Source organism: Theropithecus gelada, chromosome 18, assembly GCF_003255815.1.
Source record: "Theropithecus gelada isolate Dixy chromosome 18, Tgel_1.0, whole genome shotgun sequence".
In the NCBI taxonomy this organism is placed as follows: domain Eukaryota; kingdom Metazoa; phylum Chordata; class Mammalia; order Primates; family Cercopithecidae; genus Theropithecus; species Theropithecus gelada.
In genome coordinates, this window is record NC_037686.1 from 29,169,661 (window position 1) to 29,746,376 (window position 576,716).

Below are 576,716 nucleotides of genomic sequence, written 5' to 3' on the forward strand. Positions count from 1 at the left end.
TCATACTGCCTTCCAGCCATACTAATTAGGCTTTAATTAACAATTAGTAGGAAGTTACAATTCCATAGAACATCTTATATTAAATGACCGCTATCTAACATCAAAATTTCACAAAACTTAAGATATCTTAAGTTTCCCAGTATTTGGAAGTACAGGCATGGAGATCAAAGGAGGTAATTTTTAAAAATATATCTGTAGCTTTAGCTGCACATAGGAAGAAAAGAAATAAATGAAAGGAAGAAAAATTCTTCTTAAATAATTTTATTTTTATAGCTGCACAAATTATCAAATTTGCCCAAATTTGCTTTTCATGTCAAAATATCTGAGATCAAAGGTTCATTGTTGCACAGTGACAGTCTTTCACCAAACCTCCCAAAGAACAACAAAAAAGCCAAGAGTAAGCATGCCATGAACCTTGATTGGTGGGCATTGTTGAAGAAGAGGATTGAGTAACTTTTGGAAAGTTATTTCTGTTAATGATAATATGTATGAAGACTTAACTTGGGACTAACAGCCAGGGGTGAAAAAGGATACAGGCCTACAGTCCCTCATCCAAAACTCTTGAGGCCAATCAATTCTAGTCTCTAGTCTAATTTTGAAATATATTTCAGAATTCAATTTTTTAAAAGGCAACATTGTACATAAACCATATGAGGTACAGCATAAATGTATGATTATTCATATTAAATGGAATAAACAAAGAATATAGTCTCATCAGTTCGGGTCAGATTTTGTCACCATGTAAATTTGAGTTAGGTCAAATGTTGCTACCAAAAAGGTTAAGAAAAAACTTTGAGACTCAGGAAAAACTTCTACAGTTTCAGAATTTCAGATGAATATTAACAACCCATTTAATCCTTGAACCACTCATGGACATTTTAATTTATTTATTCCTAGCCCAGGAATCTCCACAAAAATCTCCTTCCTTTCAAATCATTTCTTCATATTGTTCTCCTAGACAAAATGCTAGGCTACACAGATTATGGAAGGAACCTATTAAGGTATTTCATGTCCAGCTGGGTTAAATACTCACTTGTGAGAAACAGAAAACTGAATTGTTTTCAAAATTATTGCCTTATTTAAAAAAGACAAATTCGTAGGGTATATTTTGTGAAAAGTGGGTTTCCTCACATCCCAGTCTCTCAACCAAGTACCCTCCTACACTTCTTGGATTTAATTATTCCTAGTTTCCCACATGTCCTTTCAGGGATACTTATGCATATACAGTCTTAGCTATATATATGAATGCATGTACCTCATTCTTTTAAATTGCTGCACAGTGTTCCATTATATGCATGTACCACAATGCAATTAACCAGTTGACTAGAATGGATATTTGAGTTATTTCCACTCTTTTGTGACTGCAAACACTGCTGCAATGAATATTCCTATATATATCATTTATACATGTGTGAGGATATCTGTAGGATAAATTCCTAAAAATGGAATTGTGGATCATAGATAAGTACATTTTAAATTTTGATAGATATTGCCAGATTGTTTTAATAGAAGCCATACAACTCGTGTATCATCTGCAATGTTTGAAAGTGTCTATTTTCAGACACTTTTTACAATGTAATCAAAAAGTTTGGTACTTTGCCAGTCTGAAAAGTGGAAATAGTATCTTGTAGTTACAATTGCAAAGAGTAAACTTTTATGTTCGAGTCATTTATATTTTCTACAAAGTATTCTATGTTTGGTCCACTTCCCACTGTTATTAGTCTTTTTCTTTTTTATTTATAGGTGCTTGTTACATATGAAGAAAAGTAATCCTTTTTGTAATATGTCAAAATGTTTTTCCCAGCTTGTTTTTAGTCTTTTAACATAGGTTGTATAGCATTTTTTCCATGCAGAAAATTCTCCCATACAAATGATTTTTTAGATCTTTCAACTGGTTATAAATTTCTCTTTAATCATTTCATTCTTCTATTCCTGTAATAGTTTGTTATGGTTGCTTTGTTTTGTTCTGTTTTTTTGAGAAAAAGTCCCACTCTGTCGCCCAGGCTGGAGTGCAGTGACGTAATTTTGGCTCACTGCAACCTCCACCTCCCGGGTTCAAGCGATTCTCCTGCCTCAGCCTCCTGAGTAGCTGGAATTACAGGTGTGCACCATCACGCCCAGCTAATTTTTGTATTTTTAGTAGCTATGTGGTTTCACCATGTTGGTCTGGCTGTCTCAAACTCCTGACCTCGTGATCCACCAGCCTTGGCCTCCCAAAGTACTGGAATTACAGGTGTGAGCCACCGCACCCAGCCTATGGTTGCTTTTTTATTGATATATCATAGTTGTACATATTTGGGTGGTACATGTGGTATTTTGGTACATATATACAATGTATAAGGATCAAATCAGGGTCATGGGATATCCATTACCTCGAACATTTATCTCTTCTTTGTGTTTGGAAAGAATTCCCAATTCTTTTCTTCTAGCTAGTTTGAAATATATTATTGTTAACTATAACTTCCCTACTGTGCTATTGAATACTAGAACTTATTCCTCTATCTAACTGCAATTTTGTACCCATTAATAAACTTCTCTTCATCCCGCTACACCCTCTTCCCTTCCCAGCCTTCACTTTGTTGTTTCCTTTGCTGTGCAGAAGATCTTTAGCATTATGTAATTACATTTGTCTATTTTTGCTTTTATTGCCCTATGCTTTTGAGGTTTTGCCCAAAAAATGTTTACCCAAACCAATGTCCTGTAGTATCTCCTTAATGTTTTCTTCCAGTAGTTTCAAGTTTCAGGTCTTACAGTTAAGTATTTAATCTATTTTGAGTTGATGTTTGTATATGGTTAAAGATGGAGATCCCATGAATATCCAGTTTTCCCAGCACCGTTTATTAAAGAGACTGTCCTTTCCCCGGTATATGTTCTTGATGCCTGTGTCTAAAATGAGTGTATGTTAAGTGTGTGGATTTATTTCTGGGTTTGCTATCTGTTCCATTAGTCGATGTGTCTGTTTTTATGCCAGTACTATGCTGTTTTGTTAACTATAGCTTTTTAGTATGATTCAAAGTTAGATACTGGCTAGTTGTGATCCCTCCAGCTTTGTTTGTTTTGCTCAGGATTGCTTTAGCTATTTGGCATCGTTTGTGGTTCCATATGAATTTGGGGATTTTAAAAATTTCTGTGAGGAATACCATTGATACTTTGATAGGGATGGCACTGAATCTGTAAGTCACATTTAGTAATGTAGACATTTTAACAATATTAATTCTTTCAATCTATGAGCATTGGATATCTTTCCATTTATTAATGTTCTCTTCAACTTCTTTCATCAGTATTTTATAGTTTTCCTTATAGAGATCTTTCCTTTTTTGGTTAAATTTATTCTTAAGTATTTTTTGTAGCTATCGTAAATGGGATTTCTTTCTTAGTTTCTTTTTCAGATTGATCGCTATTATAGTATGGAAACACTACTGATTTTTGAATGTTGAATTTGTATCCTGCAACTTGACTAAATTTTTTTGTCAATTCTAAGAGTTTTTGGTGAAGTCTCTGGGTTTTTCTAAATATAAGAACATGTCATCAGTGAACTAGGCGAATTTGATTTCTTCCTTTTCAATTTGGATGCCCTTTCTTTCTCTTGCCTAATTGCTCTGGCTAAGACTTCCAATTACTGTGTTGAATAAAACTGGTGAAAGTGAGCATTCTTGTCTTGTTCCAAATCTTAATGGAAAGGCTTTCAGTTTTTCCCATTCAGTATGATGTTAGCAATATTAGCCGTGAACTTGTCATATATGCCCTTTATCAGTTTGAGGTATGTTTGACACCTAATATGTTGAGGGTTTTTACCATGAAGAAATGTTGAATGTTATTGAATGCCTTTTCAGCGTCTGTTGAAATAATCATATGGTTCTTATCCTTGATTCTGTTGATGTGATGTATCACATTTATTGATTCAAGTATGTTGAACCATCCTTGCACCCCTGGCATGAGTTTCACTTGATCATGGTGAATGATCTTTTTAATATATTACTGAATTCTGTTTGCTAGTGTTTGTTAGGGAGTTTTGCTTCTATGTTTATCAGGGATATTGGCCTGTAGTCTTCTTTTTTTGTTGTGTCTTTGTCTGGTTTTGGTATCAGAGTAATACTGGTCTTGCAGAATTACTGTATTTTCTCATCTTCAGTGTTTTGAAATAGTTTGAGTAGAATTGATATTAGTTCTTCTTTAAATGTTTGGTAGAATTCAGCAGTGAATGCATCAGAGTCTTGGCTTTTCTTTGATGGGAGACTTATAAAAAGCCATATAAATATGGCTCCAATCTCATTAATTATTATTGATCTGTTCAGGTTTTCTATAAATGGTTTAATCTTGGCATGTTGTATGTGTCCAGGAGCTTCTCTATTTCTTCTGGGTTTTCTCGTTTATTGGCCTATAGTTATTCATAATTGTTTGTAATGGTCTTTTATATTTCTGTGGTATCAGTTGTTTGTTTGTTTGTTTTCCCCCAGAGCCCTGCTGGGATGCAAAATGTTTTTTTTTTCTTTCAATCTCTGATTTTATTTATTTAGGTCTTTTCTCTTTTTTTGTTAGTTAAGTCTAGGTAAAGGTTTGTTGATTTTGTTTATCTTTTTTAAAAACCTACTTTTTGTTTTGTTAATCTTTAAAAATTTTTTGTCTCAATTTCGTTTATTTCTGCTCTGACCTTATTATTTCTTTCCTTCTACTTAGGAGCAACATGAACAATGGAAAGTGTAGGGTAGAAGCAAAAATGGTATGAAGTGGAAATTTAAAGCAAGAATCAAAAAAATCCAATACAGTTGCCACTATGGCCATATTCCATGCCATATATGGAATATTAGTCCCAGGCAGAATATTAATTTCCTGGAGAAACAGAGAAGAAAAGACTCAGGAGTGTTGTGTACTTTGGAAGATGAGAGGGCTGAAAATGAAATTAATTCAAAGTCTACAAATCGAAAGGTTAGCTTCCTTCCCTGTTGCAGTAGACCACATCTTCCTCTCATGCAGAATATTGAAGGATTCTTTTCTAAAGAAGCTTAATGGTCCAAGAAAAACATTTCCACATACTGACATTTATAGGTCCCTCATACACTACTCTTGAGAATGTAAAGTGGTACTGCCACTTTGAAAAACACTCTGGAAGTTCCTTAAAAGGCTAAACATAGAGTTACAATGTAGGCCAGCAATCCTACCCCAAGATGTCTACCCAAGAGAAATGAAAACAGATGTCCATGCTGAAACTTATATGTGAAAGTTCATAACAGCCCAATTCATAATAGAAAAAAGGTAGACACAACTTAATGTCTATCATGTGATGAATGGATAATAAAATGTGGTATGTTCATACTGTGGGATATTATTTGGCAACAAAAAGGAATTAAGTAATGATACATTCTACAACATGGATAAATCTTGAATGAAAGAAGCCAGGCACAAAGGGCATATAGTATATGAATTTATTTATATGAAATATCCAGGCCAATCTGTGGAGACAGTTGGTAGTTTAGTAACTGTCTAGGGCTGAGAGGGGCTTGGGAGTAAGGAATGACTGTTGATGGGTACAAGGTGTCTTTTTGGGGACAGTGCAAATGTTCTAAAATTAGATTATGGTGATAGTTGCACAACTCTAAATAAACTAAAACTCACCAAGCTGCATACTTTAAATAGATATACTTTTCTGTATGTTTTACTTCAACAAAACAGTTTAAAGTTCATAAAATAAAGAAGTGATGCAGCCACATTGTATGTGGCAGTGTCATTATGTAAGATAAGGACTACAAAAAAATCCATTGGATTTAGCAGCAGGGAGGTCATTGGTGAGTTTGATAATTTCAGTTTTATTTGGAGTGGTAGAAGGTAGAAGCTAGATTGGAATCAATTGAGAAACGGTTTGGTTATGGAAAGGAGAGTACTTCTTAAGTACTCTTGGTTATCCAGTAAGCAAGAAAATACCGAAAGTTCTAGAGCAGATATGCATTACTAAAAGGTTCCTAAGAAGCACAAAGAAAGTGGTTGCCCTATTCTAAGAGAAGGATCGTGTCCTTCAATGTAAAAGGAAGAAATGATGAGTGCCGAAATGAGAGACTTATAAATTTGATAATGTAAAGGCAAGTTCTGTTTGATGACCTCTGTCTTCTCTGAAGTGGGAAGTGAGGCCGTCTGTTTAGGGTAAATAGTGAAATGGGGAAATGAGGAGACCAAAACAGCTGATTCAAGAAATGTAGTCACTTTGTCTGAAGCTGTTTAATACACACACATAAGATTGGTGACTTTGTATCTATATTGGACCTGATTTTGTTTGCTTGTTTTGTTTTTGTTTTCATTTTATCTGCACTAACTTACCCAACTATAATTCACAAAAAAGAGAGATATTTGGATTTCTCCAGTGTTGTGTCTTTGCCATATTTGTGGGGAGAGATCAAGAAGACAGAGGACATGTTTTTTGTTTTTCAACTTGTAAGTTCAGGGGTACATGTGCAGGATGCACAGGTTTGTTACATAGGTAAACATGTGTCATGGGGGTTTATTGTACAGATTATTTTATTCCCTCGGTATGAAGCCTAGTATCCATTAGCTATTTTTCCTAATCTTCTCCCTCCTCCCACCCTCTGCCCTCTGGTAGACCCTAGTGTGTGTTGTTCCCCTCTGTGTGTCCATGTGTTACCATTTAGCTCCCACTTATAAGTGAGAACATGAAGAATTTAGTTTTCTGTTCCTGCATTAGTTTGCCAAGGATAATGGCCTCCAGCTTCATCTGTGTTCCTGCAAAGAGCATTATCTCATTCTTTTTTATGGTTGCATAGTATTCCATGGTGTTTATGTACCACATTTTCTTTTTCCAGTCTATCATTGAGGAGCATTTAGGTTGATTCCATGTCTTTGCTATTGTGAATAGTGCTGCAATGAACATACATGTGCATGTGTTTTTATAATAGAATGATTTATATTCTTTTGGGGATATACCCAGTAATGGCATTGCTGGGTCAAATGATATTTCTGTCTCTAGGTCTTTGAGGAATCGCCACACTGTCTTCCACAATGGTTGAAATAATTTACACTTCCACCAACAGGGTAAAAGCATTCCTTTCTCTCCACATCCTCACCAGCATCTATTATTTTTTTACTTTTTAATAATTGCCATTCTGACTGGTATGAGATGGCATCTCATTGTGGTTTTGATTTTGCATTTCTTTAACGATCAGTGATGTTGAGCTTTTTTTCATATGATTGTTGGCCACATGTATGTCTTCTTTTGAGAAGTGTCTTTTCATGGAGGACATGTTTTTAAGAGCATTGTAAAAAATGACTGGAATGCCGAACGGTGAAATTTAAGTTAGAGAAGGGATAAGTTGGATGAAGGGTTGAGAAGAAAGTGTATCCCAGTAGGAGAGATTTTGGATATCCTGTTCACCAGTTTATTCCCAGTTTTTAGAACAATCTCTGTTTGAATTAATACTGCCAACCTAAAAGGAAGAGGCTGAGGCACAACATACAATTTGAAGAGTTTACTTGAGCCAAGTGAGGACAGCTGCCCACGACACACCTCCAAGTTGCCTTGGGGAGTGCTCCATCATTATTTATTACCAGGTTTTTAAAGGCAAAAGAAACAATGAGTGGGCTGATACAAAGTTGTTTGACAGGAAATCTCATGGGTTTACATTCTCATTGATAACATCGAATAGTGATTTACTGTATATTGTTGAACTGTAGAGTATTAGTTATGGTATCCAGTGTATAGCATTTTATGGCTTCTTGGTGTCCATTAGAGTCCACCTAGCAAGTGGCTTTAAGAGATGATTATTTAGCCCAAGGGGCAGTGACATGACTTCTCTTTCATTGCAGTGCCTCTCTGGGCCTGATAATTAAAAGGAGCTGTCCTTTCTCAGATAAAAATTTCTTGTCTTCTTTCACTCTCTCTCCCCTCAATCCACATTTCCCCCTTTTGATCAAAAATCTTTCTCCTTGAAAGCATTGATGGTCAAAATATTAGTATCAAGGTGTCTCTTGTAGCCAGGAGGGCTCATTTCTGATTACTCCCATCCCAAGTCAAGGGAGAAGGAAGAGATGTCTCAGTGAGGAATTTTTAGGAGCACCCAAAATCTAAATTGGGATGACATCACAGAGTGGCAAAAAGATCTTAGTTAAATCTTTGATCTATATCGCTGTTTTGCTTGTTGAATCACCTTTAGTCTTTATAATTCCACGATTATAGTTTTTTCAAAAGTAAAACAATGAGAGATACATAACATTAGTAATTTGAATAGTAGAGATACATTGCATACAAGGTTACAATCAAAAAGAAAATCTGTGTGCATAATGGAAAAATAATCTATTCTACTAGGGTGCCAACGAAAAAAACATCGTAAAGAAAATTTAAATCAGGTTCTTTTTTTTCTAGAGACTTGTAACCAGGAAATAATTCAGGATTCAGTATAAGTTGTAGAAAAATAATAAAAACAGGGCTGGAATCTAATAACAGGTCAGTTTTCTTCTGAAATATAATTTTTCTCTCTCCAGTTCCCCTTTTTTACCAAAGAGAAGTCATAGTAAGGCCAGCTTATTTGCAAAATACGTTTTAGTCTTATTATACCTGGTATGATTGCATAAAGGGCAGCAAGAATAGTGGTTGGCCATATAGTATTCTTTTAAGTTGGCTTTACTGGAACTTTTTAATAAGGAATTTTAGATTAGACTTTTTAAAAAACCTCTCAAGTCTAAGAAGCAAAGCCAAGGATTCACCATCAGACTGTGCCTGTAATACATGTACAAAATAGGTGAACTCTTCTTGAGGTTCCCAAAATATCTTGAGATTCCTGGCCTGTCAGAAAGTGACATTCTTTACTTATCTCAAGGTCAGGAACCCTGTAGGGGTTCTGTATTGTATCAGGGAACTGTATTGACAAGATACTGGACCAGTCTTTTACCAAGTCTGGTGGCTTTCTAAAAGCAACCTCATTTCCTCAAAACAGTCTGGTCACATTTAAAAATATGATATTCATCAAAGCCTTGGTGAAATAACCAGCATTTCCAATTGTGTCCTGTTACAAAAGAGAACAGATTCTTACTGAACTTATGTGAACAACTATATTGCCATAAAATAAGAATACTGATGAATATTTTCTAAATTCTGGAGAAATCAGGCCCAGAGAAAGGTAAATGTTTCCGTTTTTTTCGCAAAAGCATACTTTACCCAGTTGCTTTAAGCTGTGAATGGCTCAAAAGAACATTTTCTTGATTCCAAAAAATATATATAAAAATAATCAGAAGTGTTTCAAATGAAAGGTTATAACAAAATTATTTCAGTCTTCTATCAGTTCAATCCTATGTAATTAATTCTTGTTCTGCTTTATATTGGGTTGGTAATCTTCATAATCCCATCAGTTTGTTGTAGTTATTGTTTGTTTGTTTTATTTAGAGTTCTGAAGGGTTTTACCTGGTCCAAGGTATGATCTCCAAAGTTACCACAAACTTGTATTCAAGAGTACTTGTCAGGCCGGGCGCGGTGGCTCAAGCCTGTAATCCCAGCACTTTGGGAGGCCGAGACGGGTGGATCACGAGGTCAGGAGATCGAGACCATCCTGGCTAACACGGTGAAACCCCGTCTCTACTAAAAAATACAAAAAACTAGCCGGGCGATGTGGCGGACGCCTGTAGTCCCAGCTACTCGGGAGGCTGAGGCAGGAGAATGGCGTGAACCCGGCAGGCGGAGCTTGCAGTGAGCTGAGATCCAGCCACTGCACTCCAGCCTGGGCGACAGAGCGAGACTCCGTCTCAAACCAAAAAAAAAAAAAAAAGAGTACTTGTCAGTGTCTTTTCCATGAATTTCCTTGAAGAAAAAGCAAATTTTGGACTGTGGCTAACTATAAACCACTTTTTGGGAAGAATCATAGTAAAACAATAATTGTCACTGAATGATGAAAGACTTAGAGTAACCGTGGTTAAAGACACAATTAACAAGGAAATTTGATGATTTCTGTGGCAAACAACAGTTTAACGTAATAATCACCAGTATGATCGATGACATATACCAAGATATCAGAATTTAAGAATATCATACAATTTTGGAATGCATATTACTAACGTATTTATATAAATATGACTCAAGGTTAAACACCATTATTATTTGACAATGTGTCCTGCATGATTTTAATGTAAATTTGATTTGGGGAAGTATGTCAAATATCAAAGGTTTAAAACATTTGATATCAAAAGTAAGATCACAGGTCATTATAAATTAATGATTATTCATTTAGCCAAACTTATAATTCAAAGTTTCAAAAAGCAAAATCCTTTACTCTTGGTCAGAGAAGAGACTCAGTTTTCTAAACAATTAAGAGAGTTAATAAATACAGCATGACATCCCCCTTTTCCTTTTTTTTTTCAAAGTTCACTCAAAAGGTAAACCAAAGTCTTTTATTATATCTTATTAATACTATATGAAAATCTTATTCAAAAGAGAAAACTAAATTCTACCTTTATATCAATGTATTGTTAATATTAAAACTAATTTTAACAAAACCTTATAAACAGATCCACCCAATCTCAGTCAGCTCTGACCACACAAGATAAGATTTTCATAAGCCTTTTATATTTTTTTCCATCTCATAAACCTTTTATAACCTTTTGTAGTTTTTCCCATTCTCTTTCCCCAACTTTCTATATCCATTTGGTTTTATCTATCATTCCTTTTTTATCGCTTCAACTTAAAGTAACCTTTAAATAATGTATAAATTACAAAAAAAAATCCTTATGTCTTTCTTATAACCTTCCTTACCAAAAACACATCTGACTTTTCTTATATATTCTGTATATCAAATGTTTCTATTTTTTAGTAGTTTTAATTACATATATTAATTACAAGGTTAACTCCTAGTAACCCTAATTTTCAGTGAAAAGCCTAGGAAGTATGCAATTTTAATGTTAAGTACCAGGTGCAGAGCCCAAGACAAAAGATAGGTCTGTGAGGATAACATCTGGTATATCTGACCCTTCCCAGCATGTCCAGGAGGCACATTCGGGCCAGGGAGGGCATACTGGTTTGGCTTTTGCCCTGCAGCTGTTGGCCTAGGTGCTGTGGTCATACATATGTCCCCAGGCCTTTCCATGGCTGCCTGCCTAGAACTCAGATTCTAAGAGAGCTTTAAGACATAAGCTTAAAAACAAGTCAAGGAAATATCTACAAATATCAGAGAAGCAAGAGTTTTATGACAACCTAAACCTGTCAAACCAGTAGACTCTGGCAAAATGTCTGAATTATATTTAATGCTGACAATTCTGAAAACATTCCTATTTTATTCTAACAATTTTTAAACTGGTTTTATTTATCAAAGATTACTAAGTCATGTGAACTTAAAAAGTATTTGGCCTTATTTATGAATGTTCACTTATTTATAAGTCAATTTGGTATCATAGACAATATACAAACAGACATGTACACAGGTATACATAAAAATACAAAGACTTTATAGCTTTGATTTTAAATTTTTAGTCATAAAACTGGTAAAACTCCCTAGTTTAAAAGGATAGTTGGATTCAAACTGTGCATTTGTAAATGGAACGGGTTAAAGTCTCACATGGCCAAAGCCCTTACTGAGTTTTAGAGCATAAGGTAGTAAATTTACATTTCAAAGCACAGAAAAAGAGTTTAAGGTTTCTAAAAGGCTAATGAAGTTTTATATTTTTTTTTTTTCACTAAAATCATATCAATATGAAAGGAAGCAAACAGAGAGACCAAACACATAATTAAGAAGGGGTTTCAGTCAAAAAAAAAAAAACAACAAAGGCACCTTCTCAAGAGACTCAGCAAAACCAGTAAGCCTTAACCAAGGTTATTGCTTTACCAAAGACGCACAAGGCATCTCCAAAGAGGTGCCGTGCAGTCCTCAATCCTCAGTAGATCCAGAAACGGTCCCAAAGACAGCTGAAAGAAAGCAGTCTCACTAGCCACAAAAGGGGTACAACCCACATTTCTGTCCAACCATGTCATCTAGGATCTCAGCTCCTCAGCTGATTGACTACACAGTAAGACCAGAAGGAGGACTGAAAGAGACAGTAAAACAGGAAAGCAAAAGCTGCCATGGGGATAGTGCCAAAGGTGGGAAAATGTGGGAAGGTAAGTTTATGGGAAGAGTAAAGTCTGCTCCTAGATTATCTGAGGCTGCCTCTAAGCTAATAAGCAAGCCTTATAAAGGGGTCTCTCTTTAGGTGGGAAAAGACAGGCAACAAAACCCATTTCTTTCTACATTTCTGTCCTGCCATCAGACAAACAAGGGAGAGGACAGAATGTTCCCATGCATTTTCGACTTTTTTAGCTCAATAATTCCGCATACTTTAGAGTGGAACGGTTCGGTTTCCTTCAGTGGAAAGGACACACATAGGCACTTCAAAAGGTCAAGAGTCATGCAAATAATTTAAAACAAATAATACAAGCTAATTGTTATACATGTTTCTCTCTTGAACTAAAGGTATCCACTGAGGGAAGGAATGTTGTGGTGGCCTAAATAATTTTAATTCTGTTTTCCATCTGATTTCGGTTGGAATGCTGCTTAACTAATTCCCCAAATGTTAACATTTCAAAGACATGCTAAGATTTACATCTCTAGGGGACCATGAGGTCCAGCAGGGCATTAAAAGGGTATTGTCTAAAATTGGGTAAAAGTTTACTCAGGTTTACTTCCACTTTAATGGGGGTGGTTGAATATACGTTACCAATTTCAGTGGAATATTGAGACCATAAATGGTCTGGCAAAGCTTGCAGTAAATCATCAGTATCATTCCTTAGTCCTTGCTTAGAAGAATATTTGTTGGATCTGTATTTCTCAGTAACTTCATTCTCATTCTGTAGTTGTTCTGTTTGCTCCTTCTGTTCCTAATTTAAATATAATCCCCCTTTTGAGAGAACGAAATGTGTACATTGTGAAATTCCAAAACAAATCTCTAATTAAAAGACATCTGGGAGCCAAGGGAACAAGCAGAAAGGAAAGAAGACCACTGAGTGAGCCTACCTGGAATTCTAAGGTTTGGGATTTGTATGTACTCATACATTGAGTAGATACCCCTGCCATTTGTATAATTTCATTACTCTGAGGAAGAGGACAGTTTAAGGTAGTAGGGTTGAGGACAGAAAGAGTAGCCCTATAGTAGTAGCCCTATGGTAGTATCTGTGAGGAACATACCTGTTCTCCATTTATAACAATTTCTGTTTCTCCTAGGTATTAGTCAGAAATGCAAAAAGCCCCCTTTGGATCCTCAGAGAGCAACCCTGTTCATCTTGTGGGGGTCCTGTCTTTTTGTTCCTGCTGTCATTTAAGTTTTCTACAATCTTGTTTGAAATGGCCAGGCATTTTGTAATAGAAGCAAACACCTCTTTGATCATTAGAAAGAGGCACATATCTTTTCTTAAAAGGCCTCGTTTGACTAGTCAGTTGTTGTAGTTGCAAATTCATAATCTCTGGGGCCTTAGTGTTTTCTTCTTTCTGAAGAGTTTTAGAAAGTTGATCGGCCAAGCTTAAAAACTCATGGGTATTTATATATATTCACCCAATAAAGCTGGTGTCTTTTAACAAAGATAACCAAGTCCTCATTTAAGCCATTGAGGAAAATAGAATTTATAAAGAAATCATTCTGGTGATCTTGGAGGCTAGCACTAGCCATCTAGAATATTGCTTAAAGGTTTTTTCAGACCTTTGAAAATAATAAAGTACAGATTCATCTGGCCTTTTAGTACAATGCTGAATTCTCTTACAAGCTACATCTTTAGAAAAGACCTGGAGAGTTTCCTTAGGCAGTGGTGATAAGTGGAAAGGCAAATCAGAACAGGGGAGTTCAGATAAGAGAGAATATGATGGCAAAAATGTAGAAAGAGAAAGAGTAGTTGGAGGTGAAAAGGAGAAAACCTCTGAAGTCTTTTTAAATTCAGAAATAGTTTCAGGTATTGTTTGTTTACCTCTTGAGTCAATTTTCTCAAAACTTCTTTGAGAAGTTTCTAGATGACATTGGAAGTACATCCCCCATCAATTTGTCTGGTTCTAAAACTAGCCTTTTTTCCAATTGTGCATGCAAATAAATTGTGTTAGCCATTTCAAAAGATCCCCATTTTGGCTGTTGCAGCTTATGACCACCCCAGGTTATGTCGTTCCTAACTTTCCTAGATATTTACAACATGACATCCCGTAAGTGTTATATATATACCCAGCTAGTGTTTCTAAAAAGAGTGCTCAGATTTTGAAGCTTGATTTCCCATAATTTAGGAACTTTTCAAAAGTGACCAAGGCCGTGTATGTTTTGGGTCCAAGTGTCCTGCTTATGAGTATCACTCCTCTAGGTGTCACCCAGTAATTGTAAATCGCTCTCTTATGTGTCTTAGGTTTTCTGTAACTGCCAGGTGGCAGCAGAATGCTCAGAGGTATGAGGGTCCAAACCTTCATATTGTACCTATCTAGAGGAGCCAATGGGGAGGAGTCCCTAAAAATGTTCTTTTGGTGAGGAATGCCCTGTGAGGTCACTTCACATCCTAAGCTATAGCCCAAACATCTCTGCAAACTCTGCAGTCACCTGGAGCACGTGAATAGGTCAGAGGGAGCAATAACCTGTGGTGCAAGAGGACTCTCTTATTTATTTATTTATTTATTTATTTATTTATTTATTTATTGAGATGAAGTTTCGCTCATTGCCCAGGCTGGAGTGCAGTGGCGCGATCTCGCCTCACTGCAACCTCCACTCCCGGGTTCAACGGATTCTCCTGCCTCAGCCTCCCAAGTAGCTGGGATTACAGACATGTGCCACCATGCCTGGCTAATTTTGTATTTGTAGTAGAGATGGGGTTTCACCATGTTGGCCAGGCTGGTCTCAAACTGCCAACTTCAGGCAATTCTCCTGCCTCGGCCTCCCAAGGTGCTGGGATTATAGGCGTGAGCCACCACGCCTGGCCAGAACTCACCTTTTTAAAATTTAAATTTAAAGGAGCTCACATTCCTCAGATAAAACTTTCTTTTCTTTTTACCACCTTCCCTCCTCCCCCTACATTGGTCTGGTGAGACCAGCAGGCAGAGATAGTAGGAATGCCTGAAAAACCAAGCTTGAAGAGTAATCTATGGGCATCAGAAAGTACCTGGGATATTTGAATTACTGAATTCAGAAGAGATGTAGTTTTAATTTATGACAAGTTCTGGGATAGGACTATTGGAAAGGCTTGCCATTAAAGTCTTTTGAATTGAGAGAAGGTCAAAAAACTAAGACATCAGAATATTGACTGAGTGTCATTCTTGTGATGCTGACATTAGCAGGGATGATGGTCAGGGTTGAATTGGAGGGGAATATTGTGAATCAGGTGTTAACATCTTCAGTGACTGGGAGCAAGTGGGTTCACAGTTGAGGATGACGGAGCAGATGACAGGATCCTCAAGGGAATAGTAATTTAATGAGAGACTGGGCGAAAAGAAATTATTCCAGTCCTACCTCTTGACCCTGAAATATATAGCACATGTTGAATATAAACGATTTCCACTCAGAAGGATGTAAAGGAAGCATTGACCTGAAGAAAGAGCCAGGTTTCAGTTAAAACTAGGAGATAGAAAGTATAATCTAAAAAGAATGCAAAATATAACAGTGTGTATTGTGAAGCAAAAGCTCCAGAAGAAATGGGAGTGAGGAGGAGGGCTGGGAATAAAGGGAGAGATATTACAGAACATCATAGCAGTAGCTTGCTAACATGATGAACTGGAGTGGGAAGTACCTTCTGGGTATTGGCTGAAGAAACAAGAGACAGTTGATTTAGTCTTGAAGGACTTGTGGACCTAACCTAATTACTCTTTAACAGGGGATTGGTTGTATTAATGTAAATCAGAGCACATCCAGGAGGTGAAGTAATCTGAAGTCATTAAAGATAATGTAAAATATCATATGGAAAAATGGTCCCAATATATTAAGTGAAAAAAGTAATTTGCACAAATCGTATGTGTAAGCATCCTTTTTTGTAAACAAAGAATTGATGGATGGGTAATACTTTTCAGAATGTTTGAAATAAATTGATGAGCTGTCTAAAGATTTTTAAAAAGTCACCCATGGAAGAAGGTGCTGAACCTTAAGTCGTAAGACCGTTGATTTTTTGTTTTTGTTTTTGTTTTTTTTCCAACAAATACTGAGCACCTACCTTGTGCCAGATACCATGCTTTGCATGGAGATAACAGCAGTAAATAAAATAATGACCCTACTCTTATGGAGCCCATACCACTGGGGCAATAGGATATATATATATATTGTGTGTGTGTGTGTGTGTGTGTGTGTCTATGTGTCTGTGTGTGTGTATTGAGTGACATAAAGAAAATAAAAACCATAAAGCAATAAGGTGACTGTGGAGTGATGGCTATTTCGGATGGAGTGGCTAAAGAAGACCTCTTTGAGGAGGTGACATTTAAATGAAGATATAGATGAATGGAGAGAGCAAGCAAAGATCTGAAAGAAGGCATCCAACACAGAGAGTTTAACACATGCAAAGGCCCAGAGGTAAGAATCCAGAATAGCAGCAGGTTTTTGGCCTGAGCCACTGGGTTGATTGAGAGGAGTGGGATTCAGAGAAAAAAAAAAAAAAAAGAGTTCTGTTTTGGATAGTTTGAGATGCCCATTACACTTCCAAGTAAATATATCAGGTAGCAGTTGGGAATGTGAGTCTGGAACTCAGGGACAAGGTTGATATTGGCGCTATTCATTTAGCCATCATTAACATATAGATGTTATTAAATCCCATGAGAATGAATAGCATCACCTAGGATGTGAGAGCAAAGGACTGAGCCCTGGGGCATTCTTTCATGTAAAAGGCAAGAAAGAAAGAGGATGTTGGTAATATGGAAGGAAAATCAGGTGTCTACTGAAACCACAAAAAATCAAAAAAGGAAATGGGAGGGGAAAGGTCCAGTAACATCGTTAGTTTCTTATCAGATGCAGTTCATAGATGGACCATAAAATCAGTTTGTTTCTAGGCCATGTGCTAGTATTCTTGGACACTACATCAGACTGGCCTTTCTTGAGTTGGTAACGTGGAGTCAAGTCAAATCAGCAGAGGCTATATCCTCCTCTGGATTTTGTCTTGTTATCTTGCTAGTTCAGAGGCAAACGAAAGAGCTCTAGGAAGATGGAATTAATGCCACTCCAGCTTGGTCCAGATTACCTCCAGGATGGGACTGGCAGAGCAGATCAGATAAGCCTTTTGTTTATCTCTTCTCCATAATGAGGCTATTAAATTCAGCCTGTGTGCCTAGGTAACTCATGCGTACCGGCTCTGTGAAGTACAGAGATAAGACAGGCCAATATAGTTAATACCTATGGCTAAAACATCGTCTGGGTTTTTCAAGGGATGGTACTTTATGGATATGGATAAGTTGCAGGTCCCTTTAAATTGTTTGACTACTACACAGCCCCAGCAGAATCAGGGCAAGCTAATCAACTTTATAGTCTCCTATCACATATCTCCTTAGCAACCTAAAACACACTGCTCACAGAACACAGCTGATAAATACACTGCTCTTTTCTGACATTTAGTGTAAAATCCCATAGGAATTCATTTTTTATTTTGATTTATTGCATATATAATTCTTGTATTAAATTGGGTCATTTCTCAAGCTTTGCTTTTTGGAATAATCTTGGGTATATTGTTACTTCTTAATTGCCAGATCATTTGGTTTTTCCTGATAGCAAAAGTACTGTCAATATACTTATTGAACAAAATTATCTATGAGGTACAACTGAAATCAGAGCCCTGCTTACCACACACTTTCTGATTCTTCTGCCGCAGTCTGATCTATGATTGAATGTGGCTCCTAGAGAGAGAAGTGGAATTTTTATGGTAACAGCATAATCATAAAGATAAGCATTTGTACTTCAGTAGATTAATTTGTTGGAGGAAAAGATAGCTCAGTTACAACTAATTATGCTATACTTTTAAAATAAAATGTAGTTGGTAACAGCAACCTTCTTTTGCTCTTGCTTTAGTGTCACCTCTTACTTATCTTGATGGAAAGATTGAAGACGTACTAGTCTGGGAAGTCAAGGGGCCTGGGTTAAAAACCACTTGGCTCTGCCACTCATTTGCTCTGTGACTCCATTCAGTTCACTTATACCTCTCTGGACCTCAGTTTCCTCATCAATAAAATAAGAAAATTATTCCAGATTATGTTAAGACTCATTCCTCCATGGGTAGGCATTAGTAGTGTTTGCCAATATCCAGTTCTCTCCTTCTGGAGAGACATAACTGGATTCTGGCCGATCAGATATAAGAAGTGTTTTGTCACTTGCATGCTATGGAAAGCCTGTGCACAGTTCTTCAGTCTGTTTTCCTGCCAAGACAATTGAGAAGCCCACATTCTAAGCGATGGAACCACTGTCTGCCTGGACCTACTTTGAGTGTATAGGATGAGCATGAAAAATAATTGAATTGTATTAAGCCATTGGAATTCCGAAAGTAATTTGCTATTGTATAACTTATCCTAATATGTCAGATCTAAGTTTCTATAGTATGGTGGGTCATTATTTCCATGTTTTAAATTTTTTTACTATATTTCATAGTGATGAGTACTCTGAAAGAATTTGAAACCCACAGTTTTCTTTCAAATGATTGAATATGTTGGTACCTATTAAATCAGTCTTTAGATGAAACACAAATCCTTATTGTTGCTCTGGATTTCAGTTTGCATCTCTAAAAGGTTTATTTCTGATCTATTTTCTCTTTCCCAATTATTTTGGCTCTACTTTTTAATAGAGAAAGCAGCAGATTATTTTCTGACTCAGAGTATCCTCCCCTTAGCTATTTTAAGCATGAAATTGGATAGAAAAGTGTAGATTTTCCATTGTTTGATTTTAAAAAACATTTAATGATCTATATATTAAGAGATGAATATAACCACAAGATTGCCATGTGTCTCAAAGGAAAGTTCAAACAAAGCTCATTCCTTGAGCATGAAGTAGGTCTGTCCTGCTCATAAGCAAAATTTCCTAGAAGCAGTACTCCAGTCATAGGTTTACACCTTAAACAAAGAATGTGTTGATTGAACACAGAAATCATTAGTTTTGAATGACAGATAACTGTATTGAAATATTGCCTTCATTCTGTGACAATAAAAGCTGCAAAAGAAAAATCTGCCAGCAAGGATTTGAATTTACAGATTTTCATACCATAGAAAATGTCATGACATTTCCATGCCTGAGACAGTAGTCCAATCTTGCCTGGGACTTGAGGGCAGGGCCAGCAACATAACTTGCCATACCAGTGTAAAATGAAAATGTGGGGCCCCTTGTTCAGAAAGAAGGAAAAAGTGCAATTAAAGGTGCTAGAATACAAAGCTTTTTTCTTTAAAAGGACATCAATAAAGCATGAAGGAAATGGTAATATATGAATGATAAAAACTACAGATAGGAAAAAATTATATTTTGGGTATCATAATTTTATATGATAAAATAATAATACTTTATTAATGTGATAACTTGATTAACCTTAAGTTTTTCTGACTCACTTTTCTTCAAATTTATTTATTTTATTTATTTATTATTTTTTGAGATAGAGTTTCACTCTGTCGCCCAGGCTTCAGTGGCACAATCTTGTCTCACTGCAACCTCCACCTCCTGGGTTCAAACAATTCCCTTGCCTCAGCCTCCTGAGTAGCTGGGACTACAGGCACGAGCCACCACACCCAGTTAATTTTTGTATTTTTCTAGAGATGGGATTTTTCACCATGTTGGCCAGGCTGGTCTCAAACTCCTGACATCAAGTGATCCACCCACCTCGGCTTCCCAAAGTGCTGGAATTACAGGCGTGCGCCACTGCACACGCTGCATGAACCACTGGGCCCAGCCCAAATTCATTTATTAAGTCATCAGAATTTACACTTTTAACAACTTTAGGTTAGATATAATTAAAAGCAACATCAATCACTGTTACCAAATGAGATTACAAAACTTTTTTGTAATTTTTTTTATTATTATACTTTAAGTTCTAGGGTACATGTGCACAACGTACAGGTTTGTTACGTATGTATACATGTGCCATGTTGGTGTGCTGCACCCATTAACTCATCATTTACATTAGGTATATCTCCTAATGCTATCCCTCCCCCCTCCTCCCACCACACGACAGGCCCCGGTGTGTGATGTTTCCCTTCCGGTGTCCAAGTGTTCCCATTGTACAGTACCCACCTGAGTGAGAACATGTAGTGTTTGGTTTTCTGCACTTGTGATAGTTTGCTCAGAATGGTGGTTTCCAGCTTCATCCATGTCCTTACAAAGGACATGAACTCATCCTTTTTTATGGCTGTATAGTATTCCTTGGTGTATATGTGCCACATTTTCTTAATCCTGTCTATCATTGATGGACATTTGGGTTAGTTCCAAGTCTTTGCTATTGTAAATAGTGCCACAATAAACATATGTGTGCATGTGTCTTTATAGTAGCATGATTTATAATTCTTTGGGTGCATACTCAGTAATGGGATCGCTGGGTCAAATGGTGTTTCTAGTTCTAGATCCTTGAGGAATCACCACACCGTCTTCCACAATGGTTGAACTAGTTTACAGCCCCACTAATGGTGTAAAAGTCTTCCTATTTCTCCACATCCTCTCCAGCACCCGTTATTTCCTGACTTTTTAGTGATCGCTATTCTAATTGGTGTTAGATATCTCATTGTGGTTTTGATTTGCATTTCTCTGATGACCAGTGGTGATGAGCATTTTTTCATGTGTCTGTTGGCTGCATAAATGTCTTCTTTGGAGAAGTGTGTGTTCATATCCTTTGCCCACTTTTTGATAGGGTTGTTTGATTTTTTCATGTAAATTTGTTTAAGTTCTTTGTAGATTCTGTATATTAGCCCTTTGTCAGATGGGTAGATTGCAAAAATTTTCTCCCATTCTGTAGGTTGCCTGTTCACTCTGATGGTAGTTTCTTTTGCTGTGCAGAAGCTCTTTAGTTTAATTAGATCTCATTTGTCTATTTTGGCTTTTGTTGCCATTGCTTTTGGTGTTTTAGACATGAAGTCCTTGCCCATGCCTATGTCCTGAATGGTATTGCCTAGGTTTTCTTCCAGGGTTTTTATGGTTTTAGGTCTAACATTTAAGTCTTTAATCAATCTTGAATTAATTTTTGTATAAGGTGTAAGGAAGGGATCCAGTTTCAGCTTTCTACTCATGGCTAGCCTGTTTTCCCAGCATCATTTATTAAATAGGGAATCCTTTCCCCATTTCTTGTTTTTGCCAGGTTTGTCAGAGATCAGATGGTTGTAGATGTGTGGCATTATTTCTGAGGCCTCTGTTCTATTCCATTGGTCTATATCTCTGTTTTGGTACCAGTACCATGCTGTTTTGGTTATTGTAGCTTTGTAGTATAGTTTGAAGTCAGGTAGCATGATGCCTTCAGTTTTATTCTTTTTGCTTAGGATTGTCTTAGCAATGCAGGCTCTTTTTTGGTTCCATGTGAACTTTAAAGTAGTTTTTTCCAATTCTGTGAAGAAAGTCATTGGTAGCTTGATGGGGATGGCATTGAATCTGTAAATTACCTTGGGCAGTATGGCCATTTTCACAATATTGATTCTTCCTATCCATGAGCATAGAATGTTCTTCCATTTGTTTGTATCCTATTTTATTTCATTGAGCAGTGGTTTGTAGTTCTCCTTGAAGAGGTCCTTCATGTCCCTTGTAAGTTGTATTCCTAGGTATTTTATTCTCTTTGTAGCAATTGTGAATGGGAGTTCATTCATGATTTGACTCTCTGTCCGTTATTGCTGTATAGGAATGCTTGTGATTTTTGCACATTGATTTTGTATCCTGAGACTTTGCTAAAGTTGCTCAGCAGCTTAAGGAGATTTTGGGCTGAGACGATGGGGTTTTCTAAATATACAATCAAGTCATCTGCAAACAGGGACAATTTGACTTCTTCTTTTCCTAATTGAATACCCTTTATTTCTTTCTCTGCCTGATTGCCCTAGCCAGAACTTCCAATGCTATGTTGAATAGGAATGGTGGGAGACGGCATCCCTGTCTTGTGCCAGTTTTCAAAGGGAATGCTTCCAGTTTTTGCCCATTCAGTATGATATTGGCTGTGTGTTTGTCATAAATAGCTCTTATTATTTTGAGATACGTTCCATCAGTACCTAGTTTATTGAGAGTTTTTAGCCTGAAGGACTGTTGAATTTTGTCGAGGACTTTTCTCCGTCTATTGAGATAATCATGTGGTTTTTGTCTTTGGTTCTGTTTTGTGAGGATTACGTTTATTGATTTGAGTATGTTGAACCATCCTTGCATCCCAGGGATGAAGCCAACTTGATTGTGGTGGATAAGCTTTTTGATGTGCTGCTGAATTCAGTTTGCCAGTATTTTATTGAGGATTTTTGCATCGATGTTCATCAGGGATACTGGTCTAAAATTCTCTTTTTTTGTTGTGTTTCTGCCAGGCTTTGGTATCAGGATAATGCTGGCCTCATAAAATGAGTTAGGGAGGAGTCCCTCTTTTTCTATTCATTGGAATAGTTTCAGAAGGAATGGTACCGGCTCCTCTTTGTACTTCTGGTAGAATTCGGCTGTGAATCTGTCTGATCCTGGACTTTTTTTGGTTGGTAGGCTATTAATTATTGCCCCAATTTCAGAGCCTGTTATTGGTGTATTCAGGGATTCAGTTTCTTCTTGGTTTAGTCTTGGGAGGGTGTATGTGTCCAGGAATGTATCCATTTCTTCTAGATTTTCTAGTTTATTTGCATAGAGGTGTTTATAGTATTCTCTGATGGTAGTTTGTACTTCTGTGGAATCGGTGGTGATATCCCCTTTATCATTTTTTATTGCATCTATTTGATTCTTCTCTCTTTTCTTCTTTATTAGTCTTGCTAGTGGTCTATCAATTTTGTTTATCTTTTCAAAAAACCAGCTCCTGGATTCCTTGATTTTTTGAAGGGTTTATGTCTCTATCTCCTTCAGTTCTGCTCTGATCTTAGTTATTTCTTGCCCTCTGCTAGCTTTTGAATTTGTTTGCTCTTGCTTCTGTGGTTCTTTTAATTGTGATGTTAGAGTGTTGATTTTAGATCTTTCCTGTTTTCTCTTCTGGGCATTTAGTGCTATAAATTTCCCTCTACACACTGCTTTAAAAGTGTCTCAGAGATTCTGGTACATCATGTCTTTGTTCTCATTGGTTTCAAAGAACATCTTTATTTCTGCCTTCATTTCATTATGTACCCAGTAGTCATTCCGGAGCAGATTGTTCAGTTTCCATGTAGTTGTGCAGTTTTGAGTGAGTTTCTTAACTCGGAGTTCTAATTTGATTGCACTGTGGTCTGAGAGACAGTTTGTTGTGATTTATGTTATTTTACATTTGCTGAGGAGTGCTTTACTTCCAACTATGTGGTCAATTTTGGAATAAGTGTGATGCAGTGCTGAGAAGAATGTATATTCTGTTGATTTGGGGTGGAGAGTTCTGTAGACATCTATTAGGTCCACTTGATGCAGAGCTGAGTTAAAGTCCTGGATATCCTTGTTAGCCTTCTGTCTTGTTGATCTGTCTAGTATTGACAGTGGGGTGTTAAAGTCTACCATTATTATTTTTTGGGAGTCTAAGTCTCTTTGTCGGTCTCTAAGGACTTGCTTTATGAATCTGGGTGCTCCTATATTGGGTGTATATATATTTAGGATAGTTAGCTCTTCCTGTTGAATTGATCCCTTTACCATTATGTGATGGCCTTCTTTGTCTCTTTTTTTTTTTTTTTTAATTTTTTTTGGTTTAAAATCTGTTTTATCAGAGACTAGGATTGCAACCCCTGCTTTTTTTTTTTCTTTCCATTTACTTGGTAGATCTTCCTCCATCCCTTTATTTTGAGCCTATGTGTGTCTCTGCACGTAAGATGGGTCTCCTGAATACAGCACACTGATGGGGCTTGACTATTTATCCAATTTGCCAGTCTGTGTCTTTTAATTGGGGGCATTCAGCCCGTTTACATTTAAAATTAATATTGTTATGTGTGAATTCCATCCTGTCATTATGATGTTAGCTGATTATTTTGCTCATTAGTTGATGCAGTTTCTTCCTAGCATCGATGGTCTTTACAATTTGGCATGTTTTTGCAGTGGCTGGTACTGGTTGTTCCTTTCCATATTTAGTGCTTCGTTCAGGAGCTCTTGTAAGGCAAGCCTGGTGGTGACAAAATCTCTCAGCATTTGCTTGTCCGTAAAGGATTTTATTTCTTCTTCACTTATGAACCTTAGTTTGGCTGGATATGAAATTCTGGGTTGAAAATTCTTTTCTTTAAGAATGTTGAATATTGGCCCCTACTGTCTTCTGGCTTGTAGAGTTTCTGCCAAGAGATCTGCTGTTAGTCTGATGGGCTTCCCTTTGTGGGTAACCCAACCTTTCTCTCTGGCTGCCCCTTAACATTTTTTCCTTCATTTCAACTTTGGTAAATGTGACAATTATGTGTCTTGGGGTTGCTCTTCTCGAGGAGTATCTTTGTGGTGTTCTCTGTATTTCCTGAATTTGAATGTTGGTCTGCCTTGTTAGGTTGGGGAAGTTCTCCTGGATGATATCCTGAAGAGTGTTTTCCAGCTTGGTTCTATTCTCCCTATCACTTTCAGTTACACCAATCAAATGTAGATTTGGTCTTTTCACATATTCCCATATTTCTTGGAGGCTTTGTTCATTTCTTTTTACTCTTTTCTTCTCTAAACTTCTCACTTCATTTCATTCATTTGATCTTCAATCACTGATACCCTTTCTTCCAACTGATCGAATCAGCTGCTGAAGCTTCTGTATGCGTCACGTAGTTCTCCTGCCATGGTTTTCAGCTCCATCAGGTCACTTAAGGTCTTCTCTACACTGTTTATTCTAGTTAGCCGTTCGTCTAATCTTTTTTCAAGGTTTTTAGCTTCCTTGCGATGGGTTTGAACATCCTCCTTTTGCTCGGAGAAGTTTGTTATTACCAGCCTTCTGAAGCCTACTTCTGTCAAGTCATCAAAGTTATTCTCTGTCCAGCTTTGTCCCATTGCTGGCAAGGAGCTGTGATCCTTTGGAGGAGAAGAGGTGCTCTGGTTTTTTAGAATTTTCAGCTTTTCTGCTCTGGTTTCTCCCCATCTTTGTGGTTTTATCTACCTTTGTTCTCATGATGGTGACCTACAGATGGGGTTTTGGTGTAGATGTCCTTTTTGTTGATGTTGCTATTCCTTTCTGTTTTGTTAGTTTTCCTTCTAACAGGTCCCTCAGCTGCAGGTCTGTTAGAGTTTGCTGGAGGTCCACTCCAGACCCTGTTTGCCTGGGTATCACCAGTGCATGGCTGCAGAACAGCAAATGTTGCAGAACTGCAATATTGCTGCCTGATCCTTCCTCTGGAAGCTTCGTCTCAGAGGGGCACCCAGCTATATGAGGTGTCAGTCGGCTCCTACTGGGAAGTGTCTCCCAGTTAGGCTACATGGGAGTCAGGGACCCTCTTGAGGAGGCAGTCTGTCCATTCTCACAGCTCAAACACCATTCTGGGAGAACCACTGCTCTCTTCAGAGCTGTCAGGGATGTTTAAGTCTGCAGAAGTTCCTACTGCCTTTTGTTCAGCTGTGACTTTCCTCCAGAGGTGGAGTCTACAGAGGCAGGCAGGCCTTGTTGAGCTGCGGCGGGCTCCACCCAGTTCAAGCTTCCCAGTTGCTTTGTTTACCTACTCAAGTCTCAGCAATGGCGGACGCCCCTACCCCTGCCAGGCTGCTGTCTCGCAGGTCGATCTCAGACTGTAGTGACCAAGGCTCTGTGGGCTGGGACCCGCTGAGCCAGGTGTGGGATATAATCTTCTGGTGTGCCGTTTGCTAAGACTGTTGGAAAAGCACCGTATTTGGGTGGCAGTGTCCCAATTTTCCAGGTACTGTCAGTGACGGCTTCCCTTGGCTAGGAAAGGGAAATCCCCCAACCCCTTGCGCTTCCTAGGTGCAGCAATGCCCCGCCTTGCTTCGGCTCGCCCTCCGTGGGCTGCATCCACTGTCCAGCCAGTCCCAATGAGTTGAACCAGGTGCCTCAGCTAGAAATGCAGAAATCACCTGTCTTCTTTTTTGATCACGCTGGGAGCTGCAGACCAGATCTGTTCCTATTTGGCCATCTTGGAACTGTTTCCCCCAATTTTTTGTAATTTTTAATTTTGAGAAGGATCTTTCTGTTGATGCAACTGACAGTGGAGCTGCTAAGAGTATTTTGTAGGCTGTGCCAACATTTGGATACATTTCTAATAAAGTATTTCCAAATATGAATTTTAGTTTATATAGAGGTGATTATTCTTGGAAATCAGATTTCCTAAAAAGAATTAACTCTTCATACATATTAGTTTCATACATGTTGGAATTTAATTTTACATACAAATCTATACAATGTAATTTTAATGTTTTCTCTAACATGTCCTGTAACATATAGAGATCATACAAGAAACCAAAAATCATTTAATGATTTGTCTGTAATTCACAGTGCCTGTTTATGCTTTCTGTGGTAGCATCTTCAATTACGAAGACAAATTAAATTTAAAAATTGTATTCCTCGTTAATAATTGGTTCATTAGAAATTGCATATGAGAATAGTGGGTGTTTTCCTATCGAATGCAACAATCCTTAATTTTTATTTCCAAGCCTGTGGATATTTGCTTTGCAGTGTTGTAGCAGTTTTTAAAACCAGAGATTCTAAACTCTTTGAAGGACTCTAATATCTCTCTGATATGCTTTATTGTAATGTCCACGTGTATGTTTTTATTTTCTAATAATTTACTGGCATTTATAGCCTTAATGCTAGCAGTTCCTATCCCAGTTCTCAGGCCAGAAAGATGACATTTTTGCCACAGGGGTGGGCTTGGGAAACAGACAACCCAGCCTCCCACCATTGCTGCTTCTGCCATTGTCACCACCATTAATTTGGAGCTAGGTTCTGGCCCCAGCTACCCCTTAGGGCCCTATGTGGTACCCCAGATTGTTTTTTTTTTGGTTGGTTGGTTGGGTTGTTTGTTTGTTTGCTCTATTGCCCAGGCTGGAGTGCAGTGGCACAATCTCAGCTCACTGCAGCCTCCACTTCCCAGGTTCAAGCAATTCTCCTGCCTCAGCCTCCTGAATAGCTGGGACTACAGGCACACGCCACCATGCCCACCTAATTTTTGTATTTTTAGTAGAGACAGAGTTTCACCATGTTGTCCAGGCTGGTCTCGAACTCCTGACCTCAAGTGATCCACCCACCTTGGCCTTCCAAAGTGCTGGGATTACAGGTGTGAACCACCTCGCCCAGCCCCCAGACTGTTTCTTTACCTCTGAGCTGCTCCACACTTACCCTTTCTGATAAGAATGCTGGACACAAGGCAGTCTTTCTTTGGAGGGATGTCTTTATAGATTTAGAATATTTTCCCAAACTTCTAGAGAAAGTGGAAGGGGGTTAACAGGAAGGAACTAACATTTATTCAGTGCCTATTATGTATTATCAGTTAATTCATTTAATCCTCACTGGAGTTTTGCTAGCCCCTTACACATGAAAAGATTGAACTGAGAGACTGAATAACTTCCCCAATATTCCACAGCTTGCAAATGGTAGAACAGAGATTTGAACCAAGTCTGTCTGTGAAGATTTCGACAGGCAGCTTTAGTGTCCTGGATGAGAGTGCTGAAGACAAACCACCTGGGTTCAATTCTAGACTCTGCTGTGTAATTGCTTTCTGTTAGATGAGTTACTTCCCTGAGCTTTAATTTCCGCATGGCATGTTTATAATGGAGATGAGAGTAGTGCAGTACCTACTTCATAGGGTTCTTTAGAGGGTTATAGGAAGGTTAAATATTTGTAGTGTTAGGAACAGTGCCTGACAGTAAGCCTGCAGTAAATGTCACTGTTAATATCATTACTGTTATCATGACTCCTCTTCCCACCCTACAATCTCTCTTCATAAGTTGTAAAGGAATGTTAGAGGTCAGCAGAAGAGAAGAGCTTAAGGACAGGCAGCAGGGCCTAGGTTCTTCAAGTCCTTCTGGTGTTTACCTTCACAAAAGCTCCCCTAAGCAGCATCTTACACACGATATGGTCTGTGATCTGATTCTTGCCCTGGACAGCCCATTTCTGCTGGGCTTGGATTCTCATTTTCTAATAATCTGATCCTTTCCTGTCTGGGTTATATGTCTTACAGGTATGAGACATCTTTGTTGGATTTGGTTCAGTCTCTGAGCCCAAACTCTGCTCTCAAATCTCAGCGCTGTCCCTCCAGAGAAGCTGGGACCTGGAATCATGGTACTTTCCGACTCAGTCTTCCAAAATCGACCTGGAAGAAGATGGGGATGCACAGAACCCCTGAAGAGCTGGAGGAGAATCAGATTCTGGAAGATATATTTTTCATTTGACATATTGCAAAATTTTCTTAGGAAATTTGTGGCTTTCCCCACATACCGATCTAGCATTTTAAATTATTTCATTGCAAAGTAATTGTGTCTCTCTTTTCACAGGGACCTATCTCACTAGCATCCTGTTATGTATTGAATATAGAAATCATTCTAAAAACCCAGGGTGTTTTCAATCAGACCAGGCATTCGATAACACACTAAGGGGGTAGGAATGGAAGATGGTATCTTTTTTATGCTAAACAGATTAGAAAATTAACATAGGATACTTTCTGTGTGGTGGAAACCATTGCATATTTAGCCTCATTTCAAGAGTGTTTCTTTCTCATACTTCTGCTAGAAAAGGCTGACTCACTTTTATGTACAAGAAAAACCTCTCCATTGAAAGATCCCTCTAAAAGTAACCCCTTTGAAACATAAGCAGTTTCAGAAAGGCAAACCCTCACATCTTTCTCATCCTGTTCTGTCACTACTACATCTCTGTAAGTGGTCCTTTAATTCTGAAGTTGGAGTTGGTGCCCCTGCCATCACAAACAACACTGACAGCCAATTGTGAGTCAGTCTCAGTAGCCATCAGCCTGGCAGCTGCCCATCCCATAACCAAAAAGCTCAATGGGCTAGAGGGTGAGACCCAGCCAATCCTTGGGAGCAAGCAGCACTAAATCGTGTCAGGGAGTGATTAGCCCTAGGGAAATTCAATGGAGGCACAAGCCTGAAGCACTCTTCTACCAGTGTTCAGATGACCACCCCTCCAATATTCCAGAATGAATAAGAACAATCAGTCTCTAGGTATTTTTGTTGACTCAAGTGTTCAGCTTATTCACCCTACCTCCCACCCCCCATCACACGCACTCCTGTGAACTTCCCATGGTTGTGTCTAGGGAAAATGCCACTAGAGAGAGAGTGACACCAGCTGCTGCAAGCTGATGGGCTTCCTCTGGCCCTCCCTTTTCCTCCATGAGAATTGAAGGATACAAGCTGACCAGGCCCCACAAGTGCTCTGCTCATGGCCCCAAAGAACCATCTCAACTTGCCAGAGTATGTTCCACCACTGGGCCTCGTTTTGACCCAGAGAAAGCCTATGGAAGTTATGCAGTGCAGACCTCATCCTCTCTGCTGTCTTTTCTCCCACAGAGCTCTTGAGATGGGTCCTTCAGCTTGCAGTGGTCCCTAGTAGCCTCTCAAGCTAATGGGGATGATGAGCCTGGTTTAGCCAGAGTTCAAAACTCTCCAGTCATTGAAAGCAAGGGGAGAGTGTGTTCCCAGATGTGTATTACTTGGGAATTTTATTTGATCTGGAGGGTGTGACTTTTTTCCTCTCCTTTTTACCAACCCCAACTTAAACTGGGAGCAAGACTTTGTTAGTCAGTGTTGGTAGACAAAGTCAGACCTCCCAGGGCAGCCTGCATGCAATGAGTCTGTGTGGCTTCCCTGAATTATTGTTTTAATTGAAACTAGATTATTTCAATCTAGAAAAGCCTTGTTAAGCAGCCTCCTTGTCCAGATAGATCCAAAGCTCATGTCTCTTCATGCTAAGCCTGGTGCTGTCACCTCCACCCAGCCTTATTTCACTTGGGTTTTTTAATTCTTTGGAGGAGAAAAGAATGGAGCCCACCAATATTATATTTTTCTTCTGAAATAAACATAAAGTCAGGACTAACTAGTTGTAGTCATTCCCTTAAAAAGTTGGAAAACCATTACAGATTAAAATTTCCTTATAAAGTTCACCTCTGAGAGTAACCAAATCAGTTTGATCCCAAATCATAAAGCCTTTGGAGTGTGGAGCTTTCTGTGGTATGGCAGAAATGGGTGGATGGCAAACTAAGAGCCCTCAGCCATTTTTTCAGATAAAGTTAGGTTGCCAGAACTTTCTTTTCCTTGCGCCCTGTGTCATGACTAGCTTAAGTGTACCTGACTCCCATAGACTGCTCCCATGCCCACAGTCACCCATTCCGGACTCCAGTGTCCTTAAAACTCTGGAGTAAGAAGATGCCAGAGGATCAAGAAAAGGATCACAGTTTCTTTAAGAAGCTTGTTTGCCTTTGGAAAATAATAAACATAGTCTAAACTAAAGGCTTTTTGGGGATCACAGCAGCCACAGAGTGGAGTTTAATTGCTTCTTCTTGAACGGCCAATTTGGAAAAGCAGAGATGGACTTTCAGCAAAGTATCAGCCAATACATTTTTCACATGCCAAACTCATCACCAGTTGCCTTTTTCTAACTTGTGGACATTTTGTTGGTGTTGGTGCAAGGGCAATAGGATGTAAATTTGTATATAATCTAATGTCTTCATTATTAATTGAATAGTATCTGTTAACATTTTAATCGATTTAAATTTATTTTGAAATATATGCATACATATGAATGAAAGGTTGTTGCAGAGCCTCAAAGCTGTTGCAGACTATCCCAAGAGAAAGGATCTGGCACAAAGGAATCTGCCTTTCCTCCCTGTCAGGTCCCCCACCCTTGACTGGTTGGGATTTGCTCATCCAGCCTCTAGACACTTCCCCAAAGCAAGACGGGACACATGTCAAGGGTGTTGTGGATAATGCCACAGCATTGCCCACCCTGCTGCCCACCTCCTGTGAAGGAAAAACCAATCAATGTTTACAAAATGGAAAAGGACACAGCATGTCCTTTGAACTCCCTAAGTAAGGCCCACAGTGCTTGATGTAGAGAACCAAAGTGAATCACAGAAAAGCTTTTGCTGACAGTCCGCTTTCCAGGAGGCAAACCTGTGTTTATTCAAACCTGATCCCCATGATGGGGACTTTTCTAGAGCACCCCAAATGTCATGGGGTGGGAAGGACTCTTTCTTCTCCCTCAGAGCCACTGTTCACTTGTCTCTGCTTCTGGCACCAAGTTCACAATAGAGATCTGCTGGCCAGAGAATCAGGGGAGAGGAGAGGCCTGATGGGGCAGAGATGGAGGCTGTGGCAGACTCCTTCCAACTCACAATTTATCCTCAGCTCAGAGTGTATTTTGAATGTTGGCAAATGTTTATGTACATATGCGATTTTAAGTTCATAAATCATCTCTATGGCTATTTTCCCCATATGGGTTTGATACTGAATTGTCCCTTGAACATCCCTCATCAGATCAGTGAGGCATAGCTTGAAAGCTACTGCAGAGCTGCAGGTTATCAAAATGTTATCTTCCTCAGTACTTGTTAAAACAGCAGGAGCCTGTGGTCGACTGAGAGAAAGGAAATGGTTTGTCACATCCCAGTAGGTTTTTCTGCTGTGGCCCCTGCTCACTCACATCACGTGGACACCAAGCCACCTCTAGATTGTGTGCTTGTTGGAACAGACATTCAATCTATGTGCACCTCTAAGTCCCTTCTCTGTGCCTAGCCCCATAGCTGCTCAGCAAGGAACAAATATCACAGCACTTTAAGACAAAGAAAAATGGCCCTGCCTAGTTGCCTTTAGTTGCTGGAAGAATGTATGTGAGGGCTTCAGTGCCTAAAATGCTCAATTCTGAGATCACACCTGTGGATTCAACTAAGACAGAGACAAAGCCAGGCTGGCACCTGCACCTGAATAAGGAGACTTCACACCTGCCCCTCCAAGGCACAGGTAGCAGGAACAGGATCATTACTCAAACAGCTCCCAAACTGAAAATGAAAATTGCTCATAGATTACTGGCAACACCATTTGGGTGTTTAGGAATCTGGAGACCCAGTCTGGAAATGAAGGGACTTCAGTCAACTGTAAGATCCCCTGTAATTTGAAAAAAATACCCTGTGAATAGCCCAGACTTTCATCTGACTTTCTCATCCCTTCTTTCCACCATTGTGGTTCTCTCTTTCCTTTTATAACAAGACTTCTAAAGGGAGCAGTCTTGGATTCATTGCCCCTTAACACCTCACAAACTGGCTTTCACCCAAGCCCAGTTTAAAGAGAGGTGAGTCAAAGTCAAGTTTTTACTCTTGACTTTTCAGCACTCCTGGCCAATCAGCAACCAAAGCTTATAGACACTACTTCCTTTTTTTTTTTTTTTTTTTTGGTAATAGTCTTATAAGATATTATTCAAATACTGTACAGTCTACCTATTTAAAGTGTACAGTTCAGTAGTCTTTGTATATTCACAGAGTTGCCACCATCACCACAATCAATTTTAGAAAATCAATTTTCATCACCCCAAAGAGAAACCCATACCCTTTAGCAGTCACCCTCCATACTGCCAGCCTTAGGCAACCATTGACTTGCTGTCTCTATACAGTTGCATATCTGGACACATCATGTTAATGAAATCATATTCTATGTGGTCTTCTGTGACTGGCTTCTTTCACAGCATAATGTTTTCAAGGTTCATCCATGCTGTCACATATACATGGTTTCTTTTGATTGCCAAATTAATATGGTATCATATGAATATATGACATTTTTGTTTATCCATTCGTCAGTTGATGGACATTTGGGTTGTTCCCCATTTTGTTGTTGTTGTTGTTGTTGTTGTTATGAAGAATGCTGCTATGAAGATCCATGCAAAACTTTATTTTTGTTTTTGTTTTTGTTTTTTTGAGACAGAGTTTCGCTCTTGTTGCCCAGGCTGGAGTGCAATGGCGCAATCTCAGCTCACCGCAACCTCCACACCTCCACCTCCCAGGTTCAAGCAATTCTCCTGCCTCAGCCTCCCCAGTAGCTGGGATTACAGGCATGCACCACCACATCCAGCTAATTTTGTATTTTTAGTAGAGACGAGGTTTCTCCATGTTGGTCAGGCTGGTCTCGAGCTCCCGACCGCAGATGATCCGCCCACCTCGGCCTCTCATAGTGCTGGGATTACAGGCGTGAGCCACTACGCCTGGGCCCATTCGAAACTTTTTTGTATGGACACTCCCTTAAACCAAAGCCTAATCCAGAGCAAAGCCCTGACTTTCTTCAATTCTGTGAAGGCTGAGAGAGATGAGGAAGTTGTAGATGAAAAGCTTGCAGCTAGCAGAGGTTTAAGGAAAGAGACCATCTCCATAATATAAAAGTATAATGTGAAACAGCAAGTGCTGATGTAGAAGCTATGGCAAGTTATTTATCCAGAAGATCTACTTAGGATCATTGATGAATGTAGCTCCACTAAACAATGGATTTTCAATGTAAATGAAACAACCTTCTGTTGGAAGAAGATGCCATTGAGGACTTCCATAACTAGAGAGGAGAAGTCAGTGCCTGGCTTCAAAGCGTCAAAGGACAGACTGACTCTCTTGTTAGGGGCTAATGTAGTTAGTGACTTTAAGTTAAAGCCAGTGCTCATTTACCATTCTGAAAATCCGAGGGCTAATCAGAATGATGCTAAATCTACTCTGCCCGTGCTCTATAAAAGGAACAACAAAGCTTGTATAGCAGCACATCTGTTTACAGCATGGTTTACTGAATATTTTAAGCATACTGTTGAGGCCTACTGCTCAGATTAAAACATTTCTTTCAAAATATGACTGTTGTTACAATGTACTTGGTCACCCAAGAGCTTTGATGAAGACTTACAAGATGAATGTTGTTTTCATGCCTCCTAACACAGCATCCATTCTGCAGCCCATGGATCAAGGAGTAATTTCAACTTTCCACATCTTATTGTTTGAGAAATACATTTTTGAGGCTATTGCTACCATAGATAATGATTTATCTGATGGATTTCTGCCAAGTAAATTGAAAACTTTCTGGAAAGGATTCACCATCCTAGATGCCATTAAGAACATCTGTGATTCATGGGAGGAGATCAAAATAGCAAGATTAACAGGAGTTTGGAAGAAGTTGATTCTAATCCTCATGGATGACTTTGAGGGATTCAAGACTTTAATGAAGGAGGTCACTGCAGATGTGGTGGAAATAGCAAGAGAACTAGAATTAGAAGTGAAGCTAAAGATATGACTGAATTGCTGCAATCTCATGATAAAACTTGAACGGATGAGGAGCTGGTTCTTCTGGATGAGCAAAGAAAGTGGTTTCTTGAGATGGAATCTACTTCTGGTGAAGATGCTATGAACATAATTGAAATGACAACAAAGGACTTAGAATATTATATAAATTTAATAAAGCAGCGTCAGGGTTTGAGGGAATTGATTCCAATTTTGAAAGATGTTCTACAGTGGGTAAAATGCTATCCAATAGCATCACATGCTGCAGATAAATTTTCATGAGAGGAAGGGTCAATTATATGCCAAACTTCATTGTTGTCTTATTTTAAGAAATTGCTACAGCCACACTGATCAGCAACCCACGCTGATCAGTCAGTAGCCATCAACATCAAGGCAAGACCCTCCATGAGCCAAAAAAAATTACAACCCCCAGCCAGCATGGTGGCTCATGCCTGTAATCCCAGCACTTTGAGAGGCCAAGGCGGGTGGATCACCTGAGGTCAGGAGTTCAAGACCAGCCTGGCCAACATGGCGAAACCCCATCTCTACTAAAAAATACAAAAATCAGCTGGGTGCGGTGGCAGGCACCTGTAATCCCAGCTACTCAGGAGGCTGAGGCAGGAGAATCTCTTGAACCCGGGAGGCGGAAGTTGCAGTGAGCTGAGATTGCACCATTGCACTCCAGCCTGGGAGACAGAGCAAGATTCCATCTCAGAAAAAAAAAAAAGATTACAACCCACTGAAGGCTCAGATGATCCTTAGCAATAAAGTATTTTAAGTTAATATGTGTTGATTGTTTTTAGTCACAATTCAGTTGCACACTACAGTGGACTACAGTTGCATGAACATAACTTTTATATGCACTGGGAAACAAAAAATGTGTGTGACTCCCTTTGTTGTGATATATGCTTTATAGTGGCAATCTGGAACTAGCCCCACAATATCTCTGAGGTATGCCTGTATGTCTTTGTGGGGTAATGACCTGGAACTGATAGAGTTAGGAAAGAAGGATGAACACCCAGACCCTGTGGGAGGAGGAGAGGAATCCCGAAATTTGAGCATATAGAGTGGAGACCGGTGGGTGCCAGGCAGGCATCGAAAACTCCTGAAGCACTTAACTGTGCACCAGATCCTCAGCTGGGCCCTGTGCAACATCTTATTAAGTCCTTATGAGACGAAGCCTTTTTTCATAGTTTTCAAAATCATCCCATTATATGGGTTATTCTTGTAAGCTACATCATATCCTTTATGTAATGAGGCCAGGTATACATCTATGCACACCTAAAACTTGAGGGTGATCTTTTGCACCAATAATGAATATGAAGTTTAGCAAAACTTGCCAAGGTCACCAACTAGAAATAGAGTTCAAACTCAGAAACTGGGGTGGGAGGGTTATTTTTTACTTCTTCCCCTCTCTTTCCTATTTCTAGTCAATGTTCAAGAAGTATCAAGTCCGTCCGAGCGTGGTGGCTTACACTTGTAATCCCAGACTTTTGGGAGGCTGAGGCGGCCAGATCATGAGGTCAGGAGATCGAGACCATCCTGGCTAACACGGTGAAACCCCATCTGTGTATTTTGTATTTGTAAAAATGCAAAAACCTGGGTATGGTGGCACGTGCCAGTAGTCCTGTCTACTCAGGAGGCTGAGGCAGGAGAATCACTTGAACCCAGGAGGCAGAGGTTGCAGTGAGCCAAGATCGTGCCACTGCACTCCAGCCTGGGTGACAGAGCAAGACTCCATCTCAAAAAAAAAAAAAAAAAAAAAAAAGGTATCAAGTTCACTTCCTATTTTTAAACTTACCCACTTCTCTCTTATCTTTGCTGATGCTTCTCTAGTACAACAGTTTCTTTATTGGTCTTCCTGCCGGATGGCCTGGATTCATCCTAGAACATTTGACTCTCTCTGCCTCACTCATCTTTAAATGGGGATCACAACAGAACCTACCTCATAAAGTTATTATGAAGGTTAAATGAGCTAACGCAGGTAGAGTGTTCAGCATAGGACATAATAAGCACTCAGTAAGGGTAACCTATTATTCTCCATAAAGCTACCCATATCATGTCACACCCTGGCCTAAAGCATTAGTTAGTTTCCCACTGCCCTCTGTGTTTGTACTTCTGCACAAGGCTGTTGGTGATATGGCCCACTGCAGCCTTTAGACCTCCAGCCCCTTCTTTTCCTACTCTATTCCTCTTGACTTCCATGCTTCAGTCACCCTGAGCTTCCGGTAGTTCCTAAAGGCACTGTAATATCCTTGTCCTGACCTTAGGAGCTTTCTCAGCCCTCTGTACATGTTTTATCACAATTCTTACTGTGCTGGAATGGCCTGTTTACTTTTGTGATTTCTCCTTCAGTCTGTAGGCCCCAGGATGGCCAGAAAAAGATCAGTCTTACTCATCACTAATTCCTCAGATTTCAGCATGGCTCCTGGCACGTTATAGGCTCCCAAACATTATTTATCGAATAGGTGGATGGGTAGGCACATAGGAGGGAGGAAGAAAATATAACAATTCTGTGACCCCAAAGTCCAGTACCCTTTGGACTACTCCTGCCTGCCTTCTTGCAGCTCTCTAAAGAAAGTAGAAAGTAGGGGCCATACTCAGAGGACTGGGGCGGGTGGGGCTGGGAGATACCTCCATTGCTCCCTCTTCAGTCCCATCTCCACATTCACTAGCATTTTCTTTCTTACAAATCTAAGATTTGTAACTTCGCTGCTTAAAAATCCACAAGTCCCCCACTGCTTACAGGAAACGAGTGTACCCCTTAGAGTGGCACGCCGGAACTCTCAGCCTCTTGCCCTCCCTTCTCCCCTCTGCAGCTCACAGCCCTTGGCCGTCTCCCAAGGACACACTGCTGTTTCCCGCCTATGTGACTTTTCCAGGTCCCTCTCTCTCGGGTGAATCTTTCCAGACCTAGCTCAGTTATCATCACTTCCATGGAAGTTTCCTAATCTCTCCGGCATCAGTATATACTCTTGGCTCCCATAGAACTCTGTAGAGCCTTTGTTATAGCCTACCTCAATCTGTCCCATATTGCTGTGTGCACTGTTTGTCTGCCCTGTTAGAATGTAAAGTGTTCAAAGAGAACATATATTCACTTTGGAGAACCCGACCTTACCACTTGTGAGCTGTGTAGATTTCGGCAAGTTGCCTATATTCTCTAAGCCTTGTGTATAATAATGCATAAAAATATTTGTTAAGATGAGAAGTGACCATTTCTACCTTACAGGTTTGGTGCCTGGAATGCTGATGTAGACCTGGAAACTAGCCCAGATGGAAACAAGAATGATGAGGCCACAGTGTCCATGAAAGTAGGGCAAGGCAGGGTGTCCAGTGGAGCCAGAGGGAGTACCAAGAGGGAGGTCCTTGGAACACGGAGGAACCAGAAGGCTCAGGAGTAGGAAGCAGTGTTGGTGTTTGTAAGGAAGTAGAAGAGGTGGTTGGCCAGAGGACAGGCCCTGTTCGAGATCTAACCAGGACATCAGAGCTGGCCTCTTCCTCCCTTCTTCCTTGCAGGCCACAGCCAAGCAGCCTTAACTGACACCTCCTTGGCACCAGCACACAAACAATGGCCCATGGCCTGACTTCTGCCAGGATGCCCTAGGCCCATGCCCTTCACCTGTTCTGCACCTATAAGATTGGTGTTTGCCCTCTTTGATTCTTCCAGGTGCTGCCCCACCCTGTTCTTCTCCCCATTCTTTAAGTGCTGAGATTGGCCAGTCCCGTGCTGAGATGAGGGAGCCGGAGGAAGGGAGACTGACTCTCACTCCTCACTGCTGTCCATTGGGATGGGATGAACTTCACAGCTCCAGTTTCCTGTGTTCTCCTCTCAGCTGCAGGTGATTTAAGCTTGTTGGATTTATATAACATTGGGAAATGGTAAACTGTGTAAATTTGCTATGTTTTCCAGGGACCGTTATTTATGGAAGGGCATTTTTAACTCAAGTGCTAGAAGTGTTAAATCATTATAATAAATTCATGCTATTCAGACTTTCTTACATTGTAATAAATTTTTTCTAAGCATGAATGAGAAGATCCATGGTTCTTCTAATATACCATTATGTATTTCTTCTCAAAATGACACAGCTTACTACAAGTTGGAGAATAATAGAATGAGATTTACTGTGTTGGAGGGAAAAAAAAAAAGCAGTTGAGCAGCGATGAGTCTGAGAAAGGACTTGGGAGCAGTGATCACAAACAGAACTTCTCCCTGCCTCTCTGCTTGCTTCTTGGCCAGGTGGAAGGAACAGGCATTGAGTGGTTGCATCCTCTCAGTCTCCCACCTGAGCTTAGGGACAGCCTTTGTGCACAGAAATGGGGCATCCTAGTGGCCCTCTGCGCTGTCCTGTCCAGGGGCAGGTGTGGGAGTGGGGCTCTGTTGGAAAGAGAAGCTGTCTTTCCACGTGGTATCAAAGTCCTGCCAGGAACATCAGTCTGGGCAGAGAGCTGCGCTGCATATAGCACCCTGTCCTCACCTCAGTCTTCACCTGAGAGCTCACCTGGATCTGAAGATTCATAGCTTCCACCAGATTCTCAAAGGGATCTGTGATCCAAAAAAAAATTCAGGAATCACTGGTCTTAGGTGAATTCTGAAGCATTTTCTGACTGTCCACTATGTGCTAGCCAAAGTTCAGCAACATAGCTCCAGACTTCCAGCAGAGGACAGGGCAGTGAGGCAGAAGGTCAAGTTGAGCTGCAATTAAGAGTTCCCTGAGGTCAGTGCAGTCATAGAGCCCTGAACAGTAACCTCTGGGTCAGGGTCTTCCATCAGAATTTTCCCAAGCAGAGGAGCACTGTGTTCAAAGCCATGGAGAAAAGAACCCCAAGGTAGTAAGCTCATGGACAGCCTTGAATGCTAGGCTTGGTGTTTAAACTTGGAGGAGCAGCAAGGCTCATGCTTGCAGAGGCCCATGAGACCTGCATAGACTGCAATCCTTGGCAACAGTTTACTTAGTGTTCTGTCAGAGACTTAGGTTTAAGTTCTTTCCTTGTAGCTGTGTGACATTGCACAAGTCCCATCACCACTCAGTGCCTCTGTCTACAAAACATAGATAGCACATGTATGCATGCTTGCCTTGCCTGGCACAGTATCTATGGGGATCTGATGAAAGGATGCTCATGCACCTGCTGAGTAAACAACTGCAAACCTCTTTATACATATCAGGTGGCTATAATTTATCTGGAGACTGGCAAGGAGCAGTGAGCCCCTCTGAAGCATGGAGAGTGGGGGATTCCGTGATAGCCAGGCAGAGCTGGGAAGCTGGGCCTGCCAGCTCCCAACCATTGCTGCCTCCTGCACTTGTCACCACCTCAGGCAGTGCCTCCAGCAGGGCACCCCACTGCCACACTTGCCCCAGTTTGAGAATGTCATTTACCTCTGTTTCTCCCATCAGCCTAGAACCTCATCCCACATACAAGGTCCTGGCTTCTTAAGACACCTCTGCCTCAATGGCCCTGGCTCTCCAGATCTCAGCCTTGAGGAGTGTCAGCATCAGGCAGAGCTGAGAGCCATTCCAGAGTTGGAACCTCAGTTGTCGTCCACATGGCTATTTGCCTCCATGAGGGGTGCCTATGGGTAACTTCTGCCCTTCTTTCTTATACTCCCCACCAGCCTCCATCCTCCACCTCTAGTATTTCTAAATCTGTCCCTTTCTTCAGAACTGAACAACTAGTGATATTATTTTCTTGTTTGGCCAGTCAGGCTGCTTCTGGGGATGGGGTGGGAAGGGCATCCCCAGTTGTTTCTGAGCCATGGCTAGTGTTTTTTACTGAGCCATGGCTAGCTGGAGGAGAAACCATGGTGGCCTGATCATGCTGCTGGGACTGCTGAGGTTGCAAGCTTCCCATGTCTGTGTTTGGGGGTTTCTCCTTTCATGTGCAACCCAGCACATTGTCTAAGGAAGGAAGCGGGTGGGGACTGGTCTCTGCAATGCCTGGTCCACATGACTGACCACTCTCCCCAGGCTGACCCAGCTAATGTTCACACCAGCATTTTTTTTTTCATACATTTTATTTTGAAGTCAGACTTACAGAGAAGTTTTAGAAATAATACAAAGAATTATTTTATACCCTTTACTCATATTCCCCAAGCGTTAACATTTAACTTGTTTGCTTTATCATACACTCTCTCACACACATATACATGCTGTATTATTACTTTTTTCTGGAAACATTTGAGAGTAAATTGCTGACCTAATACCCTTATTTCCCCAAAAAGTTAAGCATATATTTCCTAAACAAGGACAGCCTCTTTTATAACCACAGTACAGGTATCAAAATTAAGAAATTAATGCTGACACAGTACCTGATCTTATTTAAATGTTGCCAGTTGTTGAACTAATATCCTTTGTAACCAAAAACAAAAACAAACAAACAAAAAAAAGAAGTTCTGGCCCAGGATCACAAGTTGCATTTAGTTGTCTTGTCTCTTTAAATGAGCACAAGCCATTTACTTCATAGAACATTTTGGGTTTGTCTTGTTTCCTTATGATTAGATTCCGGTTATGCATTCTCAGCAAGAATAAGTGATACAGTTTCCTTTTGAGCACATCCGACCAGGAGGCCCATGATAGCATTTGTTACATGTTACATTCCAGATGACACTAACTTTGATCACCTGGTTAAGGTGGTATCTGCCAGGTTTCTCCTTATATAATAAAAGTACTAACTTTCCCTTTGTAATGTATAAGTATCTTGTGGGAGTATAATTTGAGGCTATGTAAATATTGTTTCTCATACCTTTTTTTACCCACTTGTTTTTATCACCCATTGATGTTTCAGCACATTGCATTTAAATCCTTAGTCTTCTACTTTGCCCCTGCCTACTCTCTTTGACCACCAGTCCACTGCTAGGAGAGAGACTGGAAACAGACCATTTACTTCTGATCCTCGGGGCCATTAGCTAGGGCAATGACTACATACAGAACACCACACAACAGCATGGGAACAAGAGCCCAGTGAAGTGGTTCCCACTCAGGGCACTAGAAAGTCAGAAAACAGGTGCTCAGTTTCCAATAGACCCCCTGGAGCAGGTGGACCCCAGACTAGGACTTAAGGACAAGAAGAATTTGGATGACCAGAAATCTGGAATGGCATGAGAATCTGTGTCCATATGCCATATTTGAGGGCCCCAGTGAGACTCTGCCCCGAATGCCTGTCATCCCAGGAGCTCCCAGAGTACTGGGAAGACCTGAACCACCAGGCTTTCTTTTGATCCCTGTTCAGAGTTGGGACAACATGGGGCAGAGAGGCCCTGCAAAGAGTGGGCCAGGCCTAGGGTGCTTCAGAAGAGGCCTGTAGAAGGCATCCCCACCTCCACTCCCCACCTCTTCTCATTCATTCAGCAAACACTGGCGCATACCCCATGTCAGGTATTGAAGTCAATGCTGAAGACACACAATACTCTCAAAGGGGATGCTTTGAGCCCAGAGATTCTTAAGGTCACTCAGCACCGAGGGCAAGGCAGGAGCTATCTTCTGCCCAGAATCAAGAGCAGAATACAGTGGAGGATAAAACCCTGTGCCAAGCTCCCTCATTCTAGGCTGACTCTCATGCCCAGAGCAAGGATGAGGGCACTCACGGTCACACATCTCCTCTGACCTCTCTTCGCCAGTGCCCTTTCTCAGCACTTGGCAGAGAGCTTCAGGCACTTGGCAGAGAGCTTCAGGCGCACTGAAGTGGGGCCAAATCCCTGAGACCCAGGCTGCCTGCTCACTTTGCAGAGGAGGGATCTGAGGCCAGAGAGGTCTGAGCCTTTCCAAGACAGGCCTGACTCCACTTTTCTGCCCTGTGGATAGGCTGTGTGTCTCTGTTTGAGGCTTGGAAACACAATCAGCAAAGAGGCTTTTGAGGCAGGAGCCATTATGCACGTGCCTTGAATAGGTAGCTTCTTCCAATGTAATATGAAGATTACGTACACAGCGTCTGCCATAAGGGAGACCTGGGTTCAAATCCCAGTTCTGGGGTTCATGTGACTTTCTTTTTTTTTTTTTTTTTTTTTGAGATGGAGTCTCGCTCTGTCGCCCAGGCTGGAGTGCAGTGGCCAGATCTCGGCTCACTGCAAGCTCCGCCTCCCGGGTTCACGCCATTCTCCTGCCTCAGCCTCCCCAGTAGCTGGGACTACAGGCGCCCGCCACCTCACCCGGCTAGTTTTTTGTATTTTTTTAGTAGAGACGGGGTTTCACCGTGTTAGCCAGGCTAGTCTCGATCTCCTGACCTCGTGATCCGCCCGTCTCGGCCTCCCAAAGTGCTGGGATTACAGGCTTGAGCCACCGCGCCCAGCCTCATGTGACTTTCATACAGCATATAAACTCATCTGTAAAATAGGGCCCAGGATTGCTGGGAAGGTTAACTGGAATGGTGTCCCTGAAGTAGCCAGGACAGTGTCTAGATGATAAGTAGATTGTTTTGAAACAAGGCCTTGTGTCTTCCCCCAGCATATTCCCAGCCTACCTAAGACATCTTGCAGTTCTTCAGAAGGTCTGGGGTCCTTTGTTCCTCCATGACCCCTCCCATGGAGTCCATGGAACACCCACGCACTCTACAAAACCTGACCCAGGTGTCTCCACTCTCCCAGACAGGGCCACTTGCCTTCCCTCCTCCGGGCTGTCCTGGGCCCCCAACACAGTTCCCACATGCTAGTGTGCAGTTGTCTTTTTCTTGTCAGGGAACCTCATGGGGAAATTAGCGCAGCTGATTTTGAATCCTGGCTCCATTACTTTCTTACAGTGTGGTTTGGGGCAAGTTACCTACCTTATCCAAGCCTGTTTGTTCATCTGTAAGGTAGGGTGATAGCACCTTGCAGAATTACAGGATTAGAGATAATACCCATAACGTACCTCACACTGGGCCTGGAAGGTGCCCAGTGTGTGCTGTCTTCATCTCTTCACCTCTAATCTTTAGTGCAGTGCTGTGCTCGGTAGGTACACTACAAATATTGGTTCAGCAGGTTAGGGAACAAATTACTCCCCATGCCAAAGTAGTTTTCATTTTAAAAGCAGAACTAATGAGGCCTAGGTCTAACCCAAAGAAAAAGGCCTAACAATGGGATCTGAGACCCTGTGTAGGACTGGAGTGCAGTGAGAAGCCTGGGGCACGTGTGTGGGATCTCCTTAGCAGAAGCCCACATCCTGCCCATGCAGGGCAAAAATGACCCACAGTTGTCCTGCTCCTGAAGCCCCTCCTTGGTTTCCATGAGGAAAGCAGGAAATGGAAGGGAAACAAGGTTGACAGCCCCTGGGTCCACTGGATTTCCTGCCATCCCAATGCCCATGGCTCCCTGAGCTGGGCCCCAGGAATAGGTAAGGACAGAGTGGCAACAGCAACAATGAATCATGTTGGAGACCCTGAAGACAAGAGGCATCTCTGTGCCTCAATTAGTGAAGTATAGGGCCTTCACAAATGGCTGAATTTTCCCCTTTATTTTAAAAAGCCTAATTTTTAAACATTTTTTATTTATTTATTTATTTATTTATTTTGAGATGGAGTCTCACTCTGTCTCCAGGCTGGAGTGCAGTGGCACAATCTCTGCTCACTGCAACCTCCATCTCCCAGGTTCAAGCAATTCTCCTGCCTCAGTCTCTCGAGTAGCTGGGATGGGAGGCTGGCATTTTTCTGGCATGTGCCACCACGCCCGGCTAATTTTTTGTACTTTAGTAGAGATGGGTTTCACCGTGTTAGCCAGGATGGTCTCAATCTCCTGACCTTGTGATCCTCCCACCTCGGCCTCCCAAAGTGCTGGGATTACAGGCGTGAGCCACCATGCCCTGCCAATAAGCTTAATTTTTTTATAAGCAAATTCTTAAGATTAGTGCAAACCCAGTTGAGCACCCCCAAGCAAGTTCTTAAGATCAGTGCAAACCCAGTTGAGCACCCCCAGTTTGCACTGATCTTAAGAATTTGCTTATCATTTTCTCCGGAGTTAAGTGTACTGCAGGAAATGACTGACACAGCTCAAAAGGCTTTTGAACTTCAGGTAGCTCCATAAAATGTTAATAAATATTATATTTATTTCAATTTAATTTTCTCTCCTTGTTAATAATAAAAGCTCCCGTCTGTCCCTATAACCAGCAAGTGCTACCAGGGAGGGGGACTTATACACCCATTAGCAACATGTTTACTAACTTGTTACTCACCTTTAAGAACTCCCTGGCCGGGCGCGGTGGCTCAAGCCTGTAATCCCAGCACCTTGGGAGGCCGAGGTGGGTGGATCACGAGGTCAGGAGATCGAGACCATCCTGGCTAACACGGTGAAACCCCGTCTCTACTGAAAATACAAAAAACTAGCCGGGCATGGTGGCGAGCGCCTGTAGTCCCAGCTACTCGGAGGCTGAGGCGGGAGAATGGCGTGAACCCGGGAGGTGGAGCCTGCAGTGAGCCGAGATCTGGCCACTGCACTCCAGCCTGGGCCACACAGCGAGACTCCGTCTCAAAAAAAAAAAAAAAAAAAGACCTCCCGCTCTATCAAGGAGAGAAGGGAAGAAAAGGATTGGTACCTAGATCAATATAGATGCTGCCATTTCTTAAAGGTGAAATTGGGGTGGTTGAGAAAAAAAGTCAGAATAAAGAAGGTAGTAGGAGACAGGAGAGAAGGGCTGGAGGGGAGTGACTGTGCAGAGTTTACAACTGAGGAAGATGTGATGTAGAGATCAAGGGCACAGCCATGCAGATAGACCTGGACTTGAACGCTGATTCTAGGTAATTTAGGTGAGGGACTTAACCTCTCTGAGCCTCAGTTTTTGCATCTGTAAATTAGGGTAATAACATCTGCATCATAGAATTATTGTGAGAATTCGATGAGATTATAACTAAGCAGTTCTTAACGTAGTGGCTAGTACAGAGCAGCACCCCATAAAAGACAGCTACCCCCGTGCCTCAATGAATGATGCCCAAATGGTAAGAGGTGACTGGACGGCCCTGATGTCTCCGTTCAGCCAGTGGGTCCCAAGCATCCCAAGGCCTGGGCTTACCTCTTAGGAGTCACATGGGGCAGCTACAGGAGCCTGGGCACATCACTGCCTGGCTCTGGGTCTCCTCAGTGGAAATGAGGATGACAGCTGAGTTCCTTCCACCTATACACTCCATGCCCACACTTAAAGAGCAGGGTAAACAAGAACTGGCAACACTGGCTGCTGCTAGGGAGAGAAATGGATGACTGGATTCAGGGGTGGGAAGAACTTCATTGTTTCCTTTTTCCTGTGTTTTGAATTTTGAAATATATGAATATATTTTTCAAAAAAAATAGATAAAAATTTTTAAAATGCAAAGACCAAATTAATATGCAGCCTGAGGCCATGTGAGCCCAGAGGAGGAAGGCTGCAGACAGCAGCAGCCACAGTTGCATTGGGAATGCTCTTGGGAAAGGAAAGGGGAAAGAGAGCAGCAGGGGCACAGCAATGTCAGCTAATTGGGGTCCCCAGAAAAGAGCAGTGAGAGGCAGAGGTGTGTGCACCTCAGCATGACAGGAATTCTCTGGGAGTGGCATAGATTGACTGGACTTCACAAAAAAATGACCTAAAGTGGTCTTGTGTCAAGTTCAAGTTTGCTTTTGTTGGGAGGTGGATTGTCAATAGAACGGAATTAAGAAAAGGGAAGAAGGATGGGATCGCAGCCTGAGCCATTCGTTCTGAGTGTCTGTGCTGTAAGAAATTTGCCGCTCTGATAATCCTTGGGGTGGAATGTAGCTGAGTGTGGCTGTCTCTTGTTCACTCCTCAACACTCTTGGGGGTGGTATTATCCCCATTTTAGAGATAAGGAAATTGAGGCTCAGAGAGGTTAAGCAATGTTTCCAAAGTGACACAGAAGGTATTAGAGAGAACTGTGATTTGAATCCTGGTCTGAAGTCAAAGTCCATGCCTTTTTCACTCTGATACCCTAATCTTTCCATCCCCCTCCTAGTCTGGGGAAAGTCTTGGTTAGAGCTCCACAAAGGGCAGAAGCAGAGATGGAGACGCTCAGAGTTTCCTGAAGAGGCAAACAGTTAGGCTGGCAGGAGGAGGGAGAAAGGGTGATATAGAGGGCCCTGGGGAGCTGGTGCTGGCTCTCCAGGCTTTCACTCTGTCACTAGCAAGTCCCAGGACACCTGGGAATGTTGGAGACCAGAGACTGGCGGTAACCAAGGGGAGGACTTGAGGAGAGAAGGGAGGGCAGCTTAGAGAAATGGAAGGTCAGTAGGGGGAGGAAACTAGAAAGTTAAAATAAAAAATCTTATATTTGCAAGCATTCATCTAGGGATGGGAGGGTGTGTTGACTATACACTTATTCCACATGCTATCACTACTTAAAGAGCATTTCCAGAACACCTGCCTCTTTGGGACATGCCTTCAGCCGTCAGTAATTTGTCCATTCCTTCCTTCCTTATTCACTAATTAATGCAGGAATGAATCAATATTGACTGACTATCCAACTGCCAGAACTCACTAGTCTGTTGAAGGCAGTACGTCAACAGTAGCTAATAATTTTGATCTGGGGGTGGGTTCCATTTCGGTAAATAGTCAAATGGCATTCACAGCCAAGTCTGATGCTGTCACTTTGCGCTGGGCCCCTTAAGCTCACTGCCATATTGTGCCTCATCCACTTTACCAAGTGGGCAAGCAAGGTGGGGAATGTTCATCTGTGTTTTACCCGCTGTAATTCAAACACTAGCCCTGCAGACCCTGTGCTATGGGGATCTGCAGCTTTGCCCAGAAGAGCAGCAGCAGTCCTGGAAGATGGAGGCCCTGGCAGTGCTTGCATGAGTGGGGAAGCTCTAGTATGTCTTGTGTTTCTCTCCATGCTTAGTATGAGGGACGGGGGTGTAATCCTGCTCAGAACAGGAAAAAGGTCAGATCTTTAGGAAAACACCGAGGGAGATGGGAACGTTAAATGAAAGGTCTCAATAAACATAACTTTTTCATACTAGCATCACAGATAGGAAGATAGAAGGAGGAGAGGAAAGAGAAAAGAGAGAGAAGCTGTGACTACAAAGGTGTGGAGAAAGAGCTGGAAGGGCTTTGAAAGTGCTGCTGGGAACAGGTGCAGTTGCCCTGGGGAGGTGCTGGAGAGGGGGCTGGGGCTCCCACCAGGAGCCAGTTCCACCCTAGGATAAGGCCCTGGTGAGGCTATGAAGGCCAAGTTCCCCAGGGGCTGCCACAGCAAGGTTACAGCTGCCCAACAGGCCAGAGCCAGCTGGCAGACATCAGTGCAGCATGGAAAACATTAAGGGGTAATGGAGGCATTTAGCAATGAAATGACTTGATACCTGGAATTTTTGTCAAACTAATTGTGAGTTGAGGTATGCTGAAGCTGGGTAGTGAGTACATGGGCATTTTTTTTTTTTCTTTTTTTGAGACATAGTCTCACTCTGTCTCCCAGGCTGGAGTGCAGTGGTGCAATCTCAGCTCACTGCAAGCTCCGCCTCCTGGGTTCACGCCATTCTCCTGCCTCAGCCTCCCGATTAGCTGGGACTACAGGCACCCACCACCGCGCCCGGCTAATTTTTTTAAGTTTTTAGTAGAGACAGGGTTTCACCGTGTTAGCCAGGATGGTCTCGATCTCCTGACCTCGTGATCCACCCACCTCGGCCTCCCAAAGTGCTGGGATTACAGGCGTGAGCCACCGCGCCCGGCCCTACATGGGGATTCTTTATGCAAGTGTCTCTACTCTTGATTATTATGCTTGAAATAAAAAGTTTCTAATAATAAGCAAAAGGTCTTTTACAAATAGGGGTGCTATGAAGGAACCACACACTGCAGATAGGATAACAGCAAAGGAATATAAGCCATAGAATAGAAGCAGAAATGAACAAGAATTTTGTCTTGGGTTCTCTTAACTAACACTGCAAATCAGGAGTTCTTAACCAGAGCTCTGCTCTCCATACTCTCCTTCAGGGATCCCTGAGCTCTCCATAATCATGTGCAAAGTGATCTAATAGTTTTCAGCAAGTTTTCAAGGATCTCTTTCCCCCAGAGGTTAATAAATTGTATTCTCTCTTAAGTGTGCTATGCATGTATCAGAAACCTGGTGCGCGGTTTTTACATTGAAGGTTTCTTTTACAGAACTGGAATGTTCATCTCTGGTTCCAGTGTTTTCAGCCCCCCTCTCAGTCAGCCATACCCAGAAGACAGCAAAATTGCCTGGCTGGTTTCACAGCCCATCTCTGGTGACAGCTCCCAGGGTGCCTACAGTCTTTAGCCACAACACCTTCAGTGGAGGTAGGGGAGGACTATGTGCCAGAGACAATGGTATGCAGTGGGGAGGTGGACACAAACAGGAGAGGTCTAGGAAGGTCACTTGGGGATCTCCGGGAGGCTTCATGGGGTCTGAAAGAGTAAGAGGGGGTGCTGGGGGTTGAGGTTGTCCTCTTTCAGCTGCAGGTATGCAACAGAAATCACCGTGTTGACTAGTCTGAGGCTCGAAACCTAAAGACACCTCCCCACTCCCCAGAGAATTTCTTAGAAAACACCTTCCATTCTTCTCAGGGCAGAATAATACCCAGTGTGACATCTAGCCCCTGTAAGCTAATTCTTCCAAGAAGTGCAGCTCTCTAGAATGGACAGAGCAGGCTGTCACTTGGACTTGCAGCCCTGTTGAGCAGCAAAGGGGGGTTAGTTTAGGGGACATTCAGGGTCTCCTCAGTCCTTCTCTCTTGGAACCATGTCCACATTTAGGTCAAGACTTGAAGGCCTTCCCTTATTTGCTGATACATGAAGATCTTTCTCTCCAGCCTAATGCATCACAGGCCAGCATCAGAAGCACAGACTTAGCCCCTGGCCCTGAGAAGAGAGATGGGAGGAGAGGATGGAGCATGGGGTCCAGGCACTGCTCTGTAGCTGGGGCTCTGAGCTCTGCTCTCTATACCCTCCTTCAGAGGAGACAGGTGGGGACTGAAGCGACTTCCCCATCTCCCACAGGGGGGCACAGACTGACAGGCAGTCAACGACCCTTGTTTCCGGGGGCTTATCTTCTCTCCTCCAGGCATCTGAAGCCTTGCAGCTTCCCTGCCCCTCATTTGGCAGCCCTCCTGTCTCAGCAGTGGGGAGAGGTGGAGGCCCTGGGAAAAAGTCTGCCTATTCCTAGACCAGACTACGGGGCTGAGGGCAGGAGAAGGGAAGGAGGTGGGAGAGCAAAGATTGAGAAGAAGGTCTGTCCCAGGCCAGGACTGGGTGAAGGCATGCAGCTGCTGTGCAGCTGTCTGGGCTCTCTTCTCCAGACGCCTGCCACCCCTCTCCAAGTCCTGCATAGTGTCCTTCCTCCTTTGGAATGCTCTAATGCTCTTCCTTCCCACCCTGGCATTCAGGGTCTGGAAACCTCTCTGCAGCTCATATCTAAGTGTAGGACAGGCAGCATGCCAGGAAACACCCCAGCAGAGGGCCCCTACTCTTCTTTCTATACCCCTGCCCCCACCAGGACCCTGACTGAGGGCCCAGAATCCTGTTTTCTCCATCCCTGCAAACTGCCAAAGCAGCGGGAGGTGTGAGGCCAAGAGCAAGATGCTTGCTGGTAAATTTGGAGTTGCATCCTCATCCTTCTTCCTTTATTGTGGCCTCTTTCCTCCACTGCCTCCTTCCCTAAGGTGTCACATAACTTCCCCCCAACCCAACACCTGCTCGGCCTTCAGGTCGGGTGGCCTCGGTGACCTCCTTTCTGTTCTGCTTGGACACTGTGGCCACCTCTTCCAGGAACCCAGAAGAATGAATTTGCAATGGGGACTTTCAGAGACACACACCAATCCAGAGAGATTCTTCCTAGAGTGGAACAGGACCTCCTTTTATTGTTCCCATCACCTCCCAGAAAGAGCTTCACATGCTGAAACTCAGAACGAGGGCCTGTGTTGCAGATTCCATAAAGAAGACCAAAGGTACTCCCAGCGGGCAAGCCTTGGGGCTGTGAGGCACAGCTGGCCAGAGTCCGAGAGGCACAGACCAATGAAGAAATCTTTTTTTTAAACTGTGCTTTATTTAGGGCTAAGCTGGAGAAAGCGTCATCCAATAGTTACAGAAGGTTACAAGGAGTTTTAGGGAGTTGAGTGTGAAAAGAGCAGTTGTACTGAACTGCAGCTGTTTTCTTTTTTTTTTTTCTTTTTTTTTTTTCTTTTTTGTTTTTTGTTTTTTTTTTACATCTGGACATCCTAAAAGGAGGAGTCAAGAGAAAAAAAGAAAATGAAAAACAACAACAACAACAAAATTGACAGAAAGAAAGGAAAGGCAGGAGGCCCTAGAGGAACTGGAAATTTGTTCTTCTAAAGGGAAACAATGGTAGGTCTGAGAACCCCCGGCCTCCAGATGACCTGGACATCAATGTGAAGGAATCGAGGCAGAATGCCAAAGCAATCTTCCCAAGGGTGCAAATAAATTATAATAAATATGTTATACTTTAAAATATATGTGTTCTTAAATAATTCAGTGTTTTTCTGATTCTGAGTTTTTTAAGCAATGTCTTTAACTGCTCTAAAGTCATTTACCAAAGATAAATATCGTGCTTTCATTAAATAGTTTTCCTTGTTTTTTTCTCTATCATTACAATTAAAAGTCCTACAAAATATGCAAATTTATTTACAGAAAAACAGAGCCGGCATCATTTAAACATCCCTGTTTTTCAAAATTCCTTGTAAACAGTTTCAGAAATTCTTCAAAGATTGTTTATTTTTCTCTCTCTTTTTTAAGGTTTTGTGTGTGTGTGTGTTGTCTAGTCGTTTTAAGATGAAAGTTCCCAGTTCTCCCTTGCCCGGAAAGTCTCTGGAGCAAGCGTGGAAGGCGAGTGAAGCGGAAGGTGAGTGAAGCGCGCGCAGCTCCCGGAGGGAAGCAAGAGGCGAGGACGACGGCGGCGGCGACGACCCGGGCAACGCGACCGTTCCCGGCCGATGGCGTGGCCTCCACCGGCGACAGGCAGCCAGGCGCCCGCAGGTGTGGGGCAAGTTCGGCCTGGCCCTTGGGGACAACGGCGTCCGACAGCACTCGCGGGGAGAAGGGGTTGATGCTCTGTCTAAACTCTACAAAAGTACAGTCCTACAACATCTGGGATTTTAGCAGTAATGCTAACTTCTATAGGTTTTTTTTTTCTTTTTTTTTTATTTTTTATTTTTTGCTTTCCTCTAATTTTTCTTCTATTATATAGGTATTTTAAACTTTTCCTTTTTAAAATTCTGTACAACTATTAGGATTTTAAGAGGGGGAAGAGTTAGAAGCATTTACAGACTTTTCACAACAATGACCTTGCTTGGTAAGTCCCGTTTGTCCCCTCTTTGTTTTCTCACACTCCACGGTTAATGAGTTTTAAGATTTGTGTTGCTTTCCCCAAATATCCACCAATTTGTTCATCTTAACAGCTCCATCCAGACATAGAATACAGAAAACCATAGGAAAGTGTCATAGACTTGGATGAGGGTCATCAAAGCGCCTCTCAAAGTATCAAAGAACTATTATCTTGCTGTTTTAAAAGCACTGAAGCGTTATATTTCCTTTTTTTGTTGTTTTTTTGTTGTTTTTTGTTTTTTTTTTAATTTTTTATTACATTTTTTCATAGAATCGCTCTAAGCTGTTTCAAGAACAGCCATGAGGCAGGAAGGAGGGGGTCCTCCATTCCCCCTCTATTTGACATAGAGCTACACATCTGCAATAAAAAGTTTGGTCCTTTGGTCCCTAAATAGCTAAAGGAATGACAGATAGAGATGCTCAGTGGCGGCCTCCCAGCCGCCCCCTGGGGACCAGGCCCCACACACCACTTGCCCCAGCCTGCCTCAGGCGCCCATGGGCTGGAAAAGCCCCGGGATCGGTAAGCAGCGTCTCCTCCCAGTTCCCAGCCCTTCAGCCTCCCCGTCTGGTCTCGTGATATTTTGTTTTAAAGTTGCCTTTTGTGTGTGTGTTTTTTTCTCATTTTTCTTCATCTTCTTCTTATGTCATATATATATTTTCCCCCAAACACGTGCCCTCTGAACTCCATAGACGCTATACTTTCCTTGAAGAAATGTTACAGTCACACAGACAGTGTCTGGAGTCTTCAGCTTCATTGATATTGGCTGATATGTCAAAGGTGTCATCCAACAGTTCTCATTTATAAATATATATAGAGAGAGGTTTGTTTTTTAATGTAGCCCGTTCAGCATCCTGCCCTAAAATGAAGAAAATCAGGGCTGATTAAGCCAAGAGGGAAAACACAAACAGCATCCAAACACCAATAGGAACCTGCCTCAGGGGTTAGGATGGGAGCTCTAGGGGATGGTGGGAGGGAAGGAAGAGAGACCAGTATGAGAATTAGTCATGATCATGATACATTAAAAAGAAATATACTCTTCTATTCAGAGTAGAAACCACTGGGAAGTCTAGTGGTGATGGTTGTAGCTGAGGTTTCGTTGTTGGGAGAAGGTTCTTGATTTGGGTTACTTTAGCATTCTGGATTGGGGGTAGCTACATCTAAGGGGAGAATTTGGGACTGTGGGATATGAATTCATAATTAAACTTGTCTCTGAGAGATCTAGCCCAGATACAATATGTATACAGAAGCCTAGCAAACAAGATAGCAAAAATCTAGCAGCCCAGCCCACTCCTCCCAGCTCAAGGGAAAGAAGGAAGACACATCCGTGACTCAAATTTTGTAGAATCCTTGCCCAGCTTCCAGCCAACCACTTCTTTCCCGGGGTCAGTAACTATTTGCGAGGCTGTGTATATATATGTATATCTGGATATATGTGTAGAATATATTCACCTGCACATATGTGGATATACATGGATATGTGTGTATGTATATGCATATATACACACATACACACACATAATACTTTTCTCATACATGCCAGGGAATTTAGAGGAAATTCAGAACTTCAAGGGAGTGGATGGGAAAACCTAAAAAAAGGTCAGAAGAGATTTAATTATCAAACTTAAATAAATTAACTCAGACAGTGTTTGATTTTGTTTTGAATGGTGGCTTTTTGGTGTTTTGTTTTGCTTTAAAAAAAATCATGATCTGACTAGAATCAGAAGGCGAATGCTTAATCATTGTGAATTAACAAATGAGACTCATCTCCATTCTAGCAAGCAGCTTCCACTTATACATGGGGGTGACTGGTTACATCAAGAAAGTTAGAACTGCAAAGCCCCCACTTGAGGGGACAACGTCATGCGTATATCAATCCATGCTGGCAGGTTTTTCACACTGTTGATTCAACAAACAGCAAACCGTACACAGCAGTCTAAACAATTACAACACCAAATAAAATAATAATAAAATTAAAAAACACTTGTCAAGGACCCTTTTTCAGTTGTAAACAAAAAGGTGCATTTTGCTTTTGTTAGTACTGTTTCTTCCAAACCAACCAAAAAAACCCTCCCGAGCCCCCAGTCCCCAGCCTCCCCTCCCCACATTTAATTTAGCAGAAGTGGTTACAATACAAACCTTACAATTGTTACCGGGCTCTCTTGCAGAGGCCTCTGGCTTTGTACTCTAGTTTTTTGGTTTAGAATTTTGTTTTTATCATTCTGTTACTGTAGATATTTTGTTTTTGTTTTTTGGTTTTGGTTTTTTTTTTTTCCCTTTGAAGTGAGATTGAAAATAGCCTAACTGGAAAGACCAGACCTAGGATAGTGTCAATTGAAAAAGGCCCCCAAATTTCTAGAAAAAAATAAAATCACAATATTTTCAAGTGCAAGTAAATCAACCACGCATAGATATTTTTAAGATGTTTTCCTTATTTTTAAGAAAAAAATAATGGTTTGCACAGGTAAATGATCCCATGTTTGATAATTCAGGAATTCATCTTTATTTTGACTATTTTTTGTTCTTTTGTTTTGTTTTTTTCTCTATGTGACATCTAGAGAAGCATAAAAAAACGCTGAACAAGAAAAACCAAACAACAGAAAGTAAAACCACTGCAAGCACCAAGAACAAAACGAAAATGAGCACAGCAAAAAAGATTGTGGCAGCACAAAAGTCAAGAAAATGCACGTGTGATCATGACTGGCCAATCATCAACTGATACAACATCCAAGAAAAACGCTCCAATCACAGCACCTCCACGAAACTTGACGGCAATTGTCATGCAACCGATTCTTAGCCTTGTTACATGACGCCATCATGTCACACTGTGAACTTTGAGTTGATTTGAACTTACGGATGGGGGACTTTTCTCCACTCTCATGTGATTACGTGAACTTTATTCCTAGCTCAGCGCGAGACTGTGGTGGATTTGACTGGCCCTGGTTGGGTTGTTGGAATTTGATTGAATGACAAAAGAAGAAAAGATTTATATATATATTTATATATGTAGAGAGAGAGAGAGAGAGGACAAGAGAGTGTGGGTGGGGGAAGGAAGAGGTGGGGCAGGGCAGGTGGGGTTGGGGAGTGTGGGAGGGCAGGGAGGGCTGGGATTCAGGTGAAGGAGGGCAAGGAAGAAGTTAAAACAAAATTAAAAAGAAAATATATTTATACAGCACCAGACCACAGCATCAATCTAGAAGCTCTGATGAGAGAACAGCAGTCAAATCATAAGAGAACTGAAAAGAACTCAAAGGATGGAGTAAGCCAGCAGACAAACATGGGCACATCAACACACACACACGCACACACACACACGCACACACATACACACATACACACACACGGTTGTTTATGCAGACACATGATACACTGTGAACAGAAGCAGAACCTCACACAGGGCCACTAAGGGCATCCATCATGCGTTGGGGAGGGGGGCATGGGCGGTTTGGCAAGGGGGCCAGAAAAAAATAAAACAGCCCCTCAAACCACCTTGGCCGGCAAGCAATCTCAGGGAGCAGGCGCTCTGGTTTTCATCACCCTTGATTCTTTCTCTCCCCTAGGGGTGGCGCTCCCCCCCGTCCTCAGCTTTCTGTGACTGCAGCCTGTGGGCCAGCAGGGGATGTCTGTCAGGGTGGCCCTGGTCAGCTGGGTAGGTCAGAGGCTTGCTACAGTAACTGCTGTGTCCACGGGGTCCATCTACAAAATGCTTTGCTGCCGTAGTACCACCCAGGCTGGCAGCAGCTCGGCCCTCCCACCCTGTGGACCCACCCTGGCCACCATCCTAGAGAAGGCTACAAGGGCACCCACTGTGGAGGTTATGGCCCGCCCCCGCTTCAGCTCCACCTCAAACTACTTTCCTCAGAACCTGAGCAGGGTTCATTTTGAGATTTGGGGTAAAATTCATCAATGTTCTTGGAATTCTAGAAACATGCCTTGGCACTACTAAGTTCATCTTGCAATTGCCTTCCCCTCTTTCTTTGCTCACACTCTTTGCCTTGCTCCCAAGTGGCCTGTGTAGACAAACTGAGGCTGCATCTAGGCACATGAAGCCCTTCAAAGGTTCTGCAGCCCTGACCCATAAAAGGGCCACATGGGGGGGCTGGAGGATGCCTTGCAGGGGGCCACGTGCAAGGCTGGAGGGTCCCCTGCAGGGGGCACAGAGGTGAGCGCCTCCAGTCTCTGCTGCTCCCACTCTTGCTCTGCTGACTTCCCCTGCTCCCCACACCATCCTCTTTCCCCACCCCCTCACCCCACACCCCTCCATGAACAGCTTTCCAGCCTGGCCCACTGCAAGGCCCCAACCTTCTGCTTTCTTTCCTGGTGGAGCCCTAAGTGGTTGAGAATGAGCTTTCTTCCCTATCGGGAATCATCAGATGATTCAACTTTCAGTTGACTTCTCCACTCCCTCACCACTTCATAGTCCTCTGCCACACCTGGGATTTGGGGTCCCTAGCTCCACGCCTTCCCATAGTTATCTTGAGCTTGCACTGGATGCCCTGCTCCCCTGTGGCACTCAGGCCTGGGCCAAGGCCTGTGCGCCAGGTTGATCTGCAGGCTTTCAAGGCCACAGGCTTCTACATACAGCAGACTAAATCACTCTCACCTTTATGATTTCCTTCAGGGAGGGAGGAAGGGAGGCCTGGGATCTTAAAATGTCACTGTGGATGAGGGGCAAAGTAGCCGAGCCCAAGCCTGGCCTCCAGCTCAACCTTCACAGACGCACCCCAGACCCCTCCTCTGCAGACCCAAGCCTGCCTGCCCACGAGGGCTGGGTTCTTTGTTCTTCCAGCATTGGATCTCCTTCCCCCAGATCAGGGACCGTCCCATGCCCACCAAGTCCTGAAATGCCACTTCCAACTCCTCCCAAAAGCCCTTAGACCCAGCCAGGATGGCCAATGGGCAGGTCCCATTGGCATGGGAGAAGAGGCCTAAGGAACTAAGGAGGGTATTGCCATCAGATGGGAGCTGTGGCAACTGCAACTCAAGGACTCCCTGGGACTCTCCTCTTTCCCCCTCCATTCCAGCCCTGAGCCCCTCATGGGCATTCACTCCTTCCCACTCTGCCTACTCTTCTCCCAGTTTTAGAGTACAGCTGCCTGTCAGGGCCAGGCACTGTCCTGTGTACTGCAACACAAACCTGAATAGCACACAGCCCCTGTCCCTAAAGCTCAATCTAGGAAACTTCCTCACACACACCCTCATCTCTCACACATGCATGGCCCTAGACACATAATACACCCTCACACTCAGTCCCTGAGGAGCCCCCAAGACTCCACAGGCTCAGGCTCAGCTGGCTACTCTCTTCATTAGGATGCATCTCCTCTTCTGCCTATAGGGTGACCCCTTCCCGGCCACTCACAGAGGCTCACAGCCCTAGATGTGGCAATGGGATCACTGACCAGCATGGTGAAGCCCAACTCACCAAGCTGGGTGAGGAAATTATGGCAAGGCTGAACCAATTCAGGTCTCAGGTCCTAAAATGAGCTGGACTCAAGCAAAGGAGGGCCAGGCCCAAAGCCACAGCCCGGCCCTATATAGGTCAGACTCAAGCCTGGACCCGACCCTCCCCAAAAGCATACTCCAACCCAGAGTCACAGGACTCACTGAGGTCAGGACAAGACACTTGGTGCACTCTCCAGCCATAGAACTGGAGTGCTAGGAGTCTGAGAATCTGGCCTGCTGCTGGGGCCCAGTGTATCTGGTAAGCAGTGGCATAACAAGGGGCTCAGAGGCCAATCTCTGAGCTGGGCGGGGCCAGGCTGGGTGTGTTCTGCCCGCTGGCTGTGGACCTGGCCACAGGCATGTTTTTGCCTACTCTTCCTGCCTTTGCTTCCTTCCTTTTTTAGTTTCCTGGCAAAGATTGCTTAGAGAAACTCCCCTCTTAGCACAAGACAACAAACCCAAGCCGCCAGACGGGTAGGGCAGTGGGGAAGCAGAAAACCAGCTAGGAAGGAGAGTCACTGACTCCAACCCTGATCCCACCCCACCCAGGACCTTGCTTCATGGAACCAAAGCCCAACTGTACTCCCCACAGCTGCCCTGCCTGGGCCCCTCTCCCTCCCCCAGGTCTGCCCCACTCCCTTCTGACTTGGCCTTAGAAAACCTGCACCACCATGGGGCAGCTGCCCTAGCCCTGAGGTCCCCCTTCCACCTCCCACTTTGCTCCCAGCTATGGCTGGTCCCTCAGCCCCTGCTCAGGCTTCCTGCCCTTCTGAGCAACCCTGGGGCTGCAGCTCAGGACTCAGCACGAATGAATACCCTTTACTGGCCTGTGATAAGCAGGCAGTATTTGAGCTGCTGTTTTGTGCCTTTTCCTCCCTCGCTGGCAGTCCAAGGGCAGCTACTTCTCACTGCAGTCCCCAAGGCTGCCTTTAGAAGCTCCCTATCTCTTCTTAGCACCCTCCTTCTATTAGAACTTCCAACAGTCTTGGGCTGGGAAGCCTGACAGCACCATTTGCTAAAATGCTGTCTAAATGAAAATTAAATGTCAACTTTACTGTAGGAGTTCTGTCACATCGTAGTTTTTTTACAGGACTGCTTAGTAGAAAGGAGGTGGTTAGATGGCTGACCCCAGAAAAGTGACGTGTCATACGTGCTCCCTCAGGACATTCAGGATACTCTGGGGTGATGGGTTGGGGTGAGGGTAGGGTGGGGCTTCTCATCCTCACTCGAAGGGAGGTAGGCTCCCTGGCTTCAAAGCTTGGCTCTGCGACTCACTAGCTGATGGGCAAGCTACTTAATCTCTCTGTTCCCCATACGTGAAATGGAAATACTAACACTACCTACCTTATAGGTAGTTGTAGCTATGTAGTCACATCTCCTAGTTGTTACCTCTCAGCAGTGCCTGGTGCGTGGTAAGCACTGTGTGAAGGTCTAGGGTTCTAATCTTTCTGCCCTTTGCATGCCCTGGTGGAAGAACCCACTCTGTGTTTTAAACCACTCCTCCCAAGCCCCATCCCCAACTCTGAATGCCAGCTGGTTCAACCCTGTGGGCACTTCTGACTTTATATCCCAAACAATAAACCTGCCTTCTCACTCCTTCATCTGGGAATTCCTCTAACCTGGAGGTTTTACCCTGGCTTGAGCCAAGGAGCCTAAGACAAGCGACTTTCAGGGGTGCCCCTTGGAATCTCAGGGCATGACCCGGCCTGATTCATATCCCCCTACCCCCAAATCCTCTAGTTGACTCTAACACCTTAGTTTCATTAATGAGAAAAAAGAAGCCCAAAGAGGACAAGCACCCTAACCCAGGTCACACCTTAATGGCAGAGCTATGCTGATTTAAGAAAAAGTGTTCTACATACAGAAAAAGCAGCTTTCTTGAAACCGTCCCTCCATTCTTATGGAAATGCCCCCATCTGCAGGCTGCCTTCTGGTGTCCCTGTGTGCACAGAGCCAGAAGCTCCTTGAGGGCAGGGATGGTGACTCATTCATCCTTGCATCCCCAGCACTGAGCCCAGTGCCTGGCACAATAAGGTGCCCCAACTCTGAATAACATGTGTGTTTGCATCTGGACACAAGCCAGAAATGGGCAAGGATGGGAAACCAGGAGGCAGGAAAGACTGGTTTTGCTTTTCCAGGATTGCAGAGTGGCGGCACAAGCACTCCCCCAGAGAGAAGGCCCCTGCTCTCAGAGGGTGAAAGTTGCTACTTCTGGGCCGAGGAAGGGTGTTCTGCTGGTGTCCGTACCCCAGCACTGGGTGGAAGATTTGAGGGGAGACTGAGAAGCTGGAGACCTCCCTCCCAAACTCTGGACTCTGAAACTCAGCTTAAATGTGTAATTCTCACATGCCTGATCTTTCTCCCAATCTCTCTGTTCTTCCAGTGACTTGGGCCAAAAGCCTGGGACTCATCCTTGGCTCCTCTTTCAAAATACATCTAGAAATTAATTCCTTCACATCTCATCAACTGCTGTGATGCTGGACTGAGTGGTCAGTGCAGTAGATCTATGCTTTGGCCCCCTACAAGCTATTATCAACATAACAGCCAGGGTGACCCCACTGAAATTCAAGTTACCCGTCACTCTTCTGTTCAGAACTCTCCAATGCTCTCTCCATCTCCCAATTCAGAGAAGAGACCAAAGTCCACATAGTGACCTTCAAGGCCCCACACCAGGTGGCCCTCCTCACTCTCTCAGCAACCCAGTCTCCTGCTGTTCCTACCCCACTTTGCAGCCCCACCTTGCAGCCTCCATGCTGACTGTTCCCTCAGAGGCAGGGGCATGGCTGCTCCCCTCACCTTCTATGCTCCAATTCACTTCCTCAATGAGGTCTACACTGTCCATGTGGTTTAATTGTAGCCAACAATCTTGACATACTAGATCATATTCTTTGATCACATGTCATTGTTTATTGTCTGTCTCCACCTTCTCAGTCTGGCTCACTGCTGAATCCCAAGTACCTAACACAATAGCTGGCACACAATACTGCTGAATAAATGGAGGAACATGGGCGGGGAGGGGCGGTCAGAGGGCAGCAGGGTGCTGAGCTGGAATGGCCTGAAGGGAGCCTTCACCTCTGCTCTGTGAAGAAGCCGAGGCTGCAAGAGCCACAGCAATGGGGGTAACCAGACTGAAGGTTGACTTTTGATGTCCTGGGGTATCTCCCCCCATTCTTTCTACCTGGGGTATCTCCCCCCATTCTTTCTGCAAGAAGCACTTTGCTCAGGGGAACACTTGGGCTGGAAGAGGCGTGGCTGACTGCATCTTCAGCTCCTAGGCAGGACCCAGCCCAGCAGAAAAGGTAACAACTACCACTCATCAAGACCCATGTGGGGCAGGCAGGCCCGGGATCTCAGTGCTGTACCATCACCTTCCTCAGCTGTTGTCCCATCCTGCTTTGTTTCTCAGTCAAGTTCCCTTTGAAAGATCCTGTCCTTCCTCTCTTCACTGAGCTATGGGGAAAGGGAGGGGTGCAGGGGTCAAGTGTCTAAAGACTATCAGCCCTCCTGGAAGAACTGGGGAGGAGAGAGCTGGGGGTCAGGGAGCAGGCCCCGCGGGCGGCTGCAGCTCTCCTGGGTAGAGCCTGTTCTGCCCCCAACCTCTCTCAGCCTGAGCTTGCCACCTGTTCACCCCAGGGTTCTCTGGCCAACAGGACTGCCAATGTAGACCCGGAGGCGCAGGCCCAGGCCTCGCCTCACCCGCCCGGAGTGGCTCCCTCACTCCTGCCCCTGGTGGCCCTGCCACAGGGAGATGGCCAGGCCCATTTCTGCCGGGGTGACGGCAGCTCTGCGCCTGGCCCGAGGCGCAGGGCGAGGAGCAGGTTGAGCCGGGCGCAGCGGGTCCAAGGCACCAGTGAGGGTCCGGCCCACGGAGGCCGGAGAAGGCGGCGGGTCCGTGTGGTTCCCTCCCAACCCCCGTCCCCGCGCCCCGGCCGCCCCCGGTTACCTGTGCGAGTCCTGGTCTCCCCCGGGGGACGCTCCCGCTGGCGCTCAGTACGGGCGATTGGCGTCTTTGGGCCGCTTCAGCTGCACCTTGAGCCTCTTCATGCCGATCTGGAAGCCGTTCATGGCCTGGATGGCAGTCTGCGCGCTGGCCGGGTTGTCGAAGCTCACGAAGCCTGGCGAGACACGAGGGACGAGGGCCTGGGTTTCCACGGGGCCGCCCGGGGCGCTGCCGGCGGGGAGGGGTGGGGGGACAGGGGGGCGGGGCGGGGCGGGCCTGAGGCTCCTCCCCTCGGTCCCCGCCCCCGGCCCCGCCCCGGTGCCCGCCCCCCTCCAGCCCGCGCACGCGTGCGAGGCTCCTCCCCGGGCAGGCGCTGGCGGGGCCCCGGCTCGCTGACCTGCGCCTCGTCTCTGGCCGCGCCACTCGCCCGGCGCCCGCTCCCCAGGTGGGGCCCGCGGCCGGGCGGCGCTCGAAGAGGCGCCCGCCCCCCACCCCCGCCGGCCCCGGCACCTCAGCCCTCGCCTTAGCGGGAGAGGGCGGACACACCTGCGGGTGGAGGAGTTTATTGGACACTGTCCTCCCTGACAGGAGGGGGCCTGGCAGCGCGCGGGCACAGGGTGCCGGCCTGGGGAGAGAGACGAGTGCGAGGGGCCGGGAGGGAGGCGCCGCCGAGAAACTTCACCGCCGGCCCGGCCGCCCCCCTCGCCAGCGCAGGTGCCCGGCCGTCGGGGGAGGCCCAGAGGCTGCGCTCTCGCAGCCCCTCCGCCCCCACTCCCGGCTCTGCCCGCCCCGCCAGGCTCCGGGTGGGCCCTAGGCGTCACCTCGCCCAGGGCGCCGTCTGCACCTCTCTTCTCCACGCCCTGTGCTGTGCACTAAGCACGCACCAGCTGACATGTCCGCAACAAGTAACAAGACCATCAGTGCAAATCAGGCCACAGGCCTCCATGCAGAAGCGCTTCCCACGCGTTCGCTCCTGTGCCCACATGGGATGCAGAATCTTGCGGCTCCCAGGCCCAACCGCGCAGGTCCCAGATGGGCACGGGTCATGTTCCCAAAAGGTCAGAAGTCACCTTTGGGGAACTCGGAATGCATCTCCTTATACAGACAACATTTGACATCAGCATTTCCCAAACTGGCCCTAATAGGTGCTCCTCGAGAAAGGTCTTGTGTGGTCAGGAGATTTGTAGCCAGGCCCACTGGGCCAGTCCAGCATATCAACAAATAACGTCCCCTCCCTCACCGAGATGTAGTAAATTAACTTTTATAGTTTTGTTTAATCTAAGATTTCCTTGAATTTATTCGACTTTAGAGGCCTTTTCTCCTGTAAAAAGGACTTAGATCCTGCAAAATATATGAAAGCTTGGCGAGATACTGAGGCCTTCCCATGAACGTGCCCGTTGTGTACTGGTCCCCAAATGGCCATTAGGTATAAGACAGATGCACAGCCACCCCGGAGTGAAGTAGAAGCCGTCTTCTCAGTTAACTGTTCGTGGTACCTCGGGGCTGCCTTGGGACTTCTCTCCAAGAAAGAGAGCCCTTCCTCACTTTCCCTACCTGGTGGCTCTTTTTCCCTCTTTCCCTCTGCCCCAGATGCTGCCTCCATCGTCTCTTACTTTCTCTCCTCTCCTTCCTGCCTTGCTCAAGTTTGCTCTGCAGCCGAACAAGCACAACAATTGGTCAGCTGGGCCCAGAGCAACAAAACCAACCTCTGTATAAATATAGATACCAGAATAAATAGGGAGAATTTCAGCTGATCCATAGTCGGAGATTCGCCTCCAGCCATGTTCCCACCAGCTCCCCCTCAGCCCCTCCTGGCCTGTCCCCACCTCCACTAGCATGTATGTCTAATCCCTAAAGTCAAGTCCTCAGTAAACCAGAGCAGTTTTCAAATATGTGAATTGTGTGTTGATACTGCTTTCCCCAGAATAAGGAAGGTGGCTGGACAAAAGCTGTCCCTGCCAGGACAAGGTAGCCTGACTATGGGGGACATGCTGCCCCTCATTCCTCTTATCATCCACCTCAGCTCAAAGAAGGGAGGGGAAAGAAGATAAAAAGGGCTGGAGGAGCTGTCTAGGGCACAGGTGTAGAGGCAGGCAGAACCACTGTGTGCGGGGAGCAGAGAGGAAGTTCTGGAGGAGGGCAGAAGCCCAGCCTTCCGGGAAGAGTTCAGAGCTCCCCAGAAGCCCAAGAGTTGAGGAGGAGTCCAGGGTCCAGGGAACTTTTCTTCCCTTGAACTGTTATTAACTGGCTAGCAGTCAGAGCAGGGTCTCTCCCCTGCAGACTGGAGGCCCCTGTGGCAGGGCTCTGGGCACTGTCACCCAAGTTCATGCTTCTAGGACCATCTTCCTGCTTCCAGAGCTACCTCTCCTGCCCTCTTCCTACCCTCAGAAGGTTTCTTCTCCCAGGCCCTGTGGGAAGACCCGCAGGTAGAATCCCCCCATGGTATCCCCCCAGCCCTCCTTCCGACATAGGAACTTTTCTGCTTGACATGCCCTCATGAAGGTCTCTGGAAGATTCTGCTCATAAATTTACATGTATGCTTATAAAGAGTGAATGTGGCCTTTGAGGAGTTCTCTTTAACATAGCGCCACTTTCACAGCAAAAATAGCACTTTAAGAACAAAGGGGACCTAGCACTTTCTGAGAGTCTGCCCTGGGTAAGCTCCCTAACAGCATCCCTGGGGCAATGATTCAAATCCCCTTTTTACAGAGGAAGCCAGTGAGGCTCACAGGGCTAAATGACTTGCCCATGAGGGAATGCTGAAGTTAGGTCTCACTTTATTTTATTTTTGTTTATGTATTTATTTTGTTATTTATTTTTGAGACGGAGTATTGCTGTGTCGCTAGGTTGGAGTGCAGTGGTGTGATCTCGGCTCACTGTAACCTCCCTTCCTGAGTTCAAGCAATTCTCCTGCCTCCACCTCCCGAGTAGGTGGGACTTCAGGCACCCGTCATCATGCCCAGCTAATTTTTGTATTTTTAGTAGAGATGGAGTTTCACCATGTTGGCCAGGCTGGTTTCGAACTCCTGTCCTCAAGTGATCTGCCCGCCTCGGCCTCCCAAAGTGCTGGTATTATAGGCATGAGCCACTGCACCCAGCCTAAGTCTCACTTTAAAGGCCTCTGTGATATTGGCAGAAAGCTCAGCTGCCTGGTGAGAGAGAGAACCCAAGTGGCTTAACCAGGAACAGCTGGGCTGGACCAGCAGCTCAGGAGTCTGTCCTTTTTTCAGGGCTGGTATGCTTGACATCAGAAATTTGTTCAAGAGAGGAGAGCTAGATTAGAGGTATACAAGGAATGTTTCTTTAAAAAGCAGGAAGAAAAAAATGTAGTCCTGGCTAATTTAAGTGGGCTAACAGCTTGAAGAGGATAGTGCTTAGAGTAGACTGCGAGGAAATGCCTTTGGAAAGCCGGGCTGCACCCACACCCGGGACAGTGCAAATGAGCCAAGTCTGGCTATGGCTGGAGACTAAACCTGTTCCAGCAGAGGCGCCCAGAGCTTCCTGGGATCTCAGCAGTGCTCTTCTCATTTATGTAACATTTGGGACTTACTTAAAGAGCAGATGCAACTGATTTCCAGCTTGTTGTTTTTACATACATAATTGTAATTCATAAGGAGAAATACCAAAGAGTGGAGGCCCGCAACCCTGTCTTTTGCTTTTGCTTTGTTTTTCCACACCCGGAGAGAAATGAGCTGCTGGGGCAACTCCATGCCATTGAAAGACCACAAGTTCCCTGTGGCAGCTCCAGAGGGGAAGGGACAATGGTACAAAGATCTTGACTACTTTGGGGAACGTGTTCTGAATCCTCAAGCCTTTCATGATTCCAGAAACTTGGACTCCAGAGTGGAAACTCCTTAGCCTGTGCTTCCTGATGCTGCACTCCTGTCTCCTCTCCCCTCCACCACCCCCAAGCTGTGACCTGGGTTCCCTGGCAATACAGCCTCCTACTCTCTCCTCCCAGCCCCAGAATCTGGGGGTCACCCTGGAGATACTGAGTTTCTGGCAGACTCGGCTCTGGTTCCATATGTGGCTCTCTGGGGACTGGACTCTTCAGTCCTCATGACTTATGAAAGGGTCTGGCCCAGAAGGAAGGGCTGATGGAGAAGGATGAGGAGGTCGGAGGGCAACAAGGAGGAGTGGAGGAGAGAGGGTGAAATGAAATTCCAGGAGGAGGTCTGACGCTTCCTAGATAGGGTTGCCAGACTTAGCAAATAAAAACACGGGATGCCAGTTACATTTAAGCTTCAGATCAACAATAAATACTTTTTTACTGTAAGTACATACTTATACTAAAAATGGATACTTTGTCTATCTGAAATTCAAATTTAACTGGCCATCCTATATTTTATCTGACAGCCATACTTCTGGATGCTTCCAAGATTTCCCTCTCCCATCTAACAGCATGCCCTGGGCACATTTCCAGCAAACTGTATTTTTATTACTCTCAGCTCAAGGATCTCCCACCGTTTCCACTGCCTACTACACCCCACGAAGCATCCCCATCTGCGTAGTGGAAACCCCCCAGCACAGACAGAGCACCCCCGTGCCTGGTCTCCCTCTCACTGTCCTCTGGCTCCTCTCACCCCAGCCCCATGCCTTCCTCATCCAATTCTCCCCACCTGGAGTTCCCTCCCTTTCTTTTTGTGTATTTATATCCATCTGCCTTTCTTGTCGCTTCATTATTAGGTGCCTCACAGATTTCACTGCTGTAAACATAATTTTCATCTAAGCTCAGTGCTTAGGCTTCCTGAGGGCAGGGACCAGTCTCCTCTTCCTGACTCCTCAACAATACCCACCTCTGGTGGCCTGAGGCAGGTGAGTGGGGAGGGCAGGAGGGGAGCAAAAAGCAGGGTAGACAGAGAAGGAGTTGGGGCAGGACAGAAAGCTGGAGAGAGGAGGCCAAGGGGCGGGCAGGAGAGGGGCCTGGCTAGGTGATTGCCCTGTCCAGGTGTCACACTCTGCTTTAGCCTCGGGGCTCAGGCCAGGCCACTCTCACCATGAGAGGAGAGGGGCTACTGGGGGAATCGGTGTGGCTGGGCTCTGCCTGCTGCCCCTCTTACCCCTGCTCAAAGCGGCCCCTTTCCCTTCTCAGTCAGTTGGAATTTGGCTGGAAGAGGAAACCCATTTCTTGGACTGGGAGTGGGAGATGGGGAGCCAGGTGGGGTGGGTAGGGAAAGCCAAGAAGCAAAAGGAGTAGTGGGAGAGAGAAGGGTGAGATGAGGCTGGCAAGGGCCATGGAGCAGCTGGGGCGGGGGCAATGTGAAGGAGCAGGTTAAAAGCAGTCGGACACCAGAAGGTTGGTGTGAGCACCGCCCTGTCCTAGGTGAAGCTAATTGGTTTGTTATCTTTACCCACCAAAGCATTTACTTTGGTTAGTCGCCCGATCCACAAACACTTTCGAGGAGATGACATTACCGAAAGGGAGGAACATCTGCATCAGCTCAGCGTCCCCAAACTCCTGGGGCAGATGGTAGATGAACAGGTTACAGCCCTCGGGCCCTGCGGTGAGGGGAGGGGGTGGGCGGGGGAGGAGGGATGGCGGGGTGGGGGAAAAGAGAGACAGAGGAGAGGTGAGCGAGTTAGGCAGCACAGCAGGGAGGGGTGGGGGCAAGGTTAGGGGGGGGGGTCTCATTCCAGATCCAAGGGAGCCCCAGAAGAGGCAGGGATGCTGAGCCCCAGGTCTGAGCTCCGGTCTCTGCTCTGCCCTTGGGCAAGTCACTGAACCTCTCTGTGCCTTGGTTGCCTTTTCTATAAAATGGATCTGTAGCAGAGTCTTGGAAACCCTAGGTCTCCAGGGGCGGAGTCGACCTACTGCTGTGTCTCTGGAAACCAGGTGCTGAGGATAGGGAAGGCCGGGGAGATCCGGGAGGCCTCCCTCCTGCCCAGCCCCTTCTCTGGGGGGGGACCAGGGTATCCCCTGGGGCAGCTGTGTCCTGTGCTGGAGAGACACCCCACTTTCCCCTCTCTCAGGCCAAGCTCAGACTCTAGGACTTGGGTGCCCATCCTCCCCCTGGCCTGCAGCCTCTCCTTCTCATCTGCCCCTCATGGCCCAACTGTCCTGCCCAGTTCCTCACACCCAGGAAACCAAGATTTATCCTGCCTCCTCCTGTATAGGTGCGTAGGAAGGGCTGCAACCGAGGCTCTATGATTAGCCAGGGAACCCTCCAGCCTCATGACATGAATGTTCTTCATTTCGTTACCACAGTAACAGCCTGTGACTTCGGCAGCACAAACTATGTGTCAGGCTGTTCTGAGCACTTTACATGTACCTAACTCTCAATCCTTACAGCAACCCTGTGATGTGATTATCATCATTGCCACTTCACAGATGAGGAAGTGAGGCCCAGAGAGGTTAAGTCACCTGCCAAAACACACACAGCTGGGAGGGGCCTGGAGCCAGGACATGAGCCCAGCCTCTCTGTCTCCATAGTGTGAGTTTTCTCCCTCTTGTGACCAAAAAATCTCAATACCCCAGACTCCCTGAACACTAAGCAGGGCTTTAGCTTTCTCAAATTCCCAATAACTATTTACCTGTTTATTTTGAAATAGTCAAAACACTCAATTTTAACTCTTTGAAATGGAAATCGTTCCAAGATGTGTCTTAGATGGCATATGCCACTTATAATTTCATCTTTTAAAGTGACCTGTGGTCATTTCAATGATGGCATCTAAGCTGTGGTGGAATGGGAAGGAACCAGCTGCACCTAGCGTTGTGTAAGAAGCAAGGTTCTGAGCAGAGGCTGCTGGAAACCTAGGCGTGAGCTGAACAGTGAAGGCTGTAAGGCACCGACATGGGCTGCTGCATGGCTTTCGCAGCCAGAGCCAGCCATCCTTGTTCTCCAGGAGCAGTGAGGCTGCCAGATAACCCAGTTCTGGAGCAAAGACTCGATGTAGAGACTCTGCGCCTTCTCTTCTGCTCCTCTACCTTCCACTCTCCTCCTTTTCTCCATCTATTTCTACTCCCTCGAGGTTCACAGCCTAGAACAAAAATGTCCCCAACCCCTAAAGCTGCCCAAGAAGCCACTGGCCTCCTCCCTCCTTGCTGCTCGCCCTGCACCCTCTGCCCACCCAGCCCTCCGGCCTCCCCTCCCTGGACTGCTGGCTCCCAGGCATCCTGCCAGGGGACGGCGCATTCAGAACCAGGCACAAATGTGCTCCCTCACCCCCTTCCAGGGGTTCCTGGTGCTGGATACCCCTGAGCTCTGGTGGCCCTCCCCTCACCCTGTCCCCTCCAACCATGCTGTCCTCCCACTGGTTCATGCCCTGTGAATGTGCCCTTGATGGCCCCCAGCTCCCCATACCCTCCCTCTCTGAAAGAACCTCCGGCCTCTCCCTGCTCGTGCCCGAATCCACACTCCATCTTCTGGGGTGGGGCTCTTTGTCCTTTATGTCTGGAGGTTTTTCTCTCCAACCAGACTGGCTGCTCCCAGGGGCATGCTCCTTCTTGCGTCCTCCTGCCCAGCCCCCTCCAACCCCGCACACACCTTCCTTCCTCCTCCCATCCTCACTCTTCCAGGCCCTGACTGCTCCACCCCAGGCTGACACCTGCCTTGACTTGGGGCCCTGGCTCTGAGTTCAAGTTCTGCAAGCTGCTTTATGTGGAAGTTAATCTGTTCTCCTTAGAGATAAGGAGACTTCACAGACAGGGCCCACAGGCTCAATCCCATGTGCACGGTGTGTGGTGGAGCCCCAGGGATGACCCTCTAGCCCAGGCCTGACAAAGAAGCCAGGGCAGCAGCTCCAGTCCCTTCCCCTGGACAGCGAGTCCACACGCTGTCTAACTCCAGCTACCTCCAAGCCCGTCTGCACTCCCTCATTCACAGATGACAGAACATGCAGATGGTAGAGCTGGCAGGACTTTAGAGACCAATCTGGTCCCGGCTAGCCTTCTGAGAAATAGTGAAGCGGAGCTACAGAGACAGAAAGCAGCTACCCCTGACCACCCTGCAGCCCTGGCAGAGCCACTGCGGCAGCCATCCCTGAGGGTAACCTCGTCCAATCTGTGGGGCAGATAGCCTCTGGGGAATTCAGGCATCTGTCCATTTTCAGGCTTAGCTCAAAGATGAGGAGGTGGCAGAAGGGTCCTCCCCTGCCACCAGAATATCCTGATATTTCCATGACTTTCCTCATGGGGAGGGGACCATGATATAAAAAGGCCAACTCTTGGCAGGGCTGGAGGAACACAGCCTTGTTTCTTGTCCATGACTTGGACAACTCTGTGGGACACGGTTTTGGCCAGGCTCCAGCCCACCTTGCCCCTGTCTCTCCCTGGCCCCATGCTCACCTTGGACTCTGCAGCAGCTGTACTTTTGCTCCCGCTGTTCCCCCTGCCTGGACCACCTGCCTCCCCAGTTCTATGTGCTGCCAACCTCTGCTCATCCTTCCAGACCCACAGAAGCCTTCCTAACAAACCACTCTCAGTGCCATGCCCTCACCCACCCATGCTGTGCGGCTCTGTTGGTGTGTTCCTCTTCCCCATCCCTTGCTTCCCTGGGGTGGCTCAACCCATGCACCATGGCCTGGGAGAATAGGGACAATGGCAGCAGATCCCACCACTCCAAGGAAAGGCTGGAGACAGGATTGGCCACAGAGGGCCTAGACTAGGGAGCAGGGTATGGTGGGGCAGGAACTGCAGCTGCTCAGAGATGGAGAGAAGGAATGAGGAGTTCAGAGCTACACGCACAGGATGGTGCAGAGTGTAGAGTGGGAGAGGGGCAGGACGGCCCATGGGAGCCTGAGTTTAAGGCCTGCAGTAGGGGCTGTCATGTGTGTTGGGCAGGGTGGCATTGACCTGTAGCTGTGTGAGGGGTGGGGCAGGATTCAGAGACCCCTGAGGCAACAGGCCAGAGTGATTCAGGGAGCTGACAATGGCCTGAAACCAACGGGAGAAAAAATATCAGGGCCTGTGGGCACAGCTCTGTGTTCTGGACCTGGAGCGGTCGACATGGGGACTCCTGGATCCCACCCCTTGTGGCCCCGGTCTGACTGATGAAGGCTTGGACTGTGGGGAAGGCAAGGGCAGGGTAGGCCCAGGGTTGCAGCCCAATGAGGGGACCACCCCCACCCCCACTTCACCAGTGGTAGCCCAGTGTCCCTCAGCTGCAGCAGCGTGCGGCACGGTACAGACCGGGCCTTCCTGTGCACCCCTCTGGGTCCTGTAACTTGGCTCTCCTGGGAACGGGAAGCCCTGATGCCCCTGACCTCAGAAGTTGCCTGCCGGGTGTGAGCTGGGGCGGTATGCCTCATGCACAGCCTTGGAGCTGGGGCGGTATGCCTCATGCACAGCCTTTACCATACAGCTTGGTAAAGAAAGGGCGGTGTGCACAGGCACTTGCAGAATGGAGTTTGGGGGCAGACTCAGCCGGCTTGGTCCTCACACCCCTCCACAGAACGCTCCCCGCTCTAGTCACTTTGCTATGAGGACACTGAGGCTGAGGGGATAGAGTGATTTGTTCAGAGTCACAGGGGAAGGAGGTGCCAGAGTCCCACCCAAAAGGGTTTTCTCTGAAGGCCGGGCTCTCAGCCAGGCAGGCTGCGGCACCTGTTTGGGGTCTGAGGGACATGTCTGGCACTGGGGCCTGTCAAATGATGTTGGACCAGCAGACGCTTGAGGCCCTTTCCAGGACTAATCTATGTCGGAGGGCTCCAGGGCACTGTGTGCAGGGGCTGTGAGTCAGGCTTTTGGAAGCCACCGGAACGCTCTGACCACAGGGGGCTGCCAGGGGCAGATTTGGTGCCTCACTACCCAGTGACCGTTTCCATAGGGGTGGAGAGGACGGGACCTTGTTAGTGTCCTGCCCCTCAAGCTGAGCTCTCTGTGCAGGCCCACAGAGCCCCAGAGGGTGGGCCTGTTCATCCAGCCTCCTGTCTTCCTGCTTATGTGGATCCCTAGGCACTGGGACGGGAAGACACAGACTGGCATTCTGTGGTCCCTGGCAACAGACCCAAAGATCTTGCTGTCCTGCCCTGTTCACACCAGAGCCTTTGGACACAGCTTTCCAGGATCACCCCCTTCTTTCACTAGGCCTGCACTAGGGCATTGTCATCTCTTCTCATCCTGCCCACGCAGTCCTGCCTTGGGAGCTCCACCTGCTTCTCCTGGTCACTCAGAGGGCACAGCTTCTGTGGGTAATGAACTCATCTCCCTCTCCCATTCCCCTCAGCCATGAGCCCTCCTACTTCTCCCCACCCTCACCACTGGCCAAATCCTGCCCACCAGAGGAGGGGGATTCTTGGACCCCACCTCCTCTGGGGCTTCCCTTCCTGACCCTCTCAGCCTGGTTACCATCTTTTCCTCAATGTGCGCAGCTATCAGAGCTGGTTCTGCAAACCACCATGTTGCTGGAGTCTCATCTCCCAGCTATGCTCCCTGGGAACACAGTGGTGGGCCCTCCAGTGAAAACCCCCAAGGATGGGCCTCTATCTCCTCTGGAAGATCAGAAACTCCCTGGGTCAGGGACAAGGCCTCCACTGGCACACACAGGCCTAACCTCTGCTAGGTTCTGTTCAAGGGATGGTTCAAGGGCTTGCCAAGGAAGAAGCACAAACCCAACCATTCAGAAGCGGTTCTCATAAACCAAGGTTTCAATATGTGAGCTCTGTGTCAGGCCAGCAGCAATGATTGAGGGGAGTAGGAAAGGCGCCTTGTGTGGGACCTGCCAGCACTAAGGGCATTCTGTTCAGGCCCCTGCCCTAGGCCGGACACCGCTCTGGTGTACAGAGCTGCCCACAAGAAGTGGACCTCTACCCTTCAGTTGGACAGCGCCACTCCTCACAGCCTTGCTGTCTTCCCTTGCCCACCTCAACACAGCACACAAGCGTGGTCACCTTTCCAACACACACCCCAGCCCAAGGCCCAGGTGAGCAGCCTCTTTGGGGACAACTGGGGTAGGGAGGGGCCCAGGAGCTGGCCTGCAGACTCACCTTCTCTCTGCTGCTGGGGGATCATTGGAGGCGGCTGAGGAAAGGCCTGGCTTATCTGACCATAGGCAGCAGGGTAGGCGGCTGCTGGAGGCCCAAGACAAGAAGCAAGAGCCGGCGACAAGGCAGAGAGTGGAAGCAGGAAGAAAGAGAGAGATTTCAGTGCAGGCAGTAAAAGCAGATCAGCCAAAAAGCGCCCTGCCACTCGGCCACTTAGGACAAAGCCAGCTTTCAGTTCCCGGACTAACAGAGAAGTTGCAAGATGAAGAGTGGAAATGCGTGTGTGGGTGTGTGTACGTATGTGTGCACATGTGTGTACATTACATGCATACATGCATGTACATGTGGGTATGTGTATGTGTGTGCGTGTGTGTACATTACATGTGTACATGCATGTGTGTGGGTGTGTGTGTGTACATTACATGCATACATGCATGTGGGGGGTGTATGTGTGTGTGAGTACGTTACATGCACACATGCATGTATGTGTACGTGTGTGTATGTTACAAGTGTGCATGCACGTGTGTCAGTGTGTGTATGTGTGTGTACATGTGTATGTGTGGGTGTGTGCACGTGTGTACATGGTGTTAGTGCACGTGTGCATACATTACATGCATACATGCATGCGTGTACGTGTTGCACGTGTGTGCATTACATGTGAACATACGTGTTTGTGTGTGTTTCAGGGGAGGCAAGTTGAATTTGAAATAGTGGATAAACCACATGTGTGCATAACACACAATCATGGATAATTAAAAACACCAAAATGGCCTGGGCAAGATCACCCCATGCCACCTAGAATCCACAGGAAGGTTTTCCCACTTCTGTGAGCCACAGCTGACTCCTGCTGGCAGGCCCTCACTCCCACTCAAATGGCACCTGTGTGGGAGGTGGGCGGGCACCTGTGTGGGAGGTGGGCGGCCACCTGAGGTGTGGACTTGGCCTCTGGGAAGCCTGCCAGGGGGTAGTCCCCAGGAGCAGAGAACTGAGTTGGATAAACCTGATTGTCCAACTGGAAAGGGCCCGAGGGAGGACAGGAGTGGCCAGCTCCCTCCTCTGCCTGGCTTGGCTCCCATAGCAGCAGAGCCTGAAGTCAGAGCTCAGGGAACCCAGGAGGTGATAGCACCTCCTCTGGGCTCCAGATGTGCCAGGCCAGCTTCACCTCAGTTCCCTCACCCCTTGCCAGGCAGCCCCACTGCACTCATGGGAGACAGCACTGGCTCTTCTAAGCACAGGGAAGAGAGACCCTGATCAGGTCAGGCAGTAGGACACAGGCTAGGCAGGGACGATGATGGGGTGCTGTGTCGTCCAGGGGTGAGAGAAAGAGAGAAGCCTGGCTGACAGCTTGGCTTGTGCTCAGTGACCCCAGGCCCTCTGCTCACTCAAGGCTATCCCTTCCCACCTCTCTTCCTCTGCTCCCTGTCACACCTGCTGGGACCCCATCCTGCTGCCTGTGTGTGAGGAAGGGGATGGGGAAACAGCATCTCTTCTAGAGCCCCTCCTTCTCTCAAATGAGGCATCTGTGCTTCCCGGGCCAGTGACTGTGACCCGTGGTGGGCACACCCAGGTCCAGCCTCACCTGTGGTGCTGTTGTCAAACCTGGTGCTCCTGGGCAAACCGGCCCTGGAAACTCCTTGGGGAAGGGAAATCTGGCCTCAAAGACAAGTAACTGCCCAGCAAGGGCAAAACTTCCACCTGGCCTGCCCACTCGCCTGAAGTTCTGCCCATCCCCACTGCAGGGGCACTCTAGGTGGCCCGCTGACAAGAAGGCAGCCTGGAGGATCTCTGGCAGCACAGCCCTCCCTCTTTCCACTCTCTCTCCCCACCCCATGCAGTGCTGGCCCCAGGTCTGAGGGGGCACTGGTGTCACAGGCGTGGAGAGATAAACGGAGTTGGGGAAGGAGCCGTGGGGACGCGTGGATACTAACGACCTGCATACTGCTGCACTCCGGCGTAGGCCTGCTGCAGGGGGTCCGCGGCGGTGGGGCTCTGCGCTGTAGGGAGCCAAGGGGACAGAGGTCAGCAGTGCCCACCACACTGGCCCTTCCCCCTATGCCCATGAGGACAATGATGTAGCTGCACCGCCTTTTCTGGCTACTGCGGGCTCTGCCCTGGGGCATGGCATCTGAGACAGAGACCCTGAGTGCCTGGACCCTCTGGGGGTCACCTTCCCTAGCTCAGCATCCTTGGCGGGGTAGACAGTTGCCCACCCTGGCTGGGGGATGCAGGCTGCAGTTGGCCTAGGGTTGGGGTAAGATGGGGGCTCATGCAGAGCACTGTGGAGGGTTGGGGAGGAGATGCCAAGGAAGCCTCAACACTGAGATGCTGGCTGGGGGGACACACAAGGGGCCCAGCCCTGCATAAGAGCTGTGGGGAAAGGGAGAGGGGGCTGGCAGCCCCTAAAGGGTGAAAGAAAGGGTAAGAAGGCCTCACACTACTGCTTTGTCCTCCTGGGCCACTGTGCCTGCTCACAAAGAGGGACCCGCCCTTACTGTCAGGGAAGCTGCACCAGGCATGGAGGTCTTCCACCCCTAGCCCATGGCCAAGCTCCTCTCAGCAGGGACCAGCTACGCAAATGGGGTCTTCCCAGCAGCCTGAGAGAGGGGTGCTGCCCACAGAACCGAGGAACCAGAAGACCAAGGACCTTCCTCCTATCTTCCAACACTGTGACCCTGGGATGTCTCCCGCCCAGTGGGAAGAGAGGTCCCCTGAACCAATACTTTGGCAAGAAACTCAGGGAAGCTGGGCTGAGGGAAAGGCCTGGTTCCCTTCTGTTGCCTTTGCTGTCTCTGCAGAAGCTGCGGGCAAAAGCCTGAAGCATGGGCCAGCAGTAGGCACTGGTTTTGGTGACCAAGGCTGATAGTGACTAATGTGGGAGTGGGCTGGCCTTGGAAGCCCAGAGACATGGTAGAGGCAGGGACTGCCCAGAGGGAGGATGGAGCCCTAGGATGCTTGAGGGAAAACCAGATAACATGCAGTGGCAGGAAGAAACTACCTGGGCTTATCCACCTGTCAACTCAGGCCAGCTAAGCTAACTGGCTGTGCCAGGCTTTGGGATCTTTAGTCTAGGAAGAGTGCCCCAACTTCCCTTCTAAGCATGTTTCCCTGAGTATCTCAGTAAACCTCCATTAGAAAAAGAGCACCTGGGCTGGGCACAGTGGCTCATGCCTGTAATCCCAACACTTTGGGAGGCCGAGGTGGGTGGATCACCTGAGGTCAGGAGTTTGAGACAAGCCTGGCCAACATAGTGAAACCCTGTCTCTACTAAAAATACAAAAAAATTAGCGGGCATGGTGGTGGGCGCCAGTAATCCCAGCTACTCAGGAGACTGAGGCAGGAGAATCGCTTGAACCTGGGAAGTGGAGGTTGCCGTGAACTGAGATCATGCCATTGCACTCCAGCCTGGGCAACAAAAGCAAAACTCCGTCTCAATAAAAAGAAAAGAAAGAAAGAAAGAAAAAGAGCACCTGGGCCTGAAGGGTGTCCAGGGAAAAGCCTGGGGCAGAGGTCCCTAGAGACAACTGGACAGTAGGTTCCATAGCCCCCAGGAGCAGGATGTGGCAGGGCAGTCCGACCCACGAGGGCTCTGCTCAGATGTGGGGAGCTGAAGATTAGCCACAATGCAGCCTCCTTCCTGCCTGGGGATGTCCCAGTCCCACACCCTGTTCCTCTATTTCCCCCATGGTAGAGGCTGGAACTGAGGGCTCCTCAGTGGGGTGTGCTTGGCAGGGTGGTCTCCTCTCTGCCTTCCCTCTGCCCCTATCCTCTGCCAGCCTGTAAGCTCTATGGAGAGAGAACCATGTCCAGATTGTGCTCTTGGTCTTTCCAGCTATTCACCCATGCAGTGTGTTTGTGCAAATTAGAAAAGGGTGCCCCTTCCTCTGGGCACACAGCTTGGTGCCCTTATGCAAAATATAACCTGCACGATTTGCATGGCAGTCTCCAGCACAGTGCCAGGAACATCATAAGCATCTGGCAAGTAGTATGATGAAAAGAATGAATGAACAATCTTTAATGTTTGCAAGAGCCACCCCTTCAAGGGTGTTTATGTGACAGTAAAGGCCACACTGTGTGCATCCAGCAAGAACCCAAGAGGGGAGATCAGAAAAGCTACCTGGGGCTAGGAAGCAGAGAAAAGCATTTATGAGACCCTCTCTACTTCTCTGACTAACGACCTCATTAGTAACTGCCAAAGAGTGAACATTTTGAAGGATCTCGCTCATTACAGTGGGTCCAAACTCTGCATTTAAAGATGGTAAATTAATTTTTTTAATGTACTACTTTTTTCCTTTCTTTCCCTCCCTCCCTCCCTCCCTCTTGCTCTGGCAGGGAATTGTTTATGAGATGTGGCAGATTGTTACAAATGGGGGAAGAAACGTTTCCAAATTCCATGAGGGAAATAGCTCACAGATGCTGGAGGGGGTTGGGAAGGAGCAGGTTTATCAGGATCCAGAGATCCAGATGGGCTTGTGGGCAGGAAGGGGTGGGAAACGAAGACACCCAGATGTGCTGGGGATGCCACCTCCCAGCCCATGAGCCTGAAACTGGTGGGGTCTCTTCCACCCCCAGCTTGCCCAGCTCCATCCTGCCTCCCTACCAGCTTGGGGTCATCATCTTTAAACAACACTCCAGATCGTTAGAGCCTCATCACTTCACTCTCTAGACTCCTCTGGCCTCTTCTTGGTGCACTGAGGAATAGATTATGGGGCAAACTCTGGAATGGGGAATGGGATCAAGGACAACTCCAAGTTCAAAGTCAGGAAATTCTCCTCTATTTCCCTCTAGTACACTGACCTTGCACTCTGCTGCTGGTGGGACTTGTATATACTACAAATGCCTGGTCTGCACTCCAGATAGGGAAGCGAGAATGTCTGGGTGTATGTGGTTATATAAAGCCCCACAGTGGATTCTGATGGGCACCGAGAATGGGGAACAGGACCCAGCCTCTGCTGTCAATCCACCTTGGGCTGGCCTGCCTGCCCTGTGTGCCAATCTCCTTACCACCTCCACTCTTGCCAGGCAGGTCCCTCCACAGGAGGGTGTTCCCTGTTCATCTTCACCTCTCCAATTCCTGCCCATCTGTTAAAGCTTGATGATAGCTTCCTCCTTGGGGAGGCTCTTTTGGGCTTATTCAGCCTACAGAACTCTCCATTCATTGGGATCTTTAGCATTTCAAGTCTGAGAACACTCACTCTTGATCAAAGTTAATTCTGCCTTATTGTCTCATCTTTCTGCAGACTTAGATTGTGTTCCCAATGGACTCTGACTTCCCAGGTGATAGGTCCACGTCCTGCCCTCCTTCTTGGGCCCCCCTTTCCAAGCACAAACTGAGTACTTACTGATACTTACGGGGACTCTAACCTCATCCTCTGCCCTCCAGGAAGTAGGGCAGCACTCTCCACATCTGGAGCACGTTGCCCTTGTAGTCTACTACAGGGCTTTGGGCCCAGCTTCCCTGCCCTGATAGCAGCCCATTCTCCACACCAGGGAGAAGAGCTGCTTCAGGTAAACTGGACACTCTCACCCTGTGAGGACGGCTAAGTTTGAGGAACAAAGTTAATCAGGAGCAGGCCTCCTGGATCTTTCTGTGTGGCAGACTTTTTGGTAAGAGTCCAGGAGCTGTCCAAGGTGCTGGGCTGTCTGTGGTGCTGAGCTGTCCAGGGTGCTAATCGCGCTTTTGCGTGCAGCAAGGGATTCGACTGGTCTGTACTAGACAGACTGCCAATCGTTGTACCTCCCTCCACTCCTTCCCAAAAAGTATTTTCCTACTTAACACTACCCCTGACTGTTCTTCTAGTTTCTATCCCCTTACTTCTTGTAGGTTAAATTGACACTCAATTATTTTGCACTTACTGGTCTCTCTACATGGTTGTACAACTGCACCCAGTCTCCTTTCTTTCCTAAGGGAGCATCTGGAATGGGATTCTGTCTCCCAGATCAGAATGACACATCTCCAAGGGTAGGATTTGGGTCTCATTTCTTCCATCACAGTTTCCCTGAAGGAAGATGGGAGGCTGGCCCTCTCTGATCACACTTGGGGTTTCATCAAGGAATGGACAGAGGGCAGGAGCCACATCTTGTTATAACAGCAAGGGCAGGGACAGCATGGATAAAGAATGTGCTGCATAGGGAAATAAGTGCTAACAGATGTGCTTACCTGGGTAGGGGTGGATGCCATTGGCGAACACAGCTTCTGCAGCAGGTTGCCCATTGGCCTGTGGGGGGAGGCCAGTGAAGCCATTCACCCCAATGGGGGACGGGATGCTAGGCACGGCTGGTGCAGTGATGCCCGGAGGGGTGCTGCCACCTGGGATATTCCAGGGATATGGAAGGGTGAAGGAGGAGGGGAAGCAAGCAGAACAAAGGTGAGGAAGGCCCACCCATAAAGCTCCACTCAACTGTTTCTAAGGACATGTGGATAGACTTGGACCTCACATACCAGCTCAATCTTATCTATGACCCATGCCTTGGCTTATCTCCCTATATGAAGTGACTTCACCTATTCCAGTTGTATCCATCCTTCAAGGCAGAGTCCAAATTCCACCTGCCTAAAGAAGATTTCTCTGACCCTGATCGCTTGTCCTTAGACAGCACATAGACTACTCTCAATGCCCTTGACTGTAATCACACTTGGTCTTCCTTCAGTCCTTTTTTTTTTTTTTTTTTTTTTTGTCTTGCTCTGTTGCCCAAGTTGCTGGAGTACAGTGGTGCAACCTCAGCTCACTGCAACCTTCACCTCCTGGGTTCAATCAATTCTCCTGCCTCAGCCTCCCAGGTAGCTAGGACTACCAGCATGCACCACTAGGCCCAACTAACTTTTGTATTTTTTAGTAGGGTTGGGGTTTTGCCATGTGGGCCAGGCTGGTCTTGAACTCCTGACCTCAAGTGATCCACCTGCCTCGGCCTCCCAAAATGCTGGGATTACAGGCATGAGCCACCATACTTGGCCCTCCTTAAGTCTTTTTCAGTGCTCTTACTCTCTCCAGCTAAGGCTGGATGAGCTGGTCTTTACTTGGTCACTGGGGAGCTGATATGCCTCTCCAGGAAGAAGTTTTTCTGCTCAGATGGAGTAGGTCTTAATTCTGGCATTCTCTTGTACTGAGGCAGAGAGGTTGTTATACAGCCCAGACTCAGCTCTAGCTCATACACAAAGAAGACACCTTGGCCTCCTCCAGTTGAAGCAATAGTAGTGGTCATGATGGTGAGAATAAAGTTGGGGTCAAATGACAATATCCTGTGTCCTTCCTATGCCAGGTGGGTGGAACCTGAGATGTGGATATTATGGTGATTGAACTGAAAGCCCAGAGGCTGGAAAGGGCCTTCCTCTCACGTAGGAAGCAGGGTCCCTCTGAGAACATGGACCTGAGGCTGGCCCACTGCCTGGGCTCATGTGTATCCCTTGAAGTTGGGGATCAGAGGTGAAGAGTAGTGTTCAAGTTGAGCCCATAGATGGCACAGTCTTTTGTGGCTTTCAGCTGGGAAAGGAACATCTCTCGGATGTTAGGAAAGTTGCTGCTGTGGCCTAGGCACAGAGAGCCAAGGAATCTCAGTGAATGACAGCCTGGGGTGCAGGACCAGCCCTTAGAACTAGACTAGAGTGTCTCAACTTTGACACTATTACCATCTGGGGCCAGATAGTTCCTTGTGGTGGCTGTCCTGTGCACCGCAGGATGTATAGCAATATCCCTGGCCTCTACCCACTAGATTTCAGTAGCAATCCCCACTACCAGTTGTGACAATCAAAAATGTCTCCAGACATTGCCAGATGTCCTGAGGATTCGGGGGCATAACTGCAACAGTTGAGACTCACTGGAACGGACAATAGCCAAGATTCAATCAAAAACATGATTTGTGAGCTGGGTCATTTCCAAACTCCTGCTCCTTGATAACTCTTGTGGTTCTCTCTAGCTTGTTGCATAGTTGTCTTAGAAAAAGCCAGTGAGTGTAGGTTGCGTTAAAGGGAAATGGGGAAAAAAAAAAAAAAAAAAAAAAAGCAATACCCAAATGGGTTCCTTCTGTGCTTGGGTCAGGGACTGAACAAGGCCACAGAATGGCCAAGGCTCTTTTCCTCATAGACACTGTAGGGAGATGTCTTCATGTCAATTTCTTTCCAGGTCTCTATTGTTAGTAGAGATCAAGATACATTGTTTCCTGATAAGGTTAAACAGCTTGAGAGAAAGCCACCCCACCCTGAAATCACACCCTAGACTGCATGGGTCCCACATCTCATCTTCCCTTGGATCTTCAGGGATTAGAACATTTTTGAGACAAACTGCCAGAAGGCAAGGTCTCTTGGGCCCAGACACTATGTGCTTTTGCCACAGAATGGTCCGCTGATAGCTGAAATTAGGTCCCAGCCTGGGGCCAGCTGTTCTCCCACCAGGCCAGACCCTGTGTTGGCACCTGCCAGCTCACCTGAGGTTGGGGTCATAGGTGCGGCCGCCAGGCCATTCATGTTGAGGGCCGCCATCTGCTGCATCTGGGCGGCAGCGAAGGCAGCCATGGGGTTCAGGTAGCCGCCCTGCGCGACTGATGCCATCAGGGCCGCTTGCTGCTGCATCAGCTGGGGCAGAGGGAGTGGAAAAAATATCACGTGCTTCCAGGGGGCATCCTTCCCCGACAGGGGCCTCAGCTCCTGGAGACCAACCTCCCAGGCTCTGAGCCCCAGACACCCCAGGCAGTCTCCCACTCCAGAAAGCCCTGATGCCTCTCCATTCTTGCCCTGTACCTCAACAGCTATTAGAGTCCACCGCCCTGAGATATGACTACGTTTAAAAGTAATGCTAGGGTCTTTGGAACTCTAAAGTTGTTAGGGACAGGGAAAGAGGCTGGTTCTGTGGGTGCTAGTCAGCCCCGTGTACGGCCTGTCATTCGTGGGGAAGTGACATCCAAAGCACTAGAGACATGCGGGATGAGCCTCTGCAGAACTTAACGTAGCACAGGTTTCTGTCCAGAACGGTTTTAATTTGGAGTCTATTGGTAGAAGTGACAGGAGAATTATGAATAGAACCCCAGGCACTCCTAGTGTTGTCACAAAGGTGAGTGCAGACAGGGGAGGCTGCAGAATGTGGCCAAGGCGGACAGTGCTGCAGCAGTGACGTAAGCCTGCATTTTCAGACCCAGAACCGTGGCTGGCCTCAGTGCCACCCACATGGGGGCTGTGGTTACCAGTCTGGAGGCAGCTCCAAGAGAGGCTGACAGAGTGGGTCCGCATGTGGAATAAAGAAGTAGGTGGGCCAGAGGCCTGAGGGGATATCGGAAATGTGGGTGTGTAGGGGTTTAGGACGCCTCACAGGAGCCCTGCCAGGAGAGACCAGAAGGCCTGAAGTCCCGTTTCATGGAGTGGGGGTTGTTTGCAACCAATGACCTGAACCTCCCCCTCTCACCTGTGCTTCTCGGGGTTCAACGTTGATCTGGCTGAGGGGAAAAGGCTCAGGGTAACCCACGTTTCTGTGGGGCCTCTCTCAGCTCTGCCCCTTAGAACCAAGACAGCAACCCACCTCCTCCTGGCAGCCACCCCAACTGGGCCAGCCTTCTTTCAAACCCTTCTGAAGTTACACTCCCCGGGTTCATGGGTTCATTCCCGGCCCCTCCTCACTCTGGAGGGAAAGGGCGAGGGATAGAGCAGAATTTTCGGTTATGTGTTCTGCTCTCTGGGGCTCCCAGGGGAGTGAGCTTGAGAACTGCTGCCCGTTCGCGCTGCCACTTACTGCCTGAGCGTAGGCGCCGTAGGCCCCGAACGGGATGGCCATGGGGTTGAACATGCCCATCTGGCCAGCCATCTGCTGCATTCGCCGCATCGTGCGCTCCTTGTCGGTGTCGGCGAACTTGACCACCAGACTGGACGAGGCTCCCTGCGGCCGGGGCGGCGCGTGAGACCCACCTGCTCCAGAGCCTCCGCCCGCAGCTGTCGGTGCCCCTGGCCTGCGCCCACCCCGCCCGCTCCTCGCGGCTCTTTGGAGAGGGCGGCATCGGTGCTTGCCCAGGGGAATGAGGTGTGAACCCCACCGCGGGCATTTTCTACCTGGGTAACCTCAGGCCAGTTCCTTAACATCCCTGGGCCTCCACGTCTTTGTCTGAGAGCCGGGGATAAGGGTCATGCTTTTCTGTCTCTTGGGGAGACTGGACTGCCGGCGGGGCGTGACGGGTGCTGGGGTCGCGGCCCGCCGCTGCCCTAGCCCCCGCCCCAAGGGGCCAGCACTCACCGGCATGGTCTGGCTGCCGTGTAGCGCGTTGATGGCTGCCTGCGCCTCGGCGTGGGAGGAGTACTTCACAAAGGCGCACCCTGCGGGGACGCGAGAGGCCGAGCTGGGACCCAGAAGCAGGGCCAGGGAGGGGCCGGGAGGAGAGGGCGCATCCCAGGTGAACGCAGACGGATGAGGCAGAGATTGAGAAAGAGACACCAAGAAGCCCAGAGACAGACGGCGACGGCCCGGGAGACTCAGAGGCGCCCTCAGGTCTCCCTCCGCCTCGCCCCTCCCTCCCGGGCTTCCCTCCCGGCCCCGCCCGGCGCACCCTTGCTGTTGCCGTCGGGCCCGCGCAGGATGGTGCACTCCTCGATGTTCCCGAAGGCCTCGAAGAGACGGCGGACGTCGTCCTCGGACTGTTGCTTGTTGAGCATGCCCACGAAGAGTTTTCTATCTTCTAGAACAAAATTAGGAGATGCTTACCCGGGCCAGGAACCGGGCTGCGCGGGAGCAGGGCACGGCCGGAGAGGGAGGGCGGCAGGGAAAGGGAGGAGCCGGGGAGGCGGGGCTGGGGCTCAGAGCCGGCGGGGGAGGAGTGCGGGGAAGGGTACGGGAGCGGGGCTTAGTCGGAGCGGGAGGGGCGAGGGGGAGAAGTGGGTGGGGTAGCAGCGCACAGCCGCGGGACAGGTGCGGGGAGAGCTGTGGCAGGCAGGAACTGGATCGCAGCGACTCGGCCTCTCCCCGCCTGCAGGGCAGGCTGCACCCTGAGGAGCAGAGCCCTGGGCTGGCTCCTCACTAGAGCACACGGGCAGCCTGCGTTCCCCTCCTCCCTCCTCTCACGCGCTATCCTCCACAGGCACCAAAATGAATTACAACTGGCAGGTCTGCCGTCGGGCATTTGCAGATGCTGTTCCCCTGCCTGGAGCGCACTCATCACAAGGTCCAGTCCTTCTCTTCTGCTAGATCTCAGTTTAAGTATTGCCTCCTCACCCATGCTCCTTCTTACCCCTCCCTTACTCTGTTTCAGCCCCCCATCCCTTGGCCGGAATGTCAAAGGACAATGACTGCTTTGCTTTGCGGTTTTCTGTATAGCTCTCCTTTCCCATCCATTCCCTGGGATGCTCACAGGGGAAAGAGACCAGGTCTCTCTGCTGAAGCAGCAGTGCCTGGAGCATAGGAGGCCCTCCATTCAGTGATGAGGGGAATAAAAAATGAGTGACTGCCCGCCCTGCGCCATCCCAGGGCACACCTCCTTGGTATCTCACATATTTTTTTCCTCCATCTGGATACCCCTTCCTCCTATTTCTTCACGCTGCAAAATTCGACCCTGGGCACTTTGGGGGCACCTGTTCCTGAAGATGCCTCAGCAGCCCCCACACACCTGGGGCGAGTACCAAGTGCTTTGTTGACCCCATGCTGTGTGCTCAGGGAGACAAGGCACCCTGTATCGACCTGCAGCAGCTGGTGAATGACTGCAGAAGGCACCCCCAGCCCACCTGCGGCTACTTCAGTGTGACTGCCACTCCTCTCACTGAGAGTTGGGGGGCGTATTCCTTCCCCTTGAATCTCGGTGGGGCTTGTGACTGCTCTAACAAATAAAGAATGGCAGAAGTGATGCCAGGTGACTTCTGAGGTTGGGTCATAAAAGAGATCAGCTTCCACTTGGCTCTGTTTTGGGGGGCTGTTGGATCTGTGGAAGCCAGCCACCATGCTGTGAACCCCCAATTAGCCCATGCAGAAGAGTCCCCATGGAAAGGAACTGAGGCCCCAGCTGACAGCCAACATCAACCACCAGACATGTGAATGAATGGGTCCTCAGATAATTCCAGCTCCCAGGCTTTGAATTTTCCAGCTGAGGCCCAGACATCCTGGAGCAGAGACAGGCCTTCCATGCTGTGCCCTGTGAATTCCCGACCTACGGAATCCATGAGCAAAATAAACGGTTGTTTTACACCACTCAGTTTCGGGCTAAATTGGTATGCAGCCATAGGAACTGGAACAGAGTCCCAGGGGTGGCTGCACTCAGCAGGCATTCACTAGATGTTTGTGGATGATTACATGATTGACACACAGCCAAAGCTGCAGAAATGCAGACCCCAAAACTGCAAATGGCCATGTGTTCATGGTTTCCTCTGAACACATGGGCACTCAAGGACCCTGTGTCCTTCTGTATCCAAGGTGGTTATTACCTTCTCTCCCAGAGAACCCCCACCTTGCCCAAATTGCCAGGGGAGTTCGCTTAGAGCTGAGGGGCTGTCCCGGGTTCTGAAGCAAAGCAGAGGAAGCTTCCAGGCCCCTGTGCTCCACAAGCCACCTGCAGAGTCCTCCTGCCTTCTGCCCTGCTGGTACTACTCAGTCCAGATGCACTCAACACTGGGCCAGTTCTCCATGATGACATGGTGCCAGGTCCCAGTTCCTTCCACAACCTGTAGGGCACAGTTGCTGGTCCCTGTTACCAGCTGTGGGTCAGAAAACACCAGCTGGCCCTCCAACAGGGTGGGCCTCAGCTAAAGCTCTGGACCCCAGAGCCCCAGCCCCACTTCCTGCCTCAAGCTGCTTTCCGGCTCCTTTGGCTTGGCAAGACTTTGGGGCACACTCCCACCCCATCTCCGAGGTTCCGCATGCAGCCTTACCCGCCCCCGCCCTCCAGCTCCAGGCTCTGGGGCACAAGGAGAAGGGAGAGAGAGAGGGAGGGTGGAAGAGAAAAGCTGAAGTGGGATGGGAGGAGATAGAATTCATCACAGAAAGGGAGCAGGGGAGAGAAAATGACAGGAAACATAGACAAGAGAATTAGAGGCAAAGAGCTGGGAGAAGAGGGCTGGGGGGAAAGATGACAGAGACAGAGGACAGACTGGGGAGCCCTTATGTTTGACTCCTGGAAGCAGCAACAGCAATTTACTGGAAGTGAAATGGGAGCTTTTCCTTCTTTTGTGGAGTAATTAAAACTCTTCCCTCCAGGCACAGCCCCCAGTGTTCCCCCTACCTCCCCCTCAACCTTTAGTGCCTTTTAAAGGCTCAATTGAATAGGGTTTCTAGAAAGACTTAGAAATGGAACCCCGCCCCTGCTAATCCCTGGCCCTCTTGCTAAAAATTCCACTTCCTCACTTGGACAGAAAAAGGAAAGAAAGGGAAGGCACCTCCTCTGCCCAAGCTTGATTTACATGCGGAGACCGCAGCTCCTCGCCTTCGCCTCTCCTGACGTCTGAATGCATTCCTTTATTATTGCTATGACAGCTTTCTGATTGCATTAAAATTCATCCACATGTGCCTTTCTATCCAGCCACTTCCTTTTTTGCCAGTTTTGGGTTTTTTTGTTTTTTCCTAATTCCTCGTTCCCCTCCCCTGAAATCTCCCTTTACTGTGCAGTTCTCAGTTAAGCGCCTCCTTCTCGAGGCCTTTCTAAACATATAAGCAGCCAGGCTCCCCTCTTCCTCCCCATCTGGATTTCCCCAGGGAAACTACAGCCACCCTTACCTTTCTGGAGGGCTGCAAGATACCAAAGAAACCTAGCTTCAGACCCACTTCCTCCAGGTAGTCGTGGATTGACCACACCCAACTCAAATGTCTGCTTCTGGGATCCTCAAATGCGTTCAGTTTGCACCATCCTCCGGTTGGGTATTGTGACTTATGCGAGTGATTCTAAGGCTTGTCTCTCAGACCAGGGGCTGAAGGGACTTTGAGTTCACCCGTGGACCTTCTTCAGGGCCAGGCCCACTGACTCCCACTCCGGCTCCCCTGCTCCACACCTGAGTTTTGGGATCTATGAAATGGGTATGGTTAGATGCTTCTGTCATGGTGGTGGCTAGGGTCCCAGTGCTTGCCAAGAGTCATTACCATGGCAATGGCCCCTACTTGGGTTTCTCCATGCAGGAGGAAGAGGAAATGCAGTGCTGTTTGCCCTTCATTTGCCCTGCCTTGCTTTGGCCTGGAGGGTCACCCCTACTGTGAGGGGGCAGAGGTCAAAGAGGGTGAGAGGAGAAGTCAGAGGATCCACATTTCATGATGGGGAGCACACTTGAAGCAACAGGTTGGACTAGATTCTGAGGCTGTGGCTGACCAGCTGAGATGGATGACATCTGCCTGTCTCCCACCCCCTCTGCCCACCTCCTTTTTGGCCACTTTCCTGAGGCACTGTCTCAGGCTGTATCACATAACCAACGCTACCATTTGGCTGGTGTCTTGGGTCTGATGCCAATTTTGCAAGTCTTGGAGAATGACTCAGTTTTCCCAGCCCGTGCCCACCCTTCTCCATCCACACAGCCCCTGATTCCTGGTACAGGCAGAGCAGGCCCTGATCACTGCCCAGCTGCCTGAGCTGGGACCCCTGGTAATGGAGAGGCTCTGGTGGCCCCCCTGTTCAGGTGAGCCCTCAGCCCTGAGGCTGTTGCTTCCTGTAGTTGGGGTATTGGGGAACTGCCCCTCTGAAGAGATGTTCAGGCAGGTGCTGCTGGACTGGGCCAAAGTGGTGAGGCAAGGAGTGGCCTCAGAGTTAGTGAGGGGATGGGCTGAAGAGTGACTGAGAGGTCGCTGAGACCCCTGGGGGCCCAGAGATGTGATGAGCAACTGGAGGCTGGCACTGGGAGCCCAGAATTCTCTTGACAGAGTCCAGCTCAGGTCAGAGGCTCAGCCCTGGGAGTTGGAAACTGAGCACAACAAAATCTGCTGACCTAGGCTGAGGGGATGGAGGCCTCATGGGTTCCTCCTGGTCAAGGGGCAGAGCAAGGGAAGCATATTCTACAGTCTCTCAACAGCTGTTCACTGAGCGCCTTCTCTGTGCCAGACACTGTTCCAAGCATTGCGTCTACAGCGGTAAACAAGAGAGACGAAGCTGCTCATCGGAGCTGGCATCCGGGTGGAGAGACAGGCCATCCACAATACACAAGTGCCCAAACAAGACAAAGGCCAGCAGGGCTGCCACACTGTGGCCCCAAGAACTGCTGTCCTTGCACCTGGAAGAACAAGGCCATTGAGTGGCAGAACTGGGCAGGACCCCGGATAACACCAAGGGTTTCATGCTTTTTCAGATGAGGAAGGTGGGGCAGAGAAGGAGCCCCAGGATGCATAGGAGGTTGCCCATAGCTGGAGCCTGGACTCAACCCAGCCTCACGGGGTTCCTTGATTTCATGATCACAAAGCCCTTGCTGCTGCAGTCTGCTCTTTTAAATCATGTCTGTGCCTGCAGGTGTGAGGGAGCATCTGGGGTTCTGTGGAACAGGAGTGTGACTCCCCAAAGGGCTGGGCAACAGGAGGTGGGTGCCCATCCAAGCCCTGCCTGGACCCAGAGAGGGCAGCTTGGCTCTTTGTCCCCAGATGTCTAACCATCATGGGGGAGTAGGCAGAGTCTGTGCTCACCACCCCACCTGTGCAGGAGCTGGGGCTGGGGGAAGACGATAAAACTGTGGACAGGAGAAGCCCCCAGTTCTGTGTCAGGTGAAGGTGCTTACAGCCACCTCAGGAGGGGCTGGACAAAACCCCTGACATACTTTGGGTCTCTCCTATGGCCACCCCTTCAGTGAGCATTGAGTGAGCACTCACTGTGTGCCTGGGAATTGTCAGAACAGAGGATCTGAGATGAGTTTTGAGAGCGCTTCTGGGTTTTCTCTTTTAACGGGTTGGGGAGAAAGAGTTGTGCGTGGCTCTGAGATCCCTGGAGAATCCAGAGTCTTTGGTCTGTGGGCCCAGAGCCTCTGCACTGGAGCCCCTAGTGAGAGAACAAAGGCCTGATAAACACATCCAGTAACTCTGGGACGCAGGCCAGAAGAGGTTGGATGGGGAAGGAGGAACTAGCCACACCCTGATGGCTTCCAGGAGGAGGTGGGCTGGAGTTATGCTGTGCATGGGACATATGCAGGGACTACAGGCCCACACTAGAATTTCAGCAAAGGCGGAGAGGTGGAGGGATACCTTTGACTGTCCTTTTCACCTGCTCCAAGTGGTCCCTGCCTGTGGCAGCTTTGCAAGAAGGGGACTCTGAGGAGGCTTGACTTTGCTTCTTCAGCTGCCTCCTGCCTGCTCTCCTTTCCACCAACGCATACATCACCCATCCCTTTGACTTCAGGACTCTTTTTAATTTTCCTGAAACCCCAGTCTAACTCTGAGCTCTGGTTCACAACCTATAAAAAGCATTGGGTGACACCCGGGGAAGTGATAGGTGCTTATGAAAAGACAGTGGAATCTGGTTGCCAGAATCTCTTGCATCCTCCCGTGGATCCCTCCATGAGGGAGATGAAAACTCCTGAGTTCACTCTATTCAGGGTGTCAGGGCGGGATGGGGCTCAGGCTGAAAGGATTTGTATTTTAAAAGGAGAACCCAGGGCACCCTCAGTGGAGTCTCAGGATTAGGACAAACCCCTAAGGGGGATGTTTCAGGGCTGTGCCTTCTCTACTGCCTCACCCTAGCCACGTGGGGAGCATCTTGCTGGCCGGGCAGGGTAAGCGCGCCCCTGAGTGGTGAGGAGGGAGGTAACAGCAGTATCACTTGACTCGCCAAATGCCAGCATCCTGGCGCTAATGCTCAAATTCCGGTTTAATCTTCACAATTTGATTCACTCATTACCATCAGCATTAAACAATATTTCTTGCTTAAGGATAGACGGTTGCAGGGGCACCGTGGGCAAGTGTTCAGATGGTTAATGCCTTTTATTACCACAGTAGATGTTTACTATTCTCTTCCCTCCAGCTGCTGAGGGAAGATTGGGGGGGGGGGGCGGTTACTGAGCTGGGGAGAACCCTAGGGTCAGGGACCAGGGTGGGGAGTACATGGCTTTTAGGTCTAGTGGCTGGTGGGATGGGCAGAGAGACTGCTAGAAGACCTGGAAGCTCAAAGCCAGGAGTTTGGGGTTGCAGAGAAAATGCCAGATATTCATGATGACAAAGCTGGAGGTCTCTTTCCTGCTTTGGAGTCTTGGGTCTTGGGGAGTGACAGGGACTGGGCAAGAGCCCGGAGGCCAGAGCACCCCATGAATCAGTTCCTCAGCTGCCAGGCCGAGGCTGGAGTCCAGGGTCGTCCCATGCAGTGGCCCCGCCAGTTTGCCTCCTGGATTCCAGGATCTTCTTCTACTCTCTCTGGGCCCACAGGCAGTGACTCTGAGGGTGAAGGACATGCCCCCTCTCTAACTTTACCTGTGGATCAGGGAGGACCTTCAGCAGCAAGGGACAGGGAGACACACCTGACTCAACAGGAGGGCCGGGCCAAGGGTGTCCTCCAGATAATAACTGAGGCTGTTTGTCAAATCCTGGTTCTACCACATTTTGACTGTGCAGGCTCAGGCAAGGCATATAACCCCCCAGGCGGGTCCGGAATTAAATGAGGTTTTTAGCACGTGCGTGGCACTGAGAAAAGGCTCAATAAGTGCCAGCTATTGTGAATGTTCTAACCATTACTACTGCTCACCCATGGGGACCCCAGTTGGCAGGAGGGTGATACCCACTCCCACACCCGGGAGTGTAGAGAGGATCCCCAGGGACATCGAACTGAGCAAAGTCATGCCAGCCCAGGTCAGTCAGAGAAGAAAGCAACATTTTGAGAACCACTGAGATGCTCTCCAGCCTTCAGGAGGTCTACATGGGTTGTGCAAAAACAGACATTTCCCCCAAAGGTACTGAGCATCCCTACATGCCATTTCCACGAATTCTCCCAATCCCCAGATCTGTCAAGTACCCATGGTTCCTAAGGGATGAGCGACTCATCTGAATCTACATCTGTGCAGTTTTCGAGGTTGCCTGACCACTCCACCCCAAAACCCAGAGGCTTCCTTTTCTTCCTCTTTGCCAGCCCTTGTAGAGCCACCTCACTGCCCCAGGGGGCAGCACACAGTAGCAGAACTGCCCTCTAAGTAGGGATGCAGTGGATAGGGACAGGGGTCTGCACCCCGTTTCTTGGAGGCTGAGAACCCAGCAATTACCCCCAATCGGGTCGGCGTAGACAGTTTCCAGCACCACTGTCCACACCGGAGTCAAGAACCTGCAGCTATGTGACCAGGTTGGCCATCCTCCCAAGAGCCAGTCCCTTCACCTGGGACACAGGGTCACCACGGGCCAGGTCTCAGGAGGGCTCTGAGCCTGAGCCAGTGGAGAGCAATGCACTCCCCTTCCCTCCAGCACACTGTGTCAGAGCCAGAGCGGGGCACAGCTGGGCTGGGAGCCGACTCTGAGGATAAAAGCCTTCCTGCTTGGGAAGAAGGCCGAAGGAGACATCAGAACAGATCAAAGGCTGCTGGGATCAGGACGTGTTTGGGGGCCTCCAATGGGATGCAAATGAAGACCCTCACCGGCTCTGCCCCGCCCCCAGGAGGCAGTGCTGGCCTTCATCTGCTTGGCTCCCTCCGGGCCTGGCGCTGTTGGATGTTGGGGTGGAAGAGGCAGGAGATTGGAGTCCCTGTCACTTGCACTCCTTCAGCCAGCGCTGCCTTCCAGATACTTCAGGGTCCACCATCCCTCCTCCTTCTCCCCCGAGGTTGGAGCCACCCAAGCACGACGGTTACCTCCTCGATGCTGACACCCACCCAAGCCCCTGCTGTCTGCTCTCCATAGAACAGCAGAGGGGGGCGTTAAAATCCAGGGCAGACCCTGTTTCTCCCCTGCTGAAACCCTGCTGAAACCCTGTGGTCTCCCCCTCACTCTGAGACCAAGCCAAGTCCAGTAATACCATGTAAGGGGCTACACAGGCACCCATACTCCATGCCCCCTGACCTTTTTCCTCCATGAATGAGATGTCCATGTTCGTTCATTCATGCAGCAAGGTCCAATTCCTAAATGGCCTGTCATGTAGTAGATGCTCAATAAATACACATTGCCATGAATAAATGAATCCATTTGCTCAATGAGCATTGGGGGTGGGGCTGCTATAAACCTGGCATGGTGATGGGTGCACGGGACAAGGAGCTGACCTTCAGGAATCCTCAGAAGGTAGGAAATGAGTGTTCCCTAGAGATGAGTAGGTACTGGACATAGTGCGGGCACAGCGCATGGACTGATGAGCCCTGTGGGTATGAAGGGCTGAGAAAGACCTAAAAGGCTTTTGCTGGACCCGGAATGATCCATGGGCAGGGTTTGCATTGTGGGAGAGGCAAGGGGNCGGCACACATATACCCCAGCACACACACACACACACACTAATACATGCACCAACAGATATACCCCAACATACACACACACCCCAACATACACCAAAGCATATACCTCAACACACACACACATACACAGCAATGCATTACCCCAACATACACACACAAAGACACACACGCAATACACACACCAATACACAGCAATGCATATACCCCAACATACACACACCAACACACACCAGTGCAATACCCCAACATACACACATACAGCAACATACACCCTAACACACATACATACACATACACACACCAAATAGACACACACCTCAACACACACAACACCCCCACACACCCAACACACACATACACATACACACACATCAACACATAGCTACACACCCCAACACACACACACACCCAACATACACACATATACACATACATACCCCAACATACATAGACACACAACCAACTCACATCCCAACACACAAACCCAACCATCCAACATGCACACACACCCAATACACACACACCAACACACATAGACACACACCCCAACACATACATAGACACACACACTAACATACACACACCAATATGCACACCAGCACCCATCCCTCAACACATAGATACACATACACACACAGATACATACACCCATACACTCCAACACGTACACAAACACATACATGCAGATGCACACCAACATACACACACAGATGCACATACACACACACACAGATACACCAACACACACCTCAGCATACACACATAACACAGACACACACCCCAATGCACATACACACACACCCCCCCCTTCCTCCTCTCCCACCCACCCTGATCTAAGCACCTCCCCAAGGCAAAAGGCCTGGCCCCTCTCCTCTGACCTCTGGAAGGCCTGGGCCTCCAACCCTGGGCCCATTCTTCTCGCCTGTGCCTGGCCTCACAGCGCACCATGCCCTCCCTTGGCTCCATCTGGTTCCTCATCCATGGCATCCATGGCTGCTCCTGTGGCCCAGTGCAATATCACCCAGGCCCTACATGATAAAGAGCCTGCAGGACCCAACTCCCACATCACAGAAGCCCTGCCGCCCCAGCCAGTGCTGCCCAGCCCAGTCAACTCCACCTCCTTCCCCCTAGGCTTGAGGTGCCCTGCCCATGTCTGCAGCTCTGACTTACTCCTCCAGGTGGTGGCTGTGAGAACAAGAAGAATCACAGTGGTTCTCATTTTGCCCCCAGTCACTATGATCCAGAAACTGAGAGCAGCACTTTACAGGTATGGCAGGTATTTGATTATTTCCACCGTTCAGACGAAGAAACAGAGGCACGGAGAAGTTAATTGTCTTTCCCAAGAACTCACACCCAGTCACTGGTGAAGCCAGGACTCAGCCCCAGGTGGTCTGGACCGAGCTGAGCTTTGGGTGTCTTCCTTTTCCCGGGCAGAAGAGGGTACCACTTGGAGCTCTCTTCTCTCTCTTCCCTTTCCACCCCTCCATCTCTGCACAGACCACTGGCAAAGTGCCCAATAACCACATTGCTTTTTGAGGGCTAGGGCTTTGGTTGAGAGCCCCAAGGGGTGAGTGGGCGGGGCACCCATAGCCTGCTGTTAGCTGCAAGGGAGTGGACTCATGGGATTCCCCATTGCCCACGGTCCCATTTAGGCCTCACAATCCCTCCCCAGTCCTGCCCATCCCTCTGATCACAGCCTGGCTGGCTTGAAGTCCCCTAGGTGCTCCAGGAGGTAAAGCTTTTTCCTTTTGAGTCCTCTGGCCTTCCCCTCCCTTGAATGTGGGCTGAAAATGTCCTCTCTTGTCATTACACAGGAAGTCTGCCCTGCTGGCAGAATCTCCTCTAACTGCATTACCCCCTCCATCCCGGAAGCCCCTCCCTGGCCCCTGAGGCCTGCTCTGGGCAGAGGTGTGGCTCCTGAGAAAGGGGTTTGTAGGGGTGCCTTTGGGGGCCTTGCAGCATGTTTGCAGAACCAGAGCCAGAACCTGGGGTCTGTTGCCACCTTCACAAGGGGGCCAGGAATGGCTCCTTCACTCTCATCTCTTGTGCTCTGAGAGGAGATGAGCTGGCCTAGGGACCCTGAGTCTAGAGAAGCTGAGCCTTGGGATTCAGCACAGGTGAGGGGTCTGGGAACTGTCCCCACCTGCCCCCTTGCTGCCTCCCTCTCTGGCCTTCAGACCCTTGCCCTATGAGTCTCAGTCAGGCCTTTCAGCAGGAGCCTGGGACACCACGGTGGCTCTATGTAGAAGTCACCTTTTGCTGGGATGGTGGCGCGCAGCCGTCTCACCAGGTAACTGATTATACATTTGATCTGCTACATTATCCTTACCAGGCGCACGGCACGCGACAGACGGCCCCGGAGTTCTGTGGGGACTTTTCGCAGCCGAACTCTGTTGTCTAATGGGGTTTCCGCTGGCGTCTGGCACACTCTCCTGCATTTCACCCATCGCAAGATAATTTATAACATAATGGGGCCCTTTTTTCCTTTATATCACGCGGGAGCATAAATTATGGCCAGTTTGTCCTCAGCTTTCAAGGAGACAGACAAAGCAGGGCTATTCCAGCAAGGGTCGGGGGAGGTTTCTGCAGGGGAGGAGGAGGACAGGGTGGTCTACAGGGGAGGAGGAGGACAGGGTGGTCTGCAGGGCAGGAGGGGCAATAAGAGGAGAAGCCAAGGAATGGTGTTAAAAGCATCTCATTGACAGGGCAAAGAATCTACTCCAGGTGGCCACAAATGCTGGGGAAGAAATAAAAGACCTGCTTAGAGCTGTTTGTCTCTATTAACCACGGAGCGAGGGCTCATTAGCTGGGCGCAGAGCTGCACAGTGATAAGGCTGTGTGTGGGGCAGTGGTCACTGCCTGCAGACCACCTGGCCACAGACCTTCCAACACTAGCCACAGGCTGACCCTCATGGGGCCTCAAATCCTCCCAGCTGTGACCCAAATTTCCACAGCCGCACAGAGAGGGTGGGTGGGCATGGGTTTCCTCGGTGCCTCCCGCCACCACCAGAGACACAATGAAGAACTCAGTGCTGGGAGAAGCTGTGCAAACCCCCTGCCCCTCTGACCCACAGTCAATGTTTAATATTGACAGTGGAGCTTGGCTTTCTGTGGATGCACAGCGGCGGAGAAGCTGCCTACCAGCCCACTGGCCATCCTCCCAGGGAGGTGCAAGGCCTCAGCATCTTCGTTACTTGTCTAACCCGGGAGGAATCACACTGGAATCAAGAGAGACTGACCTGGCAGCTGCAGCCACCACACCCATTCCCCACACCTGAACACTGTGCCGAGAACCTCTAGTGACCCTGGGTTGGGAGTGGGTCTTCAGAGGCCACCTGGCCCAGCCTCCTCCACTACCACCCAATTGCAGGAATGATGCTTCCTAATCACCTGCAGAAGGCCTGCTGGCCTCCCTGCGAGACCCAGGAGGGAGCCCAGAAGAACGTTGTCTTATGTACCTCCAGAGCCCAAGTCCTGCCCTGTAGCACCAGTGGCTACCCCTGTGCCCTTAGGACAGCCCTTCAGGGATGAGCAGCAGGTGGCTTGGATCTCATGGGACAGAGGTCCTTAGCCCTGGTTGCCATGGAAATCACCTGGAGGCTTTCAACAATCCAGGTGACTCGGGCTGGCCCCTGAGATACGGATTTAAGGGACTGGTCCAGAGCCCAGATGTCAGTATTTCTGGTTTTGGTTTTTAAAAGCTTCTCAGGTGATACCAACATGCAGTCAGGGTAGGGAAGGGATGCGATGTGATTGGTCTTCTCCAGGCTGCTCGTCTCTCCTCAGGCACTGCGTCCCTGGCCCTCCACCTGCCTGCTGGGCTAGAACTCTTCAGGCTGCAAAATTCTGGGCACTGTTGGTGAAGGGCCGGCAGCACCCACTTTCTATGCCCTGACACCCGCCTGAGGCTGGCCGTCTTTCCCATTGCTCAGGAATCACCCTGTAAAGCTATCGAACTAATTTCAGGAAGCAGGGTGAGGGGACTTCTCTAGGTCAGCACTCGACTTAGCTCCTGAGGGCTTTGCAAGCTCCCTCTTCCTCCTCTCTCTTCCCTTGTGCCCCTTCCCCCTCCTTCCACCACCCAGCCCTGCTCTGAGTGGGGAATCCCAGGCCCCTGTTTCTCAGGCCTCCGGGTTCCTTTCTATCCCACTTTGTTCCAGCCACCATGGCCCTCCTGGATTCCCTGCTGCCCACCGCCAAGGAACTCAGAGGGCCCATGCTTAAGTACACGGTGTATTAACTCATGACTGATAATGGACTGCAGATAGACATAGAGATGGATGGATGGTAGACGTGATTAATAGATGCTAGATATCCAGATTAAATGTTAGATGATAGATAGATACACAGATGAGAGCAAAATGATTGCAGAAAGCAGATAGATTTATGATGGATGACACATAAATAGCAATAGGTAAATGTGGATGGATGGGTGGCCAGGATGCTTCTGAGGATTTCAGGTAATGAGGTTTAAATGCAAAGGTCAGAAAACCAGTCACGACTACCCACACCTGCTGGGGTGCTGACTCTCAAAAGAACAAGGAAAGCTGCTCTGCTCAAGACCTATCTTGAACCAGCTTCTCCTTTAACCCAGGTCCCTGAGTCTCCACATTTGCCAATGGGTTTGCAGTTAACATAGGTTGCAATTGGGTTGGTTTACTGTGGACACCTGAAGATTCTCTTTGACATTTTCCTGAACCTACTGGCAGGCTGAAATGACCTCTCAAGCCTCTACTGCACCCAATGAGGTCCTCCCTTCCCGCATGGAGGGATAGCTCCCATATAGGTGCCTGCAACTAAGGGAGCACTGCTCTTAAGCCCCTGCAGTGAGACGGCAGGTGTTGGCCCACGTGGTTTATGCAGAGCTCCATGCGTTCATTCTGTCCGTCAAAGACCATGTCCTCAGAGAGGATGACGGCAGCACACACCATGGCTCAAGCACAGCTCAGAGCATTTTAACCTTATGAAGCAGGCACCACTGTTCCCCATTCTACAGATGAGGAAACGAAGGCACAGAGAGGCTTGGCAACCAACTTGCTGGGGGTCCCCGAGCTAATTCACAGCAGAGCCAGGCTTTGAACCAGGTGGCCCAGCTCTCCAGCTCTCATCTACCACGCAGAAGGCATCCCCCTGCCCTGCTCACCAGAGGATGGTCATGAGGCCCTGCTGGGCTCAGGAGGGCAGGCGGCTCTGGGCACCCGGAAGGGCTGCGCAAGCCTTGATTCTTTCTAATGACTAATGAGATTGTGAGGGGGAGAGTTCGCTTTCTTGAGTGAACAAACTATTTTGAAGGGTGGCAACATATCATCTGTTGGTATGTGACTGGCATTGCTAACAGCAGAGGAGCCTGTTCTGTGCAGAGAACAGGAATATTGCCTCTTCAGGGTAGCAATATTTGGTTACCGTGAAATTCCTTTTACAGAGTGGCACAAGAGAATCTTCTGTCTCAGAAACCTGTATGCCAGCTCTGGGGCTGCCCTGGACCTCTCCTGCTATTCACCACTCAGTCTGGCAGTCAGTATCCAACAAACGATGCACAAGGGACTGTGTCAGGAGATGCAGGAAGTAGGCTTGATCCTTCAGGAAAAGTGCTTCCAAATTAGGGCCTGAGTGGCCCAGCTGTGGAGGGCAGACCATGATGGGGGATCCCGGGGTGAGAGGGGATGGGGGCTGGTACACTGGGCAGTACACAGTGGAGCAGGAAGAGTTTTCCATGCTGCAGTGTCCTCATGGCTGAGGCCACAGGGCACTGAGGTCAGGCTGTGCGGCCTCTCTAGGGAAGGGTGGGGAGAAGGATGGACGCTTGGGGATGGGAGCTCAGAGGACAGAATGCAAAGAGCTTCATTACTCAGCTCAAGTGCTCAAGGAGAACTGTATTTTGAAAATCAAGACATGGCCCTCCCACCCACAAGTCTCCAGGGGGGACCTGAGGATGACAAGCACTGTGGGGCTGCTCTGCCGGGAGCAGGTGGTCTGGGAGTGAAGGAAGCAGGTGAAGGCCCTCACTTGCTAGCTGGTGTACCCCAGTTCATCCCCCCACTTCCCTTCCCCTACAGCCAGGCTCTGCTATCAGGGACACTGTCAGCTGCCCTTTGGACGTCCTGACAGTGGGCTCTGCGCCAGCTGGCCATCTGCACACATCCTGTCCACTTCTTACTACCATGCTCCAATAGAATATGATGAGAGCCCTGTTTGATAGATGAGTTAACTGAGGCTCAGAGAAGCTAAGAAACTGGTGGAAGCTCCCCCAGGCAGTAAGTGGCACAGGTGGGGCTGGACCGGGTATCTCTGGCGGCTGCACCGCCTTCTCTGTTGTGTGACATGGAGTATTACACGGTCCTGGAGTTTCATCTTTTGGGTTCCATGACTGCAGACTGGGCATTGCCCTCTTCAGGGAAGTTTTTGAACTATGGTGGCTCTGGTCACCTCCACATGACTGATTTTGCCAGAAAATGTCCTTTGTGATCAAAAGGACCTGATAAGCTTTTAGGCCTGGAGTGCCTGAGAATAGAAGAGAAGTGGAGGAGGTAGCATGGAGGGCCATGGCTGGGAGAGGGCTTGATGCTGGGGAATTGAGGGCAGCCTGGTGTCTGGGAGGTGGATGGTGACGGTGCTGAGCTGGGGAGGTCAAAGAAAGTGGCTTGTCTGGAGGGGATGTTCCCTGCCAGCCCCCACTCTCCTTCCCTCTCCATGCACAGCAGCCGGGTGGCCCAGGGCAGTGGAGCCCCCTGAACGTGTATCCCAGACACCTCAAGCTTTGCCCGCTGACTGCATCAGAAAGCTTCATCCACAGGTATATGTGACTATTTTTCAAATGCATCTAGGTGCTATTGTGATTTTAAAAATACAAATCCATTTAAAAGCATTGCTGAATTCAAGGTGGAATTTTGCCATTTTGCATTCTCTCAAACAATGGATACTCGAAGTAAAACATCTGTCAAGGGGTGCACTGATGAATTTTTGATGTTAAAAAATGGCTCCTTAACCTTGAGAAGTCTGGAAATGCTGATCCAAGAAGGGCAGCAGGAGCTTGAGCAGGAGAAAGCGCCGCAGCTGAATTCCAGGCCTGGTACATCTCACCCACAAGAGCATACATCACCAATCTAGAGGGAAGGATCGTAGTGGGAGGGAAGCAGGGACCGCCCCAGACTTAAAGTTAGTAAACTCACCTCAAACTACAAACTGGGCCTGGTTTCCGCCCTACTCTGGGCCTAATCCTCAAATTTATCCTTTGATTCGACCAAGATAGTAATAACCAGGAGAGTGAAAATGATCACGTGCGGGCCTAGACTGAGAGCTGTGTCTTCCCCTCTTCTCCTCCTCCTGTCCGTCTTTCTCCATCAGCCTCTTCAGCCTCCACTACAACATGATCCACAACAATTTTCAGGGTTTTTTTTGAGATGGAGCTTTGCTTGCTCTTGTTGCCCAGGCTGAGTGCAATGGCATGATCTTGGCTCACTGCAACCTCTGCCTCCCGGGTTCAAGCAATTCTCTTGCCTCAGCCTCCTGAGTAGCTGGGATTACAGGCATGTGCCACGATGCCTGGCTAATTTTGCATTTTTAGTAGAGATGGAGTTTGTCCATGTTGGTCAGGCTGGTTTCGAACTCCCAACCTCAAGTGATCCGCCCACCTTGGCCTCCCAAAGTGCTGGGATTACAGGCGTGAGCCACCACACCCAGCAGTTCTCAGTTGTGAACATGAGTCGGCATTTCTGTTGATGTGAGGCTGGGAGTTGTGCGTCTTTACACTGCTGGGAGGCCCTAGTGTGATCCCTGCCTCACAACACAAGCTCGGGAAGCACTATGAGAATGAATAGTGACTGTAACCCATGTACTCAAGAGGAGGGTTCATGTCAGAAAGTTCAAGGTTGGGCAGGGAGCCTGGACCCACAGAGGCATCTCTTTCCACCCCACACCCTGGTGTGGTCAGGGTCTGCCTTCAACAAACATAAAATGTGAAAATCCCTTGGATTTAGCAGCTGGAGGCTTGGATTTGGTTTCCCACCAGCCCTGTGATTGGGGCAGGTGTCCAGCCTGTTCTCTCTCCTCAGCTAGAGAATGGGATGATCAGGCCTGCCACAGGGCTGACCTGAGGGCCTGGGCATGAGGCCACGGGTTTTTAGAATCCTTTTGATTTTTAGAATCCTTTCCGTGGCTGCTCACAGGGTGGTTCCCCCTACGAATCAGCCTCCTCTGTCCCACCACATTGGGGACATCCCTCCTAAGTCTCCAGGGTCCACAGGTGTCCCTTAGAACATCTGAGTTTGGCCAACTCTACTATACCCATAATCAGATTCAGCCTCTTTCTAACCCTCATGAAACTGACCAGTTCCTTGTCCCAGCACAGCAAGGCCTATGTTCTCTGCTGTGGTCTGGATGTGTGTACCCTCCCAAAATTTACATGCTGAAATTCTAACCCCCAAGGTGATGGTATTAAGAGAAGGAGCTTTTGGGGGGTGATTGAATCATCAGGACAGAGTCCTGGTGAATGCGATTAGCACCATTATTAAAAAAAAAAAAAAGAGACCTGAGGGAGTTTGTTCACCTCTTTCCCACCACGTGCAATTACAGCAAGATGTTCTCACCAGATATGGAATCTGCTGGCATCTTAATCTTGGACATTCTGGCCTCCAGAACTGCGAGAAATCGATTTCTATTGTTGATAAACTACCTGGTTTATGGTATTTTTGTTATAGCAGCCCAAATGGACCACGACACTCCCACTGAACACCTTGTCAGTTCTAGGCACTAATGGTGGATACTGCATCAATGAGTTTTTCATTCCAGTACAGATGCATTTTAACAAGACTCTCCAAAGCCTTAATCCAAAGAGGTGGAGGATTATGGCGACATTTGGGGGACATTTGGGAGGATTATGGTGACACTGGGGGCAAGTGGGGGAAGACGTGAGATGGCTCAGGGCAAGGAGACCTTCCTAGGGCCCTCAAACCACCCCACAGAAGTGCCCACTCATTCAGCCTTGGGAAGACTGTGGGCGGAGAGGGTGTCCCAGGAGAACTTCCTCCTGCCTGACTTTCCTCCCTGCCACCGGAAGTGACCTGGGCAGGCCAGGTACTTAGCACAGTCCCTGGAATGGAGGAAACTTGCTGCAGTTATTAGTGGTGCCTAATGATATTTGCATAGATTAACAGACTTTAATGCAATCAGAATGCCACAATCCCGAGAAAATAATGAAGAAATCCATTACAAAGTCATAAAGTAACTAAGTCAATACAGTAATAACTTGATCCTGTGTTAGTAATAATTTCATCTCCTGCTGCAAGGCGATTTTGCAATACACACCATTTCTGGACACTTTTATAAATTTCACCTTTGTTTGAGATAATTAATTAACAAAATAAAAAATACACTGCTGGTATTTTATACAGTAAATTAGTCATTAGTCTAAACTGGCAGGCTGTAATAAAACTTATTTTGATGGATGTGCTGGGATTTTTAACTTCTCTTCAAGTGGCCTGTAACCCTCTCGTAGGCAAAACTCAGGGCTGTCTGATGGCAGTGGCTCAGGTGGATAGAAGGACCAGCAGGACCCCACAAAAGGTGGTTGGGGTGAGGGAGAGGTGGAAGCCTAGACGTGGGCCCACTGGGCTCGTGGAAACCCCCTGGGGACCTGCATCCTCAGCTCAGGCTCCTTCGGGCACAGTCTTAGTTTCCCAGGGCTGCCATACCAAAATACCACAAACTAGGTGGCTTAGAGCAACATGGATCTGTTCTCTTATGGTTCTGGAGGCTGAAAGTCAGAAATCAAGGTTTTGACCGGGCCACATTCTCTCTAAAGTCTCCAGTGGGGGTTCTTTCCTTGCCCCTTCCTAGCTTCCGGTGTTTCCCAGCAATTCTTGGCTTTCTTTAGTTGTAGCTGAGTCGCTCCAGTCTCCGTTTCTATCCCTAAGTGGTACTCTCTCTGTATGTTCTGTGTCTGTGTCCAAATTTCTTTCCTCTTCTAAGGATGCCAATCATACTGGATTTAGGACCAGTATGAATCCAGTATGACCCATTTTAACTTGATTACACCTGCAAAGACCCTTTTCCAAATAAGGCCATGTTCACAGGTTCTGGGTGGATGCAAATTTGGGGAGAAGACTATTTAACCCACTCCAGACACTGTAGGCTGTGAGATCACTGTCCTTATTCCTGCAGGAAGGAAGGAACGGACCAAGTCATGCTGAGGTGCAACGACTTCCAGGTGGGTTGCCTGGCAGGGACTGGCTATTAGAAATCTATGGTATCCTAAGAGGTTATCTGATGGGCTACAGGGGACTGTGGTCAGCACCATTTTATGTCTATGGCTATTTCTCCTGGAGAATAGATTCAGAGCTTCCATCAGATTCTCAAAAGAGCCTGGCACCCCAAAGTGTGCTTATCGCTTTACCACATCAAACATATGGGGGTCAGGGAGGACAGGATCACCGAAACCAACCACTTAACCAACCAGCTGACCCATCAATCACCTGACTAACAATTTCCAGATAAACAATTTCACAGTTTCCAGAGATCTTCCAATATCCCCCATCCCAAAAGGGGTGCAGATTCTGGGGCTCTAGAAGGGAAGCTGTTGAATCTCTGTACTTCCACTGTGGCATGGGTGACGGTGAGGTTAGGCAGGGGGACTCCCACAGTTCTGTGTCTAGAATGAGAACTTTTCTGGGGAGATGTCTTTGGATTTTGAATGTATTATCCTTCATCTCATCCTCCGGGCCAGTTTCAGGTCATCAGCACATTTTAAAATCAGCTTCTATGTTTCCCACCTTTGAGAAGTTCTTGATAAAAATCTTCAACAGGAGGGTACCAGAGACAAGGGCCATGGCCATAGATGCACCAGGAACCTCCCTTTCTGTCCAGCCTGCTCTGAGTTACCCGGGGCAAGTTTGCCATCTGCCCCTAGTAGGTGACATGATGCCAGCTTAGGCCCTGCTTCTATGCATGGGGCACCCACTTACCAACACAGACACCCAGCTTCCCTGCCTTGGCTCACCCTGGTGAACCATTGTGGTTCCTAAGTCACCATCATTTTCCCCCAAATGCTCTCAAGCCATCAGTTTAACAAATTTATTCTAGAACTTGGCCAAAGGTTGTCTTCAAGATCGCCACGCTGCTAATTTTTAGAATCCAGCCTCTTCACCTTTTAAAAACTTGGACCTTTGTCCATTTCTTGTTTCCACAGTGCTTCAAGTGACCTGCAGCAGCTCTGTCAGTGGAATACCCGCTTCATTTGTCCAACTGAGGCCATGGCTCAATTTGCTCTGGCCTAGAAATACAACCTAATTTATGGGGCCAGATTTGATCTCCTTGACTTGTTTGGATATTAATTCTCTTTTTATGATGTTTATCTACATTTCCCATCCTGAATACCAGCCTCTTTGCTAGAGAAGATGGAAGAAATGCAGGAGGTAAACTTCTCTGTCTGTCCCTAGTTTACAGTCTGCTTTACAAGCAGATAGAATTGATGGGTCTCGGGCAGGAAGACAAGCAATGCGTTGTCTTTCTGGAGCATGTAGGTGAACTGCAATTCTCTTTCTGTCTCTGGGGCTCTGACTTGAAAGCAGGAAGGAGGCATTTCCCCAAGCTGTGCCTCACCTTCCTCCAGGAGGGGGCGCCCTGAAAGCACCAGTCCCTGGGCCTCTCCTGGATGCTGGCTTGGCTCCTCCCAGATCCCTGTCTCTGCCGGAATGAGTGAGGAGGGCTGCAAATGTCCCCCTTTCCTCTTATTGTTTTCCTCAAAGATGTCATCCAGTGGTCACTGGTGCTGAAGGCCTGAATGATGCCTGAGAAGCCCAAGTGTGGCAGATCTTGAATCCAGTTTGGGATGGGGTGGCTAACAAGCTGAAAGGATTATGGGGTACAGGTAGATAAGGGGTTTGTTTTTGAAATGAGACATAAATTATCCTTGAATTCAACAGCAGAGGACCCGTGTCGGGTGGTGATGAGTCTAAACATACTGGCCCAGGTCAGAGACCGCTCCATGCCAAGAGGGCTCAGAGCATGCTGGAGGCAGGGAAGCTTTTCTGGCATTTGAGGAGAAGACTACATCTATTTTTGGAACTCTTGCAATGCACCAGTCATCAGAAATAATATTATTATTGCTACTTTACAGAGGAGGAAACAGAGGCACATAAAGAGGTTAAGAAGTTCACCTACAATCCAACAGTTAGTAATAGGTAGAATACAATCTATACTTCACATCCCCATTCGAAATCCTGGTGTGGGCATGGGGAGTCTGGGCATGGGGAGTCTCCAACATACAGCATCCGAAGGGAGGCACCCAGGTGAAACTTCGAGTTGATCTTTCTAGCATCGGCGGTGAGAGGAAGAGGAACTGGGCTGGGGGTCAGGGCCTGGGTTCTGTCCTGGTACATCAGCAGGCTGTGTGACCTGTGCCCAATGGTGTCACTTGTGTGGGTCTTTGCTTTCTCTTGCAGATGTGGTAGTGTGAGATTGGTGTGTCCCACTCAGCTGGAGAGGAGCTCTGTGAGGAGCTCTGAAGCCCTTGGCATGTGCAGAGACCCTCGGCCCTGTCCCCTTCCTCTCTGCTATCTCCTTTCTTTCTCCTTGTCCCCCACAAAACTCCTTATTCCAGTGACTTGGCACACCCATGGGAATCCCTGCCTCTTGGCTTGGCCATTCAACTATCTTTTTTGTTTGTTTGTTTCATATTTTATTTTGAGACAGGGTCTGGCCCTGTCACTCAGGCTGGAGTACAGTGGCACCATCATGGCTTACTGCAGCCTCTGCCTTCAAGGCTCAAGCCATCCTCCTACCTCAGCCTCCCGAGACTTCAGGTGTTACAGAGAGACTATAGCCTCCTGAGACCACAGCTGGCATTACAGGCGCATGCCACCACCCCTGCCTAATTTTTGTATTTTTTGTAGAAACAGAGTTTCTCCATGTTGCCCCGGCTGACCTCGAACTCCTGGGCTCAAGCAATCCACCTGGCTTGGCCTACCAAAGCACTGGGATTACAGGTGTGAGCCACTGCGCCCAGCCTGTTTGTTTTTAATGTATTGGGTGACCATACAATTTATTGCCCAAAATGGGACCCTCGGGACCCTCGTTGGTTTGAAAGGGACACTATTAATAATTAATCCAGGATAACAGGCAACTCCAGCCTTGTCCTGGCACCTTGGGACTTGTGGGCATCCTAGTTTGGCTCTGTCGCCCTTCCTCTGCTGATGACAATCCTCCCCAGTCTTGAAACCCTAACAGCCCTGCCTGTTGCTCCAGCCCACACCAGTGCCCCACCTGTGGGCCCCACCTACAGTCCAGCATCATTCTATGTCCTCCTGTTTCCTAAGGGAAGCTGTTGAACTGTGAGTCTCGGCTAAGTGGCAGTTCTGGGGCTCGTAAGTTAGTAGTGAACAGGAGGACCCCCCCTTCACCCCCAAGGGCCAAACCAGGGCACAGAATCTCCCCTCCAGCCTTTTCCCACCCAGAGGCCTTAACTGGGCCAGGTGAGGAACACACCAGACTGAGGCCAGACTGCAAGCAGCTCAGGCCTACAAGCAGAAGTCAACCAGGGAGATGTTGACAGCAAGCAGAGAGAGTAGAGGGGTGCAGGGGAGATTGAAGGCCAGACCAGGCAGCTGGGGGTGCAGTGAACTGGAAAGGCCACTGGAAGGGGTGGAATGGGTATAAGGTTTCTTTCCCTCCCTCTCCTCTCACTGGCCCATCACAGTTATGAGCAGATCACCTGCTATCAGAGAAATGTAGCAGGTGGCAAGGGCACCGGAAGGCCACTACCTGCCATCTGCCAAGGGGTCTTGAATCCCACCATTAGAGCTTCATCTCTTTGGGGTAAGCATTGCTGTCTCCAGAATTCTCTTTTAAAATGCAAGATTACTTTATCCAAGCAATCAACCTCTCACACTTTCACATGCATTCCTCATCGGAGCACGGTCCTCTTGCAGCAGCTGACTCAGAGCCCTTGACAAGGTGCAGGACCACTGTCCTCAGGAGGAAAGGTCCTCTAGGCAGCAAACTCTCCTAGTGGTATCTGGGATATGTCATCCTTTTTAGGTCTATTATTTTTAAGATAAAATTTACAAACAGTGACATGCATACATCCTAAGGATAATGTAATAAGTTTTGACAAATGTGGACACTCACACCCCTATGAAGATATAGAGCATTTCCCTTTCCCCAGGAGTTCCCTCATGACCCTTTCCAGGCAGGGTCCCCACCTCCTCAAAGGCATCCAGTGCTCTGAACTTCTTTCACCATTTTTTGGTTCTGCCTGTTCTAAAACTTCATACATTAATCTAGTTGTCTGTGCCTGGCTTCTTTTGCTCATTGTAATCTCTGTGAGATTCATCAGTGGGGCCTGGGCCATGCAAAGACCCAGATGCCAGGCCCCGTGCCCTCTGGCCATCAAGTAGCAGGCTGCCTTCTCCAGGGATTCAGCAGAGCCTGCTGGGTATTTGGGAAGCAAGAGTCCCTTGGCCAGAGGTGCAGCCACCAATGGGGCACGGCTCTACTATTAACTGTCCTCCTTCTGTGGTCTGCACTGGGCTCAAGGGATCTGCTGGCCTCAGCTCCATGAATGGGCTAAGGATTAAAGGTGTCTGCTACAGTTAGGCTGAGAGGCCCAGGAAGCTGGGGTCTCAACCCAGGGCTGCAGGACCCGAAGGAGTGATGGCTGAGCCTTAGGGCCCAGGAATACCCTGAGAGTGTGCATAAAATGGCCCAAGAATCTGCAGATGCTCATTCTTCCAAGGAGAAGGATCATAGGTTTTCTCACCATGAGAGCCACCACTCTGGTCCCAGCCATGTCCATCTCTCCTGTGTGACTGCAGTGACCTCCTGACTGTCCTCTGTGTCCACACAGCAGTCAGAATGAGACAGTGCATGTCACTACTTTGCTCAAGGCTCCTGGTGGTTTCCTGTTCCAGTCTGGATAAAATCCAGTTTTGGCTGGGTGCAGTGGCTCACACTTGTAATCCCAGCACTTTGGGAGGCCGAGGTGGGTGGATCACTTGAGGTCAGGAGTTTGAGACCAGCCTGGGCAACATGGCAAAACATGGTGAAACCCCGTCTCTACTAAAAACACAAAAATTAGCTGAGTGTGGTGGCACACACTTCCCTGCTATTCGAGAGGCTGAGGCAGGAGAATTGCTTAAACCTGAGGCTGAGGCAGGAGAATCGCTTAAACCTGGGAGGCAGAGGTTGCAGTGAACCAAGATCGCGCCATTGCACTCCAGCCTGGGGGACAGGGCGAGATTCCGTTTCAAAAAAAAAAAAAAAAATCCAGTCTTAACGACAGTCTACAAGATCCGGTAGGATCCTCCCCTTCTCTCCTGCTATGTTCCCCTCACTCCCGGATCCACTCCATTCAAGTGGGGCCTGGTCCTGACCAGGAACACTAGCTAACATGCTGTAGTCATTGCTTTTCTTTGGGGTTCTAGCATACTGTCTGCTCTCTTCCCTAGCTTGTAAGTCCCAGGAGGGCAGAGGTCACCCAGCACTTGGCATAGGGCCTGTCAGGGGGCTGTGCTTGCTAACCTTCTGTGGAACAATTCAATGGATGAATGAAATACTTCTTCAGTACCCCAAAGGGGTCTGTGGCCCAGAAAGGCTAAGAGCAAGTAGGCAGGATCTGAGCAGGCAGGTCATTGCTGGGCCAGGCAGAGAGGACTCCTGGGGTGAACTCCCTCCCAGGCCCCCACTCAGTCACTGTGCCATGGGGGAGGGCCCTAAACAGAGCAGACCAGAAGAGGCACAGCAGCAGGGGCAGGGCTCAGACCACGATCTAGGCTGGGGGTTCCAGAAGGCAAGACATTTGTGTCTCTTCAGCCTGCTTGTTGCAAATATTTTCTTGATTTATATGTTGTTTCACTGTGCCCATCCCTGAGAAGTGTGGAGAGGAAAAAGGGATGCAGGGCCCAGTCACCTCTGGGCAGGGATGATCATGGGAGTGAGAGTCCCAGGGGCCTGGTATGGGGACCAGGCAGAACTGGGACAGGACGGGAGCCTCGGGCCACATGGAGCCCTCCCACTCAGGGTGTCAGGCTCATAGGGAAAAGGAATCCAGGCCAGAGGGCCCGGGAGGAAGGCGTGAGGACCGGGAGAGGCTGGCACTGCAGGCTCGGCTGTCTCCTGCGGCGTGAGCACTGCTGCCTCTCTCTTCCCTGTGTGTCACTTAATGTTTGCAGTTAAGTATTTACAGATATGTTCCCATGGCAACCAAGGCCTCAAAGTTACTCTCACAATTCTGTTTTCTCGAATGTGTTTCTCTGGCTGATTGCACAGGGTTTTCTGGAAGCTGGCCAGGCTGAGTGAGTCACATTCCCTGCCCTGTGCTCCCGTGCCTTCTCCCTTCCCCCTCCAGGGTCCAGCCAGCCAGCATGGTCCCCACCCCCATCTCTCCAGAGCTGAATAGAGCTCCTGGGCCTATCCTTCCCAGCTTGGACAGGCTGTCCCAGGGCTTGGAGTGCAGAGCCACAACCCCCACCATCTAGACCCTCCAGCTGTCTGGATCATTGCAAGCTTCCCCTTCCAGGAATCCTTCTCCAGCTTCCCTGGCCCATGAGGCACACCGGCAACTGCCCCCACCCCCATGCTTCTTGAGGTTCCTTAAAGGTGGGGCCTTCTGCCTTCACTTCTGACCCTGGACACCTGGCCCGGGGGCCCATTCACATAAGCCCTGCTGTTGTAGGCATTCACTGAACATGCCACACTCCCTTGTGCATGCTTGTTGTGTGTGATCCCATGCTCCAGCACCTTCTTTCTTATTTTTTTTGTCTTTATTTTTTTCATTTTTGATACAGAGTCTCGCTCTGTTGCCCAGGCTGGAGTGCAGTGGCATGGTCTCAGCATACTGCAACCTCCACCTCCCAGGCTCAAGCAATTCTCCTGCCTCAGCCTCCTGAGTAGCTGGAATTACAGGCACCTGCCACCGCACCTGGCTAATTTTTGTGTTTTTATTAGAGACAGGGTTTCACCATGTTGGCCAGGCTGGTCTTGAACTCCTGGCCTCAGGTGATCCGCTGGCCTCCCAGAGTGCTGGGATTACAGGCATGAGCCACTGTGCCCGACCTCCAGCACTTTCTTATGGCACTGCCCTGTGGGTCCCTGTCTTGCGCATTCAGCCATTCATTTCCTGAGCTCCTGCTCTGGGCAGGGCACTGTGCAAATTGCCAAGATACAGAGAAGAACAAATAGTCCCTGTCTGCATGGAGCTCATCTTTAAGTGGCAAGGGGTGGATAATGAATAAGAAATAATCAGGGTAGTGATACATGCCATGAATAAAATAAAACAAGGAAGCAGATGGAGGAGCTGGGGCTGCATTAGGTTGGAAGTCAGGATAGGTTGTGGGGAGAGGGACACAGGAGCTGAGACAGGGTGAGCAGCAGTGTCATCTGGGGGTGCCTGGCAGAGGGAGCAGCTAGTGCAAAGGCCCAGAGCAGGGAAGTCTGAGGAACAGCCATGAGGCCAGGGGCTTGGAGCAAGAGATTCGGGCAGGCACTGAGGCAGCAAGGCTGGGGGCAATAAAAGGCCTGGACTTCCATGTAAGTGAGGATGACCAAAGCCTCTGATTGGGCCACTGTGTGGAGAATGCAGTGGTGGCGTAGGGGACATGGGAGGAGGCAGGCAGATAGAAAGGAGGGGGGCAGTTGTCCAGGAGACAGAGGGTACTCCAAGTGGGCAGGGATGGAAGACAGCTCAGATGAGCAAAACTGTGGCACCAAAGCAGCCAAGCTTGATGGAGTGTATGTGGGAGGTGAGGGCTGGAGAGGATGTCAGTGCGATTCTCTGGGGTCCCAGTGGGTCCTATTGTCCCAGCTAGAGTGAGAGGCCACTGCAGGTGCTGCCACAGCCCCTGTCCCTGCCTGATTTCTATCCTCCACCAGACCGGACACTAAAAGAAGGCAGAGATGGGGGCATGGGTCCCTGTGATGGCTCAGTGTCCAGCCCTGCATACCCGGCAAAGACGGCTGCCTCCCTGCAGCCCCCAGGAGTAGCCCTCCCCCAGCAGGACAGCTACCGCAAAGTCCTGGGGACAGGTGTCTCCCTCCATCTGATTGCACTGGGGGCTGTCTCGTGCCGGGCATGGGGCTGGACCGTGTGTTTCTCCCAGCTCAGCCCTGTTCCAGGTTGGGGGCTCTCCTGCCCTGGGCTGCCCTTCCTCAGGTTCCATGAGCCTGGAGGTGCAGAGTTGCTCAGAACTGGAGCCCAGGCTGAACCACCGCTCTCTGTTGGACCCTGCTGGGAGGCTCTGAAGGTACCTCCTTTAAAGAGCCGGAAGGCCTCACTCTACTAATGGCTCATTGAGTGACTATTTTGCTACCATAAGTGATTTCAGTCACTGGCCCTTAATTGATGTTATCCACACAATACATATGACACAGTGTGGGAAAGTTCCTGTCCACGGAGCAGGTAGGTCTCTGGCACGGCATGCCATGCCACCCACCTTCCACCTTCCCCCTGCTCTGCTGGCCTCACCACCACTGTCCAGACCTCCCACCTGCTCTGGGCAGGGGTCATTCAAAACTGGGGACCATCTAAAAACTCAGGCCATCCAAAGGGTTGAACAGCATGCAAACCACTTTGGTTGGCTTTGGAATATATGTTGACTTTCAAGTTGGATGCTTATGGGAATTTGGGCCATATTAATAAAGCTCCCAAGAATACACTGGAAGAACTGTCCAGAATGCCCACTGGCCACCCCTTCCTGTCACAGGTGGATGGAGTTACCTGCCCAGTGCCCCACCTCATCAGAGCCCCTCCCCTCCCCTCCCCTCCCCTTCTATCCTCTCCTGCTGCTGGAGTCGGTAAGCCCCATTTTGTGGGGAGAACAGGATTCCTGTCTGTATCCACACAACTTGAGCCCCCAAAGTGCTTCCTTTAAGTGGCCAGAAGGCCTCACACTGCCTCCGTCCCCTGATCACTGGGACAGGCACCCCTCTTATTGGATGGGAATTACCGCCCCCAACATCAGCCAGCAACATGCCCCCCGGAGCCCCTTCTGATGAGGACACAAGCTGCACAAAGGGAAGACAGACGTGAGGACACCTACGAGGGAAGATGCACATCAGTGACCACATCTGAAGATGCTGGGGTGACACTGGGAAACATAGCTTTCCTGAAGGTGGAGACATGGAGGGAGGGAAATGGATGGGTGAGGACAGATGCCTCCACAGGCTTCCAGGTGGAAGGCACAGCAGAGTTTCCTGGGGGCTGTAGGGGATGGAGAATGTGAGCCTGAAGCTTTATTGGGGTGTGTGGTGTATTCCAAAATTCAGACTTTCTCCCAGACCAGCAGGGTGAGCCTTCAGTAGGCAGGGAGTGAGTCGGGAGGCAGAGGGTGAGAAAGCAGGGCAGGCTGGCTTGTTGCAACAACTCCCTCCAACAGCATTGCTTCCTGGTCCACTTTTTCCTTCAGAGTGATCAGGAGCAGCCAGGAGCACAGGCTGTCTGAGGGACAGGGTGCACCAGCCAGGCCAGGCACAGAGGAGGGCTGGGAGAGAGAGCGGGAAGGGTGCTCCACCTCCTGCAGAAACTGGGGGCCCCTGGAGGGTGCTTAGCAAACTGAACACTGTAGGAGGGGAGAAAGAACGAAGCAAAGATGGTGGAAGAGAGGAGAGGCAACAGCCATGAAAGTACCATTGTTCTCAGCACTTCCTTTGGCTCTTTTGAATCCCCTGGGTGAAGGTTTGCTCTGGCTAGAGGCACGACAGAGGTGCAGCAGAGCCATTGCCCCCAGGAGGCCCAGAGCCCACAGGCGTTGAAGGATAAGGGGATTTGGCTCTGCTCCCTCCTCCTATCCACCCAGGCCCCCTGCAAAGCTTGCTCTGCAACAGGGAGAGATTAACATTTGAAATCCTGGCGGAGGGCTCCTTCCTCCACTCCCCCACCCTTCACTTCCCCACAAAAAGGAAAACAGTCGTTGAAATTGAAAAATGGTGCTCAGTGAAGGGTTTAAAGACATTTTGAATTTAAAATATATTTTAAAGGTCATTTTCAGCAGTAATTATGTTATAATGGTGGGGCTCTTAGCAAAAGGCAGTCCCACAGTAATATCAGACCAAACGGGAATCAGGGAGAGCTTGGGTCTCCTGCAGCCCTTAGAACTAGGCTGGGCAGAGGTGAGGCGGGTGGGGAGAAAAAAAGGGAGGCAACACATCCTCCTTTTTAGAGCCACATCTTGGTCACTGCTGGCTCTCCAGGTCCCCAGGAACAGGGAACTGTGCAGTTAAATTTGGCCCTGGCATGGAAGCGTCCTCCAAGATCCCTCCCAGGCTTGCCATGTGGGCTTTGAGGGATTCACAGGACCCTCTGATGAGGTGGGTCTGGTCTCCTGCCTGACGGGACATTCTACCTGCTCCCCACCCCACCCCATGACCTTTCCTTCTGCTTCCAGACACTCTCATTCTGCGGCCCTCCTGGCTACAGGCGTCCCAACCCCTCCTGGAGCCAAGCATCACAGGAGAAGGCTGCCCTGGGCCCCAGCCCCATGGTGAGTGCCAGACAGACACCTGCCTAGGCCTGTACCTACCGCTGCCTGACCTAGGGCCAACGTTGCAAGGAACCTTCATCTGGCATTTCTTGCCCATCAGTTGTGTTCTGAATTTTTTTTGAACAGGCTGGGACATGAATACACTGGCTACTTGTCTGAAACTCACCATTTTCTACCCTATATCCCCAACTTACAAACCCACGCACCCTGGGCTCGTGTTCTCCCTCAGTGAGGGCATCCATTCTTTGCCGGAAGCCTCACCCACACAGACGCTTCACACAGGCTTGTGGAAGCAATGCACTGAATACACATGCACGAGCACCTGCGATTAATCAGACTCGAAATATTCTAGAAGGGCCGGCTGTAGGTGAGACACTGACCAGGCCCCAGGGGGTTCCATGAGATGGCAGGCTTCCAGGCTATGGGGAGAAGACACTGCAGAGGGCAGTGAGGAAGGGATATAGCTGGGATTGTAGGAACAGCCAAAAGGGCCCATGGAGGGGGGATAGTGGGTGGAGGTAACCTGGGACGGCTTCATGCAGGAAGTGTGTGGGGCATAAACTTAAGGACAAACCGACCAAAGAATGAAGAACCAAGAGCCAAGAATAAAGAAATGAGCTTGGACTTCAGCTTCTTTCAAGCCTTGGCCACTGCCAGTCCACCTGGGGAGAGGCAGGTTCATTTTTAGGCTTCTTCTGGGTCCCCCAGCTCAGCAGAGCCCTGGAGGTGGGGTGAGGAGCACAGAACCAAGCCTGGGGACAGTACTGTGTGGTGTCTCCCTGCCCTCAGGCGCCCTGCCACTATGGGCTTCCTTTTGGGGAATGTAGAAGAGGAGCACCCAACTAGGCGGTGCTCCCCCTTCCACCAGCCCTGGGGTGGCTCTCTGCAAAAGGGAGGCTGTCCACAAAGAAAACTGAGGGTCCAGAAGGGAGGGGGAGCAAGTGGGGGCTGGAAGTCCCAAACAGGAGCCAGCAGTGGTCTCAACTGGCCTCCACAGGAATAGGGTTCCCAGGTGTGAGCATGGCTCAGGGATGGTGGTGGCAAAGGGACTGGTGGGGATGTGACCCAGAGCCTTGGAGGTGGCCACAGCATGGAGGGGAGCAGGAGGAGGGGAAGGGGTGAAATATAAAAATATCTGGGAGAAGCGCAGCACTGGGCTACAGTGTTATTAAACTAAAGCATCTTATAAAACTCGAGCCATTAATAACAGGCTGCCGCCACGTCGGGGTAATTTATTCAAATTGCAGGTCCGGGATGGAGGAGCAGATGTTTCAGAGCTGCTGGTGTCACTGAATGAGTTTCGGAGGAGGAGGGGTGGCGCCAGCATTTGTGGGGGCTCGGGGCGCCGTGCACCCTCCTTTGTCCCTCTTAGCAAATGTCTCCACTCCACATTCCACAACGTGGTGAAGACTCACCCAGTCTGCTGGAAGGGAGGAGGAAGGATTGGACTGTGGACAGCTAATTTAGGTAAGCAAGTGCTGGGATAGAAAACTAGGGTTTAGGACAGGCAGGCAGGTTCCTCTGTCTAGAGTGTAACAGCTCCTATCCCGGCCTCTGCTGGCCTCTGTACTCTGCTATCCCTTCCAATTGAAATGCCGACTCCTACACAAAGTCACCCATGGTTTTCCCAGACCCACAGTGGGGTGGTGCTGGGAGTCAGATGGCCTGAGAATCAGATGGGCCTGGGCTCTTTCCTAAGTGCACCATCCACCAGCTGGTGGCCCCAGCAAGTGAGCTCATGGGCCTCAGTGGCCTCATCTATACAATGGAGCAATGATACCCAAGTCATGGTCGGGGGAAAAAGAAACACACTGAGCCACAGGAAGGCCTTGGCCCATGCCAGGGGGCTACTAAGGTCAGTTGGTGTCTAGTATTGAACCTGATGGCCCTCACTGATGGTCAACTTAGTGCATTGATTCTAAGTCACTATTCTAAGTCATTGATTCTAAGTCACAAATGCCAGGAAAACAGAGGAAGACAAAACCCCAACCTGCAGTGAATTCTCTCTATAATTCTCTCCCTCTCTTCTAATTGTTTCCTTGGTTTTACTGGACAGAAGGACAGGACCCCGTGGGCTTCTGCCCTAATGGGGAAGAGGCATCAAAGCTTGCACAGGCCTTCGCTTAGTCTCAGCGCAGCCCTTTGGGTTTCGAGCAAACCTGGGTCCTGGTGGGGGTCCAGGGCCTCAGGGTCAGGATGTGGCCACAGTTTCTAGGGCAGAGACTGTCAGGCAGCCCCTGAGGACTGACTGCCAAGCCCTGGGGCAGCAGGACTTCTGTAGATGGAAGTCCTCCTGCCAGATCTGCCTTCAGGCAAAGCAGAGGCACCCTGTGAAGTTGTTTTGGACTCTGCATCACTCCCTTCCTCGCGTGTCTAATGCTGAGGCCGGGGGCACTGTTCTGCTGACGTCTTCATGCCTGTGAGTGACTCCATCTGGCTCATGGGTGACTTGCTGTGGATGTGTTGATTTTTACTTCTTACTTCTGCCCCAGGACAGGGAACACAGAAGGGGACCAACAAATTCAGAGTGCTTTGACTCCCAACTTCAAACGTATGAAAGGAGATTTTCTCCTCCTTCATCTGCTTTGCAGATTCGGGTGGCTGCTCACTGAGTGGCTTTGGGTGTGGCCCAGCCCAGTCAAGAGGTGCTCTGTGCTACCCCCGCTGGGGGTCCCAGCCTCGTGCTTGGACTCCGGCCAGTCTCTGACGAGAGCCCTTCAGTGGCCCCAATGGCATGCCGTGGTGAGCGATGACTGGATAAAAGGAAATGTTCCAGCTGGAGGCCGACACGTCTCTTCCCATGGGGCCCAGCGCTGATGGTGCCACCAAAACGTAAGGAGAGGAGAATGGGGAGGGCCCTCTGTCCCCAACACAGCTCTCACCTGAAATGACACCGCTACAGTGATACTCCGTCAGGGCAAGATTGCCAAAGCAAATTCTGCACTTGACAGGACAGCGTCGCTGCATTTCTGAAATGCTGGGGCCCAGGGAGAGGGCAGAGGAGCCACCTTTGCCACCTCTGTGGTCTGGCCACTCCAGCCATGGGGGCAGGTGGGAGTGCTGCTTGTCAGAAGCCTTGGGTGAGACAGAGGGAGCCACCAAGACCTCCCCAGGAGCGGTGAGGGAAGGTAGGTGGCTGTGATGGCAGAAGGGGGCTTGTCCTCCACTCCCAGCCTGGCTGTCCCCCAGAGTGCTCCCGGCCTGCCTGGCTGTGAGGGTCATGGCAGCCGCCTGCCCTGTGCCTCTGCTCTGGGCAAATTGGACCTGCTTGTAGCTCAAGGTTCATTTCAAATGAAGGAGAAAGCACAGCCCCACACTCACGGGGCAATCAGCGCGCTCTGTGATGAATGGAGCCTGTGTCACTCAGCGAAAATGAATATTTCTTTGTGATAATGGCCAGATGGTAGCAACTCTCCGATCCAAATTAAAACATGCATGATAAATGCCAGGAAAACAGAGGAAGACAAAACCCCAACCTGGAGTGAATTCTCTCTATAAATCTTCCCCCCGTCCCCCGCTCCCCCACCACCACAGCGGCCCTGCTAATAGCCATTAAATTATTAAGATGTGCCGCAAGGAGAATGCCAATGTCAGTGGCATTGGCCCCACTGCCCACCCCATGCCTGTGGGCCAGGGGGGTGGGGAGACAACAGAGGGGGCTGCTTTTAGACTGGCAGAGAGCCTGAAGGCAGGGAGGACGTCTGCATAGAGGTGGGCCTCATGGTGCAAGCACAAGGAGGCTGTGCGGCCTGGTGGCCAGCCAGGTTCTGTGGAGGGCCAGACCTGGCTGCCCTCAAGGAGGGCACAGTCTCTGGGAGAGACAGGAGCTAACTGACATCAAGGCTCAGACAGATGACAGGGAAGGGGTTTGGAGCTGGGAAGGCCAGTGGGGACCTGCTGGACAAAGCATTGCAGCGGGGTGTGCCGTGACGAAGGCTCTGACCAACAGCATGGAGTTGGGCAGGTGGGAAGGGTCAGAGATGACTGTCCGAGGATGGACATGTGCCTGAAAGTGTGCATGTACCCGGAGGTCTGGAGGCAGCAGGTCCTGGGCAGGGCAGGGGTGGCTTTGAGGCATACATTTCATAGCAATGACGGGCTCCTGAACCTATAGTCTAATTCTCCTGCCCCCTGCCCAACCCCTCATGGCTGGAGACTGCATTGGTCTCTGGTTGATCCCTCTGATTCCCTGTCCAGTGCTCCCTGCAGGTGACCTGTCTTCCTAAGTCCAGTTTCTGTCAATCACCAACTCCCTCTCTGGTCTCGAAGACTCCCCATCATCTTCTAGAACTGCCTCCCCACCCCAAACTCCTTTGCCTGGCGTTCCCTGAAACCTCTTCTCTGGCCAACTGGTTTCCTCCTTTTGCCCTGGGCAGACTCTAAGCCATAGGGTCTGCATTCCTTGTCTCAGCAGCTTTTCAGCCCGGAACCCCCTCCAGACAGTTCTCTGGAGGAACTGTCCCCCAGAGAGCCTTCCCCGACTGTTCCAGCAGGCACAGGCCACCCCTCTGCCATGCACGATGTGCTGTTTCCTCCACTCATCGGATACTCAGCATGCTGCCGGTTGATCTCCCTGCCCCCAGACTGTAAGCTTCTCTAGGGCCCAGAGCACAGAATAGACTTGAAGACATCTCCCCCATGTACCTGTCTGTCAGGGCCCATCAGCCCTCCAGGAACAAGGACTGTCCCTCGAAGTTTAAAGTCATTTGCAATTGGCCATTTATGTGCAGGCCTCAAGTCCCCTAAGACATCTAGGCCAGTCACCCAGTGCCAGGATTTGGTGTCTAGGATGTTGTGATCATGGATTTTCCCCTGATAAGTGTCCTGGCTGACCTCTAGATTTCTGCAAAGCCTTTCTCATTGCCAGGCCCTAGACAGACAAGGCCAGGACTGGTCAGGTTGGTTCTCAACCTGGGCACACATGGAGTTTCTTCACCTGCTCCTCCCAGCTGACCCTCCACACTCAGATAACACAGATAGGCTCATCCTGTTGCTGGCTGGGCTTGCCCCTGGGCAGGTTCAGCCTCAGACCCTCTCTGAGGACCCCTGACTGGGCTTTGACTTGGGCAGGTCCAGCCTCAGACCCTCTCTAAGGACCCCTACTACCCACCCATGCCAAAGGGCATGTGGGGTAGGGACATGAGAAACTGAAGAGCCCAGCCTGAAGACTGAGGCAGGACCCATCCTCACCCTTTATGGATCTGACAGTTGGTGTTGATGTTGGGAGAACTTCCTCTAGGTGTCAGCACCCCAGCACAGATCTCAGCAAGGACAGCAAGGCTTGGAAACCTGCCCAGAAAGACCGAGGCGCGAAGGCTGATTACTAGCCATGTGGTGTTGAGGAAGTCACCTCTCTTCTCCAAGCTCTCATTTCCCCCTCTATGAAATGCGAGTGCTCCTCACCCAATTGTGCAGGGCTGCTGGAAGGCTCGAGGCACTCTTATTGGAGGCTCTGGGGTGACTTAATAAGAGGATTGAAGCCCCACTGGCTCTATTTACCTTCCTTCCGGAGCCCTAGCAGCTGTTGCTACAGGCAGTAATTGATCCCCATGTGCCTTGTCCTGGGCTGGGTAGGGAAAAAGCAGACCCCACTAACGGAGGCAGGGCATGACCAAGAAGACTGGATGGGAGAATGAACTAGAGAAACAAGACTCCAGGATGAGCCTGGTAAGCTTGGGCTAGAGGATGGGAAGAGATGGCGTCCCCCTAGTGCAGATACTGTGCGCATGTGCGTGAGCAGAGGTGTGCGCGCCTTGGGATGTCAGCAGCAATGAGACTCACGGTGTACCAAATCCGGGTCTTTCTATTCCAGAAAGTGGACCCTGCTCTTCGGCCAAACCAATTCTTCATTATTTTGAAATATCTAGGATGTTACATATTTGCCTTGCTTGTCTCTGTTTTCATGCCTTTGCCTGTGACACAGCCTAGATTTGTCCTCTCAGTAGACTTGTCATTCCCATAATCACTACCTCCAGGAAGCCTTCCTTATCCCATCCCATTCTGGTAATTCACATGCTCAATAGAGCCGTGGCCCCAGGTAGCATGATTTCTATTTGCACTTGTCAATCAAACCTTTCCAGAAGTCATCACCGCTGCCACCTCCTCTCTTTTCCCATGGACTGGACTATAAAAATAAAATGACAATCTCAACAGCTGTCATCAACGAAGATTCCACAGTTCACCTACTATGTTTCTCCTGTGGCAGCTCTGAGGGGGTGTCATCATCCACTTTGCAATAGGAGGATGCAGCTCTCGGGGCAAGACAGCACTGTGAGAAGGGGATGGAATTGGGATCAGAGGGCTTGGCAGGCAGTGAAGCCCAGCCAGGTCTCTGCTCCCCGCCTGCTCTCGCTCCCTCCCTCCATCCAGTTCAGCAGCCCTAGATGATTGCTTGCAAAACTCCATTGCTATCACATAACTCTCCTGCCCAAAAGCTTTAGATGGCTTCCCTTTACCTAAATGTATCAATTTAAAGCAGCTTCTAGAAATCATTGCTCCCATTCTTGACTTTCCTCCAAAATAGGCCCCCCATTCTGGCCTCTTGGGCTCTTCCAAGCCTGCCTTAGTTCGGATTATTTTCCCAGTCGGGAAACTCTGCTCTTTGAGCTCTTCCAGGCTCAGCTCCTCCTCCCCTCTGAAGGCCAGGCAGGTGCTACCCCTTCTGATCTCTCTGGACCATGCCATCTCATCCCTCTTCCTGTCCCTCCCCCATGATCACCCTTCCCTGCACACCCCACCATTCCCATGTTGTCATCAGGCAACACGGTTGTTCCTGATCCCCACAACCTGAACCCAATTAGGTTGTTCTCAGTGCAGCATGCTGGGGCCAGGGGGGCGCTGGATACATCACATTCAGGGCTCACTCAGAGCTCACTCAGTACATTAGGGCTCAATCTGTGCTATGTGGAGGACACCACCTGGCCCTGGGAGGATTGCCTGGGAACTTTCTCTCCTCTCTCCCATCTCCCAAGGAAGTGGGGGTCTCCCTCCTCCACACTCACATAGTGGCCAGGCCAGACAGTACTGACATGGTAGTGGCGATGGGATGAGACACGAGAAGGCCGTGGTGCCTTCTCTCTGTCATTCCTATTCCTGGGCACACAGGCATGAGGCAGCTTTTAAATATCATCCAGAAGCCGGTTTGCTATGATTAATATCCCATTTCCCCTGAAACAATCCTTTGCTAAATTAACCGGGGCCAGAGGGAATTTGTCGAGGAGCTGCGAGTCTCAACTTAACTTTCCAAATGGATTTAAAAAAAACTTCAAAAACAAAATGCAGATCAATCAACACCCCCTCCCACAGCTGAAAATCTAAAGTCCATTTAAATTCAGCAGGTTTGCAGTTAATTATATTTTCGCACCTATGGCAGGAGTTACAGGCGTATTTATAATGTGCGCCTGCTCCGCTGGCGCCTCTGCAGGGCCCTCCCTGGGGACTCTTCCCCACCAGCCATTTCCTTCCGCAACCACAAAGACCAATTCTTCATGCAGCTGCTGTTTGGGTCCAGTTGTGTAAATAGAAGAGGCTTCCTGGCTTTTTAAAACTTATTTTTACAAAGGGGCTTGAGAAAGAAAGGAGACAAAGATTCTCTTAAATTTTAAGTCAGAAGGGCCTGCCTGTTGGCATGCGCCTGTAATCTCAGCTACTCGGAAGGCTGAGGCAGGAGAATTGCTTGAACCCGGGAGGTGGAGCTTGCAGTGAGCCGAGATCGCGCCACTGCACTCCAGCCTGGGTGACAGAGCGAGACTCCGTCTCAAAAAAAAAATTAAGTCAGAAGGAACAGGGATCAGCCGGGCACGGTGGCTCACGCCTGTAATCCCAGCACTTCGGGAGGCCAAAGCGGGGGGATCACGAGGTCAGGAGATCAAGACCATCCTGGCTAACACAGTGAAACCCCGTCTCTACTAAAAATACAAAAAATTAGCCAGGCGTGGTGGCGGGCACCTGTAGTCCCAGCTACCTGGTAGGCTGAGGCAGGAAAATGGCATGAGCCCGGGAGGCAGAGCTTGTAGTGAGCCAAGATTGCACTACTGTACTCCAGACTGGGCAACAGAGCGAGGCTCTGTCTCAAAAAAAAAAAAAAAGGAACAGGGATCATTGAGAACAAAACCCCAAGGCAGAGGAATGCTGCACCGTGATTTAGGGAACCTAATGGCTAGAAATGCTAAAGCAAAAATGGCAGGGAATGTGGTCAGATAGGTGACAGCACTTCCTGACCATCAAGGAAGCCATACCCTGGGTGAGCAACTGGGCCTGGCCAGGAAGTGTCTAATCCTTCAGCCCTTCCTAATCTTTCAAACCGCCTGCACAGGGCTGGTCTGAGCACCGTGGACTGTCTGGCCATGCTGTCTTATGTCTCACACGAACCTCTTGTGTTGTAATGTCATTTCTTAAACATCAGCCCCCAGTAAACCTGGAATTCAAGTATACAAAAGATCTGTCAGGACATGCGCTTGGGGCTGGTTAGTGTTCAAGGGAAAACATGCCCACCTATAGCTTGAGAAATTCAGGTAGGGGATAGGACAGGACAGGCAGGCAAAGCAGGCACCCAAGGCCTGGAGAGGAGACTGAAAGAGGTAGTGGAGTTGTTTTACTTCTTAAAAATGCTTTAAAATGCAAACTGGGTGAGAGGCAGACTCATAGGGTGGGGGTAGGGTAGACACAAGGGCTCCTGCCCACCCCCCAGGCCTAGGAGGTGCAGTGTCCTGGCCAACTGGGCAGGTAGCTATCCTCCAGTCCAAACTCCCCTTGGCTTCCTGTGATGCCTCTCCAGGACCCTTGGCCAAGGACATGGCTGTGAAAGGGCTATGGTGATGAGCTGCGGGTGTCCAGGTCTGGAGCAGGGTCTGGAACAAGGATATGCAGCCCCCAAAACACATATACAGGGGCCACAAGTGGAATCCACACATGACCCACCTTTCAGAGGCCTCTGTGGGACAGGAATTGTGGAGGCAGGTGGGCAGGTGAGGGTGGGGGTTCTCCAGCTCTGAGGGGCAGACTCCTCCTTCAGTCACTGGACGCCTTCTCTCCCAGACTGCACCCTCCATGCTGGGGTGGGTTTAGCTCTGTTCATCCCGGGGTCTCCCAGGCAGAGTCCAAACCAGCACCAAATCAGTGAGTAAGGGCATGCTGGACCTGGGAGGAGGCTCTTAGTTTCTTATGGACTCAGTGCAATTTCAGATTAATTTTCAACGTGCTGTGATCCCAGTCCTCTGGATGTTTCTCTGCAGCCCCTCCTGCCTGGGCCAAGGGCTTCCTCGGCAGAGCTCTGAGAAGTGTCTGTGCGCCCAGAAGCTTTTGTCCAGTGAGTCACTCGCTGACTCCTAAGATTGGAAAATTGACACTTCTGTATATTGAATTTTTGTAAAGTGGGGCCAGCTTGCACGTCCAGTTCATCTGCACACTCACTAAACTGCCTTCCTAGTGCGGGACAGAATAGCTAGAAGAGTCTGGAAGGGAGAAACCCAGTACCGAAAGTCAGCAGCTGTGGCTAGGGGTCTCCCCAGCCACGCCCCAGGGCCTGTCCCACCGCTGCTGCTCGCCGCTGCCCCCGCCTGGGCCCACACTCCACAGCTGGCGCCATTCAGGCCCTGAAGCCCTTGCAGACAACACGTTGTCTGTGTCTGTTTAGAAATAAAATAATGCTCGGAGGAGTAATGAGGAATTTAAATAGGATTTTAAAAGCCGCAGGAACCGATAGGGCTACAGATGGTGGAGGGGCTGGGAGGATGCAATCGGCCACGGGTTTATGGTGGGGAACGTGGCCTCAGGGAGAGCCTGGGAGCCCAGTTACTCACATTGTGTCCAACCTCATTAGCTGGCACAGCGGGACTCCGCTGCCACACCAGTGCTGGCGCCATGAGGGGACGTCCTGAAGACCCCGTAAAGTGTGCTGGGAGCAGCTAAAGGCTGCAGGAACGTGGGACACTTGGCCAGCAGCTGTCTCAGGGATGCCTCCCAGGCTGTCAGACCTGACCCCATCCCTCTCATGCCTTCCTCGCCCTGCCCAGGTCCCACCAGAGACAGGCTGAGAGACATGGACACAGAGACACAAGATGTGGGAGTGCAGGGAGGGAAGAAACACAAGCTCCCAGCCACGCGGTGGCTCATGCCTATAATCCCAGCACTTTGGGAATCCAAGGCAGGTGGATCATTTGAGGTCAAGAGTTCGAGACCAGCCTGGCCAACATGGTGAAACCCTGTCTCTACCAAAAATACAAATAAATAAATTAAAAAAAATAAAAATTAGCTGGGCATGGTGGTGGGCGCCTGTAATCTCAGCTACTCTGGGGGCTGAGGCAGGAGGATTGCTTGAACATGGGAAGCAGAGGTTGCAGTGAGACGAGATCGCGCCACTGCACTCCAGTCTGGCTGACAGAGTGAGACTGTCTCAAAAAAAAAGAAAGAAAAGGAAAGAAAGAAACACGGGCATGGGCTCCCAGATCTAGATACGGAGACTAAGGGAGGAAGATGAGCAATTCTGCAGGACTTGGAGAGGGTAAGGGAACATAAAAGAGGTCCATTCACCCTCTGAAACTTCCCAGGGGGTCTGCAGATAGCTTAGGGCCACCACCCTGCCAGGACCCCCTGCCTGGCTGGTGCCCCAGGCTGCTCCCCTTTCCCTCCTCCAGCCTTCCCTGCAGTTTGTGGGGGGAACAACAGGACATCCTCATGGTCAGCTCAGCCCTGCCTGCCTTCACCTGCCCCCCTTCGCTTGTCCTGGGTTCAGTTCTCAGCTGCCTGCTTGGCTGATTTCCCCTGGGCCTGATAGAAGCCCCTGAAGGAAAATAGGCTCCCATTGGCCAGGGAGAGACTCAGGAGCCCCTCAGCGGTGGGACCTCCAGCCCGGGCCTCACTTGCCACAGCTAGAGGTGTGTTGTCGGCTGGTGGTTTCATGTGGCAGCTTCTCTAGGCAATCGGGCCTGATTCTGCTATGCAGGTGGCCACCCGTGTGTGTCTGTGTGTCATGTGCTTTTCAGTTCCGGGTTCCTGGAGAGGGGTGGCAGACCCTAGAAGGTGGTTTTCTTTCTTGCCGTGTTCCCTCTGGATGGACTCCCCAGTGCTAGACCTGCCCCCTCCTAAGCCTGTGCCTTGGGAGATAAGAGTTGGGCCTGTTATCCCCAAGGCCCTGCTGAACCGAGCTTCCACTTGGTTCTCATGTGGCTGTTGGGTAGAAAGAGACAAAAGGAGCCCACAGGACAGACAGAGACAGAGGCAGACACAGGTGCAGACACACGGACGAGATGAAGACAGACAGGTGGCAGCCCCTAGGGCGTCCTCGAGTCCCCTCTTTTCCAGGACTCTCCTCCCAACTCTTCACGGTTTCTAACTTCTCCCCAGCCAGCCACCTTGCTGGCTTTTCTGTCATTTTGTGTTGATGAGATAAAACCTGGTGGCCCCACTCTGTGCCCCACCCCAGCCAGCATCATCAAAGACCGTCCCCACCTCCTAGCATAACCATCACACTGGGGTTTAGCCAAAGTGGACCTCATCTGCACTGTGTCTGGAGGAGCCCAGGGTGCTGTCACACAGTTTTCCCATGGAGCACCCCCCAGTGTGCTATGCACTCATGGTCACCGATAGAGGCACTGCAGACACGCCCAGTTCCACACACACTCCTAGGGAGGCGGGAAAGAAACGTCCTCCCCAGGGACACAGGGGAGATAGCACGCATCTGCAGTCTGCTATACCTGAGCCAAGTCTCAGCCACTTCGTCCCCTCCTGCAGGGCCCCTGTCTGGCTGCTGACCCTCTTGGGCCCACTGAGCGGGCTGGGCACGCACCTCCGTTCAGCCCAGGAGCTTCCCAAACAAACTGGCTTCCTGAGGCCACGGTAGTCAGAGCTTCCTTGTCTCTGACTCCTGAAACGAGGCCCCACAGCCTGGCTGCAGGAGATACCTTGGTGGAGGGATTGTTCTGTCACCTGGACTGAGACCTGGGAGGAGAGGAAGTGGTCAGGACTGCAGAGCAGCTCCCTACGGACACCTGTGGAGACTCCATTTAGAAGCTGAGCATGAGCCAGCTTTGGGGTCTTGGGGTTGGGTGTGTCTGCCTCCTAGGAGGCACAGGACACCGCAGCGCATGCCCTAGGGAGGTATCATCACCTCTGAGGGGGCCAGCTGCCATGTTCAGGGCAGGCAGGGAGGGGCCTGCTCTCCACCTGGCTCTGTCCCCAGCCAGCATCACTGGTTAAGAAATTGGTTTGCTTATTTTGGGGGTAAATCTGAGTTTAAATACAACTTGTTCCAGTGTGCTCTCGGGGGATAACTGGATCCCCCAGGCAGAGAGATGGCTCCTGGGGAGGCTCTTCTTTGGCCTTTCTTCTCTACTTAACTGGAACCCCTGCTGCTGGTGGTGGTAGCAGGGGCCCTCTCTTCTCTTCCTGCCCAGGGACATTCCTGCTCTCTCTGTCTGTGATCTCTTACCCAGGATCAATGCTCCTGCTTCCAATGGTGACAAGCCCAACCCCTTGGCCTTGTGTTCAAGGCCCCATTTTAACTTTGTGTCCTCACTGTATCCCAGCTCTATACCTCTTGATCTAATTCCTAATTCCCACTTCCTCCAGGAAGCCCTTCCTGCTTACTCCAGGCCACAGTGAGTTCTCTCTTCTCTGATCCACTCCTACCCTGGTCTTTCATGTCTCATGGGTAGATCTGGGAGCTCCTTGTCCAGCCTAGCCCTGCCTCCCTCACTTGGAGCCCCGCTCCTCTCACTTCAGCCACCTTGAGAATGGGCCTAAAGGTGAGACAAATGTCTGTGGTGCCTACCCACTGCCCCTAGGCCACCCAGAGTCCGAGAAGCCCTCCTGGAAGTGAGAGGAATATAGGTAACCTGGGTTCTCGTGGCTGACAGGTTGGAGTTAGAATTTTGGCTCTGCCACTTTCTGTCTGTGTGCCCTGGAACAAGTTATCTAGCCTCTCTGTACCTTGGTTTGTACCTTTAAGTGGAGCCAAGAACATCCATACCTTGAGGTTGCTGTATAAATTAAACATATTTCTGGCCTGGTGCAGTGGCTCATGCCTGTAATCCCAGCACTTTGGGAGGCCAAGGCGGGTGGATCACCTGAGGTCAGGAGTTCGAGACCAGCCTGGCCAACATGGTAAAACCCCATCTCTACTAATAATACAAAAATTGGCTAGGCGTGGTGGCACACACCTGTAATCCCAGCTACTCCGGAGGCTGAGGCAGGAGAATCACTTGAACCGTGGAGGCGGAGGTTGCAGTGAGCCAAGATCGTGCCATTGCACTTCAGCCTGGGCGACAAAAGCACTTTGTCTCAAAAACAAAACAAAACAAAACCGTATATCCATAAAATCCCTAACACTCAGTCAGTGTTCCGTAAATAGCAGCTTTATGGATAATGACTCCTGAGACTCCCAGGTGAGGAGATGGAGGCCCAGAGAAGGTGGTGTGCCTGAGCTGGAGCTCATTCCGGATAAGAACCTTCCACCAGAACAAGAACTGCATCCTGTACGCTTCCTGGACTCTTCCTGGTGCTTGCTCCAGCCAAACGCCCGCCAGCTCCACTTCCTTCTGTACCTGTATCTCCACTCCAAACCCTCCAGAGGCAAGGCTGGCACTATCCTCACACCAAAGGAAAAAGAGCTCCCTGAACTGCTCCTGATAGGACAGTGGCCTGTCAGCCTCAGCCAGCAATCCATGCGTGTCAGAGACAGGAGCCTTGAAAGTTACAAAGCCACTCCTGTGCACACAGACCTGCCAACACTCTGCCCATGCCCATCCCTAGACACCCCCACACCTCGTACATGTGAGTGGATGTGACCAGGAATGTGTCTAGAGGCCTGAGATGGGGGATGAGAAGGTGGAACCACGATATGGCCATGCAGTGGGCTGCAGCCCGCTCTGTGCTGGGTGAGGTGGAGAGAAGCCTTCCTCTTACCCCCTGGCCAAAGGCCCTCACATGTTGCCCAAATCCTAAGCAAATAGGACATCTTTCTGTGCTGCTTACGAGCATTCAAGAGTACCTGCAGGGCAGCTGGGGACGGGTGTCCTGTGTCCTCTGGGTTTTGGGGACTCGTAACCAGGCTCACTGCTGAGCCAGGCCTGGGGCTGACCCTCCCCCTCCTTCTGCGGCCACTGCCGGCTTCTGCTCCCCCGACACCACTGTGCCCCAGTCTTCCCTCACTCACTGTCTTCAAGGCCTCTCTCCCCCTCCTCCTGCTGCCGCTTCTCCCCTCACCTCTCTACTTTTCTCACCTCCTTCCCTTCTCTCCTCTCGTCCTGCCCGCTGCCATCACACCACCTTCTCCACCCCTCTCCCATTCCTTCTCTCTATTCCCCTATCCTGTTGCCTATTTCTTTAATCTTTTAAAATGTTCACTTCTCCCCCCTTCTCCTTCTCCCCAGAGGTATTTAATGGCTATTAAATTATTTTAAACTAACTTTCTTTAAAAAAAAACACACACAGCTTGGTGATAGTGCTGACTCAGGGCCATCTCGCTGTTTAATATTGAATATGCAATTAATAGATAGATGTTTAGGTTTGGCTCTCCCCCCACCTCCCCCCACCCCCCACTTTCTGCTGCAAGAAGAATAAAAGAGCTGATTAATCTGGTTCGGGGCGAGTGTTAGCCGCAGGAGATATATGGGGGAAAGCCGATGAGGTTAGCATCTTGGAGTCAGAGAGCTATTGCCTCTGAGGCAAGTTCAGGGAGAGAAAGGTTTGAGTTAGAGCCCAGCACGGCCTTGCTGGGCAGAGGGGATTCCAGACACCCTCTCCAGTGCTGGAGAAAATGGCCTGGACTCTGACCTGCCTGCCCTGCACCAGATGGCGCGTCCTTGTGGCCCTCAGAGGCCTGGGTTGGTGGCCCTTGTTCACGCCATTCTCCCTTCTCCAGCTGTAGGATCTCCCACCTTCAAGACCAGAAGTGCCACCTCCCCTGAGGCCTCTGGCTGCCCCCGCCTGGGGGATCTCCTCTCCGGAACTGCTGCTGGCACCTACTATCCCAGCTTTCCTGCCCATCCGTGAGAGCTTCCTTGTGCCACTGCCTCCTGGCCGGGCCGTGTGAACAGGGGGCTGCAGGTGGGTCACTGTGTGCCTGGGTGACGGTCTCCAGGAGACACGCCTCCCACTGCTGTGGGCCTCATGTGCCCTAGATGAGGCTGAGCGAGGATGGCACTCGTCTCACTGCCAAGGAAGGGACAGGAGCAGGCAGCACAAACCAGGTGGGCTTCGCTCACGTGGGCCCCTCACGCCTGAAGCATCTTTACCCCTCAACCAACTGGACCTTGACTACCAGGGTCCTTAGGACCGGAGCACTCCGTGGGTGTGAGGAGGTGTGTCTGTGCCCTGGGCCGTGGGATCCCTTCAGGCAGCACCAAGACACCAGCCCAAGCCCTAGTGGGTAGGATCTGAGGTCAAGGTTAGGAGGGGCCTGAGTCCTAGAGGCCTTGTGCCTGGGTCAGTGCCCTGCTGGGGCTGGAGGGCAGAGGCCTGACTGAGGGGATGAAGGAGTGTTCTGAGCAGGCCCAGGCCCCAAGGATGAGCAGATCACCAGCGGCCACACCACAGCACCTTCCAGGAAAACTGGCTCTCCAAATTTGCAAGTAGCTTTCGCCTACTTGACTTTTTGCCCTTGATTTCCCGGTAAACTTTTTGAGGAAACGAGGGGGAGACAAATTCCTCAGTTCCTGGCTGATCTAATGAGCAGGGAGAAACCTGGAGCGCTGGGCCTGGGCCAGGGGAGGGTGGTGAACACAGACACTCAGGTCAGAGCCCAGGGTGTGGCAGGGTTGGCAGAAGCCAAGAGCTCCTAGCTGGGAGGTGGAGGGCAGCTGTGACCAGCTGTCCCATCTTACTACCTGGACCCTCATACTGGACACCCCAGCCCTGGCGGGGGGAAGGGTAGGCTGGGGCCACTTTGGAGGCTGTACCTAATGTCACCTTCTCAGGGCAACAAAAGGCCCCAACTCCTTACGTTCCCTTGGAGGCCTCATGGGTGTTCTCAATTTTTCTAAACCCTTTCTGGGCCTCTCCTGTCTCTGGTGGAAGAGCGGCCAAGGTGTCTCCCATTGTGGGAGGAAGCTGGAAGTGGGGAGCCACCGCCTGTCTGTCCTCTGGGAGTGTCCCACTTCTGTATGGCTGTTTGGCTCACTGCCTGGCGGTTCCTCTGTGGGAATTCAGGCTGGGGCCCCCTGCTGGTGGAGAGGACAGAGTCTCTACTTGGGGGTCCTTCACCTGCTCGGAGCCTCTGTTTGGCCCCCTTCCCCGGGGAAGTGCCTGAGAGCTCAGTTCAGAGCAACGTCTGGGCAGGGCCCAGTGGGGATGAGGCTCAGTGTGAGTGCCGGCGGGGCTGGTGATCAGGAAGGACAATGCCTCCCTCCCCAAGGAGGCGGGCCTGGAAGGGGGCACCTGGCAGGAGCCTGCACATTCTTCTACGCTATTGTGCTGATGAGTCTGTTTCTCTCCCACAGGTGAGGTGTGATGGACTCTGTATCATGGGGGCAGTTTGTTGTGGGAGGAGCTAGTGCCTGGGTAAGAGAGGCCTGATCTTGGATGCTGGATGTATTTTCTTTGCCATGTCCTTGCCTTTTGTTTTCTTTTAATGTCAGAGTATGTTTGAATCTCATCTAGGAGAGCCTAGGGCCAGGGTTGTGCCTAGGGTTGGCCCTGGTTACTCTGTGACTGGGATGAGGAGGGAGGAACAGTACAGACACACAGGCACTATGCCAAGAGGATGCTGTCACTTGGTGATGGAGCTGCCCCTGGCTGGCCATCTGCCTGGCCCTTCCAGGGGTGAGCCTCAAGGTGTGGCATTCCCTTACCCAGCCTCTCCACGGCCAGTCTCCGGTGGGCTTCACGTTCTGGGACAAGTGTCTGTGGAGTGAGGCTGTGTCCTTCTCCTCTGTCCCTTTCCAGACACCTGTCTGATTGCCTGCCTCTATCTCCAGGATCTCTGCCTCAGCGCTGGCCTTGAGTGCCCACACTCCCATGGGCCACTCAGATTTGCCTCCTTTGGCCTGAATCCTCCTACGGCACAGTTACGACCACTTCCTGTCTCCTTTCTGACTGCACAAGCCCCATCACGGTGGGGTTTCCCTTGGCAACACTGAGGTGGGCACACCCTTTTTGGTATTTTAACGGAGGGGAGAAGAATGCCCCGAGACATGGCACTTGTTTACTCAGAGAGGCAGAAACCCCACCGTTTGGAAGACCCCAATCGCCCTCCTTCCCTCATCTCTCCACACCAGTCACCCAGAGCTCCAAAGCTCTGTCCCCAACCCTCAGCCATGAGATCCCCAGAAGGGCAAGAGGAGGAGGCAGGGAGTCGCTGCATCACATTGCTGCATCGGGAAAAGGAGGGAGGAGTGAGAAGGGGAGGGGAGGGGCAGAGACAAGTGGGCCCTCACGTGAAGGGGGCTGGCGCAGGCAGCTACTACCTCCTCGGCTCTCGCTGTCCGCAGGCTTCACCTGGATTGGCCGGTTCATCTGCAACAGAGCACAGGGGGACAGAGTTATAGCAGGCCTGTGGGTGAGGGGCAGACACCCAGCACTCAGGCGCACAGGTGGATGCAGGTACACAGACTGCATCCACAGACACACGCTCCCACACGCTGCCGCAAGCACACACACCTTCACCAAAGCAGTGCCCATCTCCCCTCAACGGCACAGCCCCATGGCCCCATTCTTTCAGGAGTGTGTCTCTGGACAGGAGACCAGTGCCTCCTCCTCCTACTCCAAGCAGGTCCTGCTAGCCTTTAATAGCAGAATCTCAGGTTGACAGAAATGCTGCCCGTCCCTGTGTCGCACAGGCCTTTGTGTCCCCAAAGTACACCCTTGGCTCAGCCCTAGTTCACTCAAGACATCTGCCTTTATGGAAATGAGCTGTCGCTGGCTGCAGATGGACCCCACCCAGGCCAGGGCATCCAGCTTCATCCCAGCACCTACCAGCTGGTAGATGTGGCCTGTGGGTCAGGCGTGGCCAACGCTCTGGGCCATCCAGCTCCAAGGTTAAAGCAGAGTTCAGGGCTGTGGCTCCCAGTTGCAACTCGGGCCGTTCTCTCAGGGAGTGCACAGAGTGGGCACAGCTACTTGTCTCCTATGGTGTCTGGGTGCCAGGGGGACAGGAGAGCAACGCCTGACTCCCCTAGCCTGCCAGCCTGTCTTCCCTCTTGGGGATCTGTGTCAATGGCCCATTCAGGCCACTAGGGGTCTCTGGACTCCAAGCATCCCGGGCTTGGCTGCCTGGCTTCAAGGCTCACCGAGAGGCACCAGGGTGGGCTCTACAGCCCAGAGGTTTCAGCATGTTTTAAGCAATAAACATGAGGAGAATCATGCAAGCGGATTTGGACCTGATGTCTTCACCAGTGTTTCTGCCCTTACGCACCTCCCTGAGCCTTTCTTGCATCTGCATTTCTCTCACAAACTCAGACTCAGAGAGGCAGTGGGGCAGGTACAAACATTGCCATTTAAGAGATGGAGAGGCTGAGGCCAAGAGGCATTCAGGTGCTTCCCAAGGCTACCATGTGGCAGGACACGGCTGGGAAACGGGGCCTGCGGGGAGATTTCTGCATATCTGTCCTGTGCTTTGAGACCTTCCGTTGCCAATTCCCTCCCGTACAGCGACTGGACCAGCCAGTCACAAGCTTCCTCCTGCCTTCTGGTCTAGGACTTGAAGTGAGTTTTGGCTGCATCAAGACAACTGGGTGGGGGAGTATGGGTGCCTGTGACTCAGCAAGGTGAGCACGAGGCCAGGGGAAGGGCAGAGCCGCGGCCGGGAAGGACAGAGATGGGAGGCAGGACGCAGCCGACAAGGAAGGAGGCACAGGTAGCCAGAGGCAGCAGGGGAGGAGGCCGGGGCCAGCCCACCGAGAGGGACCAGGGTGTCATTGTTCACCACCAGGTCCCCACTTGACATCCCTTATGGAGTTGAGGGGAAGCAAGGTGCTTTGTTCCCAAGTCCTGGCAGCAGAGAACACTGCCGTGTTACAACAAACGCCAATCACAGGAAGAAGGAGGAGGAATGTAATGAAGTTCCTGGCTTCCCTGTGAACCAGCTCCTTTCCAGTCCTTGAGAGAAGGATCCAGAAGGCCACCCAGGCATCTGGCTATGGGAGAGGTGATTCAGGAGGGAGCCAGGTTGCTCCTGGTTCCCTGTCCAGTACTGCTTGGGACTCAGCATCTCACCCTTTCCTAGGCTTCCCTGTCCTCCTGGAATGCCCCGCCCTCCTAGCCTTCCCTTCTCTGAAACCTGCGGCGTTCTTCTCCCCCAAACAGATCTTAAGGACTGATCTGGACCCAGTTCCAGCCCTGATGTTCTCTTGGACAGATTTCTACAGCTTTTCTGCTTATGTAATTTTACAATTCTCTGAGGTAGGGATTATTATATCCATCTTTTCAATGAGAAGAACAAAGCTCTGAGGAGCAGCGGAGCTGGGATTCAGCCAGGATGAGTAGGCACATGAGTGCTACCAATACAATGGCCTTTGGCTTTGTCATATTTTATCTCATTTGACCTCAGCTGCTCCAGGAGGAGGGGACCAAGGAAGAAGTAAATGGGAAAAATACCCATCCCATAAAGGAGACCAAGGCCAGGTTCTTTGGGCCAGCAAATCAAGTATCTTTTCTGCCTGACTCCCCTGGCCAAAATCTGGCCCCAACACCTCTTGCACCAGTCCTACCGCACATCCTGGCACCTTCCTCCCCCAGGTCCATTCCCGGGGCCTGCAAGTTCCCTGCTGTCCCTCCCAACCTCCTCCTCTTGACAGTCTATTCATGCTTTGAGCCTAGTCCACTTGGCTTCTGTTATGGACTGAAGTGTGTCCCCCCAAAATTCATATGGTGAAGCCCTAACCCCCAATGTTACTGTATTTGGAAATAGTGCCTTTAAGGAGGTACTTAAGGTTGAATGGAGTTATAAGAGTAGGGCCCTCATCCCATATGATTGATGTCCTCACAAGAAGAGGAAGAGACACCAGGGATGTGCACACAGAGAAGGCCATAGGAGGACACAGCAAGAAGGCTGCCGTCTTCAAGCCAGGAAGAGAGCCCTCATCATAAACCAATCCTGCCCACACCTTCATCTTGGACTTCCAACCTCCAGAGCTGTTGGAAATATATTTCCATTGTTTAAGCCATCTGGTCTGTGGTACTTTGCTATGACAGCTCTAACCAACAAATAAGCCCCCTAGTTCATGAAGCCTGATTGGTACCCCATTGGGAAGGGTACTACAAGGAGCTCCACATTTTCCATTAAAAAGGTACACTCAAGGCTGGAATTTGACTTGCAAGTGGGGGTGGAGCTTAGGCAGCCCAGGCCTCCCCAAGGATCCACAACACCGCTGAGAACAGGAACAGTTGCCATACGCATCACATTGCTAGATCATCGCAACTTCTCCTATGATGTATGCAAATAAAGGAAATGGAGTTTCAGATAGGTTAAGAAGTTAGCCTGAGGTCACAAACGTTGTAAATGGTGATATCAAGATGAACCCAGGACTCCTGACATCTGTCTACTCATTTAGGAGATGTTGGAAGCAGGTGGAATGGGCTTGGGATGGTCCAGGAAAGTTCCAAGCAGAGGCCAGGGGGGTGGGAGAAAAAGAGGGGGGCAGGGAGCCAGATGGGGAGTTCAAGCTTCCCTTGCAAGGATGGGAGGAAGGCCTGGCTGAGAAGGGGCAGGCAGAGGAGTGTGAACCAGAATCTGTTGGGCTTTACTGCTCTGTCCCAACTGGGAAGTGATGCCATTCCTGGGGCCAGAGCATGCTAGGCAGACCCCACATCCCTAGGGGCCTCATCCTGTGTGGGAGGAAGGCTGGGATCACTGGAGGAGACTCCTTTCCTGGCACCTCGTTTCTGTGTTTTATGGCCAGTCTTCTCTGGTTGGGCCCGAGAGCAGCTGGGGTGAGTCCTGCGGATTGGCATGGCCAGGGTAGAGCTATTTCTGATATGATGGGTCCCATTTTCCATGGTAAATTAAACTGGGCAAATGAAATCTCCCTGTGTGTTCAGGCTTCCGCCCTAGAGGCCACCCCAGTTGCAGGCAGCCAGCACACTGTCCTTGGTACCTGGGCGCCTGTTACGCTTTGGCCTAGCATCCCTGCCCCAGGAGCCCTCCCAACAGGACAGTCCCTGCATGGTGCAGGCAGACCTCCTCTATGGTGTGCTGTTGGGCTCACCCCTCACACACAGGCCCCTCTGCTTCTCTCCAGTTTTACTGTGGGCTTTCTGACAGCAGGAACATGGGGGCTTATCCAGCCTCCCAGCTGCCTTCAGCCATGGGCTAGGCACCTATGGGGTGCTCTAAACAGATTGGTAAAGGAGAATTGAATTGGTTCCCATGCAGCCATGGCTCCTGGGGTCATTTTTCATGTCCCATTATAATCTGATGGTGGTCAGCATCCAGACAGCCTTTGAGGGGCTTGTCAGAGAGGTGCCGGGCTAGATGGTGAGATAATATACGACCCTGTGCTTTCTTAATTCTCAGCAGAAATAAAGTGTCAGGCTTGGTTGGGAAGATTTCTCAGCTGGAGCAGGCTGTGTACAGGTGGCCCCGGCCTGAAGGGAAACCTCCCTCCCTCCCCTAGTCCTCGGCCAGCCTCACCCAGCCCTGATTCTGCCCTGAAGAGGGAGGACGGAGCACATCTGTCCTGGGAGAGGAGCCTGGGCCAGGCAACAGAGATGGGGAGAGAACGAGGCAGAGCACGATGACAGAGCAAGGGGAGAGGTGAAGAGAATGCCAGAGAGGGCAAGGGTGAAGGAGAGCAGAGGGGTCAGGGCAAGAGCCAGGAGAGGAGGGAAGAGCCAAGAGCGAGACCAGGAGGAAGACCGAAGGCCAGGTGCCATCTCCTTGCCCTTCTTGCAACTTTGCCCCCTGGGACCCTGGCCATTGCCTCAGGACCCCTTTGGTGCTTTTCCTGCCCCCGTCTCCGCTCCTCTGTCAGCCATTCCTCTCCACTAGCGCGTTGTCCTCCCCGCAGGGCCCTGGGGCTTGTGGCTGCTGGGAATCCGGGCTGGGGCACAGGAGCCTTCCCTGCCGATTCTCTTTCAGAGATGTCCTCAGTGTCCCCATGGATGCCCCATGGCCTTCAGTTGGTGTCCTCCTCCAGGTGCCCGAAGGGGGTTTGGTGAGCCAGACTTGCCTTCCCTGGGTCAGGAACAGCTACCTGCAGCTTCTCTGGAGGTTCCTGGGGTCGGTCCTCTGGGGACATCACAAACCCTTGTGGACTGTGTTTCTACTTCCAGCCGAGCGCCCCTCTGGGGAAACGAGTGGGCCTGGCCCAGACCTAGAGCTGTTTCTGCTCCCGCCTGTGGCGGGCGTGGGCTGGTGGATGCCCCTTTCCTCTTCCACTCAGGCTCTGCCTCCCTTCCCCCTCCCCATCCCTCTGCCACTTTTTGCATCAACACATATCCATGCATTAAACAAGACATTCCATTAATTTCTTCATCATCATAACTTAAGCTGGGACATACCCTTTAAATATTCATTCAGCTATGAAAACCGGGCATTAAAATTTTAATAATGTCAAGCTCATTTGAACCAGCCTCCTTGGGGACGATTACGATACAATTAGAATAAATACGATGATTGAGCTGGTCGAAAGGCTTCACCTGTCCAGTGTGGCTCCCTGTGGAAGGGGAGGCCTGTGGCTCGTGGGCACGCAGACAGACAGACAGGCCAAGCTGCTCTTTCCTGACTCCCTCCCAACCTCGCCGCTTCCCCTGCCTCCTCTTGCATCTGGTTCTGGTTCTGGTTCTGGTTCTGTGCTGCCAAGTCTACTCCCACCAGCCTCTGCAGGTCTCTGCTGCCTCCTTCCCTGAGGACCAGGGTGCAGGGGGCCCCGCCCTGTCTGAGAAGGTGGCCCTGATTCACCCCACCAGTTCCTACTACTCCTTTCCTGGTCCTGGTATGACCTGGGCTAGCTCACTGGGCTGGTGAGTGACATTTTCCTGCCTATACACATCTCCTCTCCCCTACCTTACTAGGGAGGGAGAGAGAGAAAGGAAGACGGAGATGGAGAGAGACTTACTTCACAAACAAGAGCGGAGATCCAGGCCCCTACTCATGGATCCCCAGAGGCAACCTCAGGACTGTGCTTCTTCCCTGGAGTACATGTGTGCACCTGATTAGTGGTATGTGACATCACAGACATCCTAAAAGAATTCACTGTGGAGGGAGCGGGGGGATTCGGATTGAACGAGATCATGGAAGAAATGTGAAGAGCAGGTTCTCAACAAAGGTCAGCCTGCACTGGAAGGTGGGGACCGATGCCCTGCAGGGAGCTGGGGAGAGGGAGGATAGATGCTGACAGCTGAGGTGACTGGCCCATGGGATGGCCAGAATGCTCTCCAGAGTGACTATTCAAACATCAGAGCTGAGGGTCCTTCTGGTTCCTTTTGGGACATGTTGGAGCCTGAAGATACCTGGCTCCCTGCTCAGCAGAAGAGCTCACCTCGCCAAGCTTCAGAGGAATACCACTGGAGACACAGATTCGTATCTTCCCAAAACAGACATAATTTGCAGCCTTCACCAGGAAGGCAGCTCTTACCTCCCCATTCCTGTGTGATCTCTGAGGAGGGGTAGTCCTTGACCACCTACTTGTGGATGCGCTTGTGTGGACTTGGCCCTGCTCGTCATCTACCCTGGTGTTTTAGGACAACACCAGTTCGTATCCACCCAGAGAACTCAGGTTTTATGCTCTGCCCTCCAACCCCACCCCAGCACACAGGATGGTCATGGAAACAGTGAATCAGCAGACCAGCACGCTAGAGCTCACTGGGAGGGTCTGTGTCCTAATCCCACCAGCATCACTGCTCTGAGAAAACAGACATAATTTGTAGGACCCGTTGTTCCAAGTGCCAAAATAAAAAGTGTCATTACAGTACTAAAATATAAAGCCTTTCCTTTCCTTCTTGGTCTTGCTCACTCTCTCAACTTGTCCTGGGATTTTTTTTATTTGCTATTTGATGTCACTTTAAGTAAAGAAAACTATAAATTTTAAATTATTAGCACAGACTTTACAGTTCATCTTTATTTTGTGCAATGCCAGTTTTAAATGCAAATATCAGAGCATTTACCTCCTATGCAGAGTCACCAAAATTTCAGAGTTTGTATCTTGTGGCTTATGCCTGGAGGGTGCCTTCAGCTGGAAACGCAAGCCAAACTCAGGAATGCTGCAAGAGAGGTCCCCCAGGCAGGAGAAGTTCCCAAGGGATTTCTGCCTCAGACATGAGGACCCTCACAGGCCCCTGGAGTCCCACCTGCAACCTGCGATGCAGCTTGGGCCTGAGGATTGCTGGGCTCCCTTCTCATTGGCCGTGGACTGATGTGTCAAGTCCCAGCTGAGGGTGGGCTCTGAGAAGTAGAGCCAGACATCACCTCTTCCCATGGGCCCTCGGCCCTAACCCACAGTGGACAGGAAACTTTCAAGGGTATTGTAAACTCTGTGCCTGGGACATACTAGGTATCTGGGCAATAGGTTCATCTTTGCTGAGTCATAGCCTCTTTTGACTGGCCAGATGTGGCATAGCACGGCCAGCCTGGGCTACCATAGGTGAATGTGACCAACGCTGACCCCCTTAACCTGTGCCTAGGACACTGCTGACTGGTACAAAGGAAACCAATGGTTGCAGGTGGGACACTGGACATGGGTGGACCGGGCAGGTGGAGAGAGGCTCAACTGTGCATGAGCAGAGACTCCAAGCCCCATGGACTTCACTCACAAAGCACACGTTCAAAGATTAAGTGTTAAGAATTTAAAGATGGAGATTGCAGAGCATGAAACCCAAGCGTGGGAATCTTCTGAGTGTGGGCCCTGTGTGACAGCACGGATTGCCTGCCCATGACGCTGACCTGGGGGTGCCTTTCTGGGTCCTCATCTTCATCTGCGCACACCAGACATCAGGCGTTTTGTGGATCATCAGGTGTTTTAAGCATTGCTCAGGTCTGTGCACTAGTGCTATCTCCAGAAAGATCATCAGTCCATCTTTTAAAGATAAGCTTTGTACAATTTTGAGGGGATAGACCAACAATTTTCAGCCATAGGGATAAAAGCCTGGTGATGCAACCAACTCGATAAGGACAGAGAACTCACCAGTGAGCTTGTGGGGATCAAAGGTGGGTTTGCTCTCCAGAGACCCTGCCCTCCACCAGAAATTTGTCTTCCCGGCGCTTAGCAAATTGTAATTAACAAATTAATTAATGATGAAATTATTTGTTTAAAGTCCCAGGAGGGCAGGGTCTGAAGCACAGGCCCTGTTGAATTCCGGGGGCTGTGCTTAGAAGGCTTGGAGTCGCTGTGGGAGGAAAGAATGAACTCTTGCCTGAGGGCTTCCGCAGTCCCCTAGTGAGACCAGATCCCAGGGGAACCGCAGAAGCGGCACACATTATTCCTAGCTTGTTGTAAATATATTAATGCTTTAATTACCTCCTTAATAAATCGCATATGGTGTGTTCCATAGAGAGGGGTTAGAGACTCAAGAAATCTCATCTGTTGTCAGCATAAAATTCTGACTCCAGGACAGCCTTAGCAGTGATTTCAGAGACACCTGACAGATTTATGGATTTATTTGTCTGTTTGTCTCCACCCTGAGGAGTTCCTGAGGCCCATGCAGGGCCCAGCATGGCCCCGATGCACCGTAGATGGTCAGGAAGTACTGACCAAATGATGACTGAATCCTCCATCACACCCTGTCATGGCCCTCATTCCCTCCTGCCTTATCCGGGCCCTTGCAGCAAGAGTGCCCAGAGGCCAGAAGTGGGTCACCACCGGACAGCCTTGTTTCCAGCCCAAAGAGAAAGGCCCTTTAATCCTCCCTCCTCCAGCAAAGTGGCGTGTTTCACCTTTGGATTAGGAAGGGTTTATTGAAGCGGTGGCGATCATCGTTTAGAGAGACAGCCAGTGAGCACCGACCAGACAGAAGAACCGGAGGTTATTGTTAAAATATGCAAATCCAGAGTCTATTAAAATGCAAACCCTCCAGATAAGATTTTTTAATAAATCTGGTCTCTGCTCCCACTCCCCACTCTGAGGAGGCCATCTGATGCTTGTCGGGTCAGGACACATACCAGCATGTAGGCCCTGTCTGCTCTTCACCCCTCTCATTCAGACTTCCATCGCTGCGCTGCCTGGGTGGGGCTGGCTGTCCCTTCTTTCCCCGACATGCTGTCCCTCAAACAAAGCACTTGAGGTCGTGTCAGGGTAATCTGCAGACAGGTCTCACCATCTCCCCATACTGGCTGCATTCTATTTTTCACCTTTCCTCTCATAGCTGTGTCTGCAAAGTGAAGTCACAAGCCTTTGCCTCCTCCTCCAGCAAGCCTTCTGTGATTGGGTCCACCCAGTTACACTTATCGTCTTTCCAGTCATCGCCTCTGGACTCACTTTCTGTCAAAAGTAGCCCTCAAGGGGATGATGGGAAGGTCGCTGAGAAGCCGCACAGGCTCCCGAGTATGATAATGACATGGCGGGGATTCAGACTGGACTTGGGCATGCTGGCTTTGAGTCAGGGTGGAAGGAGTCAGGTGTGTGGGTTGGTGCTGTGTGCCTGGCTGGGGGTGTGCACTCGGGTCTTGGAGGCTTGAGCGAATTGTAGTGGGAGAGGGTTTTCAAGTCCTTCCCATGCTGCAGACCTTCTGCTGACCTCATGACGGGGCTCAAGTCCTTCAGTCCTTCCTGAAACCTGATGAGTCAGGTGAGCAAACTCATGGGGTGGGCAGGGTGTGGATGGGGGGGGGGTGGGAATAACCACCAAAGACCTGGAGGAGAGTGGAGGGAAGGGCCAGCAGGGTGTGAAAGCTCGTGCGGCAAGTTGCCGAGGGTGGGAGGACAGGCAGGCAGGTGGAGGTGGGGAGGATCTGGTGTGGCCGCAGAGGATCTGGTGTGGCCGTGGAGGGTCTGAGCTTATAGAGTGGGCAGTGGGAGCTCCTGTTAGTTTGCAAACAGCATTGCACTAGGACCACGTTTGGAAAGAGCAAGGAGGCAGCTGCGTGTGCAGGAGGTCAGAGGTGACTGGACAGAGGTGCCCGAGACACCAGGCAAATGTTTGTTCAGTTCAAGAATGACCAGCAGCACCTTGGCACCAGGTGCCTTCCCCACCTGTGGGAAGACAGGAGCCTAAAGCTTATGCATAAGAGGTGTTTGATGAATTGGCCCAAATTTCCCCAGGTTGCCTTTCATTCTTGGTTGTGGAATGACCCCTCACTCCAGTCCAAGCCAGGCCTTGCCCACCTTCCACTTGCAAAGGGTCTGGAGGGTGTGGGTTGGGACGCAGTGGCCTCGGTCCAGGCGGCACCCTTTGCAGCCCACGTAGCCTCATTGGTACAGCCCCCCCACAAATAGGCCCAGGCAGTTGCTATGCAACAGGCTGCTCTGCTCGGCAGTGTCCAGAGAGAAGCAGCGAGCAGCCTTGACAGAGCCTGCAGGTGGGCCGGCTGGGGCTGCCTGCTCCTCCTTCTCTCTGCTCTCACCACTCTCTCCCATCCTTCTCCAAGCCTCCACCCTCTCCTATCTCTCTACAAAATGCTTTCCCTTCACCTAAGCGGCAGGGCTGGGTTGGCACAAACAAAAGAGGTGCCCCTCACAGTGGTCAAAGGTCTCTCAAGAGGTCCAGCCCCAAGCCCACTGCTGGTTTCCTAGGGGGAGGGAGGGAGCCCCTCCCTGCTAGGGGTTTGGAGCCATATTTGTGGGTAGATGCTTCCCGCACGTGGCAGGTAAGGTAGAAGGACGCCATGAAAATCACCAAGATGGAACTGGTGGACCCATGACCACGCTGCCGCTGGGCTTACGTGCCCCTACCTCTCAGCCAGAGCTCCCTGAGGCCCGCACTGCCAAGGGCAGAGGGCTCTTTGTCTCCAAGCCCCACGTCCGTTTTGCTGCTCCTGCGAACACGCCAGGGCTGCACTGGCAAGGGTGGGAGGATCCTTGTGGTCTTAATTAAGATCTGCTGCCGTGGTAACCAAGCTAATTAGCCGGCATGGCCGGGCTGGGTCACTAACCCTCTTCAGGGTGGGGGAGTGAGGGCGTGCAATTTTTAAAATAACAGCGGTGGATAGATAATTCTGATGAAACAGGCCCTGATTTAGTTGTGAGGCCTGGATTTCGGTCTTAGCTCTGCCATATACTCGCTCATACAAGGCAGGGCTGTTACTTAACCTCTGAGAGGCATATCCAGCATATCCACATATCCCCTCATGGGGTGTGGAGGGGATTAAATGTGATCACTCAGGCCAAGCTCTGAGCATCGTGCCTGGCACCAGGAAATAAGCGACAGCTACCCTCTCCCTCCTGCCCCTCAACCCCCTTCTCTCTCTCCTCCCCCTTGTCCCCCTGTTCCTATTTCTCCTCCTCTCACATCTTCCCTGCCTTTCTTAGTATTTCCAGCACCTTTGAGGAATACCTGACATTTCATTTTTTCCTTTCCACTCTGGAATACTCAGGCTCTTTTGGACTCTGCTGAACTGAAGATGTTGGACTCTGTGGGGAAGAGCTGAGAATGGGGTGGGGAGGCCACGCCTCATAGAGAGGCAAGATGCACCCTGAACTTGGGTTCTCATGGCCCCACTCTGCCTGCGCTGCCTCTCCTCCACCCTGCCCCAGCTCTGCCCTCTCTGCTTGGTCTACCAGCACTGAAGCTGTTGTTGTGATGGGCCACAAACTCCATCTATCCATCCATCCATCCATCCATCCATCCATCCATCCATCCATCCCTCCATCGCTTACTGAGCACCTCTGTGTGCCAGGCCCTGCTCTATAGAATTGGGTGGTGCAGCAAACATGAGTGGCTCTTCCCCACAGGAGCCACCACCCAGTATCCAGAAGGGTCTTGTTGGGAGGGCACTGGGTCCGTGTTTCCTGGGCGCTGGCTGTGCACTGTAGCCTGATTCCCTGAACGCCCAGCCACGCAGTCCTGCACTTGACCTCCCACTCTCCTGAAAGTCCCTTCTCTACCTCTGATGTATGGCTCTTGGGCATTTGCTCACATACCTATAGTGTTGGAGTTAGGCTCCCTTCAGCATGGGCCGTCCTCAACCAGCATGGCCAGCTCTAGTGATTAGAAAGGAGACGTTTCTGGCCCCAACTCATCTCCCATGCATTTCCCCGCATCCACCCTGCCTGGTACCAGCGCCCCACTGCGCAACTCAAGCCCATCTTCCAGAGGCTGCCCCCAGTGCTGGGCCACTATGTAGCCCTGAGGTTTCAGTGTCTTCCTTCTAAACTCTCAGGCCTCCCTTCACGCCTGGGTTTCTGGGCCTGTCACCCTGACAGCTGACAACCAACTAGGAGCCCTCAGATGTGGGGTCCTGGGCCTGGCAAGGGGCTCTCTTCATCTGTGACTGGCCCTTCCCAGCCCACAGTGGGACCACTGCCTTCGGAGATTTAGAGCACACTGGCTGGGTGGGAGTGAGAAGGGGGTGAGTGACACTGTGGACCCTGGCGGCTGGACGGAGACCTTTGTCTGTGTTATCCAGGGCCCAGTCTCCCTTCCCCATCCAAGCCCTCCCCTGTGTAACTGTTCCCTCCACTCCCCCGGCGCTGTGGACTCTGTTTGTAAGCTGAGCCTCTCCACGGCCAGGAAAGGGGTCCTGGTTCCACCCCCACCCTGCTCTGACCCAGGGGGACAGCTCCTTTCTCTCTCCTGTGGCTCCTGGGCCTCAGTCCTAGGCCTGGCGAGAGCAGGAGAGAGTCCCCAGGCATGTTAAAAGAAAAAACAAGGCCCACACCAAGTAAATGACAAATCAAGAGGAAATTGCTCTTAATCCCCACGCCACAGCCTGATGATGCCAGCCAAGCGCAAACCTGAGTCATCCTAGAAATGGCACCGACATTTGCTTTTTGGAATTTGTTTTGTCTCTGGGCTTTAGATTTAATCACTCCCTCTCTCCTCCCTCCCTCTGCTTCCCCCTCCCTCCCTCTGCCCCTTGCCCTCCCGTTTTCTAACATGAGCCTGCACCGCCAGCTCGTCCAAGTCTCTTTTCCTGGCCTTAATTAACACAGCTCTCCAGCTTCCAACAGGCTAATGATGAATCGGGTTAAATTCCAGACAACAGCCGCGCACCGCCATCAATTAGCCATCTCCGGGGCAGCTTCATTAATAAGCATCGATCACGGCCCTCCTCCTGGAACACGCCGGGGTCTCTGGGTCACGGGCACTGCCTGCAAGGGTGTCAGGCTCAGGTGTGGGCGTGAGCCTGTGTGTGTGAGGGCTGGAGTGTGTGGTGAGGGGTCTGCGTGTGAGTGTGTGTGCAAGGAGGCAGGTGGGCCATGAAAATGGGTGACTAGGAGTGTGTGAGGTGTGTGTTGCACGTGCACATGCATGTGTATGTATGTTCATGTGTGAGTATGCATGTCAGTGCGTGCAGTGTGTGTGTGCGCGTGTGTGTGTAGGTGTGGGGGTGACTGGGTGTAGGTATGGTGTGTGATGTGCATGCCGTGTAAGTGTGGGAGTGTGGTCAGGCGTGCCCCCCCTGCTGGCCTCCAGTGTGCCCTCTCTAGCTCTCCTCTGAATTCCCTGTCCTCCCTGGCCTGTGTCTGGGCAGACAGCTCAGGTCCTGCTCAACCCCTGAACATCAGGGTTTTCATAGATGCACTACCCCTAAACCTGCCCCACTCTCCTCTCCCCTTAGAGACTCTGCCTGTGGCTCTCTCTTCAACCTTCACTCCCTTGGAGGTGATTCCAAAACCTCCACTGCCATCCTTTCCCCTGTCCTCTACACATGCTGGATGACTGGTCATTCTCCCTGGCATGGCCTCCAGTCTAAGGCCTGACACCCCCAGTTTGCTGTGGCAGGAACATCACTGCCACTGCCCAGGGGCCCGACTCCCTCCCTCCAATACCCTCTGCTCCCCCAGCTTGGACTCCAACTCTGTTCCAGCCATTCATACTCTCAGTCTTGAAGGTCCTGCATTCAGCCTCCTCTGACATTCTTCGCAGCACACTTCTGAGCCCTGAGGAGCAGCCCCCACCTCTCCAGATCATAGCCCGTCTCCTCAGTCTGCTGATCACATGCCCCACAGCCGGCCCCAGGAGCCTCACTCAGGGAGGGCTCACAGCCAGAATGCACCCCTCATGGCTGTGGTGGGGGCCAGTCTCCTCCTCTCTCCTTTTCTCTGTCCTGTGTAGGGCCTCATTCTGTCACCCAGGCTGGAGTGCAGTGGGCTCAGGCTCCTGCCTCTGCCTCCCAAGTAGCTGGGGCTATAGGCATGTACCTCCATGCCCAGCTAATTTTTAAAATAATTTTTTCGTAGAGAAGGGTCTCTGTTGCCCAGGCTGGTCTCGAACTCCTGGGCTCAAGCAATCCTCCCACCTTGACCTCCCAAAGCTGAGATCACAGGCATGAGCCACCCCATGTGGCCTATTCTGTGTAGTTTCTTAGCATGGCCTCCCCTCCACAAGCCCAGGCCCCCAGCCAGGAGTCCAGGACACCTCAGTGGGAATTTGTCCACCCGCCATTTCCGAAAGCCTGCTTTGAGGGGGTGGCCGGGGTCACCCTCAGAGTCATACGTGTGACAGTGTGCCCAGAGAGCCCACAGGCCCTGGCACACATGCATGCCAGCATGGATGGATGTGGCCTTCTGAGGCGGCCACCAGCAGATCATCTCCTTAAAGGTTAATTAAAAACCTGAAGCTGGCCGGCGTGCGCTGCCGATGACGGTGGATGCGGCGTCTCTCCAGGCCATTAAACACTAATTAGGTTTGGAAAGTCTATTGAGCTCCTGAGGTCTCGTCGAGGCAGGCGCTGGCCCTGGGATGCCCTTCGAAATGCCAGCGCTGTCACCCCGACCCCCGGCAGGGCTGCCGGGCTGGCCCCATGACCCGGGGCTTCGGCCGCGTCCCGCTTCATTTCTTTCTGTCTCATTGTTCCTCCTAGGCCCTGGCCGCCTCCAGCTGTGCCCTGCTCACCTGCCCAGCCTGGCGCTCACAGGCCTGGTGGTCTGTCTGCCGACCCTCCCATGCTACATCCTTTCTGCTCGGGCAGCATCTCTTGTCTCTGCTTCCTCCTCAGTGGCTCAGGGGCACTGGTCAGAAACAGGTCTTCGGTGGCCCTGGGGTCTGGAGGGCAGGATAGGAAGCTAACAGTGCGGGCCTAACTGGCCTGGGCTCCAGTGTCCCACAGGTAGAGAGAGAGGAGGATGTGGTGGGGAGACTGGCGAGACCCACTGCCTCCCATGGTGAGCCTCATACCCTCCCCTTGAGATTCTCCCCATCTTCAGAGCCACCTGAGGGCCTTTCCTGAGATGGCCCGGCCTCAATACTGCCCACCTTCAGCACAGCTCCTGTGTCCCCAGAGACCCGGCTCTCCTGCTCAGCCCCTCCTTCTCAGGGTCTAATTTCTTCCCTGGCTGCTGAGTTCAGCAGGTGCCGCCAGGAGGCAGCTGTTCCCGATGGCATTCATTAATTCCCTCCCTCATTTGTTCATTCACCCATCTGACTGCAGCCCTGGCATGTTCCAGGAGGGCCTGCGGAGGAAATGCCCCTGCAAGGAGGCCCCCTCCATGACTGAGACTTCATCTCCAGGCGGCAGCGTCCTCTGCCTTGGAAGTCATGTTCCCATCACCCAGGCCCCTTTATCTTCAGCACAAATGGTTTGTCACACAGTGCGAGATTTGCCACCCGGTGACAGAGCATGCTCATGCTCAAGTTTACCAGAAGGAAAGGTCACTCTACCTACTTCCACCTCTACCCTCTCCCAGGCCACCATGCCAGGGACAGGATTCTTGGTTCAGTTCTTCTAGAAAAGCTGTGAAGCAGAAACAAGTTTATCTCCAGTTCTCCCTGAAATGTCTGTCTGTGTTTAACCTGACCCCTGCCCCATGTTTGCAACAAACATCTGGAAAACCACCACTGTCACCGCCACCATGTCACCGTCACCATCGTCACCACCACTGTCACTGCCTCCACCACCACTGTCACTGCCATCATCTGTTACCTTACCTTGTCACTATGACTGTCACTGACACCATTGTCACCACTATCATTGTCACCGTTATCAGCACGTCTGTCACTGTCACCACCACCATCATATAACCTGTGTAAAACATTGCTTAGCTCAAAGAGATACTGCTAACGGTGGAATTCTGGTTGCTGGGGTGGTGGGGGGGTTGTTCTGGGTGGAGTGGAGCCTTCTAGGGGCCCCTCACACCCCATGTCATGGCAGGCCCCTATAATCTTTGGGCTCCACTGGGCACCAGGCCACGTGATGTCATGGGAACAGTATGACTAGCTTGGCCATGACTACTGGTGACCTGAACTCAAAATGAAAGATTTTAAGTTCTCTGTGCTCTTGCTTCATTTCATGGACTTGAAGATGCAGGAGCCCCGTGTGTGTGTGTGTATGTGTGTGTGTGTGTGTGTTTGTGTGTGTGGTGTGTGTGTGTGATCTACCTTCACAGGGTGGCTTTGAGAGCAGAGCAAGCCACATGGGCAACTGTGCCCAGCGCCGTGCCCCAGGGCCAGGTTGATGTCCATTTGCTTCCCTCCACCTTTATCTCTGGACAATGCCCTGAACCCCCACTGCCCCAAGGAAGACCAGGCAAGAGGATGGGCAGTGGCCATCGTTTGGGTCTCTGCATCCGTCCTGGTCCCAGAGCCCAGGGTTCCCAGCCTCCTTTGACAGGCAGAGCTGATGCGGGCTGTGTGGGCACAGGAGGCGCAGCCCAATTTTATAAGCACAAAGTATTATGATTGCATTGATTTCCATCATAAATCATATTTCCTATCTCCTGCCTCTCTCTCCTGCACACCCCAAGTTAAGCCTTGGTATTTTCTTTAGCTGCTGCCACTGCCAAGCCTGGAGATGATATTAGGATAATGATGATAAATTTTACCCTGCTGCCAAGCCACTGCTTCTGTGTGGGGGAGGGAGAATGTTTGTCCCCCAAATGGATCCCTTGACCAGAAAGTGGGGGCTTGGCTGGCGCCTGGAGGAAGGAGGATGCTCACCAGAGCTCGGCTATGTGGGTCCATGCAGATGGATAGGTGGATGCCTTTGTGTGAGCATGAGTGTGCTCATGCATGTAGTCATGTGTGTGCAAAGGCCCGAGAGGTGGCCAGGCACAGTGGCTTAAGCCTGTAATCCCAGCACTTTGGGAAGCTGAGGCAGGTGGATCACTTGTGGTCAGGAGTTTGAGACCAGCCTAGCCAACATAGTGAAACCCCGTCTCTACTAAAAATACAGAAAGTAACCAGGTGTGGTGGCACACATCTGTAATCTCAGCTACATGGGAGGCTGAGGCAAGCAAATCGCTTGAACCTGGGAGGTGGAGGTTGCAGTGAGCTGAGATCGCACCACTGCACTCCAGCCTGGGTGACAGAGTGAGACTCTGTCTCAAAAAAAAGGCCTGGGTGGCATCTTGCTGGATTTATCACGTGTGGGCACATGGTCATGCCCCTGCCAATGAATGAACACATAGCAGAGGGAGGCAGGGGGCAAAGGCAAGGGGAAAGGGTAAGGGCTGAGCTTCCCAAGGCGCAGCCACTCCAGCCTTGGGATTGCCAGTGACTTGGGATTCTGTATGCCCTGCTGTTTCCCCCATCTGCCATCACCACATTAATCCTTATTAGCACGGCTGCATTAGGCCCTTTCCTCCTTAACACCCTCAGCAGCTTCCACTGTCATAAGGGCGAAATGGGGTCTCCCCCTTTCCTGACTCCCATCACAGTGCCTAGCCTGTGGGTGGATGGTGGATGTCTGCACACGTTTTCCTACCAACCCCAGCCTCAGGAAATCTTGCCGAAGTGCAGCCAACACCCAGGCTGAAGCACCCATCCTGACCTCAGAAATGCCACGTCAAGTGAGAGTGAGAAGCTGGTTAGTGGCTCTCTGAGCTCTCAGGCTTTTGCCTGTGCCAGCTGGGCTGGGCTCAGCCCTGACTGAGTGGGGGCTCCTCGAGCAGGTGATAACGTCACTGGGGTCCCAGGGCCAACATGACAGTGCTCCTCACAAGGTCCTGGGCTGGGTCCTCATACAGTGGGGGAGTCCAAGGGGATCCTGCTGGTTCTGTGAATTGGGGATGAGCCTGGGACAGGAAGAAGCTTCAGTGGGGACATGGTCTTGTGGCTGTTCGTTCATTAATTCTCTTGTTCATTCATTCACTCAACAAGTATTCCTGGGCTGAGTTCCCTCTCTTGCCTCCCAGTCCACAGGCCTGAGGGTGGACCCCAGTTGTCAGTGGGCTTTCTGTACACCAGGGGCAGCCGGCCTGAGATCCCTGAGCAGAGGTGTGTCGGTTTTCCAGATGGTCACGCTAAAGAAGTCTTATTTTTGAAGAATGTGTCCATGCTGACGCAGATGACAATGACAGTGAATCACAGACTCAGAGAAGATGCAAGGGCTCTAATCCTACCAGGCACAAGCTACTGGCAGCATCTCACAGGCAACCCTGGTTTGATTGCCTCCACTGACTGGAGACTCACTCCACACATGAGTCAGCTGTTTTCGACTATTCGACCTTCCCTCAGTGATATCAAGCTAACATCTGAGACACTTGTAGCTTCCACTGTTCAGTCCCCAGCCATTCATACAAGCAATGCCTAATTTCTCTTCTTTAGAACAATTGCTTAAAGTAGGGATGGTGACAAGAAACACCTTGGTGAGCAGGGAAGGGCACCAGCCACTCAGACTCACTAGTGTGGGTTCAGTAGGGCACTTAGATAGGAAGTGAGCTTTCAGGGCAGGATTTGGCTACCACACGCAGGAAATGGATCCATCATGGTTTGAATAACCAGGCTCCATGGGTGTGGCTGTGTGTCCTCCCAGGGGGCCTTGGAGGGGACAGCAGGCTGGGCTCTGGTCTGTGGGATCAGCAGCCCTGGGATCGCAGAGGGCCAGAGTGGGAGGAAAGTGCCCACGCTGTGCAGCCAGCTCAGCATGCGATGTGCTGCTGACAGTAGGGACGGTCTGGGCCACAGCCCACATGGGGATGTGGCATTTAGGTCAAAATCTGCCGCGTGTTCAGACACAGGAGAAGTATGTCCACCTCACACGAGGAGGGTTAAAGGAGACGGGGCCACTCAGCCTGAGCAGGCATGGGGCATCCCGCTGGAAGGCAGCGAGTGCAGGGCATAAGGGCTTCCCAGTTGGCTCTGGGGTCAGGACACTGCAGACGGTTCACACAGGAACTCCTGCTCCAACAAGGGCACAAGCTGCCTGGAAGCTCAGAGTGTCCTCTGCCCCAGGACCGTGCTCCATCCGGCAGAGCCCGTGGGCTGCTGTCCAGCATGCTCCAGAGGGGACCCTGCCTAGGGTGGAGTTGGGCCAGTGACCACTTAGGTTCCTTTTCACTCTAGGACTGTATGATGACAAAAGGAAGTGCTCCTAGGAGTTAGGATGGTGAAGGTTTCAATCCAACAATGCTTGCCTCACAGCAGGCACTTATCATTCTAATGGATCCCTGATGCCATTAGGCTCAAGATCTTCCTCCTCCAGGAAGTCTCTCCTGATTAATCCCATAACTCTCAGACTCATCTGGGTCTCCTTGCTAAGACTTGCATACTCTTCTTGTATGTGATCTATCTGTCAATGGATTTCTGAGGTGCTTGGTGTTGGGGGTGTGTGTGTGTGTGTGTGTGTGTGCGCGCGCCAATCTCCTCTCAGGTGGAGGACAGGAGGACAGTGGAGCTCATCCTTGGTGCCACACACAACCTTTTCTTCTCCTCCAGCCCCTCAACCTAGTCTATTAGAGCCATCCCTGGCAATTGTGTCCTGGTAGGGCTGTGGCCATTTTGTATCCATGTAGGAATTTAGATTGGGGAAAGATAACAGCATGTGCACACACACACACACACACACACCAGGCACATGGCAGCTTTTCCACCTCCTCCCCAGTTTTCTGCTCCTGCCAGCAGTCCCTAGGGTCCCAGAAAGATAGCAACCTTCTCTGAGCAGGTTAAGCCTGGAGAGTACAAGGGTGGAAGAGTCTGACAGCGGGGCTCAGAAAAAGTGACCCCATGTTCTGTTTCCTGCTGCTGCGGCCCAGTGGGAAACAGGGCCTGCCTCAGAGGGTGGGAGGCCTCTGAGAGGCAGTGGAGGGCAGGAGTGAGGAGTGAGCACCACCCTCCCCTGTGCTCTGCAGCTGTACCCCTTCCTCATCCCAGACTGCAAACAGCTCCACTGGGCCTCAGGTCTCCCCAGGGAGTGCAGGCCAGGGTCCAGGCCGAGTGGGGGAGCCTGGAGTTCCTGCAGGCGTCTCCTAGCTGTGAGACCCTAGGCCAGTTAACCTCCCTGAACCTCCGTGCCTCCATCTGGGAAAGAACGGGGGAAATAATAATGCATACTGAGCTAATGTAGATAAAGATGTGTTGTGAGCTACATGGGACAAAAACCAATGCAAAAAAGTTGAATCTCACCACTCCTACTAGTGCAAGGAAGCCCCCTGGGTCACAGCATGAAGGATTCTGTGGGTGGTGCCCCCCCCACCCCTATGTCATGTCCCTGGTGGTCCCCATGGCGTGTGGGTGTCTGTGGGAACATGATCCCCGTGGGAGTTGCCTGCTGAGCCATTCCTACCCTTACACTGAAGGAGGAGATCCTGGAAATGAAACGTGTGGGCACCAGGTCGATGTGGGAGCTGGAAGGGTGTGCACTGTGTGACCACAGGTGAGAATCGCTGGTGTGCTGAGAACAGGCCAAGGCCTCTGGAAACACAGAGAAGCTTGCTGTGCTTGTGCCTATGCTGGGCTAGCAGCAGCGTCATCTACCCTTACTTCCTGAGTTTTAGTTGGTGAGAAGAGGTAGAAAAGAAGCGTGCATGGGAATGACTGCATCTGTGTCTGCAGCAGTTTTGTTGTGAGGCTCTGTGTGCATTTGGGTGTGGGCCATTGTGTTGAGAATGGGAGTTAATTCTGTGTGTGTGTGTGTGTGTATGTGTGTGTGTGTTTAGACATGGGGTGGGGAGGAGAATGCCACTTTCGGGTGTGACATCCCAAAGGCTTCAAAAGCCTGAAATCTTGGAGGGTGCAGAGCTCCATACAACCACCAGATGGCACCCGGGTGCAGTCTAAGGGTTGCGGGCCAGGCTCGGCTTTGTGTTCAGCCTCCCCGCCTCCCACCCCACCCCTGGTATATGTGGTGCATATGTGTGTATATGTGGGGGTGTGTGCGTATATGTGGGAGTGCAGGAAGGGACTGCCTGACTGCAAGCTGAGCACCTGTGCGTGTATTCAGAGTGACTGGTCTGGGCATGCCGCATCCTCTTCCTTGCCATGACACTTGGATGCTGCTCGTGTTCCGTGCCCTGCGAACCCTGGTTCTCTAAGAATACGTGTGCAGACAAGCTGGTGTGTGCACATGTGCTGCAGCAGACCCTATCCAGACTCCCCACTTCCAAACCCTCACCTTTCACTCCTATCAGGCTGTCCACTCCCAACTCTCTGGTACCCCTCACTACGGTTGGTTCTTCCCTCCTTCCAGGGTTCAAAAGGAACAGAACTCTGGCTGTTCCTTTTGCCAGGAATGGTCTCTCTGCAACCAAACTCCTCCCCATTCTTCAAAGACTTCTATCTAAGAGCCCCCTTCTCCAGGAAACCCATTAGATCTCCTAGCATCAACCTTTTATCCCCATTTTGTTCCTTTTCTGATCACCCATTGCCCAGGACTGTCAGCTCCACACTGTTCATCCACTGCTGGCTTGATGTAGCTCATTCATGAGCCTTCCTCGAGAGGTTGAGTTCTGCATAGTAGGATGGGGCTGGGTATCCACAGTAAGCACCAGGTAAAAACCAAATCATTGAGGAGGACATTTCCCCACTGGCCTGCCCCATGGGGTCCAGAGAGCAAGTGTTGAGGATAGACTTGGCTTACACATGGCAAGCAACCCATGAAACAGAGAACGAGTGACTCCCTAGAAATTTGGCAGGCACTGCCACAGCACTGGGGTGCCACGGGGCAGAGGCAGGGTCAGGGGAGAAAGAAGTAACATTAAGTATAGTGGCTCCCTGGGTTTTAAAATCCAAAGGTAAGCCATTTGCTTTCTAGGAAGTATTGAAAGGTAGCAGTATACATTGGCTATAGCAAGAGAAACTACAGGTAGACTCTGGAAGAACTGGTCTTTGCTGAGGTGAGGAAAGGCTTTGGTGTGAGCCATGAAAGCTTGTTCCCTTGGAGTTAAAAGGAGCCAGAGTCACCACGCATATGTGCACAGCTTTCTGTATTTTTCATTGTGTCTTGCTATCCATGCACTAACTCCATGTTACATGTTGGCAGAGGGTTTTCAGAGGTATGCAGACACTCGTGAACCTGAAGACAGGAGCTGTCACCATTCCTGTTTGACAGATGAGGGGAACAGCTGCCAAGGGGAGGGGACACGCCCTGGCAGTCCAGCTTGCTGGTGGCCTTGCAGCATCCTGGATTTCATCCCCCTAGGGATGCACATGAAAATCCTTGCCCTTTTTGCAGACTCTAAGAGGAGAGTGAGCCCTCCCTGATCCCATCAATGCCTGTAGCACCCAATTCTGCTCCACCTGCTGGAACCTGCTTCCTGTTTGTCCGGAGATGACCCGAGTCTATGTTTGCAGCATGTAGAATGTGCTGGGAGGTAGAACTGGAGAATGGGTGTGGAGGCGGGCAGTAAAGTTTGGGTGCCTCGGGAGGCTTTGTCTCTGGAGGGGCTGGAGTCCCCACAACTGGTGGTGTGCAGAGCTCCTAAAAGGATGGGTTTAATTAAAGGATCATTAGGTTAGGCCATGCGTCATCTCAGCAGGGGCTACCCGCACCAGCCCATTCCCCAAATAAGAACTGCAAGAAAGCAAGAAGGTTCCCTTCACTCATTTTAATTGTTCTGCAAAAGACCCTAAATGCAAGACAGCATCATAAGGTGGAGGAGTGGGAGAGAGATGAAGTGGACAGAGGGACAGGGAGAGGGCAGAACAGAGGGCAAGACCAGCAGCCAAGAGCTGGGCCCTGGCCACAGTCAGTCTCTCTGTGAGCCTGGGGTATTGGGGGTGGGGTAGGGGACACAGGCTCCCCTAAGGGATGGCTGCATGGCCTTAGAGACCTCGGTTGCAGCAACCAGCACATGGTAGATGCTCAGTAGACATTAAAATGAACTGAGTGCTTTGGGGTGGGGTGGGGCAGACTTTCTAAGGGTGGAGTGGCAGCCTGGGGAATTCAGTGGAGGACTCCTTCGGGAGTGAGTGAAGGCCTGGGAAGCTTTGGGGGAGGAAGCTGCAGGTCGGGAACCCCATCTCAAGAACCTTTTGAGCAGGTGTCCTGCTGCTCTAGGCTGAAGGGATAATGGAAACAGGCCTCAGGGAGGCTGGGGACCCCTGATACAGACAGGCACAGCCCACCCTGAGGCTGAGGTCTCTCCAGTCTCCTGGGCCTCTCCTGCACACCTTGGCACTCCCCAAACCACCCACCTACCCACCCTCCTCAGTGCTGAAGTGGCTGAACGGGCTCTGAGGCTCCCAGTGAGTTCTGTCCCAGTTCCTGGAGTGGCAGCTAGGCAGGTTACATACACTTAATTACTAGTAATTAAAAAACTGATTACTCCAAATGGCGCCCTCCTGGGGAGAACTGTGCTGTGCCTGTCCCGCTGGCCCGCCACAGAGGCCATTTCTGGAGTGTGGACTGGGGACCAGCCTGCAGCCTCCTTCTATGTCTCCTGGGGGATGAGGGCTCCCTATGTCAAGAACAGTGCCTGCCCCCACCGCAAACTGGCCTGCCCCAATGTCCAGCGCAACCGCATTCCAGCATCACTTTAGTGGATGAGTCACTGGTCCCCTTCCAACGTGCGTATCCCTTGGGAGGGGAAACACCCAGAATGCTATAGGTCACAGGGAAGGAGCCTCTGTAGGGAGCCCAGGGGTAAAAAGAGTTCTAGGCCCCAGGGAGAGGTGGGGAATGAATGCAGAGTGTGACGGAGGCAGGGTAGGTTTGCCAGTTGCAGAGCTGGTATCCTGGAATTGACTTGTTTTAGTCATTCTGTGACTAGGGTTCAGCGAGCACCCAGTACATACCAGGTAGGGATGGACCACCCAGTCAGGTTCTTTGTGTGGATGAAGACACGCCAGGAGGTCGGGGGCATGAGCCATGGTCAGTTAGGAAAGTGCTGCTGGAACCAGGACAGAGAAGAAGGATGTGCCCAGTTAAATGGGAAGCTGGAGGAAGCATCGTAGAGGAGGGGTTATTGAGGGCGAGGGATGGGATTGGAGCCAGTGTTGGGAAAGAGTAGGTGGGAGGGTTTTGGGCAATGGGAGCTGCTTGTGCAGAAGCCCTGGGGGATGGGCAGAGCCTGGCAGGAGGGAGGAAGCCTGGGGCAGCCGTGGGGGCAGTATGTCTAACCCTGGGCCGAGGAAGTCAGCAGCCCCACTATCCCATCCCAGGGTGTCTGTCTTCCAGCAGCATTGGGGAGTGGTGGATGGGGTATCTTTGGTGGATCTGGAGAAAGGACTGGCTGACCTGAGCCTCTGAGAATAGGGAGGAGGGGAAGAAGGGGAGTGGGAGAGTGAGGGCTCATGCCAAGGGTGAAGGAGGTGGGACAGTGGGTGGGTCTGGGAGGTGCCTTGGAGAGGGGGCCTCCTGGACCTGCTGATGGAGAGTGTTGGAGGCGAAAGGCCCAAGCTCACAAGAGTGAAGTCTGAACAGACGATGGCCAATACCTCAGAGGACCCTGAGGGTGGGAACTCTGTCTGTAGGCTTGACCAGGAAGAGAATAGGGAGCCCCAGAGCGTGGAGGAGGGGAAAAAGGGAGTCTCCAAGGTCTCCCTGTCACCCGCCATTCCCCACCCAAGTGGGTTGGTGACCGTGGCCACGAAGGGAAGATTCATTCGAAGCCCTTTCGTGGGAGATGCTGACACACCGCTGTGCCCCTCCATCAGGGGAACGCTGGGCCAATTATTCACTTATTACTAAGGGGTTTGCAGGCCCATCCCCCACCCCTACACTTGGCTCTCTGTGCCTGAGTCGGCTTTTATTCTGGAAAGTGTCCCAGAGAGGCCCTGCCTCACAGCCACTCAGGTCCCTGCCTGCCTCTCTAGTTCGGGGCAGGTCATCACCTGCATGAAGGACCCAAGGCGGCCGCACACCCTCCGTTGGAGTTTCCTCCAAAGCTCTGTCCCTCACTTCCCTCTCTCTTGAGCACATCTGGGGCATCAAGCCAACCCCACATCTGCCCCTGGGCACTCTGGCAGGAGGAGCCAAGCAGAGGGGTGCCAAGTCCAGGGTACCCAAAGACTTGGGTACACAGGGGGCAAGTCCCACACCACACAGGAGGTTGCAGCAGGTGAGAGGCCAGAAGCCCGCTGCAGGGAGGAGCATGGGCTTGGTTTGGCCCTGCTGGCCTGGCTGCTGTGGCCTGTGTCCTTGGATTAAGGCTCAATCCAAGATGGGCCTTCTGGAGGGCTCCCCTTTATCTTCTTCTTCTTTGAGAGATACCTCCCACGTTCCCAGCTCAGAAAGTGCCAATCAGGTGGCTCAGTTCCCACCCTCAGTAACACAAGCAGGTGGGTATGGGTGGGCTCGTTGCCTGAGGTCGGCCCTGACCCTCCTCCAGGCCTGGCCTCTGGTCTCCTGCCCACCTGACCCTGTGCCCTGCATCCCCAGTTCTGTCTCTGCCTCTGTCTACCTCTGCATTTTGCTCTTCTCCATTGCGCTTCCTTCTCTAAACAGCCTTTTGGAAAGAGCACAGAGATCAGTTACTATTTGACCCCTCTTAGCCACAATTTCCCCACCTGCTAAGCAGGGTCAAATGCCCTTCACCTGGTGAGGTGAGGCTCAGGAGCTACACACACACGATAGGCCCCTGAAGAGCCTCCTGGGCCAGAGCACTCCCAGCTCACCCAGAAAGAAGGGCTTCTTTGGTCCCTTCCTCTTTTGCCCACTGAAGCCTTCCTCCGTCTGGCCAGGGGTGTGAATGCACACCAGGTCCTGTCTAACCCACATCACATCAGGCACTTCCAGGCACGGACCATCTGCTCCACAACCCTGCTTCTCTACGACACGGTCTCTGGGGCCAGGGGCTCAAGTGGGATCTCCCATTTTCTATCTGCCTGGATTTGGAGTGTAAGGGACAGGACCAGGGCCTTGAAAGTCTTGCGGGGAGTGACGTGGGGTGGGACGGTAAGGATATGGGAGCAAAATTCCCTCCTCCTGGTCTTGGCTTTTGCGGTTTCTAATCCTCCAAAAAGAAAAAAAAAAAAAAAAAAAAAAGGACAGCAAAATCCATAGGGGGTCATTCCTGGTCTCCCCACTCCTCCATTACTTTCTCACCCCTCCTTTCCTCCTTTTCTTCCAGGAGCTTTTATTATCACACACTCCCCAAGGCAAGGCCCAGCCCATTCTCTGCTTCTGGGAGAGGGGAGGAGAAAGCAGTCACTCAAGGCCACCCTGAGGGTGCTTAGAGACTCCCCCAGGGGAGCTGCACTGGGGGAGAGTCTCTCTCTCTCCCTCTCTCATGCCCCCAGGGGGTTTGGGAGAGGCTGCAGGCTCATCAAACTGGCCCCTGACCTTGCCTGCTTTGCTGATGAATGCAACTCTCCAAAGGTGGAATGAGCTGGAGACTGCAGGATGCAAAGGCGCGTCCATGGGGTCTGGAGAGAGCCCTGGGAAAAGTCAGGGATGAAGCAGGGGGAGGTGCTGGACATGGTTTGAAGGTAACTCACACTTTATGGAAACAGTGTGTGGAAACTCAGAGATAGCTCAGGAGGTTTCGGCAATTCCCAGTTTTCTGAGGTGGGCCCTGCCCTCCCAACCTGAACTCACATCAAGGATAGCAACCAGGACGTCCCTCCTATCTAAGGGTATCTGTTTAGGCTCTCAAAGAAGGGGGACAAGTTGGTGGGAGAAACTGGAAACTTCCTTGCCCAAGTCAGAGGCCCTGGAGGGGCCTATCAGCCTGGAGATGCGAATGCCTTCCCTACTGTGGCTTTGTTCTTTCTGTAGTGGGTTTAGGGAGGAAGGAGGGAACCAGGAGATGACACAATAGGCTTAAGTTAAAGCAGGACAGATTGTGGCAGGCCTAAAGAATCATTTCTTTTTTTATTCAGAAGGCAATGGGAAAGACACTCATTGACTCCAAAGTACTTATTGTGCGTGAAGAACAGGCAGCCCTGTGCCAAGCGCTAGGGTGTATCTGAATAAGACACAGGCTCTACCTGTAAACCAATAATGCAGGTGAGCTGAGACCCAGACAGCAGCGTGGGCCAGCCCATCGGAACCACAGAGCCGCGAGTGACCAAGGACGTGCTCTAGGATGGCTGGTGCAGTTGATTCTTGAAGGACAAACAGGAGTTTTCCAGCACCACAAGGCTGAGAAGGGCATTCGGGAAGCAGGACAGCAGGTGCAAAGGCTCAGAGACAGATGACCTGTGGTAAGTGAAGTGGAGGGTGAGGGGCTGCACTGAAAAGGGAAGCCGGCCAGAGTTCACAGGGCAAGGGATGGGTGAGGGGAGAGGCAAGTGGTGGCCCCTCGCTTATGTGTGACGTGACTGGGTTTGCTTTTTAGTAAACACTCTGGCAGCCTCCCAGAGGAGGAGAGATAAGCAGGCAAGGAGGTCCCGAAGCAGGCTGTGGCAGTGGAATTTGGGAGAGGGACATGCCTGGGACAGATGCAGGAGCAAGAATCCATAGAACGTTATGTCCAGTGAAGTGGATGAGGGGCCTTCAGCAACCAGGGACAGGCACAGGATGGGAACAGAGCCCCTGTTCTTCCCTGACAAATACAGACACTTTAACAAACTACCCACAGCACACAGCTTAATGTATGTTGACCAAGACTGTCTACATGAACATGACTTGACTATCCAGAAAATTCTCATCCAGGAAGCAAAAGATGCAAATAACTTTGTTCCAAGAACTTCCCAAAAATCCAAATTTCTGAGCAATAGACCATGCGCGCTCCTCTTCTCAGGACAACAGCTCACTCATCCGGACAAATCTGCTGGCGTGTGAATGGCTGTTTACTCATCCTCACCTGCTCAAACCCTGGCCTTGCTCTGTCTACCGGTTTCTAAAGGATTATGTCACAGAGCCTGTCCGATCCCAATCAATACTGCACATTGCAGGAGCCACCTTCAAACAGACCCCTAACCTCCCCCTTCTGAAGGCCACCAAGGTGGGGGTGCTCTGTCTTACTGAGCTAGGCAATCTGAACTTGGCTTTGCTGATCAGTGAATTATTCTGCTGGTCTCTTCGGGAAATGAGGCTAAAATCAGATGACCTCACAAGGGTTCCTTTCTCTCTCCGAGTCTAGCAGGCTCCAAATGTCTGATTCTGAGACTATAGGCTTCTCTCACCCAAGACGCCAGGATTCTGGCATCCCCAGTTCCAGAGCTCATGGTGCATCTGGCCTGAAGTCCTGAGGGTCACCAAGAGGAGAGGGCATGGTCAGGATTCCACATCAGCCGGGGAGCAGGCCTGGAGCTCTGGCCTGGGCCAGTCTTGGGTCTCTGGGGAGCCCCCACTCAGAGAGATTCTCATACTGCCTTCAAGGTGACCCAAGTCTCCTTGTCGGTCACATCCCTACCCGCCTCCCCTCTTCTTTCAGGGTTTTATTTTTGGCCAAGTAATTAGTATAGCTCTTCTCATTAATATTATGTTTAAAAATGCAAAGGTGCTGGTGGGGGAGAGAGGGGTCTGGAAGGGAGGTGCTTGCACATGCCAGTAATTGTCTTGACAGCCGGAGATCCTGGTGCAATGACAGTCTACTTTAAGTGGCCCAATTAGCATAAGAAACGACTCGCCAAAAGTTCTGAAGGCATCGTGTTGATTAATGCAATTTATCTTGCATACCAGCAGCAGACAGCTGAATCGCTGCTAATGATTATTATATACATTTATACACATTATGTACATGTGGCCTCCTCTCCAACAAACGATGCCTCTCTCCCCTCCTCCTGCCTGCCTGCTCAGGCCCACGGGCCCAACATATACCAGAATGACTCTACCTGCCCTGAACCTCCTGCCCAGGTTTCCCATTGGCCATCTGAGTCCTCAACTCTAATTGCCAGGTTGCCTTTGATATGAAGGGGCTGGGTTTACACTGATATTATATTAAGTCTTGAGCCAGTGTCCAGAAGCACAATTTTCAGCTTTCATTTTTCTTTTCTTTTTCTTCTTCTTCTTCTTTTTTTTTTCTTTTTGAGACAAGGTCTCACTCTATTGCCCAACCTGGAGTGCAGTGGTGTGATCTCGGCTCACTGCAGCCTCCACCTCCCAGGTTCAAGCAATTCTCCTGCTTCAGTCTCCCGAGTAGCTGGGACCACAGGTGCCCGCCACCACACCTGGCTAATGTTTTCTGTATTTTTAGTAGAGACAGGATTTTGCTATGTTAGCGGGGCTGGTCTCAAACTCCTGGGGCCTCAAGTGATCCGCCCGCCTTGGTCTCCCAAAGTGCTGGGATTACAGGCGTGAGCCGCCGCCACACCTGGCCTAGAAACACAGCTTTCAAGAAAAATTTTCACCACTCAGGGGAAGCAGCTCTAGGCAGCCAAGGGAGTGGCCAGCAGATGAAGTTAGCATAGTGAAGTCTGTCTGGGTACATGGGTCTCTAAATGTTTGGTCCAATCACAGCTTAAGCCAGGGGTGCATGCAACGTGGTGCTGCCAATATCCTCCTCCCTTCCATCTTAAACATCTTGTTATCTGAAAACTGGGAATTTTTATCCTGGGTGTGCAAGGGCAGAAGCCCAGATCACACCCTTGCAGGTGTCCCTCCTTCTGGGCAAGGCCAGGAGAAGAACCTCAGTGCAAGCCACCAAGCAAGGGGACCATGATGGCTGTCAGTTCGGGCTGGCACAGCCCTGAGAGCTTACACACACTACCGCATTTGTCCTCAATGTTACCTCCTCCCCATTCTGCAGAAGAGAAATGTATCGCTGGATGTTGTGGCTCATGCCTGTAATCCCAACATTTTGGGAGGGTGAGACGGGAGGATCATTTGAGCCCGGGAATTCAAGACCAGCCTGGGCAACATAGTGAGACCCAGTCTCTACAAAAAATAATTAACCAGGCTGGAGGATCCCTTGAGGCCAGGAGTTCGAGACTGCAGTGAGCTATGATTGCACCACGGCACTCCAGCCTGAGCCACAGAGTGAGACCCTGCCTCAAAAAAAAAAAAAAAAAAAAAAAAAAAAAATTAAAACTTAGAAAAACTTTTTTAAGTATCTGCTTTGGAGTCCAGGCAGCCTGGCCCTAGAGCTGGTGTTCCCTTCATCGCTATTCTCAGCCACCAAATTAGGTCAGAATCTGGAGGTCAGCATTGGAAGCGGGGGATGAAAGCTGCCACTTGGAGGTAGATGGGGGAGTTTAGGTAGGAAAGGTTCCGGGGTGGAGATGCCAGGACTCAGCTGAGAGGAGGCAGCTGGGAATCTGGGGAAAGATAGATGCCAAGGCGCAGAGTGGGACGGGATGGAACAGCACCTTGCCATTGGTGCCCGAATGTACCAGAGGCTGGGGTTACAAGAACATGTAAGATAAGACCCTTTCTTGGCTGGGCGCGGTGCCTCATGTGTGTAATCCCAGCACTTTGGGAGGCCAAGGTGGGCAGATCAGGAGGTCAGGAGATCGAGACCATCACAGGTAAGACGGTGAAACCCCATCTCTACTAAAAATACAAAAAATTAGCCCGGTGTGATGGCACGTGCCTGCAGTCCCAGCTACTTGGGAGGCTGAGGCAGGAGAATCGCTTGAACCCAGGAGGCGGAGGTTGCAGTGAGCCAAGATCGTGCCACTGCACTCCAGCCTGGGCAACAGAGTGAGACTCCATCTCAAAAAAAAAAAAAAAAAAAAGATAAGACCCTTTCTTGAGGAGCTTAGGGACCAGGGATAAGCTCACCTGGGCATATGGTTTTATAGTTAAACTTTCTGGTGAGGCCAGATTCAGAAATCCCAGGGGTCAGCAGTGGAGGGACGGGGCTGGCCCCTGTGGAAGGGTCTGAGCTGATGGAGTGGGTGCTGAGGAGAGCAGTGGATGCAGGGGAAGGGGAGGTTGGATGGCAGAGTATGGAGCTGGGAGAACCAGTTGGAACATCCTGCAAAGGGCTTGGAGGTGGCCGGCAGCAATAGGGCACGGGGGAAGAACTGTGGGGACTTGGGTCAGCAAGCAGGAGAGACCAGGAGCTATTCAAGGGGACTTGAAGATTCCATGACAGTGACACTGTTGACAGTAATAAGGACGTTAGGTGGGGCTGGGGGAAAGATGGGGGACTGGGGATGAAGGGGAATGATGAATTTACTTTTAACTCTGCCCAGACTTCAGGTAGAAATGCCAAAGAGACCAGTGGGCTGGTGGGGGAACCATTTTTTTTTCTTTTGAAACGGGGGGCCACCCAGGCTGGAGTGCAGTGGCACGATCTCGGCTCACTGCAAGCTCCACCTCCCGGGTTCACGCCATCCTCCTGCCTCAGCCTCCCAAGTAGCTGGGATTACAGGTGCCCGCCACCACGCCCGGCTAATTTTTTGTATTTTTAGTAGAGATGGGGTTTCACGTGTTAGCCAGGATGGTCTCGATCTCCTGACTTCGTGATCTGCCCGCCCCAGCCTCCCAAAGTGCTGGGATTACAGGTGTGAGCCATCGCGCCCGGCCTGCTGGGGGACCAGTTCTTAGGACAAAGGTCAGAGCCGGAGATGTGAGTTTTCACTTTTTTCCCTTAGGACTTGGGACCTTAGGGGAGGAACTGAATTATGCTGGGCACCTGCTATGTTCTAGAGAGTGTGCCAGGAGCTCACTTCCCCTCCCAACAGCTGCATAAGGAAGCACCGCTATCCCTGTTTTACAGATGGCCAAACTGAGTCTAGGTGAATGACCTTCCAGGGCCATGCAGAGGAAGGAGAAACAAGCTCAGCCTTGCCCCAGTGCTGCCGGACCTCCAAGTTCACCGCTGGGGAAATGAAGCCCTTGCTTCTGATTGTGGAGCCTGGTGGGGGGTGCAGAGGGCCCGGGCTTTTCTGTCCCAATCTGGGGTGCCTGGGAGAACTGAGAGCCACCTCTGTTAGTACAAGGCCAGGGAATTTCCTCCACAGGCTCATGCTTGGCTGCATACAAATGTGAACTTGAAAACATTCTGGTTCCTGTAGGTAGGTAAAAATGTATCCTCTCGGCAAACGTTTTTGAATTTGGGACCAAGCTCTAAAATTGGAGCCCTTTGGGGTTGGGGTGGCACCACGTTGGCTTCTGCTCCCCTGACTCCTTCCCCTGTGGCTTGCAGGAGAGGTGGGCACACTCTGGGGTGAGGGAGGCCCAGGGTGGGGGCTTTAGTAGGAAAAAAGGCCCTTTAGGCCTTCCCACCATGCCTTCTCTCCATCCCTCCTGCCCCGCAAGGAGCTGTTGATGAACCCGTTTGCAAAAGCTCTAAATGCTCACCCTGCTGTTCAGATCATTTTGGTAATTCTGGTTTGTGGTGGGGCCAGGAAAGTAGCACTTAGGCCCCACTGAAGCCTCTGCCTATAGAGAGAGATATTTCCATAAGGAAGAAGCCTTTGGTTTTCAGCAGCTCTTTCTCCAGACATTGAGAGCAGGGCTCCAAAGGTATGAAGCTGACCACGTGTGTGCCTACTGTGCATATATGCACGGATGTATATGTGTACACGTGTATGCATTTGTGTTCCTGTGCCTGGAAATCCTTGAATTTGTGTCTGAACACAATGGGATCTGTATGTGACTCTGGGAGAGAGACAATGTGAGCCTGCTTGGGGATGTAAGGTGTGTACATACAGGGCGTAGAGTTGTGTCTGTGAATGTGAGCCTTGTTACCGATGTCTGCACATCTGTGAGTGAGTGTGTGCACATGTGAATGTGTTTGAGAAGACGGATCCCCGTGAAATTGCCGGATTATGTCCAGGAATGCATCTGGTATTGAGTGTGTATTTCTGTGTGTGGACATATATGTGCTGTCACATGGAAAGCTACAAACTTCAAACTGAAAACACAGACCTGGCCTGGTGCAGTGGCTCACGTCTATAATCCCAGAACTTTGGGAGGCCGAGGCAGGTGGATCACTTGAGGTCAGGAGTTTGAGATCAGCCTGGCCAACATGGAGAAGCCCTGTCTCTACTAAAAACACAAAAATTAGCTGGGCGCAGGGGTGCATGCCTGTAATCCCAGTTACATGGGAAGCTGAGGCAGGAGAATCGCTTGAACCCAGGGAGCAGAGGTTGCAGTGAGCCGAGATCACACCACTGTACTCCAGCCTGGGCAACAGAGCAAGACTCCGTCCCCGCCAACCTCACCCCCCAAAAAAACAAAAGAAAAGAAAGAAAACACAGACCTGAAGAGAGAGAGTGCCATGATGAAGAGTGGGTGGTATCAGTCCAGGCAGTCTCCCTGAAGGAGGTGGTTTCTGAGACCTGTACTCAGCCATACCTCCAAAACTGGCTTCTCTGGGCTCTGTGCCACTGCCTTTTGGAGTCAAACCAGCCAGGAGCCAAGATTCAACAGGCCTCTGCTAGGGAACTGCTAGGGACACCTACATGAGGTGGAGCCTCGGAATGCCCTGGAGGCCTCTGTTCTGAGCCATCACTGCAGTCTCTGTCTTCATCAGCCCTAGGTATTCAGCCCAGCCCAGCCCGGGGCCTGGCCCCAGGGTCTCTCTGGAAATGGTAGTATGGTAGTACGAGGCCAAGGCCCTTTATTTTCTGATTCAGGTGACAGCCCAGTGGCCAAGGAGAATACTCACACCTTTCCATTTTCTATTAAGAACCACTGACCAATGGACAGAACCACCACGGGCCCATCAAAGCCACTCTGTTGAGTTTTTGCTTTTTAGTAAGAAAAAATAGTATGTGGCACTCATCCACTTTTAAAATGAAAAACAATGAACATAAAACTTGATTTAATAAAGACACCAAATAAAATATTCTTCTATTCTGTGTTACAGTAATTGAAGGGAGAGTGACAAAAGGGTTGTGGGGGGGGGGGGGGGGCAGCAAAGAGAGAGAGAACGGTGGGATGCGGAATGGCAGCCCAGAAAGAGACAAAGACATGTAAGAGTTGCTGGGAAGGCCAGAGGTGGGAAGGCCAGAGGTGGGAAGCCCAGAGGTGGGAAGGCCAGAGGTGCTGGGAAGGCCAGAGGTGCTGGGAAGGTCAGAGGTGCTGGGAAGGCCAGAGGTGGTGGGAAGGTCATTTGTGCTGGGAAGGCCAGAGGTGCTGGGAAGGTCAGAGGTGCTGGGAAGGTCAGAGGCACAGAGAATAAAGAGGGAGAAGTGGATGCAGGTCCCTGGGCACACGGAGGACCCCAGTGTTTGCAGGGACCAACATCAACGAAGGGCCCATCCCTGGGCTGGCAGTGGCTATGCTTGACATCTGGTTTTGGCCACGTCCTCTCAATAATTCCAAAAGCTAGTAAAGGATAGGCACATGGCATGCAGCGAGCTTCAGTAACTTGCCTGAGTCCTCAGCTAGGCTGACTTCTGACCTTGGTCTCTCTGACCTCGACCCAGATCTCTCCACCGGCAGCCCGGGTTCATGCCAGGCACTCAGCACCTTGCTCAGCCTCAGGTGTCCATGCCCCACACTTCTCTGCAGCCTCCCCTGGGACTTCTTCCTGCACTCTTCCTCTCCCAGAGGCCTGCACTCTGCCCCTTTCACAGGATCCCAGGCCCAAGCTGCCTCCAGCCCCTCTCCTACCCATTCTTCTACCTGCCCCAGGTTCCACCACTCGCTTCACTGGGTCACACCCATGCCTTTTAGCCTGAAATGCCCATGAAGACTACATAGGTTTGTACAAAACCCAGTGGGAGACTTGGAAGAAGGTCTAGCAGCGTCAGCAAAAGTTCCCAGAGGAGATGAGGTTTGAGCTTGGAGCCTGCAGGCCTGTGAAGGTCTGAGCACATTCCAGGGGGAGGGAACAGTAAGCGCAAAGGCAAGGAGGATGATATGCTTTGGCTGTGTCCCCACCCTGCATCCTAGTGGCTCCAGCTGGGGCTGAAAGGGGCCAACGTACAGCTCAGGCTATGGCTTCAGAGGGCGCAAGCCTCAAGCCTTGGAGCTTCCACGCTGTGGTGAGCCTGTGAGTGCACAGAAGTCAAGAATTGAGGTTTGGAAACCTCTGCCAAGATTTCAGACGATGTATGGAAATGCATGGATGCCCAGGCAGAAGTTTGCTGTAGGGATGGAGTCCTCACGGAGAACCCCTGCTAGGACAGTGCAAAAGGGAAATGTGGGGTCAGAGCCTCCACACAGAATCCCCACTTGGGCACTGTCTAGTGAAGCTGTGAGAAGAAGGCCACCGTCCTCCAGACCCCAGAAAGGTAGATCCACTGACAGCTTGCACAGTGCGCCTGGAAAAGCCACAGACACTCAACACTAGCCTGTGAAAGCAGCCAGAAGGGAGGCTGTACCCTGCAAAGCCACAGGGGCGGAGTTGCCCAAGACCATGGAAACCTACCTCTTGCATCAGCATGACCCGGATGTGAGACCTGGCATCAAAGGAGATCATTCTGGAGCTCTAAGATTTGACTGTCCCACTGGATTTTGGACTTGTGTGGGGCCTGTAGCACCTTTGTTTTGGCCAATTTCTCCCATTTGGAATGGCCGCATTTACCCAACGCCTGTACCCCCACTGTATTTAGGAAGTAGCTAACTTGCTTTTGATTTTACAGGCTCACAGGCCGAAGGGACTTGCCTTATCTCAGGTAAGACTTTGGACTGTGGGCTTTTGAGTTAATGCTGAAATGAGTTAAAACTTTGGGGGACTGTTGGGAAGACATGATTGGTTTTGAAATGTGAGGACGTAAGATTTGGGAGGGGCCAGGGGTGGAATGATATGGTTTGGCTGTGTCCCTACTCAAATCTCCCCTTGAATTCCCACATGTTGTGGGAGGGACCCGGTGGGAGGTAACTGAATCATGGGGGCAAGTCATTCCTGTGCTGTTCTCATGATAGTGAGTAAGTCTCACAAGATCTGGAAGTTTTAAAAACGGGAGTTTTTCAGCACAGCTCTCTCTTTGCCTGCTGCCATCCGCAAAAGATGTGACTTGCTTCTTGCCTTCTGCCATGATTGTGGGGCTTCCCCAGCCACGTGGAACTGTGAGTTCTCCATTACACTTTCCTTTGTAAATTGCCCAGGCTCGAGTGTCTCTTTATCAGCAGCGTGAAAACGGACTAATACAGAGGGTGAGACACTGTGTGCAATGTGGCCTCAGCAGGACATGGATGGGTAGGGGTTTGGGGTAAGGCTGGCAGGGAGGCAGGCACCCCCAAGACAAGGCCACCCTGCCCTGTTTGTGTTCTCCTGAATTAGTCCAGATGCTTTACACCTGGCTCTGAATCTTCGCTCAAGGTCAGCACAGGAGCAGGATGCAGGCGCACACATGAAGGTGCGTAGACTGCAGTCCCTCTCTCAGGTTGCAGGACTGCAGGCTCCAAGAGGGCACACAGTGTGCCGGACTTGTTCCCTGTGGCCTGACACAGAGTAGGAGTTCAGCAAAGACCTGTCAAGAGGCTGGACACGGTGGTTCATGCCTGTAATCCCAGCACTTTAGGAGACCGAGGTGGGTGGATCATGAGGTCAAGAGGTCGAGACCAGCCTGGCCAACATGGTGAAACCCCATCTCTACCAAAAATACAAAAATTAGCTGGGTGTGGTGGCGTGCACCTGTAATCCCAGCTACTTGGGAGGCTGAGGCAGAATTGCTTGAACTCAGGAGGTGGAGGTTGCAGTGAGCCAAGATCGCCCCACTGTACTCCAGCCTGGGCAACAGAGCAAGACTGTCTTAAAAAAACAAAACAAAACAAAAAAAACCTGTCAAGTAAGTGGAAGGGTGATGTCATGTGAAGGGCGAGAAGGGGGCCTGGCAAAGGAATAAGCAAAAGGCAGGTTAGGCACCCTGAAGACTTAGCCCATGTGAGAGGGTCTCAGAGGTGCTGAAGAAGGGCTGGTCAGTGGTCACCTCTGGATGTGGAGCTGGGCAGTGCTGGGCCATCTGGATTCCAGCAGGGCCATCATTTGTTGTCTTTTTAGTTATTTGTTTTTGAGACAGGGTCTCACTCTGTGGCCCAGGCTGAGTGCAGTGGTGGGATTATAAATCACTGTAGTCTGAAACTCCTAGGCTCAGATGATCCTCCCTCCACAGCCTCCCAAATAGCTGGGACTGCGTACCACCAGGCCTGGCTAATTTTTAATTTTTTGTAGAGACAGGGTCTCGCTATGTTGCCTAGGCTGGTCTTACACTCCTACACTCCTAGCCTCAAATGATACTCATGCCTCGGCCTCCCAGAGTGCTGGAGTTATAAGCATGAGCCCTTTGTGCCCGGGAAGTTGTTGCCATTCTCCTGTCTCAGCCTCCCAAGTAGCTGGGACTACAGGTGCGTGCTACCATACCTAATTTTTGTATTTTCAGTAGAGTCGGGGTTTCACCGTGTTAGCCAGGATGGTCTCAATCTCCTGACCTCATGATCTGCCCGCCTTGGCCTCCCAAAGTGCTGAGATTACAGGCGTGAGCCATTTCGCCCAGCCTTTTTTTTTTTTTTTTTTTTTTTGAGATGGAATCTTGCTCTGTCGCCCAGGCTGGAGTAGAGTAGAGCAATCTCGGCTCACTGCAACCTCCACTTCCCCGGTTCAAGCAATTCCCCTGCCTCAGCCTCCTGAGTAACTGGGATTACAGGCACACACCACCATGCCCAGCTAATTTTTTTTTTTTTTTTTTGTATTTTTGGTAGAGACAGGGTTTCACCATATTGGCCAGACTGGTCTCAAACTCCTGACCTCAGGCAATCCACCCACCTTGGCCTCACGAAGTGCTGGGATTGCAGGCATGAGCCACCGTGCCTGGCAGTTGTTGTCTTTTAACCTGCAGCTGCCTGTTTCTGGTTGCTCAGCTTTGCCTGCTTAAGGCCCCTCTGCAATCTCTGGCCACCACCACCATGGACACTAAACATCTGACCCAGGGATGGAGTCTCAGAGGGCCCCAGAGACCTGAGGGCTCTGGGTAAGCACCACTTTATCACTGCTGGGCCAGGGACCTCCCCTGACACTGGCACCCACCGGCTGCACAGCAACCGGCCTGCTGAACACAACCTGTGAGCAAGGCCTTCTGCACAACCCTTCAAGTGGACCCCTGAGTGGGGGGATCCCCAGTTAATAACACGAGTGAGCACTTACTGTGTGTCAGGCCCCCTTCTCGCCCTTCACATGACAAGCAGGGCAGTACTACTGATATCATCCCCAAAATGAGGACAGATGAGGAAACAGGCCCAGATACGTGGAATCACTTGCTGTAAGCTATGCACTGCTCTGCTGTGAGCCTGTCTGGAAGCAGGCAGTCTTGTTGCGGGGCTATGCTCTTCATGCCTGCAGAGTTCTTCTGGGCAGGGAAGGCTCCTCTGCTAGCTTGACATTTGGGTTCTGTGCAGGCACCTGCAGATGTGTGGGTGAGTTCAGGAGGACCACCAGGGGGACAGTGGGAACTGTCTGGGATTTGGAGCCAGACACGCCCATAATTGAATCTCAGTTCTAATGCATGGAGCTATGTGATTGCGACAAAATCCCTCACTCTTGCTGGGTCTCCAAAGTGGGGTTTATTTACATATGAACCTTTTATCTTGTTATCTTTGTCTTTGTGGGGTTGTGAGGATCAAGGAAGGCACATGTTATAAAACAAGACCTAGCACAGGCATGGCCCGTAGTAGGTGTTCATTAAACTCTAGTTACTTTTAGCAGCCCTGCCCCTCCCCACTCGTGTTGGTGCCCCCAGCAATGCTGGACATATATTAAGCCTTGACAATTCTGCTTGTGAAGGCCATTCATATAGAAAAGCCAGTTGTCATTTGTACAGGTACTTTTGAGTTTCCACAAGGGTGTTGATCTTTGCAAGTGTTGCATTTTCTGCCCTGGATCTGGCTCAGCAAACATATCAACCCAAAGGGCAGAGTTAAACCAAGAGCTAACCTTGGGTGTGGAGAGTTAAAGACGCACCAGGATTAAAGTCGCTAAATGGGGTTTTTGGTTGTGCCTGCGGCTCACCGTAGCTCTGTCCAATGCATCCAGCTGCCTGACCGGTTCCTGTTCCTCCAGGGAAGCTGGGGTGGGGTTTGGCAGGCTGGCCAGGCTGGCAAGCCTGGGGTAACCGCCTGCAGCTGCCCCATTAGTGAAGTTATTTAGACTTTTGTGTTAACGACTTCCGAAGACAGCACTCCTCCTGAATATGCAAATCAAGAGCCTTGGCTGTTAACAAAATTAGCCGCCTCGTTTACAGTTGCACCCCTACTCGGCTCCAGGGTGTGGCCTGGAGCAGTGCCTGGGACCCACCCAAGTGTGGAGGTGGGGAGGCGGACTTGCCCTGCAGCTCCCCTCAGCTTTATTCCGGCCTCTTTCCCTCCTAAGGGGTCACTCCTGCTCATCAAGGATATTTTAAGTGGCTTTTAAAGCCTTTGCTCCAGCCTCAATGGGAAGACTACCCTTGGAGATGCCCAGCCAGGGGAGCAACCTGGCCCATTAGAGCTGTTCTAGTGGCAGCCCCTACTGGGAAGGCGTTAGGGAGGGGGGCGGGGGATTCCTTCCCAGCGCTTGAGAGCACCGGGAAGAGAAAGGCAGGAGGGAAGACCAGAGGCAGCTTCAGAGGGTACCCAGGGTCACTGAGGCCAGGCCAAGAGGCTGCTGGAGCGGGAAGCAGACGGTCAGAGGAGCCCTGTGGTCTGACCTTCACCTGGATCCTGGGGTCCGGCCCATGCTGATGGAGGCTGTCCCTCAGTCTTGGTGAAATGAGCAAAGGGCCCAGGGCAGATCAGGGGACGAGGCCTGTGAAGAGGGGCAGGCAGCCTGGCCACATCCCCAGCCCTGCCATCACCCTGACCCCCAGGGACAAGTACAGATCTTCAACTTGGCGTGTGAGGTGCAGGCTCCTCAGCCCAGACACCACGACCAGCTTTAGTTCCAGCTCCAGCTCCAGCTCCAGCTCCGAGCTTTGTTTGTTCCAGCCCTGCTCCTCCTCCTCCTCTCACCAAATGGCATTTAAATGTTAATCAAGTCAGGGTTGCGGACGCGCCACTCCCCAGCGGCAGCCGAAGGTCAAGGCCAAGCCTGGGAGGCAGCCCCACCTCTTCTGGGACTGGCGATTCTGCAGCCCTGTTAGCTCCGGGCCTGGGGCTGGCCAGCTTTGGGGCTCCTAGGACAAAGCGGGATGAGGACATGGTTTGGGGGCCTGGGACACAGACTGGGTATGGTCAGAGAGCACAGTGCAGACTCTGCCGGGCTGGGCACCCTTCTGCCAGGACACAGGGAGGGTCATGGGACTGCTGCAGTCTGGGGAGCAGGCTTGCTCTGGACTTCTCTGTGGGTACCCTAGCTCGAACAGGCCCCTGGGACACCCGCTGGCTGCCCTGCCCGCGCTGAACTCTCTGAACCTTCCTCCCCACGCTGTGTCAACTGTGGTCTTTCCCTCCATCTCTTGCCAGTCACCTGATCTCACCTCGGCTCTCCCTGCCAATCTGCTGCCTCCCAGGCCTCCCTCCCATCTCATTCTCACAAATCTGCTCTACACATTTGCACACCTCAGTTCAGGGGTCAGGTGGTCAGGTGTTGGTTTGGGCAGCTTCTGGATCTGGACCAGAGAGACACTATTCCCTCTCAGGCTCCTCAGGAGATAACAGGAAGGACCCAGGCACACAGTAGGGTCTCTCTAGATTCTTCGGGTTTCTTCCTTGCTTTTCTCCTCTGATTCTCCCTGAAACTCATTTCTCCCACTCTCTCTTCTCCCTGTCTGTCTTGGGCACACGCCTGCAGAGAATTCACCCCAGGTGCCTGGCTGAGCAGCCACCGGAGCAAAGACCCTCCAGGTGCACTACAGGGCCTGCTGGGAGGGTCTTGGGGGCTGTGTGGGGAGAGGACGAGGGTGGGAGAGGTTAGGAGGTGCTGAGTAGGCTTTCACGCTAAAAAAAATTCCCATTAGTAGCCTCCCCACAGAGGAAGAGAACTTCCCATCCAGGCAACATTTTCATGTACAGAAATTTATCACCTACCAGGACACAGACAAGAAATAGGAGGCCGGGCGCGGTGGTTCACGCCTGTAATCCCAGCACTTTGAGAGGCCGAGACGGGTGGATCACGAGGTCGGGAGATTGAGACCATCCTGGCTAACATGGTGAAACCCCGTCTCTACTAAAATACAAAAAAAATTAGCCAGGCGTGGTGGTGGGCGCCTGTAGTCCCAGCTACTTGGGGAGGCTGAGGCAGGAGAATGGCGTGAACCCGGGAGGCGGAGCTTGCAGTGAGCCGAGACCACGCCACTGCACTCCTGCCTGGGTGACACAGGGAGACTCCGTCTCAAAAAAAACAAAACAAAACAAAAAAAACAACAACAAAAAAGAAAAGAAATAGGAAAGTAGGAAACGTTTTTCCAGGTATCTAACTCTTACTTTAGGCAGAATTCTAACCCTATTGATGCTGTGGGGTCCTAGTACACAAAATCGGGACACAAGGACACAATGAGGGGTGGCAGGTGGCAGATGTCACTAGAGAGTTATGCTAGTAGAAGTAGAACTTGTCAGCTGCCAGCTACCTAACTTACAGGAGGATGATAGAAAGAATGGTAAGATTTTGGTGTCACAGGGTACGGGTTTTCAGTGACCTGAATGATCCTTGGTTAATCAAAGCACGTTATTTAGCACGGCTTCTTCATAACTGGGATTGCAGGCTCTGAGTTTGCTGTCCTGCAGTTGGCTGGACCTTTGAGCATGCGCCCTGGACAGTGCCTGGTCTCCTTCATGCACGTGCCCCTCCCTCCCCACTCTGTGCCTTTCTCTGCCCCACTCCAGCCCCTGCCTTATGGTCAGGATCCTGGGCACTCTCTGGCCTCCTCTGCCTGGTCCTTGATGCACCCATCTGTCTGCAGTGAGGCAGCTAGTGGTGTGTACCGACAGGGACCACATCTGTTACTGTGTCTCCAGGAACCTATTGCTTCTAAGACCCAGGGGCCCTCTGGGGAGAGGCCTGAAAAGAGTAAGAGGGGCACAGCCTCTTTTCCTGGTGTAGGTCTTTGTTCTATGCAATACTTTGTCCTTGGATTCCTTTAAACGGGAATGTTTCCAGGGGATTTCCAATGAGGCACGACGGGAGCTTCTGTTTGCACTTAGGCTTGGGGAGCAGTCAGTAGGTGCACGTGCCTGGTCCCTTGCTGGCCTTCCTCTTTCCTTCCTGCACTCCTGTCTCTCCTCTCCCCTTACCACCAGCTTCTTTACAGACATAATGTTCTTGGTTTTTGCTCTGTTTCTCAACCCAAGGTCCTTTTCCTGGGGCAAGAGAAATGACAAGTGTCCTTTCACTTCTCCCTGGCAGCCACCTCAGGAATTGGCCACATTCCCAGCCTGGGCTCTAGAACACATGCTGGAATGTCAGGCACTCAGGCCAGGGCTGGGGAAGAGAGCAAGGAACACAAGGATCCCAAGACAGTAATTTGAGGATCCAGCACTCGGGCTCCAGGCTCCAGGCTGTGGTCTAGAGGTGTGACTGTGGTCTATAACCACGAGCCTGGATGCGGTTTCTCTTGGGGCTCCATCTCCCTGGGGACCCTGAACTCAGCAGCGCACACTATCCACCAGGCCCAGGTGTCTGCTCAGTCCATGGAGAGGATTTGCCCAGTCATTTTTGGTTGGGCCTAAAGAACTTATAACTAGGAAGAGAAACGGACTGCTCATAAGTAGAACAAAACTCAAATGGTCTCATCATAAGGTATTCCAAAGCTAAACATGGATGATTTCTATGCAGTTCAGTGATGGGGTATGGGAAGATAGAAAGAACAGAAGACAGAACCTCTGCCCTCTATAGACTGGAGGGAGGGGCAGGGAAGGCTGTAGCAGTGACTGTGGAGCCCAAGATGGACAGACAACGGGTGCTAGAGGAGGCAGGAGAGACAGAAGGTCAGCAGGGACCACGGCAGTTATAAAAAGTCTCCTAGGGTGGTAGGAATCTGGCTGGGTCTTAAAGGAGGAGGAAGATTTGGGAAGATAGCAATGATGGGAGAGGTTGCCAGGATAATGATTTATAGGATACGATGGGAGACAGCAGAGAATGATTTTACTGAAGTAAGGGGTGGGTGCTGAGCAAAAGGGACTTTAAAGGGAGAGGAAGAGTAAGGCTAGAATACTAAGGGCCTTAAAGGCTCAATACAAAGACAACAGGCAGCAGCTGCAGATTCTTGAGCAGGAGAGTAGACCACGGAAGATAGCAGTGTGGGTCTCAAGCACCCTCAAAGTTGGGCAATGGAGAGTTGATTGAGCCCTTTCTGAACACCCTTCTACCAAGCCCGATGGAGTGAATGCAATGAAATCTCATTCAAAGGGAGAAGCATGTCGCCCACCCCCTGTGAATTGAGGCTAGGAGCCAAGGGTCGGGGAGGAGGGACCTGGATGAGGCAGAGGAGACAGAATTTCTTCACAGATCCCTGAAGACGAATGTGGCAATTTTTTTTTTTTTTGAGACGGAGTCTCGCTCTGTCGCCCAGGCTGAAGTGCACTGGCGCGATCTCAGCTCACTGCAACTTCTGCCTCTTGGGTTCAAGAGATTCTCCTGCCTCAACCTCCCAAATAGTTGGGATTACAGGCGCCCACCACCACGCCCGGCTAATTTTTGTATTTTTAGTAGAGACCGGGTTTCACCATGTTGGTCAGACTGGTCTCAAACTCCTCCCTTGGCCTCCCAAAGTGCTGGGATTACAGGCATGAACCATCACGCCTGGCCTGGGATGGGGCAAATTTAAAAACGAAGTCAACAGCCGGACACCAGATCAACTCTTGAAAGATGATGGACATAGTACAATATGGACATAGTGTTCATACGTTATATGAACAATAGTAAAATCCTGCCTCTGGGCCCAAACAATCAATTGAGTGATCAGGAACAAGGGACCCCTATTGACAGTGATTTGTGTGAATATGACCTGGAAGTTTCAGTGGGAATTTAGAGGGAGGCAGGCTTTAGCTCAGACTAAGGAAGAACTTTCTAGCTCTTAAGACTGACCATGGAATAGAACATCTTGAAAAGGCCATGATATCTGTTACTGGAGATGTTTAAGAAGGAGAGGCAGTATCTATTACCATGTTCTTCCCTGTGTACACCGTGCTGAGGAGGATAGTCTCTGCTTCCCCAGACCAGATCTTGAGGCACTCAACAAGGTAGGGCTGGGGCTGCAACAGCTATAGCGCAGACCCAGAAAGCTGCTATAGCACAGAGCAGCAGTGCGGCCAGGTCTTCATTGTCACTGTAGTTATGCAAAACATCCACAAAACACTCAAGTCACACCCAGATGTCAGCTCTCCTGTGTCCAGGCCCTCGCGTCTCATCTCCACTTGCCAGCTCCAAACCTCACACAAGTCCCACAGGATGGCCCCTATTCCATTTTTGCAAACAAAGCACTGAGGCTGAGAGGTGGGTAGCTCATCTTGTCAGGGGAGGTGCAGGGGCTGCAGTGTGCCTGACTCAGACCACATTTTTTCCCCACACTCTGGTTTGGGGCCCTTGTCTGGTCCTCTCCCTGCTCAGTAGGACCTGAGGCTTGGTCCCTATGGAGATGGAGCCTGGGAGAAGGTGGAGTTTCTCATCTGTATACGAAGTCCCTAATATCCATTAGGCAAGGAAGGTCAGGGAGGGAGGCATCGCCACTATCGTTGGAAGACAAGAAGACTGGTCTTGGAGAGGGTAAGTAGCATCCTTGCGGTCACAGAACACCTGGATTTGAATCCTAGACCTGTCTAACTTCCACGCTTCTATTTTTCCCACTACACCCAGAGCCTCCCTGTCTGGGTGGAGCCTTCCACTCCCATCCCACACTTTTCACTTCTCTCTGCTTCCATCCATCTCCGCGTGCCCCATGGAGTTCCTCTGGGTGGCCCCTTCTTGGTTTCTCATTTAAGAGGTATTTACAGAAAACACCATTGAAAAAGCCAAGCTCTGTGGGATCATCTTGAAAAGGAGTGGGAGACTGGGGAGGCTGGCCTCTCAGAAGCCTTAACCTGGCTTTAGCAGTGAGATCTGGGAGAAGAAACTTAGCAAGCTATGGGACCAGCACCCACCTTAGGAGGGGGCATTGCAGGGTTCATGTGCTAGGGTGTTTGCAGGAGGAAGAGGAGGAGCTAGGGCTCAGGTAGTGGTGGTGGTGGTGGTGGTGGTGGTGGCTACCTGGAGGAGGTGTGACGAGAGAGATGGACAGCATGGGGCAGGTGGACAGAAAGGAAGCAGTGTTAGTCAAAGAGAGGGGGTGGGAAGGATGGAACAGCCAGACTGGAGGCAGACACGGGGGAGTGGGGAGATGTTGCTGGAAAGAGTTTGTTTGGGGCCAGGAGCTGTGGGCTCCTGAGTCTGCTTGATTCTCCCAGTCCTAGGAGGCTGCAGTGGGTTCCTGAACTGGGGAAGGGATGGGGGTGGGGAGGAAAGAGGGAAAGGATAGTCTGGGGAGGCCTTTCTTGTCCTGCATAAGATGCTTGGGACGAAAAGGACAGGAAGGCCACAGCTGACTTTTCCTAATGAGCTCTCGTGCTGGGTCCCTGGAAGGTGCAATGTGCAGGATGGTCTCTACCTTCCCAGCTGTAGGAACAGAGGAAAGGAGGAAGGAAAAATGCAAATCAGGTCGAGGAGACTGTGTTTTTTCTTTTTTTTTTCTTCTTTTTTTTAAAGAGAGAAAGAGAACGAAAGCACAAGTGACATTTGGAGCCATAATACCTTAAAGTCAATATCATTACCTCTGATATTTACTGTCAGCTCCGTGGCGCCGGTGAAGTGGGAAAGTTCATCCATCTCTCCTAACGCTGCTGTGTTGCCAAGAGTGTCGCTCTCCCCACCCTTCCTTTGTGTGACTCCAGTTAATTGTTTCACTGTGTTAACACCCCCCACACCCAGCCCGTCTTCCAGCAGAGTTAGGGGGAGGGTGGGCTTGCTGAGGAGGCGGGCACGGTGCGGTGCAGCCCAGGACTCTCGGGGCGGGGAGGTGGGAGGGGAACCAGCCCTGGGTATAGACAGCCAGGTTCCAGCACCAACCTGAACACAGCCTGTGGGTCATTTGGGTCTTGGTGACTCCATCAGTGGAGGAGACCTGGGCATGGTGACACTATATATGTCCCAGGATACAGGCATTCATTCAAGTATTCATCAGTCCTTCAGGTGAGAACTCAGCCTTCCCCTGCCCCTCAGCCCAACTTTGTGAGGCTTGGTTTCCTCGGAGCACAGTGCGGAGGAATCCGCCATCTGACCCCATCTCCCTCTTCAGCCCCATCCCTCCTTCCTCCCTGCTGGTCTCCCTATTCTAGACCACAGCTCAGGGGGAATTCTCTTCAGCCCTTGTTGCCTGTCGGCCCTCCACCTTGATCCTCCCCACAATGATGAGACTGCACATAGCAGGGGCCTGGTGGCTCCCTAGGGAGAGGTGGGGAGGGCACTGTCTCTCTCCTGCTTGGTTCCTGGCTGGCCTCCCCTCCCACTGCCCATGCCAAGGTCCCGTCCTGTCTTGGCTGCTGCTGTCTCTGACTGAACCTCTTCCCAGGGGCCTGGTCTGATTTCAAATCCAATTTTCTGCCATAAACTTCCTCCTTCTCTGTGTTGGCAGTGAGCCTCTGTCACTTTCAGCCAGCAAAGTCATTTTTCCAGCCTGACCCCAGGGTTTGGGGCCACCTCAGCGTGCAAGGAGCAGGCAGCTACAGCATCCTCCTCCTCTTCCACACGAGTGAATGAGCCAGGTCTGTCTAGCCTGTGTCCCTGTGGAACAGCCCTGTGTGCACACCAGTGAGCTGCCCATGCACACCTGTACAGTCTGTGCCTGTGGCTATGCAGGTGGGCATGCACCATTTGTGTGCAAGCATGAGGACCTGGGTGAACACCTGGGCATCCCTGTTTGGGGGAGATGTGTGTTCCTGGTGCATACAAGCCTGCACACATGACCACATGGGCACTGCAAACCTCCAGAGCATCTGCCTCCTGGGGGCTGAGTGCTTGCTTGGGCAGCTCTAAGGTGGATTCCAGAATGGGGAGGGGACGAAGGAGCAAGCCTGAATAAGGCTCATTTTGAGATGCTTCCCCGGGGAGACGGAAAGCGCCTGCCCCCAGGCCCTCCCAGCAGCCTAAAGGCCAAAACTCTGTCTCCTTTCCTCATCTGCAGCCTCCACCATGGGGCTCCCAACACCCAAACATGGAAATGTATAACTATCTCTCCCAGAATGCTGCAGTATACAGGGGGGCAGCGGGAGGCTGGGCTCTCTCCCAGGGTCTACTGGGACCCAAACCCTCTCCCAGTCTTTGCCTCCAGGTGCCTCCTTGCCCCCAATTCACTGTGGCTACAGTAGCTTCTAGAAGATTGGCTCTCTGGGTGTTTGGAGGAACCTATGAGTGACTCTGGGGACCAAATGTCACCTTTGCCCAGGTGGGTGAGGGATGTAGGGATTGCTTCTGGGTTTTCTGAAACCTCAACAGCATCCTGTCCACACCCTCTCCTTGTATACTTAAGGGCCAGGCACACTGAAATCATGTACAATTCTTTAGACACTCTGGGATTGCTCCTTCCTCTCTCGTTTCACCATCTCTGCTCTCGTTCCTTATAGTGCTACATCTACACTTGATTCCACCACTCAACAGCTCAAAGACATGCTATGGCTCCCCAGTGCCAAAGGATTAACTTTAAATCCTATGGCCTGGAATTCACAGTTGGTTCCAGTGACTCTCACAGAATCACTGCTTTCTCTAACATCATTCACTTTCTGTTCCAGCCAGGCCAGGCCATGCACTCATCTCTGTGTTCATACTCTCTGTGCCCAGCCAGCACAACAGATCCCAAGAGATGCTGCCCAGGAAATGTGCCCATGCACTGTGCCCTCTGCATGAGAGCCACGCCTGTATCCTCCCGGCTGTGGGGCCTTGGGCTGTGCAAACTGCAGAAAGCCAAAGCTCCCCTCTTCACCTCTGCTGAGCTGACACTGCAAAGGCTTTTAGAGCCCAGCCTAGTCCTCTGGCTTGCCTCAGCCTAGTGTTCCTCTAAAGCAGAGGCACCTACAGCCTGAAACCACGGGGACAGGGACAGAGAAATCCAGCAAGCAAGAGAGACCCCAAGACTGTTCCCAGCTTCCAATCCAATAGGTCCTATCCCAGAAAGGTTCTCTGACCTTAGTGTCCTTTTATTCCTCCTGAGGAACTAGTTGCCCTGCTTTCCCGAGCTCGAGGAAAAGGGGGAGAGGATGGCTGCCTGGGTGGGGGCCATTTTCCCTGGCTTACATTACTCATAGATCCATTCTACTGCTCAGAAATGGAGGGCTCTACTCTTCCCACCTTGGTCTTGGGTGTTACTAGAATCATTACACTTAGAAGGGGTATGGCAGGCTGGAGGTGCCCTGCATTTCTCCAGACCCAGTAGGAAGCACAGAACCCAGATGTCTCTACAAGGGAACTTTGAGGCCATCCAGCCACCATATGTCCTGACCACAATCCTACTTAATGACCCCTGCTTTGAGGCATCCAGTTTATCTGCCTATGGTGATCTAACCCCAGGACAGTGGCCACATACTCCTTGCACAGCAATGAAAAGTAGCACCATTTTAATGTTTGCCTAAAATCTGACTGCTGGTACTTTCCACAGGTGGCCCTCCTGTCACCCTTTGGAGCCACAGGAAATAAGCCTTTTCCTGAGGACCACCCTGGAGTGACCCTTTTCCCAGTTGGCTCCTGCTCAGCTTCACAATGCTGGCTCCGTGACCATGTGTCACGTGTCAAGCACGTGTCAAGTAAAATCCTTCAGCGTGCTAACCACTCTCCTCTGAACTTAGTTTTTGTGTAATTTTAACCCAGTTCTTCAATTATTCCCAGAACTGGTTGGAACAGCAAAGAGCAGACTGACTGACACCTCCTTCTCCTGGATATCACACGTGTCTTCAAGCAGTCTCAAGTGCAATTCTGTCAGGGGCAGCCAAATGCTGCTGGAGCCTCCTATTGAGCTGTCAGGAGAAGCACTTGCCCGCGGGCATAGCAGCTGCGTTTGAGCCATCCCTTCACCTGTCCCTGCCTCTGTACTTAGATACTTAGCCCCGAGTGAAAGGCCCCGTATTTCTCCCTATTGAACTGCGTCTTGTTGGATTCTACCCATCATGTCCATCTGCTGAGATCTTGTTGCATTCTTATTATGCCATCTAAGGGATGCACCATTTTTGTCAGCTTTAAATCATCTGAAGATTCAGTCAATCTAACCAACATTATCTTGAGCCAAGTCATTAATTATGTGGATTATGGCAGGACCAAGCTGCCTGGAGCAGTTCACAGGTGGCCAAGGCCCCAGGGTGCTCTGTGGGTCCTTGGGTCCTAACGACTGGCTAGAAGCCCAAGGATCCTGGCCTCAGGGGATGTGCATGGAGCCTGGAGGAGAAATGAACCCTTTGTGGCCATCTTGCCCAGTACTTCCTCTGCAGGACTGTAGCAGCACCTCCCCGATAGAAAGATCCCTCCTTTCCAGAGATGTCCTCAGACTGAAGAGTGGGACTTCTCATGATCTGCTTCTAGAGAAGCCCTTTGAGCAATGCTATTCACTGTTGAGAAAGGGAGAGAAGAGGCATGGTCTTGCCACCAGGAGCTGGGAGGGTGCAGACAAGGCCCTTGGCTACCCCTGTGAGTGTGACCACAGGGCTGGCCCAGAATGGAATAAAAACAGCCAGAGAGGGCTTGGGGGACTCATTAAGCAGTGCCCAGGCCCTGGGGATGGCAACAAGGGTGACCGAGGCTTATGCCTGACTTAGGAGCCCAGGAAGAACAAGGTTCTCGGGCCAGAAAGACCACATGACTAGCCTGGGCATGGGTGCGGCTCAGCAGTTCTGAGCACACTCTTCTTAATGTGTGCATGGTTTCTTTTCAATGTGCGGTTGGAGCTTGTAAGAGCAATAACATAGACAACCGAGCCTTAGAAAGAGAAGCATGTTCTCTGGGTGGGGCAGAGTTCTGCCTGAGCATGTGAATTAGTGTGACCTGTTGAGGGCTGGGGTGAGGAATATTCCAGGGGAGGGGCAAGAGCCCCAATCATTGAAGATTTCAGCCAAGAAGACTCTATTCAACAACCGACACCCTTACACTCCCTTTACCTGGTAACTCCTCTTACATCTCACAACAAGCCAGGAAGATATACAGGGAAAAGATGATTCCCATTTTATAGGTGAGACAGCAAGGCAACCCAGAGAGACTGAGGCTGGAGTGGACGCTGCCCTGGTAAGTGGTAGCAGAGCTGGGGCCACTGACTCTACTCTCTGTCCCATGCCACTGCCAGCTGCAACGTGAACCAGGCGAAGACTGGCCCCTTCTCACTGCTGGTTCTCATCAATCAGGGCATCAGCAAGTTGGTCTCGACTGAGGGCGTCTCACAGGCCCAGCCATATGCCCAGAGCCCTGCCCTTCTTGTTTCAGATGTGGAAGGGACAGCCAGGCTCTCATACACCCTGCCTGGCTTGACCACAGACAGTCCATCCTGGCCCATCCCTACCCGAGACCCTGAATGGTGGGGCATTGGGCATGCTCAAGACAGAGCCTCTGCTCCCTGGGAAACTTCTTGGGAACAAAGAACATGCTAATGGCAATGGTGATGGTTAGCATTACTGATGACCAGTAGGTGTGCGTATTTCCCCACTTGATCTTCACCACAGTCCTGTGAGAGGAGCACTTAGGACCTGCATTTTACAGATTAAGAAATTGGCACAGGGAGGGTCAGTAATGTGCCCAGAGCCACCCAGCTCTAGAGTGGGCTGTGTCCCAACACCTCCCTGCCAGTTTTCAGACTCCAACAGTGGGAGTGGCTGGAAAGCAGCCTCGGGAGGGTCTGGGGAGGCTGTCCAGGCAGGGCATCGTGCCAGTGATGTGCAGAGGATGGGGGTCCCTCGTGGGAGTGCTCCCGCCAGGCACATGAGAGGCCCAGGTGGGCAGGTACAGGGCCCATTCCCAATGCCACAGCCTCTGTCAAGCTGCCTGCGGACTTCCAGCAGCCAGATGATCTATAGTTGCTGGCTTAAAGATGTGCTTTAATCGAATAATAATATTGGGGAGTGAGGAGCCACCATACATCAGCTCTCACCAAATGAAAAATCCGAAGGATAATGTAGGAGGTGAGAGATGCACTGGAGTGGGCATTTCACCGAAATCCACAGCAATTCACATGCCGGGAAGGTGGCTGCTCCACTGCTCAGCCGCTGAGATCACAGGTGGCTACTGTGTCCCAGACCCAGCTTGGGCCGAGAAGTTCCCCGCAGGTCTCCACCTCCTCACTCTCCACCTCACCATGTGCCTTTAGTTTAGCCCTTTGAAGCCTCAATGCGACTAATTTGTAGAGGCCAGAGGTGAAGCTTTAGGCCTTCCCCCAGTGAGTTTGGGGTCTGCACTGCCCTTTGCCAGTGCACAGGGTGGTCCTCACTGCCTGGCGAGGGGGCTCACACAGCTCATCTCCACTCTGACGTCTGGCTCTGACCTTCCACAGCTGGGGCTGGGATATCCACATTCCCTACCCTTCTGGAAGCCTCCTGAGAGCCCACTGCTCTCTGATCTGTAGCTTCACTGGCAACTGAGGGGCTCACTGCCTGTTGTGGGTGGCCAGGTCTGCATATGGACGATGACGATAGGCAGACTGACAATGACATGCCAGTGTGCAGAAGCAGGGGCTCCCCTGGTCTGGCCACCATGTGTACACAGGGTGAGCACTCCCAGGCACTCCAGAAGACTTGGTGGCATTGTTCTGAGTCAGTCCCTGATGGAAAAGCCTTAGGAAGACCATTGTGTCCTTTCTTGCCTCGTTCCTTCCCCTGTGGAAGGGAGGCACAGAGTGGATAAGCATTGTCCTTACTCAGCACTGAGTTCCAGTCTCCCCTCTGTTTCTTACCGGCTTCCTAATCCCGGCCAGTGGCCCTGCCTCTTTGAGCTGCAGCCCCATCCTCCAATCCTCTAAATGGTGGGAGGAGTGAGCCAGTGAGGTCATGTAGTTCAGGGCCAATCTTGGGACAGGGCCCAGGTGAGCAGGCACTCTTGCAGTTGGAGCACGGTGTATGCATAAGTGTGTTTCTGTCTGTGTCGTGCAGACTGCCTGTGGTGTGTCGGCCTGTCTGGCCTGTGATGTGTGTCCTCAGGTTGGGTGTGTGTATGGGGTGAGTCACTCTTCCATTGGCTGCAGCTGGCCTGGGCAGGGGAAGCTGTGTCTAGGGTGGGGTGGGGGCATGAGAGCCCGTGGGGGTGTGTGTGTGTGCTCATGCGTCCTCCAAAACCTCCTTGCCGCAGAGTATAAATATTTATACAGATACCTGCCATAAATCTGCCTGCCTGGCAAACAAATGAATTGCAAAGGTAACTTTGTGTGGTGGGAGGGGGGCGTTTACAAAAGCGCTCAGTGATGGGGTTGACGAACACCAAAGGAAGTCAGCGATGACGCCGGCTGGATGGCTCTCGGGGCCAGTACCAGGGCAGCAGCTGGGTCACCACGGGGCCTTCAGGGATGGTTCCCTCAGCAAGGGGGCAGGGACACATCCTAGGGAGCCCCCCATTGGCATGGGATAAGTGCCTGAATCACCCCACCAGAGCCAGTTTTTCCTGACCTCCAATGCTGATGCTGTCCCAAGAGCTTGGTCCCTATAGCTTATGTAACGCTCCCCACCCCTGTGAGATGGAGACTTAATATTCCCAGACTGCAGAGAGGGAAATTGAGGCCCAGAGAAGGAAGAGGCTTCCCTAGATGGCAGAGGCAGGACGTGAACCTGAGTCTGAGCTAGAGCCCTGGCTCCTACCAGGATCCTGTACCACTGCCCACCTGGCCTCTGGGAGCTCGAGGCCTGAGTGTGTGTGTGATGCAGCCGGGCTACAGCCAGCTCCTCTACTCTTCCACCCCCAAGGATCTACTTCTAATGACTGTCCTCTGCGTGCTCCCAGGTCCCAGACCCTGGCCTGGGGAGCCTTCCCCATTCCAGCCCCTCCCCATGGACTGGAGGAGGCCGTTTTAATTGGGTCCACAAGAACTTTATTACTGGGTAACTAGTTCCTTTGCTTTTCCTGTAACAAATTATCCTAACGATGTGACCCGGGACCAGATGTTAATTGCAATGGAAAGTAATCAATTTCTTTTACTGAGCACAGGCTCCTGGGCAGGTTTGTCAGGAGCAGAGCCAGGCTTCTTAATGAAGGGGGCACTGGAAGCATCCGTCCCAGGCTGCCTTCACCTTCTCTCTTCCTGACCTGCCCTCACCCTTTCTCTATAAGGGCAGTGCCTGGCCAGCCCTTTCCCAAATGGCAGACTCCCACCTCTTCAGACCATGTCCCTCTCGGGCCACCTACCTTTCAAGAGGCCACCTACCTTCCTCTGGCTCCCTATCCCCCAGGAGATTGAGCTTAGTCCTCCCTCCTGGCACACGAGGCTTCTGTAATCTGCTCCAAGCCCCTGCCTGGCTTGGTGTTTTTGTCTCCCTAGCCGGGACACTGTAGCCCAGGCAGGCCACTTTTCTGCCCCTGGAAACCCTGCATCCATTCCCACCTCTTGCTTTCTTCTGCAATTCTGCTTTCTCCCGGGTGTGCTCCCCACTCCTCCCACTCTTCTGGTCCTAGCTCAGTCTTCCTCTAGCCTTCAAGGCTTCCATGTCTGCAGTGCTGGGGGCTTGAGAACCCCAGGAGGGGCCCCCTCCATTTCTGTTCTGCCATAATCCATCATCCTCAGGAGCCTGGGGCTCTGGGTGGAGAATACAGTCATCTTGGGGTCTGGCCTCACCCTGGTGGAAAATAGGCAAGGCCCTGGGGCCCCTGCAAGGCAGCCTGCAGTGCTTGCCAGGCTCACCTTTCAGGGTGCAGGAGGAGGGTAGGCCCTGTTTTCCTCTGGCCTGGCAAGGGTTGGGATCATAAACTGGAGTTCAGTTCATGCTAGTGGATGAATTCGCAATGTGCTCCGTTAGAGAAGCTCTGCTCAATTTGAAAGCAGAGCACAGGAGAGCCCCTCCCTACCTCTGGGTATACCTGGGTTAATACTGAGTCTTTGTTTTCAGCAGGGGGCACAGCAGGGAGCATCCAGGGATGGGGGAGAGGGCACAGGTGAGAGTGGAGGGGAGAGGGGAAGGGGAGGTGGAGGAGGGAGGACAGAGGAAGATAACTAAAGCAAGGAGGAGAAATGAAAAAGGAAGAGAAGAGGTAAGACGAAAGTGGAAAGAAATGGAGAAGGACGAGAGAAAAAGGAGATGTGGGGAGAAAAAGGGGAGAAGGGAGCAGCCAGGGAAACAAAGGCATCCTGGGATGCAGGAAGGCAGTGGCCAGGCTGGTGGAGCAGGGCTGGCAGGTGCAGGGGCCCATCTGCTGCCCGGTAAGACTGCCTGAGGATGGCCTCCTGCTTCTGCAGGACCCCGAGGTCTACACGACCCAAAAAGCTCCTTAGTGGATTCCAACCCTGGCTGCATTTTAGAACCTCCTGGGAGCTTCAAGGAAAAACAAGAAAAAAGAAAAAGAAGGAAGAAAACCCCCCTTCCCAGACAAATCAATTCAGACCAATCTGTGGGATCCAGGCATGTGATGCTTCTCATGAGCTCCCTGGGTGACTGTAATGCTCTGGCCCCAGATGCAGGGCAGGCTGGGTTGGTGCCAGCTGAGGGGTCGTTCCTGAGGCTTAGAAATGAGAGGGAGGCCGGGAACAAGCTGATGAGAGAGCACAGAGAGCAGGAAACGAAGGTGCACAGATCTGGCTTCTGACCAGAAGCTTGAGACTGGGCTTTTGGGAAGACAGGTGTGTTCCTGGGGACATGGCTTGAGTTACTCAAATCGAACTCTGCCTTTGGGGTTGGGGTCAGAGGCAGAACCCTCCTCTAGAGTGCGCTTGGTTCCCCTTGCACCCTGCTGGGAAGGATGCATTCGTCCTGGGGCGGGGCTGATGCTGCTGGAGGAAAGTGGGTTTCTGGCATACGGAAGGTCGGGAAGGGAGATAGGCAGTGTTCTCAGAAGGAGATGGAGGACGAAGGGGGACAGCAGAGCCAAAGAAGAGGCAACAGGAGAGCAGTGGAGAGCAGAGGTCCTGAGTCCAGCGGGGCCCTTCTCCTCCTCCCTGCACCCCTACGTCGGGGCTGGCTGGGCTTCCAGGAGCCTCGTGCTCGGTAGGGGAAGACAGTCACACCCCTGGTCCTCACTGTAAGACACGAAAGAGGGCAGCTCCCACTCACCTTGCCCACAGGTTTCCCCTCTCCCCAGTTCTTTTCCCATGGTGGACTCCCTCCTCTGGAGACCAGCACTCCCTGGACAGAGGCTAGGAGAGAGGACTGCTCTCCCCACGCCCACCCCAGGAGTGGAAGGTGCTTTCTCTGCCACCCCTTGCTTGTTGCTTAGGTTGCAGGAGGTGGGGTCTGGCCCGACAGTGGCTCTGTAGGGCTGGGCCACCCCCACAGAAGGGAGGCCAGGCGCCCAGGGAGGGGGCAGGCATGAAGAGGGCCATAGGGGTGGCCAAGGACAAATTCCACTGACTTTACAATTTCCCTGTGAGTCTACAATTCTATTAAATAGGATAATGGATTTTAAAATGCCCCGAAAAGCAGAGAGTGCTGTAAGATGGGCGGCATTATTGTTATTAACAACCGCATCCTTCTCAGAGCGTTGAGAGGAAATAAATCAGACAACGTTAGCGATGGGCAAGTCCCGCGGAAGCATTCATTGCCATGAAATAAACACATATATATTATAAACTCCAAATTAAAGGGAAAGAGCACTTGGGGGTAAGCCATGCTTTTAGTTTTTAGGGTCTTGTTAAAACCCACAAATGCTGGGAAAGCCGGTCTGAGCTGATTGGCTCATGTGCAACCACAGTGGGGCTTGTCCAGGCCCACAGAGGAAGGAGTGGCTGTGGGGTGCACTGCCCCATGAGTCAAAAGCAGGCCCTGAGGGCAGCATGGACAGGGCAGCATGGGAGGGGGCAGGAAGGCCACACTGGGTTCCAGCCAGCCAGCGTCCCTGAGCATTCAATTTCATGGTATCAACCAGTCTTTTGTTCTCTGCAATGCTGATACCTCCCCTTCTCCAGAAGGTCTCCCCAGAGCTCCCACCCTCCCTGGTCTTCCTGTCTGTGTCTGACCACGCTGCTGGCTCTTCTTCATGTGGGGGCTTGCGCTGATCATCCTGCTTGGTTAGGAGACCAGCCTCCCTACAGACCTTCGCAAGGTGTCTGGGGCCTCATCCAGTTATTCACCTGCCTCCCCCGGGGCCTGGCCTAGGTGGGCACCTAGTGGGTGCTGTGAAACACTTAGTTCAATGGAGGATTGGATGAGAGCAGGGATAAACGGTGAAATCCCTAAGGCAGAGGCTGTCTTCACTCTGTTTTTCCCCTTGGGCCCTGGCATGGGGATGCTATTGAGGTGCTAGTGTGGAAGCTCAGGTGGGCTGCCATCCTAAAAGGGACTGGGGGTATTATTTTTTTCTCTCTTACCTCATTAAGCTTAGCTTCCAATTATGTGTTAATGATGCTGGCTGCCTTTTGTAGGCTGGAGTTTACTGCAGTGTCTTTAAATTTAATCACCTCCATAATGGCCAGCTCTGGCATCACAAGTAAGAGGCCATGAGAAAAAAAAAGGACCATCCTTTGCTCCTGAATATGCCAGCAAGATCTGGGGTTCCACGGAAGCCAGAGAAATCCTTTGATATCTCCCCAGCCTGGAGAAATTCTAAGAAATTCTGAGAACTCTTTTGGGACTTCAAACTGGGCTCCCTCTGCTTCCTTGGTCACAAACGCACCAAGAGAAATGAAGGTCAGACTCAGGGCAGGACTTCCTGCTTGTGCTGGAACACGAGCAGAGCTGGAGACGATTCTCCTGAGAGTGCTTGAGTGATCTGGTGACCCACTCCTGCTCTCCCTCCAGCTCCCCATTTTGTGTGCATGGAGCATGGTGTTGGAGAGAGGCAGAGGGGTGGATTAAACATCTGGTACTCAGGGAACCTCAGTGACGGAGGCCAATATGCTTTCCTGCTCTGGGTTCCCTCACCCTTAGACCCACCCTTCTACTCAGAGGGTGGATGGGTTTCAGGGACCCATGGGTTCAGGCCCAGACCTTCTGCCCATGTTCTCCACTGAACCAGAGCCAGGCCCTTTCGGCTTGTGGCTGGCACCTCCACTCTCCTGTCCAGTTGTCCTGTATTTGATTTGAACCCCACTGTGAATTACTGGTGACAAGCTGGCACTTCCAACACTATTGTGAGTTTTCAGATGCAGAGAGAAGTTCACCTGCCCTCACCTCCCTTTTGGACCAGCTGCCATACCTCCCACATCCTGACAAGCACCACTCCCTCAACTCCCCACTTTTATCTACCAATGTCCCTCTGGGGAAACCTCCCCAGTGCTCATGTGGTGCTGAGTTTTCTCTCCTGTGCCTCAGGTTGAAGGTCTATGTTCAAGCTCTTTCTCCCTACTACTCCTCCCAAACCCATTCCCGTGTCTTTGCCCAATTGCACATTCATGTCCTTCTCTGTACTGTGGCCTCTGGTACTCCTGCCACCCTTCTACAAGTAATTCATTGGTCATTCTTCCACCTAGCATCCATTATTAATCCAGCATCCATCCACCATTCATCATTCATCCATTCTCCATCCATCTATCCATTCTTCCATCCATTTATTTATCCATCTATCCATCCATCTGTTCATCTGCCATCCTTCCATCTATTCATTCCTTCATCCATTTATCCATCCATCCACCTATCCACCCCCTGATTTAGTCATCCATCCATCCATCCATCCATCCATCCATCCATCCATCATCAGCTATCTTTCTATCCATTCCTCTATCCATTTATCCATCCAGTCATCCATCCATCCATCCATCCATCCTTCTATCCATTCTTCTATCCATTTATCCATCCAGTCATCAATCCATCCATCCATTTATCCATCTATCCATTCAACATCTATCCTTTTATCCATTTCTCCATCTGCTTATCCATCCATCCATCCATCCATCCATCCATCCATCCATCCACCCTTCTATCCATTCCTCCATCCATTTATCCATCCACCCATCCATCATCAATCCACTATCCATTATGCACCTATCCATCCATCCATTCCTCCATTCATCCATGAATTCCTCTATTCATGCATCCATCATCTACCCACCATCCATCCTTATTTATCCATTCATCAACCATCAACCATCTACCATCCATCCATCTATCTATCCATTCCTCCATGCAGATATCCATCATCCCTCCCTCTACCATCCGCCATCCACTATCTTCCCATCTATCTATCCATCCATCCATCCATCCATCCTTCTATCCATTTCTCCATCCATTTATCTATCCAGTCATCCATCCAGCCATCCACCATCCACCATCCACCCTTCTATCTATTCTTCCACCCGTTTATCCATCCATCCATCCATCCATCCATCCATCCATCCATCCATCCATCATTAATCCACTATCCATCATGCATCCATCCATCCATCCATTCCTCCATTCATCCATGAATTCCTCTATCCATACATCCATCATCTACCCACCATATATCCTTAGGTATCCATCAATCAACCATCCACCACCCATCCATCTATCCATTCCTCTATCCACCCATCATCTACCATCCAAACATCCATCCATCCATCCATCTATCCATCCATCCATTCCTCCATGCATACATCCATCATCCCTCCATCTACCATCAGCCATCCACTATCCATCCATCCATCCATCCATCCATCCATCCACCCACCCACTTCCTATTCATCCCCTCAACAATAAGTATCAGGGGCATACTTGATGCCAGGCCATACACTAGTACTGGAATAAGGTCCAGTCCTAGACGGCAGGGGGCCAGGTAGGAGTAAAGAATGTAAGCAATCTATTAGACAATTATGTCACAAAATCAGAGAAGGCTTCCTGGAGGAGGCACTCTCTAAGTTGGGCTCTAAAGGGCAATGGAGGAGGCCTTCATGTTCTGTTTGTGCTTGGCTCAGGCCCCCTGACTCTGAGCTCTGAATTCCCAGAATGCTGATGCTCGTATCACATTATATGGGGGCTCTGGAGGGCAGGAAGCTCCTTGAGGTGGGAGCCTTGCAGGCACCCAAGGGTAGGGACTGAACACTCCTTCATATGAGCATTCCTTTGGAATGGGAGAGAGAGGAGGGTTTTGCCTCTACCATTTGAATGGGGTCTCTCTGATGGGAGGGGTGGTTTTCTCTATTTGTCCTCATCTCTTCCCATTACCCAGGCTAGGATTTGGATGCTGGAGTTTTTCGACTGAGATTGAAGGATGTTTTTAGCTGCTTTGCTGATTAAGGAGACCTCCATGTCTCACTGCTGCCCTCTGGGTCAAGGTTCAGATTCCTGTTGGTCCCAGCTCTCCCTCTGGCTTGGCCCACTACCTGCATCTACAGAGAATTCCTAGCAAGTCCCTGTGCGGTCCCAGTCTCACCCTGAGTGCTTTATCACTGGCGAGTCTTACTGAATATTTACTGATGGGCCCAGTGGGGCCAAGCAGGGAAGAAGATGCAACCCAGGGATTGTAAAGGGGTCCTTTATGTGCTCTAGGCCTGGGAGAAGGAGCCTTGGACTTGGAAGGTGGTCTAAAAGTAATAACTAGAGTTAAAGACCACCAGTTAAAGCTGGTGGTCCTTAAATTGACCTGGTAGGGAAGTTAAAGCAAAAGTAAAAACAGTAAACATTTACTTAGAGCTTATCATGTGCTGGCACTGACTGTTCTAAGTGCTTGAATTCTGTTGACAGAGGTCCACTTCACTATGAGGCAGGGACTGTTACCATCCCATTTTACAGATGGAAAAGCTGAGGCACAGAGAGGATAGGCAGCTGACCCAGGCCCACAGAGCCGGCATCAACAGTCAGCATGTGCAGTTTGGCTCTTGAGCATGTTCTAACCACTCTCCTTCTCTGCCTCTCTTAGCAGGAGCTCTTCTAGAGAAGGGGAAACACAGGTCCAGAGAGGTTCAGACCTGCCCTCCCGACACACACAGGTCCATAACCAAACCAGGCTCCGTCTTAGATACGATGATCCCAGACTAGGGGCTCCTCCCTCTTCACCATGTATCCTGGGCATGGGAGAATGCAGACCTGCTGGCCCACTGCTTCCAGAGCCCCTGTTTACCCCTTTCACCGGGCAAAGGCGGTGAATTCACACATGGCGCATGCGTACACGCATGCCTGAGTCATGCCTTTTCTATCCGTAACAAAACTAGCAAGCAGGCTGCCTTTTTCTCTAGAACACAAATGAACACAGAACTGAGAAGTAGGTCATGAAGGCCCTTAGGGTTTATTAATCCCTTCATTGATTCAACAAACGTAAAATATTTACGGTCCGTGTATTAAAACTCCTGTGCACTTTGCTCATAGAAAGCCCACTCTAGGGCTATTAACTGCCAGTTTACAAACAATGTTGACAAGCTGCTCACTTACCCTCCTCCACAGAAGCGTAAGCGCCCTGACCCTGACCCTTGGAGTGTGGCCCACTCCTACTCTTGGGTGGCCTGGTCATTCCAGTTCCCATGATTAGAGCTGACTTGCCAGCTCTAACAATTTCATTATATACATAACAATATTATGTATGTAATAGTACATACGTACATACATGTATGCATGTATGTATTATTTTTTGTAGAGATAGGATCTCACTATGTTGTCCAGGCTAGTTTTCAACTCCTGGACTCAAGCCATCCTCTGGCCTTGCAGTGCTGGAATTACTTACAGTCATGAGTCACTGCACCCAACCACTGATTTAATCATACGGGCCAGGAGGCGTTGAGAAAGACTGAGGCCTGGCAGACCAGGCAGAGCAGTGGCCACTGGAGAAAGCAGGAGGCTCAGGAAGGTAGCAGGGAGACGTGGGTGGTGCTGCAGCAGGAAATGGCCCCGTCCCTGTCCTGGGCATCCTGACAGCACCACCCTGCATGGAGACAAACTGGGGGCAGGAGGAAAACTTGGTTTTATACTGAATAAGGAAACCAAGAGCTTGGAGTGCATTTTAGAAAGATGTTTCCTCCAAGTAGTTAAAATGAAAGTTTAAAAGTTTTGATGCTTGAAGGAGGCAATCCTCAGCCAGCTGAAAACTCTGTTATATATAATACTTAATTTCCAGATGGTTCATGTATAATACAGAAGTCTGTAACATGCAGCCCCAGGAATTTTTCCTCCCATGCCAAATGCCATGTGGCATCTGTAAACCACTCCTTTCTTTTCCAAGCACGTCCACATCTTGTTTGATTCCCCTGATAGTCTTGTGAGGCAGGGAAGTCGGGTATTAACCCTATTTTATAGAAGAGGAAATAGAGACCCAAAGGGGTGCTGTGTCTAGTACAAGTTACCACTGGGACCAGCCACAGGGCCAGGGGTCTGGTGGGCCAGTCCAGGGACCTTGCCGACTCCTGAGCTCCTCTCCTTGCTGGCTAGGAAGGCAGCAGACCCTCAGGGATTGGAAAAGCAGGAATTCTCCCTAAATCCACCATGTCTGCCCTGTGGGTTGTGGTGGGGTGGGAGGGGGGTAGGAGTGCGGGGCTGGGGAAGGCTGGTTCCTCCTCCTCCTTCCAGACACCCTGCTGCACTGACTGCTCCCCTACTGCTCCCCATGGCGCTGAGCTTGTCCTGCCTCCTGCATGGCTAATTGGGAGACTGGGCAGAGATGCTCAATGCGGGGATGACAGGGAGATAGATACATTGATTGATTGATTGATGAGAGGAAGTCGTACAGGTTGGCTAGTGGGAGGGGGACAAATTTGGCTTCCTCAGGCTTGTTATCTCATTTATGGGACTGGGGGAGGGGAGACTCTCTGTCCTTCCTGAGCTGCTAAATGCTGTCACAAAAACATTTATTAATATGCAAATTCTAAGTGGCAATCTGGACCCAGTCGGGTTTTGCTAATTTGCACATTAATATCTGTCTTCAGGCCGGCCTCTGCTCTGGGGAGGGAGGCGGAGGGGCTGAGGATGGGGACAAGGGAGGGAGGACACATAGGTGGGGCAGGGTGTAGAGGGGCCCTGTTGGGGGTCTGTGGCTAGTCCAGACAGGGGCAGGCAGGGATTGAAGCCAGCCTGCAGCGGAGGAATTGGAAAGCACCAAGGCTCAGCAGGTTGAGAATGTGATCTAGACACAGGCCTGGGACACTGGCTTGGAGGTCCCCTGGACCATGTTGGGAGCCTTGCCAGGAAAGGGACTCTGCAGAAGCCTTAGGCTACAGAGGGTGGTGGTGCCAGGAAGCAGAGCAAAGTGAAGGTGGTAGGAGAAATAAATGGGGAATATCACAGGTACTTCAGCTGGCCAGAGTGGCTTGCTGTCATCCCGCTGGCCATCAACAGCTCCTTTACTCATGAGCAGGATGGCTAAGGAGCCCCCTCCTGCTTTATCTGCTCCTTCTTGGACCAGGACCCATTCTTCACACAGGTCACCCAGTGAGGTGGCCAGTCCTGCCTGTCCCAGAGCCACCTGCCCTTCTCAGTGGACTCATATCCCTCATTAAATTTACTAACGAGTACAGAACCATACATCTCAGATTTGCTGGGTCAGTCCCCACTCGAAACCTTTTCTCCCTTTGTCCTCATAAATACACACTTATATTTGTCAGGCTGTGTGTCTGATTTTTTTGATAGGAAAATGTGATCACTAGGCTGGGCATGGTGGCTCACGCCTGTAATCCCAGCACTTTGGGAGGCTGAGGTGGGCGGAGCACTTGAGGTCAGGAGTTCGAGACCAGCCTGGCCAACACGGTGAAACCCCGTCTCTACCAAAAATAGAAAAAATTAGCCAGGTGTGGTGGTGTGCACCTGTAATCCCAGCTACTTAGGAGGCTGAGGCAGGAGAATCATTTGAACTCGGGAGGCAGAGGTTGCAGTGAGTGGAGATTGAACCGCTGCACTACAGACTACAGCCTGAGCAACAGTGCAAGACTCCATCTCCGCTCCCCCCCAAAAAAAGAAAGAAAATGTGATCACCTCTAACAAGGTTAACACCGTGGTGGTGGCAATGATAGGGATGTCAAGGGAAGTGGGAGTTGCTACCGGCTGTAGTTTCCCCCCATGCTAGCTGGTTAATCAATTAGTCAGTAGTCAATTAGGCCAGTAGTCAACTGAGCCAATGTCTCCCCTCCCCTCTACCTCCCCCAACCCACAACACCCTCTTGCCTCCTGGCTTTACTCTAACATGATTCATTCTGCAAACCCTGCCTTGGGCATGGAGCCCTCCCTGACATCCTGTCCAGAATGCTTTTTCTATGATATTGTGCCACACACCTACAGTTTTGTTTCTCTAATGGTTTCATGTGCGAATCCTGTTTTCCCACCTACATGGGAGCTCTCTGCTCCACAGTACCTGGCAGGAACCCAACATGTGGATTATTTTCAATACATATTTATTGGTTTTCCAAAGTACTTTCATCAGTTAACATATTTTATCTTCACATAAGCCTGTAAAATAACAAGGCTGTTATTTTCAGATACTACACTCATAGTGTTCAATTGTGACATTTATTGAAATGTCAAAAGTTTAGATTTAAGAATTAATTTAATCCAAACTAAACTTGCAATTCTAAATATGGCCACCAGGTGGTGATATCTACCTTGGTATATTCTTTTGGCTTTGGGTATATTACCTGGAGATGATGAATGAATGTATTGATTTTTCTCACTCTTCTGCCATCTTAATTTGCCTACTCTTATATTCCAGGCACGTACCCCTCTGTCCCCCTAAAGAATGTCTGCTCTGGTTGGACCTGCAGATGTACAAAGAGGATGACAATTATCACGTGATGTATTGAAATAAACAAGAGTGTTCTGGAAGCTTAAAGAAAGGAATAATTAACTCAGTGAAGAGGAAGCCTTTACAGAGGTGGCAACATCACAATGAGGTGAGTAAGGAGGAAATAAGGTGAGAGTGGTGGCCTTCAGTGTAGGAGGCTGAGCGAGGATACCTTGCGGTTGTAGGGAGAGACGGGAAGGCAGTGCTGTGTGGAGAGGCCGGTTGAGGGAGAACCAGCTGATGGGATGAGGGGAGTGAGGCGGAGAGCCATCCTGATTCAAAGACTGTCTAGATGATGGCACCATTAACTGAGAGTGAGAACACACGCTTCCCCACTAATTATCCTTAGAAAAAGTCAAAATAGAACTTTTGATTGAATTAAATTAACTTGAACATGGTGCCATTAAACAAGAGATTAGAAAGTCTTATAAAACAAGCCTATAAAGAAAAAACACCTAGGTACAATTCAGTCCCTTTCTCAATAATCTTTAACTGTTATGGTCCTAAATAGTCTCTCTTTTCCTAAATAGTTTCCCCTCTAGGGTTTCAAAGAAGAAGCCCTTGACTGCATGTTCACCTCTTCACTTTGTTCTCATACCTCAGGGTGTATACAGAGTGGGGCTCTGTGAATTCTCTTCTCATTAAAAAGGTTTTATTGCCTTCTGTAGGACAAGTTTGTACTCTCTCTCAGTGACCTGAAGAAGAAGCCACTGGCAGGCAGAAATGATGGACTGTGCCCCTCACTGGTCCTGGGGCTTTCTTGGCGATAGAGGGACGGCATGCACGTGACTGAGCCTGCTTTGCTGTGGAGGCGGCTCCCCAGCCCCGGCTGGCCTCAGTGGAGGATGTGGGGCTTTTGCTTTGATCCTTGCCCATGGTACAGATTCTAGCAGTTTGAAGAGACAGATGGCCCCCAAGTTCCCTTGGTTCCTTGTCCTGGGCATTACTTTGTGCTGCCCCTTCCTCCCTGCCTTCTCCCGGCAACCAGGGCCATCTGGGGTGAGGGGCTGGGCCAACTGAACCCCATGGTGAAGCTGAACCCATGCCTCTGGGCCAGGCTTTGCTCCCTCCCCACACCAGCAGAGCGGCAGGGGGCCCTCAGAACCTGCCCCGGGATGCTGGCTGGCCTCTGCCTTGGTGGGATGAGGCCTGGATACCTGGAACCACAGGCAGCCAACTGCTTCCTTGACCTCCAGAGCCCTCTTGTCACAGGAGGCTCTTGTTCAATCCTGGAGATTCAGGATCCAGGGCCCACCTCGTGCCAGGCCCGACTGAGTCCGGCTTGCCAGTCTCCACCTCGAGAGGACTGAATTCAGTTGCTCCTTCCGACTCCTTTGGAAAAACCCAGAGTCTTGGTGTAAAGTTGAGGACTCTGGTCTGGGGCTTTTTCTGGCCTCAGGAGGCTGGTGGAAGAGTCCAGGGCTGGCTGAAGCTGCAGGTTTTTCTGGTACCCTAGCAGCTACCTTGTGGGCGGGACTCTGTTTTGCAGCATCCCGAGCAGACCTTCATGTCCTGCTTTCCAGTCTGACCCTTTGCTCCTTCCAGCTGGAATCCCAGTAGATCTTGGTGCTGGCCCACAGCATCCTCAATCCTGGTGAAGGAGCCAAGGGCAGGGAGCCCCCTGCACTCTCTCATCAGAGCAGAGCAGAGTGGGGCCTCATCTCACCTGGCCTGAGGCTGGGGGAAGCCAGTTTTCTCCCTAGTATTCATGCAGACCCTCCTCCTTCCCACCAGCTGATGAGGTTCTATGACCCTCTGTGGCCTTTATTGTCATTGTCCCTGCTTTAATGCCACAGTTGGTGGAAGGCAGGGGTTGGGGGATGGGGGAGGGTGTTGTGCAGAGCAGTGTGATTTGGGTAAGTCCTTTGGGGCAGATTTCATTGAGGAAAGAGAGGAGGGACCACTTGAGGTGTGAGAAGGGCTTCTCTAAAGGGAAAAAGAAAGGTGAGGCTGAGGGTTCAATGCCAAGCTCAGCACATCTGTCAGGCTTGGTCCTAATAGTGCCAGAAATCATGCACCATTGCATGAAGAGATGGGGTAGGGAATGTTGTCCCTTCTCCCCAAACAGGCCACCTGCGGCCTCTGACTGCACTCTGACGCTTCCTCCTTTCCCAGCTCCTCCTCTCTCTCCCTCTCCCCTTTGCTTCTCCTCTTCCCTCCCTCTTTTCCTCCTTTTCCCTCTCCTCATCTCCCCTTCTTCTCTGTCTTCCTCCTCCAGTCTCTCCCATCCTCCTTCTCTTCCTCCTCTCCCTCCCCAAAGCCAGTGGTGCTCTGGCCCTGGTTAAACCTGGCATCATGCTCTCTCCAGCTTTCCTGTTGCATGGGGCCCCTCTCGGTTACTAATGAGCTCAAGACAGCAGCAAATACCCTTCTAGGCCTGCTGCTGTCATTCATTACCATAATGGGCCACACGAGGAGCGGTTATTGCAATAAGTGCGGTGGGGAGGGAGAAGCCAACAAGTCCAACTTACACAGGAGTGGGGGCCTCCCAGAGCCTCCACAGAACACGCCGAGGAGGCTCCCGAGCACGCCTTTCCAGTCTAAGCCCCCACACCCTCTGCTTCTGCCTGGAGCACCTCAGCCCTTGTCACCTGGACCCTCTTGTCCAGGAGACCTTTTGCAGTGCCCTGGAGGGTGACCTGGGCCATGCCATCCATCGGTTAGTTACCAGGGACTTCCTGGGTGCTCCTGTGCACCTCCTGATGGCTCTTCCTGAGGCTTCCAGTGAAGACTCTCAGAGGCACCACCCAGCAACTCATGAACAGACTGGGGTCCTGCCCTGGTGAAACAGGGTGGGAGTTAGCCCCCACCCCAAGTTCCTGATGGTTGGCTTAAAGTGAGAAGAAACACAGAGGGAATGAGGGGTCACTATGGCTGAGAGTTGGAGATGCACCTGAAACGCGGAGCAGGCACCAGAGGCTGCTCTCAGGCTGTCACTGTCTTACTCAGATGTGACGAGACAGGGACCAGGGTGGGGCACGGGGAGACCTTCAAATTGCTGATGCCAGTCTCCTTCAAGCAGCCCAGCCCTTCCCTGAGCCTCCCCAGATCTGATCAGAGTTCACACCCACAGGGCGGCCAGTCGGGCTGCCAAGCACTGCAGGCCACGGGAATGTAGGGCTCCTAAAATTTATGGCTAGACTTTATGACAATGGAAATATTTTTTTAATTGAGCCTTGCACCACCATTACACTGCTAATTTAATTATTCCCTATATTTCATCCATCACCATCTGATCTTCAGGAAGCAAATAGCTTGTCTTCTTGACAAGAAAGCACCAAATTGGTTAAAAGTGTGTGTGGGAGGGGTGCTGGGCTGTGGTCTGCTCACCATGGCTGGACCTCTGGGTGTACTCGGGGGAGGTGGGAAGCATGGAAAGCAGGACAGATGTCCACTCCCCTGTGCACCCACACACACCCCTGAGGACGGTCACCACACCCTGCCCTCCCTGCAGCCTCACTGTCACACTGAGTGTCACACATACAGGAGTGTGAGCGTGCACACAGTCAGAAATTTATAGACACAGCCTCCAGTATACCGCAAAATGCTGCCCCCACCCACACGGAATCTGGCACAATAAGCCATGCACAGCGCATCCACCCTGGTCACAAACACAGACAGGCACAGAGTCACGCACGGCTGTCTCACTCAGGGACACTGTCAGGAAGCAGTCTGGATTCCTCACGCTCACTCACACTGCACAGATCCTTCAGGGATGGGCCCATGGAACATTCTGGGGCTCCAGGCTTCCTTCTGTGCAGGGTTTGGGACCTCAGCCTGTCCTGTCCCACCCAGGAGTGAAGGCACAGCAGCTCTCCACCTGCCAGCCATGTCGGGATGTCGCCTCTGCCCCTTCTAGCTCCAGGATGGCTTCTAGGACAACTTGCCCATGCCCCCTCCCCACCACATGCTGTAGGTGGCATATGTCCATGAGCGTGCGCCACATGGGAGCCGGCAGCGTGGGTTATGGAGGCGCCTGAAGGAGTGTGGCTGCGTGTCGTGTCAGTTTCTCCACTTGATTCTTCCTCTCGGTTCCAGGACGCCCCCGACAGCTCTTAGAGCCCTGGAGATGAGAGCACTGGGAGCCATGTGTGGCAGCCCCCAGCCTGTCATTTTGGCCATCTCTTGGCCATGCCCTGGCTGGGATTTCCTAGTAGTTTTGTGCATGTGGGACTCCTCACTCCGGCTACAGGGAAGCTCTCCCAGGGCATTTACCGGATTTTCTTGTCTTTTTCCCTCTGCTGGGCATGCAGGGCTGGCTAAGGCAGCCAGGTGATGGTGAGAGCACCTGTCATGTGCCAGGGTGGAGGGGGTCTGGCAACAGTGCTGATGAGCAGAATTAAGCTGGGGGCAGGGGGCTGGGCAGAAATCTCTGGGGAGTAATCAGTAAATACTTTCTGACTGACTGACTGAGTGAATGGGTGGATGAGGAAAGCAGCAGCCAGAACAAGAGCCAAGCATGGGTGGCACCTGAAGGTGGACTACCTGCTGAAGAGCTGGGTGGATGTGAGGGCTGGTGGTGGTGATGGTGGGGGGGGGGGTGCTGCTGGCTGGCACAGCAGTGGCAGCACTGCCATTAGTCATTGTGAAAGCTCCAGGTGCCCGGTGCAGGCCCAGCAGACCCCTGACCCAGTCTGATCAATCCTAATGGAATGGAGCAGAGGGGCAGCTGCCGCAGGGAGCGGGCCACCCATCCTCCCTCATGTCCCCGTCCTTGTAACTTTGTCAGCTGTCACAGCAGCCCTGAATGTGGAGGCTGCTTGCCTCAGTCATGTCTGGTCTCATTTGGCCAGCCTGAGCTGCCACCAGACAGGAGGCGTAGGGAGGGGAGGACAGGGATGGACCCCCTGGGGGAGGGGCCCCTAAATCACAGCCTGTAGGTGGCAAGCGTAAGGAGCAGGCAGGGAGAGAAGCCTCTTGGCGAAAGACCCCTACCTTTAGTTCATATTTGTCTCCTGAGGGGGCAGAGGGTCAGGGACCCCAAACCTTTTCTTAACCATCTAGGACACACAGACACATGCTCCGGCAAAGCTGCCCCTCTCTAAGGAGCAGCACCTGTGCCTGCGCCTGCAGGAATGGACCCTGGCATCTCTTGCCTAAGCAGCTGTCTGCTCTCTGAAGCTCTGCAGCACTGGAAGCCTGCTCTGCTGGGTCTGAATGCAGGCTGGGCCCTCCTGGCTCCAGGTAGCACTTGCCAAGTTCCCATGTGGTCGAACAGTCTTTGTGCTGGAGTGGTCCTGTCTTCCGGGCTGGGCACCCTCCACCCCATGTCTCTGTCACTGCCATGATCTGTTCATGTGTCTATTTCCCCCATCGGACCATGCCTTCCCTTGGTTGTCTTGGTGTCCTGACCCATGGCATGGCGACCAGGTCAGGGTCCATGCTCAATAAATGCTGGCTGGTCCAAGTAGTGAGTTCTCGCCTGAATCCCCTCAGGGCCTTGCATAGAGCTAACACTTGTTTTCCGATTGTCAGAGAGGATGCCACCAAGGGCAGATGGCAGGACACTGAGGGTCTCGGGGGAGATTCAGGACACAAGAGAGGCGCAGCTAGGATAAGGCTCTGAGCAGCCCAGAGGCTACAGAGAGTGTGCTCTGCACAGACAGGAGCAGGCAGTTGGCACCAAGCGTTTTCAGCTGCGGAGTTTCTCCTGTCTTACCCCACCCTGAGAGCCAGGATCCAAGGCACAATTGGTCCCAGGGTGGCTTTTAGTGTGCAAGGCTGAGAACCAGAGGGGTAAACCACGCTGCCTGCACCTGGGTCACCAGAACCGGATTCAGGGAGACCCTGGGGGCTGAGAGCCTCTGCTCCCCTCCAATGGACACTTCTGTGACGATGACTCAGCTTCACACACCCGTATCTGCTCATCACTGTGGTAGGGGAAGTGAGAGAAAGAAAGCTTTTCCCCCAAGAACAGGTTAGTTCTGGGGAAGAGCTGTGAGCTGGTGATCTGGGGCTAGGACGGGCTCCGTCATGGAGACAAGACCTAGTTGCACCCCAGGGTACCTCCATGAAAGCCACCCACAGACATCCCCGTTTTTAGCTTGCATTGCTCTGTGCTTGCACTGGGCCATCTGTTTTGCATAAGGGGCAACCCCTGAAAGCACTGTTGAACCCCTCGTATTTAGGTGCACAGCTTGTGAAAGAAGATGTGGTGAAGCCTCTTGCTTAGTGCTTCTCACGCTGGGTCTGACCACTGACCACTCCGACGAACTAGGAACCCAGAGCTGAGAGGAGTGGGGAGGAGGAAGCACTCACTGCAAGGCCACAGTCTGCTTTCCTTTCAACAACAGGCTGTTTCCTTCACTTCCGAAGTTCCTTTGTGCTCACAAGCAAAGTAGGGATGCTACCTAGTGCAGTATGGCAGCACTCCCTAGTGGGCCATTGAATTCCTGGTCCCCAAAGCACTGGACCCGAATGCTTAAAAAAGCATTGGGCAATTCACAAACTCAGATGGATTTTGTTTGTTGTAGAAGGGAAGTAGCCTGTTGTGCTACTGAGCATGCTTCAGTGGTCCCTCAGATCTCAGCTCAAAGTCACCACAGTAGGGGCTTCCCTGCCACCACATCTCAAACAGCCCAGTCCCTTTCCCCTGTCACCTGCTTCATCCTCTTTAAAGCTCTTATGGGTGCCTGACATTGATATTGTTTATCGGTGGATTATCTCCCTTCTCCCATGTCATTCCATTCCACGGAGCAGATTTCTTTTTGTCTGTTTCCTGTGGTGCCCCACGCCCGGCACAGGGCCTGACACCAGCATATGCCTTGGCATGGTGTGTTGGACAGACACATGGACTGCAGTGTGTTGGACAGACTCATGGATTGCAGGGACAGGGTACAGGCTTGAGGAGATGGCTTGGTTCCTTTTGGGGAGACCCTGATGCCCTCCTGCTACCTCCTGGTCAAGAGGTGCCCAGCTTGGCTTGGCACCCAGTGGGGAAGACCCACCCCAGACACAGACCTCCTTATGGGATGTACCTGGCACTTGCTCAAAGCCACTCAGAGCCATGGAAACAGGGCATGGAGTAAAGTTACACAAAGGGGTCATTCATTCGTTGCTCTCCAGGGTGCTGGCTGGGGCCCAACTTTCACCCTTAGGAGGGGCTGCTCAGGTACTTGTGGAGGAGCTGGCTCAGGTTTTCAAGAAGCAGCCCTTTGGACACTTGGGCCCAGGTCTGGGTGGGCAAAGCTGGGTTTGGGCTTCCTGGAGTCCTGCAGGGAACTCATTGCTCACAGAGGGAGGGCTCTGCCAGCAGCCTGCAGCCCCACATCCCCCGAGGGGACCAAGTCCCACAGAGGCATGTGGTGGGGAGAGGAAGTGTGGGCTACACTGGGTGGGGCGGGCTTTTGGAGTTGGGACTTGGTGCTCCAACCCCCGTACCTGAATCTCTCTTGGTGACAGGTGCCCATCTAGGCAGATTCCTTCACCTTTTAACCCACAACGCATCCCCAGTCTGAGCAACCTCGGAAGGTGTGGAGCACACTTGGCAGTGACAAACGCTACACCCAAATGAAATTAAATAAGTGATATTCCTTTACGTGGCTTTTTTTTTTTTTTTTTTTTTTTTTTTTTTTAAATTTTAAGCAACACCAACAATTGCAACTGCAAAGGCCAAGGGGAAGAAAAGGCAAAACCGCCCCACCTCCTCCGAGCGGAGCGCCAGCGGCCAGCTCTGGGATTTGCATGACAAAAGCACTCTACAAACAACAACAAATTGCCAGCTTGTCGGGGGCCGCAGGGCGCGCGCGACAACTGGCGCGTTCCTCTGGGCGGCGCTGGGCTCCGGTACCCGCGGGAGGGGCCCCGCGGCAGATGCTCGGGGACCAGCCTGGCGGGGGCGGGGCAGCGGGGGGCTCCAGCGGGGCGTCCGGCCTCCATAGCAACCGAGCCGTGATTGTGGCCAGAGAGATGGCTCGGCAACCGCCACCTCCCACTCAGGACAGGCGCGAGGGGCGGGGCGGAGGGCGCGGGCCGCGCAGAGCCGGGAGAGGGATGCGGGGCGGGAGGCAGGAAGCTGGGGGACGGAATTGCGCCGCTTTTCGCCTCCTGCTCGCGTGCAGCCGCCCTGACCTTAGACTTGGCTGGCGCCCACGGGCACCCCATGCGGGTACCAGGCAGGCTGTGAGCTGCCCTCGGTCCAGCAGCGGGGCCTCCTCCTGGCCACGCGTGCGTCCAGGCTGGCTGGGAGGGGAAGCGCGTGATGAGGCAGGGGCCGGCTCCCCCTACGTGAGGCCCAGGCAGATGGCTGGCCAGAGCTAAATTGATTCCTAATGATTTGTGTCTCTCCCCTGCCCGGCAACGGGTAACTTTTCATTAGAGACACAGATGTCTTCATAAGGCCATGCCAGGGCCCTCCCACGGCAGCCCCAGCACCCCTCCACTCCACTGCAGACATGGCGGGTGTCACAGGGGTGAGAGGGTGGGAGGACTGAAGGGTCCAGGAGGAGGCCTGCCACACCCAGCGGTCTGTTGTCTCCAGGATGCAAGTGTCAGCCGCCCACTCCCCCAGACCAGGCAGCTCCTGACCTGCTCTTTCAGTGGCCACTGGGGCCACCTCCTAGGCCCTGGGCTGTGTGGTTCTCCAGCGTCACTCCCTCCCCAGCAGGCCTGTCTGGTGGCCATCACTCCACAGCCTTCCTCCCATGCCCACAACTCCCCCTTGGCCTCCACTCACTGTTCCCGGAGTAAGTTTGTCACCCACCCCTACAGATCCAAGTCTCACCCGTCCACTGCCAACCCTCAAACTCCGTCCAAAGCCTATGGCCATGGGTTTCCCATATCTTCCTGGGCTTTGATCACTATTTCTGTCTACATATCCCCTCACCACGTCACCTCCTGTATGCCATGTTCACTCTCTCCCTGGCAGAGCCTTAGTGGACAGGGAGGCAGAGGCTCACTTTCTCCTGCAGTCCTGTTTGCACTTCTCCTGTGGCACTTACAACCCACGGTCCTGGTGAGAATGCTTTTTTTGTATGCTTCCCCCACCATTTCCTCCTGCACTGCTTCATTCGGTGGGTGATGACTGCTCCCACGGCAGGCTGGGCTGTGTGTTAAAGGCCAGACACGTTCCCTCCTCTCCCTCCCAGGCTCTTGCAAGCTGCAGTCTGAGCTGACCCCTCTGTATCCTCCCCGTTCCTGCGCTGCACACTTCATGCATAGCAGGTACTCACTTGAGATTTAGGGGAAGGGAACCACAGTATCTTGGTGTCCACTATAGCAGTTTGTCATTTTGAGATGAGTAGGTCTTCTCTGGGATCCTCTTGTAAAACACCGAGCCCCTGAAGAGTCAGGTGAGTGAGGGGTGAATGCTAGGGTTCCCATTTCACAGAGTGAATCTGCCATCTTGTTTCTTGCCTGGGGGCATGATTCTTTCAAGTGATAGAGGTGCTGAAAGCCAATCCAATTGACCTCTTAGTTGTTGGGGGCTAGCCCCGCTTGCCAGGCGCTGAGAACTCCTAATAGCACACACAAGTACCAGACCCAGTACTGAGGCCCCCGCATGGCAGCCAGAGGAGAAAGGAGGGGCACTCAGCTCCCCGTGGTGTGAACTCCCCAGCCTGGAATCCAAGGCCCTCCCAGCCCCATCCAGCCAGCCTGATTCATCTAACTCCCCTGCTCCAAGCCACACCTGCTCTCTTCTTGCCCAGCTCCCATCATGGACCCTGGCAATTTTGTCTTGCTCAATCTTCCTCAGCATCTTTCATCTTCATAGGTCCCCCTTCTGATACTCTCCCCATTCTTGCCTGTCTAGGTAAATCCAACCCATGGTCCCAGACCAGGTTAAGGATTCTGTCTCGTCTGTGGATTCTTACTCTTCGTCCATGAATACAAGACTGCAAGAAGACTTTGACTTTGCACATTTCTCTCAAGATCCAGCAAAGATGCATTTGGATGTGCTTGTGGATGTGAGGTTACAAGTACCTCTGCCTGCCTTGCCAACAGCCACACGCCACTGTGGCCCCTGGCCTCAGCGCTCTTGTGCAGCCTGTGACCACACAGTACATGCTACAGGGCTTGATCAATGTGTTGCTGCAAGATGGGAGATACAAATTCTTGTCCTAGCTGTGCTGTCCTTTTTCCATCTGTAAATTTTTGGCTGTTGAAAACATGTCACAAGATGGTAGGTGGGAATAGGTTTTCAGAAGGATTAAAAACAGACAAACAGAAACAAATAAAAGAGCAGGGTGAGTGAGTCAGGGATAAAGGCTGATGGGGTGAGCCACTGTGAGAGCAAGGTGTTTCCATTGCTCACAGCTGTGTCCTCTGCACTAAGCTTGGTACCTAGTAGGTGCTCAGTAAGCCCTGGTTGAGTGAATGCAGCTGCACTGTCTTGCCAATGCCCTTATAAGAGACAGCATGGATGAGGCGGGTGACTGGACAAAACTAGGATCACTTTGAGTCTATGATTGGGGTCAGTCTGGGATGGGGGATTTGGATTCTTTCCCCCACACCTTGTAGGGTGTGAACCCATGACCTCAGTCTCAGCGACAGCACAGCCAAGCCACCACGTGTGTTCCTCCCAGACAGCCCTCCTAGAGGAAGCCAAGAACCTATCCTTTTTACCTTCCCAGCATCTTCAAGGCAAACTCACCCTGTTCATATCTTTTGTTTTTCTTAATTAAAGGAGCAAGAGCCAGGATTCCGTCTCTGAGGTTGCAGGCTTGTATCTGGATGTCTTCATTTTGGCCAAGCTATTGGTGTGCCTGCCTGTGTGGCAGCTGGACGCTGGGCCTCCAGAGCCCAGCGGGGAGGTGAGTGGACTGCAGCTCAGCCCACATGCCTCCCCACTGCCCTTGTCACCCCCAGCTCCCCACAAACCCTCATGCCCCCCAGACATTATAAGGACTGCTGCTGTCCTCTCTGCAGACACAAAGCAGCTGTTCAGTGCTCGGTTCTGCCTCTAGACTCCCTGAACTCCTTGCAATGCTTGCACACCCAGCTCCTCACCCTCCATTTAAAGAGCCTGGGTGCTTTCGTGCACAGGGCATCTTGGCAGACACCTCATTTATTCAGGGAGATTTGCCAGGCCCTGTGGTAGGCCTGGGGCTTGGGGCCAGGCTAGACAAAGCCATGATTCCTGCCCCCCAGGAGTTTCCATTCTAAACTGCAGCTGGCCTGGGCAAGGGCAGGACCATCTGGATTGCCCTGGGTACCCAGGACCATCTGGGTAGCTCCAGGCTTTGGTTTTCTCATCTGCAGATTGAAGGAATTGGTTGGGATCTCTAAACTGCATGGAAGAGTCCTGGGGAGTCCATGGGTGGGAAGGGATGGAGGCTGGGCAGGCTGGGCTCTGAGCTACTCCTGGCCACTTCCTCTACAGCTGCACAAGTCATGCTGCCCAGAAACCAGGCCCAGGGTGGGCAAACCATGCCTGACGGATGACCAGCTCCTGGCTTATGGCACACTCTATATTTGTAAATAGCACTGGCTGTACAAGAACCTTGTGAGGTGGTATGTTGGTTTTTTTATCAGAGAAGACCAGTCTCAGCTGGGGTAGAGTGGAGCTGGGGCTCGAACACAAATCTCTGTCTCTGAGCTCTGTACCTTGCAGGAATCCCATCCCCAGACCCCGGGTGGAGTGGGGCGGGGGCACTCCTTGGATGTACTTTGTTCCAACACAAGGTTAGCTCTGCTCTTTCAAGCAGGGGTCCTCCCAGCCTCTATCTTGACGATAGGGCTGCCTCCTCCCTCTGGTCTCTCCCCACTCAGGCCTGGGTCAGTGGCAACAGCTGTGGCAGTGGGGCTGTAAAGGGGCCCTGAGCCCATCCGGAATGTGAAGGGCAGGTCCTTCAGGGAGGACAGGTGTGTCGAGTGAACTGCTGGCCCTCACTGCTGGGAGGGAGGGAGGGAGGCAAGAGAGCTTTTACAGCCTGTGAGCCCTTCCCCCATTCCCTTTCAATAATAGTCCAGGCCAAAATTACTTCCTCCTCTAAAGTTCTGGAGTTTAGAGTCAGAATGGAGAGGGGGCTGGAAAAATGGGCAAAAGAGGGCCAGGATGACAGTGAAAGTCCTATCCTGGGAGGGTGGGTTTCGGGAGGAGAACTGTTATGGACAATGACCTTTAGAGAGAAGGAATCTCCCTTCGTGGCCCTTGCCTCACAGACATGGCTGCTCCATGGTGTGGTTCTGGCCTGTGAGGGGCAGACATCCTGCTGGTCTTGAGGAAGATCCTAGCCTCGGGCCAGTGGGGGAGGCTTCCTGCTGTGGCCCAGGAGTGAGGCCACTGGCCCCTCAAAGGGGTCTTCTGCTGAGACATAAGGCTGCAGCCCCTCCCTCCATCTCACCCTCCTCCCTGGCCCACAGAGGTCCTCCCAAGGAGGCCCATCAGTGAGAGGGCCAGGGACACGCACCAGCCACTAACACCGCTTGAAGCCTCTGGACTTTGTTTCCCTCTAAGGTGTGGGAGTTACTGAGAGTGGTGAAGCTCAGCATGCAAGGCACTGTGTTGCGATCACTCGAGATTGCACCATGGACCCAGATACCTTGGACAAATCCCTTCTCCTGCCAAGTCCTAGGTTCTTCAACTGTAAGATGGAGGTGGCTACATCCCCTCGAGGGGCTGAGAGGATTTACAGAGATCCCAGGTGTGCATAGAGATTTCAAACTGCTCGTGCTTCACACGTGACTGCTTTGTCCTGCCAATTACCTTCCCACCTGTGGGTCAGGCCGGCCCACTGCTTCTCACTCTGGGAAACCCCTTTCAGGTCAGCATTTCTGTTGTAGTAGGCACTGTGCCGAATGATAGGGCGCCCAAGGTGAATAACGCACAGGAGATGTTCACAGTCGTGTTTTGTTCAGAAATACTTGTTGATCACTGCTATGGTTTGAATGCTTGTCCCCTTCAAAACTCACACTGGAACTTTAATTGCCATTGTGATAATATTAAGGGATGGGGCTTTAAGAGTTGATTAGGTCATGAGAGCTCTTCCATGGTGAATGGATTGATGCCGTTATCATTAGAATGTTCCTGTGAGAGTGGGTTCCTGATAAAAAGAATGAGTTTGCCCCCTTTTTCCTCTCTGCCTCATGCACTTGTGTCCCCTTCTGTTTTTCCTCCTTGGGATGATGCAGTAAGAAAGCCCTCAACAGATGCTGGCTCCATGCCCTTGGACTTCTCAGCCTCCCCACTGTAAGCCAAATAAGGCTCTATTATTTATAAATTACCCACTCTCAGGTATTCTGTTATAGCAGCAAAAAATGGACCATGACAATCACCAACACAGTGCCTGGTATCCTGTGGGGGCTTGTACTAACAGGCTGAACAACAGTTGCTCTAGAAGGATCCAAATAACAGAAACACAAGGTGCCTGAGATACACCCACCAGTTGTCCACTAACCAGGGTTGGTTTGTAACAGCTGCACACCCATAGTACATGACCTTGCCTAGACTTGGAGGCAGGCAGGCAAAAATGGTCGGTCCACGTGGCAGGTGCGCCTACTGTGGTCCTGATTCAGGAAGACACCTGCCCATCTAACTAGCTATGTGACCTTGGGCAAATCAATTCAGTTCTTTTGGCTCCAATTCCCCAAGCACATCCTTTCCAGGGTCTGCTCTAGCTCAATCATTCCTTGATGTTTCGCTTCCCACCCATGCAGATGAGCCTCACTGATTTAGGTCCACTGGGAAAGGAGATGCTGAGGGAAAGGCAAATCCCGGAGGCAAACTGATGAGATGGTTGGTTTTATGTATTACCTTGGCTAGGCTGTAGCATGCACCTTATTTAATCAAACACAAATCTAGGTGTACAGTCTACATCTACCAGTATTTGTCTTGAAGTAAAAGGAGGGTATATGGGTGGGCCTCATCCAATCAGTTGAAAGGCCTTAAAAGCAAAACTGAGGTTTCTTTGAGGAAGAAGAAATTCTGCCTCAAGACTGCAGCTTCAATTCATGCCTGAGAGTTTCTAGCTTGCTCCTCTGCCCTATAGATTTCAGACTTGCCAGTGCCCCACAATCACATGTGCCAATTCCTTCTAATAAACCTTTATATATATGTGTATATATGTATATGTGTGTGTATGTGTGTGTATATGTATATATATGTATGCATGTACATACACATATACATACACATGCATACACACATGTATATATAACTTCTATTTCTCTGGAGAAGCCTGATTGACACACCTGGGCTCAAGAATATCTCCAAAGAAATGTGTTTGTTGCATTCATGTTCTTTCAGCAAATACTACTTACAAACACATCAGATGGCCAATTCCAGTAAACAGAGAAGAATCATTTGTAGTTAGGTCCATCCGTTGGTCTTCAAACCATGTATTGGAGCACTTAAAATACATGCTATTCTTCTTCATTGAACCAACTGCCCAGTCCACCTTCCCACACCAGAGTTTGTGTTCTCAACCCAGCCCACCCACGGGATTCACAAAAGCAAGCTGGATCCGTCATCCCAGACCCAGAATGAATGCCGTTCATGGGAATCTCTAGTTTTTGAGAAATTTGACTGGTGTCTATTTTACTGTTATGAGCAGATGATGTTCTTTGTTTATGAGAGAAATTAGGCCAAATCCAAGTTTTCCACAGATGGAGACGCCTGAATTATTGATCAGAGGCTCGTGAATTGGGTTCTGGCAAATGACAGGGCTGAGGGCGGCTGATTTGTGTGTCACTATGGGAACAGCTTGATCCCAGCAGGGCCTGGGCCCTTCTGATGTGGTGTTGGGCCTGGCAGGGACCCCGGGGGCTGGCTCTGAGAATAGAGTAGGTGTGGGGGTCCTTCCTTAGCTGCTTCTGCTGGGCTCCACTGGTTCCCAGAGAGCTGTGAGGCAGGGCCTAGACGGGGGCCTGGACTTGGCAGCTGGGATGAACGCTCAGGCTCCAGCGACTCCTGCTGGATCCCTAGATGGTTGTAGGTAGGTCTTCTTCACTCAGAAAAGAAGGCAATGGACATGGAGATGTTCATTGCAACTTCCCTTCTCCCACCAGATCATCCTCTCCTTTAAAATCGAACTGCAAGGCCAGTTGATGAAACTTTTCATGTGGTTGGCTGTGTCTGGCAGCTCAGCAAGCACCTACTGTGAGGAGGCCCTGTCCTGGGCTCCTGATGAGCAGCAGCACTGTGTCATGGAAGAGGCAGTGAGCTCTGCATTTGTGGGGCAAGGACTCAGGAAAGTGCCTTTCCGAGTGTGATCCGGCCATCTTACAGACCAATACTAACTTATGTTCACTGAGCACAGGTCAAGGGCTGTCCATGCATTAAATCATTTGATCCTCAGAACAGCCTTATGAGCCAGTTCTGTTGAGAGTGCAACCAAGACACAGAAACATCCAGGAGCTTGTCCAAGACATCCCAGCCTGTGAGCCACAGCCCAGCTCAGGCGTTGTTCTACCCCTCCATGACACAGATCTGAGACTTCCCTGACACCAGCCATGAGCCAGAAATCCTTCAGCCTTTAGCTAATAGATGAATGGGGAGATAGACAAGGACACCATCCAGCGTTCTTCCCACCCAAGCATACTTACACAGGGCTGGCCTCTCACTTCCCTGGGACTGCAAGGTGTTACACAGCTCAAGAAATAGATCTTGCATTTCAAGCCATGAGTTGGCTTGACCTGGGGCCTGGCATGATCCATAAGGAGGCCTAGGCCAGACCCAGGTCTTCCTGCCTATTCAGGTGCATCACTCTGGCTATAGCCCACTCTCTCCTTGGGGCTGTCTGACCTTAAATCTTAACATTGAGTATGCCATCAGTTTGCTGGCGAGCTGGGGCAAATCACTGCAGCTCTCTGGGCCTCCAGCTCCCTCACCTGAAACCCAGGCATCTGGACTCTTCGCCTCTGGGCCTCCTTCCTTTTGTATTTCTGAGGCCACCTGGAGGGGACGTGCCCCTTCTCATGCTGAGGCGGTGAACACATGATCCAGGGGGGATGAGCAGGGAGGCTGCCGAGATAAATCCATAAGTGTTTGGTCTGAACCACTTTAATTTACATTCAAGTTTAATTACCATCCATCTTTCAGGTTGCCCACATGGGAGAAGAGGCATTAGGGCCCCAAGGATGCTTGCTCCTGCTCCTAAATGCTCCTATTGCACCTGCCTGGAACATATACCGCTGCCCACCTCCATGGACCTATCTGTTTCCAGGGTTCCAGCGTTGGGGGGACCCCAGGGAGCTGCCCCTTCTCTAACCCCTTTGAGCCTGGGTGGACCCCACCCTTCTTGTCCTTGTGTTCTGAGTGGGAGCCCCTTCTTAATCCTTCTAGCTTGGAGGTGGCAGGTGGAAAGTGGGTGTGGGGTAGGGTGGGGGTAGAAGCTCCTTGTCATTCTTTATTCCAGCAAAGAGCCAGAGTCTGAATGTGGAAAAGGTGAAAAAGAAAGACAATAAGTAAGTCAAAGAGTAAGTAAAAGTTCAAGCCAAAAGAAACTTCTAAAATTCAAAACGATCTTTCTCCCCCCAATAACAGAGCTCCCACCTTGCCCACACCTAGCTTACTCTGCCCTGGGGACCGGCCAGGGTTGTTCCTTCTCTTCTGGGCAGCCCTGTGCCCTTCTACAGCCTATCAAGTTCAAGGTCCCTGCAGGCCTAGCTCCAGGCCCTCTCTTCCGAGGAGCCTTCCCTGGGTCTTTCTCCCCCAGACTTCCTCTGCCCTCCCCACCCTCCATGCATGGCCTGAACAGGCCCTGGTCCTGGCACACACAGGGCCCCATGTGGCTTCTCGTGGCTCCGTGGGGGTGGGCATCTTTTCCCTCACTGGGCAGGCTCTCCAGCCCCAGGAAGGAGGGCTGGGAGGAAGCGAAGGAGGAGGTGGCAAAGATGCCTAAGCTGAGACAGTGAGAGTGAAGGGAGAGATGGGGTAAGGAGGGGAGAGAGACAGAGAGAGAAAGAAGAGGGCTGGGGTCAGGGGAGGGCGGGCCAGCCAGCAGCCCTCATTGGACTAAACACAGTCCCGGGACAGCACATAATTCGGGCCTGAGTCAGCAAGTTTCGCCTATAATTTCTTAAGCATCTGTCAGGCCACTGTCTCCCTGCCCCCCTCCATAAGAGGAGCAGCCGCTTCAAAGGGAGCCTGGGAGCGAAAGCCTCATTTAGCAAATGAGGGGAATGTTTAAAAATAACGCAAGGAGTCACCCTCCATGGAGGCGAGGCCACCCCTCCCCTGTGGCTCTCTGCGCTCCTCCCCCAGTCACACAAGGCCCACAGGGAGGGCTGGGGACAAATGGCTGGAGTGGAGGGACAGGGCCATGTGACTCCATGTTTGCATGTGACTCTGTGTGACAGTGCGTGGCGAGGGGGTGGTGAGTGTGTGTGCTGGCAGGAGCCTGGGTTGCCATGCGGCCTGGCCCAGCTGTGCCTGACGGTGTGCAGTCCTCTAGAGGTGGGGCTGAGAGGGCTTGGGACAGGCAGGACAGCGCAGGTGTGTGTTCCCCTTCACAGAAGGGCGGCCCTAGGCAGAAGCGTGAGTGATAGGTGTCGGAGTTTCCATAGCGCACATGAAATGATGTGTGCAGGGTCACGCAGATGCTATGACTGGGACAGAGGTACTGGGCCTCCTGGGCTAGTGCTGCTCATGCCCTCTTCTGAGATGGTCTCAGCTACACAGACTCCCCTGGATTTGGCCCCAATTCTCATTCCTATTCTCAGAGGTCCACTTCCTTACCTCAAGGCTCTTGGTGCCCGTGGCTGGCCTTGGCGTGGCCTTGGCCCCCACTGTGAGGCCATCTGTCCAGGAGGCACTCGGGGCGCTTTACCGTCAGCATCTTCCACCTGAAGTGGGATCTTTGACCACCATTCCAGAATTCCCTCCTGGGGCCCGGCCAGGCCTTCACCTGCCTTGTCACGGTTACTCCTCAAACAGCCCCATGGGCAGGCCTGAGCCAGCAAGTTCATTAACCCCACATCATAGACAAGACAGCTACAACTTGGAGAGGTTGAGGCACGTGACCTCGAACACATCCCCCAACCCCTCAAGCTCCTGCTCAGCTCATGCCCGGTTCTCGAGCCCAAAGGGAAGCAGAGGGTCTCACTCACTTAGTGGAGGGATTCTCTGCTCTCCAGACTACACTCCACAGAAGAGGAAGTCCCCCATTTCCAAATTCTGGAGTGCCTTCATGCAGGGCACCTCTGGAGTTAAGTGTTTGTTTTCAGCTTATTAACTCACTGGCAAAGAGGTGGAGTAGGATCTGGGGCATAGACACAGGGCAGGCAACTTGGAAAACGGGAGTCCAGGCCCTGCCTGATGGGGCATGTGCACAGCTGGACATCGAGGGCCCTCCTGAAGCCATGAGAATCTCACATGGGGGCTGTGCCTGGGCCTGGACATCACTGCAACCAGGCCTGCCTGGCTCGACCTGCCCCAGCACGCTCACCCCATGCACTTTGGTTCTCGGGGAGCTCGGCTCACAGAGGACTCAGAGGCACCCCAGGAAAGCACAGACAGCCAGGATGGAGAGTGTATACCTTGTGACGAAGACCAGTGTGGAGGTGTGGCTGCCCTAACAGTGAAATTCAAGGCACTCAGAAAGCCCCTCCTTCTAGCATCTTCCCTGTTAATCTGCTCTGGAGGCTGGCATGCCACCATTAGCACTCATTTTGGGGTTAAGCACTGCCCATCCCTTGTCACATGCTTTTCCTTGCCTCAGCATTATTATTAGTTCTGTTCCACCCTCTAAAATGTCTTTGCTATTTGTTCCACCAAACAAACATTACTTGTGGGGAAAAAAAAAAAAAAAAGTCCATCACACACCTGCACTCAGTCGTTCACCCCTGGGGCCACTCTCTGCTCTGAGCTGGCTGCGCTGGGGTCTGAAGGCAGGCCCCAACTTCCCCCATGTCCTTTCCTTCAAATTCTTGGTTCCTCCAGCTATTCCTCATAGGACATGTTTTCCAGACACTTCTTCCATGTTGTCATCCTGTCATTTTCACTAATACCTGAATGTCTAGTCATCTGACAGTGCTGTCCACAGGTCCCATGGAACTGGGCCTCCCTGTGTGGGAGGAATTTCCTCAGGCAGGGGCATGATCCCCAGGGATGATCACATCTCCTCCCACCCTCCTGCCCTTGCCCCTTCCTCTGCCAGTTCAGATCTCTGCATCCAAGGTGTGCTCTGCTCAGCCTCAGGACTGGGTAACCATCCCACTGCCTCTGCCCAGTTCTTTCTCTGTGGTGTACATGCCACTTCCTGCCTCTACCCTTCCTTTGAAAGGGGATCTGCCACGGGATGCAGGAGACTGAGAAGGTTTAGAGAATTAGCAGAGAGATATGTACACCTTACCAACAAGGCCAGTGAGGCCAATCTTTGTGTTCCAAAATGCAGGAGAAACCTTCTCTCTATAACCATCATTTAATTCATTTATAAAATAAGCTTTTAGCTCAACACTGGAGGGTCCCTAAGATTGCTTCCAGTTTTAAGAACCTGTGGCTATGTCCTTCCTGCTAAAAGCAAGAGTCTCCTATCTACCTGTTGAGGGAAGAGGGTGGTGGGCTGTGGCTGTGGAGGGAGAGTGCCTGTGATATATTAGTGGGGGAGATCTCATCATCCTCGCCTCTCCCCTTCACACATCATTTCCATCACTTCAGGCCAGGCATGGGGTGGTGGTGGGGGGCTGGGCTGGCCCCCCTCCAGCTGGGAGTGGAAAAATCCATCACGAACCTAACATATATTTTAAAATAACTTACATGCATAACACCCCCACGCTCCCATTTCTGAGCCTCAGATCTGATTATCTGCAGCTCTCTTTCTCTCTCTCTTTTTTAATAAAAAATTGCTATAAATCTTTTTGTCACAGAAGATATAAGACGCAGGTTCGCTGGAGAAACTGCCTCGCTGAGTTGTTTCATAGGGTGTTTGGTGCCCTGCTCCATTTTTATTTTTTTTTTAAAACTCCCCTGCAGCCCAAACTGAATTTCAAAGAATATGAGGAGTAAAGGAAAGCTGTCCCCGGCTGGCTTTAAAGGAGGGAAAGCAGTCAGCAGAGATGGGATGACACGCCCATCCCATCTCTATCCTCGGAGCCCCACACATGCACCCCGGTTCAGTTCTGTCAGTGGGACTGCAGAAGAGGGAGGAGAGATTCCCCAGCATAAGCTCACAGGATAACTCACTAAAAACATGCCTTCTACGGGAAAGGTCTGTCTGCCTTCCACATACGTCCCTATCCATCTGGTCTGGGCTGACGGTCCTGCGCTACGGGCTTGCTGGAATGGAAAAGAGAGCGAATGGGCTGCTGGACCTTGGGGGATCCTGGGCATTGGGGCCAGTGAGGACCTGCATGATAAATCATCTACAGATAGACAATTTGGAAGGTGGTCTTTTGCTGAGCAATTGTTGTTCCAATATACCTGACCCATTTGTTACCCAGGCACAAAGCACATTGAAAGAAGAAAATATTTTCTTGGTTGCTCCATTGTGGGCCAGGGTTGAAGAAAAGGAAAATCCCTAATGTTGCCTGTGATATGCAGCCTTTGAGTGCCAGACCCTGTATTCAGCAGGCACTCAGCAGCTGGACCTCAGGGAATAGAAGTTGGGTAGGGCAGGTAGAAGAATTGGACCTTTGGAAGAAAGCCAGGAAAGGTATTATGGGGTTGTGGGAAAGTGAGGGAATGGGGAGAACCAGGAATTCAAGGTGGCCCTGTCCAGGAGGGGGTGAAGGAGACCAGTCTGAACAAAATGGAACGTCTGGGAGAGCTGCTGATGTGTCTATCATCCATCCACGCAAAGGTGGAATGTCAGACTCCACTTCGCTAGACCTTAGGAAAGACAGCATGGTTTATTGAAAAAAGAAAACAAACTTTAGGGTCTAATAGGCCTACTGCTTACTCTTCTTTGGACCTGGGCCAGTCTCCTTACATCTTTGTGCCTCACTTTCCTCCCTTGCAAGACAGAGGGGATGATATTATCTGCAGAACTGCTATGGGAGTTAAAGGCACCAGTATACACAAAGTTGGGCACACAGGGAACTCTCTGAAAACATTGTCCCCACCCCACAACATCACTCCAGGGCGAGGGTTGCTAGATATTTGCTCCAGTTCCTCCCAGGCCCCTTTTAGAACGAGGCAGGTTTTGCCAGCCCAGCGTGAGTGAGCAGACACGGCACCTGCCTGGCCATTCCTGGGTCCCATCACTTCATGGGCTGTTGCTGGATGAGACACATTTTATCTGTGTTTAATAAAGTCCAGTAGTGTGGCAGCTCAAGAATCACAGTGTAACACAAGAGAATGGATACCAGATAAATATATGTGTGTGCATGTGTATGGGTGTGTACGTGTGTGTATATATGTATGTATATGTGTATACATATGTGTGTATGTGTGTGTAGACATATATATACATACCCACACACATACATACAAATGCACATGTTAGGATGTTCAGGCATTAATAACAATAAATATTGTTATTAACCTGGTTCACAGCCTGCAGCACGGTTTAATATACAAAATGAAATGGCAGGTCTGCATCTGTCCTTGCCTCCCCTGCTCCCTGCCTTCTGTCTGCTCTCCAGGACAGCACTATGCACATGCCATATTGGATTCCATTTTGGTCCTATTCAGATAAGCAGGAGATTAAATAATGAATGAGATTCCCATTAGCTCGATTTTGGGGGGGCATATTTCAGGCAACCTTTTCCCTTTTTAATCAAATCTGCTCTGTAGCACAGAATATTTTTACATTGATTTGGAAAAAAAAAAAAAAGGATTTTTAAAAGGACTGGTTAAACTGCAACCCTGTGTGTACCGAAATTTGGCTTGCACAGAATACTAGTGAGGAGAAGCGGCTGGGATGCAGCTGGAAGGCAGAAAGTGGAATTTGGAACAGCTCTGAATCACTGGGGTGCTAGCTCTGTCTACCTTTCCTCTTTCCCACCTCACCACTCTCCTCTCTCCTATACCAGTGTCTGCTGCTCTTAGACTGATGGGCTGGGGAAGACAAGTGACTCCTTTAATTAGTAAGCAGGACTATTTATTAACATTCTATATCCATGATAGGAATTATGAGCAAGATAACCCACCCTTCAGGAAGCCTCCTTCTTTGAGTTGAGGCTACTGCCTTTCTCTTAGGAAGACCCTGAACCACATCTTTCAAAGGACTGCAAGGGGCCAAGCACCCAACTTTCCAGGAACGTAAGAATCTACTGCTTCTCAGCTACCCTGACTACACACATGGAAAAACCAAGAAGGTTTTTTTTTTTTTTTAAGTGGTGGCGGTTGGGGGTGGGGCGCAGGAGGATGTGAGAGGAGGAAGCCTGGAGACTCCATACAAGTTTGGCAAATCTGAAGGCCTCATCACACTTCACTTTATGATTCTTCCCGTTTCCTAGAATGGGAGGCAGAGTTGGGAAGACCCAGTTCTCGGCTCCGTTCCCCTTGGCTCTTCTCAGAATTTCACAGCTGCCCTTTGTTGAGTCCCAGCCACAGCTCCAAAGTCTGAGTCTGGATTCAGGCCGGGCACACCTGGGGCACTCTCCCCTGAACACGGGCTTCTCTTTTTGGTCCTGTCCCACTGCCCAGCTCTTCAGGGTGCAGGTGTCGCCGCCTGCTGTGTGGTGTGTGGGGGTCTTCGTCTCCCTCTCCACCTGCCCACCTCTCTCCTAGCTCTGGTCTTAGGAAGCACAGATGCCATGTCCTAGTCCTGCATGGGTCCCTTTCCAGACAGCAGGCAGAGAGGTCTGTCGATTCACCGTGGGACTGCCCACACCGGGTGCTCAGAACGTATGAACGTATGGGTTGACTGAATGACTCCAAGTGAAGTCTCGGGGGTGGGGGCAGGGGCCAGGACTGCTGAATGTCCTCAGATACCCAAAGGGTGGCCATGCGGAAGAAACCCTGAGCCTGACCTACATACCCATGTGCTGGGAAATGTGGCTCTCCCCGGCGATTTGATTTCCCACATGAATAAACACTTTCCCACTGGCTTTCTGGGAGGACTGACCAAAACCTGGAATGGGTTTGGTGCCTCTTGCCCCTTGGATGACTGGCCTGAGAACCGGGTGCCAGGGGGCGGCCAGTGGGGAGGGCCCCCTCAGGATGTGATGCACTGATTCCTACTGAGGGGCGAACTCAGAGTGTTCGAGTTGGGAGGAATCTTGGGGGCATGGCAGTCCCCCAGGGATGCCTCATTGTGGGGGAGGGTTGGGCAGACAGTTACTGCAGAGGAAGTCGCTGTGTTTTGGGACACCTCTTGCTGTAAGCAGGCTCTTCACTGAGCTGAAATCTGTCTGCTCATCCCTTGTGTATCTGGTTTACTCTAAGCCGTTCTGAAAAGAGGGCCAGGCAGACCCTAGCCAGGACCCTGTTGTCAAGGTCCAGAAAGCCAAGGGTGGGGGTCTGCATCAGGCAAGGGAGTGTGCAGAGTGAGGGAGACCCTGGCGGGGGGTGGAGAGAATGGGTGACAGAAGCTGGCAGGTGACAGAGACAGGAGGGGGAGCTGAGGGACATGGTAGGGAGGGGACAGAAGTGTCAGGACTCTGGGTCTATACTTGAGACCTAGCAAGGGGACAGGGCTCTGTTTACAGATGGGTTTCTTGCTCTACCTGCCCAGGCCCAACCACCTGCCATTCCGCCATTCTGTGCTCCCAGGAGCACCGCAGACAGAGTTTGCTTCACAAAGTGGCCCTTCACATGCAGCACCTCAGGGCCAGGCACACCCGCTGGGCCCAGCCTGAGAGCCCTTCCTCTCAGGAATTTTGGTTGGCTGCTAATATTGTGATGAGAAAGGCCAATGAGAATGATAGAAGCAGAGATGGCCTCAGGGCCACTTTCAGGTGTTGACTGGACTGAGCGGCTGCCACTCCCCAGGCTGATCTGTATGAGGTTATCGGGAGAGCATGACAGGAAAAGGACAGAAAGAGGAGAGGAGCGAAGCTGGACTCTCCCTACCTCCGCCCCTGCCTCCCTGGCAGCCTAGGCTTACACAATCCCTGGCTCCTGTTCCAGGCCCAATTAATCTACTCTCTCCCCTGTCTCCTTCCTTCTCTGCTCCTGAAGACAAGGAAAGGAGAGTGTGCCCTTTTGGCTGATGCCTCTGCTGAATTATTTGAGAGATGAGACTTTAAATGGATGCTTAAAGGGCCAGAGGCCTGGGCCTCCACTCCTGGGCACATGAAGGTCCAGGGCTGCAGGCCAGTATGGGCACGCTGTCCTCCGGCCCACCCACTCCACACCTGGGCTGCCAGAATCTTGGGTTGGCAAACCTGACGATAGGGCTTGACATCCTGCCTGTGTGCTCGTGTGTGCGTGTGGGCATCCCTGCACACGCTGTGCCAGCCACCTTCAGTATGCATGCTGGTGGGAGCTGTCTCTGCACACAGGCCATCTATACTTTTGGCGTGTGTGTTGGGGTAGACGGATGTGGTGTATGAAGGCGAGGGTGTGCCCAGCAATCGCATATTGTATGCCTGTGTGCATGTACGACCAAGTGACTTAGGGTGTGTGACTCAGCCTGCACACCCCCGTCACTGCAGATGCAAGGAGGGCACGCAAGCAGCCTGAGGTGGACATGTGCCTGTAAAATCCCCTGCCAGGGCTGGGCTGCTGTTGGCCTCGTGGCCTGACAGGGAAATGAATGGTCCGGCAGCCCTGCAGGGGCACTGCTCTGTTGGTCCTAGAGTTCTGCATCCATGAGATCCAGAGATAGGGGAGAGGCGCTGCTTCCCAAAGGCAGAAACCAAGATTTTTTTTGAGACAAGGTCTCACTCAGTCACCCAGGCTGGAGTGAAGTGGCACTATCATAGCTCACTGTAGCCTCAAACTCCTGGGCTCACAAGATCCTCCCACCTTAGCCTCCTGAGTGGCTGGGACTACAGGTGTGTGCCACCATGCCCGGGTAATTTTTGTATTTTTTTGTCTCACTATGTTCTCAAGCTGACTTCAAACTCCTGAGCTCAAGTGATCCTCCTACCTTGGCCTCCCAAAGTGTTGGGATTACAGATAAACGGAACTATGATAAATAAACGCAACCCAGCCCAAATAGCCTGATTTTAAGGGAAGAGTTTTGAAATTTATTCGGAGTTCAGAAATCTTGAAGAGAGGGAAAGACCATCCCAATGTGTGGGAGACATGTGTGTTTATGTGGGCATGTGGCTGCACTGGTGAGGCTGTGTGAGGGGAGGGAACCTGGTCCCACATTGGTCAGTGGCCCCTGGTTCCATGGGTATCTGTGTATGTGTGTGTGTATGGCAAGAAAAATGGGGTCTGGCCTTGGCCAAACTATTTCCAGGAGGTGAGGCCATGGGGTGACTTATTCATGCGGGGCACTACTGCTACTTTCTTCTCACTTTCTGGTGGGTGAAGAACTTTAAGTATTAACAGGCATTTAAAACACACAGGATACCTAAAATCCTACAGAATCCACCAAGTCCAGCCTAATCAAAGTCACTGAAACCCAGAGAGCAGCCAGCACCAGACAGGGCTCTCCCCAGGCTTCAGAGATGGGCAACTCAGCAGCTTATCAAGAAAGGCAGTGGCGGGCAGGAGATGAGGTAGGCTGCACGAGGAAGTGGTGCAGCTCCCTACTAGCCTAGATAGGACCTCTCAAGGCCTAGTTCAGCTGTGCTGACTGTGCCTCCCTCCCAGCTAGGACCTGTGTCCAGGGGCTCCTAGCCATTGTTTCTCCTGCAGGAGGGTAACTGTGCCCTCCAGCCGCCTGGCATACTGAAAGCAAGGTCACCTCCCTATCCACCTCTTCCATGGAGCAGGTGCTGACCACTCAGCACCCTTTGCTGTAGTGTTTTCTTTATTTCCTTCCCTCCTTCATGCTGGGGGATGAGGAATAATACAACCACATAAGACCTCTGAGTCAGCCTTTCAGATTTGAATTCAAATCCATTCAAGTTCACCAAACATTCACAGAGTACCTACTGTGGCTTAGGTGCTGAGAGTCCATTGCTGGACAAGACAGATATGATACCTTCTGTTGCAGAACTTCCAGCCCAGAGAGGGAGACTGCTTATGGCATGTTATAAACCAGAGTGTCTGGTGCTGTCTGAGGATACAGAGGGTACAGCTGGAGTGCAATGAAAAACGCATCTTATCCCAATCAGAGTGGACACTCCAGGCGGCAGGGACAGCATGTTTCTTCTTGTCCTCACCTCCATAGTCCTTAGTCCAGGCCAGAATTTTCACAGAATATAGATGGATGGATGGATGGATGCATGCATGCATGCATGGGTGGATGGGTGAACAGATGGATGCATGCATGGGTGGGTGGATGGATGGATGGATGGATGGATGGATGCATGCATGCATGTGTGTATGGATGGGTGGGTGGATGGATGGGTGCATGGATGCATGTGTATATGAATAGGTGAATGGATGGATGGATGAATGGGTACATGTGTGTATGGATGGGTGGGGGGATGGATGGATGGATGGATGGATGGATGGATGGATGGATGGGTGCGTGGATGAATGGGTGAATGGATGGATAGATGAGTGCATGTGTTTATGGACGGGTGGGTGGATAGATGGATGGATGCATGCATGTGTGTATGGATGGGTGAATGAATGGATGTGACTTCTGCATTACCCTCTGCTGTCTTAGCTTTGAAAACATGAATTGGTGAATTGGGTCAGAACTCAGTGCTGAGTGGTAGTAATGATACTCACTGTCTGCTCATGGCTCATAGCATGCTGTGGGGGTTGGGCAGAGGGGCTCCCCTCCCCGCCCAGGCTGTGCACACACATTATTGGCTCGCTCTTCAATCATGCCTTTCCAGCTAGCTGCTCCTGTCACAGCACATCTTGTTAGCCCTGGAGGCTCAATGAAATGGAAATTCATGTTTAAATTTAAAAACAACATATTGACCCTGGGAGCCAGCGATGTCTACATTTTTAATAACTTACTCAGAATGAAGGCTTGGATAAGTATGCCTGTTTCTTCATGTCTGTGTGTCTGCGTGTGTTCATGCGTGGGTGGACATGTGTGTTTTAAGGGGTGCGTTTCTGCGTTTGTTCATGTGGGTCCCTGTAGGTGTGTTCACCTGTGTCGGTGAGCATATGTGTGGTAGGGGGTGGTGGAGTGTCAGCATTTGCTTTGGAGCTCCATGGTTAAGGCTGTGTAAGGGTATGTTGTGGAGCATGTTGGAAAGGTTTTGATTTGATTGGGGTGTGTTTGTACAGAGGGACTGAAAACAGTTGGCCACACAGGAGATGAGACAATTTTTGTTCTCACTCCTCCATGCCCTCCAGTCTTGGGACATCTATTTTGGGCGTCGCCTGTTCTACAGTTCCTCTTTTGTCTGGTCTCATAATCCAGATGGCCCCATGGACCAGTTGTGGAAAAAATCTCAGTCAACTGAAGCTGGTTCGGTCCTGAGAGGGTACCTCATCCTCTTTCATTTCTTGGCAGAATCAGAATTAACCACTTGGGACAGTGCTTTTTTCTTGGTCAAGTCCCACATCCTTCCAGAACCCCATTCCTCCTCAGCCTATCATCCTGCCTCAGGTGCAGTGTCCTTTGGTGTGAAGAACTGCAGTATGGTGGTCTGGAGACCCAGGATCTAGCTCTTCCAACCTGCTGTATAGTTGAGCAAAGTGTCTATACCCTCTGTACCATAAGTCTCCTTTGTAGGGTGGGGGGCCACATTAAGGCCTCCAAAAGGCCCATCTTAAGGGTCTGTCAACTGTGATGTCATGATCTCCACTCTCCAACCCAGTCTGAGCGCCATCATCCTGTTCTAAGCACCCTCAGTGCCAAGTCATTGACACTTCCTCTCTGCTCTCCAACCTGACGTAGCAGAGATAACCACCAAGGCAGGGCAGGTATTCGGCAAACACTTGCTCACTGACTGGAAACAGTATAATGCCAGTTTCAAGTTTCTTATTTTTCCATTCATTCATCTATCTATCTATCTATCTATCTATCTATCTATCTATCTATCTATCCATTCATACTTGCATACATGCCTCCATCTGCCCATTTACTCTTCCACTCACCCATCTACCCACCTGCCCATTCATTCTTTCATTCATCCATCTATCTACCCATCCACCTATCCATCTACCCATGTGTACTCTTTCACCCACCCATTCACTCACACCCACTTGCCCATCCATTCATCAACTTTTCCAACTATCTACTCACCCATTCTTTTATCTATCCATGTAGCCATCTACTAATTAAGCCATCCATCCAGCATTCATCCACTCATCCATCTACCCATCCCCTCATCCACCACCCATCCACCCACCTACTCATCTATCTATCCATCTCCCCACTCATCCACCAGTAGACTCATTCTACAAATATTGCTTCCTTTCTTATTGTACTCAAAGATGTAGAAGACAACTTCCATTCTTGAGATGCTTGTAATCTACTAGGGAAGATGGTATGTGGAGAGCAGCGTAAGAGTGGGCCAGGGTGCTCTGGGGAGATGTGAAGGAGGAGAAAATATGTCTGACAGGCAGGAATCAGGAAAGGTTTCATGAGGCAAGTGGTGACTGAACTGAGCCCAGAGTGTTGGTTGGGTCAGATGGAGAAGGGAAGAGACATGGAGGGTGAACAGGAGGGTAGGGGCCCTCTCTGTGGTGGCCACATGGAAGGCATGTTTACAGAATAGTGAACCAGCTGACTTGGCTGGTGTAGGGTGTGATCGTGGAGAAAATCCAGCCTAGCTGCCCGTTAGTGGCCTAGAGCACTTTCTTTCCCACCACCTCACAATTATCTCATGACACCCAGGAGAAAAGCAGGGAGGCACCCCTTGTTTAGAGACTGGAGACTTAGTTCAGGATGGTTGAGTACTGGCTCAAAGTCACACGGCAAGTTTGTGGTAAAGTAGGGATCACACCCAAGTTTCTGAACACCTTGACCTCAGGTTTTTCCCCCCAATGATAGGAGAAAGTGCCCATCTAGAAAGTTTTTTGGAAATCTTCTTTTTTTAACTTTAAGAGAAGTGGGAAAGGGTCTTCAAGCACTTTGTTTTTATTACCTATTGAAATTTGACATAATGCCTTGGCAGTTCCCCCTTAATATTCTGCTGTATATGGAGCCTGACGATTTCTACCATCGAATGTGACAGGTTGGGAAGATTAAAAAGAGGAGCTAAACTAGCAGCAGTTGGAGATGAGGAAAAGTAGCACATTTATGAATAATTTCAGCTGAATCCTCACAACATGACACTCCCTGGACAGAACACATTCATTATCTTATTCACCACGACTACTGCAATATTAGTGATTTGTTACCAAATCAATTATTAATTCATACAGGAGAACGAGGTTCTGTCACTTAACTCTTCTCTGAATGTTGGGCCCAGGGTGGGGCAGGGAGGGGGAAGGGTCAGATTTAATCTTCATTATCTTGTTTGGTATCTCTCAGAAGGTGGCAGAACAGCAAAGGGTGGTGGAAAGTGGAGGAGTGAGAGGTTTGGTTGGGGAGCATCTTGTGCCACTTACAGCCCTGGCCTGAAACCATAGACACCCAGTACACAGGGCAAGGTAGAGTCCAGTGGTCTCTTGGGGCCATTTGAAGTCATCTATCCATCCATCCATCCATCCATCCATCCATCCATCCATCCATCCATCCATCCATCCATCCATCCATCCATCTAATATATTGCCTGCCATTTGAAGTATCTGACTCAAATAATTTGCCCTTGCCTGTAATCCTCCCTTCTTTGACAACCCGTGCAGATTCTCCCCCTGTCAGAGCCCAGCTCCTGGGTTTCACCTCCAGGAGCCCCCAGCTTTTCTAGCTTCTAGCTTCTATCCTGGAAATCTCCAGTCCTTGACTGCATATGGTTTTCATGTGAGTGTCTTGTCTTTTTAGCCCAAGATTCCCCAAAGTATCTTGGTACCTGCTTCATATCATCTGGTCTGCTCTTTAACAAGGGAGATGCTAGAGCCCCACCACAGGCATATGGAATCAGCATCCTCAGCCCATGACCTTGGAATCAGCCTTTAAAAAGAGGACCCAGGGAATCCTTGGGCACACTGCTCAGCCAGCCTGGGGGGCCTCTCTGTCTTCTCATGCATCAAGCCTAGGGTTGGGTCTTCAGGAAGCTGGGGGATGGGCGACACCAGTGTGTCCAGGCCCTGTGAACAGGCTGTGGTCTTCCTCTCCCTCTTTGGGCTGCATGTTCCCTGTTGCATCTGTCCTGTGTTGAGGAGGCAGGACTGCACTTCTGCAATCAGGTAGGCTCAGAAGCAAGACAGATGGAAATGCTAGAGGTGGTGGCATCTCTCTGGGGAACAGAGAAAGGAAGAGGAAGGGAGGGAAAGGGAAGGAGACACAGGAGGAGGAAAGGAAGGAGGACAAGAAGAAATGCAAAAGGGAGAATAGAAGAGAGACGTAAGGAAAGGAGAAAGTAGGAAGGAAGAAAGAATGAAAGGACATCATTAAAGGGAGGAAGGAAGAAAAGAAAACAGAAAAAAAGGGGGAAAAATAAAGAAGGAAGTCTTCCTGTGATGGGAAACTACCCAGGCATGCTGATGGGCCTGCACAGTTGCACCTCTGTGTAGTTTATTGACAGGGATAACTTGCTGACTGGGCTCCAAGGGCAGGAGGTAGGGCTGCTTGGGAGCTGGGTCTGGGGGTAAACATGCTCATCCATAGGGATCGTTCAGCAATGAGCAGGCATTGGGGAGCAGGTAGCTGCCTCTAACCCCTTCCTTCTTCCAGCCACAGCTCCTTTCCAGCCAATGGCCCAGAGACAGAACACTGGGCTTCCCCTGCCTTTCCACTCTTCCTGCCTGCTGATTTCTCTGACTTAACCTGTGGGAAAGTCTCCCTTTCCCTATGTTCAGGATCCTTCCCCACATCTTCTCAGGACTCTGCTCAGCAGAATGCAGCAGGCTCAGTGAAGTCCCTCTGTTGGCAAAGTGGTGCTATCTCCTTTTGGGAGCCCGTAGGGCAGGTGCTGCAGTGATCCAGGGAGGTGCTTCTTGCAGCACTGACCAGTAGCTGGAACCACCAGCTCTCTCAGGAAAAGTGCTGCTCCAGGGCCCCTCAGGTCAAATAGGAGAGAGACAGGGTCAGTAGGACAGTATCCTGCAGATGCCATCCTCACCAGGACTACAAAGCCCAGTCTGATTCTAATCTTGGCCAGATCCTGATCATGTCAACCCCATCCAGATGTCCTGCAGCTGCTGTTAGACCCTCTGGATATCCTAGACTCCCTGCAAAGACCATTCAGAGCCAAGACCCACAGAGGGGTGTGGTAAGAAACATCACCTGCTCAAAACGAGTCATGTGATTTATAGCTTATGGGTCTGAAGGATGTTTGGGGTCAACGAGCTTCAAGTTCCTGAATGCTTGCTTTTAACCCCCAGTTTAAAGACTGGAACCTGCCTCCTTTCCTGGTATGCTTGCTTTCCTGGAAGCACTACCAATGAGGGGCATCATGAAAATCCACGTATCTTTCAAGGCAAAACTGATCTGATCAAAGGCCCCAACTGTCGTGCCTCCCCAGTTCTCTTTCTGTTCTCTACCGACCAAGCTGGAAATCCACATGGTTTGGGAAGGTGAGCAGTCCCACTACTGAGCTTTGCTGGTGGCAATTGTTTCTGAATACATAAACCAGAGGTAGGCAGTGGGGACATTGGTAAAAGAATCTAATGACTGTAGCATGGAGGTTTCAAACTTGGTCAAGCACTGATAGGTCTGATTTCTGTATCCTTGTAAACCACAAGTAGTCAGCATATCCCCATTGCTCACTCTTGGTGTTTCTCTCCCCAGTGGCTCTGCTGTCTCTTCTCAGGACCACCTGGCCCCCACTGAGCCTCCACCTGTAGTTTTGGGGCCTTCCTAGACCTGGCTTCATACGCACCCTGCTGTCTCCACCTTTCAATGTCATAGCATTTCACAGTGAATGACACTTTGGAAATCACCTAACTCAACCCTGGAAAAAGCAGTGAAGAAGGACCCAGAATGTTTGGGTTCTGGCTGTGTTCCTCCCACTGGGTGACCTAGGTCAAGTCACTTGGCTTCGCTTACATTTTCCTCATTTCCAAAATAATAACATATACTCTGCCTGTCTCATAGAATTGCTGAGGCTAATCAAAAAATACTGTAAAGCACATGTCAGACAGGAGGAAGATCATTGATCAGTTTTCTAAGGGGAGAAACTAATGCTCAGAGAGATTCAGGAACTTGCCAAAGGCTCATAGCTTCTCAAATCACTGAATAGGTGCCTGCTGTCAGGGATGTGTGCATTCCCTGAGAGCCAGGCTGTCTGTCTGAGCAAAGGTTGGGTGTGCTTGATAATTCCTTCTGGAATACTCAGCTGACATTTCATGCTGTGCCTGTGTCTAGTCTAGCATAGGTGCACATGGTAGGTGTACTTCTGGGGAGGAAGAGTAGGGGACCTGCTGCTGTCCTCTGGTATGACTGGAGCTGGGGTGTCCAGCAGTGAACTCATAGATACAGGACCCCATTTTCCTCAAGAGTGGGGCACTGCTCTGTTCCTTTCTATTTCCTCAGCACCTAGCGCAGAGCTGAGCACCCAGGAGGAGCTCAGTCAGTGTTACAGACTGATTGTTACTCAATATCAGTTTTACTCTTTTGTTTGATTACATGGATTTTTACAAATGAATTGGACTTTTTTTTTTTTTTTTTTTTTGAGACGGAGTCTTGCTCTGTCGCCCAGGCTGGAGTGCAGTGGCCGGATCTCAGCTCACTGCAAGCTCCGCCTCCCAGGTTTACACCATTCTCCTGCCTCAGCCTCCCGAGTAGCTGGGACTACACCTCACCTGGCTAGTTTTTTGTATTTTTTTTTTTAGTAGAGACGGGGTTTCACCGTGTTAGCCAGGATGGTCTCGATCTCCTGACCTCGTGATCCGCCCGTCTCGGCCTCCCAAAGTGCTGGATTACAGGCTTGAGCCACCGCGCCCGGCCTGAATTGGACTTTTAAGTGGTGAAAATGCATTTCTTTAAAATAATTCCAGAAGTATCTTCAGGGTCACAACTCAAGAAAGATGCACTGAGGAGGAGGTTAGTCATTCTGGAATGTTCTACTCAGAGAACCACTGGCACTCTGTGAGTCAGGAAAAGAGGCAGGAGAGATGGGGCCAGAGTTGAGGTGTGTGACTGCAGGGAAACCTCACTCCCTGAGCACCTGCTTCAGGAACGCTGGGAGATGGAATGTGGTCAGGCCTGGGAACTGGCATCAGGCCAGGAAGGATGGTGGCATTCCTGGAAGACGCATGGGGAGAGGAGCTGCCTCAGGGTGGGGTCAGAGGGATGGGGTGAGGCGGCCATGTGGGCATACATTCTCCTATACTGGTCAGGTGGTCAGCCTGGCCTTCCTCTCAAGAGAGGGTGAAGAGGGCTTAGGGAAGACCGTAAAACCCTCAGGGACTCCTTCCGGTACCCAAAGTAGAGGACCCAGGGGATGATGAGGGTTCCCTCCCCACTTGGAGGGTCCCCAAAGGATTTTTTAAGGACGAAGGCAGAACCAGTCCTGTCTGGGTTAACAGCCCATCTGCTCCTAAGGAGACCCTCAGCTTCAGGCCAGCCTGGCTAACAGCGAGGATCTTGAGGAAGAATCTAGCCCTGTGGTGGCCCGAGGTCGGCGGGAAGGGCGTCCTCTGCGAAGGACTCACAAAACGGCCACTCCGGGGTTCTGGCAGCTACATCTAGTCATCATGTGAGCCATCTGCTCTTGGTATCCAGCAATACATTGATCCACATGCTTTTGACACCCTGCTGGGAGGCTTGGGGGTGGGAAGGGTGGACCGAGGCCATCCAAGCCCTGGCCTAAAAGTGGCCTGCTATGTGGCGGGGGGACCTTGACCCTCAAAATAGAAGGAGCTGCAGGGGCTAATTCAGGTCCAGCGTCTGATAGCAGGCAGCAGCTGGGAGAGGCAGTGTGGCCTCATGGTTAGGGTGCAGACCCTGCAGCCAGACCCTGGGGGTTGCAAAACCTGGCTCTACCACTCACTAGCCATGGAACTCTGGGCAGCTACTGAATGTCTCAGCACCTTGCTTTCCTTATCTGGTAAGGGGATGACAGCGCTTAGCTCACAGTTCCGATGAGGAGTGAATGAAATAGTGTGGCGTGCTGAGAATGGCTGTGAACGGGAATCCTCAGGAAAGGCTTTGTGTAGGAGGTGGGACTTGAACTGGGTGGCGAGAGAGGGAAATGCATGGAACAGTGTGAGCCAACGTGTGGGGGTGGGACCCGTGCTGGGAGCACTGGGTGGAGGGGCATTCTGTCTACCTCCCGGCTGTGGGGATTTCTGCCTGGCAGGCTGTGGCAGGGAGAGGGTGCAGGTGCTTGCAGGATAGCCCAGCCTCTGCTAGAGAACAGGGGACTGGTTCTCCAAGCATGGTGCCTGGAACCTGGCTAGCGGAAGCATTGCTTCCTAAACAGGTGGAGACACAGGCTTCCTGCATCCCACGAAGAGAGCTTTCTGAGCACAAACTGCAAGCTAGGCACAAGCCACCAACCTCTCCAGTGCCCTGCCTTCCTGTGGATCAGAGACTCCCAGCTTCTTGGAAGCCCTGCCTTGTGGTCTACCTGGTAGCCTTGAGGGACCAAATGACCTTGCTTTTCCCATTAAGAGCCTCATGCCATGTTTTGTAGTCCTGTTCCCATCCAATTCAGGTAAGAACTTGGCTTGAACCTAGGACATTCCAAGTCTCTGTAGCCAAGGTTCTTCCCTCCTCCTCTTCTTTCCTTTCCCACTACTTGACTCAAGTAGTTGTCTCAAAGCTGCTGGGTCTTTGGTCTGGATCTTTCTGCCTCTTCCCCATCTGCTCCCCAACATCCCTCTCCGGGCATAGGCCCATCCACATCCTGCCAAGTGTCTCACAGTCCCCTGCCTGGGTCATGGGGCAGGGCTAATCCCACACTCTCAGTCTGTAGAGATGGAAACTAAGGCTCAGGTAGATTGAAAACAAAGCATGTTATGAGTAGGGCTGGGATTAGGACACAGGGCTCCCAGCTCCCTGTCCAAAGCACTTCCTGCTCAGCTGCCTTCTCTCCCTCCTCGAGCACTGGCTGGCCTGGTCGCCCTGGCCGCAGGGGATATGGGGCTGTGCAGCCTCCTTAAAAACAGGGCAGGTTTATCACCAACACCCTGGGCCCCAGCTTTCTTCTTTAGCTGCGGTAGGCCAGCTGAATGCATCTGTGCCTACAATGAAGAAGGCAGCCTAGGAGTCCAACCCCAGCATCCTGCCCTGATTAACGGCCACCCCTGTCCTCGATTGTGTCATGCGTGTGAGTCATGTCTCCCAGCCAGACAGTGACCCACTGCCTGTTGCCATGGGCACGTGCCCCTCTTCTTTGGGGTCCCTGCGGCCTGAGCACACAGTGGGGGCTCATGGGAGCCCACCAAGTGATAAACAGATCGGAGGCTCAGACATGAGGGTGACTGAGTTCGATCTTTGCTCTCTGTCAAGAGTGGGCTTGTGGAGCAAAGGAACGGCCAAGCCAATTCCAGGACAGTCACGCGCAGACTGTGAAATGTGAGCTGTAAAACACCGGATGTGAATTCAAGCCTTCCTCAGTCAGCATGGATTAGCATGGCCTGATTCTCTCCTCGGAAGGCAATCCTCACACCTCCCTCTGTTCACCCACGCGGTGTCTTTTTAGAAAGCAGCAGAATGTGAGCAAACACGGAGAAAAGATATTCCTGGAGCCTTGCCCTTAAGAACTCTCATTTTCAAAAGCTGGTCCTTCCTGTCTAACTGAAATCCCTCTTGCTGGAAGACACGGCGCTCAGTTGTGTGCTGGGGCAACAAATTATGACACTGGCTAGACAAGTGAAGAAACTGAATGTGGTGGGGAGGCGATTTCTCCCAGGAGATCACAGAAGGGGCCAGGGCCTGAGTGGGGCCTTGTGGGGACCCAGATTCCAGGCCCCAGGCAGCTCTTGCGGCCTCTTCTCCTCCCCCTGAGATGGGAGCAGGGGGAATGGCAGCTACCTCCCAACTATGATGGCCAGCCAGGGGCCACCCTTGTGGCCGAATAAGAAACACAGCTGCATTTCCCTGTTTCAGCCATGTGGTCAATGAAACAAACAAGACATTTATCAGGGAGGAAGGAGGAGCTGGTTGGCTCCCAGCTCCCCTCCCCCGGCACACTCCTTGTAGCTTTGACCCCAAGCCCCTGCACTTCTTAATGCAACACTCAAAAGGTAAAGTCAGCCTTGCAAGTGTCAGGAATAAGTGGGGGAACCAGGAGAGGAGCCTGGGAGCCTGGAGGTGGGAGCAGCTATACCTGAAGAAGAACTGAGAGATGGATGTGTGTGTTAAGCATGTGGGAGTGAGTGTGTGCCCAAGAAAAAGCAGGCCAGAGTGTGTGCGCATGTGTGCATGCATGCATGTGCCAGCACATGCATGAAAGTGAGAGAGAGCCCTAGGTTTAGGGCATGCTGCCTTTGTACACTTGCCCTGTTACATTCGTGGCCATAGGAAAGCCATGCATTGTTATTTTCTGCCAGGGAAGCTAGCCAGAGACCACCCCCACTCCTGATTTCTCAATGAAAAGGCTCTGAAGTCATCCCTCGTCCTACTTCCCCAGCAGAAATGACCCATGAATGCTTCTCGCTTCTGTCATGAGCACAATGCACCTCTAAATTTCCCTGTTTTCTTCAGTACAGTGCCCATCCTTCCACCTCATTTCCAAAGCCACTTTCTCTGCTTCTTCATGGGGCTGGGTAGGATACGGGAGCAGCTAGTGGCGCCTAAACATTGTGCAGGTTCTACATACACACACACATACACAGAGAGAGAGAGAGAGAGAGAGAGAGAGAGACAGAGAGAGAGAGAGAGACAGACAGAGAGACTGGCTCATCAGCTCCAGACAAGTCAATGAAATGCCTAATGCAGCGCTGAGTGTTCCAGGAAGGTGGGTTGAGGACAAGAGGCACAGATGCAGGTGTGCCCTTTCCTTGGCTCATCCAGGTCCAGGTAGGCTGCCAGGGTCTTTCTCATGAAATAAACAGCGCTGGGAGCTTGACCAGGCTCCTCAGGTCTTATGTGGTACTGACTCCTCGGGGGACTGGCTTTCATAGGGAAAGGAGTCCTTGTGGGGCCAGAGTGGGATGGGAAGACTGCCTGGAGGAGGTGGGGTCAAAGGTGGGCTTAGGAGGAGCTCAGAGACATTGTTGGTGGAAGGAGGAGGGGCCTGAGTGAGGCACCCTTGAAGTCATCCTTGGCAGAGAGCAGGGGTAACTGTCCTCCCACTCCTCCCAGGCCCCTGGCCTGGTGTTCTTCTTCCGGGCCCCAGGGCAACCCAGCAATGGCAGGTGGGCAAAGCTATTCTAGTGAGAAACCAAAACAGTGGAGTACCAAAGTCCTAGTGACAGCCATGGCCTTGGTCTCCTGAGGTCATCACTTCACTTATCCCTAAGCCCTCTAGGAAAGGGGAGGAAGGCTCCCTATGCTCCTTCTCCTCCTTGCCTCCACTTGAAACCTTCAGGAGAATGGGTTTGGGAGCCTTCAGGGAGATGCGCCATAGCTGAGAGGCTCATAGATCTTTGACTGAGAGTTCATCATGCTTTTCCCACCTTCTCGCTCCATAAGACAGATCTTTGGCCAGACTGGCTGTACACCATGCCACCTCTTCCTCGTCTTTGAGTTTCTTCCTCCTCTACCCTTCTAAGTCCTGGGGAGAGTTCTCCGCCACCGAGAAGCCTTCTAGGACTCATGCTGTCTAGCCTTTTGAGATAACTTCCTGCTCCATGAACTTGGAATGATCTATTAGGTTGGTGCAAAAGAAATTGTGTTTTTTTGCTATTGAAAATCATGGCAATTACTTTTACATGAACCTAATAGCTCCCTTCTCTAATATGTGGTTCCTGCAAGGGCCTGATTTGCTGTTAGCTCCCTCGGCCTAGGAACGAGAGGCTCTTGACTTTATCCCAAGAGGGCTTATCTAACATGGTGGTAGACTTTACCCTGACTGACGAGATCTCTGGGCAGGTGTATGGAGCCAAGGAGAGATGGGTTATCACGGGAGGCTGGGGGCAGAGGGCAGTCTAGAAGGGATGAAATGGTAGTGATTTGCCAAGGAGAAAGGGGTACTAAGGGATTCAGAACAGGTACGGGGCTTGTTCTGAATACCCAGAGAGCAGAAGGAGGGGAAAGAGCTCTGGCCTTCCACCCCGTATGGCCTTACAGCCTGCCTTGGATGGTCATGGCCTGGCTCCAGGACCAAGCACCTCTTGCCTCAGGCACTCTGAGCACCTGATAGCATTTACAAGCAATATTTTGCATGCGGTTACTAAGGGTTTGTGCGGTTATGCTGTGGCCTGATGTCAGGCTTCCCAGTTGCTAGCAGCAATGCCTGTGGTCACACAGGATCAGAGGCTGAGGGAGCACCACTGTCCTTCCCTGCAGGTTCCCCAGCTGCATGGTTACCAGTGTTAAGCCCGGCCCAGCTCTGGCTGTCTCCTCCCCCTATCCTTTTCACTCCTCCTACGTTCTGGCTAGATGAGGAATTCAACTCCCCATATAAGCTCCCAAGTCCAGGGGACTGGGCTCCATACACTCCTGACCGTGCCACGCTCTTACTGCCTGCCTGCTGTTCCTTGCTGTGCTCTTTTAGTTCTAAGCACATCCTCTCTCCTGAATCTGGGCCTTAACCTGCACCTGTTCCACTCCCACCCCACCCCCAGAGTGCTCTCTGGCTACTGTAGTCCCCAGGGCAGGTTCTTAGCTCTCTGCCCCTCTCCGGGCATTTGGTCACATCCTATCTTGTTGTGGGACCCAATTGTCATTTGTGAATGTGTGACTCCCAGCAGGACTTTGGGATTCTGGAGGATAGAAATAACCTATTCCAACTCTCTGGATTTCCTGTTCTGCCAGGCCTAGGGCTGGGCAACCTGCTCTACCCATGACTAGACGAACGGATCATCTGACCATGATGCTACCGGCCTCGTGTGTGGGCTGATGGCAGGATCGTAGGCCTACAGGTTGAAACAGGGATGCTATGTACATGTCCATTAATGTCTCTGCTTTGGAACAAAGAGAACAAGGCCCCTCCAGGGCTCTAACCCTTCCCTGCTCAGTCAGCCACAGACAGGAAGCCAGCTGCAGGGAGGGTGCCGGAGGGGTCTCTGAGAGGCAGCTGCTGCAGGAAGCCCTCCTGGCTCCCAGATTGCCCCCTAACTGTGGGTTTATTAATGCATGCCAGAATACCCAAGACCCAAAGAATTCACAATCAAATGATTTCTTTAAAAAACATAAAAGAACGAAGGAAAAGGAGAGTGCACTGCCTTTCTATCAAGTCATTCATAATTACCTCATTAGAGCAGACATTGTGCACTCGTCCACCACAGAGAAAGCTCATGGAGATTCAAGAAAGAAAAAAGCAGGTTCCTTTGGAGACTTCTAGGGCCAAGAGCCAGCTTCTCTGGCACAGACTTGACCTTTGGCATCTACAGAAACTATAGCTGCTTGACGAAAGCCCTTAGGCCATGGTCCTTGCCATCTGGAGACACCTTGGAAGATGGACATGTTACTATCAAGGCCTGCCTGATGAAGGGACCTTTGGTGCCCAAGAAAGTTGGATCTCTGTTAGGTGCTGGAGGTAGCGCCTCCATTCCCCAGAAAGGACATCAGCCAGGGAGGGAGAGGCTTCTCTGCCAAATCTGCCAGGGACAGTGCCTGGAGGGGAAACAGGCTCATTGGTGGTGAGGGACAGTGGCCACTGGGATCAGACCAGGACACAGCCCCAGCCCCAGCCCTTGCCCTGGAATCAATGTGGTCCCAACTCTGGCTGTGGGCCTTTTCCTCCAATAGCACTGGACAGGTTCCACAGGTTCCAGCTGGACCTGTCCCCAAGCACAGGTTCTGGCCATGGGGAAGATGATACAGGGGAAGGGGAAAGTGACCAAAGAACTGGGCAGGGGGAAGAATATTGGGACACTGGTCCTCTGTCTGCCACGGACACTCTAGGTGACTGAGGGTAAGTCAAGTCTCCTCTATGGGCCTCAGTTTCCCCTTATGTAAAAAGAGAGCATTGGCTTGGGTGCCTGCCTTGCCAGACCCCAGCTCTGGTCCTAGGAGTTGGTGGCTAGGCCACTCCTCCAGTGGCTGGGGAGGGGATAGAGACTGTCTTGTGACAGAGCCTTACAGAGAGGCCCAGGGTCACCCAGGACCTTGTCAATGACCACCCAGAGGCTGAGCTGTGGGAGAGCCACTGGAGGAAGCCACAAATGGCCCACAAAGCCAATAATAAACCTGCATAAATTGAGTGGGACAATTGCATTTCCTAAGTGGGGTGGGTGCGGGTGGGGTTGATCGCTTCTGCATCAGCCTCCTTCTTCCTTCCAGGAATGGGACTGCAGAGGGTGCGGTGCGGGAGGGCTGGGGGCGGGGCAGCCTGCCCAGGCAGCCCTGTTCCCTTAAAAGTCTCATTAGAACACGTGGAAAACAATTTGCCAGGCCATGTTGCGTCGCCGCTGCCGTGTGCGGTTTGCTGCACATTAAATTCATTATTTTAACAGGTCAATGCCTCTGACAGATATGCATTTGTGAGAGATGAGCACGGCTGCTTCTTTAATCCCCATGGATTACTTGGCTCTCCCGAAAAGCGATACCAACGACTTGCAGAGACTTTAATCCCAATCACTCCAGACTGTTTACAAGGAGTAAAAAAAAAAAAAAAAAAAAAGAAAAAAAGACAGTCAAGGGGGCTGAGGCTCAGACTTGGCGGGTGCTGGCAGCAGCAGAGACATGGAGGGGAAGCTGGGCACCCTGGGTGAAGCCCACCTTGGCAGCAGTGCAGAGCGCGGTCTGATGGGAGCCTGAGGAAGAAGGCCCTTGTTCGAATGAAGCTTCTCCTCTCATTAGCTGGAAGCGGGGCTTGCCTCCTCCAACCCAAAGCAGATGTGCAGGATCGCTGGCCTGGGTAGGAGGTGGAGGGGTTCTGGGGTAGCATCCTGAACACATTCTAGTTCTTCTGTAAAGTTCTCAATAGCCAAGGCAGGAAATAGCACAGGTGGCTATGGTCGTGAACAACAGGGGCCCCCTCCCAATGGGCTCCCATAGGCAAAAAACACCCAACTCGCCAAACCCAGCTCTCCCCAGGGCTGTATGGGGGATTTGCTCTGTGGACTGTTCTAGACCTTTCCTGGATCTGCTGATGTCCACAGCTGGGTCTTTTTGGGGAACTGTGGGGGAAGCCAACTTGGGCCTGACTCAAGTGTCCTTTCCGTGTCCTCTGGGGACCCTTACAGCCCTGGCCTGTCCTTCTCTGCAGGCTCCCCAGCCCTGATCCCCAACCCTGACCTTATCTCCTCTTGCATGGTTCCCTGCGGGTTCCCCCACTACATGTGGAGGCATCACTCTCTTTGTTTGGCTTTCAAGGGCTTCCCTTCCTAAGGCCCTGGGTTACTAGCTCAAGCTGCCATCTTTGGGACCCTCCTCGGCCTTAATTACCTCCTCTCAGTGTTGCTGTTCTCTGCACTGAAGGAAGAACAAAGAGGAGGGGACCCTGAGATCCCCAGTCCTGCAGAGTTCTCCACATGGTTGACAGATAGACAAGGGATGGCCTGACACTGAAGACCTGGGTCTCCCATGCAATTGTTTGTTGTCCTCCTGGTCCCCAAATATATGCACAACTGGATTTTACTAGGCCAGATTTCTACTAGGGAAAGTGTCTAGGGTGTGTGTGTGTCTGCATGCACACGCACACCCAGGCATGCATGCTTGTGTGCACCTGTTCTATGTGCAGCTTCAACCACCTGCAGGTATGTCCATCCATGTTCTGGGGGCAGCGGCTACCTGTCCACTGAATGAGTAATTAATTGGTGGGTGATAAAGCAATTAGCCCCAGAGCTTTCGAAAATAATGAATGAGGGTTCTGTAGATGTCAATATTTGAAAATACTAATTTAAGGCCTATTAGCTGAAACAAATTTTAATTAAACAGGGAATAATCAGGGTGATGAGAGGAAAGTAAAAAGATCTGGCCGGTGGCTGAGTCCTCAGGAATGCACAGAGAGGGGAAAGAGGGGCGGTGTTGAACTGGAGCTTGAACCTGACCGGCTGACATTTGGGCCATGATCCAGGGCAGGCAGGGGATGAGGGAGAAAGGTGAAGTCACATTCCTGCTCTGGGTCTCTGTAAGGAAGGAGGTGCTAAGCAGAGAGATTTTTCTATGGGAGGGCATCCTTTGGGGTGTGGCTGTGTTTCCAAGGGCGTTTACAAGGAGTCACTCCAGAGTAGCAGCATCAGAACTCACACATCCAAACAGACTGCGCCAACTCCAATACAGCTAATGGGACACAAAAGCCTTTGAAAGGACTTATGACTTCAGTTTTCCCAAACAGGATCATTGAATTCCCTTTTAGGGAATCTCAGCTATGTGCCAACTTTAAATCAGCACTCAGAGGAAGATTTGCTGTCAGTAGGGCTGTGTGAGGCAGGAGAACCTGAAGGAGACTCCTAAAGTAGGGCCCCCATGTGTTCTGAGCAGCAGCTGCCCTGCAGGAGGAAGTGTGCCTCATCCCTCCAGCCCCCACCCCGCACTCCCTGGTGGCTGGACCAGGCCTTCTTTATTTCTGTACCTCTTCCACAAACATCATTTTGACACCCAGGGGGCACACAGCAAGTGCTTGCTGAACCCAGTGACCTGTCGAGGGCATGGACTGTGTCTTATTCACCTGGACACCCAGGATCTAGAGTGGTGGCTCCCAATAAGTGTTTGCAGGGGCCTGAGCAATTGTGTCCAAGGGGAGGCATGGGTACCCCTTGCCTCTGCTGCTGTATCATGGTGAGGGAGCCCTCCTGCCTGCCATGGTAAGGAATCTCGGAACAATGGGTGCTTGCTTACTTTATAACGGGCTGGGGCCATCACTGGCTACGTAGGAAGTGTTCCTCTGAATACTTGTTCTGAAATGTAGTTCTCTATCTTGACTCCTGACAACCTACCTTCTCTGGTAACAAGGACCCCCTATGAGTGTGGCCAGGAGAAGAGAGTCTGAAGGCTGGGAAGGTGCGTGTGTAAGTCTCTGTGTGTGTGTGTGTTGGGGAGCATGCGTATGTGCCTCTGTGTGTGCTCTGTATGTCTGTGTGCATTTGTGTCTGCCTCTTCGTGTTTGCTGGTGTGTCTGTATCTGTGTGTGTCTACAGTCTGATTGTGTGTGTATGTCTATGAGTGTGTATGTGTGCCTATGTGTGCCAGCGTCTTTGCATACCTGTGTGTTTGCATGCATTCTGTGTATGTTTGGGTGTGTCTGTTTCATGGAACATCTGCTGCATGTCTATGTCAGGGGTCCTGGAGTTTCATGGGGTGGCAGTGCTACCCCATGCAGGGACTGCTTCTTCCCTGGGCCTCAGCTCTAGCAGACACAAGCAAGAACTTCAGCACACATCACTGCCTCTTTGTTTGGTTATTTATTTATAACTCACTCCATTTCAAAAATGAATTGAGTGGAGATCTTGGTGAGGCTGGGGCTTCCCTTTGGCCTTGCACAGGGGCTCTCCTCTACAGCCTACTTGAGGAGCACAGAACAACCTCATCGCTTCTTAGGACTAATCCCTACGGAAGACCCCACACTTGGGCCTCATCCTGCCCTGCCTGACTCCTGTGTCAGGCACACACTTGCTATTCCTGCCTCCCACTTAGCTGCTCCAACCCCTGCTCAGCTCCAATCTGTCTCTTGACTCTAAAGCAGGAAGTCCAGGCCAGCTTGTTCCTCCTACTGGCCACGCCTTTTGTCTCAGGCACCTCCTCCTTCAGCATCTCTCCCTAGGAACAGAGTGGCTCTCATTGCCCACTTGTCTCCTGGCCACCCCTCTGGGGAGGTGGACCTTGGCTCCGTACCCTGCCATCCGCCACCCCACCTCAGCTTGAGCTGGCTTTGTGGGCAGGAACTACACAGCCTCCTGCCCAGTCCCATGTCCCCCACCTTTGCAGCTGAGCACAGACTGGGGACCCCATCTACTCAGTCAATGCTGGTGGAATTGCAAGTTGCATAATAACCTGGGGCCCCTTGGAAACTTTTCGTCTCAACACGGAGACTGATTAAATAGCAACAAAAATAAATTATGTATACACAGAGTTGTAAAAGCACCCGGAGACTGGAGACTTGGGGTCTGTGCCTCATATAAATGCAAATACTGTAATAGCATTGCAGTGGGCCCTCCACCCCCACTCCACACAAACTTTAGGGCAGGGAGGGTGAAGTCAGCAAGGATGGTGTGTAGCACAGTAACAGGCTAGAGCCTGCTGGGGCTTTAAACAAAACCTAAAGCCGGGCACAAGCCCAACCCAGAGCAGAAACGACCAGATAACTGTGGTTTAGGGCCTGGTTTTTGCAAATGACAGTCTGCAGAAGCAGTGTGTGCATCTAGCTTTCTCTGAGCAGAATTGGGGGAGCACTGAGCAGGGCACCCCTAAGTTGCTGTGAGTTGCCTCCTCCTGGCTCGGGCCCCCTGGTAGCTAAGGAAGTGGCCTGTCAGGCCCTCTCCAGTTATGCCTCCCAGGGCTGAGCAAAAGTGCACTCCCACCCCAGGGGAAGTGTTTGCTGCTTCTCCTCACCCCATGGGGATCTGGCACATTAGCAGGTCTCACTTGGTCTGGAGGTGGGGCTAGAGCTTTTTATAGCTGTAGGTATCTCTGGGTAAGGCTGCCTCCCCCACACTCCCATCCATTGCCTACTTCTTCCCTCCTGCACCCCTGGTCGGGGGAGCTTGGCCTTAGGCCTGGCTGCTGGGTTAGGCTTGGGTCCTGGGCAAGTATAGGGAGGAAAGGACTCTAGGTGCTGTTGTGGTTGAGGGTTGTGGGTGAGCCAGAGGTGAGGATGGGCTGCTGAGCCCTCCCTGCTCTCCTCTGTCTGGGGACAGCTCTGTTCCTTGACTGTGTCATCTAGTTCACTCCCTGGCATACAGTAGGTGCCTAATTAAAACTGACCAACTGACTGATTAAAAAGTCATTAGGCCAAAAACAATTGCTTCTTTTCCTGGAGATCTTATTATCTCATCTTCTTTTCCTAGTGGGCTATCATCTCCTTATTTGTGTATTCTTTTTCTATTACGCAGCCACTTTCTCCTTTCTCTCCTTTTAAGTTATGTGAAAACTCAATAAGCCACAGTCACCATATTAAGATTAAATTGTTAAACTTCCCTGGCAGTTGAGCACAGGACTTTACATTTTTCAAAATGCCATTGTATTAATCTCTCATCTCATCCTCCAAATGCATCTACAAGGCTGTCTGGGCAGGTACCAGCATGCCCAATCTACAGATAAGGAAACTGAGGTCCCAGGAGACAGCTTGTCTATGCTCACATAATTAAGCCTCCTGAGTCCTTGGCTTTCGTTTTGTGGAAAAACTGTAAAAGCATGAAATAGGTCCCCTTACCTTGAACATCTAATTTTCCACTGACTGCAAGGAGCGTGAGGCATGAAAGATGCCTGTCTATTGCTATCTCTGGGCCGGAGCTGGGAGGCTGCGAGGCTGGGAGCCCAGGCAGCTTAGCCTTGGGTCCCACCTGGTCCTCTCTTTGGATTCACTCCTGCTGGGTACTTAGCCTCCAGGTCAAACACAGTGGCTGAGAAGCAGCCAGCACTGATGGCCTCTGTCCCTCAGGTGGATCCCACCTTCCCTTCTGTGCAGCAGAAGGGGTGCTGTTGTGAGGGCCACCCGCCAATGTGGGGGTACAGGCTCCAGAGGCCTGCAGACTGGTTTCCATCCCAGGAGGCCCCCAACTCCCAGCACATCCTACCTGGGACCAGAGGGGGAGCTTGGAGGTGGGATGGGAGAGGCGACATTTGTTCTACCAATTTATTTGAAAAGACCAAATTAGAGAAATAAGAGAACAACAAATTGGAGAAATCATGGTAGGCGCACTATCCTTCAACTTTATAAACAGCAAAGACAATGAAGGCTGCACCTGGACCAAGCAAAGCAAATGCTGGGGGCAGAGAGATTGGGGAGAGCTGTAAGATGCCAAGCAAAGATGTTTGAAATGACAGATGCCCAGGAGAATACAACATATTCTCACTCATGTGGTTTGGCAAAAATGTCTGTGCAAGGACCTCATCATGTGACCATCTCATAGCTGAGAACAGAGAAGCTGCTTCCTGTTTCAGGGCTAGTGGCATTATTCAAGGCAGGGACCTGGAGAGACCAGCACTGCCACCCTGGAGACCTGGCTGGTGCCTCACATTTACTGTATTCTACCCTCCTCAACGTTCTCCTCTTTCAGGAAGACTTCTTGGATTGAGCCCCTGCCTTGAATAATTTTCTTACTGTGCTCTCTCAGCTCCTTTATCCTCTTTCTGTTTCATGCTCTTTTGATTTGCTGCTGGTCAGAAGTGAGCTTGCAATACTGCCAGGCCTCTAATGCCTGTCTCTTGTTCCAATCCATGGTATGAGGAACACAGGAATCTTATTGCCACACACATCTATCTCCAACATGATACAAAACCGGTAAGTGGATTGAATGCCTGTAGGAGGTGAGCAGGGAGGGAAAGTGTGGCTAGGATGTGCCCCTGAGTGGGGTGCCGCCCCGTTCATCTCTCTAAGTTCAGTGCCTCCTGCACTGTCCTCCTCTTCCCCAAGAAATGACTGTGTCCCCAGGAACGTGAGAGCCAGAAAGCACTTATGGGATCATTTGGGCCCACCCCTTTTTTTGCACAGATAAAGTGACTACGGGCCTGCCTAGGGAAGGAGCTGTTTCAGACCTCCCCATGGTTAAAGGTGGCCTGGGGACACTGCGTCCTGATGTCCCATGCCCTGCTCTTGCCAACACAATGCAGCAGTTGGTGTCTTCTCTGTGGGGTCATCATTCTTTTATTGTACATTTTTCTGGCCCCCAACTACACTGAATGTTGCTTGAGGACAAGGATTGTATCTGCCTGTCTGCGCCCCTGCGGTGTTCAGCACAGCACAGAGAACACGGTAGGCAAATGATGGAGCTATTAACATGAGAACCATTTTCGTTTGAGCCTTTGTTTTTGGAAATTATCTCAAAGTGCCAGGTTGGGGCCATGATTGTCTTTGTCTTGAAGCATCTTGTCACTGGCCAACCATGAAATGGGGTCACCTGGCAAGTGGAGAGCTCCCTGCAGGGAGGAGTGTGTAAGCAGACAGGGAGAGGGTTCTGAGAGCGGGTCTGAGGACGGACCACCTAGGTTTCATTCTCTCTCTAAGCCTTCACGATTTTGTCACTTGGAGAATGAAAGGAGACGCGGGGAGGTAGACTGGGTGGCAGTATCGGGAGCCCGGGGAGATGGCTTGTCTTGTGGCAACCAGTCTGTGAGACTGGCTAGCTCCCCAGACCTGGAAATCCCTGTTTTATTTTCTAAAGCTCTGTCTGCCCCACCCCGTGCCCAAAAAAAGTGTGTATTTTTATGTATTTATTTATTCTCCCCACACCCAGGCCTGTGTGGCAAAAGTTTTTAAACAGCGAAATCTCTGTTGAGTGCTCGCTACACCTAAGGCCCTACAGGCACCTGGGTGCCAAGGGCCGGATTAACAAGGCTTGGTATCTGACTCTGGTGAGCTGATCGCTTTGTTGGGGAGAAGGGAAGCTGCACATAAACTCTGAAACGGAAACGATAAAAAGTAAATTAATACTCCAAGAGTTAACTAATAGTTCAGAATAAAAAGAGAAGCGATGTTTCAAGGCCATACACGATTAGCTGCCCAATGAGGAGTACAGACAATGAGGGTTTGGGTTACTCTGAGGAGAAAGCACCCACCTTAGACTGCTGGGCTCATGGAAAGACCCGAAGGCAGTTTTCTGGCATTTTCGGTCTATTAACTGCTGTTGTGACCACTGAGATTTGACTTCCAAGGACCGGAAGCCCAGAGCTAATTGTGTGGCTTGTTGGTCGGGCACTGGTACCAGTCACCTTCATGGGGCAAAAGGGCTATAGGGGTCCCTGTCTCCAAGGGCAGAAACAGACAAAACCAGGGGCTGTGCCATTGCTTCCCCTGCCCGACCTCCTCTGGGAGTGAGGTGCAGCCACCTTATTACACTAGCGAAGAGCGGCGAGGAGATGGAGGAGAGCCGGGGGCTTGCTGTGCCGCCCCTCCCTGGTGGGGTGAACGAGCAGCCGCACCAGGAATCAGGGCCTTTCAGACTGCATGGGGATTGGCCTTATAGCAGCTGCTCTGTTGATGTCAGGATGCGATCAATAAATACCTAGGGCAGCCTGCCTGTCCCACGGCCCTTTCAGCATAGGGAGTAGGGAGGAGACTCTGGTCTCCTCGCCAGCTCCCCAAGTCCTCCGAGTGTTTGATTTGCAATGTTGCCCCTAAATGCACCCTCAAACAATTTCCTCTTGCACCCCCTCCTTTTCCCAGTTGAAGCCCTGAGCAGGGAAAATGGGCATCTTGTCTTCCCTATTGCAGGGGGAGATTCAGATCTTTTGACTACTCCCTCCAAAACTCTTGCGGCAGAAAAATGGCAAGTTCACAGGATGGGGGGACTCCAGGGGATGTAGGGAGGTCACCTGCCCACTCTAGTAACTGTTCTCTTCTCTTCCAGTCCCTGCCTGGGCTTCCCTGTGTTTCCCTTTGGGGGTAGGGAACTCAGGGAAAGGTGATCCTTGCCACATCCCACTTCCGAGGACTCACTATTCTGGCCTGACTGTGAACAAACCCCCTTTTTAGTTCAGCTGAGACAGGTGGAATTTTTCCAGTTCGACTTTCTCTGTGAGCATCTAGAAGCCACAAGGATTACATATCTTGCAGGAGGCCCAGGGCTTGTTTGGCTGACCTGTGACCAGCCTGCAGCCCATTCCCCAGCCTGGCTGGTGTGCATGTGCACATGTGTGTGTGTGTGCATGTGTCTTGGGTGTGTCTGACACCCAGCTGCCCTGCTGTTGATGGTTCTAACCTGGGTCTGGGGTGGGGCTGTCCTTTTGGCTCCTGGCACCTCTCTTCAGGCTTCCGCTCTCTTGACCACTGAGTTTCTCTCTCTTGCTTAGGGTCTCTGATCCCCAGTTTTCTTTGCAGAGCAGACTGAGACAACTGCCAGGTTTTGAACTTAACAAATGATCAAGCTTTTCTGAGCTCAGGATCTCAGCAACACCCACTTCCCTGGGTTCTCTCTGATGATTCATCACTCAGGTGCCTCCTTCCTGCCCCCACCTCATCACGTCCCAACAAGGCACTGGCTCCCAGGCGACTCTCAGCAGGGTTGCACCCTGTCGGTTCAGCCTCAGTTGACACCCCAGTCCTTAGCACTGTAGCCCACCCTAGCGTGTCTTCCAGAGGGACAGAGTCCAGTAGGATGCCACATCCCCAGGCAGAGCCTGGCAAGACCCCAGACCTTGAGAGGGCCCATAGGGAGGAGAGGAGGTGAAGTAGCAGATATGAGGAATAAACCCAGGACACAGTGGTGTCTCTCTAGGGTCACAGATTGGAGCGGGTGGTGGGCATTCCAGGATCTCCGCTGCAGTGCCTGCACCTCTCTGCTCACCTCTCTTGGGAGGGGTGAGCTGGAGGCAGCAGGAATGACTTCACATTTTTGTTGCTGTAGCTGCTGGGCTGAAAATAGTCCTTTCTCGGGCAGGCTGGCTCGGGGTGTGAAAAGCTCCGTTCCCAGGGAGCGGCAGCAACCAGCCAGGGAGAAAAATTAACCACAGGCCTGGCGCTGGCTCGCTTAAGAAAAGAACGCGGCTCAACTCTCCAGCGCCGTATACTGCTACGTTTGTTTAAGACGGTAACCACGAACTCAGGGAGCAGTTCGAGGTGCCCTCAAATGCTCCCTCATTCAGACAGCATCTGCAGGCGCGGGTTACCATTTCCTGAGGGCTTCCTGCCCGGGGTGCTGTGCTAAAAGCTCCTCGCCTTGCAGTGTCTCATCCTCTAGAGACACCCGGACAGAGCTGATACCACATTCATTACACAGATGTGGAAACTGAGGCTGGGGTAAATCAAGCAGGCTGCCTAGGGTCACACAGCAAGAAGCTGCAGAGGTGGGGTCCAGAACCAGGGCTGACCTCTGTCCTCTGGGGAAGTTTCTGTTATTCCTGTTTGCCTAGGGGGACAGGTGGCCCCAGCACTTCCCCGGCAAACAGCTCAGGCCATACAGAGGCTTTGGTTCTTCACTTCCTGGGCTGCCTACTCAGGAGAACACACAATTCAGAAACTGTTCCTGGAGCCCTTTGAAGGGATGGTCACAAATAAAGGTGCCTTCTCCCCATGTTGGAGGGAGTGGCTGGGGCAGAGGGAAGTCAGGGCACTTCTGTACCTCTGCCCAGGAGCCCTGGCATTTAAACTCCCACGTCAATGTGATCACAGGGAGCTTGTCTATTCCCAGCATGATTCCCAACCTTCATTTCCACCCAAAAGTACACCAGATAATTAAGTCTCTCTCAGGCCTCCTCAATATAATGTAGATTAATTTATTATTTAAATCTGAGTAGAATATTAGCTCATTGTCTTAACAGTTCTGATAATGGGGGGAGCACAGGCTAGAAATCCTCTCACTCACCCCCTCCCCAGCCAGAATGGAAGGACCCCAGGGTCCTGTCAGGCAGCTGGCAGAGTGGCTGCATGCAGCATAGCTGGGGGCCAGGCTCCCCAGTGGGTGGCAGGTGGCTACAAGTGTATGCCTCCAAACCGACTGTCTCAGTGCAGGCCCCACCTTGAGCTCTGCCTGCTCCACCCAGTGCCCAAGAAAGAAAGAAGAATGAGAAGGCAGGAGAAGCAGGAACCAGAAGCAATTTCCCAAGCTGGAGGATGCTGGGAGACCCCTCCTCCTGGCTGATGTGGACTGGGTGAGGATGGGCAAGCACACTGGTGCCAAGGTCCGAGTGTCAGGGCCCCTGCCATCTGAGAGCTGGGAAGCCTTTCAGCAATGCAGTCTGCCCTTCTCAGAAATTGTTCTGGGGCTATGGACATCTTCACCAAATGATCCAGAGAGCACTTTTGGTGGGGTTCGTTGTGGGGGAGATACTATGGAAACTGGGGGAATGGGGGCATAAACGGTCTTGGCTTTGGCAGCACTCTGCTTCCCCACTCCCACCCATCTTGTGTCCTGGAGGACCAAGGTAAGGCACTGGAGTGGCTGCCATCTCTTCTTCCTGTGATGCACACTTCTTCCCCATAAAGGATCTCTGGCGAGGACACATCCAGGCCGGTGGATAGAGGAGTTGTCCTGGCTGACTCTGTTTCCCAGTAGAGTTGTCTTCTCAGTCTCCTGATCTCCACAGCCAGAGACAGAGATAATGAGAACTTTAATAGCCAGAATACACACCAGCACTGGGAGCTGTGGACCTTCCAGCTAAGTGCCTTTGTTAAGGACTTGACGTTTGCATCCCCCTGCCACCCAAATTCATATGTTGAAGCCTGTATTGGGAGGTGGGGCCTTTGGGAGATTAATTAGGTGTAGATGAGTTCCTGAAGATGAGGCCCTCATGATGGGATTAGTTAGTGTCTTTATCAGAAGAGAAAGAGACCAGAGCTCAGTCTCCCTCCACCATGAAAGGAAATAGCAAGAAGGCGGCTGTCTGCAAGCCCAGAAAACAGCCCTCGCCAGACACTGAATCTGCTAGCACCTTGATTTTGGATTTCCCAGCCCCCAGAACTGTGAGAAATAATTGTCTTGTTTGTATGCCACTCAGTCTGTGGTTTTTGGTATGGCAGTCCAAGGTGCCTAAGACAACCTCACTATGCTGATGTGGAGACCGAAGCCTGAGAGGTCAAGTGATTGACTGTCAATGAAGAGTGGGTTGGTCCGAGACTAAATGATGTGACTGGTGTTCCAGATGACAGTGTTACACCTTGACATGGACCGAGTATCCACGGTGGGGCAAGGTGCTTGGCAAGGCAGGACAAAGGTAGGTAGAAGACTGGGATGCGATCCTGTGCCCAGAATGCTGACAGAGTAGATAGAGTAGATGCAGTTTAAGCAGCTGTCCTGACAGATGAGGACACTGAGACCCAGGGTTGGTAGCAGGAGGGGCTGACACCCTACCTCTCAGTGCTGTGCACGCTAACATGTTTGAAGCTTCCTCGGCTGCATCCTAACTTTGGAATAGTGGTTCAGGGTCATGTTTGCCCTGGTGCCTTCCAGGTCTGGAGTGGTGCAGGAGCCACTGGCACAGAAGGTATTGAATCCAGCCAGGAAAAATATATGGGACACATCGTGTGGCTGTGGTTTCTTCACACCATCCAGTCATACAGCTGGCAATTAATTTCCCCTATAAATGAAACACCTTTCATATCACTTTATCTGGAGAGCTTGAATTGACAGCCGCGGGTGTAATTTATACATACTTTTTACCCATCTGTTAGCATTCAGGCTTCAGGCTGCTTTCGTTTTTTTTCTTCAATTCTCTCCCCAAATTGAAAGGATTAGGTTAGGATTAGGTAAGTGTTTTAACCAGATATTCAGAAAGATGGATGGCAATATTTCCAGATGGCTAATGCCCAGGGGAGGCCTCATACAATGGTGGCCAGGTGGGGCTCAGTGATCTGGGAAATTGCCTCCACCTGAGAGCCCAGCAGCCTCTACAGTCCTGATGCTGGAACTGCAGAGGGCTCCAGGGACTCTCCAGGCCCGCCCCTTCATTTTACAGATGAGAAAACTGAGGCCCAGAGAAGCAAAGGGACTCTCACCAGGTTTTGCAGCTGGCCAGAGGCGGGCCTGGCTGCAGTTACTACTGGAGTGAGGGTAGCTCTGCTTTACCCTGAGGGCCAGGCAGTGGGGGCGGGGGGCATGGATACAATCTGGAAGTACTTGGATGTCCATGGGACAGTTTCTCTTGTCCCTCAGTGTCCATGAAAGTGGGGTTTACATAAATTGAAAGTAGAACCAAGTTAGGTCAATTTCTGGAGGGCTTTTTTCTGATCATGTGTGTACACGTATGCATGCATGTGTGTGTGTGCATGTGTGCGTTTGAAATACCTAGGAGCTCATGAGGGTTGTGCCACACCCCTGGATATCCACAGCCCTGCTATCAGTGTCCAAATGACCTTATTTCCCCTGACACTGTGCCTTTTTCTCCTAAGAAGTCTTGTTTTCCTGACCACTCCAAGGACCTTGGGGGCTAGGACCATGATGGAGCCCTTGGGGACCTCCACAACTTAGCCTAGTTGCTCTTCTCCGGGATGCTCTTCCCCACCAGCTCTCTTGTCCCCCATATCCTTGGAGCTCCCAGGTGGGAACCAATAGAGGCCCCTCAGGCTGGTGTGAGAGGCAGGGCTCAGTTTGTGTGGCTGGACAGCATCATATCATCTCTGGCTTAGGCTGGGCAGGGACTAGTGTATGCCTGTCTTGCATGTCTTTGGGGAAACATTTGTCCCCAAGACATTTACTTGTGTATTAAATAATGACTGATGTGTAGTACAGCCCTGCCTTAGGATCCTAGGAGGTAGACGTGAACACTACAGGGTCCTGTCCTCAGAGGTCACATGATGACTTCTGGTCCTGGGGATGGCCCACCTCTGCCACTCAAGGCCACAGCAAGGTGCTGATGGCTGCTGCTTCCTTCATTACCTCCCTCTTGCCCAGGCTTGGCCTTGGAGCCATTAGCCATGTGACTCTGTCTGGTTAGAACGAGTAAAGTAGTTTTGTATTAATGCAGGGACCTGGGGAGATTTGGCCATTAAATGTTACATTAGACCCAAGGTGTCCTGTACACGCTCCCGGTGGAGTTTTTCAGGCAGCCTTGGCTGGGGGGCCTCGGTGAGGGGGAACGTGCTGGAACTAATAACCAGGTGGGGAGGAGGGGAGGCTGGGCTGTGCTGTCCCCCTGGAGCTCCGAGGACATCCTAGAGAACTGAGGAGGAAGGGCAGGCACGTCCTTGCTCCCATTCAGCCCCACCAGGCCTTGCTGGCCATGGCTGCGTGCCCAGCTCGTCTCAGGCCCAGTGTGGAACATCCAGGCTCAGCCTGCTGTCCCAGGACAGCCCTGATTTCGCTTCTCCTACCATCTGAGGAGCATTTCCTCCTTGTCAGACCAGATGTCCTGAGCTTCAGCTCCAAAAATACAGCCACAGGAGGGAAGGGAGGCACAGAGGAGAAGAGGTGTCTCCTTCCTTGGAGGAGGTAGGGCCCACAGGGAATAATTAATAAATGGCACCAGTTCAATTTAAAATACAACTAACTGTATTCGATGGGGCAGGTGATTATTGCAATGAGTGGCCTGCAGGGGAGAGAGAGGATATTGGCTGCAGTCATCTAGTCTTTCTGTCAACCTATCTAACTGCCCCTTGCAATCACCTACTGATCCACCTATCTACCTACCTAACTACCCATCTGCCCAACTAGCCATTCCCCTGCTTATCCTCCAAGGAACTTGGACAAACTACAGACCCTCTGGGCCTTGGTTTCCCTGTTGCAAATGGAGATAACAATTATCCCCTGATCTCCTGAGCTTGTTTAAAGGATTGGATGGACTTAAAGATGATCCATCAAGTGGTGCAAGGAGTATGAATATTAGATAGTGGATGCATTATTTTTGTTGTCAACATTACCACCACAACCGTATCTGCTGCTGCTGATACCTAAACCGTTCTTGTCTTGAGATCATTTTCAGACTGTCTCTCCCCCCTGGACCAGTGACTCTGGACATCCACTGAAGGAAAGCTTGGGATTTGTTTTTAAAGCCACAGAGGGTGGGGCAGATCCTGAAGGAAGCTCCAGCCAGCCAGCCCCCTGTCTGCTTTCCTGATGCCAGGGAGCTGGCTCCTCCCTACCTCCTAGAATTCAACAATGCTGTGTGTGTGTGTGCATGTGTGTGTGTGTGTGTGTGTGTGTGTGTGTGTACACGCACGGGGGAGATGGGGACTGGGGAGCAGGCCTGTGCAGGCTGTAAGTGCATTAGTGGCTGGGATGGTTGCAGGGAGACCGCAGACAGATGCCGGATATGTTTGTATTTTCCAATGTTAAGGCCTCAGAACCAGAAAAAACAAACCAGGAGTTTCAAAACGAGGAGGCTAATTGTTCGGATGGGAAGATATTATTTACAGTAATGGGGCAATTAGGTAGGAGGGGTAGAAAGAGTCAGGGTGGTTTGGCTGGGGCAGCCTAGTCCAGCCCCTGTGGGGACGAGGTGGCAGCCAGGGACCATTATCTTGAGTCAGACCATCTGCTTTGTGGTCACTCTCTATCTTGCAAGGTCACCCTCTTTTGGAGTAGGTGCACATTCAACAGAAGGGGACACCTATCCACCAAGGGTTTTAGAAGTGGCAGTCAGCTTGCCTCCCCACCCACCACTAGGCTTGTGGCCCTGGGGAGCCTTCTACTCTTGAAGGGCCAGTGCAGCCCTCCTCCCTCAGGAAATCCTGCTGACCACTGCAACTCACACCCATTCCCCCTCCTCAGAACTCCCCTGAATCTCCACACCTGAACCACAAAGACCCTAGATGACACGGTGTGTCACCCTGGGCATTTCCTTTGCTGGGTGCCCCACTGGCTCCTGCTGGCACAAAGCTGGGGCTGGCCAGACTTGTGGACAAAGGATGAATTACCCAGGGGCTTTGCGAGGATGAATGGAGAAGAAAGGGATAAAAATCAGCAGCAGCTCAGTGGAAGGAACAAATTTAAAAAATGGCTTCTGTAGGGACCCATGCCTCCGGGCCCACATTCATCCACCTGCTTGCCAAGTCATGCCATAAAGAAATAAAGATGGAAGTTGAGAATCCACACTCAACATGCACCAAACTCTTAGATCTCAGATTGATTCTCACTAGTCATTTGAGAATACTTAAAAACTAGATCTCAGAAAAAAAAATTTCCCTTTGAAGCAGAAATGGCCCATTTGCAAATTAATGACTGGGTGGGCCAAGATACCCTCTAGAAAGGGAGAAGGGATCGCTGATGTCAATACCTCAGGAAGGGAGGGTGGCTGGGGTGAGGGTCATCACAGTGTATGCTACTGCTGAAGGGGGCTTGGCCCAAACAGCACAGCGAGCCCATGGGAAGGCCACATGGCGACTCCTGGGAAGGTTGCTTTCAGTCCACAGAGCACATTTCCAATACAAGGAAACAGATTGTGCTGTGCCTTGTCTCTGGACAGTTGCTAAGAAGAGGCTCGGCCGCTCATAGCACGGTCTGCAAGAAGGGCTGTGGAACTCTGAGCCACCTGCATGGGAATGAACAAGATACCTTATGGAGGCGCCTTGGAATCATAGAATTCTCTAAGGAACATCTGGGCAGGGCTCCATAATCTCCCCCTCTCCGTCCTGTTAAACTCTCCCTCTTTTTCTTACCTGCTACCAACCACACTGCCTTCTGGGTTAGTTTGCACCTATCTTCCTAGTCGTGTCTGTGCTCTTACTTCCCACTACCTTCTGCTTTCAAAATTCTACCCATCTCTAAGCCTCCCCTGACTTCTGCACATGTGGTCAAACAAGGGGCAACTTGTTTCCAGTGCGTAGCTTTTGTCTTCCCAAATGGGAGCTCCTGGAGGGTGAGAACCTGATGAGAGTGGGGATGGGATTGGGAGGGGGACGTGTCTCCTGCGGATTAGAGCCAAACCCTAGGGCCTCACAGGGGGCAAAGCCCTAGCCTGTCTCTGTCTCTCGGCCTCCTGAGACTTATTTCTTCCCCTTCCTTTGCTTATAAAAGTGGACAAGTAGAAAAGACCCGGACCATCATTCTGCTTGTTAAAAATAAACACAAGAGGTGGGCTCTGGGTTAGACAAGCAGGGGAGTGGGGGGAGGGTCTCCCAACTGCACCATCTGCCCTGCCCTACCTCATCCTGATTCTAGCACACTCCCTCTGCATAAAGGTCCTGGGCTGGCAGGAGAGGAGGCCCATGGCCTGCTACAAGGTTTGAGGGGGCTCCTCAGCACCGAAGTATGTGCATATGCTGAAGTGTGTTGGCAGAGGGGCTTCAGCCAGCGTTTCTCAAAGCAGGCCAATGACATCATCAGTGTGGGTGGAGGCTTTCATCCCTGAATGGCTGGAGAGTGGCTCCAAGGCTCTTCCTGGAGGGTCTCAGGAAGAGGGTCCAGGCTTCCCTGCCCACATCTTCCTGGGTAGGAAAGGGTGGGGAGCAGACCCCGATTCCTCGGCTCCATCTCCCTCTCCCTCTCTGTGTCAGGGCTGGGGTGGTCACTGACATGGAATCCTGAGCTTCCTTCTGCGTTCACAAGCTCAATTCCTTTTGGGCACAATTCATCCGCCCTCCATTTGCCAGATATTTACTGCTCACTCTGCCCAGCGAGATGTCAATTCAACAAATATTCAGTGTGCATATTCTGAGTGCTGAGCCCTAAAATAGATGCTAAAAATTTAGAGGTTTCTGTAACTGAATCTGGGCCTGACGTGTATCTGTGAGATTCTCCTCATGTTCCATAATCCTTGGCCTTGAATCTCAGCACTGCTACGCACTGGCTGCGTGACCTGGGCCAGTTACTAACTTTCCCTGCCTCAATGTTCTCATCTATAATTTGGGTTTCTGTGCTGATTAAATGAGTTAACAAATGCAAGATGCTGGATCAGAACCTACTATACTGTTATGTCCCAAGTTCCTCCTATGTGTGAGACCCTGACCCTGAGCCCAGTCTCTTGACCCCAGGGTGCTTACCCTGCATTTGGTATCCAGGCACCTGTATAGACCCCCTGTGTGGGTAGGGGTGGATCCCCTCCAACATCCCCCTCCTGGACTGCAGCTCAGGAGTCCAAAGCCCAGGATAGGTCTGGAGACACTGTGGGCAGCCAGCCAGGAGCTATGGCTGGAGGCTTTGATGAACTCCCTGAGAGAGGCAACCGTGGGAGGAGGCAGTGGGCATCACCCGCGAGTCCTTCGGGGGTGCTGGACTCCATTTATGATGAGGTCACTTATGAATATTAAATTCTTTGCTCCAGGCTCCAAAGATTCCCACTGCCCTGCTCTACCCAAAAGCCAAGGTTACAGCTGTAATCAACAAAGCTGCCCTTCTCCAAGAGAAACATGCTCTCTCTCTCTCTCTCTCTCTAGCATGCGTATAAACACACACACACACACACACACACACGCGCGCGCGCGCGAGCGCGCTGCAGTTTCAGAGGAGGAAGGAGAGAGGTGGGGAGGCTCAGGGGTGGGCTAGTTCCTGGGTTTGGGGTGCTTCTCTGCACTGTCCATGGCCCCGACAGGCTCAGGAGGGGCTCTCCAGACAAGGCCCCCCCATTCCTTACTGCCTCCCCGTACTTCCCTCCCCGAGTAAGCTTCTGAGAGACACTTCGTATGGTCACCAAAAGCAACCTGAGTTGACTCTCAGAAAATAAAGGGAGTTTCCAGGAGAGGGTGCTGTTGGAGCATCCTGTGTTCGTGACGCGGGCTCCTGGGCTTGCGGCCTGCAGAAGGGCACATACAGCCTGCCAGCTTCAGGTGCAGACAGAGGCTGCGTGGGGCTGCTCGGAAAGAAGAAGGGGGCACGTAATTATAACTTTGGCTCACTAGTTAAAGACATAGCCTGAGGGCAGGACCCAGGAACCTTCCTTTTAACCAGCACCTGTAGGGCTGGCTGATTTAGGTGGCCTGATGCTGAGGACAGGCTGAGACAGGCTGGTAAGAGACTAGGATCCTACATCCTCCCCTCCCCACCACACTGCAGAGACCCGGGCTGCAGGAGTGGGAATTGAGGGGCTGAGCCCTGTGCTGGGTATCCTGCCCCAGGATACCTGGTCTGAGCCCTGTGCTGGGTATCCTGCCCCAGAGAGTGTGGCCAGGGGCTTGTTTCTCTATTCTCCCCAAGGGGAGCAGAGATGGAGCCTGGAAGGGTGTCTCAGTGTTTCGGTAGGCTGACTCCCTGAGTTAGGTTTGGGGTCTGCAGCTGAGTCCCTGAGGGGGGTTTGGGGCCTGCAGCTGGGGTCTGGGGTCAGTAGTCACAGTGCTGGCATCCAAATATGTGTGTGACTCAGAGTTGTCACCTCGTGGGGTAGAGCTGCCGCCAGACAGCCCAGGGCCGAGTTACAAGGACACAATGATTAAGATGATTAAGCAGAGGAGGGGGGAGCAGGGAGACAGAGGCGGGCACGAAGACAATGCCTACGAGGATGGGGTGGCAGATGCAGGGAGGCAGAGGCCCAGGGAGGGGCAGAGGGACGGGGCAGTTGGAAAGAAGGCAACTCTTTTCAAAAGAGAAAGGGAAGCATGAGTCGGCTGCATCCCGTGTCTCCCATAGAGCTTCGCCGAGGAGCTAAAAAGGAGAAGAGGCAGAGAAGGCCGACAGAGACATGGCCATGGGAGGCCTGGAAGCCTCACATCGCCTGTGTGCCTGCAGGTCCCTCTCTCTGTCTCCCACCACCACCATCCTTCTCCTCCTTATCATCTACCCTTTGAGTGTCTACGCTATGCCAGGCCCCTCGTGGACCCAGCTTTTATCCTCTTCACAACCCTTCAAGGCAGGTATTAATATCTCTACCTTACAGAGAGTGAGAGGGAGGCACGGAGTGGTGACAGCCCGGACTGTGACCCAGGCTTTGTTAGCGCCATCCTCCCCTCATGCTTGCGGTTGCTGCTCCAGAGAAGGCCACAGAAATGGATGCTTTGCTTCAGCAGGAGGGGACTAACGTGGGTGGTGGGGCTCTGTCCAGGTGGGCTGTGAGTGTGATAACGAGGGTCTGCAGACTGCATAAATGCTACAGCCGTGCCACACTTTTGAATCCTCATTACCTACATGTAAGAGACAGATGGATTTGGAGATCAAGGACCTTGTATTGTAGGCTGGGGCTCCCCAGGTCAGTGACAGGTAAGGTGGGCAAGACCCACCTTTCCCTTACACAGCCCCAGACTGAAGGGATCGAGCCAGGCCTGGGTGACCGATGTAGCCCCCCAGGGTCCTCACCTGGGGGTGCTGTCGGGCTCCCTGTCTGAGGGAGGGCAGGAAAGGCTTGGACTGTAGATTCCACAGGTTCATATTTGAGTCCTGGCTCTACCACTCATGAGCTGTATACCCTTGATTAAGGTCTCTAGTCTCTTCGTGACAGCTTCACCACCTGGAAGATGGTCCCAGCCCCCAGCATGCAGGGTTAAATGAGAGTCCATGTAAAGCACTGGACGCAGTTCCTGGTACACAGCAAGCATGCAGTAAATATTAGCTAATATTTCTTTAATCATTCAAATCATCATTTATTCTTCCTTGGTTCTCACCCTTCCTCCTCTCTCTACCTCTCCCTTCTCCTGAGCTCCCTCTCTCCTCTCCCCTCGCCCCTCACTGTCAAGCCTGTTTTCAGAGGGTCTATCAGGTGTCAGGAGCCACTCATGAGAAGACCGTGGTGTTGCTGGGCAGCACGATTAAGTCAGTGCCACACTACTGGTCATTTTCTGTGTGCAAAGCCCTGTAATTTGCACAAGACACACTGGCCTTTCTTTTTCCCTCAAGGAGCTTCTGCCAAATAGGATACCCTTGCCAAGTATAGGAGTGACTTCACTCATTCCCTCACTCATTCATTCACCATTAAAATATCTTTCATCGACTATCCAGCAGTGTGTGATCAGTTGCAGAAATGAGGAGATGCAATGAAATCCTGCCATAGTGCTAAAAGTGGAGTAAGAAAAGAAAAAAAAATTAATCTGATAAAGGGCAGGGTCTCATTATTGTGAGGCCAATGAAATGCCATAGTGGGTGCCTGTGCAGTCAACTGACCAAGGGCTCTGGAGCCTAGAAGCCAATCACCAAACACTTGGCATCCAAATTCATGTGATCCAGAGCACGTCACGGAGAGGTTCCCTCTTGATTACAAGCCTCACTCTCACGTGCTGGTTTGTGAAGGGGCTTGAGTGCATTATCTTGTTGCATCCTCCCCATAGCCCTGGGAGGGGCTTCAGGTGTCACTACAGACACTGCACAGGGAAGGATGGTGACTTCCCACAGTGCTCCAGTGCTCACTGTTAGAGCCGGGGCCTCACTCGCACCCTGTGCTCCTTTACCACCCCTTCCAATCCCCATTGACCCGAACTGGGGCTTCCTCTCCTGCAGCTGGAGGGAGCGTCCCATTTTTCTCTCTCTGTGCAGGCTTGCTCCCCAGCCTCCAGGAGCTCCTGAGGGCCCTGGCCCACCCAGCACATCCTTGGCTGCTGGAGGGCTCAGAGCCCTCTTTGCAGCTCAGCTGTGATGCCACATGGGCCCTGGGTTGAGGAGTGGGTGTCTGCACCCTCTACCCATCTAGGGCTTGACTTCATTTTCTGATTTGTACCTGCCCTGGTGTTCGGGTTTGGGCCAATGTTTCTGAGCTTTTATTGACTGCGTGTCTTTATGGGGGAGAGTCTTTCAATTATTCAGTCCCTCTTCCCATCTTTGTTCATTCATTCCACATGAGCCAGTGGAGAACCCTAACAGCCAGAGGGCCAGCACCACTGGGTGACCACCCCCCAAGCACCTCCACCTCTCCTCCGGGGCCATCCAGGGCTCCCTGCAGCTCCCTCGATTTCATCCTGCTGACACCAACAGGACGTATCTCCCCTCAGAGCCACATTGGTGTAAGTCTAGGTCTGAGTACGTGGTGGCATTCAGTGATTCCCAAATTAAAATGATCTAGAGCCACGAGGCAGTCGAATGGCCAGTTGTGCAGAGCATCACATAGTCATTACAGGTAACTTTTGGATGCTCAGTGGTGCTGACATCAGCAGGAATTTGCTTCCCGGTTCAAACTGGAGGGAGTGGGTCTCTTGTCACTGAGGCCTTGAGGCTTGTGCGTGATGACTGGAACCTGAAGCCTGGGCAGTTCTCCAGGAGTGAGATATCTGAGGAAGATGGGGCCAGGACCCTGGGTGCTGACAGAGGACAGAGGAAGTCCTTCCCTTCTCTCCCAGTCACCAGTCCTCTGAGGTGTGCCTCCAGCCCACGGCTGCCCGGAAGCCTCCCTGACTGCAGCCCCACTGACAGCTAAGCCCCCTTGCGAGGCCTTGCCTCCACACAGTATGGCCCTGTGCTGTCCCCTCCTGGCTGTGACCTCAGTGCCATGGCAGGGCATGTCCAGCTCTGACTCATTTGCTGGCTGGCTGGGGATGGGGAGTGGCAGCCATCCCCACCCTTTCTGTCTTGCGCAGGTACTGGCCCCTGACAGCGTTCTGGCATCTGGGAGGCTGGCGGGAACTGCCGTGAGCTGCTCTGACCGCCTTCAAGGGCACTGCCAGGAATAGATGTGGCCACCCCACTGCCTGCATGGGTCTGGCAGCCTCGAGTGCCCCATCTCCAGACTCTGCGCTTCCCAAGAAGTGCTCAGCCTGCTGCCTGGTTCCTTGGAGATGAAAGCTCCGTTTGGTACTGGGACCTTGCTCCTCAGAATGTGTCTACTCACCCTCCCGTGGCACGGCCCAGCAGATGCCATCCTGTCCACCCTCTGGACCCACAAGCCACAGCCACTGGCTAGGCAAACAGACACAGATCCAGCTGACTGCTTGACGCCGGCATGGCCCAAGCCTCATGAGCTCCCGCAATGGGTTTGTTCAAGCAGGAAACCCTCAGCGACAGCATCATGCTCCTTTGCTTTTTTGGCCAAGAAATAATGCCAGGGAGATGAAATGACTTGCTGAGTCACAGCTTGCCAGTAGCAAAACTGGACCACCAACCCACAGCTGGTTGCCCCAGCTCAGTAGCCTAGGTGTTCACAGGAAAGAGATGGCTTCGGGATTGGAGATCAGGGAGGGCTGCAAGGAGGAGGAGGCATCTGAATGCTTTAGAATGATTTGAGTCCTGAGAGAAGAGGAAGGATGTCATTCTAAGGGATGGTGAAGCATGGGTTGCCTTTGACTGAAAGTGACTGGGCCAGTGTGACTGGGACAGTGGGATCATGGGGGACAGGGAAAGGAAGAGGTGTGCAGCCCAGGGAAAGGGGCATGACAGTGCTGGGAGCTCGATCTCAACTCTGCTACCAGGCTGGCTGTGGGACTCCAGGGAGGTGGGAGAAGTTCTACCACCCACTCATTTCAGCTTGCAGGGTTCTTTGAGAAGCCCTATGCCACTGAGTGACAGGCCCTGTTCCAGATCTAGGGATACAGCAGTGAACAAAGTCCCTGCTCATGAAGCACACGGTCTAGTGGAGGAAGACCAACAAGGAACATGCAAGTCAGGGTGTAACTGGTTGGACGGTCACAGAAACAGTAAAGCAGAGTAAGGGGGAGGGAACAGCTATTTTAGACAGAATGGCCAGGGATGGCCTCTCTGATAAGGTGACATTTGAAAAGAAACTGGAAGGAAGTGAGAGAGTGAGCCAGTGAGCATCTGAGAGCAGAGTTTTCCAGGCAGAGGCAGAGCACATGCAAAGGCCTCGGGGCATGTCGGGACTGGACAAGGATTTGTAACCTCAAGGTGTGTCCCTCATTTAGCGGGATGCCCTTGACTCTGGCTACCACCCCACGCCCACCTCTCATTCTTCCACAGCCAGGACGCCACGAGCCCAGGACAGGCAGTGAGAGCAGTGGGTGCTGAAGTCCCTGCACTAACAAGGAGAAAACCCAACTCCGGGAGTTGAGGGATACAGGGTTTTCCCAGAGCCCAGGAGTGCAGGCCTGTGGAGGGGCCAGGGCAGGGGAAGAGAATTCCAGGTGGGGGGAGGGGACGGGAGCAGGGAAGGCTCAGAGGCCAGAGGGAGCGTGTGTGCATTTATATGTGCGTGTGGGAGGGTACGAGTTTGTATGGGAGTACATGTGGGTATTTATATTTGTGTATGTGTGTTATGTATGTGTGTGTGTGAGTGTGTGTGTGTGAGTGTGTGTGTGCGTGTGTGAGTGTTGGGAGGAAGAAGCAGGCTGAATGGTCCCATTGTGGCTGGAAAAAAACACGTTCTCTCTCTTGCCCTCTCTTTGTGTTACACGTCTCTCTCTGTCGATCTTTTCTGCACCTGTGTCTCTGTCTCCCTGTCCAGGTCTCTCTAGGTGTCTCTCTCCTCTCTCCCTCTCTCTCCTCCACACCCCCTTCTTTCGCTCAGAACAGGAAGAGGCCTGCAAAGGACTGCCATTTCCCTCTGTCTCCCCACCCCCTTTCCCTCCCCAGGTTTTTCTCTTGCTCCTTATTCAAGGCAGATAAAGTGCGCACAGCTGCTCCCAGCTGAAACGGGCCTTAATTGCACCCCCGTTGCCATGGCGATCCCTGATGATCTCCATGGCTGGAATGTTGCCCTCCTGATCTTCCCGCTGGGGCCTCCGGGCAGCACAGCCTCGCTGACCCTGTGGGGCACCCGCCTCACCTCATGGGCTCCCCAGATGCCTTCCCCTCCCTCATGGTGCACGGCCCATCTCTGTGCCTGCAGGACCTTGGTGGTACCTGTCACTCCTTGGGACGTTCCTGGGTCCAGCATAACAATGCACAGGCTCCTAGCAAGGGACAAGACATTCCTCTGTCACTAGCCTTGGCCCGGATTTTCAGGAGTGGGAAGGAGGGGACCTGGCTCAGAAGGCTGTGCTCTGGACCTCATCACTTCACTCGTGGACCTGCCACAGCCCCACCTACTGTCCTGAGTGTGGCTGTGGGAGCCTTTGTCAATGCGAAGCAGCCCACATGTTGCAGTTTCTGTCTGAAGGAGCCCCAGGGACATGGAGGTGGTGGTGGCCCTGGTAGAGGGAAGGGCTGCAGAGACCAGGCTCTGCAATGGGACAACTGGCAGGATCAGCTGCCCCTGTCCCACTGCAGAGGACATGGGCAGAGCAGGGGGCAGAGTGGTGGCTCCCTAGGCACCTTGGGAGGAGGAGGGGGACACTGAGGAAATCCCAATGGCGACAGGCCCACTGTGGGCCAGGAATGTGAGCCTGATAAAGGAGGTGGAGAGTATGGTGTGGGCTATGTGTGTCTATGTGTATGAACGTAGTGTGTCTCTGGATACATGTGTGCTTCTGTGTGTCCGTGTGTATCTGTGCGTGTGTGCATGCTGTGTGTGTGCATGTGTCTCTGTGCATGTGGTTGTGTATGCATGTGTCTTTTGTGTGTGTGCATGTGCATGTGTAGCATGTATGTGCATGTAGGCATGTACCCATCTGCATGTGTGTGCCAGTGCATGTTTGTGCACGCGTGTGTGCACATGCACATGTGTGTATGTATGTGTGTGTGTGTCTGTGGTTTGGTCCACATCCCTGCCTTGCATTTCCCTCTGCGGGACCCTCTGCTGGCATCCAAGCTGGGCCACACAGTAGCGCGTGTTCACAGCTCAGTGGCTCCTGACAAGGGTCTCTGGGAGGGCAGTCGTACTTAGCACCCAGTTAGCACACTCTGACGAGCCATCAGACATGATGTGGGACAGGACTGAGCAGCCCACGAAGCCCCGGTGCTGATGCTGTTCCCTCACATCACCCACTCCATCCTCTGAGCAGCCCAACCCCCAGCCGTCTATCCAGTGGGGCCTGGAATGGAGTGGGCTTCTCATATCCTGGATCTGAGGGGCCCACTTAATTCCCTCCTCCACCAGCAAACCTAGAGATGTGCCCAGGGTGGGGGCTCCCAGCACTTTCTGCCCACCCCTCTATTCTTGGGATCTGAGCCCTCCTCTGCCCAGCACCTGGGCAACCCTCCCTGCCTCCATGGGCCCCTTCTCTGGGCTGGCATGTGCAGCCTGCCCATCAGCCAGGAGGCAGGGACAGTGGGGTGTGGGGCAAGATTTTCCAGAATGGGGCATCTCTGATGCCCATCTCTGCCAGCAATGGTGTCGGCTGAATGCATGCCACCCTGAGCCACGCTTGGTAATGTAATAATGGCAATAATAGCAGCAGGAGTAACAACAGCTACTGCTTATTAAGTGGCTGCCACGTGCCAGGTGCTGTGGGCAGAACTGCAGAACTCTAACACACCATGGTGTATTCTCACAACCCTTGAGGCCAGGACTATCATTTCTGCACAGATGGGGAAACAGGTGGTGCCTGCCCAGCCAGGCAACTCAGCTCTTGGTGGCCAAGCTCAAGGAACCCCAAGGTGGACCCAGAGGCCTGTGGCTGCCCTACCCCAGGCCCTGGCAAGCAGTTTCTCTTTCCCTGGGTTGTCAGATCCCATCACATCCTGCCTGGGGTAGGGCCATAGGCTTGAGGGGCTAAAATGTCACCTCACGCATTGTTTTGGAAGCAGAGCTCTCTGGGGGCAGGATTTCTGCTTGAGAGTCTGTGTCACGGTGTCTCTGCATCAGAGCACCACCCCACCATTTTCCCAGGTCCACTGGACACTGCTCAAGGAAACATCCTCTCTCTCTTATAGACCCTGGTTAGTAGGCTTTTCATACATATTTGTAAATAAGTAAAGGTGTGAAATATGAGTGCTTCTCATCTTAATTCATCCCTCTGACTTCTCCCTTTTCTCAACCCCCAAATGGTTCCAGAATTCATCTCCTTCGCCTCTGCATAGCCACATCTCTGGCTGAGATCCCAGCATAGCCTGAGCCAAGTCCCCACTGCCCCCATCCCTTCTTAGCCCTCACACCTCAAGGGAGTTGAAACTCAGGGCTGGTACCTCACTGCTGCATGCAAAATTCTCCAGCCTGCAGAATAATGTTGCCTGGCCTTGCCAGCCATTCCAGGCCCTCCAGATGAGGTACCACCCCCAGCTGCCCCTCACACACCTGCTCCAGTTTCCTGAATACGCTTCTACATCTGGCCTCAGCCTTGCTTCCGGGTTCCCTCTACCTGGAATGGCCCCTCCTTTTCTCTGCCTGTAGCAATACCATTCATTTTATGGTCCAACATATTTGCTCAAACTTCTGGGAAACCTCTTTCCGGCCTGCAAAGGCACCACCCTCTTTTTACAAAACTGACCACATTAAGTGTGTGTTCTTGCCATTTGCTGAATGGATGAATGAATACAATAAGGCAGTTCAGGAAAAACAGCTTGTGTTTGTGGAGTACTCCCTAATCTTTAGTCCAATGCTAATTTTCTTGAACATTCTGTAACCAGCCCCAGGGTCACATTTCTGCAAAGCTCCCAAGGAGGGGATTATGAGTACTGACCATGTGATACACTTGGGGGAACTGGTCCCTGCCGCGAACCTTCACTGGGGCTGGAGGCTGCTGTCCTGACTTTAAGGGCTACGGGATTTAAGAAAAGGGTGTTACAGAAAAAGCTGACTCTTGAACTGGGAAAGATTTTGATGGAGAGAGGTCATTTCAAGTGGAGAGAACCTTAGGAGCAACGGCAAGGAGGTGGAACTCAGCACAGAGCATTGGGGGTCAATGGTGAGGAGGCTGGCCTGCCTGGGGTGGAATTCAGGCTGAGGGCAGGGTGCAGATGACCCACTAGGGCCTCAAACGCAGACTGCGGTCACTGGATGGCTGGCAGCCTGGGAACGGGGGTAGTCTGAAAAGAAAATGCCGATATTAGCCTCTGTACCACCCTGGCACCTAATAATACATAAGGTAAAATAAAGGAGCTTATTTTTCCAGCAAGACTCATGAACTCCCCACAGGCAGCAGCTGGTTTTCTTCTTCCCTCCCCCCACTTCCTCCACCCCCGTCCTGTTTGATCTAACCCAAGTCTTGTCCCTCAGGCTGACCTTGGGTTTTGCCTGGATTTGGAATGAGCTGCCTTCTCCAATGAGCCAGCATTCTTCTCCACTCATCTGTCTTTCTAGCAAAAAACCCCTATTGCCTTGCCTCCAGACAGACCTATCATATTTGGAAAAAGGAAGTTATAATTCAGGTTAAAAAAAATAACTAAAAACAGCTTTGCAAAGATTTGTGTACTGGGAAGCAGAAATGCAAATCATGTCCCTCTTTGCATCCCAACAGGTGGGAAGTAGTTTCTCACTGCCTGAAAGGGGCTGGGAGGTACCAGAGGATGCATCTCAACTCTGAGCATCTCCTGGGTTCCCTGCCAGGAGGCCGGTGGGCTCTGTTCTATGAAGGAGGCCTGGGAGCCCAGTGAAGTTTGCCCCGTTCAAATGACCCAAGTCAGACCCCTAGGCTCCTCCAGTGACCCTCTCTTGCTTGGATGGGGAACAGCCAACCCTTTGCTGACCTCCTTTACAGGTAGCCCCAACATGGTTCTTAGTCACGCATCTTGTGACCTTATCTGTAGTGAGCTCCTTGAAGGCAGGAATGTAGCTTAATTTTCCCTGTGTTCACCCACAGCTTTGTTCACACCCCAGCAATAAGCAAGGTATTGGGGACAACCATGCTGATATGTGACGGCTGTATTATGACCACCCATCAATATGGAAATGTCCATCCGGCACCAGGAAAGAGAAATAGAGTCTGCCTGCAAAGCATATTTTACTCCCAACATCACACTTCGTTTAATTAACTATCTCCACTGGGGGTTGTTAACACAATAAAATACATATTTTGAAAATAACATGATTAACCTTGGGAATTAAAGAGTCAACTAAACACATTGTTTTCACTGTACCAGACTCAGGAACCAGCCCTAGATGTGCTACGGCCCCTAATGAGGAGAGCAGCCATCAGTTAACTCACAGCCCCTTCCTCTCTGTGACGTGTCTGCACTGTGAGGACACAGGTCCCTATCCCTAGAGTCAGCTCTGCCATGGCCAAAGTCCCATCCCATCTCCCTAGTGAGAGCCTTCTCCCTCAGGGATGCCCAGGCTGTGCATTGCTAAGTGGCACTTTAGGGGAAAAAAATTCACATTCAAATGTATTTCCCTCTCCACTCAAAACCTCTGGGCTTTTGGATATGAGAGCCTTTTATTTCCTTAAAACAGCAGCACCTTCATTTTGTTTTAAGGATTTAATGCATTGAGAGGTAGGAGGAGTGGATGGGAAGTGGTGAATTTCTCAGGCCTATCTGTTCACACCTTCTAAAGGATGAACCATACCAAGTGCAGAGCATCCAATATTTGGGCCAAAGTTAATTCTCTCTTCCTTTGTCTTAGGGCTTAATTTGCTCAGAGGGTTCTTGAGAGTGAGCCTCCCCTGCTCTTTATCATTCTACCTCTTCTCCCTTCTCTCCTCTTCTTCCAACTCCTGTCCACTTCCCACCAAGGGTGTCACTGTACCCTTGTGGGACAGCACAGCCAAGGCCTGGGCTGTAGGGGGCAGGAAGGAATGTGCTTCCCAGTGAGAAGCCCCTCTCTTTCCAGGCTCATAATTGAGGAGCCAGGGCTGACAGGGCTGAGCCCAGAGCGCCTCTGCCCCGGCCCTGTGACATCAGCGCTGTGGACACAGAATGTGAGCATGTGCAGTCGGACAAGGATGATGGAAATGGATGGCAGATCCCTGCAGCAGATCTGCAGGACACACGCTTTTAGGTCACAGACAAGGTCTACAGGCTGGGTCACTGCAGGAAATCTCGCCACAGAGAATGACTGATCATACACCCGCAGCTGGGACAGGCTGAGGTTTGGGCCCCAGAAGTTACCTCAGTCTCCCAGGGCTCCGCAGAGAGGTGCCCTCACCCTGATGCCACTGAGGGCCAGAGGAGCCTCCACCCTAGAATCGTGCAGCCTCCTTCCTTTGGAGACTCTCTGCACCCCCAGACCGGAAGCTCCCTGAGGGCTGGGCTCACTCTTCATTCACTCTCGCATCTCCAGAAGCATGAAATGGGCTGAGTAACTTCTTGCTGCTGAATCTGGGCCCCGTGGCTTCTGTTCTCCTCCTAAGGCCTCTGGAGTGTCATACTCGCCCTTGGTCACCTGCGGCAGAGGGAACCCCAGAGCCTCGGTCCTGCTTTGGTGCTGGCACCTTCCTCTTTGGCTGCACAGCTGCCCCTGGCTTCTCCCTAACAAGTTGTCCCTGGGCCTTTTCCTCCTTCTCCAGGGCAGACACCCTGGTCTGGCCTTTTGCTTCTGAGGCCTTGTTTCCATCTCTGTGCCTTGAAAGAACCCTCCATTGTGGGGCTTGGTAAGGACTCTGGAAGTGGCCTTGCTGGGGTGGCCCGTACTGCCGCCTTGTTGAGCCCCTGAAAGGACAAGCCTGCTTCTGCAGGCCCAGGGCTCTGACTGCCCTGTATGGATTGAGGAGTGAGGCTTTGCTTCTTTGTGTGCAGGACCTGGGTTAACAACCTGCCTTGTCCTGCTCCGCCCAGCCCTGCACGTCTGACAGCAGGTAGTCCCACAGGGGACTTCCCTCAAAGGGCTCAGGGCCACCCAGATCCACAATGAACATGACTCCCTTGTCTGCAGGGCCACATCTTGCCCAAAAGGCTTCTGCTGCCATCTTCTGACTGAATTCTTTTGGGTTGAAATTAGGATGGGTCTTCTTAGCCCCTATTTATAGCTGGGGAAATGGATGCCCAGGTGATCAGGTGATACATAGCCACGAATAACAGAGCCAGGCCTGTTCCCTCCTGTGGATGCTCAATCTGGGGCCTATTCCTGATGCACCATGGCCATGCACAGGTGAGAGGCAGAGACCCACCTGCCATTCTCTGGGCTGCCAGTCTAGTGATCTTCTTTACCAGGCCAGAGGCATGGCCTGAGACCACACCTCAGGAATCCCCTCTAGCCCCAGGCCCGCATGTTTACAGATTCAGCCTTCATTCCACTTCTCCACTCCCTTCCTCATCTTTGGATGGGACAGCCTGATCTTCCCCTCCCAGGCCTTCCATCACTGGCCCTCCCAGAAGCTCCCTCCCTGGTGATGTCTCTCCTGAGAAGGCTTCTGAGACCTGCCCGCATCTGGAAGGTGCAGTGGAAGCAGGAGGTGGCTGCTTCTATCACTGGGTGCTTGCAGAAGCCGGGGTGCCTCCTATAGAGCAGGAGGGCCTCTGAATGTCTCTGGCTCTCCTCCTGGGATTAGGCACTGGCTCCCTGTGGCCTTTGTTGCCTCCAGAGCCTGCCTGGAGCTGTCTTCAGGAGACCCTCCGCTGCCAGCTAGGCCATGGCCGAATCTACCAGGCCTTCCTCCTCCTCTGAGTGATCTCCCTAAAAATATCCCAATCCTCCTGAAAGCCCCCTCCAGACACCGAGTCAGCTCTTTCTGGGACCCTCACACCTTGAGACCCAGGGCTGAGAATGCTGCTGGGCATCTGGAAGTGTGCAGAACCTGGAGAGAGGAGGGGAAAGGAGTCTTCCACCAACCCACTTCTCAGGCAGCTGCTGAACAAATCCAGGGAATTAATAGGAGCCATGCAAAGCCCTTGATTTGCTCCAGAGATCAAAGGTCAGCCTGAATACCTCATTAATTAACCGAGCAAGGCTTCCTGCTATTGACAGGGTCTGGGAACTCAATCTGGGAGAAGACCTCACATCCCGCAGCCCGAAGACCATCTCCAGTTCCTCCTCCTTTCCTTTCTCCCACTCACTGGTGCCCACCGGCCTGTTCCATCCTCTGAGCCCAGCTTTCCCAGGAGGCTCTGGCCTGGCAGGACTGTAAAATGTGACCCTTCCATTTTTAAGCCTGACCCTCAAGTTGTTTTCCTGTCCTCCATCCCTGCCCACTCCTCCTCCAGTCCTTTCTAGCATAATATCCGATGCTCCAAGGATCCAGGCACAATCTGGCTCCCACACACCTTCAAATGCTGCTCCTGGATGTCTATCACCAGGGAGAGGATGTGACGAGCTGATTCACACCGAGGTGTCAGGCTGAGGGTGTTGGCAGAGTGGGTGGGTGGGTGGTGATTTCATTCCAATAAGGGTCATGCGTGAACTCTAACAGTATGTTTTAATGATGGGACTTTGAGCATCAAAGACAGGCCAGACAGCAGGATATTTTGAGCAAGGAGTCCTTTCCTGGGACAGCTAAGGTCATGAAGTGGGGGTGGCAGCATTCTGTGCTGGTGGCTGAGGCTGTCCTGTCTCTAGAGCTTTCTTTCCCATTAGGGCCCTGCTTTCTCTCTGGCCAAAGCAGATGTGAGTGTCTGCTTTGGCCACTTCCACTACCATCTCTGGCGCCACCTCTGAGTTTTCCAGGTGCACACTAGAACTCTTGCCTCTGGGAGTTTTCTTTGCCCTAGTAAGGATGCACCACTAGTGGAGGTTTCCCCATGGTGGGGACTGACCTTCCATTCAAATGTTGCTGAAGAGAGGGCTCCATTATCACCTTTGGGCTTATGTGGAAGGAGTACTGCATGGCCAGGTATTTCACCTCCTGGCATGGACAGAGGTTCTTCAACCTGCTATTTTTGGGGACCAACACATAGGAGACCTTGTTACAGTTTGCAGTATCTCTGTTAAAACGTGCAGAGCTCTCATCCCTGTCGGCTGACATTTGTAGAGCCTATTGCTGTTTGCAGAGCCAGCTGTTTCTTGAAGGGTTCGTCACTGGCTTTAGAGCCTGTGCTGTTTGTAGAGTCTGTTGTTTGCAGAACCGGGCATCACATGCAGAGCTCATCACGATCTGCAAAGCTTGCTGCCACTTATAAAGTTTCTTGGGGTTTGCAGAGCCTGATACTGCTTACAAAGCTCATTAAGGTTTGCAGAACCCATAGCAGTTTGTGGAGCCTGTTGTTTGCAGAGTTACTCCTTGCTTGCAGAGTTCTTCAGTGGTTTTAGAACCAGTTGCTGTTTGTAGAATCTATTGTCTTTTGTAGATGCTAAGCTTGTAGGCTGAGCTCATCAGTATCCACAAAGCTTGTTGCTATCTGGAGAGCTCGGCTCTGCTTGCAGAGCCTTCATTTCTTGCAAAACTTGCCTTGGTCAGAGAACTTGCTGCTATTTGTGAGTCTGACATTGCTTTCAGGGCTCATCACTGATGACAGAGCCTGGGACACTTTCTGATTCTACCTCTTATGTCTAGACTACCTACCTTGCGGTGAATTTTCAAGGATGTGGGGCCATACCACAGGGTTTTAAAATGTTTTCTTGCACTCATAGGTTTTTGCATTGAGCTGCTGAGTTCATGCTCCACATCATTCTCTTTGGTCCCAGTGTGTCCCCATGATGCTGGCTCCATGCTTAGACTCAGTTACCTCTCTAAAGCCAAAATGCTCTGTGTTCTCTCTCTCAGAGAGCTAATGGTCTATGTAGGTAACTCTCCCATCTCTTTTGCTCAGAGCTCTTGAACTTACAGTCAGTTACCTGAATTCTCTTCACCTCTGTCTCAGTAGGATCTTATGTCCTTCCATCTACTCACTCTCTCCTTAGCATGGAGGCCTCATGTTTTCATATCCACAGTCATCGATAGGATTCATGGATGTGATGTGCTGGAAGTAGGAGGAATGAGGACTGGACAGGAGTTTGGGTCACATAGGAGCTCAACTCCGTGAAGTTCATGTGTGACCCAAACTCCTGTCACACATGAGCCTGTGGGCCATGTGACCTTGGCCTCAGAACCTGGAGGGATGCATGCCCATCTTCAGCAGTTCTGTCTTGCAGCTTTTGCCTTGGGTTGGCTGTGCTCACACCGAGTGGGGAGTGGGTGGAGGTCTTGACACTTGTTGTGCAAGGTTGTCATTGGCCATCGCTGGAACACCCCAATCTATCCTCATCGACTTTGGACACTCAGCCCCTAACACCACACCAACTTGTTTTGTTGTGTGTGTGAAGATGCATTCTTCTAAATACATATGTCCCTGGAAGGCAGAGTTTGAATGGCATGATGTGCAGTTTATCATATTGAAAGACTTTTCAGAAAACCAAAAATAGAAAATCAAATAGCAATTCCGAGGTACTTTTTACAAAAACCTAGCAGTTCAAATTCTGAATGGATGGGCAGTACTGGCCAAGAGGGAGGAAGTCGAAGAAATAGACCCAGTATCACTGGTGCTTCTTCGGGAAGTTTCCTAAGAATCACCGTGACCCCAGGGCTCGCCATGTCTGAACATGAGTGGGTCTGTGTAGAGATCTTAACCCTAAAAGTTTCTGTACTTAGGAAGTCTGTGATATGAAAACTCAAGTCCAGAAATGATCACCCACTTTATATAAGGAGTTCTTCAAATAACTCCCTGGACACATTTAAAATGGAACACCGTCCTCTCTGTAGTCCAACTAGGAACACAGCTCTTATGCTGAGCGAGGGGTTCCTGAATTACCCTTGTTTCTTTTCCAGGAGGTTCCAGCTGAGGACATCATGCAGCCCAACTACCAACAGTGATGAGGTCTGGATTTTCCTGCCATGGAATGGCCAGAAGTTCAGCTTGTGGAGCACAGAATGGTCTGGAAGCAAATTCTTCCCTCTCCTTGAGATCTTGTTTATCAGTCCTTTGTTCTTAGAAGAAACTGAGCTCTAGATATGTCTCACTGTTGGCTTTGTCCACAGGGCCCCGAGGCAAGCGCTGCTGCTCAGGAGATAATTCAGAGTGCTAATGGCATACAGATGCATGCTAATTCATGTGCACACACACAAATTAGGCTGCAATTATCACAGGAACTATTTGCTAATGCTGGTTACCATTTGAACCATTACTCAGCACTGGTTCCCACAGAAGTCTGGTCACTATGGCTCAGCATGAGGCCTGCCTCTCTGGCAGTCTTAGACACTTGGCATCAATGCCAAGTAACAGCTGTGGGTTGATTGGATGTGGGAGGTGGGTCTCCTAAGGTTTGCTATGGGAAAGGAAAAAGCCTGCTGGAAAATGACACTGAGATTCCATCAAGGGAAGGAAAAACCAGCATCAAAGACAAGGAATGCCATATAATACATCACATGCTAGTGTGGATGGCCAATAATGTAATTCACACAGTGTGTCCATTTCACTCAACAGCTCTTCTCTGCTGTCTATTGCATGCCTGGGGTATGAGAGGCTTGGGAGAAGATATCGAAGACAGGAGCCACCCCACAGAAGCAACTAGTTCTCCACAGGTGTGGAGGCTGATTCCCCATTAAGTCCTATGGGAGTTATCAAGTCCCAGGGTGGAGGCAGGGCTTGAGATTTGCTGTCAAGAGTGCCGTAGTAGTCTCTGCTCATGCTACTAATAAAGATATACCCAAGACTGGGTAATTTATAAAGGAAAGAGGTTTAATTGACTGGCAGTTCAGCATGACTGGGGAGGCCTCAGGAAACTTACAATCATGGTGGAAGGGGAAGCAAACTCGTCCTTCTTCACATGGTAGCAGCAAGAAGTGCAGAGCAAAAGTGGGAAAAGCCCCTTATAAAACCATTAGATCTTGTGAGAACTCACTCACTATGAGAACAGCATGAGGGGAACCGCCCCCATGATGAAATTACCTCCCACCGGGTCCCTCCCACAACAAGTGGGGATGATGGGAACTACAATTCAGGATGAGATTTGGGTGGGGACACAAAGCCTAACCATATCAGATGGGGTAGATTTTAGTGCTGGTGAAAGGAGGCGTATCGTCTCAGGCAGCCAGAGCTGTCCTGCTAAGCAATGTGGCTGTATGCCAGCATGGTCTGTGGTCACCAAGTCCCAGCAGTAGCTTCTGCTCAGTGAGTGGCTGCCATTACCCCCTCCTCTTGGCAGCCGTGCAAAGGAAGGTATTGTCATGCTTATTTTGCAGATATGGAGGTACAGGCCAGTACAGGTAGGAGACTAGCTACAAGGCCACATGGGTGCTCTGGTTGGATTGGAATTAGAAGCTGCATATGTCTGACTGTTGGTGAGGATGCTGAGAAGGACAAGGCATGATTAGGGGAAAATGAGGGGGTCAGAATGGTATTGCGGAAAGGGGTCCTGGGAGGACCAAGTTCATCTTACCCATGAGGGAAATGTGGCACAGAGACAGTAATTGATACTTGGTCTACAGCAAATGGGTGGCAGAGCAGAGGAGAGTAGGTGATAAGCTTCACTCTACCGTGAGCCCTGCTGACTCCCTGGAGCACCCTGAGAGCTCAGCAGAGGTAGGAGGATGATCTGGCGGTTGCCTCTGTATCCATTTGCCCACCCCTGACCCAGAAAGGCTTCTCTGGCATTGCCTGGAGGTCTCAAGTAGGGAAAAGGAGAAGCAAGCATCACTGGTTTCCTGGGGGTATTCAGTAGCCTCCCTTTAGGCAGCAAGCTGGGCTTTCCATCACTGGAAAACATCTCCTGGTGCCACATCTCCTCTCCTCGCCCTTGTGTCTGCTCCTCCGGAGGCCTTCCTCTGTGGCTGTCTGTCCACAAGCCCTGCAGGCATTGTCTGATTTTTCTCCTAATCCTTCCCTGGTGGATGCACCCTGAGATCTCTGAGCTGCCAGCTGGGCAGGCTCCTAGCTACCAGAGATTGGAGTCAACAGTGGGGTTGTCAGCATCCACGAGTCGCTGTTGTAGCAAGTGCTGACATCTACTTTTCTATGTTGAAGTGAGAACTGGGGCCCCCGTGTTTGCTGGGAGAGGGGAGTAGGGTTGTTGGAAGATGCTTACTAGGGCCATGAAGGGAAGTAAAAGGGCAGTGTGCATGATAGATGGATAAGATTTGACTTATTCAAACTTGTCCAACCCCTGGCCCAACACAAATTTGTAAACTTTCTTAAAATATTATGAATTTCTTTTTTGCGATTTTTTTCTTTTGGCTCATCAGCTATCATTAGTGTTAGTGTATTTTAGGCATGGCCCAAGACAATTATTCTTCTTCCAATGTGGCCCAAGGAAGCCAAAAGATTGGGCACCCTTGTTTTAGACAATGCAAGGTACACCATGTGTAAGAACCATTTGAAATGCCTGAGTTATCTGTTGAGCACTCTGTGGACCTGCACTCTAGGGGACTAGAGGAGAAGACACAGCCCTTGTCCTCAGGGAACTCCTTTTCCAGAAGACACAATTAATGCTCAGAAGTCCCTAGAGAACCTCCTCCATGAGGACAGGGTCCGATGTGATTTGCAGGTGCAAATTGGAAATGTGGAGTCCCTAGTTTGAAAACGATTAAGAATTTCAAGATGATGACTGCAGAGCATTAACCCAAGTGCAGGGCCCTCCTGAGAGTTCAGGGCTTTGTGTGACTGAGCCTCACATGTCCGTGGCACCCGGCCTGGCTGCAGCAGGTCAGAGAACCAAGAGCCCAAGCAACTCCCCAGAGAGCCCTTGCTGGGCCCTCAGAGGCACTCGACATGTTTGTGGACTGTGTCAGGAAATTCACAAAAAACTCTTCAGGTCTCTCATTTCATGGGGTCTCTACTGAACCCCATGATCAACTTGAAATGATTCTTCCCAATTACCAGAAGTGTATCTCAAGGCCTGGGGAGATTAAACTGTCTCTGTAGGGTCACAAAAGAAGCTATAATTGGAAGTGGAAACGGAAGTCTTTGGACCTGGGCCAAAGAGTCCTGCCTATCCCTGTTCCCTCCTGGATCCTAGGATGCCAGCCCTCCAGGACTGCAGTGCCATCACCCAGCTGGGCCTGAGATCTTTCTTTGGAGGGAGTTTCCCAGGGCAATGACCACTGTTATTGTCACTGCTCCTCTCCAGCGCCGACCTTGCTCAGTGGGTCCCAGCTCCTGGCCTGCAGTGTCCAGGACCTCTAAACACTCCTGCCAATCTGGAGCTTTTTTTTCTTACCTTTGTGGGTGTTTTCTAATCTGTCCCCACCCAATTGAGTGTGACATTTTACAGTCATATTCCTACATCCTGGTAGGGCCATCCAGGGCTGCTAATGAGGCCTTCCTTGGTTTATGGTAATGGAGCCCTCCTGTCCCCTCTCCCACATGAAGTGTACCACACCTGCCACCCCCAGACACCCAGGCCCCTCCTCCTGACCCCGAACTCAGGCTGCCCTCCCTGACAGGCCCCCAGCCTTGTGGCATATTTACAGAAATGCCACTCAGCAGAACAACCCAAATCAAATGAACGGTAACGGGAAAGCTGCTAGCTTCTAAATTAGCGGTGCATAATTAGTTTCATGCATAAACCTCTGGAAAGCACGGGGCTCGGGCTGGTGAGAGAGACAATTAGTTTTTGCGAGGATGAAGAAGAAGAGCAGAAAAGGAGTGAAGGAAGGCGGGAAGGTTGGCTGGAGTGGGGCCTGGGCTGAGTGACATGTAGATTGCATCTCTACAGCCAAGCTCCACACACTGCCTTTCTATCTGGGAAGCTTTCTGATGCCTCTGGCTCGGGGCTCTTAAAGACTCCCATCAATGCCCAGCCTCTCCCCTCCCACTGTTCTGGCTGCACAATGACTCAGGCAGCCCTTTCTAGGCCTCTGGCTGGGGCTGCATGGTGGGATACTTGGACCATATGTGAGCCCTCAGGGGAGACATCAGAGCTTTGTCCATATCTGTCCCATGACTCAGGACTCTGCCTGGGGTGGGCTTTGGTGCTCTGGCTGGCCTGCTGTTTTGGGTGTGGAGGTGTGTTTCTCAGACAGGCTGGCTGAGAATCACAGTCCTTTGAATCTCAGAGCCCCTGGCACTCTGTGGGCCACGGAGCAGCCCTGCCAGGGGAGGCATCTGACAGATGGGGAGTGGAGAAGCCCAAATTTTAGCCTGCCCTGGCTGGTTCACAGGGAACAGGGGCCACAGTACTATCTTCAGACTTCTAAACTCAGCCAGTTTGGCCCACCCACACTGGCAATGCTGCCTGAAGGGGGACAGGAGAAGAAAGCCCAAGCTGATGTTCTCAGATGCTCTCCTGGGATAACTACTTCCTTGTGTGCAATCTCAGCAAATGGACAAGTCTGTGAGGAGTCTCCTTGGGTCTCCCGGGTCCTCAGGACACTGCCACGTGCTGGATCACCATTATCCTGCTTCTGGGCAAGTTTCTTAACCTCCACAGGTCTTACTTAGTTTCCTCACATATCAATTAAAGAGGGCAATTCCTGTCAACCTTCCTGCAGGCTCTGGGCGGGCTGGTGTCTCAGGTTGGGGAGATGCCTGAGGAAAGCTCTTTGCATGGAGGCCTGCAATCTTTATTGCTTATTATATATTATTTATTTAGTCTTAATTTACAATTGCTTGATTTCTGGAGGATCTTAGTGCCATGGGGACAGAAATGTGCTGCCCAGTCCTCAATAAAGAATGCTTTTCCTGCCATGAATAAACAGAATATCCAATCAACCACCCATCAAATTGCCTGGCCCTGGCACAAACAGAATGCCACTAATGAGACACAACACACATTAGCTTAATGCTCTACCAGGGGAAGAAAGCCGGTCCCGAGTGCCAGCCAGGTTATGGTGGAAGGTGGGAATGGGCAGCCTCCATGTGGACACTGGGGGAGGGCTCTGTGTGCCAGCACCTCAAGGGCCACTGGGCAACCCTCAGAGAGCTGAGGTTTGTCTCAGTGGGATCACTGCTTCAGGTCCGCTTTGCTTGACGACAGTGGGGGTTGACTGTGGGCCCACTGTGTGCCCAGAGCTGGGATGGCTCTGTGGGTACCATCAGAGGAGTCTGTGTAGGTTCAGGGAGATAAAATTCATGATATAAAACAGAGTGCAATGTGGATTGGAGCACTGAGCAAAAATAATGTGGTTATGCAGTAAGTGTCATGGAAGGGAATTGGCATGCATGAGGTAGTCAGGAAAGGCTGCATGGAGGAGGAAGACATGAACTTCTTCAAGGACAAGCAACAATTGGGGCAGGGGATGCATTCAGATGACAGCCACAACATGGGCACAGGAAGGAAAGGAGAGCTCAGTATGCTGGCAGCAGAATCATGGGAGTCCAGGAGCTGGGGTTAGGAATCCTGACTTTGTTTGATAGCGCCAGGGAGCCCTGGAGGGTCCTGGAGTGCTGGCAGAGTCAAAGGCCACTGTGGACCACATTTACCCGGGTTCCTTCTTCAGCTCGCCTCTGACATCCCCCTTTCCAGGACAGCTGGGATAAGGCTCCACACGGGGCCTGCTGAGTCGCGCCTGCTCTTTCTGTCTGCTCTTTATCACTGTCAGCTGCCTAAAGCCAAGCGCGAGACAGCTGCCCTCCCCAGCGGAGCTGAGCTCCCTGAAGATAAGACGAATGTCTGCAGGCCACAGAGCTGAGATGTTCTGAAGGAAGTGGAAGAGGAGGAAGAAGGAATAAACACCCATCACATTAATAAGAGTTTGGGAGAAGTGAGGGGCTGAGGCCAGGAGTCTCCAGATGGTGTTTAGTGAAATGACAGTTTGATGCCTAAGAGGAAAAATGGAACTGTGGTATGCTGGGAGCTTCAATCTTCATGGGGCGGGGTTGGGGATGTGGGCGCATGAAGCCTGGTTCGAGGTCTGTACTTACACAAGCCTGACCAGAGCCTGTTCTAGGTCCCAACAGAAAGGGCAGACAGCCCCCAGGATGTCTGCTTAGGGACTCCCACAAAGTGGGTCTGGTCCCAAGGGTTCATGTACCCATGCAGCCACCCACTGCATTCCAACAGTCTCACAGCTACTGAGAACTTAGGCCAGGCTTGTGCCAAGGATGGGTCCACATGAATAGGTAGGACCCAGTCCCTGCTCTTAAAGAGAGCACAGGCTAGGGTGGAGTGGTCATGTTAAACTCTGGTAAACTGAGGTAGGCGTAGGAAATTCTAGGCATGCAGGAGAGGGCATCTTATCCAGATTGGGGAAGGCTCCCTGGAGAAGGTGGCATGTGAGCTAAGTTTGGAATGCTGGTCAAGGACTGACCTGGTGGGAGGAGCTTTGGGTGGACACAGGAGGACGCCAGGCAAAGGAAACTAGTGGAGCCACTGAGCAGGTGTGGAGCCACATGCTCACGGGTGGGGGAGTCAGGAGCCAGTGTTGTCCCAGATCCTGAGGTCAGAGTGGGAGGTAGTGGGGATTGGGGAGGAGCTAATGGTCACAAGATGAGTGACTGAGTCAGTGAAGGGTATTCAGGAGTGTGACTCTCAGACCCCCACCTGATCCCATCCCTTGTCAATATATGGGTCATTATGGGGTGTCAGAAAACTACTCTGGTTAAAACATTCTCCCTGTCCTGCTTGGTACACTGCCTGACATTCCACATCAGAGCTCACTTCTTTTAGGTTAAACAGAGTACTTCTACCATCTGTACCTTGTTAGCAGGCACTTTCTCTACTCTCACCTGCGGAGAGCAGGGGTCCCAGAGGGCAGGAGGCCATTTCTGGGATGCAGGCCATGTCTGGAACTTGGCCCTGCCCATCCTGCACATGGGCTGGGGCAACTCCACAGCAGGGAGTTTTGGGCACAGCCAGAATAAGGGTGGTGGCTTTATTTGTTAGCAATGGGAGCCATGCACTCAGGAAAGTCAGGCAGAGTCAATGGCCACTGTGGACCAGACTGAGGATGAGGTGGCACAGAGGCTGGTATTGAGTAGAGCCCACAGGGGAGGGCAGTGGAGAGATAAAGGAGAGAGCAAGGGAAGGAGAGTCAAAGAAGAGTCCCAGGCTTCAGAATTCGTTCTGTTTCCATTTCTCCCCAAGTCACACAGCTGCCAGAGTTCAGACAGATGCTGTGATTAGCATTTTAATGCATTTCAGAGGACCTTGTCCAAACTGCTTTGGAAATCAGAAATCAAGAGTTTATCTTCAGCTGTCCCTAAAGAACTACATTCTCTTTCAATTTCAAAGGAGTCTGACAAAGTGTGTGTACATGTGTGTTCGTGTGCCCACATGTGGACATGTGTAGGACGTCATGTGTCTCTCCCATGTGTGTTATATGTTCGCTTCATCTGTTATGTACACATACTTCTGTGTGCACCTATATGGCATGCACTCTGGTGTGTGTATGTACGTGCATGTGTGTGTGTTTGAGTGATGAGCGTGCAGCTACATCTGTATGTGCACAAGTACATCTTGCATGTGTGTGCATATTCTACACGGGCCTTTGCAAGTACGATTTTATCCAGGATCGTTCACGTGGAAGAGGGAGAGCTCCATGCTAGTTGAAAACAGGTCAGTACTGAGTGACTCGGGCTATCAGGGCACCTGGGCCCTAGGTAATGGGAAATGCATTTCAAATGCGTCTTTGGCTGCTTGGCCTGATCCTGAAGTTGTGTTTCAAACAATGCAGCTGAATGATATTTCAAGCAAAGTGCATTTCTGGAGTACTAATTCCACTCCCATTGAACAGTGCTGGCCTCAGAGGCCTAGCCTCTGCAAGGGTTTCTGGAGCCCCAGAAGAGGGATGGGGCAGCTACTAGTGGGTCAGGGCCATGGCAGGGCAGGGGTTGGGAAGCCAGGCTCTCAGGACATCTGTGTGGGGTGAGTCCCCTCTACCTGGCTCCCAAGATTTTCCTCCTGCCGCCTCAATCTGGCCACACCTATATCTGCCAAGGCTGTTTTCTGGATGATGGATGGCATTGGCCATTCAACTAGCTTCAGGAGGAAGGATTTCCTTCTCCTGTTGTATTAGTCCATTCTCACACTGCTATAAAGACATACCCGAGACTGGGTAATTTAACAAGAAAAGAGGTTTAATTGACTTACAGTTCAGCATGGCCGGGGAGGCCTCAGGAAACTTACAATCATGGTGGAAGGCAAGCAGAGGCAAAGGTACATCTTACATGGCAGCAGGCGAGAGAGAGCCAATGAGCAGAGGAGGAAGAGCCCCTTATAAAACCACCAGATCTTGTGAGAACTCACTCAATATCACGAGAACAGCATGGGGGAAACCACATCCATGATCCAACCATCTCCTGCTAGGTCCCACTCTTGACATATGGGGATTACGGGTATTATAATTTGAGATGAGATTTGGGTGGGGACACAGAGCCAAACCATATCACCTCTCCTGGCCACCTTCTCTGGACATACTTCCCTGAAAGTGTAGCACTCAGTTCCAAACTCAGATTTCCTGGGACCATCTTCCCAGCTTAGGGAAAGTGGGATCATCACTTTCCTTCTTTAGAGGGAGGGACCTGTTAACTGCAAGACTGTGCCAACTTTTAGGGAGCAGGGCAACACCACTGGCTCCTTTGGAGTCTGGGACCAACTAAAATCTAATCTTTAACCCTTGCCTGACCTGCTTACCCCTTCGTGTCATGATGGCAGGGGCCTCTACTTGTAGCTGCAAGGAGCGCCTCAGAGTCATTCTCTGCTCCACCTGTATGGCCCAGACAGTGATGTGGAGTTGGGGGATGTATCTGCTGGGAGGGGGGCCGGGGAAGCAGCAGACAGTTCCTTGTGAATTTGTTTAATGTAAATACATCCTCTATTTATCTTTGGCCATTAATAAATTCATGCATTATTAGAAAATCCCTCATACCAGCAGACCCGCTGAGTTAGATCAGCTCGTTTTAAGAGATTTCCTGTTGGCAGGATTCAAAGCCCACACCTGCAGCCGGCCCAGGCACAAGGATTTAACTAAACACCACAGATAATTAGATCAGTTAACCTTGCAAATTAAAACAAGCACATCGCATTAGCTCCGTTTATCCAAAAAGAAAATATTAAGTTCTCCCAGATAAATAGTTTAATAAGAATAGAAGAAGACGGCACACACTGTCTTCCCAGAACCTCTGGGCAGGAGTGAGGGAGGGCTCAAACAGTGACCAGATAGCAGGTTTGCTTCCATTCCATTCCAGGTTTGCTTCCATATCTATCAGTGATGGATCAGGTTCTTGCCCACTGACTTAACAGGAGCTAGAAGAGTTTGAGGAACATCCAGGCATGGTGCAGGCTGGAGCACACAAACCAATAGCAAAACTCCATGGGGTCTGAGAGTATTAAGGGGCATCAGTGGGAGGTAGCCCCCACTGCCACTTCATAACGCAGGACAGCCTCAGTGAATCCCTGGGGGATGGCTAGAGAATGAGGGTTCAAGCCCATCAAGAAAGGCTTTCTGCAAGAACTATGACCCTCTGTGCCTTGGCCACCGCAAGTTCGTTGCATCTGTTAGATACTGAATACTTAAGGAGTTGGCCGAAGTCTTTGTATATTTCAACACTACCGAGTCAGAATAGAGGGTAATTTGAACTTTAGATGTAAAGTTGGTCTTTGAAAAATCTATCGAAAATTTTGATTAGCAAATAAGTAGTGTAGACAAAGTTCTATGTGCAGGAATATGTTGTCAACCTAAGACCAGTGTTTGCAAGTGGCTTACGAATCCTCTGTGTCACTTCATCACTGTGCTGGTTCATCAGCCTGCTGTGCAGGCTTTGCATCTGCTCATTAAAGCAGTGTTAGACGTTAACTTGGAAGCACTGTTGGGTTGTCTACTCAAAAGCAATAAAACTTCACTGAGCACACCCCATAATACGGTTGCTAATGGAAATGGGTGTCCTCCCCAGCTCTTCTGAATTAGGGTAGGTTTACTTGGTTATCAATCATGGAGCCTTTTCAAGATAAAGGCCATGTTGCAAATGAGAACAGACCCAAATGTGGCATCCCAGCAGCGCGGTGTCCAACTGTCTAGGCGAGTGATGCTTACATCCCTTCCCACTCCACTTTTCTGAAGTTCCCTGACCCTCAGGAGGGAAACATAATGGCAGAGTGGGGCCCTCCTCATGGATCAAACTCTTCTAGCCCGAGAGGAGGAATCAGTATTTTCTGACAATGCTGGACAAAGAATAGAGGAGCACACGGGGTTTCTGAAGCTGGAGGAGCAGTGAAATCACCCAGGGAGCATTTGCATCACATGGATCCCAGGCAGATTCTGACTCTTCATGACTCTGTGTGTGTGTGTGTGTGTGTGTGTGTGTGTGAGAGAGAGAGAGACAGAGAGAGAGAGAGAACCTCTTTCTTTACGTTTATTATAAATCTGAATGTCAAAGAAATCCCTACATGCAGAAGTGAGATGAGGTGGTTTGGAAACCTCTCCAGCACTGCGTGGTCTGCCCTGAATGGAGACTTTCTTCTTCAGGTGCAACAAATGTTCAAGTGGTCAGGGCAATGCCCACTTCCCTCACCAGCTTTAGGGCCCAGAGGGAACCAAGTTTCCCTTCAGCTCTCCACCAGCAGGACTTGCCCCAAACCAAGTGAGTAGCTCCTGCCAGCCTGTGCCCATTGAGGCTGCTTCTGGGTAGGGGGACTGAGGCAGGCTCTCCACTGGTCCCAGCTCCTGTTCCTGATGTCACTTCTCCACCTCAGTCCTCTCATCAGGACTGGCACAGGCCTTCCCCATCCAGACCATGCCACGTACCATGTGGAAGTGGACACTCTCCTACTTAGGAAGCTTCATGAGCTCCCAAGAACCCAAAGGAAAGGGAACAAGCTCCTCAGTGGGATGTGTAAGGCCTTACCCATGGGGGTCCCAACTCATGCTAAGTTCAGCCGCCAAGCCCTTCCTGAACTCCAGCCAGTGCTCCCTGATCTCTCCCTCCTCCTTCCCTTTGCCCCTGCTGTCACCTCACTGCAGTGACATCTCCAGCCCCCTCCATCCACCTAGATCCTGCCAATTCCTGCCCAGGCAGTGTGACACTCCGTAAGCAGTCCTGTCTTGAAGCACTCCCAAACCACTCCCAGTTCTACATTGCAGCCTGGAGTCTCGATCCATTGTCCTCTAATTGCTTGGCATGTACATCTTTTCTCCTCCACAGGAGGGAAGCCCCACGGGCAGCAGGGTTCTCGCCCTCTCCTCACTTCCACCTGTCAAGCAGCACCTAGTGTGGAGCTATGCTCCTGGTGGGTGCTCAGGAAACACTTATTGAATTGAATTACAAACCTTCTCCCAGGCTCTGAGCTGTTCCAGCTGCTGGATGCCAGCTGTCAGTGCTGCTGGGAGAGGCTGAATGCATATTCATTTCAGACCCTCTGTCTCTTGGCCTTGAAGGGCCTCCCGGACCATCTTAATCCATGAGGGTGTCCAGGGCATGACTCTGCCCCTGCTCTCCCTGGTTAGGGTTTTCAATCGTCTGGGCTGTGCTCGCCCGGATTCCAGGGATGCTGCCCTGTTTCGGTGTGAAGAACGGTGAATAGGGAGTGGAGAGGGAGGTATGACGTAGGTCTCATGTGGGGGATTGTGCAAACCATGAGGACAGATTTAACTAACACCTCTTGTGGGGGCATGAAGGTGGTGATCTTGAGCCCTCCTCTTCCAGCACAGCCAGGCCTTGGCAGGGCCTGCTCCAGCATCCTTATGGACCTGCCTGCCACTCTCACAATGGTTTCCATTCAGTGTGGTGGGGTTTGTTGGTCCCTCCCTGCGGCCAGCCCTACACTAGGCTATCGAACTGGGAGGTTTGCTGCTATGCACCCCGTGCTGGCTGCCCTCTAGACCTGGGCAGCCAGGGGCCGCGGATGGATCAGAAGGGGCCAGGTAGGAAGATTCACTTCTTTCTTGGAGACAGAGTCACTGCAGTAAGAGTGGCAGCCGTAGAGAGACTGTCATTATGCACATTTCCTGTGTGCAAGAGTAGCAGGATGCTCGGCACTTTGCACGCTTCATGCTATCCATACACAGCCCCTGGATAAAAGAACTATTGGCACCCCAGGGCTGAGATGAGAAAACTGAGGCACAGAGAAGTTAAGTGATTAGCCCAAGGTCACACAGCTCAGAGTGGTAGAGCTGGGATTGGAGGCTGGGTTGTTAAATTTAAGGCCCTGAGCCTGCCCAGTGGCATGGAGGGTTTGGCCTCTAAGGCTGATGGTCTTTAGAGAAGGGAGAAATTGGGAGGCCTGAAGCAGAGATGAGGATTAGTCCAGGCTAGAAGCTAGGGAATTTGGGACCTAGCCAAACTGGCTGGGGCTGGGGACTGGGACTGGTTCTATGTGGGCATTTATGATGGTTAAGCTAGTAAAACTCAGAAAAAATCATGGGATCTTAACTTGCCCCCAGAACTGATTTGGTCCAATGTTGGAATTACCTGCATCAACCCCTGAACCCTGCGACTCAGACTGCTTGAACATGTCTGTGACCAGAGGCTCACTACCTTGTGAGACAGCCCAGGCCACTGGCAGAGGCTATGAGGGAGGGCCTCAGGAGTACAGGGCAACACAGGCCAGCCCGTGCTGTCCCTGGTCCCCTCCTTCCAGGCTCTCAGCCATGCTGAATCTTACCAGGAGGGTCAATCTGAGGCAGGCTTTGCACAGAGCACCCCTGCCTCACCCCACACCCCTTTACAAAAGAGGTCTTGCTTCAGTCTCTGAAAATAAAGTTGGTGCCATTGCTGCTGGCCCTGAAAGCTGGCCGACCCACTTTCAGAGGGTGTGAGACCACTGGTGCAACTGTCAAAAAAGTAGGAGTGGGGAATCGCCTGTGGAATGCCTGTGGTGTGGCACAGCTGTCTGCTGGCGTGGCGGCCTTTGATTCTTCAATATTTAAGCCACACACAAAGGCACAGAAGGGCACAAACTCGAGAAAGACACAGAGGACACAAATACGCTATCTAAGGGTAGCTGAAATTTTATTCCCTTCCCCCTTATGAATCTCACAGAATTGGAAACCCTGTCAGTAGCTGGAATAAACATGCAGAGTTAGCAGCGCTGCATGAAGAAGCTCCTCTGGACCACACCCTAAGACTGCTTTCTTGACAAAGCGTCCTCATGGAAGCATCAGGGTGTGATCTAAGCTGAAGGCAAATGCCGCACGTGTTGTGGGGCGGGGAGGTGGCGGCTGCTGCTCCAGCCAGCTTGCTCTTCTGTAACCCCTGACCGTCTCTACCAGGCTGTGTGAGGGCAGACTCTTCCAGATCCTACCAATATTATCTGGCCCTTCTTCACTGAAGCAGCACAGATTTGTTCATGGAAGACATGTGCATAGTCTTTGGCAAGATATCCTCTTTCCCAGACTTCCTTGCAGCTAGGGTGGCCCTGTGACATAGTTCTGGCCAATGAGACATACTTAGATGTCTCCTGGAGAGGGGGCCTCTTGGAAACCTTTTGCATTCCAGATAGAAGGGACAGAGGCAGCTGGAGCTGCTCTGCTTGATGACAGATGCAATGCCCTCCGACAGCAGTGAGGAGAGGGACTCTGTTATGTTGCTGCTGTTGCCTGGTTATGTTGCTGAAGCAACACGAGGCCCCAGACTCTGTGATGTGCAAAAAACCCAAAGCGTTATTTGTTGAGGCCACTGCAGCCAAATGAATTTCTAAGTGGAAGGGTGGCCACTTAGAAATTGCAATTCAGAGAGGTTAAGTGGCTTCCCAAGGGCACACAGTAAGGCTCCAGGCAGAGCTGGGGATGGAATCAGGCTCTGCCTTCCATTCAGAACAGGACTTCTCTAATGCAGAGGCAGGCTAGGTGTGGGGTGACACCTCGAGGGCCACTGCCCTGCCCCATAGGGACCCCGGGTGTCTAGCAATCATGCCAGAGTCCTCTGCCAGAAGAGCCTGGTGTGTGGCCTTGGGGTGACAGGGACGGTTCCTGCCCTCATGCAGCTCTGGCTTTCTACAGGGTTGGTGCCCTAGGATGAGGAGGAAGGAGCATGGGCTCTGGAGCCAGATCTCTCCATGGTTTTCTGGTCTGAGCAAGCCCCTTTGCCTCAGTTTCCTCTTCCATACAATAGCACTAATAAGGCTTGGTTAAGACCTGGGTGATGTTTTCTTAAATAAATGAGATAATATTTGTGAAGTGTCTGGCTCATAGCGAGTACACAGTGAATGGGAACTGTCATCGGGGTTAGAGAGACAGGATTTTTTGATCTGCTCTCTTATTTGGGATGATGCTGTCAGGCTCGATCTGCAGTAGATGTAGGTGGTGTCCTGCCCATGACCCCTTCTCTTCCCCACCTCAGTGACAGTGGGCTGACTTCCAACTGCCAGCACCAGCACTTCCAGCTCGAGGGCTTCCTCTGACGGTGGAGCCCACTTTGCCCACCCATGCAGTAAACCAGAAAAGCTAGAGAGCAGAAGACCCCTGGGCACATCTTTGGCCACAACCTGGTGGAAATTGGTGCATGAATAACCCAGTTCTCTGGCCCTTTGGGTGGGATGACTCCAAGGAGTATGACTGACATTGGCTCTAGAGTCCCAGTGGGGTTCAGCAACACCCGCAGTGGTAGCTGGTCTGCCTGATAAGACACCCCTTATTCATTTCCTCTCTTCCTTGTCTCCACTATTGACCCAATTCCTGGGATCACCCCCACAAAGAAACTATTTGCGCTCAAATTTGCTTGTCTAGAGTCTGCTTCTGGGAGTGCTCCAACTAAGACAATATCATTTAAAGCCTAACATTAGGCCATTGGTGGTTGAATTTCTTGTGCCCACGAATCTCCCAGGGATCTTGTTAAAAGGTGGTGGGTGCTATCTGAGTGACGTGGCTCAGATGATCTGGAGTAAGCTCAAGACTCTGCATTTCTAACAGATCCCAGTGATGCTGATCTGATGCCCACACTTTAGCCAGGGTTTAGACTTCCGGTGCTGTTGACCTGCAGAGGTTCAGGCAAGGGCAAGATCAATGTGGTTTACAGCAACCTAGAGGAGCATCACAGAGGAAGGGAGCATGGGGCTAGGTCCTGACACCCTGGGAGGATTCTGGTGGGTAGGCTGGGAAGAGGCAGGGCCTTTCTAGGGAGCTGGGAAGCTGGGGACTTGCTGGGGCCTGAAGCCATGCCCGGCATGTGCAGGATTTCAGAGCAACTGATCTGCATGGAGTTGATTGGAGCCCGCAGGATGTAAGGGGCTAGAGGCTCTGAAGCACAGCAGTGTGAGAAAAGCCTCCTCCATCTCCAGACACATTTTCCCTGTTCTCATCCCCAACTCCAGGAGGAAAATTCACACTGCCCTAGCTCCCCAAGCCTTCCTCCTCTTACTCATTTCCTGAGGTCCTCTCTCTTTACACACACAACCAACTTCTGTCCTCCCTGCTCCATGGAGTCCTTTCTGGTCATCCCAGCTCTTTTCTGAAATATAACGGGACATATAGTCCAAACTGCATACTTGAGCCATCCTATATTTTTATTATCCTCTTAATTATTTCATCTGTGAATTAGGAGTCATAGGACTTTATTGTGGCAAAGGACTCCGAAGGTCATTCCCACTCACATCATTGGTTTGTCATTAATAATACAACTTGGATGATTTATAGCAATTCACAGCATATAAAGAGCTCACACATGTGATTTTCATGATAGAAATTAGGGAACTCAGACCTGGAAAGATTGGGTGGCTTCCCCACGTCATCCAGCCGGTTGGTGTCCTCTGCATAGGCTGACAGTGTTCTGAAGGGTGGAGCAGAGCGTTCGGCATCATTTTGCCTCTTCTGTGCTGGGCACAGGGTGGGCCACACCAGGCTCACCATTAAACACACTGTGCTCCTTCAGCCACCAGAAGAGGATGCCACCTGCATGGCGCCCCCTGGTGGGATCGTGGGAACATACCACAAATGCCTTTGATTTAAAAAAGGGTGCTTGAACCACAGTACACTTCGGGGCCCTAGAGAGAACTCATCTCCCCTGCACTCCAGCCCTTTCCTCTTTACAACAGCTGTTTTCATGAGGAATTAAAGAATAAAGAACAATACCGTTTTTTTCTATTATCACCCAGGCTTGCCCATTTTTGATGGAATGTGGCAGCCCACAGTTCCGGATCCCTGCAGGTCAACAACAAAGGCATGTGTCCTTCTGCACGCCCACACACATGCGCCCCAGCAGAAACCCTCCAATCCTAAAACACATCCATCCCGAAGCAGGAGCTCACACAGACATTCTGTTTCTCAGCCTCGTTTTCTGGCGAAAGGTCAACAAACCTTTTGGAGCCTCACACGGACTCACGCAGGCACAGCCCTCGCGGCAGCCTCACATTCCCGCTCCGGTGGACACACACCTCGCTCCACACACGCCCACACTCACACCTGCGCCGGCGGCGACTGCCGGGGCCAAAGCACCTTCCACACAGCACTTCCTTTCTACATCCCTGACCAGAGAGTGAGGCTTTCTCCTCTTTCCAAATGTACCCCCGCAGGGTGAGCTAGGCTGAAGACTTTCTGGAGGGGCATGGAGGTGATATGGCTGGAGTGGGAGCGCCAAGAATGATCTGTTGGTGCCTCTGGAAATGCCAAGGCCAGCAAGGTTGCTCAGCAGAGGGGGACCTGCCTCCTTCCCACCCATCCTTGCTCTGGGCCAGTCCCAGGCACAGGCGCAGAAACAGGAAAGCAGGTACAGGCTGGGAATCCAAGATGGGAACTGTGGCGTTAAGGGAGCAGCCTGGGCCCCAAGGGCAGTGCTGGGTGCGGATGGGGATGGATTGGAAAGCTCCCCGAGCGGGGCAGAGAGTCTGTTCAGAGGAAGTGATGTTGGATTTGGGCCTCCAAGGATGAATGGAGACTCTCCAGGCAGAGGAAATGACATGGAAAAAGAGGAGCTTGCAGGAAGGCAATATGCATCTGGAGGGTTTGTGGCCAGGATGTTGTCTGCCCTGGCTGAATCTTGTGGGTGACAGAAGCCCTGGGTGGTTTGCAGGTGGTGGGACCTTTATCTTACAATGACACCCTTGGCCAGCCTCTGAAGAATGCATCAGAGGGGTGAGGGCCTGGAAGCAGAATGCCACCGTGGTGGTGTGGGCTTCTCCAGGGCATGCTGGCTTATCCTGCCATCTCTCTCATCTGAACTCCTGGGCACTTCCCATCACTACCGTTTTTGGGGCCCCTAAGGATATTTTCTGGATCATGAGCTGTCTTCACACTTGCCTCCCAAACCAGATTATAAACTCCTTCTGCAACAGGCCGTGTCTTACTTATTTTTGTCTGATGTCAGACACCCTGCCTCCCACAACCCAACTCCGCAGGGGGCGGGCTATCTGTAAACGCTGCTGCCGCTGACTTGGGTGATGGCAACCGTGATCCAAGCCACACTGGGGCAGTGTGAAAATTGCAAAATGCTTGTCTGGTGTCCTTAGAATGAGACCTGAGCAGAGGGCAGGGGTGGGGGTACCATCAGGAATCCAGCCCCAGCCCTGGGGGGCAGGCAGTCTGGATGCTCTGCATCAGGGAGAGACATACCTGACCCACGCTTTATTACACTTGTCACCAATGGCTTCGGGTAGTGGAGAGCAGGAGACACTGTCGTCCTCGCTCTCCCCCTCTCCTCTCGTCTCCCTGTTGTTTTAAGTAATGTGAGTAATGCTGAGCTCATTATTCTTAGAAATATAAAGAATGTCAGAGCTGGAAGGGGCTTGAAAGGCAACCTGACCCACCACCTCCTTCACAGTCTAGATGGTGTGTCCAGGGAGGGTCTGAGCTCATTGATCTGCCCAGGCCACGTGGCTTGTTGGTGGCAGGTTGGACCTGGCCCAGGTTCCCTCTGTTCATTATCTCATGTGCCCTCTTGTTTGTTTATTTCCTTCAAATCATGTATGATGACTGCAGGCACAGAGGTTCTCTGGTTCTTTCAGATAAACTTGTTAGGAAGCCTTTCTGGGCACAGTCCATGGCAGGTCTGGACTCTGTCATGGGGGCCACTGAGAAGATGAGGCCCCTGTGAGAGTCAAGAGCCACTTGCTTGAAAAATGGGGAACCCTCAGGACAGTGGTTGGGGCAGGGAAGGAGAAAGTGGACAGTCTAGGAGGGAAGACTATGGGCACATCCCCAGGGAGAAGGAGGACTTTGAGATGTCTCTGTGGGGAGGAGATTGAAAAGATTTTGCATGAATACAGTGGGACATGGGGCTGGGCTGAGGGCTAATGTTGAAGAGAAGAGGCAAGTTTCAAAGGCATCACAGATGTAGCCCCTATGCCCTCAGTACCTGGATGTAAAGCGCTTCAGACTTCCCTCTTGGAACCTTGGTGTTCCCTTCTGTATAATGGGCCCAGGCTGGTGTCCTGTGGTGAAGGTCCTGTTTGGCTGGAAAGCCTGGCTAGGGCACATGCCTGCCAAGCTTGTTTGCTGTTGGGGTGGGGGCCCTTCTGAGGGTATGGGCTAGAGAAATGCCCCACATGAGCGGGTCTCAAGGCCTGGGTTCTGGCCCCAGCTCCGTTATAACAAAGTCTCCATTCACCTAACCCAGGAGAGAGCTGAGCTGGAGTCGGTGCTGAAACTGCTAAGCCCTTGGGTCAAGTCTGCCCTGCAGATGTGAGTGCATGTGAATGGCAGGCGACAAGTGATCCTTAATGCCCGGAGGTGGGCTCTGCCCTCTGCTCCTGCCCGTACTACTCCCCCTACCCTGTGCTTACACCATTGGAGCTTTTGCCTCTTCACAAGTCCTCCCTCTTGTAACACTCTAAGGATCTTTGGGCTTGTTCCCTGAATGAATGAGAACCAGTGAGTAAGAGAGGAACGCTCTGCCCCAGGGCCTCACTGTCCCACCTTCTACCTGCCCTAGGCCCGGGATGGGGTTTCTTTACCTTGGCATTGTTGACACTTGGGGCCAGATCATGTTTTGCTGTGGCACTGTCCTGTACATTGTAGGATATTCAGCAGCAGCCCTGGCCCCTACCCACTAGATGCCAGTAGCATCTCCAGACAATGTCAAATGTACCCTGCAGGGCAAAATTGAGAACCACTGCCCTAAAAGGACAGATGAATACTTCTTTTTGGGGAATACGAGAAAGAAGAAAGATATATCATCCATTCTCCCAAGAGAGAAAGAAGAAAGCATGAATCCAGGTGAGATACAGAGGAAAGGCTGGGGACCCCCATGACTCAGACACTATTGTGGGCCTTTATCCTCCCTACTGTGGAAGAGCCACAGGGCAGCCCCTTTCTCAGTGTTATGGGTTGAACTGTGTTCCCCTCACAAGATGCTGAAGTCCTAAACCCGGGACCTATGAAAGTGACCTTCTTTGAAATAGGGTCTTTGCAGATGATCAAGTTAAGACGAGGTCATTAGTGCAATCACTGCTGTCTTCATAAAAGGAGAAGTCTGGACACAGACAGTGTACACTGGGAAGGTGACACAAAGACACAGAGGGAACACCGTCTACAACCAAGGAATGCCTGAGGCTCCCAGAAGTGAGGAGAGAGGCCTGGAACTGATTCTCCCTCACAGCCCTCAGAAAGAACCAACTCTGCCAACACCTTGATTTGGGACTGCCAGCCTCCAGAACTGTGAGACAATACATTTCTGTTGTTTAAACCACCCAATTTGTGGTACTTTGTTGCAGTAGTCCCATGCTAATACACTCAGCAAGAGGAAGGACAACAGGACCGGGGAACTGGAAGAGTGTGTGGATCTGGCTGAGATGATCTCTGCAGAGACACAGAAAGTAGCAGGGGGAGATGCAGGTGCTGACGGGACCCAGACTCACTGTTCAGAGACAAAAACCAACACTGTGCCTATAGGACAGACAAGTGGAAACACATCCCATTTCTAAAATGAAAAGCTTTGATTGCACCAATCACTAGAAGTTGTAAAACTACCCCGAAGAATTAACAACCTCCATACATGCTAACTACATCCATCATAAATTCGTCTTTAGTTTCTGTTATCATATCACTGTCTCTGGGGACCCCGTCTTGTCATCATTTGCCCTTTATAATTTATTCATCTTGTTCTTGCCTGCATCCTTTCTACTTATCATTCATCTTTACAGTTGTACATAAAATTAGATGGATCCCTCAATGGCAGGACTGTCAGGAAGGGAGATGGGCCTTGCCAGGGAAGCCCCCATATGGTGATGGGGGCCCCACCGGAGCCTCCTATGGGTGTCAGGGTTGAGGTGGGTGGGCCAAAGTTGAAAGAGGGAGGGAGGAGAGAGAAAGGAGAGACGAAGTGTGAAGGATAAAAGAAGAAAGTGTTGGTGAGAGAGATAGAGGAAAATGTGCAGAGGGAGAGAAGAGAGGAGAAAATGGGGGCACAAAGAGAAGAGAGAAAAAGAAAAAGAGAAAGAAAGGCAGAGAAAATGGGATTAAGAAAGAGAAAAGTGAGAGGAAGGCATAGAATGGAGAGACACTCTGAGATAGTGGTGCTAGAAATCTAACTGAGCTCTTTTAAAAATAATTTTCCCACTTTAAAATCTTTCCTGGTAAACTCAAAGGTCACATTGAATTTCCATGGAAGTGACCCATCCTGAGTCACAGTGACCTGAGTCGGGAGGTGCGATGGCGGGACTCTGCATGTCTGCCAGGCTGACATGAGGGGAGGGGAAGGGGGAGACAGCAGGGAGGAGTGTGTTAGTTTGCTTTGTATTCTAGGGTTGTTGGAGTGAGGACACAAAAGCCAATCTTTAACTAGTGAGTTGGAACTTTAATGTTTACCAAGCAGATACAGCTCCCACTTCCCTCACCCCCATCCCCGGCCAGCTCTAATTCCCATTGCTTCCTGGCCTCCTACTGACTGGACCCAGCTCTTTCCCTGCCAGCCCTGGTGAGAAGCCCTTTCTGCTACCAAAGGAACAAAGTGCTGGCCACAGTTTGTCATAGCACCCGGTTTTCTCTCATCTGAGCATCTCCCTTGAGACCCTGTATTCCCAACTTTGGAAACAGAAGGGCTCTTCCTGGAAGATAATTCCCCATAAAGTCCCAATGGCTGGAGGAGCTGTGACAAAGCATCACGGGTCGATTTTAAGGAACAGATTTCTTTCAAGAGGCTTCCTGTGCATACTGTGGCTCCAGGTGGTTCTCAGAGTGGGTCTCTGCTGCCCCGTGTGAGTCGCCTGGCTCCTGGCCTGTCGTGTGTACCTCGACTCTGGGCAGTTTCTTGGACTGGTGCTCCCATCTGACTCATTTTACTCCCACCCTGCCCATATCCTGAATTAAAACTTTGAGTCACTCCTCCACTCCATGGTCATCCTGGTTCTCTCTAAATTCCTAAAGCAACTGGTGGCACTGGCAGAGGCAGGTATCCTGGGCTTTGGTAGCAGACTCACTGCTGGTCCTGGCTCGGCCACTTACCAATTTTGTGACCTTGGGCAAACCTCAATCTCCTCCTCTGTGGGGGATAATCATGACATCTTCTTCAAAGGGTGGTTGTGAAGATAAAATGAGGCAATGTAGGTAAAGTGCTTGGCATCATGCCTGTCGTATAGTAAGTGCTTAAAAATATTGTGATTATTGAACAATTGTCCACACTATCCATTTTATAATAACATGTGCTGTCTTGTATTGTTGACGATGTAGATATTTTTGTGTGTGTGGCTTCCATCCCCAACTTGGTGGGCAATTCCAAGCGGGGAGGTGGATGTGGTTTTCTTATCTCTGTATTTTACAGAACGTCTGGCACACAGGACATACTTGTTGATGGATTGAGAAACTGCCCTATGTTGACGGTCCCCTGTGGATAGTGAAACAAATTTTGTGACTAGAGGGGCATGGGCATGAAAAGAACAGGAAGCCAGGAAAGAGTGAGATCGAGAGTATGAGGGAGAGAGAGGCAGAGAGATTAGAAAAAAAACTCTGCCTGGATTCTGGCAGAAGGCAGTGCTCAAAAAGACCCAGATGAAGCTTCATAGTTTAATAATCTAATTCTACTAGAAACATGCCAAACTCAAAAATAATAATCCATTTGTGACACTGGTCCAGGGATGACTCCATCAGCCATCAGAGGGCTCTGCTTAGGCTGGTTTCCAGGGATACTGGGGATCACGTATCACTGATTTGTAAGAACAGCCACTGTGGTCTGGTTTCTGAGCTTCCACTGATCCCAAGAGAAATGTCAGCTTCCCTTTTCAGGCCCCCAATGAAGACATGTGCTAGGGGTGCCTCTAGTTCTGTCTCTGTCATTTTGTTATTGTTGCTCATGGTGATGGTGGTGGTGTGTGTGTATGACAGCAATGGGATTATTTTTCTTGCTGGCAACAGGATGCAAGCTCCGTAACTCGCTAGAAACAGCATAGGCTGCCTGTACTATCTTTTCTCCTCTTTCTCTCCTCAGTGAGAAAGTGGAGGGCTGATTTTAATGGATTGATTTTAATGGATTTTGAAGTCTGGAAAAGTGCCTAAATTGCTGAGGTTACCAGTTTTCCAGGTTCTTTTTTTTTTTTTTTTTTCGATTTCATTCTCCTTAGTCAGACATAAAGTGTGCTTGCTGGGGCACCTAGTGTGGCCACCCCAGACAAGAAGAGGTCCCCCTCTGCCTCTCACCCAAACAGACAGCCATGAACACAGCCTCAGCTGGCAGGAGCACCTATTATTTGGTTGGGTGAGAGCATTTGGCTTGGTCCCGTCCCTGCATTTGCTAGTGGCACACTTTCTCTGATCTCAAAGGAGAGAACCAACCAACAGCAAAAACACCAGATCTGCTTTCTGGAATCAAAACAACTCCACTTTAAAGAATAATTTTACTTGGTCATTTTGTATTTCATTCGTCTGCATGTAGGTTTGTGTGGAGACAATGTGCCCTCGGAACTTCGAGCTGCAATCCGGTCTTTTATTCCTGCCCCTCCCTCCGGTGGGCCGTGCCTGCCCCGAGAATTGTTTGATGAGGTTTTTGAGGCCATGAGTCTCCCTGTGAAGCCTTTGAAGAAGGGACGGTATTCGAGGGGACTCTAGGCTATGTTTCAGCTCTGCTGTTGGGCTCTATCTATCTTCCCCCCTCCCCGTCCCAACATACATTCACGTTTCTTTTTGCCCTTTCCCTCAAACTTACTCAACTTGTCTTTGTGATTTCAGAAAAATGCCACTGGATCTCCTAGTATGAAGGATTAGCACAGATTATGGGGAACAGTGTTAATTATCGGTGGAAGGGGGGCTGGCACGTCGCTCCAATGTGCTCCTGATTTCCCCTGGGCCTTTCTGCCTGGTAATAAGCCTTCTTTAATCTGGCAGGCCCCTTGGTGAAATCAGCACCACGGACAGTGATATTGATTGCTTCTGAGAAACCATCACAGCTGCTCAACCAAATTACCTTTGATATGTGACCTTTAATGTAATTACTGCAACATCAAAGTATTTCTATAAATTATTAAAGAACTAATACACTCCATCATTTAGCTGTTCTATTATATGTAAAATAAACAACCACAAGTTAATGTTAGATCCTCAACAATCCACACTTGCTACTGAAATACTCCCAGTTCCCAGCCTCTCCCCTTTCAAAATCCTAAACCTCCCCCTCCCACCTTCTGTCTGTCTGTTTCCGCATCTGATTCCGGCTTTTAGCCATCATGAAACTCCCCAGCAATCTCTCTCAAGCTGATGAAGGGCCTCCCATAACAATGTGGTATTTTCTATTCCATTTGGGTGGCTCTAAAATATCTATCACAATCTCCCCCAAAACAAAGTACCATAAACACTTTATTAATCAGCACAAACCTTTCTCAGAAGCCTTTGATTATCCTACAATATGGCTTTATGCTTCACACATAACATGGGGCGATGTGGAGCATATTTCTGCCATCTTACAGAGGGCACCCAGAAAGTAATTACTATAATATATGTGCATGTAGCCGCGCCACTGAAAAAACAACTGGGGAACGGCCACCCTGCCAGAGCTGGGCTTCACACAAAATCTGTGCGGCGCTCGATTTCCATATATTTGCATCTGTGGGTATGTTATTAAGATGACTCAGCCCCGTGCTTTGCAATCACAAATACCAAAATACAATACAAAGACTGTCTTAATGGAAGGAAGGCCCTGTGTAATTCAACACTCCCCACCCCTAAACGAGTAAAGAAAGATCTTTGATGCAAAGGAAGGCTGCCCCCGCCCGGAGTTGCATTTTCTCTCCGTCTACCTGGTTAACCTTTCCCGCTGTGGGGTAGAAATGGAAACGTGTGTTTACATACGGTTGGCTTGGTAAGAATGTAAACATGCATGTGTAAGCATGGGTGTGCATACTTATAGAACACACGTGCTTCCCTGCAGTGTCCATTGTATAAGCGTCAACACTATATTTAGAAATTCTTTAAATTATGCCCACAAACACACATCTTTCCATTTATCTTTAGATACTCAGCAGCCGTATATCTCTCCCCCCTCACCACCGCCCCATCTCTCTGAACCCACAGGAGAGACCGCGCAGACCCTTGACCCAAAGAACACTTCTTATTTTATGGTGATGAACTAGCCTTGATAATAGCCATGGCTGATATCACACCCAGTTAGGGGGGCCATAAATAATTCTCTTCTCCCCCGCACAGAAGCTATAAACCAGGGCCGAGGCGCGATAGTTTATCAAAGACGAGGGCTGGCTCCTTAAATAAACCGCGGTGATCTCACTCGCGGCGCCCCCTCCCACGCCGCCCCCCAGTCACCCCGCCCAGAGCGGACGGCGTCGACTCGATGGGCTGACTCGATCGCGCACGCGGCCCGCAGGCCCAGCGGAGGCAGCTCCCGGCTCCGGTCGGTGCCCCGAGACGCGCCGCTCCCCCGCCCCAGATTGCCCGCGCAGGAACGGCGTCCAGGCTCCACCTTCAAGGCCACGGCCAAGTGGGGTCCCTGCCCCGATCCGTCGGGCCCGGACGGCCGAGAGCCCGGCGATTTGGGGGGCGCGCGGGCTCCCGAGCGCAGGCGGGCGGCGGGCGCCCTGACGCTCTCTCCCCCCGCGCCGGGCGGCCGCCCGGCCTCCCGAAGTCGCCCCCTATCGGCGCGTCGGCCGCTTGCGCCGCGGCGGGCGCCACTTACCCCGGGCAGAGTCTTCTGCTCGTGCAGCGCGCTCTGGGCCTTCAGCGCTGACTCACGCTCGCAGTAGGTGAGGAAGGCGCAGCCTGGGGAGGGAAGCAAGCGCCGAGAAGGGTCAGTGGGGAGCCCCCGAGCCCGCCGACGCGCCCTGCCGCCCGCCTTCCAGGCTCCCGCCCCTCGCTGCCGCTCGGTCCCTGTCCCCACCTCTCTTTCTCTCTCGTGCACTCTTCTTGGAGCTTCTCTGCCTCTCCGTGTTCCCGGCTGTCTGCTTCTCCTACCTCCCTTTGCTTTTCTATTTTTCTCCCTCCGCGGAGTCTCCCCACCCTGCATCTTCCCCCCACTACACCCCCCTCTCCCTACGGTTCTCTCCCTACCCGGTCCCCTGGTGCCTCAGACCTCTCTGCCCTGTTTCAGCGTCAGCCCCTACGCTTCCTAGAAGGGGCAGCTTCCACCCCTCACCCCCAGCACCTCTAGCCACACTTGACCATGGACTCTCCTTCTGGCCGGTAGGAGTGCTGGGCGCTGCTACCTCGGGGATGGTGGAGGGCTCCTCTAAGCCTTCCAAATAAAGGCTCAGTCTGTAAGGAGTACCCCAAGCCAGGCCCTCCTAATAAAATAAACGTACCCTGTGTCCCTTGTCCCAACCTCTGTTGTCTAATTTGCAGTGACAGGTGGTCTTCACACCCCTCCAAGTCATAGGGCTTCTAGGGCATATCCAGGCCACCGAGGCACAGCGCTAGATCACCCTTGCTCTGCCTTTAATTCCCTGGGTGACCTTAACAAATCACATCCTCTTTCTGGCCTCAGTCTCCCCACCTGTGAACTGAGAAGGCTCAGTCTAGCTCTCCTGCTGAGTAATTCTAATTGGGCCACACCCCACCCCATCAACAGGGAATCTGGATTTGACAGAGCAATATACTCAAGGGGTGACTTTTCAGTGCTGTCCTTTAGGTGTGGTGACAAGGCCAAGAGAGTGGGGATGGGGGAGTCTTTCTGGGAGTTCTCATAAGCTGCCCAGCGTGCCCAGTGTCAGGCCTTCTTCCTCTGCCTGGAGATGTGGCTAAAGGTGGATTTGGAGGCCTGCAAGGCTCAAAACCATGGGGAAAGCTCAAAAGCTCACTATGGCGAAAGCAGGCTTGAGTGTTCTGGGGAACAGTCACCTCAGACCTTTTCAAGCCACCCATGGCCCCAGAGAAGGCACCCTGTGGAATTGTTGCCTCTCTTGTTCCTCCCTCTCTCACATGGTCTTATCCAAGGCCACATCCCCAACAACCTGTGCTCCCTTCTGCCCCCCATTCCTCTGCTGTCACCACCTCCTCACCTGGTATGCCCTTTTTCCCCATGTTCACTTCTCCCAAACCCGTTGATCATTCAAGAATCTGATCAAGTTCTACCTACTCCAGGCAGCCCTCCTTGGCTGGTCTAGTCCATCCCCAGCCAATCTCCACAGCCAGCCATTTGGTCATTGCCATGGCCATTTATTTCCTGAGTTCTCACTCTGTGCCAGGCTCTGTGCCAGACCTCGTGGCCCAGGCCCTCCTCTCATGAGGCCCACAGGCTGCTGGTGCCAGTCTGGTACCTACGCCAGCCCTTGTGACCAGGCATGCTTTAGACTCTGGTTGCTGGGCACAGAATGCTCCTGGTGTCCTCTGCAGCTTCTGACTCCTCCACCACCCAGCCTGCACCCATTGAAAACCCTTTTCCTCCCCTTCCAATGTAGAAATTCCTCCTGCCTCCCTTCCCTTTCTGGCTTCAGAGAGGAGGTGGAAAGGGAATGTATTTGTGAAAGGAACGGAGATGAAAGAAGGAAGCAGGGAGAAAAGCCTGGGAGACAGAAACTCTCGGCTCCCAGTGCCCCCTCTGCCTTCCCCACCTCTCAACTCCTGCCCCAGGCTTGGAGAAGCATCAGAGAAGCCTCTCTCCCACTCTGTCTCATCTCTCCCTTCCTCCAGACACCAGATCGCCCCTCCTCCCTCTCCCGTCCTCCTCCTTCCTGGTCACTGGCAGACGGTTATTGATGGAGACACCCGGGGACTGAAATGAATAGCGGTCAGAGGCCCCCGTGACGTCGTCCCTCGTGCTGCCGCCTGCTTCTCCCGGGGGCGTCTTTCCTCCCGTCCCCTTGTTGGCCTTGTCCTCTGCCTGCAACCAGGAGGTGGCCACTGCCTCTGCTGCACGCAGGCAAGCCAGCTTGGGACAAGGTCAGGGGCAGGTTTGGAGGGAGGAGGATAAGGGGAGGGAGGAAGAGGAGGAGGAGTAGGAGGAGGAAATGACCATATTGTTTCCATGGCCCAAGATAATAAGAAAAGGATTCCAGAGGAAAAAGAATCTGTTGCTTTTGTCCATCTTCCAGGAATTTCTGCCACAGTTTTTGAGAGAGCTCACAACTTTGTTGTGAATGAGAATCTTTCAGGATCCTCCAGACCTTGGGTGACCTCCCCCTGCCGTCTCCACCCCCTGAATTTATCTCCTTCCAGTCTTCCCCCACCCCACTCACCGGCCCCCTCACTACTTCTCAGCCCGCTAGGCACACTCTGCCTTAGGGTCTTTGCACTGGTCTTTCCTCTGCCCAGAAAGGCCCCCCGACCCCACACCTGCTATCAGCATGGTGTGCTCCTTCCCTTCCCTCTGGTTTCTGCTCAAATGAGACCTCCTCAGAGACACTTCTCTTGACCACCCCATTTGACATAGCCCTGCGCTCACACAGACCCGGACTCCTTGTCCCATTGTGTTTTCTGTTTGGCACCCATCACTCCCTAACAGAGCCACATATATTTGCTCATTGATGGGCAGGCTCCCCGTGCTCAGATGAGGTTAGGAACCTGGTTTTGTTCTGTTTCTACTTGGTTCTCAGTGCCCAGCATATGGGTGCAGGCTAATATGTCAGAACACCTCAGCTAATTTGGTGGGGGCAATAGGCACAGAAATGGTGCTCAGAGGCTACTGAGAGCTGTCCAAGATCTGTGGACACTGAGGCACACTGGACTTCCATAGTGGTGGCAGGGCCAGAGGTTGCCTGAGGGTTGATAGGCGGGTTCCTGATGGGAGGGTTTTTGCCCCAAGAGCTCCCAGGAGCCTGTTGAACCTGACAGTGCACTCTCACCATGCTTCCCCCTTCACCCCCAAGTGGATCCCAGGAAAGGCTGATAAACAACTGCAGATCCTGATTCCTCCACCATCCAGCTGGACCCAATGAAAACCCCTTTCCTCCCCTTCCAGTGTAGAAATTCCTCCTGCCTCCCTTCCCTTTTCGGGTTCAGAGAGGAGGTGGAAAAGGAATGTATTTGTGAAAGGATCAGAGATGAAAGAAGGAAGCAGGGAGAGAAGCCCAGGAGAGCCCCTTCCCAGGCAGGGCCCACCTCAGTTTCCTCATGTGTAAAATGGGAAAAGTAATGGCCCTCAGAGGCTTGTGGGGAGACCTACTTGCCAGTGAGTATGAACAGCCTCTGCAGGCTTCACTAAGTGCAGGCTGCAGTGTCAATATTAGTTCACTGTTGTGAAACAGGGGCTAGAGAGGTGCTGAAGCCCCTTCCTTCTCTCCCTCTGCACCTCTGTGAGGCGGGAGTGGTTGGACACAGAGGCTGACTGGGCAGTCCCACCCCGGGCCCTTCCCAGTCCATCTCCAGCCTGTCTGATGCAGCGGCTGACACGCCAGCACGGCAGATTAGTCGGCTATCTTAAGGCTCTTTGAGAAAGGCAAATGCGGATAAGCAGTTATTAACGCTGACTCCGGGGTTCAAAGGAAGGGACCAGTCTGCTCCCTGGCTGAGGCCAGAGCCCTGGGGGAATGGTGACTCTTGGGAGGGAGCTGCAGGAGGAGAATTTACCATCACAGGGTGCTGTGGATGGTGAGAGGCCTGGGGTGGGGGTTGGGGGGCTGGGGAAGAAAGGGTGCCCAAACCTCAGCCATTGGACACTCACTGCTCTCTTCTGGAGAGGGAATGGGGGTGGGACACAGAGAACCCCCAGCTAGGACAGCTGGCCTTGACTTCCTGTGGCTCATTTCCACATCTCGCAGGGATTGAGGAGGGGGCTGTGGGCTGTGACGATGTCCAGCCGAAAGTGGGGAAGGTGGGGAGCATCAGCCTCGGCCCAACAGCCACCAATCTGCCAAACTCACTCTCCTATGATGTACTGAGGTGTCCCCAGAGACATCCCTGGTGGGGCCCTTTGGGAACTCACAGTTGAGGTGGGAAACGGGATTCTCTCAGGGAGCAGCTGCCTAACAACACAAGACAGCGTGGGACAGAGGCTAGCACCGGGCTCTGAAAGCTGAGGCTTGAGAAGGTCTGTGGAGGGTGCCTCATCCTTCCTGGGGATATAGCTGGTGGCGTAGAAATCTCTCCCCATCTTCAGACCCAGAAATCCCCCCCAAGTCCTACGATCCACATATACTTGTGCTTACAGAGGAGTCAGCAAGGATCCAGTGTGGCTGCTTGGAATAGCAAAAAAAAAAAAAAAAAAAACCCATAAATACGTAAAAACCACCTAATGTCCCTTAGGACAGGAATGTTTTCATTTTTAAACTGTGAATACCCGACAGCAGTTAAAAAGATGAAAAGACCCTCAGTGTACCAGCATGGAAAGCCACATTGTCAGATGGGAAAAGCAAGTTGTGAAATAATAGACGCCATGTATGTACAACGGAGACATAATCAACTCGCCCATTATATACTCAGACCTGTATTTACATGTGAAAGACGAAGTCTGGAAGTCACACCAAACTGGAAACAGGGAGTATGGGGTGGGGAGTAGGGGGGTATGTTTCCTATGACTTTCACTTTTTTTGTTTTGTTTGACACATTTACACCCAGAGTGTATTCGTGTATCACTTGCATAATTAACTTGAAAGGAAAAAAAAATCGTTGCTAAAAAAGGAGGATGAAATGAAAAGGAGGTGGGTGAGAATAGGTGAGCCCGACAGGATGCAGGGCCCATGGCCTGTATCGAGGAGACAAAGATCATTGCACATCTGCCACCTGGCAAATATACTTCATGAGGGAAATTATCCTTGGTGGGGTGGCTGTGGCCCTGCCTCAGAGCTTCCTCTGAGCTGGGGCTGGCTGCTGCGGTGCTGGGGGTTGACACAGGCGCTCTCGACTCTGCAAGCTGGAAATGTAAATGGTTCTGGTTCTTTGGCCCTGAGTTCTGAGGGTTGGTGTTTGGGGGATGGAATCCATGATGGTGCAACCACCTCCCCATCTTCGCCCTCCCATTTTCGAGGGCCCTCCCAGCTGTGTGACTCTGATGGGACCTGAGGTAGAGCCACCCAAGTGATCCAGGGGCTCTCTGGGTGGGTTAGGACCTCACCCTGGGCTGCCCCCTTTCCCGTCCCAGTGTCTGGGATGGTTCTCCCAGCACCGGCTCATTACAGAGTCTACCACACTTTAGGGGTCAGCGCTTTCTGTCCCACCTCTTCCTGAGTCATGGGATCAAGCAGGATAGAAGCGCAGCCTATTCTGGAGCGAGACAGCTTCGGAAATCATCCAAGGTGGGGTGGGGGCGGAGAGGTAACAGAACTGTGGGGTGAGAAATCACACCACAGTGCTGCCCTCAGGAGCTGACACCTGCTCCCTACAGCACCCGCTCCTCACTTGAGAGGGACACCATGCCCACCTCCTCTCCTCACCCAAGAGGGACCCCGTGCCCACCTCCTCTGGCCAGCACAGACCTGCCTGTCCTCTAATGCTCGAGATTCCATCACATACACTGAATACTTTGGCCTGCATGCCTGTTTCCTTATTCAGCCATGTCACCTTCTCCCACTTACCATTCTTATTTACTTATCCCTTCCATTTACCAGCTTGATGCCTTGTCTCTGAATAGACTTTCAATTCGGTGAGGGTGGAGACAGGCTCTTCTATGTCTATACGACTAAATGGAGGGCCCAGCTGCTCGTTCAGGTGTCTGTGAGCTGGAGACCAAGAGGGACTATGGGGGTGGGGGAAAGAGATTCAAGATTGGGGCACTGAAGGGAGATTGGGAAATGCTGGCAGAGTGAGGAGGGAAGGGAGAAGGAGTGTGGCAAGAGGGGTGAGCACTGGGCCAGGGAGGGGCAGGCAGCGTGGGCAGCGGGAGGGTGCTGTCAGGCTCAGGTGCATGCAGGGGTGGCAGATGCCCCTCTCCGACATGGGCAGCCTGCAGACCGTGGTGCAAGGGGTGGTGCTGTGCCCAAGAAGGTGGGCGGTGCCCTCTCCCATGTAGGGGGAAACAGTGCAGCAGAATTAATTGCACGGAGATGGCAGTAATTTACAAAGCCCCCATGTGCCAGGATAAAAGGCCCTTGTCATTGTGAAGTGAAGGAAGTACAATTTCCTGCCCAATTCTGAACAGGGCCGAAGCCTGGGGTGTAATCATCACAGAAGGGAAGGCTCCCAATGTGATGCTCTCCCTCCTCCCACCCCAGCTGGGCCTTGCCTTCCTACTAATTGAATCACAGAATTAGCCAGAGGAAGGTGGCCCTAGAATAGGAAGGTCTGGACTTTAATAAAACATCAGATCCTTTAGGCCTTGGACTTGGCTGGCTTGGAGGAAGTGGGAAAAAGCTGGGGGGTGGGGAAAGAGAAGGGAGCAGGAGGCCTACTAGCCAGACCTAGGGGCCAAGGAAGGGGCTCCCTGAAGGCCCCTCTGCCCCAAATTTCCACTCATCCACCTGCCATGGTGCCTGAAATCACAGCTGCGGAGCATCATTCTTTAGTGATCCTCACCCCCGGCTGCACCTGAGAATCACCTGGAGGAGTTAAAAAACATGTAGGCCACTGCAGAGAAGTTATAGTGGCATCTCTGGGAGTGGATAGCAAGAGGGAGGGAGGGAAAGTCCACCAGTTTCACTGGGAAGAGGGTTACTGGCGTTCTGAGGTCACATCTGTTCCCCATCCAGGCTCTGTCTTTCGTGCTCTGGGTGGGCAAAGGCAGTCTTCCTGGTACCTTTTGAGGAAGATGTTCTGCTGCCACCTGAGGGAGAGGCAGCTACAGAGCAGCTCTTCATGTACATATTCTTCCTCTGCAAACATCCTCCCACCTCGAGTGCCTGGCCAGAGTCCACACAGCCTTTAAGACCCACCTCTTAGGTCCTACTCCGAGATGAAGCCCTGAGCATCTACCTCGGCCACTGTGGTCTCACTTTCTGTGGATTCGCGTGTGGCCTCTGCCCATGGTCGGCCTCAAGGATGAGCCTCATTTTCTCACCTCAACCGTGAACAACTTGAGGCTGGGCCCCTGGGGCTCAGCAGGACTGAGTAACAGGTGGGAAAAAGACCCCATGGGTCTGTGCCACTTTCTCCGCTCTTCTCTGTGTGTCCAGCCACAGGCTGACCCTCCTGCCATCTTCCCAGGACCTTCCCTGGCCATTCTTGTTTCCCTAGTTCTTTCCACCTAGATCTTCTACCCTCTCTCTTCCCACTCCTCCGAGTACTCCGTGCTGGTACTCCAACAATTCCTGCAGTGTCTTCTCTCCATGTGACACAGTGATTCCCCACCCACAGAATAGATCTCTGACTTCCTCTTGCTTCTCCACCCCCATGGGGTAAACCCAAGCCTAAGAACATCATCCTTTCCTCTGCTGCCTTCCCCCATGCCTCACTCCTTGAGGGCCCACGTAACTTTCTAGGAGTGTCTAAGTTTTCCTTCCTCCAGGAAGCCTTCCCTGACTACTTCAACCCCAACATCTCTCATAGCCCTTGGCAATGGTCCTTCTCATTTTGCAGTTAGAATCCTACATGTCTTTGTCTGCCTTGCATTTGTATGTGTTCGCCCAGAAGGTAAATACTCTATTATAGGAGTAGCTCACCTCAGGGCCCCCTTTCCACCAGTGGCAGACAGTGTAGAATGCAGAGATTGCTGAGCTCCATTCTGCCTCTGGCTGGGTGAGTGTGAGCGGAGTGGCAGCAGGAAGTGGCTGCTGCAGGGATGGGGGTGTGGGAAAGGTGGGCCATGAGGTCTGGAGAAGTCAACACATTGCTCAGGCCCCTGGTGACAGGAGGCATCCGTCTTCCTCAGAGGAGGCAGCCTGTGGGGATGGGGGTGATGGGGACTGCAGAGGTGGGGGAGGGGGAAGAGGGATGGTCCCCTAAGCCAATGCATCAGAGGCTGCAGCCTGCTCTCATCTTTAAGGGCTCTGCAAGTGCTGAAATCTCCCCCTTGGCCATGCATTCGTCTTTCAGGCTCTGCACTGCCCTCCAGAGTCTCCTCTCTTTAAATCAGAAACTCCAGAGAAGAACATGGCCCATTCTAGAGTGCGAGTGAGTTTTGTTGAGTTAAACTCCTCTGTGTGGTATGGGAAAAGAAATGGCTCACTGTGACTCTTTCTGCCCTTTGTACCCACAAGACAGAGACGTGCACAGAACTGGGATGGTCCAGATTTTTCTCAAGCTAGACTTGAATCTCCCAGGAAAGGGACCATCCTTCTCTTTCTTTCCTTGCTGAGTTCAGGGCAGCGTGTTCACACTGAGGGACCTAACTGGCTCTAGACAAGGAGGTGCAGACCTCAGAGGGTTAAAGGACCAGCCAGTGGATCCTTTGCCAAGTGTCCCTCCCTGCCAGTTGCCCTCGTTTATGCCCTAAAAGCTTGAGAATTACATGTCTGGTGTCGGCTGCTCCATCTTTATCGCACTGTGAAAAAAGTGGATGTGACATATTGATGGCCTGTCCCCCTTTTCAGCAAAGAGCTCCTCCATGTCTGGCCAGGCCTGATGGGCCCATGAGGCTCAGGAAAGTAGGGACTGGCCCAGAGTGGGTGTCAGCCTTTCCAACATGGGCTTACAGAAGTGAAGTCTGCTCAGCTGACCACATTTGTTGGACTTTGTTCCTGCAGCCAGGGGCCTGCTTCTGCACCTCTTCTCTGGCCAGCAGCTCCTACTGGTCCCCAAGAGAGCATGAGGGTGCTCCCTTGTGTGTGTTCCTTCGGCAGAGGGCCTTGATTTGCCAGAGTGCTGTCATGTGCATGATCTCAGCATTCTTATACCTCAGCATAGTCTGGGGATGGGGGGTATTATCAGTGTCTGACAGCTCAGAAGCTTGAGACTGGGAGAGGCTCTGAGATGTGGCCACAGTGGGAGAGCAGAGACCCTGGGTCTCCTGATGACTATTTTTGGGCTCAGTTCCTGTTTCCCCCTCCAGGAGCCCTAGGCAGTGTCTGAGGACAGTGTGAGGATGAGCTGTGCTCAGGGTGACACAAGGGTCCTTGGAAGGGAGAGGTCCTCCCTCCCCACCCCCCATCCTGTGGCCTTCTCTTGGGATAAGGGGCTCAAGGGTGACCTCATTTTCTTCCTGCAGGGACCCAAGTAGAGTCAGCTGAGGTGGTGCCTGGCCTTCCTCTATCACAGGTACCCTCTCAAATGTCAAAGGCAGGCACGCCATGGGCTCCTCTGCAGAGGTCTCTAGCTGAGCATCAAGGGTGGATTTCAAATGCATTTGGGGCATTTGCTACTCACATGAGTGCCAGGATAAATTCTTTGCTAGAACCTAGAAGCTGAACTATGTTCCTTTCTAATGAACCTGGTAGGGGAGTTTAGATCTTCCTGTTTGAATTCTCTTAGACCAGGGTGAGAAGCCAGGCTCAACTCAGTGGGGACGGCCCACAGTGGAAGGGGCTCTCAGAGGCCTCCTTAGCAAGACCAAAACCATCACTAAATTGTGTGATACGGGCAACAGACAGGGCCCCTGACGAAGCTAGGCATCTTCACTGGTTTGGGATGGAAACCACCTCCCTCTTCACCAACAGCTTTTGAGCCTCTGCCTCACTCCTTCCACCCCTGCCTGGATTCCCTCTCCCTCTTGGCCTGTTTGGTCAGAACTTCACAGCCTCACTAGCTGACCTCAGCCACGTGGCTCAGCCCTGGCCTGACACCCTGACCTCCTCAGCGCATAAGAATCACACCGTGCCGCATCTGAGGCTCCAGTGGCTAGTATCATTTGCTGGGTTGTGTATGTGTCTTATATCTGCACAGCAAGCTCAGCAAATGCTTGCCGAGTGAGTGGTAGAAAATTCCCCTTGCTGGAGCTCTCCATGGCTGTGGGACTGCTGAGGTGGAGATGGGGGTCATTTTTCACGGGGAGCGCCTTCCCCATGCAGAGGGAAGCTCGGAGGACTCTGTCCTTGGACAGCCTCTGAAGCCCCCGTCCCTATCCCCAGGCCTGAAGCTCTCCATGATATATCCACAGGGACAGCTCTCTGCCTGCATGATTTGTGTGCGTGCGTGCTTGTGTGTGTGTGTGTGTGTGTGTGTGTGTGCGCGATGGGCTTCTCTGACTCTTCTCCTATGAAAGGAGAATAGATCATACCAGCAAGGCAGTGGAGCTATGAGTCCCTTTGTGGCTTCTTAGGACAGACCCTCCCTTTGGGTTACACTGCTAAGCCATGCCTCCCTTCCCCAGCAGTGTGTGACCATACCACTGTGGGTTTTTGCTTATTCTCTCCCCGTGTCTGGAGTGCCTTCCCCACTCCCGGGCCCTCCACCAGATCTCCAACCTTTTGAACCCTGTTCAAGCTGCAGCTCCTCACTCTAACCCTCCCAGCTTCTCAGCCCTTGCTAGGTCTCCTTCAAACATGTCTGATGTCCTCAAATGAATGCTTGGTTGAGCAGCTTTCTGCTGTTCTTGTCTGTGAGAATCCTGTCCCTCAACTAGACCACAGCTCCCAGGGCTGGACTTCTTCTCTGGAGCCCCCTACCAAGCCCCAGGATAGGGTCTCATAAGAGTAGTTGGGTTGAGCTGGACAAAATTCAGGAGGGGAGGGTGTGTCAACGCCTCTTTGATTGCAGGGTCTGGTCATATGGTGGCACTCAGGACCCACCTGGTGAGGTGAAATAATCTCGCCTCTCTCCTCCGGTTTCTTCCTAACAGGCACTAATTCACTTAAAGAATAACAGCAATGATTTTTTTTTAAAAAACAAGCATAACCAAGAAATTCCAACCTCAGCATCCACAATAGGCTATTTTGAAAAGACCAATAGCCAGGAGTCCCATATTACAGGATCAATGTTTGGAAAATGTGATTTTCTTTTTAAAAGCAGGAAAACAATCTCACACTGTCCTGGCAGGCCACAGTCCAGCTCTCGATAGAGGGTGTCTTTCTCTCTCATGATCTTGGTCATTTAAGCCAGTGTTCTGGCTGGGCTTTGGGCTGCACCCAACACCAATATGATAAGTTCAATCAAGGCATTTAGCAATATTTAACCTGAGGGCTGCGGTGAAGAGGGAGTCAGCAATTGTGACCAGGATGCCAGCCTCAATGAGTCAATCCCTCAAATCCAGGGGGGCCCTAAGGAAGCAGAATTCTCATTTTTCAGAGGAGTAGGGGCTCTGGGTTTTGCTCTAGAGCCAGCTGGCCTCGGTCCTGGGGAGGGCTAGAGCTATTCCAGGTCATCCTGCAATCATGCTGACTCTCAAGAAGTGCCCAAGGTGGGTCAGAGGAGTTGGTAAATGGGGAGCCTGGCCTATGGGGTAAGACAGAGCCCAGCATTTAGCTCTAGTTTTTCTTTTCCCAGAGACCCACCCACATGCCCACAGAGCCCACCAAGAAAGAAATGAAGCCAGCTTATCAGCTGACTGTTACATAAGACCAAAGAAACCATGTGACTGGGATTGGAGGTGCTGTCATCTGTGGATGGAGTGAAAAGATGCTTCATTCATTCATTCATTTCACAACCATTTATTGATGGCCCACAATTTGCCATGAAATACATACCCCCTGCTTTAAAAGAGACCATCGGTGCTGGGTGCAGTGGCTCATGCCTGTCATCCCAACACTTTGGGAGGCCTAGGCGGTCAGGAGTTCAAGGCCAGCCTGACCAATATGGTGAAACCCCATCTCTACTAAAAATACAAAATTAGCTGGGCATGATGGCTGTGCCTATAGTCCCAGCTATTCAGGAGGCTGAGACAGGAGAATCACTTGAATCCGGGAGGCAGAGGTTGCAGTGAGCTGAGATCGCACCACTGCACTCCAGTCTGGGTAACAAAGTGAGACTCTGTCTCAAAAAAAAAAAAAAAAAAAAAAAAAAGGAAAAGAAAAGAGATTATCAGTAAGCATGCTTGGAAGGCCAGGTGATGAGTGTGCAACCAACACACCTATCAAGCCAAAGTTTGTGCAGGGCCTATTGGTGGCACAAATATAGCAGCAAACACTTACTGGTTTTTGGTTGTATTTTGGGCTTTGTTCTAAGGGCTTTCTATGTTTTGACTCATTTAATGTAAGTCTGTAAAATAGACTTATCATCCCCATTTCACAGGTGAGGAAATGGAGTCACTCAAAAATTAAAGACTTGCCTGAGATCTTGTGACCAGGTCCCTGATAGAGCCAGTGTGTGAGATGGGCAGGCTGCCTGCAGAGCCCATGTCCTGAACCCTGGACTCTGCAGCCTTGAGAAGGAGGTTACTCAACTCGGCGGCGGGAGAACTCACTGCAGGGACATCTGAGTGAATCTCCAACCCAGAGTGGCCTTAAGGGAAGAGTGTGCTAAAGGAAAGCTCTGTATGTTCAAAGACTGAACAGAGTAGGTTTGGGGGCCCTGGAGTGGTTTAGAAGGGCTGGAGCCTGTAAGAGCACCATCTCCTCCTCAACACTCCCCTAGGTGCCTTCCTCAACATCTTTATTTGGCTTTCTCACTTTCTGTTCTTCTTCCTCTTCTTCCCTTCCCTCCCCTCCCCTCCCCTCCCTTTCGTTTCCTTTCCTTTCCTTTCCTTTCCGTTCCTTTCCTTTCTTTTCCTTTCCTTCCCTTTCCTTTCCCTCCTTTCCGTCCTCTTCCCTTCTCTTCCCTCCTCTTCACTCTTCTCCCATCCCCTCCCTTCCTCTTCCTTCCCCTCCCCTCCCCTCTTCTTCCCTTCCTTTTCTCTTTCCTCTTTATGTCCTTTCCATTGCCCGACTCCTCCCTCTTCCCTTCCCCTCTTCCTCCCTCCCTTCCTGTCATTGTGTTTTGCCTCATGACTAGCACCTATATTCTCTCTTGTCCACCTATTTAATTTTCCCCCGACCACTCCAGACTGCACCGTTTTTCCCATCCCTACACAATGGTAACATGGGACCTTGAGGTTCCTGTCACCAGCCAGCTGGTGACTCTGAGGAAGCCATCCAACCCCTGTGGTCTGATTGCTGCCATCCACAGGGTGTCTGGAGTCCTGGGAGATGGTTGCACCTGGCCTGGGAGGGAGGTGGGTCTGACTGTGACAGTAGCCTCTGCTTTCTTCTGGGAGCCCTGGGGTAGTTTACAGAGTCTCTTCCAGAATCTGAGAAATGGGGATAATGAAACTCACCTGCTGGGGTCCTGGGTGCCCAATAGAGTACCTGGGATATAACTAATGGGGGGTATTACTCTTGTTGTTGTTGTCAGTAGTAATAGTTGTGATGTGATCCTTAAATTCCCTAGAGAGTGAAAAATGGCTTTGGCCTTCATACTGTCTGTTGTCTGCTTCCCTTTGTAGGACCTGTGTGTGTGTTCCTTGGTTATAACCACACACGTACACACTCATAGGGGACAGGGACCTCCTTGCACTTCCTGTACAGCACAGGCCAGCGCGTGTGGGGGCTCAGAGCGACGGATGGTTTGCTTGAAGAGTCTAGGATACTGGTGTGTTTTGTTTCCCTTGTGTGCGTGTGTGTCTAATGACAGGAGGTGGTAATGAGCTGGCAGGGGCCTAGGTGACAAAGAGCTGGCTTCATGCATCCCCAAAGAGGCACCTCAGTTTCAATTGTTTCTTTTGTGAGAGGAATTGTCAAGACCTGGGAATGTGGGCTGAGGAGGGCTGGAGAGAGGAAAGCTGGGGCATTGCAGACAAGGTTTATAGGAGGCAGATCTCCATACAGGAGCAGAACAGGGTCCTGGCAGCACTGAGATGGAACAGCGTGGGAGGGACGGGGAGCCCCAAGAGGATGGCAGGTCCCTCGTGGGAAGGGAAGGAATGTGGATTGAGCACTCTCATCCGTGTTACCTGTTGACTTCTCAAGTGGACCCTGTGAGCTCTGCAATGGCGGGGCCGGCTCCCTCTGCATGCCTCTTGTCTGCCCTACTCCTGGCACAGGGCCTGGCATGGGGACTGGAAGCATGGGGTAAGGGATGGTCAATGGTTTGCATGACAGTGCTGACTGGAGGCCTCCAGTAGGTCAACAGGTCTCTCTGGGCTTCAGTTTCCTTTTTTGTAAAGTGGGTTTGATGATCCCTACCCATGAATCTGTGTCCTCAGCATCCCGCACAGTCCTGGCACCAAGTGGGTCCTTGGCACAGACTCATCAATGAATGAATGAGTGGAAGAGTGGGGAATGGGAAGTACACGTCCCTCTTTTATACACCCAGGAAAGGAGCACGAGTCAATCATCCCAAGACCACACATCTGGTCGGTAAGGTAGCTAGACCTCAGGTGCACCACCGCCTCCTGGGTTGAGTAAGGCTGGGGAGCCCAGTGCCGCCCTGGCAAGGGGAGAGCAAGCCAGACAAACTGTGTAGGAAGCTGACTGTGAGTCAACAGATGGAGGTGTGTCTCCAAGGCTGTGCACCAAACGGAAGGGAACCGAGAGAACAGATTCATGTGAGGAGGTGTGGGCCGAGTGCAGCCAGTGCCCCTGCCCCTGCCTGGGTGGACAGCGGGCAGCAGCCAGGGCTGGGGAGAGAGGGAGGCACAGGTGCAATATTCACGAGTGCTACAGCTGTATAGGGCTCTATTCTCTGTCTTCACTGACCTTGAGAGGTCCAGGGATGGGAAGGAGTAGGGCCAAGGAGAGGTGTTGTGGACACCCAGGCCCCGGCTTAGTGAGCTGTGCCAGGCAGAGCCAGCCTGCAGCCTGACCTAAGCACCTCTTCCGACTCCTGCAGCTGAGTACATCTTGTTTTTGTGCCCTCAGTTTACCCCTTCTCTTGGCCTTCTAGCTCGTTTTCTTTAGAACCTTTCTGTGTTTCAGCTAAGCTGAATGTAACCCAGCCCCACTGGGGAGGCTGAGGCAAGAAGGGTGGGGTGGATGGAAAGTCCAGCTGAGGCCTCTCCTGCCTGGAATCTGAGGCTGAGCAGGGGCTCACCCCCAGCTCTACCCTTCTTGTGAGGTGTGGGGCTGATTGCAGAGGCCTTAGTTGTACCAGAAACGTGGGCCATGGCCAAGGAGTCAGGCCAGCTGAGAGCAGAAGTCTAGGACTGGAGTGAGGGAAGGTGGGGGTGGCTGGGATGCAGAACCAGAAGGGGACCCTGGGCACAGAGGCCCCCACAGCATGGCATTGTGACAAGACACTGGGTTGGAAGCTGAACTTAGCTCAGAGGCCAGGATAGGGTCCTTCTGTCAAGTCCCTGGACTTCCAGGGACCCGAGCCACCTTATCTGTAAAATCTCTGCTTAAGTGCAGGTTGATGTGGGAAAGTTCCAGAAAATGAAAGTGGGAAGGATGAATAAGAACTCTGGCTTTTAATCCTGCTTCTACTTGTTCTTCCTTCAGTGGAGGGCCCAGGTGGGACAAGGTGGAGCCCCAGCCCCTGGTAGCCCTCTGGGGCCTGCGGGTCTCCATTCCATCATTAAGTGTCTGGGGTGCCTGATAATTGCTCAGCACTGGCCTGGAGAGAGAAGGCAGGGAAAGAGAAGAAGAAAGACCGCCTGACTTCAGGGGCATCCAGCCTGGGGATGGGCCCAGGACAGAGGGACATGGAGGAAGTCAGGTAAGGTGGTGTGTGGTCCAGTAAACAAGCTTCAGACTGTAGAGGCCTGAGGAAGCCATGGACAGAAACAGGGCATCTGGGGAACCTTCCTGCAGGCCGGGCAGGCTGCCTGGGCCTCAATGGAGGTAGGTAGGAAGAAGGAGGAGGGGAAAGCCTTGCAGTGGTTGGAGTGAACAAGTTATGTATGGGGCCCAGAGGGGCAGTGGGCATTTGCAGTCAGCCAATGTGTTCTGTAGAAATGCACTGCAACGTTGACCAGCACGGGCTGCCTCCCACTTTCCTCTCTCCTTCCATTCCTCTCTTTCTCTGTTTTCCCCCATGTCTCACCAATGTTCTGTTCTGGGGAAGCTGGGGCATGAAGGGGGAGGACATGCATGGGGCTAGTGAGAACCAGTAGCCCTCGGCTGAATCACATTTCTGCATCACCCATGGTCTCAGCAGCATGGGCTGCTTCTGCCTCCCACGACCAGGCCCCCCGTGAACCTCGAGCCACTGAGCTGCCCGCTTCGTCTGTGGGTCTAAATATAGCGGTTGAGATGTGCACTCTGGAATTGGATTTGATGTAGCCCTCTGGACTCAAGCTAACTTTTGGGGAGTAGTTTTCTTGGGAGCCTGCCAGTCCAATTCCTCCCTCATGAACACTAATTACCGCACAGACCTTCTCCATGAAATCGGTGCTGAAGCCATTTCCATCCAGGCGGCTCTCCAAGACGAAATTTTTCTACTGGGAACCGACAGCCGCAAATAAACCTACCATCTACTTAGCAACAGAGAGCAAGAGCGGGAGGGAGGAAGGAAGTGGGGGCAGGGAGAGTGGGAGGGAGAAAGGAGAGGGAGGGCTCCGCTTCTTTTCTTCCTCCTGTTCTTTATTTTTCAAAAAGGATGTAATCATCTCTCACCGGGAAGGTGGTACAGGGCATCTCACGAGACAGGACAGTGGCCCGGGAGAAAGTCTCAGACCACCAGCAAGGCTAGTATCTGCTCTTGGTGGCCTGAGTGTGGCCAGGGTCCCACTGCACTGCGAGGCACCATTGGGCATCAGAGGCAGACCCCTGCCGGCTCCAGGGTTTCTTCCCTCCTTTCCCTCCCTGATCTCCCTCAAGCCTCTGCAGGTCTGGCCCGTGCCCAGCTCCCTGTCTCACCTCACTAAGGATGGGCCCCATCCCTCTCTCTGCCTGGTGAATTCCCACCAATCAGCCAAGGCCTCGGTAACATCTCACCTCGTCCAGGCAGCCCTCCCGAGCCCTCTAGGTAGTACTGATTCCCTCCATTCTCAACTCTAGAGGCTTGTGCCAGGCACCCAGTGCTGGAGTTGGCTCTGTTTCCTTGCTTCCTAATTGAGCCTTTGCATTAGCTGCCCAGAGAAGGGTGGGCACTAGAGGGACAGAGCCTCACAGGACCAGGTCCAGTGGGTGCATCATCACACATCTGTGGGCAGATGCCATTTCCTCCATGGTGCAGAGGATACCCATGAGGCACAGAGGAGTCAGATGGAAGGCTCATGGTCACTCACTATCTAGCGGGAGGCAGGGCTTGAACTTAAACGCATGTGTATGTGTCTAAAGGCCAGATACTGCCCTTTCTCTCCCCTGGCCTCCCCTGGGATGGTTCTGGGGCAGTGCCTGCTTCTTTCCCACCTATTTGCCTCAAAGGTGAGCCCAGGGCTCTGCACTCAGCCCCTGTTCCAGGAGCACTTGCAGTCAAAGAATAGGAGAATATATTTTCCCATGAAGTTTACCAAGGTTGAGGGTAGACTTGGCAAGCTCTTATGACCCCTGGCCATTTGCCAGGTCCTGGGCACTCCAGCCAACAAAGCCCAAGTGGTGCCCAGAGTCTGCTATCAAATCATGAGTGCCATCTCAACCTTGCCCAGTCAGCAGAAGAGCTACTCCCTCCCTTGGAAGAACCCCTTTCACATCGTGTGCCTACCTGTGTGCCCAGGGACACTCCAAGCCAAGGCCCCAGCTCACAAGTCACCTCCCCAGAACACTTAGCATCTGTTTTCTGAGACTCGTGTGTGGAGGACAGGGCATTCTCAGAAAAGTCACTAAAAGGAGTGCTAGTGCCACTTCTGCCACCAAGGCTTGATGAATCTGTTTGCTTCTCTGGGTCTCAGTTTTGCCTTCCATCAAATGGGCATGCTGATTCCTGCCCTAGTTGCCTTACGTGGGTGGCTGGTGCTGGCTCGAAATGAGATGGCAGCAGGGAGTACTGAGAGCCACTTGAATGTCAGGTAGTCTCCTTCAAGGTCCCTGTACATTTACTCTGCTTCATGTTCTTCCAAGACTCCCCTGACCCCATCTGGAGTGGGTAAGTAAGGCTGGGGCTCATTTGTCCTCTCCAGTAAGAAGTAACCAGACTCAGGGCCAAGAGAGTGGCTTCCAGAGAGCCCCTTCTGGGGCCAGGAGAGGATGGGAGTTCCTGGAAGAGCTTTCTCTTAGAAGAGACCTGGGCTGGAAATCATGAACATGGGTTTTACACTCACAGCTAAGTCACTTTTCTTCTTTGGATGCCTGTGGCCTTATCTATAGGGAATAATGGAGTTGGATGAGCTGATCTGTGCACCCTGGCCCCTTCCATTCAGATGGTATGGTTAAGAATGGGGCTTGCGGCCAGGCGCAGTGGCTCATGCCTGTAATCCCAGCACTTTGGGAGGCCGAGGCAGGTGGACCTTCTGAGATCAGGAGTTCAAGATCAGCCTGGCCAACATGGTGAAACCCCCTCTCTACTAAAAATACAAAATTAGCCGGGCGTGGTGGTATGTGCCTCTAATTCGAGCTACTCGGGAGGCTGAGGCAGGAGAATCGCTTGAGTCTGGGAGGCAGAGGTTGCAGTGAGCCAAGATCACGCCACTTCACTCCAGCATGGGCGACAGAGCGAGACCCCATCTCAAAAAACAAAATAAAACAAAACAAAACAAAAAAGATGGGACTTGCACATTGCTTGGCTTAATTTCCTTTTAGCGTGTGATTTGGGGCAGGTTTCTTAGCTGCTTTCCTCATCTGTAAAATAGGAGTCTAGGAGAACTTACTTACCTCCCTAGCTTGCTGAGGGTTAAGTGAGAACACACATGCCTGGTGCACAGGCAAGGCTGGCTCTCAGTAATCAGAGAGTACCAGTCACCACCAGCACAATGAAGCACTGCCTTGGGCCAGGGGTGGTGCTCAGCACTGAACACACATTTTCTCACTTAGTCCACTGGCTCTATTTTCATTTTTTGTGTGTCTGTGAGAAATATGGAGAGCCCTGAGAGGTGAGGTCAGAGCACTACCTGGAATTATGGATCTAATTTGGCATCTACAGAGTAAGTCTCAGCATCTGGCTGGGGCAAGAGGCTTCTTCACAAAAGAAAAGGGCCTGAGCCACCGACAGTTTGAGGGCCAGTGAGGGTGGTGACCACCAGGCCTGAGCTAGGGCATGGGAAGGCCAAGAGGAGTCCTAGGGCTGGCCACAGTCCATCTTCCTCCAACCGCTGCAGGACACCAAGGCTGAGCCTGAGAAAGGCAGGCGAAGTGCCTTGGGGTTCTCTGGTTAGGAGAAGCAGGGGCAGGGGGCAACTGTCCCAGAGGGAAGTGAGGTCCTCATATGACTGGTGCCTCGCATGGCTGAGGCCAGATTAATGACCAGCTTACATCTGCACGATCCATGGGCCTGGTGACTGGGGCCAGCCAGGCCGACCTGCAGCTTCCAAGAAGCAGTCTGGGCTCCACACTCCCTTTCTTTCAGCAACTTTTCTATTTTCTAGTTTTGCTTCTCCACTTAGATTCCTGGTTGATCTTCTTTGGAAAAGCTCCAACCTCCCTTCAGCAGAGCTAAGCTGAAAGGGTCACATCCACCATGGGGTCTGCCTAGAAGGGAACATGGGAATGGGCATAACTATCCTGGCTGGAGTTCAGGCACAGTGGGCTTTTGGGAGCGGGAACCTCGGTGGGTCCAGGGCCAGGTGGGGTGATTGTGGAAGCCAAGTCCTTCCTGACTAAGGTGAGTGCCCTTCTGCCGGGGGAATCTTCCCCAGCCTTTTTGTGAACAGAGGACCTCAGTGGCTGGCAGGGCAGCAGGGTTGTTAGAGACATGGGCATGGGCTTTGGCATCAGACAGACCTGAAATCCCATCTGGGCTCTACCACTTCCTGCCTATGTGATGTTGGGGGAGTTCCTTAATTTCTCTAGCCCCACTGCCCAGACTGTACAGGAGGATCGATAGTGTGAACTGTGCCCCAGGCCCGTTGTGACACATGTGAAGCTCCCAGTACACCACTAGGCCCCACATGTGTCCTGTTGTGATGCCATTGAGCAGAAGTGTCCTCTGAATTGCCCAGTCCTCCCAGAGCCACACTGGGGCATGTCTTTTCCGTGGGACAGGAGGGTGGTGGCTTTGATCTGCGGGCAGATGCCCCTCCCAGGCCCAGGGAGAGTAGTGGGTAGGAACTGCTATTCAAAGCCTCAGCCCTGGTTTGTTTCTCCCCCCTCCCCTCCCACCCCCAAAGCCGCCCCCCTGTTCTTTCGGCATTCTCTATTCCTTCTCTCAGGCGGGCGGCTGAGCAGAAAAACAAATCAAAGTTGCCTTCGTGTCTTGAAGCCCGCGATGCTCCTGCAAAGCCATCCCTTGCGTCCCATTACCCACCCCAATAACTCTTGTATATGGAGTGTGAAATAATTAGCAGTGGCAAAAATAATTTAGGAAACAAGAAGAAACTAATTGTATAGGCTTGTTTGGGGAAAACACAGCCGACCAAAAAACCCACAGTGTAGGGAGACGTGGACAGACCAGCCAGCTCCCTGCTGGTCAAGCCCATGGGCAATCAAAGGACCTGCTAATTCTACATCTGCCCCTCCAAGAGGGGGCTGGCCTGTGCTGTTGCCAGGACAAGTGCCCTCATGGGCATAGAGGTGACTTCTCAAGACACATTTACGCCCCATCTATGCCATCCCAGGAAGGCAGATGGAGAGGGAGGTTGGGCAACCTGGAAGGGTCTCCTGCGGTCACATGGGCCTGGTGTCCTCTCTGAACTTGAGCTGCAGTCGCCCACACGGTCCCCACATCCAGCAGGCCTGGAATGTTCCTCTTCCCTTGCCTGCCTGCCTTTGCCATTCAACTCTCCAGCCCCAACAGACACCCACTGCACATCAGCCCAACGGCAACAGCACCATTAAATGCAATGCGGCGCTTCCCTGGGAAATGGGGGGAAACGTCGCGCCTTGCGTTTTATGGCTCTTCTAACTTTGAAAAGTTTGTTTCCTCCTTGGGCACTTTTCTGCCTCCTAAGCTCCCTTCCATCCTCCGCCTCATCTGCTCCTCACTTTCCGGGAGCTGGGAGGGGGTCAGGCACCCTCGTTTCCTTGGGCCAGATGAAAAGGAGTGAGGAAACCTGCACATTCTTGAATGGATGGTTTCAGGGGAAGGAAACGAGGGCCAGAGAGATGGAATTGTTGGCCTAAAGTCACAGTTGCCAGGAGGGTGGCTCAGGGTGTGACCCAGGGCTCTCTTTCTGCCCCCTGCTGCTTCTGGCCTTCCCTACCTTGCTGGAGAACTGTCCTGCCCACTCAAGGTGTTCACCATGATCCCAGCTGAGCACCGTGGTCTCATATGCTCCCCTCAGTCACTACTCAAGGCCCAGAGACCCCTGATGGTCATCTGAGTGAGCACTAGGCACAGGTCGGGAGGAGGCCCCTCCCCTTCCCTGCTGCCCCTCACCTTAGATGGGTGCATTTGTGTTTGTCTAGAACTGATTTACTAGGTTGTTATTCGGGACAGAAATCTCACCTCTCTCAGTGCAAGCTCTTGTCTGCTATCTCCTCACTCATCTTCTCTGGTCTGATAACCTCCTAATTCATCCCCTGGCCTCCAGTGTCTCTGTTTCAGTCCAGCACAGTGATTGTCCTAAGGCCAGGTTCTGATCTGTCACTTCCTTGCTTTGAAATCCTCCATGACTTCCCATTTCCTCTAAAATTAGCGCACACTTTTCAGGCTTGCCTACTGTGTAATACTGCTCTCTGCTATCCTCCTTAGTCAAGTCTCAGTGTTCAAGGGATCACTTTAAATCTGGCTCCTCCTAGAGAAGGCAGCTGTGAGAGAGCAGACCTGGGTTTATACTCGGCTGCTTGTCCCCTACTTCACTGTTTTCACAGGAATCACATTGGCTCCCACTGTGGCATGGCTGGTTCTCATCTCTCAGACAGACAGCTACCTGCTGAACACCATGACTAGGGGCACAGGGGCCCTCACATTTAACTTCTGCAAAGAGGCCCCTGTTATGTGCCCACACCTGCCCATCCTCCTGAGTTCTGCCACACTGGTGATCAGCACCCCCTGAGCCAGAAACCCAGCAGTTCTCCATTCCTCCCGCTTCATCCTCACCTACACCACAGCCATCTCCAAAGTGGATTCCTCCTGTCCACCAGCCCCTGCCCCTGCCCCTGCCCAGGTCCAGACCTCACCATCACTCGCCAAATTTGTGTTTCCTGCAGTTCCCGGGAGCTGTTACCTCCTCTCCACTTTTCCCTGCCGGGCTCCTCTGGGCCTCTCCTTTCTCCCACTTCTTTTCCCTGGCTTGGCTGAAGTCTGGTGCTGAGTTGCTATGGCATTTGAGACAGGCTGGGCTTGATCACTGCGTCTCTAAGGCCAGACTAAGACATTGGAAGCTGTGGGTGCCAGTGGAGATTGGGGTTGGTAAGTGCCAGCAAGGCAGTGGCATGTCTGTATCATCATGTCTGGAATCAGGACATGGGATGAGCCAGGGGAGAGCGTGTGAAGGCAGGATGGTGACTCTCCAGAGGCAGGCCCCTCTGGGCCCATTTGCTGTGCTAATTGCCTGACAGAATTACAGGGCAGGTGTCCAGGTCTTGGGCTGTGGTCTCATCACACGCTCGACAGCTGAGGTCTTTTGTGGAGTGGGGGTTGGGTGGAGAGCTATGGAGATAAGTGTGGAGAGGCACCCCCCTCACCTCCTGCTGGGCTGATGGATGGCACTAGGCATGCATAGGTAGGGCATGCCTGTTCTCCAGGCTGACAAATGCCACAGGTGCAGCTGCAGGGGACATGAGCCAGCTGCTCCCATCACATCTCTGTGTGTGCTGCTCAAGGTCATGCTGTGAGCTCAAGTGGTCTAGTGGAGTGGGGGCCTGAAGCCCCCTTGCGGCCATTGGTTGGTCTCCTTAGCTAACCATCCCTTTCTAGCTGGGGAAGCAGGAGGGATGGTGGGGAGGCCTCTTCCCTCTGAGCCAAGCCAGTTCAACTGTGCACGTGCCAACACCAACCCTGAGATCTAGCATCTGTATGCTTGGAGAGAGAAGGCTGATCTCTGCTGTGGCAGTTCAGCTGTCACTAGCGTCACCTCTCTTCTGCTTCAACCTGTTCTTCTGCCTCCTGGGACTTCTGCATATACCACTCCTGCGCTAATGTGGTCTTCCCACCTCAAAGCCCCATCCCGATTGTTCTGGGATGTCATCAGTCTCCCTCCCACTGGCAGGGCTCAAGGGTTCAGCCATCAAAATGGACTCCAGCTTTTCTTTCCCCAACTCACTTGTACAAATATTAATTTAATGGAAGAATGTTATCAACTTTATGTCCCCCTCCTCCAATGAAAAGAAAACAAAGATTAGCACCTGCAACCACTTATCTGTAGTAGAATTTAGAGCATACTATTTTCACATGGAATTAATTTAAATTTAGAATATGTAGGATTTTGAGTTCTGCAAAAAAGCACCACGAAGCTGGGACATCCAGGCACAGGGTGCCCTACCCATGTGGGAAAACCATGTGTGTGTGGTGAAAAAATCCAGGAATTGGCATCTGAGTTCCTGGCATCTTTCATTTGGTTGACCCAAGACCTGATCTATCTGAACCTCAGCTTTGTCATGGGTAATGAGAATAAAACTGATCAGACAGGGTGCTCCTAGGATTAGTGAGAGCAGGCATTGCATGACACAGCAGGCACTCAATAAGTATTGAGTTCATCTGACTCAAGGTGGGGACCTTGAGAAAGACAAGTCAGCTAGGACACTGACAAACAATAAGAAGGCATAAGCCATATGATCTAGCAATTCTACTCCTAGGTATATGCCCCAAGGAATTAAAGATGGGTATTCAAACAAATACTTGTACATGCATGTTCTCAGCAACAGTATTCACAAAAGCCTAAAGTAGGAACAGCCTACATTTTCATCAGCTTATGAATGGATAAACAAAATGTGGTATATCCATTCAATGGAACATTAGTCAGCCATCAAAAAGAAGATAATTCTGACATACACTATAATGTGGATGAACTTTGAAATATGCTCAGTGAAAGAAGCCAGACACAAGAGGTCACATATTATTGATTCCATTTATAGGAAACATCCAGAATAAGTAAATCCATGGAGATAGAAGATTAGTGGTTACCAGGGATTGGGAGGAGGTAGGAATGGGGTATAACTGTCTAATGCATATGGAGGTTTCCTTCTAGGGTGATGAATATGTCTCAGAACTGGAGACATGATAGTTGCACAACATAGAGATGGTACTAAATGCCACTGAACTGTGCACTCTAACATGGTTAATATTTAAGAGAAAAGAAGAGTAAAGAAAAGTAAGCATGGGGGAAATGAAAAACTTTACCCTCCCCTATTCCCACGATATTCTAGCCCAGGATCCTCAGTGCACAGTTCCTCAGTGCATGCCAGGCTTCTCCTTGCTCAACCTGGCCAAATGTTACTTGGACCCAACTGGCCAATCTGCTGCAGGGACCCCAGCCTTCTTCCCCAGAAGCTGGCATTGATCCACTGTGTAGATTTGTCTCCTTGGCACTTGGGTGCCTCAGCTCTCCTGCTCCTCCAGGCTTCCTTAGTGACCCCAGCAGGCTTCCATCAGCCACAGAGGTTTCCCTCACTTCTAGAGGCAGCCCTGTACAATCCATCTCTGCTCTCTACCCCACCAGGATGGTCTGAAGTCCCATCGTGATCTCCCTGCTTACAGAACGAAACTCGATTTGTCCTTGGCCCTTGCCCTGCCTTTCTACATGCCTGGTGGTCTGAGGGGATGGACTTCATGGTGCCAAAGTTTCTCCTTGTAGAATGGTTCAGCAGTAACTTCTCTGCCCTGGGCCTCTGCTTTCTCCTATCTTTTAGGGCTTCCTTTGGAAACATCTTCCCTTCCTTCTCCAGGTGCTCCCACTTGGCCGTGCACATGCTCCCCCTTTCACCACATAACGGACACATCCAGGAAAATGTGTCAACAGTCAGTGTTGGCCCAGGGGCTGTGCCCGAGAATGACATTGGAGGTGGCCTTCTGGAGGCAGCTCTGCCTTCCTGGATGGTCTGTTTTCTGTTCCATAGAGTAACTTGTGCAGCCTGTAGGCCATTTCCCAAGGCCACTGTTTGTCACTCATTGCCCCATCTCCTGGTCATCACCATCCCCACCAGAAGGTGCTTTCCTGTGTCCCCCATCCCCCAGCAGTGCTCTGTAATGATTTGTTGAAAGACTGAATGATGAATAAATAAAGGGGTGGATGGTCTCTTTCAGGACCTTTCACCAGCCTCTTCCTTCCTTAAAATCCTGGCGTGTTGGAAGCCGCAACCTCGCATATCCTTAGTTACTCATTCATCCATCTTGCCACAGGCAAGCATCAGCTGCCCTCCACAGGCAGGCTCTTTGTTCGGCCATGTGCCCACTGTGGGCTGCCCGCATGAGCATGTGAGCCTTGATGCCTCCAGCAAGCCAAGCTTCCTGGGCACGGTTGGGTCTCCCCGCATCTGCGTCCCCTGCACAAGACTCTAGCCCATCAAGGTCAGCCCCGAAGGCCTTGACAGTCCCCAGGCTCTCCTCTCAGGCCCAGCTCAGCCCTGGGCCTCCCTCAGGACTTGAATCCTAGTCTCGCTCACCCACACTTCACTCTCCCTTCCTCAAACTCAAGGTGTGACACTCTTGGTCTAATATACCCATTCGACACACTCCTCACACTGCCACTGACTATCCGGGTGTGAATCTCCTCCAGCTGTGAGCGCCATAGGGTGGGAGCCCAGGCTTCTTCATCTCTGCATCCATGGCAGCACTCAGTGCTCAGTCAACATCTCCTGATGGTAAGGAAGGAGGTAGGTGGGATAAGTTGCTGGTTATCCTTTCCCTCATGCTCTCTGCTCTTTTTCTTTCGTTCTTTCTTTCTTCTTTTTTATAAAGCTGGAGGGAATACAACTTCAGCATCTCCATCCACTTTATAAATACTTTGACAAATGGTTTCTCTCCTGCCATGCTTACCCCAAGCAGGGGCATCTGTCATTTTGGAAAGCAACTGTTACAGCCCCTCCGACCTTTAATGCAGAGTCAGCGGCTGAGGCTGGGGGTGGGGGTAGAGGAGGGGGCAGCCACGACTGCAGTTCATCAGGCCCAGAATGTAAAAAAAGAAAGAAAGAAAGACAGAAAAAACCCTACACAACTCACAGAGTAATTGCTGTTTCCTTGGCAACAAAGCAGCAGTCTGGGGCCCAGTGCTCCGCTGTCCTTCGCTGGGCTGGGAGGGCCAGGGACAGTTGGGGGGTGGGGGGCGAGAGTGTTTCCCTTCTCCCGTGGCCCTTGGAAGAGGATCTGTCGTCCAGTCACTCTTCAGCCACTGTTCTTGTTTTCTGTTGGTCTCTTGGCTGCAGTTCATAATATCCAGGCCAATGTCCATGTGCCGAGCGTGATGGGGCCCTGTCAGCCACCCACCCACCCTCCAAGATGAGTTCCGTGGAGCTGCAGCCCCTCTGAAAGCCCAGGCACCATTTGAGGCAGCACTATCTTCTTTCCTCCTCCTCTTTTTCTTCCTCCTGTTCCCTTATTTTCTCTTTCGTTTCTCCCTCCTCCTCCGTTTTCCTTCTTTTCCTTTATCTTCCCTTTCTCCTCATGCTTCATTTTCCTCCTCTTCTTCCTCTTTTTCTTTCTTCTCTTCCTTTTCTTCCTCCTCCATCTCCTGTCCTTCCTTCTTCCATCCTTCATCTTGACACCTTTCTCGTCTTCCTCTTTCTCTTGTTCTTTTTCCTCCTTCTCCTCTTCCTCTTTGTCCTCTTCTTCCTCCTCCTTCTCCATCTCTTTCTTCTCCTCCTCTTCTTTCTTCTATTCTTTATCTTTGACTCCTTTCTCTTTTTCTTCCTCCTCCTCCCCTTTCTCCTTCTTCCCTCCTGCTTTCTCTTTCTTTCCTTCCCTTTAGTCCTTCTACCCTTTCTCGTATGCTTTCCTTTCTCCTCTTGTTCTTCTTCCTCATCTTTCTGTTCCTCTTCTTTCTTCTCTCTCCTTCTCCTTCTCCTCTCTGCCCTTGTCTTTCTACAAATGCCCTTCTCCTAAGAGCTCTGCGGTGTCGTTGGCCTTCAGGGCCCATGGATGACAGCAGAGAGCTAGGGAATGGAAATTTTGAGGAGTTTGGGGTCTCAGAGGGTGGGAGATGCATGATGGATCTCAGGGGCACAGGAGACCCAGGCAAAAGTGAGAAAAGTGCCTTCTCTAGAGGTTTGGGAGAAGAGGTGAAACCCACAACCTTCCCTAGCACCCACCAACCACCTGGTCCAGTCGTGTGTGGTGCTGCTGCGGGAACTGGGAATGGAATGACAGCCCTTTGTTCTCTGCCTCAATATGGATCGCTTTGTCTTCCAAGGAAAGCTCTGTGGTATCCCCCATTCTAGAAAGCGTCCCCCAGTTCTGCCAGCTCTAATGTCCCATCCTTACTCTGCCACATGCAGGACCTTCTCTTTCAATCCATGTCTGTCCTCTGGGAGGTGGGATGGACTCCCAGGCACAGTGTGAGCAAACTGAGAGTTGGCGAAAGCCTCATTCTTACAGGCTCCTCTGTGTCCAGCAGATGTTCAGCAAATGTGTGTCCATGGATGGGCAGCAATGTGGGTTCCTCTGGTCTGAGCTTTACTTTCCAAAGAGAGAGGCATGGAGAACCACTGGGCAGGGGCACAGACCATTCTTATGGAATGGATTTGATTTCTCCATTCTTCCATTCACTCTAGAGCCTCTTTAGTCTGCACCAACCTTCTCTTTTCTAGCTCTACCTACTAAGCTTCTGTCAAGAATATCTTCTTACTGTTCCTGAGACACACCTGCTCATCACTGCCACATTGTCCATGCTCATACTGGTTCCAGCTCCTGCAATACCCTCCCTAGCACTTTCTGCTTATTTTTATCCAACCTGTACTTTCAGGCCAACCCCCAATGCTCCCTCCTCTATGGAGCCTCCCTGAAGGGTTCCTGAACTTCTGCATCCCCCGTCTTGCTCCAGCAGTTACAGTCCTAACTATCTCTCTTGTGTTGTCCTCTGATTGGTCCATGAGGCCCTAACTTTGTCCTTCTTCCCTTCTGGGTGGTGGCGTGTGTGTGTGTGTGTGTGTGTGTGTGTGTGTGTGTACCTCTGACAGAGGCATGGGATGGCAACTTCTGAGGTGATGGCTCTACCAAGTCCAACAAACATAGATGCTCAGGGAAAGTCCCTAGAAATATGGAGACACAGATCTCTCTGTTCTACTGGCCAGCAGAGCACTGGGTGCCTGGTACCTCTTTCTGCATTTCCCCTACCCTGACCCATCTCAAACAACCAGAGGCTCTGATGCTCTCTGGCCCTGGTGTTCAAGGTAATCTGCTCCACTTCTCCCGTTACCTGAGGGGTCCTTGACTAACAGCTGAAAGTATGGCCCTTTTCCCCTCTCTCTCCTAGGATGAGGTCATTACAACAGGAACCAAAGCTTCCTGCAAAAGCAGCACTGTTTTCTGGCCCAGGGTTTTCATGGAATTCATAGGTTAGGACTTCTTCACAGTATGGCATATCACCAGCAAACATTTATTGAACACTTACTGCATGCATGGCTTTGCGCTGGATGCTGATGAGAAGGAAAAGAGTTTCTTCCAAGAGCCTGGTATCTGACCTCAGGGAGCTCAGAGCCCCCTTGAAGAGTGAAGTAGACACAAACAGACAATCGCACGAGGAATCGGAGGAGAGTGAAACCAACCAATTGAGCTCCTTGTCCCAAGCCCAAGGAGCCCTGGGTGACAAACAAACAGCTTGAGAAAAGCAAAGGGAATTAGAATTTTAAAAACCTTCCAGTGGTAATAAAATCTGGGGTATAAAATGGGTTAGGAAATTTATTTTTTCAATATATGATTTTTCCCCCTCTCCTTTGAAAATCCACATATCTATTCTGCTTCAGGTTGGGGCTCCTTTAAACGGGTTTATTAAAAAAATCATTTACTGTGGGCTTTTCAGTTCAACTTTAACTGGACCGGGTGGAAATTAAAAAAAGGATATTTTAAAAATAAATTATATAAATTACAGCCCTAATTATAAAGGAACTTTTAAAAATGTATCCAGGCATTAAAAGAAAATCTTTTTTTTTAAAAATGCCCCATTTCTCTGTTCCATTGCGGGAACATAATTTAGATACTTTTTAACAAATCCTCATCCTTTGGAAGAAGCGGGCTCTCCAGGCCCATTTGCCTGTGTCTCTTTCTGAGTGCTATTATTATTTGATAACTCTGGGCTTAAATCTGCATGAGAGCCAATTATCTCTCTTTGTCATCAAGCAGGCTTGCTGTTCGGCAGTGGTTTTTATAGTACAGTAAAAGCCTTAAGGAGCCTGGAGGGGGGGGATTTGCAGTTCAGATTACACTGCATCTTGCCTCCCCAAATGCCTTTCCTTATTCCCTTTTCTGTTTTTGCTTTTCATCCCTGACTGGTGCAACAAGTTTTCCCCTCCTGGCTGCTCTGCAGTGTCTGCCCCTGAGCTTCTCCCCAGCCTGGCTACCCTCTGCCAGTGCTTTCCTTGAGGATCCCATCCTATCAAGGGTCTTTCTATCTTTGGCAGGCCTAGGCTTCCTGAACACAAGTGGTAGGAACTGGCATTTCTTGGCCCACCCTCCAGTAGAGGCCTAAAGCAATGGTCACATTCTGCTTTCTTAACTAGTGGAGGTTGCATCAAGACCATAATGCTGGAGGGAGACAGGCCTCCCTACTCACGGAGCTCACAGCCTGACTGGTACACTGAACAGATCCACCCGAGGGATGGTGTCAAGGGTAGTGGTGGATCCAGTGCCTCAGCAGTGAACTGAAGGATGCTGCCCTCCAGCCAGGGCATGGGGAGCTCTGGGGGCGTGGGCATGGTGTCCTGCTTCTTTTATTTCTCCACTAAGAAGAGCCAGTAAATGCTGACTGGGAAGGACAGATGGAGCTTCGCAGAGGGGCTGGGGAACACTGGCCAGGTTCTGAAAGGCTGGAGTGGGTGAAGGGCAAAGGCAGGAGCCCAGGCTGGATGAGAGTACTTCATCCCAGTGAAAGCAGGATGTGCCTTCTTAATTGTGGCATCCCAGTATCTAGACTGGGCTGGGTACATGGAGGCACTTAACACACTTTGGTGGAGTGAGTGAGTGAATGAATGAATGAATGAATGAATGTGGATGATGAGGGTCTGATGAGTGTGTGGAGAGGCTGGAGATGGATTCAGAGGGTTTAGGGTATTAGACCTTTTCAGTCTCAGATAGCAAACTGCTTTTTCTGGCAAAAAATATTATTTACTGGCTTCCCATCATCCTAATCACAGAGCCCAACATCCCTTCCTGCCCCCTGGTAGACAAGGCCTCGTCCCTGCTCCCTTCTTGGCCCTGGGGCAGGATGTGCACATACCGTTTCCTCTGTTGGGAGGCTCCTCCTCCCGTCCACCTGAACCACCCATCCCACCACTGTTAAGCATCCTTTCCTCTTGTAATTCCTTCTTGACTCCAAAATTCAAGTCAGGGGCCCTGCTAACTCTAGTCGTCACTAACTCTTCTATCCCATGCCAACACTAGCCTGGCTCCTGGCCAGCAAAGGGAGCTTGGGGAAGACAGAGCCCTCACCCCGGCCACAGACTGACCCTTATCTCCATTTGGGTCTTTCACACAAAATATAAATTACTCTTAATAGTAGTGAGAATTAACTACCAGGACCAGGAATTAACTACTGTGGACCAGGCACTGTGGTCAGCATTTTATGTAATTTATGGCATTATTCCTCAAGCTGAGACGTGGAGACCATGAATGACTTACTCAAGGCTGAACACATATATGTGGCAGAAAGCCAATTCAGAACCCAGGCAGGTCTGGCTCCGAGGCTTTAGCTATTTCCCTTGTGTTGCTGGCTCTGAGGGCCCTGGGCTCGGAGAGGGTGGCTCACCCTCACAGCTGGCATGGGGCGCTGACTCCCAACAGCTGCACTCCTTAGCTGTGTAGCTCAGCTCTGGGGGCACATGGCTGGGATCTCCTCCCCATTTTAATACTTGACACAACTTCCCTCTCCAAGAAGCTGCATTAGGGCAATAACACAGCCTGTGTTCTCTCTCTCTGCAGACTGGGAAGCCCTGAGAGGCTGCGGGACTGTGCCTTCAACTCTGGGTATCACACTGCCCTCACATACATGAACACACACATGCATGCCCCATCCCAGCACAGGGATGGATGAGGCAAGTGGCTCTGCAGGCTTCTGCCTTCTACTTAGCACTGAGAGAGCCAGGAATGCTGTGGGGTCGGTCGCTCTCTCCCGATGCCCTGCTTGGAAGACTGGGCTGGCTGAGTGTCCTGTCCCCTCTCCCCACTCAGAGAATGTCCAGAGCTAAGTCTGAGCAAGGGGCCAGCTTTTTCATTTGGGGTTGGGGTACAGGCAGATTCCTGTTGGAGAGCGTTTATTTTACTTTTCAAGTGTGGGTTTTCTGGAAGGTAATGGGAAACTGCAAGGTGTTTGCAAGCAGGCATTTGGCACATGGTGATATAGTTCCCAGGGTGGCTTTTGGGCAGGGGCAGGGCTGGTTCCTCCAGGAGCTGCCTGTTGGTGCTGAGCTCCATCCGCTACCCTACCACTCAGCCCACTGCTTGGATGGTTCCCTCTGTCACTCTCATCTTATGCTGTCCCGGTTTTAGCACTGAAAGTCAAATGTGTGGGAAGCCCCTCAGTCCCAGGCCAACCAGAACAGTTGGTCACCCCATGTCTAACACACCTGTCTAACTGTCTCCAGGGCATGGCTCGTCAGTGTGGCTGTGGCACCCTCTCCCCGCCTTCTCTTGTCTCCCTCACTGTCAAGTCTGGGAAAGGGCTCCTTGCGGGTGTCTGATGAGGCACAGCTGGGTGACAAAGATGGCTCCAGCTCTGGTTGGGGTGGGCACCTCATGGTGACACCTCATTCTGTGGGACCTCCAAGGGTCAGGGAAGCAGGCACCTTCCATCCTAGGTTTAGGATTCACTGCACTTACACAGGATTCCCCGTGGCAGATCACCTGTGTTCCAGAGGCTGTGTAGTTCAGTGTGTGTGTGAGGCAGTTGCATGGTGTGGGGGCACCTATAACTGGGGGTGAGTCTGTAATGGTGCAACAGATGATGTTAGAACAGTGGGGGTCCTCCTCCGTGTCAAGCCTCAAAAGCACAACCACCAGAGCTGGTGGGTGGCACTGGGCCATGGGGAGACCTGACCAGCAAGGCTCCCTCTTTCCTCTGTCCAGGCCACCCAGCCTGAGATACAGGGCTGGTCACTTAGGGAATGCTGTGGCCCCCAGGGGAGGCCCCTTGGGTGACTGCTCCCTGGCTTCTGACTGCTGGCTGGCAGGCAGGCGGGTGGGCGGGCAGGAGCAATATTTCCCCTAAGATAAATGAAGAAGAGTTTCAGCCCTTATTGGATTATAGTTTTTATTGAACTTTATAAATTCCAATTAGCAGACCCCTGGGCAATAAGTGACACACAGCCCGTGGCTCGCTTTATAGCGTGATTATGACCCTGTTTATCCTCCCCTGAACAAGAAGTATTAATGGAAACAAAGGAAAAGGACTCGAAAATATATAAAAACAGATATTGGTGACACAGAGATAAACAGACAGGAGTCAGGGAGAGAAAACAATCTCCAGGCAGGCAAGGCGGAATAGAGAATCAGAGATTCTAAGAACCCATGTGCTCAGAGCCACAGTGAGCTTGGATGTCCTTCTGGCCTCCCTCCCAGGGCACAAAGCCCCCTAGAGTCCTGAAGGCTGCTGGGGCCTGAAGAGCACCCCTCCCATCCCCATGCCCTACCTCAGGCAATCTTGCTGAGGTTGGAGTTTGATTTACTAAGTGCAGAGTCCTGTGTGTATGCTCCCCACACTGGATAGTCTGCTATCTCCTGAGGCCCTCAGCTCCATAGCTGAACAGCTCCAGGGGTGGCCCAGTGTGGTTCCTTCCAGTTTTAGACGTCTTCTTTGTGGTTTAAGAATCTGATGGACACTAACATGCATTGATTCTAGAAAAATGTCCCCATACATGCACATGCATGTATGTACACATGCACGCACAAGTAATTTTGCCTATAGTTACGGGGGTTGTCCAAGCTCTGAAAACTGATCATGCATTCTGCCCCCTCCTCCAGGGGACTGAAAGCATAAGATTAAGAATCCTTGCGTTTGAATTGAACTGAGCAAGATCTGTCTCCCAGGAGCTTCCACCTGGAGTTCCTGAGAGCCCACAGACAGATGGGCAGCCTCCAAGGGCCTGGCCACAGCTGGGAATGCCCCTCCAACCCCACCTGCTTTTCATTTCTTCCTGGACGCTCTGGTTTGCGTTCATCAGCTGTAAATCTCTAACAGCCATGACCCAGAACAGCAGCTGGGAAGAAGCTGTCCCTAGAGAGGTGTGGGGGTGAGCTGGGGGTTCCTGAGCCAGCTAGGTGGGTGGTGGTCATGCTTTCCTGGACTGAAACCCTTGCCCGACTTGCTGCATCTCCCAGGAGAAAGAAGTGTGCTCAAGGATGGCGTGCCCTCCTCACTTTGTCTGGCTTTGTTTGCGCCTTCCTCCCCCTTTTGCAGGTCATCTTTCTTGGAGGCTTCAGTGGAAGATTAAAAAAGAAAAAAAAATTCCTCCTATCAGCATTTTGCCGTTGTACGGAAGCACTAACACAGAAGTACCCGAGGTGGCTTTTGTAGTTTGAACAGGATGAAAAATGCTTCAGGTGTTCGTCAGTCTGCAGCAGTATGTAAATAAGATGCCGAGATCTGTGGGCAGCCAGGAGTACGTCTGGCTGGCTGGGCCCATTAGGAGTCACTGAGGAGCCCCTGCTGCAAGCGTCCCCCACAGTGGCCTGGGCCTTGGCTCGCATATGCTCTGCACCTCTGTGATTGATGGAGCTCGCTGGGCACTGCCTTACTTCAGATAAGCAGTGTGGATTTACATAAACTCTAGTGGTCATGAACTGCCCCAGCCAGGACTTTCCTGATTCCTGTCCTCTGGGAGGGAGTGAGGCAGGGGGCCTGGGCTGGGAAAAGGGACTGGAATGACAGAAGCAGATTCCTGAACTGGCAGACTGGTGGGAGACTAGGGGTTCCTTGTTAAGACCTGGGAAAACTGGAGGGAGAGGGTAGCTGTTGTCACTCAGGCACCAGGACGTCACCACCTTCTCCTTGGGGGAGACTGGGGCTTCCTGAGAGCTTGCATTACCCAAGCAAGGTGGAAAGGCCTAGAGATGAGGGAGGCCATCCCATGCTGCCAGGGCTGCATTCTCTCACCCCAAGCTCGGGGCCCCTAAATTGGCTGAGCCTCACTACTGAAGAATAGGCTGCTCCTTCCCCTGGCCCCAGCTCTGGGGAACAGTGTCTCTTCTCTGCCCATGTGCTGGACCCTGGGCCTGGCCGGGGGAGCAGGGGTCCAGGCCAGAGGCATAGAAACCAGGCCAGAGTGCAGTGTGCACTTGGCACTTTCCAGAGCAAGTTCCCAGGAAGGCATGAGTTAAATAGGGAATGTCTTCTCCTTCCCATTTCATGAATGTAGAAATGAAGGCCCGGAGAGGCACTGTTTGAGCAAGCTTTGCACTATAGCTGCTCCATTCAAAGAGCAGGTTTTGGAGCTGTGTCTCTGGATTACCACTTGACCCAGCTGGCAGAGGGTAACAGGCTTCGGGTTGCTATATGGAAAAAAAGGTGTTTTTCCTGATTGTGGGTGGGTGGGTAGGGGAATAACAGGGCCTGAGAGCAGAGCCGGGAGCCTAGAAGCCACTGGTGCTGTCTGTCTAGCTGGCTGGTTCCTGTAACGAAAAAGCCCATTTTGAAAGCCCCTTAGGCCTATGAGGGCTTGGGCAGAGCACTCAGATCCTAAGACATTTGGGGGATTCTCCCTTCTTACCCAGAGAGGACAGTCTTATGATATCATGTATTTCTGGGCTGTCCCTCTGTCTCTATCACACTGCTATGCTCACAGTACGTGTTCAGTCCATGATTTCAGTAGAGTGTCAATGCCAGGGCCTCAGGCTTTGGAATGCAGATTGATGGACAGTGGGGACTTTGGGGTTTTCCTGACACTTCTGCAATCATCAGGAAAGCCCCTCTGCACATTGCCAAGGCCCTCCAAAACCCTGGCATGGGGAGGGGTCCCTCAGGATCCTTCCAAACAGATGAAGAAGCAATCTGCCCAAGCAGCCTAGGGGATGGGATGTGGGGGAGGGGAGGGTATCGGGGGTTGGGGGACAGACATACACTGGGGGGCCTGAAGCCTCCTTCAACCACACCTGCCACCAACTAGCCAAGTGACTGTGGCCCTATCACTCTCTCTCTGGGCCTTCGCTTCCTCACAGCAAAGTGGAAGAGTTGGCGCTGCTGATCTCTGAGGTCCGTGCCAAGTCTAAGATCGGCAGATTCCCTTCTCTGATGTTTCAGGCACGAACACAAATTAGCACGTATGGAGAACTGTGGCAAGTAATAATGGTCCCCCAGCCCTCCGCCCCAAGCCCCCCACACTCTCTATTCTCTCCTCATGCCCCCTGCAATAGATCATACAGGATGGATTACATTAATTTTCTATAAACTATATCAACTTGAGTGACATGTCCTTAAGGGTTCGCTGATTGATATCTACAATGCAGTCTTATAATCTAAAATCATATTAATATTAATATTAAAGATTTTCTGTCCTCTACGCGCACCATTAAATCTGGAGTATAAGGTGAAATTGACAACATACATTTTGACAGCTTATCTATAATAAATATGCAAATCTTGATGCCCACATGTCATCACAGATGCACCACAGCCCTCTGAAGATCAGAGCGTGCCTGTCTCCTGTGTGACATTTTCAGCGGAGGATCAGAGCAGCCGTCTGGGCTGCAGGAGCAGCACCGGGCGAGCCTTTGGCGGCGGTGACCCTGGCCTCTCCCGTCTGCCTGTGAAAGCCTGTCCTTCATCCTGCCATGCAGGCAGGAGGGCTTGAGGAGTGACAGTCACAGAGAGCAGGGGACACTATCTCATGCATCTTCTGAGTAGGTACAGAAAAATCCAGCTTCCCTCTTTAGTTCTCTTAAGTCTCGAAGGAACTTTTGCTGCCTCCTCCACCTCCACCATATCTGGTTATAGCGGGTTACCGTCACTCAGCACCCAGTGAGTTTAAGAGTGGGGAATGCTTGCTAACCCCTGCTCATAACCTTCCATAGCCTCAGTTTCTGCATTTGTCTAATAGGAGAGGAGAAATGGGGCCTTTCTTCTGGTGCACATGTGAAGGTTGAATGAGATAACAGAAGCCAGATGCCCAGTACACACAGTAATGCCTCAGTAAAGGACAGCTCTTAAATTATTTTCTAAATGAGTCCCACCTCGTCCTGACTGGTGCAACACGCAGTGCTCCTTCCTGTCCCTCTCTTTCCCTATCTTGTCATACAGAATCTAAGAGTTAGCATAGTGACCATCGTGAATTCTTCTCTGCCTCTGACCTGTGCCAGACGTGAGCTCCAGATGACAGGGACCATGCATCTCCTTGCAGCCCGGCCCCAGCCCAGGACCCAGCTGGAGCTGAGACAGAAGAGGGACTGAAATTAGGACTAAGGAACTGTCTCTAAGGGGAAAATGTTGCCATCTCTCCACTGAGACCCTGCCAGGTCTGACTGGATAGCTCTGTGTGTGTGTGTGTGTGCACACACACACACACACACACGAGTGCATGTCAGTTGGGGGCAATGAACCGAGCCTGTGAAATGCAATATCCTTGTCACATTAATAGACACGTTGAGAGGAGAGCTGAGGAAACAATGAGGGGAATTTTCCATGGGTGCAGGGCTGTTTGCTTGAGATGAGCTCCAGGGGTCCCATCACTCCTTCACACCTGCTAACAGGGCAGCAGAGCCCTCTGGAGGCCCTGGGCCACAGCTCTTCTCCCTGGCTTCCTTCTCTCTTCTCTGAGCCCACCCTGTGGGGTGGCACCCAATCTCCCAGGCTTCCCCATTGGTTTGACCTGCCTCAAGAGAGTTGGGCATTGTATTGTCCCCTTCCCCACCCATCCACCCTCCCCCATGAAACTATCCCCCATTAGTCCCCTGACTTGGAGTGCTTCTGTCTCTGAACTCTGCAGAATTTCCAGTGTGGAGAACCAGGGGGCCATATTCTTTGTCAAGTCTCCTTGCATTGTTCTGTGATCATTTGGCAGTAGAGAGATTTGTTGGCCACAACCACATGGAGAAGGGTGGGGTAGGCACTCTGTGCTCCCCCTTTCTGTTTCCCTGAGGGGCTCACCACCTGGCTGGGCACACATTCACGTGGACTTGGTTAGGACCCTCCAATAGTCTATATCTGATGAGGAACAGACACTGGGACCACATGGATCCAGAAGTCTTCAGAGGCTCGGTTGTTGGGCATGTCTCGAAAAGTGACAGTTGACATGGATCCATTCTCATGCTTCCCCAGGTCTCTCTTGGGGCCAGGAGAGGGGCTCAGACGGGCCTCAGATGTTCTTTTGGGATATCAGGAAATTCCTTCACATCTCTTACCACCCCTCCAGGGGTAGACAGGCCCAAGGAAGAAGCTCCATCGTTCAGCACCTAGTACCTGCCACGTGTCTCTAACCCTGGGAGCCTCAGCCACGAGCCTGTAATCCTGACCAAGGGTAAGAAGTTTGGTGACCCCGGCTGGGGAGACAGGCTTGCCGGGGGAGTATCACTGCTGGGAGAACTAGCGGCAAAACTCGGGCCCATGCTTGGCTCTGGGAAATTCAGGCCTATCATAGGACGCCCACCGGCAAATCCTGCAGCTCAGGCTGTGAGTGGAATGGGTCTTGAGACCTCATGGCCTGCTAAGAGGAGCCCGTTTATGGAGCTTTCTAGGCTTCCCAGTCCTTTATCTAACAAATTCTCATGCCACCAGTCCCTTCTGGTCCTGCCTTTCCATGGAACTTGAGTCTCCACACTGTCTTTAATAAACAGCCGCTGATCTATCCATTTACAGTTAATCAGCCAACAGAGGTGAAGGTGGGAGGAGGGTGGTGGAGAAATGAGCATGTGGCTTCTTGCAACTCAGGCTCACTGAGCCCCCAAAATGTCTGCCCTTTGCATGTCACTGCCACTCATTTGTCCATGCTTTCTGCCTCCCAGCAGATGGTTCTGTGTGTGAGCCTCATGAGGTGCCTGGATGCCATGGATATCCCAGAAAGGCACTGTGCCCCGCACCCATGGAGCCTCTGAGGGGGTTAGATGAGATAATATTTGACTGTCATCAGGCACAGTGCCTGGCATACAGCAATACCTCCATAAATGTTAGTTCGTCTCCCTGCCTTGAATGAGTCATATCTGGTTGGAGAGAAAAGGCCTCTTAAGATACGACCAGATACCCATCTCGGAGAGGGCAGGCAGGGAAGCCAGTCAGGCTGAAGGGGCCTGTGGTCTTGGTGCTGGCGGGTGGGTGGTAGGACGAGGGTGATAAGGTGGGCGGGAAGAAGGAAAATGGCTGATTTCAGATGGCTTCGAATGCCAACTCCAGGAATAAGGAGTCCAGGGTCTTTTAAAATCCTTGTCTCTGTTTGCCTCCTCCTCTCTCCTTCTCTTTCCCACAATTAACCCCAGGCTGTCTTGATCGTCCCGCAGTGACGAATGTTCTCTCCTGTTCCCACCTCTCCACTTTTTTTATTTGTGTTGACTTGACGCGCCCTAATCCCTGACTCAGCTCCCACTTCTTGTTAAACCAAAGGTAAATTTTCGGCTGGCGGGGGCAGCCCCGGAGCGGGAGGATCCACACCGCGGAGCAGCCGTGGGAAATATTGATATTAGCCGACCTCTGGCGCCGGCCGCCCGCGGTGAAAACGGGACGTGGGGCCAATCAATTACCAAGCCATTAAGGGCTGGGACGCGGAGGGAGCGGCCCACAGCCCAAGCTTCCCCGCCGGGCGTCCCCCGAGCCGCCAGCCGCGGGCCTCTGGGGTGCGCAGCTGCGCCTTACGCCTTCCCCGCCCCGGCCGTGGCTCCCGGCACCGACCGCAGCGCCCAGCAGGAGAAGGGGGCGCTGCCGGGCTGGGCCGGGGCGCGGGGGTCGCGGCGGCTGCACCAGTCCCGCTCTCGGTTTCCCGCTTCGCTCTTTGCGTCCCGCTTCCTCTCCCTGAAGCGTCTGGCCCTCGGCCCTCTCTTTCTCCTCTGCCGCCTGCTCTCCTCCTTTCTCCTTTGTTAACTCTCTCTCTCTTTCCTAGGGGCCTCTTGCTTGGCCAGCAGACCACCCTTCTGGTATCCCTTTTTCTGCCTCCCCCTTTCTTCCCTCTTAAGCTGACCACAGGGTAGCTCCGGTTCCCTATCCCCTGGACGCCCTCTGAGGATGGCACTGCCCTGGCCCGGCTGGAGGGACGGTGGCCTGTCGCTCTTTTTAGAGGCCCTGCCCTTTCACATCTGTCTTCACCAGAAGGAACCAACAACAGGCCTTTCTTATTTGGGGTTAATGACTTCTGGGAGTCCTTTCTAATGTGTTTCCTTCTAACTCCAGACAATAGCCCCGTGTTAGAGGAGGCCTGGCCACGCCTAGACTGGGAGCCAGCGGTGTTCCTGGCGCCCTTTGGGGGGACTTTCTGGGGTGTGGGGAGGGGAGTGGTAGCTGCCCGGCATGTCTGCATAGGTATGGGTTCTGTGTCTGTGGCTAGGTTTGTGCAGGTGGAGGGTGGAGGGTGGAGGGTGGAGGGCAAGCAGGTTGTGAACTTGAGCAAATATTTTCACATTTCTTGGGGAGAATCTTCTGGTTTCTAGAGCTGACCTTTCTTAAGGGAGGGAGGAGAGGAGAGGGGCGGGAAGGAAAGGACTATTAGGGTCCCTTGGTGACTGGCCGATAGGTCAACCTTCCATAGCTTCCTGGACAAGAGAATGGGATTTATGAACATTTACATTGATCAGACATGATGCGGAAGGGAGGAAATGGTACTTTTCAGCTTTAAAGAAGGATCCTGCATTTTACAAAATCGAAAATAATTCTTAAAAACCCCTTTCACAAGATCCCTTGTTCACAGTCTCATAGAGGAATGGTTCTCAAAAGTGTGGCTGCGACCTGCAGGAAGACCCTGTCGGCCTCTATTAGAAATGCAAATTCTTAAACCTTCCTTACTTCTCTTTGGAATCAGAAACTCTGGGGTGGGGTTCAGCCAACTGTGTTTAACGAGAACTTCGGGGCATTCTGAGGTGCACTGAAGTTTGAGCACCACTGACCTCAATTATCCCTGCAGTCCAGGAAGGTAGGTGGGGTGGAAATTATTGTATCTTTTTACCTCTGGAGGAACAGCAGCAAAGAGATGTCACATGGCCAGATGGTAGCAGGGCCAAGGCTGGGACCATTTCCTGGTCTCAGTGTGGGGCATCCTATAAGGGTGTTAGAGGATGCATTTTCTTTCAACCCACAAGCAACCCTTAAAGGAGACAAAAATTGTGTTCGGGGAGATGACTTGCATTTGCCTGGCTGTGAGTAAAGCATGTCAATGCTAACTGCTATGAACTTATTTAGTACTTCTTTTGCTGCATCCCATAAGGTTTGGTATGTTGTGTTTTCATTTTCATTTGTCTCAAGGTATTTTCTGATTTCCCTAGTGACTTCCTCTTCTTCCCCTTCTTTCCTAGTGACTTCCTATTTCTGTCCTGTAGGGGCCAGAAAGGTATTAGATTTTCAAGTTTCCCCTAGTGAGTACTACTCAGCACTTGGGAGGTGAGTGACCTGGGCTAAAGCCACCTGCGTGAAAGTAGGATAATTCCATAAGAATGATGTTTTAATGGAACCGTTGAAGGCAGCTTGTTGCAGAGAAGCTCCTGTCACACCACAACCTGCCTCAGGATCATGTCAGGTTTAAAATGCAAGCTCTGGGCATCCTTCTTGACAAAGGGATTCTAAAGTGCAGGGAGAAAGGGGTCCCTGCACTTTCTGGGAACTTCTTGGGAGAAGCTTTGGTGTCAATGGGGCCTAGTTTGAATCCCAACTCTACCCTTCGTGGGCTGTGGGACCTTGGGTAAGTCACATAACCTGTCCATTATGAAAGCCTGGATTTGCAAGGTGTGGTCACCACACCGATTCTCTGAGAGCTCTGAAACAAGCCACCCCACATGTCAGGCCTCAGTTGCCTTATCTATAAAATGGGCAGTAAACCAGGAGCCTCTCCAGCTGTAACAAACCGTGGCCAATGCCATTTATTTACGTAAGCCCCAAATAACATAACATCAATTTAGCAGAACCCTCAACCTATGCGATGGTTTTCCCATTGCCCCCATGCTCTTTGCAAGAATATAAGCTAAATCGCCTGCAAACGAGCACAATGATCAAGAAGAAAACAGCAAGCCCTGTGCTTTGTAGAGCCCACCAGAAGCCAGAAATGCCAGCTGCACTCCCTGATATCAACTTAGCTACCACAGAACTGACCTGAGAAGTGCTGGCCGTGAGTTTGGATCCAGCACTGGAGAAGGGTCACCAGCCCAGACTGACCCAAGCAGGAGAGGAGCTCGAGCCTCTAAAGTTATTCTTGGAATGAGCTGAATCCCCAAACCCTTTTTACCCTCCATTACTCAGAAAACTAAATTAATTAGAACCCTCCATTTTCCAAGAACTTGGGGTAATCAAGGTTTATGTGCAGTAAATTTCCCCCCGCCCCCAGAACAGTAAACTGAACTGATGTTTCCACAAAGAACTCAGTACTTAGTGAAGCTGCTGGGACAAGAACTGATCCTCACTGAACCGGAACATCAAACCACGCTCTGAGACAAACCTGATGTTTCACATAGTTTCAGTCAGTGGTGGAAAAACAAGCAGACTGTGGGGTGGTTTGGGGAGAGAGAATGCAGGCTGGCTTTCCAGGCTCTGGCTGTGGGGTGGAATAAGATGTTTCTTCTTTTCATTTCCAGTCAACCCCTTCTGTGCATTTTCCTCCTTTTTCCACACATGCTTTACCTCCTCCAATGACAGTCCCGGCCACTGGGCCTTTGATCACTTTCCCATGACCTTCTATAGGCCCACAGACTAAGCTGCACTGCATTTGATTTCAGGCTATCCCAAGTTGCTCCTTAAATTTTCTCTGGGTATGTTCTAGCTCTCCAACCAGATTTTAAGTTCTTTCGGGCTAGGAGAACTCATGGGTCCTAGCACAGTTTTAACACCTGCAGACACTTGATAGATACTTAAAATCACAGACAGTAGAGCTAAAAAGGTTCCTGACCTTCAATTTGCAGGTGAGGAAACTGAGGCCCTGAAAGCAAAGTGACTTGTTCAAGGTCTTACAGCTAGCTAATATCAGGGGAAGATTTGAAACTCACGTCCTGGCAAATATTAAGCATTTTCTGATAATACATAATGTGAGTAAGGAGTTTGAGGAAATGGAAAATCCAACAAAGAAAATTTAATGGGAGTTTAAATTGGTGCAGTCTCTCTGGAGCCAAATATTAATCAAAATGTAGAATGCTTATGTCTATTGAAATATTTTCCTTACAAGAATGTATTCTATAGGTAGAATTATACATGTATGGAGTGGATGCTCACGGGGATATTGACTGTGGTTTGTAATAAAAGAAGACACAAAACCAGGAACAACCTAAATGTCTTATCAGTGGGGGTCTGGCTATGGCAATGAGTGAATTTCTGGACAATGCAATACTATGCAGCTACTAGATGGAATGAAGTAGATTTATATACATGCTGATTTGGAAAGATCCAAGATACGTTGCAAAGCCAGGAATCAAAGTGCGTGGCAGTGTGGGGAGCACATTCCAGTTTCCACAACAGAAAGTGTGTGTGGGTGTGTTTGTGTGTGCCTGCCTGTACGTGAGATATTTCTAGAAGAATACACAGGAAACTGCACCTTCTGGAGACTGGGATGGGGTCTCGAGTGGGAGGGAGAATCACACTTCACTGTATACCCCTTTGCACTTGTTACTGACTGCATGTATTGTTTTTGTAGTAACAATACTAATAATTGAAAAACCTCAACACCACAGTCTCCTAGTTCAGCAGCATTTTCCTCCACTATACCAGGTGGAGGTACTAGCAGTATCCTTTTTTGCTGTTATTCTTCTGTAAATTGGTAACTTGGAGGCTAATTGTCATAATTTCAAGTAGGTAATAAACAGTAAACAAACCATCTGCTCTTAGCTCATTCCTTTATTTTTTTTTTTTTACCCCAAATTGCTACTTTCCCAGAGGATGGAGGCTCTAGGGTAGGATGACCCAGGTGGAGGTGGTGTACTAAAGGTTTAAGAAACAAGGTCTCAAATTGGGGATTTACTGGACAGGTCATTCAGGTGCTCTGTGCCTTGCTGTCCTCATCTGTAAAATGAGGATGGTGATAGTACCAGCCTCCTTGCATCTGTGGGAGAATAGATGAGATCATACATGTATCTGGTCCTCAGGAAGTGCCTGGATGGGTAACCTGGACTTCTTCCTCTGATCCAATGGGCCTCTGCTCAGGGCCTGAGAGGTGAGAGGTGTGCCTGGTGAGCAGGACACAGAGGCACACTATCTGTCCACTGCTCTGACCCAGACTGCATGGGTCGAGGTACTTATGACACTGTCTCTGACCTCAAGGAGCTCAGGTCTGGCAGGATGTAGCATACCACACCCACTGCGTGAGGGAGCTCGTGGAGGAGCATGCAAACCAGGGCACATCCAGTAGCTCAGCACCAGCTCCCAAATGGAGGAAACTGGTGAGTGGAATGGAAGCTGGGGGACTGGCAGTAGGAAAGGAAGCTCCAATAGGGGAGACAGTCTGCTGCCTGGCCTCCCTACAGCCAAGGGGAGCCAATAGTTTTGGATTTGCTTTGCAAGCAACTGGCAGACTTCTAGACAAGCCAGGGAGGAATTTTTTGAGGGAAAGTGTGACGTGGTGCTGGTAGGGGATCAGGAACCTGGGTTCTATTCCCACGGGGTATCAGCAACCAGCTACCACCCAACAGCCACTGGAGCTTGGACTGGAATCTGACTTTCCTTGGCCTCCATATCTCTCCCTGAAAAATGTAGGTGCCTGGACTTCACCCACAGAGATTCTGATTCTGTGCAGAGCAAGACGCAGAAGGGCTGAGACCTGCAAGCTTGGTCCCGAGGGGCTACTGTGAATGGTCCTTGAGGTGTTTTGTGTGGTCCACTCATAGAACGGACAATGGCCACCGCACAGAACCAAACACTTTGGTTACATCAGCGTTGGAGCACTGCTGAACGTTTGTATTGTCCCTAGAGACCGCGCTACCCAGGCCATCCTGCAGAGATGATAGCCGGTCAGACTCTCTTCCAGCCACAGTCCAGCCTTCCTGCACTTCGGGTGAAAGTATAATAAAAAGTATTTATTCATAATAAGACTGACACGTACACAGGCTCTTCATTTAATTCTCACCACAACTCTATCAGGCTGTTGCAATGATTGTGTCTGTTTTATGGGGGAGGAAACTGAGGCACAGAGAGGCTAAGGAACTTGCCTAAGGTCTCCGGTGGGTCATCTGGCTTCAGCAGTCAGAGTAGGCTGCTCCACATTGTATAGAGCCATGCCATCACCCCGTGCTTTTCTTGATTGTGACTCCAAGCAAGAGCCAAATCTCTGTGGCCCCAGGAGAGAAGAAAATCCACCAGCTCCTGCCTGCCCAGCAAGACACGTTAAGAATGGGGGTGGGTTATAATCATCTTTGTATTTCCCCACTCCCCCTACCCCCTGCCACCCCAGCTTCCATCTCCCAAATCAAGAGGTGGGTGCAAAGTTGGGAATGGATAGCTCCCCTCAGTCCGATGGAGCAGGGATCACATTTGCTTCCTGGGATGGCCACTCTTTGTTTCACTTTCTGTTCCTTTCCTTTGTTCTCCTTCCTCCTTCTGCTAGTGACGTGGTCACCTTCCTAGGAGATAATGCCCGTGCAGCTCTGTCCTGACAAGCCCTTTCGGCCCTATCTCTAATCTTCTCTGGGTTTAGGATTAATAGACTTTTTCCTCATTTGGGATCAATAAGTACAGAGAGAGAGAGAGAGAAAGGGAGGAAAAAAGTCAGCAGGATTAGAAAAAAAAAAAAGACTGATAAGAATCTGGTCCAGGTCGTGGAACCCTGATGCTGCCAGTAGTATCTTTAAGCTCAGGGGTGGCACAGGTGAGGGAGGGGTGGGGTAAGCAGGTATCTTATCTGCTGAGGCAGGAGCTGGGGTGGGAGTCACCCATGGGAGAGCAAGATGGGGTGAGGTCACAGGCTTGTCGGTGGCTCTGGGGATCCTCAGCCTCAGGCCAGGACAAGGTTCAGCTTGAATCATTGCCCAGAGCAGCCCTCTGAGGCCGGAGCTGCCTGTCCTGACAACCTCTGCAGGTACTGGGAGACCCTTCTATCCCAGGTTCCAGCCTCAACGGGGCCCCCTCCAGCTGCTCCTCACTGAGCAGGAAACTGGTTCTCATACTGCCTCTTTGCAGCCCCCCAAGGTCCCTTGAGGGTGTGGACAGTTTAGCTGAGCTTGCCACCCTGGAGTCCCAGAGTCCCAGCTCTTCCTTGATGCTTCACAAAGCCTAATGGAAATTGCACATGTCCCCTTGATGAGGCTGCACGGGGAAAACAAAAATAGCACCTCGCTGCTTTTAGCAAGAATTATATCCACTCCGTGTGGCCAACACTGGTTGTCGCATGCCGATCTGCAGCTCTGATTAGCCTTTGATTAATAAAAAATGGGGAAGGAAATCAATTATTTATTTAATAACAGCAGTTTGTTTTAAAGGCAAAACCTTTAAGAAAGTAGAGGACTTGAGGGTGGGGTGGGGTGGGTGGAACCAATAGTGTCTTTGGAGGTGAGAAGTTTGGGAATGGAGGATTTCCATCATGGAAGTGGCACTCTCCTGTGCTAGGATAGAGGGGCCGTTCCATCATGGCTTTCAGGATGTAGGATGCAGCTGAGCCTGAGGGGACCAGACCTCTAGCACCCTGAGATCGGGGTGCAGTTAGGGTCCTTGGGTGCAGGACAGTGAGAAGGCAGGGCACTGGTCTGCTTTGGTCACTGTGGGTAGTGAGAGAGTGAGGCCCTGCCCTGGCCCCTCAACAGGATCTCCCTGTTAACTCTGGTCTTAATCTCTGGTCTGTTAACGCTGAGAAATCTCAAGGAAGGGAATGAGGGTGTGTCCCTGTCCATCGCCTACGGCGCACATTCCTTGGCCTTGGGTCCAGACCCTTGATGGCTTATGCTAGCTCCCCTTCCACCATGTCCACTGGGGGTCCGCCGCCGGCCTACCTGGCCCTGCACTGTTTCCCTAGCACCTCTCTGCTGTTACTCAAATCGCTTTCTCCTTGCAGAGGGCACTTCTGCTGATCTTTGCATTTCACAATCATATCCATTCATCAAGGCCAGGATCGAAGGACACCCCGTGCAGCAGCTCCCCAAGTCAGCCCCTCAGGAGACAGCCTTTCTTCTTCTGAACATCCCAGCACTTTGAATGTGTGTTCCTGTGGCAGTTTGGGGAAATGTGGCTTTGTACTTTATTTCTTTGTAGGCATTTGGAGAACAGGGACTGCATCGCAGTCACCTTTGTAACCCTCGCCCAGGGTTTGTGGAATAACAGATGGAGGGATGGATGCTATCTTTTGGGGAGACTGTACCCCATTAACATCTGAAATAGCATTCAGATGAAAGACCAGACATTTAAGAGAAATGATGATAGCCTCCTTGAGGGAAACAGGAAATATATGCTTTCAAGCACCTGAGAGAAACAGATTAGATCACTTGGGTCAGGGATTTGACTTTTTATGTTCTGGAAGGTAAAGTAGAAAATTAAAAAAAAACGAAAGGTCAGGTGACATGGTGTTAATTTTCTGACAGAAATAAACGTAGCATGTTGTCTATAGAAGTAACAGCCCCGTATTCAACATATATGCAAACTCAGTTTTCTCATCTGCCAAATGGGATAATAATTCCTGCACTCATAAGGGAGTTGCAAATTTTACACAAAAGAAAAGAGAAGAGAGAACCTCTCCGAGGAGAAAGTGCCATTTACATGAGGCATGAATTATCTATTTAGGTAACTGTCAGTGACCTAAAGTTCTTGTCTAAGTGGCTGCCCTGGAAAGAGGGGTGCTGGACAATTATTCAGGCACCGAAGTCTTTCTTCCCATCTCCATTATCTGGATCTCTCTCATGGAAGCTAAATTTCCCAGAATTATCTGGGTTGTTGCCATTACTGTCTTCTGAGCTTACTGGCGTGGGCGGCCACTTCCAGAATGCAGCCTTCCAGCAAGCTGGCCCAGCCACTCCAGATACCATGCCCTTGTGCTTCAGCCAGGCACGCGGCTGCGGGTACACGGCTGCTTACGCACGAATGTCTCCTTCCATTGCTGGAGAGCTTTGAGTTTTCCTGTCTTGGTTCACAGACATTATCCCACGAGCTTGTCCTCATTTCCCTGACGGTGAGTAGGGAACCCCAGAGAGGAGACTGGATTTGCTGAGCCACAGAGAACCTATTAGGCTCTCTTTTGCCTCCACTATGGCAGGTGAAAAACTTGGGAATCTGGAGTTTCTAACATGGAGTCAATGTCTTGGCCCCCCAACCTTCCCAGCCATTGGCCCATACAGCAGAGGGGTGATTTGAGTGGGGGCCCTTCTGATTCAGAGAATAAATCACCTGGTAATTCAGGGGCTGGCTTAAGAACATGGCTGTGTGGCGCCCCCAAGCTCATAAAGCAGATGAATTAAAGGGCAACTATTCACATGGCAGAAGGATTCTTTTATTTCTAAAAGGATTCCTTATAAGGCTCTTCTGATGAGCAAACACAGCACATTTCAAATAAGATTCATTGTAAAATGACAAAAAAGAAGATAATAACAATTTGCATTCACTATTTCGGGAGCAGCTCCTGTGAGAACGGAGGCCCACCTGTATCTCGTCAGAGCTCCTGCAAGTCCCTCTCCCGGAGAAAGTGGGGAGCTGCAGAGATGGGGAGAAATTCGGGGATGGGGAGAAACGCATTGCTGTGACCAAATCTGTCCTTCCCTGACTTGGAAGGAAACATTGTCATCTCCATGTCAGGGGAGAGCAGTGGGGGTGGTCCTGGATTCGGGGGCTTGGTTTGGTGGATTATTTGGTCCTGGCTCCGTGGGGTGTATGGCGGAGTTATTCCAGAGCCTTGAAGCGCAAATGCCATGAAGACAGATCTGCTGACCCAGCCAGGACTGTGGACCTGGCTGCTGGGCCCTGATGGATTCCCCGTCTCTCATTCCTGACAGGCTCCCGGGTATTGGCAATATTTGCCTTATGGCATCAGAGCAGCGTTTCCCGTATTCACATAGTTAAATTAGTTAGCTGGATAGAAAGCTCAGAGATGATGTATCTAGTTGTCAGTTGTGACTTGGTGCTAATGGCACTACAATTTGGTTACAGTCCTCGCCGTCATTAATCATCGGCCCCTAGCTGGCTGCATACTGGGGTGCTGGGGAGGAGGAAGGGCGGGGCTGGCTTGGGCAGAAGGTGTCCAGCACCCAGGCTGCGGCTCTCCCTCTTCCTCTGGGTGGGGCATAGGCTCTGTCACTGGGCAGGCCGCTGTCCCTCGGTCCCCACCGGCACCACTGCCACTAGCCCTGCACACCTCTATTTATTAGCATCATGCTACTTATGCTAATAGCAGACCGTACACTATTTCTGAGCATTAACATCTGCTCCAAGCAGCCGACTTTCACTTACAGAAACTGATTTCAGCTCAGTCAAGCAGATAAACAGAGAAATCAAAGCAGGTGGCTGAAAGTGAAGGAGGAATTCTCAATTCCTGCATTCAACCGATGAACTTCACTAAAGCCATAATTAATATTCAGATAACTATATTCCGACACATAGAATAAACAAGATCATTTAAAGGATGCAAAATACATCCCCAGGGCCAGAGGGGAAGAGAGGGAGGGGAAGAGAAGGGAGGGAAGGCAGAGGACTGGGTATGAATGCAGACACTTCCTGCTCTGGCCTATTGTCTGGTCGGTTTCAGCCTTAGAGACGAGGTGACACGCCTCACAGAGCCCAGTGTTTACAGAACCCCTTCTGAAAGCCAGCGGGGGCCAGGGCTGCACAGGACTGTTCCAGGTCGTGGAACCCTGATGTTGCCAGTAGAAGCAAGAGAAACTGAGGTGCCGTGTCCCGAAAGCTTGCTACGTTTACACAGCAGGCTGATGGAAAGCTGTCCTCTGCACTCATTTCCTCATCCTTGAAGCTGTCTGAAGGCACAGCTAGTCCTAGGCACCCAGCTGCCGTGTGGCCTTGGATGGGAGGTGGGCCTCCCTGCACCCAGGTCTTCTCCAACAATAGAATACCATGCTGGAAATCCTCCCTGACTATGGAGGATTATCTAATTGGTGATTCCGGAATTAAAAATAATGTCTCTGTATGATTTGGACCAGGCAGAATCTGACTCTCTAGATTAAAATCTACACGACGGTACATACCTTATTGGCATTATTTATTGTCTTTTTGTGGTTTTTCCTAGTCAGTCATTTCAAAATGTTAAAATAAGACTGAATTCATCGTCCAGAACAAATTCTGAAGACAATTGCTCCTGTTCCAAAGACCAGTGGCCCAGGGATCTGAGGTTGCAGACTTTCCAAGCAGCTCCCGGTACCCACACAACTCTGAGATCCATATGGCAAAATTCAGGAGCTGCCTTTATCATATCAGCATACAGTGATCATGGGAGTAGCAGGAAGAGTTCACGTAACCCATCACTTGACATGGTGCACGCTCCCCTGTGTGCACACATGGGCCGTTAGGTAATTTATACAAGTGTATTACTTAACAGCGTCTATCTATACTGTGAGCTCCGAAGATAGTAAGCAGCCACATTCTGAATGTGGGATTGAAGCCAGCTCTGAGCACCCCTGGGGAGTGGGGCGGCCACCAGGAGGCCAGGCCACAGAGGAGCCTGCTCAGGTGAACCCTGCCATCACAGAGCGTGGAGATCCCTACCTGGATCCACACTGGCCATGCAGCGAGAGAGAACATGATTCACTTCCGGGTAAAAAGGCCCTTGCTAACCTTTCCTGATCTCTTTTTGGGTTCCTGTAGTCTCAAGAGCCTTGTGGCTGAACAACAAATGTTATTGAAAACTTTAATTCCTGCTTTTGGGAAACATCCATCTCCCTCCCCACGCCCCTGCACATATGTCCTGTTTATGTCTCTTCCTCTGAGGTTGGTGCTGACAGTGCCGGGAGCCCAAGCTGCATCCTGGGTGCTGTCAATGCTCCTCTGGAACCACTTGCATTGTGGTTGAAATTTCCCCTGACGCCTGGACATTTTTGTTGTTGTTGTTGGTTTCCTTGGAAATGACTCTCTCTGAATCACAGCTGTTTAGAGCAATGGGGGAAGGTGGGAGGATACTCCCTGGAGGGGTGATGGGAGGGGTGGGGTGGCAAACAGGCTTCCCCAGGGAAAGCTGAGCACTGCACAGGCCAGAATGGTTGTGGGATAAGGCCTGTGGTCTTCAGAGTCCCAAGGGATAGGCATTAGGGCAAATGGTGCATTGGAACCTGAAGGACTGGAAACTCTTTCTTCTCTAGAATCTGACTCTCTTCTATGTACTTTTCTGTCTCCCCTACTCCCTCCCAAAAGGGAACTTCCTGAGCGACAGTCATCTTCTCAGCCCTGGACAAGGGGTCCTCAGCTACAGGTCTACGCAGGACACCTGTGTGCTGCTCGTTAGTGCCTTTTCTCCACGTTTTTGCCTAATCTGAGCATCACAACATCTGTGTGGGATGGGTGAGGCAGAGATTGCTATTTGCATTTTACAGATGCAGATATGGAGCGTGTGGGAGGTGGTGGCCCACCTGAGATAGGAGAAGCCCCAGGCCCCGGTCCCCGGGCAGCAAGTCCTTGCACATCTTGCATTTGCTCCCTTCCACCCACTGCCATCACCATCACCCCCACCTCCCAAAGCCACAGGCTCGCGTGCAGGCGGCCCAGGCTTTCACACACTCACACAAAACTCCCAGGCCTGCAGGGAGGCTTGGACAACACCTCCCAATGGTGTGAGCTATGCTCTGCGGAGGGAGAGAGGACATGCCCCACCTTGCCAGGGGGTGCTAGCTGACTCACAAGGTTCCTTCACATAAAGCCGAGGACAGATGTGATCTGATGTAACACATCCCCTAGTACTGTCCCACAGCACGACTGGCGGGTGTCATAGGTCACCCATCCTCAGCCTGGCTTTCCTGACCCTTCTGGCCACTCAGCCCTTGCCTGGGCTTTCTCCTCTGCCCTCGCCTCTTTGTCCCTAGCATTTGCCTCCTCCTCTTGCATTTGTCTTCTCCCCTTACATTTTCTGCTGTGCACTCAGTTATCACCACCTTGATCATGACTTTCATTTGAATCTCCAAACTGTCACTGCCCAAACCAAACATAGGCTGGTTCTCAGAGCAGGAAGAAGAAAAACCGAATTTGGACCCCATTCCTTTGGAGTTTGGGAAATCGCACCCAGGCTGGACTGAAGGGGCCTTGTGTACATGCCGAGGGCCTGGCATTCTCGGAGGAGAATGGTGCTCTCTATCCAAGAGAAGGAGTTCCCAGCAAGTCCTTGGGGGTGTCTTTCTGCAAAAGGGCAACCCGAGGGCTAACTTCAAATGGCCTTTATGATTAAGGCAGGGAGGCCAGTTCCCGGTCGGGTCTCTGTAAAAGGACATGGTTCCTCTGTCATGCCTCTGCAAAAGGACATGAAAATTACAGGTCTTTGGGGGACCATCTCAGACCCCAACTCCACACGTGAGCCTGACAGGGGCTGTTTATATTATTTCCTTGCTTGCCTGTAGGGGTTTGGGGATGAGCCCCGGAGGTGGTGACAGATGGAGAAACCCCTCCCTTTGCTTTATCTGAGAGGAAACTAAAGAAAATACACTCATTTTATGTCCACCAGACACAAGCTCCTCCTGGGGGAAAACTTTTTTATTCAACCTGAGGTGCCACCCAATCTGGGAGGGTCTTGGGATTTCTCTTGTCCAAGCAGGCCTGTTTCCGTGGAGCCCTACCGTCCACATGGAAGCCGCGGGCGTGGCTCCCCCACCTGGTGTCTCATCATGGGCTCACCCCACGGAGCTGTGTGAGTGGGCAGACATTTGTGCCCGGTGCCCCGGAGAGTCCCAGGCGCTGAATCCAGCACTGGGGGCGGCCAACTCCTTGGTCCGGGTTGTGCAGTAGTCCTGGTGCCCTCTGCTGGCCGCGTCTGAAAACACAGGCGGCCTCTCGCCGCATCGGGCGGACCTTACCGGAGGCCAGAGGGATGGCGAGGTGGGAGGGCGGCCCCCTCATCCCAGGGGATGGATCTGGTCTCTCCTGTGTGCACCCCTGGGGCCCTGCTCTCTATACTGTGTGCCTAGGGATGCATCCCTTTTTCCTTGTCTCTCCATGGTAGAAAGACCTTGCACCTGGCTCGGGTCTTCACTGGCTGTGTAGCCCTGGGCAAGCTGTCCAACCTCTCTGGACCTTGTTTTGCTCTCTGAAAGGTCTCACTCATCTTCAAAGTCCATTACAAATGCCGGATCCTGTGTGTAATCGTCTCCCGAGCCGTCTCACCTTTGGCTGCTGAGGCCTGGAGACTCTCTCTCTGGCTCTCCACACCTTGAGGGCAGAGGTTCCTTCCTGCCTTTTCGCTTTTTTGAATCCCCCAAGCACCCACAACGCTGTCTTTACCCAGAGCAGGCACTCACTCAGCAAATACCTGTTGAATTGATTTGTGTTAAAATGGCTGCCTGGGACTAGTGATTCCCTCAGGTGCCTCCTCTGCTCTGATTCTTTTTCATTCCAATTGTCGCTTGTGGGTTGGTCTCATTCCCAGGTGAGACTTTAGATCCTAGAGGGCAGTGTGAGGGAATAGCTGGCCTGGTGCTTTAGCGAATATAGAAAGCAATTCTGACATTGTGAAGCAGTTACGCACGGGGTTCTGTCTCCCTCACTCAGCAGCACGTTTCCCAGCGCCCGACAGGAAGAGCCAGGCTGTAAACAACACGCTAAGGCGGGGACTCCTGCTCCGTCCCTCCCGCCACCTCCCGTGTGCCTCCCCTCCTGACACCTCCTCGCCCCAGCACCCCTCTTCTGTGGAGTCTCCTTCCCTGGCTGGTGGGGACCCCTGCTGCTCCCACCAGCTCCCTCCCCGCCCCACCCTGCTGCTCTCAGGAAACGGTGGCAGGCTTGAGAATGAAGCAATCCTTGGTCTCATCAGGGTTCTCAACGCCCTCCCCGACATGGCAGACTCTTCTCCAAGGCTGCTCCTGCGCAGCAGACACACTGCCTCTTGGAAACGACAGTAACAGCTAATGTTTATTAATAGCTCACAGTGTGCTGGGAGCCTCTCCGAGAGCTTTGCACATATTATCTCATGTAATGTTTCTAATAACCCTCAATGATGGCTCTGTTATTATCTTTATTTTATAAAGAGAAAGCTGATGCACAGAGAAGTTAAGCCACTTGCCTAAGGTCACACAGCTAGAAAGTGGGAGAGCCCACATTCCAACCGGGACAGTTTGATTCCAGAGCTCATGTTCCTGACATTCCTTCAGGCAGCAGGATGCCTGGGGTGGTGGACAAGGACTGGGCACCTCTAAGACACACACACACACACACACACACATGCACACACATACGTGCACACACACAGCCTAAACACATGCACAGCTGTGTCTCTTGTGCTGTGCATGCGTGAACATTCCAGTGACAGTCACACACGCCTATGTATGTGTCTTCACTCATGCACTCTTGTTAGTCCGTGCATATGCAATGCTCTCAGCACTGTTTGATAGAACTTTCTGGCGTGCAGAAAATGTGCTATGTAGACAGCATAGACTATCTACCGCTGTAGCCACTCTTTACTTGTGGCTGTTGAACCCTGGGCATGTGGCTAGTAAAACTGAAGAACAGATTTTTAAATTACATTGGAAAAAGTTAATTTAAATGTAAATGTAAATAGCCACACGCCGCTGTTAGCTACCGAATTGGCCATGCTGACATGGGCTTGCTGTGAGGTTGGAGAGAGATGATGATCAGGTCTCATGGGCAGCGCAGGCCTGGCGTATTAGAGAGCTGGACAATAGACATAGCTTTATTAATGACTACTCAATTACAACAGTGCATATGCATTGATGTGTGCGTAGCTGTCTCTGTCACCACCTAGCCTTGCAGTCAGACACCCCATCATTCTTTACCAGGGCATTTGAATACTACCCTCCTGACAGTGGGCTCAGACCCCTGAGTATCTCTCAAGGTGACAAGGAAGGAGGGCTTGGCTCTGGGATGTCTGTGAGTAAGAGAAGTTTGGGGTGGGGACCAAGTGCCTCGCTCACTTGCTGGCACCCAGCAGGATGTGGAGAGGGTGCCTATGGCCCTAGGATCCTCCCGCCCACTGGCTCCCTGGCCCCAGCCCACAGCCTCCCAGGTACCTGGGGGAATGATTACATCTCTCATTTGTAAGTAAAACAGCAGCATCTCTCTTTGTGTGTCGCTTTTATTGTATTTTTTACTTTAAAACAGGGAAAACAGGCCAGCGGTCTGCCTTAGGCATTTGGTCGTGGCTCTGGGGGCCAAAGAGAAGTTCCCAAGGGGCTCTTCCCTTCTAGGCGTTCAGATAAACGAGCCTGCACGGTCAGGCTGGCGGGGGTGGCTGGGTCGGGATATGTGGGCCACAAGGACATGGATCGTGGAGCAGGCTGGGTGGGAAGGCTCCAGCCGCAGCAGTGGGGCAGGGAGGAGGGAGCTCTGCGACCTACATCACCACTGTGAATCTGGCTGACTCACCCCTGGACAGCAGTTCCCGCTCTCCCTGCTGCGTGGAATGCAACCTTGGCATCCTGGGAAAGATGTTCCAAGAAAGGGCAGCATCAGTGGCCCTGGCAAGGGCTGGAGGGAATGAGCTACAGCATGAGGGATTTAGGTGGGAGCATGGGAGGGGCAGACCTGGGCTAAGTTCTGTTAGATGGTGCAGGACAATTTGAGGCAGGAGGAACAGTTTCCTTTATCTCATTCATTAATGACCAAGTGAGGGCTGGCAGGACTGGCAGTGTCAGCGTGGGTGAGCACCTGCCTGGAGGTGGGGTGGGGGCATGGGGAAGGAGGACTCCCAGCATCCTCTGTTCCAAGCTTCACGCATGCATGACCTCATAGTGTGCATCACACAGTCTGTGACCTAATTGATGCTCAGTCCACACTGAGGAGGAACAATAATCACATCTAGGAAGTCTTGTTTAATTTGTTCTATTATAAATGACTTTAAATACCATGACATACTGATGCCTCTCAAATTTATACCTCCAGCCCAGATCATCACTCTGAGCTCCTGGATCATATATCCACTTGCCTTCCTAATGCCTCCCTTGGACATCTAACAGGCCTCCCGCTCTTAGCAAGGCCAAATCAGAATTTTGATCATCCATCCCTAAAACACGTTCCTTCCCAGTAAATGGCCCCACTCAGCACTGAGTGCCTCAAATCGTCCTGGGCTCCTCTCTTTCTCCCCACATCACACCCAATCCATCAACAAGTCCTGGGACTCCTGTCTCCCAAACACATCCTGACCCCATCTGTTTCTCGCACCTTCACTGCCCTTCTTAATCCATGCCCCATCATTGCTCCTCTGGCTGTCCCCCTCCACGTCTGCTCTCCTGTAGCAGCTGGCTCCACACAGCAGCTGAAAGATCTCTGTGAAACATACATCAGAACATGGCTCTTCCAGTGTTTCTTGCTAACCTTAGAAAACAATTCAGACACCCCTGCTGAGCCTGATACAACCTGCCTCGCCAGCCCCTCCCAGCTAATTCTCCCCATTACCCCGGGACGCTCCTGTCGCACTGGTGTTCCTCCTGTCCCTTGAACACACAAAGCCCATTCCTGCCTCTGGGCCTTTGCACCTGCTGTTTTCTCTGCTGGAAGTGCCTTCTCCCGCCATGTCTGCTTGTTGTTTGGATCTTGGCTTCACTGTCAATTCCTCAGAGGAGCCCTCCCCACTCACATGTATACAGCGGCCCCAGTCACACTTCACCTATATGTTTTAATTCTCAGCACAACACTTATGATCAGGTTTTTAATTTTAATTTTTAATTTATTGTCTGACTCTCCTCATGAAAATGTGAGCTCCAGGAGACCCAGAGGTTTCTGTGCCATGGTCATCATTGTGACTCCAGCAGTGGCAGAGTGGGTGATCAGTAACTGTTTGTGAATGAGTGAGTTATTTAATCCTGATGGTGTTTGCGGGAGAAGGCCTTCTGCCTAGGGTAGAAGTGGGAGCTCATAAATGTGTTTCCTGGACTGGCTCTTGTGTACGAATTGCAAGACTAATTAAAGTCATACATATTTGTGGAAATGCAAATATAATTTTATTTACCAATGACTGTAATAAAGGTAAATGCTCCTTACTTAAACAAACAATTCACTTTGGGAATAGAGCTGTAAACAGAAGCAATAAATAAACACTCGTTATTGAGTGCTCGCTGTGCACCCACTGAACTTCACAAGCTGGCTGCTCTGATCTTCCATGGTGGCATCTACACTAAGGAAGGTTGAGGCCCAGTCATGAAGATCTGCTACTCCCTGGATGTGGGTACTTAACCGAAATAGGCACAGGCGCTCTTCCCCAAGCGTATGACTCTTGGGAGCATGGCTGGGTATCTTGGCTGTGCCACTTACTTTCTCTGTGCCCTGGGAAGTTAGGGCAGTTAAACTCTGTGCCTCTGTGTCTTTGTCTGTAAAACAGAAATTGAAATGTTCCCCTAGGAAAACTGGGAACATTAAATGAGATAGCACATTAGAGGACTTGGCATCATGCTGGGGATACAGTAAATGATAAATACATGTTAACAATTCCTCTCTTATTATTGTGATTATGATTATTACCATTATGCAAAACTATTCTAGATGTTTCTACATTTTCTCACTTAATTGCCATAATAACTCATGAAGCCGGTGTTGTTATTCTTGACTTACAGGTTAGGAGACGCTCTGAGCTCCAGGAATGAAATGCCTGGCCCCTGGTCATTGCCTGGCTCTCAGACATGAAAACCCAAGTCTCTGGGCTCTGAATCCAGTGCTCTTTCTATGGCATCACCACTGCCTGCCTTGAACCTGGTTAGAGCCCAGTACTGATGAGGACTCCCCATCACACCCGTCTCCATTTTAACTCTTCAGTCTCTGCATGAACTTAGCACCTTTGACTGTGGTCTCTGAGTAGCCCCTCAAATCTTCCCATGCCTTCCCATCCCCAGCATCCAAGAGCTCTCCAAGGGTTGCACCACCCTGGAATCTGAACTCTAAATCCAGCATGAACTTTACATCATAGGGTTAGAGGCTGTGAAACAGGAAGTGTTCTTCAAGGTGACTCATTTCATTTCCATCCCCAGAGGAAGAAATGGAGCTCCACAGGTGCCCAGTGACTTACTCAAAGGAGTTCCTGGACTAGAATGAAAGGCTCACTCCCTTTGGGGAGTGGGAATATGGGTGTCCTCTTCTTGCTACATTGTCATCTTGTTTATTTTTTCTATGACAAATACTATTGACAATGAAAATATTTACAATAAACTTAGTATTGAAAAAGCAACTGGTCTTTTCTGGGGACCAATTGATGGCCCCTCCATTCCCTCCAGATGAATGAGAGAGGCTACCACATGGTCTGCGCCGCTGGGTGGGGAGGCTGAAGCTCCGGGGAGGCTGAAGCTTGGGGGACTCTGAGAGATTGATGGGGCTGCAGCAGTTAGAGGCTTCCTGGAGGAGGCTCGGCGCAGTCTGTGCAGAGAAGCAGGCCTTGGCTTGGGGGAAGCAGGAATGAAGACGGTACCCCAGGTGGGGAAGAGCCTGAGCAGAGGTGCAGAGATGCGACTTACCTCCCAGGAAGGGAGGGCTGAGGTAAGGGCAAGAGCGGCAAGGCCAGGGATGTCCTAGGTCATGAACTCTTTTACTTCTTTTTTTTTCCATTTGTTCAACAGCTACAATTATCTCAGGCTCACCACGTTCCAGGCACTGCCAGATGCTCCACCGAAATCACTGCGTTCCATGTTCACAAGCAGCTTATCTAGGCAGGGTGTAAATCCCTGTTTGCTAGACAGGGAGACTGAGGCCGACCAGTAGGTAAAGGGATTTGTCCAACTCACACAGCTTGTCAGCAGAGCTGCGGTGCTGGACCTCAGTGCTGCCCATTACACGGCGCTTGTGCTGCTTTCAGAGCCTCCACTCCTCACTGAATGGGCGCTGGGAGGAGCTGGGAATCTGTGTGAGGTGCTGAGCAGGGGAACGACTTCACAGCTGGGCACAGAATAGCTTCACCATTGAACACAAAGAACTTGCATGTAATGTGTCACCAGCGGAGCTGGCTGGCCTGTATGTGGGTATGTGTGTGTGCTTGCACGTATGTATGTGTGTAAGTGTATCTGTGCTTGTGTAACTACATGAGGATGAGAATTTAAGAGTGTGAGATTGGGATCCACTTCCTGCAAGTGGGGAAGACATGTCTGTTATGACAGTTATAACAACAGCCTAAGGAATCGGTTTTATGACATAAGCAGATGGTTCCAAAAATGTAGGCTGTCATTTCCCTAGGGAAGAAAGCTGAGCCCCAGGGGCCATGAGGCAAGCCACAGGAAGTTAAGGGATACCCAGGGGGGTATCTGGTTGAGGCCTGAGGAAGCCACAGCATTGTTGACAACCTGGACAGGGAGCTGACCCTGGGGCTCCAGGGACAGACAGCATGACAAGCATGGAGACCCCTAAAGCTGCTTTCCAACTTGCAGATTCCTTGGCCTCATCCTCAGGGAATTCGAAAGTGTGGGGTTGAGCTCAGGAGGTTCATTTCCCACCAGAATCCCAGAAGATTCTGACACATGTGTTCTCGGAGATGCTGGGAAGGGTCAGGGTCCGGCCTCAGCTGCAGGAAGACTGGGCATACTAAGGGCACCAGTGCCCAACAGCGGCTTGCTGCAGACGCATTGGGCAAGGCACACAGCCAAACCCTGGGTGTGAGGAGGGGGTAGTGTCCTCAGGGGCAAGAGTAGTGGGGCCTCCAGATGAGTGAATGGGTAACCGCCAGATCTGTGCCTGAGATCCCGGGATTCCTGGGCAGGCAGGACTGGCCTTCCTCTTGCTGCCTAGTAGCAAAATGACTCAAGCTGGAGCCAGAGGTGGGCTGGGGCCAGGCTTGGGGATGGCCTGCCTTTGTGCCTGCACCCCAAGTAGCTGAATTCAGCCTCCAGGGGGCCCAGAGATGAGGCAAAGAGAAAAATCATCTGTAGCTGGACATGTAGGCTAGGCTCAGGAGCCCTGCGTTTCTGGACAGAAGGACAGGCCCAGGAGAGCGGAGATGCATTTGGTCAGAGAGCATCTCCCCGGGCCCCACTCTGGTCCTTCCCTCAGGACACGTTGCTTCCAAGTGCTGCCTCTGGCCTCGCTGGTAGGGTCTGAGCACCATCTGCTCCAGCCTGGATGGAGGTGGTGGGGCAGGGGCCTCTCTTTTCCTGTAGCTGCCCCGTCTCTCTCTCCCCTCTCATATATGTGTGTGAGAGGGAGAGAGACACACATGGCCCTGCACTTGCAGTTGTCTCCAAGAAGAGACCTCAGGGCTACCTTCTGGGGAGCTGACCCCCTCTTCTTCCGGTCTCCCAGGGAATCTGTGGGCAGAATGTGAGAAGATGCCACAGATGGCCCAGCCGTGCATCCAAGAAAGTGGCGAGGTCTCTGGAGGACACTGTCTGACTTAGCGTCCTACCCAACTAGGTTGCCCACAACCACACGTGTGCAGAGCCCTTTCTCCCCACATACTTTTCCCACACTCCTCCCCTACAACTGGCCAGAGGCCCCTCAAAAAGACACCCACGCTCACACACATTTGCAGAGAACTGCAGGCGTGCCCACCCAGGGAGTTGGACTCATCTCTTCTGTTTTTTACATGCACTTGGTAGAAACTGTAGTCATAGACGTACACACAATCTGTCACTAAAAATTGGCCCACCCGAGCCCGTCACAGCCCACACACACTTGCATACACTCAGCACGTATGAGCATACACGTCCGCACATCTCCTCATCTCCTCACCCAGGTCTCACAGGCCGGGATTGGAGTGTACTCACTTGGAAGTGGTGTGTGGGCAGGTGCACACTACATGCTCGCACCCACGCACATGTATGCACACACATACACGTACAGTTCTCACTGCAGCTGCAGTAAGAGGCTCCCGATTCCAGGATCCTGGTCAGACTCAGAGCACTTCATTCAGGCTGTGGACAGACGTGGTCCAGGTGTGAGAGACCTCTGGATCCTGAGCTGGGAGGGAAAGGGTGGGGCTCTGCCAGATAGCAAGTCCCAGGATGAGGGAGCTTTGCAGCCTTGGAGGAATGAAGACAACCCTCTGGGCATCCTCCCCTCTCTTTCCAGACCAGTGTAGAAAACACAGCTCTCCCACACGTGACACACACTGACCCACACAGCACTAACACACACGTGCACGCTCCAGCAGAACCACAGGATGCAGTGTAATGCAAAACCCATGGCTACAACATGAATCTACATGGCACACCTCTAGTAGACACACCACAGCCTGCACTGTGTCATAGTCCCCAGAGGTGTCCACCAAGCCTCACCTCTTGCAGCTGCCTGGCACAGTTTGTCTATACAGGACGGGGCAAAACATACAGTACCTCCAGTGACAACCCCTCATGTCTCCTGTCCAGCACATGTAGCTCAAGTTAGTACTGCGAAAGCAGGCTATCCCATCATCCCAGGACAGACTCAGCTTCCAAATGGTCAGCTTATCCAGCAGATGGAGGAAACAGATAACTCATTCCTGGATCCTCAGGATTTTATTTTAAAGAAAAGAAAACCATAGGTTTCCTGTTCCCTGGTGAACTCCTTACCACCATTACCCCTTTGCTCAGTGTGTGTGTGTGTGTGTGTGTGTGTGAGAGAGAGAGAGAGTGTGTGTGTGTATTCTCTTAATACAGCTGAGCAGGGCCACCATCTCTTTCAAATGTGTTCCCATGAGCCAACAGGAGCCTCCCAGGCTGGAGCAGGTTTGGGTGAATGGCTGAGGGTTGGGTGTACAAAAACCTTTTTCACTCAGCCACAGCCGGAGGTAGCCTGAATGCTGGTCTCCAGGAGAGGCTGCGGCTGTAGACCTACCCTGCTCCTGTCCTTCCTTCCCAGTTGCCACCTGCTGGAGGCTGCCTCTTCTGCTCACAGGCCTCCCCTTACCTACATGAGAGCTGTCTATAGCCAGTGCCTGGGGCTGGGTGGCTCTTGGAAAGCCTGCCCAAAATTTCTCCAGGTCGTGCCTTTGGTCTTGGTTAGAGGAACAGAAATTTGGCCAAGATCCTGTGGGTTGACGCAGAAGGGAGATTGCAGGGGGAGTGCTCTCAGCAAATGCCTTCTGTTTATTTGTTGACTTCTAATGAGGATTTGGCCAAGCCTTTATGGGGCCCCTGTGTTCCCGCCTCCCTTCCAAGCTGGGCCTCTCTCGTCTCACTCTCCAAACCAGCTGCTTTTACTTCTTGCTAACAAGTTAGGTGGATAAATTGTGTCTCTGGCCTTGTGGTTAATTAAGCCTTGTCTTTAAGGAGTGGCATGTGAGTGTGTGTGTCTGTGTGAGGGTATGTATCTGGATCCTTGTGTGTATCTCTATGTGCACTTCTTCATGGGTGCCAGAATGTTTCTATATGTGTGTGTCTATGAATGTGCTTGTGAATGTATCTGCATTTTTGAGTGTGTGTGTGTGTGCTTGCATATATGAGTATCTGTATGAATGCCTATTTCTGAGTGTGTTCCTATGTGTGTCTGTGTGTACTGATTTTTGAATCTCTGTGTATGTGTGTATCTGTATGAGGGTGTGTCTGTGTGAGTTATCTCTGTGTTTCCATAAATGTGTACACATCTCTCTCTCTCTCTGTGTGTATGTTTTCAGATCCTCCATACAAGACAGTGTGTGATAATTTAAGAAAACATTAGCCAGTAATGTCCCAGGGCTTCAGTTTTCCCATCTGCAAAATGAGGGAGATGTAAGAGATGATCTTTTTATTTACTTCCATAAAGGGAGCGTGCAGTCAAGGAAGTGTGGCCGGCTTGAGCATATGACCAATCTGGGAGTGTCTAACCTCAGTCGTTACTGCTCTCCGAGTTTCCATTTTCTTGGCGTTCAAAGGGGCACAGTGACATCTCTGTCGAAGCTTTATCACGAGGATGTGATGAGATAAAACAAATGAGAGTCCGTGTGTGTGTCACTGTCCTGTAGTAGGTGCACTGCCAATATCCCTTCCCACCCATCCTCTGGCCTTTGTGCCACCCCTTATGTGCTGTTTCTGAGAGTGAGCCGGACCCTCAGAGCTGATGGGGGTGCTGATAGGGGTGCTGACCCTTGATGCATGACAGTGACCCTGGACATTTTAACTTTTATACCGTGTTTTCCCTTCTCATATGATCCTCACAATGACCCTAAGCAATGGGTTGAGTAGGTGTTGCTGCAGTGATGTGAGAGCAGAAGGCCCAGCCTCTGAGCAAGGAGGTGAGGACACTGGTCCATGGGAGAGCTGGAGCCAGGGTGGGGCAAGGACCCAGGCATGTGGCTCCTATGTGGAGTACATCCTTGGTGTGCCAGCTACCTCTGCAGCAGGCAGTGTCCAAGGCACTAAACACTGCCCACCCCCAGAAGCCCTGCAACATCCAGGCCTCAACGATCAGGGCCAAGCTGGAGGGGCCTGTGCATGAGCCCCAGACACATGCGGACCACCTGCTGAACAGATGTGTGGAAACAGCCCTCCCCTCAGGAATCAAGGGGTGACTGGTGAAGTGGGGCCAGTCACTGCAAGAGCTGGTGCTGATTGTCTGCAGGAAGCAGAGTACCCTTCTCCCAAACAGTCTACGCTGTTGTGGGTGCCCAAAGCCAGATTTATTAGCCTCATCACTCACTTTATCTAAAGGATTTGACTATAAGTGGCATTTGCTGGTTTTCTGAAATCCAAACCATCCTAGAGCAGTATGACCAGGACCCTGGACAGCAGAGGAGAAAGCAGCTTCCTGTTACTGCATGGGCCTAGTCTCACCCATTTGCACATTTAACTTTGGGCAGGTTTGAGACAGGGAAAAAAAACTCCTACTCCTTGAATGAAGGTCGCCCTTTGGCCAGGGGCTGCCCCACAGGCCAGGCCTCACGAATCTGCCTGCCTGGTCAGCAGGTACACATTTGCCCCGATCCCTGATTCACCGGTGACCCCTTCCCTGCCTTCCTGGCACCCATCCTGAGCCGAGCCACTCTGCCGTATCCTGGCAGGATCTGACCAGGTTGTAATTTTCCTTCATGATCCCTTTTTCATTTTTCTTTATAAAAAAGGTATCAATTGTACCTGGTTGCAATAGGGATAAAAAGAGGTACTATATAAGAAAGTATTTTTCAGATTAAAATGCTATATAAATAGAAGGCATACTATAATATAAATAAAATACATAATTTAACATCTATGATACAGTGCACAAGATGCATGGTTCAACTTTAAATGACTAAAACACTCTTATATATAGGTTATATATGTGCAGTATAACATATCACTTAATCTGGTATATAACGTGGTTGATAGTATGTCCTGTGATCCACACAATTACATAATATCTTATGACATATCATAGTCCCAGCTCAGAGAAAAGTAGAATCAAAATCAGTCGACATTAGGCTATTTTGGCATTCGAAACACAAGCCCCAGATTTGTGATTTTAACAGCTGAAGCTGGGAGGAAGAAAACTAAAAATACTAATGGGGAAGATGTCTCCATCAACTGGCAATGCGGCCCAATGGGTGGGGGGGATCCGTGGGAAGAAAGAAACCCCAAGAATAGGTCTGGGGAGGGGGCTCAGCAGGGAGAGGGCCTCTCGGGAGGAGCTGGAAGAATTGGGCATGGCAGTGATTGTTCCTACTATTTATGAAGCCAGATGAGGAGCTATAGGGCTTGCGGTGGCCCCTGTGTCTGCTGATTAGCTGGAGATTATATTGATGATGTAATAAAAATTCACTTTGTCTATTAAGTTTCACCAGGACAATCAGGGAGAGATTAGATAAAAATCAGGGGAAATGAATAATGGAATGGAGGAGGAAAGCCACACGTCTCACCCCTGCCATGGTCCCTGCCTGCCTCCTCTTTTTCCTGCCCCCAAGGGAGCATGAACTAAGAAGCCCCTGCCCCGCACCCAGGCCAAGCTAAGCTGAAATTTCCCCAGAGCCAGGCGCTCTTAAGGAGGGACGTGGTGTTCCAGATATGACGTCGGTTTAAGTTTACGGACCATGTTTAATATTTGATTAAACCTTTGGCATGGCAGCCTCTGTGATCCGCAGGCCCCACTGGGAGCCCAGCAAAGAGATGAGCCCGTCCACTGGCTGCCTAGGTCCCTCTCTGCTGCAGCAGGGGAGGTGGAGGTCTGCTTGGGCAACGGAACTCGAGGCCAGGCAGACCTCTGCTGCCTCCCAGTAGACAGAGGCGTCCCTGCCTCACGCTGGCTCTCTCTGGCCTGGCCTGTGCCAGAACATTCCCCTCGATTAGAGATGTTTCTTTGGGTTAAGGACTGGGCTCTAAAAGGTCCCTGTTAAAAGGCACGTGGCAACAGAGATGGTAACACATTAATAATGTCCATTAGCTGCCAGGGACACATCTGCCCAGTTTGATTTGTCAGACCAGCGAGGGGCAAGACATTGAAATGTTAGGAAAAGGAGGTCACTTTTGGTTGGGTACCGTTGCTTGAGAGTCCTCAGTCCTGGTTTGGTGGCCTGGGGGTTGGGGTTGGGGTTTGGGACTCGGGGTGGGGAGTGTAGAGACTGGATGACTGGGAACTGGGAGGGTACTGGAAGACCAACACTAGTGACATCCATATCCCCACAGGGAACTGAATTTTTCAGTCACTCCAGCTCTATGACTGAGCCCAGTTCTGTTCTCCCCTGAGAAATCCCTGGGGTCAGGAAGATGCCAGGGATTGTGGTCCGTGGAAGGTCTACAAGAGGGGACTCTCCCTCCCCTAAAGAGCCAGCCCCAAAGGCCACCTCATCCATGACCGCCCCTCTGGGCTGAGTTTCTCTTCCAGAAATGGGAGAAATATGCCCATTCCACTATTCTCCTGCAGTAAAAAACGTCGGCTCAGGACGTGGCCCTGGTGTGCTGTCCACAATGGGGGCAGTTCTTCCTGGGACCTGCCAATATTTTTCCAGCTGCAAGACCAGTGTCACCCCAGGAAACTCTGTCCCCAGCTTCATCCCCATGGCCTGGCTGCCATCCAGCCACTCCTGTGCTGGGGGCAGGAGCAGAGGAAGGGCGAGGGTGCGGGAAGATTCCAGCCCCTGGAACCCTATAGCTTATTGTTCGGGACGTTCAGCTGAGTGAGTCTGTGGGGACAATCTGGATGCCTGCCTTGGTGACAGCAAACATGGCCACGGGTTTAAATATTCCATGAGTAATTTCTCAGCCCAAGTGGGCTGCAATCGGGACAGCTGAAGGACACTGCAGCCCCAAAGCAGGTGAGGACAGCCCTGGCAGGTTCGGCATGTGTCACTGACTTCTTCGGAGTAACAGCAACACACCCACCCACCCCTGACTGATTCTCCCTCAGCCAGGCTGGCGGCAGGTCCAGATTTATTCAAAATGAGAAATTCCTTTGTCCACCATTCTGAGAATGAGATTTCATTGCAGAGGGACAAACACAAAACACAATGGAAAGAAACAAAACACAACTCCCCGACTTGTCAGCTCTCCAGCCCTCCTGCTCTGTCCCGTTCCCATCTGCCAGGCTGGGCTTCTGCCGTCCTTTTCTATGTGGGAATCTGGCTCAGAGCCAGTGCCCCTACCTGATTACTCATCTTTCGGGGGTTCCCACATTCCCCCAACAGGGCATTTACATGGGACAGTTTTATGTTTGTGGGGTTGCTGTCTTCTATCACATCTCAAGTTATCTTGTGGCAGTGAAAGCGGGTCCCCCACCTTGTCAGAACAGAGCCTGACACTCAGGGCACCTGAATTAGACATAAATCTGCACCTCCATGAGGGAGGCCTTTGTCTCCCCTGTCAGACCCAGGGGCGTTCCTGCAGAGGGCCGTGGTATGTCTCCCCCACAGCCTACAATTTCCTACCCTCTCCCTGCTCTGCAGAAACCTGCCTCTGCATGATGAGGGTGAGTGTGGACAGGGATGGGGGCATCCCAGAAGTCAATGGCAGTTGGTTCAGTGACTCCCCAACTCTCACCCCAGCAGGCCCTTCCTCCAGCCTTGGCTGGTCTGCAGGGATGCTCTCCTCCTGGCTGTGTGGCCTCTGCTGTGGACTAGCCCTCTTAATCACTGGCTCAGCCAAGACAAGGTCAGAACATTCCAAGTTAATGTTTTGCTGAGAAACTTGAGAGACTAAGGGAGAAACAAACCAAAGCCCTGGTGATGGCATAAGGGGCAGATGGGGGTCTTGAATTTGAACCCAAAGGGTACAAGAGCCTGGCTTTTGCTGGCTCCAGCTGGGTGGTTCAGCCTGCATGTATGGCCCTTCCTGCCTGGCTTCCCACCTATCTCAACTGGAGCTGGTGTGTGGCTGGTCAGCCCTTCAGGAGTGTGATCTCTTGCTCTAAGGCCTAAGCTGCTGTTGTGATCTGATCTACCCAGTAGTCATTCACCACAGCTCAATAACGTGCTTTTCCTGCACCGAGACATCACCCTTTAACTTGCTGTTCCTCTCTTTCCCCTGGGGACCCAACTCAGCTGCCACGTCCCAGGCTTTGCCACTTGTTCCTCGTTCCGGGGGATTTCCAAACTTGCCCAACAGAATGGCAACAGAATTTACTGTAAAATAAATCTAATCATTTGCTTATTGAAATAGTCAAGATGACAGTACAGATGAAGGTCTTATTTTTCAACAAAAATATTTTTGTTTTAATTGGTTAAGAAAATGAACTTGAAAATAAGCCAGTCTTACTCTGTGTCTTTGTCACTCTGATGATAAACTAGGCTTAAGTTGCTCTACTGGGGCCTCGGCTGGACCTGGGTGGTGAGTGCACCAATTGATCACTAATCTGTGGGTTCTCTACCCAGGCTCATTCATTTCATCACACCTAGCATGTGAGTGTGCCACGTGTGTGCGTCTTGTGGAGGGCATTTGGAGATTCCTTTGCAGAAGTTCAGGGACACAGCAGTTTGGAGTTGGACCCATGTCAGACCCCAAGTATGCAAAAGATTCTGGTGCTTTGCTAACAAGCCCCCAACATATGGAATTAAGAATAAAAATCATACTAAATCATATACTGTAATTATTAATTTTTGAAATGAAACGAAACTCACATGGATACAAAAATGACAATACTTTTTGGGTTTTCTGATCCTCCTCTCTGGCTTTGTGTTCCCTGTTTTGCTGGTGTCCCAGGCTCAGGTCTGGCTTGTCAAGTGAGGGAAATGACCTGGAGAGTCCCCAACCCGTGCAGGGAGCTGCTGTGCAGAAGGAGCAGCCAACACTGGCCGGGGTTAGGGGTAGCGTGTGGGAGAGGTTTGGGTTGGAGCTCCTGGGGTGAGGCGGGGCCTGGGCTGCTGCGGGAGCTGGGCAATTCAGACTGGGGCCCGCAGCGTGTGTGTAAGAAGTTCTTCGTCTCACCGTCAGAGGGCAGGTGACAGCTGGAGGAAAGAGGAACTCTCCCCCAACACACAATTTAGGGGCTTCCTCCCCAGGTATGAAAAAGGTGTAAAGAGGTGGTCTCGCTTCTGGGCTCTCTGCTCTTCTCCCTAGAGCTACCTAGAGCCAGGCTTTGTGGCCAAGGAGGGGAGAGGACACTTTGGGCGGAAGACTGAATGCTGGTGCCAGAACCCACACTCCCCATATACCTTCTGAGGCTGTGCCCAGCCTGGGCAGGGATGGGAGCCAGTTTGGGGGCCTGGGAACTCTCTGGGGCAGCCTTGGGGGCTGGGGCTCTGCAAGGAAGGCTGGGTTGTGTGTACTGGGGAGGGAGCGGCAGTGACCCACAGGGCTCTTGGTCCCGTGGGCTGGGTGTGAGCACCTGGGTGGGACCCTGCCTCCACAGAGGCCAGGGGACCTTCTTGCCTCTTGATGACCCTGGGTGAGTGGGAGAGCAAATCAAAGAGGGTGGGATGTGGCCGATCAGCTGGGGCCTGAGCTGTTTCTTATGAGAAGGGGAGCACCCTACCTCAAGCAGCCCCATCTCCCATCCAGCGACAGGCCCCATTTGCTTGCCCTCCTTTAGGATCAAAGGCATCCCCCACCACCCATCTTAGCAGCCCCTTTCTTATTCATCATCACACCCACCATGGGGCCTGGACTCTAAGGCAGGCTCCCTTTCCGTTGCCTTGACAACTCTGAAAAACAGAGAAAGGAATGATCAAAAAGCCTGTTGGGCCTTTGGCTGTCACCAGAGACACTTCCTGACTGCCCTCCTTCCATTCTGAGGACTGCCCAGACACAAGAGTTCTCTCCTTTTCACTTCTTCCCCAGGACACCCTTCCAGGTGTTATCTATGGCTGCCAAGAAGGGCCAGGGACGTCCTGAGACAGGGCTCTTATAAGCAAGAGAGTCGAGGGGTCCAGGACTGCCCCAAGAGAATTTCAAGGCTTCCCTTGGAAGGACGCAAAGGCTTTCCTTCTCACTCACTGGGGCTGAAAGTAAGCCTCAGTGAGAAATGACTTTCTGAAGTCCAAGATATTCCCACCCTACCAGCAATGCTGACAGGGCAGCACCCTGAGTCCCTGGCTTTGCTGATCCCAAGAATTTAATCACAGTGATTGATCTGATTGGAGGCTTTTCTTTTCCTCCCAGGATACCCAGGCTGCAGAGTGCACACTGGCATCTCCTGGAGCCAGTATATCCCACCCTGGTAAAGGGACACAGCTTCAGGCTTATGCCACCCCTTTGGAGAGAGACCTCTTTACACAGTGGGGCAAGTATGCTTTCCGTGCCTCATCCGGTGAGACCAAGCCAAGCCAAGTATTGATTTGACAGAAAGATATGGATATGCTGGACGCATAATGGTTAAGGGATCCTATTTCCTTCTTTTCCTGTTCAGAGTACACCTCTCCTCCACCCCACCCTGTTGAAAAGCAAAGGCCGGATGAGGGAGAGTGTTCTCATCGGTCACTCAGGGACGCCTCTGTTTCCCCGGTCTCCTTGCAGGAGTTCAAAACCATAAAGCCTCTGGGAACAAGGACCCCCTCTCCCACCATGACAACCTCTCCCAAGATCTTCGCCTCGCTGTATATTCTTAGAACCAGTCAATATGATTAATTTTACATGGGCATAATTTCCGGCTATTGTTGTGGAGTCCTCCCAGCCTCACCCATCAATGGCGACATGATACAGTTTCTGGTTATATTGGTCAATCAAGATATTGATATTATTAATAATGGATATCTATATGCTGACCTTTGTCCACACAACTGAATCACTCTGGGCTGGCTGTCACATTGCTTTAAGAGGTATTGATAAGCCCATTACCGGAAGGGCACATACAATCTTAGGTGTATGCTTTTCACTCACCTTCAAGCATCCCCTGTGAAAATTGACCTTTGTTGCATGAACTGGTGTGGGTACTGTGGCATGTGGTATGCAAAAGAATGTGTGCGCATATGCTTGTGTGGTGAATGTATGTGTGTGTGTATGCAAGAGTGTTCACGTGTATGTAAGTGTGTGTGTGAGTGTGTGTATGCGTGTGTGTGTGTGAGTCTGTTTTGAACACCGTCCCTTTTAGAGCTGATCAAATAGTCAATTACGGCATTATAGGGAGGTAGCAGAATCAGAGAATTCCTACAAATACACTGTGATGTAGCGTTTGATCTTTAGATGCCTCTTGTCTCCGAGGACTTGCGCAAGGAGGCTTGGCTTTATAAGGATATTATTAGGTTGATGCCTCATTCTCTCAATTTACCTGCCAGGCAAGAGACAGCACTCACGGGGAGCAGTCTGGCCAGAACCAGCCACTGGGAGGTGCGCTGAAGACCATGCCGCAGGCTTGACTTTGGGCATACGCTACTCTCAGCCTCAGTCTCTATCTGTACAGTGGCAACAGTTAATTCAGCTCTACTTTCTAAAGACAGAGAGGGGAAGTTTACTGACCTCAGGCTCTCAACCTTCTGCACCAAAACTTCCAATCATATGAAAGCCTGGCATGCCAGCAGGCCTGATTGATTACATGGTGAGATGTGGCCCTTTAACTTTTAGAGGGGAATGGGTTTGTGTAAGTTTATAGTAGAAGGCATGCTTTTTGTGCTCGTGTGTATTTGTGCATGGTCACACAGACCTCATTGCTGTGCATCTCTGTGACTGCTGTCGTGCCTACCTGCATGGAAGGTGGTGTCAGGGTCAGTGCCTCTATCAGTTCGGTCTACAGTGATCCCATCCTGTTTGAACTCAGACAGCCTCACTTGTCAGGGATGCCCCCTTGCTTGTCCCTGTAAAGGGAAACTGGCTAGCTGGAGAGATCTTTTGGATCCTTAGACATAGTGTATGAATAAACCAGACATGGATTAATTAGGTGTGACTGCATCATTAAATTAGAATAATGAACAAACAGCCACGTATGGCATTCAAATCTGCCTAGAACGACTCCAAGGGTTGCTTTCAAGTAAGTCACCTGTCAGTTTGTAGGTCTTGGGGACTCTAGAGAGTGAGGTTCCTGTCACATCTTAAGAAGTGGCTTCTTAGGCACTAACTACTCCGGGCAAGGACCATCCTTCAGTGGGTACCAAGACTCCACAACTGAATCCAAACAATGACTTAGTTCAATACAGCATCATCTATGCCCGCTTCAGCTGTGAGCATTTCTCAGTGTGAAATATGACAGTAGCACAGGTGCTTAAGAGATGGCAGGGAGAAGTTAAGAGGTGTGGGCAGCGGATGTGAAATGTATTGATCCCATAATATTTATGTGGATGTGCATATAGTCGCTTGTGCACATGCATATGCGCATGCACACACATACCCCTTTTGTGTTTCTAGAAACTCCTTTTTCTTCTGCTGATACTCCCCATTTCAGTCAGATCGATTCAAGGGTGAACCAAGTTGTGTAATTTTAGGAACAGCTGCTGAACTGCAGCACCCTGCCCTCGGAGGACAGCAGTTCTCACAATCCTGGTCCTTGGACACAGTGGCTGTGCAGAAAGGAGTGTTTGTCTTCAACAAAGAGGAGGAAGCCTACAGCTAACAAGGAAGAAAATGGGAAACTATCTTGAGTTGCTGGCCAGCTGTGGAATAGCCTAATACATCGGGGCTTTGTTCGAAAGATGTGTTAAGTATCTAGAAACCTTTGATCTGTAGCCACTCTTAACAAAGGTGATAATTAATTGAAGCAGAGTGTATTGCAATAAAGTAACATTGCGGTCAGTTTATACGTTGTCCAGAGCTGGCCTTCGGAAGTCTCTGTCAATTAAGCTCTTGTTGGAGGCCAGTTCATTATCAATTTTTTTCCTGAGTTTGATCAATATTTTTGGCTGTTCTGTCCCCACAGAAGCAGGACTATGTCTGTCTCCATGAGGGCACCCATTTATTTCCATCTTGCAGATGGCCACATAGGATTTGTTCCTGAGCTGAGCTGTGGGGAATCACTCTGTTTGAAATTCTCAATCAGCTCACGCTAGAGGAGAGATACAAGGAAGAATAAGAGAAACCAAATGTGGACAAGTAGAAGGGGAGAAACCCTATAAATGGATGGTCCTGAAAACATCCCCTTTTACTTTTTTTTTTTTTCTTTGAGATCGGGTCTCACTCTGTTGCTCAGGCTGGAGTGCAGTGGTGCGATCTCCACTCACTGCAGCCTCCACCCAGTCTCAAGCAATCCTCCCATCTCAGCCTCCTGAGTAGCTGGGACTACAGACTTGCGCCACCATGCCCTACTAATTCCCCTTCTACTTTTGAGGACTCAAAAATCAAGGCAATCACCTTGGGCTTCCTACCTGACTTTCTTCTTTGTTCCTGTGGGTAGGGCTGCGGCTTGGGCTTTATACCCACCTAGGGCTGTGGGGAACTTGATGGGTGGAGATGGAGGAAGCTCTTAGGGCAAGTACATCAACACTGGAAATTCCTCTGCTGCTTTTTCTACCCGTGTAACTGTTTTTTTTTTTTTGTGTGTGTGTGTCTGTTCTGGTACCTTTAACTTCTCTTATGTTGCCAAATGGAACACTTATCTCCTTCAGGCCCCACTTTGGGGTTTGGGTGGATATCTTAAATGGCAGAGAAGACAGAAAAGGAGAGGAAAGATGATGAAAGGGCTTCAGTGAAATTGTGGGGGGTGGGGGGGTGCTCTGTTCTACTCCCCTAGGCTGTTTGGGTAGGACTGGATGCTTTCTGCAATTCTTGGAGAGGCTGTGTATCTACAGGCCTGCAGGAAAGGAAGAGGTAAAAGGAGCGGATTTTCTGCTCTTGTTATAGAGAGCCCAAAAGGAGGGCAACCGGCTCCCTGCCACGCCCTGCTTGGATTTAGGTAAAATGCAGTATTCTGCTTGGAGGGCCTGACTTGACTGAGCTGGTCAGGTTGTGTGTGTGTGTGTGTGCGTGTGCGTGTGTGTGTGTGTGTGTGTACACTATAAAAGGAAAGTAGCCTGGAATACCAAGGGGCAGTGAATAAGGTGGGAAATGCAGTGGGTGAAGGGAATTAGCTGCGGCAGGCCACTCAGATTCCAGATGGAAGGTCATTGCTAAAATGAGTCAGTGGGTGAGCAGAAGCAGGCTGGCCTTGAAAGGGTGATGGGTGGGAAATGAGGATGGAACCCTCCTCCAAACCAGGACTTCTGGATGGGAATATCGACAGATAAAACAAAAAATACACCTTCACACTGGGACTTGAATCATTGACAAATCCAAGCCAGGAGTTCTGAGGTGGATCATGTATGTAATGATGAGGACAGCATCATTTTTTCCAGATTTTCCCCTTTTCTCCATCACCCTTCTCCCTGATCCTGCATATAGCCTTGCAAGATTAAACTGTCCCTAATATCATCTCCACACCACTTGCATCTGTCATTTCTTCTCTCTGTGTGTGTATCCACACACACATGCTCACTCCAACACCCACACAGGCTGCAGCATCTTCCCTCCTCCTACCCACAGACACATAGGTTTTCACACCCTTTAGCTCTTCTCTCTGCATGTCACATGGGATTTCCCCACCAAGTTCAAGAGCTGCTGCAGTTTCAGCCACTGTAAACGGGCACTCCCAGCTTCTAGCTGGCATTTTGACCCTACAACTTGCACTTTTTCTTCTCTACCTGCAACCTTGGGCCTTATTCTCTGTTGCATTTCTGTCCTCTAGAGCCTACTTATCCCAGATTCTCTTTAGGTGAGATCCCTCCTGGGTCAGTTTAGAAACTGACCCTCTCCTGATGACATGGAAGGTGTGAGCCCTGGACAGAGGCAACGTTGAGACCAGCTCTTTTCTCAAGCAAAAAGGTGGTATCTTGGATATCTTCCAAGGCCTCACTCAGAAGCCCCTCTTCCCTCCTGATATAGACGCTGTAATAATGAGGAGGAAGATACTAATATTAGTGATGATAATGGCCATGATCAAGTTGCTGGAGTGTGGCAAGATCACTGGGCAGTGGGAATACCCTGGGACATGAGCTCCCTGATAGAACTCTAAGAACTTTACTACATGAGTGTGTAGGGGGCATAGCAATGGCATGCAGTTTTGTCATTGTTTTCCTTTGCGTTGTTTTATGGCTATGATTTCATTCAATAAAAGATTTTATTTTGTTGTGTTTGAGAGGCCACAAACATCAAGCCAATTGGAGCAGGTGATGAAGGGAGTGAAAGTATACCAAGGGGCTTATTTCAACCCAATCTAGAATTCCCATTAAAACTGTGTGTGCTTGGGGATGGGAGGGAGGTTGCTAACATCTCCCTGTTGAATTGCACTGAAATCTAGGCCAGCCCTGGTTTCCATATGTGTGGGATGTGCTTAGTCATGCTTGCACATGGAAACATATACGTGCATATGTGCATATTAATTTATCTCTGTGTTTGTTGATTCCAAGGAAGTCTGTTTAAAAGACAAATGAAATTATGCATAAGCAGCAAATAACCATCAGTCTCTTAAATAAGCTAATCATTTTCCAATATTTTTTCTTTGCTCTTAAGTAGGACACTTATCAACATCTGGATTTTGGAGTTTGTTTTAATGGTGATTGTTGCTTTGATATGCTTTACGTTTGTAATGATTGCTATTGATCATTTTCTTTGGTGAAACTTGTTTTTTAAAAAATGCTTTTCTTGTTTTCTGATTATGGCTATTCAGTTTTCCGTATCTCTGACAAGGCAAATCTTTCTTTTAAAAGCTATAGGTGTGTACCCAGCCATTCTGTCAGCCTTTTCTCCTGGACAGAACTAAATTTTTATTTTTCAAAGTATTTTTAAAAAGTTCATCTTAATTGAGCTCATGCCCATGCTAATACTTCAGCTGCACTGTCTCTTAGACTCATTTGAAAATGGAAATCACATAGAGCTTCACAGTTTTAAATCACCTATCTACAGCAGAAAAAAAATCCCCCAAACCCCACAAAACAACGAGCCATCTTGGGTAAAGTCAAGCGGTGGAAATTCAGTGTTCTGAGAATTATTGTATCTTAAACACAAATACAAGACATAATTTTGTGAAGATGGTCACAAATCCCCAAAACATATTCATACCCCCGTCCTTCCTCTTTCTCACAGCTAAACCCCAAATCAAGGGGCTTTAGGCATTTCCTATTCAGGTGTAGTTGAAATAGAAGATTGTGCATGTAGTGGTGAGTGTATTTTAAAATGATACACTCTCTGGAGCTAAATCCACAGAAGATTCTATTACTCTGTCCCCACCCTCCTTCTGGATATAGTGTGGAAGTATGAGGGGCTAAAATCCCTGCAGTTGTGGCTTCTGGGCTGAGAGCCCCCCAGGCTGCCAGTAGAGTATATTTTCCTCCATGCAACGGAGAAAATCTCAAAGCAGAGTGCTTACCCAGGCACAGATCTGTTCTGACTGGATAACAAGAAGGACTATGATGTGGACTTGGCTGTTTAGATTAAAATGCATCGCAGGCTCTGGGAACAAGCACACATCAGTAGTAAAGGCTGTTTAAACCTTTGGGGACAGTCCTATGTTTAGATTACATTAATTCATAAATATTATACTAAATACCACTTAAATTGGACTTAAATGACTTCAAAGATAATGCATTATAATATGGCTATCCAGAGAGCACTAGTCTTTATATCTCCCAGTAACTCAGTCTTTGCTGCCTCCTATCCAGCTAGATAGGACCAAAGTTATGAATGGATTGCTGATTTCTCCATGTGTGATCCACTGTGTAAGTGAGTGTTAACAAGTATGGGTATGTGTGCACATATGTGTCTTCAGTCACTGCCTCTTTTTGTTCTACAGGAAATGAAAAGAAGAAAACAGAAATAAATTAAAAATGAGAGAAAGGAAGAATTGGACTACTGGGTGACCTGTTCTCTTCTCCAGAGGAGAAAAATTTTACAAGAAGGGGTAAAATTGGCCCTCAGCTCACTTCTGCTGCTACCCGAGGAATTCGTCTCTTTTCTCTTTAATCAGTAGTACAATGTCTTTCTCTTTGGAGCCTGGAAAAACAATCTTTCCCAAAGTGCTCTAATGAGGGAGAAAAGAAGACTCTGAGTTGTTCCGGAGAGTTTGCATTAAACTCGGTTTTCTTCCTTGGGTGTTGTTTTTTGAATTTTAATTCTGGGCTTTTTTCTTCCTTTCTCTCTTTGCGTAGCACCCAGATACCCCTTTCTCCAATTGCTTTCTGGCCTCCAGGGGGTAAATTTACCTTTATAGTAATCACCCCAGTCCACAGCTGCTCTTTGCTGCCTCCCCAGCCCAACAGCCTTTCTCTGATATGGCTGGGTTTGCTCCACAACACCCACCCACTCCCTCCTCCACAGACTCCCAATTTGACTGGAGTAATTGCCTTTTAAGGTGCACTCTACGCATGGCAGGTATTCCATTAACCCTTAGAACTCCTTCCTTCTTTAGATATCTGAAATGGCAGGTGGCCAACAAATGGAGACCCACCTGAAATCTCATGTGTTTAATTTAGTTTTTACTTCTTTTTCTTTTCCTTCTGTCTTCCTTTTTCTTTTTCTTTTTTTTGCCAATAACATAAACATGACATCCAAACTGGAGGCCAGTGTCCTGTGTCTCTCAATTTTGTCCCATATGATTCATTAGAAGTTAGAAATTAAAGAAGGGGAGAGCAAGAGCCACAAATATGCCCTGAAACCAGGCTTAACAAAGGCATGATTCTATCCCTAACCTTATGTTGTCAATTTAGAGATGGGGAAATCTAGAAACCAAATGCAACCCTCCTTCCTCAAGCCTCATCATACTTTCCAACTTAACAGTAATTAATCACCAATGGCAAGCGAGTAATTTTTTAAGGTGGCCAGAGGCTTATTTTATCAGGATTAGCTAATAAATCAGGCTGCATCAATGAAGAAGGAGTTTAAACTCTTCTAGGACTGAATAAACCAGACCTCGGAAACGGTCTCATTTATTCAGCTCTCTGAGAGCTTGCAAGCACTGTTAGGGACATTGTGGCCCAACCTCAATTATAAAAATCAGAAGGATGGAGAGGTAGGAAGTTTCACTGAGAAAATTATATGCTCAGGCTCCGAAGGGTGAGCTGCGACAATGAGGAACCCAGTATGCCGGAGCCACTGGGCCTGCCTGCCACTGACTGAGACAGTTTAGGGGAGAAATTATTTAGAAAATGAAGTTTTGTTTGTCCTAGGAATTCTGGCCAGATATCTATCTATCTATCTATCTATCTATCTATCTATCTATCTAAAATATATGTAATATATGTATTATATATATTATAATGATAACCTTCTCTATCTCCCTAATGCAAACGATGAAAATTCTACTTCTTTGCTATTATATGAGAGAGTCCAAATTACATCAGAAACGAAGTGATGATATCAGGGATTGTAGAAAAGAAACCAAGGAATACTGTTAAAGTTTATCTTCATTTGAAATGAAGAAGCAAGTAAAGTGCTTTAATCCACATGCCATATGAAGCCCAGCTCCTCACAACTGTCTTTTGCCTCTAGTGGGTTCTGATTTTTTTTAACTTTAAAATCTTAAATCACCACAAAAACTGATCATTAAGATGGGCAAAAGGTTTCCCTACCTATGCTTTCAAAATTTTTGTTATTACTATTTTTTAAAACGAGGAGATTCCGAATAACAAAGGTTTGATACAAACCTTGATTAGCTTCTAGGAAGCTTGATTGGAAGGGGAAAATACTACAAAGATACGGTTGACTTGAGAGGGAGGGAGGGAAAAGAAAGTGTTTTGTTTTTTTCTTCGAATATTGTTTTGAAGACTGCCTCCTCATTCCACCTTTCCAATCTCCCTTTTGAACAGACAGACATTTTCTCCATATTGGATAAAGGTTGGTTTCTCTCTTCATTACAGCCCCCACCCTCACCTCACCCCAACAAACCCAGTATATTTCCATTCTGCTGTGTTTTTGTGTTACTCAACATGCCATTAACTTTAAGATTTACTCCTCAGCAGGCAAGCTGGAAGATGCTAAAGCCAATAAAAACTGCTCTCTGGGACTCCAACTATGAAGAGTTTGGAGCTCTGTTTAGTATTCGAACGAAGGGAGGGCTGAAGAAAGAGGGTGGTTGTGATAGTGAAAATCGCTGCTGCTTAGAGAGCCAGACAGCTCCGCGCTCTGCACCTAATGTGCTGGAGGATCAGCTGTGTCCATAGCCCATTTGTGGCCAAGGATGAGGCTGCTCTCTATGTGGGGGTGGGTGTGCGTGTGTGTTTTCATCTTTAAAACCACCAGCTGTAACAGCATCTTCGGCGGCTCTCCACACTACTGTTTATTAAAAACGGAACATCCATACACATCCCCTACAACTTCCTTAGCCCCGTGCTCCTTCCCTGCCTGGCGATCAATCTCTCTCAGAAAGCATTTAACTTGCCCACATAGCTCCAGCACCGATTCATCCCCGCTGCACATCCTATATATTACTGTTAGGAAGCGGAGCACTGGGCTAATTTCGTCACCCACCAGCCACCCACACACATTCTACAACTGAACACGTTTGGGGCTCTGCTTTAAAGATAATAAAACAAGGAGAAAACGGCAGGCTGCAGACAATTCCCATGACCACTTTCCTAAAAAGTTGCTGGGTTTTAATTCTTTGATTATTCTCTCTCCCCCTCCCCCAAGCACTCACTGTCAATGATCGCTTCAAGGGAAAAATAATGTACTATAAAGCTCTCTGCATGGTGAGTTTGGGATAAATTAGGGTACACCTTTCAAAATGCAAATCTCGCACACACATATTTTTTTTCCCCAAAGCTCCGCTTTCCTGGGAAGGGGACTATCCAGGCTTGCCAGACCTCCACTCCACCCAGGGGATGGCTGGTTCCTTGCTAATTCTTGCCTTAGGTTTTATCACTGGTTCCTTCAAACATCCACCCCCTCAACCCCCAACACACACCACCATTCACACCACAATCAGATTATTGAGGCACACAGCTCGACAGGGAGAGTTTACTGTTACATTTAAATAAAAATATTTCTTTGAATTTGTCACCTCTCTCCCTTTTAGACGGCTGCGCTCCTGCTACTCTGGCCCGGAGCAAAGGATGAGGAGACCATCTCCTTTAGTATTTCAGCACCACGACGATGGACAGCACCCTCGGTCCCCGGCCGGCCAGGCGCCCGAGAGTCCGTCCGCTCAGCGTCCTGGGCTCGACCGGTGCAGCCTTCCCCATCCCAATCTTTCAAGTCGCTGTACCCAAAAACCCAAGCCCTCCTCGATCCCCTCTCTCTTTCTCTTCATCGGCGCCCGCTGCTCTCTCCATGGCATCGTTCCTATCAGCACCTCGCCCAAAACCCAGCCTTGCCCCAGCGAGCAGCTCCCCACGCACCCCAGCTCTGGTCTCCGCTGCCCGAGCGCCTCCCTCCACGGCGCCCGCCCGAGGCTTCCTCTCGCTCAGTCAGCCGCTTGTCAGTCGCCGGCCGGCCGGTCGGCCGGCCCGCCCGCTCCTGCTCCCCGGCAAAGTTGGGAGGGAAAGGTGCACTCACCTTTGTGCATGCCTGTGAACCTGTCCTTCAGAACCGTAAGCTCGTAGATTTTGCCAAACTCCTCGAAGAGGGGCTTGAGGTCCTTCTCATCCAGGTTGCGGGGGATCTGCCCAATGAACAGCTTGATGGCATCGTGGTCCTTCATGGGAATGGTCGACGGGTTCCCCGGGCTGTGGCTTAATCCGTTCATGTGCCCGGCACTGCCCGGGCTGCTGCCGAGCCCGTTGGTACTGAGGCTTGCGTTGTCAGCCTGTCCGTTTGCTAACGTGGCCATCTTTATATACATAGAGAAAATCTTCTTTCCTTTTATTCTTTCTCGCTCGCACTCTCTCGCTCCTCTCGCTCGCTCGCTCGCGCTCACACACGCACACGCATACACACACTCGGGTTCTCTCCCCCTCGGTTTCTCTACACCTCGCTCTCCGCTCGCTCTCTGCTCTCTCTCTTTCTCCTCTTCTCTCGCTCGCTCGCGCTCGCGCTCTCTCTCCGCTCTCCCCCCCTCTCTCTCTCCCTCCCTCCCTCTCTCTCCTCTCTCTCCCTCTCTCTCCCTCTCTCTCTCCTCTCTCTCTCGGTCTGATCTGATTTTTTTTTCTTTTTTTCTTTTTCTTTTTCTTTTTTTTTTTTTTTTTACATTGAACAGACAGGATCTCTGTCCTTTCCGTTTAAACAGGCTGGACCGGTTCAAGTTCCCAGCCAGACCAGGGGTGGGGGCGGCGAGTGTGCGCGCGCGGAGGAGGGCGCGGGGGGCCGGGAATGGGCGCGCTGTGGGGGCTCGCGCCGCGGCGGGCGGCGGCCGGGGGCAGGGCGGCGTGGGGCGGCGCCGGCCCCACCGCGCCTCCCCCGTCGGCGGCCCCGCGCCGTGGCGGTGGTACAGTCCGAGACGGCCCCCGGCTATAAATAGCGCCAGGCGCATGGCTCTTCGGGAGGCGCTGAGATTCCGGGCCCGGCGGCCGCGGGGAGCGGGTGTCTGTGAGGAGCCGGGCAGCCGGCCTCCTCTCTTTGCCTTTTGGGGGTTCTTTTTGTAATAGCAGCAGGTGTAACTTTTTGTATTTAAAAAACAGTGATTTTTATTTTCTTGTGGGTATGTAGGGGGGCTTTATCCACCAAGCTATGCTCTATTAGGGCGCCAGGCGGGCGAAGCAAAGGCAGGGATGGCGGGCGGGGCGGCGGCGGAGGTGGAATAGGCGCTTTTTTCTTCCATCTGGCTTCATTTATTTATTTATTTAGACTAGAAAAGCGAGCCGGCTTGGAGGGAGTCCGGCCGGGAATCCGAGCGCGCATTCATCAGTGTCGAGAGAAAAAAAGCTACATAAATATATATTATGTGGATAAATCTATAGACAAGAGCTCTCTCGCGCGCGCTCTCTCCCTGTCTCTCTGTGTGTCTCTTTCTCTGTTTTTTTTCCTTCCTCGCACCCCCAACCTGACAGAGCAGCCCCACATCTTCCTCCCGCCCGGCACCTACCGCCACCCGAGCCACCTGCCAGGATGGGGCTGGGAGCGGTCGGGCCGCGCCGGGGGGCCGAGGGACGGGGAGTAGAGACTCGGGGTCCGACCCCCACCCCAGCCCGCCTCCGAAGGCGGAAGGTGGGGGTCCCCGTCCCGGGCGGCCTCCCCCGCCCCGGAGAGCGCGGCCGGTCCGCCTGCGGCTGGCGGGAGGAAGGTAGGAGTCGGGCTCCCCTGCCCGCTCGCCCGCCGGAGGGGGAGGAAGGCGCTGGGCGCGGTGGCCGGTGAGCCGGCGCGGGGGACGGCTTGATTTGCCCTCGTCTGCTTTACGGGTTCAAATAGAATATATATTTTTTAATCACCATCAAAAGAATAAAGCCCCCGAATCGCTATCTGGGTTGCCGCCGCACCGGGACTCGCGCGGCGTGCGCTGCCCCCGCGGGTTTCGTTTTAGGCACCTACAGCTCCCGAGGTGCAAGGCGAAGTGGCTCCTGCCGTGGGGACCGGGAGTCCAGCCGCCCGGTCCGGACCCCGCCGGACTCCCCGCCAGGCCCGCTGGGGTTGGCACCTCGGCTGCGCGGGAGAGGGAGTGGCAGGCGCGGAGCCGGGAGCAGGGTCCGAGCAGCCCCGCCTCTGGGGGTGAATACTGGTGGTGAACTTGGCCGGGGTAGCAGATTTTCACGTTAATGATATTTACCTGCACCCCGTCCTCTCTCACGTTTGCTTTTTCAGGGCAGCCTCTTCTCTTCAGAAGCCTGGCAAATTAACGCGTCCGCTCCCCCGCGGGCTGCGGGGCTGGGAGCTGGGGCGGCGGGGCGGAGCGGCTGGCCTAACCCCCGCCGGCCCTCGACTGGCCACTTTGGGGTTTCAGGGTTTCTCTTTTTTTGCCCTCGGATTACATTACGTTACTAGAGGATTTGTCTGCAATTTTAATTAAAGAAATGAGACCCCAGCTGCCTGAAAACTCAGGCCAACCCCATTTGCTACAAGCACAATACGAGCTCTCCAGCGCCGGAGGAGGCCCGGAGGCCCGAGGTTCGCAGCCCCAGGCCCCGAGTCCGTCCAGGACACCTCTCTCTGAGGATCCCGGGGCCAAACCAAAGAGCAAGTATGATTTTTAGAACTGTGGAACTTCATCCTTTCATTTTAGCTTCTCCTGCCTTTGCTTGCTGGAATCGGGTGTAAGTATAGTTAATTCGTCACTTGGTTTCCCGGGCTTACGTTATCCGGTGTTATATGCTGGTCTAAGAATCGACCCAGTAGATGGACTCGAACAGAAACTCACATATAGAGCCTCTGCCATGTGGTGGTTGTTTATTTGGTGTGCCTTTGAAGTGCCCTCATAAGGGGGGCATGTCCCTGCTAAGCACTTGGAGAGTTTGTGTGTATGTGGTTTGGCCGTGTGTGCCTGCTTGTGTGGATGCAGCATGGGTCTGTGCACGGACCCTGCGTGTATCCACACTGCATAAGTGTGTGTGTCCCTACCAGGTTGAGACCTCCTCCTTCCTGTCCCCTAGGACACATCAGCAGAGGCTATTAACTGTCCAAGATATCTCCTCCAACATCATCCTGTGGTGCTGGTGCATGGCACCCAGGATCCTACACCTGAGTGGCGTGTATTTTCTGCCATCACAGGGGAGTTTAGGAGAGTAAATTCCTGCTCGAGGTCTATTTTCTCTCCTTGCCCTTCAACCCCTGAAAGCAAAACCCGGACATCGGAAAGGGAAAGGGGCCAGCTAGGGGCAGCTGGAAAAGAAGGGAACTGCTCAGGGGAGAGTCACTAAAGTTCACCGTCCTCTTCCTGCCACCACCCAAGACACCCCTAGGTCCAAGTAAATTATTCACAGGGGGTTAATTATTCATGTTACTAATACTAGTCAATACATAAATAAAAGCAATCATTGGGCAGGAGTGAGCCAGGGAGTGGGCTTGTTAATGAAAGGGGGCACTGGCTGTTTCAGATGCTATGAAGACTCCTTTATTCTGTGCAGTGTCACTTCCCTCCAGGACTGCTCCTCTGCCCTGTGCACCACGGCCCCTCCCGGTGTCTCTCCACCGGTGGCCTCAAAGCTGTGGAGAATTCCTTCTTCCTTAGAGATCCCCACCCTCCCCTCTCTCCCACCCGATGATGGCTTATTTTGGATTTGGGTTATCTCCCCTTAGCAGGTGGCACAGCCCTCACCTCTCATCTTTCTGGCAGTATATGGTGAAATGTCCTCCCTCCCAGCTCCTGCCCCAGGACACGAAGTCCTGTTTAACTGAGCTACCCAGTGTAAACAGCAGCAGAAGCAGCTTCTGTTGAGGCATCAATCTCTTAAAGGTGCAGAGCTGGATCTTTCAGGCTCCTACCTCTCCTCTATAGCAGAGTGTTGGGGATACAATAACACAGACAGGTTTCTCAGACTAATGCAATAAAAGAGCAGGACGCCTGAGAAAATAGTATGGAACATGATTAGGTTGGCTCTTTGGTATCCTCACCCTTGATATTCTAGGAAGACTTGAGTTAAAATTTTTTTTAACCTTAGATCATCAAAGAGAAATGTAATTAGAGAAAGATGGGGCAAAGTATTACTCACTGTGACATTTAAGCAGATTTAAAACTTTCCCTCCAAGTGCCACTTCATAGCCACAATTATTTCATCCACTGAGAGAGAGGGAGAATGCTGGCAAATGGAAGTAGGGCTGGGAACAATTGCTTCTCGTTTTCTCTCTGGGCTTGGTGTTTACAGTTTGCTGCTGATTCATCTTTGGGGGTGTTAGAAAGTCTTGTGGGGATTAGGTTCAGGTGGGCTACTTACTCAGGCCTTGCCAATACCTCCTGCTCCTTCGCTTCCCTTTGCTTCTCTTGTTCCTCAAATGGGGGAGGGAGCCCTCTTTGGGCTCAGCTTCCCTTCAGCTGAGCCACTTGTCACTGGTCACTCTCTTCTCTCTGACACCCACTGAACCAGCAGCCCTGGCCATGGCCACACAACCTCAGGCCTGCTTTGTCTCTCTTGCCTGTGAATCTTCTCTTTCCACCTCAATTGTGAACTCATGGAGGGCAAGGACCCAGTAATCTGGTCTCTCCTCCTCCTCTGCAACCCCTTCTGGTAGTGGTGGGCACACAGTAGGTGCTTAAGATATAGTTTATAGATACCAGTGGCTAAGCTGACTTGGGGAGTGGTGTCAACACTGTATTCATATGGGCTCTAAGGAAGGGGAGCTGCAGGGCCCTAGGCGGACACTTTTGAACACGTAATTTAGAAGACCCCCAGCAGTTCGGCATCCCGGGTCTGCACTGCTTGACTTGGAGGCATCACCACTCAGTCATTCCTGCATTCATCCAGTCTTTCTGATTTCCCTCTGGAAGCAGCCAAGAAAGGACAAGGCTGCAAAGAACTCACTGTCTAGTTAGACCAAAGTCATACCCAGTGAAAAGCCCCAGAACAGCAAATGGCAACAGATGGTTAAATGTCTTCCAGGCCTGAGGAGTTCCACATAGGAGAAAATAGAAAACAATCCAAGTTGCCTGTGAGGATCTGTGATGGGGGTAGGAGCCTTAAGGGAAAAGGCAGTGAAGAAGGCAGGATGCAGAGGGGGCCAGATTGGTGTAAAGTGGGTGATGCTGGGGATTTAAAACTAGAAGGGAAAAATGCAGGGATTACTCCAAGGTTATGTTGAGACCATGCTGAAAAGAGAGCTGAAATCTACATTGGGCTCCCTAACACCAGACCTCCAATTAAACATCTCTATGGAGCAACTGCTCTGCCCAGACCTGCAGAGGGCATTGAGGGCAGGCTGGAGGAAGGGAGACTCCCCTGTACTCTGTATAGTGCGCATGTGTTGTTTGGGCAAAGAAATGGACTCAAAGAGCCAAGTGGCCACCAAGGGCATGATCCAACTGAGGGGTGGAGTGAAAGGAGCAGGCTGTGTGGGCTATGGACCCCCAGAGAAGGTGGAGCTTGTGTGGGTGGTGGCACTCAGGGAAGGCCTTCTGGAGGAGCAGGCCCTACTGGCCTTGCAGGAAGGGGTGTTTCAGCTCAGGAAGAGAGGAGAGAGGTGGCCTTTCTGGTTGAAGTGGTGTTTGGAATTGCCAGGCCTGTAGTGAGCAATGGGCTCTGAGTTCTTGCATGACAGCCAGAAGGAGGAGGCTCCCATGTGGTTATCAGTTTGGTAGGCAAGATGGGGCTTTGCAGGCAGCCTCAGCAGTATGGTCTTCTCCACAAACCCAGGGCATCTCTGACCTGGAATACTTCAGGAAGGTCCAGTGATATAAAGAACAATAATTGGGGCAAGAAAGGAAGAGAAAAGCAATCCCTACTGCCTTTTAGCTAATATTGGCAGCCTCCTGCTACCTAAGTAGACAATTGAAGGACCTCCTATCCTGTTCTGAGCCCGCAGCAGGTCTGGGCATGAAGAAAACCCATTGGAGGGAGAATGCTGTGTGTTTGGGAAACCCAGGGACTCCCTAGAAGGGCTGAGCTGTCTCCAGGGCTCAGACAGGTGCCAGGGCTGGCAGAAGAGGGGTCTCAGAGCTGTTTTTCTTGCTGGCTGAGCCTCAGGGACATACTGTCTTGGTCTTGTGAAGGCAGCCCTGGCTCTGGCAGGGAATGGTTTTGGGAGTCTGTGGTCAGCTCCTGTTCCAGGCTTCCATGCTAACCCCAGGGCTTTGCCTCACTTGTGCTAAGGACAGGTAGGAAATGTTGAGGCAGTGTGAGAGGCAGAATGAAGGGACCCCAGAGTCCCAGACAGGGGCATCCTGTGTGGTGTGGCCAGGAGAGCCAGAACTCGGCAGTGGGGACCTGACTCATCACTCTCCTGGGCCTCAGCGTTCTCTTCTGTCAAGTGGAGACTCGGGTCCCTTTCTTCAACCTTCCTTTCCTTCCTCATATCACATCTGAAAAAGATGAGACAGTGGCATGTCTGTGAGGTTGACTAATCAGTTTTCACGTAAAAATTATTAAGGTGACAGAGTGGGGATTGAGGGTCTAAATGGGCTATAGAAGAATGTAGATAAATTTGATGAACTTAATTGCACTGAGGGGTTAGGAATTTACTCCTTATCTTCCCCAAAGAATTGGCTTTTTCTGTGTTTTGTTATTTTAAAGGGCAGTGCTCCATCCAGCACAAGCATGTGGTTTCAGCTGCGTTTGGGTGAAGCTGGCAGAGCCTGTGCTCTGGAGCCAGACTCTTTGGCTTCAAGTCCTGCCACTCCCACTTTTTAACTCTATGACCTTGGGCAGGTTGTTTAATTTGTTTGTGGCTCAGTTTCCTCATTTGTAAAATAAAAAGAGAAATAAAACCTACCTCAAACAGGTGTTGTGAGGATTAAATGAGTAAATGCAGGGTAAGTGCTTAGATCAATGTCTGGCCAGCCAATATTATCAGACTGTCACTAACAGGCCACTGGGGGCTAGGGTCCTGCTGAAGCCCCCTCCCACCTCCTACAGGGGAGGAGGGGCATCCATCTCTGGCTAGGGCTGGGCTTGGTGTCCAGACTTGAGATGGACATGCTGTGGGTGTCCTTACAAGCTGCTCAACTGTTCTCAAGGTGCTTCTTGGGGAAGGAGGCCTTCCGGGAGGGTAAGTCCTACATCACAGCCTCTTCTCAGGACCTGCTCTGTGTACTAGCTGCCAGCACTCTGGCAGTCCCTTCTTCTTACCTGAGAGGTGTTGCCTCAGCAAGTCCTTTTAATTGTGATGTTTTACTAATTAGTTTTTAATTATGTTAATTTATTGTACATAAGCCCTGAGGTTTTCAGGCACTGGGCTTACTTTAGAAACTGGAATAGGAAGTTGCGTTTATTACACACACAGTGCTATGGGTAAATGTCACTTCAGCAGGGCCACAATTTCTCTGATAATGCCATTAGATGGACAGTTTCTACCTGGGCTGTCTCTAATCCTAACATTCCCCACTGCCTCTGGGCTCCTACACAATCCTTCAGAGAATGCAGTACCTCCAGGCTGTGCAGGTGACATGAAGGAGTGAGGTGGCTGGGTGGGGCCAGGGGGACACCAATTGGACAGAGTCTCAGGAAGGTGAGACTGTAGGACCTTTGCACCGTGCTACATCTTTAAAGGGTTGTTATCTGGAGACCTCGGACTCCCCCAGCTGGGTAGACCTTCCTGGTAACTCACCCGGGAGTTGGGTGCTTGACTTCATGGCCTGGGGAGAGAGAGGGAGAGGCTGAGGATGGAGGGGGCACAGGCACAGTCAAGTAGGGGGCTGCGCCTCTGGAAGGTTATAGGCTTGTGTTCCAAGAGTGGCAAGTGGCCATGGGTGGGTGGTTTGCAGCAGGGTCAGCTCTTAGAAAAGGCTCAGGGTGGGGACTCAATGACTATGTGCTGACTGGCTGATAATAACACAGAAGAGGGTAATCAACGGTGTAAGACCAGAACAAAGAAGATGCCTGGGTATTTAGGAAGGATACAAAGGGAGAACTCACTCTTCTGACCCCAAACACACATATGCTGAGGGGGAGAGTCACCATATTGAGCCCATTTTCCATAAATCATTTCTGCTCTCCAAGGATGAGAATTTGTTGCCATTAGGAACATTTAAGAGATGCCAGAGGTTTTCAAGAAAGTTGCCACATCCCCCACAATAATTTCCAGATGGCAGTCTTCTTTCAGTAAGTTTAAAGTCTTCCAAAGTGTACATGGAAAGTTGTATATATACATTTTGGTGTCTTATTAAACAGATACATTAATATAAATTTTGTTCAAAGAGTACAGTTTAAAGAAATACAGTCTGTAAATACAGTTGGACATTTATTGCTTAAAAAAGTGTATCTCAGACTTAAGTTACTGTACTTTTTATATACATATGTGCATAGGTGCATGCATTGTTTTTGGAAAGAGTTTGGACTTTGAAACCAGACAGATCTTTAACTTACCAGCCGTGTAAGCCATGCTCTCAGAGCCTCAATTTCCTCATCAGAAACGTGGGTATAACAGTGGGTATGATTGTCATGATGACTAAAAGAGGTAATACATACATAGAGCCTGCTACATGGTAGGTGTCCAATAAATGTTAGCTATGATTATGAGTGTATTTGTTAAATGAACAAACTCTTTTCCAGGTATAAGCCATTGCAGAAAATAACTTTGGAATATGTGTAATAACACTTGGAGATATTCTAAGAAAGACAATGTTTGGGGTTTCTCCTCAGTGGCCTTCCCAGTGTTGTTAGGGAAATGAAAGACATCCATAATGGGAAGCTAGTTTGGCCCCTTCCACATTACAGCAAGTGAATGACATCTCCAGTTGTGTGCAAAGTTGTGTGAGGGTGTGAGGGAGAGAAGCCCATGTCAGGTAGGAGCCCCCATGAGTTTCTTTCAATGCCGCAGCTTCCTGATGCACACCTGCCTTCAGGCTCAGAGAGGCGCTCTCCCTGTGGTAAACACCTAGTACCCCCTGCCTCCATCGTCAGGGGAGCCTGCACCCACACACCTGCATACCCCAATACAGGGAAGCTCCCACGCAGGCCTGTATCCCCCCACCTCCCTGCTAGGGAAGGTGGGCACGCTGCTGTGACTCACTCCCTGGCCCTGTGCCCTCTCGCTGAGTCACAGTGTAATTGATCTCTCCCTGCGCAGGTTTCTACTCTCATGTGACCCAAAGCAGGGTCATTGGGCCAGGCTGAATCTAGGCTGGGGCTCTGAGACTGCTGGGTGGGAGAGTTGATCCCAGGAGGGAGAGACAGGCTGTCAGAACCTACGATGGCCCTGAGCCTTTTACATGACACTCCTGGATGTCTGCTGAGGTGTTGTGTTTGGAGGAGTCAGGGCTGTCCACCCACCCATGATATATATCCCCTCCATTGATGTCCCCATCACTGTGGGGCTATCTCCACAGAAGCTGCCTTGGTTAAATAATGAAGGGGTTGGTTTGGTCTTTGGGAATCTCCTTGAAGATGCCCATGGTCTTTGTGTGTCTGAGACTAGGGTGTCTCATCCTTGTTTCCAAAATGAGTTGTGGGCTTGAAAGATCTGAGGGTGTGAAGGTAGGAAGTTAGGTATGTGTGATCCACACATCATTAAAGGGCAGCGTTATCCCATGTGGCATGTGGGTCAATCCAGACCATCCTTGGTCCCAAAAGAGAACCACCTCTCCTGAAGAAATGGGAAACCCTGGCTAACAAGGATAAAACCACAAATCCTCCCAGGCTGGTGGCAGTGGGCAGGGTAAGGGTCACCTCTGCTAAGGGCTTCTCTTAATAGGCAGATCTGGGGTGGGGTGTGCAGGTCCCTAGACCAGCAAGAGCTACAATATCACCGCCTTGCCATGCACAAGCCGTGCCATTGCTCTTGGTTTCTGTATCCTCATCTATAAAATGGGCAGAAACTTCTTGTTAGGCGTCTAATGAATAGATAAAGCTCTGAGAAGTATCCCTATTATCATAACCCTGCCTCTCCTCCGATTTTTAGTCTTCTCCTATCATCTTGTCTGCTGAGCAGGCAGCAATGTGATGGGATCTGTGCCTGGTTTGGGTCTTGATCTCTGCTTCCAGTCCCTGCTCAATGTCAAGGCTGCCCCACTGAGACATTTCCTGCCTCAGGAGAATGGATTCTGTGTTTGGTCATCAAACAACAAAAGGGGCTCCATCTAGGTTTTGGAGGGACTCAGCCAAGACTTGCTGTGTGTCCTGGGTCATTGCTTCCCCTTTCTGGACCTCATTCCCTGATTCGTGAGATGGGGACCATATCCTTGCTCTGCATACCTTGTGGGGAGGAATGAGGATAGACTTGCTTCTCAGAGTGCAAAGTGCTTATGCTGCGAATAAGCTTCTTTCCCCACCCACCCTGTCCCTGTCTCTGCACAGCCCCCAGCCTCAGAGCAGCCCTGGAACAGAGAAAGCAGCCTGGCTCTCCCATCCATCCTCTTCCTCCGGATTATTTCTCCCAATCACACTTAATAGCTGCCTGGCTTTTGGCTGCAGCCTGGTATATAATAACCTGCAATTATTGTCCACTTAAGCTGTCCCCAGAGCCTTGTCTGTTGCGCTGCCCAGGCTCGCACTGCCGGCCTGCTGATTTCCCTGTCAGAGTCATGGCCAATGGGAAGAAAGCTCTTGACAGGGCTAGACCGTCAGTGCTTTGGCAGGGCCACCACCTCCCAGGCTGTGGCTTCCTAGGAGACGGGGCCTCAGAGGCGGTCCCCTCCAGCCACAGCCGCATCCAGCCTGGGAGCCTGCCTTGCTGGGGCCTGGCCCTCTGGGCTATTCCTGTATGCCCTGCCTCTATATACATGCTACTCTCATTTCAGCCTCTGCCTTTATTTACCCTTTACCTTGTGTGTCCATTTTACTGATTGCTACAGGCCAGTGCCTTTCCCGGCTAAGTTGTTCTTCTCTGCATGCTTATAAGGGAGGCATTGGCTTTTTACATACCAGGCTACTAAAGATCAGAGAGGTTAGGTTTATTTCTTAGGGTCACATAGCCAGGAAGTGACAGTGAAAATTCAAAATCCAATTGGCTGTTTCCATGGCTCACATATTTAATGCTTATGCTATGCTGTTTCCTGTCTTCCTATCAAGTCCTATCCACCTTGGTGGCTCTGTTGGGTGCCACCTTTCTTGGAAAGTCAGCTTCAGCACTGCGGTAACCCTGGCCTCTCTGGCTCTGTACCCATACAGCCCTTGAGCATGCGTGAGGTTCCCTTGGTCCTGTGTGGGCAGAGGATGAGTTTCCCTGCTTAGCTCTCCCCTGTCATTTAGTTCCTAAACTATCAATATGCAAATTGGATAAAGTTGAGCCTTTGCTGTAGTCCAGATTCTCCCCTTCTTAGCTTCGACTTGCATTCTCATGAACATCTCTCCTAGAGCCTGGTCCTCACTGCTCCTGACAGGGGACCTCACCCATCTGTTTGGTAAACGTTTATCTCTGTGGTACCACCTGGCCCTGACGGTGCTGAGGGTGATGCTGGTGGTGATGATAAAACTAGATTTCTAGGCTGTGAAATCACATGCAGGTTCTGTGCTATCATTGGCAAAATCTGAGGATGGGAGTATTTTCATGTCACTCTGCATCTAACAATTAAATGACCAGGGACCAAAGAGGGTGTCCAAACCCTAACTGGGGCTGGTTGTCTTGGTCAGTGACTGTGTGTGTGCACATGGTCCAGAGTGCAGTGGCTAGGATGGGCCCTGGGGCCTGGGGACCGCCAGGGCCTGTGATAAATGGAGCCCCGAGTCTGCTGGACTGACAGGCCAGAGCAACCAGGGGGCTGTGGGCCGACGGAGGCTCTAAAGGGCACTGTATCTGGAGGGTCCTCCGTTGGCAGTCACACTGGGCTCTGGGCTGTCAGCAGAGAGGGAGTGGAGCCAAGATCCAGAGTCTGGTGGGTCCACCCTCCTGTCTGGGCCCCAAACCAGTCCTTCCCCAGCCCTGCTCACAGGGCACACCGTTTCCCCTTCTGGGCTCACTCACCCTTTGCCTGAATGTTCACCGCTGCTGCTTGCATTTTTCTGTCCTTTGTCTTGCAAACAGATTCTCAGCAAGGAACCTTTGTTGGGAATCAGTGTTGGGGCAGCCTGGGGCCTTCTCTGGCCCTTCAAGTCTTACAGGTAAGGTCTGAGGCTGACCTGAAGGTAAACTGCCATGGGGCTGTCTGGAGTCTCCTTCCCTCTTCTGTGCCATCCGGGGAGGCTTCGGAGCCCTCCCTGACCTGGAGCTGAGGGAGGCAGAGGGCTTGTAATCTCCTGCTCCACACCATCGCTGCTCCCGCAGTGGGCGGGGATGCTTTAGCACCTCTGCCTGCTCTAGGCTGTTTCTTGGACTGGAAATGCCACTGTCGGTGGGATCCCTGGCCTTTAGTCCTGGGGTGGGGCCTCTCAGGAAGAGCCTGGGCAGGGGTCCTCAGCTGGGGGCAGTGCAGATGAGGAGAGGGGCCAGAACCTGCCACGCCAGCTGCCCCCTGCTGCAGCATCCAGTTCCAGGGCTTTACACTGTGAAGAGCCAAACTACGTAGTAGTTTTCACTTTCTCTAACTGCCGTTTACTCCCTCGGCCCCTGTCACACCCAGGCCAAGGGGAGAGGAAGACTTCAGACCTGCTAGTTAAAGGTAACTCACCCTCTTTTCAGGGTAAACTGGTCTTGTATGGGCAAATCTCCCATCTTTAGAGGTTTTCCTCCTCTCCCCTCTAGCTGAGATGGCATTTGAGGTAGGGGAAACATACACATCCTGTGTAGGAGAGGGGGCCTTGGATTGTCCTCAGACTGTGTCCTCTGGGGCCTTGGTGGGTTCTACGGGGTGTGGCTGCCACTGTCTGGGTTGTGGGAGCCCCAGAGCATAGCCCACCAGGCCCCAGGTGGCCACTGTGCTTGCAGGTATCCTCTGGGTCCCCCTATACGTTCCTACAGCCCCTTAAGGGAGTGGGCCTGGGGCACAGCCTGGCTTCCAGCTTTCTTCCTGTGCATCCCAGGTAGATCACTTCTGGAACTCTCCTGCACCGCAGGCAACTAGGATGGACAGGGAGAGGAGGGTGATGAATCTATTTAAACTTATCTTTCTGCTTCGACCCACTCTCCTTTTACTCCTCTAGGTAGTGGCCCCAGGTGGTCCAGAGCCACCCAGACAGGAGGTGGAGCCCAGTCTTCACAGTTTTCAGCTTTGTTTGAAATGGGCCTGTTTTCTCCTCCCTCCCCCTTCACTACTTAAGGTTCAGCTCTGAGATGGGAGGACTGGCTGTCTGGGGTACAGTGGGAGGCTTGCTCTGCCCTCGTCCTCCCCTGATCAAGGCAGCCTCTGGACTCTGTTCCCCGCTATGTCCCTTCCTGTGAACACATGGACACTGGAGGATAGTCCTATAGCTCATTCACTCTGCGAGCCAGCCCAGCACCGTGCTTGGCACCGTGGCTAAAAGAGCAGAAACCAGTGCCACCGAGTGCTGAATTTGCTTAAGACATTTGTCATACAAAAAGACTCCAAAACTCCAAACCCCCAAACCAAAACCCAAATTAGATATTTCCCTCTGGGGTGGCTTTTTAAACTAGTTTTGATCATGTGAGGAGTAAATTCTTAGCTACCTAGAGAGCTTGACAATCCAAATGGATTCATTTGTCAAATATTTAGGTTAGTCAGGATTAAGCATTTACTAGTGTGTAGAAGAGATGTGACTGTAAACTGATCAGACAAGTTTTATGTGTAGATGTTCTAACTACTGTCATCACGTATAGGCACATCCTTCAACACAGCACCCTCCTTCCTGTGCGTGTGTGTACGCGCGTGCAGCATGCACGTGTTTGTCAGGGACACACGTGTGAGAGCACGTCTTCTTCATTGGGGTTTATTTTCTTTGTGCTGCTAATGCTTTTGGCCTCTGGGGGTGCTATATATATACAGATAGGGAATTTGAGAAACACAGGATTTTCAACCTGAAAGGAACCATAGGTATTTTCTAATCTACTTTTCTCATTTTATGCCTTTGGCAATGTCCAGAGAGATGAGGTGACTTGTTCAGGGTTAGATAGAGAACGTAGATCTCTCTCTGTCTTTCTCACGCACATACATGCACATCCACACTTACTGTCTGGTAATGGTAATGGATGGCTGTTTCCTCTCTTTTTCTCCCCCTCTCCTTGTGCCTCCTTTCCTCCATCAGTCTGTCTGTCTTTCCTCCTCTCCTGCTCTGTGGTCCTGGCTGGCAGCTGAGGATGGCACAGAGTGTGCAGAGGCTCCCAGGAAGGCTGCCCCAGCAGCTGGCCGTGCCCCAACTCCCCCCTCCTCCCTGAGCTGGGAAATGGAGGCACAGTGTATTCCCTGGCTTCCCTATTAGTCAGGAACCTAAGGGAGCACTACCTTAGTCCCGGGGAAGAGCAAAGAGGAAGGACAGATGCCTCCATTGTTATGCTGTCTGTTTGCAGCCGGATCCTCCTTCCGTGGCTCCCTCCAAGTGGAGCTGACTTTCTCCTAGGGGAGGAAATGGGGTTTCCTCCTTGGCACTTCTCCTTCCTGAATCCTTTTCTCTAGCCCAAGCCACATAGCCTCCAGTTCAACTACCCCTTTAGGGAAGATGCAATGATATTTACTTCATATCCAAAAAGCCCAGGGAAATGCTTCCTGCTCTAACCCCTCTAATCCTGGTGTCCTGATGCTGAAGTGTGGCTCTCAATCCTAAACAGGCTCTGTGGAAATGACATTTTGGACAGATCTTGTTTTCCATTCTCAGATTTGGAATGGCCCTTCGAAGGCCTCTCTGTTACTCCTATGGTCATTGGAGGAACCCATCTTCCAGCATTCCTGTTTCTCCAGTCTGCTTAAGCACTGCCATCGGAGGAGGGCTCACTCCTTCACATGACAGTCAATACCTTTACAAACTCCGGCTCTCATGTGTTTCTCCCAAAACACCCATTCTGAAACAGATAGCTACCCTTGCTTTTTCCTCTTTGTTTCTCATTGTTCTGCAACACTCAGACCTGGCCTTTGCTCCCCCAACTTTACCAGAATTATTTTTATGAAAATCCTCGGTAGCTTCCTATTGGCCAAATCCAGTAGCCATTTTTAAAGTCTTCATCTTAATGCTGTTAATCACTTTATCTTGGAAATCTCTTTCTTTTCTCTCAGGACACACATTGTTCTTTCTTTGTTCACTTACTGCTTTCTGCTGGTCCCCTCGACTGGGTCCTCTTTCCCTGTGCAGTCCTTAAATGCTGGATTACCTTTGTCCCATCCTTGAACTTTTCTTCTTTGCAGGTTTCACAATCTCTTAGGGCCACCACCTGCTTGCAAAGGGTAGCAGTTCTCCATACATGGGAACATGTCTAGTCTAATCTTTCTTACTGAGCTTCAGCTCCTCATTCCCAGCCTCTAGAGGGCTCCAAGAGAAGAATGCTAGATTCGGGGCAACTCTCTTCTCATGAGAAAAAGAATCTCCCCCACTTGAAGTCCCTGCCTTGGCTAGTGACCCCATCCTTTACCCAGTCATCTCAGCCTGGACACGCATCACCCTTGACCATATCCCGTCCCTCATCCTGGAGATGCCCTTGGTCAGCAAATCCCATTGGTTCTCCCACATTTTCACCTCTTTCTCATTCTCTCTACACTGTTGCCAAAGTCAGCCAACTGGTTTCTTTGTATTGACCCTGCCTTTTCTGACCCAAATACACTTCATTCTGTGCACAGAATGACCTTTCCAAAACATAGATCTGGTCTTGCCAGTTTCCTCCTTAAAAGCCTTCTGTGTCTTCCCATTACCTCCAGGATAGATCCCAGCTCATTGACTTGGTCTTCTCAGATCCTCACCACTCACTCTGTCCCATCTGCCACCCCTTCTGGATCCTTCTTCTGTGACCTCTTTCTTCCCCTTGTCCTGGGTTCCTGGACCTGGCTCCTACCGCTCTCATCCTCATCCTCACCCCCTCTGCTTCCATCCAGTTTGACAGCCATCCACAATATCTCTCACCCTGTTTCTCTTCCTGGAACCCTCTCCCTCTTTCTTTTGCTCACTAATCCCTGGTCAGTTTTCACTTCTCTGCTTGAACATCACTGCTTCATGGAGGCCTTACTTGCCTGACTGCCCAGACTAAGCCAAGCCCTGTATCTTCAGGGCTTGGCTCCCTGTGTGCACAAGAAATACTCATTGTCTGTCTGGGTGGCTGGAGAGCCTCAAATATCAGCCTGAGTAGGATCTTGATCCTGTGGGCAATAGAGTGCTGAAGGTTGTCCCCAGTATGATGATGACTTGATCAAATTTTGGGTTTAGGAAGATTGGCTGGGGAGCTTCATGCAGGATTGGATGGAGGCAGGTGGTATTGGGAACTGGCGTGCTGGCAACAGTATAGGTGTGAGATACCTTTTCCATTCCTATCCCATATGCTTCCAGCGGAGAGTCTAGGTGATGCAGTCAATGTGTACATAAATGAAAATGAACAGAGTCCAGGAATGGGCTTATAATAAACTCAGCCCATAGCTGTGAAATGACCTTACCTTATTGTGAGAAGGGTTTTTTTTTCTTCCCTATTTTCTGTTTTTTCTAAATTGGTTCTTATTTCATTTCTTGGTCCTCATCTTCTTCTCCTCCAAGGGCTATATCCAGAAAAGGATGCTTTCTAATGTTCCTATCTAATTGGCTGCTAATTTGTTAGTATTATTGCTAGTCTCTACCATACAGATGCAACTTTCAGATATCTTATCTGGAGGTTTCAACCCCAGGGAAGAATAAAATTGCAGTTTGAAGAGTCCAAAAAGTGGCTGTGGTTCTGAGGCTCAGACTGGTGAAATTGGTAGCTTTTCCCGGCTCTAATTTCTGTGACAGGAACAAAAAGCACCCTCTAATGACTCTGTCTCCCCTGACCCATGCTCTCCAGCACAGTGACAAGTGGGAGTGTGTTTTTTTGCTCTTTGTTATACTGGGTTCTGCCCCATCTTTCTAAAGCAATCTTATAAATCATTGATGAGAATATTTCTATTTTTGTCTTAAATATCCTAGCCAAGAAAGCGTTATGAATACTTTCCAAATCAAGTGCTGGCATTGCACGATACTTCCTCATTGATGGCAGGCCCATTTCATTGTTTTTTCACTTCTTGGCTCTACTTTCCATGGCAGCATTGCCAAGTCTCAGCTTGAGGGTGGGGGAGAGGGCTGACCCTGATGCAGAACCCTGTGTGCCTCCCTTTCTTGGACAAGAGCTCCTTCCTTTCTTCTTGCCCATGACTGTCATGCATGGTCCCCACTACACCACCCCCATCTTAGACTTTTCAACCTTGGAATGCTGTAAATGATGACTGGTATTTTTTTCTCAGTAAGGTTTCTTCCTGCCCTTCATCTTGCCTCTGCACCACTTTCCCTCCATCCCCATCATCATCCATTCTGTGTCTAGTCATTCAAGTCACTTGAATATCAACCTTCCCTAAATGTAAAAGAGACCCTCTCTTGTAGTAGATTCTAGACCCTGCTAGTTCATAAGGACCATGTCACTCTCACTTACCACTGTGTCTGGGCATTTGCACAGGGGCCTGGCACGTGGTAAGCACTCAATAAATATTTGATGAATTGGGGAATACATGAGGAAATGAAAGACCTAAAGGACTGGGTGCCCTAATGCTGAATCTCCTCCCTCCCTGAGAACCACCTGGACCTGACACTCTAAGATGGCTAATGCAGGACTTTTCTGAAGCTTGAAAAGTATGCTCTACAGAGAAAGAAACGTTGTTCAAATGCATCTTTTCTGATGATCCACAACTTGTTTGGATTTTTCTTTTACTTTTATGTTTTTTGAACATTCATGTCAATAATTTACATTACCTGTCTCTTGCTTAGGTATTGTTTAGCTTTGCTCTTTCATGTGAGTAAGTCTTGTATTCCTGACGAGAGTAGAAATACTGGGAGGGAGAAACTGAGTCCATTTACTTTATAGCCCAACTACAAGACTTCATGTAGCCAGAATTTAAGAAACACTTTCAACTTGCTGACTGAGTGAATGGGTCTTAAGCCTGACGTCCACCTTTATTTTTAACATTATAGGTGAACCCAGGAGGGAATGAATCCTCTTTCTCATGACCTCTTTCTCATGAATCTCTTTCTCATCCTTGTCTGACAGCACAAAGTGTTATGGATTTATATAGTTTATTTAATTGTGTAGGTATGCAGTATGAAAATGTTAGGCAAATCAAAATTATTTAGGAGACTGGGTGATTTAGTCTTTGCAATAATTAGATGCTTCAGAGAATTCATTCCTTGGTATTTTGATAATTGTTTTGATAAGACCTATTCTTTGTTGTGGTTTACATGTCAGCAGGAAATGATAATCCAGGAACTTCATAATTGTCCATCAGTCTAGTACAGGCTTGATTGGAGCTCACTATGATCAATGATGGGCTACCAGCCATCTATGCCATCTTCCCTGTCCCAAGGAGCTGCCAGTGCTGGGCAAGGCAGATGCATGCCTGTGATTTAAGGCCAAACATGGAAATACGTACTTGGGCACATAGAGAAGGATGAAGTTGCTTCTCATTAGGAGACCAATGAAGACCTCCTGAAGGAGTCAGCATCTGGCTAAAGTGTTGAAGGAGAAGTTTGATCTTACAAGTCAGGACTGCGCCTAATACCTAGGAGGTGCTCCACAAATGTTTGCTGGCAGTCTGAAAGAAGACAGTAGCATTCTGGGCAGAGGGAAAGAGCAAGAAACAGGAGAGCAGGGAGGGCAATGCTCATTTAGGGTGCAGTGAGTCGTGTTTTCAACCTGAAGCTGAAGCCTGAGGTGTCTGAGCCAGTAGTTGGGGACAACTCTGGTTGGTTGGTTGGAGGCTGAGTGTGAAAGTCCTTGAATTAAGCTGAGGATTTTAGATTTCAATCAGAAAGCAAAGGAACTCCCTGAACATTTGGGAGCAGGGACAGGACATGCTCTGAGCTATGCTTCAGGAAGGTCAGGCTGACATTGGTAAGAAGGCCATATTGGGATGGAAGGGCTGGGGTAGAGGGAATCTTTGGGAGGGAATCACAGGTAATTGGTGGGTCGGGGGTGGGTAGCAGGGTCAGAAACCTCAACAGTAATGGTGGGTGGCAGAGGGGCTATGTGAAGAGAGAGTCTCAGATCATGCAAGACTGGGAGATGCCTTCACAGGTTGTTTGTTCTGAAAGCCTCTCCTTCTCCTCTCCCTCTCTCATCACCTTCTCTTCCATAACATCAACAACTTGGGGAGTCTGGCTCCTGCATCTCCCACCTCACGGGGAGACTCTAGCTCAGGGGGAGGATTGACTTTAGGCAGGTGTGCATGGATATGAATTTATTAAGATCCTTATTTATTTATCAGTTGTTATTTAATGGCTTCCTGTGGTCTAAAAGGATTTGAGGCAGATAGTGTGAATGTATATAATTGTGTTTTTCCACCAAATGGAAACCACAGTTTCAACCCGATTTCTTATTCCACAGCACCAGAGTTGAGAGGAAGGGGTATGAATCCCAGCTTTTCCTCCTGCCAGCTACATGACCTTCAGCAAGTTACCTGTCTGCTCTGAGCCTCTGGGTTCATACCTGTGGAGATGAGATGAGCATAATAGACCTCCCGGCTTTGTTTATGGATTAACTGAGATCATACATGCCACTAGCACCTGGTGCACAGGAAGCACCCAGGTGGACAGTCAATATCAGATAGATTCTTTAACTCTTATTCTTTTTTTTTTTTTTTTTTTTTGAGACGGAGTCTCGCTCCGTCCCCCAGGCTGGAGTGCAGTGGCCGGAACTCAGCTCACTGCAAGCTCCGCCTCCCGGGTTTACGCCATTCTCCTGCCTCAGCCTCCCAAGTGGCTGGGACTACAGGCGCCCGCCACCTCGCCCGGCTAGTTTTTTGTATTTTTTAGTAGAGACGGGGTTTCACCATGTTAGCCAGGGTGGTCTCGATCTCCTGACCTTGTGATCCGCCCATCTCGGCCTCCCAAAGTGCTGGGATTACAGGCTTGAGCCACCGCGCCCGGCCTTAACTCTTATTCTTATTACTTCTTCAGGTGTGCGAGGGCAGGGTGGGAGGGATTCTTAATGTGGGTCTCCTACCTTACCTTTCCTAAACCCTTGCTAGTGCATCCTGTGCCTGGCTGCCTGCCTCACTAATGTGATAATGAAGCACATGTATTCTCCCAAAGCATGCGTTCCTGTCCCCTTCCTGATGTTCTCTTGCATCAAATCCTGCCCATTTTGACAACTGCCACAGAGGGAATACCCATAGGTGAAGGTGCTCACATTTCTATTAGGACTAGTTCATTAGATGCACTCTATAAAGACCTAGGAGGCAAAATAAAACATGGCCTCTATTCTCAGAGAATTCCTACGAAGGGAGGAGAGGTACAGGCATTTACATAGATACTATCACAGAACAATGAGACAGGCCATCAGAGGGCTGGGTGCCCTGCTGTGGGAGCAGACTAGCTTTGAGCAGGCTAGGTTTGAGGTGAGTTGGGAAGAAGCAAGAGCAGCTGGCACATGAGGGAAGGAGGTGTTCTGACCAAAGGGGTGACTGGCACACAGTGTGTTGGGGAAACTGCAAGTGGCTCAGTAAAACCAGACTGTGGAGTTTCTAATGGGGCATTTGTGTATAAGCAAGGGGTCTAATAGTGGAAAAAGTGGGAAAAAGGCACTGGAGCAGGTAGACTGGGGACATGTTTTAATGGGCTATCCATGTGTTCCTCAAACCACTCCCAGATCATCACCACTTTCTTCTATGATTGGTCTTTATACTCAAGCTCTGCATTACATTTCCTGGCATGGCACTAAGATGAAAAATGAATAACTTCTTTTATATTATTAGATTTCTAATCAATATCTTAATGTTCTTGCATCTTTTTTTTTTTTTTCGAGAGGAGTATTCAGTGTCAAAGAGTATCTGGCTTCATCAGCTCAGGGTATCACCTGTGCCCCATCTCCTGCTCTTGGCAGAGGGTGTCAGGACAGCTGTTAAATAGCTGCCTGAGGAGACCTGAACAGTCCATTCCTGCATCCTCCACCTACCCGAGGCTCTTGAGAGGCCAGTGCTTCTGACAGGTGCCCCCAGCACTGGCACTACTCCAGTGTGATGGTAGGAGCTGGCTGCAGCACGGCCATCTGAGAAGGGCTTGAAGAAATGAATGTGGAGGCACCTTTCAGGCATCAGAGCCCTGCCAGCTTCCAGAACTGCACTAGTGACTGTAGGACAGACTGCACCTGTCCTGGGACCATTTGCAAGGGCCTTTGGTCCAACACATGGCTTTAGCTGCCATCTGGGACTAGGAGTAGGTCTTTGTTTTTCACTTTTTTGTTTCATTTCCCATCTGGCTTCTGTTCCTTTTCATTTGCACTTAATACCAAAGGACTATGGGGGAAATCACTGACGTTATGTTTACTGCTGAGGACTGAACAGGCCAGCTTCTTTTTCATGGCACTCAAGGGCCCACGTGATGTGACCCTCCAGTGGCAGTTCTCTCTTTCCTGTTTCAAACCCTTTGCCCTGGCCAGGCCATCTCTCCTGTCTCATTTCCAACAGGACTCCTTTGAGCCTACAGCTCTTGGTTGCCTCTGCCTGTGATGCCCCACTGCCCTCATGAGACCCACTCTGCACCCCAGCCTGGCCTGCTCATTCTTGGACGCCCAGGCCCAGGATCAAACCCCTGGTGATGGCCTTTCTTGCTGTCTGTGGCCTCATGTATTGCAGAGATCAGAACTGGGAGCCCTGAGAGCATGTAAGGGTCTGAGAACACAGAGGGGTGTGTCACTGTTAATTCATGTCCACAAGCACAGTGACTTCTCACACTGCCCTATCAACTTCCAAAATGCGGAGACTTCTCACTTCCTGTCTTCCCTGAGATGCCCTGCACAGGACAGACCACAGGAATGGTTGCCAGCTAGAACAGCTTATCAGTAGAGTGTCCTTTTGTTCTGCTGACTTTATTTTCTTCAGAATAACATTCTTTTTGGTAGAGCATCAAGTGTGAAATGCCAGCATTTGAGTTTAAGGGGCCCTAGATAGGCATTTGCTACATTCCAACCTGCAGGCAGGGGTGTGTCCAGCCCTCTGGGCAGACCCTCACCCGCCCCTTCTTCTGTAGGCTGCCCCTCTCTGGACTGTATTCAGCAGAACTGGAGAAACTCTCTTAGGTTTTATCCCTGAGGGCCTAGTGTGCAGCCTGCTCCATCCTAGGTTCTAGGGTAGATGGAGAAGCAGAACTCTCGGCCTTTGCCTTTGGAAGCTTGGGATACTCTCTCAAGGGCAGTGCGGGGTCTCAGGGGATGGGGATGTTTGGACAGACAGGGAAGCCTGGGAAAGCCATTCTATGTGGGAGAGCGGCGCCCTGGGTAAGCAGGCCTGTTTTGGGTCTTGCCTCTTGTACAACTCCTCTGTGACCTCTCCTCTCTGGACCTCTATTTTGTCTTCTATCAAATGGGTATAATCAACTGCTTACTGGCCCACAAGGTTGTGGGACAATGATCTGGGGTAACATGAGGGGAAATGGGGAAATGTGTTTCTGAGGATGAGGGCAGTGTCTGAGTGAGGGGTGATGCCAGGACTGCCTCAGTAAATGTAAACTTCATCTCTTTTCATAGATCATTTGGGGGGTGGGTTGTATTCTTTAAATTTATCTATTTATTTATTTATTTATTTTTACCATGTAGTAATGGTATGGTTAATGTATTGTTATAACATGCAGCAGCACCAATTTATCACAGCAGGACCCCTTCCTTGAGAGAGAGTGAGAGAGTGTGTGTGTGTTTGTGTGTATGTTGGAGAATTGCACTACGGGGACTTCTGGCTGAAAAAGAAACCTGGAAATGGTTGAGGTTCATCAATCTCATCAATCAGTAGGTTTGTAGCTCCCTATCCGATCACTTTTAAAAGCAGTTTAAGGCAGACTTAAAGGGAGGTGCCCTAGAGGACTCGGACATTTAACCCAGGACAAGGTTTAATTTGGCAAGTAGGTGTATGTTCTCAGACACTCATTGTGCTCAGGTCTGGCCTCTTTCCCCAGCTGTAGAACAAAAGGCTGTCTGCAGGCTTCGGCCTAGAGCTGGAGGGGAGGAAGGGACCTTATTAATGGGTGTGCTTTTGGAATTGAGTCCCTTTGGAATCAGAAGAAAAATGTCTCAGGATAATGGGATCTAAGGCTCATTCTTACTCTTTCCTGTTTCACTGGAATTCTTAAGATCAGAGTACACACTTTGGAATCTAGACTTTTTTTTTTCTTGGTTTGATTGATTGATTGATTAATTAATTGAGTGCTCTGGCCTGCAGACTGATGTAATTTGAATTAGTTGCCAACATTTAAAAGTGAGAACCTTCAGAAGATCTGGACAAGTTGGGCCCTGATTCCTGGGGCTGAGCAGAGAGGGCACCCTGCACTCTCTCTAGATACAAGCCACCCAGCTGCCTTTGCAGCTCAGGTCACCTGTTTGGGTCTCGAAGCACTTGAGTTTGCAGCCCTGGAGTGGTCAGCTGCACTGGTGGGTCTCTGAGTATTCTTACATTGATAGGCTAGAGCACCTCATGTACCACAGACTATTGTCCTTGCCAATCATAACCAGTTTTCTGAAACCAAAGCGGTCATTTCTCACCTGTTTTGAGCTCCACAGCTTCTCCTCTGTATTTCCAAGTATGGATGTGATCTGAAGCCAATGAACTTGGGTAGGGCTGTACTTGGCTGGGATCAGAGAAGCTTTAAGCAGGGGTGGGGGCAGTCAGCTTTAAAAGGTGTTTCAGAGGATAGAGTTGGTGGTGATCAGAGTCATGCAGATGACTTTGTTGTTCTGATATAAATTTTCCAGAAATTTTGCCTCTGTAGGAAAGAAAATTTTTTTTTCCCAAAGGCATGAGAAACTTGGGAGAAGTGGAAATATATGCAATCTATTTTTAACACATTTTAATATATTGTCACTTAAAAATTTATGAATGTAAATACTTATTAATTATAAATTTTTGATAATTTATATGTTGATAATGCATAGAGATGTGAAAATATAGAACAAAGTCATATGCTTTCAGTGGTAAATGAAGAGATCTTTATTTTAAAAGCCAGATCTTTTTTAGAACATAACACATTCATTTTAGATACTCAGGGAACTAGACTAGGGGACCTCCTAAGGCCCTGGAGCTCGGAGGCCGTATGGAAATGCATCTCCTTGTTTTCCATCTAGTCAAGTGGTGAAACAATTCTGTAAAACTCCGTCTGTTCATCGGTTATGCTCTCTCTATCTGTGCTCTAACTAACATTGTACTAAGAAATGCATTTTTCTCTCTCCTGACTTAGATTTAAATCTTGCAATCACCGCTGGGAAGTGAGCTGTATCATCTTGAGAAATCAGACCACAGAGACGGGCCTGCAGCTGGCAGGCTGGGTCATCCTTAATCGCTTAACCCTTCATATCAAAGGATAGGTTGTAGCAGCAGATTCCTTCTTTAGAATTTGCTATGGCAGGATTTGTCAAGGAAAAGCTGGGAGTTAAAATGAAACAGTGTGTATAGCAAAAACCTTGCCTTGTAAATTGACTTTTGTGCCTATACACACAACTGGTTTTATGTAACTCTGTCCTTGTGGGTATGTATGTGTGTGTGAGTACAAGTGTGACTGATGTGTGTGTACATATGCTTTTGTGTGAGAATATGCAGTAAGTATGTGCATATATGGATGTGAGTGTGTGAATATTTGTGGGTATATATTGTATGTCTTAGGAAAATTCTTCCCTGCCTCATAAAATAAGATCTAGGTTATTCAAGCCTGGCATAGATTGTTTGAAAAAAAAAAAAAGGCTGTAATAATCCCCTTGCTTATATTTATACTCTTGTATTAGTGCCCTCCTAAACTGACTCATGGCTTTGCTTTTTTTTTTTTTTTTTGACACAGAGTCTCTCTGTCACCAGGCTGGAATACAGTGGCACAATCTCGGCTCACTGCAACCTCCCAGGTTCAAGCAATTCTCCTGCCTCAGTCTCCAGAGTAGCTGGGACTACAGGCATGCACCACCACTTCCAGTTAATAATTTTTGTATTTTTAGTAGAGATGGGGTTTCACCATGTTGGCCAGGATGGTCTCGATCTCTTGACCTCGTGATCTGTCCACCTTGGCCTCCCAAAGTGCTGGGATCACAGGCTTGAACCACCATGCCTGGCCAACTCTGGGCTTTTCTTTAGTTACTGACACATTACCAAGTAGGAGGTGATGACTTGAAGCAACGTGGGACATCTGAAAAAGAGTTGCACATTGAAATAAGCTTCTTCTGCTGTTCTTGGGAACCCTCAACCACTACAATGTTGATGATCCTAGGCTAGCCTGCTGGGAACATATGGCCCAGTCACACCTGTTTCTCCAGCTAACTGCCATAACAAACTGCCAGACATGTGATTGAGGTCATTCTAGACCTAGCAGCCTCCATCTCACCTGTGAGCTCTATGCAACCACAGGTGTGAGCCCCAGGGAGCCCAGCAGAAGAACCACTCTGCTGAACTCAGCCCAGCTTGCTAACTTATATAATCATGAGTTAATAATAATTAATTGTTGTTCCAAATCACTAAATTTTGGAGTGGTTTGTCACACAAACAGAGCTAATTAACTGCTCTAGGTGGTAATAGAAGGAAAAATCTCTCCATTGGAGAAAGTGGTGTGTGGTGTGCATAAATTGTAAGAAGACATGTATTTCCATATTTAAACATGCTTCATAATCCTGGACTCACCTTATAAGTTTAAAGACATAAAAATTAGTTTTTATTGGAGGGCCTGTCATTAATTCTCACACAGAAATGCTAATTAGCAAAGTAAGTAAGAACCCAGGATGAGAGTACTGGCATGCTCCAACAATACTGAGGACCTTGGAGAAAAGTCATAAAGCAGCAAACCCAGGGAGGAGGTTATATTACATCTTCTGATGTAGAAGCTATGGCTTGGTCTCTGAAAGTGATAGGATTCATCTCATCCCAGCTCCCAGCCTGTCTCCATGGGGTGGGCATCTCTTTAGCCTCTATTGCCTAGGAGCTCACCTCAGGCATCTTGACTCCTTGAAGAACAGCTTCTATAAAATGAGACTCTGAGGGAAATAATATTCTCTTCCCTGCCTGAGGCCTGCCTTTCGGGAACCTGCCACCTCTTTGGATAATTGACTCTAGGGATGATTGTCCCTCTCAAGGGAGACCGCAAGTACTTCCAGGGCCAAGACCTTTACCCTACAGACCACAACAGAATATTAGGCTGTAATGATTAGCCTATTCTAGATTGCTCTACTTATTAGTATATAGAAGCAGAGGGTGGGTGAAGAAATTCTGTCTGTCTGTGTATGTGTAAATGCAAGAATATTGACTCAGAAGTGAGAGTATATGACTTTTGCAGCTCCAGCTCCTGTCCTACTTTACAAGAAATTCCTACTTGGTGTGATTGAGGGGGTTTAGAACAGAATTAGTCTGCTGTTAATACGTACTTTGGATCTGAAAGATATTTTATTTCTGAGTCCTTCTTAAAACATGGGAATACTAGTGAACACCTTTGTTATCGGTTAACATCTAAATAGGAAACAACAGTTAAGGCAGAAGGTAAATGCTTTAAAGCTTTTAGGGGATTCTAATGGATGTGTGGGTACCAAGTACTTATTACATTTCATACTTTTGAGTTTATCCAGGTCTGGACCTGCCCAGTCTTCTCAGAAATAAATGTGTCTCACACACTGCTCAAAAGAATGTGCTACATCAATTAGGTCAAAGGCTTAATATGACTTAGCTTTTTTGGGTAGACTTAAGGACATTATGTGTGAGAGAGGAAAAAGATAGGAGTGAATGGGATTAATATTATTATTAATACAAAAGAAACAAGATTTTATTAAGTACTAGCTATTGTCAAGCCCTGTATGAAGCTGTCACCCACAGATGTGTATTATTACTCCTCCAATTTTCCAGATAAGGAAACTGAGATTCTTAATTGCAAAGTTCAGGTGTGTTGCCCATGGCTGCTGGTAAGTATCAGAACTAAAACATGAGCACAGCAGGCCTGGGTGATGTGAAAGCACAGCTTTTATTTTTATTTAAGTTTATTATGAAACATTTCAACCACATAGAAAACTTCAGAGAACAACAACTAGCATCCATGTACCTATCTTCTAATTTTACTCGATCTTAATATTCTGCTACATCTGCTTTATATTCCATGATCTCCCCCTTTTTTTAAGTTGGGGTATCTGTCTTCTAAAAATGTATGTATAGAATTTCTTGGGTGGAGTCTGAATATAAATTCTGTGGATTGCACGGTCTTCACTTTACTTCTGGTGGTATTTAACAAGCAGAAATTTTCATTTTTCTAAATTTAACAATTTACAAACAAATGTTTGTTGTGGAGCTTTTTAGGAAATTTCTTTGTAGTGAGCTATTTGTGTGTTTTTTAGTTTTTAATTCATTATTGTGTTTAGTCATTTTAATCATTCTCTTACTTGACAAATATTTATTACATGGAAGTTGTTTTAAAATTTAAAAAAATATACATTTGTGGTATACGACATGATGTTTTGAAATATATATACATTGTGGAATGGCCAAATCAAGCTAATCAGCATATGCATTACCTCACATAGTTATCTTTTTTTGTGTGAGGTGAGAACGCTTAAAATCTACTTAAAACAATTTTAAAGTATACAATACCTTGTTGCTAACTATAATCACCATATTGTACAATCAATCTGTTGAATTTATTCCTCCTGTTTAATTAAAATTTTGTTTCCTTTGACCAACATTTCCCCAATCCTCTCCCTGCCACACTTCACCCCAGTAACCACCATGCTATCTACTTTTATGAGTTTAGCTATTTTAGATTCCACATATAAGTGAGATCACACAGTATTTGTCTTTCTGTAGCTGGCTTATTTCATTTGGCATAATGTCTTCCAGAGTCATCCATGTTGTCAAAAATGACAGGATTTCCTTCTGTGTAAAGGCTGAATGGTATTCTGTCATATATACATACAGTCTCCGACTTAAAATAGTTTGACTTACGATTTTGGACTTTTTGATAGGTTTATTGGGAGGCATCCCCTTTGTATGTCAAGGAGCTCCTTACAACTTGTGATGGAGTTATAGTTTCTACTGAATGAATATCGCTTTCACACTATCATAAAGTTGAAAAATCATAAGTTGAATGATTTTAAGTTAGGGACCATATGCTGTGTTGCCAGTATTAAATGCGTTTTTGATTTATGGTTGGTTCATCAGGACCTAACCCCATCAGAAGTGTATATACCACATTTTCTTTATGCATTCATTGATGGATGCTAGGTTGATCCATATCTTGGCTATTGTGAATAATCCTGCTGTGAACATGGGAATCCAGATACCTCTTTGTCATACTAACTTCATTTCCTTTGTATATATACCTAATAGCGTGCTTGCTAGATCATATTTATAATTTTTTGGGGAAACTACATACTGTTTTTCCTAATGACTATACTAATTTGTCCTATTTTTGAAATATTTTCCTTTGTCATCAAGATATTCTTTTTTTATTTCAGTTTCTAGAACTTTTCCTCCCAGTTAGCTTTCACATATGTCTGGATTTTAATGTTTGTGTATGGAAAAAGGTGGAGATCTATTTTCATTTTTCCCAAATGGAAAATGACTTATCCCAGTACACTTCCCTCATTAGTCCAATCTCCACTCTCATTTAGAATCCATTCTTGTGCCATGTGAAATCTGCTCTTCCTGAGTTCTGTGTTCTGTCCCGTTGTTCTGTTGTTGATTGTCATGCTAGTACCATGCTGTCGCTTTAGTACAAAACTTGATACAGGCAGGTCACATCTCTTCATGTTGTTCTCCAATTTTGTCCTTAGGTGATTTTGGCCTCTTACTCTTCTTTCACATGCATTTTTAGGATCATCTTGTGTAGCTCCATAAAAAGCCCTGTCAAAATTTGGATTGTAATTGCAATGCGTTTATATATTAATTTGGGAGTGGAATTATACTTTTATGTAGTCGAGTCTTCCCAACCATGAAAATGGTTTATCTTTTTATTTATTTTATGATTCTCGGTAACAGTTTGAAAATTTTCTCTATAAAGTTTTTAATCTAGATTTTTAAAGTTGTATTCTTAGAAACCTCATAGTTTTTCTTGCTATTGTAAATAGAATCCTTTTTTAATATTATTTCTTCAAATTGGCATATAGGCACATTATTAGTTTTTAAAAGATTATCTTTTGTACATAAGGATTGCTTAACTTTTTAATTTATTCTAATAGTCGATAGATACTTTTAGATTTTCTACATATACAAATATATTACTGCAAATAAGACTATTCTGAGTCTTCATTTACAATTCTTTTAATCTTGATAGTATTACTTGGCTAGAACATCCAGTACAGGTGCTTTTTGTGTACCTATTGAAAAGAGCATCTTTCTTTATATTCATTGGATAAAGGTATCTGGTCACACTTCAAAAAATATATTCCTGAAGTTTATTTGCTTGTATTTTATTTAGGATTTTTATATCTGTATGCACAAGAATGATTTATAATTTTATTACTTGTACTGTCCTTGTCATATTTTGGTATCAATAAAATGAGATGGGTAACTTTCCATTATTTTCTTTTCTCTCAAATATTTTGTAAAGTAGGAATTATCCATTTCTTATAGATTCACTAAGTTATCCTTAAAACTGGCAGCATCTGGTGCTTTTTGGGGAGAAGATTTTGATAACCGATTCCATTTCTTCAGCAGTTACCAGCTTTTGCAGGCTTTCTATTTTTCTGAGTCAACTATGAGTTAATTCATAGTTTTCTAGAAAACTTTACATTTCATATAAATTTTATGGTTGCCTCTAGCTGGATGTGTGTTTTGCGGCTTTTGTTTTGGGGTGATATTGGAGTATCTCATATCTGGTCAGAGAACCTGTGATTGGCCGGTTTCACTTCCTAGCCGCTAGTCTATGCTTTTTTCCCCTCTCTCCAATTTCACTCCCCAGGGTCTTCACAGGGCTGTTGCCCCTCGCAGCAGGCTACTGTTTTCCCAGGCCTTCCTTTCCCAAATGGGAGCTGGACCCCAGCCCTGGCTTCACTCAGTGATCCTACCCGGTCTTCTGGTAACTTGGGGCTCCCAGGGTCTCTGTTGATGTACAGAAGCCAAACTCCAGGACTACAACTCATGCTTCCAGCTCTGGAGCCCAGGAGACCCATGAATCTACTTAATCCCTTGATAGTCTCAAAATTCTGAAAAAGAAGAAAAAGAAATTCTTCTTTTTCTGGTCCACAGCAATGGCTACCTTGTTTTTGAGCTTAGATATGTTTTTTTTTTTTTTTTTTTTGTCTTTAAAATTTTAAGTGCTTGTAGCAGTTCTTAGAGCTGCTAACAACTCTTGGGTTGTTAGACCCAACTTCTAACAGTTGCTAACAATTCTTGGGTTGTTAGAGCAAGAATTCATTGAGTCATCATGCTTGGAAATTCCCCAGCCCCCTGCTTTTAACCACTAGACTACATTACCACTTCAATTAATCATGCCTTGAGACACTATCTAATCATCTAGCCGGGGGACTGATGGCCTGTTCTCTTCTCCCTGGGTTGAAGACAATGTAGTCTCTCTTGCTGAGATTCACCACCTTCCTGCCTACAACATAAATAAAACAGGAGGTTCTGAAATCAGTCTGTGAGAGTCTTTAGTGCCCCCTCCTTTCCCCTGACCGCCCACTTTAGAGAGGAGGAAATGGAGGTTCAGGGAGATAAAATTACTGGACCAAATTATCTCTAGCTAATGCTGGACATAGGTTCAGAACACCTAGGTATGATTTCGAATCTAATCCTTTTCCCAGAAGATAGTGGTTCTCAGCTTTGGTAACAACTGGAGATGTTTGAAACTTACTGATACTCAGGCCCGAATCAGATGAATGAATTTAGAATTTCAGATGGTGGAGTCCAGACATCTGTATTTTTTAAAGCTCAGGTGCTTTCTGAGGCCTGATAGGAATTGAGGACCACCACACTGGATGATGTCCCCTGTCTTGCTCAAGCCTCCTTTTACCCTCTGTGGCTTTTCTTCCAAGGGGTGCCTTACCCCACAAATTCCCTGAGTTGGGTCTTTATCACTTTCTCTGTTCTTGTCCTATTCCTCTAGTCTCCACCCCTCATCTTTTGCATAATTAGTATTTTCAGCACAGAATATCTGTTTTATTGCTTCTTTTAAAATTTTTCTATTAATTTTTTTTTTTTGTAGAGATGGAGTCTTGCTATGTTGCCCAGGCTGGTCTCAAACTCTTGGGCTCAAGTGATCCTTCCACCTCTGCCTCTAAGTTTTGGAATTACAGGTGTGAGTCACTGCACCCTGTTTTATTGCTTCTTGATCATTTTAGGAATAATAGATTACTTTTAATTTCCCATTGAAAAACAACTAACGTTTTTCTCAGTGAGTGTGTGGATGAAATATATGTACATACACACATAAATTCATGCATATACACCAAAGGTGCCTGAACACCAAATAATCACCTAGGATTTTCAGTGCTTAGAATTGGGTTACTCTTTGATCCCTGCCACACTCCCCTCACTGTCTGTGTATATCCCCCTTTTACATTGTGTGTGTACTTACAATGTCATAAGCACTTGAGAGCTCACATCTGCCACAGGAAACTAGACACTGGCACAATTTGCCTACTCCTCCATCAGCTTTTCTAGCCCATCTCTGGCTTCCCTGATGACAGCTAGTCACTTTCCTGAATCTTGCACTCATCATCTGCTTTGTAACAGTTTTACTATATATGTTCATTCCTAAGATTATATTGCTTGGTTGGTTATTTTTAATTTTTTAGAAAAAGAAATCATGTTGCCCGTAGTCTCCTGGAGCCAACTATTTCCAACAATATTATATTGCCAAAAGTCAGCCATATTGTTGTGTGTAGCTGCAGTTCGTTAGTGTTGAGTACCTCACAATCTTTTCATTGTGGAGTACACCAGAATTTACTTATTCATTTGGGATATTTCCAGATTTTTGCTCCCAAGAATAGTGCTGCTATGAATACTTTTGTACATCCTTCCTGGTGCACACATGTAGGAGTTTTTCTTGAGTAGATACCCATAACTAGAATCTGGGGATTGTAGAGTTTAGGACTATTTATAAGATAATACCAAATTCTTTTCCAATGAGGTTTCACCAGTTTCCTCTTCCCCTGGAGATCCTCTGTCTCCATATCATCTCTGGTATTTTATGATGTATTCTTTCTTAATTTTGTCAATCAAGTTGTTATCAAAGGCATTATTGTGCATTTCTCTGTTATTTCCTCAAATGTTTATTGGCCATATGTGTTTTCTCTTCTGTGAAACGGTTGTTCATGTCTTCTATTCCTTTTTTTCTATCATTTTGTTTGCTCCTTTTTAATGGACTTATAGTAATTCTTTGTATATTTTCAATAGTCATTTGTTTTTGGTGGTATGTACTGCAAATATATTTTTCCAATTTTTAAGTTATCCTTTCCTATATTGAGTGATCTAAGATCACATTTGACACCTCTTACCCCTCTTTTGGCACCCCTTCCATTTAACACCATCAACTGTTCCCAAAACAAAACTGACTCTTGATAGTCTTGTGTTAAATTCCTTAATGAATCTGCATTTTGGTTTCCATGATTTCAAGTAGTTGAAAGGCATGTTAGGGTCCCAGTGGTGGATAAATATCCCCACAGTATTTAGTTGCACTTTGATCGGGAGGTTCTGAGGCCTTGGGCTGTGACTTGTCAGTAGAAAAATATTTCTGGGCAGAGGAGCCACCATCCCTCAACTCATACTTGTCTACACTCACCACTCCATGGGCCATGAAACATGTGCAGGATTCACATCCTAGAGAACTCTTCTAAAATACAATTCCCCAGGAAGCTTTCATTTTTCTCCAAGTAGTAAAACTCCCACTTCCTGATAGTTACAAAGATAGGTTTTGTTGTCATAATGCTTTCTCTGTGTGCTGCTTTGCAATCAGAGTTTTCACCACTCAATGGATCCATCATTGAGCAGCACATTACAGCTAACGTGTATCAGTTTGCCGCTATTATTGTCATAATCAAAAGGCGGAGCTACAGTGAAATATTTGCTTCGTGCATGCATATCTGTTATCCGAAGGGCCCTTTAACCTAAATGGTGTGCTTTCTGTAATGTCTTCGGTTAATGAATGGGTCTGTGAGGGCCTCAGAGCAGTGCAATGTGGGAAGAATGCTATAATTTCTTTTTAACATGCAGGAATTCTGAATACGAGAAAATGCATGCCAAATTTTATTGCTTCTAAATCTGAATAATTGTGTTTCTGGGCTGTGCATCTGGGTAGATAATAAAGCCACAAAACAATTTAATGAAACATATAAAAAATAAAATGACATTACTAAATATTATAATATGAAGAAACTATTTTTTGCATATTGTCACCTAATCTTTCAACCATATAGCAACAAATAATGCAACCATAATTGAAAGTTTTATTATCCATCTGAGTAAATTGAGCTCAAATTTACCTTGTTCTCGTTAGTTGGTGGGCAAGCCTATTGGGGTTACTCACAGGATTTCATTTTCATGGTGGATTATTTTTTTCTTCTTTCCTATGAAATCTAATGTGGTCAATAAATAGCCCTGCTGCTTAATCGATTCTGAACCCGACTCTTCAGAAAGCCACTCCTCGGCCTGTGACCCATGCTGGCAGCCAGCCCTGTATCTGCTGTTTTAGTTTCAGAAACTAGCTCTGCACACATGAGCCTTCCTGGTCCTAAAGCCCTGCGATCACACCAAGGATCTCAGTATCTTTGCTCTTTGGCACGTGTCTCGTGTTTCCTTCTTCCACTCCTACAGCTCCAGAGGGGAAATACTTTATTTGCTGTAAAAGGAATTTGACTAGATTTCTGGAGTGGAACTTGGGAATATGTTGAATCGTGTTGACCTGCACTGAAAAGATTTCTCACTGGTAAAAAGTCCACAAACTGCTTCTGTGGCCTGGGGTGGGGTGGAGGCTGCACCATAGGGAGAAGTTCACTGGTATGCTGATCTCAAGACCCACGTGCTAGACCTCCCTGCTGCAACCAAGGCCCATCTGTTACCAGGGGAGGCCCTGAGGTGTGAGGGATGCCAGACCTCGTGAGAAGACGGCACATCTACCTGAAGTATCTGAAGAGTTGTAGGAAAAGCCTGATTGACTTCGATAGCAACGTTCAGTTATGCTTATTTTTGAAGTTTGCAATCTTTTCTTGGAGCCCTGGTTGGGCGGAGTCAGGTGTTAGGTGTTTCCCTAAGTCCACTGCGGTGTGCCTCTTGAGCTTGCCCAAGCTGTGGGCTGCCCAGATGATGTGTGAGAGAGGTGCCTCTTCATCAGGCAGACCCCGGCGCCTCATAGAAACCCCAGCTCCAGCCATCACAGCCTGTCCATCTCACTGGGGAGAAGCTTTCGTCCTACAGGCCTGCATCAGGGAGAATGAGTCAGCAGGAGGGCCTATCATCAGGAAGAGACCCCCCACAACCACTCTGGAACCCAGGCTCTCTCCTGATGGAGCCCTTTTGTTTGTTTGCTTGCTTGTTTTCAAGGAGTTTGTTCTCCTTTTCTGCCATTCGGCCTAGGTATGGCCTGCTCTAGTCCATCTAGTATGTTTCAGTAACTTCAGGCTTCAAAGAGGAGTTGGGGTTTTCCATCTCTTTCCTCCCAAAAGGCCCTGATGTGCTGATACAAATTTACTCAGACCCTCATCCTCACCCTCCAGCTCCAAATACAAAAGAGAGGAGAATTGCTCCAAATACAAAAGAGAGGGGAATTGCTGCAATTACAAAAGAGAGGGGAGTTGCAGTGGTGGCGGGGCAGGGGTGGTAAGGAGACCCAGCTCCAGCCGGCTCACTGCCGATGAGGGCCACCGCCCAGGCAAAAGATTCCTTCACACACTTCCCCCCACTCACCCAGAGCAAAGCACTGAGACTTCTATCATGCACAAGTCCTTCAGCTTATTGGAGTCCTTCAGCTTAAGTTCTTTCTTAACAGATATCCCATTAGGATTAAGAAAACCTCACCACCAGCAAACTTCGTACCCCATCAACAGTGATGTCAGCATGAGGATTAATACTTTGGGAGAGAAATTTTTTTTCAAGTAAGACTTCTATGAAATGTGCTGCTTGCCATGTGCCAAGGTTTTTGGCTGATTCCCAGATCCTATGGAGAAAGGTGGGAATATTGGGGGAGTAATGAGGAAGCCCCTTTATTTCCTCTTACTCTTTAGGTAATTCAGTATAAAACTTTCAAAACATCAGGTTAGACCAATCCCTAATTTGCCTAGTAGTTCATTGGGGAGAACACATGCTCCTCTCTCTCCAAGTGGAGGGATGTCTGTATCCCTGGTTTCTCCCCAGTCTCTCTTCCCCAGGTTAGGGGATGGAGATGAGGCTCTGGGGGGTGGGGACAGAAAATGCTGAGCTTAGCCTCTTGCTCTCCCTCTGATCAGAATCTGTCTGCAGGATTCTGACTCCTGTCTGCACTCCATCATGGCATACAGAGCAGGGGAAGGTAAGCTTCAGGGCCTTGAATTTAGGGGGAAGGACTGGCTAGTCCACTTGGCCACAGGGCTGAAGCTCTGCTTTCCAATCAGTTCTTCGCTGCCTTGGAGCCAGTATTATCTTCTTTTATTGGATTCCCATGTCTATCTCTCAATTGTCTTTGAGAGGACTGGAGGGGAAAGCCTGTTGCTGACATGCCTAACATTGTACTAGAGGAGAAAATGATCCAAAATTGAAATTTGGGAGCAAAGCTGAACAGCAGGATAATTCTTTTAGAAGTTTTTCTTCTCAATTGCATTAAATTCTTTTTAAATTGTGGTAAAATACACATAACATAAAATTTACCATCTTAACCATTTTTAAGTATATAGTTTGGTAGTGTTAAGTACATTTCCATTGCTGTGTAACCCATCTTCAGAACTCTTTTAATCTTGCAATAATGAAATTCTTTCTTTTTCTTAAATTTTTTTTTTTTTTAACTATACTTTAAGTTCTAGGGTACATGTGCACAACGTGCAGGTTTGTTACATAGGTATACATGTGCCATGTTGGTTTGCTGCACCCATTAACTCGTCATTTACATTAGGTATTTCTTCTAATGCTATCCCTCCCCCGCCCCCCACCCCATGACAGGCCCCGGTGTGTGATGTTCCCCACCCTGTGTCCAAGTGTTCTCATTGTTCAATTCCCACCTATGAGTGAGAATATGCGGTATTTGGTTTTCTGTCCTTGTGATAGTTTGCTCAGAATGATGGTTTCCAGCTTCATCCATGTCCCTACACAGGACATGAATGCATCCTTTTTTATGGCTGCATAGTATTCCATGGTGTATGTGTGCCACATTTTCTTTATCCAGTCTATCACTGATGGACATTTGGGTTGATTCCTAGTCTTCGCTATTGTGAATAGTGCCACAATAAACGTGTGCATGTGTCTTTATAGCAGCAGCAATAATGAAATTCTATACCCATTAAACAACAACTGTCTATTCCTTCCACCCTTAATCTCTAGCAACCACATTCTACGTTGTGTGTCTATATATTTGACTACTCTAGGTCCCTCATATAAGTGGAATCATATAATATCTGTCTTTTTATGACTGGCTTATTTCACTTGGCATAATGTCCTTAAGGTTCAGCCATCTTATAGCATGTGTCAGACTTCATTTCTTAAACATTTCAGAATTTTTAAGGCTGAATAATGTTTCACTTTAAATTCACCTGTTTATTCATTTATCCATCAGTAGATACTTGTGTTGCTTCCACCTTTTTGTTATTATAGTGCTGCTATGAACGTGAATACCCCTGCTATGAACATGAGTTCATAATGAATAATGCTGCTATGAACATGAGTGCACGACTATTTCTTTGAGACCCTGTTTTAAATCTTCTGGGTGTGTACCCCTAAGTGAAATTTCTGGATCTCATGGATAACATTCATTTTAGTTTTTTTGAGGAACTACAAAACTCTTTTCCATAGCAGCTGCACCATTTTGTATTCCCAGCAACAATGCATAAGGGCTCCAATTTCTCCACATCCTTGCTAATGCTTGTTATTTTCTGTTGTTTTTGAATGTGATTATCCTAATAGGTATGAGGTAATATCTCGTTTGTGGTTTTGATTTGCATTTCCTTAATGTTTAGTAATGTGAGCATGTTTTCATGTGCTTGTTGACTATATATCATCTTTGAAAAAATGTCTATTCAAGTCCTGTGTCCATTTCTAATCAAGTGTTCGTTTGTTTGTTGTGTTTTTTAGTTGTAGGAATTATTTATATACTCTGGTTATTAACTTCTTATCAGATATATAATTTGCAAGAGACAGGAGACTGATTCTGTGTTGCCATGTCTTCTTAAGGAGGGAACTTGCTGGGGAGATCAGACAGCCCTTTTCATCAGCTCAAATGTTTCAGCCCTTCAGACATCACATGGTGTTAGTACCAGAGTCTTAGGCAGGGAAAGGATGTGGAACTGTGGTTTATTTAGCTGCTGTTATTGGCTGGGCATAGTACTGGCCCTTTGGATGACTGTCTCATTTCTTCCTCTCAAAAAGACCAGAAATCACCAGCCCACTTAACAGATGAGTAACTTAAGGGTTAGAAGTTGTGGACTTGATCCTCTTCACAGTGATGGGTAACTCTGGGAAGAGTTAGATTGAGTATATAAAACATTATAAGGATAGTCAGGAACTTAGTAACCAGTTTGGGACTGAAGGCAAATTTCTAAAAAGTTTTTTTGAAACTAGAGAAAATGGTTACAATTATTTCAAAGTCTTGTATTTTCTTATTAAAAATTTAAATATCAGATAAACAGTACCTTCTGCTCCCCAGCAGTGTACACCATACTCTATTCAGCTCTTAGAAAGCCATGAGAGAAGGTGTGGGTTTTGCTGTGACTTAGCTGTACAGATCTGGTAGTGGATATATTTTTCCACAAGATTTTAAACTCTGAGATTGCTGGGGTTTTTGACTGTTTTGTTTACAACTGTATTCCTAGAGCCAAAAAGAGTGTCCACTACATAGCAAATAATAAATATTTGTTGAATGAGTCCACTAATAAATGTAAGTTTAATCATAAGAGACAGTTAAACTTGTGCAAAATAACACAATGTAGCTCCAGGATATTTTGCCTAGAACTTAAGATCCAAGGGCCATTCCGAAAGAAAATGACAGGTACTGGATGCTGTTATTGGAGAATATAATGGGCTTCCATTTGCTTTTTGCTATGGTCTGCATGCTTGTGTGGCCTGAAAATTTATTTATAGAAATCCTGACTCTCAAAGTAAAGGCATTAAAAGGTAGAACCTTTTGTGAGGTCATTAGGTTTTGAGGGTGGAGCCCTCATGAATGGGATTAGTGGCCTCGTAAAATAGGCTTGAGGGAGTTTGCTTCTTCCACTATGTGAGGACACAGCAAGGTACTATCAAGGTACTATCTATGTCTCACCAGACACTAAATCTACTGGCAGCTTGATCTTGGACTTCTGAGCTTCCAGAACTGTGAGAAATAAATTTTTGTTGTTTATAAGCTACACAGTCTATAGTACTTGGTTATAGCAGCATGAATGGATTAAGACACTCTTCCTAGAGATGGACCTGGAGTTGGACATTAATGGATGGATAGGCAGCTAGGAGTAGAAAGGATAATTTTGGATGTGAGAGAGGTCTGAGCAAAGCACAGGCTGTGACTGTGGGAGGATGCTGAGTAGAGGTGAGCCAGATGAGGCTTCAAGAGGCCAAGGGACTTGCCCAGGATGTGCCACTTGGGAGTAACTGCATCTAAACCCAGGAAATCTGGCTCCAGAGCTCAGTCTGTGTTTCTTTGATAAATGCAGATGATGGGCAGGAGGAGATAGGCTGTGAGAAGCTGTTTCCATGGCAGAGAGGAACCTCGTGGGATGGTGGACACCCTTCCTCCTGATGTCCTCTGAGTCACACACATTTCCTGTCTATGGAAGTCTTCTTGCTGTTCCTTTTCACCACTCAGGAAGTGGGAGCAATATTAACCCAGCCACCTCTAAGTAGATGAGCATTAATGAGAGAACCACTTGGGAATTTCTAGGTGAAAAGTTGTGCATAAAGACAGAGCATTTCTATACCAGCAAGTGGTGAAAAATAAAGGACATTTCAAAGAATATTATCATATAACATGATTTTTGCATAGAGAATTCAGACAGACTGCTTTTGCAGACTTAAATAATCCCAGGATGAAAGGTACTATATATATGCAAAGTATTATTATTATTATCCAGTGGTAGAAAAGAAGGGCATTTCAAAGAATGTTTCAGTACAATACAATTTTACTTTGCGCAGAGAGTTCAAGGGAAAAGCCTTTATTTTATAGACTTAAATAATATCGTTATGGAGCTACAGTAAAATAAATAATACAGATATGGTGTTAAAATAAATAATACAGTTAGGAGGCTTAAATAAATAATGGTAGAGAGAGAAGAGAAATTAAGAGTCCTGGGAAAAGACAGGGGGAGATGCAATTTTGAATTATAAGTGGTAGACAATTGAGGTCCAAAGAGTCCTAAAATATTCAGGATGTATCTGCACTGACCAAAAAAAAAAAAAAAAAGGCACAGGACAATTTGCAATAAAGGGATTAATCTTTTATTTTTTAGGGATAGAGTTTTCCCATTGTTTCAAAGACACTGAAGGCAGTATCAAAACTTCTAGCTGAAAAGTTAAAAATAATTAAATTCACCATGTTATGGGATTTACACTAAACAACATCCTGGGGTGGGCACTACTCAAATTTTGTGGTCTCTATGTTTTTTTAAAGGTCTGGATTCTCATCTTTCTACAGAGACAGGGTTAAAACACTCCAGGCAAAACAACCAAGCCCTTTCTTCAGCTATACACTTAAGCTGTGTGACTTTCTAGACCTGATATTCTGAGAATAAAAATGAGCTGGGTGCTTTTGGGAGGGAGCAACTAAAGGGGCTGCCATTTATTTCTCCCTGGTTCTGAGCTTGGCAGTGGACCACAGGAATCAGGCTCCTGAGGGAGTGTTGGAGCAGGAAGGAAAGGGATTAAGAAGCCAGAAAGCTGAAGCTGAGGTGAGCTTCATCCACCCCCAGGCCAAAGGCTGGCACATTGGGTCCTCTTCGTGCTTGAAGGAATTTTTTTTTTTTTTTTTTTGAGAAGGAGTCTCGCTGTCGCCCAGGCTGGAGTGCAGTGGCGTGATCTCGGCTCACTGCAAGCTCCGCCTCCCGGGTTCACGCCATTCTCCTGCCTCAGCCTCCAGGTAGCTGGGACTACAGGCGCTCGCCACCACGCTCAGCTAATTTTTTTGGATTTTTAGTAGAGATGGGGGTTTCACTGCGTTAGCCAGGGTGGTCTCGGTCTCCTGACCTCGTGATGCGCCCGCCTCGGCCTCCCAAAGTGCTGGCATTACAGGCGTGAGCCACCATGCCTGGTCATTTGAAGGAATTCTTAAGGTCTTGGGACAATGAAGAGAAGTTTCTTGATGAGGAGTACCAGTTCCCTGCTGGAGACTCACTAGAGCATTCCTGATATGGTTTGGCTGTGACCCCACCCAAATCTCATCTTGAATTCCCATGTGTGGTGGGAGGGACCCAGTGGGACTTAACTGATTCCTGGGGGCAAGTCTTTCCCATGCTGTTCTTGTGATAGGGAATAAGTCTCAGGAGATCTGATGCTGCTGTAAGGGGGAGTTCCCCTGTACAAGCTCTCTTTGCCGCCATCCACATAAGATGTGACTTGCTCCTCCTTGCCTTCCACCACGATTGTGAGGCTTCCCCAGCCATGTGGAATTGTGAGTCCAGTTAAACCTCTTTCTTTTGTAAATTACCCAGTTTCAGGTTTGTCTTTATCAGCAGCATGAAAACGAGTTAATACAATTCCCTTCTCATCCAGATGTGCCTTTAAATGCCAGGGTGCCATTGTGTTTGCAAAGAACAGCCTAAGGGAAACCTCATTTTTCCAAAGATGCAATAAAGGTCCCAATGGCTCTGTCCTCTGCCTGTCCATGGAAGCCTAGCTGTGGGTCACAGCCTCCTTTAGCCTGACCTTGGTCCCTTCCAGCCCAGCTCCTTTAGCATGTTCAGGCTAGTCTGCTCATTTTGTCACTTGTAATATATTTTTTCTTTTAAGTAGGCTGTCTCACTGTGTGGGACTTAGGAACTAGACCATGAACTCCCATCTTCTCCTGCCTCTTCCAGATCATCTAGCTCTGGCCTAGGCATATAGTGGCTGTTCAGTGGATAATTCTTTTTTCTTTTTTTTTTTGAGATGGAGTCTTACTCCATCACTCAGGCAAACATGCAGTGGCACGATCTCTGCTGACTGCAACCTCCGCCTCCTGGGTTCAAGCTATTCTCTTCCTCAGCCTCCCAAGTAGCTGGGATGCACAGGTGTGTACCACCATGCCTGGCTAATTTTTTTGTATTTTTTTTTTTTTAGTAGAGACAGGGTTTCACCATGTTGGCGAGGCTGGTCGCAAACTCCTGACCTCAAGTGATCCACCCACTTCAGCCTCCCAAAGTGCTGGGATTACAGGCATGAGCCACCACGCCCAGCCTTCAGTGGAGAATTCTGTATTATTCCTCACTAGGCAGAATGCTGTGGTCAGGGGAGAAACTGAGGAAGAATACTACTGGGGACTAAGGGAGCCCCACTCACAGGCCTCCTGTCTAAACAATGCTGTGACGCCTATTTTGAGGTTCTTCTGTGGTACTTGAAGTTAGATGTCTTCTTGGACAACTTCACATAAAGCATGTCAAGAAAAGCCTCAGGGGGTATTGTTTCCTTGGGAGCAACGGGATGATGAGCTCCTTGTGATGTTATGTAACTTTGAGGGGAAAGAAAAAATAAAACAAATAGAAAGGCAGAGAAAATATAAATAAAAAAGAGTGCAAAGTTTTATTGTCAACTGCTGCTGTCACCTCCTGGAACTACAGTCGTATCTAAGAAATATGTGACATACTAATAGGAAGTAATTTACCCAAGGATGTTTTTGTGCCTTGAGTTGCCTTTCCAGCCTGGCTGTGGGAACTTTGCAAGCGTATATGCATGAAAGCCAGCGCGGTGCTTCAGAAACTTCCCAATTTGTGCACAGTGTGGCTTTTATAAGGCCATTAAACTCATCTTGGGGAAAAGTGCTCTGGAAAACAGTGATACACGGGGCCTCAAGGAGCCTGTGAAGGCAGACAGGAACGGCGAAGTGGTGACCGATGCTCTTGGCTAAAGTGACTCTGAGGGGCTGCTGCTTCTCCAGGCTCCCACCTCTCCGTCTGGTTTATTTTCTTTTCCCTACCCTTAGCAGCGCTTGGAGTTGGAGGGGGTGACTTTCCGTAGCACCATCTTGGATCCAGAAAGCACTGTCTTTTTTTATTTTTGCTGCAATTGGGTGGGTACTCTGAGACCTGAAGTTGGGACCTGGGCACATGGGGTGGTCCTGGGGTTTCACTCTCAGCCTAGAAACAACCACAGAACAGCTGTGACTCCAGGGCCCTGGGGATGAAGCTCCATCGTGGCTCTAAGGAGGCCCTCACAGGCCACACTCATGGCTAGGAGAATCTAGGTATTTACCAGTCTGTGAACCTCAAGTCCTTGGGAGAGGAAAGGCCCAAAGGGAAGAAAGTCAGGCAGAAAAAGGATAGAGCAAATACCAGGGAAAGATGGAGAGGGGAGAGAAGCAGGAAGGGTGGTGAAGATGGTAAGAGAGTCCAGAGCCAGAGAGAAGGAGCAAATCAGAGCCAGAGGAGGGTGGGGAGGAAGAAGAAGAGGAGAAGGATCAGGAGACAGCCTGCTTACGGTTTTTTTTTTTTTTTTTCCTCAAGTGTCTTCATATGCTTGTTCTGTAAACACAGGCAGAGCCAGGATCAGAATATAGAAACAGTGAAATCGTTGAGAGCACCAGAGACAAGAGAGCTGGCTGACGGTGCTGGTGTTGCCCACGGAGAGAGCAGGTAGCCATTTCGAGCGCCCCTGCAAGTTCTTTTGCTGCTGTAAACACCTCCCTCCTACTTTTATCACAGTGCCTGAAATCCCATCACGATTCCAAGCTCCTTCTGTAAAATACAGCTCCACCTCAGACGAGGACTGCGCAGTCTTCAGAGGCTGAGGGAGCTGGGAGGGCATTCTCTTTGCTAAGCAGGGCAGTACAAGGGATGTACACTGCTTTTGGCGTGGTTCGGGGTCTGGCTGTGATAAAAAACCGTGATTCAGGGCTGGGTGGTGAAGGTGTCTGGGCAGGGGTGAGGGCCAGCCTCTCTTGCTTCATCATTTGACTAGGGAGCAGGGCTCTGTGTGCAAAGACACCAGGAAAGGGACCTGAGGGTGCTCAGTGGTTGCGGGTGACTTCACAGGGACAGGGGAAGGGAAAGGAGTAGGGAGTCTTTAATTTGTACTCTGGCCTGTGTATCTCTCCCTGTGTCCTAGCTTGGGAAAAAAGAAATGAGCCCTTTATCAATTTTTAATAAATTGAAATGACAAATAATCCATTTAATAAATTATTAACTGAGAAAATGACTGAAAACTGAAATATCAAACAATTGTGAGCAAATGCCCGGAGCAGCGTGTTTATTAGTGACGAGTCCTTCTGCAGGAGAGTGCTGATGCTGTGGGCCCCACAGCCTCTGCCCTGACCCCATCGAAGCCTGGAGTGTCAGGGACCTCAGGCAGGTATGTGCTTGGGTGCAAGTGTGGGGTCCAAGGAAAATGGAATAGTTACTTTTGCCTTTGATCCCTATAGCTGACTGGTTCACAGACAGGTCTTGGATAGGGAATACGGACCTGCCACTTTGATGTTCACCAGCATGAAGCCCCACATTCCTCCCTAATGGTACTAGAAGGGGGCTAGAAATAATCCCACCCCTGGGGATTATTTAGTCCTTTAGATTAAGAGCTGTATCCTCAGGAGAAATGATATATGTGTGTTTATGAAGTCTTGTGTCTATAGAAAGGTGGATGCCAACCTGTGATCCGCCTCTAGTGATGACCAGCTGAGCCTGCTGCCCTATCACAGGCCTCACAGGCTGCAGCAGGAGGCCTGGGGCACTTCCTGATGGGAGAAGCCCGAGTGTGGAGTCACTGGCTGGGGAGAGGTCAAGCACTTTGTGGAATGGGGGTGAGACTCCTTTGACACTCCTGAATGGCCTTAAGCCTCCAAATCCTGAATGTCATCTCCAAGAAGCTTCCCTCTGACCTCTCTTGGAACTCCTGCCTTTACAGGTAGTCACACAAATTTGTCCAGCATAACCGGGGTGCAGGCAGAAGTGGCTGAGGGGGCCTCTCACCACATTTCTGGGCATGGTCATCTCTGTATTGGCCTGTGGTGAGGGACCACTGGCATCATCCCCCCTGAAGTGTGTGCTTTCTCTAGAAGCATAGCCCAACCAGACTGCCGGCCTCTGCTCTCCCAAGGCTGCCATGGCCTGGAAACACTTCTCCACTATAGCCCTGCTGTGGGGCTTGGGGCTGGTAGGGTCAGCTGACCTCCCTATGCCCTAGTTCCTTTATCTGTAAAATGGGGATAATAATAAACAGGGTTATTTGATGACTGGGATGGAAACAGTCCCATTATATAAATACAATACAGCAGTTTGGGATGACAGGCTGTAGGCTCGAAGATGGTGCTGCAATGGGTATTTTTAGGAAGGAGGAAGGGGGGAGGGATGAGTGGTTTATAAATGTTTGTTGCATTAAAAAATGTGCTAGTTTGAATTGTGCAGAACAGAGTATCATTTGTTTCTAGAAAAATTCACTGCTGTGGAAATGAATTAGTTTACATTGAATATGTGATGGTTCAGAGAAAGGAATATTAACCCAATTTGCATTTCTTTGAACTGAAATAAATTATTGCCATGTTTGCATTAGTTGGGTCAACTGGATGTGATTGGGCAGACTTGCCGTGGGGAAAGCTGGTCTTGGGCTTGGAGGTGTGCGATATGGTCGGTGTGTACAGATCAGCAAGCACCTTCCAAATCTGGGCTTATTAACCTTTCGGTGGACTGCAGACCCCTATGGGGTTTTGATGAAAGCAGTGTGCACAGCCGCCGTGTACAATTGCTTATGAATCTTAGCAGACTCTCTGAGTCTTTAACCCTCTCATGATCCAGAGGTAAAGGTCCCTACCCATTGTCTTGGTATCCCATGATCAGATCATAGCACAGATTGGTCAGAGCCCAGTTTCTGAGGTCTGTCCCATCTATGGAAATAAAACAGAACTTTGGGTCCAAAGAGGAAAACAGCCAAAGGCCAGTTCACATATGTGATGTGACCTGGGGGTTTTGGACATTTTGAACCTTTGTAAGACAACATTCCCAGCTGTGAGAAGGCGCTGGCTGTGCCACCTGCAGCCCTGTCAGTCATCAGAATTGACATGGTGGGACTGGCCAGCAAGCCATGGAATCTTCCTCCCTCTTTTCTCTATGTTGATGCCTGCTGAAATTGCATCCTGAACTGAATAAAGAATGCTCCCTGAAGGCAAGGGGGTGCCAGTGTCTGGGCTTTTCCAAGCCTGGCCCTGATCCTAGGCCTAGTAGTTCCCCACTGGGGTGGTGGGTGGGGGGACATCAGTACAGCCAGTCAGCAGGTCAGTGTGATACAATGTCTTCAATGCCTGACAAATGGGGTATTGGTTATTGCTGGCAATGTGTGAATTCTGACAGCATCATGTGGACAGCAGGTGACTCTTGTAGATGGACACCAAAATGTAAAGAGACATCGAGTAGAAACAGAAGCTACAAATATTCAGAGCCTCACACCCAGACTTGCCCTGTGAGCCTGTTGAACCAAATGGGCCTCAGCATCACTAAGCCCACCATGGTTGGGGAGAGAGTGAGCACGGGAGGGAGAGGAAGAATCATCTCGCCTCTGGTCAAATAGAGGGCAGTAAAACTTTAGCTAATTAGCAACCAGTTGCCAGAGAGTCTTATTTAACGAGTTCCCCCATCTGAACTCACTTTTATTGGAAAGAGGCAACCACAAGAAAACAAGATGAGAAGCAGAGACTTAATTTAAAAAATAACTTTGGGGGAAAGTCGCTTTCATGTCACTTCTCTGCTTAAAACCCATCAATGGTGTCTTAGTGATTTCAGGATAAAGCCCAAATCTCATAACTTAGTATATGACTCGTCACACCCTACTTGACCAGTAGTACTAAGATTTTTGCATTTTCCAGATATGCTCTCTTACCTCCACTTGGTGCCCCCTCTGCCCTTCCTCATCCCAAGTTGTATCCTCTGGGCAGTTTCCCAGGCCCTAGACTGGGTTTGAGCCTCTGCGATAACACTTATTATATTATACATTAATAGCAGGAGAGGCTGGTATGATCAGCCAGCCCATGGGATCCTCAGGGCAGAGCCATGCCTGATTCACTGTAGCATCCATGAGGTTAGCCACATGGGAGGAGGTTGGTAAATGCATCTTGAACTCATGCATTCATAAACTGATGACTCAGTGAAGGAAATGGGGTTAGTTTCATTGTCCCGCAGCCCACCCAATCCATTGATTACCTCTACAACGTAAAATACGACTTGCATTTACCAAGCTGCTTCTCTCACTTGTACAGTGGAGATCATACAGTCCACCTGATGCTCCTTGTGAGAGGGAAATGAGCTAGTACACATAAAAAGCAGTGCCTGGCACTCCAAGAGTGCTCAATGAATGTTAGCTATTATTCTGCACAAATAAGTTGATAGTGACCCATCCCAGTGTCGTTCTGGAAACAAGTAAGTGAAAGTGCTTCCCTCTGTGGTTAGAATCACCATTAGCAACTAGTTAGTGAAAATGCTTCCAGAACACAATATCTGGGAGAGGGGTGGCCTGGGTAGGCCAGGAGAAAATCTGAGTCAGACCTGGGACCAGAAATCAGACCTTTAGGTTTCACCAGGACTCTCTACTCAGGCTGTTGGTGTTGCCAGATGTCAAGGTTGGATTGGGGAAATGGTAGTCAGGCAGGGATGGGGGAAACTCTTAGAAGAGCCCGTGCCAATCTCTAGCTAGGCTTTACTTAAGTTATGGGAAGGAATCCATGCTGGGTAAATGAGGTAACGAATGTGCAAGTGCTTTGCAAACTGCAAAGTGCTATACAAATGTGAAGCATTATTGCACTCATCTATTTCTCTTCTTTGTGCTCCCAGGGTTTCCTAATAAGAGCTCTTTTTGAAAGTGCTAGTCTGACTTTGGTTAACTAAAAGGAGAGGGTGTGTGCAGTGTGGTAGATTGGGGGTTTTGTGTACCTTGAGTATAGCAGAGGTCCTGGCAGGGAGAGCAGAGACTTGCTGGCACCAGGAATTGGGGAGTGAAGATGCTGAACGTCACATAGTGATTAATCCCTTCCGATCTGGGACATTTTCCAGGTCCAGGGGCCATCCTGGAGCTGCTTCAAACCATTCTAGAGAGACAGGATGGCCTGAGCTGGGAAGGGTGGGAGAAAACCCAGGGCCCTCGTGGCTGAGAATAAGTGCAGGCTGTCATGGGAAATGTCCTCATCCCTGAGTCTGTGCTTGCAACTTAGTCACCCAGCCTGGCTCAGGACAATGCAACGATTTCCAGCTGCTTTGTGCAAGGAATAAGGACTGGCCTGAGAAGAAAGGAAGAGTTCTGCCCCTAATATCCCTGATTATCTCAGCAGCATGGTTTCACCAGCCTGATTTGCTGCTTCTTCCTGCATCCAGCATGCTCCTGGGTCTCCTTCCCCACCTCACAGCCATGGCAACCAAACACATGGGCTTGTTAAGACCAGCAGCCCAACTTCAGCAAGGTCTAGCTGGCCTGGCCAGAAAAGCCAAGGTACCAGATCCATTTCCAAGGCAAAAGTCCCCAAGTTTATAGTTAAACTCAACTTGCTTATTTGTGGATTTTGCTGGGGTGGAGTAGCCCCACCTAAAGGGAGTCACGTGAAATCTTAGCCTTTTCTTTGTCACAGAGTATAAGAATAAAACCTTTGATGATTGAATGGATAATCCTCAGGATAACATCTGTGATTCTTCATGAGAGTTATGTCTTCTTAAACCCTTGGAAGCTGTCAACACTACAGATTTCCCAAAGCACCAAGCTGCAAACAGCAGATTGCTCTTAAGCAATGATGCTGAAGCATGAAGCAAGAATCATGTTCCCATATCAGTTTCTTTCACTGCTCTGAACCCAGCACCTAGCACAGCTCCTGATAGAGCTGTGTCAAACATGATAGAACTCCTGATAGAGCTGAGTCAACATGTCCGTTTAATGAGTGAATAGGAGTGGGCTATCCCAATGCGCAAATTTCAAAGCTCTTAGCAAGACAAGGTTGAGGTAAGTTCTTTGCCCAATTGTCAGCGATTTTTACACGATTAGCCATATCTCATCATTTCCCCAAATAAGTGGGTATGATTTGGGTAGGTTGTGGAGGAAGGAAGGGACAATGGTGGTCATTGAAGAATTCTACAAACCAAAGATAGGAGCAGTAAATGAGCATGGCGTGCTCACTGGACAATGAAAACCCTAGCTTAATTTTTATTAAACTGGAAGGCCAGATATTAAACTGTCTCTAATTGAGTCACTTGTTTTATCTTAGACTGGATTGAGTTTTAAGAAAACCATATGAATATTCACTCCTTCTCTTTTTCCTCCCTCAAAGAAACCAATGAATATTCATTCCTCCTTTTTCTCTCCCTCAAAGAAAACTCAATCAGTCTTGGATAAAACTACACTTACAATGGAAGCAGGAAAGAAGGGACCTAAGCCATTGTCCGGTCCTGCTGTTGTCAATCTTCAGAGCACATCAAAATTGTCTGCGAAACTTTAGAAACTTTAGGAATGATAGGTGTCCAGGCCCCAGCGCAAGCCTACTCAACCAGGACTTCCAAGAGCAGAGCTAGGGTGGAAAGGTGACAAAGCTCCCTAGGTGATATTCATGTTCTGAGAATGATCCTGATGCATGGTCCTGCATGTCACCCAATCCACTGGAACTTCTACAACATAGAGTTACTTGTTTATATGGCACTTGCTAGTTTCTGTGATTTCTTAAAGTGTGTCCCCAAATCAGCTTCCACATCTCATGTGTCCTCAGATTGGGGTAGAGAGCAGAGGGACCCTTTGTTGTCCACAAAGGGCAGCATGCCCACTGGTCCTTGCTTTTAGGTTGGTTATATTACTGGGAGCATGGCACTGGATGGGAGTTTAGATGGAGGTTGGGGAGAGGGAGAGCACAGGACATTAGCCAGAGGGGCTGTCAGTGTAGCACCTCTGTGGCAGCTCTCTGAATTGGAGCTGGTGCATTCGTGGCCTGATTTGGTCATTCACTCATTTGTGTTTCATTCCTTTGTCAATTATTTGGTGAGTACCTAGTACATGCTAAGGACTGCAGACACTACAGTGCACAAGATAGCCATGTCTCTGCCTCATGGATCTGAGAGTCTGAGATGGGGAGATACAGATAATAAATAAGTCAACAAATAAATAACTTTTATACAGATTTTAGTGAGTGTGGCGAGAGAAATGAACAGAGTACAACTGTGACCTATAATGACAGTCCTCAGAAATAGCTCTAAGCTCCTCTTCAAAGTCTTTTACCACTACCCAAACCCACATTGAGTCAGACAAAGTGGTCTTCTGTGTGCTTTGTCACACTGGCTAATTATGCCTATTTCCTGCCCAGGAATCCCTTCCCGTGATCTCTCCATCCTCTTCCACCCGTCTCACTTTCTCTGTATGATTTACACCTTAGCATTTGGTAATGCCAAATATTTCACAGGTGAGGCAGCTGAGATCTGGACAGCTGAACTGTCCTGTTCCAGAGCCAACAGCCAGCAAGTGGGGGGTCTTCAAACCCACCCTTGTCCTTTTCCCGCAATGTTCCACCCACCTTGGCCTCTCTGCAGCCCCTAGAGTAGTTGTCACAATTCCCTGTCTTTTAAAAGTTTTTTTCTTTATTATAATCAAGACTTTCAATTAACTTTTCTCTGTAGAAACGACTGTATTAGGCAAAAGTTTGTGTGGGATCCAATAAAACATCAGATGATATTGAGCATACGTCAGGCAAAGCCTGCAGCCCAATAAGTTATTATGTGTAAATGTTACAACTTTCTTTTGAGGAGAATACATGTGTACTATCAAGCTGTTTTATGGATACGCAGCATGATTGATTACAGCATGCAGATCTGTCGCAACAAGATAAACTCAGATAGAATAATCTGTGGATATTTAGGCCTCCGCAATTTGTTATCCAGAGATGACTCTAGAAATGATAATTCCTTCCATTTCAGCAATTTCTTTCTTTCCGTCCCCAGTAAAAACCCATTTCCAGAGTGCTGACGTCTGATGCCAGGGTCCTCTTCTTGATTCTGTCTTTTCCCAGTTGCTCAACAGGAAGGAACGGAAAGTTGTATTTGCTGTCAACGCTGCTGCAGCAGCAGCTGGGACTTGGCCTAGAGTGGGCAGGTGTTGAGGGTTGAGAGCTAGGGCTGCTGCCTGAGAAACAGCCTCTGCTTTTAAGCTGACAAAAAAGCAAACACAAAAATAATCACTATGATTTGTTTAACACATAAAACAGTTTCAGTAAAAATGGATTACATCAGGTAACCAACTATTTTGCAGATCATCCCCAAGCAACTTGTTGCTAACAAATGACTGGATTGAATTCATTGGCAACTTTTCGAAGAACAATTTGGGGAACAAAGAGTTGCTTGAATGAATTAAATCAAGCCCAAGCCCCCACTTCTTCCTTGAAGCCATTGCCGATTACCTTGGGATACAGTGACTTTCTCTGAGCTCCTCTAAGAGTCTGGGATCCCTCTTTTGATAATGAGTCATCAATGTCCATTCCCTAGGATTCCTGTCCTGAGTTGTGACTTCTCTTTGATTGTTAGATGAATTACCATGTGCATGGAGAGAAGCCATGGCCCAAGGATGGGAATTGCAGATCTGGAGGCTGAAGCCCCGCATTGGCATCCCGGCTCTGCTCCCACTGGTTCTGTCACCCTGGGCAAGGCACTTCTCCCAAGCTGCCGTTCCACCGACTGAGAAGCAGAGACAATGACACCTGTTCCACTCACCTTGCAGGGTTGTTGTGAGAAGGAAATAAAGTATTTGAAAGCACTTTATAAACTGTGCAGTTCTATTCAAGAAATACTTATGAAGCCACTAAGACCACTTCACCTGCTTTGAGTGTAAATATGACCATTTCGTCTTTATTTTCCTGATCAATCACTTAAAACCTCAACTGCTTTTATTGTCAGGAAGTCCAGCTTCTCATTTCATTTCCCCCACTTGCATTCCCTCAAAGAGGGAGAAGAAACTGAAAGCCCCCTCTGTTTATGACACTGATACTTGGTGGCGGAGGAGTGGCGTCTTTGCTGCATTCTGGTCCACAGGGCCTGTGTTGCCTGTGGGCTCCTGCCTGGCATCCTGATCATGCCCTTGTGGGTGCAAGTCCCTGTACCAGCAGTTTTGCTGTGTTTCCTATGCTTGGGTCCTCACTCACATACTCTCATGTGCTAGGCCACTGTTTCCCCAAAGCTTCTCCAGAGTGACTGGGTACGGAAGCATTTCCCATTTCTACCATGTCCTGTGTCAGAATCGCTTTGTACCTATAAAATCTCCTGGGCCCCAGGCCTAGTCACGAGTTCACATCCCCTTTTCACTCTTTGGAGGTCCCCTTTGGGGCCCCAGTTATCCTTACTCAGCCGATTAGCATTCTGAATAGGAGAAATGACTCTAGAGTTGGCCTGTCTCAGTTCAAATTCCAGCTTCACCACTTCTTAGAGAGAATTACTTAGGATCTCTGTGCCTCAGCTTTCTCGTCTGGAAAGTGGAAGTAAAAATGGTCTCATCTCATGGGGTGTTGTAAAAATTACATGAGAAAATAGATATAAAGATTCCTCTTAGAAGAGTGTCTGGCACAGATTAAGCACTAAAGGTGCTGTTAGCTGTTTCCTACTCTGACTGAATGACTGACCATGGTCCCTGTGGTTCACATGAATGAATTTCTCTAATCTGAAGCTTTTCCTGCGGGGATTAGGACATGCGTTATCCCCCACTCCAAAGGCAGCTGTATTCATTACATTACATTAGGGTTCCAGGAGCCTTCTGCCCTTTGCTTTCAGTGCCACTTAGCAAGAGTTGGATCTTCTAAGTTAAACAAAAAGGGGAGGAGGGAAGGTTGTATCAGTTAGCGTTTGCTGTATACAAATGGCCACAAAAATGTTGTGGCTTAAAACAACAACCGTTTATCTAGTTCTGTGGTTTCAATAGGCAGCTTATCTCTTCTGGACTGGTTCAGGGGGTCACTTACAGGGCTTTTGAAAGTGTCTCTGGGAAGCTGGTGAGTTGGCTGGTGGTTTGATGATCTAGTGTGGCCTCATTTATGTGTCTGAAAGTTGACAGGCTCTTGGGCAGGAATTGGCTGACTGTCAGCTGGGGTGCCTTGGTTCTTCTCCACAGGAGCTCTCAATTTCTAGCAGGCCAGCTTGGGCTTATTCACACGGTTGTCTCAGGGTTTTAAAGGTGGCAAAATAGGAAGTTGCAAGGTCTTTGAGGTCTAGGCTTGGAACTTGTGCATTCTATTGATCGTATGCACTGCCTGATGGAAGATGCTTTGCTGCTAAGATTTTGTGGTTATTTGCAGTTTATACAGCAGTTAAAATTTTTCCTTATGGCAGTGGGTACTTTCTTAGTTTCCATTTGCATTCTAAGAGGGCTGGTGATTTCTCCTTTACCAAGAGTTCTCTCTTTTTTAAAAAAATTTAATTTATTACATACCCACTCTGTGCCAGGCACACAAAAAGATATGGTGGTCACAGAGTATTCAGGGAGAATATGGAAAAGAAGGTAGAAGTGCTGTGTCTGTCTGGCAGGGGCTTTAAAGAAAAATAGGAAGACCTCCCCGAGAAAGCGAAGTTAAGGCTAAGTCTTGAAGGACGTGCAGAAGTTACCCATGTTTGGGAGTTGAGGGGAATGAGTGCAAGGATAAAATGGAAGGTATAGGAAAAGATCACCCAGTACTGCTCCCTTAATTACAGTGAAGCCTGGAGACCCTCCCAGTTGGACCCACATTTAACAGAAGGGCAGGAACCTAGGCCTTCTGACCATCTGGTCTTGATTTACTCCAGGAATTAGGTGATCAAATAGATACATCTAAGTTAAGGCTACCTTGGAAAGTCTAGTCACAGATATAATCATGGTTTGTCTTGAGGTTTCTGACTCTACCTCCCTTATGAGGTTTCTGACTCCACATTCCCTTCCATCCTCGACTTCTATATATCTGTACAAGTGAAGATTTGATCTAGGATTGGCTGGTGAATAACCCAAACAGATGTCTCCACTCATAGCTCAATGTGTTCCCTGTATACTCCTTTGGCCAATGAGGTACCTCTATGCAACCAGACATACTGTAGGTTGACCAACCCACATCATCCATGCTACATGCAACATGTCAGAAAAAATAACCTGAAGGACGTTACACCAAGTGAAATAAGCCAAATACACAAAGACAAACATTATATGATCTCACTTATATGTGGTAACTATGTGAGATGATGAATATGTTAATTTGCTGATGGTGGCAATCATCTCACAATGTATCAAATCAACACATTGTACACCTGAAATATATATATATATATATATACAGATAAAAATTGTATATCTAGAGAGACGAATAAAAAGTGTATATATGTAGACAAAATTGTATATATACAGTATATATATGTAATTTGTATATATATACATGCACTATATATACACACAGATATATTTATATATATACAACTTTATATGTCAATTATATCTCAGCAAATCTAGAAAAAAGATACAATCATGCAGAAAATTTTATCAGATATTGTGTGGCTGCAAAAATGTATAAAAGGCCATAAATTTGATGGTAATGCTTCTAAATACTTGGCCTTTGGATTCTGCCTGAACTAGAAATGTGCTTCATTGTAGCATGCTGGTGCTCCTTCTGGCCATGATTCCCAGCTGTGGACCTGGACCATCCCCACAAGCCAAAAGTCACCCATGATCTCCACCATTGGCCATTGCCAGCACTTGGCTGTATATAGACCTTAAAACATTCTCACGTTCATCTTCTCATGTAATTCTTGTAAAACTCCACCAGACAACTAGATAGAAAGTCTTCATTTAGTAGATAAAGAAACAGGCTCATGGGAATTAAGAAACTTGCTCAAAGTGTCAATTAATGAGGGATTGATTTAGGACAGAAGGCCAGATCATGGGCCTGCAGGAGCAGAACTTTCATGGAGAAATACAGAACCAACAGCCTCTGGCATGATATCAGGGTGCACCCTCAGGGTCTCCTGATCTCTGGTGAAATTCTTATCAAAGCCAACCAGCCCAGGTGTTGGTATCTTCTTGAGCCCTTCTCTCTGATTTGACTTCCTTGCCCATGGCTTGATGCCTACAACACCCACGTGATGCTTCCAGCCCTACCTGCTCTTGTAGGTTCCAGAGTGCTTAGTCAGTGAGAAGCAAAGAAAGCAAAGTTATTATTGCATATCACACACACCCTAAAACTTCTACCCTATGAAAGGCCATTTGCTGGTGTGTGAGCAGAGCCTTGAAGCCATGTCTTATTTAACCAAATCAATGCACACATATTGCCCAGCTGTTAGAAATGGAGAAAGGGCCATGGAAACTCCAAGGGAGAGGAAGCCTGGCTTAGAATATTTGACAAGAGGCGTGATTAGACTCTCTTTGTGTTGCTGAGGGCAGAATTAGGGCAAACTGCTGAGCGCTTTGGGAAGCGCATTTAATCTACCTCAAAGAAGAACTTTCTAACCCTTTTGACCTGTCCAGAAGGAGATTTTGTCTTAAGTAATCGTTTATGTGTCATTCATGGGAATTGTTGGTCCCATTGCTGAAGAGCAAGAACTGACAAAAGAGGTTTTTTCAGTCAAACTAAAGCCCATCAATTTTTCTTTATTAGGCCCAGCCATTGGTACTAATTTTAGATTCTGGAGCAGAATCAAATAAAGCTAATCACTGTTGCACATTTTACAAGAGGGGCTTGTAAATGAATTTCTAATTGGTGGAGTTTCAGGCATGGTTATGAAGTGAAATGAATTTCAGGCCAGGGAGATATTTTGGGGGCAGTGTGGTTTTTTTTCAGAGCCCTTAAATCATGCTACGGTGCTGACCAGCTACCATTCTGGATTGGATGAATGGGTGAGAAATTCACTTTAACTTTCAATTGCTAATGATTTTTTTTTTTGGTGGGGATGAAGTGGCAACAGTCAGGCATTAGAAGCTCCCTCTGAGTCTTTGGTAATGTCCCTTCCTCTTCAGACTCAGATGATCAAGTCTTCTCCTCCCCCTACCCTCCAATTTAGGAAATAGGTGTGCTGGATGGGGCAGGGGCTAGAAGGGGCATTGCGCACATGATCCTCTACATCTTGTCATCCACTTGCTTGCGGATCTTTGTGGAAATATTCAAATGATTAGTGTAAGCAATGTTGATAGCACCCACAGGATGGGCCTGAGAAGAGCTCCACCAGCTCAGCCAGGCCCTAGTACTAGACATGGCTGTCATTACCGGAGGTGCCCTGGCTTCCTCCTTCATGGGCACTTTTAGCTGAGAGCAATATCTGGCAGCACCCAAAGGCATTTGATCTTTCTGCTGAAAGTCACAATGAGAGACAGGTGCCATTGCCATCAAGTCGTGTCATTAGAGCCCCCTGCCTCCCGTTTCCATGACACCTCCTTCCTTCCTGCCCTCTTTTTGTGTCATGCACATTGTTTTGGGCCACCTTGGGTCCCAAGCATGTTGGAAGCAATAATGTAGTTGGTAGTAATAGTTAGGTGCCAGTGGTTCACTGAGGCTTCAGTGAGGCAGTGAACCACAAGCACTATATAGGCCTATATATGCCTGGCCTAGGGAGGATGGTACAATCAATTTTCTGGATATTTCCAGCTCTCTCAGTCTTCTTTGTTCATTTAATCAACCAGTATTGTTCTTTTTTGGGTGGTAACAAGGAAACAGCCTGATCCTCTATTCTCCGTCCATGCATCCATCCTTTCATACATCCAGATATGCACCCATGCCTGTATCCATGCATGTATTCATTTGACAAGCACTTACTGGGTATTGACATAGAATCAGACACTGTGTTCATTACTAGGGACACACTCAGGGTAAAATGAAGTCCTTAAATTTTAGGAACTTATGAGCTAGCTGGGAGTCCTGCAAATAAACATGTCCTGCAAATACAATGATGCAATTGCTGCATTGGTTGTTTGCACAAAGGACAGTAGGACCCAGGAAAGGCCTGATTGCCTGGGAGAGTAAGGAGGGTGTGAAAGGAGACTTAATAGATGAATTAGCATATTCCAGGCAGACAAGTAGTCAGTGAAAGGTATGTGCAAGATGCAGAGATAAGAGATGGCATGCCATGTTTAGAGAGAAGTTCTCAGAGGGCAGGGGCTGCATCTCTTTTGCTCCTCATTAAACATCTGCTCATCGTGGACTCCTGCCCTTCTATAATATATAGCTATACATATGTTTTATTGTTTGCATACCTGAGTTAAACTTTTACTTGTCAGACTATCATATGTACATAATTACAAAATTCAAATTTTTGACAAGACTTAGGAAAAAGAAACCTAGCAGTTTTCTGGCTCACCCTTCCTTCCTCCTGGGTCTTACTCCTTAGAAACACCATTTTCAAATTTTGAACAATTCTTGCTGGCATTTAACTTCATACTTCTAAATAATATGATATTATTATATCTATAGGCTATATTTTTTACCTTCTATCCACAGGAATTTAGGCTTTTTCTTTTTTAGCTAACATACCATTCCTCTTCTTTCCTTCATTGTCCTAACACAGTTATATTGCTATTTTCTGCTTAGTGAATTTTTAGGATTTTCGTATTTATATCTATAAAAATATTCACAAAGGAATACAAATATGATTTTCCTTTTTAAACAATTGTTGGTTTTTCCATGAGCTAGTGATTGTCCAATGTAATAATTTGCCTAGTTTTCTATGTACATATCACTGATTCTTTCCCAAAATCTCTGGCAGTGGTATCAAGATCTCCTAGACAGAGTCAAACCCATTGGGTGACTGAACAGTGTTTTTTTGTTTGTTTGTTTGTTTTTTTCTTGGACCCGCTTTTCCTTGGGCCCCAACTTCCTGCCTATTTGATTTGGACTGGCTGTCTCTGGACCTGCTGCCTTGGTCTTCCCGAGCTCCTCGAATCACCTCATTCCTGGATGTCATATCCTTTTTGCTTTACTCTCTTGCTTTGGTAAAGAGCCTCTTCCAGTTCTCATAAAAACATGCATGAGGGTAAAATTTTAAAACCCCTGCATATCTGAACATGTCTTTATTTGCTCTTCACATCTCATTTACCATTTGGCTAGATATAGAACTTGAAGATGAAGGTGCTTTTTCCACAGGATTCTAAAGGCATTGCTCCATTGTGTTCTAGCTTCTAGTGTTCCTACTCAGAAGCCTCATGCCTCCTTGACTTCTACTCTTGTTACATGATCTCTTTTTAACCTTTCTCTGAAAGTATTTTTTTCTACTCTTTATCCCTGGTGTGCTGAAATTTCACAATGATATATCCAGGTTTACCTCTTTTTTTCATTCATTATATTTGATCTTTTGATGGACTATTTAAATCTGGAATTTCATGCCCTTCAGTTCTGGAAATCTTTTTGGAATTTTTTTCTTTGTAACTGCCTCCCTTGTTTTCTCTCAGATCTCTTATTAAAATTTCTTTGAGACTATTGAACCTGCTTGATAGATGCTTTAAGTTTTCTCTCCTGCATTCTATCACATTGTACTTTGTCTACTTCCAATAATATTTATTGATTATATTATCTTCTAGAGATTGCTTATGTTTATCTTCTAGAATCTATTTAATTTTTTATTATCGGTATTCCATATTTAATTCCCACATATTCTTTCTTAAATTTTTCTAAGTATTATTTCATAATAACTTGCTATTCTTGTTGCATGGATGCCTATCTTATTTTTTTCTGAAGATAATTACAATTTTTTTTTTTTAAGAATTTCTTTTCTTCTTGCTTTACTTTTGTTTCTTGCAAGGCCCTTATTTCCAATTTTTGTTTTGTTTCACTTTTTGTTAGAGTTCTTCTTAAGTGTCAGCTGGTGCTTGGCTTTCTGTATTTCAGAATGAAGACCCACATTGCTGACTGGAATTCTATGATTACTGTTAGACTTTGTTGACTGATGGGCTTCAGTGTGGATTTACTAGGTCCTGGAATTTTGTTAGCCAACTCTAAAGTCACAAGAATAGAAAGTTTGACTCTCTAGAAACCAACTGTCCAGATTTCTTTCTTGCTATCAGCTTTCCGGGAGCCCTGTGGGTAAAGGAAAGGGGGCGTCTCACTATTTGGAGGACTTCACTTTGTGTAGCATTCTAGTTCTGCAGGAGACAGGCCTGAGGCCTGACCCTTAGGCCACCCACACTTAGGAATGAAAAAGAAGGTAGAGTTAATGATGGGGACACAGGAGTAGTCATAATGGCAAGAGGAGAACCATGGAAGGGGAGATGATTAGCAGCGTTGACTATATCCCAATTGTCAAATCAGTTGACTTTGGGCAATCATTGAAGATCTTCAATATTATAGTGGAGGTGGAATCTAACTTGTAGGATGAAGGAAGGGAAGCTAGATGGTCCTGCAGAGACTGAACTCTCTGCCTCACTGTACCTTTTCCTTCCGTGGGCATTGCTGGCTCCAGTTCACTTGACTTCCAGAGGCACTGAGTAAATTCTAGAGAAACAAAGAGTGTATGCACACAAGGCATCAGAAGTGATGGGCAGGCGACAAGAGGGATTCTTAAATGTATAAAAGTAAAACAAACTCTTTATTTAAGGAAAAGGCAACTTGGAAAAAAGAAAAGCCTAATAAATAACTCAGTACAGCTGGCTTAAGCACTTTAAAGCCAGTGTCTGTGATAAGCAATGAAAACATTAATATAAAATGCTTCACCATAAATGAGTACAATTCAGGCTGATGTATTGCAGCTGAGCCGGCTGTCGGATGGCATGCTTTTAAAGTGATGTTTACAATCAGTATTTTTTTCTTTGGTAACTAGAAGGCAGAAGTGGTTGGAAGACTTGCCAGGGTGCAGCTATGAGCCTTGGGAGGGTGACAGCCCTGCCAAGTGGTTTGTCCCCTTTTCCACCCTGTTCCCAATCAGTCGGAGACAAGACAGTTAGGAAGTCTCAGAGCAGGGTGGTGCTGAGCCTAAGCAGAGAGTTGAGAGCTGGATTCAAGTAAGTGGCCAGCTCTGAGTTCTGGAGACAGTGGATCAGCCTTTCTGACCTCTTGGTTTCCCCAGCTGGTCCTGGAGGTCACAGAGGGTGTCTCCCAGAAGCTCTGAGCCCATTGCCTTCATACCCTGCTGAGTCTCCTTCTCTGGCCTGGAGTCTCTTGTTGACCATTGAGTTCCTCATCCTGTTTATTCAAAACGAGAATGTGTCTCATTTTGACATTTTTACATTTATAAAGTGGTGGGGGAAAATGCCACCAGTCTTACCATGTCAACGTGGTTATGGAAAAGTTAGGTAAACTAATGAGTATGAAGGAATGCAATGTAATGTATTCTTTTTAATGAATGGGTAATCTGACATTCCTTCTTATTATGTGATAATAATAAGAGCATCTCATGTTTGCTGAGTGCTAACTCCATGCTAAGCCAAGTAGTCCTCCCTGGGAGCACAGCCACTGCTTCCTTGTGTGGGTCCTGGCTCTGTGTGGATGACCTTCTCACAGCCTCTGAAGCCTTTCTGTCTCCCTGTCTGCCTCAGGGATCCATGAGGATTTTGCTTCTCCCTGTTGCCAACACCTGTTTCTCCAACCTGGGTTTCTGGCAGTCCTGGCTGACTGGGAAATGGGAAGTGTTCTTTTTTATTTTTATTTTTAAATTTTTTTCCTTTTCTGTTCATGAAACAATTTACAAGGCCTTTTCCTTAAAGGGTTCAGCTGTCAATCACTATGGGGAAAATAAACAAAACAGCAAAGACTGTGAAGAGGTCAAAGAAGCAGAGCTCTCTTGGTGGCTGTCACTGGCTGGTGGTTCCTGTATTCTTTTTTAAATGATGACTTCAAACGTTCCCAAGGAGGGGCGTGAGAGCTTCTCTAGCCATGTCTGGGGTCTCACTGACAGCCCTTGACTACTTAGAAGTGAAACGAGTCTGCTCAGACTCTCACCCGTGACCCTGGCCGCCAAGTCCCGCAGGGGCTAGATGTATTCTCAACTTCCTCCAGCCCACATCAGGTGAGGAATTAGGCCACTTCTCTGGGCTGCACAGATTTTCTCCCTGGACTTAGACAACCCTACACTGTTTCCTGTTAATTTCTAGTTTCTCTCCTTTTTTTGAGATGGAGTTGCCCAGGCTGGAGTGCAGTGGTGTGATCTCGGCTCACTGCAACCTCCGCCTCCCTGGTTCATGCGATTCTCCTGCCTCAGCCTCCCGAGTAGCTGGGATCACAGGCACCCACACCAAGCCCAGCTAATTTTTGTATTTTAAGATGGGGTTTCACCACGTTGACCAGGCTGGTCTCGAACTCCTGACCTCAAATGATCTACCTGTTTTGGTCTCCCAAAGTGCTGGGATTATAGGCGTGAGCCACGGTGCTTGGCCTCCTGTTAGTTTCTTGTGGCTGCTGTCACAAATGACTGCAAGCCCAGTGGCCTAAAACAACAAAATTTTTTAATTTTACAATTCTGGTGGTCACAAATGTGACCCAGGTCTCACTGGGCTACAGTCGGGGTGTTGGCAGGTTGGCCTTCTTTCTGGATGGTCTTGGGGGTAAATTCTTCTTTTTTGTCTTCCTCAGCTCCTGGAGGCATCCCACATTTCTTGGATCATAGCCTCCTTTGTCTTTAAAGCCATCCAAGGTTCGTGGAGTCTTTCCCAGATCGCATGTCCTTGACACGCACACTCTTCTGTCTTCTAAAGACCCGTGTGAGTATGCTGGGCCCACCTGAATAATCCAGGACACTCTATTTTAAGGTCAGTCGATTAGCAACATTATTTCCATCAACAAACTTAATCCCCCCTTACCATGTAGGGAACATATTCACAGGTTTGGGGGATTAGGACATGGACATCTTTTAGGGGAGGCAGTTTTCTTTCTATCTTAACTGGTTATAATTGACTTCTGCTTCTTGAAATTTGTCCCTTCCTGCTAATATAAGAAATATCAGCTGGAAAGACAGCTTCCAACTCCAGGTACAGCTGGCCTTCTCACCTGTCATCTGAAGTTCCTACCTGGACAGACACCGGCCTAAGTTTCTCATAAAGAACCATCAGGTGCCAGCTTTCCGGAAAGCTCCCTCCCCCAGTAACAAGAAGCCTCTTCAAAGACCCTCTGTGCTTTGAAGACCTCACCCTTAGATCATATTTCTGGTCTGAGGGAGCCTCTGTTCATGGCACAGTGCTGTGGCCAAGAGGCTAATATGCCTAGACACCACGAAGAATCCTGCTGCTGGCTGCACTCTGCACCCACCCCACAGGGATTTTATGACACCCTCCAGGATTCCACTCCTGGGAATGGCCTCCTAGAATGAGAATTTGCCATCTAAAATAGTTTGAACAATGGAAACAAGAATCCATATATATATGCGTGTGTGTGTGTATATATGTGTGTGTGTGTAATTTGTAAGATGGAAGGAGGAGAAGTTTGCCAACCACCTATCACAAGGCCAGCTGCTCTGCGTGCCATGTCACCAATCCCATGCTCTGCAGAGCAGGCTGCTATAGGGCGGCATTCTGCATCCACCCCTATCATCCAACCCTGTGCCACCTTGGCCAAGCTACGGCAGCTCCTTGAGCTTCAGTTTTGTTGTTCCCCAAATGGGAAAGGCTAATTTGAAGTGTGAGGAAAAGATAGCAGGTGTGTAGCTCCCTACTCCTCCCTGCACCGCTTGCCTCTCCCCTCCCTTCTAACTCAGTTTTCCACACTTCTCTCTCATTGTTCTCATTCTGCTTCATTTCTTTCCAAAGAGCCTAGAAATAACATGTTGCTATTTTCAGCACCCCTTTCCCCCATCCTGACACGTGTACATTTACATATACACATACACACAAACACACATACACACACACTGGATAAGAGATGTGGAGATGGTGTGGCGATGCCTTGTCCTCCCTGAGTCAAGCCTGGTTTGTGCATGGAGAGGAGCTAAACCCACAAGAAGAAAGAACTGAGCACACAGCAGGAAGGCTTGAGCATTATGGCTGGAGGAGGGGAAGTATTTGGGATCATTTGAATTAATCACCCACACAGCTTTCTGATTTGAGAGCCCCATTCCATTATCCTGGCCCCATACTGCTCTGCTGTGTCCCAAGCTCTTTCTTTTCTTCCATAGGGATGCTGAGCAGGTGAGCAGCACCACAGAGTGGGGAGTGGAGTGGGGGGATTGGTCAACTGCTGAATCCACCAGCAATGATTTCTGAACTAGAATCAGCCCAAACAACATCCTTCCCTACTGGAAAAACCTACACACAAAGTGCCAGACAAACACGGCTCTTCAGCGCTCCCTGATGGGTGCTGTGCTTCTTTCTAGACCCCATTTATAAATTTGAACTGAACAGATGTATTATATGGAAATACTTTAAAACATTATCAGGAACAGCTTTTGCATTAGTGGTAATAAATCCATACCTTCAGTCACTTCTTATTTTTGCCTGTTTGATAACTTGAAAAACAAATTCTGTTCCAGAATAAATTTGGGTAAATGCATTGGTGCCCTCTTTCTTTCACTACTCCTCTTCCCTCCTTACCAACCTACTGGTGCCCATGCCACCAGCCCTGCCCCATAGCACAGCTCAAGATGGAGGGAGGAGAGAGGACAGTGGAGATCTGCTTGGTTCTGACCCCAAATCCACTGTGTGATCTTGAAGGATTTGGGTACGCTCAGTGCCCCTGTGTTTGGTTGCTTTGCACACAGCTCACAGCTTCCAGTGGTCCCTGCCTCCCAGTGTTCATGCCCTATATGGCTGGACCTAGCGATATGCTTCTAGTGAATGGAATACCACAAAGGTGGTGGGTTGTCACTTCTGAGGTTAGGTTATCACGATGGTTAATATTATCAACTTGATTGAAGGCTACAAAGTATTGTTCCTGGGTGTGTGCCTTTCCACGTTCTTCTGCCTGCTTTTATTCTGGCCGTGCTGACAGCTGATTAGATTGTGTACACCCAGACTGTGGGTGGGTCTGGTTTCCCTGTTCACTGACTTAACTGTTAATCTCCTTTGGCAACACCCTCACAGACACAATCCAGGAACAATACTTTACATCCTTCAATCCAATCAAGTTGACACTCAGTATTAACCATCACAGTTATAAAGGACTGTGATGTTCATCATGCAGCATTCTTTCTCTTGCCTTCATGGCTTGGGGGCTTTAATGAATCAAGCTGTCATGGTGGAGAGATCTATGTGGCAAGAAACTGAGGGTAACCTCTAGCTGATAGCCAGTGGGGAGCTGAGGACCTCAGTCCAACAGCCCGGTGAAGAACCAAATCCTGCCCACATCTACTGTGTGAGCTTGGAAGCAGACCCTGCCTCATTTGAACCATGAGATGACTGGCTCCTGTGGATACCTGGATACAGCCAGTGAGAGACCCTGGAGCAGAGGACCCAGCTAAGCTGTGTCCAGATTCCCAACCCACAGAAACTTGGAAATAATAATAAATCATAAATGTGTGTTGCTTTAAGATGATATATTTTGGGGCAATTTATTATGTAACAATAAACTAACATACCCTTTATGGCTCCAATCTGTAAAATGGAATTATTCTCACCAGTCTTCCTAAGTATAGCGGGAAACATGGGGATGTTAAGATGTATTTGAATACTGAAACCTTATTCTGGTGGCATCAATAATGGTCAGTCATTGATTTATTCCATAAATACTTACTGAGCACCGGTTATGGTCAGATGCTGTGTTACCAACGTGAGCAACAAAGATAAATCCTTTGATGAGGCCATGGTCTTTATGAGGAGAGTCAGATACGGTTTGGAAACAGTGGAACACAATGTGTTAAATGTTTTGAAATGTCCTCAAAATGTTTTGGGAGCCCAGATACCAATTGCAACCACACACAACAAAATTTCTCACCAGAGTAGCAAGAATTCCTAGAAACTTTTAGGAACTCCTCATTTCCCCTATCCCAGTGAGAGCTTCAACAAGAAAGAATGAGTTGAAGAAGGACAGAAGGCTTAGAACTTGAAAACTTGAGTACAATCTCAGGTATGCATGGGATGCACTTTGGCACCTTGAACATGCTTTTAATAGGGGCCCCCCAGTAAACCCCACTTTTCCAGACACTGGGCCTTCGTCCGTTAATGTGCTCCATCTGCAGCAGTCTCTGTCCTTATAGACGATTCCTAATGCTTCTAAAGATTCCTGTGATTTCTCCCTCACATCTGACCCCAAACAGCCCGTGGAACAGGAACTACATATTTCAGTGCCAGATTCTCTTTTGTTTCAAGTATAGTGTTCATTTATCCATTCATTTCTCTATTCAACAGCAAAGAAATGGGGATCCCAGGCGCCCTGAAACTGAGAGCAAGGGAGTGAGCTAAAAAGAAGATTTGTTGAAAATCTGCTTGAGGTGTTGTTAGTTCCTCAGAACCCCTCCAGTACCCAGCTTCACACTGTGACAGGAAGAGGAAAGTTTAGTCTTTGGATAAATTGAACTACAGAGGTTCAAATTCTGCATCATTGGCCATAAGGGGGTGTTGGGGGGCGGTGGTGCCTTAGTGCAAACAGTGATTAAACTCATGGCTCATGTTGCTTCCACTTGGATGAGATCTGAATTGGTCATCTACATCCCTGAACACTCACTGATCCAGCATTACCTGAGTGCAGAACATCCTCACTGGGAAATTCCAGCATTACAGCACTCACAATCATGCAATCCCACGCAAGTCCCATCAGCATCATTTTGCTCTCCAGACCTCCAGGCAGAAAGTCCCTCAGGGCCTTTGCACTGGCTCTGCCCTCCTCCAGGAATGCTCTCCCCATATATTGGTATGGCTGACTTACTCCTTACTTCAAGTTGTTGTTCAGACTTCATCTTCACAATAAGTTCTCTTCTGGTCATGCTATTAAAATTGCAACCCTCCTCCAAGCAAATGGCATGAGCAATGTTTGGCACATAGTTTCCTTGGATATATTATGCTTTTGGAATGAGGTGAAATGTTTGAGCAGAGGCTGGAAGCCCCTATATTTTTCAAATTCTGGTAAAGTATATATAACATACAATTTGCTATTTTAACTATTTTTAAGTGTAAAGTTCAGTGACATTAAGTACATTTATATTGTTGTACAACCATCACCACTGTCCATTTCTAGGGCTTTCTCATCATTCCAGACCGAACTCTCAACCCATTAAACAATAACCCTTCATTTCCCCTTTCCCCCAGCTCCTGGCAACCACTGGTCTACATTCTGTGTCTTTGAATATGACTACTCCAGGTACTTCGTATAAGTGGAGTCATCCACTATTTGTCTTTTGTGTCTGACTTATTTCCCTTAGCATAATGTTTTCAAGGTTCATCCATGTTACCGTATGGGTCAGAATTTCCACTGTATGTAATACCACATTATATTATCCAATCATTTGTTGATGGTGGAAGGCCATGTTAATCGTGGAAGGCTCAAAGCATTAGTGTATTGGATGGCAGGTGGGCCCAACCACCTGTCATGTCCCTCCTGATGGATAAGAGCCACAAAGTTTTCTCTCCCACAGATTTGTGGTGACCACTTACTAAGGGAGAGAAAACTCTGGACAATTAGAGGAAGCCCTAAAACTGGGTATGAAATTATTTTTCCTTCTCCAAGTACTACAGTGGAAGCTAGAAGTAGAAATAATTTAGTGAAAGCTGTGAGGATGAGTTATCTACTTTATGCTTCATAAATAATGAAAAAATGGACTCTATGTTTCCAAACATTATTTATATCAGTTCTTCATTGGATAGGTGACTTCAGGCTAAATGCTAAAACCAAAAAACAAAACCTGAAATTAAAAAACTGTGGTCAGGAGCAATTGTGAAATCACTTCTCTAGGGAGCCCCTTGAGCTCTCTAGATTTCAACTCGATTTCTGGTACAAGGGTCCCTGAACTGCCAGTGGGCTCAGGACCCCTTGGGGTGCTGGGCTGGCTGGCTGCTGTCGGTTACTCTGAGAGAGCACTAAATTCATTCAGATGGAGCACCTTCTCCTTCCACTTTTCTCATCCTGTCTTGTTTTGTTTGTTGCGTTTTTCACCCATTAATAGTTTTTCATCTGATAATATACCTAGGGATAATGTTCATTTTAAAGGGGACTTACATAAGGTCTTTTTGTTTTCTGTTTGGAATTTGAATCTTTCTATATCGTTTCTTCCTTCTTGGGTGTGTTTGACACAGTTCTTGGCACTAAGGGTGCTCCATAAGACGATGAAGTCATCTTCAGCACTCTCCTGGTGGCCTTCCTGGGGCCTCTGTCTTCCTCTCTGTCAGCCACCAAAGGTATGCAGAATGCGTGAAGGTTGACCCTGCTTGTCTCTCAAGGAAGTCTTTCCCCAGGGATCTCCCTCCCTGAAGGCAGGACAACCTGGGTGCGAGTCTGTCTGCTTCCCTGCTTTGCACCGATGTGTTGTGGGGAAGAGCATAATTTGACTGTTAACAGAAAAGCTGTGTAAAAAAAGGGAAAAACTGATAAATTACGGAGGGCGTGTTTGGAACTTGAGATGCAGGGTCCATTTCTCTGAGAACATGGTGAGACCGTGTGTCCACTCCCACAACCAGCAAGGGTAGGATTTGAAGGAGAGGAGGAGTCCTGGGTTAGAGCTCCATATGTGCTCTCCCACAGAAACATGTTGGGGTCTAGGGTTCTATTAGTACCGTATTGCACTCCAGTTTCATGGGCTTCAACAGGCTTCTGTGGGCTGCCTGGGGGACCTAACTACCACGCACAACATGGTTTCTATGGGAAAATGCATTTTGAGTACTAGAAAACTGACATACACTCAAACTTTTGGAACAGAGCCTGCTCTTAAGTTGGAGACTGCTTGAATACCACATTCACAGTTAAATTATATACATAGGCCTATTTTTAAGACATATGCCTATTTCCAAGACATTCAGCTTACGTAACAATGGGAATTGGAAGAAAGAATTGATAGAAGTAGAATCATGTGCTCTATGGGGAAAAGGGGGAAGATGTGAACATTTGCTGTACAGAATACATTCATTTTTATTTGGAAGGAGAGTAGAGGACACAGAGAGAATGCCTAAAATATTCTCTAGATTTGTGTGGTCCACCCCATGGGACCTTTCTTTAAGCCACTTCATATGCATATAGTTTGTAATTTTGAGACAAATAGTTGAATTCTACAGTAACAGACAATATTGCATTAAATTAAGAGGTCAGAGTATGACCAAGGTCTGCATTTTATAGGATGTGCCCAGGCCATGTAGCACCTCTGGTCCCCATATCCCCTCAATCTGTGGGCTTCCAGGATGATACATGAACTCCCTGCTGTCAGATTTCCTTGCCCTAAATGGACTTAGCCTGCAGGACCCAGCAATGGTTTTGCTCCGGGCCATGTCTTAAAGCCAGTTTTCTAGAATTCTCAGTTACTTAAGGCCAACACCCATAGCCATTGGCCAGCAACTCAGTAATGAGTACTGAGACTAAAAATGAACCAACCTAGATTTACTTCATTTTGCTTTACTTCAAATAACTCATTTCAACTCAGTAATTTATGGAATTACATTAATTAATTTTTATTTAACTACTTTAAATCAACCTGACAACTCAAGTCAGCTCAGGTGAGAATTGAATTCAAAACCCCAAACACTGATTAAACAAACCTAGTTGGCTATTACTATGTTCTTAATTACGAAAAGTAATGAAGATGGTTCAACTGGCCTTTGGGTTGGCAGAGAGCTGTGGGATGAATATTCTCCTCCTCTCCAACTGTGTGTATTTTATTCATAGACTACCCTGGTATTCTAGATAAAAATAACTAATGTAAATGCTGTTGTTTTTCAATTGTGAATTTAGGAAACAGAATTTTAGTTCTGATTCATCCCTCATGTTTGGAATAGAGTAGCTTGTGTCTCATGATACTAGGAAAGATATGGAGGAAAAGAGGACAAGACCAGTAACTGAATTCCTGAATGAAGCTGACCCTTCCTCATGGTGGGTTCACCACGGAATCTACACCCTGGCCTCCATTCCCCATGTCGCAGTGAGCAGGTGGCTTCCACATCCAGGAAGAGGAGACTCATGCAGAGTGTGTAGATTCTCTATGCGTGACATTTTCATTAGCACATGCCTATTTCCCGTGGAAATAGCTACCCACTCTAGAGGAATAGATCTGTCTGCTGATAGTAGGGGTAGTGAGGCTAGGAGGGCGTTAGGTAAAGATGTTTCATGGGGATGAAGGAGCCCCAGTAGAATGGCAAGAACTCTGGTCTGAGTTAGGAGACCTCAATTCTGTTTCCAGCTCTGTCACAAACCATCTGGGTGACCTTGTACAGATCACTTGCCTTGTGATCTGGCAATCGGGCTAGTTGATTGCAAATACATCTTTTAACCCTACAATCTGAGCCTGTGGTGGTATATATGGGGCAGAGATAAGCTGACTGTGTCCCTGGCTCCAGCTCCTGCTAGCTCCAGCAATGGACACCTGAAGCTGGTGCAGCCTTCAGCCTACAGCACTTCGGTTTCTGCATCAACCCTGACCCAGCAGATGAGCCTTTAGGCACCTCAGCCCCATGAACCAGTAGAAACTGAAATAGATAGTATGGTTGTGATGCTAGATGCCACTATTATAATTTTTCCTTCAATACCAGCAGCCCTATCTCTGCCATCAGTACCAAAATAATAGTGTATGTGCCAGGCTCTGTGCTTTTCATTCACTATTTTATTTAGTCTCCCTAACAGTTCTGTGGGAAGGTCTCTCCCATATTTTTTAAATGAGGAACAGACTGGATGTACAAGCCATGTTGACCTGATTCCAAAACTCATTCCCTTAATCCCGTAAGTCCAATTGATGCAATCATGACTGGTTTTCTGTTGTTCTTTTCTACCTTGCCATCCAGTTCTTTGGAAGGGACAGACTGCTGGCTTGAAGTCCAGGCCCCTGGGTTTGACCTTGACTCTTTGGCAAGTTTCTGTGTAGACTCTGTGGGCCTGGATTCTTTTCTTTGCCTCCCAAACTTGTGGTTTGTGTGTGGCTCTTAATGAACCAAACACCCACATCATGATGCTGTCCCCCAACCGAATTTGGCAACACTTCCCATCTAGCTCACCCTGCTGTCACTCCTCATCCTCCAAGCTGTAATTCTAGGGATCTAAGGGCCTGGTGGAGCCAGGGCTGACTTCATCGCCACCCTTTAGGGCCCTTGGTCACTGATTTGAGGTCGGCCCTATAGTTCTCACAATTTCCCTAGCCCTCCTCTGGGCTTCTGTCCTCCTCCACCTCCCCTAGTCCTGTGCACTCAGCACGATTTCCACCTGAGTTCAGCTGACTTGCCACATCTGGGGCCTGTGGGAAAGAATGGAGTGGGACATGGAGATCCAGCCCTGGACTGGAAGGTGACCCCAGGGGTCCAGCCAGCAGGAGGTGCTGTAGGGGTTGCCCAGCAGTGCTCCATAAATATACCTTTTGTTTTATTCATGTGTTCCTTTCCACCCTCCCTTATTTATTTGCTTGTGGAGAGCTCTTGAGCACAGAGCCACAGGGGAGAGAGGCCTTTTCACTGAGTTGGCCCAGTCTTGTTCTGTCTCTGCTCTTTGCAGGATTTGGTTGTTTTCCATCTTAATTATGCTCCTTGCATCAGTGGCTGGCAGGCATACAACCTTTAGAGGAGTTTATCTTAAAAACCCACTCTCTCCTGAGAGAAGCAGTTCTATGGGGAACTGTGAGACTTCCAGGGATGGTTGTACGTATGTGTGTGTAGGCAGTAGGGAGGTGACAGTTGCTTTCTTGCTTACCATTTACCTTAGGGAGGTCAGAGCTTGCTAACACGGGATGGGGCTACTTTTGTGTCCCCTAGTTTTAAACCTCATTAAACACACAGAGTCATCACTATGGACTCAATTGGGGACAGTGATGATATTGTGAAGGGGAGCCAGGGCTTGACAGTGGGTTAAATGAGTGACAGCACCATGAGTTTAGGTCACAATTATCTAACTTAATGACTAATTGTAACATATTTCTTTGGGTTAAGACTCTGTATTTCTGACTAAATGCAAATATTTTCTGGCAGAAATGACTTTTTGATTATCAGTCATTTACATTTTAGTATAAATTACCTTTTAGAAGACTCAGTTACCAAGTGCATAGGTCTCCCCATATCTGGAAGAACTATTTAATTGGCCCAATTAGATGGTTTTCTTATTGAGCCTTTAATTTACTTATTTGGATTTTTTTTTGTACAACTATGTACTGTCCTATATAGGAAGCCCAAGAGAAGGAGAAGAATTGGTCCCTTGGGGACCTAGGCTTCTCCATAGGAAACAATACAGCAGGCCAGAGATAAATTATAGTTGGGAGCTAGACCATGTGCTACAGAAGTAGCTGCACAATGATGTTGAATGAAGCAGGTACAGATGGGGCTGAGGTTAGCTCTGTGGAGGACCCAATATCTGCCCTGGATTTTCACTCTTGAAATTGCCCAGATGAGGTTGATATGATTAAATATCAGAATGAGTAGTACAGAATAAATATTGCAAAAGGAGAAAATGGGTGCACTGCAGGAACTGGGGAAAACAAAAGGCTTGTGTGAAATAGAGGGAAACTGGTGGATTCTGTGATAGTGATGCAAAGAGAAAGTTCTCGCTTTTCTTCCCCTACCTAGCTATCTGACTTTATTCTTTATTAGCAATGTCCATTGCTCATTTGAATATTCTAGCTCCAGCCCAATTTCCCCACTAACTTTTCGGGGAGGCATAATGCTCTGCCTACACATAGCAGGTGCTTAATAGATGTATTGAATAAATTAACAAATGAATCATAAATAATATTGAACACATCTGCTAGGCTGAGCTACTTAAGGATCTTGACTTTGATTCTGCTGGACTAAAGTTGCTTTATCCCAAATCTGAAGCTGGAAAGGAAAGGATATCCTAATAACAAATGCTATATTTCGATCACTGGTCAATCTTCCCATTCTCTGCCTATCTCTTGTGAGCGTTCACACGGCCTCATTCAAACTCAGCTGCAGCAATGATTCTTCTGTTTCCATGACTAGATGCTGTGAGACAACCAAACCAAAATGATGCCACCCTTGCCCTCTAAGAACATAAAATTAGTAGTTAATTTTATATTATGAAAAGTGAGGAATTTCCTCAGGAAAAGAGGAATTTAGATCTAGCCTATAATAAAATTAGTCACCCAACAGGCATTAAACTCTGATTTCTTTATAAATGTCAATGCTGGGGCTCCTCGTTAGATTACATTCTCTGGGGGGTGACCAGCTGAGAAAGAGGACTAGATATTCCTGACATGCTCTTAACACTCTCTGTGGCCATGGGCCCCTCCATCTGCCAAAGATCAGGCAGAGAAAGTACTGTTCACTATAACACAGATACCATGATCTCTGTGTTAGGGATGCAATGGGCCCAAACTTATGATCTCCCAAAGCCCTGGCAGGCAGACTGAATGTGCAGTCCACAGCTTATAAAAGGCCCGACCAGTGGGTCCATAGTCTCCAGAGGTCATTTTCTCAGTTTGGAGATCCCCCTGGGGTCCAGCCATATCCTGGATCAGGAGTATTGTTTCACAGCTCAGTTCCCAGCCATGTAAGAGGAATCTGGGACTGGGACCAACACTATGATTCTTTTCTAATCTGTTCTTCTCTCCACTCTCTTTCCTGTCTCCACCCAACCAGGAAAGCAGAATATTTAAGCCTCTGCCAAACTCCCAAGAAGCTGACTTTTCAATGTGCAATGTCATTCCTCAGGTTGTTTCCCACCCATCAAATGCCAGTGGCCTAGACTGACTGTTGCCAGCATTCCTGGAGAGCCCAGGAAATACACCATGGTGATGAAAATGACTGTGGCAATCCAGCAGTCTGCTCTAACTGGATGATTGTAAGAGGGTAAAGAAGATAGTGCTGAACTTTGTGATGGTTTTATATTCCAGTAAACGCCCAGTAAGACAACATTGGAGACAGCAGGGCCCATATGGGTACTGGAGAAACAATGGACAAAGTCAGACCCAGCCCAGTGGATGACGGCAGGATCTCACTAGTGTTGGTCTCACAAGTGTTGAGTAGAAGATACCCAGAGAGTGAGACAACTTCCAGGACTAGAGCTGTGTGTGGAGTCCAAACCAGGAGAGTTGGGGAAAGAGGGCAGTTGGACATCATCTTCGTGGATGGAATCTTGCCAGGTGAGCCTTTCCAGTCTTGCTATGGTGCTGATAAAATGTGAGAATAACATAGATTTCGTCTTAAGTTCCATTTGTTGGGGTACAGTAGCTCTCTTTTGAGCTAGACTCCAGCTTTCTCTTATCTCAGGGTTTGCACCTAAGGTTTGGGGCCAGGGCTAGTTCTGCTCGACCACCACTCTTCCCTTGTGTACACCATACCCAACTGCTTCCTGTCCAGGATTAGGCCCCAACACAGCTCTGCGCATTCACTGTCCACCCAGCTGCCCCACCTGCCTCTCTTACAGTGAGCCCCACCCACCTGCTGCAATTGCCTCTATGTGATTCTCCCCGACGCCCCCACAATGCAGGACAGCATCACAGGGAGCTTAGATTAGTTGCCGATTGTTCTGTGGGTGACTCTGATTTCCTCATTATGCTGGTATTTGGCTCCTTTTGTATTTTTTCAGATGGAGATCACAGGGCTGGGCCATGGTAGGTTCTCTGTCTTCTCCTTCCCATCATACTCATCCCTCACCTCCCCCAAATTTCTCATGACAGTTGAGGGGGATGGGGGAAATGGGGATAATGTACTTTTTCTATCTTACAGTGGAGCTAAGAAGCACCCCATCCTAGGAGGGACTGAGCTGACTTCATTTCTCTTTATCTTCCTCTTTCCTTCATCAAATAACTAATGAATGCTTCAGTAGCTCTATTGGATCTCGGGACAATCTAGTAAACAGACAAGATACTTTCTTGGAGCATGGAAGGGAGTGTATTAAAACTGACAAACCAATACATAAAATAATCACAAATTGTTAAAAGAAATATGAAGGAAACAAACAGTGCTAATAAAGAACTGAGAAGTGTTGGAGAACACAGTTTAGAATGAATGGTCAAGAAAACCAAGACTTGAAGAATGAGATGGAGCTAACCAGGTTCAGAACATAGCAGAGAGCAATGCATAACAGAGAGCAATGCACAGCATGTGCAAAGGTCCTGAGTCAGAAAAGTGTTGGCTTATTGAAGAAAGTAAAGGGATCTGCATGGTTGGAGAATGGGCAAGGTGGAAAGAAACAAGTTACAGTAGAGGGGCTTATAGTGGGAACTGTATTAGTTAGCTTTTGCTAGAAAAGAAACAACCCCAAAACTTAGTGCTTAAAACATAGTGATTTATATCTCATGATTCTGTGGTTTTCTTCTGGTCTGGGCTTGCTTGGATAGGGCTGGAGGATCTATAATGACCTCACATGTCTAGGGCTTCAGCTAAAATGGCAAGCGTGGTGGGAATGGCTAGGCCTCTCTTGGGGTCTCTCATCATTCTATAGAAAGTTCAGGCTTGTTTAGATGTCAGTTGGAGGATTCCCAGCAGCAAGAGAAGGCAAACTCCATTGAGTAAGAGCGTTTCAAGCCTGTTTGTATTACATTGGCTAATGTTCTATTGGCCAAAACAAGTCATGTGGCCAAGTCCTGAAGTGAAGTCCAGAAAAATCTACCTCTTTATGGCAGCATCTAAGAATATTAATGCTCTGTTTTTCAATATAATCTCAGGAATGAAAACAGAAGCTCTGTTTATTAATTGGGCACTCACTCCAAGCTGGGGCTTCATTCAATTTCCTTCCTTCCTTCCTTCCTTCCTTCCTTCCTTCCTTCCTTCCTTCCTTCCTTCCTTCCTTCCTTCCTTCCTTCCTTCTTTCCTTCCTTCCTGCCTTCCTCCTCCTTCTAAAAATTATCTATTATGTGTCAGGCATTGTCTCAGACCTCCTGCTGAGTAAGACTCAGACCTTGCTCTCAGGTAGTTCACATTATAGCGGGGGAGATACAAACAGAGCCATTTGCAGTTCTGGGTGGCCAACAGCCAATGTGTTTGCAAGATGTAATGATGGAGACAGAAGAGGGTGACTGACTCAAAAGGCAGTCAGAGAAAAAATGTCCTGGAGGAAGTGATGCTTCAGCTGAATCCTGAAGAATAAGATGGTGAGGAAGGGGCATTCTAGGAGCAGAAGGTGAGCAAGGGAGCCACCTGAGGCCAGCAACAATTGGATGTCAGGCTCGAAATGTGGGATTGGAGCTTTGTCAACCTCTCTTGCTACAAGCCACAGTTGACTCTGAGCCAGTTGTGGGGTCAGGGCTGGGCTTAAACACATAGTGGCAGTGGCAATCAGAATCCAGGGACCCCAACAATAGGGATGAGGAGAGATGGGACTGGGTCTAGCAGTGGCTGCAGACAGTCTCAATGTCTGTGTTGCACCCTACACCCAGGCTCTCTGCAGCTTGTGCCATGACTCTCCCTTCAGACTGGGAACTCCTGAGTCATATAGTCAATGCTGGCCAATGGCCTTAGCAAAGCCCCAGGATCTCTTTACTGGAAATGGTTTCACAATTTTCCCATACAGATGGTGTCCTGAAGGGACAACCAAGTGTGAGTGTATCATTCACTGCATTTTTCATATGTAGGGGGTGGGGGTAGGGAGGGAGAGAAAAAATATCAGGAAATGTGTATATTTATCCTAGCCTGGTCTTAAGAAAACACAGCCACCAAACCATCAAAAATGAATTTGAGTTTGGATAACATTAGTGTTTAAGGCAATGAAGGCAATGCTCTTCTCTTGTATTGATTCTCTGTGGGTTGAAATGGAAACAATTTTAGAAATGTAGTCTTAGGTTTCCTTAATCTGCGTGGCTCAGGGAGGAAAAGGCTGTTGTCACTCATGCTAATAACCACAAGAAACACAGTTCTAAAGTGCTTAGCTGGAAAATGAATTTCAGAAACCAGCCCTGGTCATGACTCCAGGGAATTTGTTTCCTAAAAATTCTGCTCTTTTCTTTCCTTCAAGAGAGTTGCCTTAGAAGGTATGGCCATTTGGGAAGGAGAAACTAACATGCAGAGTTGAAGATTCCCAGGAAGGGAAGAGTCAGCATGAGGTAGGGTCTTAATTGCTCAGTGATGGGGTGAGAGGAGGGGATTGCTTGTGCAACTGACTTTGGAAGCCCAAAGGAGACCTCAGCCTCCCACCATTCAAAATAAATATCTGCTTGCAGTTTTATTATGATGTATTTTAGGTCAAGATATTGGGGTTACCTCTTTAAATGTGTATGAAGTTTGGCTGTCTTAGCATGAACTAGGCATCATTAACATTAATTGCCTCTCAGGTCCCAGAGGTGGAGGATCAGTTGGGTAGAGAGCAGGCGAGGGAGAAAAATTCGTATCATGGGGCACTGCAAGTGGAAGAGAGACAAGGGTAGAGCCAGGGAGAGACAGAGAGAACACATGGGGTGTCTGGGTTTGGTGTCTAAAAGGCAGAGGTGAGGATGGCTACCCCCAAAAGGGAGCACTGGCCCTGCTGAAGAAAGACATGTCTGTTTGTAATTTGGGCTGAGCTTCCTAAGGACTCAGCATTTGAGGCACATTTGTCCCTTTTCATCAAAGAGAGAAAGGCAACGAGGTCACAATCGCTTTTGCATTTAGAGAACTTGAACAATGAGATAGTATCTGATTGAGAGTGGAAGTCAACCACTTTCTTTCTCAGCCTGCTATGTGGTCTTTTTGCTTCTGGCAATTAATAAAGCCTTTGTGGGTATGTGCATAAATATGGGCTGTATTTGCGTAAAGTGTGGGCACAGTTTGCAGTGTCCCCTAGAGCAGCAATATGTCCTGTGGTCTATTCCCTCTTTGTCACCTGAAGTTTGTCACTTTGCACCTCTTTTCCTTCACATCCACCCACTTGTCCTGAACTAGATGTGGGAGACTGGAGCGTGGGAGGAGGTTGAAGGGTGAGGATGGGTGGCCCTGTCTTCTACCAAGATGGGTCCATGTCCTGCCTTCCTCAGAGAGGCCTTCCTCTTCCTCTTTCCAGGCTCTATCAGTCCTTGCATATAGCCATGCATCCCTAAGTAACACCTTCCTTTTCGCCGTAAGTAATTTGCTTCTGACATCTCCTTCAGCAGCCTGCATTGGGCATAGCCTGTGTGCATGACTCAGCTCTACAGGATGTATCAAAGAGATGTGTACCTAGGGATGTGCAGAGGCCTGGCCTCCTTCAACCTTTGCCAGGAGGCCAGAACTCTAAGGAATGGGCCTGTCCTGTACATTGTTCAGACTCTTTAAGGTGAAAGCACAGATGCTCAGTTGACATCAAGAGTTTGGGTTTATACCAAGTGAGGCCACAACAGGCACAGGCTGGACCTCCTAGGAACAGGAAATCAGGAGGACAGGGCTATGCCAGGGCTGTGATGGAGTTGGGGCTTGGGAGGCTTTCGGAATCCAGCCCAACTCTAGTGCCCAGAATATCTTGGTGCCGTCTTAGAAGCAGAAGCTCGCAGTCTCCTATTCTTTCCATTAATGACAAGCTGCCTCCTCTGCTATTCTTACCTGACTTAAGAATTTCTGTTTACTTGTAGCTTCTGTTCATTTGGGCAAATCTAAGACTAAAGGCCTTTGCAGACTGGCTACTTTTGGCATGATTTCTGTGGTCCCATTATCAACTGGTTCACTTTCTCCCCATTAAAAATTTCCAACAAAGAAAATAAAATGTTTCCAGCTGGGCACCATTGTTTCTATTTGGTCACAATGTGAATGCCCGTTTCTTCAAAGTTTGGTGACTAAGATAGAGGCTGGTTTTCTTAGTTAAGTGCCACTTTGGATCTGATGTGGCAGAGGGTCGGGGGACCTGTGTGGAAAGATCCCTTGGAAGGGGTGGTGGGCATGGCAGGCATCCCAAACCTTAGCCTGATCCATATGCCTGGCTGGCTAAAGTGACAGCAACTTCTGTAGTAGTCAGAGTCAGTGATCATCTACTTACTGTGCTGAGGAGACTTGGATGGTTCCCTGTAACTAATGCCACAGTCTTCTTCTGGCTTGTCCATCTGTCTACTCGCTGAGAGATTCTGATATCTAGAGCAATACTCAGTACGTCCTCAATATCCAATAATGATTTGTGGAATAAGTAAGTGCATGCTGCCTAAATTAGCATGAAAATATCTCCTTTTTACTCACCTAGATTATAAGCATATTTAGCATAGGAACCCTATGTGAAAAAATCTACAATACTTAAGGACCAGGCACACAGTTGGAGGTTATTAAATGCTTACTGATTTACTGCTTGGTAAATAAACAGAAAAGCATAAAAAGGATATTAGAGAGTATGGCCTACCAGCCCTCCCAACTGGAGACTTTTGGAGGACTTTGGGCCAGCTTGTCTGGTATTAATGGTATATATTTAAAATTAGGTCGTTGAGTGAGGAAACTGGGCATATGTGATAAGAAACTGGGTAAAGTATTATTCTAGGAGCTTCATGAGCAGAGCATGGACTCACTTCACTATAAGGAAAAAAGAATGATCTTCTTAAACCTCATTAACTCAAACTCTACTAATTTAGAGTTAGCAATCACTCAGACCCACAGAGCTGAATTTTACTGTTGTACTTTGAAAAGTGTATCTGTAAAGTCAGTGAGCAATGTCAGAAGGGAAACAGGGGTGAGGGATTCAGCTGGTTATTGATAATCAATCATAGGTCCACTACAAGTCCTCAGGAAACCCTCCCTGATCTGCTTGTTATCCTTGTTGAGACCCAGAGTGCCTTTTGTGCATGTGGTCCTCCATCATAACCCTTAGCACAATGCATTGTAAATATCCTACAACAGATGGGAATCCCTTGAAAATGATGTCCCTAGTCCATTTTCTCTGTATTCCCAGCTCAAAACCTGCATAAATAAATGTTTGTCCAATGAATAAATAAAGCAAAGCTTCCACAGAAACAGTCTTTACATAAAAATGATTACTATATCTATTACAGAGACATATTATCCTAGCAATAAGGTTTTATAGATTTTAGCCAAGTCTTGAACAAATTGTTCTCCCAGACCTAGTATTACCACTGTAGAGTAAAGGCTGAAAAGGCAACTTCATAAGAAGATTAAAGACAATTGCTTTAGAGTAGTTAATTTATTGGTAATTAGGCATTTATTCACTCATTCATTCATTTATTTACTCATTCCCTCACTCTGGGATCACAGGTTATAAAGAACAAAATGAATGAGTAAATAAATGAATGAATGATTGAATGAATGCTATACTGCCTATCTCACTGTGATTCAGGTTCTTCTACTCATATTGTGACCAGGTTGCCTCCTGGTGGGACTGGGTGCAGAGATGGAAGCTGTGACAGGATTTGGTGAGCTGCACAGGCCTGGCTACAGCTGGAGCCCAGCTAGGTGGAAGGACAGCTCTGAATGAGCAAACCTAAGATCAGGGGGAGGGGAAAGCTCAGCTTTGCAGGAGAAACTTTTATGGTGAGCACTGAAGAGCACTCACTGATGGTGCCCTGGCAAGTGGTCATCCTCAGAAAAGTCCTAGAAGGGGCACAGAGTATCTCAAAAATAGGAGGATATCAAGTGTTGGCAACTTGGATCTGTCTGGTAAGTGGCATCCCAGGAACATTGTTAGGTCCTGTGGTCCTCGCCTTATGCACACAGAGATGCTGCTGTTAAAGGGAAGGTGAAAAGGAGCAATATGGAGCCCAAGTCTTAGAGGGTTTAGAAAACAGAGCATGTCTTTAGGTACAAAGAAAAGGATGGATGAGTTTCTAAGAATTGAGGTGGGTATTACTTGGTCACAGGAATGAGACAGTAGCCCAGTTACTAGTTCTGAGACATGAAGCCACAGCCAGATGAAGGCAGAGACAACTTGAAAGTGGATCCTCTGAGTATCAATCTAAGTCTTTCAATTCCCTTTGCTAGTAATATGTCTTTAGAGAAAGGGTGGGTATGGGTGTGAGTGTGGGCAGAGGTCTCTCTGGAGTCAGAAGATAGTATAGGATTCCTGGGTGTCAGATGTGGGACACTGCCAAAATAAGTGGACTAGATAATTTGAGACCAACTCTTCTGCTGAAGATTAGAGAAGATGAAAACAACAACAATAGCAACAACAAGTTGCCGAAGGCATTGGAAATCTAACAAGGTAGTAAAGCATTTCTCAGGAGATCGAAATATAGAGATGTAAATACTAGCAAATCACCCTTAACTTGGATTGGGACTCTGAAAGGCTATACCCTAGTAATACAGGTTAATCAGAAGTAAACACACCCTCTCAAGACTCTATCCTAGCTTGAATCACTAGGTGGGGCAGAAATTTCCAATACTGAAAGTGAATTAAGGTAATCCAAGGTTGTTGTTGTCCTCAGAAGTATGACAAAAGTAAGTGGAAATAACCTCTGGCAGAAGATAATTCCATTCTATGTTTCAAATTAGTTCTATAGTTTTTTTTTTCAAATATATTGTTTGGCACACAATCAAAGATAACCAGACTTATAAGGAAAAAAACCCAAATGAACAAGAACTTGCCTAAAGGAAGACCCACAGAGTCTCCAGGTATTGGAAATATTAGGCATTTTAAAGTAACACTATAAATCAAGTATATACTATATTGTTACTAAAATAACATATACTATTTTCAAGCAATTAAAAACAAGATGGAAGTTTCAGCAGAGATCAAGAAACCATAAAATTGATATATCAAATTTCAAAAACTAGTTCCATGAAAAGCATATGAATAAAAACACATGGAATGGTTTATTTAAAGATTAGACATAGCTGAAAAGGGAGTTAGTTAACTGAAATATAGGTCAGAAGAAAATATCTCAAATAAAGCCAAATCATATGAAAGGTGGGGAAAAAAAACAGCAAAGAGGGTAAAATCAGAGAAAACAGTGATAAGTTCTATCATATGTTTAATTCAAGTCCCAGAAAAGGAAGAGAGAGAATGGAGTGGAAGAACTATTGAAGAAATAATATCTGAGACGTTTCTAACAATGTTAAAATATTAAGCCAAGACTTAAAACTGCTATGAAACATAAGCAAAAATTAAAACCCCACCTAGTCCATCGTTTTAAAATTGCATAAAATCAAAGACAAAAGAAACCTGTAAAAGCAGTCATGAATGAAAGATAGGTTGCTTTTAAAGTGCAACAATTAGACTGATGAGTAACCCTTTTCAGTAGAAAAAAATGCTGAAAGACAATACAATGATATTTTTAATGTGTTGAAAAAATAACTGCCAATCTAGAATTTTATCTCCCGAAAAAATATCATTTAGAAATGAAGGTAAAATAAAGACATTTTTGGACAAACAAAAGGAAATCTGTCATCAGCAATCTTATACTAAATAAAAAGGTAAAGGCATTCTTCAGGCAGAAGAAAAACGAGCTCACATGAGAAAAATGAGGATGTAGGAAGGATTAAATAATAAAAAAATAAGAAATATACAATTAAACCTAAATGACTATTGATTTTATAAAGCAATGATGATATTGCCTTCTGGGGTTTAAAATTAAAATAGAAGTAAAATAAATAAAAAACTGGTATATATATTAGGAGAGGAATAAACAAAATTATAATTCTCTGATGTCTTTTTCTTTTCCAGAAGAAGCTTCCAATTAACATTAGACTTTGATAAGCTAAAGATGTAAATTTAGTTTTTAGTTTAACCACTAAGAGAATAGAAAAATAAATGTCTAATTAGCCAACGAATACATAACCATACCCTAAAAAGAAAGTTAAAAAAGTCAAACCATGAGAGAAATGAAAGAGAGAAAATAAAACATAGAATAAGAGAGACAAAGCATAAACACATAGTAAAGTGGTGGATTTAAACACACATATATCAATAATTGCATTAAATGTAAATGGACTAAATATTCCAAATGAAAGACAAAGATTGTCAGACAAGGTTAAAAAACTCAATTGTATTTGTTTTTTGAGATGTACAACTAAAACATAATGATATCAAAAAGTTAAAAGGATGGAAATATATATTATATTAAGATTAGAAAAAGTAGGCTTCAAGGTAAAATATTATTAGAGATGGTAAGAATTTCCTAGTGATAAAAGATTCAACTAACTAGGAAAAAAAATAATGATACTACCTTTAAATACAGCTAAAATATGACCTTAAACGAGAGTAGAAATGGACAAATATAAAAGGAGAAATGAGCATACCCTCATAATATGTATTTTAGCTTACCTCTCTCATTAACTGAGAGAACAAACAGAAAAGAAAATGAGTGGGGATATTAAAGATTTTTAAAAAATATTAATGTTTACATAAAAATATATAAACGTGTGTGTGTGTATGTGTATGGCACACTGCAGCTAACTATAGAATGTACATTCTTTTCAAGCACACAAAAACATTGATAAAATTTGACTACATTTTGAGTCATCAAGCAAGTCACATTTCAAAGCATTGAAATCATATAGACTATGTTCTCTGATAAAAACACAAATGATCCAGACAAATAAAATGATAACTAGAAAAATCCTTGTTTGTTTGGACATTAAGAAATGTGCTTTTAAACCAAATACCACATGATCTCACTTATAAGTGGGAGCTAAATGATGAGAACATGTAGACACATAGAGGGGAACAACACACACTGGGGCCTATTGCAGGGTGGGGTGTTAGAGGAGGGAGAGGATCAGGAAAAATAACTAATGAGTAAGTACTAGGTTTAATACCTGGGTGATGAAATAATCTGTAGAACAAATCCCCATGACACAAGTCTACCTATGTAACAAACCTGCAAGTGTGTCTCTAAACTTAAAGGTTAAAAAAAGAAAGAAAAAAATGTACTTCTATTTAACCCACTCTTCAAGGAAGAAGTCACAAAGCACAATAGCAAATATTTGAAACTGGAGTATAATAAATATAAAATACATCAACAGTTGTAGAGTATGACAAAATAAGTATTTACTGGGGAAATCTTGTGCCCATGAATGTGCATATTAGGAAAAAAGAAAGGCTGAAAATAGTATAAGCATCCATTTTAAAAGTTAGAAACACAATTTCAAGATGAACACAAAGAATGTAAAAGGAATAAAATAATAAAGATAAAACAGAAAACATAAAACTAAAAATAATCACACAAATAGGGGATCATTGGAAATTAAAAAATCAGTCTTTGAAAAGGTTATAACTGATAAAATCCTGATGGGATTAATCATGAAAAAAGAGAAAGATCACAAATAACAAAAAAGGGACTATTATCATGGATCTAATTAACATAAAAAAGAGAAAAGGGAGTATATTATAAATTTGAAAGTTTATTTGAAATGACAAATATTTAGAAAAAGGCATCTACTAAATATAAAAAGAAATTGAAAATTTGAATTGCTAATAAATATATTACTTAATAAATTTAATTTGTAATTTCCCCAAAAGGAAAACTTCTGAAGCATTATTTCACTAGCAAATTTTACCAAATATGTATAATAAGAAAGAAATAGTAGTGATTTTAACCAAACTCTTCTTAGAGGGACAAAAAAAAGAGAAATATTTTCTAACTTGTTTATGAGGCCATCATAAACGTGACACTAATACCTGTAAAAAAAAGAAAGAAATACTACAAGTCAGTGCCTCTCCTAAACATTTGGACAAAAATCATAGATAAGATAATAGCAAACCAAAATCCAACAATATTTAGAAAAAATAATTTGTCATCTCTCGTGTGAATTTATTCTGTGAATACAGAATTGATTCAATATCTGAAAATAAATTAATACATTTCACCACATTAGTAGAATACACTAGAAAAAAATTATTTTTATAGGTACAGGAAAAATGTCTGATAAAATGTATTATAAAAAGTCTTTAGCAAACTAGGAATAAGTATAAACTTCCTTGTAATAAAGGGTAATCTTTCTGATAAAGAATATGTACAAGAACCACATCTTTAATAATTCTTTTGTAGAAATGTTGACAGATTTTGTTTTTGAGATTATGACTAAGACCATGGTACTCACTATTATCATTTCTATTGAACATTATGTTGCATGTCCTAGGCAATGCATCAAGAAAAGTTGAAAAATAAATATTATGTGAATTGCAAAGCAAGAGATAAAATTGTAAGTATTTATATATTGGTTATATTATTTTATATGTAAAAATATCTCAACAAATCTACAGATAAGTTACTAACATTTACAAGTGAGTTCAGCACTTTTTAAAATAAATGGCATTCAAAAACCAAATGATTTTTAAATACCAGGTATAAATAATTACAAAATAAAATTTAAAATATAGCACTTATTATAGTATCAAAATATAAAATAAAATCCTAAGAATAAATCTAAAAACAGATATGTAAGATGTAAATTATGCTAAGAATAGACAAGACACCCTTGAAGAAGATTTCTTCCATTGAATATTAAGATTTATTTTAAGGCTATAAAAATTAAGATAGTGTAGTATTATAGTAATAATAGGCTAATAGATGCAGACCCATGCATGTATTATTAGATTTATGACAAGTACGGTACCTACTGCAGTGGGCAAAGGGTGGTGTTTTGAATAAGTGCTTTGGGAACAAAATAGATCTCCCTATAATTAAAAAAATTTTCAACCCTACTTAACACTATTCCAAAAAACCATATAGATTATGTATATAATTGTAAAATATAAATTTACAACTTATAAATTGTAAAAATTATGTATAAAATTAATATATTAAATATTAATAGTATATAATTGTAAAAGGCAAAACTAAATCTTATGAAAGACAAGATAGAGAGTATCTTCATAATTGCAGAGGAAGGGAAGATTTTTAAACAGGAAACAACACCAATCATAAAGAAAAATGTTGTCAATTTATCTGTATTCAACTGTAGAATTTTTATCATCAAAATAAATCCTCAAGAGACTGAAGATGCAACCCTGGGAGGGACACATATATATAATACATATAAGTAACAAAAAAATCTTGTTTCCTGAATAAAGTACTCCCATAGATCAGTAAAAGAAGATAGTGCAATAGAAAAATGGGCAAGAGACTTAAACAGGATTCCACACAAAAACAATGTGTTCACATGGCAATGTGTCCACCTTCATTAGTAATCAGAAAGCATGAGAAATGTGAACATTAAAACCACAGTGAGATAACCCTACATAACAACAGGATAGGTAATTTTAAAAACCTGTTAATGACAAGTTTTCATAAGGCTGCAGAGCAATCAGAGTTTTTATACACCACTGGTGAGAGCATAAACCGACACAACAATGTTGGAAAATTACACTTCCTAAAGCTGAAGATATACATGCCCTATGACTTACCAATTTTACTCCCAAGTATACAGTCAGCACAAATTCATGCTCACATATGCCAAGAGATGATTTGCAATAGCGCAAGCTGGTAACAACTCGAATATCCATTATTGATAGAATGGATATATCAAATGTGATCTCTTCAGATACAGACATACTATACAGCGATGCAAATGAGCAAATTACTGCAACATGCAAAACATAGAAATTTTACAAGCCAAATGTTAAGCCAGTGAATCCAAACACAGAAGAATACCTGTGTGACTCCTTGAATATAAGGAACAGGCAAAATTAAACTATAGTGTTTAGGAATACAAATTAGTTGATAAGATTTATAACGAAAACCAAACCAAACAGGAATGCTTAGACATGTTTTTACATTGACCTGGGTAGTAGTTACAAGAGTGCTCATTTTGTACCTACTTATTAAAGTAGACATTTATATTTTAGGTTATTTTCTGTACATGTGATATAATTTTGCAATACAAAAGAGGTGGGTCAGAATTGAGAGATAAACAACACTTGTCTTCTATCTCCTTTTTCTCTTCTTCCCGCTTGTCCCCATCTCCTCTTCCCTTTTTTTTCCCCCTGACCATCTAGGTCTACACATTTTAGAACTATTTTATGTAAAAGCAAAATATATATTCCCCCCCATTTTTTTCCTGTTTTTACTGTTTTCTTCTCCAAAGCAAAGTATTTTGGAAGACGTGTTAAAAAGAAAGAACAGACTGAAATCATTAGTCACCTCAGGTTTTGTCTGCAGTTATGTTACCCATTTCATTAGTGTCTGCAACTGTGGGGGCAGGAGGAGCAATACTCCGGGGATTTGGAGCTCTGATGGCAGTAAATAAACTCTGGTTGAGATTTTTTAAGTTCCCCTTATTCACAGTGATATAAATAATTTGAATTCTTCTTGGATTAAGGAATATTACCTACCTGCTTGTAGACATGGACAGATCTGGTGGATGTTGCCTGGCACCTCTGCAAGGATAAATTCATTGACAGTCTTTTCCCTGCGTACTCTCTGAGCCCAGGGAGAGGTGAAGTAGGGAATGTCCTCTGTGATAGGAAAAAGAGAAGAAAGCAGGGAAAGTGGAGAATTGTCAGAACTGGTTTGTTGCATGTCTGACTTAGTGGAGAGAAGAATTTAGGTGGAAATGTCCTGGATTAGTCTAAGGAAGGTTCTACAAAGCTGCAGGGTGTCTGTGAGCCAAAGTCCATCAACAAGAGAGTCCTTTGTTTCCCAGGAGCAGGTCTTCCTTAGAATCCCTGCCACATTTAGTCACATGAAGAGCAGCCTTGGGGAGCTGTCAACTCAGTGTGAATGCTGAGATGAATTTCAAGTCTTAGGAGTTGGGGCACTTGTTCTTCAAGTTGCCTGCTTGGGTCCCTTCCAAGTGTACTTTGCTTTTTTTCCCTGTTTTAAAGTCTTTTAAAATAAACGCCCACTCCTGCTCTGAAACATGTCTTGGTCTCTGTATTCTGCCTTATGCCCCTCAGTAAAATAAAAACATTAATTAATAAAATAAATAAATAAATAAAACGTTAGGAGTTGGAGCCCTCAGTCATTTATGCTCCCTGTGAGTCTCTTTTCTTGGTGTGGAAATATTTTTTTTCCTTCCTTCTTTTATTTTCTTTCTTTTCGTTTCTTTTCTTTTTTCTTTTCTTTTCTCTCCTTTCTTTTCTTTTTTTCTTTTCTTTTCTTTCTCTCTTTCTCTTTTTTTTTCTTTTTCAGGGTCTCACACTGTCTCCCCCATCTGGAGTGCTGTGTGATCTAGGCTCACTGAAACCTCTGCCTCCAGGATTCAAGTGATTCCCGTGCCTCAGCCTGCCTAGTAGCTGGGTTTACAGGCACCCGCCACCATGCCTGGCAAATTTTTGTATTTTTAGTAGAGACAGGGTTTCACCATGTTGGCCAGACTGTTCTCAGACTCCTGACCTCCAGTGATCTACCTGCCTTGGCATCCAAAGTGCTGGGATTACAGGTGTGAGACACCGCGCCTAGCCTGGAAGTATTTTTTCATGGCTGTGGTAGCAAGGAAAGAAAGGAGAAGTGGGATTATCAGGATAGTTCCTAATGCCTCTTCCAGGTGGGAACTTGGAATGTTGACTGACTTCTTCCTGTGCCTTTGAAAAATCACTTAGGGGCAATGATAATAACCCAGTCATTAAAGTTGAAACCCAATGACCTCAGCTGCCCCTATCCTTCCAGCCTCCAGGAGGCTGTCCTGAGGTTCCTGATTTTGGGGCATCCCAAGCCAAGCTGGGAGCCAAGCTCTGGGTGAAGGAGAAGAGGCTCTCAAAGGCATCGTGGGGGGCCTGATCTGAGTACTATTTCTTTCTGACATGTGCCTGCACATGCACCATGACAAGGTGAGAATAACCCCAGAATCCTGCCATGGGGATTCTGACTACATCAGGCTCTGTTCTGGAAGAGGAGGAAGAGCAAGTTCAGGTTCTGAATGTTAGTTCTGGTATCTTTTCCTTAGCTCCCTAAAATAGCCCCAATGGACACGACTGATTCTCCATTTGGATTTCAAGTACTTCCCTATACCGGTTTCCCTTTGTCTTCAACTTGTCAACTTCTGATGCCTGAGAGTAGGGACCATGCATTTATCTTCTCATTTCTCCCCACAGGGCTGCCCCCAGAGCCTTCCCCTTCTCCTTCTCTCAACTCAGTCCTCCCTGTCTCCAGGGATTACTCAAATACTTTCCCAGGAAGCATCTGTGGGCTAATTCAACACAAGCTCATCTTCCCCACTTCTGAAGTATGGCGTTGGCAGTGTGAACTGATCACACAGAAGCCTGCGTTGTTAACTAATTTGTTCCCTGTGTATCTTGTCCTTTCTTTGCTTGGGAACTCTCCTAGGAGTTTGCTCTTTCTTTGGTCTCTGCCGGATCATCCAGCGCAAGGTTGGGCACCTTTTATTTATAAGAAACTTTTATTTATAAGAAATTTATTTATTTATATGTACAATCAACAGTACCCTAGGTCATCAAGATCAAAACTGATGATCACCTTTGGAGCCTGACTGGGAGAATTACATTGCTTCTGGCAGCAAGAGAAACCCCTGGAAGAGAAGCTAGTTTTAGGGGAAGATGGTAACAGTTTCAACACAGGAGCTTGAGAAGTATGTAGAACATGCAGACGGAGAGTTCTACACCAAGATGGGAACAGGGCCTGCTGATGCAGGACTCAGCATAGGGTGGAGATTTTCACTCCTATCAACATATATTTACTAGACATAGCTTTGGACTACTCTCAAAACAGTTAGTACCATGTATCAGGCATAAAAACTCTCCTCAGAGAGCAGCTAATCTCTGCAGAAGGTGAGACATAGATATGCTAAATAATAACCTAAGATTCTTTAAGTAAAAGTACAAGAAAACAGAAGTGATGTGACTCCCAGTGCATAATTAGTTGACATGTGAGAGATACAGTCATTAAGTCCTATTTATTCCAAAGAAGGAGAAAACATTTTAGGCTGGGGAAATCCAAAGTACAAACTTGTCCTGAATCTTTAGGAATGGGAGAAAGGACGAGAAAATTCCAGATGGGTATAATTCATTAGCAAAATGGAGAGGTGGGGGTGTGCAAGTCAACTTTGGACATATTCACAAATGTCACAGAGATTCCGGTCATCTGCAGTATCAGACCATAGTTATCTACCTATCGAATTTTAACAAACTGTTTAAAAAACTAGTGTGGTGTTAAGGCACAGGTGCCTGGGTTATAAGCCTTTAGTCTGTCTCTACATCTGCTCCACCACTTACTAATGACCTTGAATAAGACACTTAATATTCCCAAGTCTCTATTTCCCGTCTGTATGACCAATACCCTGTCTGTGTTAAAGGGCTTTTGTGGAGATCCAGAGAAAACATCTGTGAAAGTCCCCAAAACACGACAGTTAGTGGATGTTGGTTATTATGATTTCCAACCTTCTTTGATACACACAGTGCCTTCTCTATTCTCTGAAGGCCTAAAGCCCCTATGCTTGTATCATACTTTTTTTTACCTACCTGTACCATCTGTTATTACCTCTTAATTGCTTCATGAGTCTGTAGGAGCTTCTTAATTATGTCATAAACTCACTGTGGGCAAGGGCCTTGTTTTAGACAGTCACTGTTGGTACATGCTAGGTGGTCAAAAACTTGTTTCAATGATTGATTTCTACATTCATGAGGACCAAAATAATCCCAAAGAGTTCCCAGAGGAAACAGATCTTGGGATTGACATTGATGGATGGATAAGCAATGACAGGTAATGTTCAAAGGACAGAATGCCTGGTGAGGGCAATGATGTGAGATTGTGGCAGTTTTTTTATTTTTACTTTTCTGAATGCCTAATTCCCCCAGAACATTCTACCAGGTTTTGAAGTCATTTATCACCCTGATACTTTGTGAGAAAATCAAATGAAACAAAAACCAAAGGAGAAAATATCCATCCAACAGCTGGACAGCTCAGTTATTTTTAGGGATAGGAAGAGAAGTCAGTGTTTGGGACTCAGCAAAACATCCCACTCTGTTTGGAGTTGACCAGCCCTAGGAAATGCATGGGTCTAAGCATTTTCTCAGCTGCAACTCTCCAGCACATGTGTATTTGAAGGGAAACTTAATCCATCTTTTTCTGATTCACTTATATTGAAGTCATCAAAAAAGCTATTGACATGTCCTTTGCATGGCCCTATTCTCTGTGAGTTTTCAGGAAATACCAACATAATCTTGAGATCTTTTTGGTATCCCAGGGTTCTTGGGTTTTGTCTTCACTGGGAACACAGGGAGAGTGGAGAATGCTTTGAACTAAAGTCATTCCAAACTTGCAAAGCTATGCTCTTCCCTCCAGGAGTCTCAGTGGCTCCTAGAGTCTGACAATCTTGGAAAAAGAACAAAGTTAAAAGCATCTTCGAGATCTTAGATCTCCTGTCCTTGCTCCTAGCAGAGCCTGAGGGATGGCCCAGGAGAGGGAGAAAGTGTTTCAGAGGCAATTTGGCCAGGAGACTAAGTTCAGGACAAAGAGAGTTTCGATTCCAGACAGTGTGACCTTGAGCAAAAGCAGTTGTGTTTTTTTTATTCTTCAATTCCCCAAAATGTGGTAGGAGAATGATATTGCAATTCTTGATCCATCTCCTAGATATGGCTTGTGTGGTTAATGTGTGGTTTGTGACTTTAAGAAACAAAAATATCACAGTAAGAAATCATTGTTTTCCAGATACACAGATGGCAGTCCTGATCCTTTTGGTGATGTGTCTTCTGGGTATCCCATCTCTAGCACTGGGTGTGGACAATACTGAATTGAGCCTACTTTTTAGGCTTAGTGAGAGGTCCAGCTTGGGTGTGTAGCCCAAGTCCTGAGTGATGCTAACTGATCCATAAAGGGAATGGGTGTTTCATAGCTGAGTCCCCCAGCCTCTCAGCTCAGGATGCACATTTGGGCAGGCATGGAAGGAGATTTGTGTCCCTGCCTGCATAGGCATAGCTAATACCTCAGTAGAGGAGAGAAATGTGTACACTTTCTATAAAATCAAAAGCTGAAAAGAAACTTGGGAACTCATCACCTCATTTTTATTTTAAATATGGGGAAAATTAGACTGCAAGAGGTAAGATAATGTGCTTATCACTTACTGAATATGATTTTGTGCAAGTCCTATGCCTAAGTATGATCATATTTAGCAGCACTGGATGGGTGATATTATTACCCTCATTTTGCAGATGAAGCCACTGGGGTGCAAAAGAGGGTGATAGCTGGCCCAAAGTAACTCAATGAGCATGTCGTGAACTAGAATTTGAATTCAGCTCTGCCATACTTCAAAGATAAACTGACATACAGAGCTAGCTAGTGAGGGATTAGAACACACAGAGTCCTGGATGTCCCAGCCAGGGAATGTTTCAAGATGTAGACGTTGGGTTGTACCTGCAGCACGCATACCCTTTTGTCTACAGCACCTGCCACTGTCTGGTAGATCCACCAACAAGTTAGCTGCCTGGGGAAGAAACCTCCACTGCAGAGGTAGAGAGGGTGATGAGAGGCTATGAGAGGTGGAGGTGGAGCTGAATCTCTCAGCTTAGGGCAATGTGCAGGGGTAGCCCCTGTGGGTAGTCTTCCAAGACTCCAACATGCCCACCATGGGAGAGCAAGTAAACTGAGGTTTAGAAGCCAGCAGACAATAATGGTCAGTGAATTCAAGGAAGAACCACCCCAGCACCATATCTGCAAAAGATATTTGTCACTGTCTATCTTGGTATCTATCCTTTTTTGTCATGACATACTAAAGAGTTGGGGAGTAGGAGGTATCCTAAGAGTAACAGAGCTCCCTCTCTCATCTCTTTGTCCTTTGAGCCATGGCCTGGCCAATGCTGGGGAGAGGAGGAAATGATACTTATATTGGATATACCATGGAGTTCTAAGGAAGCCTCCATTCATCTGTACTTTTTAATATTTGGAAGTGATTAGACAGCAATGAGATGTGCTTAGGTCATCATTAAGGATGGAAAAGGGAATTTAACAGGGCCTGTTTGAAAACGAATTGGAGAAAAAGCAAATCATTTCATGTTTGTGCCCTGTGAGTTCTGGATGCTTAATGGACTGATTATCTTTCTCTCTTTCAATCCATCTGTCATATGGAGGGAATATAAAAATGGAACGTGTCCTTAGATAAGATTCTTCTCTTCCTCCTCTCCTCTCGGGCACATTTTGCTTGTGTCTGCACTCTCTGGTTTTAGCCAGAAGAAAAAGACCAAGACACTAAGACATTGCCACATTGGCTATTCTTTCCAGGTGAACTACTCAGAACCAGAAAGGCTAGACACGGAGGAAGTGGAAGAGAGAGAGAGGAAGAGAGGGAGGGAGATTGTCCTCACAAATGTTAGGGAGAGAAAGGGACAAGATAGAGTATGAGGGACAGAGGGAGCAGGAAGTGTAGCAAAGGGAAGAGAAGGTGGGGAGCGCAGGGGAAGCGCCTGGAGAGGAGAAGGCAATGGGGGAGGGAGGGAGGAGGGCAGAGTGAAAAGAGTGAAAGGGTGAGAAGGGGGTTTTGGGGTCAGAGCCAGAGCAGCTTCCTGCCAGGCCTGCTGCCCAGCAAGCTGCTGGAACATCTGCATCCTGGTGGGGGTGTTTCCAAATGGAGCTGCCTCTTCCTCTGACTTCTTCCCTAGGCATCCATGTGCCTGCCCAGTTAGGCCTTTCCCAAAGTGCTTGCTTTCCCCTTACTAATCAGCCACTTGTGCCCAAACAGCTAACTCAGCTCTGGACGTGGTCAATCCTGGGTTCAGCCAGGAGAAGAAGCGTTGCTATTGGGTATCACAACTCCAGGCTCAGGAGGAGCGGACATCTGTACTAATGCTCCCCTGACCTCTTCTTGAGTAACTCTGGAGTTATTAAATGAACACAGAAATAGGAGTTAGGGTCAGGGGGACGGAGTCCTGTGTGGTCTTGGCAAGTTGTGAGTGTTCTCTGAGTGCCAATCCCATCATCTGTAGGATAAGACACTGAAGACCCTTTTTAATGATTTTGGGAGAGATGATAGGTCATGCAATCTTATTGTAGTATTCTTGGTTATCTGATTTCTGAGCTTGGATAGAGAAAGGTTAGGTGGAAGTTGGAAGCTGTTATTCCCTCTTCACTGACTTTCCTCTTTCTGCAGCATCTCAGATTTGTGGTAGGGTCTGACTGGAGGGGTCCCTGAAATGATGTTTATCCTGGAGAGGGGCTACCAGATGGTTTCAGGTGTCAGAGCCTAACTCCAGCCCTGAACAAGAGGGAAAAAGTCCTCTAGCCTTCCCTGGCCACTGTGGTGTCCTCTTAGTTTCTTCTGGGGTCCCATCCCCAGGTGTCACCCTCAGGCAACTGTACCACTGCCTCTCAGCTGACAGATAATTCATCACTGTGAAGCTGCCCCATGACCTAGAAGATTCTAACTGCTATTAGATGAAAAGAGGTTCTTGTGCAGAAAACAGATCTTGTGCAAATGTCACTTGGAAGGTCACTGCCCTTTCCCCAGATGGCCCATCTCCTGGTTCTTCCTTTCCTTCCCTTACCACCTTCTTTTCCCTGACTCCCATGGTGCCCAAGGACGATAGCCTTAGGGACAGAATCCTGGGCAGCTGGGTGGGGCTGGGCCACCTCTCATGGCCTCATTTCTGTGGGGATGGAAGGGGGACCCACTCCGCCCCTGCTGAGAACAGGAGGCAGAAATGAAGGCTTGGCTGGTGGGAGATGCCTGGGAGGACACAGACAGTTCTCAGCTCCTGTTGTTGGATGTGGCCTAGGGCAGCTCCTGTCATTCATCTTCTGGGGCTAGCCACAGTGCTAGTGAAGCTGTCCTCTTGTAAAATTACGCCCCCGCCCAGGCTCTCCACTTCCACCAACTCTGCTAAGATTCTCCCCAAGGGGCCAGTGATTGGGTCAGAACACTGTGCTCCTCCCTTGCAGCCTTGCAGGTTTATGGAGATCTAAACTAAAGAGATGAAGGTCCCTTTCTGGAATTTTGGGTCTCCATCTGTGGTGGCACCGGCTTAAGTTCATATGACCTCTTGAAATCAACCATTTTTAGGCCCTGACTTAGCCTCCTAAAAGCTCCCCGCTGACTCATGGAGTTAATGTGTCCTCAGGTGAGCATGGGAGACCTGGGAAGGCACATCTAGCACTGAGGAAGCTCTAACAGGAGGTCCTGGAGTGGGGGTCATTGTGTGAGATTTGCTACCCCCAGGGGCAGCACGGGTTGAAATGTAACTAGATGCCACAGATGTATTTATGAGTCCATGGACTATAAATCCCAACTACCAAAGTGGACCTTCAAGGCAGGAATGAGATTACCATTTGTTGAACACCTACTATATGCTATTTGATATTCATCTACCCCTCACAAAAATCATAATAGGTAAACATTGTTGCTCCTCCTTACAGATGAGGACACAGGCTCAGAAAGATTGTGAAATTAGCCTAAGATCACACATGGCACAACTGGCAGAGCGGAGACTTTAACCTGGTTAAGGGGGATCAGGCATGCTTGGCTCTTGACTACTCCGGGGAGTGGGATGAGGGGGACACCCAGGCACTGACCATCCTCTGCTCCCAGTGGGCTCCCCTCTTCCTACCAAGTCCAGTTCTTAGGACTCTTCAAAGCTAGCCCTCGGCTCAGTCTTCTAGGAAGGTCACACACACCTCCTTCTTGCACCCTCTCTTCTCCACTGTCATCTGGAGTTACTACAGGTGCGCAGGAAGAATTGAGTAAGTTAATTCTCCACGTGGGACTCCTTCCTCTGCCTGGACTAAGGCTCCTGGCTGACCTAGATGGGGACTTTTCTGCTCTCCCTCCCTGACACAGTTGCCACGGTCCTTGTGGAGAGAGTAACTGAGTAACCAGTGTAGCTAAGCCACAGAGACTTTTTCTGGGCTCCCATTTGCCTGGCTCTGAGATAAACCAGCTTTGTCTGGAGGCACAGGCTGAGCTTCTGCTTGGAGGGCTTAGCTGGATCCTTACTGAGGACAACATAGAGCAGAGGAATGGCCGTTCACCCACACGGTCCTCACATGCCACAGACAGGTGCAAGTTGCTGCTCTTAGCACAAGAACTCTTTCTCCCACCTGGGCCCCAGGGAATTTGCCAGCCGTTTCTTCCTTTACCTGGATCTATATATACTGAAGACATGGCACGGGTGCATAAATGGAGTCACATTCACTATGACCACTTGCCGATGCACACAAACAACTCTGCTAAGACACTTAGCTTCTCAGGTGGTGTTTTGCAGGCCCTTTCCTATAAGCTGTGAGAAGTTAAGGGTGTCAGAGGATGCTTCACTAGCCTCTGTGTGACATGCTGTTGGTGAGGTCACAAGTAGGAGCATCTGGCAGCAGTTTTGGTGAAGTGGCTTTTTAAAAATTTTCCTTATAGCCCACTTTCCCCCCTTCGACCTGAGACATGGCTGGAATGAGAGGCATGCGTGAGGGACAAGTGTCATGCTGCCCTCAGAATGACCTTCCTTCACTGACCAGTCTTTCTCTGTCCTGGATCAAGCTTGGTTTCCTGACTTCTGCTTATTTTAAGAGGATTCTCTTAAATAGACACCCAATGGAATTACCCCATCTTGTTGCCAGACCTGTCTCGATCCCAGCAAGCTAAGATGGAAAGCCTGCTTCTCTAAGCCCATTGCCTCTTTATCAAGCCCTCTGATGAGATCAGGTGCATTCAGGGTGGTACGGGTGTGGACTATTAGGTCCTCTGGGTTCCTTCTGCCTCTGGGCCTTCATTGTGTCTTTTCTTTTGCCTGAAGCAGGTAGAAATGCATGCCTGAGTTGTGATGTCTGGGGGCACTTTTCCTCCACTCCAACCACCTAAATTCTACTTCTTCAAGATCTAGTGGAATCCTCACAGCCTCAAGAAGCTTCCCTTGATTATTCAGTTCTGCACTGTAGTTTCCTCTGTTCAACTCTTACTGCCCTTGGTCCAAACCACTCTTACCATTGTGTGATTACTTTATCCTCACATTGTTCTTTCTTTGTTCACAGTGGATGCCCTTGAGTAAGTAATTCACTTCTCCTGCTTCTCTCAAAGAACTCACTGCTTGGCCAGTGCTCAGTACATGTTTGAGGCCTGATTAAAAGCCAGGATTTGGCTGATGTGTTGCTGGGAGGTCCAGGTGGCCCAGCTCCCACCAATGATTAGCTCCTTTCTTTGTGCTGTCCTAAAATCCTGGCTTGGTTAATTAAGATGCAATAAGAAGTCTGGGACACTGGCATCTTCTGTTTGCAAGCCACACTTCATTTGGTCCTGCCCTTGTTCCCTCAGCCCTGCAAGCACAAGTGTCTGTCCGTCCCTTCCCGGTCTTCCTCTCCACCTCTACGAGGGAAAATTTAGATGTATGGATTTTGGCAAAGGCTTAAAACTGGCAAGAAATAACAAAAAATTCAGCATACCCTTCTGCATATTTTATAACTCAGTATAATAAAGAAATAATCCAAGATGGCACCTGCTAAGACAACTTAGTTTATTGAAATATGACTGTAATATAGAAAAGATGGCTAATACACTAGGCTGTGTGATATTAATGCCCTATACTTCAGCTGGTGTGTTTAAAATAAGTCTCTCATGTATTTTATTTTATTTTATTAGGAGCCATATCATTAGCTTTTAAAGACATTGTGAGTGAGAGAGAGAAGAAAAGAGATTTGGACTATTAAAAAAACAAAACAAAACAAAACAAAAAAACCCTGAGCAACTCAACCTGCCTTTCTCTACAAATGAAACAAACCAAAAAAAATATATATTTTTATAAACATTTTTTTTCCGGCTGGGATATTAGGACAATATATTAAATTCCCCCAAAAGGAGGCCCTAGAACTATTTACATAATAATGTCTCCACTGTGGTTGTGACAGATGGGCTTCACTGACGCAGACATACTGTTAGGGGCTTAGCAATAGATTAAAAAAACCACCACAAGACTGTGTAACATAATAAAAGTGTATTGTAATGTACATCATAACTTGTGGCCAAGGTTAAATTTGCAGTCGGAGTATGAAAGTCGTATTCCATTATACAAAATAGATGTTACACGGAAAAGCATTAAAGATGAGTTGACTCAACCATTTATTTTTAGTTTATATTTTATTCTATTTTCCTTGGCCTTATTTATGCAATATATTTTTAATCACATGAAATGACATTGTTATGTGTCCCTTACCCCCACCTTGGACTGGGGGGCAGCCTGAGATCTTCAGACTCTCCTGGCTTTGTGGCTTCCTGTTTTGGGGGCTTGCAGGCTTTCCTCTATTGGAATATGGCTGATTGTGTGTTTCTGTCTTTGCTTCATTCAGAGCTTCTTGGCACAGCTGAGGCCAGCAGTGGCCTCTGAGGGTGGCCTCCTTTGGTTTATGTGGAATGTTTGGAAACAAACTGTAGTTCTAGGGGCTTTCCCCATCCCGTCAAGGGGTGACAAGAACATGAGATGTGAGTAGTCCCATTGAAGGTGGTCTGTGAAGAAAAGGTGACTGGCTCTTTCTTGTCCACGACTTGACCACTGACTTCAGCTCCATGGTTCTGGTCCCCTGAACTGACCCTGAGTCTAGGAGCATGCTCTCCAAAGGGGAAGTAGCATTCACTTTAGGCCAGCATGCTGATAATAATGTCAGATCCTTAAAGTGAAGATAAAATTTGGAGGTATACTTAAGACCCTAGACAGAAGTTGCCAGCTTAGGAAGTTTGGATTATGCTATTTGAGGGAGGTGGCTTTTCCCTGCAAGGACTCAATCAATGCAGGCCCCAGATTCCACTCCAATTAAATGATATTAACCTTGATTTAAACAGCCTTTAATTCTCATATCTTTTGTTTTGGTCAAAGTCAGCAATCTCTCAGAAGATTCCATAGAGAGCATAGCCTCTCAGTGTTCCATGGCAGATTTAGGAGTTTTAGGCATGACTTTAACTAGAGGCCCTCCCTCAGGAGCCAGGAACACGGAAGCATTAGAGAGACTCCCAGCCCAGGTTGGGAGCCTGGCTCAGGGAATTCAGTCTGTGCTCAGCTGGGGACGCTGGGTGTTTCTGTGGCGGGGCAGACCATCAACCCTGTGGGGCCCAAGAAGGTGACAGCTGGTGGCTCCTTTTGGGAGTAATCAAGCATCATCTTCTAGAAGAACTCTGTCCTGAATTCTTATTGCTGCAGATAATGGAACCTCAAGCATAATCTGAGCATACCTTCAAATAACCTGCACGTGAAGTTATTTGAAGTACTAGAAAAGCCCTATTGTCCAAACTAAGACTCCAATAGAAATGTAATGTGAGCTACATACATAATTTAAATGTACTAGTAGCCACATTAAAAAAGTAAAAAGCAGCAGGTGAAATTAATTTTATTAATATACTTTTAATTTAATAGATGTAAAAATCTCCAAATTTTAACAAAATGTTATAAAAATTATTGAGATATTTTACATCTTTTTCTTCATGCTAGATCTTTGAAATACCATGTTTATTTATACTTAAAGTATATTGTAATTTGGATGAGCTTTGTTTCAAATGCTCAGTGGTCGCAAGTGACTAGTGGCCACCATACTGAAAAACACAGGTCCAACGGACCTTTCTCCTCAGATGTTCTGCTATTGTGGTGGACGAGGAGTAGAAAAAGGGATTATTACCCATTCTAAGTCAACTTTTAAGTGTTTTTGTTTTAATCCTTCATCAACCTTTAGCAACAGTGATTGAATTTCCAAACCTCTTTCCAATCTGGCTGGGGTAGATACAAGCCAAGGATTTAGCATTGCGGATGGGGTTTCAGATACTCAGGACAGTTAGGAGGCAGCTGGAAAGACGTGTTACCTAGACGGCCCTGAGCTATGAGAAGAACAAATAGCGGAGATGAGGAAGTAAATGGTATCTAGGAAATGCCTGGCCATCTCACTACTGCTGTAGTGAGAAGAGTAGCATTGGGATTGGCTGGCTGGATTTGCTAGCCTGGCTACATGGCTTTAGAATAAATCACGAATCTCTCTGAACCTCACCTTTCTTATCTGTAACATGGGGATAATAAGCTCTTTCTTGCTTTCCTCAAAAGAGTATTGTGAAGCTCGAGTTATGTAATTCATGAGAAGTGGCTTCTTGTAAACACTATAGCACTGCTACAGAGTTAATTCAAGGGAAGCAGGTTTTATTAAAAGCTCGGCCTAAGTCAGGGAGTGTGGCGGGGGAGTAGGTGCCTCAATTGGAAAGGCAAAACTCAGATGGAAAACAATTAGAGACAGAATAGAATTCTGGAGGAGTGGTTCACACAGATAGTCCAGGAGCAGACAGTGGAGAGAGTGTGCAGCGTGAGCCTAGCAGGATGCAGAGGTTTGGAGAGACAGAGAAGGACAGGCAAGAACATTCCTGGTGGAGGGCATGGCACAGACAAAGGCCAAGAGTGGACATGAAAAATCATACACTGGGGGTATTAAGAAACTTCCTGTGTAGGGCAGAAATAAAGGGCAGGGAGGGGTGGCCCATGGGGTTCCTCCCCTTGGCAGAATCTTTCCTTAGGAATTAACCATCGGACAGAGACCCAACTTCTGATGCCCTTGTTTTCTGCCTTGCCCTGAAAGTAGGTCACCCATGGATAGATGAGACCATCCCACTTGAAGTAAATATGAAATCTAACCACAGTCATAGTATGGGTAGCTCTGATAATCACCAGGACGACTCTGGGCAGCTCAGAAAAGCTCTTATCTCAGACCATCTCTCTGCTCAAAGACTTGTCCCAGGAATACAGTTGGACAGAGGCACCGAAAGAAACAAAACTGTTGGACATTTCTAAAGGTCCTAGAAACTTCTGGCTTTCAAGCCAGTTCTTGTTTTAATATCAGGGTGTTTTCCATCATGAATCCAATCCACACAGTATTACACATCCACACAATTCAGATGCTACCTGCCTGCACTGTAGGTGTCCCTCCATTCCCTTAACAAGCACACAGATGTCCACCCCAACACAACACATCATGCATGCAGGCATACATGAACACTCAAAAATCACACATGCCTTGGCAACATAGAGGACAGAACTGCTCTAACTTGAGAGCAGTGAATTAATGAAGACTCAAGGCTAAGATGCTGTATGACACTGTTCATCAAACACCCACACAGGTAGTTGTAGAAATGACACTGGGGCATTCGTGTTCCCTCTTCTTTCCTCTCCTGTTAATTCTCCATCAGCTCTAATTATCCTTCAAGATGTGGGGGTCCTTGCTTGCTTGTACCTTTTCTTTCTATTCTTAGGTATGCTTGTTTTCCAGGGTTCATCTGGGTCCAGAAATGTGGAATTTAGAAAAGATCATATTACCTTTTGCAAACTGTTTTCATCAGTTTGGGTAAGGAAGAGGAGCTTCAAAAAGTTCCCTCTACCTCATGAGACCTCTGTCTTGACCAGGCCATCTCCATTTCCTCTGAACGATTCCTGCCCTGACAAAAGGAATTGTTCTGTTTGGATTTGAATATTCTCCAGTGTTCTCTCATTGGGCAGAAAACTCAGGCTGTTTCTGGCTGTATCCTCTCTTCCATGTGATCTCTTCATCTAGTACAGTGCTAGGCCCAACTCAGTAAGTACAGGATAGATGGATGGATAAACACATTGTTAGTTTGTACATTAATTCCATTTGCCAGTGAAATTTTAAGCCCTGGTTTTGTCCGGAGGCCTGACCCCTAACCTGGAAAATGACGAACCCAATTCCAGAGAAATTCTTAGCCCCAGCCCTGACTCCTGTAGCCATGATGACAGGGAGATGCACCAGAAACACCACCACAGATTCACCAAAAGGACCCGTGAAAAGCAACTGGATGCCAGAATAGTCCCAGTGATGCTGGAAAAATAAAGACAAGAGAACAACTGATTAATTCAGGAGCAGAACATTGTGCCATGGCCTATTGTTCTCTGACTCTCCTGGCAGCTGGGGTTCTGCCTTGCCCACAGAGTGTTCCCTAAGAGCAAGGGCTGAAGTCATTTTTGGGTTCCAGGACTAAATTTCACCTCCAAAATTTAGAGTCTGGTTAATTTGCACCGAAGTGGGAGGGCTACACAGACCCCAGGGGTCCCAGTGACTATGACATTATGACTCCACTCTTCAGTAGGGGAAACTAGCATGCACTGTGTGCTGTCTACCTGCCAAATATTGTGCCAGATATTCTCAATTGCAGGATTTTGCTTAATGGGTTTCACAACAACCCATGACTTGGGACTCTTTTGGACAGAACTGAGAGGCTCCCTAAAGTAAGCAGCTCACTGAGTGCCACACAGATAGCTGTCAAACACCCAAGTCTGACACCTTTGCCCTGCACCAGTGGACAGACTTAGAATGGAGAAGAATGAAATGGACCAAATTGCTGTAGAATAGAGTAAAACACACAGGATGGATTAGAATGGGATTAGAAGCATTTCCCATTTCCTCTTCTCTCCTCCCCAAAGGGTCTGATAAGCTCCTCCCATACCGAAATGGGACAACCCTCTCCAGAGGATTTGCATTTTAAAGGGAGGTAAGCAGTTTGAAAGGAAGTATCCCCGGTGGAGAATGGCAGGCACCTAACAGAGGGTGAGAAGCCAGCAAGAGGCTAGGGTGGAGAGGTCCTAAGGACTTGTGAAGCTGCCCTGCGCTTTGAGCCTGTGCATAGGGCTGTTTGTTCCTGATTAATTCCTTCCTCTGCCAGGCCCACTTCCCTCTGCCCTTTCTGTCTGGCTCCTCTATTTTCTTGCTTTCTTTTCAGGATTCCGAGTTGCTAGGCAACTCCAGTCTGGAGCTGAGGTTCTCACTGTGGCAAGCAGCTACCACGCAGGGACAGGAAGTCTGATGGAGCCCTTGATTACAGGTGTCTGTGCAGAAAAGAAGACAATGGCAGCAACCTTTCCTCATGCCCTGGTTGCCTCCCAGAGACGGAGGGAGTGAGCGATCTGGGAGCAGAGCGTTGCTTAGGCCATTTGCCATTTCCCCTTCCTGTTCTGCTCTCTCCTCGCACCAGCAGAGCCTCCTTCCATGCAGCTCCCAGAATCCTTGTTCTGGCCTTCTACTGTCCCCACGCACACCCACACAGACCCTTAACCCCTGACGTGTAGCTGCCCTCAGCTGCTCTCTGGTTTAGGGGCATCACACCTCCATGGCTTAACCTCAGCCAAGTGTCAGCAGGCCTTGGCAGGGGTAGGGAATGCAGGACGCCGCAGTACCTGGAGCCCGAGAGGCAGGCACTACCCCTGGCACGTTTCCCTTGTGCGCAAGTGGCCCAGGGGAAGGGGTGACTGCTCGCCGTTGTCCCGAGTTTGTCTCTGGGCCCCGGAAGGGCAGTGGGAATACCACCCTGAGCAGAGGTGAGACTCACAGGGCATCCCCAGGCGCACTCTAGGCTTCAGTCGTGCACACATACACATTTACTGAGCCTGTACCGTGTGCCAAGTGCTGGGGATTCCGCAAGCAAGAAAACATTCAGAGTCTCTGACTTCACAGAGCTAAAATTCACACGGGAGGAGGCGGTCGGCACATAACAGACAACCAGAGAATGACGCGAGTTGAGATGGCGTTTTTGACAGCTCCCTTCCAGAGGAAACTATTGTTCAGCGTGGGGGGGCCCTGGTTCCCTCCAGCAGTCCCCGCCCTCCCACGAGGGCCAAGGCCCTGGGGCACCTGAGCGAGGGGCTGGCCTCCCGGGATCCCCACTGTGCGGCAGCATTGGAGGTAGGAGTGTGATTGGCTCTGATCTGACGGAAACCAGCCTCCTTATTGAAAGTTGCGGCTGTCAGTCTAATGGCGCTTTAGAAAGCTCGTGATCTAGACCTGGCCAATCAGAGCACAAGAATTAGTTAAAGCCGGCACATGATCTTAGGTTGGCTAATCAGAGGCAAGCCTTGCTTGCACTTTGGAAAGAAGGAGTTCTCCTTAGGCTGGGAGGGGCGAAGCTGCTGGCCCGTGAGCCGAGGGCAGCCCGGAATTGTGCTTGCTGTCGTTGAGGAGAATGCAGCCAGCTCAGGGCAAATTAGAGCCAGGCAGGTAAGAGAGACGGCTGGGCCTGAAGCCAGAGCACCTTCCGACCTCTGGGTTTCACAAACCAATACATTCTTTAAAACTTTAAAAAGTGTAATACTAAGCTAGCTTCCATGGGTTTTTACTACTTGGTGCAGTAGGTTTCTCTATCCATATATCTTCATCACTTTTCCCCTCCTCTGGATCCCAGGTTTCCAAGGCTGGCCTCCAGACTGAGGAGTCAGAGCTTAGACTAAGCATTCCTTAGTCAGAGCCCTGTTTCAGGCCAGGGGCTACCGTCTTCCCTTTTCTTTTTGTTAAAACACACCTGTCCTGTGTTCGTCTCTTTAGGGCCCTCCCCTCTGCTAGTGATCATTTGATTAAGTTACATCAGGTGTTGATGGCTACGAATTGCTCCCGTTATCAGTGCTCCTGTGTGGTCTTTTTACATTTGGACCAAAGTCCTTCATGCCATAATCCATGGAACTGGATACCTAACAGTGGAAGTGATGCAGGTGGGGGGCAGAGGAGTGCTGGCTAGAGATGGGTGGGGTCCCTGGCGAGGGTGCCACCCTCGAGCTCGTGCCCGCGAACCTAAGTGAGGACAGGAACTCCTGGTTATTTTTCGCCCAAATGTTGTATTTTCCAAGACCACTCTGGCTCGCCATGCCCCCCATCCTGTGGCTGTAAAAACCCCGAGACCCTAGCGGGCATGCACACAGGTAGCTGAACGTCGAGAGGAACACACCAGCAAAAGAACACACCAGCAGACATTGGCAGGCCATGGACTGCGGAACGATGTGGATGCCAAGAGGAACTCGGTCGGGGGAGAGACCGGCCGCTGGGCGACCCGACTTTGAGGGAAGACCACCTTGCCACTCCATCCCCCTTCTGACCTCCCCATCCACCTCTCTGAGAGCTACTTCCACTCTATAAAACCTTGCATCCATCCTCCAAGCCCATGTGTGATCTGAGTTTTCTAGTACATTAAGGCAAGAACCTGGGATACAGAAAGCCCTCTGTCCTCATGATAAGGCGGAGGGTCTAATTGAGCTGATTAACACAAACCACCTGCAGATGGCAAAACTGAAAAAGCGCGCTGTAACATACGTCCACTGGGGCTTCAGGAGCTGTAAAACTCAACCCTAGAGGCTGCCATCGGGTCAGAGCCCATAAATGCTCCCCACAACCTGCCTGTCTGCCTGCTCCCCCTAGGGGTTTGAGCAACGGGGCACTGAAGAAGTGAGCCACACCCCTGTCTCATGCCCTGTGAGGGAGTTAAGGGAACTCCTCCTGTTTCAGAAGTTCATGCACCAAGGCAGGCTGCTGAAGGGATGGTTTTATAGATGCTCCTCCTCCTGGTTCCTCTGAAGTTCGTTGGCTGGGTGTTCAGTTACTCTGCCTGTGTCCATGGCTGTGGGCCAACTCTCCTGGCTCACAGTGAAATGCCTGGGCCTCTACCAGAGGTCATGTCCTTCTCATATAAGGCAGAGGAAGGTTCTGAAAGGAGAGCTTTTGGAAACGGGCATCCAATAAGTCTGAGTCCTGGAGTGGCCTTGACTAGTCAGTGATCTTGCAGGGCCTCACTCTTCTCATTTATAAAATGGAGGTGTTTTATGAGCTGACTCTTCAGTCCTCTTCCAGCACACATGTCCTGGGTGAGGTATCTGTGTCTCTGAGTAACCTGTGGACCTTGTGTGTTTTAGGGTGAAAGTGTCCTCATGGTAGAGTGTGAGGCACATTTGAATGGCTACTTTTTATAGTCCACTCACATTTCACAATCTGTTCATAATGTTCATGCTCCCTTTGACTGGTTTCAGGTTTGTTTTGTGACTTACATTTATTACACACAGGCCAGTGGGTGGGAAGTATGTGGAGTTGAGCTCCAACAGTTAGAACATCTGGATTCCAGCCCCAAAGTGGCCATTATGCAGGTAGCTAAGACCTTGAAAGAGATGCTATGTACTACTCTGGCTCTGTTCTCTCACCTGTAAAATGGGAATGAAATCGCTCTTCTTTGCTCACAAATTTGGTTGTGACTTAGAAAACACACTAAATGAAAATGCAATGAAGAGATAAAGATTGTTTAAAACTGTGAGGGGAGCTTTCTGCTTTTGGCTTGGAGGATGCCAAGGTGTAACTTTCTTCAGTTCCCATATCCAGGTTCGTCTGACACTGGCCACATCCACCTTTCTGCCCATGTTTGACTCCAACAAGATTATAGGCCTGTACCTGAGGTGCACCAGTGGGGAAGTTGGTGCCATGTCTGACCTTGACCCCCTTGATCTATCTGTCTTCAAAAACGGTTGGTGATAATATCACCAAAGCAACCAGTGACTAGAATGGTCTTAGTATTACAGTGGAACTGACCATTCAGAACAGACAGGCCTAGATTGAGGTTGTACTTTTTGCTTCTGTCCTGATCATCAAAGACCCTAAGGAACCAGCCAGAGACAGAAGGAAGCAGAAAAACATTAAGCACAGTGACAGTATAACTTTTGATGACATTGTCAAGATTGCCCAACAGATGCAGCACCAGTCTTTAGAGAACTCTGGAACCATGAAAGAGCTTTGGAGTACTGCACAGTTTGTGGGCTGTAATGTTGATGGCCGCCACCTTCATGATATCATAGATGACATCAACAGTGATGCAGTGGAATGCCCAGCTAGTTTAGATCTATAAAGGAAAATATTTCAGTAAAGGATCATTTGACAACCAGGAAAGAAAAATACCAGGAGAAAGTATCTAATTTTGGAAATGCACTTGGGAAAATAGTATTAGTCTTCTGCCACACCCAAGGAAGCAGATGGTGCCAAACTCTTTCTCTGACAACAGGAGGTGAGATGGGGACTCAGAGAGGAGAAGATATCAGCTTAGCCTCACATAGCAATTCTCCGGACTGAGGTGCCGTCTGCTGGCAGAGCAGGAGGCCTTCCCCTTGGAGCCATATTGGCTTGCCCTCCCCCTCATTTCCAGGTTGGAGATTTGAGTCAGAGATGAGGCAAATGCTTAGGCAAGGAAAAATGTTTCACCAGCTTGCTCCGCATGGAAAGAGAGTCCGTGATATGATATGAAGCTGAAAATAGAGTGCCTCAGGAAAGAAACTACCAACTGATGACTATCTCCTGGTGGAGGTGTGGGGGCCTTCTCCAGGAAAATTAGGGTTGAAATGAGAATGCAACGGTACTGCCTTGTCATTGATACTCTGAATGCAGATGCTCTGGCTGGGATTTGGAATCCCTGTCACGAGAAAGGGGTCCCGCTGGAAATGCTTGTTTAGCAATGCTTTCCTGCTGGGGTCTGTGGAACATCCTGACACAGTCCAGGGCTTGAACAAGGGCCAAGGATTTATCCAGAAACAGCAAGCTTTGTACAAAAGATGATCCTGGATTTAGAACAGATGAAAGGTACTTTGAGGGAGTTCAAAGAACGGGCACATGCTCCCTGATGGCTCCTTGCTGGATATTTTGAGAGGCGACTGCGGCACACTTTACCTCCCTACCTCTCCCAGGGGTCTTTTCCAATACGGTTTCTCTCCATTAGTATATTCCAGAGCTCTCGAGCTTGAAGAGCTTGAAAGTCTTAATATGTAGATTCCTGTAGCTGTGGGAACAGGCCTTTCCCAGTTGGGGTTTGTGAAGGCCATTCTGATGATGTTGATGGTGATGATAAATTGGCAGTAATCATGGAGATAGTGAAAGTAATGAGGCCCACCTGTTTAGGTGTTGGGAAAGATGAAGTAGGTGGGCACATGGGCAGGGTGGGGATAGTGATGGTGATGGCAGTAGCAGGTAGCTCAATCTTAGAAATTTGTTGAGAAACCCAGGGAACTAATCTTAACATGAACTTCACTTTTTTTGTCTGGCAAAATAAATTATTGGCAGAAAAAATATCTACCTCTGGGAAGGGGAAAGCAAAAATACCTTTTGCTTGTGGTCAGTCCTGTCAAAACAAATAAAGTATATCAAGCACCATATCACTGTCTTTCTAGGGGACACCTAGTGATCTTAGAGAAGTTACATGGAGATACAAACTCAAGCTGATGTGAGTGGCCACAAAACAAATGAGCAACCTCTAAAATGTCAGATTAATTCAAAAAGATGCCAATCTTCCTCATTGCCATGCTTTGAACAGTGTCTGGAGAGGAGGAATGAGAAAGTCAATCATCAAACTCTTTTTCAGGATCTGAGACAATTCCGCTGTCTTTGAAGAGCGTTCATATAAGATTGTGCTTGGAATAGGTCCTTCTACTTCCCTATTTCCTCCCGTGAGTCATGACATCCTTGCCTTTCTGAGTCACTGGGTCCAACTGGGGAGATGACAGCATTAAGGCAAAGGAACTTTGATGTCTAGATGACTCTTGTGCATGACATTGATGACACCCAAACGGCCCAGGATAAGTTTAGGGTCTCTGAGGTCTCATAAATGAGGGGAGCAACACTAGTTCGTGGTAATCCCAATTTTGCTAATTACCAAAGTCAGCAAAAAAAAAAAAAAAAAAAAAAAAAAAAAAAAAAAAAAAAAAAAAAAACAAAAAAAAAAACAACCAAATTTAATCAGTTCCCATCAGGTAAAATTTTGGTGCAATTGTAAAACATAAGAAGCTTGTAAAACATAAGCTCGATTTTGGAATTTCTGCATTTCCCTTCTTTTAATTTTCTCTTTTCTGTAGGCGTCCTCACCCATGAGCCCCTGCCTTGGTTGTGCACAATTACCACCTCCAGTCCAGGGACAAACTCCCATGAACACATTCAGGCAATGTTGATGTCAGGCAAAATAACAAGAGTACTGCTGCTGATTCTGTTGCACAATTAATATGTGCTCCCTCCCCAGGGGATTTTCTTAACAAAAAAGAGTGGAGAGGAAAATGCTTAACTCATGAGTGGATCTGGCATGGTGGGTCAGTATAGAGAAGACCCTTTGCTCTTCAAACCACACCACAGAGTTGGTACCATGTATAGGGCTATAGTAATAGTGGCTTACTGTGAGGCCTGTTTGCTCTTTCGGGCTGCAGTTCTGTAGTTGGCATCCCTATTTACTGAGGATAGGGAGGTATCAGTATCCTGTTACCATATTGGTAACAATATGGTAGGCCCCAAAGCAGGCCCACCTTTTCCTAGGGAGGGGCTTCTTCCTGAGAAGAGGGCAAACCAGAGAAGTCAGTTTCTTCACTTTTCCTTGTTTTTTGCACTATTCTTTTTTTAGTAAGTAAAATTATTCTGCATGCTGGGTAGTTAGGGGTATAATTGAAGGAATTACACAGAGGGAAATATAAAGTTCACAGATGTATAAAATTTTTTTTCTGGTTCTCTTAGGTGAGGAAGTTACTAAGAAGACTTTGACATGTATGAGTTTGGATCTAAGGAATAAAGTGAAGGTTAGAACTCTCATTCATTCATTCATTTGTATAATAAATATACATGGATTAGTTTTTATAAAGCTAAGGGATTGAGGACTGAAAGTGGTCCAGAGAGGGGATCTGTGAGGCAGTAAAGATAAAAAGGTGGTGTGAATAAGTTCCAGTTATCAATTGCCATATAACAAGTCACCCCAAAATTTATTGACTTAAAATACAGCAATTATTTTATTGTTATTATCTGTCAAAGGTCAGGCAATTGACTAGGCTCAGCTAGGCAGTTGTTGAACAGGGTCTATTATGTGTGCAGGCAGATGGTGGGTTTGGAGTCAGCTTAACACTTTTCTCACTTGTATATTGGTGTTTTTTGCTGGCTGTTATTGGAACTTCATCTAGGGTCTTAGCCAGAACACCTGCAAGTGGACTCTCCATGTGGTCTGGGTTTCCTCACAATGTGGCAGCTGGGTTCCAAAAAAGAGCACCTACAAGAGAACTGGGTGGAAGCACTATCCTTTTTATACATCCTGGCCTCAGAATTTACATAGCATCACTTTTGCCATAGGCACTGGACCACTCAGATGCAAAGACAGGGACCATAAGCCCTGCCTGTTCATAGGAGGAGTGTCCATGTCAGCAGTAAGAAGAGTATGTGGGATGGGAGAACTTGTTGCAGCCGTCTTGGAAAATACAACCTGCCATGGGTGAGGTAGATCCAGATATTAGTGGGAGGAATTAATACTTTCAAACCCAGAATAATTAGACAGCAGTACAAAGAGGCATCTGATCAAATGGGTGATTGTATAACATGGATAATAATGGCTAAGAGAGTGTGAAGGATGAATAGTTCAGTGAGGTCTATAGTAGTCAGGGCAGACTTGATGGAGGAAGTAGGACCTTGAACTGACTTTGAAGCCTAGGTAAAGTCCATTTTGTTATGTATAATTTATGTTCATCTCTTCTGAGAAAATAAGTGATAATAAATAAAATTATAATTTTTGGAATTCTTCCATACTGAGACAGCTACTTAACATTGTCGTGCATATCCTACCCCAGTTTTTCCCTTCTGGAAATATATAGAAAATTGCCAATTTTCAATACTACCTAACATTTTTACTTACAATATTTTGCAAATAGTTCCCTTAACTCCTAAATATTCTTCTAAAATATAATATTGAATGGTTGCACAGCATTCTATCATGTGAATATACCATTAATATTTATGTTTCAATATCTTACTACTGGAAATTTAAGATGTTCCTTTTTATTCTATTGCAAAGAACACTGTGATGAAAGTATGCAGAAATCTTGGTGCTTATTGATGACTAGTCTCTTAGGATTAATTTTTAAAGTTAGAATTACTGGTAAAAAGCTATACACATTTTAGAAACCTTGTATGTGTGTTGTCATTGTGGCTTGTAGGGGCAGGTTGTGCTCACTGCTCATCTTGTCAGGGTGAATCCATGATTATTTGCAGATTTGACAATACCAGTTGTTACTGGTATTGTTACAAAAGAAGCTTTTCTATTTGAGAGATCAAAGTGAGACTTTGGGCTTTACTGTGATTTTGTCTAATTATTAAAAGGGTAGCATTTTTCTGTATATTTCTTTATCATCTAGGCTTCTCTTTCTATGATTTGCTGGTTTAAGTCCAATGCTTGTTTTTCCTATTGGTTAATTTTCTCCTGTTGATTAATAACAGTGCTTTATAAATTATTAATCTTTTATTTAGCATATATGGCTCAAATATTTTTCCTCTTGATTTGGTCTTTTATTTTTCAGCTTTGTTTATAGTGTGTTTTCAAATGTAGAGACTTTTTTAGCATTTGTGTGGTCAAATCTGGTAATCTTTTTTATTTGTGTATTTTTTCTTTTGCTCATATTCATGAAAGGTCTTAGCCATAATAATATAATTTTACTTTGTTTTTCCTTTGTGTTTACGTGCACGCATGTGTGCACACACACACACAAACACACACATACACATACACCATGCAGTTCTTGAATCAATCTGGACTGTATCTTAAAATGTGTTCTCAGTAGGGTCTCCTAAAGGCTATTTTCCAAGTATCTACCCAGATAGGATTTAGGTTGGTGGGGAGAGGCGAGCATTCTGTAACCTGCACACACATTCAGTGTGAGGAGAACCTGGCTGAAGTAAAGGGCCGCTTGTCGGGGCTGGAAGTGTCAGGGCTGCAGGACAACTGCATTCAAATTCTGGAGGTCCTGGCTTGCCAGGCAGAGCAAGGTGCCTCATTGGCATTGAGGACCATTTTAGGACTGAGAGTAGGAAAATGTTTCCTGCTCCTTGACATCTCTGTAGGGCTTGCCAGGAGTCAGGTACTCTGTAAATATACATAATATTTCATTTAATTCTCACCCCTGCCTACGAGGCAGCTGCTATTATTATCCTCATTTTGTAGCTGAGATGACTGCCGCTTAGTATGCAGTATGGCTGGAACTGAGTCCAGATCTGGCCACATCCAAAGCTCTGCGTTCAACCACTATGTATATTCGTTTCTCAATATGATCAAACAAGAGTTTCAGAAAGTTAATCCAGAAATGTTCTACAGGTTAGAAGGAGGGAAGTGCCTGGGGTCAGGGAGTTTCTTAAATGCTGGAGTTTCTTAAATGCTGGTGAGGGTTGAACTAAGGTGGTGGTTGGGAGTGAACAATGAAGAGGAGCAAGGACCGGGAGAGGCAAGGAGCAGGCAGTGGCTGGGAAGGTGAAGGGTGCTTACCTGGCTCAGTGTTCTTTCATTATTGTCTCTTATTCTAAATATTTGATATCCGTCTCAGGTCTTGCCTGTGGTTTTCATCAGCTGATCTTAGCAGCTGATCTTTGGATAAACAGGATTTTCCAAGAGCCAGACCTTCTTGTGTGTAAATTGAGAACAATATAGTTTTCCCCTCATTTATCCAGATCCTTGAAGGAAGACACTGTGATTAAGGCAGTTTTTTGTCAAGGGATGGAGCTGTATCTTCATTTATCAATAAACATTGTATGGTGTATGGTGTATGGTGGGCATATGTGTTGCACCATGGGCTATGAAGGACCCAAAGACACATCAAAACAGAGGCCTGCCCACACAGAGATGAAAGTTGAGCAAGGAAATAACCTGCAGATGCATAAATATTATAAAAAATGGAAAATGTCAAATCTCCCCAAAGAGGCATAGTTAATAGGTTAGGGGAGGTCAGAGAAGAGAGAACTGTTCCTGTTGGGAGGGCCAGGCACAGATGGAATCATGAACTAATAACTAGTTTCTAAGTCAGGATCGTGCTGGGCTTGCTATAAGGAACAGATAAGAATCCTGTGTAATGAGAACTTTCATTCTTTGTTTGCAAGCCCTGTGACCTGCCCTCCTACAGGCACGGGTGACTCCCTTGGCATTTGTCCCTCCTTTCCCCAGCCCCTGAGGTGGTTTTCTCTTCAATCACAACCATGTCTTGCTGTAATTACAGTAATAGAGCAAGCTTGGTTGTTTTCTTTCTTTATGCATCTAAGATGTTCTAAGAAAGAGGACAAAAGCAGACTAATAAGAAATAAACTGCAGCTCAGTGCACAGAACATGCATCTTTATCAAAAGAATTACAGAACGAGTGGTGCTTTTATTCTTCACCCAGGCACGGACTGAAGTCCTAACTCTATTTCACAGCCTTCCCTAATAACTCAAGTTGCACAGATCGTCCACAGCCCTCATGTTTATGACCCCAATTTGGTCTTGTGGTTTGTGGTAGCTGAACAGTTATATACAGGCTTCAGTCTGCAAGAGCACCCTACAAAATGTCTTTGAGACCCTTTTGCCCCACCAGACAGGCCCATTATGAGGGATAGCAGGGTCCTGGATGCTTAAGAGCTCCTGGGTTTGAGTCGTAGCCGTGTGAGTTCCTACCTGTCAGTTCTAAGCTGTGTGACCTTTGGAGAAGTTACTGAATTTTTCTAAGTGCCAGTTCATTAATCTGTGAAAAGGGGATGAAAAATAGCACTCACTTACCAGGGATGTTATGAGGATTACATGGGGTTGTGGAGTAAGCATTTAATATATGAGTGAGATTAATGCAGAATGAGGACAAGGAACAGATAAGAATCTTATGTCATGAGACAGATTCGTAAGCCCTGGTTGGATGCGACCAGTTAATTTCATTGAGCTTTACCATCGCAGGACCATTTCCCTTTGGGTTAGAAGTCACCATTCCATGGTTGTTTCAGAATTCAGAATGTTAGGAATGGTCTTTCCCATCTTGTTACAGGATGAGTAGATTCTGATGAATATGTCCTTTGCATTACCATTTGATGTCTCCTTTGAGGTTTTGACAAGTGCCTCAGGTTTGGGAACTGTAAGTCTGAAACTGTGCCGACTGGTGAACGTTCCCCTTTTACCTGCATGTAGACTGATAGAGCACATGGCTCACTGCATTGTATCTGCCAGTTTTACTTATCTGTATCCCTTACTAGACTGTGAGCTCCATGAGGAGGAAATGGATCCATTTTATGTACCACTGCATTTCCAGGACATAGCATAGAACCTGGCCATGGTAAACATTGGCTGAATATTTGTCGAGTGGATGGTATGATGATTGATCTCTGCCCATGGATTGGTGCCAAACACCTTCTTGGGCTCTCTCTGTCTCTCTTTCTCTTTTTTTTTAAACATATGTAAACATCACCACAAAAGATGAATCAGGTATTCTCATTTCCAATTTATTATAGAAACAGAGATTTAGAAAGTTTAACCAACTTACCCAAGGTGAATGAATTACCTGCTCTTTTTCTCCACTCATTGTGTCCTTTCATCCCTAAATACTCCAACTCTCATTTGGTTTATGCTACTTTTTAACCATGTGACACCAGACAAGCTACAAACTCTTATGAAGAATCACGTTTGCCTTACACTGAGAGCTGTCTCACTGTCTTGGGAATGTTTTAATATTTTCTGGATATTCACAATCCTGAAAAATAAGTGACTCATCATGATATTGTTTTGATGAAGCCTGAAAATGGCTTGTCTATTTTTAACATTGAGTGGCAGTAACTAATAATATTAGGTTCTCTTGTCCTACTCTGAGAGCAGAGAGAAGTAAAAGGTCATGAGGGTTAAGGAGTATCTGTAAGGAAAAGAGGGAGGGTGGCACTCTGCCAGCACGCAGGATAGAAATTGTCCAATCATCCCAAGCACCTTGCCCGAAGCTGGGTGCCCCAAGCCACATCAGGGTCTACTTTCTTGGAGCCTTGACGACTGTTGTTACCAGCACTTTCTTTGTGATTGTTCTCAGCTTCCTTCAGGCACGTCTCTCCAGCTACACTCTGTGTTTTCTCCTTTTCTGCTACATTTCTATTTACATAGTTCAGATCTTATCTCAGCGTTTCCAGCAACTATCAAGTTACAGGCACAATGGGGTACTCAACTTTTTAGTTTTAATTTTTTGAAAGTATGAATGAATAACTGAATGTATCTAGAGAGGAATTCAGAATGTGTCTAAGCAACGTGTGCTACAGAAGAGCAAAGAAAGCAAAAAGGGGGTTGGTGGTGTTACCTAATGGTTGGTGCTCAGGCTCTGGGGTCAGACCCGAGCTACACCCTGATTTCACTGCTTGCCAGCTGTGATATCCTGCATAGATTACTTCCTTTTGAGAAGCCTCATTTTCCTTTCCTTTAAAATTGGAAATAGGGGAATATCTCTATTACTTAACTATTGCTGTGAAACAAACCACACCAAAGCTCAGTGGCTTAAAACAGCCACTATTTTTACTGCTTTTGTGGCTGGAGATTGGTGAGGGCATCTGATCTGGGCTGGGTTTTGCTGGGGTGGCTTTGCTCCATGGGTTGTTCAACAGCAGCAGCCAAGTCAGGCTTTGTTCTTCTCAAGGGACTAGGCAGAAGTGCAAGAAGGCAGGAGGAAACATGCAAAGCCGCTTAAGTCCTGGATTTGGAACTGGAAGCTATCATTTCCATTCATTTATCATTGGCCACAACAAGTCATATGGCCACACTAAAAGTCAAGGGGAGAAGAGGTCTACCCTGCTCACCATAAGGACACTTCAAGGGTATGGATGCTGCAGGTGGGATAGGGGTAAAATATTGGATTCATTAATGCATTTTACCACATTGTCTTACTGAACTATCAGAAACAATAAGAGACATAGTTCTTGTTAAAAGTTTAGCATGGCATCTAGTATATGTTGAGCACTTTCATCTGGTTGGTAGATTGTACACCTTGTAAGCAATCCATAAATTATAGCTACCGTAGCTGTTGTTATAACTACTATTGTCAGAAATATTGACACTTGTTATCCCAAAGAGCAGGACTCACAGAGTTGTTAGCTGGGAGGAGTGGGTGAAATGGGCTATGTTTGGGTAGTAAAAGGGAAGTCTATTCATTCAGTGCGTATTTATTGAGCACCTATGTACCAGGCACCACCCTAGGTATTTGGCATATATTTGAGAATAAAACAAAGATTCTTGTTTGTTTGGAGCCTATATTTCAGCAAGGGAAGATACACATTAAAAAACATAGGGCTGGGTATGGTGGCTGACACTTGTAATCCCAGCACTTTGGGAGGTTGAGGTGGACAAATCACAAGGTCAGGAGATTGAGACCATCCTGGCTAACACAGGGAAACCCCGTCTCTACTAAAAGTACAAAAAATTATCCAGGCATGGTGGCACGCACCTGTAGTCCCAACTACCTAGGAGGCCAAGGCAGGAGAATTGCTTGAACCCAGGAGGTGGAGGTTACAGTGAGCCGAGATCATGCCACTGCACTACAGCCTGGGTGACAGAGCGAGACTCCATCTCAAAACAAAAACAAAAACCATGAAAATAAGTAAATGATAGAGTATGCCGATGTATGCTATGAAAGAAATGCAGAGGAAAGTAAGGGGATTGGGCATACTGGCTATGGGGCAGGCAGGCGCAGGATTACATTGAATTGTCAGGTAGGTCTCCTTAGAAAGTGAGAGCAGAGGCATGAAAGGAGGTAATGAGGTGAGCCAAGAAAACACTGGGGGAAAGAATATTCTAACCAGGGGAACTCCAGAACAAAGGCCCTAAGGTAGGGGTGCAGAGAGTGTCTGAGGCACAGAAAGGAGGATAGTGTCACTGGAGGTGATGAGTGAGGGGGAGAGTAATAGGAGATGAGGTCAAAGAGGTCATGGGGAGGGAGGGTCTTATAAGCTGTTGTGAGGGTTTCAGTTTGCTCTTGGTGGAAGGGGAGCCACTGGAATATTTTAAACTGATACATGACATGATTCTTAAATCAAATGACAAGAAACTTACATTTCAAAACATTCATGTGGCCTCTGCATTAAGAACACCTCCAAGGAGGGAAGGGAGGCTGCAGGAGTAATCCAGGAAGGAAGGAAGTGTTGACTAGACTTGCAGGGGTGATAGCAAAGGTGGTAAGTGTCTCGGATTTTGGTGTTTTGAAGCTAGAGCCAATATAATCTACTGGCAGATTAGCTATGGAGTATGACAGAGAAAGAGGAGTCATGGATGACTCCAAGGTTTTTGGCTGAGTGGCTGAGATGAGAAAGGTTATGAGTGGAGTAGGATTGGGGTGAGAAAAACGAGGGGCTCAATTTTGGACATGTGGAGTTTGAGAGGGTTCTTAGACACTCAAGTGGAGATCATCATATAGGCACTTGGAGATACACAACTCTGATTCAGGGGCAAAGTCCAGGCCGGAGAGATGAATTCAGGATTCATGATCCTGAAACAGCATTCAAAGTATATACTACTAGTCATATCAGCAAGAGGGTGAGTGTTGATAGAAAAGAGGACCAAGGAACATTCCAGAGCACTGGACATTTAGAGAGTGTGGAGCCCTGGGAGTTGGCCAGTGTTGTCAAATGTTGCTGGTAGGTTGAGTACCATGAGCATTGGGAAATGCAGGTGGATACAGTAATGTGAGGGTCACTAAGGATTATGGTAATAGCAGTTCTGGTTGAGAGGTGTGGGTGAAAGTGGATGAGAGTGGGTTTAAGAGAGAAAAGGAGGAGAGGAATTTGAGAGGGTGTAGGTGGCCTCTGAGGAGGTCTGTTGTAAAAGGGAACAAAGAAATGGGCCAATAGAGAGAAGCACTATCATGTGAGTTTCATTTAATGGCAGACATAATGGCATGTTAATGTGCTGATGGTAATAATACAGTAAGAGTGAAAAATTGATAGTGCAGCAGAGAAAAAGATAAAGAACAGTGATATGGAAACAACCAAAGGAACTGGCCAAGATTTTCCTGCTCTTACTCCTGGTGTTCCTTACCCAGATAGGGGTGTCTATTACATTATGATTCTCTCTTATCCAACAATTGCATCAAGCCCCACTGTAGCCTCAGTCCCATCATTAGCTTTAGTGTTTCCTCTGTTGTCATCTGTCAATCTCCACTCAGGGGATGGGAGTACCAGGACATTTTTTGTTTTCTAAATATGGAACCCTGAACCACTTCCTGTGCTTTTCTTTTCTTTCTTTCTTTTTTCTTGCAGAGATAGGCCCACGAGGAAGCAGGATTGGGCTCCCTGACATTAGTCCTTGAGGCAATAAGACAAATTCTATTTTAAAACACCAAGGTCACTTTGAGACAAACTGGGACCAACCATGGGAGAAGGGGCAAGTGAGGTCGACAACTTAAGGGGCTTTAATGAGAAATGGGTAGGTGAGAAATACCCTGCTCAGAAGCATGTTAGGTGCAGTGGCACAGGGAGGAGTGGGGGTCTCCAGTGTCTATGGCTTCCCACTAAAGGATCTTTTTTAAAAAAACTTTACTGAACTGGCATCCAAATCCCTTCCTACGGCCTTCCCATGCTCTGTATGTTCTGAATGCGTTTTCTGCATCTCCCCCATATGGGTTGTGACATTTCTGAGGCCAAGGACTGGGATTCTCCTATGCTTCAGTGCACCTAGCACTTGTCTAGAGCAGGGCAGCAGGTGGGTTAACACTTGGCAGTACACAGATGGGGGATGATGGAGTCAGCTAGGAGCAAAGCCCACAGACAAAAAGACATTTCAACCTCATCTTTAAGTCAGCTGGAACAAGGCCAAAGTGGGTCTGATGGGGAGATTTCATCCCAACCTTCTGTATCAAATGTGTAGTATGGAGGCTGGAATCCAATCACCCTAGTCTACTGTTGCATTTAGATTCTATAAAAAGTGAGTTTCGGCCCGTCTTCGCTCCTCTGCCTATTCAGTCCATACCTGGAGCCAGGTGTTCCACCTCCCTGGGAGGTGGTGAGTTCTCCCTTGCTGCAGATAGTCTACTAGAGGCTGGTAGTTACCAGTCAGGGATGCTGCGGATGGGCCTCCTACATTGCTGTCGGTTTTCTCTGAGGACCATGTTGGTTTTCTGTGGTGCAGCAGCCCTGCCTGGGTGAGAAAGTGATGACTTCCTACGCTTACACATCCCCACCTCCTCATCCCTTAGTCCCACCTACACTCGTAGCCTGTTACCCTGCTGCTTACCTATCCCAAGTCTGCAGCTGACTCCTGAATTCCTGGCTACATTCACCCATTGCCTCAGTTCAGGCACGTGACACAGGGTAGGGTTACAGGGAATAGCGTCAGTCACAAAACAAACAGGCTATTTTTGGCCACTTCCATGCAGAGGAAGATATCTGTTCTCTAATGATCCTAGGTGTCACGTGAATGAGATGCCACCAGGGGATGCTTGTTTCTGGGTCCCTCAGATGAGTCTCCTGTTCTGTCTCTCCTAGCATCATCCCTAAATACTGATTGGTGCCCACATTCCCACCACCATGAGAACATAAGACTTTGATCATCCTTAAAATGTGCATACCCAAGAAAGAAATTGAGATTTCTGTTTTATTATTAGATATCCCTCCTGAGTGAAACTAAATATAAGTCAGTATCCTGAGGGTGGCACTATGGAGGGGAGGGATCCTGAAATGTGTATGGTCCCACTATATGAGAGAAGAAACGAGAAAAAGAAGAAGCCAGAAAGTAGTGATTGGGGCACCCTGCAAAGAAATGTTTTCATCTCTACTATTCTGTGGAGGGTGAGTTCTGTACACCTGTTGCTCTACTACTCTTCAACCCTCGTCACACAGAGACTCCAAAAAGGCCTTCAGACTCCAAATGACACCCTCATCAATAAGCTTGCATTGCAAATCCACATTTTGACAACACATTTCCCAAATTTAGTCCCCTAATCCACTCCCAGAATATATTATGCTTTGCACCCAACAGATGGATTAAAAGCTTAAATCTTCTGCTTGTTAGGAAACCAACCAGAAACCAAAAATACAAACACATACACCCCTGCAGGTGTGAGTGCAATGGTGGGGGTGAGGAGAGAAGCGTGGGTGTATGTAAGGACCCGAGAGTGTTCACTTTGGGGAGGAGAGAACCACAGCAGAGAATGTGGAGAGGCCAGGGCATCCTCTGGGCTCTGAGTGGGGTGAGGGGCAACTAGCTTCTTCCTTAATTCTTCTCAGATCCCTTGATTTAGGCCTTTATGTATCAAGCATGTGTGTAGGTCTGAAGCACGGGAGAATGTCCTTGTGAAAATCATGCCGCAACATGCCATGTCATGAGCAACATCCAAGTGAATATCACGTGAACTCCCACCCAGCAGCTGTGGGTGGGAGTTCTCATGATACTCACCTGGATGTTGCTTATGACATTCTGGCCATGTATTAGGCATGTGTGTAGGTCTGAAGCACAGAATCCCTCGTGTGGGGGCTGCCAGGGTACTCAGTCAAGCTCTTTCCTACATAGAGTGGGCTTGCCTCTTGAGGAGACAGAGGCCTGAGCTGGGGAAGTGAGCCTGGAGCCCTCCCTAGCACCAGATTTGGAACCAGATATCTGCCTCCAGTCCAGGGCTCACTCATCTCTTTTGGAGCCTTGGGGGCTTTGAGGATTTCCTGCTCTTCATTTCTTGGGGTTCCAAGCTTTCATCATGTCGGTGAACATGTCTCATCTCCCCTCTGTGCATAAAATTTGTTGACATCTCTATAATTGGAGGTTGTTATTTTGAAGGCGGTGTGGGCAAGTGGGAAGAGGAGGGGCCAGGGGCACTTCTGGAGAATACGAGGGAACCCCCTAGGAGCTGGGCTTATCAGGGAAAGCAGAGAAGATCTCTTGGTGTCCCTGGGAAATTTTAGAATCTCTTCCCCATTGTCTTGCTTTCTCATCATTGAAAAATTGCTCAGAATGTAATAAAAACAAGGTGTTCTAATTAAACAGATTTGTTTACATGTTGTGGCATGAAAAACTAATTCAATCTGATATACTGTACATTCCTGCTGTACTTTTTTTCCTTCCCTTTATATAAAACTGCCCATTTTTAAACAGTATTGTACTTAAGCATCTTAAAGAGTGTCCTTGATTAAGAGAAAGCAAGCAATTTTCTACTCCCCACAGCTTTCAAAGGATTGTGTCAATAGGGAGAGAAGGAGAGCAGTTGTGGGTGGGAGTTCTTGTGATATTCGCCCGGACATTTCTTGTGATGGTTCTGGCCATTTAATGTGTACTATACCACCAGACTGGACCCTTAGGTGGCCTTTGTGCCATGACTGAAACACAGAGGCCCAGAGTGCTGGGAGAATCTAAGGCTGGAGCAGATGTGGGGCCTTGTTCTGAGAAAGAGTAGAGGCTGTCATCACAGATCCTCCCAAGAGGGTGGTGGTCTCAGCATCCTTGTGGAGTCCTGGGAGAGAATCCACAGAGAGGAATAGGTGTGGAGAGATTGGCAGGCATGATCATAATCATCATGGTTTTCATCACAAAAACAACATTGTTTGGGAATGATTTCAGTTGTCGTATAATAGAAATTCTTTTTTTTTTTTTTTTTTGTTTTTGAGACAGAGTTTCACTCTTGTCGCCTAGGCTGGAGTGCAATGGCATGATCTTGGTTCACTGCAACTTCCACCTCCTGGGTTCAAGTGACTCTCCTGCCTCAGCCTCCCGAGTAGCTGGGATTACAAGCATGTGTCATCATGCTCAGCTAATTTTTGTATTTTTCGTAGAGACAGGGTCTGACCACACTGGCCAGGCTGGTCTCGAACTCCTGATCTCAGGTGATCCGCCTGCCTTGGCTTCCCAAAGTGCTGGGATTACAGGCCTGAGTCATTGCATCTGGCCAGAAATTCTATCAATTAAAATTGTCTAAGAATGGATGAAGATGACTTTCTCTGGGGATGTTGGAGTAGAAGCCAGCCTACCATAATTCCAGAATTCTCTGGAAGGAGTCTTTGTTTGGGGTAAGAAGTCTGGCTAGTTTATCATCACTTTTAGACTTTCAGAGCTGGAAGTAACCCTACAGCTTATGGAGAGCAGAGACTCTCCCTAATCTCCGGATCCCCTGTGCCTTGCGCAGTACTGGGGCAGATGTTGATATTTGTGATGTGAATTGGGAGAGTTAGCAACACTGTCCCCACAATATTCGGGACACCAGCCTTGCTTATTCTGACCTCCTGTCTTCATTCACGCTGTTCCCTTCACTTGAGAACCTTTCTCCAGCCACTCACCCTATTGAAACATAGCCTACCCTTTGAGCTACTCAGATTCACCACTCCCCTGACCTCTGCTCTCTGTGCATTCATTCTCCACTTATGACCAGTTCTGTGTTGTTTAGCCTACCCTTTGATGGTTCTCCTTGGTGATGGCCTTTTGACACAGTCCTGTCCCTCAGCTGGAGTACGTCCTCTTCTCGTGTCTTCCAACAGTGCCCTGTATTGTTCTGGAGAGACACAGGTGGTCAGTAAGGACATCCTCGCTGATGAGTTTGGGGCATTTGAGAATTTTTTCTTCCCCACTTCCACCTCTCCTTTCCTTTTTTTTTTTTTTTTTCCAATTCACTCTGTTCATTCCATGACTATTTACTGGTATCAGCCTAAGGTCCAATGGTGACCAACATGAACAAGATAGATTTTTCTCTGTTGTTACATTCATAGTAGAGAGCACCAGCCCTGAGTGTTAGTGTGGGGCTTGAGGAGAGGAAGCATTTGGATCAGGGATACGGCAGCAGTGCATCAGCTTGGCCAGCCTCTGCTAGGGTTTGGAGACCTTGCTTTTTTACTTAGCTCCTCCCTTGCTCTTTTCTGCCTCTGCTGTACTCTCCACATCCAGAGGCTCTCCCCCTAAGTAATCCTAATAGAAATGTCTTGGACTGGTGCTTGAGATAAGGCAAGGAGAAAAGCCTGGAATTAGACTCTCTTTGAAGGAAATATGTATCTCCTGGACCTCACTGGGCTCTAACTGAAGAATGGGACAGAGATTTCAAAACTAAAGGACAGGAAGAAGAAAATGTGTGAAAGACACCAAATATATTCTCCCAGTTCACCTACAACAGTCCTCTCTGCGTGTAGATCTAGAGAGGCCTTCCTTTTGGGGATTCCTGATTCTCATGCCCGTGTATTTAATGGTGGGATTGATGTATTTCTTTAAAAATGATTCATTGAGATTCTACTAAGTGCTGAAAATTTAACCTGTAATTCAAGAAATGAATGTTTGGCCCAACTTCAAATCCCACTCTTCTCCTACCAAGCCCATTCAGTATACCTCAGCCAGGTTTCTCACCAACCACCATCTTCCATTGGTCTCACTCACACCTTTATCCTGCCTTCAAACACTGGCTCCTGATGTGATGCTTTCCATCCCTGCCTACTCAGATCCCATCTACGATTCAGAGTCCCCCATGCCTCGTATCTCCCATGGCTCTCCAGATCCACTCCCCATCTGCCCTCTGCCCTCTAACCTGCAGGATGCCCTGTATGAATTATGTCAATGGGCATGTGAGCCCCTTGGCTTCTGGCTGCTTGGGCCAATAAGGAGGGACTTAAGCGGGGATAAAGTATTTCCCCTCTTCATTCCTTCCAGTGGGATCACCTCCATCTGCCACTGTAAGGTCCCTGTCTCCTCTGTGGTCTGCCCTACATGAGGCCCTCTCCCTTTCTGAGTCACTAGCTCCTCCCTCTCCTCCTCCCTTCAGCCTGAGGCTGGCCACAACTCTGCTGCTACCGTCCCTGTGTTCTTGCACTAGGTCTTCTGCTTCCTCTTCACCCTGCCTGCCCCATGGTAATAAACTCTCCATAAAGAAGCTCTCCCCAAAGGATTATAAATCATGCTACTATAAAGACACATGCACACGTATGTTTATTGTGGCACTATTCACAATAGCAAAGGCTTGGAATCAACCCAAATGTCCATCAGTGACAGACTGGATTAAGAAAATGTGGCACATATACACCATGGAATATTATGCAGCCATAAAAAAGGATGAGTTCGTGTCCTTTGTAGGGACATGGATGCAGCTGGAAACCATCGTTCTCAGCAAACTATCGCAAGAACAGAAAACCAAACACTGCATGTTCTCACTCATAGGTGGGAATTGAACAATGAGATCACTTGGACACAGGAAGGGGAACATCACACACCAGGGCCTATTGTGGGGAGGGGTGAGGGGGAAGGGATATCATTAGGAGATATACCTAACGTAAATGACGAGTTAATGGGTGCAGCACACCAACATGGCACATGTATACATATGTAACAAACCTGCACGTTGTGCACATGTACCTTAGAACTTAAAGTATAATTTAAAAAAAAAAAAAAAGCTCTCCTAATTTGAACGTTTTATTCTTTCCTGGAGAGTCCCTGACATATAGCTCCCCATATCCTACATTTTGTTTTGGAATTTACATAAATCTTACCTTTGGCACACAATCTAGTAATGTTTTCTGAATTAATTTAAAAAATAATTTTAATGCTTATATATCCCCTGTCTCTCCTGCTAGATTATGACCTTTTCAGCAGAAGGCCTGGGTAAGTTTTTCTTCCTATCTTGTATCTCTTCTAGAACTTGATAGAAAGTAGGTGCTCAAACAAGTACGTGTTTATGGACAGATGAACCATTACATTAGCAAGGTCAGGGCGGAGGGGCATGGGCTTAGAGTTCAGGTTCAGATGATAGGGTTCAAACGTGGCCTTCTTTTTCAGGGGATTATGCCACCTTAACAAAATCATTGCTCTTTCTAAATCTCAAATTCTTTCTCTCAAAATTGGTATAATATAAGCTACTGCATGGCTCCATATTTCATTTGAATTTTTTAAAAAATGTGGTTGTGATAGTGGTTTTGTGAGGCCTTAATAAAATCTGATTTGAGAAAGCTTACTGTATTTTATATATATTGAATCTGGAGATACAATTTGAGGTCCAATATTGAAAATTTATGTCAATTAAAAATCTAAAAATGAGTACAGTTTTGTGCCTTATAAGACATCTCAGTCAATGATGGACCGCATATGTGATGGTGGTCCTGTAAGAGTATAATGGAGCTGAAAATTTCATTTAAAAATAATTTTAATACTTATATTTCTCTTGCTTCTCCTGCTAGGTCATGACCTCTTGAAAAGGTTTGGGTGATTTTTTTTTTTTATCTTGTCACAGGGCCATGCATTACTCATGTGTTTGTGGTGATGCTCGTGTGAAAAAAAACACTGTGCCGCCAATTGTGTAAAAGTCTAGCACATGCAGTTTTGTACAGAACGTAATACTTGATAACAATAAATGACTATATTACTGGTTTATATATTTACTATACTATGCTTTTTATTGTTGTCTTAGAGTATACTCCTACTTATTAAAAGAAGTTAACTGTAAAACAGTCTCAGACAGGTCCTTCAGGCGGTATTCGAGAAGAAGGCATTGTTGTCATAGAAGATGACAGCTCCATGTGTGTCACTGCCCCTGAAGACCTCCCAGTAGGACAAGATGTGGAGGGGGAAGACAGTGATACTGATGATCGTGACCCTGTGTAAGCCTAGGCGAATGTATGTGTTTGTGTCTTAGTTTTTAACAAAAAAGTTTAAAAAGTAAAAGAAAAAAATTTTTACAATAGAAAATAGCTTATAGAATGGGATATAAAGAAAGAATACATTTTTTACAGGTGTATAATGTGCTTGTGTTTTGAGCTAAGTGTTATTATGAGAGTAAAAAGTTAAAACAAAAGTTTATCAAGAAAAAAGTCATAGTAAGCTATGGTTAATATATTATTGAAGAAAATTTAAAAAATAAATTTAGTGTAGCCTAAGTGTACCGAGTATATAAAATCTACCAGGAGAGTCCAGTAATGACCTAGACCCTCACATTAATTCGCTGCTCACTCACTGACTCACCCAGGACAACTTCCAGTCCTCCAAGCCTCATTCATGCTAAGTGCCCTATACATACGTACCTTTTAAAAATCTTTTATACTATATTTTTACTGTACAGTTCTCATGTTTAGATATGTTTAGATGCACAAATACTTAACGTTGTGCTACAGTTGCCTACAGTATTCAGTATAGTAACATGCTGCATAGGTCTATAACCTAGGAGCAATGGGCTACCCCATATAGCCTAGGAGTGTAGTAGACTGTACCATCTAGGTTTGTGTAAGTATACCCTATGGTGCTTGCACAATGACAAAATCATCTAAGGAGACATTTCTCAGAACATATTCCTGTCATTGACATACTACTGTATATACTACTATTGCTAATAGATGTCATTTGCTGAGTATTATGTATAAAAGTTTTAAAAGTGTTTTCTCATTGAATTTTACAACAGACACCAGTAACCCTCTTTTACAGAGGAAGAAATTAGCCTTAGAGGTTAAGGAAATTGCTGGAATTCACAGAGTCTGGAAGTGATACTCAGGGTTTGGGCTCTAGATTGGTGCTCCTGCCCCTGACCATATGATTTCCTCAGTGGGACACAGTCAGAGTCAGGAGTCTCCAGGAAGATACCTCCCCTGGGTTATGCATACTTGCTTATCCCATGTTATCTCTGGGAGAGAGGTTTCCCAACTGGGGTTTTCTTTCAGAGCTCTCAGGGCTAAGAGGTGTGAACAGCTGAGAGGAAGAGGGAGAAACATTTTTTTCCTTTGTTATAGCTTCATTCCTCCAACTGAAATTTTGGTGTTGTTTCAAGCCCTGAAAAAAAAACTTCAATAAAATCTTGGTGATGGAGAGAGTGAGGGGAAGATCAAGCCAGTGATATACATACATGGTGGAAGTGATCATCCAACCTGGTAGAAGGTCCAGGGATTTTGAAAAGAGGCTCATCAAAGTACTTAGCCCACACTGTAAGGATGTCAGAAATTTTATAACAAGAGTTTCATTTATTAGTAACAGATTTTGACTGTGACAAAATGCATTTGTTGAGGGCAGCTACAACAGCCTGATGTTTTGAGCTATTGTCATCATTTGTCCACCTTAATGGTCATGGGACCCAGCATCTTTGGTTGGCACTATTGAGGCTAGGAAATCCCAATGCCAGAATAGACCACAAGGCAAAACTTAGGTAAGAATTTGTTGTTGGTAGATTGGCCGGTATAGATCAAAGGTCCAGGGATTGGTCAGACTCTGGACAAATTCATCTGAGCTCAGAGTGACACCTGCCTAGGTCCCAAGAAAAATCAGGCACCAGCAGAGCTCAATCGCCCAACCTCCATGGATTCAGAGGGGAAGCAGGGAGAGTTGAGTATGAGCTTAAAAGTGGAGACCAGGGTCCAGGACTCACACCAGAGAGATGGAAGTCTAAATAGGGTACTCAGGACAGAGTCTCAACAATATGGCCAACTCTTTTCAGGACAGGCACCATCTAGACTGCCCTGCCCTCTCCGCAGTGTTTTAGACCTGTTTCATGAATGCTGATACAAAGGAGCTAGGCAGGGTCACAGCTACTCTGAGACATGCTCACAAACTGAACACCATTCTCACAGGCCAGAAAATCAGAATGAAGGAGCAAACCTGTCTGGGGTTCTCCAAGAGGAGAGAAGAAAGGATGAGGTGGGCAAACTCATGATGATCACACAGTGGTCCACACTACCCAACTGCTGGTGTGACACAGTGACCAAGTTTTTAATTCTGTCATTAGAACACTCACATTCAAATCTTACCAGTTAGGTCTGGTGGTCTGTTGCATAGAAGCATGAGAAATGATGGTTCTGTAGATTAGCTCGGCTTAGCCGAGTGGTTCCTGAGTGGGGTCTTTCCTTTGGTTATGGTGACTGTAATTGATGTTGTACTCAACTGAAAGATCTACTGGGCTTGTGTCAAGTATGGAGTCTTTACTCACATGTCTGATATCTCAGTGAGGATGGCTAGAATAGCTAGGACTGTTCAGGCATCTTTCTTTTCCCACACAACCTCTGCATGGGGCTAGCTTGGGCTTCCTCATAGAATGTCAGTCTCACTATAGCTTGGCTTCTTACATAGCAGCTGGATTCCCTCAGAAGAAGTATTCACATGTATATGCATGTGTGTGTGTGTATGTGTGTGTGTGTGTGTGTGTATATATATATATAATTATACTGTAAGTTCTAGGGTACATGTGCACAATGTGCAGGTTTGTTACATAGGTATACATGTGCCATGTTGGTTTGCTGCACCCATTAACTCATCATTTACATTAGGTATTTCTTCTAATGCTATCCCTTCCCCTGCCCCCCACCCCATGACAGGCCCCAGTGTGTGATGTTCCCCACCCTGTGTCCAAGTGTTCTCATTGTTCAATTCCCACCTGTGAGTGAGAACATGCAGTGTCTGGTTTTCTGTCCTTGTGATAGTTTGCTCAGAATGATGGTTTCCAGCTCCATCCATGTCAACATAGTACTGTAAATACCTGCAAAGGACATGAACTCATCCTTTTTTTAATGACTGCATAGTATTCCATGGTGTATATGTGCCACATTTTCTTAATCCAGTCTATCATTGATGGGCATTTGGGTTGGTTCTAAGTCTTTGCTATTGTGAATAGTGCCACAATAAACATATGTATGCATGTGTCTTTATAGTAACATGATTTATAATCCTTTGGGTATATACCCAGTAATGGGATCGCTGGGTCAAATGGTGTTTCTAGTTCTAGATCCTTGAGGAATCGCCACACTTTCACAATGCTTGAACTAGTTTACACTCCCACCAACAGTGTAAAAGTGTTCCTATTTCTCCACAGCCTCTCCAGCATCTGTTGTTTCCTGACTTTTTAATGATCACCATTCTAACTGGTGTGAGACGGTATCTCATTGTGGTTTTAATTTGCATTTCTCTGATGACCAGTGATGATGAGCATTTTTTCATGTGTCTGTTGGCTGCATAAATGTCTTCTTTTGAGAAGTGTCTGTTCATATCCTTTGCCCACTTTTTGATGGGATTTTTTTTTCCTTGTAAATTTGTTTAAGTTCTTTGTAGATTCTGGATATTAGCCCTTTGTCAGATGAGTAGATTGCAAAATTTTTCTCCCATTCTGTAGGTTGCCTGTCCTCAGAACAAGTATTCTAAGAGGTGTAGCCAGAGCTGTAAGGCTTCTTAGGATCTAGCCACAGAAGTCACACAGCACTCCTTCTGCAATACTCTCTCTCTCTCTTTTTTTTTGTGGGGGGGACCAAGTCTCACTCTGTTGCCCAGCAGGCTGGAGTGCAGTGGCATGATCTTGGCTCACTGCGACCTCTGCCTCCTGAGTTCAAGTGATTCTCTGGCCTCAGCCTCCTAAGTAGCTGGGGCTACAGGCATGTACCACTATGCCCAGCTAATTTTTGTATTTTTAGTAGAGACAGGGTTTCACCTTGTTGTCCAGGCTGGTCTCAAACTCCTGACCTCAAGTGATCCACCAGCCTCAGCCTCCCAAAGTGCTGGGATTACAGGTGTGAGCCACTGTGCCTGGCCCCCTTCTGCAGTAGTCTTATTGGTCAAAAGCAAGCCATAGAATCAGCCCAGATTTAAGAGGAGATTTAAGAGGCAATGTCCACATAGTAGTGTAAATACTAGGACGTGTGTATGGTTCATTGTGAGGCTACCTTACATTGTATCAACTGTGTGAATGTAGACAAGTCCTAGAGCACTCAGTGCCTTCATTTTTTTCATGTGCAGAATGGGAAAGGAAGTTACAAGGGCCGTTTCTGAGTGTTGCTTACTTATTAACATATACATGTCAAGAATTTCCCACAAGGACTAGCACAGCTATGGATTTGTATTAGTCCATTCTCATGCTGCTATAGAGAAGTACCCAAGACTGGGTAATTTATAAAGAAAATAGGTTTAATTGACTCATAGTTCTGCATGGCTGGGGAGGCCTCAGGAAACTTACAATTATTGTGGAAGGGGAAATAAACACGTCCTTCTTCACATGGCAGTGGGAGAGAGAAGTGCAGAGTGAAGCGGGGAAAAGCCCCTTATAAAACCATCAGATCTTGTGAGAAGTTACTCACTACCATGAAAACAGGATAGTGGAACTGCCCTCATGATCTAATCACCCCCCATGAGGTCCCTCTCCCAACGTGTGGGGATTACAATTTGGATTACAATTTAAGATGAGATTTTTGGTGGGGACACAGCCAAACCATATCAGGGTTCAACCATAGTTGGCACTTGTTAGTTATGCATTACCTTCATCCCACACTTGGTATTTAATGTGTACATATCTTATCTTTCCTGCCATGCTGAAAGCTCCTTGAGGTCAATAATTATTCTATACCTCTCTCTTTAAATTTCTTTCAGTTGTCCAAAAGAAATGCCTGCTGGAAGAAACAGAAGGAAAAAGAGATGAGGGAGCTGGGGACCTTGCAAACAAGCCTGGACACCTTTATAATTTTCTCTGGGCTCAGCATGGCACCCAAGCTCCTGTAGATCTGACCTTTGCCTTTTCTGGGAAAAACTAATAAGTTATCCCAGATTGTATGGTGGGCATTACTAATCTAGTTAATAGATTGCACTGTTTTTATGAGGTCTTTAGCCCATTAATTGTTTCCATGCAAATGGATGCTGTTAATTACAAATTAATCTTATCTTTTCGTTAAGGCAGGGCCATCAGGACCTCCACTTGGCAATGCTTGCTGGCACTTGATATGAATCAATGCGTACACTTGAAAGTAATAAAACTGCATTTCTTTAAAGATAGTTAATAAATCAGATCTTCATTAATGCAGATAGGCCAGACCCCCTACTTGTCTAATTTAATGAGGTTCTAATTCATTACTGTGATTCATGTGTCCCCCTGGGGATGGTGGCCAGCAGGGCAGGGCACATAGTAGGCAGTTAATAAATCCTGTGTTTTCTGAGTTTTCCGGCAGTGGGGAGGTGCTCCACTAGTCTTTCTCCCCATTATAAACGTGGTTTAGATCCTTAATGCCGTTTCCCAGGTAGTCATACAGGACCCCAAAGAGGAAACACAGCTTTCCAGCAAAGGGTGTTGCTTTTATGCCCTATCTATGTTAGAAATTCAAGGGTTCCCAATTGAGAAAAGAAGGGGGGTGGCATCAGGAACACTGTTTGAGCCAGGGTGTTTGCTTGGTTAGCTGGTCATTGGACTCAGTGGCTGAGGCAGTCAGATGGGGACAGTCTGCCTGCCCTTGTCCATCCACTTCAGCATAATGAATGAACCAGTGAGCAATGGAATCCCAGTTTCTTCTTGGGACACATTAACGATTCATGTCTCAGTGAGACTACTAAATTGTTCCACAGTCTCTTTTCTCAGGCAGATTTCCCTTTACACGAAAGCTAGTTCCTCCTCATCATATTTATTTCCAGTCTAGGACTGGGCCTCCACTCATGTACTTCTAGCTACTGGAGTCTCAGGAGCCAAGCCCCGGCTTCCTGTTTACAGAACAAGTGTGGGCCTTCAGACGCAGGGGACTTGCTGTCCCTTTCCATTCTGCCCACGTGGCTGGCGCACCAGGACTGAGTCCAAAGGCACCACCACAACATGGGGAGAGGTGTATGAGTGCAATGGGGGTGGAGGGGAAAGAAAACATGGCTTACGTTTTAGACTTGGGGAGCCAGCAGCGTGATGAAACACTTCCCTCCGTGCCACCGAATTCATTTCTCTAAAGTTCGACTGTGCACAGAACCATTTGTTTCCACATTGTTTTTATTAAACAAGAAAGGCGAGCTTTATTACCGCGCAAATGAAAGCAGCCGGCAAAGACAGATACTTCCCAGATTCTTATTAATCTCCAAGAGTTACGGGGCCTCTGAAGTCCCAAAGAAATTAACATACTCCACAGAATTTTCTCAGCAAGTCACCCAGGTGCCGCATCCCTCCCCTACGGGTAGCAGTAACTGCCTTGCCCTGGGCAGCTTCAGGGAGCTCTCTGCACCTGTCGGTGGCCTTCTCCCTCTCACCCTGTCATCTGACCCCACGTAGGCCAGCCTCATGCTTCCGTGCCCAGTCATGGATTTATTTGTACACCGATTCTGGGCATTGTCTGGAAATGTGGATTTAGGTGTCGTTCAATTCACTTCCATATACAATTAAATATGTATGGATTATTTACTATTGTAATGTGGGAGAGTCTTGACATCTGTGAGGTTATATCCTGAGGCCTCCGTGAATCTCAGATGCATGAAAAATAGTCATATGTAGTTCCCTTTCTCTATAAATGCAGAACAATGATCACTCACTCATTCTACAAATATTTACTCAATGCCCTCCGTGTCCTCGACACAGTAGTCTCTGACCTCAGAGGGTCCTGGGTGTGATGGGGAGGCTGGGAAGACATGGGAGAGTTTGAAGGAACAACAGGATGTGTCTTATGATTTTCAAGGATCATATCAGCTGCTGTGTTCAAAGCAGTCAATCAGGGACAAAGCAGACATAAGCTGATGAGTTATAAGGATGCTGTAACAGCCCAGGGAAAATGAGATAGTCCAGGGTGGGCATAAGTGGCAACCGGAGGTATTCTAGATATGTTATGAAGGTATAGAGGCACAAATAAGAACTGACATGGCACCTTCAGATCTCTAGCGAGAGGTACAATGCCTGCCCATAGGGAAGAACCGCTACACTGAGGGGTCGATGAGTGTGGGGCAGTCAGCCAGGCTTGCTCTCCAGGCTCCTGCCTCAGCCTACTATATCAGCCCCTAAATGAAAATCAGACTCCAGCAAAAGGGTAACCTACTGTTGTGTCATATGATTTGGGGTTTCATGAAAACAGTCAAAGATGGGGTAAGAGAATCTGTGAATGCCAGGGTCTGCAGTATATACAATTTGAGTAGCATATATTAGTTTAAGGTATTTTTTAGCTGGTTTTCCATTAAAGAAGTAAGGTGGCCCAAATGTCTAGTTAGCCCTGTTTTACAGGTGAGCAAGCAAAGGCTCAGAGGATTTTAGTGAATTTCCCAAAGTCACAAGATAATTAGACAGGTCTAAGGCTAAAGCCTGGATCTCATGTACACAAATGCAGCTTTTCCCATGGTTCCCGTGCAACTTCCTTACTGTGCATCCAACCCTGCACTGGGGTTGAGAATGGTGGTGAGGAGAAAAAGCAATGCTGAAGGAGATCTGGTCCTTGTCCTAGAAGAGCTATTCGTTTCTTTGCAGGTAAGACTTAAAAGATACACACAACTCTTAAGGCAGAGTGTGTCCTGGAATGGCACTCTTGAAAGTAGTGTTCGGTTAGGTGCACGTGTTGGGGTTCTTCTGACTGTAAGTGCCTCCAGCCATTAAGTTCATCCCTATGGAATGTTGCATGATAGGGTGAGGGCTCCAAGACAAAGCACACAGGACCAGGTAATGTCCATATCATTGAGGATCAGTGTGTTTAGAAAATTCTTATTCTCTGATCTCATGTTTCCACCTTCCCACCCCACCCGGTGGCCCTAGGTCCTTCTCACAATAAAGTAATTTCTGCCATTAATGGCTTTACTTACCTTGGTTCCTTGTTCCCTTTGGAGGGAAGGCCCTTGTTCTTTTCCCACCAGGGTAAACTTCATTCCGTTTTCCAGAGAGACCCCAGCGCCACTGTCCTAAAAATGTTTTCTGCTGCTGTGTACCAGCTACCCCAGAGTACAGAGGGAAAGTTTAGGGATAAGAAGAAAATGTGGAAAAGCTGGAGTTGAGAATGGGGCAGGAGTGTGAGAGAAGAATGTTGTTTAAACACCTAGACTGGGGTATTTCTGGATGCTGAGAGAGGTTCAGGGTGAAACCACAAATCAATTTGCATCACAGAGGAATGACTGCATGGTACTTGTTTTCCTAAGGTGAGAAGTAGAAATCAATTCAAAGGGTTTTGATGACTCCCAGAGGGGCTCTGAAGGATCTCACCTGTAAGAACTGGCAAGGGTGCAAGAGAACAGGTGAGTCAGAAAGGGCAAGCCTAGCTCTCTCCAGATGTGGGGCCTCTCAGGAGCCAGGGTCTGGAGTCCAGGAGTAGAAGGATGTGTGGGTGAGCAAGGCCTCCTGGGACTCTTATTTGCTGGCAGATGGCCCTACTGCCTGCCAACTCTGGAGATCACATCAGGCCCTAAGCTTTCTGAAGTGCAAATTGGAGTGGGGAGTGGGGAGTCTAGGACCCCTCTGTCCCTGTCCCTAGCACCGCAATTGAAGGTTGAGTCAAGGATAGAGCTTCTAATAGTTCTCTACTTCCCTGTGCTGGGACACTGGGGGAAAATGAGGGGTGTGCCCTGCAAGACTGCTTTTGCCTGCAGTCTTACTCCTTGGCTTAAGGCATGGGCATACATATGTTACCCAGGACAAAGCATTGGAAGCTCCTTTCTTGGAAGTCACTCATATTGGGATGAGATGATCAAAGTCTTTCCAGGTGGAGCATCTTGGAGGAGGCTAGGGTCTGATGTGAAGAGAAGTTCTTGGCACAGGATCTTCTTGGTGAGTACAGGTCTAGATGGGATCTGTGATGTGTGTGTGTGTGTGTGGTGGGGTGGGACACCTGCACCTGCATCCAAGATTCCTATGGAGTCCCCAAACCAAAGAAGATTCTAGAAATCACTTGAAGAGGGGCAATCTCAGAGATCAGGTTGTATCTTTCTTCACATTCTCAAGTCTCCTGGGCTAAGATGTCATCAATTGCTGGTCCAGTTGGTGGCTAGGAATGACTATCTGATAGTGACATTTACATATGCAGCCTGTGCGATTCAATTCTTTTTCTATTTATTTTTGTTTATTGTTATAACCCCCTAAGTGCATTTAGCTCCATCAATATAAGCAATCCAGCCAGCCATATTGGCATTTTTTTTCTCTTAATGCTGATTATTTCCCCAGGTACCTTTTCTCTTGTCCTTTTTCTTATTCTCACCCTGGGATATTATGTCTCTGGTGTGGCATGATTAAACAGATGAGTCTCTTGAGGAGGACTCCCCTCTGCCTCGGGTACACTCGACTCCCCAGTGGTAAGAGAACATATAAATGGGAGCTCCAGCCCTGCAGCAGGCCGGAGATGGCACACATGGACAGGTTAGCACTCTAACCATTGGGACTCATTCCTCATAAGAGAGACTTGCAAGGAGATATGAGCTCATCTGGCACAAAGGAGCCTTATTCTAGGAGCCTGACTTACCTGCAAAACCTTTGTCCAAGCACAGGACTGCTAAGAGGTGGGGAGGAGAAAGAGAGGAACACATGGGAGGGACAGAAGGATAAAAGAGGAGAGAAGTGGAGGGGAGAGGGGAGAAGGAGAGGTGAGAGGGCATCTGGAAAAATGCACTGAACCTGGAATTAGAACTTGTGAGTTGACAACCAAGTTCCGTACTTGCTGATTTTAAGAACTAGACAAGTTGCTCCTCTCTCTGAGCTTGAATTTCCTCCCTGTGACATGAAGAATCATATCATACCTTGTTAATCCAACAGATCAATTGTGAAAATCAAATGAGGTAACGTAAGCTGATGTATTGTGTAGTGTGAAATGTCCTCTAATATAAATAAATACCTCTGTGTATATTTATGCCCCTGCACACTTATTTGCATGCTGTCATAATTGTAGCACTATCCTGTGCAGGTGCACATCAATTTCTGTTGCACCTTTGTCTTTGCCAATTCCCATGTCTGGCACACTTTGACTGTTTCTGAAGCCTTACATGTTGTTATTAATCATTGTTCCAGCATCTGCTAAAGTCCTTTGGCCTTTAAGAAGCATTTCTTGACTGCCCAGCTACCACTAATTCTTCGAATTGTGAGCCCAGCGATGGGGGAGAATGACTCAGGAAGGCTCCCTTCCCAGCCCTACCTGCTGCCAGAGTCTGGCTATTGGCTGGAATTGTGAATTGTTTTAAATGTGAACACAAATGGGATGGTGTTATTGAACCATTTAGGAACTATTGTGTTTTTATACCATGCCTGCAGTGTCCTGGGGTAGGAGAGTGTGTAGGGAAAGAGGACAGAGACTAAAGGTTCCATAGTGGGCGAAGATGAAGAGGGCAGTGAGTGGGTTTCTCATAAAGGATGCCAGAAAGAATGGCAGGTGGTGCTTCCCCCTTCTACCCTGAGCACAGCTGAAGACCCATTGTGCTGCTTGTTGCTCTTCCTCTAGACATGGGTGGTGGCAAAGTGGAAGCCCAAAGCTGCTGTAACAAGTTGAGCCATTTTGAGAGGTGTTTCTTGACTGTTTAAGAAATAGTAGCTCAGAGAACAGAGGAGAGCACCTGTCAACCCCTGTTTTCTACATTGCAGGAACTCCAGGCCACAGTGGGAAGCCTCAGTCTTTGAGTCAAAAGAGTGGGAGAGGGAAATGCACAATAGTTCTCTTATAGTCCATGTCCCTAGCATGTGGTAAAGACTCTCCCATCTGCCTATTAAATTGAAATGCACACAGAACAACAACAACAACTATAACAACAGATGACACAGGCACAGGTCAAGCACTGGTCCAAGTATTTCACACATACAGCTCCATGTAATTCCCAGAAGAGCCCTAGGACGTAAATATCATCATTAACCCCATTTTATAGATGAGGACACCAAGGTAAAGGGAGACTGAGTAAGTTGGTGTTAGGGTCACATATCTAAAGAGTGATAAAGCTGAGATTTAAGCCAGGCAGTCTGGCTCCACCATCCAAGCTCGCTCTCTCTCTTTTTTCAGAGACAGGGTCTTACACTCTGGATGGAGTGCAGTGGTGTAATCATAGCTCACCATAACCTCAAACTCCTGGGCTCAAGCAATCCTCCTGTCTTGGTCTCCCAGCACTGGGATTACAGGCATGAATACCACACCCATCCCTATCCAAGCTCTTAACCACTACACTGTGTTTCCATGCACACACTGTCTCTCTTCCTGTGTGTATGTGTGTGTATACAGATTTGACTTAGTGAGAGACTGACCTGGAAGGGCAGAGAGTCCACATTTGTATAGGAGAAGAAGTTAGGAATGATTGGAAGGATAGGAGCTCTGAAAGGGAGAAATCCTGGTGGGCTTTGAGGAAAGCCTCTTTTTCAAAGAGCACATCCTCTAACAACTTGTAGCAATTCCCACAAATAGGAATATTCCTGAAATAGACCATTCCTTCATATGCTAAGTTTGTATCAAGCTCATCCTTGTCTCATTTTTAGAACTTTAGGTAATCTTGACTTTCTATCAGTTGTCTGTGCTTTGAATTTTCTCAGGAAGTTCTTCCTGAGGTTATTCCTCTTTTTGGCTCACAAAACGTGCTTGGGCAAGCAGGCTGTGAGGCTGGTGGCAGACAGGAAGGGAGCCTGAATGCCATGGCTGCTGTTACACCCTGTTAGCCTCCTTTCCTCGAGAACTAATTATGTGTACTCAAATAGAGCTGGGAGGGGTGTGGGCCAGAACCTGGTCTGCTCTTACACACCCATAGCTCTCAGCACAGAGTTTTGTATATGGTTCACATTTGATTACGTCGTATTTATTAATTAGAGATCCACAACTGAGAAGAAGTGGCCTTTCCTGGAGCCTTTCCAAGACTGGTTCATGGGCAAGTCCTAGCTTGCTCAGAGATCAGTCTTGTTGGACTCAAAAGTGAACTTCTCAGCTTGAGCTACATATTTTGTGGAATTTTCCACATTGAGGAATGCCATTCCCGGAACACAAATGTTCGTTTGGACTATTGCATTTGTTATCAGACAACCTATCACTTGAGACACGGGAGAAGATGTGTTTTCTCAGCTCTAGTGATGTTGTCTTATGGGAGAAGTTCCACACAACAGAAGCTCAGGAAACCTGGTGATATGATTTAGAAGCAATTCACCAGGTCAGAGACACTGTTAAATCAGAAATGTGGCAAGGGGACAAGAGAGAAATCTGGAACAGTTATTTTGTCTACAAATCAAGGGCATGGTAAAATTTCTTACTTTTAACTTCTATTGAAACAATGACCATAAACAATGTGCAATGCTCAAAACTAATTAAATAGCCACCCTAAATCAACAAAAAAGAGTAAATCGAATTTTAAGTAACATTTGCTCCTGTGAAATGTCCTTCTCCTTGTTTGGGGCCTGTCCCAATGCTGATGCTTCTGTAAGTCAGGCCTCACTGATGGGTGAATTGATCAGCCTGTCCCTACAATCTCAGCTGGCTTCAATTCTGACCAAGCATCCCCCTCAATACCTCCTCCTCCTTCTCCTCATGATCATCATCATTATGCTTTCCTTGAAGCCGTTTGTTTAAACTACAATGTTCCCTTTTTTTTCTGCTTATCTAAATCCTGCTCTTATATTACCCTCGGTTTTTATATCCAGTCTACCCAACAGTTCTTTAACATTCCTGCCTTTTAATGAATACCTCAATGATTATATCTCTTACTAGCCACCTTTTACATCCAGCTTCATGAAAGCTGTTCATTCAGTTATCAACATTCTTATCAGTTTCATAGTGCCCCTGCTCCCTGCTGCCACCTCTCCCCATTCCCTGCCAGGGCCTCTGTGTTCACCAGGATAGGCTGCTTTATGAAGGAACAAAAGATTCCCAAATGTCAGTGGCCCAACACCACAAAGCTTTATCCTCTGTACACATGAAGTCAGTTGCAGGTCTAGATAATTTTCCAAGCAACTGACTTCCATGTGATGACTCAAGGATCTAAGCCAAATAGTCTCTTCTGTCAAGGAACTGTACCCTGGAGCACAGGGTCTCTTTGACCACCATCACTGGAAAGATTGTGCGTTTCACTCACCCATCCTGGATGTGACACTTACCATTCCTGCTCAGGTTTCATTGGCTAATTAATCACACAACCCTACCCACTTACCAGCAGTTGAAAAATTTCCAGGTATCTGGAAGGAGAAAAGAACCACATATTGGGGAACACATCCCTAATTAGATAATAATGTTATTAAAGCAGCTTGGGTTTCTTATATTTCCTATTGTCTCCCATGATATTTTGGGTAAAATAGGCTCTCAGTAGTGTCTGTTGAATAAATAACACCATTAGCCCTTAAGAAGCATTAATTTGTGATAAGATCTATGCTAGGCACATTGCAGGAATAAAGATTTGCAATGAAAAGCCTGGTATGCACTGGATCATTCATTCATTCGTTTGTTTATTCATTCAACAAATACCTATTGAATGCCTTATTCTAGGCACTGTGCTGAGCACTTGTGAATGATGCGTGCGTCATTGTCCTTGTGGAGCTTACATTCTAGAGAAGGAGACAGAAAACAAACAGCAAATTATAACAAAGAAACTAAATAGTGTGATAGAATGTTGTGCACTGTGAACATAGAAATAGAGCAGGGTAAAGTATATAGTGACTGTGAGGATTGGGATGCAAGTAATTTTAAAGTGGGTGGTCAAGGCAGGCTTCATTGAAATGACATTGAAAAAGAAGCAGAGGAGACAGTTAACCATGCAGGTATTTGTAGGAAGAGCATCCAGGAAGTGGGAATAGCTTATGCTAAATCCTAAGGTGTAGGTGTGGCATGTTTGAAGACTAACAAGGAGTCCATTATGGCTGGAGTGAGATAGAGTGAGCCAGGGATGATGAGTTCGGGGGGGTGATGGGAGCCACATCAGGAGGGCTTGTAGGCCATTGGAGGACTTTGGGTTTTACTATGAGTAAAATGGGAAACCATTTAAGGGTCATGGACATGTGTGAGACATGACCTGTGTTTGAAATTGATTATAGGAAGCAAAGGTGTAAGCTAGAAAATGAGGAGTGAGAATAATAGTTCATGAGAGAGATAATAGTGCTTGGAACAGGGTGCCAATAGGGGAGGTGTTTTTAACTACATACATGTATATGTATACTTTTGTGGTGATATATGTGTGTAATACATACCTACATGTGTTATGAATACATATAATCTAAAGAGGAAACTTTAGGTTTATATCTCATTTGCATACATAGATACATTTCTTGGCCCTTATTTTTGCCTTTTCAGAGAGCTTTTCATGTATTATGATGCAAAACAACAACTAAATAGAGAGAAGGGGCTGGTACCATTATCATCCTCCTCCTATGTGTCGCTTTGATGGAGAACTTTATGGGGACAGAGCCTAAGTGGAAATTGTGCTTAGAGTCCTTGTGGCCCTGCCACCACAGAGATGGGGATTTTAGGGCCTGGCTTCCCAAGCACTCACAGGGTCTTAGAGAAAGAAACTTAATCAACAGAGTTGAATGGGTGGTAAGATGAGTTCCACATAATCCCCAGTCTCATCGAATCTGAGCATCTCTTAATAAAACTCACAGTTGTTATGGGGAAGGGATATGGGGCTACAGCCTCTTCAGCCCGCTGAGCTACCACCTGCTCCCGGCAGGGGCTGCACCGTTAATCCCCTGAGCATCGTAGCTTATTTCCCAGACTGCTTTCCCTTCCAAAAAGAAAATAACTGCTGGTCTGTGAGCTACATCAGAAGCTCTCTCCAAATGCCATCAGAGCCTCTGGCTGCTGCCTGTGCCATGCTTCCAGTGACCCCAGGGTGGACCACTTTCACCAACATTCCTTTTAACAATACCTGCTTGCTCATGTTTCATTGTCTCAGGCCTGCCACAGTGAGGGCTGCTTCCCTCCTCTGCACCAGGCCTCAGTTTACTTCTGTTTATTTTATTGCCATGTGATGGTGATTGCTGGATATGAGACCAAGACTGGCGAAGAGCATTTCGCAATCTTCCTTTAATTTGTTGTTAGATGCTGGGTCAAGAAATCCCCACATCTTGCTGGCACTGATATGAATCTGCCTGAATGGGCTGTGTTTGGTTTTCCTAGTGTGTCCCCAACAACTACTGGGCAAATACTTAATGATACCATTTACCTCCTGCCAATTAGGCGTTCAGCCCTTTCTGAGAATATTCACTCTTTGACGAGCATGTTGCAAACACCTCTGCAGTTGGCGGTTTGTCTTTGCTAATTGTGCTGATAACACTACATCTGCTGCTCCACCACTGTCCTCTTCTGCCCTTCACTATCCTGCTATCTGCCCTGGGATACTGACCCTTGCATCCTACATCCCCCCAGACTCCTTTGCAGTCCTCTGTCTAACTCCCTGTTGGCTTCAACCACAGTGAGACACCAGCAGGATGCTGGAGCTGCAGGAAGGAGAGAGAGGTCAAGGTGTTTCTTCCCTGCTCTCCTGCTTTGGACAGCAGTTCTGGTGTGACCATTTCTCTATACTTGCAGCTCCTAACAGCTGGGCCCTCTTCTAGGGTTCTGGCTCCCACTGGGTTCTGGTAACATCTTTCCTCCCGCCCTTGCCCTTTTAGGCTAAGGGTGGCAACAGCCCCTGCTATACAAATATCTGGGTGCCTTGACATCTCTTGTTGGCTTCCTTAAATCTGCATTTAATCCCATGATTAAATTCTTTTCAAAATCCCAGCTTGATTGCCTTGCATTTCCTGCTGGAGCCTCATCAATGAGAAGTTCTCTCTGAAGGTAGGGGTGAGATTTGGCCATAGATATGGGGGACTCTTCCTCTTATGTCACCCAAGGTTTCTCTCCTTACCCTTTTCTGGTGTACAGTTTGATTAGGAGACTTTACCACATCACTTCCAGGGATGGGAATGAAGGTCATCTGCCAATGAGGGCACACTGGTGTGGGCTTGAGGCAGTGGGGGTAGAGGGCTGAAATGAGAATGTGTGAGCAGTGTCTTGGGGAACCCACAGACTGGCTGGGGATATAAGACATCACATACCATCAAAACAGTATAACTAATGATCATGAAAAAATGATATCCTTATTTATTGAGCACCTAATATGTGTTAGGCACAGCGGCATATAGTAGACTGTATGTAAATTGTTGCTGATTCTCACAGTACCTTGCAATGTAAGTATTATGACAGCTACTTTACAAACAAAGAAGCCTGATACCCAAGGCACCAAGTGACTTGCTAGATACTACTGTAGCTGGATTTAAAACCAAGCTTTTTGGGCTCTAAACCATGATTATTCTTGCAGCTATATCACATCTACTCATGACATAGAAAATCATACAGGTTAATGTGTGTGAACCAGGGTGCCAGTGGGATGCAGCTCAAACTCTGTGTGCAATAGAAGGTCATACCCAGGAAGAGCAATGTGGGACATGAGAGATTTCATTAGACAGCAAGATTTGATCTGCACCTTGAAGGAAAGAAATGAGGACATGTGGAGAAAGAGAAGAGTGATGAGGGCACAAATGCTAGTGCTCTGTCCAGAAGTAATGACTCTCTGACTTAAGGAACTGAGGAAGTGGCTTCCCAGGCCTTGTGACTCTCCCTATCTTTCTTTACGTTGCCTTTAGTGCTGAGAATTATCACCCTTCTCATCACTTCCTATTCACCTAAGTCCTTGCAGCCTTCCCTTACTAATTCTTGGAAATATAGGTGAATTCTCCATGGCTTCCAGGTGGCTGAACTCGTAGGAGTTTTTCAGTTCTTATCTTGCTTTCTGCAATAAATGAGCATAAACCTCCTCCTATAGGATCTTAGTAAACATCTTTCCTCTTGTGATCTCCAGGACACCACTTTCTCTGTAGTCTTCTTCTTTCTTTCTGCCCACTCACCACATTCTTCTTTCTCTCTCTGTTCTTCTTCTTTCCTATCTCAACTCCTAATCTCAGTCTGGCTATCATTCTCCATCATGGAGCAAGCTCTGCCATCAACATGAAGCAGTGGTTAGAAGTGTGAACTCCAGACCTAGTTGACTTGGGTTTGAGCTTTTGAATCTTCCATTTGCCACTTCTTAATTGGGCAACTTATCATACCTTGCTGTACCTCCACATTGGGACAGAACCTGGCACGCAATTAGCACTGATGAACATCAACTGTTTTCCATTCAGTTGTCCAAGCAAGAAACCTAGATGTCACTCCAGACAGCTCCTTCCTCCTCATCCCACCTCTCATCCAGCACCAAGGATCCTGATCTTCTGATTGCCTCTCAGAGCTGCCTAGTTTTCGTTTTCTTCAGATCTGCCCATATCAGAGCCTCATGTGGGGTTTGAGTCTTAACTGTTCTATTTGTTTTCAGCTTTCCTTGCCTTGATCCAATTTTTACTTTGAAGCCAAAGTAATCTTTCTAAGAAACAAGTATGACCTCACCCATGCTTAAAATCCTACTGGGATTGCTACTGCCTTCAGGATGGAGTCCAAACGCCTTGGAATGTAATGGAGGGCCCATATGCTTCCTTCTCCCTTCCAGTCATACTTCCCATCTCCTGCAAGCTTCCCAACATCAATTCCATGACCTAACCATACAGTTTCCTAAAGCTGCTCATTAAACATGGATCCAATCCTGCTGGATGAGACTTACTGGCACTGAGTGCCCCAGGAACCTGCATGTCTGACAAGTACTGTACAAAGTCAGCCAGTTTTCACTCTGCTGATAGTTCTTGGTTCTCTCTCTCCTCCTCTCCCTGCTTCCTTTTGGCCTCACACACTGAGCAGGGCCAGGTTTTATTCTAGCAAACTTGGGTAACAATAGATATGATTGTCAGCCTCCCTGGGGCTGGCCAGGTTTTTATGAAATTAGACATATTTGTCTTGATGTTTAGGAGCGAGCATGAAATTCAAATCTGTGTGTTGGCATTCCACGGGCTGGGCCTTTAATATTCAATGACATAACTTCATTGCGGGTTTGACAACACTATATAGAAGTTGTGCTTACCATTGAAAATTAAAGCCACTGAAAGCGTTGACAACAGCAAAATTGTGAATGCTTCCCAGCTCCCGAGGTGATTGCTATTCCAGTTTGTCTAGAAGTGCTTATTGTGTTTGTAATACCGTCAGTTCCACTTAAAGACGACTTGAAGTCGATGCCATACAGGTAAGTACCAAAGAAATCTCTTCCTTCCTCTCTCCACTTCTCCATCGCCTCCCACACGATTTTTCTACTCAGGGTCTATTTGCCTTTCGTTATAGAGCCCCTGATTCCCTCAAATTCTGAGCCAATTGATTGTATTTCTCTTTCAAGTTGCTGGGTTAGCTAGACTTTCATTTTTTCTCCTGTTCCTTTTCTTTTTTTCCCCCTTTTCTCCCACATGATTATCAAGGAAATTGAGTTATAGTGACTTACTCCACAAATCCCTTGTGTGTGTGAATGACATTTTCTTGTGTGTAAAGGAAATGTGTGGGGTGATGAGGAGTATTTGGCATCTGAGGTAGGATTATTTGAAATTAATGCTAAGAATAAGGAGAGACTACTGTATTAACTGACTTCATGTCAAAAAGGGTAAAAAGAAAACTTAAAAATAATTGTTTAATAATGGTCTGCTTTGCTATTGGTGGTAGTATTAAAGCAGACAGATTGACAGACAATGCTGGCAAGCCAGTGTCCTTCTTAGGTCAGTTTCTTGGTTTGGTCTTTGAAGATTTCCTTCCCCTTTTGCAAACTGAGGCAGAATGGTTTTAATCCATTTTTATTTTATTTTATTTTATTTTATTTTATTTTATTTTATTTTATTTTTGAGAAGGAGTTTCGCGCTTGTCGCCCCGGTTGAAGTGCATGATTGTGCATGCAAGATCTTGGCTCACTGCAACCTCGGCCTCCCCGATTCAAGCAATTCTTCTGCCTTAGCCTCCCTAGTAGCTGGGATTATAGGCACCTGCCACCACGCCTGGCTAATTTTTGTATCCTTAGTAGAGATGGGGTTTCACCATGTTGGCCAGGCTGGTCTCAAACTCCTGACCTCAGGTGATCCGCCTACCTCGGCCTCCCAACGTGCTGGGATTATAGGCGTGAGCCACCTCATCTGGCCCATAAAATATTCTTTAGATAAGCAAGCTGAGATCCTTGGAATGGTAAACTATGATGCAAATAGGAGAGCTGAGAGGACTGCCAGGGCTTTGAAAGCAGTGATCCTGGAGAGACCCTGTGGCTGATGGAGGGGCAGTATCTGCAAGAACAGTCTAGCATGAGGGAGCAGCTGTGTGGCACGCAAAGCAGCAGGCTTGGGGAGCCAGCATTTGGGCAACTCCCAGGCTCTAACTTCCTGCTTCCATCAGCATACTTCTCATTGTAATTCACTTTCCCACTTTTCCAGAGCCTGCTGGATAAGAAGTTTCCCACCATAGACCATGAGCATTCTTTTCTGTTGCCATCCAGCCTCAGGGTTTGAAAATTATGAACCCCATTGCCGGGGCAGAGCAACTTTGGAGTGATTTGAATGGTGATCAGCAGGTGCAAATATCTGAACACCATATTCTTCCTGGACACTTTATAATTCTTATTAGTTTGGCATAGTCTTTCCTGACTTTTCAGAAGGACCATGTCATTCAGTGGAGCCTTGCATTCAGATAACCTTCTTTTTTATTTATTTATTTATTTATTTATTTATTTATTTATTTATTATACTTTAAGTTGTAGGGTACATGTGCATAATGTGCAGGTTTGTTACATATGTATACTTGTGCCATGTTGGTGTGCTGTACCCATCAACTCGTCATTTACATCAGGTATAACTCCCAATGCAATCCCTCCCCCCTCCCCCCTCCCCATGATAGGCCCCGGTGTGTGATGTTCCCCTTCCTGAGTCCAAGTGATCTCATTGTTCAGTTCCCACCTATGAGTGAGAACATGCGGTGTTTGGTTTTCTGTTCTTGTGATAGTTTGCTAAGAATGATGGTTTCCAGCTGCATCCATGTCCCTACAAAGGACACAAACTCATCTTTTTTTATGGCTGTATAATATTCCATGGTGTATATGTGCCACATTTTCTTAATCCAATCTGTCACTGATGGACATTTGGGTTGATTCCAAGTCTTTGCTATTGTGAATAGTGCTGCAGTAAACATACATGTGCATGTGTCTTCATAGCAGCATAATTTATAATCCTTTGGGTATATACCCAGTAATGGGATGGCTGGGTCATATGGTACATCTAGTTCTAGATCCTTGAGGAATCGCCATACTGTTTTCCATAATGGTTGAACTAGTTTACAATCCCACCAACAGTGTAAAAGTGTTCCTATTTCTCCACATCCTCTCCAGCACCTGTTGTTTCCTGACTTTTTAATGATTGCCATTCTAACTGGTGTGAGATGGTATCTCATTGTGGTTTTGATTTGCATTTCTCTGATGGCGAGTGATGATGAGCATTTAACCTTCTAAGGAGACTCACTCTGGTACTTAGAGATACCATGTTTGTAACTCTTAAGCAGCCTGTTGAAGCCTTTAATGAGTTGCTGGCACTAAAAGAATTCGGTTGGATTAAGGAACACGGAGAGATTTTACATTTTTTATGTATTTAAAGTAGAGGATTTTTTGTTTGTGTATTTGTTTGTTTGCCTTTTGTAAACTTTCCCAGTCAACACACATCTTGGCTTGTTTGTTCATCTCTTTAAATGATACAGCAAATTTTGGTCTCATTCTCTGTCCGTGCCACTCCTCTCTGTGCATGAGGTGGGTGTTGTGGTCTCTTGGGTCGATCGGAGGCTTGGAATGGGCCTTGGTGACCATTTCCTGAGTTTTCCCTATTAAATTTGTTCTTTGGTGCCTAATTTCTCCTACTATTAGGACTGTGATTTTTATTTTATTTTAAAAAGCTGGACTTTTGTCCCGAACTTTGAAACATGGCATTGTTCCATGGAACTTTGAATGTGAGTGATTTAGACATCATCAAAATGCAACTTTATTTTTGTTTCCTGACACTTGTTTAAACTTATTTAGTGGGAATAATTTTCCCTGTGCTCAACAAGAAACTTGGCAGGTCTCCGGGCTTTTCAGCTAATTTGTAGACACTAGAGAGACCTATGGCCATTATCATAGCCCACAAACACAGGCTAGAGCTAATAAATAGTATATCTAGTCTCATGTGATGGTCACAACTCTGAACTGGAATTAACATTATATTTTCTTCCCTGCCCTGGCTTGGACTGCTTCAGGCTGGAAGCCTGGGGTGGGAGATGGGGGATGGTTCTTTGGCTCTCTCCTGTTTCCTGATTCTTAGCTCATGTTCTACTTGACTTAGTCACCAGCTGTGTAGTGAATCTCACAAGGGTGGAGGCATGGGAGAGAGGAAAACTGAGCTCATGAGACACTATCTGCTTTGCTAAGGGCATCGTGGTCTCTGGTGGTGGCCAAGGAATAGAATTGATTTCATTCTCTTGAAAGCACTTTCATGGGATCTTACAAGGTTTCCTGCTGGGTCTTGTGACCTAAGGTTTTTGTGACCAGTGTGTGATTCCCTAACCTATCTACTTCAGGTAGACACTTGTGACATCTTCCTTTGCCATGGGCATCTGATGGTATAACTCCAGCCTCTTTCTGCTGATGGCCTGCCTTCCTCCAGGCAGCTTAATTAGTTAGGACCCAAGAAGGCCCCAGGCAGCTTCTCCCAGTCTGACCCACATCCAGTTCATGAGAAACACTCGTGCATCTCTTCCTCTATTCTAGAAGTGAAGGCCAATGGTAAAGCGGCCCTCACCACTGGGGCAGTTGGTCAACTCCACCTTCACCCTGTAGATTTTCAGGAAGGGGTCAGATCATGTTCCAGTATCCTTGACCTTCACAGATATGTCAGTGGGCATTCCTCTGTGTCTTTGAAGTATAGAAATACATTTCCAATTTCTGCAAGTGGTCCCATTGGATAATTCCTCCTTAGGCCTGGGGAAATCTATATGCTATATTTCTACTCTCCCTAAATACCTGACTGAGCTGAGGAGGTCCAAAAATTGAGAAACTACATTCATTTGTTTTCCTTTGTAAATTCTGCATAAAGGGGTGATGTTGAAATGAAGCAGGATGTGTCTCATTCTGTCTTGCTGCACATGTTTCTCTCTCACAAGGGCCTTACAGTCTAAGGAGGGGCTTAAAAAAACAGGAAAAGATTTAAAAGCTATAAAGAAGATGCTACAAGTCAAGTAGCCCCAAGTCCCAGTTATACAGACAATGAGTTCTATGGTTCAGGTTAGGGTTTGTGCGGGTTGTAGAAAGGGGGGAAATGAGATGGAGTCATAAGTGTGTGTTCAAAGCTTTCAGTTTTAGTCTTGTTGCAGTCTACTGCTTTCCTACTTGAAATTCAAGATTCAAACACTCTGAGATGATGAGCCAAGCTTCAAGGATTCTTCTGGCTGGAAATGACTGGCTGAGAAAATGCATCCAGGGTCCAGGCAACTCCTGCAGTGAGGAGCTGAAGATGATGAAATACAGCACTTATAGTAAGCACCACGTGCATGTGAACCTTGTCTTATCAGCCTACGTGTATTTTTGGCCAGTTCCAGAAGCCTCCTTAGATACTCGGTACATGGGAGAAGAGGTAAACTTAGATCAACAATATTCATTTTGCAGAAGCACTTAGACGTCCCATTGATCATTGTTCATTCAATATACACATATATTCTCTCTCCCCCCTCCCCACCCTCACACACACATCATGCACCACTTTGCTCAAGACTCTATTCCAGGCATTGTGAGAGACAGTTAAAGTCTCCCAGGTAGCTCAAGAGATGATAGACACACAGCAAATAGCTATACTCACTGCTGAGGACAGAATATCTCAATGTGAGAACAGAGAGTACCTGGTTCAACTCAGCCAAAGGAGAGATGCCTTCTTCCTGTCATTATCCAGGAAAATTTTCCGAGAGAATGGCAACCAACTGTGTCTCATCTGGACTTCACCACCTCTCCAAGTACTGGTTTATCTTTTAGGCTGAGTCATGGCCTCTGGGCTCTCACAATGCACAGGTACTGATTGTATTCAGTGCTGGCAAGTCTGACAGGGCCTCTGAGTCACCATCCCCTACATTGGAGGAGTCTAGCACTCTGAGAATTTTTATGCTATGCTTGGTAAGTATCTAGCACATTTCCTGGCACATAGTAAGTCTTCCCTAGGGATTTGTGGGTTGATTGAGTGGGAACTTGAGAAGGAACTTCTGGGGTCATGCTAATGCAAGGTACCTCTGGCTTTGACTCTGACAAAGGTGAGGTCCAGGAGGTTTTGTTGGGGAAGACAAGGCCAAGCCTGTGAGGGTGGTCCTAACAAGACAGAGATGCCACTTGAGGACCTTTGTTCTCTGGGCTTTCTCCCCACCTTCCTATCCATTTTGCATGTATTGGCTTGATGTCTCCGTCGGGGAATTTGTTTTACAGCCTCTCTCCCTCTCAGAGGCAAATTACTATCTCTGTTTTAAAACTCTCACCGAGCCTCCATGAGGGACATTTTGCATTCAGGTGGCTTTGGGGATAGTGACTGAGAACTACCTTGCCAGAAGGTTCTACTTTACATTCATACTAAGTTTCTCTTGTTGGAACTGAGGGTCAGTTTCTCCATTCCTGGTTTTATTGAACAACTTCCCACTGACCTCTTTTCTGGCATGGCTCACCTTCCCTGGGGTGCATTCAGTGATGAACCCAGAAGTTCTTCCCCAGCATTCTGCCTTCTGTGACCTTCCTTACAAGGGTGCTGGTGGTCTCCCTCCCCTTGGAATCAGCCAGTGAAATTCCAGGGTGCGTGGAGGATACTTTCCATGGGGCATCTGATTCACCATTATCTGAATAAGGAAATCACTTCTTATGTCAAGGTTGGGAGCCCCTGTGAGCAGCTGGAGGGGCTTTCCCTTGGAGTGGAAGATCCCCAAGTCCCTGAACTCATACTGCCAGGTAGGGTGACTTCCTAGGGAGCTCCGATCTCCACACTAGACTTAGCTGCCTCTCTTGCCACCAGTCTGAGAGGCTTCTAAGGTTACAGACTGAATCTATTGTTTAATTTCTAACCTCCCATGGCTCCTAATTTAGGACTCGCCTATGGGGTCCAACCACTCAATTAGGGCAGGCATTAATGACAGTGGCTGCTTCTACAGTGTGTTGCAGGAGGCAGCAGCACGTCCCCAGTCCAGGAGCCATTCATTCCTCCACAACGGCCGCCTTCAGGATTTCTTTATCAGGTAGCACCTTGGTAGTCAATACCATGGTAAACATCAGACAACATTGACTTGAAGACAATGGGCTAGGCCTTGAAAAAATGGGGCAGGTAGGGGAGCAGGGCACCAGGATGGAGGAAGGGGCAGTTAATGGTCAAACTGAAGGCAACAAAGAACATTTTCTCCAGTTTTGATATTTTGCCAAAGGTGACCCCTGCAGTCCATCATATCCCCTCTGCAGGGCTTCAACCACCTACTCTAATTTTCTAATAATATGAATAGCTACTCTTTATGGAGCACCACCTCTTGAGATGGAGTATTTTTTTTATTCCTTCTTCACAAATGAATGAATGGAGGCTCAGGGAGGTTAATGATCTTTTCAAGGTGGTACAGCCAATGGGTGGTGGAGCTGGTATTAAATCCAAGCATGATCTCAAAACTGTTGTTCTTTACCACAGTCATTTTTTCCTACTGAACTCTCTCTCTCTGTTGCACTCTCTCTTGCACTTTCTGTCTCCTTTTCTGTTCTGAACCTGGTACCCATTTTAAGCTGGGTTAAGATTACTGATCTGTCTGGACCATTCATTTGCTTCCATTAAGAGTCAGGCAGGCAGAGTGGCAGGAATAACCTGGTATACATTTTACGAAAACCCCACAAGCTTTGAACACTCTGATTCTGTTCAATCTTTTCTCTCCCTCCTGTTCTTGGCAACTGTCCCTTAAGCCCGTCTGTTCTCTGCCTCTAATATATTATGCTGATATTTTATTACCAAACAATTACATCCACTAATTTGAAAAGGAAACGAGCAGGAAATTGCAATTATAAGAGTAAAAGCAATGCTCTTTTATTTCTCCCCTTTATGCATACGAAATATGGTTTGTCATTGCTGCAAAACAGACTTTTCTCCTCTTCCATGGCTCTTCACTGCCTTGTCTTTAATAATTGAGCAGAAAGCAGAGTAATAATTAGATTCCTGATACCAGGGGAGATATCCATAGATTTGCAGCATGTGGAGGCTCAGCTTGGAGCCATGGGGCCCACAGCCATGCCTCCATGGGAGAAAGCATACTTCAGGCTGTTTCAGTTGAGTACCTTCCAGAGCCTTCTGTACATCCATGGTCTTCCATGTAGATTAAATATTTGCTCACAATTATTGTTTCCTTTCTGCCTTTGCCATGCTTTCCCACCCCATTGACTCTGGGCTTGGCCAAGACTTCTTTTGGTCAATGGAATATGAGTAGATGTGATGTACAGCTCATTTGTACTACACAGAAGCTTTCAATGTGCCTGCAATATTTAGCCCTACTTCTCTTGAGCAACACGCAGGATGGTGGCTGCTCCATCTAGGTCCCTGAGTGATTACGCTGCACAGAAACACCCTGCTGACTCCTGATAGATATGTAGTGAGAGCAAGAAATAAACGTTTGCTGTTTTAAGCCACTGAGATTTGGAGCTGTTTTTAAATCACAGCATAGCCCAGCCCATCCTGACTGATATATCTGTGATCTCATTTGACTCTCATTATGTCCATGGGATAGAGAAAAGGCTGATCACTCTGGGTGGTGTCGAGGAAAAAGCGTGTGATGTGGAATCAAAGGGACCTGGGTAAGAAGGCTTTTCCCATCATTGCTGTCTGTGCAGGCTTATCCAAAACAACCCAATCTCTCTGAAATCCTTTTTCTTTATCTGTAACATGAGAATAATAAAACTTACCTTGAAGATCCCTGTGGATCAGAGTCAATGTATGCCAAAGGTCCTGGGTAGAACCCATCACAGAATAAGCAACTAATACAAGATAGTTGTTTTTTTAAAATTAGTATTTTATTTATTTTTATTTTATTTTAATTATCACTCTGTCACTCAGGCTGGAGTGCAGTGGTGCCCTCTCGATTCACTGCAACCTCTGCCTCCCAGGTGCAAGCAATTCCCCGGGCTCAGCCTCCTGAGTAGCTGGGACTACAGGCGTGTGCCATTACACCTGGCTAATTTTTGTAACTTTCGTATTTTCAGTAGAAATGGGGTTTCACCATGTTGGCCAGGCTGGTCTCTAACTCTTGACTTCCAGTGATTCACCTGCCTCGGCCTCCTAAAGCGCTGGGATTACAAGCGTGAGCCACCGTGCCTGGCCAAAAATTAGTATTTAAAAATCTCTTTTTGACATTATTTCCATTGAACATATGGGAATGCTGAGCCTAAATCTGTTGCGGGGACCTGCCTAGGAAAATTAAATAACAGAGCTGGAATACAAGTTTTGATTTTCAGACTTTGTGTCCAGAGCTTTCTCCCTGGACTAATAAGTATTGCCTGAGTTCCACACTCTGGAACTGTGCTAAGGAGGCCGGAGGGTTGGGGGGCAAGTGTTAAGAATGAAAACATTGCTTCTCCAAGGAGTGCAAAGTCTACATAGTGAGATAAGCTAAATAACAGAGTTAGTTCCAAAGAAGCAGCTGGTTTTTTTAGGGCACACAATATTCTGATTTTCTAAACTTTGAATGCATAAGAGTCACCTATGTAGCTTATTCAAAGGCAGACTCCTTGGTCCTGCCCTAGAGTTTCCACTTTAATGCTATCCTGTATTAATCAGAACAGAGTGGGCTTTGGCACTAGGCTCCCTGGGTTCAAATCCCTCCTCTGGCACCTACAAATTAATTACACGATCTTGGGCAAGTTATCTAACCTCCTTGGGCCTTGGTTTCTTCATTTGTGAGATGGGGGTAACATTACCGGTTGTCTTATATTACAGTGAAGATTAAGTTAGGTAAAACGGCTAAAAGACATGGCACTTAGCAGACACTCAGTAGGTGCTACCCATTAGTATTCTGATGCAGGATTTCTAAAAACTGTGAGTCTGGGAACTTCCTTAAGGAATGGCCCAGGACAACCCTTTTCTTTGGTGTCCTAAGTGAGTACCCTTTTATGGGGCTTCTTGAGACAATGGCCTCAACCCTTGTGGTGCCTACGGGGGAATTCCAATCATGGAGGCTTTGATTGTGGAGGCATAGTTGAGACCAGCAGTACATCATGATGACTTTTAAATCATATGTATGCTGCTGGCTTCTGCTCACACATACAAAGGTTTGTCCCTGGTAGAAGATGTCCATGAGCAAACTTCATTTGGGAACCATCTCTGGCTGTCAGATGGGCAACAATCCAGAGAGGTGCCTGGTTCTTGGTGCCCTGAGGCTGAGTCAGGCAGGATCTGTCTCAGTGGAAATGTTTCACTTATTGCTATTGCCCTGTGCCAAATGCCTCATTTTGCCCCTTGTTAATCATATGATATTAGTGTCCATAAGAGTCACATTTACCAGGAGAGAGGTTTTCTCCTTCTTCTTTTTAAATGTCTTTGAATAATTCATGTCCAATTTAGAAGGATTAAATATGGTGTGGTCTCTCACTCCAGCAAGAGCTGGAGGTGAAAATCTGGTTTCTCAGACTGCAGGGGCCAGGCTGCTGGGAGCCTCCCCGATTCAGCCTCTCTTCACTGCTGAGAACTGTTTGACTCAAGGCCTTCTGGCCTATTTTTCACTGTTGTCTCACTTGCCTGTGAGGGGCTCTCCAGTTTTTCTTACTTTTCAAGACCCACTCCTGCCACCTTCTACAGAACCCTTAGCAAGCCATCCTCCCATACCCGCAGAGATAGGGAGCCTAGGCCATGGGAAGGCAGACTGAATCTTCTTTGGGAAGTACAGGGTCTGGAGCTGGGAGGGCTGTGCATTCCCTGGGCGAGGAGACTGCTACCTCATATGTTCTGCTATGGGCCCAGAAGGAGCTAAGGGACAATGCAAAGTAGGCTCCTCTGACCAGTCTGCCTACCTGTGCTCAAATTCTGGCTCTACAACTCCTTGCAGGTGGTGACTTTCGCCAGTAACTTCATTTCTCTATTGCTTCAGCATCCTGATCCATACAGGAAGATTGAGAACAAGCCCTTCTCATAGTGTTGTCCTGAGGATGTAACACAGGAAATATAGAAACATAGCAACATGGAAAACATACATAGAAACCACTTAGAACAGGGTCTGACATTTGATAATCTCTCAATTAACATTAGTGGTTATTATTATGCATCCCTTAGATCAGAATTTGAAGTTTATAATGAGGTATAGGTTTTATTGTATTTTATTTGTTCAATTAAAAATTAATTTTAATTACATAAGGAATTCATGAATACATTCTCCTTGTAAAAAATTAAAACATTACAGTGGAAACTAAATATCATTTGACTACCCCCGTTGCCAAGCTCCCTAGCAGTTATCCGTTTTCAGTTTGGTATGCAGCTTTCTATGGTTTTTAAAAAGACATATATATGTACATATATGTACTTGTAAAAATCATACAATATATAAATGTCTATTATAAATGATATCACACATGTATGCATTTTTTACTTAACATTGTATCTTAGAGATTATTTTATTTTAGAACATAGAGATATGCTATATTCATTTTAACAGATTTATGCTAGTCTATATTATAAGGATACCACATTTAATTTAGTCATTGTTTAAAATTTCACCAGTGCTGCCATAAATATCCTTGTAGATGTCTTAATATATGAATATATCTTAAAGATTCCTCAAGGATTGTCATTTTGCTTATTTTTTAAAGTTCTTGTACAACACAGCTTCACCATCCATTTATACTACCAAATTTAATTTTGCCAATCTAAGCAGTGTCAAAGAATATGCAATTTTATTGATGTTTTAATTTGAATTTTCCTTATTCCTTAATCCTAATAAAGTTGAGCCTCTATATATTTATTGCCTACTGGTATTTTTTGTTTTGCGAATGACCTGTTTGGTTTGCTGCCTGTTGTTTTATTGAGTTAATTTCCTTTTTCTCACTTTTTTTTTGGAGTTTTAAAAATATATAATTTGGACAGTAATCTGTGTTATATTTGGTGACATTAATTTCTTCCATCCATTGTTTGTTTTTTGTCCTATGTATGTGCTTAATTTTGATTTAGCCCATTTATATTACCCTGTTCCTTGATGACTTTTGCTTTTTTTATCCTATTTATAAGAAGACTCTCCTTATCTTCAACATCGTAAACGCAGTTTTCAATATTCTCTTCTATTTTTAAAAAGTATTAAGTCTTTCATCCATCTGGGCCTTATTTTAGTAAATGATGTAAAGTAAGATCTAATTTTATGCACTAGTCATTGAGCTAAGAGCTTTACGTGCGTGATCTCAGTCACTCACACTATCCGAAAAGTTTGGCACGCTCACATCCATCTTCCAGATGAGGAAACAAACTGAGAGAGATGCAGTCATTTGCCTCAAGGTCCCAAAGGTCAACATAGAGTGGTCACCTGAAATGACATCCACCACTGAGATGACCCAGGTCTGTGTGTACCCAAGTGCCTCCTCTGGAGTTCCCTGCAGGTTGAACATTGACTGATCACAATGAGAGGAAGAATTTGGACCAAGTAGAGAAGAGCCTCTCTCATGTAGGAACTGAAATTACTGAGCATCTCTGAAGACCAGGGAGACAAGCTCCAAAGCAGGCAGCTGACCTCTGAAAAGGACAAAGAATCCCACAGTCTCAGCACCACCACTCAAATGTATCAGCTTTGGGCACCGCTAACTCTAGGCTATGAAAACTTCTTTGGGGGCATCCAACCCAGACAGGTCTTGCACCTCACCGAGTAGAACACCGGTCCAGGCTTGGCTCCTTTCTCTTTACAGCAGCAGGGGGCCAGCTGGCTGCGAGCACAAGCTCTCCTTCATTACCCATTTCTGCTGGGCCCCTGACTGGGGAGGCTAAGTATGGGGTGGGGGTGTTCCGAGGGTCAACAAAAGGAGGAGGATGAAGGGAAAAGCCAGCCAGCTGAGGGGAAAAGCTCTTTCTGCGATTACTCTACCCACCACACAGCCCCCCACCCACTCACCTGTATGGGCTGGAAGCCTGGCCCAATTGTTGCATCTTTCCCCAAAGAAGTGTGTGAAACACACACTTAGAATGCAGAGCGGTGGCTCCAGGCACCCTTGGCATTTACTATAAATCACAGAGACAGGAGAGATATGAGTCCCCACCTGCAGAATCACTGAAGCAGCTACTCTGGGCATATCTTACCTGAAAACGGTTTTCCTGCTTCCTCCACAGCCCATCGGGGTTTGGGGCCCAAACACAGAGAAGCTATTCCCTGGGGCAGCATTCTTGAGTCCTGGAAAAGTGTTTTTGATATGATCCTGACATCAAGACCCTCTTACATGCTGGCATTTTCTGACCTTCCTTAGAACTATTTTCCCCTGAAACCATGCCTTCCATGCCCGCCCTCATGTCCTGTGGTTTTTTTTTTAATGTTCTGCCCTGATTATGTGTGTTTATTATCTTCTTCCCACTAATAGACGTTAAGCTCCTTAAGGGAAGGACTGGTCTTCTTTGTGGGAGATCAGTAAATTCTATTTAATTTCTTTTTAAAAAGGTACAAGGAAAAAATTCAATCTTCTTTTTCTTAATAGATCTTTTCTCCAAATCAGCTGCTTTCTTCTCTCTGCTCAGAACAGAATGTAGTCATTCCCCTATTTAAGCCTTTATTCAGGCCATTCTCCCCATCTGGGATGCCCTTTCTTCTCTCAGTTGATGTTTAGACTCTCAGTTGTGTTGCTCAAGCTGCCCTTGATATGCTCATTTTAACTGCATGTCGTATGCTATATAATGGGAGGAGAAAGAAGAAGTGGCCCTTTCTGTGGGGCTTCCCCTGAGTGTCCCTCTTGGCCCTAGAGCTGACCTTGCGTGTCCCAGCCATGGAAGAGGCTGTGCACAGCAGCTCAGCAGGCCTGTGCTCCAGACCAGTCAGTCCTGCCCTCTGCTCTTCATACCCAATCCCATCATCATCAGGAGGGTGACGCCCTCTAGATGCTCCTACTCAAGCACAGATGCTGCTTGGAAGGGATGGGGAGGCTCACTGGGCCCAGGCTGTCAGCATACCAGCCCACCTCAGTTAATCAGACTAACTCGTGTATTCTGTTGGCTTTGTCACCTCGTGGTGGGCAGTTTCCTACCCAGATCCCCCAGCTTTCCTTCCTCGAACCCAAATTCACATGATAGAGCTTGTCCCCATGCAATTTGGATTTAGCAGACATCTCTACTGGTGGATTAGTGGGAGAAAAGCAACATTTCCTTTACTAAAATGTGTTGAATTTAAAAAGATTAAAACATGATTTCCCTCCCTCCACCTGCCTCAGTGAAGGTGTCTTCCCCTTAGATAAACGTCGGGCTTATTGATTATTGGATTATACATGTTGGTTTCTTGAGGTCATCAGGCAAGGACACACCTGGATGACCTTTGTAGGGTGCCATAATTTCCAGTGTTGACTGCAGAGAAGTGGATTCTCTGCAGGAAAGGGGAACTTCGAGTGGGCTGGGCCTCTCTTGCCTTGCTCCCTTGGCTGTGGAGCTTGTGAGGGTCCCAGTGAACTTGAATTCGGCCCCATGTGGTGGGCTCTGTTGCCTCACACCAGCATCCTGTTTTGTCAGGCTATCCCAGTGGTGCTCAACCTCTTAGCTTATTTTGCTTATTTTACCCTGAGTCTGGTTATGTTCCAGTTTGGGCAGAATGCAGGTAAGATGTGTATGTGCCTAGCCTGGCTGTGAATGTGGTAGTGAGCGAGAGTCTCCCCAGGATAGCCTGGCTCAGCGGCAGGTGCAGGTGGTCAAGGTTCAGCTTCTCCCTGTCCCTTGTGGGCAGTCTTCAGCATTGCCAGCCCTGAGCGATGTGGGTTTATGTCAGAGGGAGAGGTGGTTTCCTTGTCAATTCCCTGCAGGATTACTTTAGGCAGAGTCCATTTATTTTCCGCACCTGCATGAATGATCGTATGGGAAAATGTGGCATAGGGTGTAGTTTTACAACAGGGCAGATAGAGACAAACTGCTGGGGGAATGGAGGGAGATTTCAGGGGTTTGGGAGGTTTGAGAGTGAGTAAGAATTTGCCGAGCACAGAACCGGAAGAGCACATGACCATTGAGGGCATGTTTTGTCCGCAGAAGAGAGCTGAGCCAGTAAGAGGGTGGAGGCATCTGGGGAAGAGATGGAAGGTGGGGGTGGGGGAGTGAAGGGCCATCAGGCTTTAGTGACACACAAAACCTTGAGTGTGACCAGGAATTTGGATTTCTGTCTATAATAGAGAGCACCCTTCTGAAGGCAGTATAGGTTGGTTTGATTTAGAAAACCCACTTAGGAGGCTGGAGTGATGAAACTGGATTGCATTTTTCCAGGAAGAAGACCTCCTTGAGAAGAAGGTGGGTGAGTGAAGGCAACAAGCAATTGACATGGATCGAGCATCTACACTGGGTAGCTTTGTGTGCGCCTCTCTCAGGGCTTGTGGTCATCTATAGAGGAGCCCAGCAAGTGAAGAGTTTTCTAAATCAAACCAACTTATACTGCCTTCAGAACGGCACTCCCTTTTATAGACAGAAATCCAAACAGAATTCCAGCATAAAGAGGAGTTCAGCTGCACAGCAATGACTTCTTCAGTCGCCTTTGGTTCCTTGTTGAGGGAGGGTCTGTGGTCACTGAGGGCCAAGGGCCGTAGCTCTCAGGTTTTGGAAGTGGCCCCTTGAAGAAGCCTATGGGAAGTGATTTGCAGCTGCGATTCAAGTCAGGTCAACCAGGAGTTTCAGAGTTCATAATGAGCCCAGGACACCCTCTTTCCTGGGGGTCAGCTGAGGCAGTAGAGACTGCACACCTGCACTGGGGGGCCCATCCTCTGTGCAAGGGAAACAGCCCAAATGCCCAGGACTTTAATAGGATGGCAGTGTTGCTTAGACTCCCAGGCAGTGCTGTCTAGGTGGGAAATGGGCTAGGACAGGGATTGGTGAGATCTGAAGAGGTAGAGAGCACAAAATGCAGGCATCCCTCAAAAGAAACACATCCAAATGGTTTTGCAAGTACCATTAGCTAATGTAGTTGAGTGTCTTTATGTGTAGAATTATGTAAGGAATACTGAAGGCAGGTCAAGACCAAAGTGAAATGGTGCCCTTGCTTTCTTGGGGCCCACTTGCCATGGAAGACACGATCACTCATTCATTCATCCCACAAATACTGAACTCTCACCATGAGCTGGCTCTGCACTAGATGTGGGGACACGACCCTAAAAGGGAGGGAGGCATAGCAAACTAATATAGTGAAGGGGATAATCTGTATTGGTTTGAAAGGGATAAACTCTCTAAATAATACCTGTGAGGTCTTAGGAGGCTGGAGTGATGAAACTGGATTGCATTTTTCCAGGAAGAAGACCGCCTTGAGAAGAAGATGGGTGAGTGAAGGCAACAAGCAATTTACACGGATCGAGCATCTACACCGGGTACCTTTATGTGGCTCTCTTGGGGCTTGTGGCTGTCTGTAGGGGAGCCCAGCAAGCGAAGGGATACTTGTCATACACCATGATGAGAGTGACAGTCACACATATAATAGTGCTGGGAAGAAGGGAGGAGGGAAGGAGGGCGAGGAAAAGGAAGGAAGGACTCATTAAGAGACCATCGGTGGGCTGTGTGTGTGTGTGTGTGTGTGTGTGTGTGTATGTTATAGGGAGGGGCCGCCTCAGGGGACCCGGAGGAACCCTGTGTTTCTGTTAGTCTCTGTGATGTTGACACTGAAGCCATGAACACACAAAGATCACAGACAGAAGGAGGAAGAGCTCTGGCTCTAGTTCCTGTGAGCTACTATGTGTTTCAGAAAAAGCATTAGGGAAGTAGGGAAATGGCTTTTTGATGCTGCTGCTGCATAAACAGGCTTCCCAGGTACAGGCAAGTTTTAATGTGATGTTAAAAGACAAAGAAGGAAGAGTTGAAGTGCTCAGCCTTTCAGGCCTCTGTGTTGCCTCCTGAAAACCCATCTCGTGGAAGTAGACCCAGGAAAGGAACCCACCTGGCGGCAACTCCTGGGGGTTGAGGGACAGGTTGGAGGAGGGGAAGGCAGGAAGGACATGCTGACCACTTAGGTCTCTGGCATCACACAGGGAACTCTTGGCCAGTCCTCCAGGGAAATCCCTAGAGGCTGAGGCCTGGGAAACCAGCTTCCTAAAGGGCACCCTGTGCCTCAGGTTCTGATTTTTCATTCAGTTTACATAGCCTGTTTGCAGAGCCATCTTAAATATCCTTGCAGTGCATCTGGGGCAAAGCTTAGGGCTGCCAGCAAGGTCTCCCTGCTCCGTGCCTCTGCCCACCATTCTGTCTTGGCTCTGTGAAAGGCTGCCCGAGGTATTTTTCTTGCTTGGCTTAAACATTATATCATTTGGGTTAAACATCACCCTCTTTGGGACCCTCCTTAAGTCTAATTTATGCATTGTTTTTTTCTGGGAAGGCTTCTAGAACTACCCTACCTTCTGCCTTGGGGCTCCCAGGGCTCTATGGGAAACATGATTACTGCACTAAATAGGCAGTCCTATAGGGGTGTGCTGACTGAAATACTGCAGCCTGAGTCCCTCATCCCTCCACATATATTATAGTTTCTCTGCCGAGGCAACCAGTGCCTGTGCCCACCCTGCCTGTGGGCTCTGAAGGCTGGCATGGGCCCTACTCCTCACTGGGACCCTGAGCCGTCCTCAGTTGGTGCTGGCTTAAGGCCCCAGCACAGGAAACACATTCCGATTTGTCTCCACAGAGTAACTATGCTTACTGCACACCTTTCATTCCTAATAGGGAGGATGAAAACAAGCATGAATGCATAGGAACATATTGGATTCCTAAGGATTGGGGTGCTAGAGACAGTGAGGGAATGAATTAGAGAAGGGGTGGGGATCATCAACCTGATTTGCTTTCTAATTTTATAACCCTGTTGTGCCTCCCTGAATAGCCACGGTAAACACAATCCCCTGGTGGTGGCAAGGGCTTTATATCTAAGAACTGGAAAACTACCAAAGGGACTCTTCCCCTGAATCTCTTCCCTGGAGATCCATTCGCCCCACAATCCAGAGAATGTCAGTCTTCATGGGATGCTGAGATAGCTGACTCGATTCCCCACCCCCTCAACCCCCATCCAACCCAGAGAACTCAGTCCTGAAAAACAAAAGCATCAAGTTTCGGGGGAATCTTAACTGTACGCACTGGTCACATGTCGGGGGTGCAAAGATTCTTTTTCCTATTAATTTCCATTGTGATTTTAGAGACATTCTATAAATGTATTAGACCCCCAGCTCCTTAAAAAGGTAAGAGAATATAAATTATTAATTGCATACCCCATATCCAGTATAGTGCTTGGCACGTAGTAAGTGCTCATTTTTGTTATTTGCTGTTAAATTTATAGTATCTTAGTGGGCTCTGGAATTAGATGGGCCCATATGTGTACAGCAGATACTGTGGGGAGCACACTCCAGTAGATGAAAAATGTAGTGTTCAGAGGGTGTGACTGTTCAAGCAAGCAGCCCAAGGGGAAACCACTGTGAGGAAGCTCACAGTCCCCACGTATTTGTGCACCTTGCACCGTTCTTAGCACTCTGCATGTGCTAGCTCCTTTCCTCCTCTCTGCCGACCTGGGAGGCAAGTGGTACTCATCTTTCTTTTACAGATGAGGAAGCCAAGGCAGAGTAAAGCATTGACATTCCCAGGTAACACAGCTGGTAAATGGTTCTGGGACCTCACCCCAAGCTAGCTGATTGGAGGGTTCATGCCCTTAACAACTTCCTTCTACTGCTTCTCTGCAGAGCATGGCCCTAACAATGGGCAGCGTGAAACTGAGGAACACAGCAGGAAGCCGATTTAGGCAAACTCAGCAGGCAAGCATGGGGTTAGTCAACACAAGGGCCATCTCCATGACTGGCCACTGGGGTCTGGAGCAGGGAAGGTCTGGATACTAGATTGATGATTGAGATAGGGATTCATGCATGAGAGCAAGACAAGAAGGCGATGGCCAGAATCAAGCAAGAGAGCTCCCAGGGCTCAGCGTCTGGTTCATACTAAAGCACACAGTGCTGAGTCCCAGGGTGTTATAATACACTTCTGAAATACTCCTTCTCTAAGCTCAGTGTTGGCTAAATTCTAGGGCAAGGCTGAACATCAGTCTCAGAATGTTTTCTTAAACATGGGAACTGCCTGAATAAGGGTATGGAAAAAAGCAGAAACCATCCAGCCTTATCCAATGCACAGACTTGCTCTGTTCCCTTACAGTGAATGCATTCTCTTTAGGCCCACCCTGTTTTTTCACACCATCCAACTGGAACCAGTGTTTATTTCCAAGGTTGTGTTATATGATGGGGAAAAGTTCTCTGGAGGAAAATTCTGGGGCTCATTAAACAGTGGGTAGAAGAGGAGGAGAGAATGAGGGAGGGAAGTAAAGAGAAAATTATAGCAGGATGATGTTTTCTTTTCCTGTAGGAAAGAACCTAAAATAATTGCAAATCCTGTTTAGAGCATTTTTGTTTTTCACACTTCATTCCTGTTTATGCAAAGGAATGGGTTAGGAGATTGCGTTCTTAGGGGGAAACTCTCCCCAGGAAATACATTGTTGTGTCCACAGGACTTTTTAGGTCATTGAGGGAATGGGTTGGAAACCAGTATTTATTTACGGTGGAAGATAATTGACTAGAAGTTCCTCCCATTCTCCTTTGCTTTTAAAACACTTGGTGTTTATGATACTTATTTGGACAAATTGATTGGCCTCCTTTTGAGTGTAACTGAGAAACCTAGGAATGCTTGTCTAAGATTGCTTAGTGCAAACGCAGGCTGGGGAATACTCCCTGATTATTTGCTGGGGGACTTATGGTGAAATAAGAAAGGGAACAGTGGCCAATACTGTCAAGCAGGCAACTTTTGCAGGCAACAGGCTTCTACAAGTCCAGCTTTTTCTTTGAAGTGACTAATGCCTTAATTCTCTCTTAACAACCATTAATCAAACCAACCCATAGGACACAACTTCAATAGCAAATTGAGCCTAAAGTATAAACAGCATATAATGGTTTTGTTTTCCTGTCTCTTTGGCATTGGCATTTTAACAGAGTCCTTGACTAATACAAGAATGTCCTGGATGGTTGAATTTCAGCAACTGGCCAGAGGCTGGTAGGAGGATTATTATGGGCAGGCTGGCTTTCCTCAACTCTTAATAATACCACCACTCCACACAGAAAAGAACTTCTCTTGTGACTGCCCTCTTTTCCTCATAAATCCCTCAGTGAGTTTTCTGAGAATGGGCCCAATGGGCTGGCTGTTCTGGAAGGACTTTAATCAGCTTTCTTCACTGATGGACTGGAGGGAAAGGTGAGAGAACGCCAGGGGAACAGTTCTGCAGTTGCTTTCACTGATTTTTCACAAGGGTGAAAGTTTCCTTAGCTCTGTCCTGTGATATCAGCATTTGAGCTGGGAGACTTTGAGAGTGTTTATGAACTTTGGTCTCTGGGAGAAGTGAAAGAGTAAACTGGGGAGAGAAATTGAGCGAAAGAAGAGGGGTTTGGAGTTGAGGACTCTGTTAGTTTGCTATGGCTGCTGTAACAAATACTAGAGAATGGGTGGTTTAAACAAAAGAAATGTGTTTTTCCACCATTCTGGAGTCTGGAAGTCGGAGGTCAAGAAGTTGGCAGGTTGATTTCTTCCTTGGCTTGTAGATGGCCATCTTCTCTCTGTGTCTTCACATGGTTATCCTTCTGTACATAACGATGTCCTCTTCTTGTAAGGACACGCATCACATTGGATTAGGGCCTACCCTAGTGACTTCATTTCTACTTAATTAAAGGTCCTATCTCCAAATACAGACATATTTCAAGGTACTTGAATGGGATGAGGACTTCAACATACAAAATTTGTGAGGATGCAATTGAGACATAACAAGGAGTGAATTTGGGGAAGCTTCTGCAACCAGAAGTCATGTACGTCGTTCTATTCGTAGGGGAGCCAGCTCTTGGCTACAGAGGATAGACACTAGAAATCCAGTACCATGGACATTAGAAATCACTGAGGAGAGGCTCTAAGGCCCATATATTTTTCCATTGGTTTTCCAACTTGGCTGCTTATTAAAATCACCAGGAAGTTTTAAAAAACACTGATGCCTAGACACCCACCCTTTGAGACCCTGATTCAATTGGTATGAGATGGGGACCAGGGATAGTAATTTCCAAAAACTTCTCAGGAGATTTTAATGTGCCACCAGTATAAAAGAAACTAGAGGCTAGAGAAGCTCGGTGACTTGTCCAAGATCAGAAAACGCATGTAGACTAGTGCACAGGGCTCCTGACTTGGGTTCTATGGCTCTTCTGCTAGTACATTTCTTTCCATTTCTGAAATACTGATATTCCATCAAGTTTCCTGTGATGGATGTCATGGTGCCCCAGACCACCTGTCCAGCACTGAAGCACTCCTTCCCCCCGCTGCTAGGAGCATTAGTACACTGGTCCACCGTGTAGAGACTGCTGGATGAAGATGTATGAAGGCAGGATAATTCTGAAGGGCCCTGTCACCTCCAGAGCTCCCTGTAGTCACTGCATTGCAATTCAACTACTCTGTTTGCCCAATCCTCCTTCTCCCACTCCTGTCAGGGGAACTTGTGGATTCCCTCCAACAAATTCCTGCTGCCAGTTTTAATCTCAGAGTCTGCTTTCTGGGAAACCTGACCCATAAAAGTTTCTTCCTGTTCATAATTCTTTTGTGAGAACTTAAGAGTGCTTGCCATGTTGGGTTCTGTGCTAGAAGAGAAATAAAACCCAGTTTCTACTTAAGTGGTTTGCCATCCAGCAGAGGTGCTGGTCAACAGCCACCTCCAATGCCCTGTCTGAGCTGCTGTAATAGCAACGTGAAAGTGGTATGGGAGCACTGAAGAGGGGGATGCTGATGTCCTGGCTAAGGAGGTCAGCCAAGGCCACTCTGGTCTATACGTTCTAACTGTTCTTAGTTGGCTGTTTAGGAGGCTGAATCCCTTCTTGAAACAACAGTCACTCTTACTTGCCCCTACCAACTTGTATGTTCCAGATAGTCTTTATTTCACTTTAGGTGGGCTATAGGAGAGAAAGTGGTGAGTAGAGGAGAGACAATAAAGAAAAGAAAAAAGTGCAAGAACCAAGGTATATAGGACATCATGATGGTTAATTTTAGATGTCAACTTGACTGGGTTAAGGCATACTCAGATAGATGGCAAAATATTATTTATCAGGATGCTTGTGAGGTTGTTTTTGGAACACACTTGCATTTAAATCAGTGGATTGAGTAAAGAAAATTTGCTCTCGTCAATGTGGGTGGGCATTACCTAATTCGCTGAGGGCCAGATAGAACAAAAAGGCAGAGGAAAGGTGGATTTGCTGTCACTGTTTGAGCTGGGACATCCATCTTTTTCTGCCCTTGGACATTAGAACTCCATGTTCTTGGGCCTTTGGGGTTTGGGACTTAACACCAGTGGCCCCCCAGTTTCTCAGGCCTTTGGCATCACATGAATTATACCACCGGGTTTCCTGGTTTTCCAGCTTGCCAACAGCATATGGGACTTCTCTGACTCAATAATCACGTGAGCCAATTCTCATAATAAATACACTCTTATCTATCTATCATCTATCTATCTATCTATCTATCTATCTATCTATCTATCTATCTATCTATCATCTATGTGTCTATCATCTATCTATCATCTATCATCTATCTATCTATCTATCTATCTATCTATCATCTATCTATCATATATATCATATATATCATCTATCTATCCATCTACCCACTCATCCATTCATCCATTCCATTGGTTATGTTTCTCTGGCAAACCTTGAGTAATACAGATACAGTCTGAGAGTTCAGTTTGGGCCTCTCATCTGCGACTCACTCTTCCTTCCCTGGAGGATTTTCACCATCATCACCACCAAGACCAGGCCCCCAGTGATCTCATATTCAGCCCCTCACACGAAGAAGCTCCAGGATGAGAGCTGACCTGTTAGGGACATAATATCGGAGTCAATGTGACACCTTCCAAGGAAGACTTTCCCTCTGTGTCTTAAGTGGTAGAAGAGAAAACAGTCATCAACCAGCAACTAGTGGGTGAGGTTTAGGAGCATCCAGTGGGTCCTCCTGATGCTTCTGACACTGGACCTATGTGGACCGATGTGTGCAGATGAGGTTATGCAGTCCTGTACCTCCAGACCTGGTGGTGGAGAACAAGTAGGGCTGGGTCTTTGTGACAACTACCCTTCTGTGTGCACTGGCTGAAAAGAGGATGGCCACTACACCAGTACTTAGGAGGAAGGAGGCCCATAACTCCACTAACCTCAAACAGTCTTGTGCCACCTGCAGAGCATCCCTGTGGGCCAAGCCCTGGTGTGGGCCAGACAGAGGGTGCCAGTGAAATAGAAGTGAAGGCCTTAGCCTTCTAGCAGCCTCCAGCTCAGGTGGGTTGACAGGCACGTCATCACCAGGTGTGTCAAGTCTGGTGGAAGACAATCTGCACCCTGGGGAATCTCAGGCCTCCTGGCCTAATTTGAGAAATGTGGTTTCTGCCACAGACCAGTATTTAGGACAAACATACATGTTTAAAAGACCCATGAAGAGACACAAATAAGACATTAACATGTGCAAATGGTTACAGCTGAATAGCTAATGTCAGTAGACAGAACAGACAGAGCTGAGAGCAGGATGTCCCAAACACGTGGAGTCAGCCCATCACCCCTCAGCCAAATCAGGTGATGATGAGGGTGGGGGTGCGGGAGGAGCTCCAGGCAGCGGGAGGTACATTGTAGATAAAGCATTAGTTATTAGAAAACCCAGTGTCCTCCCTAATTGCAGGCAGTGAATGTTGTACGATACTGAAAGTGAATACTGTGCAACTGTATGCATATATATGTGAAAGAATGAAAATTACCAAGGGGACGTGTTTGAGGGAACTCTAACAGCATTACTCAGGTGTTTTGTATGCATGAGTTTATGATTTGTGAGCATCATTGTGTGTAGAATGTGTGCATGTTTCTGTGTGTGTGCTTACACTTGTGGGGGCTTCCTTTCTGTTGGGGGAGGCTGAAGATGCCCATGCACTAATCATCTAATCTGCTCTCTTTCTTCTTCCGGGAAGTATTCCCTGTGAACCCCTGAGACCTCATCCCTGTGTTGGTCTGGCTGGCTTTCCCTGTGAGATACAGGTTCCTCCAGAAGAGCTGGAGCTCCATTCCAGCCCTGGACTTCTCCTTGCTTCCAGACTTCAAGATGAGAAGCATTTTTCCAGTCCACAAGTGTCAGAGGACGCTGCCGATGATGTGTGTTTTGCCCAGGCTAGACTCAGCTTCTTTGTCTGGGTAAAGGCGAAGTTTTCTTCAAAATAAGAGGAATCTAGAGAAACTGAGACCATTAAGCAAATTTTTAGAAGTAGATGAGAAGGAAAGTTGGAAAACAAAGCACACTTGCTTACAGAGAAACTAGGAGATCACCTTAATTAAGAAAGCACCTTAATTTGGGGCAGAGAGGGGTTTATAGAAAGTTGGTTGGAGAGAGTGGAGCTTGAAGTAGAGCTAATTTCCTGAATTCTTGGGTTAAAGACTCCCCATGGCATCCCTCCCCAAAGCAGATAGCAGTAAAAGGAGCAGGTTTGAGCCAGGGAAGCTGATGGTCTGGCTGCACAGTGGGCAAAGGACCCTGGGGCCTGGATAGCTCGCTGCATGGCTCTTTGCTGATGGGCCTGGAGGAGGGAGAAAGCAACAGCACTGGGTGCCCACGCCTGACTCCCAGGGCATTTAAGGTATCTGAAGCACAGGCAGGACAAGGGGTGTGGAAGATGCAGTCAGCTTTGGTTTCCTCCTGCCTTCACTCACACAACCCTGGCTTTGTCTCTCACCTGGGGCCCCCAATACTAGGGCAGTGATCCTAGTAACTATCACCTGCTCCTCTTCCTGTCCACAGATCCTCAATGCCTGGGCCCCGCTCCAAGGCCTTGCTCACACCTTTACATCCACCCAGAGTGCCCTTCACTGCTCTACACTGATTTAAACACCACCCAGTTTCCAAGGCTTGGTTTGAATACCGCTTACTCCAGGAAGCCTTTTATGATATCTTTAGTTCCCCAGTGCTCTTGGATTCTGGACTCTTCTGATTTTCCTCCTGCTTCACTGCCCATATCTCACTCACTCCTCCTCCCACCCACCCGAATGTTGGAATACCTACAGCATCGTGCTGGGCTCTCTTTTTTCCTTTACAAACACTTCCTCTTTTTGGGGAAATTTCTTTACCTTGTGGTTTTAATTACTAACCTTATATCAGTAACTCCAAAATTATTCAGGTGTGTACACCTGGCCTTTTCCGTGATCTTGAGACTCAGGTACCCAATTGTCTTCTCTTCACCTCTACTTGTTCATCTAATAGGAATCCTAACCCTCAGACATCCCCAAAGGAGGCTCTGTTGCCTTCTGTAACTTCTTTTCCAAATTTCAGTAAATGGCACCACCACCACCATATACCTAGTTGCTCAAGCCAAGCAGAAGCCTAACTCTAATCTATCTCATCCTTCTATTCCCTGGATATCTTTCATTGACAAATCCTACTGACTTTGCTTAAAAACATAGTCTACGTTCTTCTAAATTGTTCTCTCTCAACCCAGGGCAGGCGACGATCTTCACAATCAGGAACATTGCAAAATCTTCTTTTCACTCATCCCCTTGGCTTCACCTGTTACCTAAATCCACTCTTCACAAAGTCAAATGGTATTTTTAGGACATAAATGAAACCATGCACTCCTCTGCTCAGAACCCTCCAGGGTCTTTCTATTAGGCCGAGGATAAGATGCAAATTTCTTATCCTGGCCCACGTAGTTGAGTTTCCTGGGGTCTGGCCCTTGCTGGGTTCTCTGATGTCATCTCTTGTTCTGCTTTCTCGTTTGCTCATCCCACTCCACCTACTGTTTCTCAGAGACCCTGAGGTTGTCCCCACCTCGGTTCCTTGGCACTGGCTGTTTCCTTTGCCTGGGATGTCTTGCTCTACATCTTCCTAGGGCTGGCTGCTTCCTGTCAGGCAGGTCTCAGATCAGATGTCACTTCTACCAAGAGGCCTCTTCTGACCCGGTTAAAGCAGCCCCTCACTCATCCTCTCTCCCGCACCACACTGCTTTATTTTCTTCATAGCACTGAGGACACCCTGGCACTGTGTTGCCTGTTTGTTGGGTTTATTTTTTATTGTCCATCTCCCCACACCAGCATGGAAATTCTATGAGGAGAGAAAGCCCTCCTGACTCACTCCCCAACTCTATCCCAGCCTTTAAAGTGATGCCTGGCCCAGAGCAGGCACACGGCAAATCTTTACTTAACATCTAAATAAATAAATGGGCCCCAAAGAGATGCTGTTTGATTTGGAAAGCTTTGATTTCCTTTTTGGGAAACAAGTTCTAGCTGACTACAATTTTTACTCAAAAGGATATATATAGTCTGTGTATTTTACCCAAATAACATGCATTGCAGTTTCTGTCCTTTCCCTAATATTTTGATACAACTATTACTATGTATTATTTATTTGTTATGGAAGAGATGGACCATATCAGGTCTCCATGTTTTTGTTGATAAACTCTCAAGCATTGGGACATTTATCTCCAATGCGTCTTCCTCTCAGCAGCCTGGCAAAGAGGCAGTGCTGTGCCAGGAAAGAACACCCAGGCAGGACTCCAGGGTGGGGACTGCTAATCTGGCTTTGCCACAAGTGAGTTAAAACCCATTTGGGAAAGTCACTTTTCCCAATCTGGTTTTCTAGGCTGCAAGATGAGCTTAATAATTGTAGCCCTTCTGCTCTGATGAGGCAATGGGAAAGAGGAAGGAGATAGTAAGCGTGTATATTTAAAGGGAAGGTAGTTGTCACTCTTTATTTCTTCACTCATTCATCCATCAAATATTTCAGAGCAATGCACTGGGCTAGCTAATGCATGGATGAAAGGATGATGGGATGGGCACTTTTACCCCTCCCAGCCTCACGTGTCTGGTAGGCTTGATGCACACCAATGATGATGGCTGAGAGGTGCAAGGTTACATAAGAGAGGTGCAGCACTGTGCTATGGGGTTCAGAAGTGGGATGGTCTCAGCTGGGAGGCTCCTGAGATAGGAGAAGACATTGCCTTGAGGAAGCCAGACCTAACCAAAACCAACCCCTCAGGGGTCTGCAGAGTACCCAACCCAGGGGCCAGCACAGCTCCAGCAGGCTGCAGACAGTAAGGTGATATCTCCCAGCCAAGGTCATCCTCCATGACCCTTCAGTGTTGAAGCTTGAATTGACCTGACTGGCAGATCCTGAGGCTGTGGAGCAAATATTTCTCCTTTTCAAATAAGACTTTAACATTCACACAGAGATAGAAGAAAAAAAAATACAGGCATTTATTGTCTTATATGTGCTGTTAATTGATTGATTTTGAGCCTTTTTTGCCTTGCCTCAATGGGGATTCAGTCTTGTTTTCCCTGGGGGAGCCAGGCTGCAGGAGGGCCTGTAGAGTTGCACTGGGTTCTTTGGTTCTGATCTCGCTTACAGCTACTATTTCCAATAGGCAAAATCTTTTGCTCCAATTAACACCATCTCTGTTGCAGCCCAGTTCCCTCTGTTCTTCTTTCCCTGAGTAAAACTTCCCAGGTGTAGGGCAGACAAGAGCCCTGAGATCAAGGCCCTTCTGGGAGTTGCTGGAAAAGACCAGAGAGGTAGCTGAGGGTATTTCTGCCAGCGAATCTCCAATTCTATCTTTATGCGATGCACACAGAAAGGGAAGGCATCCCTGAATTCCTTCCATTACAGATTGGAATGGCCTTTGAAAAAGAGTTAAAGTGTCAGCATAAAATGAAGGACCAAGTCTCTGGGGGAAAAAAAAAAAAGAAGAAAGAAATGTGACAAAGCTTTATTTTTATTTTTTAAAAAGGAAAGTACAAGTTCTATTTATTTGGCAAATGGAACGAATGCTGTCTGGAATAACATGACTGCTTTCCTTCTTTTTTGCATAAACAAACTTTTGCAACACAGGTGGGAGGAAATCAGGGTGAATTTGTCCCCCCTAGCATTGCCAAATTTAGCAAAGAAAACTACAGAATGTATAGTTAAATTTGAATTTCAGATAAAGAATAATTTTTAGTATAAGTATATCCCATGCAATATTTGATATTGAAACTAAAAAAATAATTTGCTCTTTATCTAGAATTCAGATTTAGCTGGCTGCTCTGTATCTTATCTGGCAACATTACCTTCCATAGGCCTCAAGTTACTGCTGAGCCCACTCAGGAGCTCTGCTTCTGGGGTTGTCCCCTGCCCAGTCCTCCAAGGATCTGGTGCTGCCTTCTTTCCAGATTCTTATTCCAGGGCAACACAGCCAGGGTTTCTGTGGGAGATTCTCCTCCTCGCAGTACTTATCCCACAGTCCCTGGCTCCTGGGATTACCCAGAAACAATCATGTAGTGAGGTTTAATAACACATACAGGTGTGGTCTTCCTTCCAGTGGCCCAGAGCACAGGACTGTCTGTGTTGGTTGCACAGTGGAAATACAGGGGAGCTTTAAAAAAATACTGATGCCTGGGTCTCATCCCCAGAGATTCTGAATTAATTGGTCTGGGATGTGGGCCACCTACTGTGATTTTTAAAAATCTCCCCAGGTTATTCTAGTGAGCACCTAACACTGAGGACCAACCTTAAAGCCACCAATGCAGAAAAGTGCAGTTCTGGCCTGAGGTCTCATTGACTTAGAGAGAGCCTGAGTATACTCAGGGTTACAATAGAGAAGAAAGCCAAGTAAATGTCTTGGATGCACTGGAATCTACGAATCATTGTTATGGCTCTGGTCCTCAGACATGTGTGAGGGATTCAAGGCAATGAGCTCTGAGACCTCCGCTGTCCAGAGTCACAGCACACATGGGGAGAGATGCTTCCTCTTCTCCATACCCCATCAGTGCTGAAACACTACCTTACATAGAGCCACGGACTGGGGACATCAAAGTCCAGTGTGTGTGATGGAGTGGGGGCTGGAAAGAGAGGTCAGGATGTGCTGCAAGCCGGGGAAGGCTGGGCAAGAGCAAGACCAGGGCCACCTCAATGGCCTAGATGCTCATTGCACTAGCGAGATGTGAGAAGCTTCAATCCCTCCTGAAATGGGAAGAGATGATGCCAGGAGAAAGTGACTTGGTATGTGAGGGGGGAAAGGAAGCCAGGCTAATGTGTGAGCTCACCATCACAGCTGACACTTAAATGTATGTGCTAGAAAGGCAGAGAGTATGAGTGTAATGACAGTAACAAGAGCTGTTATTCCAGTACTATTGAATCTTATTGTAATGTCATTATTACATATAATATATTCTTATTTTTGTTAAAAAGTATAATGATATTAATGATAATTCTGGTCTACAGTTTCTTGGCCAAATCCACGGGACCATACTTTTTTCAAAATCAAAGTTTGCAGATTTCCCAAAGGCAAAGCGATAAATAATGCGTATAAGGCAAAACCCCAGTAGCAACTGTGGCAGTATTCTAACCAAACATACTCACACTTCTGCAGCGAAAGTTATGAATATTGATCCTAAGTGGGGTGAATAAGCATTATAAAATAACCTAATGTCTCTCCAGGTCAGGTTATAAAAAACCTTTTGGTTTTTTAGTCTTTTTGGATTCTGTGATTGTGGGCTTGTAATACCTACCTAGATCATTTGTGGAACATTAACTATTTGGTAAGCAGTGTGCCAAATACTTCAAATACATGATCCCATTTAAAACTCACAGCAGCCCTGTGAGGAAAAAAAACCAAACATTATTATAGGTGGAAATTGCTATTTCCCCTATTTCACAGATAAAGAAAAGGAAGCCAGCAAGGTTGAACAACCTGCCCAAGCTCTAGGCCCATGGCTATAGAGTAGAAAAGTTAGAGCAGGAATTCAAATTCTGTTCTGACTCCAGAGCTGAACTACCCTGCCAGGGGGAGCTGCCAGTGGGGATGCTTTGGAGAGGGGTACACATAGTGCCTGGGTACACACAGAGACATGCACAGTCATGGTAGTCTCGGCAGAGGTGTGTGTGTCTATATGCAGAACATGTGCGATTGCTCTTGTGTGAAGCTGTGTGGATGAGTGTGTGTGTACCATAATTTGTGTGCTTGGGCGTCTTTCTGTGCTCCTGCATATCTGTGTGCTGTGGGGATGTCTTCTTGGTGTCAGGAGTGTATGGGCATGACACCCTGTGTCTTTGTGTTTGTGCCGTCTCTTCTTGACTCTGCATGAGCAGTTCTGGAACAAGGAGAGTTACTCTTGTGATATGTCTGGTTTCACAATGTGTGCAGCCCAGGCAAGAGGGCGATTGAGTGGATTTCAGTCATTCTCAGGAGAGATGGAGTGTTCTAAGGGAGACCTGGTGATGAAGACTGAGCGCAGGCCCCAAGTGGATGAGTTAGTCAAGGTCAGTGCACAATCACCCATGGGCCCAGGGAGCTCCTGCAAGCACCTCGGTGTGGTCAGTGAACTTCGTCTTGGTTCAGTTATTTTTGAGGGGACTGTCCTCTGGATAAATGAAAGAAATCCAGATGTTCTCAAAGGTTCTTAGGAGAAGGAAGAGATAAAGATGAAAGCCTTTTGTGGAGACCTTGGTTTTGCATTGTTGGTCTGCATATTGGGCAGCCAGCAGGGCTGCACGCAGTAGGTGGGAAGGAAGGCTGCTGCACAATTGTTTTCTGTTTTCCTAGACCATGCTCTAGAGAGTGAACCTGGGGAGGACCCAGGCTGAGACACCCTATGCCCTGGCAAGCAAGTTCAAGTAAGCAATGACCCTGAGAGTCGGAATTCACAGCTCAGGCCTTGGGCACTGTGGATATTGGATGGCAAACTTCAACACACCAACTCAGGGACAAAAAAAAAACCTAAAACCACAAACAAAAAAAACGACTATATTGCTTAGGGTTCATTGTCAGTCTATACTCTCTATGAACCCCTGACTGGTACTACAAGGAGAGAAAAAAAGGGAAGAAGCTAACACATTGTCTAATGTGCCAGGTGCCTTGTTAGTCATTTTTCATGCTGTATTTTGTTTCTTCCTGAGAGCTACTTCTAAGGTAGGTATTACTATTTTATTTGCATTTTAAAGAAGCTCATGAGGGTTAGATAGCTTATCTCCAGTCATCCTGCTAGCTGGGATTTGAACCCATGACTCTCTGACTACAATCCCTTTATACCACATTGCCTCTGAGTTTCCTTCCTTCTCAGAACACTGTTGCCAGTAGACCCTGAACCATAAACTGCAAACACATTAGTTTGCATTGTTGTAAATATTTCTTGTGTTTTCTTTAATACAATTATAAAAATTTCAAGTACAGAAGAGATCTGATACTATAGTCGAAAGTTCCCTAAACTGGAGCTCGGGAAAACTGAGTTCTAGACTTAGTCCTTTATCACTTCAGATTCCCTCATCTGGAAAACAAAGTGGTTGGCAAAGATGCTGGTATAAACACTTTTTAGTTAAAGGTGGGTTAGGTTGTGACCTGAGAAGGGCTTTGTCTTACTTCTGAGTTAGCTGAGAGTCTGTAGCACAGAGTCAGACATAAGGTGACATTGGCAAATGCACTAAATCCTTCATTATATCAAGTGTTGTTAATTCACGGTGATTTTTAAAACCAACAAATGACAAAACACTAACACCTGAAACACAAATTGACAAATAGTTGCTAATATTCCCTGAGCTCTTACTTGGTGTCGGGTGCTCTTTTCTAAGAATGGAGTCGACAGGGGGGCCTTGTAACTATTGTGCACTGTGACTTGCTTATTTAACCTCTGGGTAAAAAGGAAGCTGATGGACCTTCCAACCCTGCTGAAAGCCACCCACAAACACATTGTAGTCAATATCAATTTTCCAGTGTATTACTGATTCTAACAGGCATTAATTTCAAAACAAACAATGGCTTCCTTTGGTGATTTCCATACTGCAGATACAACTACCGTTTTTGCTGACCTGCTTCTTGTCAGATATTTTTTGACTGTCTATATAGAATGAAAGAGAATTTATTTTTGGATGTATTTATTGAACTGAACTGGGAGAAGGGGGATAGGGAATTATAAGTGGGAGAATTGTTAATAACTGTCTCCACCCCACTCCCCACTGCTCTGCCCAAAGTTGATGTAAAACCCCTATATCCATAGTCCCTGATTCCCCTCCAATATGTGCTTTAAATTGCTTTCCTCATTTTGCCAGCACACATACACATCAATTGCATTCACCTTTGGCCTCTATTTCATTTTTGTTTGGCATTGCAAAAGCCCGTAAATGCTGATATGACTAAGGACTTATCTGTGAAGCATTCATTCATCAAATATGTGCAAGGAGCTTAGGTCTGAATGTAAAAAGTAGAGGTCAAGGTCAGAAGGGTCATTGAGGTAGGAGACTGGCCCTGGCATTAGCCCCACCTCCTTCTTAGTGGGATGGGCCCCAGGGGCAGTCTGGGTCCATGGAAGTTGAGTTTCCAGGAAGTCCATCCTGCCCATGTGCCCTGGGATGGAAATTTGTAGCCCACCCCAGGGACCTACTCCTGCTCCTTCCTCACTCCCCCTCTTTTATTTTGCCATTTCTCTGGCAATTGCATCCTCTCATAGGCTCTAGTTATTATTGCTGTACTGACCACTTCTGAACATATACTCCATCTCAGGTGTCCATTCTGAGTGTATACTGGGTGTCCTGACTTGCAGGCATCTCAAACTCAACTTCTCCAAACCAACTCCCCACTGTGTCCTTTTTGTCCTCTGTACACCTAACCCACTGATGCCTAAAGGAAACATAGGGGTTATCCTACAGTCTTGTTTCCTCTCATTTCTACGTCTAATCAGTTAATGACAAAAAAATCCCCCTTTAATTAAAATTAATTAAAGTAATTAATTAAATTGTAATTAAACTATTTTTTAGTTAGTAAACTTTTGTTAAAGTATAATATCTATGCAAAAAGCTTCCATAAGTGCACAATATGATGGGATTTTTTCCCAAGTAGAATATGTATCTCTATAACCACAATTCAGATAAAAAAAATCAGAACTTTTGTAGCAGAAGTACCCTCCATCACCTCTCAGTCACTGCCCCACAAAGGTGATTATTCTCCTGACTTCAAACGTCAATGATAAATCTTGTTTGATTTCAAACTTTCTATGGATGAACTCACAGTATACGTCTTTTTGCCTGGCGTCTTTCACTCAACGTTATGCTTGTGAGATGCATCCATGCTGTTATGCATGATCAGTTGTTTATTTCTCAGTGCTGTATGGTATTCTTGTTGCACATCAAGGGAGCATTATTATAAAGTGTGTGTCTTCATGAGGCTCTTTGAAGACATGCTGGATAGAGTCAAATCATGAGAAGTTTCATTTCATAGAGTACATCTTTAAAAGAAATGCATACTATTTTGTGATATTTAATTTTTTAACTTTTATTTTACAATGTTTATTATTATAATGTTTTTTGAGACAGAGTCTCACTCTGTAGCCCAGGCTGGAGTGCAGTGATGCAATTATAGCTCACTGCAATTCCTGGGCTCAAGCAATCCTTCTGCCTTAGCCTCCCAAGTAGTTAGGACTACAGGCATGTGCCACAGTGCCTAGCTAATTTTCTAATTTTGTTTAAAGGTTTTTGTAGCAATGATGCCTCGCTATATTGTCCAGGCTGGTTTTGAACTCTTGACTTCAAACAATCCTCCCTCCATGGCCTCCAAAAGTGTTGGGATTACAGGCATGAGCCACTGAGCCCTGGCTATGATGTTTTAAGCTTGCCAATAAGGAAGTTGAGGCACTCCTGAGAGAACCAGATAGATAAGAAGCCAGAAAAAGTAAAAGTGAAACTTCTTCTATTTTCTGGAGTTTGTGCTCTTCGTTGTAGTTTTGAAAGAAAAGTCATGCTTCAATTAATAACAGACAACGGAGTCAATATGATGGGAGCAGAGACAATGATGTGATCAAATGCCAAGAAATGACTGACAGCAGAAAAAATATCATGTGAGCCAAAGCAATTTCACTTGACTTCTAACTTTATTCATCCAACGAATAACATTTCATCACAGTTTTATCAATGGAATGCAATTCCACCCAGATCATTCTGTCAACGACAAGAAACAGCATCAAATCATTCTGCCCACACAAATAAATCAATTGTTGATTATTATTTTCTTCTATTTGGGATACAAGGAGGATCAAATATTTTGAGTAAAACAAAGGAAAGGAAAGCAGAAAAACTTTTTGTTTTTGTTGACAAATCCAGCTGGGTAAATGCAATTTATGTCTTTTGAAAAAAGTCATCCTGATGTGAGGAGGGATAAACTGTTTTTAAACTCGAACCAGGGACAAACTTTAATAATAAACACACTGGAAGAAAATGCAACCATTTATTGGTTCTTGCAGATAAAATAGCATTTCCAGTTTTTTTTTGCTTATGTAGTTCTCCTTACTGGAATTTCCTCCCCCATTCTTTGAATGTATAATCACATTTTGAGAAAACACGAAATTTCAGGGTCTTACAAAATCCAAAGGGGGAAAGTGTCATTTTTAAATGACAAGCTGTGTGCGGAGTGCTTTGGTTATGAATTAGGCTCTTTTTCCTAGTATTGCAATTTCTTCCTGCCGCCATTTTGATGGTGTTGAAAGCCCTTTCTCCAGACTCGTCAATTGGTGGTGTACTACTGAATGGAAAGAAATCTGGTTTTCACAAATTTAATTTCATATTCATGCTACATATGACAAAATTTTGCACCAAGCTTTGTCACTTAGTGTGTTATGTCATGAGCATCTTCGTCAAATTTTCCCTGGGAGGGAGGAATCTTTCAGCAGCATCTGTGTGGAGAATGGTTCTCTCTCTGGGGCCATCAGGAAAAGCTTGCCTTTTGCTGTGATTCCCTGGGCTGCAATGCTTTTACTTAACAGGCTCAGTCCCATTCATAGCTGTCTTCTAAGGCCCCAGATATGGTATCAGCGGGGGGTCTAGAGTCTCTCCTACTGTTTCTTTTTCCTCCCCAGGACCACTGTGGGAGGAGGTATTTTCTCTTTGTCAGAAGCACAGAAGCAAATGGTCTGCTTATAGCCTTTTATCTGATGATGTGCTCTTTTTGCCACTGCAAGGGGAAAAGTCATCTTTGCCTCTCCATTTTGGTTTATCCTAAGAAAGACCAACACTATGTCTAGCCAAAAGAGAGAAACACATAACATAAACACAAGTTAAATCTTCAATGGGACATCAAGTTCCATGTACAAGGCTAACCTAGAGTATAAAGTCCTTGAAGTGAGTGAGTTTATTATATATCTCTATCTCTGGACACACCGCTTGCATGAAATGAAGAAAAGCTTAATAAAAGTGTCTTCATAATGACAAAGACAGGGATGATTATTTGTAGGTACAATATTTAAAGTATAAATACAGTTCAAGAAGATTTGCTTCTAATCAAAACACTTCCACCTAAATAAGAATCCTGATGCAAATAATGACTAGTTTTTAAATGATACCTTTTTTTCAGACATTACAAGCAATGCTTAGTCATTAAATTAAAAAATAAACACCCTGTATGATTTAAGAAGAAATAGAACACATCTCTATTCCCACCACTTAGCTAACATATGGCGTGCTTATTCTCTCTGTCTCTGTCTGTCTCTCTCTCTGTCTCTGTCTTTCTCTTTCTCTTTCATTGTCATTCACTCCTGTCCTCACCTCTCTCTCTGTCTCATCTATCTTTGTTTTTGATTTTACAAATTTAAGTCCATATTCATGCTATACATGATTAAGGTTACACACTTAGCTTTTTCACTTATATCACAAACATCTTTGTCAAACTTTTAGGAACATTTTACCAAAGCCCTGTTTTGAAGACATGAAAGATGTTCTTCATTAATTTTTAAATTAGGGATATATCATATATGGGAATATTTATACACATATTTTGGGGCACATTTTAAATTGTTTCCTTAGGAAATATCGCCAAAAGTAGATTTTAAAAAATATTAAAAGTGTTTGATAAACATTAATATATTCCAGAAAGTCAACCAATTTAAACTCCCATTAACAACATTTGTGCATATTTCCATTGCAACTTTGTTAAAAAAGTACTATTTTGATAAACAGACAAAAAGGAAATCACACAGTTATTTAATTTGCATAAAATACTAAATACATTCTTATTATTTTTGGTTTTTTTTTGGTTCCCTTTTGTGAATTGCCTGCTTATATTCTTGTCCATTTCCTAATGATCTGTAAATGCTTTTTAAAATTTCTTTGGAGAACTCTGATAAATGCTATGAATATTTTTCCCAGATATTGCTTTTGTTTAAAAATTAAATAGTAATTTCTCCCCATAAACAGACATGTCTGATATTAAAATGTAGGTATTCCTCAATAATTTTTTCCTTTGTTTTTAGATTTCAATCTGATTTTAAAATAACATACATTTTCTTCTGTTTTATTCCTTCTCCTTCCCTTCCTCTTTCTTTTCCTCCCTTCTTTCCTTTTTTTCATTTTACAACTAATTGGTCAGTATTTCTGGGATATGGTATAGAGCAGAAATCTAACATTCTCTTTTCCAAAAATGTAATCAGTTGTCTAAAAGCCATTACATTCTCTTCTCTTTCCCTTGATTTTAAATGTGCTCCTGGTCAAATGCTGAACTTTAATTAGTATGAGAGTCTATTTCTGAAGCTGCTTCCCTGTACCACTGGTTCATTTAATAATTTTTGCTTGAGCACCACATGGCTTTAATTACTGAGCTTGACAATGTGGTAAGCGTCGTTTCCGGTAGTGTTAGTCCCCTTTCATTACTCTCTCTTTGAGGGGTTTCTGTGTTTATCCTTCTAGATGAATTTCTACATTCATTTTGAAGAAAATTTTGCCATTTTGATTAAAATTTATGGAAACATGAATTCTTTTTGGAGAAAATGATATACTTACAGTATTAAGTCCTTTTGAAAAATTATTTCTTCCTACTCAGGAATTCTACTAGTTTCTCCATTTATTTAAAAGTCCTTCATGCTCCTCAGTAAAGTATAACAATTTTCTTCATTAAGTGCTACCTACTTCCTACATTTATTGCTAGATATTTTATACATTTGCTGATATTCTTGGTGGAAAGCTCTTGTGGATTGTGGAGTGTGCTGCGTGTTATATGCATTTTGTATTTGGCCCTAATATTTTAGTTTCTTCTCTGAAGTTTTCCTTTTACTTATTAAAATATATATTACTCATGCATTTTGTTTTGTTTTGTTGCATTGGTTAGAACTTTCAAAGTATTACGTAAAAACAGGGACACTGCCTGTATTATTTGTATTGCTACTCATTCTAAGGTAGATGGAGGAATCATAAAGCTGGACCTTTGGTTTCATCATTTAACCAAGTGTCCAGTTTTAAGAGAGATTTTTTAGGAAGAAAGGTTTATTCTTAGTGTATGTATATAATTTACATATACACAGTTACATGTATATATACATATAATATATGTAAATTTACATAGAAATATGTAAATTTACATAGAAATGATTTTAACCAGGAATATTATTTTTTATTTAAATATAATTTTTTCTTTAATCTTTAAATTTCTGAAGTCACATTTACTTGATCATGTGTATTGATTTCTATCTTCAATATCCTTGTGATTCTGGTTTGTGTTGATATTTTATTTTGGATTTTTGCACTTGTATTGTAAGTGGGGTTTAGAGATGTGTGTATATGGTGTTTGTGGTGTGTGTGTGTGTGTGAGTGTGTGTATTTAGGAGTGTGCTTTCTTCATCAAGTTTGAATATAAAGGTTATGGAAAATAACCTAGAAATCTGTTAAAATATATTCTGGAATATTTTATATCTCATGGAGTTTTAAAGAACCCACATATTTTTCTGTGCCATTTAGGAGATAATAGGTATTTGCCTTTTGAGATTTTTCTCTATATTTTTGATCGGTTCGGATAGTTTTGCTCTTTATGATTAAGCTTTGATTCACTTATGTTTCCCTAGAAAATTGCTCTTTTTATCATTGTTATACAATTTTTAAAAAAGTATATGAATATATTTGCTTCCTCATTTTTAATTTTTTGTTTTTGTATCTTCTGTATCATTTACTTGCATATACTTGCTAGATATTTAGCTATTTGGCTTCTCCTTCCAAAGATCTATTCCTAGGATTTATCAGTTTTCTCATTTTTAACTCATATTTTTAAATGGATTTATAAATTTCTGCTTTTTTTGAGTTTATCTTATTTTTCTTCTGTTAACTAAGTTGGATGTTTTGTTCATTTATTTTCATATTTCATTTTAAATTTTGTAGGCTTTTAAGGCCTCAGATTTCACACTGACAGCATTTTTGGTTGTCACACAAAAGTTTTATATATAATTTTCCATTTGTTATAATTTTCTCAACAGTCGTAAAAAACATTTAATTCCAGTGTGATTTAGGAATACCTTTAAATTTTCCAAGTGGTTGTGTTTTGTTGTTACTTCTCTTTGCTATTCACTTGCAAAATTTCTTCTCTTTGCAATTTATTCAGATTTTTATTATGACTTAATATAGAATGCTTTTTTTTTTTTTTTAAGTGCTTCATGTGTGTTTGAAAAGATACAGTGTTCTCTGTTGGTAGTATCTATAGTTAGATATATTTCTGTAATGGGATACCCAAGATGAAATTTAATTCTAAGAATTTCAAAAACATAGTAAAAAGTAAAAGTTGTTGGATAGCACTGATGAGACCAGTGGGCTAGAGCACACACAGCCATTAGAAACATGAGTGATTCCATCTGAAGCTGACAGACCTTCCCACAGTCAAAGCAAAAATTATTAAATGAACCAGTGGTACAGGAAAGCAGCTTCAGAAATAGACTCTAATACTAATTAGAATAGACTCTAATACTAATACTGACAGTCAATCAGTCAAGGTTGGGGAGGCCAATATTATCCTGGAGAGTGCAGTAGAGCACAGCTGTACAGAAAGGTCCAGCTCTCAGGAACAGAGTGAGGCAGGGCAGGGAGGGTTGCTGGAGGAACCCTGAGGGCAGGCCCTGGTTGAGGCCTCCAGAAGTGGGTACATCTGTTGACAAGGATAGTTGGTTCTCTCTTTCCTTCTTTATGAACTCTCAGTAAATCCTTGCTAAAGCTGTTATCTGCTTTGGTATCTTCTAGACCCATGCAGAGAGGGAAGGGGAAATGAGACCTCTGCCAAGGTGAGGGCAGCCTTGGTCCAGTGGCAGGGTACCAAAGATGGTGGCCAAGCAGCTGGAGGTGGTGGGGGTACACGGATGAACAGGAGGACTCAGTCCTGGGGACTGATGAAGCAGACCTGGGATGAGGAGCCCTGAGGGGCTGTAAGAAACATCAGAGTGCACCTTGAAATCATTATTGCTTCCTAGGGTAGGTGGGTGATTAAAATGATCATGACTGGAGCCATCAGTTGAATTTTATTTTAGACCAGGCTAGCCAGGTTAGAAGACATTTAAATTAGAAATGTTTTAGATAAGCATTATTAGTCATATTATTTATAATTCTCCACCCTTTTCTGACAATGTAATCAGCCATAACCTGAGAGAAATGTGTCCAACTTTTCTGCGGTGACTGTATGACTTGGTTTTTTCTCATTTGTCAGAGATTTTGCTTTCGTTCTATTATGCTATAACAGTGTGAAATGAGGTTGTGCGTTTTTTTGTATCTTAATTGTGGATTACACCCATAATCAATCTAAAATGCCCCTCTTGGCCTGTTTAATGCTTTGTTTGCAATTTCTATCCCTGTTTCCTTTGTGTGTGCATACATCTTGGCTAAGTGCTTAGCCTTTATTTCTGACCTTGTTTGAGTTGTAGCTTAAGTATTTTGTATTTTGACCAAACAAAAAAAAAAGCCTTTGTCTATTAGTGAGGGAGTTAATTACACTGACAGTGATTTTCAAAACTGATATGGGTAGTGAACATTGCTATTCCCTGCCCAGAATCTTTTCCTTCCTGCCTTGTCTCAAGTGAGCCCAGATATTTATAGGAATTCAGCCTTTGCATCCCAGGAGAGCCTGACTCCACTCTAGCTCCCAGGGTGAGCCAGGTGGTCCAAGTGCAATCCCAACTTGTATCAGTGATTGGCTTAGGAATGGGCAGGTAACTCAATTCTGGATAAGACACTGAGAAAGGAAATGGCCTGGGAGGCTTTTCTGGAGAATATGTTTTTGCTCCTAAGAAAGCCACAGGAATAGGTGGTCTTTCTGCTGAGCGGGATCACATTGAAATGGTACTCCTGGAAATGTGATAGGTAGCAGCCTTGCTGCCTGCCTTGGGGGAAGTCCTCAAAAGGATGACAGAGGGAAGAATTGGGACTCTTGAAAGTATCCCTGAGCTTCTAAATCAATGGTCTGGTGGTGGTTCTAATCTTGTGCTCCTGTTACATAAAATTAGGCAATTTTTTATTTGTTGTTTAAGCCAATTTATTTTATTTTATTTCTTTGAGATGAGGTCTCACTTTGTTGCCCAGGCTGGATTACAGTGGCACGATCATGGCTTACTGCAGCCTCCGCCTCCCAGGCTCAAGTGATCCTCCCACCTCAGCCTCCCGGATAACTGGGACCACAGGAGCGCACCACCATGCTCAGCTAACTTTTTTTAGTTTTGGTAGAGACGAGGTTTCACAATGTCACCCAGGCCGGTCTCAAACTCCTGGGCTTAAGTAATCCACCTGCCTCAGCCTCCCAAAGTGCTGGGATTACAGGCGAGAGCCACTGCGCCTGGCCCTAAGCCAATTTAAATCAGGGTTTCAGCTGCTTATAGAAGGAGCACCCAACCCACACAATATGTTCATTTTAAATCTTTTTACCTTCATTTCTTGCTTTTTATGTATTATTTCTCTTTAGCTTTTGGTTTTCTGTTATATGTATGTAGATGATATTTTATTTGCGTTTGTTTTCTCCTGTGAATTGCTAAGGATGCATCTTTTTTATTCTACTAAAAATCAAGGAGCCTAATATATACTGGAGCCTGTATTTTTAGAAGTATAAAAGTCAATATAATATTGATAATTATAATTATCAGTTAATGTTTTTTGAGCTCTTAATACATGTCATGCTATTGTGCTAAGCAATGTATGTATATTCATTAAATTGGTCTTCACAGCAGGATTTGGAGACACAGAAAGTTAAGTGACTTGCCCAAGTAAAGCAGAAGCTGTCAGTTGCCTACTCTGTGGATGAAGACATTAATACAGTTTTACTTTATGCCATGCCTTTAACTCTCCATTCATTTCCTGCTTTTGTTGTTATTGGGGAATTTCAGAACTGGAATTTTAATAATTAATTATTTTTACATTACCTATGTTCTTTAAATGTTTTCTTTTTTTTTTGAGTCCACATTTTCTATAATCATTCAGACTCAATTCTACATTTAAGTGCTTTTGATACTCGCACCATTCCTCTTGAACTGTAATCTTTTATTCTAAGTTATTTAACACAGTTCCTTTTTGGATTAACTGATTGTTTCTGAGTAATTTTATTCAGAAGATATGTTGTTGTCATAGTCATCACAGAATAACCACTGGGTTGGTTATAGAATTTCCCCCCAAATTCTATGTATTTCTTTTGAGTCTTCTCATATTTAGTGCTGTACAGGAGAAGTTTGAGCCTGTTCTTTATTCTTTCTTCTTCTTCTTTTTTTTTTTGTCTCGTAGTCCATCTGATTCATTTCTACCCAGATGCTGGTAGTGTTTTTTGTTTTTTTTACACAGTTAATTTCCATTGCACAAGTAAGTTCTGAAAACATTGTTCTTCCAAATATTAAAACTGTAGAGATATATAAAAAAACTCTCTTTGATCTCCCTTTTCTGAACTCAAACCTCCCCAGAGGTAACTACTGTGAGCATTTTGCACGAATCTTTCCATTAAGTTTTCTATGTATTTACACCTATATATCTGTAAATGTGGAAAAGTGTATACTGATATACCTGTAAATGTGGACACAGTATTATTCCAGGGAAAGTGTAACCTGAGAGTATATGTGAAATGCATCAGTGAGGAATTCTGGGGTCTGGGTGTTGGGGTAGGGGCCCAGAACAACTCCTGATTACCTAAGAAAGAAGGCCCCACTGCAATAGCGGGTGAGTGGGCCAGGGTCAGATGAGGTAGACCTGTACTTCTGATTCAAGACTTAATTTTCTCCACAGGAAAAGATGAGATCATCTTTTCAAGCTGTGGTTTTGTTCTCCTTGTCAGGCTCAAGTACCAAGTCAATAACCCCCTCAGCTCCAGAGCTCATAGAACCAGTGGAGCTTCTCCCCAGTTTCTGACCAAGGTGTATGTATTAGTTAGCACTGTTAGTCTCCTCTTTTCTCATGTTGTTTTCCAATGGGGCTTTAGAAAAAGTGAAGTCCTATACTTAGGTAGGAAGAGGCCATCTTGAGGAAAAAAATAGGACAAATTGCTCTCAGTGGCAGTACACCTGGAATCCCAGGAGAGAACGGCTGAAACAACAAGCCCTACCCCAGTGCACCTCTAATCTTTTGATTAGAAAAGAAGGAGGCCTCTTTTCGTGAGAAATCAGATAGTCCCATGAGGATGGTGCTCTTACACTGATGGAGAGCAATTCAGGGAATGAGTTTGGGCCCTACCTCCGAGCTCTACAGAAACGATGCCCGGACTCTTTCCCACCAAGAAGGCCTACTGTGTCCAGCTTCTTATGGATCTCATAAGATTTTGTTTCCCAAGTGAACCAGTTTAGTGAAAATATGTTTTCCCATTTTAACTGCTCCCTTAACTTCCAAAGAGCGTATGATATTCCAGATTATCACACTAAACTGCTGTCATTCCTGGCAAGAGCAAAGAAGGCTCTGTTTCATGAGCCAGAGGAGCTTGCTGTGGGTAGACAACTCGAGCCAGGCTTTTAGAAGCTTTGAAGATAGAGCAATTTACTGCTTTTAATGACATTCATTTTGGTGTCTTTCATATTTATAAAAAAGGAACAACCAAATAGACCAGGGGAGTGCTTACGTATACATCTGTTGGGTCTGGCACCTCCTGGTCATGCTCTCGGTAGGGAGTGCCTTCTGGAACCACCAGTCTAGTGGTCCTCTCCCCACCCACATCCCTCTCCATTTTGCCATCTGCTTTATTCACACATAATATGTATGGTCTATACTTATCTGATATATGCACTTCTTGCTTGTCCTCCCCCTCGGGAATGTACACTTGATGAGAGTAGGGGTCTTGCCTGTCTTATCCACTGCATAGCTCCAGTCAAGAGAAGTCATTGCCACGGAAAAGGCACTCGACAAATATGCCTTTAACTTGTTGAATGAAACCATCAAATTCCTGATGGTGGAAGTCTGGACACTGGAGTCCCAGGTGGGGAAAGAAACCATGATGCAATAGGACTCCAACTGCACAGGGGTTCTGCTTATGTTAGAAAAGCTTCCTGACTTTGTGTGCAGTCAAGTGCTGTGGCTTGTGGCCAAGGGAGGATCTTTTCTTTTTTACCCATGAAAGATGACATTGATATGTTGGAGTAATGAGCCAGAAGATAAACATGAATACAGACAAATTCTGAATTTGGATTCAAATAACAAGTTGCACAAAAACAAGGTAGGAGAGATGTTTCTTGACAATAATTTGTAGAAAAAAATTATGTTTTGGCTGACTCATTGTGAATTAATGGCATGAATAGCTGTTAAAATTTTATACTAGTAATGGAGTATCATGTCTAATAATACAAAAAAATCAACATTCTATGTGGCCACCATTTATGCTGCACTAACCATGTACCAAGTACTGTGCTTAATGCTTTTTTATATATGACTACGACTCCTGAAAACCACATTACTATGTTCATTTTATGAATGGAGAAACTTAGGTTCAAAGAGTTTAACTTGGCCGGGACACAGAGCGAGGACATGATGAAACCAAGTATATCTGACCGAAAAAGCTGTTGTTCTTCACCACTGATTTTCTTGGTGCTCTGTGTGGGCCTGAACATATCTAGGACATTTGGACTCAGTTGTAGAAGATACATTTTAAGACAGACAATAACCAAACAGTGGCTTCATAGGGAGGCTATTAGCATAGTAAAGAATATGGAAACCACAGCATGTGGGGAATGTTCAAAGAGAAGGAGGATGTTTTGTGCAGAGGAGAGACAATGGGAGGTGGAGGTCAGGAATGAAAGGGTGTCAAATGGAAGAGAGCAGACATGTCCTGTGTGGCTCCAAATGGCAGAACTGGAACAGCAGATGGAAGCTACAGTGAAGCAGATTTCAGCTTGACACAAGAACTAACTTTCTAAAGAATAGAGATGTGGGATGAAGCTCTTGAACTCATCCCCCTCCTCCCTCCAAGCCTGTACAGCCATCTGTCAAAGATGTTGGATTTCAGGAAAGAGATCCTTCCACCTCTAAGAGTCTGTGATTTTCTAGATGAGTTTATAATTTATTTAAAAGAAAGGTAAAGACCATTTGAGCTGATTTAACACGAATCTTGTCTAGGGGCTGAGGGATTACATTAGACTCTGAGTTCCTTTCAGCCTTTTGAGCAGGTAACTCTTCTATTGGGGCCATAACTGAGGCATATTTTAAATCAGAAAGGAAGAATATTGTTTTTGTCCTGAATCTAAGTCCTCCTTAAAAATAATAATTCTTGGATGGTATTTTTGTATTTAATTCATTTCAGTCTTTCCTGTGTGTTTATTTTGTGTTCAGCCCTGCATAGGTGAAAAATTTGTAACCATACCCCCTCTCTAGCCCATCCCTCCTTAGTACCACTCTAGGACAAGACCATGAATAGTCCTGCTTTTCATGGCCCCTCCAATTCCTCCTTTCCCTGAGGTACCTACAGGCATTGTGCAGACAGAAGTTACCTGTGTTTGTAATTCACAAACCCCAAAGAGCAGTGAAGAAAAAAGGAATGAGTCTTACATGATTACAAGGAAGGAGGGGACAAAGCTGGCTCCAAGTGCATTTCTACACAGTGTGGGTTGAATTTTCTCTAGAGAAAGTGTGCTTATTATTGGTTTCCCACCAACCTTGTGGTGCAGAGGGCATCTACGAAGTGCTAGATGAAATAGGATCATGTGCAATTTCACAAGGTGTTCAAAGGGGATATAGAATCTTGGTGTAAGATTTGAAGAGCCCCATTCCCTGAAATTGTCCTTCTATGGACCTGAAATCTTACAATTTTAACACTGTTCTTCTGAGTTAAGCATTTTCCTAGCTATTCTTCTAAAGGCAATTCACCTGGGAGATAAAATACCTTAGCTCCTGATGTCAGTACTGGAAAGGGAGTCTTCTTCCAGGAGGTAGTAGTAGTTTATTGATTACTTGCTTCATGATAGGTGCTGTCCTGAGCTCATATTATTTTAATCTTAGTTAATATTCACAACAGCACTATAATTATATATCATTACTGTCTGTATTTTACAGAGGAGGAAACTGAGCCTTAGAAAGGTTAAGTACTTTGTCTAAGTTCACACAGCTAGTAAACAGTGGCGTCTGGATTTGCCTTCAAAACCTATATTCTTAACCAGTATGTAACACTGTTGCTAGTGCTCTCTAGATACAGTAATTATCTGACTCTCAGACACAGGAGAGAGCCCAGCTTAAGAATGCTATGTGTGTGTGTTGGGGGAGAGGGGGTAGGAGACACAGGAAGGTTTTATTGTGAATTAACCCTAAATCCTAACCCTAGGTCAATTATTAATCTAAAATTTATCTGAGATGGTTAATGTAATGCTGACTTCTGACATAGTAAGGTCATCATTAGCATTTTACTATTTGCCTCAAAGTCAACTGAAGTACATATCAGTAAGTAATTACTTATGGACTAACCCAGCTACATTCTCTCTCCCTTCCTCCCTCCTTTCCTTCCTTCTTCCCTTCTTCCCTCTTGTTTCCTCCCTTCTCAGGTACTCAATTATTTCCGAGTATTTGCTCTGTGCCTGGCACTGTGCTATACGTTGAGGATATGAAGATGAGTAAGTCTCAGTCTATATCTTCAGAGATCTCACAGCCTGGAAGGAGAGTTAAAAAATAATTACTATTCGACATGGCAATGGTTATAAAGGAGCAGATTTTCCAAACTGGTGTTTCAAGGAACATTCTTTGGCAGGATGTTAAGTAAGTGTACCATGAAAAAGAAGTATTTTGAGTTAAAATAACTTGAGGAAATGCTGGGTAAAATAAAATTAAGTAAGTTTTTTCTTCCTGGGGAATTTTCATACCCTTTAAAATGCTAATGTGCACTGTGAATCTCCAAGAAGGGAAGAGAACACATTTTCCAAACTCATTTGACCTCATAACCTTCTTTTTACATGACATACTTAATGAAATATTTGCTCATTCTTCCATCCATGCATCCATCCATCCATCCATCCATCCATCCATCCATCCATCCATCCATTATCCCTCCACCCATCGTCCATCCATCTATCTATCTACTTATCCATCCATCCATCTAAACATCTATCCATCCCTCCAGCACTTCATGATGACCCACTATGTGCCAGACACTGTACTACATCCTGGGGATCCAGCACGGAGTTTAGTATTCTCTTGGGAAGATAAGAAAGCAAACAAACATATACAATTGTCAGAGTGTAGTAAGATTCATGTAGGAAATAACTAGGGTTCTATCATGAGAAAAAAACAGGGTGATCCACTTAAGTACGTGGTTAAGAAAGCCCTTTGTGAGCAAAAGACATTTTAGGCAAGTACCTGGAAAAAGAAAATGAGCCACCTTTGCAAAGAGCAAGAAGAGCCATCCAGGAAGAGGAATCAGCAAGTGCCAAGTCCCTGGAATGCAGAAAGCCTTGGCAAACAGAAATTTGAGCTTCCTCCAGGAGTGCAGGTCTTCTTAAAGGCAGAAGGCTGGACCTGATATTAAAAAATTAGAATCTCATCCTCATAATATCACAGAGTTGGAGGCGACCCTGGCAACATCGATTCCAAGTTCTTATTCAAGAAGGTCCCATCTTGTAACATACAGGGCTGTCTGCCACACTTGGCTGTTTATAGGATTTTCCTCTTTAGATGGGAGGTTAACTTCAACCTCCTAATGTAGCTGGTGAGAATGTTGCTTGTGACATTTCTTTTTCATGTGAAATGAGGACCAAAGAGGATTCAACATATCGCTATGTTTTAAAGGAGGAACTTCTCTCAGAGGTGCAAATCCCCATACAAATGATCTTAACTGGTAACCTTCGTTCTCTGTTAGAAATGGGAAACAACAAGCCTGAAAAAGGAAATTGATGAAGAAACAATTTGGTTGTTCTTGACTCAGTGGCCAAGGAGGGAACACAGGTAACCCTGATTCTTGAAGCCTGAGTGCCCTGCTCCCCAGGCTTTTACCTTCCAGTTCCCCCTGCAAGATTAAACATCCCCAAACACTATTTTTGTGGTCTCTGCCCTGGTTCAAGGAGTTACAATGGATCTTCTTTATTGTCAAATCAACAGAAAACCTCTCAGCAAGACATTCAGGACTATCTATTATTATCATCATTTTCTTCTGGCTGACCCTCTTCTTTCTCATTCACTTCCCCCAACATATAGGTGCTCTCTCTTTTTCTCTTTCTCTGAACATGTTTCAGCATGGAATTAAGGACACACATACACACACAAAAGAAAAAAAATTGGGCTTTGGTATTGCAGCTGTAGCTTTGATCTTTTTTAAAATTTTTATTGATTTATTTAAATTTTTTTTTTAGTTTTTCTTTATTTCTTCTGAAAAATGGGATACATATGCAGAACATGCAAGCTGGAGCTTTGCTCTTTCTTATGCTGCTTGCTGTTTGCCTGACTCTGCATCTCGCAGACCTTTAGCTTCTTCATCTGCATTCATAGGTAGTAATAATAATATTTATCAAGTAATAATAATAATGGTTACACAAGATTGTTGTTATTTGAACTCACCTGTCATAATATCTTCCCATTATGGGCTAGGACAGACTCCTTCCTCTGGAATCTAATTCTTCCATCTTGCTTGCCCTCTGCTGAGGTCCTTTCTCTTTGGAGACAAGAGAATCTTTCTGATTCTCCCCTCCCATTTGGACTTCATGGCCCTTACTTAGCTATTTAGAGTTGACCTTTAAAATGGCAGACTTTGTTTCCCATTTGCTCTACTTTTTGCTATCAGAGGCCACCCAGCTTTCCTCCATTCCCAGTTCTTGTGTCCAAGCTAACACAGCCTGTGTGAGAGCCTTTGGCTCTTGCTTACTTTGGAGGGAGAATTGGAAAGTTATTCTCTGAGGTCCAACCTTGGTAAGCAGAGACAATGAAGATCTAGTCCTATCCTCTTGGCCAGTTTTCAGTCAAGACCTATTCTTTGTTGGCTACACAAGGAACTCTGGTATTGGTATCTGGTCTACCTCTGTAGCCTCATGGTCTGGTGACTCTCACATGTCACTGGACACACTCTGAAGCTAGCCATGACTTCTAGATCCTTGACTTACTATAACCTCAGCTAATTCAACAGGAAGATAGAAGAGTTTCATTCAGAACCTAGAATCCAGCATGTCCTAGCTCTTGCCATAGCCCTCGCCACATCAATTGACATTCCCAAATAAGCTTCTGCAGGTCATCTATACATCCTTCCTCTTTTCTACTGTAGATGCCACAAGTTCACAGGTAACGAGATGTGGGTTGCTTATGTCCTTTTCCTGCTGTTTCTCTGGTTGGGGAAGCACTAGGGAAAGAGGAACTTCTTCTGATGCTCAGGGCCTCTGTCAAGCCTGCTTGGATGGCAATGTGCGATGGCAATTTGCAATGGCTCGGGCTAGCATGGTGCGGTCATAGCACCATCCAAGGCTCTAGCACAGACCTAGTAGTGGCTCTGTTAGGGTCTGAATATCCAAAATTCACAGGTTGAAATCCTAAACCCCAATGCGATGCTATTAAGAGATGGGAGTTGATTAGATTATGAAGGCAGAGCCCTTATAAAAGGGATGAGTGCCCTTATAAAAGAGGCCCAAGAAAGCTCATTCGTCGCTTCCACTATGTAAGGACAGAGTGAGAAGGTTCAAGCCAGGAGAAAACAGGCTATCACCAAACACTAAATCGCAACTCTTTGATATTAGACTTCTCAATCTCCAGAACTGTGTAAATAACTTTCATGAGTAACTCAGTTTATGGTATTTTGTTAGAGCAGTGTGAATAGACTAAGACATTCCTACCTAGAAAATGCCTCTTTCCTTGTCACTGGCTGGAGAAGAATGATTTAGAAGAGTGCATCCAATTCTGGAACAGATTCAAGGATGTTATTGTGTATCAACTGGTGATTTCAATACTCTTGTCCTTGCTGCAAGAAAAAAATGCGTTGGAACTTGGGATGTGTGTAAAGGAGGAAGGAGTGCTTTATGTATTTCTCCAGCAGAATTTTGCTAATATCTTATTAGTTACATTGTTACATGATCACCTCTAATAGCAAGGAAGGCCAGGAAATGGTCTTTGAAACTAAGTGCATTGCCTCCCTGAATTAAATTGGAATTCTATTTGTAGGAAGGAAAAGTGATAGCATTTGGTAGGCAACTGCAGTGTTTATCATCTCTAATGACACCAGTCAACCTACCTTACCTACCATTTCTCTGAGCTCCTTCTCTTGGAACATTTCATCCTATATAGCTACCTTTTCTCTGTGTTTTTTCTCAGTGTTGCCAGAACCCAGGTCAGGATCTCAATAGAGTGCAGGCCACCTTAAAGGAGCTATAATGTGCTTCTGGTGGTCTCAGGATCGGTGTAAAAAGCATTCTGACCAGTTCTTGGTCCCAGAAGTCATCTAAGAGGGAAACAGTGATTAACTCTTCTTCTTAATGAGATGCTGGAAGACCATTTGGAGCCTTGGAATAGTGATAAATAGTTTAGCACCATCCCCTTGGTGATAAGTGAGTTTTGCTCAATTAGTTTGCGGGAGATCTGGTTGTTTGAAAGAGTCTGGGACCTGCCTCTTCTCTCTCTCTTGCTCCTGCTCTTGCAATGTGACGCACTTACTCCCCCTTTGCCTTCATCCATGACTATAAGCTTCCTAAGGCCTCACCAGAAGCAGATGCTGGCACCAGACTTCCTGTACAGCCTACAGAACCATGAGCCAACAGGGACCATCAACCTAGTGGTGTTGTAACCTAGTCCACTCACATCATTTCTCATGTCTTTCCTGTTCAGCTCACTCTGAGCCCCTGCTGTCCTAGGTTACAAGCTTCTTATGAACAGAGCTATGACTTAGACACCCTCATGGGTACAAACAATAGGCGTGCATTAAGCATGTCATAGACTAATTAAATGGAATCTGTAGCAACATGTTGGGTTGCAGAATTTTGCCTCTTTAAGAAAGCATTTACTAATTAAGGAAAAGTAGGAGACACATCTTTCGTCTCTTCCTTCGCTATGGTTTGGATGTCGTTTGCCCCACCAAAACGCATGTTAAAATGTGATCCCCAGTACGCAGGGTGGAGGCGGGGCCTCGTGGGAGGCGTTTGGGTCATAGGGGTAGATTCCTCATGAATAGATTAATGTACTCCCTTGTGGGTGAGTGAGTCTTAGTTCTCATGGGAATGAATTAATTCCTTTGTTAGTCCATTTTCACATTGCTGTAAAGAAATACCTGAGGCTGGGTAATTTATAAAGAAAAGAGATTTAATTGGCTCATGGTTCTGCAGGCTGTACAGGAAGCATCTGCTTCTGGTGAGACCTTAGGAAGCTTACAGTCATGGCCGAAGGCAAGGGGGAGTAGGGACATCATATGGTGGGTGCAGGAGCAAGAGAGAAAGAAGAGGGAGGTCCCGGAGTTTTTTAAACAACTGGATCTCCTGTGAGCTAACTGAGAAAGAACTCACTTATCACTAAGGGGATGGTGCTAAACTACTCATGAGGGATCTGGCCCCATGATGCAATCACCTCCACCAGGCCCCACCTCCAACTTTGGAAATCATATTTCCAAGTGAGATTTTGAGGGGACAAGCATCCCAACTGTATCAGTTCCCATAAGAGCAGGTTATTAAGAGGAGTCTCACTTCCTTGATTTTTCTCTTCCCATGTGATCTCTTTGTACATGCTGGCTCCTCTTCTACTTTCCGCCGTGAATTCAAGCAGCAGGAGACTCTCACCAGATGCAGTTACTTAATCTTGTAATTTTCAGCCATCAGAATCATGAGCAAAATAAACTTTTTTCTTTATAAATTATCTGGCCTCGTGCATTCTGTTAGGGCAACACTAAACAGACTAAGAGACCCTCCTTCTATCATTTAAATTTATAATACTCGTGACTTTCTTTCCATTCAGCCCCATTGCTTATCATATATTTTACTCTATACTTGCTAGGTGAGTTAGCTAAGTGGGCTGGTGCAGGAATCAATTGAAGCCATGATCTGAGGTTCGGTTTCCTAATGGACCATTTATCCATGATCTTGAATGGTGATAGGCTCTAGACCTTGGTCTTCTCAGTGGAGAAACCTATTCTTGTTTCAGGTAAAAATACTCCAATATGTGCTACATAGGTAGGTCAGAAGCATTGTTTTAAATCAAGGCACCACATTATTTATGTGTGCTTCTTGGGTGGTCTGAATCAGGACCCCAGGATTAGCATAGTGCTAAAAAAGTAGACTTGCTGCATCATTCTGGAGGCCCACATATTTCTCTATTATGTAGCCACTGACTAACTCCTTACACTTGCAACTGTAGTCACAGAACACCTTTTAACTTCAGATATAAAGGATACCTTAGTTTGGTCACTCTGTGACACTGTAACTTAGGGCTTCTCATCAAAGTCTTGGCCCTGACCTTGGAGTTCCAGGATCAGTGGCCTCAGCTAGGGCCTAGTTAGTGACATTTTTAGATACCCTCCTTCCTCAAGTAATACTAGTTGTGCATCCTATAGTGTAAAACCACCTCAAAACCCCAGTGAGAAACTGAACTGTAGACTCCGTTAACCCCAGTCACAAATAAGCTCCCTGAAGTCATTCACAGTTGATCCCGACTTCAACACACTGGCTTCTAAATCTTGTCAATCACTGATACGATGTCATATCAGACCCAACATGCCATCCACCCCATGTCACCACAGAGAAAATCTAAAACTTCCTTTCCATTTGGTCACATGTTTGAATTTTAGCTCTGGAAATATAGAATTCTGTAATTGATGGCATAGACCATCTTTAATTCCAGAAAGAATGACCTCCTCCTTTGGCTACAGTTTCTTCTTAATTCCAGCTTTGGACCAATCTCTAAGGCTGGCCACAGACTGAGCCCAAGACCAGACCCAAGTTACCCCATAATCATGATCATCCACTTTATATTTTGTCTGACCACTGCTGGATTCTTTCTTTGGTCATAGATTGCTCTATACTTGATAAATTATAAATGTATAACCCTAGCCACAAATGGAATCCAGAGCTTCAGCCTCAGTCCATCCTCAAACTCTAGCCATAAATTAACAACCCAGAAGGACTTCTCTCTTTGGCTAACTAAAAATCAGAATTATCAATTTTTAAATGAAAAATTTAAATATATATAAATGTCAAGAAACCAGTATAGTGAGCCCTAGTATGTATTTCCCAGCTCCAACAATTACTGGTACATTCTTTTTTTCATTCATAACCTTACTGACTCCTTTTTCCTCCCTCTCTTTGATTATTCTGAAGGAAATGCAGACATCATTATATCCTATCATCTGTATGTGTTTTGGTTTGTATCTCTAAAATGTAAGGGCTCTGTTGAAAAAGATTGACAGGTTAAAACCATGACATAATTGTTACACCTAAAACTTAAAGGCCGGGCGCGGTGGCTCACGCCTGTAATCCCTGCACTTTGGGAGGCCGAGACGGGCGGATCACGAGGTCAGGAGATCGAGACCATCCTGGCTAACACGGTGAAACCCCGTCTCTACTAAAATACAAAAAAATTAGCCGGGCGCGGTGGCGGGCGCCTGTAGTCCCAGCTACTCGGGAGGCTGAGGCAGGAGAATGGCGCGAACCCGGGAGGCGGAGCTTGCAGTGAGCCGAGATGGTGCCACTGCACTCCAGCCTGGGCGACAGAGTGAAGACTCCGCCTCAAAAAAAAAACAAAAAAACAAACAAACAAACAAAAAAAAAACTTAAAAATTCCTTATGCACAAATATCTAGCAAGTGATTTTATTTCTCCATTTTTTTATATGTAGAATTTTCAGTTTGTTTGATCAAAATAAGTTACTTGTTATTTGTTAAATAAATACATTGTTATTGGTTGATATGCCTGTGTCTTTTAATATATAGGTTTCCTCTTTATTACTATTGTTATTGCATTTTTTGCTGCTGTTGTAGGAACTATTAACTGCCAACTATTAAGCTCTAAATATGGGCCCACACTGATGCTTAGTTCTGGTCACTGATGCACCAGCACAAACTGTCCCAGAGAAGGAAGGCTCTAATCCCAAGGGATGCAAGCCAGGGAGTGGGTGGCATATCCTTCAGTACAGCCACTGACCATGAAACTCCACAAAGCTTCTGCCCTCCAACTAGTGAGGAACATCTGGCTGGCATATCAAACGATGGCCAAATCTTGCATTTATCATGGTCATTCTGTTCTCTCACTGCTATTTCCTGACACAGAATCGTGGCAGCAAAGATGAAGCTAAACAGCCTGTGTATACATATGGAAAATTTAAATTCACATGGGCAGGATAGGCTCATGCTGTCCTTGCCCATGCTTAGTCTGACTATGGCAGTAAAACTCACACAAGACATGATTTACAATCCAGAGCTACAGTTGCTAAGATAAGACACTAAGGTGGACCATTAAGGTGGCAGTGTCAACATTTGCAGGAGTTTAGAGAAGGGAAAGACATTAAGGCATCACCCAGTGGGAGAGAGAAGTGTACAGATAGCTTTCATCGTGGAGAAAAATAACCCTAATGTCAAAATGACCAGGTTTTGGTGATGAGGACTTGATTGTTTCTACAAGCAGCTAGTTTATATTTGAGTGCTGAGATTTTTGAAGCATTTGGCATGATTAGCATTGAGTGAAGTAGCAAAAATCAGCATCTTCAGCAACTTGATATGGCCTTCAGAGAATGATGCTCAAACTTCTTGGCCAATATTCAAGTCTCTGCCCATCATATTCTCGCCTATTTTGACAGCCACATCTCCTTCTGCTCTACTGGATTCTTCCCCAGCCAGACTGAGCTCCTCTCTGCTTCCCAAACAGGACATGTACTTTTCTCTATTTTTGCATCATCTGCTCATATTGTTCCCTTACTCTTGGAATGCCCTTCCCAAGCCCTGTGCACGTGCTATCCAGGAACTTGGATGATAACTCTTGGACGAAACAGGAACTGTTAAGAAGCAGCAGGAGGTGCTCCTTAAACACAGAAGAAACTAAAAGAAAGATTTGTTTAAAATGACCCGGAGCTTGGGGCTAGGAAGTTCCTGGATACCTAGACAGCTGGAAGAGGAGCATGAACCAGGAGGCCAGGAGAGAATTCACTCCAACCTGGTGCCCTTACTATGGCACAACTCATCCAAAGAGAAAAGCTCCATGAAAACATGTTAAGCAAAATTATTCGTTCTCATTTCTTAATGTAGCTTTCTGATTTAATAGGAAAAAAAATGCTTGTTTTGGTTTAAATTTCTCTAGTTTTTAGATACCATTTTCTCTCCCAAACTAGGTCATTTGAATTATCTGCTGATAGTTCAAATCTGTAGATAATTTGCTTTTACTCACATTCCTAAGAACTAATTACCTGTACATATAAAATGATGAAATCTCATTATATTTTCTTTTAAAACTCTGACATGCATTTAATTACATTAGTCAATTATTACTGTACATGCTGAGGATTTGCTATTGACCAGCTCGTGCTGGAATATTTACTGCACAGATGTGTTACTTTAATTAAACAAATGTGATTACACACATATCAATTTTTATTTGGTTTCAAAGCCCAGAATCTAAAAGTGACGCAGTTGGCAGAGCTGTGTGGTGTGGTGCTGGTTCCCAGGAACACAGCAAGAGGCACTTTACTAAGGGAACGCTGCGTGCCTGCAACTCTGCGTGGGAGACTTCAGCCACAAGTGGGTTTTTGTCTGTGTGTAAGTGACATTGAGTGAACCCAAGAAGGGAACAAACAAACCAGCCCTGAATCTTTCTAGCACATCTTCAGCTTTGCTCTCTTATATATAGGAAGTGAGGGACAGTGCTTGGAGAACCTGCAGGAAAACTAATCTAAAACCCAGTCCATTTGAGAGTGGGAGTTGCTTGGAACTGGTCCTTGGTTAAATAGGCCAGCTGGTATTTCTCTTTAAAATCAGGGATGAAATTGGACAACACTAGAACATTGAACTTGGTCTCTTGGGCTTTTCCTGCCATATCCTACAGCAACTCCCTAAGCCATGAGGTTGGCATCAAGAAAGAAGTCCACCTCCCAGTGCCTAGTCCCAAGCAAGCAGTTTTGAGGAAAAATGTGAAGAATTAGATGGAAAATATGAACGTGCTTTACAAACTGGAGAAATGTAAAATTATCTACAACTCTTGCTAAAATGATTACACATATCAGGCAAAGAGGAACTAGTCTTGGTTATTAATAAAGGCAGTAAGTCAACTCATTAACCAGCAAACACTGAGCACTGTATGAACTGGTTTCTGGTGGGCACAAACAAAGACAGGAGTTTGTGCACATGAATGAAGACTAGTTGTTTTCCTTGGCCTTGGACACAAGGGATTGCTGTGTCAGTTGTCAAGGGTATCTGTGTCTGGGATGCATGGCTATGGCACCTGAAGAACCAATCCAATTGGTCAAGTCAACCAAAAGTTCTGCTTAAATAGTTTCCAGTCATTTTGGATCTAGGTAGTGTCTCTGAGGATGAGATTGGGAGCCAATGAGATGGGACATGCTTGTGCTCCCAAATTCACCCTGAGCATCAAGAATTCACTGAAATGCTGGAGAGCATGTCATCCACTCCAGGCTCAGAGGGAGGTAAAGGAGAGGCAGCAAGTTATTGCGAAAAGTAAAGAAAGTGCAGGCTGGAGGTGAGACAGAGAAGCACACGAAGAGCAGGTGCAACACCCAGATGTGTGGCTTCAACCACTTATCGTGACAGTGCCCTATCTAACAGTGATGATGAAACCCATCTCATAGTGTTGTTACGGGGATTATGAACCATATATGTGTGATGTCCAGAACTTAGTACATTCTCAGGAAATTGCTGTTGGAGATGATGAGGATAATAGGGTTGGTGTGGAGCAGCTGGGAATGATTAATTTTTGGGAAAAAAGAGTTGTTTTCATTCACTTTGCCTATGCCATTCTTCTTTCAGCATTTGGCGCAGCACTGACCCATTCCCATTCTCACCTCAAGACAAAAGCCTACATAGGTACCTTTGCAGAGCGTTAAGAGAAGGAAAGTTATCTGGTCCAGCTCCCTTGAAATGAATTGCATAACTCTTTCAGCTATGTGGTGGCAGAATTAGGAAATGAATCTGGGTCTCTTACTTTGAGGTAAATGCTCCTTACCTTGCATTTCTTTATGGGATGAATATTATACATCACCTACAGAGATATGCATTTAAAAAGAGAAGTATGAGGAAGGCAATAATTAACCCAAACTAGAAGTGGTATTTCAGACATTTCTGTTTTATCAAGTGAGACACTGTTGGGATATTGCTGGCATATATACCCTCCCGGTAGCTCTTGGAAGGGGCCAGCATTTTCCTATGAATTAGACTTGAGGTTTCCAACTCATGTTGGTTGAAATATTGACCCTTCAACCAAGTGGAGTTTGGGCTTCTTCAGGTTCCACATTCTCTCTCCTTCACCCTGAGTACCTTATGCAAATATCATTTTCTGTGAGTGCTGTGAAGTTAGAAAGTCTGGGAAGCATCAGCTTAGCTGGACTAGCTGATCCATAAGACCAGACTTTGCCTGTGAAGAGCTAAACGATCAGCATATAGCATTATTTGAGCTTCAGTTTCCCTGTCAGTGAAGTTGATATAATTCTTATCTGGCAGTTTTGCTGTAAAGATTCATTGAGATAGTCCAGTATAGTGTCTAAAATAGCATAGATGCCTAAATTCACTGTGAGTAGAATGTACCACTATTTTTTTTTTTTTTGGTTTGTAATTTTATTTGTTAAAATAGAGAACACAAAGAACTTCTGGCTTTCCACTACTGTCACAGCTGACTGATTGAGCTTTGAGCTTTGGCTGTGACCTGTTTCTACCTTACGTCGAGTTCCATTTAATCCACCAGCAAAGACCTGGTCTGATGTGGTCACTATGGCTTAGGGTAGCAAAACTGGAGCTAGGCTCTGCTGTCCTCACTTCCTCAAAAGCACCCAGGGCTCAGCTCAGGCCTATCCCTGCACCCCAACCCCACCCCACTCCCCAGCTGCTGATCTCATTCTTTTGCCAGGGCCAATTATAATTAAAACCAGATTTGTAGGGAGAAACATGCGTGCACACACAGCCAAAGCCTGGAATTGCTTACCCAAAAACAAGTTCCCTCCTCCTTCTGCTCCAGTTCTTCTGCCTTACCAAGAGTAGGGGAGGGAGGTGGGAAGAAATGGGATTTGCACTGGGTGTGCTGAAGCAAGGTGATCCTGGACAAATGACAGGCAAGCAGTCATCCTCCAACTCGCTGGTCTTGGACTAGCTCAGGGCAGCAGCCTCAGGTTGCCCAGTGGAGTCCAGCCCAGCAGTAGCACTTGGCCTTCCCTCCCTTGGGGTGGGTCACTGTGGGTTGAGCCCAGCACCATGGGGGCCAGGGCTGGGCTGCTTGCCCACTGTACCTCATTATGTATTCCTTCATTGTTTCCTATGCAAATTAAGTTAATGAGAATTAGGAACATAATGGAGCCCATTCACCGTTCTAGTCGCTGGAAAATGGGTTTGACTACCAATTTTCCATTACAGCTGTTTTGTAATTACCGTGGAATACTCTGAATTCTAATGGAGATGCTGAGCTGCCTGACAGCCTCTTGACTACTTTTTTTTTTTTTCCGGAAGGTTGAAAAAAGGAAACTCAAACCCTATAACATAAAAGCCTTTCTATCAGAGTGGCTTGGTTTGCTTCTCCTATGGAGCTGTCCTCCACTGTTGCAGGAAGGATCTGCTGCCATCACTGGGGTCCTGACCTTTGCTGTGATTAGACTAGTTAACCTGTGGTGCCAGAGTTATCCCTTGCCTTGCAAGCAAGCAAAGCAGAGTTTGCATTTACACTCAGCCAGGAGTGGCCCTATGGGGCGGGCCAGGGCAGTCCAGGGTCCAAGTGCACCACTGCTCCTTGATCACCTGCTACCCAGCCTGCCTCTCCCACCTAGGACTCCAACAAAACACCTCCTCACTCACCTGTTGCTGTCTGGGACACTTAGGAGTATAGGGGTTATCTTAGTCCATTTGGGCTGCAGTGTATTATAGACTGAGTAGCTTATAAACAACAGGAATTTATTTCTCAAAGTTCTGGAGGCTGGGAAGTCCAAGATTAAGGTGCCTGCAGACTCAGTGTTCGGTGAGGGCCTGCTTCGTGGTTCATAGATAGCTGTCCTCTCACTGTAACCTCACGTGGCTGAAGGGGTGAGAGATCCCTTTGGGTCTTCTTTTATAAGGGCACTAATCCCATTCCCAAGTCACCTAATCACCTCCCAAAGGCCCCACCTCCAAATGCCATCACATTGGGAATAGAGTTTCAACACATACATTGGGAGAGATGCAAATATTTAGTTATAGCATTTCACCCTGGCCCATCAAAATTCACGTACTTCTCACATGTTGTCAATTCAAAAGCCCAAAGTCTAAACTATCTTCTAAATATCATCTAATTCAGATATGGGTGAGACTCAAGGCATGAGTCATCCTGAGGCAAATTCCTCTCTAGCTGTGAATTTGTGAAATCAAACATGTCCTGTGCTTCCAAGATACCATGGAGGGACAGACAGAGGATAGACAATCCTCTTCCAAAAGGGAGAAATAGGAAAGAAGAAAGGAGGAAGAGGTCCTGAGCAAGTCTAAAATCCCACAGGCAAATTACATTATCCCTTAAGGCTCCTTGGCTTGATGCTTTGCTCTCTAGGCACACGGTGTTGGGGTTTCTGTCTTCTAGAACCACTGAGGCAGCAGTCCTGCCTCTGCAGCTTTGCTGGACATGGGTTGGGCCCCCAAGGCTCTGGATAGCCCTGTTGCCTCGGCTTTGGGCACAGTCCCTGCCACAGCTCTCATGGGAGGGAGTTGTGTGCCTGATGCTCTCCCAGGCTGCTATTGTATACTGGAGGCTCTATAGGTTTAGGGTCTCTGGGGGAACTCACCCCCACAGTTCTGGGCATTACCCTAGTGGGGTATATCTGTGGTGGTCCCAAACTTCCCTGTGGCCTTCCACCTGGGTTCCATGCCAGCAGCTCCAGGCAGTTCATCCTTTGGAATCTAGGTGGAGGTAGCTACACACCCAAAGCTTTGCTGGATACAGGGTAACCTCCACTAGGGCCCACTGAAGCCTCACTTAGGAGTGGCTGAATTGCTTGGAGCTGCAGTGTGGGGAGTGAAGCCAGTGATGGGAGGCAGTGTTGGGCAATGCAGGTGGTTACTCCTCTGCCTTTTTTTTTTTTTGTAGCTTCTTTTGAGATGACTGACTAATCTCTGTTGGACGGTTATTTGGCCACACCCTTAGTATTCTCTCCTGAGTAGTCTTTCTTATTATTTTCAATGCAGATGGGCTGAAAGTGTTCCAATTCTTTAAGTTCAGCTTCCGTATTGATTAATAATTCTGTTTGTAAGTCATTTCTCTCTTTTCACATTTTACTCTAAGCAGTCAAAAGGGACTAGGCCACTCCTTCAATACTTTTAAAGATATTTTCTCTGCCAAATTTCCAGTTCTGTTGCTTACATGCTCTATCTTCCACCAAACACTAAGACATGAACACAATCCAGCCAAGTTCTGTGCCACTTTATAATAAGGATGGCCTTTCTTTTATTGTCCAACAAGTTCCTCATTTCTGATGAGGTCTGAGACCTTATCAGAATGGCTTTACCACCCATATTTCTACCATCATTCTGTTCCGAATTACTCAGATATTCTCTAAGAAGATTGAGGCATTCTCTACAGATCTCTTTTCTTTCTGAGCTCTCACCAGAATTGCCCTTAAAGATCTGTTTGCAGCAATGTTGACTTTTTCTAGCATGTGTCTCAAAACTCTCCAGCCTCTGCCCATTGCCCAGTTCCAAAGCTGCTTCCATATTTTTAGGTATTTGTTATAGCAATACCTCACTTCTGAGTATCAATTTTCTGTCTTAGGTCACTCAGGCTGCAAAGTACCATAGATTGGATGGTTTATAAGCATCAGAAATGTATTTCTCACAGTTCTGGAGGCTGAAAGACAATGACTGAAGTGTCAACAGATTTTGTGTCTGGTGAGGGCCTGCTTCCTGGTTCATAGATGGCCACCTCTTCTCTCATGTCCTCACATGGTGGAAGGAGCAAGGGATCTCTCTGGGGCTTTTATATAAGGACACTAGTCCTCTGTCTTCATGAACTAATCACTGCCCAAAGCCCCTACCTTCAAATGCTCTCACATTTGGGATTGGATTTCCACATACAAATTTAGTGATTGGGGGGGCATAAATGCTATAGAAGAAGTATTCTTTGCTATAATAATCCTCTCTTTTGTTTTATTTTAGCACTTACAAAGATTCTCCTTGATTAGACTTTGATAAGGCTCCCCTGAGACCTCTTCTCAACTAGGCCTAGACTTTGACTCCAATTTTTGCTGAACTTTCATAGATCAGTTTTATCAAGAATCCTACTAAGTGGCCAGGTGCAGTGGCTCAGGCCTGTAATCCGAGCACTTTGGAAGCCCGAGGCGGGTGGATCACGAGGACAAGAGTTTGAGACCAGCCTGGCCAACATAGTGAAACCCCATCTCTACTAAGAATACAAAAATTACCTGGGCGTGGTGGTGTGTGCCTGTAATCCCAGCTACTTGGGAGGCTGAGGCAGGAGTGTTGCTTGAACCTGGGAGGTAGAGGTTGCAGTGAGCCGAGATTGGGCCACTGCACTCCAGCCTGGGTAACAGAGCAAGACTCTGTCTCAGAAAAAAAAAGAAAAAAAAGAATCCTACTAAGTAAGTTTGGGAAGGGCTCCTCCAGCTCCACATCTGATCACTTTTGATGTCTGATCAAATTCTTCATCCTCCATCCTTGATATCTGATTACTCGGACTTGCCTTCAGCAAAGATCTTGTTAGGTTAGTTTAGAAAGAATTCCCCTACCCTTGATGTCTCTTCTTAGTAATTTTCCATCCACCTACCTTTCACACCCACCCTACTCCTTGGCTAAATCCCCACTTGTCCTTGCTATATTCAGAATTGAGCCCAGTTCTATATTGAGGTCTCTTTTCCCCTATCACTGTAGTTCCTGAATGAAATCTGTTTTCACTGCTTTAACTACTGTCTGGCTCTAGTTTTCTTTAATAGCACCAAGGACTCTAGGAGGAAGGACATGTTAAGAGTTTAAACAGTTCAAAATTTTCCAAGAGTTCAGTGTGGCTGGATCGTAGGATGCAAGATGGTGAGGGTAGGGTTGACAGCTAGGAGCACTGAGGGAAGGGCATAAAGAGCCAAGATTTTATTCTTAAGGCTTCTTAATGAGGGAAGAAACATGATGAGAGGTTTAGTTTAGAAGGATATTCTGGCTACAGTGTGAAGAGGGGATTTGGACATAAGTACAGAGGGGTGGGTTGTTTTGGTTATGGTTCAGATAAAACCCAGGTAGGGGGCCATGACAGTTATACACTGATCCTTATTGATGAGGGAACCATGAAGGCTTTAACTAAAGAGGTAACAGCTGTGATAGAGAAATATGAATGGATTAGGAAGATGTTTAGGAGGTAGAACCAATGAGTTTGATGATCAATTGGATACATGTTGATTGCAGGGCAGTAGGGGACTTCAAGGGATATTCATTGGATTATTGAGTGATGCAATTCATCAAAATAGTAACAATATTGACAGTTAAAATTTATGGAGAGTATAATATGTGCCAGGCACTTCTGTTTTACATATAGAGCTCATTTTATCTTTACAATAACCAAATGAGGTAAGAACTATTATTAACCTTAATCATACGTGAAGAAGTTGCAATGTAGGGAGGTGAAAACAGATACTTGTTCAAGGTATCACAGTCAGGAAATGTTAGAGTCAGGACTCAAATCCAGGTGGTCTGGTTTCATAGACCAGGTGTGTTGGAAAAGGTATTTTCTCTGGGGTGTGTGTGTGTGTGTGTGTGTGTGAGAGAGAGAGAGAGAGAGAGAGGAGAGAGAGAGAGAGAAAGAGAGAGAATGAATGAGTTCTGATGTGAGTTGCTGCCTTTGCAACACCATAGTGTAGATTTCCGGGGTGCGGTTGGATAGATAAGCTGTAGTTTATGAGGAAGGGCTGGGATTGAAATATAGTGAGTAATGTGTCCTTGTCAAGACATAGGATTATACAAAATTTCCTAAAAGAGGTGAATGAGGAGACCTGGCCAATACCAGTGTTTTTGTGATACACTTAAGGAAAAGACTATAGAAGGCACTGAGTGAGAATATCACAAAAGTAAGGTGAAGGTTAGGTCAGTGAAAATTTTCCATAGCTTCCTTGGGCCCTACTTCAGCCCCTATGGCTCTTGGGCTAGGTGTGTGTTTTCAGCTGCACAATGGTGCAGCCAGCTTCTGCAGAATAGTTTTATTACTAGGGTCAGAGGCCTGTAATTGGAGGAAGTATGTGGTTGAGCTTCAAGTCCCCGAAATTTAGAAAAACAAGTAAGGATGCGTTTTCGGTTGGTTACTCATAAATTAGAACGAGAAACAAATAGTTTATTATGAGGTGATTCAGGAAGCTCCAGGAAGGGAGTGGTCTCATCTCTATTCCATGTTTTCCTGACTGCTCAGAAGTCATTTCTTAGTTTCAGCATTTTTTGCCACCTGGAGAGGCTGAGAAGTTTTAAAACCATCAAGTCCTGCTTTCTTTTTATTTAACAGTTCTTCCCTCAATTTACCTCTTTTCTCTCACATTTCACTATTAGCAGCAAGATGCTGCTGGCAGGGCCTTCAACACTTTGTTTGGAAATCACTTTAGCTGGATAACCAGGTTCACCCCTTACAACCTTTGCTTTCCCATTAAAGCAGATGACAATTTTGCTGATATTTCTGCCACTGTAATAAAGACCCCTCTTTTTTCCATATTCCAGTAATATGTTCCTTCCTTACTTGTGAGCTCTTACTGGCAGGCTTCTTGTTTCTATATTTCTGCTAACAGCCTATTCAGGGCAATATAAGCTTTCTCTATTATGCTCCTCAAAATTCTTCTGATCTCTACCCACTGCCTGGGTAGAATGCTGGTCTCAAGGCCACTGCCACATTTTTAGGTGTTTGTTGAAGTAGCATCCCACTTCTGGTACCAAATTCTTTGTTAGTCAGAGTTCATCTACACAAGAAAAACCAATAAGAGATATATACATGTATATATATATGTAAGAATTTGCTACCGGGCTACACAATTGTAGGAACTGGTTAAGCAGTCTCTGTAAGGCTGTCAACTCATCTAATGCCAGCGGCTGAGGTCCAAAAACAGGTAGTTGGGAAAGGAAGGTCATGAGCAGGCTGCAGTCCATAAGCACAAGCTGAGACTCTCTGAGCACGGGCTGAAACTTGTGTTCATACTTGTTGCCTCTGACCTTTGTAACAAGAAGCATCTTGAGCCCTCCATCATGGAGCTAAACAAATACAGCTAGAGGAGCCAGTGGAACTAAGGAGTACCAGGGGAAGGGAGATAAATTTCTCCATGCCACTGAAGTAAATAAACAGTTCAGCTATAATACATGTGAGCTACAAAATGGCTACCACTTCATTTCTGCCTTCCTATTCCCCAAATTCTCCCAAGAATTTCACTTGTGGCCCCACAATTAGAAACATACAATAAAGAACATTATGAAAAATGTGGTTCATCCTACCAAATCAAAACAGTACGAAGCCATCAAACATATGCTCCAGTTACACCAACTGCACTTTCCTTATCATACTTTGTATAACTGCACTCTGTTCCTGGACTACTTCCCTTCTGCCTCCTATCTCTGCCCCAATCTGTGCCCCAGCACTAATAGCCAGTCTTCTGTGAGCTAGTCCCAGTATGTCTCCATAATACCTGATACTTTCATTACAGCAACAGTCACTAGATATTTTTGTTTATGTGTCTATCTTCCCCACTGAATTCTATGCTCCTTAAAGTAATAGTCCATATTTTCTCTTACATCTCCCGAAGTTAATGCCTAGCACATCGTAGGTGCTTAATAAGTTTGGATGAATGAAGTAAGTCACAATGTCTCTAATCCTTAGTGTGTTTTGCATGAAATGGCCTTGTAACTCACGAGGCCATCATAACCATGAACTGTGATGGTGCATGTGCAAGTGCCCAGTTCTTGGTAGGTTATTTCAGAAACTCCAGAACTTCCCGCTTGGGCCTGGCCCTATGGTGTGGCAGATGGCCCCCAGAGGTCCCTCTACCTTAACTACTGTGCCCTGACAACATCTTCATTCTGGAACCACCTAGGTCAGGGAGATGGCAAAATCTTTAAGAGTGCTATATGTTTTTCAAATTCAGGAAAGAGATGCACTGGTGAAATTCTCTCTTTCAGGAGAAAGACACATTCCTTGCACACATGGATTCCCCAGTCTGCTGGAGATAAAATGATCCTGACTTTGGAGGAACCATGGTCATAGGGATATGCTGTCTGTGTGCCTGAAGAGTTTGTGTGTCACTTAATCTAGATCATGCTCAGGGTAGTCAGCAGGTCAGGCTCAGATCCAGATAAGCAAGATGGTGTCTGGCTTTCTGTCATTTGTTTATTCAACACATTTATTGTGGACCCACAATTTTCCTAGTGCTGTATTAATTGCTGAGAATACAGAGGAGTTAATACATGTAAAATGTTTAGAATAGTGCTTAGTGCCTATAAACCCCTAAATATTTGCTATTCTTCTTCTTAAGTGGCACATACAGTTCTTAGTTTCTGCTTTATCTTTGTAGATAAGCAGATGTTATCTCTTCTCTCTCTTTCTGTCTCTGAGCACTTGGTTGGTTTCCATGAAGTATCATTTGAACTGATCATCCAGTGGATGCCTGAGAAATTGTTGTAATTTGTTTTGTACTTATGTGCCAGGAACTGTGCTACATAAATTTTACAAGACTTAAGATTTGTTTCAGCTGCACATAACAGAAAAACACGTCTGATTTCTTTCAGTCATCCAAGGATACCTAGAGGTAGTAACCAGGACTAGTATGGCAGTTCTACAATGCCATCAGGAACCCAAGGCTTTTTCTGTTTTTTTTTTTTTGTTTGTTTGTTTGTTTGTTTCACTAGTTGCAAGGAAGACTGGGAAATGTAGTATATAGCTGGAGACATCATTGCCCTAAATAAAAATAGGACTCTATTACCAAGAAGGGAGAGGAGAATGGATATTGGGTGGCATCACAGTCTCTCACACCTGAGCATTTGATTCTGTCAGAAGTCGAATGATGACCTCTCCTCTGGATCCCTGGGTTCTTATGAAGCATGAGTATAATACAAGATGTCAACAGGTATTGCAAAGGTAAAATCCTTGCTTAAAAAATGGCTTAGTGGAGAGGTTGGGTCATTCTCTGACCAGTTATAGGGAGGCTTGCATGTTGGCATGCTGATTCAGAATAGATTTAGATGATTGACTCATAGAAATTTCAGATGTCCAGAGACAAAATATTGGCCAGACCTAATATTTCAGTTTACCTCTACTCCAGCCATTGAGGGAGAAAATTTCTGCTCTGCATCAAAAGAGAGACAGATGTCAGTTTGCAAAGGAAAGAAACAGAGGGCCAGTAGGCACCTCTTGCTAGGACCTAATTCGCACTCAGGGAACATTTGATCCACTGGGCTCTGAGGGAAGTTTAATTGAAATGCAAAAACCAAAGGTCAAAACCATGTAAAATTTAAAGGCCATTTTTACTATTTGACAAGGAACAAATTGTAACTTTATATTGCTTTTAGATGCAATTTTGTTCAGTGAAATTAGATTATACTCAACTAAAGCACCTTCTTTAGAGCTTTTAGATTAAATATTAGAACTTATTAGCAGGACCTTGATTTCGTCAGTAAATACCAAAGAAAATATTTGGTGGGAAATGCAGCTGCCTAATCTGCATTAATACAAACGAGAACTATTAAGCTTAGCTGATTAGCATATTCATATGTACTGTAGTCCCCATGTGTTTAAAATAGATTCTGCTAGATTCTGATTACAAACTCAGTGTATGTATAACGCTGTGAACCAGAGCCATGGCAATAGCGTGCCACTGACAAAGGGTGAGGAGCCCCAGCAGGAGGTAATTTTTGAGCAGAAAAATCTCAGAGTTGTTTCCATAACCAGCCTTATCTCAAAGTCTCTGAGAAGCAGATGAACTGACAGGCAGTAACCCAAGAAACAGCCTAGGTTCCTGGGGAACAAGATAGATAGGTCAGAACAAATGTGTGTGTGTGTGTGTGTTTAATTCGTTTATTTGTTCATTTCTTCATTTGCTGAGCACATTTTTATTATTTACATATAATAATAAATGTATATTATTATATTGTCTATATGTATATTCTATAATAATATATGTATATTTTAGTAATACATATATAGTACAGAAATATGTTGTATTTTTATGTTTATCTTGTGCCCATCATATTGCAGGCACTGGGGTGATGCTGGTGACTGGTGAGAATAAGGGCCACCCTGAGAACAGGATTCATCTCCTCAAGGAGCTGGAGGAAGGGAATCCTGGCTTGCCAAATCTGGGGCTGATTTTTCAAATTCCCGCCTGATTCCCTGACCTAGTCCTTTCATAGCTGGGAGTGTTGGTCCCATGGGAGGTTCCTCTCAATGTGGAGAGCCAGGGGCAGGGAGTGGGGGCCAAGGAAGAGCTGCCTGGCTGCTCATGCCCTCATGGAGCCCACAGATGACTGCAGGAATGGCACTTTGTGTTCCCTGCTCCCCACAAGTGCGTTTCTTCTGAGTTTCCTGTTTCCATTGACAGGACTTGAGGTGACTGTAGTTGATCAGTGAGGGGCTAACGTGCTTGGATGGGATGATGCAGATTGCTTACACATAAAGTAGCTGTGCCTTTATATTTGAAGGTCAGTGTCCTCTGGGAGGACAGCACTCTAAAGAACATGGTTACTTCCTTGTCCATGTGTCTGTCCAGGCCCGAGAGCATCCAGAGTAGGCCTGCGTTGAGGAAGTACCTTTTGAGATGGTGGGTGATGCTGGGGGTCTGCGGGATGGCGGGAAGGCAGCAAAGTATTCATTCTCCCAGTGACCCAGTTTATTTACCCTGCTCTTATGTGCTCTCGTCTTTCTGGTGCCCAACACGTGGAATTCCAGAATTCTGGTGCTGGAAACAATTGC

At 48.2% G+C, this 576,716-nt stretch overlaps 3 protein-coding genes and 1 long non-coding RNA gene across 56 annotated transcripts in view; 3 read left to right on the top strand and 1 right to left on the bottom strand.

Annotated features, from left to right (window-relative positions):
* The window catches only part of KIAA1328 (KIAA1328 ortholog), a 399,895-nt gene extending 361,714 nt beyond the window's left edge, over positions 1-38,181 (top strand). For 3 of the 4 annotated variants that reach the window (XM_025365279.1, XM_025365280.1, XM_025365281.1), the window contains exon 10: positions 28,098-28,390. In XM_025365279.1, the coding sequence (XP_025221064.1) occupies positions 28,098-28,308 (211 nt within the window). In that variant the 3' untranslated portion in view covers positions 28,309-28,390. Of the gene's footprint in view, positions 1-28,097; positions 28,391-35,590; positions 35,683-37,389; positions 37,580-37,676 lie in introns of those variants that run through there. The other variant, XM_025365278.1, reaches the window with a different exon arrangement.
* An 11,892-nt stretch (positions 38,182-50,073) lies between these two features.
* On the bottom strand, positions 50,074-370,162 carry CELF4 (CUGBP Elav-like family member 4). Of its 50 annotated transcripts, none has more exons than XM_025365286.1 (15): positions 369,492-370,162; positions 290,653-290,735; positions 128,820-128,868; positions 82,204-82,329; positions 81,894-81,973; positions 81,399-81,542; positions 80,104-80,251; positions 77,846-77,995; positions 73,617-73,682; positions 71,692-71,775; positions 66,184-66,267; positions 61,315-61,393; positions 60,772-60,943; positions 54,241-54,325; positions 50,074-52,245 (listed from the first exon to the last, which is right to left on the bottom strand). In XM_025365286.1, exons 1-14 carry the CDS (start codon positions 369,775-369,777, stop codon positions 54,272-54,274), a joined length of 1,605 nt encoding a protein of 534 aa, XP_025221071.1. In that variant the 5' UTR covers positions 369,778-370,162; the 3' UTR covers positions 50,074-52,245; positions 54,241-54,271. The 50 variants fall into 50 exon arrangements, 44 of the variants coding, with proteins under 44 accessions (XP_025221071.1, XP_025221068.1, XP_025221067.1 ...); XM_025365283.1 differs by having other exon boundaries at positions 128,790-128,868; XM_025365282.1 differs by having other exon boundaries at positions 82,204-82,332; positions 128,790-128,868.
* LOC112611469 lies at positions 81,548-83,490 on the top strand. Its single transcript, XM_025365342.1, has 3 exons — positions 81,548-81,683; positions 82,732-82,815; positions 83,234-83,490. Exons 1-3 carry the CDS (start codon positions 81,679-81,681, stop codon positions 83,472-83,474), a joined length of 330 nt encoding a protein of 109 aa, XP_025221127.1. The 5' UTR covers positions 81,548-81,678; the 3' UTR covers positions 83,475-83,490.
* Positions 370,163-417,160: 46,998 nt separating the features above from the next.
* On the top strand, positions 417,161-420,386 carry LOC112611695. Its single transcript, XR_003116714.1, has 2 exons — positions 417,161-417,597; positions 420,153-420,386. It is a non-coding gene; the product is annotated as an uncharacterized LOC112611695 (long non-coding RNA).
* The last annotated feature ends 156,330 nt before the right edge of the window (positions 420,387-576,716 follow it).

Excerpts from the sequence above, each read along its gene's own strand:
- LOC112611469 (XM_025365342.1), top strand. Across the intron at positions 82,816-83,233 it reads TGGAGCGCACTCATCACAAG|ATGCCTCAGCAGCCCCCACA; the intron begins GTCCAGTCCTTC and ends CTGTTCCTGAAG.
- CELF4 (XM_025365282.1), bottom strand. The coding sequence starts at position 369,777 with ATGTATATAAAGATGGCCACGTTAGCAAACGGACAGGCTGACAACGCA. Across the intron at positions 290,736-369,491 it reads GTTCACAGGCATGCACAAAG|GCTGCGCCTTCCTCACCTAC; the intron begins GTGAGTGCACCT and ends TTCCCTCCCCAG. Across the intron at positions 66,268-71,691 it reads CCCCCAGCAGCAGAGAGAAG|GGCCCGAGGGCTGTAACCTG; the intron begins GTGAGTCTGCAG and ends CCCTCACCGCAG.